Source organism: Pipra filicauda, unplaced genomic scaffold (assembly GCF_003945595.2).
Source record: "Pipra filicauda isolate LSUMZ 115617 unplaced genomic scaffold, ASM394559v2 scaffold135_size2527700_pilon, whole genome shotgun sequence".
NCBI lineage: Eukaryota > Metazoa > Chordata > Aves > Passeriformes > Pipridae > Pipra > Pipra filicauda.
Window position 1 is genome coordinate 1,677,631 of NW_024103829.1, and position 539,350 is coordinate 2,216,980.

The 539,350-nt window shown below is 38.9% G+C and overlaps 1 protein-coding gene and 4 long non-coding RNA genes across 14 annotated transcripts; 2 read left to right on the top strand and 3 right to left on the bottom strand.

Moving 5' to 3' along the window:
* Window positions 1-71,367: 71,367 nt before the first annotated feature.
* Window positions 71,368-119,894, top strand: LOC113998234. Of its 8 annotated transcripts, none has more exons than XR_005562401.1 (4): window positions 71,368-72,459; window positions 74,111-74,356; window positions 76,840-76,954; window positions 77,091-119,894. It is a non-coding gene; the product is annotated as an uncharacterized LOC113998234 (long non-coding RNA). The 8 variants fall into 8 exon arrangements; XR_003544388.2 differs by lacking the exon at window positions 71,368-72,459 and adding an exon at window positions 75,589-75,706 and having other exon boundaries at window positions 73,311-74,356; XR_005562404.1 differs by lacking the exon at window positions 71,368-72,459 and having other exon boundaries at window positions 73,314-74,356; window positions 77,091-77,404; window positions 86,270-119,894.
* Window positions 119,895-128,644: 8,750 nt separating this feature from the next.
* LOC120322607 lies at window positions 128,645-131,465 on the bottom strand. Its single transcript, XR_005562415.1, has 2 exons — window positions 131,073-131,465; window positions 128,645-129,255 (listed from the first exon to the last, which is right to left on the bottom strand). It is a non-coding gene; the product is annotated as an uncharacterized LOC120322607 (long non-coding RNA).
* Window positions 131,466-132,393: 928 nt separating this feature from the next.
* Window positions 132,394-470,631, top strand: DPYD (dihydropyrimidine dehydrogenase). 2 transcript variants are annotated; one of them, XM_027740750.2, is made up of 23 exons: window positions 132,394-132,488; window positions 153,595-153,705; window positions 178,985-179,067; window positions 219,951-220,038; window positions 230,274-230,435; window positions 241,372-241,568; window positions 245,495-245,576; window positions 248,790-248,877; window positions 286,210-286,317; window positions 290,146-290,315; window positions 291,925-292,135; window positions 300,432-300,616; window positions 307,780-307,995; window positions 339,108-339,272; window positions 360,702-360,770; window positions 363,213-363,296; window positions 380,083-380,203; window positions 381,046-381,165; window positions 405,698-405,840; window positions 424,983-425,162; window positions 455,725-455,868; window positions 466,371-466,511; window positions 469,196-470,631. In XM_027740750.2, exons 1-23 carry the CDS (start codon window positions 132,450-132,452, stop codon window positions 469,364-469,366), a joined length of 3,078 nt encoding a protein of 1,025 aa, XP_027596551.1. In that variant the 5' UTR covers window positions 132,394-132,449; the 3' UTR covers window positions 469,367-470,631. The 2 variants fall into 2 exon arrangements, with proteins under 2 accessions (XP_027596551.1, XP_039234289.1); XM_039378355.1 differs by lacking the exons at window positions 132,394-132,488; window positions 153,595-153,705; window positions 178,985-179,067 and adding an exon at window positions 208,558-208,718.
* On the bottom strand, window positions 428,448-474,177 carry LOC120322608. 2 transcript variants are annotated; one of them, XR_005562416.1, is made up of 4 exons: window positions 473,951-474,177; window positions 429,689-429,752; window positions 429,111-429,208; window positions 428,448-429,021 (listed from the first exon to the last, which is right to left on the bottom strand). It is a non-coding gene; the product is annotated as an uncharacterized LOC120322608 (long non-coding RNA). The 2 variants fall into 2 exon arrangements; XR_005562417.1 differs by lacking the exon at window positions 473,951-474,177 and adding an exon at window positions 453,591-457,236.
* A 23,547-nt stretch (window positions 474,178-497,724) lies between these two features.
* Window positions 497,725-507,953, bottom strand: LOC120322609. The gene is made up of 3 exons (XR_005562418.1): window positions 506,897-507,953; window positions 502,447-502,600; window positions 497,725-497,986 (listed from the first exon to the last, which is right to left on the bottom strand). It is a non-coding gene; the product is annotated as an uncharacterized LOC120322609 (long non-coding RNA).
* Between the last annotated feature and the right edge of the window lie 31,397 nt (window positions 507,954-539,350).

Here is a 539,350-nt window from a genome sequence, read left to right on the forward strand (position 1 = left end):
AAATGACAAATTTGGAAAAATATCTATATGCCAGATGGGTGTAGGAAGAATCCTTGTGACAAATATATTATTAAGGGAATATGCATAAGGAAAGAAAGTGTGCCCAGTTCTTCCAAGGATGGACAGGCAGGAAAGGTAGCGTCTCACTGTGTCTAATGTATTCTCATCTAATCTAAATCTAATTAATTATGTTGCATCGCTAACATAAAATCCAGTCACCGCACACTACAATGGTCGGCTGTGGTGGGGCTTCGGCACGGCTGGGGATTGCTTTGCCTTCCCTGTTTTTCTTTGCTTTCCTCGGGGACTGCGGGTCAGGGTGACAACATCTCCACTGAGGAAAGGCTAATGCAAGCAGACGGGGCTTTAGCTGCGCACCACAGGCAGGACGGCATGAGCTCATCCTCGTCTCCTGCGTTACCACTGCTCCGGCCTCCACCAAGGATGCTGCTTGGAGGGGTTTTATTGCAGACCGTGGGTGCTCCAGGATGCCTTCTCCTTGTGCTTTGTGAAGAAATGGGGGCACTTTGGCAGTGTCTGTCTTACTGAACTGATGCTTTTGAAGCTGAGTTCAATGTCTCAGAGATGGTGCCCGGAGTGCCTGGGCAGACAGCTCAGCACACAGCTCCTGGCAGTCGGCTTCCCAGTGTAGGAAGGGTTATTGTTATCCGTAGCTCGCCCACCTGAGCTCCCTGGCTCAGAACACGTGACGCTGTGTGGGACAGCACAGGGGTGCACGAGGTTGGGGGTACATGGTGCAGAGGAAAGAGGCTGAGCTCTGGTGCCAGGAGGCTCCTGGACAGGCTGGGGCTATGCAGTCGGTCAGGTTGTGGGGCAAGACTGATGCAGGGGGAAACTTCAGCTTTGCAGTGTGGGGCCACTGGGGTCCTGCAGTCCAGACTGGAGGGGCCAGGCACCTCAGGTTTCCTCAGACCCCTGAGGAAACATTACTGCCTCTTCCTTGTAAGCAGGCAAGTCAGTATTTCAGCTTTAGAATAAATAACCCAGAAGAACATGCATGCTCTGGCCAGTTCTGCATCTGGGTGGCCGACCAGATCTGATATGGTTTTAATAGCAGCTGGACAAGCTGCAAGGAGATATTACACACAGCTGAAAGGGATCTTAGCCTTTGGTTATTCCCAAAGATGGGATACCATACCTGGTTTGGATTCAAGGTGCAAATGATCTAGCCATGATTAATGTCTTCAGTACTGAAATAGAAATGGAGGCAGGGAGGATGGTACAGCAATCGTATCATTTGGCTTCACATAATTTGATTTTACTGATGCCTCATCCACTATCTGATTACTCTTTTCCTATTTAAACCCAGCCAAACCAGGAGGCTTTTGCTCACAGGCTTTTAGTACTATTTTATTTGGCAGTTATGGAATAAAAGAATTTTAGTATTGCCTTAGAATTTCTCCTGACATCTATCACAACCAATCCAGCTCATATGTGGGTGAACTGTGTTTTGATCCAATTATAAAATTCTATTGGAGTCTTGTTACATTCTTATCCCATGTGCATGTTGAAAAATTCAAGAGCAAAAGAAAATTCTACAAAATGTCTCTCATTTACTGTAGGCTTGGAGACACAAAACTGCATCACACAGTCATTTGTGGAGGCTAATAGCAAACTAGAAAAACAACATATTCCTCAGGAAGAAACCCACCCTGTTAATCAGCAACAAGATTTAGAGGGAGAATAGTAAAATCTGTGTATAGATATTGCTGTCAATAGTCTTTTGGGGAAACAGCCTTAGTTTTGTTAATTGTAGAAACAAGAACTTTGCTGGTGTTCTTCCAGCAGTTATGATGACAAAGGATCCACCAGTTTGAAGACAATTTTGAGAATGCATAAAAATGACAAATTTGAAGAGAACCCAGACACAAAATGACCAAGGTAACACATAGCTAATATGCCAATGGTTTGTAATGACTATAATACTTAAAAATGAAGATACTTTACACACTCTTAGCATCTCTATAACAAAAATGCATTATTAAATGAACAACTCATGCACTATTTGATTACCATGATGGAGAATTTGATGTAGGATATTTCTGTCTCAACACTTCCACTGTCTTCAGGCTACAAAATATAATAAAACAAATTAGATGTCTTCCTTGCTCATTAGCTATGGAAAGCCACACAGAGGCATAACTTCACAGAGTGCTTCTCCCAGCAGAGGAAATACACTTGCTCCAAAGTTTTGTGGCTCCATTGTGGTGGAGTCTTTTACACACCTACTATCAGAATCACCATCCTAAAGCTGTGTGACTAGGAAGGTGCCAGGACCAAGCCAGCAGCCTTAGGCAAGAGCAAGTGACCCTGCAGCCAAACCACAGTGACAGGGCCAGGGCCAAGCCTGGAGCTCAGACTTCAGCTGGGAGAAGTTCAGCCACATGGAAAAGCCAACAGCTCTTTGAGTTTTGCAAATACTGCTTGCAATTCATCCCTTTTGGGTCTGCAGTGATCCTACCTGCTGCCCCCAATAGCAGATGCTATGTGGCACTGCTGGGATGGATGTCTCTACCTTACCTGGCTGAAGTGTGCCCTCCATGTGGATCACTGAGGCCACTGTGCTCCAAGGCAGCAGGAAACAGGTGCTGAGAGCAGCCTGGACATGGGTGGCCCCACAGGGTGCTGGTGCAGGCACCCTGCACTGCTGGGCTGGCTCTGCTGGCACTGTGAAATGTGCAGGAAGAGGCTGGAAGGGGAACTCCCAGCAGCAGTCACCAAACCCAAGCAACCCATCCACACACAAGGACAAGGAGGAGGGCTGCGTGTACATATATTCACAAACCATGTTAGATCATTCCCAAGGCTGTCTGCTCTTGGTTACATCAGTTTTGCCTGCCTGTGATTCCAGCAACTTAATAGTTATCCTGTTTTCCTTATTTCTGAGGGTACAGACAGGTTATTGGTCTTCAGCTCTGGAATGCCGTCTGTGTTTCTGCGCCCCGTGGGAGGCTGATAAACGTGGCACCTCTCTCCGTGGCTTCCCCAGGTCACTCTGAGCCCCATCATTAAACTCTGACACAAAAATCTGTTTAGTCACAGAAGCAGATTGCTTCCATGAAGTGCAGAAATGTAATTTGCCAGTACTTACGCTACAATATTAAATACTGACATGAAGCTCTTTCCCCTTTTCAGTTCTTTATAGCAAAAAATACTTGGTGTGAAATCTTGTTTCTACAAGGGTCAGTGATAAAATCTGCAGCAGCGACAGAGCAGCTTCTGCCCTTACTATGGTGAGTGGTTTTATTGGTTTTGCATTTAAAGCTGTTCCAATACGTCAGTGCTTTCATTGCCAGTCCAGAGCACTTGTACACTCGCAAAGCCAGTGAAGAGGTCATCTCCATACTTCCCTTACCCCAGCTGTGTCCCATGCAGGAACAGCCCTTGCTAGGGCTTATTCTCCCGTGGAAATGAGCAGTGTTTCAATTCTGAGGCAGAACACACTCCAAGCGCAGCCGTAAGCCAACACACCTCACCCCAGGCTCCAGCCCGCTGTAGTTAATCATTAAATAATTCCCCTGGTGATGTTATCCTGTGCTGATAAATTACAGATTTCATTGTTTTGCCTGGAGCAGCTTTAAATTGTGTTAATTTCATCGAAGATTGACACTGGCTTTTATTTCCTTTTGCTACCGTTTTGTCCTTTAGTGACACACACTAAAGACTTCAGATTGCTCATGTAAGTGATACAGCAGATTTTCTCCTCATATATGGAAAAAATTCTAATCATAGGCTTTGAAATATCAAGAACTTTGAGATCAATAAAATAATAATGATAGTGTATTAAAAGAGGAATATTACCACAAATCAAATAGCTTTTAAAACAACCTTATTGTTGACCATGTTTTTATACATGTGATCTCAGAATGATTTCTAATTTTATACAGCAGTGAATTTATTCCACCTACAGTACACGTTTCTGACACAGGGTTTTCTCAAAAACTGAAGATAAAATACATTATACATCTTCCTGATGAACCAAACTATCGTTGATCTGATTCTCTCTTTTGGCAATGGAAAAAATATCCCCAGGTAGTCCTACTCTTTATGGGCAAAAGAAAAAGGCTATTTTAAATTAGTGGGATCTTGATCGGTTCTTTTATGGCAAATTCCACATATTTTGGAACAATTATTGTAGCAGTTCAATGTGTATTGAATAAAAGATACTGAAAATTTCAGAGCTGTAATTTGCAACTACAAAACTGATATTAAATAACTTCTGTACCAGCAACAATGTGATACAATACAATAGTCTGTTGTGGTAAATAAGAGAAGGTTTTGATTGTGCACTGTTGTAGCTCCCTGAGCAGAATGTTGAGTTCAACTAGGAAATACTGAATAAAACTTCATATCCCCTCTGAGGTTCCATATCACAGATGGTATTTTTAATAGAGGTCTCTCCCCATAATTTCACTTACCTGGGGTTTGCTTTGGTGGTTTTTTGTATTTTTTTTAAGTATGTGTTATATTTTTTTAAGCATGTGTTATAATGCAGTCTAAGCCCCCACTTTGCTGTAAATGTACACAGAAATTAATTGAACAATAAATGAGGTGTCAGGTGCCCTGAGATACTGATAGGTGTTAATGGCCCTGACCAGCCTCACCTGGGGCATCCCACCCTCTCCATGGATCAGGATTTAAGCTCAGCCCTTGGCTGCAGCCTCTTTCTGAACAATGCTGTAGAGCTGCTGGTCTCTAGCTCCTGGTCCCTGCCTCCTGCTGATGTGAATTCTGGCCTGCGTATGGACCTCCAAGCTTGGTGACAGAGCTGTCCTATCAGCATGAACCTGTCTGGCAGTCTGTGGAATGTATCTGGTTTTGACCCTGACCTTTATATTGGCCACTAATCTTGGCCCCCAGACCTACGTTGTTGCCATGAATTTGCCTGATATTGGGACTTGAGGTTGAAGCTGCCCTGCTCTCATCAGCTGGTATGGGATTGGCCCTAATACTGCCACCAGCTCCTGCCTCCCTGTCCTGCTGGAAGAAGACATGGGTTAGTCAAGGTAAATAAATCTGTTAATAGAGTTTACTTAACCTGAAGGAACCCGCTTCGTCCCATGTCTCCACCCACTATTTCTTATTAGAAGGCTGAACTTCATTAGGAAAACAAAAATTAGCTAAATTTAATATCCTAGAGCAACTAATCTGGGATAGCTTTTCAGATCTAGTTTTCCAGACTTTTCCCCAGAAACACAGGGACAAGAGCTGCAGCTCCTTCAAGGATGCAGCTGGAGGAAGCTTGAGCTGACACAGACCTACTGCTGAATTTGTGCTATCCTGTGCAGCCAAAAGGTTTCTGTGGAAATCGGTGCTTGCTCACCTGCCTGACCTTGTGTCTACTTACTCTGTATGCAAACCTAAACTATTATTCAAGAATTTCACAAATGAAGACATGAGCCTCCTGGCATCCATGTCTTTTGTGCAGGTCATGGTAGAAGAGATGGGCCAGTGGTGGTTGGGAGCTGAGAAGAAGTTGGATGGTTTGTCTTAGTTTGCTTTCTTTGGACAAAGTGTGAGGCAATGAGTTGATCAAAATCTCATGGATCGTTTCAAGGTAGCTGTAGTGATTTGCAGCACAACGGATCAAGGTAAAATTCCCCTGAATACTCCTCAATAAACATCAGGCTCTTAAGAAACCTATGGCACTACTTCAGATATTTAGCAGAACAACTTAGATGTGTAGGCCATTTAAGGAAATTGGATAAATAATTGGCCTTATGTTGCCTTTCTCCACCATTTATAAAAAAATACAAAAAACAGTGTCACTTAGCTGGTTTGCCCATACTTTTGTCCAACTCTATACAAGGCTTGATCTAGCATCCAGGGGAAGTCAGAAGAACATTGCCTATTGGTTTCAAGGCTTACACTCAGTTTAACTACTGCTTGGGCAGGTTTTCTAGTTTTCCTCAAAAAATATGAACAAATCTCTATTTATTTTGCCAAATTATGATAGGGCAAGTTTGAGGGAGAAGCAAGAGTCTGCTCACCTGGGATAGGCACAGTGTTGTTCTTCAGGATATCTACAAGTGAATTTGGATGCGTGTGTGTTTAAACGTAGTGTGAAGGTAATAGAAGAATATGGGCTTCATCCCCCAAAGTTGTAGACTGGAGCACTTGCCAAATCAGATCCCTTACATGTAGGGTTAATTGGCATAATCTCTGAATGTTTTTTGCTTCCAACTGCTCTACATAGATTAGCCTACCAGATTAAAAAAACTTGTGCGTCCCTCTAAGCACTTGGGATAATATATTCTCATTTTAAAAATACTGTTGAATATATTGAGTAAGGGAAAGAAAGGCATGAAATCTAGACTTTAGAAGTGAAGCAAAAAGTCACAACATTTGTTTCATGGTACATCTGGGATCTTACCACCTGGATAGGTTTGAGAAGCAGACCTCCCAAATAAAAATAGCAGGATAATAAAACAACAATAGTAAAAAGCAGCGATGAGATACTTGAAAAAAAAAAATCTACATTTTACACAAGTGTAATCGTGATTTAAAAATACAAAAACCACTGTGACTCAAAAGAGGGAGAGCGTGGGTGTTTGCTGAGGATGAGTCAAAAGAGAAGAAATTTCAACTCCAGAAAGCAAATGCAAAAGATGAGGCTCTGTAAGTAGAGCCTGCAAAAAAGCAGACCAAATTTATGCATTTGTTCTGCATCCAGGGTTCACCTCCATGCTATGCAGAAGTCATTGATTAACTGACATTAGATTGAAATGGGGCAATTAGACAGAGTAAAATGTCTACAGCATAAATTATACAAGAAAAGTGTCTGAAGAGAGCCTCCCCTTTGTCTTTAAGACTTGCCAGCTGTTCCTTTCCTGCCTTGTGATTTTTACCTTTTCAGATAAGCATATTCCTTTCCCTAAATCAATCTGACGGAACAGAGCTAACTGTATATCACAGGGTACAGCTGTATGTCCAGATACATTTTTAATAGGTCAGCCAGTCCAGAGGCAAGATAGCACTGATTCATGTTAGCATATGAGGAGGAAAGTGATGCTGTGGAAGCACCTACAGCAAATACTGCTGCACACTTCCTTGGCACCAATTACTTGAAACAGTTTGTCACATGCTTAAACTGAAATGTGTGCTTTGGTCCCCTTTGTAGTCAGTGGAATCAGGTGCCCAGTCTTACACAGTATTGAAAATTAATTACAGGAGTTGGAAATCCTGCTGTTTTCCAGTATAAATAAGGGAAGTAAATCACTCATGGAAAAGACAAAGCTGAGGCAGTTCTGTGGCTATGCTAGCTCAGTGCTCTTTGCTTGTAACAGTGCAAGGTCTGTTTTAATGTTTTTTTGCAACAGGAGCAATGAAAACTGGGCTTGTTGGTTTTGTTTGTTTGTTTGTTTTTTAAACAAATTTCTTTAAAACTCCTCTTGTGGTCACAGCTAACATAGTGTGATCCAAGAAAACCTTAATAGCGTAGCGAATTTAGCTTGTTTGTAAAGCAAACCTGCTTTTTGCTGTGGTCTTGGGGTTGGGTGAGTCTCCATGCCATTAGTATGCTTTTGCTGTGTCTCTCATCACACTGCCTAATCAGCTGTGAGCTGTTTGTGGGGCCACTTAAAGTTAGGCTCTTCTATAGAAGCACAGAGTAGTTGAAGATGCACCCAAGCTGTCATTTTCAGCTGCGGTTTTTACAGCCCATGTCTATTTACCAAGTTCATACCTGACTGAATATGAATGGTCACAGCTATGGCAGCAGGGCCGTGCTCTTACTTTTTTTCATATCAGCACTGAGCACGGTTTAGGAATGGGAGTTTTGCTCAGCCCTGTTTTGTTGGGGGCATTTTTGTTCTTTGGGTCATACTTTGCTCCCTCTAAGGCTGCTTTGAGCCCTGACGGGAGTGGAAAAGGCAACCTGCCCTGATACATGGGGTCTGAGATGGCCATCCTTACAGTGCAATGTGCACTGAGAGCATCTGGTGACCTACAACAGGTTTGGCTTTTGGCCAGTATGAGGAAAGCAACTCTTAGCATCCACCTGTTTGAACAACAAAAGAGAAGACTGCGTGGTTGTGCTATACAATGACATGCACTGGGCTGTTGGGAGTAAACCGGTCATTAGGCATTTCCTGATCTTCCCTTTACTCATGCTAGCAGGATTAATGAATGAGATTTTCCACTGTAGAATAATGTGCAATTCATAGTGTGGTCAAGTGGGATCCTGTGTAAAGCCCAGCCACTTGATCCTGTGTAAAGCCCAGGTTGCTGTTTACAAAACAGGTAAAGGGGAAATGAGTATTTAGAGTAGATATTGGCCCCTGCAAACTGCTTCAGCAAGCAGTCAGTCTTCTCTCCTTCTGTTGTATGCAACATTTGACAGTGAATTGGCCTGAACTGGTGGTAGCTGCTGGATGACCTCTTCAGTTCTGCATTTAACTTTCAACATATTGTCCATGTAATTCGTGTGGTATTTTCATCCATTCCTTTTCAGTCCTTTGTATAGAAAGACAGACTGGCTATCTCTGTGTAGTTCTAGCATGGCACTGGCTAAGAGAGCCACCCAAATCTGATGGTATCTCCCCTCTTATCTGTAGCAACCAGTACTTGACTACGATATAATTGTCAGGACTGCCTCAAGCATAGAAGTTCTGCAAAGATCTGATGTTTATCCTATTTGTCCAAGTTTAATGTGCTCAGCCAAGCAAAAGGAAAACAGGTGAACAGTTAGCTAAATGGTGTTTACATTATTTTTATGCTGGGCTTTATCTGACGTGTCACACACTTTACATTTTTTAAGCATGTCTCCCAGCCTTCAAGAATGCAGATTTATGATTTTGAAAATATTTTACCTAATCTGAGAGCATTTAACTTTTCATAATTGGGTTGGAGGGTTCTACATATCTTACCTAGTCCAATCTGAAGGAAGAGTGAAATATTTCAATTTTTCATTTGTAGACCATGAAAAGGTTAAGGCTGACTCTAATGATAATATAAAAAATGAAAGAGAAATGCAAATCAAACCAATCTGATAATATATGTGCTTGTTGGTTAACTTCTTGGTGTTAAGGAGTGTTTATACAGCACTGAAGTTAAAATATCTGACTATCACACAGACAGCATGATGATTTTGTACAGAGAACTTTTATAACTCATTTGAAATGAACCTGTCAGTCATCATTAATGGCTTGTGAAACCCTATCCCAAGCTTGTGCCAAGTCTTTCCCACAGAAACATTGTGATAAGCTCTGCTGTGTTCGCAGTAAATCAGGGAGTTTCACAATGAGTTACATGATAAGCTTTGGAGGGTTGTACAGTAAATCATTGTGTTGAACAATTACACAGTAAGCCTCCTTAGTTTTTTTTTCTTTATGGGAGCATCTGTCAGTAATGGATAAAAGTCAATATTCATATTTTTATTCTCCTTCTACCACTTACCTCAAATGCAATTTATGGACATTAAGGTTGGGGGGAAGACCACTGTGTTAGCCTGGTATGCCTGCGCATATGATGTGATGTAGTTAATAAAGTACTGGGGGACAGTGCACAAGAAGCCTAGAGAAGTCTGAAGGCATCACTGAGGCTGATATCCTTGGCTTTCAGTGGAGTTGTGCCAGTTTATGCTAGCTGAGTGTTGGCATTTTTCTTGGTTCTCCAAGAAGATATGTGCTAGAACTTCCTATTTATGCAGTGATTTGTATTTTCTTTACTGTGTCTTGGTTTTCATTGTCCCATTCAATTTTTTTAGTCAGCATTATTATAAGCAGCATCTTTCCATTTAAAATCTATTTTATTGATTCTTGTGGTTTACAGGACTATTTCTCCCCCTACAAGCTCTTATGTGATTTAACCTGCTGCACCTATTTGACAGCTCCTATCTCAATAAATTTATTCTTTACACCACCCCAAATCCTCAGGTCTTCAGCTGTCTCCAAGACATCTCCCACTGATGTTCCCTTGTCCTTCAGGACTACTGACTGAAAGAGCTTCTTGCCTTTCCTTCCAGGCTAATGCCTGGTGCCTCTCCCTGTCTGTCTCCAGGGCTCAGACTTGTCTTGTCATGCTTTTGTTTCATCTCTTCCTCACTCCCCAAGTCTCACTGCTTCCTAGGGGCTTGCATAGCCTATTGCCAAGTGCTTCAAATATGCAGTTTGCATTCTTCTTCCTTGGCAGAGCCTCTTAAACTCCCACTACTCCAGCCTTTGTGTGCCACTTCAAAAACACACACCTTCTAATCTTCTCATTTTGACAAGATCAAATAATAATAAAAAAGGTTCCTGTTGCCATTTCAGCTGGGTCCCTTCAGGTGTATAAATTGTTGGAGTCAGATTGTAAGAGATGTGTCTGGCTTTCAAAGAGCAAGGAGTTGTGTTTGCATTAATGCTGCCTCCATAAAGTATCGTGTACTGAGAAGGGCTATCATGTACATCAGAACTGCAGGAGCCAAATCCCCATCTGCATCACATCAGAAAAGCTCCAATAACAGCAGGGGATGTAGCTTGGGTTTGTGCTGGCTGAAGGTCTGGCCTTGAGTGGGAACTGTGTAATGCAAGCAAGAAGATAGCTAGTGAGGCCATTTAACCTCTCTTGGAAACCCACTGCAGATACAAAAAAGAACACGAGAGGATCTTACTGAAAAGAAATGAGAACTGTGGGCACAATGCTCTTCACATTTGTTTTATTGATAAATATATTGTTAGAAAAACAAAATACTGGGATTCATGAGCTTATAGCTGCTGCTGTCTTATAAATCCTGGCATGAGGCATTACCCTGTAAGTATACATAAGATTTGCTGGTGGCAGTCTGTCCTATGTGGTGGAGAAGTGAGGAAGGAGCCCAAGACTCTGCCAGCTAAGGTTTGTTGCAGTTCCTGAGAGTAAGGTTTTTGATTTCTTTTGTCTGTTTCAAGTCACATTATTGTTTTCTATAGATGTTCAATTGAGGTGGTTGTGAGGTTAGGCAGAGGGAAGGAGAGGTGAGAAATGGGGTACATTTTTTAGTCTGCATGCAAGGCAGCCACTTACAGTGTATGTTGCTAGTTTAAAAGCCCTCAAGAGGATGTGACAGGACTCTGATGTAATAAGATGTGTGTGATATCAACACTTGCTGCCCTTATTTGAAATGTCATAAAATGGGATGTATGTACTTGGTGCAGAAGCAGGCTATATAGCCTCCAAAAAGTATGTGTAGGTAGTATATTACAGCCTTTTTTTCTGGTATGCATCTGTTAGGTGGCCAAAATAAAGATTAAATCCTGTTTTGTGACAAGTGAAAATATTGATACATGTTGTGGTATGAGCAGCCTCCAAACATGGCATAACACCTGTGTGTTCCCCTTTTGTAGGGGGAGCTGCCTTTGTGTTGGGATGCAGGAAGTCTGCAGTTTAGGTTTGTGATTGATGTGCGTGTAAAACATGATGGGGGAACCCAGAAGGCTCTGGGAAAGCTGAAATGGGATGAGGCTGTCAGGACAACTATCAGGCCTGTATGTGAACCCTCATGTTGCAAGTGGTGTGTATGTATTGACACTAGCTTATTAAAGCAGGTATTTAGGAGCTGAGATAAATTTACAAAAGGGTTTCATACTTGGGAGCTGGGCCTTTGAAGCTGTTGTTCCTCTCTTTTATCAAAATCAGGAGACGTGCTGAAATTGCAAACTGCCTTGTCATCCCTGGAATCAAATCTTCAAATGAAGAGGAAATCTTTTCTTTTTCCTAGAAAAGATGCACTCGCTGAGTCTTTTCAGATACCATTTCTATTTGTGACAGGAACCTTTTCAAGGAAATGAGCAGAAGGTAGAACAGCATGCTGCTTCTGATTGTACATTTCTTAATATGCTTTAGAAATATACACACTGGCAACACTCTTGCAAGAAAATGGCTCATCTTTCATTAAAGAATGACTTATAAAAAAAGCCTTGACTTTTGTATAGCTGTGTATTTCATTAGGCATATTTCATACTTCACTAACAACTCCTAAAAGGCAAATAGTCCTGAGTCATATCTGGGAAAGCAATTTGCTTTAAATGGTTCATTTAGGTGAATTTAGCAATTTTATTTTGTATATAAACTGAAAAGCTTTTCTTAGCTCAGCTTTTCCACTTGCCAGAATACAGGTGTTTAGTTATTTGACAGAGATCACGCAAAGGAAAATTCTCCACAAGATACTTTAACAAAACCAAAAATACTTGCTTCCCAAATTATATTTTTAATTACTGCAGAGACACTAACTGGGCACTACCACGAGCAGGTAGAATTAGATTGACACTAATGGGAACACATCTGATTCCATCAGGCTTCCTAAAGCTATTGTAGAGGAATTGCATGTGCCAAAAAGCAACTGAGTGAACACTAACTCCAAGATAGCAGCACAAATGAAGGTCTGAGTGTTTTAGCTAAATGTTTTTCCCAAAAGTCATGTTGTAACTTTGATCCTCCTAACATGCTGCTTCTAGCACAAATTCCTTTGATGCAGAACAAAAGCACAGAGTAAACAGAAAAGACACACCCACAAAGATTCACATTAGCAGGCTTTCCGGTGAAATCACAGTGTACTCTCAAGCAATGATTTCTCTTACTTCCTTCTTATTACCCTTATTTATTCTTCCTTTACACTGTTGCTGGAATTAAACCAGTATACAAGTGCTTTTCTCTGAATGTCCTTTAATTTGACAGCCTCTTGGCCTCGGTGCCCTTTTTTGCCAAATATTGCTTTTTCATAGACACAAGTTAATTCATGTTGTATTGTGCGACAGGGTTGTGCACAGTGAAAGCCCAGCTTGCAAACTGCCTCGTTTCTTTTTAGCCCCTGAGGAATTCTGAATGTGTCAGTAAGAGCAGATAAAACTATCAGCATGTTCCTTCTGCTTTTTTCTGAAAATTTTCCTTAGCCATATCCTAAAACATGGGGTGTTTTTTCATTTTATTTTGCCCACTCCTTGCCCCATCCACTTTCTATCTTCCCCATTTCTCACTTCCCCTATAGGAATGCAGTGGCCATATATCTTCACTTAGTCTCCTTGCTGCAATTTTTTTGCATAGCTGGAAAGAAAGTACCTTGTCACTCATGAGCCTTTACACCTGCCAAAGCTAATGAGCTAAGTTTGACCCTCATTCTGACTGCTTATTTAGGACTTCACACTCCTAGCAGATTTCTAACATCCCAAAGAAACATCTGAGTATTACTACAAATATTTCTATTAACAAAAAATTTACTATGTCATTGAATATATCCTATTCCATACCTAAAATGCATTTTTTCCTTTAATGTCATCATACAAATTTCAATAGCAGAAATAATATTTTTATCGATAGCTGACACTTCAAAAGTTTATTCAGACCCACAGAGGAAATGCAGCAACAGAAGTTTTTAGCAAAAGCACCTTTGCCTGGCCTGACCCAGGGTCCTGTCCTTTTTTTTGGTGTATGTCCTTCTGGTATCCTTCATGGCAATGAATTTACCACTGAGTAATGGAGCTGAGGTGGGATCAGAACTGGATCCTAAAAATCATTGTTTTGGTGCCATAACTCAAAATTATGATAAATAGGAAAATGAGATGGGTAGTTGTTTTAGAGACATTCAGTGATTAGTGATGGGTGAATGTATTTGTGATAAGAAAAGCACTCAGAAGAATAGATACACATTTTCCCAAGCTCTTTTCTGGTGAGGAAGGGGGTACACCCTTGGAACCTTCTCCATGTCCATCTGGATCCATAGCAGAGAGGAGAAGTGCTGCCAGTGGCACTCTGCTGGGGTAGAGCAGGTGTCCCCAGCCAGTGGGCAGGCTGGTGCTCACCGGTTTGGTTTTTTTACCTCTATTGACAAACTGTTATTTTATGGGGAATTTTCAGATTAAGGTCGAGACAGCTTAGAGAGCCTTTCAAAAGATCCACAAACCCTCTGAGCCTGTGTGTTGTATTTATCTCTTAAGGAACCTTGTCATTAGGCTCAAATTAAAAATGAGCTGTCAGTTTCCATTAATAATTAATGCTGAAATGTTAGCACTTTGAAAGACTGTTTCAAGTGCAACACATTCCATTTAATGCTGAACAGTTTTATATTTACAGTAATTCCACCTTTCATCCCTTAATGTCAACCTCTAAATCTTTAATACTTTAATCACACTTCTTATTTTGATATCCCAAGTGAGCTGTTCTAACCTGTGTCCGCTCCCTTTTGATAAGGTGCACATTTTATACTGGAAGGTTAGTCAGCGGCACTTGTTAATTATTAAGGAAAACAAAATGCTATTGCTGGTAAATTATGTTTGTTCCCAGCTGTATGTGTTACCTTTAATCTGTACTGACAAGAAGCAAGAGGAATCATAAAATAATCAGAGAAACCAGGAGAGAGGATTGTTTGTGAAGAACATTACCCAGCAGAAATGTAGATAGCTTTGATTTGATTCTGTAAATGAACCTAATTACTGGGTAATGTATTGTTCTATGGAAATGACATATGTGTAAAATATGTAGTTAAAAGAAGGCACTGTGAATTTGAAAGCTGATGATCTTTGCTTTTTAGTTGTGTTCCCAGTGCTCCCTATAGAATATTCCTGGACAGCACTAACTGAATGAGAGCTCTTGTCTCGTGCATGGGCAACACTAAAATCACCCAACCCGCAGCATAAGTCTGTGAGCCAAGTTCTTTGCTGCAGCCTCCCATTTTGAATAAGGGAGAATTCTGCAGAGAAATAGGCTACCTAAATGTATTGGGGAGTTTTGTTTTTAAAATAGTTCTTTGTCTCCTTAAATATGCAAGAATTTAACAAAATAAATACTTGGAATTTTCTTAACTGCGAGGCAAATAATGAATATCCTGGCGAACTAGAAAAGGCAATTAAATGGCTTGCAAAGAAAGGAAATGTTTTTGAACTTGTAGTTATAAAACATATTGCTCCAATTTGTTTGTGTTTTCCCTGTTGTTTCCTTGAAGTGAGATAGGTATATATAGCCAATGGTATTTGTGATCAAGTTTACATAACATTAACGGGTTACAGAGTGGTATTAAACTATAACCTACTGCTTAATTACTGAGATCAGTAGAATGAGACTCCACCTTTCATCTGGCAGATTTGTGTGCTCTGGTGTATCACTACCAATTTATGTTAGAAATTTGTTATTCAGGCACGTGTTTTCTGGGATAGATGCTTAAGACTCTTATCCTGATCTTTTTCTATCAGTGCTGTTGTACAGAGAAGGCAGGTAGGTGTTTCACTGTAATAAAAACCTCAGCTTGCCCTTTTCTTTGCAGAGACTGAAAAAAGGGTATGGTGCTGGGGAGGGACCTGCTGTGCCTTTGGGTACCCATATGGGCAGGGCCCATAAGGCTGTCCTTGTATGGAACCGTGCTTTAATCATGTGTATCTATCAGCAGGAAGATACCCAGCCTCTGAATTCGAATGCTAAACGTTCTCCCTTAATAATGTTTTTTTTCTTTTATTCCCCTGCATCCTGAAACATTTGCTCCTTTACTTTCATCTTGTTCGTAGGCACCTTTCTCATAGGCACACAGGAAAATCCCTCCATTGGTTTTGCATTGATAGCTAAGAGTTCAAACTCACTGCGCAACTCACAGCAAATACACACCTTACCACATGAACATCCGTTTGAAATCAGGGGACTATTAGATTGGGACACTCCAAAAAATCTCCATCCTGTTTTGCCTGGCCATTCCCACCCAGGCAAACAGAGTGTTGTGTCAGTGAAGTAGTATTTTGCACCCTTTTCACCCAAGTGCTAGTGAAAGCACGATGTGCAAAGTGAAAAATCAAGACTGTGTTATGATCAGTTCTAGCAACATTTCTAACATAAATGCATATATTTCAGTAAGACTAAACTGGAGTAAAAGAAGGTAGGATTTTCTCAGCCTGCGAACTTGTGCTTGTATTATCAGCTCTCAGCAATATTATCTGCTTCTTTTATCAGGCTCTCATCGTCTGGGCTTTTTTATAATTACATGAAGAGTGGATGAAGTGCTATTAAGTTGTCTGTGACTAGAAAAAGAATTACTGCACTGATACTTTCAATCCTCACTGGCTTGTAAAAAAGGCATTTAGAGTTTACTGAACCTCCGCCTTGCGCACATCAAAAAAGAAATAGAAAAATTCCTGCTGCTACATTATCATGCAAGCATCCAATTCTGTCCTTCCTTGCTGTGGAGACATGCACAACATACAGGAAAGACTTGAATAATATTTATAAGATGCCCAACAGGACAAAACAAATGGACATGTGTAGAATATGTACATTGTTCATTACAAACATGATTAGTGTGTATATATAATAGATGTGTTGTTAAAGCACAGTGGATTCTTCGAAGTTTACAAGTTTGTTATGAATTGATTTATTCATGAAGTGCTTTGTTTCTATGACAACTTTATTGGTTTGCCTGTGGTCTAAATACATATAGGCATGGCAGGAATTCTACAGTACAAAACAAATTACATGCTACCACCTGAATGGCTTGATGTCTTTAGGGAATGTACAGAAATAGTCCACAATGAGGGCTGAAATCGGCATAGATTGAGCCAGTATGAGAGGGTTCACTTAATAAAGAAAAATGCATAAAGGTCCTCCACAGCTTCCAACTCTGCAATAAAAGCAAAAGATGGAAATGAAGAAAGGAATCTGGTAGGAAAACATAAAAGGGACCCAAAACCCAATTGCAGAGATACTAGTGTATTCAAGAAAAAGCCACAGATCAAAGACCAGCTCTCTCTCCCACAAATAGAGCTTGCAAGAAGCTATTAATATTCATAACAGATCTAGAGCTACAAAAGAAACTGGAGAGCTATTGTTTAGTAAGAAATTAGTGTGAAAGTATAGGACATTAGTTGATAAAAGGATAGGAGGGCTTGCTGGGAGAACACAAAATGGGATATGTCAGTAAGTGGATCAAACAACAGAAGGACAGATCCTAAAATACAAGAGCAATAATTAAGACAGGGACTTGGAAGAGAGGTCTGAGTCCTAAACCAGATAACACTTCTCAAAGCATGGAAAGCACAAGTTAGAAGCTGGGCTTAGAAGCCTGACTGACCCCATGATATATAGGTCTTATCAAAAAAGTACCGTAAACTTATGGTAAAATAGTGGCTTGGCTGCTTCTATCCTGTGTGATACAAAGTTCTTTGGGAAATAAGCAAGAAGAGGGGAAACAGAAACAGGCTTTCCTGCTCCATCACCCAGAATCTATCTGCTTTTCGAAGCCATAAACATCAGAAGAAGCAGAGAGTGCAGTTCCATTGCGAAAGTTTTCCAGCAATGTTTTTAAATCTAAACAAAGCTGCATAGTGTTCTGGATCATTTTTAGAAAATTGATGTGAGAATTTCAAAGGGAAGAAGGGTCACTGATCATCCTCAGCCTGGCCTGAAAGCAGGCATGCAAATGCCTTAAATTAGAGCAAAGCAGTGCAAATGCAAGTCCTGGGTTAGTAACCACAGACTGCGCCACCAGCTCTTCTTCCTCTCTCAGGGACCTGTGCTGTGGTGCAGATGTTTCAATACTCACTTGGCTTAGACTAAGTTTTTGCCTTGTAATTTGGGTATTGGGATGTTGTTCATTGAAGTATATCACTGATTTTTGTCTCTTATCATGGAATGTGCAGAGCATAGACATGTTTTGCAGCACCACTTCCTTTGAAAGGTGACCAGGCTGACACAGACAGGAACTACATGAGGGTCAGAGTCCTGAGTGCAGAAAGCAGAGAGAGAAGAAAACAAAGGTAGTGAGATGTGAAGGTGCACATGGCTTTGTTCAGGATGCATACTCCACTGCTACTCAGTAAGTGCCTAAGCAGTCTGACTAATTTGACATGGAAGCACTAATAAAATAAAAAACTTCTCCAGTTAGTGCATACTCTCTATTATTTCTGACTTGTGTTCTGACCCAGTCCCTTCCATATTCCTAATTGCCTGTGCTGCACTAAGTGATATCACCTTTCACACAATTTTATGAGCTGTGGTCTCCTGCAAGAGGAGAGATTTATCTGTAGCAGCCTCCATGATTGACCTGAAATGACACTGTTACTTCAACTGGTCAAACTGCATATTTAAAAACTGTGGAATATCTGCAGAGATAGACTCCAGAGGGAGAGAGTGATCACCTCTTGGGACAGTGAGTCTTGTTCTCAGCTGGGCATCCTTTTGTATCTATCATGTTTGCTTCAAAGCTCTTCATAGTAGCAATGGGTTTTGTTTGGAGGGGTTTTTGCTGTTTTGGATTTTTTTTGTTTGTTTGCTTATTATTTTTTTTGTTGCCTTGAGGGAGAAAAGAGTGTTGGCATCAGCCAAGTAGCTCCTGACTCCACCAGATCTTTGGGACTGAAAAACTGCTGAAGTAAAGTTTATGGGTGTGCTGAAAGAGAATGGAAGTTCATTTGGTGTTCTTTTGGTCTCTGTTTCTAGGTACTGAGTCTTCTGTCTCTGGAAGGAGCAGTTGCCCTTTCAGTATTCAGTCTGGATACAAAATGTGTTGTGAAGATCTCTTTTCTTTCTCAAGAAAAAGATTTTGTAGCTATTCCTTCATTATTATTTCTTTCTTACTGGTTTAACCCCTATATGGCACAAATAAGGCATTTTCAATTCAGCTTTTGTTTTAAGGAAGCACATAAGCTGAGCAGTGGGACAAGATATCCCTCCATAAGAAGCCAAAAGTAGTACTAAATATCCCTCAATATTCTGGTGGAGGCTCCATGTAGCACTCCTGAAATATCTGCTGGCTTTTTAGTGCTGTTCCTAAGAAATCCAACGAAGAAGGGCTGCTGGTGGAATGTAGCAGGACAAGGATGTAGCAGACATTTGATGGCCAGAAAGACCCCCCCAGGAGCTAAGGTACCTGGCCAGAAGCCACCTAGTGCAGGCACTGGAGAGATAGGTGGTCTGAAAGTGCAGATACCACTTGGCTGTTTTGTCCCAAATCTTTATACATCCTCTTCTCATTTTAGAAACTGGGAGACTTTTGGAACACATCCCTGGAACATCACAGGGAGTGCTGGATCTCCAGCATCCAAGTAAGGTTATGGTTCACAAATGGTACCATCAAAAAATTCTGGTTGTACCACATCAGCACAGCTCCTGCTATTTACTACATGTATTTCAGTAAAGAGTTGCTTTTGGCAAACCCAGTTGGTAGTGAATTTAAAAACTATTTTTAAAGTTTCATAAGTGCTTTTGGGGCTCTTTTGAATGTTGTCTGAGCTACATCCAATATGTCATAGTTTATCCCATAACTAACCAAAATATTTAATTTAATGATGGCTATAAAACAAGTTGCAACAAAGAGAAAACTGTTCTCAACTTTCTTAACGCCATATTCAGCAAATACTTGCTCTTTATCTGACATGCCATCATTTACTCCCTCAGAGAACAGCAGGATAGCTGAACTATTGGTATAGTAGAAGAAAAAATCACAGAAAGTAAAATATTTTGAAATTAATGATGTAGTTCATCTGATGCACTGAATGAAAAATCTAGAGTGAAAAGCTTAATGAAATTTTGAAAATATCTCCATTTCAGTCATAGAGTGTGTGATATCATTTGTATATATATAAGGCTATGTCATACATGATCTGATGTGGTAAGTTTATGCAGAGAATACTTCACACACACATTCAAATGCTTAATAAATGCCTCTTTTCACTGCCTCTCTGGGTTTGGGCTTGTGTGTGTGCATGTGTGTTCATATACGTGCATACAGAGGGGTTAGAAACAGGTACCCTTTTTCATTTAGTAAGTGACATTTTCATGCTAGTGCAGCATCTACCTATCTATCTTCTTTCTGGCAAAGCTGTGAGCCTTTCAGTCAGCATCTGACTAAAGATCAATGAGAGAAAGCTTTTTGAAGGTGCTTTCAGGTCCTGCGGCAAGGGAGATGATCAGAAAGCTGCCATAAGCTTCGGACCCACTTGACAAATGAGGAACTATTTTGGCACTCTGTAAACTGCTGTCACATCAGTTAGAAACACTAATTAGAACTACTTTGCTGTTGAAAGTGTCCAGTGCATTAAATACCACTTCTGCTTATTGCAATTAGGTTATCCATTGACTTACACTTTATACCACAAGACTATCAAAGATGGAAATGCATAAGGGATTGTTTAATAATTTATGAGGGGAATTAGAACTGAATGGCAAATAGCTTTTGCCTGCTACCCTTTGACCTTTCATTCCTTGCAGAGCATGAAGCTCACATGTGAAATGTGCTCATCCTTGGTTTTGTGTAGCTTGAGAAGAGTCAACAAACCCAGATGCACAAGCAAGCAAACATCAGATTTTGTCATCTCTTTCTTAGAGTGATGGGGAGATTAAGTGATGTGGGTAGCTTCTTAGAAGTAATTGGACATCATGGTACCATACAGTGTGTAAAGTGAGAGAATTTTACACGCTCTCTGTACTGTTCTCCGAACTGGTTCTTGTTATTGATAAAGCAGCGAGACTTTGTTCAATAACTTATACCATGTGGTGTTGTTGATAATTTTTAATGTCATTTCCTTTTCATACAGGACAAATTTGTAGATGATACAATCTAGTAAAAAAAATGAAGCTATAAGGACTAAGAGAACTTCATATTTTTGTTTTAAGGTTTAATTGTGAGCCCATAATATTTCAACATGCCTTAGGATTAAGAAAAAGAAAGCAAAAAGTTTCTCATGCTGTAAAAGACAGAAGTGGCCATTAAGGATGCTATGACTCTACATTGTACACAGAAGTTTTTAGCAGAGGGGGAAAAAGAAAACATCATTCCAAATAGATGGCTTGCAATCTAGCACACAACATAAAGTCATGAGGCTGCATTCCTCATTCTGCTTTTGTTACCTTGGTCCAAGAACTTATTCTTTCTGCTTGGTTTCCTGCTGATGACGTTAGTCCTTAGTTCAGTTGTCAAGATGTTAAAGATCAGGATTTTTAGTTTGCTATTTTAAATATAAGACTGCAATCTTACCACTACTCTTATTTCTCACAAGCTGGAATAATACTTTACAAGTGTCCTAGTTTATGGTCTTCAGTTTTAATTCCTGTAACTGGGAGAAGGAAAAGAACTGGTTTGGTTTTTTAATGAGATTAATTTGAAAACCAAACCCAAAGATGATGCAACAGAATGTATCTTGGTGTGACATGCAGAGCTGTCTGAGGTTTGCTTTGGCTTGGAGCAGTTCAGCTCTTTGGTCCCTGGGGAGAGCTGCACATGCTGCTTCAAGTGGCTCTGCTCCTCTGGCTGCCATAGCGGGAGCATGACCGAGACATTATTTTTTTCAGAAATTCACTGCAATGTTGAGAGTTTCTGGCTATTAGGGAGGTCCAGATCCGTATGAGAGCTATGGAAAACTTTTGAGGTTCAGCTGCGAATCTGCCATTGCCGCCAGCGAAGTTGCTATTGATGCTGTTGGAGCCAAGAAGAAACGCCTAGGCAGGAGGAGCAGAAGCTATATGCATGTCCCAGCCTGAGGCTTTGTTTCCTTCATTTCTAATTGTCTGCTGCCTTCTTCTAAGACTGGTAACCTTAGACCAGAGGGAAAAAGAGGATTATTTTTAAGCATGATGAAATTTAACTTGTAATTGCTGTTTCCGCAGCAGCCAATTGAGAGGTAAGAGCATAGCTTTACCAGGCAGCTCCTAATCTCTAGGATTTACAGATGCTGAAAGTGAGCAGGAAATCAGGGCTGCAGTAACCTAGCTGCAGTGCAAGTGCAACACACCTTCACAGATATCCACACTAAAAACACAATATTCCTAGCAAATTTTGCATCTCCTGCCCAACTTTGAAAACACTCATGGTTTGATGTTTGTGTCAGGTTTCACCTAGCATTAGTCAGACCCTCATTGTATTTAATGTCACTTTTGGTATCTGTCTGTTTAAGACAGGGTGTCATAATATATTCCATTGCTGGCAAGTTTCAACAGGGAAGCAGTAACTTATGCATTGCTGTTTCCCATGAGGTTTCATGTTCCTGTAAAGGCAGCCACTTAGAAAAACCCCACAGTATTAATTTAACTTGCTATTACACACGAAACTGCTAAGACAATCCCTGTAAAAAACAGCACTTCTTCAGATGTCCAGTGCTGTATGATGTGCATCACAATGCTGCTCTGTCCTCTAACAACATTTTAACAGCCAGTACTGATTTAGGTTTTTCCTTCATTTAAAGCCCCTCTATGGTGGCTGGCCAAATTTCTTCAATTCTAAGGAGTTATCTGGCTTTCCTAAGTACCAAGTGTGCTGTCATGCATATAGTACCTATTGAAAGCTTGTGCTCACAGAAAATGTGCTGTACAGGAGAGTTCACTTCTTGCTCAGCCTTTTGCTCTTCAGAAACAGCAAATGCTCCCAGCCCTGAACACAGGCGTGCATGGAGCTCCTCTCTCCCCTGAACTTGTTTTACTGCCCGCTGTTTGCCAGCAATGCAGGTGCAGCACATTGGCTTCTGAAGGCCAAATCTGAGATGTTTATGTTGGCAAAGACTATTGAATCAGAGTCACTCTGGCACAAGTGTTGGATTTTCTGTACTAGAGAATTTGTTATTCAAATTCACACGTATTTTCCAGAGTGAGCCCAGAGCAAATCCTCAAAAACGCACCACACCTGGTTAGTATGTTCTGGAAAAAGTGTTTGTTGTCGTCATTCTGTTCACAAACTGCTTGTCTGGATTTGTGTGATCGAAAAGATATATATATGTAGTATTGGAAATTTTTTTTTTGTGTGTGTAATCCCAAAGAAAACCTGAAAGAGTGACTTATATAAGTAGCTTTAGATAATTTGTCTTTCATGATTCCAGGGACTTCTTTTGTATTGCTTTAGGGTTTTTTTTTGTGATTTTGTTTTTGTTTGTTTGTTTTGTTTGTTTGTTTTTTGTTTTGGGCAGAAGACTCCTAGCCCACTAGAGAGAGTTTGGCCTTTTCTGTAGAAAAAAGGTTTACCTGCCAAATATCTTGGTTTGTGTTTCCTTCTCCACCTGTTACTAATTTTAACATGCCCCTCACTTGAGAGACATTAAAACTTTTTCAAGTGACTGCGAGAAAAAGTATGGACATGTCCAAGAGCTGATGCAGGAACAGGGAGCTTGACCATTCAGGTTTGTGCCTGACGAGGGGTGTCTGGGTGGTCTTTACCCCTTTCCCCTATTGGAAAGCAGGATGTATTTGGGAGGACTCTTCCAGTCCCCTCCTGACTGCTCCCAGGTCTTCCATGGAGTGCTACTGGGGCTCCCACTCCTACTTGAGGCCCCGAGGCCAGTCTGATTTAGCTGCTCTTGGTGCTGAGGATGTGTAATTATGCAGCAAGGTTATTTTTCTAATCTGATAGAAAATAGTTAATATATTAATTTTGTTTCACTTAACCAGCGTATGTATTCTCCCAACAGAAGCATGCATGACCAGAACAGCTCATTGAATGCAGTTGCCTTGGGAAGCAAAGGCTCTTTCTAAATTAGAACTGGACCAGAGTTAAGTAATTCTGTGCTCTGAATTAGCGGGGCAGCTAAACTTTTTCTGTCCGCTTTTCTTGCCTGAAAAATGCTCGTGAACTGTGTCTGGACTTAGTCCCTTAAAACTTCTGTAGATGGAAAAATTCCAGTGAGTATTTTAAAATGGTATTTGAAAATAAATATAGGGTATATAAAAATACTGAATAAGCAGCTGGGCAGGAGAAAACTCTAAGAAAAATTGCTATTGTGTAAAGATATATAGTTGCAACAGTAGACTGATACCCAATAATTTACTACTAAGTTCTAAAAAACAGATGACTGCGAAGTGTTTGCTAAACCATTCTTTTTCATCTGACATGTGGTTGGATTATGTGAACTGACTCACCATTTAAATGGGGCCACTGAGATTGGTGTGTTATTGATTCAGACAATCCTTGACCCCAGGGATAACACTCGATGTAACAGAGGAAGCTGGCTTTTAGACTAGAATTCTACATCTCTCTCTGCATCTATGTTATTTGACAACACTGAAAACAAAAAGATTAGGGAAGCAAAGAATGAGTTAATACCAGCAAAGTCGAGCAGTTTCTTTGATAAAATAGTGCTGGTGCTCTCCAGAAGAAAAATTGAGAGGTACTGAGACTTCAGTCCTTTGGATTCAAATTCTTTTCAAGAAAGCTATCAGTGGGCACTTGCCAGGATGCCTTCAAGACCTTTTCTTTGCAGAGAAACTCCGAAATAACAAATGAGTAATGCAGCAGACTGCTGATCCCAGTTGTAACTGAAAACTTGCACTTGTTTTTGTTTTAGGGATATCATCCCTAGGCCTGTTTGTAGTCCAGGCACTGTGTGTACCTTCTCAACCTGTCATTTATCAAATTCCAAAGATATCAATCTTCAGACATTAAACAGGTAGTCTGGCACTTGTCCAGCAGGTACTGGATGATACTGCAGCTGTCGAACAAGTGCTTCATCAAAAATTATTTTCTGCCTTTTTTTCAGCTTTTTCAAATCCCAGGTTGCAAATCAGTTGCTTCCTTTTTAGTTACATGGAAGCAAAATGAGATGCACCTGAATACTTTTAAGAATAATTATTTCTAATACTATTTACCAAGGAAAACATCCATCTATCCTTAAGTCTTCCTCTGTAGACTACAGCACTCACTCCTTTCTTACTCTTTCATATGCAAACACTATATCTATGTTATAATCGCTGAGCATAAGCCAAATAAAAGCAAAATCTGATGTATTAACAATGAAAATGTTCTTCTGAAGAAAAACATGAAATTACCGTGGGATTTTTGCTAGGATTATACTAAGAGCCTCAGAACTTGTCTCTGAAAGACTTATTCTTCTGATCAAAGTGAACATTCCATTTTTCTATGCCTTTTGCCAAAGCAGGCTGAAGAATGATCTCTTTATATGCACAGTTTCTCCTAGGCACAAAATTTCACTAAAATCATTTAGGGAAAGGGCAATTGGCAATGTCTTAGGGGTAATCTTCCTGTAGTCCTCCAGTCTATTGAAACAGGATGCAAACAGAGCTGGTCTTTGAGAGCCTGAAATCTCCCCCTCTGGATGGCGGTGTGAAAACAAATCCCTTTTGATGTGGGGGTATCTGCACAGAACGGCTGAGGTGGGCTCTCCTTGCAGAGCAGCAGCTGCTACATTCACACTACATGGCTGGTAGGTTCCATGGTGGGAGAGAGTCAAATGTGGATCCCTATGGGATCTACATATGCTAGACTTTGGAGAAATTTCTCTTGTAGTTTCAGACAGCTCCAAGTCACGTGCTGACCTTTTGAAGGATTCCTGGAGCTGTGAGTCTGAAAGCATTGGTGTTAGTTGTGACAGTTCTGAATGGGTTGCACACAATACGTTTCATTTGCTTTTACATGTTTAGATGATGGTTCACTATTGCCAAGTGGTGGCAGGCAAAAAAAATTATCAAAAAGGGGTATGACAGGGATGCAAGGCAAAGCTATGTGTGCAGAAATGTTACTTTCCTTTCAGGACACAGGACTGTGTCACTGAACTAACCGATAACATGTTATACAACAGGCCTGCCCATGTCCAAAAAATGCAATGGCCATGTCCTGCTATAATCTGTAACTTAAGTCAAGGTACAGTCAGACAGCACAGTTTCATTTTTTTTTCTAGTGGTAAAAAAAAATCCAGTAAAATCTTCACAATTATTCCTAGATGGATCAACATAGCATAAAACAGTAGTGCACAGATCAGATGAGTCATATTGAAGCTGACTCCACGCTGACAGTAAAATGCTTTCACTTCAGCGAGTTCTTGAAGCACCTCATTTCCTATGAGCTAGATTATTTTTTTCATAAATTGTGGACAACAAATAAGTTTAGCCCTTGCCTTTGTTGCTGAATGGGGCAAGCTGATCTGTGAGTAATGGAGCAAACAGAGCAATCTGTTCCAGAGTCTCCACAAAGTTTTCCATTGTTTGGGGAACGAATCAGTCCATTCTCTCCATGAAAGGGACAGTCACGCTTAGGAACTTGATTTGTTGCAATGATCTTCTTTAATGTATTGCACTGCTAGTGACATTCTCATTGACATTGGGATCCTTTGTGTGCTTTGTATCAGTTTTATTTTCCTACCAGGAAATTGAAACACCTGTATATGTAAGAAAGTCAATCTTTGATTCTTTCTAACCTAGAAATGGACCTGCTAACATGTTTCAGATTAGACCACATTCACAGTGGCATGGAAGCAAGGTATAAAAAGCTTGGTAAGATTTTACCCCATCTTTCTGTTACAGAGTTAATTTTCATCTTAAAATTAACTCTACTTATTTAGGGCATGAGTAGTCTTTTGGGAGCTCAGAGTGGTGTTTGGAAGGGCATGAGTTTTGCCACACTTAGGCGGTTACTAGATTGGAGCTGGTTAAGTGTTTCCTCTAAACTAAGACAGGACTAAGAGAGAAATCTAACTTGTGAGTTCATGTGATTTGATTAGTACTAACCTGAATGCCCACTCCTCCCCAAGAGGAAAGATCTGGTTTTACAGGGAATTCCTACCTGGACCATGTAATTCTAAAATAAATAGTAGACATCTGTATTAAGAAATCTTTAATCAAAAGAAAGAAAAATGAAGACAGAATTGAAAAATAAAGAGGAGGAAGAGGTAAAGGGAACAAAGTTGATAAAAGCACCTCTATCAACAAGCATGTGGGGAAATGGAGAATACTGGAATTTCCTTTCTAATGAACAGCAGTTTTTTCCTTTCCCTGTTAAAAGGAGTATATCACATATATACATATAAATATATTATATATAATATATACATAAAGTCGTTCTCCATTGTCAGGTGTTACTACAGCTACCAGATAGACAGTGAGTAAGAGCTCACTTCTCCAAATGCCCCAGGACCTTGAAAAGGGTGTGTGAAGAGGACCTTTAGCTGCCTGGCACTGCATACGTGTGGCAGGGAAACAGCCAGCCACAGACTGGTGATGGTAAGGAAAGGCTGGTAGCCCCCATTCTTCACTGTCTGGCAATGTGGATCGCTACAGGATCAGAGATGAAGGCCCTGTTGGGTTCAGCCGTAGGCACTGAGACTGTTTGTTCTCTTGTATAGGACTTTGACATACTGGTCTCTTCTCAGCCCAGGAAAAACCTAATCAAATAACTTCTCTTTGCATGGCAGCACACACAAAGGTTAGGAAGACATGGCAGACACAAGGGCTATCCTTATATGTCTTTATAGAGTTATCCTTATACCATTACCCTAACCTCCCGCTAGAGCCAGTAGAGCTGCAGTCACTGGTGCTCAGCTCAAAGCTTTTGTGGTCTCCTCCAGGATCTTTCCATTCTAGGGGTTAACTTGCATGGTCAGACTGGCTGGGTGCAAGCGAATCCCAGAGGTCAAGGCTTCATACAGCACCTGCCCTGTAGCTTGGGGAGGAAAGTTGGAAGTTTCAGCCTACTGGCTGAGAAACAGCAGTGTAAAGAAAATTGAAGACATGTTTTCTTTAAGATTGCTTATAAATCTTAGCTGTTTTAGAGCAGACTCATTATGGTCTAAGGCCAGCTTCATTATGTTTGGGACAGTGCCCCTATTGCTCCTGAGCAGCGAGGCATGCTGAGCTGGGGTGTCTTGGCTTCTGCTTGGTAGGACATCTGTGACTCTCCCAAGTGCTTATGTTGCACCTTCTGCACATTATAGAGCATTTCTGCCTGCCACATCCTACAGAACTGCCCTGATCTTCCAGTGACCAGAGCCCTGCAGCTCCCTGCACCTTGCCTACTAATAGCCCAGCATGTGCCTCCTTTGGCAGGGGAAAAAGGGACTTAGCCAAGGCTTCCCAATGTCTCAAGAGCTGTACAGAGTTGGTGCTGGGTCACTGGTGTAAATCCCAAATGTCCTCTGGAGGCTGGAAACACCTCCCTGAGCCACTTCAGCTGAGAGGTAGCTGAGCCTGAATCATCAGCTTAAAAAGAGGCTTGAAAATGCTTGTGAGAAGTTGCTGCTGCAGAAGGGGTTAATTTTTCCTCTGATTTTGCTTGTTTTAATCTTCATTTTCTCTTTGGTCCTCAGAGAGGAATGTGGGCTCAGCTTACAATGAATTAGGACTAGGCCAAATTCTTTTTAAGAAAAGCTTGAGATTCCAGGCAAGGATTTTTTCCCTTTTGTCTGGTTTTCTGTAGAAGATGCTCATTAAAAGGAGAGTCTGACTTTCAAGAGCAGGTCTATTAGAGAGGCAGAAAGCAACTCTAAAGCTTGACTTTGGATCCTGATTTCCTACGAAGTCTGTGCTGAAATTCAGATTTAGGTGGGCCTAATGAGTGTTGCGCAGAAATATGCCATGCAGAATATTTTTGGGCTACACCAGGCTCAATTAGCTCCTGGCAGCTTTTGGTGGTAATGTTTTGAAGCTCGATCTGTGAGGTGTTTTTTCAGGGGTCATTCAACAGTGTCTCACCACAGAGAAGAGCACTATTGAACTCCTTGGAAAAGCTATGAAATTTCATACACTGGATGCAACCCCAGGAGACTAATCCAGCTCCAAACACTATCACTCTTAGATTTGTGTTTCATTCAAGAAGTCATGAAGCAATCTATTTTGCTAGGGGAAAAAAAAAATCATTATTTTATCATCATTCTGAGTACTTTCCATAGGAACAAAATTTATCAAAATGCCTGAGATCTTTGAGAAAGATCTCAATTGTGCAGAAAAGCATTTTACATTGATTGTGAACTTAGCCTTTCTTTGGGTTTTTCTGCTTGTCATTTTTACTTAAATACAAATATTAATGAAGACCTAAATGTGCCCTTTTACTATTGCCCTTTATTTTGCTTTTCTATAAAGATTGCTCATAATCCTACAGCTATCTTTTTCCACTCTAAAAGATTCTTGCTTCTTACTGCTGTCAGGATAATAATGCTGCATCATTCCACCTAAGTACCAATAAATAGAAATGCAGAGCCATGACTTCTATTCAAAAGCATGCAGGGTCCTTTGTATGTTTTGGTGTATATAAATATATCTTTCAACTTGTAGCTGTAGTACAACATCTGAATTAAATCATGACTTATTCGTTCTATTACAGCTGTGTTGTCCTTGCCATTATCCCCTTTTCCAGTAAATGAGTACAATGAAAAATTGATTCTAGCTGTATTGGACTGCAGCAAAATAACAAAAGATGATTGTTACATTATCAAAGTCCTCTCTACATCCATAATATAAGAATCAAAAACACCTGTCTTTATCTTCTCAATCAATATTGCACCTGAGTCACATTTTCCTGGAAAACACTTTAAAGGTGTCCACTGTATGTTATTTAGATTTAACAAATGCATTATTCAGGCTGTCTTCATTTATTTTGATTACCTGAGATTGCTCTGCCATCCCTGTGAGTTATAAAAAGCCTAATAGTAAATGCCACACTAGACTAGTATGTCAGTAACAATATCAGATGACTTCTCTTATGTGAAGCAGTATGACAGCTGAACAAGTACACTTTGTAAAATGTATGTGGAAACCTTGTATTCAAGGGGGACATTTCATGGCATGGCACTCCTTTCTAAAAGGTAGAGCAGGGCAGAGGGCTTCAGTTAGTGGTAGCTCGAACAGTATGACCCAGTTGGAAGCAGATTTGGGCAAAGTGACAGTGAACATTGGAGTCTTATCTTTCTAGAAAGGATAAGCCAGTGTCAGATGCCTAAAACTGTCAGCTGTGCTTTACAGCCATGCTTTTTAATATTTTTAACAGGCAATGCTTAAGAGCAGCTAATTTACTGCATGTCTCAATAGCAGTCTGAAACTGTTGAGCATCTAGTAAGAATAGAGAAATAAGCGAGCAGCTCTAGAGACACGGCCATCATTTCAACATATGCATTTGCATATTCCATCTAATGCCTCAAGTCAGATGCCTAAAATTAGTAGATTTATTTGGATGTGTGGAAATAATTGTAATTTGTTTCACAGCAATCAATTTGTGATGCTTTGATTTCCCTTTCTACAGAATTAAATTATTAAGGGGCAAATACGATTTTCAAGATACTTTTCATCATTCTCTCTGCTTGAAGTTTTGGCAAGTTTGACATACTATAACCCAACATTCTGCCATGAGTAATAAATATTAAAAAAAAAAAAAGCCAATCAAACAAAAAACAAATTAAGTATGAGAAGTGGAAAGAAATGAAGGACAGCAGGCTAGTACCTTGCCTGGAAATGTGACCATAATAGGGGCCTGTTTTCCATATCCACCAATTTTCTGCAACCATTCTAGACAACAACAGTGGACCGAGTGAGGAGACTATGTCTGTCAGGTTCTGTGTGGGGCCATGTTTGGAGGGCAGGGAGACAGCTGAATTGTTGAGCTGTTCTTCAGAGGTGCCTTCATGATCCTTCACCCACAGACCTGCTCTCTGGCAAGTCCCATAAGGCACAGGCTAGTTGGAATTTTAGCAGCTCCATCCCAGTAGAAACAGTAAAGGCTTCTGCAATGGTGCTCAGTAAGGGGCATTTGCTCTGAGATTTGAGGCTGGTATCAGTCCTGCCCTAGGCAAAGGGAAGAGATGATGATCATCTGAGTCTGCCCCAGCTCTTCAGCTCCCTGAACAAAGTTCTGCTAGGGCAGAAAGGATGTCCTTGCTGTTCAGAAGAGGTCTTGCACTACACTTGAATGATGTTTGTATTCCCCTCAAGATGCCTGATGGTGACCCCACAGTCTCATGACATGCACTTGGGAAAGCAGGCAAAAGCAAGCAGAAGTGTTCAAATTCTGGTTGGTACCTAAGGCTGACTCATGCCAAACCCAGGGAAACACTTGAGCACCCCTGGCCCTGCAGAGCAAGAGGCCACCCCTGCTCCAACAGTGAAAGCATCAAGGCCCTTGCCTACACCTCTCTTGCTTTTGGCGTGAGTACCTATATTTTTTTCCATCCTCTGTCCTCATTTTGTTTCTTTGTTTAAAAACCTTGCTTTTTATTTTAGCAGAGGAATAAAAACAACTGCTTAAAAATTAACTTCAAAGCCCCTAGTCATTGCACAGCTACAAGCACAGTATTCCCTTTCAATCTTTTAATCTTGATTTTTTTTTTTTTTTTTTTTTTTTTTTTTTTTTTTTTTTTTTTTTTTTTTTTTTTTTTTTTACAGCTGGGCACAGAAAGATTGTACTGATAAATCAGAAGCCAAGCTGTACCATGCCTGCACACAGCCAGTGGTCTAAGTGTGCCCTGCTGCTGCAGCATGCCTTGGGACCCCCCCATTCATGCCCCACTGACTCATCAGTGCAGTGTCTATCTGTGATTGAGCAAAGCTGTGAGATTTCCTCACTGGTTTATGCCAGTTCCTCAAGCCCCAGAGAGGTCAGACCTTGCTGTGGCTGCATAGATGGGGGCACCCAGATGAGAGGGGAGTAGAAGAGCCAGTGCAAGTGCAAAGGCTGCTCTTCAGCTGTCCTGGCTGATTATGGGGATAACTCAGCAATATCTGAAGTTTGCCTTAGCTCAGATGAGACCTTAAGTGCCAAGATGCCTATGTCAAGTGTTTTTAACCTTCAAGTGGCAACATCACATTGATACCCTGATGCCAACAGGCTTTCTCAGGAGCTGGGCACACCTCTGCTGCCAGGACAGCTTTGCCGGTGGCATTTTGGAGCTTCTCCTTCTGATCCCAGCCAGAACAAAGGGAAGAAGGAGAACAAGAAGTGAGAAAGTAGGTGGAAAAAATGGATCTGGATCTGGATAACAGCCATTCCTATTGGAAGTCAACCTCTGTCCATCTGTCTGACCCTCGCTCTGCATGCCTGTCCCCTGCACAGGGGTGTACACAGAGGATGTCTTGGCTGCATTTCTTTCTCTGCTCGTGCCGTGAGTGCTCAGCAGGCTCTGCCTGTGTGGGGCACTGTGGGTGGTAGGAGGGGGCTGTACACCTGGGTCCGTGGGAACCTGCACTCTGCTGTCTGCAAAGATGAATGGCGAAGCTGCTGCTTAGCTCTAGCCCTTAATATATTCATGTTTCCTTATCAATGCAACTATCAAGTGAACTAAAAACTGAGTTTATGATGAGATTCTGGTTATCATTAAGGAATTTGGTACCTATTTAAAAAATATATGCGGGAGCATGTTGCTTATTATTTTAAGAACCTATGCAAATTTATTGATTTGCAGTTGGAAAAACTTGCTGTGATGTGTAAATTAAGCCATTTAAATCATCTTGCATGCTAACTGGAGCACCAGCTCTGTTTATTCGATGAATTACCCACCATAGTTTTATAGTTGCACTTATGGTCCTTGCTAGGCAAAAGAGCTAGCTGCTGTTCTCCTGCTTGTCTTTACCAGCAGATAACCCTCCTGCTGTCTGGGGTGGGTTTTGCTTGTTGCTATTTTATGGTGCCCCAAAGTGTGCCAGCTGCCTCTTTGGCCAGGCAGGACTGTATCTCCCTGGCAGAAGAGGACACAGTGGCCTTGAGTGGAGGGCAGTCTCCAGCCAGGACAGCAGTGGTTATGTCGAGCTCTGCTTTTGATTGCTACAGATGACTTAACAAATATCTCTCTATGGGCAGAGTTTCCACTTAAATACTTCTGTAAAGTGTGATAAGGGATATCTTCAGTTTCATTCCCAAACCAAGTCACCAGTGGGTCAGATATAATTGGAGATTAGACAGACCCTAAATTTTTTTCATGTCCTTGCACAATAACACTTGGAAGCTGCTTTAAAGATGGACCAAGGGATATATTAACACATAAATCCTGCAGATAGTTGTATTAGTTCTCAGGCAAACATACACTTGCACATACAGTCCCACCCAGTATCTTTTGCACCAGAGCTGGGCTATTGCTACCTGAAGTACATAGATGTGCTTGTAAACATTTGCGGACATGCGGAGCTGAAGTCTGAGGCAGCATAAGACATTCCCTGGAATCCCTAACTTAGGCTCTGTCCTCAAAGAGGGGTCTAATAAATGAGGTCTCCTTTAACAGGTGCTCTTCACTAAAAAAACTGAGGTGAAAATTTTCTGGAGTGGATTGGCTTTTCCTTTCAACTATGTTTCATGCTAACATCGTTGCTTAGGCTTTTTCCTAACAATAGAACTAGAATCATTCAGGAATTGAGGGATTATTTGATTATTTGATGCAGGAATAATGCACGTATCCATCAGGGCAAAACCACCCTGACTTTTGAAAGCCTTGTACATGATGCATGTAGCATTTGAGCATTTAGAAAACTACAGCCTTTTAGGACAACAGATGAGCCACTTAATATTAAGATGAGTGGCTCAAAACTGTAACTCAGTCCTGGTAGGCAATGCTGCATCTGTTCAGGGAAAATATGATGTTCTAAAACTTCCAGATGAAAAAGAGAAAAAAAATAAATGCAAATGTTAAAATGCATGTTTTAGTTCTCACATTTTGCAAATTTAAGAGGTGCTGGATTTTACTGACAGTTTTCTTGGCAGCAAGTTAATTCCAAAGATGCACATGCAAATATTTTTCAAAACTGAATTTTCAATTTTGCATGCATAAGGATTACTCCAGAAGTGCTGGCATACTCACTTGGTCACAGAAGAAAAGTAGTGTCGTGTGGCACGTCTGGCCAATCACGGGATAACTGTGTATTTTTAATTTTAAATATTCTGATTAATCCATAGAGTAAAAAAATATAGTGAAAAGAAAGTCACTGAATATATTTGAATAACAAATTCAAGATGGTGTGATTGGCTTATATATATTCTCCAAGCAAGGAGAGACAAAATTAATCAAATAAATTATTCATTTTGAATTATTTGTTCAGCTCTCTTTCTACAAGTAAAGCCTAATACTGATGTCTGAATCTTGCAGTTTGCTACAAAAGCTCTCTTATCGTGTGCCCTATCCTCCTGACACCCACCGCTTTACTTTGGATCTGATTTGTTCACACATGAGCACTGCGTTGCTGTGATGGTGTGTCTTCTGTGAAAGAGTTCCTAAAAGCAATTAGGTCTTCAGTGGCAGGCACTGAAAGTCCAACGTGCTCGTTGACCAAAAGGCATTAGAAATGTAATGGTGCCCATTTCTACTCAATCATTACAACACAAATAGCATTCATCTGCCTGGCCTTTGAACAGAATTAGATTCAGGTTAGAGTGCATCAGTACACTTACCCTGAGAAGCACTCAGCGTGGCTGTCCTAATTGCACCCCAGATATCTAGACCATATTTAGATAGAGAATTTAATGGCTCTGCTACCAAAAGTCTGTTAGTCTTTTATTGTGTTTATTTTCATCTGAAAAACTAATCACTGTGTTCTCTGAGATAAATACAGTAATTAAAATATAATTCTTCTTTCTTTGATAGCTATGTGATGTTTGGTACTCGTCTACAGTCTTATTCCAAGCTCATATAGGAGGGAAAGCACAAAGCTGAACTACTGAAGCATATATCAGCCTTCTGATATTGGTAAAGCACTGTGCTGAGAACCAAAAGGGGACAGCAAGTTGCTAAGCCTGTGTGCCTCCTTGGCAGACCAGTGCTGGGCCAGGAACAGCAAACCATCCCTCGTAGTGGATAGGGAGTTGAGGGTGTGCTGGGGCGTGTCAGGGCCCCATCATGGAGGGCAGAGTCTGCAGCTTGCTTGAAGCCCCAGGTCTCACCATTTCTGTGAAGCAAAGCAGCAAGGTGCTAGAGCAACATTTTCCTTCGTCTGCTATGGGTGAGCGGTGGAATGACAATTGATGCTGCAGCACAGTCTTCCTGAGGGGAATTTAAAGTGCTAAATGGTATGTCTCTGCTCCAAAACCCACCCTGTGGGGCTCAGGGCTTTGATCAGAGCCTGCCAACCACATCCCGCTGCCCAGGTTGTGGCCAGGACTGGTGTGGAGGCAGGTTGTGACAGAACTGGCAAAACCTGGAGCAGTATGGTCAGCTCATTTCATAAATGCTGCCAGATGATTGTGAATTTCATTGCCAAACCTGACTGTGTTTGAAACACGAAAGCGCACAAATGTAAGTGGCACTGTCAGCTCTCTACAAATCACATTTTTGGAAGACTGTAATACTTGTTCTGTTCCATATGTGGAGGGATTTTTATGAAATGTTCCAGGCAGAAAGTGAAAAACTCTGTGGTGTACTGGCACGATAAAGCTATCTTGCATGAATGCAGTGCTTTCCACTTAAAGTGACTTGCATAAGTGGAAATATTATCCCCATTTTGCTGATGAAGAAACTGAAGCCCAGCATTTCCTTTGAGTCACATCCAGCGAGCAAGGATAAAGCCAAGAATGAATGTGCTGACATGCAGGATTTCCCATTGCCACCAGACAGGTTGTCGCCACTGAAAATATTTCATTCTGACTTTATAGTTGTCTTCTCCCTGATTAAAGCACCATCTTACTAACCACTTTATTTCCACAAGATAGAAAAAAGATTGTCAGTATTAGCCCCAATCTGCTCTCCAAAGCATCTCTTAATATAGCAGGAGACTTTGCAAGCTTTACTTGCGATGACTGGACACAGCAGAGAAGAGGCAGTGTCCTAAATCTGCGGATGCAACTGGTGCATGCACTAAATCTGTATCTGTGCAGGTCTACAATATATGGAAGGCAGCAAAATGTGGCTCCTGGAAGACTTATGTTGTCTAATAGGAATCATTATAGCTTTGGTTAGAATTGTTAACAATTCAGCAAAATTATATGAGATGTAATTCTGTGAGTTATTGATTGATGCGTGTTAAGAAAGACCTCCTCTTATAGGTCATTATGAAATGTTATTGGGCCCTCTGAGTGCATCAATAAAATCATTTATTTCTTCACATGGATACTAAAGAAGACTTAGAAAGATGCCATGTGCAGAAAGCTGCTTGTGCCAGTAAATTATATTTACATCTGCTGCATATGGATAGGCGGGATACAAGCCAAGTATGTGATGGTGGGAAGCAGCTTGCTGCTTCTGTTTTGGGAAAGTTCATCACGGTTGAAATTTTGGACAAATTAGATTCTGAATCAAACTAGAGAGACAGCAGCAGATGAGCTCAAAACTTTGGTTGCTCCAGAAACTCCATTCAGAATAATATACTATCTCACGTGTCTTATCTTTCCATGAAAGTTTTGAGGACGTTTTCTGGTTGCTGATGGGAACAGGGGAGAAGAGAGGATCTTGCACTGAAAGGGAGAAAACCACACATAATCTGTTTTGCTCTGAGTTTTGTTTTTGGAAAATGGAGGACATGGAAGAGGTCCATCTTTGCTGTCATTTGGATACAACTGCAAGAAAAATTAAGAAGGTATGGAAGTCAAACTATGCCAGTGGTGAATCTGGTCTTCTGCACTGGTTTGTGGCTAAACACAATATAGCCTATAGACAAATTCAACTACAGTTTTTGGACAAAGTGTAAGGCTTGGAGATGAAGGATACAGATACGTGTGTTTTGTTTTCAGAGGAAAATGAGTGCAGTAATTTCCCTAGTACAAAACCACAGCAAGGTCCTCTTGCCTAGTTTTGCACCTTTTTAGGCTCTTGTCTTGCTGCCACCTCCCTTCATTGAACAGTGGCTGTGGGCTGGCAGGGAATAACTTGGGGTGTTACCATCAGGGACCAAGGTCTGACCTGCACTCCAGGGCTCCCCCTCTGGGGAGGAACTTCCACTGGGACAGGAGGAGTCCAGGCAAGAGCTGCAGGGGCGTGGGCAGGGAGCAGGCTTTGCCTTTGCTGGTTGTGCATTTTGCCCTTCTGGACAAGCTATAAACTGGGTCTGCCTGCTGGTGCTGTGCCCGAGACAGGGTGAAAGCACACTGTCCAGAGGATCCAGCTGGTGATGCAGCCTGCCGATTGCTGTTGTGAATCAGGAACACAGTCAGACCCTGCCATTGTTTTGCAGTGCAGAAAAAGCAGCCCTTTCTTGAGAGAACATGATAAAAATGGACTCTGGCTGAACCTCCAAATCACCTGAGGTTGGATTAGAGACTCAAGCAAGCAGAGCCACTGCTTCTGTAACCCAAATAATGTCTGAAATGCAGCTAGCTGGAAATGACTGCACTGCACGCATGGGAAAACCTAAACACAGGAGAATGGAGAAAAAGGAAGGACTTTTCAGGCACTGTACTGATAGTTTGTTGACTTATAGCTGTTACATAAGGAGAGCTGGCTGAAAGGTCACTGGGTGCTTTCAGGCTTGGCAGCTGATGGGTGAGATGTGTGTTACTGCAAGCAGGCTGTGTGTGGCTGTCCCTTGCTTGCTGGGAATGAAAGCCCCACTCGCTGGCAGTGGTGGCAGAGGGGTTAGGGGGAGGCAAAGATCCTCAGCATTGCTGATGCTGGTGGAGAGAACAACAGGGCACTTCTGCAGCATTCTGCACCTTGCCTGTGTTTGGCAGCGCCCGCGCAGCAACCAGTGGGCCTGGCTTTGTCCAGTCATGGACACGTGCTGATCCCTGTGCATTCCCTGGTCCAGGAACCTCTGATCTCATCATGGAGCATCCTGCAAGGATGCCACTACCAGCCTTTGCTGCCCGGGGTGTACCTGTGGATTGTCTCACAGCACCTACCTCTGTTTCTCCTGCAGGTATTTCACTTTAATCCACCAACTGAGTCAGACTCAGCCCATGACAGCTCAGCATAGTAAATCACAGTGAAGATTTTGCAAATCTAAAATAATGTTTTCCTGCCACAGATACGGAGTGGAGACTGAAGGTGACCGAAGACTCTTTCTCAAGCCCTAGCAGGGCACCTGAGGTGGAGGCTGAAGCAAATCTGGCTCTGCAGGCAGGCTTCTGCCTTAAATTCAGTGACTCCTGGCAAGTAAAATTACAGCAAGTACCACAGCCATTTGCAGAGGTAAATGCACATATTTCAGCAGTAAAATGCAAATGTGTCTGGTGTAGTCCCCCAAAGTGCACGCTCCTGCTGATGCCACTTGTTTGTGTCTATCCAATTTTGGATTATGTTTGCCTCTCAAATTTTAATAATTTTGACAAGTTAATTTCAGTCTGTTCTGGAAAAGGAAAGTAGCTACAAGAAATAAATAAAAAAACCAAACAACAAAAATAGGGAGGAGTGAAATGCTCAGGCAATGTTAATAGCATGATACTGTATGGCGAGTTACTTACATTTTGAGACTATTGAAAATGTTAATATTCAAGGATTTTTTTTGCCCAGAGAAAGGAACATAGTGTCAACTGAACAGTGACTGAAGGTCCTGGAGCAGCCAGAGTGTGTGCTGTTGGAAAGTGCCACATTTAGGCTAAAACAAAGGGCCTCAAAAAAGATAAAACAATAATTAAAATTCTTAGATTATCAGTGGAAGACTATTGTAGGTATTTTCTTTCTGTGTCTTCAGTACAATGGCTACAGATCTCCAGGTCAGTCTAGTGCAACCTGGTGTAGGTTATGCAGCCAGAAAAACCTTTAGAGTGGCTGATCCTGCAGCCTGAGGGAGGGTTGGCAGACGGCTGACTCTGCTCTGCCCTTAGGTTTCTTCTGCCCGCCTGCCCTTTGGCCTTTCTGGCCATACTGTTCTCTCCAAACCATGGGAACAAATGCTATTTGTTTTGATGTGTGTCAGTATAAGCCCTGGGCTCTGGAGGTTATCTCCAAGGCTGTTTCTTTCAATAAAGGGCACACCCCTCTCCCTCCTGGGCTGCTGCGACCAGCACAACATTTCTCTTTAGCTGGAGGGACTAGTTGAGCCTATGAGTAAAATCTACCACACCAGAGATGGGGCAGCTCCCAGCAGGTCTCAGAGGAGCTAACATGTGGCCCCCAGGCTCTGCTCTGGTTCCAGAGCTCCCTGGCAAGCCCTGCTCCCATTGCCCAGCTCCCCTGTGGCCAGGTGCCCCAGGCACATGCTGCACACCCCTGCCTTGAGCATCTCTGGCTGCAGAGGGAAGCTCTCATGCTTACCCCATCCAGTCCCCTCCTCTACAGGTGATGAATACTTGGATGCGTAAATTAAGAGAAAATTTAAGAAAAATTGGCTAGAGAAATTAAAACTGCCTCAGGCAGCTTAACTTGTACAGCGACACATACAGTACTTAGCACCCTAGATTTCATTATTCTTAACAGCATAACTGGAGTCCTATTTTCACACATTAAATATTCTTGGATTTTTTTCCCCAATGAGCAGACATATGATTTTTTTTTCTCTGTCATCAACATGCATGTTTTGTCCTTTCAGAGACTTTTTTCAAATTGGAATACAGATTAGTTTTACCTAGGATATAAAGAACTCCAATACTTGATAGGGCCTCGATTCCTGTTTTTTATGGAAATGCATAGCTGTGGGGGCTATGGGGAGCTGCTCTCTGCTTAGCACTTCTGAGAGGAGAGCTGTGCAGGAATACACTATTTCACATCTTGGCTTTCACAGACAATGTGAAATTTGACTGTTTGCCGTAAAAAACCTGTTTTCTTAAGTAGGAATGGGCATGCTCTTTTGCTCTCCCAGGCCATGTCTGCAAACCCCCGAGAGCATGAAGGAAGTATCAAAGCTTTCAAGAGGCAGGAACCAAACAGCCAAGGCCCACTGTATCTGCTTGAGGTAGACTGTGAGGGTATATATGAGGAGACTGTTTCAATGTCTGAGATTTCCACTTGTCACTGGAAAGCATGAGGGGAAGAAACCTTCCCAGCAAGCCCTAGGGCAGGCAGACTACTGGGTAAAGTACCCGCTGTGTGGGTGGGAACTTACCAAAAAACCATTTGCTGAAGCAGACGGGTGGGGGGGAGCTGGGGGCGGCCAGCCTGGGGAGGAGTTTGGGTGAGTCCTGTCACAGGCTTTGGGAGGATTGCCAGCATTGCTGTCGGTATTATCTTTGCATTTCCACTTCTTGGATAAGATAATGTGCATAATGAAACCTTGCGTGTCAGGTTTTCAGTTGAAGGAAGTATTTGCATGCACGCATCCCTGCCTAGATCTTACTAGGCTGTTTGCTCACATCCTTCTGAAGCTCTAGAGCCTTTCAGGGTGAGATTTGGGCAACAGAGAAGAGAGCCAGGGAGTATGCCAGCTCACCAAACATGGGTGTCTGGATTTGGGGGTGCTGAGCAGGTTGCTAGGCTGCTCTGCTCTATTGTGTAAAGCCCTATGAACTGAAAACAAAGCTCAGAGCTGTTTGTGGGGCTGAATACTATCCTCTGGTTCCGATGCAGCTGTAAGATAGAGTGTCTACTGCCCCTTGTCTCTGTCTTGCATATCCTGCCCTCCCCTGACACTCCTGGGACTGAGGGTCCCTGATGCTGCTGTGCTGTCCTACATTCAGACATACCAGGCTACCTCACATGAAGTGTCGAGTGGTACTAGACATTCATGATTAGGGACCCAAATCCTTCCTTAATTGTCCTGGAGCCAGAGTGGGCGACTGTTCTGGTGCAGAGTATCATCTTTCCTAAGATGATCTTCAGGTGTCTACATCCTACTGCTTATTAAATTTAAGCCTCACCTGCTGGGATGATCTGGCCATATCTCATCTAAGTAATTCTTTGCTATTGCAGAGGGCTTAGATATACCTGGCAGCTTTGTCTGTCTTGTTCTCAACCAGTGAAGCACAATTTAATCTTAGGACTGGAAACATTTTAGTCTAATGAAGTCTTTGAGTTTAGAGCATGGGTGAAATGTAGTAAATGGTACAAGAGGTCAGACTAGATGAACTAATAGTCCCTTTTGGTCCTAAATTATGAAATTCAGATAATGATTTCTAATAATGAATGCACTTGTAAAACTTGGATGCCTTGTCAGGAATAATCTGCAAACAGAAAAACAACTTGTTTTGTTAAGCAGACTGTGACAAACAGTTCTTCCAACTTTATGCTATGCAGACATGTATTTTTGGATATTCTTTGGGGGAAAAATCTACTGCAGTCAAATCTACATAGCCTGCAAGAAAAGAGTCTCAAACAAAACAAAAGATATATGTAGATTATGAAAGGTAGAGAATCAGGTTGGAATTCTAATGTAAATGTATGTCATTATTAGCAGAGATCACTTGTAAAGCAGTATTTTAACTTGAAGAGCCAAGAACTAGAATATTAAAGAGAAAGTCTTTTTACATGTGCATTTAGAACAAAAGGTTCCCTGTCATTAGAAATGATATATAACAGTTGGATGAGGGTTGTTGTTTTCAGTGTTTGGTTTAAACACAATAAAGATGAACAAAATTAAAATATGTTCGTTGATGCATGAGGATGAAGTCAAGATCAGAAGTACAATTTCCTAATTTTTAGATTTATTCAAAGACTCTTCCTTTGTATTAACTGCTAGAGATGTTTAATGAATGCTTAAAACCAAATACTGCTTCCCACCCCACCCCCCCCCCACTGTGTTCAATGTGTTTCATACAGGCAACCTGATAAAAAGAATATCTAGGAGGAGGGGAAGGCAAAATCAAAGTTGATGTATCAGAACATCTACTGCATGTCTAAATACAATGAAATTTTAACTGTGTGGGTGTATTCACTCATTTTAAAGAATGTTCATTGATTTTTAGTTTTATTATGTTTGGAATTGTGTTATGTTACACAAAGACCATTTTACTGATCTTTATGATTCCATAAAATCCTATAACAACCTGGATAAAACTGACCGCACTGTATTTTTTCTTTGTTTCTGCTGTTAGACTTTATGCTTAGCTCTACCTATAATGAGCACGTGGACCTTTGTCCTCATCTCACTGAAAACTATAGTAACAGTGCTGCAGACTCAAAGGCATCCAGCCACAGGGTACATCCTGGACCGTTCAGCAAAGACACCTGGTTTGACCGTGTGTGGAGTTGGGCTATGGACCAATGAAGCATGAAGCTGACATGAACTGAACCTGTGGTAACAACAAAGGCAGGGTACCAGAAAAGGGTTATCAGTATCTAGCAGATTTAAGTTGGTAAGGATCTGTGAGTAAATTTCCATGAGATTTCAGAAATGCAGTCCCCTGATCTGATGAAATTCTCTCCTCCAGCCACCTGTCTGACATTCCACTTCCTGATGTGCACATGGAAAGAAGAATAAGCTTGATGAAAAGCTGAGTCAGTGTCCAAGAAAAACTATGAGTTTTTCCTTTTTTTCCTACAAAGAAGAGAATTGAATTGTAGTCAGAGGAAATTAAGACACAATATCCAGGAGTGTCAGATATAGCCAGGGAATGGTAAAAGGACTTAGAGCTGGGTAGTGGGAGTCCTGAGAGTTGGGGTATATTTATAACTCTGTAGACATCTCGCTGTGTGGACTTGGACAAAGTGCTCCAGATTGATGTGAATATCAGTAGCAATACATAAGACCCCTGTTGGCTTCCACAATCTTTGAAGTATGTTTGAACCAGACTTCAGTGGCTCAGTATGCACTGCACTACCTGCTCTTGTTCTCCCAGGCTGCAGCACAGATCTCCTGTGTGGAACCGCAAGGCCAAAACTTTTTCTCCCCAAGACCCAGAGGAGACAGAACAAGGATGCAAGGTATTGGACAGACAGACTTTTGTGCTGAGAGACTGGACTTGCCTCTTGCCATGAGGTGAGACCTCCTGAGCCTTCCCCTCTCTCCCACAAGGAGCTGGCAGTCAGGAGAGCCCCAGCATCAACCACTGCAGGGTCTGCACCCAGCCAATCCCACTTTTCTCCTTCTTTTAAAGGTGGGTGGGCTACACTTCCATCTACAGCAAAGGACTGGAAAAGGTCACTTTTATGGAAAGAGATCCCACCTGGCTGGGCACTTCTGCCTTGGGTGCCCAGAGCAATTTTCTCTGGGCGCAGCAGGGTCTGTTGGGCACACTAGGACATGCCAGTAAGCCCTCCTGTGCCTATTAGCCTGTACTTGCAAGGAAGTTTGATAGGACAGGAATACTATGCAGCTGGAAGCCAGAGGGCACAAAAGGCCAGTTGCTACCAGGCACAGGTGAACCATCAGTGTAACCTGCACCTTCCAACCTGCTGTTGGCAGCTGTAAAGCTGCAACTGTGTTCCTTTTCCTTGAGTGAGGTTTCACACTATAATTTCATTTCACCTGATGGATGAGGCAAGTTTCCTATAGTTAAGTTGAATAGACAGTGCATCATCCTGGCTACAGTTTTCAAGGGTGTTTTTAAGTTTGTGCACACAGGTTTTCCACAAGGACCTACTTTTCACTCACACTCCCCATTTGCTAAGTGATAGCAACCAAACCATGTTACATCCAAACTCCTAAGCACAGAGAGATAAAAAAGATTTCCTGGGGAAGGGAGCTTACAGTCTAATTAGCTGATGGTGTTCCTCCTCAAACAGTTTGTACTTACAGATCAAAGGTTGAGGTAATTTAAGCACTGGCTTTCACCACAACAAGCACCCAGAGCTTAGCTAAAGTCAGGCAAAGCCCAGGCTTCCCAGACACAGATTGTATGCCCTGTTACACCAACCTCTATGGAGACCTTAAAACTGTTGCTGTTATTGCTGATCCCAGCTGGAGAAGTTTTGGCGTCAGAAAAAAGCTCATGTTTAAAGAGATTGTTCTCTAATACGGGTGTGTTTAAAAATCCTGGGTGAGATTTAGTAAAATCCATGAAGTAAAAGAGATGAAATTCTAACCTCAGTATCCACAAAATTCCTAAACCAAAACAGACATCGCGCTGTTGTTAATAAGCTTGTCTCCATCTTACAGACAGGCCAACACGTGCACACACTGTCTGTTTGTTGCACACTGGGAAGCTGGGTGACATGTCAGTGTGCCGGTGATGCCCTTGGCTGGATACCAGTAAACCTGTGCCAGTGCAGCAAGAGCCATTGCTGCCCAACCTGCTTTCCTCTTCTTTTTATTATTAGCTAAACATGAGTCTTTGTTCAGCTACCATGCCAAGACCATTGGGATTTGGAGCAGAGGGGATACAGAGACTGCTGTGTGCTGTGTGAGAGATGGGGCTGTGTGGGGCAGCAGAGGGTTCCTTGCCTCCTTACCGGCAACTGTGCACAAATTCATAATTAATTACCACATGGATTACTACTATTGACAATCTCAACTGAATTACTGTACAAGGAGAAGAGGCCAGAAAAGGACAGTTTCTGATTTTGTGACACAAATGTCTTTCAGGAAACTCTGGTTGAAAGGGCAATGTTGGCAGTGTAAACGTTAGGGATGAGGAAGCCACACGCTGTTGGTGCTCCTGGTGCTTTGCCATGCTATTTATCTTTCCCAATTAACTTCTGGAGTGCTCTTGCTACAGCAGCACCAGTTCGATAGCTGTGTGTGGGAAGTCAGCAGTCCTGATGAAACAGCAGAGCAGCATACTTCTACTAGATTTTTCAAAAAGAGACTTGTCAGGCTGCTGCCAGAACATATTCATGACTTCTTGAATGTGAACTGGTCTCTTTCAAGACACTAAGTTTTGTTCTTCAAAAATGCCCCATTTAACCCCAAAACAATGAGGCTGGGGGCTATGGGTTTGCTTTAACTAATTTGTTAATGAATTCTTCACCACCACTTTGTTTCTCATGTTGTCAAAATAAGAAGCTTACGCTTCAGGGAGAGTCTGGGTCATCTTATCTAGAGTCTTTCAATGCTGATTTTAAAATTTATTGAGGATATCAGTAATTTTGTCTGGTTTGAAAGGACAGAACTGTTATTATTTTTATTTTTTTTTCTTATTCTGAATTCTGCCGATTAACCTCCACTTTTCAAAGTTGTTTCATTACTACATGGATTTAGTGTGTGTTTTGTGTGTTCAGGGTGCTGAATTTCCTTTTATAGGTGCTTGCTGTTTGGCAGGGCATGCACCACAGACCCCTCATAATTTGGCTCAGTTTTGGACAAACAGTCCTGGTTTATGTGAGAAATAAATTTATCTTAGGTGTGTCTATCTCAATGGCCAGTAGAATAGTCTGTAAAAATGTCAGAGCTATGGTGTGTGTGAATTCTATTCTCAGACTGGCCTTGGTCTGCAGGTACAGTCAGAACCTCGACTTATGAGTGCCATACAAAGGGAAACTCTCCTCTTCATAGCTTCCCTGGCTGAAAACATCCATTTCCTTTTCCCTTGCTGGGAATGTTGCAGTAGTCTTGCTGAGAAGCCAAGGACAGGAAAGTTGTGGTACAAATTCTACTATGCAGTTTTCAAGGGTAGTGTTTTTTGGACAACATTGTCTCTTGCATTCAGTTGTGCTCTCCCGAAGCCATGACACTATGGAGAGCATTAGAAGGTAATATTTGTGTTAACAGGATTCAAGTACACTCTGGTTTTCAGTCTGTTTTGCACCCACATTTAATGGTTCCCAGATTTTTGAGCCTGACTATAATTTACTGCTGGTGCGAATGTCAAGATGTAGCCATTTAGCTCATTGATTTGTGGGAGCAATGAGGTAATTTTATGCCTAGGTCCTCTCATTTGTACCTGCCAGCAATGCAGAGGCAGTCTTTCCTAATCAGGCATTAAAAGTTCTTCTTGATTAATCTCTGACTTTGTTGGAGCCATTCCAGATTTCAGCCAGTGTAATTCATTTCAGGATCAGACCCATTAAGTGTTTTCCAATGACTAATATACTGTGTCATTCTTCTGCTCTTAAGGATTTCCAAAATCACAAAATGATTGGTGCAGATCTGGGAGATACATGGCTCTTCTGACTCCACTGGCATCTTCTCTCCCAGTCTCCGACTTTGGGAGATTTGTCTGTAGGTGAAATTTCTTTATTTCTATTTCTTTCTGCATTCAGCTGGAAGCATTAACAAATGGTAAAGTGTGATACTGTCGATCCAGTGCTCTGTGTGGCCATGCAATCAGGACAGAAATAATTAACACAGAAAGTGGCCTGCCAGTATCCTGCTGAATGAAATTGGAAGGAGTTCAAATACAAAAAGATTTTTTAGCTTATCGCTTCTGGGCTACACATAGCAATAGCCATTTGGAAGGACAACTGCCAGCTTCCATTTCAGATTGCTTGACAGCACTAACTAGAGCACTAAGAGCACCGCTCTATTTCAGCAGGGGCCATTAGCCAGATTTGGGATGCAAAGCATTATTTCCAGACAAGAGAAGAGATCAAAGAGGGGATCAGGAGCCGCTCTGATGTGTTGTGAGAAGGTGAATTTCTCTGAATGTGGGAAGAAAATGTGGTGTGGGGAGTGCCTCTTGTTTCTAACCTGCCAGGAAACTGGTCATGATGTCGTGGCTGCATGGAGACCCCCTGCTCCCCTGTGTGCCTGTTACTTCCTGCTGCTGCTTCCTGACACTTCCCTGTCCCTGTCTCTGTCTGTCACAGCATGCCACCACACAGGGATGATGACTGGGCTTATGGACATGGCTACACACTGTGCCCGAGTGTGTCACAGTGGCTGCGTCTGTGGGGTGATACAGGGGAGGGGAGGAACTCCTGCAGCTCTGAAGACCTACTCTCCCCTTCCTCTTTCTGCTTAGTTTCAAAGACGGTTAAAGCAGCATGAAACAAAACAAATGGTGGCTGTAAAGGTTAAGAAATCTTCCTTAGGAGCAGGGATTTCTTCTGCTGGAGAGGCTACAACACCCTCTTCTACCATGGTGTTGATTTGAGCACCCAGGTTGAGGTTAAAGACATGTATTTTGTATGACACTGCTGTCCTTTAGCTCATTTTTCTGGCTTTCCCTCCCATAACACTTGCAGAGTCAACCTGCTGTTGCAGGTTCCCATGCAGAGAGTAAGAAAATAGTGCTTTACTTGCTGTAAACTGCTTATCTGTACTGATAAAAACTGCAGCTGTACAGACAAAATTTAGTTCTGTCCTGGCAAGCACAGAAGCTGCTGCATACCTTTTGTGCCCTACAATTAGCAGTGCTTCGCTTTGTCTCATATCTGCCTACATCTGGAATATACTTGGCGCTTTCAGTGTTTGCAGAAATGGCAAAGGAGAGGATGATTAGGAGAAACAAGGCAAGAGAAAAAATTAAGAGTAGCAAGCCTTTGAAATGGTTTTCCTCTGGAAATTGTTCAGACTGGTGAACTGAGATGCCAGTGGTGAGACTGCATCACTCTGTGGTTCTTTCCAGTTTTCATGTATAATGAATTGCACAGCATTTCTTCCAGAATCCCTAGTTCTGCCTTCTCACACTTAGTGAACCCGAGATGGTCCACCTGTATCTCTACCACTGGTATCTGTCGTGAACAAACCATTACCCCAAGGTCTTACAGACCATGACCTGACTTTGTAAAGCCACTGGAGACTTAAGGAGAAAAACTGCCATGCAAAAACTATGCATTGTTCATATTTACAGGTAAGTCTTGCCCTTCCTTTACTTCTCTTCTTTGGTTCCTGTTGAGCATGAAAATGATGATCAGCCTCCTCTCTTCATTGAGAGGAGATGTCATGATGGAGACCTGAGGGGAGAGGAAGAAGGATCTAGTTGTGTATTAACTTCAGAAAATGGCTTCATTAACTCCTTGTGAGAGTAGTGTTTCTCATTGACATTACATCACTTGCTTCCTATCAGGCAAGCTCTGTAATCTTGGCCTGCACATCTCAGGAGCCTTTCCTCTTGGAACCAGGTGTGGCTTAAGATGCTTTATTGAAACAGCACCTCAGTTATTATAAAGAATTTGACTTCATTTTTTTCCATGACTTCCATCACATCTTTTTTTTTTTTTTCAAATTTGTACTGAATGCATGTATTTCCTTTTTCTCCTGCATCCTGAATCTAAGTTTTAAAATGGACCTTGCTTAATTTGACCTTATCTAGCTAATTTATCCTATCTCTGTGTTTCTAAACACTTTTAAATGGAGTACGTTTCCTTGTATCTTCCCAAGTAACTAAATCTCTTGCAATATTCAAACCATTAAAAGTGAGGGTGATAGAGAAGCTCCAAGAAATGAGTGAACTTAATATAAAAATTCATAATCATGTCAATTCCACTTTTTAAACAATTTCTGAAATGTTAGTTTGCTTGTACGGCTGGTCAGAAGCACAAAGGTTAGGTTAAGCTTCCTTCGTTAATGGTTTGGCTCAATGCACCCAGCAGTATAATGTATTTTATCAGTGAGGGAAATGATATTGGTTTAAGAGGTTTCATGTAACAGTCATATCCTGGCCAAATGTAATTTTGAAAACAATCAAGGCCATTATGGCTCACACAGAAAGAAAGATAAAGACAGATAGCTGTATATGGGTTTTTAATAAGTAATTCACCCTGGGTCTTGAAACATCAGATTGCCAAGTAATATTATTAATGTATAAGCATGTTGCTAAAATCATGTATTCTTTCTCATTGGTTGACTATAGATATGTTTCTGATGCAAATATCGTGTAAGTGTATTGAATCCAAGCTATGTAAATAGACTATATAGTACATCCATCAAGCAGTTGACTTGATTATTCCACACACTAAAGAGCATTTTCTGACATCAATCTACATTCTGCCTAAATAGAACATTTTTCACCAATGATATTATGCATCATTTACTGTATATTTGATACTAATTGTTCAGCATATCGATCACCTGTCACTCTGGGAGTTCAGTGATCTTTGCAACTTGTCCTGGCAACTTGGAAGTTACAGGCAGTTGGATACCCATTGTCTGTGGTAGCAGACTGACATTTTCTGGATGGTGCTGAAATCTTGCCCTGGGCAGTCAGCATAGACAGGAGTTAAGTGGGGGTAAGGGCCTGCTAAATTGGTACTTGAAAAGGAAAAAATTACAACCTTTTGATTTTCACAGAGATTAGGCTATGGCAGCACACAAACACACTGCAAAGATTAACAGATGTCACTTATTCTGTCCCTTTCTGTTTGGAAGCAGTATTTTATTAAAGGCTCAGGAGAAGGACTGACCAGCACCCCTTATATGGATGAACTATGCCATTTTGTTTTGTGAGTGCAGGATAAGGAAGCTCTGCAATCTGCTTCTCTTGCAGAAGTGGTTAAAAGGGGGGATATCCAGGGAGCAAAGGCCACTTTTTTGCATGCAGAGTCTGCATACATGGCACTTACCTGTCAAAAGACAGCCATATTAATAGTTAGGTCTTTTCCAACCTGGTTGATTCTATGGTTCTAAAGGACATGGCTCTAACGATCAGAAAAGCTTTGACCACCTGATAAAAAAAAATGTTTTAATATAAATATGTTCAACTCTCTGATCAATTTTAAATATCTACTTATATGTGAAAATGTGGAGATTTTTTTTAAAATAAATTTAACTGCAGCTGGAGGGGGGCTGTTAATATTGACTGTTCTTTATTTGTCAAAGCACATACATTATTGAACTCAAAAACTATTGGAAGCAAGGGCTTTAGAAATAGAAGAAGAATATATTGATTAAATAATTTCATTTGTTCAGCAGTTCTTTTACGACATTTTTTACAGCACAGAGTGGGGACTGTCGACTTGCCACACACTTTACTCACCGAGCAGGTCATGTCTTTACTGTATTTTTCTTTATAACCCCTCTGTGTTCCAGGCCTTTCCCTCTTCAGACCATCAAAGCTTCTACTCCTCTCTGTCTAAGTTTGCTAGCTTTTCTCCTCTCCAAATCTTTGCTTTAGTTCCAGGAGTGCTGGAATGCCTGCTGCCCAGTGACGAGGCTTAGGGGCACAACTAGGGGCAGTCAAGCACAGAGGTACTGAACTGAGCTGCCCACAGGAAGGGGAGAAGAGAAGGCAGATTGAAATTTTTTTTGGTGATAAACAGTAAGCTTTCTGGAAAACAGCGTTTCAAGGGAATCAAAACTGTTAACAGGTTAGGATGAGACTCAACACTTTTTCAGCCAAGAAAAAGATACCTAAGAAGCGGCAGGTGGCAAGAGATTTTGAAAACCTTGAAACAATTCAATCTGACACTTAAAAAACCCAAACATGTTTACTCTGCTTTGAAATGCGTTTTTCAATTCCAAACTGAACTGAAAAAGGGGAAAAGATTATGGAAAGGATTAAAATAACCCCAAACTTTAAGCAAAACTTTGTCTGGAGTTGAATGACGAGAACTGACTGATCTGATCTGGAAAAAAAAAAAAACATGGAGTTTTTTTCAGTCACAGAACTCAAAGTTGTGTTATTTTCCCAGCTTCACCCATTTTAGCCACTGATGACATAGACCAACTGTACTGAATGTACAGACTGGCTGTTTCTTTTGCAACTTGACCCCTAAACTGTAGTCATGTTTCCACTCCTTCCTTGCATTTTGCCTTTTTTTTTTTTTTTGAAAGAGAGCTTCTTCAGATGAGAGGACTGTACATTAACTCAAAAACTGGACCAAAATCACTAGTATAAAACAAAATTAATTGCAAGAAGCAGTATTACCACTATCTCAATGGCTTTGCTTTTCTCAAAATCATGATCCTACCTGCACTGCTTCTATGGGGTTGTGGTCTCCCTCCTGTCTGGGAATCAGCAACCTCAGAGGTGGAGGTTGTCAATGTTTCTCATGAATTCCTGACTCTGGGGTTTCAGACTTCTCCAAAAGGCTTCTCTGAGTCTTTCTGGGGACATCTATAACCCATCATCAAGCAAGGAAATGGAATTCTCATACTCAGGAACAGGACTGCCTTGCTTGTGTATGTTTTGCTTTGGATCTTTTCAGCTGTCATTGTGGAGACCTTCTTCCCAAGGGTTATTTATAAAAGATGCTTAGATTCAAGCAGCATGTGGGTTGTATGTATGTCTGGTAGTCCACACAGTGCACTGCTTGTAGCAGCTCCTTCGTTCTCTCTGCTCTCCCCTCCCATCCTCTGCACAGTGCCTTGGCTGTCCCCTTCATCTCTGCCTCCCAGCTCCTTCCCTCCCACCTGCTGTTTCTGTCCTCCAAGACTGAAGGAATTTGCTGGATCCACAGCTGTTTTGGGAGGGAGAAATTTATGTAGCAGCAGCTGCAGCAGCAGGCATAGCAGCGAATTACATGAGGATACAGATTATCTGAGCACTTGTTTCAGAGAGGTACAGCTTATCTCAGATGTAGACTCTGCATAAGCAGCATAGAAACGCTAGCAGCCCAGAATGATGCTACTGCCTTGATTTATTTGGGTCCTTCTCTGCCAGGGCCGGCATGGCCTGTGTGGGGAGGTGGGCACAGCGGGGCTGGGGACTGCAAACAGACAGATATCCTGCCTGCACCTCTGCCTGCCTGCCTGGTCCCATGCACGGTCATGGCACCTGGAGCAGCCAGTGTAAGCTCCTCTGGGCAGGAAATGTTTCCCTTACTTACCCATGAAGCATCATGCAGAGCAGCAGTGGTTTATAAATAATAGATGTTTAGAAACACTCGGGAAAAAAATCTTCTGCAGAATATACACAGTGAAACCTTACTGAGGCATCCCGGAGACTGCTGGAGCCATAGGCATGGTGAGCAAAACCGTAATGTCCCCCCATTCATCTCTCTAACAGTCATCACTCTCTGCTTTACATAGCTGTTTACTTTTCCAGGCATCTTATGCCATAACATTAAGACACAACAGGGTGTGCTTTACTGGGACATTAATAATACATCGGGTGCATTGTGAGCCATGACTGCAAAGGCTGAATGACTTCAATAGCCCAAGAAATGTATTAATGCTCCGGTAAACCATATCCGAGAGTGGTAATTCAGGTTTTATTTTGTCATTTTATTAATGACGCAACTGACGTGGTGTTATGTGTGACGCCGTCTGATGGCATGCGCAGGCAGTGAGGGGGCAGCAAGCCCACAGGCAGTGCTGGGCAGATCGGCTTCTGTCCCCTGTGCGCATGGAGGGCAACTTCAGTTAGGGAATTTTAACCAGCTGCATGTGCCTTGGGGAAATATGACAGCAATAGTAGAGATAGCCCATGCAAACCTGTCTAACATGTACAGTCAGGCTCACAGTGCTATGGAGGGCACGTATACTATTCAAAATGGGAAGATGGATCATTTGCACGTGCCTAATGCTGTAGCTAATCATATCCTTTAGTAGGAAAAGCTGGGATCCTTGTTAATCAGAGAAATGATGAAAGATAAGAAAAAGAAAGACAGTCATTTCCTAAAGAGTGTGAGAAATAAGGAAAGACAGACACCAGTTTGTAGAGAGCATCTCACCTCATTAAGCATCCTAATTCCCTTTTATTGTCCATACTGCACTGAAGCCTACAAGACGTATGCATGATTTATAAGCAGCACTGTGCATCAGCTGAGCAGTTTCATACAGGGCTCTGAAAGGCTCAGGCACGTTGATGCTCAGATTTGGGTGGGTTTTCTGCAGCATTAGAATCTTGCCTGATTTCATTCATGGTGTCACTTTGCTCTGCCATGCTTGCATGCTTTTATTTTGATAAATGTTTAAACACCTCTATACCAAATGAAGCCAAGTAAGTATGAGCCCACTTTACTCTGACATAATTTTAAAATTAATTCATATCTAGATAGACCTGCATTTCACTGAAGTCCACTAAATAAGTAATTGATGTGTTTTTGGAGCCAAGAAATCTTTATGGATAATTTTATAGTCATTTAATAATTTTATTTGTTCAGCTTAGCATATTTTAGATTTTCTTATACTCTTGACTGTTTAGCTGTACAATCATGAAGAAAATCTAAAACAACAATGAAAAATGCTGGTGTTCAGATCCCAAGATAAATCCAATAACAGCTCTGACAGGATTGATTACAACAGAATCAGCAAAACCTCTAGACTCTTTTTAATGTGGTTTGAGACATAAAGAAGATAATGAAAGATGTTACTTGACAGTAGTAGGATCTATGTTTAGAGCTAAAAGCAAACTGGTCTGAATTTTGGAGTTTTTTTGTTGTTGAAACATTTTTCCACTGCAAAATAGGATTTTGGTCAAAATTGACATATTCATTAAATTACATTAATTTTGATGACATTTTCTTCAAAAAAATTAATATTTTTTAAATGGCCCTTTGGAAAATTCTATTTAGAAAAATGAGGTAGAGTGAAAACCTGAAAGCACTTTTGAAATTAAATTATTCATGTGTATTTATTGTTTCAACATCATTTTATGCTATGTCACTACCATTATTATTTTCTGTGCTCGTTTTATAGAATCTAGTCCTCTGTGCCTTTCTGCATCTTTGGGTAATTTCATCTGCAAACAAACAATGAGCTACCATCCCTGCACAGCTAACTTGCAGATCTACCTGTGTGCTCACAACCTGTCTTCTCTGGCCAGCCTCATCTCTGGGCTTGTTCCTCTGTCATTTCATGTAGGCGACAGTTTGTCAACTCAAACCCAATGTGGATGAGACAGAACTTTTAATCTTCCCCAATTCATGTCTTCCCTGCTAGTCCCCTCTTTGATCATAGCAGACAACCTCACCGCCCTGGCTGTCACTCAGGCCTGTAATTTATGTGTCATCTTTGACTCAGACCCCTTCTCAGGTCCCCACATCCAGGATATGGCATAATCCCAGTGACTGCTACTTCTTAGCATCTCTAAGATGTTGCCTGTCCTGTCCATCCCCATGGCTAAGGCCCTTGTCTAGCCTCTTCTATGTCTCAATTAGTGCAACACATTTTTTGTCCAACCTTGACAAATGCAACATAGGCCTTTTGGTGCCCACTTAAAATGACACTGGAAGTACTATTTTCTTAGAGCCATCCATCTCCCATTTTATGTCCATCCTTCTTTCATCTCCTCTTTCAGCATTCCACCAAAAGTTACCTGTGTGTCCTCATTTTCATGCTCTGTCACGGTCTGCTTCCAGTTATCGACAGCTACTCAGTACTGCTAGCTGGGGTTACCGTGATGCCAGCTCCATTTTCTGACATACTGGTAGCCCAAAATTGCATCCCCAGCTCTACCCACTTTTGAGGGGAAAATGGAGACCTCACTGCAGTTACAACCTCCTCATGAGGGAAGAAGAGGGAGAGGCACTGATCTCTTCTCTCTGGTGTCCAGTGACAGGACCCCAGGGAATGGCCTGAACCTGTGTCAGGGGAGGTTTAGGTTGGATATTAAGAAAAGATTCTTCACCCAGAGGCGTTTACATACTGGAACAGGCTCCCCAGGGAAGTGGTCACAGCACTGAATGTGGCAGAGTTCAAGAAGAGTTTGGCTGATACCTTCAGGCACATGGCGTGACTCGGGGATGGTTCCATGCAGGGCTAAGAGTTGGACTCGATCCCATGTGGGTCGCTTCCAACTCAGCATATTCTGTGATCCTACAGGCAGCTGCCTTGCATCCTTCTCCCCATCTCATAGTGAAACTTTCTGTGCCCTCTTTTCCTAACTACTGCTAAGCTCTTCATTTTCTGCCTGTCCTGTTGCTCAGTATCATCCTATGTTCCCAAGTGTGACACCATTTATTTTTCTGTGCTCCACTTCTGTTTCTTGCCTTATGTTTTAAGGCTTTAGGAGCATGTACCATCTTTCTATTTTGATTAATAGTTTGAGGCTCAGCCCACAATCTGGTCTCATGGGGTAGAAATATATTATACTCATTCTCACACATGTATGTATTATAATAATATAAGCAGTTATTCTTCATTAATATTATTACTATGAGATTATGGCATGGTGTTTATCAACTCATGCCTTTTTATTACTTATTTAATATTCTGCTATTTTGTTGTCCTCAACTTTTATATTATTATTGTTATTTGAATAATTAACTTTGCTAACTATTAAGCAAATATTTGAAGCCTCTTATTCTCTAGATCAAAGCATCTCCCACTTCTGTTATAATGAAACACTTGAATTCTTGGACAGTTTGAACAGAAAACTTAGGTAAGAGTCAAAGTGTTTTGTTATAATGAAGAGATGCTTTGATCTAGAGAATAGGATTTTAACTATTAATTTTTTTATCTTAAAGATAGCATCTAGCACAATAAAATGCATTGTAAATGTAAAGTGAAATCACAGGAAAATTCAGCTATTTGCGTAACGTGGGAGATTTATCACATGAGGTGTGTCAGAAGACTCCCTGCCCCCCCCCAGATGCTGTGAGTTTCAGTATTCAGTACCTAACTCTCTTACTCTAATAAAACTTGAGTTAAAGCTGAGAGGACATTGCTGGGAGCTTGCTATGATGGAAAGGTCCAGTCAGGCCAATGCTGCAGTTGATGGGGGTCCCACTGTGCAAAGGGTAACTACAGAGGGTCCCTGTGGATCCAGCTAGTAAAACCCACACCTGCTGCTAGCAGATCACTGCCTGTTGAGGTATGACTGGAAATCTCATGTTTGCACTTTTAACTTATTATTAAATTCTTTCTCTTCAGTCACATTTTGATACATAACGATAGTCTCATTTACAATGGATGGGAAATAGCTGCCTTTCCCATGAAGAGTTGTTCAGCTTGTGGGTTTTGACCAGCTCTTGCAAGTATATAATCTAGATTTCCACTTAAAATACACATTTTACTTTGTTAACAAAATGCACTTTAGTTTGGATATTTTGCAGTGTCACCAGAAAGTGGGAGGAGAAAAGTGCTAAGGATTGACAACAAAAAAAAAGGAAAAAGTACTGTGGAAGATTTAGTCACTGTACACTCATGTAAGAGCTATCTTCTCCTGGAGATTTCCCCTAAGCCCTGGAAAAGATGACTTCTTAAAGAGTCCTCCCTGTCCTACTGAGAAATCCACAGCTATCACCTCTTTCGGGAAGTGTGAGGACCATGGAGATGCTAAACTCCCAAAGATCCTTTTGGGAACCAATTGATGATAGATTAAAATATTTCGTAACAATCTCCATGGAGACCAAAACCAGGCTGGCATCCTCCAGACCGATGGTGATAGAAAACCCTGTTGGCAATGTGGATTAGTGGGTGCTCCTTTTGGAGTCAGAGGCTACCCTGGATGATGTGGTTTATCTCAAGTGTAAATCAGATGTGACTCAGCGGCAGACGCTGCACAGCCAAACATTCAGAAGAGTTGCGTCAGCGCTGAATCAAAGCCTGAAACACAGATCATTATTTAAAGAGAGTTATGAGAGTGCCATGAGTTTTGAGAAGATGATCAACACTGCTGAAGAAGCGAAAGCCAAGAATTAGAGATATACTGATAGGAAGCTCTTAGGATTTATTAACTGTTTTGTTTGGACTTATTAAAAAGGAATGACACCCATTAAAGTATATCACAGGAATGAGATATCTAGCAACCCCAGGGCTGTGACTGAAGGGAAGCTCTGTGATAAAGTGAGGGCTCTCTATTGCTTTTCAAAGACAAGGCACTCAGTAAAAAAAAAAGAGGTTTTGCTTTATAAAATTTTTCTTTCGATTCAAGAGTTTTCTCAAGCAAATGGCCCAATTCTCATGAAATACATGTATTTGGGCATTAGTCTGAGACATTTCTGATATCTTTATGACAATTCAAAGCACTTCCATTGCTGTGTTATTTAAGGTTGATGTGCACTGGCAAGTCAGATGGTCAGTGTGAGGGCTGGGCGGGCAGGAGCTGGCCCAGCAATGGCAGCTTGTCTTTCTGCCTCCCACATGTGAGGGGCATTTACTGTGGGAAGCTTGACAATACCCAAAACATTAGCATTGGTGTGGAGAGCAAGTGGTAGTAATGCATCCATTCCTTTTTGCTTTCTCTTCACAGTGGTATTTCTTCGAGTTGCCAAACTGCAGGCTGTGCTCTATTTCTGTATTTACTGAAGCATTTCTGTATTTACCTGTGCTCTTCAGGTGCTGTAGGAAACAGCCATGCTCCTCTCCATCTTTCCACGAGCCTCTGCATGCACATCTTGCTAGCTTTGCATAAGCAAAAGCCACAGCTGAGGCAGCTGGGAGTGCCCCCATCAGCAGGAGTGTACCATCTCTTTCTGCTCCCTCTTGCTGTCTCTCATCTTTGTTTAGTCACTCTTTGGTGTCAGCAGCTTTCTCGCAGTTCAGATATGAGCTGCAGAGGTTTGATGCACTCACTGTACATATATGCTCACTAGATCCTTTTGGAGTGGTGTTTCTAATCCCCTCACACATGAGGGTGTGTTTGCCCCTCTGCTGCCCACCGTGCCCCCCTAGCACCTCACCCCCTCTGCTGTTCTCTGCTATGTTTCTTAATAAGTACAAGTCACAGGCTAAGATAAATCTTTTTGTCTTCTTTTGTTACAACTGTACCTGCCTTTTAAGTGATGTCAAAACAACTCTGGGCTTATTTATCTGCATTCAGGAAATTCTGCTTTACTGGTGTAGATTTTAGACCATGTAAAAACAAGTAGTGATATGTTGAACATAACCAGGATAACTGAGGTGCAACTAGGGAGAGCTGCCTTTCTTTTTTGGAAAATAATTGTTCACTCCCTCTATGATATGGCAATAGGAGAACATCAGATTAGAAATCCTGAAATCCTGTTTCACACTGTTTGCCACCACCACCCTATGGGAATGCTTGGTCCTTTGTGCATGCTCCATTTTTTTTTCATTTGGTCGAACTTCATTGCAGCTTATTATTATTGAAAGTTAGAGAAGAGACTGAAGACTGACTACAAGGATATGGTGTACCATGGAAAAGCCTAGTTATATAAAAGCTTAGTTGAGAGTCAACTACTTTGTGTTCTGCAAAAGCTACTGCAGACATCCCTGTTGTTTTTATTGATCTTATAGATTCAGTACCAGGGCATTTAGAGTTTAGCTTTGCTTTGGAGTCTGGCATATTTTACTTGAATTTGCTTGAAATGCAACAGATTAAAGTGATCTGACAGATTTTTGAATGCTGGCCTAGAAAAAGAAATACAAAGGTTTCTCATGTTAAGGTGAGCCAGCTGTCTCCAGAAGAAGAGTTATCACTCCACACTGTCACCAGATTTTCAGATGCCCAGGAGCTCTGATCAGGCAGAAAGCCTGTGCCAGGGCAGGCAAAAAGCTTCCCCTGCTGCCACGGGCAGGAGCAGATAGCAGTGCCATGTGCATTCAAAAGGGTTTGGTGTGATGAGGCTGAGCCCTGCCCACCCCAGAGCCTCCTGACAGGTGGCGTTGGGTCCAGCTTCCTGCTCTGCAGCAGACCTGATGCTGTACCTCCCTCTGCGGCTTCCATCAGCTCGGATTGAGCAAGTCCCGAAGATCAGCTGGGAATCCAATCCCCACCCAACCTTCTACACCATGTACCTCACTTCCCCAGTCTTTGCTGCAGTGGCATTTCTTATGTTTTAAACAGAAATCTTTCAAAACTGTGATATTTCCAAGGATATAGAAGAGTGCTGTAGTTGCTATTTTACTTAATATTAAAAGGTTAAAAAGCCCATGAAAACATATAGCTGTGTGGAAATTAATGATGCTTATCTCTTGTAAACTAGTGCTGTGTATGTACCTATCCACTCATAATGTTTTAAAATATACATAGCAGAGTGCAGATAGTGATAACACATTTGATTTTATCTGCTACAAATATATATATATTTGTATGTCAGACAAAAGTCTTATCTCTCTTTCTACTCTCTGTATTGATAGAATCCATAGAGGATTTAATCCGAGTGTGCTTCTCCGTGTTATTCATCTCAACTGTGCACTGAGAAAGTTCAAATATTTAAATTGGTTTAAAGTCAGAATATTAATGGCTGTTCTTAGAAATTCAATAACAGTTACATTTTCCCAGTTGATGGGTACTGTCACAAATGGCTACCGCAGGAGCGTACGTAGTTAATTACTTTGCAACAATTAGGATCTTAGCACAAGTATATGAAGACCTTTCCTAGTATGTGTAAAGAGAAGCACTGAAGCACTCTCAGCTCCTGATTGCTGTAGGAGTGTGTTACCAATCCTAGCTGATAAACCTTGGAGCTGCTGTTGACAAGCAGTATTGTGTTTTACCTAGGGGTGAGGTCTAGGAGGGTTCAGGACCCTGTGCAGGACACAGGGTTTGGTGTAGATGAACATTGTTTACTCTTAAAATATCAATCCTGGTGAAAGAGAGGATTGCCAAGGAGAAATACAGCTTCTCTCTAAAGGCAAAGTTTTTCAGCTAGAAAGGCAGAAAGAGAGACACAAAACTTTCAAAGAGAATTAAGCAGCAAGGAGACAAGCCCTGTGCAACATTACACTGTGACTGGCCACCTTTTCTTAGTGCAAAGCCAGAACATATGCTTTATTTCAAACCTGTTTTTTAAATACACCCCTAATTATGAAATCATTACCAGAGACCTGCATGATAAGGAAAGAACTATTGTATTAACCTAGGGTCTTCAGTGCACTCGAAGGCATCACAAAACATCTCTCCTGCAGTCAAAGCCTGCGCGCTCCCTCTTTTCTGTCATCCAGTGAGTCTCTTCTTCTCTTTAATCTCCTATTAAAATCCTTTCTATCCTCTTCAGTTTATGACTCTGCTGCTGCAAGGTGGTTTGTGGCACTCGGTATGGCTAATCCTTGAGATCGCATCATATTGAGAACAGAATAATTGAAAACAGCTTGAAGCAGTTATAGTTAGGCACACAAATCAATGACAGATAATCATTTAAGCACAAACCAAAACAGACATTTACATAGAAAATAATCATGGCCTTGGAGTTACACCCTGTTCTTGCCATGCAAAATCTTTCACGGATTTGGCAGAGTACCATTGGAAGCTAAATCCCATTGCCAGTGTGCCCATCCCCTTGAGACAGCCCTGGCAAACCCCTGCCGGAAACCTGAGCTCAATTGTAAATAGGTTTGTCTTGAAGGCCATTCAGCTTTGGGTGAAATAAAACTGCACTGCCCCCTGAGCTGTGTGAGAGTCATGGTCTTAGATGAGCAGCCCGGAGCAGTGCAAAGCTGCAAAGCAGAGGAGCAGATGGGGCTGTGTCTCCCCTTTCGGGGTCCTGCTTCCATCCCCAGTCCCCGCCAAGGGAGGGGTCATGCTCAGGTGCACTGCACTGTGCATGGAAGTGCAACAATAATGAAGAAAAACTCCTACAGTAGAATGTTTCCTAGCTCAATAGTGCAGATGGGAGCACATATTTCCCTGTCTTTTTCCTATGACAATCATATTCATACCAGCTGGTTAAAATGTTTTAATAAATGGTTACCTGATGAGAACACTTTCTCATAGCTACGGTGCTGGGGTTTGCTCATTTTTGCCACAATCCCAATAACCTTTCAAATTAAAAAGCAAAACAAACCCAATAGAATTACAATTTATTTATTTATTAGGGTCTTTAGAAAGGCACCTGGAAACTTAAATCCCAGCTCACCTAAAGTGATAATTTGAAGAAAATGTGTTGGGGATGTCTGTTGCTCTATGTTGTTTGTCCTGGGGGTGCTGGAAGAGCCAAGCCTCCATCCCTGTCTGGGGGCACATTCCATAGCCAGATGAGTGAGTGAGTGCTGTTATGTGTTGGCTCCCACAGCTCTGAATCTCTCTGGAAGAATTTCTCTACAGAGATGAGGTAAATCCAGAGTGAATGCCCATCTGTTTCTGTGTGAGGCTGGGAGTCACGACCTCCCCAGTACTCCCTGGCCCCCTTGCTGCTCTCCTGGCTGCAGTCCTTCTGCCAGGAGCTGACCATCCTGCTGCTGATATGATACACATGCATGCACAGAAATCAGACAAAAAAAGCTGGTCTGGTAAGTTTTTATTATTTATATCTGCTTATAAGTGGGCAAGTGGGACTTTAGTCCTACTATTTAACCTTTTGCTTTGAAAACATCAACACCTGCACCAGAGAAGTTTCAAAAGTTTAGTTGCCAATTTTCCTTCCACTTTCTGTGACTCCGGTGAAAGGGTATTATTTATCAAACTAAGTCTATGTTATAATCTTTGCAAAATGGTAAAGATCAAAGACTACCTTGCATCAAGCGGAATTACAATGCCATAACATTTTTTCTTGTTACAACTGATATCAATCATGGCATGACAGCAAGCCACAGAGAAGGTTTTTCAGTTGGTATCACTGACATGCTGCAAACATCTGAAATACAGCAGCCAGCTAGCATTTCTTCCTTTCTCTGGGTGTGAGAGGGAAAAACCAGCAGCATAAGTAAGTGCCTTCAGTACCCATGCCATTAAATATGGCCATTTGGCAGTGAAACGCGTGCACATGACTTTAGCTCTGCCTGCGGCTGTTGCATCCTCGTAAAGGAAGAGATAAAAGCCTCTATGAGAGGAGAGGGCTTGATTTCAAGTGACAGTAGCGACATTTTCAGCAATGACCCCCGAGTGCGGCAGAGTCCGCCATATGATACTCCTGTCCCAAAGGCATGTGCATCATCCTCCTCTCTCTGGGAAGAGGTGGGAATTCAGATGAGTGGCCAGGGCTGCCCAGCACTGGATGGTGAGGCACCGACCCAGCTGAGCCCTGAACAGCATCTGGCTCTGCTTATGGTGCCACTGCCAGCATGAGTGCTGGGCAGCTTTCTTCTCACAACTCACAATCATATCTCTGTTTATCGTCTTGTGAGTCTTTTCACCGTGGCCACAGACAAAGAAAGGAATAAGATTTCTCTTGCTCCTCCCCAGGACCTTGTCAGGCTGATGAGTTTTACAGATCCAGCACTTAAAATACTGTATGCGCTGTGTCCTCTAGACTTATCTCTGAGAGTATCTGGTGGAGAACAGAAAGGAAAGGGGAATTATAAGAGATCTGTTCGCATACAAATCACTTCCAACTCTCCTCTGCACAACTAGTGCCAGCCCCGTGTATTTCTCCTTGCAACATGCACAAGTCCACCGCAGTATCTTTCTGTGCTGTGCTCACAGGTTGTGCTTTTGCCAAGTGCCATCTGAGCTCCCAGCCCATGGAGATCCCCCCAGACCCTGCAGCAGGAGCTTGCAGCAGTGGGGCACACTGAGACACATCCTGCTGTCAGCCAGCACCAGCAGGAGCAGCAAGGACCAGCCTGTGGAGCCTGCGCACCGCTACACACAGGCAGGAGCCCAGGAGCTCCAGGCAGAGGGAGGCTGCAGTTGTGTCAAGCAGTATCGATTCTGGTAGTGACTGGAGCATTTAGGTTTCTGCATTGGGGTTATATGAGCATTATGATTTCATAAAATGCAACTTCACTTTAAATGGTCCTGCAACTATTTCTCAGGGACTTCAATCCAGAGTGGGAATCCTTTAAACATAGCAAAGAGGAAAAGAAAAAAAGGAAATGTGGTTGGGAACATATGAGGGTTCAAAAAATTTAAACATCTTGGGTTTTCAGGATTCTCCTGCTATTTGAATAGAAAACTGCATGATTTTAGACAAAGTGCCCATCTTCATTTTTTAAGTCTCCTTTTCCTCTGTTGCAGAGAGCCACACAATGTACTTCCCCACCAGTTAGTAAAATGCTTCTAAAAACTTGAAGAATTATTTGAAAAAGGGCTTTCCTATTCCTTATGCATAAAACATGCATGCATATTCATATAAAACATTTAGAAAAATTTGTACCAGTTATAATTAGCATGTTTTGTGCATCTATTTTCTTTGCTATTAAATAACAAATTTGTGGTAACCATAGCAACTGGAACATCACATGGTACCAGTGCTATTTTGGGGATAACATAAGTACCTTTCTTAAAGAAGCATTCACACCTCTAAGCTACGAATTTTAATAATTTTCATGACAAATTATTTGTTTGGTAGATTGTATTTGTCCCTCATCCTAACACTGATTTAACGTGGAATGCACTACCTTGTACTGCAGTGCCTATGACCACTTAAAAGCTGTGATGAGCCCTCCTGTTTTCCAAAAAGGCAAGAGAGTTAGGAAAGGAAAAGGAGAAGCTATGTGGCATATTAGTGGAACTTGCATTGAGGGGGAAAGTACAATAAAATTAAGGATTTCTCTTATTTTTTCTGGGGAAGGAGCTCACATTGGTCATGTACCTCTTCACGGTTGAATAGAGGAAAGCAAAAGGAAACAGATGCTTTAATCTTGGGCTCCTACTGGAATAAGCCAGAAGTGCTGTAGCAGCTCTACTGGAAGACAGGAGAGGTCTTTGGGAAGTTCACATGGGAAGAGATCGTTTGAGCCATCAAAACCAGTTCCCTACTGCTGCAGTCAAGTGTGTTTGTCTACTGAGTATCTTCAGTACAGCACACCTCATACCACGGGCCTTCCAACATATCTCAAAGCCTTACACTAATGAGATAAAGAGCAAGAGACAAATGCCACAACAGTAATGAGCCAGTAAAAGAGATTGGGTGGCAACAAGGTCGGTATTCATGTGCTAGAGTAGGGATTCTCTTAAATAAAATTTGCTGGAGAGTCATATTACAGATAAGAGCAAAATGTCTCAAGAATCTCTGCCACTGTTGTGATGAATTGAGGAAAAATGGAAAAATGTGGAAGAAATTCCCTACAGTCTCTAAAATTGGTAATTCAGTTAATTGTGAGACTATAAGTAAGATGAACCAAACAGGCACCGATGAGAAATGAATGCTATTAAAAATACCCTGCCCACACTGATGTACTAATGAAAAATGCTGGTTGACATGATTAATTGTTTTATCACGAAAGTGCCTGTATAGATGAAACCCACCCTGAGCTGTCAGGATGGTGTTATCCATCTCCTAGAGCAGAGGTAATGAGGGATCATTCACCCTGGGTGGCTCAGGCAGGTGATTTGGGTTAATACACACACCGAAGAGGCCATTAGGCTTGGAAATTACTTAGCTTGAGCCTGCCTGCCAGGGTAGAGTTTGGAGCAGAGGAATTTTACCAGAAGGTGAAGAAAAGTGCTGAGGTGGATGAAAAGAGCCACGAAATGGAGCTGTAAGTAGACACAGGAGGATGTGCAAGAAATAGGGGGGTGTAGGGCCTGCCAGGGCTGTGCTGACAAAGGGGTGTGATGCCCAAGCAGTGTCTTGGGCCTGAGGCTGGAGCCTCTGGTGCAGGCAAGAGTTTACCAAGCTGTGGACTGGCTTGTGGCAAGTTGCAAAGAGTAAAAGTTAATGAGAATTTTAAGTTTATAAGCTCGACTGGACAAAACTTTACATATCTAAGTCAAACTTGGGGAATTAGCCTGAGTAAAGATTCACAAAGTAATGCTTTGCCTCTGACTCCATTTTGTTCTGCCTACCTTAAGTTTTTCTCCATTCAGGTGTATCATTGGGAATTTTCTTTTTAGAAAGTTCATCTTTATGTACCGCTAACTTTTGTTTAATCACAAGTTTATTTCTTCTTCTTTTTTTTTAATTAATAATTACAAATTGTAAAATGTTGCCCTTCAGCCCTTTTGAAATTATGGTTTTTGTTTCCAAAAGTGCTATAGTACACAAAAAGGTTGTAAAGGAAATTAAAGCAAACATTCTGATCTCAAAATGGGAAAGTTTTGATTACCCTCAACTAACCCTTAATTGTTTACTATCTTTGCTTGCCTGCACAAAATAAATAATCCAAGATGGAGCAATCCTTTTTCACCTCTCTTTTGCGAAGTCCTTGGGGACTTGCAGTGCTTGTTTCAGGAGGCCCTGTCAGGATGTCTTGTGTAGTGGCTGCCTGAGGGAAGAGGCTCCCTGGTCCCCACCATGCTCCCTCCATTATTGACCCTTTTGGACTGAACTTGCTTCATCCTCTCTTGCTGCAGCTCTTGCTGTTCCATGTGTTTCTCCACCCACTGCCTGCCCCCTCTACCAGTGCTTGGGACATCTCCTCCATTTGCCTGTGCTGTGGAGAGGGAATGGTCCTTGGCTCGGCTGAGTGCAATTCTGTTCCAGCATTTCCCTCACTTCCAGTCTCATTCTCTTCCCAATACCCACTTCTTAAGAAAAGTCTTGGGAAAAGGTCTAACAAGGCAGCAGCGAGGCATTTCAGCTGAACACATACGCTTCCAGGAGCCCTGAGGGGTGAAGCAAAAGTAAACCCATTAGAGGCAAAAAGGGAAAATTGCACAATATGCTTTTTTCCTTTTCTTGATCCATTCTGTGAAACGGGAACTTCCTATTCTACTTTATGTTTGGAGAGGAAGCAAAGCAAAGAAAAAGATTTGGAAGATGCTGGCAAGTGATAACATACAAAGGAATTATTTTTCTTACATAGTAAATGAATGGCTTTCTGCCTTGCCTTTTGTTACAACTCCTTAATCCAGCCTGTAAATAGGAACTTTCCCTTTGGACTGACTGTTTAGATATGAGACTTAGAGCTGATCTGAAGTAATGGGATCAGAAAATAGGAGAGATATATCAAAGAGAATGATACATACGCTCACACTACTGAACTTTCTCTTGCAGCACTCCTCGGATACTGTATGTAAATGTTCACAAGTACAAAGTGCACTTCATTTTACTGCAGACCTAAGCTAAGACATGGGTTCTGAGAAGCCTGCTTGTTTGATCCTCGGGGGGCAGCCCACCTGCCTTAGGGCAAAGCAGAGATGCTCTGCAATAAAGCAGAATGTGAGAGGTAATTCCATTGCATGGCCTGAATTATGCTTGCTAAATGCTGGAAGAACTTGGCATTTAAGGGTGCTGGAAGTGGAGATTCGCATTCCCAGATCTTAGAAATGGCAATAGTAAGCCTGACCAGGCAAATAAGCCAGTAAAACAGAGATGTGACAGAGAGAACTCTTAAATCAAAAACCAGATTATCTTCAAAGAAAAACTACATTTCACATTCACATTGGTAGTTAGGCTACCCAAACTTTTGTAATGAAGTTATAGCCATTTCCTCAGGGCTGTGACATGGCTTTCTGTGAGTATGGCTGGACAATGCATTGTTCTTCTTGGGTTTGGAAACTCTCCAATTCATATTCAGCTGCTGTGGAAAAAATCCTGAAAATTCACAGAGTTATCTTGTTTCCAAAGACACTTCTGACCTGGGCAATGTATTCTAAAATCCTTAACAATTTTCTGCTTACTGAAAATCTTCCCTGACTGAATAAGAATTTTTCCCATGTCAGAAATTAAAGGAGAGAAGGGATGTCTAGTGTGGTTCTTAAAGATTATCATGTATATATGTATATAAGTACAGTAAGAATATAAGTATAAAATATTATACATATATTTTCTTATTAATTTAAAATTGATAAATTAGTTACTTACCTTCCACTTTGTATTTAGGAACATTTAGATGCTATTTGATGCTATTTATATTTTCCAGGCCATCTCTTCATAAGATTACTTTTTGAATAGGTGCTACTAGGCCTATATTTTAGAAGATATTTAAAGCAACATAAAGAGGTAAATCCCCAAACAGCACCGTCAGAGTCATCTGAAAAAGTTGCTCAGACTAGGGAGCTCCACAAACAAACTTGGTTTCTTTCATTTCTTTCATTAAACTTGTGTAAACCAAGTAGAACTTTGCAGATCGATAATAAGACCTAAGGAAAAAAAAAACCAGCACCTAAACAAAATCTCTCTTGTGCTGCTTACATCTGCTTTATACATAAGCAGAAGTAAAGATCAATATTTGTGAAAGTAGTGGCCTGAGCAGATTTTCTTCCCCACTGAAAATACTGCGTGACTAAATAGGAAACCTTTAGAGGAGGCACTGCAGGATCTGCCCTGTGTTCCCAGAGTTTGAGGCTGTCAGCACAGAGCTAGTTGCTTGTAACATTCCCAGCTCTTCTGCTGAACAGTATGAACAACAGACAGACATCCATGTGCATCTCTCTTTTTCTTTAAAATAGTCTTTATCACTACTGTATTCTCTTCTAAACTGTATGAGTGAGTTCTTCTGATCTGCTACTGGGTTTTGTTTTCCTCTCAAAGTAAAGCTGACATCTGTCAAAACCACAAGTTAAGAGCATTTAAAATGGTTTTCAGTATTTGTATTAATATATTTTTCCCTGATCAGCTGAAAGCTGTGAAAAGTTTGCTTTGAATTTTCCCCTAAGATATTTTATTAAACACAAGTAGAAGGGAAGTTTTGATTCTACTACACAAATAGCAGCCACTTTATTCTCTTTTATTCTGTGCTTTAAGCAGTACAACCACTTGAATATTTCCTACTTCAAATACAAAGCCATAGTATTTAAAACATGAAAATAAATCCTTTATTTCACTTCAGTATCACTATGACTATTACTAAAGGGTGTGTCCTTCACTGTCCGTTTCAACATTACACTTAAAAGCTTTCATTTCAATTGAACTAAATCTCAACTAAGTTAATTAATAAACAGGAATATCAAGTGATGGCACAGCATCACCCAAGTTGCTAATGCAAAATGATGAGCGAGCGGTGAAAGGTCAGCCCTGGAACTGGGGTCTGCAGATGCAACCTGCTTTTCATATTGATTGTGTTTTCCACTGGGCTTTGGGGCAGGTGCTGAGACCTTGAGGCTTGCTCTGTCTGCAGCTGTCTCACTGTTTTCTTTGCTTACCTTGAGCAAGTTCTGCAATAATTCTGTACTGTTTCTCCAAGAATAAAATAGGTCTAATGTTTATCAGTGTTGCAAAGGCATCAATGCCTCTGAAAAGGTCTTAGGTGTTCCCTATGAGGAAGATGCTATACACAATAAAATATGTACAGTATGTGTATGTATAAAAAAATATAATCTCAAGGGTTAATGTTCCTCTGCAGGAAATTTAGTTTTACCTATTATTAAAATCAATTGTGAATTAATATCATTTTTAGGGTAAAATGGGTTTACAACCAGAAAAAGAAAAGATACAAGCACCTGTTTAGAGAGAGAAGCAACATAGAACTATATATGTTATATCAAAAGCATTTATTGGTACATAACAGACCAAAATGCAATTGCATAATAAAGTGGAAAGATGAGATTAAATGTTCAAATAGATATACTAATTAGAAAGGACATACAACCATGTGTAGAAAACCTGACGGTGAGAGAATGACAGAGATTCAGCACCACAGTGAATTATAAATGTCAAATAACAAGGATGCATGTAAAAAAAGCTTGTAACTCTTAGGAACTAGACTCTGTGTTCATGTGAAAGCTGTTGCCTTTATCATCTTCTTATATTCCTCTAAGGTGTTCTGTCATTCACTGTCAAATTTTCTACATAAGATAGTAAGACGTATGTCACACAGGTGTCCAAAACTGCTCTTCTGCCATTGTCAGGACACACCAATATATTTTGAGGGGTTTTGCAAGCAAAAAGAATATTAAGCAGGAGATCTGATTAAGTATTAGCAGTCAGTTACAGATTCTTCCCCCCTTTAGATATGATAAAATCTAACACATAATGCCAAAAATGTAGGGGAATATGGAACCAGCAATGTGTGTTCAGATGGCTGTGGACTCAATAGTCTGTTAGAGAGCCATAGGATGCACAATAAAAGTGAATGCTAACTAAATTTTGATGTGCAAGAGCATGTCTTTAATTTGCAAGATGTTTTGTTTAATTAAAAGGTAAATACCATTTATAATTCTTCTCACAGACTGTTTGAGAGCAGCAATAACACCTACAGAGCTCTCAAGACACCTGAAGAACTTCTTTGATGCATCTGATCCATGGCGTAGGTACATAATTTAAGTGAAAACAGTTGACTACTTTATTAAGTGATATTTTGGTTTTTGCACAATATTGATTATTGCGTCTAAAAATTTCTAAACATCAGTTGCAAGATACTAGCTGCATGAAACATGTAAATATTCTGTCATGGGAGTGTGGTGAAAATCCCTCCCCAAATATAATTGACTTGGCAAAACAACATTTACCCTAGTGCAGCTGACTTGCATTAAGCCAAGACAACACATGAATACGAAGGCACAAAACCTGTCTGCACAATCTGTGTTCAGACCCTTCTGCATACAGGGCACACAGAAATGCTGCCAGAGCAGTCATGACTTCTGACAGTTGCTTTTCTTAGCTGTATCTTCTCCTTTGACACAACTCTCCAAGCTTGCAGAGTTTATAGTTAGTTTTCCTTAAGGTCTTAAAAACTCAACGCCCTGTTACAGATTTTGGCCTCATGCTCTGCTTTGTGTTGTGGTTCCTTCAGCAGAACGCATCACCAGGGTACTTCCTCGGTCCTCACAGGCCAAGGTGAATCCATGGCTGCACTCATGGCAGAAGCCCTCCAAAGGCATCATGCATTTGTCAAACAGAGCAGCTGAAGCCAAGAGAGGTGTCCAATGGGAAGGCAGTGCCAGCGCAGAGATGAGTGTTGTGCAGTCACCCTACTGCATCTGCACAGCCGCTCTTTGAAACCAGCTCAGTGTGAGCTGCCCAGCAGCACTGAACAGCTACAGCTGCTGACGGAAGACTGCAGGAGAACTGACTGACTCTGAGAGACACTTGCCTCTCCTACTGGTGGTCATTAGGGACAGCATCTCCAGGTCAGCTTTTCCAGTGGGGAGTCCTGCAGCTCACATTTTGTTAGGTTGTTTTGAAGTGAGTAGAATGCCTGGGAAGAAGCACAGGCTGCTGACACCAAGCTCCCTGATATGCTAAAGCTGGATCATGTTCTGCTCAGAGGGTCTGATGGTATCAGCCTCCAGAGAATCAGTGTCTGACACTTCCCAGTCTGTTGTTCATATTGGTTTGGTCTCAGCTGAGCTATTTCTTACAACGAAGAACATATCTGAGAGTTACAATTTGCTGTAATCATATTTTTCCAGTTTTTCTCTGTGATAATTACTCCCATAGATATCATTGCTTCACCTCAGCTCAACAGAGTGCTCTCTGTTTCTGTCTCAGTCTCAGCCTTCTGCACTTGGATTGCTGGGGAAGGACAATGATAGCATTTGTTATTACCAGGACCACTCCAGCTAAGAGGCTGTTGGGGCTTCCAGTGCTAGTGCTGTTTCTGTGCAGTACTAGCTGATCAAAAATTGCCTTCTGAATTGAAAACTGGTGAAGAAAATGTGTTAAATTGTGTCTATTTTTAAATAATAATAATAATAATTATTATTATTATTATTATAAATAACAGTAATAATAAAGCTTTGACTTGGTTTTCAACTAGGCAAATACTTGAAAACCAGAAGCCAGAATGCAGTTTTGCAGTTAAACATCCCTGGCTTTACTGCTCGTCCTTGGGTTTAGTTTGATGACAGAGAACATTTTTAATGTAATCAATGGGCTACAGGTCTCAGTAATTCTGGTTCCTAGCGTGCTTACTGACTAACAGCTTTTATGATAGATCCTTAAAGTAGACTTCAGAAGAGTATGGGCTATTTTTAACTGCAGTTTCAGTCACAGACACATTTGGACTTCAGAGGCACAGGCACCAGGAGTACCTGGAAAGGAGGTGCCTGGTTTGAGAGCATACAATGCAAGCAAATATATGAGAAAGAAAAAGAGGCAAGAAAAGGAGGATTGTTGTCCCCATTTTAAAATTGGTGAAATGTGGCAAAAGACTAAAGGATGAGCCCAAGTTACCTCTGTTTCCTATGGCAGACCTGGCATTTCAAAGCCATGTCTCCAGATTTCTAATGTACCCTCTTAACTACAAGGCCATTCTTCCCCTCCAGAAGATGATATATAGGTATATAAATGTGCATTGATGTAATGCCAAGTTATAAACCACAAGCCTTTCAGAACTCATGTCCCTGATAGATTACAAAAGAACTTGAAGTCAGGAGAATTGTGGTTTGTCTGACCTTATGCTAATCGTTCTCCCTACTTGTGTCTCAGTCAAACTGAAAATGGATAGAATAATGAACCCTTTTGAAAACCGTAATTTCTGGGTGTTGGTCATGACCCAGTTTTCATAAGTTGCTAGGATATGGGGATAATCAGGGAAATGAAGATTCTATCTTATGAGACAAGACCGAAAAGCTTGATTTAAACAAAAGAAATTATGAGAAGGAATATTAGTACACTGCGAAGGGAGTAAATATCAGAACTAATTAAGTTCAAGGACAAAACTGGCATCTCAAGAAATGGCTATAAACGGGCCCCTAATAAACATAGGCTTGAAAGCTTAAGAAGCTGAGTTATGAGATTCTGGAACAGTTTTCCAAGGGGAATAATAGGGCCAGAGAAAGTAAGTGCTTTTTAAATGCATCTCAATCAGTTTGTGAACTAGGTATCATGCCTGAGACAACCAGAAAGCTATCAGGCCAGAAAATCCAATGTCCCCAGGTAACAGCCAGAACATCACCTAGATATAACATCAGGTGATGTTCTAGAGAAAAAAGTAGCCAGTCACGATGTATCTCAAATCGCATCATGTGTTTTTTGGTTTTTAGGCTACTCCGTTCAGAGTTCCTCTTCAATTCCCTGATTATCTCACCAGCCTAGCACTTGAGGTGTTATTCAACATTTCCAGGTAATCCTTCCCTGCTCTCAAGTGCCAGCGTAGGAGCAGAGCTGGAACAGCTCAAGGTAACATTGAACGAGGAGCTCCTCGTGTTGCCCGCTGAGGATGGGAGAGCAGGGGTGGGCGTGAGCAGGGGCGGGTGTCTGGGCAACACGCACAGTGCTCTCCTCCTACGGCTGAAGACTCGGCGCAGAGGGTGGACCCCGCGCCCCCTCTGTGCAGCCCCAGGGCGGGGAGGCTCGGGCGGGGCCGGGCGGGGCTCGGAGGGGCCCTGGCCCCGCCTCGAGCTGCAGCCCCGCCCGCGGCCGGCAGGGGTCTCCCCGCTCCGCCCGCGCAGGCGGCCGTGGCCGGGGGGGCGGCCCGGCCCAGCACTGCCCGCTCCGCCGGCGCCGGGAGCCCCACGGCAGCGCCCCCCGGCCCCGTCTGCCCGCAGCCCCCGCCGCGGCCGCACCTCCGCGGGTGTGGGACGGGCCGCCCCGGCCGGAAACGCGGCGCGGGGCCGGGGCAGAGGGGCTGGCGGAGCGGCCGCCCCCGGCCTGGATCGGCGGCGGCTGCCGGGAGACAAAAGGCGGGCGCGTGTCCGCCCCTGCGGCAGCGGGGGGTGCGCGGCCGCTCCCCCTCCCCGGGCCGCCTGCGGGAGGGCCGGGGTACGCCGCCCAGCCGCCCGCCCCGCCTGGCTGCGGCGCGGAGCTCCGGGGAAAGACCGTCGTGTTTGAACGGGGACAGGCGGCCGTGCGTGCGGGCAGCGCGGCGCTGGCACCCACGGGAGCAGGCGGCCTCGGTGCCGGGCTCCGGAGCGGATGCCGAAGCCCATGTGCACAGTGTTAACCCCGGGTAGGGAGCGGAAAGAGGGTATAGAGCGGTCCTTACAAACCCGTGTGCAGGTGTGACTGGAAAAAAGAAAGGGAGCGGCCACCTTTTATTGGGCACTGAAGCTCCTGAATTATAAGTAGCAATAACTAGATCGCCTTAACACTGGGTTAGTTGGTTTCTTTTTTCCTCTGGTGCGGCATATTGTGCGTTATCGTGTAAGCCGTGCCGATGCGTCCGGGGCACGGCAGAGCGTGGCTGCCAGAGTGGCATCGGTGCCCAGTGTTCCTGCTCTCCTGGCAGCCGCTGCTGCAGCCCGCCTGGCTTCCCGGGAGGTCTCCCTGGGGCCGGGAGTGAGAAAAGCAAACTCTCAAGTTGTGCCCGGAGAAAAGTTGCCCGACTGGGAGTGTCGGGGGATCCTGAGAGTCGGCACGCACCCGCTCCTGCTTGGTGCTGAGTTCTTTTCTGGTTCTTCTGCAAATCCAGGGGAAGGGCAGGCTTTGCCTAGGAAGCTTGCCGTAGTCATATGGAGACAAGTGGAAAAAGAAAACAACACGTCTTCTGAGTGGCATCTCGCCTTGTTCTGTCTTCTCCTCTCCTGGCCAGAGCTGGAAGAGAGGATGAGGACGGCCGGAGCAGTGCTGGTGCCAGTTCTCCCCACTCGTAGCCTCTCCTCAAGAAACACGCCTGTGTCATCGTGGTGAAGAACCAAACCCAACAAAAGTTGAATCTCTGTCGAAGGGGGGTCCGGGGGCGCCGAGCCCGGCGGCTCCTGCTCGCGGAGTGCTCGGCGGCGGCGGAGCGCTCGCCGCGGCTTGGATTTGACCTGCAGAGGGCAATAGTTGGACGCAAATGCCAACAAAGGCGGCGGGGCTCGCTGGCTCGGCGCCGCGGCCGGGACCCGAGAATGCTGTGTAGGTAGGCAGCAGTGCTTAATTAATGTACATTGAAACAAAAGATCGGGTAAAGTGTTTGATTTGTCTTTAGGCTAAGTTTTCAAGGCTAATCTAATTCATAACTGTTAGATTTATTCTACAGAGATTAACACAAACTTCCAGGAGAATCATGCGGTTGACTCCAGAATTACCCTAAACGATAATAGTTTACCAGAACGTTTACATTCAGCCCCTTGGATTCGTATTACTGGCGTTATTACTCTCTGCTAAACAGGCAGGCGAGGTGGAAACGAAGGAAAACTTTCCTAATTGTTGTAGCGATTGTCAGGGCGACCGCGCAGACTTTGTCGGAGGGGGCGACAGCCGCCCGGCGCCCTGCGCTGCGGTGCGGGGCGCGTCGTGCCCGGCCATTGTCTGCGGGGCCGGGCCGCCGCCGATCAGCACCGGGCGTGCGGACAGCTCCGGACCGGCCCCGCACTCCGCCGCCCCGGCCCCGCGGCCCTGCCCCGAGCTGCCGCCTCCGCCCGGGGCTGGGACGGGCGGAGGGAAACTCGCCTCCCCTCGCTCTAGCAGCCCTTCTCCCCGCTGGCTATGGATTCATCAGGGAGTGGAAAAGAGCACTCCGACGGGCGTACTTTGTCTCCCCGTCGGTGTGCGTAGACGCGGCTGCTGCAGGCATCTGTGGCTTGTGTACGTACGTGGCTTTAATAATTACATATACGTCTCTATAACCTCAGAATTCAGGAAAGACTAGAAAACGCTACCAAATTGAAGTGTTGGCAGCAGGGGTGATTGCAGGTCTGGATGCATACTCCATATCATCCCAACTCACCGCCCCTTCCTTCCTCCCTTACCCCCCCCCCCCCCCCCCCAAATCATATTTATCTGAGATTATGTCAAATATCAGTGATCGGAAATGTCTTGCCCAAAAGCCATTCCCGCTGGAAAAAGTCAAAAGGGTTCCTGGCATTAAAACGACCTTGCGTCATTCCTGATGAAATTAGCAGAGCTGCTTGTTTAGAGCTTTGCTAAGGATGCACTTTGGTCACAGTAAGAAGTAAGAGATTTGGGGTTTAACCCCCCGTCTGAGCAGGAGCCGTCTGCTTTCACTAGCTGCAAAGCCCGAGACCAGCACTCGAAAGCGCCTTAGACCCGCAGTCCATTTTTCACTTGTCTTTAAGTGCAAGTGATGGGAATTGCTAACCTCGGCTAAGAAAATTTCATTTCCCCCATCCTGCTAAACGGTTCTGGTCGACATATGTTTGTTATCAGAGAGAGGTGCTATGAACACAGAGCCATTTTCTTAGCAGCTCTTTGACTCTGTGTTACCATAGTCCCACACGGCATTGGTCCTTTCCCGTTGGGAAGTCATGAATAAGAGACTATGAAGCTTGCACGTCAGATCTTCCTCAATTAATCCACCATTAGCATGTTTGGGATCCTCTACTGGATGGTTAACAGCAGCTTTGGTAACTGTATGCTGTCCATACCCAATTATGCTCTGCTAAAAATGAACTCTGCAGAACAACCTTCCTGAGCTGTCAGTGTCTCCCGTTTTCCTATTTTAACGCTTGTGTGTAGTGGCAGGCGACAGATGGTGTAGATCAGATCGATTTGATTGCATTAGGCGATTTTTTTTTTCCTCCTCTCCCCCCCGACTCCTTTTCTGGAAGCCCACATTCATCTGAGAGGCGATCGCCGGGGACATGGGAAGCAAGAGCAGCCGCCGATGTGTGAAAGCAACGAGACATGGCCAGCCAGAGGCGCCGGGGTCCCTTCATGGGGTTTGTTAACATGGTAATCCGGCACCAGGAGAGAAAGCTGCTTTCTGCTGCCCAGAGCCCATTCCCCATCACACATCAGATGACTCCCTGGTTTTACACACAGTTGGAGTTCTGCTCGAAACCTGGATTTAAAGGGTAAGCGCTTCAATAGAGGTGGATTTCTGGTGGTTATTCGGGTAGGTGGCAAAAGGAGCGAGCTTCCAGCGATTTTTAAAAAGAGGCTCCCTGTTAGCGGGCATGAATATTTTCTTCCTTCCTCCTTTCATTTTTTTCTTTTTTTTTTTTTTTCTTCTGTGCTGCCTCCCCTTTCACCAGCGAGCCCCCTAATTCAGAACAATTTCTCGCACGGAAAGACATCGCACCTCTCTATTGACGGATGGGATCAATATTCCCCCTTCTGAAATTTGCTTTTCGTGGCAAACCCTAGCTCTGCTCAGAGCTCCGCTCCTGGTAGCTTAATTGTTTAATTCCCTCCATCCGTTCCTCTCCCTTCTGTGTGTGTCCCTCTCCGCGGGCACGGCAGAGGAGGCGGAGGTGCCCCCCGGGGCCCTTCCCTGGCCCTGCCGGGCTGGGGCTCTGGCACCCGGGCTCTTTCGGCGGGGAGCGGGGCGGCAGCGCCGATAAACATGGCTTTCCGGAGCCGGTGAACAAAGGTATTTAGTGCCGCGGCGCGCCGCCACGGGCACCTCCCGCACGCCGCGGAGAAGGTGCGAGGCGGGTAGCGCGGCGGGGCTCGCTCCCCTGGATCCCGGCGGCGGCCGGCCGGGAGCGCCGGGGCCGGGCCAGGCAGGGGCTCGGGGGCCGGCGGGGCCCGGCGGCGGGAGCGGCGCGGGGGGCCGGGCAGCGCGGCCGGCACTCGGCGCTGTCCTCGTCGCGGGTGCTGAAGGGCCCGGCGGGCTGGGGTGCGGCGGGCCGGGCCGGTGCGGGGCGGCGGCGGGGCTGGGCAGAAGTTTCGGCAGGCACTGTGTTGGCGGGGAGTAGTGGGGGGGCTGCTGTTCGGGGAGGGGAAGGGCAGTGTCAGATGGACACGGCGAGAACAGCTTTGGCGCCGCGCGGTGCTGCTTTCCCCCTAGAATCTCATCCTTTAATATTTTTAAAAAACCCAACAAACACCCAAAGTCTGGATTTCTGCCCAATTCTCGATGCATTTATGGAGCGCCTCCAAATTTCGGAGAATATCTGTCTAGGTGTATCACTGTAGAATGTTTTTGCCGCGACTCGGTGCATTTCACTTTTTCAAACGGCTTTTGTTCAAGTTGAAGGAAACCCACTGCATCAGTTATTTGAGTTCCAACGCCAGCTAATGGGGTTAGAGCCTTCAGTTTCACAGCGGGGAAAAATTACAGTGTTTGTTATTTACTTTCCAGCTGCCATTTAGAATACGACTTGAGAGCTTGCTGTGTTAGAGGAATACAGGAAATTACACCTACAATGAGATTAAAATAGAGGAGAGTGTGTTGGAAATATTTTTTTTAATTATTTAAGGTAATGTAGCTATCAAAGTATTTTTTGTTCTCTTTCTATCTTTGTTTTTCCCTTGTCTTTCAAATTCAAGCCAGAGTCTGTTACAAAACAAATGCTGTCTTCTCGTATGTTTTCGTACGAAGCATAGTAGTAATACGTCAAGGGAGGCAAGGGCTCATGTTAAGGAAGAAATCTGTAGGAAAAGCAAGCATCTTGTATTAATTTCAATTGGAATCTAATCAACAAGCTGGTCAGTCACCGAATGCAGTGGATAATGAGAGCTGTATGTGCTGCATAATTACTCATGTCTGAAGAAGTGCGAAGTACCCCTGCTCTGTGCGGGTTCGGACGGTGCGGTGCTAGTTTTTTTTCCCCCTCCCCGTCACTCACACGGAAGCTGTCCTTAGCATCAGGAACTGGGGTGAAACAGCACGGAGAAGTTCCTAAGCGCTAGGCGAAGTGTGCTGTGCCATGACGTTGCAGGGATCCTTTCTATTTAGTTGGCGAACAATAAACGTTTATTATCACCGCGGCAGATCATCAGACAAAGCTTCCCCCTCCCGCCTCCCCCAGGCACGAGCGCTGCTGATAAGGGAACTGCTCCGGGTGACAGGCAGAGCCGCAGGCGCCATTCGGAAATAACTTCTTTTATTATTGTTATTTCCCCCCCCCCCTCGGCTCGCCTTTTGCAAACCTTGGCAGGGCGGCGGCAGGTGTCAGGGCGGAGGTGCGCTGCCGCCGCCCCCGCCCGCCGCCGCGGAGCCGCCTGCCCGGCTCGGCGCCTCGCAGCCGCCGGGCTCCGCCGTTCGGGCACACGCGGGAAGCGGAGCGCGGTGAATTTGTACTTTGAAGCCTTTTTCGCCTTATATTTTCATGGCACCAGGAAGGCCTGACAGAGGAGTGCCTCTGTTGAGATAGGAGGCTTTGCTATTTGTTTCTTTGATTTCCCCCCCCCCTCCATCGCTTTCCTTTCCGCCCTCCCTCCTCTTGGTAGCACATCGAGTCAGTGTGAGTCAGGACTTGTAAAATGCATTTCCAAAGCCCAGATGAAAAGTCTCTCAGGCGTGTCTGCTGCTTTATCGGAGCTCTCCCAAGCCCACCTATGCAAACAGATTTGTAATATTTGTGTGCTTAACCGTGCATCTCTTTTACAGGAATCTGTTGCTGCGTATGACATCTCTTGCAAGCTCCCAGAGAGAATTGATGGAGCATACAGCTAGGGAATAGGATACCAGAGAAGCACAGAGGAAGAAACCAGGCAATCACCAGGTAAACTCAGCCTTACTTTGATTTATTTCCTTTCACCTCGCCTGCAAGCCCCTGCCCGCTCCAGTAAGGCAGCAGGAGAGCAGAGGGACTGTACGCGTGTGTATTAAACGCCTGCTCCTCTCTTTTGCCTCCGCAGGATGGAAAGGTTCAGCGTCCATTGGATATGGGACAAGATCGCTCGGCAACCCTTGTGGATTCTCCTTCTTCTAGAGGCGAATTATAGTTATGGATTTATTGTCCCAGTGCCGCACTTCCACCACCACCACCAACAACAGCAGCAGCTTTCTGACTCTCTTCGGTGACGGGTATTCTTGGGTGGATAATACGGATTACGTTGTTATTGCTTAAGAATACGCGTAGTCGAGGAGAGTACCGGCGGCGGGCAGGCAGGCAGGCAGCGCGACCGCCCCCAGCCCACCAGCTGGCTCCTCACCTCCTCTAGTTGCCAAGGTAGCACCTTTTCCATCTTTTCCTACGCTTTGCAATGTTTCACTCTGTGTCTATGCCCGGGCGGGGGGAGCTCGGACGCCCTCTCTTGAGGAAGGGGGTGCCCGCTGTGTGTGTGTGTGCGTGGGAGCAAGCCCAGGGCTGGGGAGGGCCGGGTAAAGGCTGGCCAAGCTCCGCGGGTAGGGGGTGACCGGGAGAGCCACGGCCGCTGCGGGGAGCGCATCCGCGGGCAGCGCTCGGCAGGCGGGGGGAAGGCGCTCTGCCCGTCCGGACAGCCCCCGTGTCCCGGCACTCGGCCGGCAGCTCCCAGCCCACGCCACCCGCAGCCCCTCGCTGCTCGCCTGCCGGGGGTCCCTCCCCGCGGGACACGGAGTGCCCGCAGGGCCGGGGCGGCCCCGGCTCTGCCCGCACACGCTGGCAGAGCCTGGGCTGCCGCCCCCTCGGTGGCCACGGCCCCCGCACCCACAGCAGCCGAGTCATGCGGGGCTGGGGGTGCTCGCGGGCGGGGAGGTGCCGAGCACCCGTGCTAGCGAGGCGAGGGGCACCTCGCACGGCCGCAGAGCGCCCGACTCCCGGGGAAGTCCCTCTTCCCCGGCTGCCGAGGTGTTCGGCCACCCAGCGGGGCCGCTACTGGCAAAGAGGTTGTGGACGGTTGCTTTCAGGGAGAGTCATGATCCTCTTACCTCCTTGTCCTCACCCTGCAGTACCAACCTAGTGAAGGCAGGATTAAGAATCCACTTCACACCAGTCCCAGCCCAATGTAGAGTTTGTCAGCTTCTGAGACCCCAGGTTGAGACACATGTTCAGGGCAAGAGCTGAGGGATTGTTTTGCCCTTTGCAGCTCAGGTGGTGGCTTATTTGCCCCTCTCCCAAGAGCTCAGGACTCCCTAAATGCTGTTTGCAGCTGGACTGGTGGGAAACACGACCAACGGAGTGTTGATTCTCCTTGTTGGCCAAGACATGCCCCATTGCTTTAACATAGAAGAGGTTCATCTGATCCTCTCTCCAATCTCAGCAGCAGGGTACAGGCTTTGATTAAAGCCTGGTTAGTCTTTAAATGCTGTGCTTAGGAAAATCTTAGGCATAGCATTCATAGTTCCAGTCTTTTTTCCCCTGCTCCTCTGCTCACAAGAGTGGCAGAGAAAAGGAGCAGGGTGTGATCATCCCTGTTTTCCCATTTGAGACCTCTCCACATCCCCAGATGATTCCAGGTCTTTTTGCCACGTAGTCACAATTGTGAGACCAGATTTCAACCTTAAATGAATTAGATCAGAAGCCATTTTAAAGCAAGACCAGGATTACTGTGATGAGACAGCCTTTTTGAATGGATCCTTCCTGAAGCTCAGCTATGATGAGGCTAGGAACGATTTTTAATGTGGACAAGATAGACATGGGATGATTGTTAAGTTGTGAGTGCGAGGCGGGATGATGGAGAATGTCTTTCTCTCTGTCTCTTGCTTAGAGATTGAAAGGCTGTCTATGTTCTGCCTAATTATTTCCAACAACTGCCAAAGGAATCTTACTCTGTTGCCTTCAGTAGCAAGTGGAGCGCTACTTGTTATACAGACGTGTGGATCTGTTATTCTTTAGACACATCTTTGATGCTAGCACTCTGATCCTTGTGTTCCTCTAATACCACTTGAAAGCAGATTTTTTCTTCTAGTTTAGTATGTTCAACAGCCTCAGAAACAATGTTAAATTATGCTTTAAAAAGACATGATCAGCTGCTAAATCATAGTCAGTTCAGCACCATAACACAGCCACATTCACAAGTGCTGCAGGAACAGCGATGGAAATACTATTTAAACATCCAGGTTTGTATTACAAACCTTCCTCTGATCTGAGCTTTTAGTTGACATTTTCCCTTGAGTCATGCTTAGAGTATTATTAGGAGTTCCCATTTCATCACGTAAAGGATTTGTTTGCTCTTTGCTTGGTTGAGTACCTTGTGCAGTATGGATTGGACTGGTACCCATAAATACAAGCTTAGCAAATGGTTCTTTTACTTGCTTTCTTCTAGTTGCTTTCTGTTTAGCATGATGAGATGGTTTTGCTGAATAATGCCTTAATGACAGGGCTGATGCATTTTTAATGCATGTACTCTTTGTCATTGTCAAAATTAACATTTTGATGATTGTAGACTTCTCTTCACTAAAATCTTTTGGGAATTGCTATGCTATGTGGGTTAAAAGAGTTAAAGTGTAAGATTTGATGTGAGAAATACTGGATATGCTTACCAAAATTATTCTAAAATATTGTATAAGGGCTCTTGGAATGATGCTTCCCAATAGCATGATCTCAGAGGGGCTCCCCCTGTTCATTAGCAGTTCCTGGGGTCTGTCACATATGCATATTTCTGAACAACAGATCTCTACGAAGTGACTATTCATATTGCAGGGATGATCCTGGGAATGCACATAGATTCCATGGGACTTGTTCAGGGGACCAAGGTTGTTCATGCTAAATTCAAAATATTTGGGGCCAAATCCTAACATTCAATGCAATAACAAAGCCCCAATTGATTTCACTGCGGGAAAGATTAGACCCCTAGTGAAAGGGATTTTTTGCAATGCTACACTTCCTACTTTTTTGCTTTAGAAATTGCAAATCCTGTGTGCTAAAAAATGACTCTAAAAACCCCCTGCCTCTAATAGTCTAATGATATTTTATTAACAGCAAAAATTACACTAAAAGTTTATAGTGGAACATAATAAGAAATTACTTTATAAATAAGGGGTTTTAATTGTACCAGTATGAGCATTTTCTAGGACACTTTAGAATGAGGTTTGTGGCAGCACCAACCTTGCGTTAACAGCTATTTTGGTGAGTGCATATCTAATTAATTCAGAATACTGAATTTCTGTTCTAAAATGGCTTTTGTAATCTGCATCCTAGTAGAAAATTAAATAAAGAATTAGCCCAAAAATACTTACTTGAACTTAGCCATGTCTTTAAAGGCCATAATCCTATGAAGATTTATATCTCTGGGTAATTTTATCCACTGGAGTAGCCTGAAAGGCTGCTGCCATAGGTAAGTCTTTGTCATGCCAGAGCCCACAAAGCAGCATAGCCGATTGATGGCAGAGCAGAGACTGGTGTGGCAGCTGTCCTGGTGCAGAGCTGGGAGCGTGCAGGGCCCCCCTGCAGCCACCCATGATGCTGGCTGTTCCCCACCCTGCTCCGTGACTGCTTGGGCCTTCCTGGACTGGGGAACTGCCCAAAGGACTGTGCTCCCAAGCACCATGGGTACATCGTGCCCCATGGCAGGAGTGGGAGAAGGAAGAGTAGCTTTGGTCCCTACTGTCCTGTGCAGGCAGGGTCACAGCCCTGCCTGGGTCTGCCTATAATGTGAAGCACTGCTCTGCTTAGCAGTATCCTGAATTAAGTGACGGGGACTGCCATTTGATTTCAGGTGCCCTTTCCGCAAATATTTAAGCCTACATCCCTTATATATGTATATATCTCTGAATGGAATGAATATATATGCACACACCTCTCTGAAGGGAGGCTACAGCATAGTAGAAAAGCCCCATTCTCTCAGACCTGAGAGAGGCACAACACCCACTCACTTCAGCAGGGGCTGTGCTGTTACAGTGCGTATTTATGACCAGTGTTATGATTCCTCTTGCTGCTGCAAATTTGCCTAAAATAAATGTCCACACTGCTGAATGTAGATATGTACAGTTACGCAGATGCCTTTCCTCGGGATCAATTCTGCTTGCTTTCTGCTTTTCAGACTACATCTGATTTTGAGAGGAGTGTAAGTTTTCTTCCCATAACAAGTTATTGTCTTTTATGTCAGTTGAGGTGGCTTCTAGTGTTCATAGGGTTTTCTTGAGGAAATTAAAAACAGTAATACCTATACATCCACACAGCTAGACACATACTTTGCAACTGTAAGATTAAGCTAACTAGCCTTTTTCTCTGCCTTTTTACATCATTCTAGCAGTAATGTACACAACTGGATTTTTATGCGTTTTTAAAAATAAATAATGTCTTTATATATACCAAAGGCTTTTTCTTCTTTTCCTTTTAATAGATTACTATTTTTCTGAAAAGCACCTCCCCCAGGTATTACCCTTAGCTGCTATGACACCTCACCGTTTAGTGTTGCAAAAGTAAATCATAACACTCATTATTAAGAGCCATAAATTTGTACCAGATTCATCATATACCTCCTGAAAGCTTTAACGGTAGAAACATTTCCTGGGCTAACGCCCATGATGATTGCATGCTTTTTATTGCTATCATTTAGTAACCAAATTGCTCAAAAATCAAAGGACTTGATTATCACATACCTGCAATGCTTAGAGCTATTTATAAAAGTTGGCTCGATAATAATAATGACTCAAAAGAAATTTAAATGACAGGCCAAAAATAAGTAGTCTAAAAGTGAAAAACCAAGCCAGAATTCACAGAGGTGATGGAAAGAGTCTGACACCAAAGGACAGACAGGATCCTGAGGAAGGTAGAGAGAAGAGTCTAGGAGGTGATGGTAGAAGGTAGATGTGACCCAGCTTTGCAGAGACAGAGGGTAGAGGAGAGGTGAAGCACCAGGGACTGTAGGCGAGGAGGTATCGCAGTGTGGCGCTCGGAGTATGCACCAGAAGTGTTGAAACCAGGGCTGGAACATCACACATGTTTGGTAGTTTGCTTTCTGGAAAAACAGTATTTAGTTAAAAGCAGCCAACAGAAAATTAGGTGAAATGTTCCAGAAACTAGAGGGGGCTGATTGATGGGAAAAATAAGAGCCCTGAATATATAGCTGAAGGGCAGGGGTTTGTATATAAATGTATGAATATACATACCTAGCCAAAATTACGTAATAATGCCCATATAGATAAACAAAATGAGCATCATGCTTTTGAAATCGTTCTCCTACAGAAACCAGTGGGAATTTTCCATTGATATCAGGAGGGATCAGAATTTCTCCTGTCTACAGGAAAGCAATGTAGCCTGGTGTGTGCAAACAGACCTTAAGCTATGTATGGAGAAAATGCAGCATGGCTATCAAGAAACATTCCCTTTCAGTGAACCCAATACCCCTCTATCCAGTGAGAATGATATAAAGTAATGGAACAATGTCCAGGCAGGAAAGCCCTTGCCTTAGAGATATAAAATTACCTTAGACAAGACATGGCAGGCAGTAGTCACCCTATGAGGGCTGGAGAGCCACCTGGGGAGGCCTTTTTGCCTCTGACTGCTGTGACACACCTCCATGGAGCTGAAATGACTCTGATAATTCCCCAACACTTTATACCACTGAAACAAAGAGGTAGGCCCATAAGAGGTAACCTAAACTTTCCAAGCTACTCTAGAGTATTTCAGATTAAGTCAATTTTATCTGTTTCAGGGGCAATTGTCACCACTGTATTCTATATCAGCTCATCTGAGTTGTATGCAGTGTACACCCCTTCCACATAATTTCATTAGGCATGAAATGTTGGAAAAATATACCTGTCTTTTCTTTGATATTAACAATTGCTGATTCATAACCTTGCTTGGAAAATTAGCGGTTCTCTTACTAAATCAGGACAACATCACAAAGTTTATTAATGGTCACAGGTCAGGCCTATCTTTTAAATCACTGGCAATCAAAGATAAAGTGATCAACATGGGACTGGTCTTCTCTAATTGGAGAAAGAGGAACATTCTGAACCAGAACAGTACAGCATGCAATTGTGCAGCCTGTTACCAAAAAAAGAACCATCTTGCTGCATCTTACAGAGGCATTTACATAGATAATATAGGTTTCATATGACTACTTTTAGATTATCTGATAGTAATAGCTTTGCAAGTCTTCACATTCTCCTAACAAGAAGATGATAGAAAATTCAAATAAAAAGACATCACTAATTAATGCATTATAAAGGATTTATTTTATTTCTTTAAGTTAGGTGGAAAATAGTAAGAGCATGGAGGCTTCACACTAATGCTTCACACGATCTGGAAACTCATCCTTTAACAATCATTCTTCAGGAGATAACTTACCTGGTTACTCCACTAAATGTATTTTGTATTACCTCTTCATTAAGTTACCATAAAATATTATCCTGAAATCCAAAGTTATACAGGTTATTACTTGCTGTTTTACCAAAGCAACAGTTATTACAATCTTGATGGCCTGGTTGTTATGACCACTATGGGAAAAAATGTTTCTTGTTCCCCTACTTTCCTCCACTGCCTGGCTGTCTCCCTTTCTGTTTATGATACGTGCAAAAGATTTGATGGGATGGAAGGGATTTTCTTTCTCAACATCTTTTATTTTAGAAATGTCAGGATCATTTAATCCTCTAGTAATTGAACCATAGAGGAGAGCAGTGGAAGCTTTCTCAGACCTCTATTTAAGAGGTGGTGAATTTTCTGTTTTTAAGAAAGAGACTTTTTTCCCTGTGTGTTTGCCAAGGTATGAGTTAAGCAGAAGACAATAACATAATTCCTTTCAAGGTTTCAGTACAATCCTTTTCTTTTTGACTACTCACTGTCCTTTGTTGTGTTATGACATCATGTGGCTGTCACATCGTGTGTCTATTGCACATGTGATAACATAAATCCATTTGCCTTCAGCTGATCATAGAGCCTCTTGGTGAAAACTGGATCTGCAAGTCCTGGTCTAGGAATCAAGAGGCAAACCCCACTCCCTTTTGCTCTCCTTGTTCAGGTGCTTGTCATTTCTGTGTATGTAAATTCTTACCAGTGGAGAAGGCAGGACCAGTCCAGACTCTCAGTTAGAAATGAACATAAACATGTTAATTTTCCTTGGCTGGAGCTGCAGTGAGGCGGTGCTGCTTGCTCTGCTCAAGCCTCCCTGGTAAAGAGGGAGGAATAACTCCAGCAAGGAAAAGGATGCTGAATGGGCGTGATCCGAAATCCAAGAAAAAAACCCAAAATACATAAATCCCCCATAAAATACTGTAGTTTTTAGGTTTTAATTTTTGCCAAATACGACTCTATTTAAAGTATTTCACATTTCCTGGATGCAAAACTTAAATATGTGCCCTGTAGGAGGCTCAGAACAATAGCTCTGCTTTCTCTAATAAAATCTCTCTTCCGAGATTAACTCTGGAGCTAGCAGTGAGGTCAGTGTTTCATTTCATATAAGTCAGCTCATGCTGACAAGGGTTTGGCCTTCTTAGTGATGGGCCGTTTGCTGCTCAGAAGTGTGAGGAATGGCTTTCTGAAATATCGATAACTTGCCTTCACTTAGAGTTCATGATCAAATTTAGCTGGCAAGTATCAATGCGCTACAGCCAGACTGCAGGGCTGAGAGGCTCAGGCCTTGGGCCAGCCGCTAAGGTCTGCTTTTTAAATCAGGGGCTAACTCTTCCATTAGTTTAAATCAGTGGTTTGTAACAATATCAAATGAGATTTGTGTCAGAGTAGCCCAGACTACAACCTTGTCTTGGGGTTTGAAAAGGAATAGAAAAATTAGGCTGCAACCATTAGAATTCTGTTTTCATTTGGTTTTGGTGTGCATATGTGTAAATGTGCCTATACACACATGCACACGTGCAGAGCTGCATTTTGTTCCCATGGACGTTTCCCATGGCCATGTGGCTGCCATTTATCATGGACCTAAGAGCACAAAATCTTCCTCCTGGTGTGGTTTGATTGACATGTGCAGAGATCTCACATAAAGGATCTGGGATCCCGCTTTTCAACCATAAAAGGAAAGCAGGCAAGCTTCATCCCCGGCTAAACCCTTTGCACAATATACACCAATAATGAGGCAGCATCTATTTATACATTGCTTACTGGAAATGACTGAATTCAGACAGAAGCTGGTGAGGCAGCCTGGGCTCCACCAGCCTCCATGGAGTCTATTGTTAGTACCCAGGATGAATCCTCAGGCAAACGGAGAAGAGAGGCATGATTTGGAGCCTACCGTGCCACAGGAGGCACTTGGCACTTGGCAAGTGGTGTCTCCTCTCAGAGAATGCCTTCACTGGCTCTGCCAGAACCCGGCAGTCACAGAGGAGGAATGCAGGAGAAATGGTCATAAGAGTGCAGCCCCGTTGCTGCTCCCCTGGGAAGTAGGATGCTGACTCGGGTTTATCTGCAGGGTGGGAGCTCCCTACCTTTCTTTATGAGAAAAGGAGGTGTCCAAGAGGGAATGGGAGGAAGGCAGTACTATCTTGATGCACACTGATGCCTTCTTGCCATCTTGTTGCAGAAGGTTTTCAACAATATTTCTTTACCTAGAAAAAGCAAGATGCAATAGAAAAGCCCCATCCAGCATTATGGCATTGGTTAGATAGGCCTGTGTGGCTGATCGTCCAGTGACGAGGCTGAGGTGCAGTGCCAATACGTGCCTGTGACAATGAAAACTTGCTTGTCTGTTAGATATTTATCATAAAAAAAGTACTCAGAACCCCTTAGCAAAGCATTATCCAGACAGTGCTTTTGCTCCATGTCCTTTTCCACTCCTTTTCTCTGTGGCTCTCGTGTACTTTACCCATATGCTCTAAAGCTGTTTTGTTTTCAGTTTTATGTATGTTTTATGTAAATTAGAAGAATCAAGCTTCTCTGCTTGCTAAATTATAAATTGAGTGGAAATTGGCCGACTCTCTTTAGACCATGTCTATAAGTTATACAAGATGTAAGTAATCAAGCTGAGCAGGCTGGGTTGGAGAGGGAAAACACATCAATAGCATGGGCCACGTGAGCTGCATCCATGTGTCCCTGTATACTGCTGCTTGCTTTCGGAGCCTCGAATCTCTCTTTGCTCTAAAGTGGTAATGTAACTCCTTTTAGAGCATTCTCTGAGATGCAGGTCTATTGCCTCCTTTGGTAGTTTGCTTGGCATACTCAGTACACCTTGTGTAAATGAACTGCTCTGAAATGCCTGTTTCCACTCTCTTGCTTTAGGACCAGAGCAGATCCAGACTGCCTCCTCTGGGAGCACTGATTCATTTTCCTTCCCTTCTTCCCCTTGTAAGTGAAAATGCCTTTTGATTTTAGTGTCTGTCTCCTTGGTTTACCCCCTGCTTTGGCTCTACTTCCCATACCCCATGCTACCTTTCATACGCTTGAGTTTTGCCCTGGGTTATCTTTTTCTCAGTAGCCCACTGCAACCTCACAGAGCAGGACTGCAGTGCAAGAGCAGAAGCCTGGCAGTGGCTGGCAGCCTGAGAAATGCTGCCAGGAGAGCAGGGAAGTTAGCTGGTGTCTTGGGACTCAGTGAGACAGTGGAGAATCTGCTACAGGGCAGAAAAGAGTCTTACCGTGGCCTTTTATTGCATTAGTTAGACCAAGTTTTAGGAAAAGGGGCCTAAAATCAGACTCCTAGATCTATCCTTACACAACCAGGAAGGACTAGTAGTATTATAAGCAGATATGGGCATGATGCTGCTCTAGCCTGAATGCAGGGTTCCTCTTAAAACTGTCAATTTTCAGATGGTTGTGACTATCCAAACTGCCCCTAAGAGATGAGACTGATTGCAGCCTCAACACAGCACAGACATTGGCTGCACTGGCATCTGCATGCTGCCAGTGTCCAGCAGCACTGACTGAGATCAGCCTTGTGCTGCTGCCATCAGCCTGTCCACCCCAGGAGCACCAAGCCATGTCGGGGGGCAGAGCTCCGGCTAGCTCTGCTCTCTATCTTGTAGTTCCACACCCACCAGAGAATAGAATAAAACGTCCTCAGAGAGGCAGTGTAGTGCAGTTTTCATCAGTTCCTGACCAACTTTTTAAGCCCATGGCATCATGGAGATTGAATGTCATTACCAGGTTAGAAAATTCAGGTTAGAAATGTATTGCTGTGGGGGGGAATTGTGGGCGTTGGGTGGGCTCTGCAGGCATGGGCCCTGGGCACAGAACATTAGTGGGTAGCCTGTTCCTGTGTCCTGCACAGCCCTATTCCTGCTGATTCCTGGGGTGTCCATGCAAGTCCCCAAGCCCTCACAGCCCAGCCTGGCTGCTGAGAGGTGCTGCTCTTAGGGCACAGCACGCTTTACTGACTCTGGTGGGGCAGAAGCATGTGCTCTGCTAAAGGGGATCCCAACCGAGTAGTCAGATGGCCTTCAGGAGCTTTGGGCTAGAACTTGCAGGGCACAAACTGGATCCTCTCTGCTCAGTCTCTGCCCTGCAGTTATTTGAGTTTGGGCTCTCTTTCACCGAGCTCATAAAATACATGCTTTTTCTTTTAATTCATTAAATGCTTTGATTCAGTGATATACCATCAGAATGTGGTTTATTCTGTCCAGTCAAATCTTTACTGAGGATGATAAAAAATAGCCAACCTGCCTTTTTAGAGCTGCTTATTTTACTTCAAAGGGAAGGCATAACCTTTCATTTCCTGGTGAGATTTTTATTAAACCTCTGCCTATTTTATTTGTCAGGCCACATATAAGTTTACTATCACTTGTGTTTCCAAATAAAAGGTATGTAGGTTGGTAAGTAGTCTGTAAGTCTAACTGCTATTCCTTGAAACTCATAAAAGGATGATTTTAAACCATGGAATCACTAATTAAAGCTGCTTCTCAATACACAAAAATTAAGTTAACAGTAATTAATGTAGCCAGCCTGGAACCTTAGGAAACTACTGCCAGCAAGTGTCTTTTGGTGCACTCAAGAGGATGCAGTTTGATTGTTGGCACCAACAGACAGGTTGGGAATTGTAAACATGGTAATTAGCAATAAGTTTCTGGATCTCAACTTGCCAGACTGGCAGTCTGATTCTTGGAGTAGTTGTCGCATGGGAGGAGGGAAAAACAAAGTAAGGGAATTAGAGCAACCTTGCATTGCTCTGCCAACATATGCCACTGGACCACTGTTTTTCTTGGCAAAGATCTCTGAGAAGGAGTTTAAAAGCAGCATTGCAGCCCTACTGCAAACTGTGAACCTCACTGCAGGCATCAACCAAGCAACTGTCTCTGGCTCTTCTGCTCAAACTATGAGTGCTGCTCCATGGTAAGGAATTGTAGAGTCTGATATTCTTCTACTCCACCTTTATGGTGGGGCACAGTGTTGATAAGGTTATCAACAATAATGGGATTAAAAGAGTTAAAATCCAGCTTTTGCAGTAATCCCAGAGTATTCTATTGTTGAGCTATCAAAGATTAAGGTTATAGTAACCTTATTAATCCTTGGTGTAGTATAAATAAAAAGGAAATGTCAACCTTAATTCCACCATGAAATTAAATCTTCACTTCTCTAAATGATGATTCAAACATAGTTTACTGCAGCCAATGTGGTTAATGAAAATGCGTAACCCGTGTGAATTTAAGAAATCCCCTTTGAGAGACAGAGAGGGAGAAAGGGGTGATAAACCATGGCATTTTTTTTGTTTAAAATGAAAAAAGTTAATATTTATCCAGCTGGTATGTCTGCAGGAACCATACCTAGAGCCAACAAAGTGTGCAAAGAATAAGATAGGGACGAAATGCTCATGGTGTACATCCCTGTGACGCAGTGAACACAGACCCCAGACTGCAGCAGAACAGCCATCTCTGTGCCAGACAGCAGCCACAGCACTGCTGGTGGTGACCTCGACCCTCTCCCCTGCTTGCAGGGCACTGTGTGGCCTTGTTAGTGCTGCCCCAGAGCCACGGACAGGATGCCCTGACACAAGAGTTTGAACCGAGCATTGATCCACCAGTGCTTTCAGTGCCAGAGACAATGTGACGAAAACCAAAAAATGTCAGAAATAAAATGGTTGCTGAATGTTCTGGAAACAGTGAGCCAGGAGCTTTTGTGAAGGGCACAGGTTTTCCTTGCTAAGCTGATTTCTAGGGGATGGGAGTTGCCCTTTTTGGTAATGGATGGTTTCCTCCTCACCTGTGCCAGACACAACTGTGTTCCCCCTGCTCACAGAGGTTGAATCTGTAAGTAGGTCTGAAACTGCCTGCTGGTACTTGCTACCTGAAGAGAGGGAAGGACAGACAGACTGAACTTTGCTTATAAGTCAATGGAATGTGGTCCAGTTAAATCCATGTTTCTTTGTGGGAGCAGGAGGGGAATTACGGTAAGGAGAAGTGGGCTATGCACCCTTTGGTATGCTTTTTTGACTGGGAGGAAAAATAAAGTAGTGGTAAAATGGGGTGATTCAGAATGATTCTGCATGTTAAGTATCTCAAATGCTCACTCCTAGTGTAGCAAAGTGGTAATTAGGTATTAAGGAGCTTCCTACAGCAGGAATTGAACTCTTTTAGGGCAGAGTCATTGCTAGAGAAAAAAAGACGGTTTTAGTGGGGCTCTTCCTGAGGAAGGTGGCTTTGTCACTTCAGCAAACCTGTCTGCCCCATATTATCTGCATCTCTTGGGAATTACTGGTTCTGTGGACTGATAGAGCTAGACAGTGTGCTGGAGAGTGTCTTTTCATATTGCTTTCTCCAGTCCTCATAAACTCTGATAAAGTTGTGTAACGAAACTCGGGCTCATAAAAGAGCTCATTTTAAGATGGTATTTTCCCCCTTCACTCACTGAATCATGCTCTGCTCTGGTGTGCATTGTTACAGCTCCAGAGCGTGCACCAGTTCAGATGTGCCCGCTGGGTCCTGGGCTGTCTCCATCCCCACTACTGCTGCAATTGCTACCACAAACACAAATTGGCTCACTCAGGCTCTTCTTGTCTTTCTGCAGTGTAGGAATAGATAATGGGCCCATGGGGTCGTTCAGAAATATTGCTGGTTTCCAGTGCTGGCATAATAGTCCCTTCTAGGTAGTATCCTTTTCCTGGACAATTTCCCAGTAAAATAGTAAATGGCAACTGCAGAGCAGTAAAGGCGATGGCGTATTTGTTTGACTGACATTTCGGAGCCTGCAGAGCAAATGCAATTAGGATCCATAGTGTGCTGCAGCTTCCTTTCTTCACTTCCCTACCTTGGAAGATCTACTACTAGGATCAACTTAAGTCTGGTTCCTGCTGCTTTAAAGTGGTGGAGAGGCTCCAGCGAGGGAGGGCAGCATGTGCCTAAGCCCCTGTGGGTACCCTTTGCTTTGGGAGCAGTCGGCATCTCACAGGGCTCAGCTGGGACAGGAGCTGCTGCCACTCCCCTGCCGGCACTGCAGCTCCAGGTAGGAGTGATTTTGTTAGTAGGTGTGTGCTTCCCCTTGACTTAGCAGAGTTGTTGAAACCAGGGTGGCCCTGCAGCACTCAGACTTGCACTCCTCACTGGGGAGAAATTTCTGTCTGTGCCCACAGATCTGTGCCAGGCAAAGCAACTGAGGGTTTGGGCTGCCCTGGTCTTCACCAGGGGCAACTGATGCTTTCTTTGGAATTTTGCAGGATCAACAGTTGATGCACTGTGAACACTTTGGTACACACTTGACATCAGAAAGAAATGTGAAAAAAGTGGTGGTCATCATTCAGATTTGTCTGAAGGAAGTAATTGAAAACAAATTGCTACCAAAAGCCAAGGGCCGTGGTTAATTGAGGTGGAGCACTGTAGGTCACTCACCTGTAGGAAAAGACTGTTAAAGAACAGGCAGGGGTCAAAATTGTTTCTGTCCAGGTGGGAAAAGAGAGTCTCAGCCATATAATTTGGTTTGTAGGGTTATTCTGTTTCTCATAGATCCTGACATGAAAATCCAGGCCTGCAGAGCAATGCTTTAATGGCTGGAAATAATGCAATCGGTGAAAGCAGGGGCAGCTATGGCTTGCTGTGGTGGCAGGGCAGTGGCCAGGCTGTAGCATCCCTTCTGCCATGGGCAGGTCGGAGCTGGCCCCTGTAGGAGATGCACGGGCAGCTGCCGAGTTCCCTCTTGGCAGAGTGGGGGCTGCAATGTGCACAGAGCCACCGCCCTGCCAGCCTGCTCCAGCTGTGAGTTTTATTTTCCAGCTGGAACATTGCTGCCATGTATTGTTTAGTTTATTAACAAATTTAAATATCACAATCTTTTCTATTCCTGGTGCTTCTTGGATGTCCGGACTCAGGCAGACATTGATGCCTGTGTAAATTGGTGAAGCGTTTTGCAGCAGGTCCTCTGGACACAGAGGCAGGGGAAGCAATGACGTGGGGTGGCCTGGACCTGATGCCCAGGGGTAATAGGAGGAGTCTGCCCTCACTGGGCTGTGGCTCTGCAGGACAAAACCTCTTTGTTTCTCAGAGAAGCTCTTTCCAACCCGCTAAAGCTATTGCTAGGATTCAAGAGATGAAAATAATGATGAAAATGATGATCTACTAAATTTGATCTACTACGTATTTACTAAATTGCCCTTTTTCTAGATATTTTGTGTCAGAGCTCCTGCAGGGTAAAAGCCAAATTTCTTCAGCTTCCTATATCTGGTGACAAATTCCACACCAGCCTCTTTCAGGGCAGGTCCTTGCTGCAGGCTCCTGCACTTTTGCTTTGTGTTCAGGTAGTCAAGAACAGGAGTGTGCTACAACCTGCACTGCTCTGTCTGCTTCCTGTGCCAAGGCTGCAAGTGGGGGAAAGCCAGGACAGTATAAAACACGGGAACCAAAGTTTCTTAAAGCAGTCTAAATGAAGGGCAATCCCCTGAGTTTGTGGTATTGAGTGTTGGCTGTAACAGCTCTGAGGGTTGGGCCAGCTTGATTAGAACTTTGATTTCAGCATTTCAAAAAGGACTTTAAATCCTACATATGTAGCACAAGTATAAGGATATGAATACTCCTATCTACCCTGAGATATGGGAAGAATGATCACCTGGCTATCCTTGGAAGAGAGACAGCTATCATACTTTGATAGTTCAACATACCTTCTATAGAATACCAAAACATGCTGATTTATTTGACTTACTGTTATTATAGTCAGCTTTTGGGAAGATCAGTATTTGAGCCATTTATCTTCTTTTACAACAAAAAACCAAATGCTGTCCATGCAGCAGAGCCTGTCCCCAAAAAGCAAGGCTGGTGTGATAGTGTTAGGGACATGCAACTGTACTCCTCTCTGTGGGAGCCTTGCCTGTGTGAGGGCTGTGGGCTGTTGGGCTGTTCCCACGGGCTATTGGGCTGCCCCCACAGCAGTGGTAGCTCTGCTGCACAGGGCACATAAGCAGTTGCTGCGGAGGAAGGTTTCTTCTAAGGCCTGTCCTGGGTGGGCAGGGATGGCACCCATGAGCAGTGCAGCAGCAGCTGGGCTTTCCGGGAGGTTGTGCTGAGCTCCTGGGGCAGCACAGGTCCTCCCTGCCCCACTGAAAGGATGGGGCTCAACAGCATCAGCAGAGCCCCTGTGCTTTTGACCTTGGATTTTCTCTCGTATATGCATAAAGAACAGTGTGGTGTAAGAGGGTTTTAATGGAAGGAAACTGAGGAAGCCAGTAAATTATTTTCTGTGGTAAACATTTATACTAATAATTTTAAAAATTCAGTGAAAATTTCTTTTTCCTCAGAAATTGAGTATTACCTTTAGTATATGAGAGCAGGAATTCACTGAGTCAGGAAGGTCTCAGTTAAAGAAACTACAACTAAGGACCTATCTCTTTAGGAACTCTCAGTGTTTCTACCAATGAATTTCCAAATAGCTACTCTAAAGCTCTGGAAATCTGAGTATTATTTCCAGAGGATATATCCATAAAATGACTTAAGCCTGATATTCACAAAACAAAAGCTTTTGTTACATTAAATAAATCCTTGCAGTTCTCTGGGTTAACTGGCTCCTCAGGGAAAAGCTGGGGACACCAGATTGCCAGGTGGGTGGAGAAAGGTAGAGGGAATTGTTCTGAGGAACCAAAGAGTCACAATCCAGTAGTGTAACCCATATAGCACCCTCCCTGCCCAGCACTGTGCTTCCAGGCAGGATTCAAGCCTCCAGTATCTCGGGATTCCTGCCCAATTACGTGAAATGAGTTCAGGAAAAAACCTGCTTATTACACTATGGTCTAGTTTTTAGATCCAAACATTGTACATTGGGTGTGGAACCTCTCTGACTGACAGCTCTGAGTAAAGCACTTTCTAAGGTTATGTAAATGCCTAAAAAGAAGTCTAACCCCAAATCTTAATTGTGTAGCAGATTTGAGTCCTGTTAAGTCTAGGCACTGCCAGATTTTAAAGCCCCGCTGCTCCCTTACATAAATACTCATCAATATTTACAGTAAGTGTCCTAAAAAGATATTTGGTTCCCTATATGAGCTAGAAGAAGGTGTTGCAGGGCTGTCCCATCTCCACCGGTTGCAAGTGGCATGTGGTGCTGCCCAGGGCTGCTCCAGCAAGGGCTGGGAAACTGGTCCCCTTCAAGTCCAGCCAGAACTGCACATATCACAGATGAGATCCCAGGCAGAGGAATGAAGCTACTTCCATTTATGATGCCCAGTAACAGGGCAAAGAGACCTTTCCTTCTGCCTGTGCTCTAGCATGGCACAGAAACAATTATAAGACATGTTTATAAATTCCACCTGGGTGTTGCAGCTCTTGCTATGAATCTCAAACGTGTATTTGAGATTTATTAGTATTGGGCTGCTTTTGACACAAAGGATGTGGTGGACAAAGAGCAGCAGCTTCTGTGCTAGAAGGAAGCACATAAAAAACTGTCAGTACACTTGTAATTTCATGCTTCTAAATGTTGTTTTCGAAATGCCATTGTACTTGTAACTATTCTGTGTGCATTAAATCTGAGGTGTAGAATACTATCTCATATTAAAAATGTGATAGCAGTGTTACAGTACCTCTAATGTTTTTGTAAGAACTTTTGTTAGCTCTTACTGCCTTGTCCTTGGTGTGACTTAAGGCAGAAAATGAAGAGCTTATTGCATTTAAAAATGTTCAGAAAGATGTGCTTAAGTAAATAGATATCTTTATTTTCAGTGTTGGAATAAGTGTGTAAAAACAAGGGGATTGAACAATGGCAAAGTCCATGTGATAGAGCTCACTAAATAGTGGTTGTGGTGAATTTTGCAGAATTGCCCATGAGTAACTGGCAAAATATGTTTCCTATATCCCACAGTTTCTAGAACTAGCTGACTCATTACTGCATCCAAGGAGAGGTACCTTGAGTTGTGATCTGATGCCTGTTAAAAATTGAAATTGATTTATTTTTTGGAGGGATTGAATCAGGATCCTAAAGGACCTGTGACATTTTTCAAACAAAATATGTGTCGTTTCCTTTCTTTTTTTTTTTTTTGTTGCTTATCCCAACCTAGATAAGGAATCAGCACTAAATTACAGCAGTGCCCACCTCTCCTCTCCTGCAGGGAGCAAATGAGAGGGACAGGACACTTGAAAAAAGGGAAAAGGTAGAGGAAAAGCACAGAAGGGAATGATTGGAAACAGTAGAGGAAGGGAAGAAATAGGAAAAAGCAGAAAAAAAAGAGAAGCAAAAGCAGACAAGAGAATGAAAAGCAAGAGAGATGAAAAAGTAGTAGAAAAATGAAAACAAAAGGGAAGATTGAATAAACATGAGTAAGCTCAATAATTAATTCTCTTAATCTTTCAGTATGTTCCTCAGGCAGGAGCTCAGTGTGATTTGGTAGGTGTGGGATTTTTTTGAAGCAAACCTCACCTCCCCCTGCCTCTCCAGTGCTGTCTCCAAGAGTTTTCCTCCCTCTTACCTTGGCGGGAGCTCTGCGGTGCCTGACGGCCGCCCCGTGGCTGCCCTGATGATGTGCTGCTGGTCATAGGCTCTGTCTGATGTTCATCCACGCTCAGCTGACCCAAGGTCTATGAGGAACATGAGTTAGCACCAGTTCCCGGTTAAATCTCAGCAGGTTTATTGTTTACCAAACCGTGACAAAAGATGAAGTAATGTCCTATCTGGCCACACACTGGGCTGTAAGTCCTCTTTTTCTTTTTTTTTGGTTTGGTTTGGGGTTTTTTTGTTTTTTTTTCTAAGAGGGAGAGCTAGCTAATGTGTCCTGTTACTGTCACAAAAAAAAAATATCAGTGATTGTGATTTAGAGGAGCTAAGTGTTTAAAATAAAATATACATTCAGTGCTTTCACATAAAGATTTGATGATAACCAGGTGACTGCAATCAATACATCCATATCAAAGCCCAGAGATTATTTTTGTAGGGTGTTTACACCTTATCTCTTCTCTCATTGTACCCTCTAACAGTTACAGCTGGGGATGATGAAAACACATGTTCCATGCAATTAATTGCTGCTGCCTTATAAAAAGCTGAAGCCTAATAAACTTCAATATGGAGTAAATATCATCCTTGTGAAAGAGCAGTTTTGCCCTACTACTGACAGTGAAAGCAGAGCTAGTGATGAGTCAGCCTTCATAAAAAGACAGGTTAAGGTAAGATTTAAGTTTGGCTTGGCGTTTCCAACCTATTGGAAATGACTTCTGGACTTGGGCAGGACAAGAGTTAAGAGCACATCTTGCGTAAATCTTTACCTCATGTTTTGGAGAGACCAGTACGCTTGTCCTCTGGCAATCAGAAACGTCGTCTGCCCTCGCACAAAGAGCAGAGCTCTGATAAATGCACTGATTCCCATTTGTGCTTTGCTTTCCTAGTCATCAAAGCAATTTTAAAATCAATATGTTATGTTTAGGAGGAAGGCCATGTGTTCCTCACAGGGCAGGAATATCCCATCCAATCTGCGCAGGGAGAGTTATCGTCCTAGACGCAGCACTTTGTACAAACCAAAGAATATAAAGAATATTCCAGGAAAGCCATAAAGGGAGATGACGCAGTAACTGTTTCTGGGATGTTAAAAATACAGTTGTGCTTACAAGCTGCTGCATGAGCCTGACTGCAGCGTCTGGCTCTGGGTGACTGTGTGGATGGCAGTTTCATAGATGTCAGCAATGCAGGGTGAGCCCCAAGCAGGTCCTGAAATTTTAACGCGTGATGAGGCCAGGAGGCAGTTTGGTGCAGTGATAATAATTTATTTAATGCAACTAATATATGTAAGAATGCATCTGAGACAGTGTTGGGTCTGCCAAGAGCACTTTGTTTTGACACCACAATGGATCAATTAGGGCTGGAGGTTGTAGGCTTTAGAACAGGACTGTGGGATCAAGCTACTGGTTTTTAATGCGTTTGAGCTGTTCTTAAATAAATCTTCATTAGTTAGGGTGGCACCACTAAGTCTACTTCCTACTGAGCAGCAGGAAGATAGAAAGAGCATCTACAACAGTAATAGTTTAACACAAATGGATTTAAACTCTGGTGTAATAGGAAGCTTATGGAGCTTGGATGAGGGATGAAGGAGGTGGGCAGAAAGAGATAGAAACAGAGAGGAAAAAATGCCCATCTGGCTGCAGACAGAGAAGGAATGCGTGTTCTCTCTTTTCTTCTGTCAGCTGAAGCACACCGCATTGCACACAGAAGCTGTGAATGCTTGTGGCACACCTACGAAGCCATTTTTACTTTGTAACCTGTTTATAGTGCCAGGTGAATGGCCCCCGGAGCAAAGCAGGTGTGCTGCCTTTTGCATCCTTCCAACGTCCCACTCCACGACTGGGACCCACCACAGGGTCCTTCAGGCTGTGGTTTACTGAATGGTCTGCTAAGGGGCTTGATTATGATCCCAAATTCTCAGAGGTTTTTCTAGTCTGTCCAAAATATTTATGTCTGCAACATTTCAGACCTATTTATGTCTTTTTTTTTTTCCTGCTGGGTAAAAAGTAGTTTGGCTTTTACAATGTGTCTGTATATAGGGTTTTAGTAACTTAGATTGCTTTTATATGTTTATAATTAAAGTAACAGCCCCTTAAAAATTGGATTATTGATCATGGGAAGACTGTAGATGTTTTTAATCTTTAGAAGCAGGACTACAAATAAATCAAATTATATGAAGTATTTCATTTAAAGGCATTTTGTTTTATTGAAAACACTGCACCCCGTGTTTGCATAAATGTAATAATTCTGTTTCTTCATATGAGGATTCAGAGGAAATCATAGTAGGAGTTAGACCTTCTCACTCAGTAAAGTGTGCTGATGTCAATAAGTCAAAATTAGACTCCTCCCAAATTGCATAAACACTGAAAGATTCAAAGTTAAGGATTTAGAGGGCTGTAAAATTCCCATTTCACCTGGAGTTGTAATCTTTTTGTGCAGATGCACACAATGCACTGTCTTTACAGAAAGTTTAGGACGACTGTTATGTGTGCCTGTACGCACACCCACACATACACCTCACCCTAGTGATGATGAACTGCAGCAGAAACACCCTCCCTGTCCTTCTTATGACTGAGTGCCTGAATCTGGGAGTTTGTTTTCATGTTCCAGATGTTTGCTCTGCTAGATTTGACCACAGGAATGTGAGGCCAGTGGGCTGAGTCTCCTGAAGCAGAGAAGAGCTGCATTTAGCCTGGAGTTTGCACCTTCCACCATTTCCAAGGACAAAGCAGGAAACTGGTTTTCTCCCTGGGAGAAGTCAACCAAAGAGGCATTATGCATGCAAGGAAGCTGGTGGGACTGTGTGAATGCAAATGGTCTTTGTTATTAACCAGCTCTCTTCAAGCTGACTGAGGAGCTGAATGGATCTGTCCATTAAATCTCATCCCTTCAAAAGACAGGAACAAAATCACCACTGTAATGTTTTGACAAAGCAAAAACATTTTTGTTTTCCAGCAAGAGTTTAGCTCGTACAGCTATGCTGCCCTCTTAGGATGTCAGAGAAAGAGGTTTTCCTAGTCAAATGCTGCCCTGCCTCACCAGTCTACCTTACCCCAGTGATGAAGTGCTCCAGCACCAGAAGTCACCTTCTGTGTTCAGCTGAGCTCAACTGGAATCGTGCTATCTAGCTGTGCTGTTAAGTGGCTCTGAAGACATTATGGGTGCAGAGCTGTACTGCTGTATTTCAAGTGATAACAAAAACTCACTGAATAGATTGAAGAAGTGTGGCTTTTTGTTGCAGCAAATTGAGACCATATAGGCAACTCCATCATTGTGCTAAGGCAGCAGATACAGCCAGTGTTTGGAAGAAATGGTTCATGACCCGATGATGCTTTCCAAGAGATACAGCCAGGAAACAAAGATACTGGGGGCTCCTCGGGTGGCAGGAACACTGGTGGAACAGGCGAGGGAAGCAGAAGGGTCAGACAATGGAGAGAGTGAAGAGAAAGATGCAGTGCAAGCAGGAAAAACCCTTTGCCATGGTTCAGGCTTACTCTCGCACTCAGAGCTGGGGAGAAAAAGCAATAGCTGCAGGAAAAGCCCTTTTCTGAAGACCGGCAGAGCATGCCAGGAGGGTGCTGCAGCCACTGTCTCTGCAGCCAAAGCGAGGAGCAATGCCACAATCTGCAGGGGTCAAATCCAAGATCTGCATTGAGAGTTTGGTCCAATGGGTCCCTAGAATAGGGGAAGGTCCTCACCCCACATAGGGGTTGTCACAAGCATCTGGGAGAGGGCACTGTCAGATGCCGGACCGGATGCTCACCTAGCAAGAAAATGTTGATGGGCTATTACTGAAGTATTCCAGTCTCTGAGCAACTGGCCCTGGGAATACTGTGAACACTGGTGCCTCGAGTGTGAAGCATGACCTGTCCAGGGTAGAAGGCCAGGATGATCCCCCAGGGACCAGACCCTGAGGAAGGGCGGCTGTGAGGCTAAGGGGAGAAGCCGAGCTAGCCTTGCACAAATTCTCTGGTGGTTCAGGCTGGCCAAACTAAACGTGTCCCTTACCTTGGCATTGTCATGACTTTGACAGAAACACCTGGGACTGGTGTGGGTCAGAGCTGTCTCCTGGCTGACCCCACACAGGGCACTTGCTGCTACAGAAGGACTGTGCTGAGGGCATGCAGACATGGAACCCACCGCTGGCAGGGCTTGGCCACCAGGCTCGCACCCAGCTGACTCACATTGTGGAGCAGGTGGTCATGGCCATGCTGATGTGCACATACACAGAAACCCAGCACATGTGGTGCAGACATCAGCCCTGGAAAGTACAGCGGTGGCCCTCACCTTCGGGAGGGGACCCCAGCATGTGGCAAATGAGCATCAGGCCCCTGTGCTCGGACACCACACACACATGCAGGGCAGTGCAGAGTGCCAGGCCCAGAAAACCCAACTTCAGGACCTCCAAGGGGGCACTTTTCTCCAGCTGAGGGTTTGTCCCCCTTCTCTTTGCATCAGGTGAACCCACATCAGCTGCACTGGTGCAAAGGAGAAAACGCATTTGAATAACAGCAGTATAAAGGTGTAACAAATGAATAAAATGCTGCTAATGAGCCTCATTGACAACGGCTATTATTTGCATCTATCACTTGGAGATTAAAAAACAAAAAAAAGTGAAATAAGCTGCATGTGTTGTAAAGGGTCAAAGTTTCTGTGCTAACACCACAGCTTGCAGAGTTCTTTCCTGCTGTCCCTTGTGCCCCTGTTCCCTGCTGACCTGCTCCATATGTCCTGGGGAGCCATGCTGGGGCCATGGCTGCTCCCTGGAAGGAGGAGAGAGGGGTCAGAGGGGGTAGCACCGAAGGGAGAGGAAGAGTGTGGATTGGGAGAAGGGAGCAGGTGATAAAAAAGCTCCTCAAGGTAGGGGCTGATGCTGATGTGCTGCTGTGGTGAGCTGCAGTGCATGACAAGACTTGTCCCATGTCAAGGGTAGATCAGCTTTCCTTTGACTTGAGAGGGTGTTGGTGTGTGTATTAGCTAAGTCCAGGAAACAGTCACTGCTGCACTGGGTCTGGTCATGGACAGTTGTGGTATCCTCTACTGCCCTGTGATTTGCAGTTTCTTTTTTATTATTTGCATGAAATCATGCTCTTGCTGTCTCCAGGGAATTTCACCTAAGTGAGCTTGCAGCAAATTTCTCTTCCTTCAAATCATAAGCACAAACACCTTTGACATAGTTTCTCTGCTTCTGAGGTCTCCGTGTTACTCACTTTGTCTAGGTCCTTTTTCAAGAAGTTAATAAGCCTGGCACTGCAAGTCCACTGACTCTTAGCAGAATATTTCTTTCATTCCTGAGGTCCCTTTCATACCCAGTTTTCATATTAGTACCCTTCATTAGCATCCATCCAGCTTTTCTTGTTAGTATTACTGTGCAATGCACTTTCTTTTGTAGTACCTGAAGCTTGTAAGACAACTCAGTTTGCCTCCCAGGGGGGGAGAAAGTAGCTGTAATCTGTGTTCCTTGTCTTGAGTCTCTTGAAAGGACTAGAAATCCCAAATGCAGTAACTTGTGGGTTTTCTGTCTTAGAGAATTAGGTTGTCTTTGCATTACTGAGCAGGCAAACATTGAGCAGTGCTTGATCAATAAGAGGCATTGCCAGAGGTCTGGTATAGTCTACTACAGCTGACGGTAAGTGTTGCTATAGGCTATGGAATTAGGAATATAAAATGTCAAATGACAGTAATAATTCATGCATCCTGGGACATATAAAACCAACAGCATGTCAATAGCTGTGGCATGCTCTGCAGAAAATATGCAGGATTTAGATGTTGCAGGAGTCTGTTTTATTTTAAGCCACACTTTTCTTGGTGAAATATAGACTTTCCCTGTTTGTTGAAAGCATTTATTTTCAGTTTCATGTTGCTACTTCTCTATTAAGATTCTAAGAGCCATGCAGCTCAAAAGGGGCCCTGAGATTCAAAAAGCAAAATATATGTATTTATTGAAGAAAAACACATAAAATATTTATAAAACAGAGGGTGCAATACTATTTGAGATTCATGGACCATTTTAGCATTCATAAAAGCAAATACGGTTCTCATGTTGGCTTCACCTGGAATCAGACTTTACTAGAGGGGTTAGCCAGGAGGGATCTGCCTCAAAATGAAACTTATTACAATCACTTTGCATTTTACATAGAAAGCAGAATAACTTGTGAAATAAGTAAGAACTTCTCCAATATTCATCTTCTTAAAAAAATACTTCAGGATAATTAATATTGCTTGTCTCTTATGAAAGATACAGAATAGGGCAAATTACTGCATCTGGGAGGGTACAGCAGGCATAAGAAGAAAGAGTGTGTCAATCTTAAACATGTTCTCCCTGTGCTGTGGCTGCTTGGGAACCTAGAAGTGATGGGTGCTCACTGGCTAAGGCTCCTACAAAAATTCTTCAGAGAAAACCTTAATGAGAAAAGGGAAAAAATATGTCCAAGCAGCCCCATTCTTATACTTTCAGCTGTGTGCTCCCATGCTCCTCAGTTGTGGGTTGCCAGGCCCCCATTTCTATAAATCTGCCTAAAAGTAGAAGGGCAAGACAGAGAAGTTGCATATCACTTATGATTATATGAGTATAGGCCTTCATGTGCAGGTAATACTTCTAAAAGAATGTAAAATATTAACTAAACAAAAAGGAGAAAAGGAAAAGCATCACAAAGAAACCTACCACACATTATTGAAATCTCCCTCTGTGAGAGGCTGAGGATTCAAACGCATATGAATCGTCTGCTCTTCCATGTGACAGCAATCCTTCTACTTCAGAGTTGCGCAGTCCTGGCTCTCAGTTGTCTACTTCAGATTTTTTTTTAGTTGCATATTCTAATAAAATGTCTTAAATAGAAGTTCCATTATTTGAAGACCATAAAGTGGTTTTAGTGCAGTGGACTGCACCTACATACACAGGCACCAGTAGATATTTTGGCGCATCTTGCTGAAGATAGCATGAGACAGAGATGATGATGACAAAAATAAAAAAAAAAACAACCAACCAACCAAACTACAACGAAAAGAAAACCCACAAATTTAAGCCTGCTAACTGTCTGAGACCTAAGAAAAGGGATTTCTTTGTTCTTATGAGAACATCTTGGCTCGTTCTGCTCCTTTGGCTTGGTTTGGGGAGGATGTATTTTACAGTCCTCCCATGATACTTGGCAAATGTAAAGCTGTCACGTTGGATCCTGCTTCTCTTTGTATTAAAAAAATGTCTATGGTGTTTATGTTATGGGGGGAAAAGTACTATTTCTACTTATTGTATTTTCATTGCCTCTTTTCTTATGACTGTACTGTTTGCCAGCAGCCGAGGGGCCACTTTGATGCTTGCTTTGATGCCATAGTTTATTGTGTTGCACAGTTGAGCCTGTGGTTTTCCTTTCTAATCAGAGCTGGCATACTGGGTGAAAAAAAATAAAAATAAAGCTTTTCTATAATTATGGTTATCTCATAGAGTCTGCATTTGTTATAGCTGCTGGGATGCTGGAAATTGGTATTTGTAAATACTGATATATTCTGATTTGTTTTCAATCTCAAAGGTGTTTTTTGTCTGTTTCTGCTTCTCACCCCTGGCCACTCATGCAAGCAGGCTTGCCGACCTGCATGCTGAGCAGCTATTGCCTCAGGAAGATACCAGCCTGCATGTGTTAGCCGGGTTATTTGCATGGTACAACCTTCATCTTGTTCCCTCTTCTCACTCTAAGAGATTAGCATCCAAAGAAAACCAAATTAATCTTGTATCAGTTCATCCAGGAAAGTGAGTAGACAAAATAACCAGAACATTGCTGCTGACAGCAGGGACAGAGAGCAGCCCTCCGGGGTTGGGCTGTGCTGCGTGCAGCCCACCTCCACTGAACTGCTCTCACAGGTACATGGCTTCACCATGGGTTCTGGTATAACAAGAGTCTCCTGTGCCCACAGAAAGACTCACTTGCTGGCTCCTTCTTTGCCCAGTTGTTCCATGTGGTAGTGCCAGTCAGGACTTGTATAATACCCACTTGGATGTATCTATTGCTTTTCTCCATATGTCTTGTGACCATCAGAGGAACCACTCTGTTTCCATTTTACTGATGGAAAAGGAAAGACTTTGAGAGGCTGAGTGATTTGTCCAGGATGATACAGCAAATCAGCAGGAGAAAAAAGGATCGGACCATTCCACATAGGAGTGCCATTAACTGCCCCATGGGCTTCCTGGGGAAGGCATGCAGGTCCCCAAAGAGGCCGCTTCCATTGCAGGAGCGTTCCTCCATTATTTCTGTCAGATTATTGCTATGCATAGTGGAGAAATGCAAAATGTATTATTCATCTCTCCTACTCCTAAAATCAATACCTATCAAAATACAAATACAATTTAAATCAAAGGGTACCTGTTGAGTGCAGGTCCTACTAATTAGGTATGATTTTCCAACAATTTCTTAAATTATTTATCCAAGGGATGGGTAGCAGGCATTTTATATGTCCCAGAGTGAATATTATAAACCTCTTGTCATGATACAGCAAATGTGAAATGTAGTGCGATGCAGTGTGATTTCTAACCTTGATGAACTAATGTAATATCAATAGACATCAATCGTGCAAAAAAGATCTGTCTCATCATAACATCTAGCAAGATATGTCAAAAGTCAATAATCTTGTGAAATGGACACATATCAGTGAAGGTTACAGACTGTGCTGCTAGGAATCAATTAAAAATGTAACACCCACCTGCTACGGAAATTACTAAACACCACCACCAAAAAGGAGGTTTACATCATGCATGGACATTCACCATAAGAGCAGCTCCCTTCAGGCTGTCTGTAGCTCTGTAAGCAATTCCACTGTAATATAGGGCCTTTTTTTTTTATGCTGGTATTGCTTAATACCTAGCAATATCTAGCCCCATAATCAACACGCAAACAAAATTTAACTACATTTTTAAAACCTGCACAGAAAAGAGCCAATGGTTTTGAAGATTTTTATGTACAAATTTGGAAGCAGCTCTCCTGTAAAATGAAAGGTTTACAATTGTCAGTCAATAACGTAGGTCAATGTTCTTCAATTTTTAATCATAATGATTTTTCTTATGCAGCTGCATTGGATCTTAATTTTCATACTTATACTTCCATCCATACAGCAGATCTTAAGATTCCATCACACCAGCATGCATCAAGTGAAAATTCTTGGTCCCATGAAATAGGCGTGATATCCTCTCACCAAATCATTTCAAATCAGCGATTCAAAAGAACAGTATGAAATACAAGATATGGTTTCTCCCCAATTTTTAAAAGAGAATGATAAAATTTACACTTTCTAAGCATTTTACTTTTCCTCTTGTCATCTGATGATAATTTAAAGGCAAGTGTAGCCTTGAGGCCAAAACTAAATAGTTGAACATGGAGGGAGGTGCTGTGACTTCAAAGACAGCGATATGTGAGGGGCTGAAGTAAAACCATCAGAGTAATTCAGAGCTTAAACTTTTAACTTGGTGCTTTCCCCTGTAGCCTTAATGGAGATCAGGCTCCCAAATAAGCCATCAGGAGCCAGAGCAAAAAGCTGCAGTGGTCCAAAGTGCCTGTGTGCTTCAGCTGCTGCAGGCAGCCTGTGATCATACTGCACCGTCGGCAGTACGCAACTGCAATTGTGCAACCAGGGATGCAAGGCAGAGCTGTAATTCCAAATTTCATGGCATTTTAAAGCATGAGTCAGAATTTTAATGGTATTTCAACCTTCCTTATTAGTTGCACAATAAGCGTCTTTCAGCCAGTGTTCTGCAAATCCCTTCCTGGTGGTCTGCAAAAGACACGGTTTGAAAGTCAGAGCGTTGGAGGTTGAATGCTGGATGTGTGGAAATAGATCAGCCTGAGCTGATGGGAGGAATAAGGGATTCTGAAGAAGCATTGAGTTAAGATAACATTGGATAATAAGGGTAGTAGCAAAAAGTATAAAAAAGCATGCCATGAATACATTGGATATAGAGGATAAATTTGCCGTCAGTTATTCAGCTGTCCTGCTCGTATTTTTGTTGTTTTTTAATTAGCAAAAGTTTGTCTGGCAGAGTTCAATCTCAGAGTGTTTGAGTTATAAAACCTAGCTGCATCAGATGAAAATAGACAATACTACATTTAATGTTTTTCATTTTCTCATTCCATTTAACTGTGAATGAGCTATCAGGAAGGAGTATCAAACATGCAGATACTGTTTAGTGGTATATTCTTCTTATCTTCATTATTTTCTTTTGCCTAATGTCTTTCATAGATGCTTAAAAAGTGCGTGATGTATATGTGATTGTATTAGTGACTGCAAAGGTTACCTAAATTAACAACATGGACTAATTTTGTTTTAAATGGAGGGTAAGAGCACATCTGTTTCAAACAGCTTTGTAATATGCCTTTTGTGAGTTCAGATCAGATACAGTAGTGGCCACTGAAGTGAGCTCCTATACCACACAACTGCTTATTTGCATTAGTGCTAAAAAATGCATCTATAAAATGACACTAGCATTTTGGTGCACTGAAATAGGTTCCTCCTCTCCATTCCCCTTGAAGATTCAGCCCTGTGTTATTGTTTCATAGATACTAAAGAAAAGCATGTGTTCTTCCCCATGGAGGATGTGTTATTCACTGTATAACTGTACTGGCTAGATATTTTGTATTTTGCTTGCACCCCCCTTCAAAAGAGGCATGAAATTTTTTCATAGCTATAACTAACACTGTTCTTCAGCCATGAATTGTTATAATTATATAACATTATGAATATAATTGAAGTAATAAAAGCAAAACAAGCAGTCTAGATTATATATCCGGATTGTATTCACAGGTTACAAGTGTGTGGTTTTGCTGTATATCACATTGATTTAGGAAGGGTATAGTTTGGAAATGATCTTGAAAGACACCAGCTGAGGGGCTATACCTTATATATGAGCCTACGTCAAATAGCTCACTTAAATAGGGCAATATGCCTTTTTCCACAGATGTGCTTTTCAAAGATAGAGGTATGGACAGCCTGCAGATATCTGCAGTGGGCAAACTGAAAGTAAACAAATAGAAATGTGTTTATTTGACAATTTTCTAATGTAAATGTTTTTGTATTAAACTGCAGAAGGATCAAAAAAAAGCTTTGCAGAATAGCTTCTCCATCATGTAGCTAGGGTGGTAAAGGACTGCAGCAGTGCTGCCTTGGCCTCTGTTGAGGTGAAATCTGTACTACACCTGTCATGTGAAACTGGAAAATGCAATTATATTGGTTTTTCAAAGAGAAAGCTAAGACATGGACAGAAACCACAGGTCTTCTCTGCATACATAAGGGAACTCTGTAAAAGCTGAGGGGTTGAAGAAAGCTGTGTGTAGGCCTTGGCTAATGCCCTAAACCATTAGACCATCCTCACAAAATCTGTGTTTCCAACTCTGTTTCCACTGAAATCTGAAAGCAAACATTAGCAGCCAAGAACATCATGCTAATTAATTGCCTCAGGAGGACACAATTCCCAAGATCTAATGAAAGATGGAATCCAGTTCCCATATGTCCCATTTGATAGCCCAAGAAAACATGCCCACATTTTTCACAGAAACAGTGACAAATGTCCAACTACTTGTCTCTAAGCTGAATATAACTAATTACCAGGTCCAGAGATGAAAATGGCTGCTCATCAGCACCAAGCCTGAAACGCTAGCCCCGGATCTGTCACTGATGAACCGTTTTGATTCAGAGTGTTGAAGGCATCTTCCGGAGGTGAGAGCTGAGCACCAGAGCACCTCTGTTCTGTCCACAGAACAGCATTACCTCTGTCTTGCATGCAGCTACCCTGTCAAATTGCTGGTTTATTAAAAAAAAAACAAAACAAAACCAAAAAATCAAAAAAAGTTAGCAGGATGTCATGTTCTTGACAAAATACTGGGGAGAAGATAGAGGCATCAGTATAGATGTAGTCACAGATATGTGCCGGGGCTGGTTTTTGCTGTGCTATAGGCTTGTTCTTGCTTGAACTTGAAATTCCTGTAGATGGGATGTTTATTCCAGAATGACAGTGGTGTGTAGCCCCAGAGAAACAACAAGGGCTGGAGAGCCTCGGCACTCCCTGGAGAGGCAGGCCTGTCTGTCTGTGGAAGCAGAGCCCTGTTTTGAATGGGGGTGTCCTATCTCCATGTGGCTCTAAGGCATGTGGAATTGTTCAGCTGGCTTAAAGAGATGATGATTCTTTTCAATATTTATTGTTCGAAGGATCCTTACATGCACGAGAACATCCTGTGCTCTGTAAAGACCGGCATGCTGCTGTGGCTGTACCCACGGCTTGCTATGTTCAGAGAGACACAGGTGTCATCTCCATGCAGGGGAAGATGGTCCTACTTTGCTGGTGTGAGGTGTTTAGTGCAATTCCCAGGTTTGTTTGAATAAAGTTGAATAATCGGCTTGTTGTAGCAGACCCAACCCCACCACGTGAACATCATTCGCATGTCACAGCAACAGTCCCAATCCAGCTCCCTTGCTCAGAGGATGGTAGGGAACATCTCGATGATCACTGGGAGCCTCAGTGCAAACAGAGAAACAACAGGGTAATGAGCAGGACTGTGACAGACCTTGGTGTCTAATCCTGGTCTTTTGAGCCTCCCCTTATCCACATCATTAGTATTTGTTAAGTGGTCAATTTTTGGAAACATGCAACATTTTCACTTTCCTCTTTTCCCTTTTAAATATGATGCACATGAAACTGCTAATATGAAAACAGTATTTCAACACCTTGTTTAGTAAAAATGGGCTCAAGGAAAGCAGGTACAAATTGCACAGCAAATTTTCAGCCTAAATATTAAAGAAAATATATTTTATTCTTGTCTATCTTGAGATTAAAGAGCAAGAAAAAAAAATAGGGAGGTCAAGGTAAGTAATTGTAGCACACCATCTATTGTGTATTTCCTCAAGATCTTTCCAGTCATACAGAATAATGGCATTTCTGAACTTCAATAACTTCCATGCAAAAAGGTACATCATTTTGACAGGACTCAGTAAATCATTTAAAATCATAAGGGCTACCATTATGCAGACTGTGTGATAAAGTTAGAGACAGGGTATTTTTCTGCAATTGGTCTTCAATTTCACTCTAGATTTTCGGTGACATAAAGCTCAAAAGGAGCTCCTGGTACTACTCTCCCAGAGATGAGATCAACACTTATGAGTACATGTTTTGATGACACAGCTCAGAAAATTGAAGGGATTATTATTATGGAAGGACCAAGGTGATAAGTACTGTGTTATATATGAATAACTGTCAGTCAGACAAGCCAAGAAAGGTCATAATCCATTATATTAATGTCATAAATGTTACCATAAACTGACATTGGGATGGTAAACTGGGATTCTTGCACTTTTTAAAGTGTTGCCGTTCTTAGATGATACTGTGTCCTGTAAAGACAAGTTGAGTATTAATCTTTCTCTCAAAATACAGGACTTTAAAGATTTTCACCATAACAGAAGTAGTATTTCAAACATTCATATTTTATTTTAAAGAAACTGGCTGAATTGTCACAACAGTATGCAAGACACCATGAACAGGTAAGGGAGGAGAAACCAGCAACACAACAATTTCTATTTACTGTCCCCCATTGCTTTATTTGAACTGTGGCTTTCACACCTGCCTCCCTCAGGCACTTCCAGGCCTCTTGCCCACATACTGGGTTCTACTCCAGCTGAGGACAGGGGCAGCAGCAAGGCAGAGGTAGGAGCTCCTGCCCTGGCTGCTGACCACCTGAAGCCAGGACACTGCACCCTTCTTCAAATCACTCCCCTGACATTAATATTTTTTCCAATATCAAATATGAACTGAGGTGATATTCAGGAATATATGACACTGGAATGAGAGAGTGTAAATCATATTTTAAATCTTTTGTGTTGCTGAGCATTTTCCCACCCACAGAGAGCAGGCAGCTCAATGGATGTCACCAGTGCATGGCTCCTCTGAATTCATCCCAGGCTCCCAGAGTATCACCGGGGACAGAGAAAGCAGCCTACTCTCTAATGAGACTTTCTTCTTGCCAACACCACTGAGTGCTCCATCCTTTGCTGACCAGTTAAGAGCCAGGACGAAATTATTGTCACCTCATGTAAATCTGCTCATAGCGTAGACTCCCAAGTGAGAGTAAGGGAGGTGAACTCTGAGCCCATCCAAAATCAAAGTCTTGTGTCCACATTCACTAGCACTACAAATTCTACAAATGAGTGGTATCACCCTGAAATGTGGGTGCATTGGAGGTAAAAAACTACCCAGTTAGCACTGGACCACTTAGTTTTCAGTGTTGGGGGGGAATGGAAATGCAAGAGAAATTTAAGGTGAGTTTTTACATCCCACTCAGAGGCCAAAAGAGAAAAGCAGGGTAAGTACTTCTGGAAAGTGCCATGCTGTATTTACTGGCCACATCAGATCAGAGCAATAGTTTTATGTCAGACTTAAAATGCAACATGTCCAGCAGACTCATGCTGATGTATGGTTGTGATAACATTGACGTAGGCAGGAGACAGCCACCAGTGAGTCACCACACCACTTCCTCCAGAAGCTGGCTGTCTACAGTAGGCATCCCATTGCACTGCTGATCTAGTCTGGCTTGTACAGTCTACAAATAAGCCGTGTTTGTGCTATGCAGGTAAATGTTCAGGGTGAAACCAATATGGGCTAACTTGAATTGTATAAATAACTGCAAATCATTACCTCAAATGAGAGCATAATGCCTGGAACCACAGGTAGGAAAATACATTTACAGACTATCAAATTACCTTGGGATAATAGTGTAATGCTTTTCAATGCTGCACTCTATGTTCTTATAGCTGAACAAATAATATTACACATGGAAAAGTCTCCAAATTTCAAAGAGAAGAGATTTCGTAAGCAGAGTGCTTCCACAGGAGAGACTGCCTTTTCTGTGTTATTTTAGGGGAACATTAAAAAAACCCCAACAAACCAAATAAGTTATTTTTTATTACTTGGAGCTACATAGAGTAGCATCTGATGATAAACAAAACCTTTAGACAATTTGTCTTTTTTATAATATAACCTGCAAAGTGCTTCCTTGTTCATATGAGGTTACTTCTCTCTGTGATTGCAACAAAACTCTTTTGATCAAATGTGTTTTCAGAACTGGCAAAACAAAATCAAGCTGCTATAGCAGTTTGCATGTACAAGTTCTGTTTGAATATAAAAACTTTTGAGCACATTTTTAGAGAAAAAAAAGTGGCCTTTGAAATTTTGGAACTAAAGCTATATATGTATATGCCATAGTGCTATTTATGATGTCTGTAGAAGTATATGACACCCAAAGTGCTTTTTGGATGCTCCAAGGTATATCAAAGAGCATTAACTCCAGCACAGCTGGGAATGTTCCCAGATTCACTTATGAATGCATATTTCTTATATCCTGTATGTAGACTATAGTTAACATACAGAAAAAAGTTAATATAGCCTTGGTCATGGAGAATAATCCACAGAGTAAGCCTATTAGGTGAGTTTTAGCATCTGCATTTTTCTGTTCACATCCGCTTGCCTGACATATGTAATCTGCCTGGATGTCACAGTTTACATCCTATTTTCATTGGAGGATAATGAAACTTGCTTGGTGTCTTCATCTCCTTCTCGGTCTCTCCAAGGAATATTTCTGCTTGTCATCTCCTCCTCACCAGCACTCTCTGGTGAGAGTGATCCTTAGCCATCCTTTATTAAAGGGTAGTGCATCCAAGGCTTGAAGGAAACCATACAATTTCTCATTGTTTGTGCAAAATGGGTGCAAAACATGTTACTTCTAACACAGTAAGAAAATAAAAAGTGATATAGTAATTTCCTAACCTGAATTTTCTGTACTTCCTTTTCTCTCACAATGCTCTGGCGTATCACTATTTTAGCAGCACTCAGTGGTTGCTTTCTGACGACTTATGTTTCTCCTTAAGTCTTACAAAACTGCACTGTAGGCACCTCAGTAATTTTAGAATAGCTTAGTCTGAGAGGTAAATTAAAATTATGGAAAATCAGACTATTTCTAATGAGATGGTTATTACACTGAATAATGATGATTATTAGTTCTGCTTAATAAAACTGTCATCCAATGCAAAATATATATTAGGGGAAATTACATTACATTATATTTCTATCAACTCAGAAATTCGGTGTGTTGCTTTCCCACAAACCATGGGCATAACGAAATGTTAGACAGGGCTTCCTTTTCCAAATAGGATCGATCATGGAGCTTTCAGAAACAGCCCTTTAAAGCCCTGATCTAAAGCCCATTAAATCTAATGTTATGAAGATTTCTGCTGACTTCCGTGCCATGTAAATCAGAACTTCGCTAAAATGAGCAGTGTTCTCTCCCATTGTTTCTGCTAAATACCTAGACAATACTACAGTGGTGACTATTTGACAGTATTGTTAGCCTACCAAAGGAGACACACATTTGTAGCCCCCTTGCCTCACTGAGCTCATTGCTTGCTGGCACACCTGCTGTTCTGTTCTGATGTACCTGGCAAATTCGGAGATGGACTCTATAGGATGAGCTACACTCTTTATTTCCAAGGTGAAAACAGCAAGGAATATTATCTATTGGCTAAAAATGAGATCCTGCTGTAGAAACCTCAACACTGAAGCCCCAGACACTTAGAGGTGAGGCAACTCCCCAGAAGCCTTTTGGCTGTCCAGAGACACAACTGGCCAGGAAATCTGAGTGCTCAGCATTTTTTTGTTTAAAAGCAGGCACAATATCAAACCTTGCCTTCAGCAAGGACTGCTGTCCTGAGGGATGAGACCCATCCCTCTGGGAGGGTGGCTCCCTGCCTCTATACTGCCACATCTATATGGCAGTAAACTGCCAAAGGGGAAGGAAGGAGGGGGGAAGCCAAGAGTGTGTTTCTGCTACCACACCTTCTCTGTGTAGGGTTTAATCTAAAAGGATATGTTTTTGTGGAATAATTTGATATAAACTAAGCCACATTTTTCTTACAGAAATTATAGCTACAGCAGTGTATTTTATAGAGTCTAAGAGAGATTAAATAAGCAGCAAAAACTGCATGACTCAATATGCATCTATGCAAACTGACCCAGTGAAACCAGGGCACAGAGGTGATTGGGTCTATCTCTGGTGCATGTTGAAACCTGGAGAAACACAGATCTTGCCATATAATTTTATTTTTTGAGAGCAGTATTGCTCTTACAAAGAGCAATGTATTAAATGAGGATAACATGGTTAATAAGTCACAGCACATGTAATTCTAAGGTTTTCATCATGCTTTGAAACATTTACTAATCAACAAGATTTCTCCTCTTGTGAAGGCTGTTTTGTAGAGTTCCATAAACCAGGTTCAACAGACGCAATTTCATTAGCATTATATTGTTGCCATGGTAATGTGGTACCAATTCAATTGATGGGCTTTTCATCCTGGGCTTATTATAGAATTGCTCTTCCTGTCAAAGATACATCTATATGGAAACAGCAAACAGACCTTATTATTGGAGTACTAGCACAAAATATCATCATATGCTAATTTGGATAGGAATGTATCACGTTATTGGCACCAGACCCAGAAATCATCAGAGACACAATAGAAGTTACTAAACATTATATATGGCAAAGTCACACTCCAAAATCAGGAAAGTTACTTGTATTGTTCGCTGTAGTACCTGAGCTTGCTATTGCAAAAGCACTTGGCTCTGCTGTAATCATTCTCTGAAATGCTCTTGGGAGGGCACAGTGCAAGTGGTAATATTAGAGGAAACAAAAGTAGTAACACGCCCAAGAATAAAATGTGAGCTGATGGTATGTTGGTCCTTCTCCTGTTTGAATGTTGTGCAGCATTTTTGGGGGAAATTGGTACCACATGCAACACCCTGTTTTCCTGGGCTGTAAAACCATGATGATAAACCCTCTCCCCCTGTGCAGAGCACCTGGTGTACACCAAATAAGGAGTGATAGCTGGTACTGTTAAATATTGTTATTAAGTAGCAATATTTTTAACAGCTCTGGGAAAATACACTGTACAGATCTACAGTTTGAGAAATGCCACTGGGAGAATCTGGATTCACCCAGGGAAACACAGGAGAGTTAGCAGACTGTGCATATGTACCTATGGAGGAAAGATACTCACATCATTAAAAATCATGACAGTTTGTAGTTTTTTTAAAAATAAAGAATATTTTAGGCTACAGGAGAAGTATCTGCAGCAATCTGAGCAAGAAGAGCAACAATACAATATAAGGCAACAGCAGGGTGGCTTGTTTATTGTATGTTAAAACATTTTCTTGTGTGTTTTCACTGTTTTTTTATGATTGCTTCCTATTTAGATAGGAAAAATCTTTTTCAATCCTGACACATAATGTTCAGTCTATCGTTTCTTAGCTTAATCATGTTGTGTCCTTTGCAGTAGCAAGAGTAAATTACAGACAGGATAGTATTCGGTATAATCAAAGATGTGTTTCATTTTACATAAGTTTTGTCTGATTTACAAAGGCAGTATCTTCTCCAGCTGAGCAAGGAAAGAGAGACTTTCACTTGCTGATAAAAAAACTCAGAGAAGAGGCTTTTCCTCCATTAGGAACCTATGGTTCATACAAAGAAAACCCAAACTATTGTTACCACTGTTATCTATTTATTTACTTTTACCATGATATAGCCACAGGACCCAGCTGAGACTGGGACCTACTTGTGCTAAGCACAGCAAAACCATACAGCGCCACAGCCCCTTCTTCAGACAATTTATAAACTAAAGAGCCATAAGAGAGACCAGAGAGGATAGAAGAATAGAGAGAGGGAGACATAGCTTAAGTAACCGACCGAAGGTCAGAGAGGAAGTGAGTGGCAGAAACAGCACAAGTCTCTAGCCCCTGTACCCTTCATTGGGTTGCCTGCCCTGTTGGGAGAAGGAGGTATTTAGAGATATCCTCCACCAGATTCTAAGGATTCACACTCTAACTCATGCACAGAGCCATGCTTTACCCCCTAATTTCAATGGCTGCATCTGTGTTGCTGAGCAGGGGCAGCCTGAGGCAAAGCTTGAAGTCCGCTGTGAAGCCCACCCGTATTACCTATTAAAACACCTTCAGGCTGGCTCCAGGGCAACCCTGTTAATCCTCTCAGGGACAAAGGCTCAGGGATACCCTATGTTTTTTAAGCATGTTCAAGGGCACCAGGGTCAGGGTACCTGCCAGAGAAATATTAATGGCTTTCAACAGCACAACCGAAGCAATAGGGATCAGGCTTTCTTCCTCTGCGGTAGGGACTTTCAAATCCAAGCCTGAACAGATGGAGGGAGGCGGGGGAAAGAGAAGAGATTTTGGTCACAAGAGCAAGAAGTCAGTTTACACCAGAATTTGAAAGCTTTGATCAGGAAGCAATATGATGTCTTAGATTAGGAAAGCATTGGCTTGGAGTTTTTCTTGCTTTCTCCTTCTCTCTCTCCCCCTCTCAAAAATCCATATAATGTAAAACCGTTAAACTCTGGGTGAAGAGGCATTCATCTTCTGATCGGTAAATACTTCCTTTCACTGTGTGGTGTCTGCTGACTTTACTGCTGTTGCAGCCTTTTAAAATGCTTCCAGGAAATCTCATTAGATTTTAACTTTAATTTTTTTTTCATTAAGGAATCTGAAGAGAGTGTATAATAATCTCAATTTAACTTTTTAATAAAAACTGCAAATAATAGGCTAGCACAGATTTGGTATCATATATATATTGGATAAAAATTCTGATTTGTAGTAAGATTTGTTAGCCAGGGGTTTGTTGTCATCATAATAATGAATATAAAAGCTGGCAGCTTTAAAATGGCAATATTACAGTAAGCCTACATTTTTTATAATGGCTTTGTGTTGTGCATTCAGTATTGATGAAGACTAAGATTTAGCACGCAGAAGTAATATCCATCATTATGGGATTGTCCACAGTGAATTGAGTAGGACATTTGCTTAATTAAAAGTATTTATCTTAGATGATTTAACAAGTATGTCCTACTACTGAACTGATGATGTAAATTAGTTTCCTATAATCGGTTCACCACTGATGACTCCTTATACTAAAGAGAAGAAGAAAAAGGTAAGAGAAGAGTCAAAGGAAAGTAAAAGATGCCACTGTCTGAGAATTTAATAGAACTTTGGAAATAATGATTAATTAACAGGATGCCATGAACAGGAAATCTACATTATTACACCCCTAATGCAAAGAACGTAAACAGAGCCCTAAAAGGGTGCACTTCTAGCAGAAAGTTTGGAAATAAAAACATAAACAAATGCCCAGATTCCCACTCCTACCCACTGGACCTGTGCCTCAGAGGCACTGGCATTTAGGGAGCAGAGCTTGAGGATATGAGGTGGTAGAGAGCCTGGGGTGGGATGAAGCCCTGTGGCATGGTGTCTTGTGGAGTCTTGGCAGGGGCTGTCCCTGGCTTTGGGCAGGATGCCAGGGAGCTGAACTACTGCAGCTGCCGAATTTGGGTAGAGTGGAGAGCAAGGTCAGAGCTACAGGGAGGGCTGGAACTGGTGTGACCTGCTTCTATGGGTGGTTTTAAATCTGTTTATAAAGACATACTGGGTAGTTTTATAAAAATATACTGTGTGGTTTAATCTGTTATGCAAACATACTTTTAAAGGAGAGTCCCATTGGGTGGAATGTTTCAACCTATCTCAATGTTACAGCTGTACAGCCTAAGTTTCGTGGACTAGCCCATCTTCCTTCCTTCTTCACCATGCCAAATCACCCATGGAAAGCTGTAGATCTTCAGTCTGTGGGGACAATCTAACAACAGCAACTTCTGGGGGTGCTGCTACAAGGTAGGGCCACACCTAACCCTGTCAAACCATCCCATCAGCTCAGGTGTGCTGCTCACATGAAAAGCTTGTGACTCCCACTGCAGAGACCTACTAGTCTGCTTCTTGGGAAACCTCCTGCCTGCAAGGCTGCCCCCTGAGACAACTAGACCCTCCATCAGCCAGGCCCAAAAATCACTTGCTGAATAGTTTTGGCTGAGGTTTTTTGACAAAATCTTCACAGACAGAGCCAAGAGGACGGGCAAGAAATATTTCTATCCTTCATGCCACAACTTGTTTTTTCATTATTTCTTCTTGTCTCCTTTTACACTCCAGGCATTTTTTCTTTCTACATAGGCTAATAGGAAGAAAGGCTGTGCCCTACTCCAGTCATTTAATTTAAGTAATTTTTTTTAGTTCTAATTATGAGCATTCACATAGCAAGTGACATTTATTGATATATGTTACCTTTCTGAAACACTAGAAAAGTATCTGGCCTGTTCTCTGCTAATGCTTAGATGACATTTTAGGAACAGGAACCACCCTGCAAAGGACTGGACATGTGCACAGGACAGGAGCTGTCAGTGAAGTGTGTTGAATCTGGTTTTGATCTGTTCATGTAATTTTCCAGGTGAGCCTTGGACTCTGCCTACGATCTGTGCTCCCAGATGTCAGCCTATGACAGCAGATGGAGGGACACCCGGAGCTCTGCTTCCCCCAGGCACTGCACTGGGCATTTGCTGCTCCCAGAGCTGCCGCACGCCATGGGACCCCCAGCTGCCGGATGCCTGACCCAGCTCGACTGCTGGTGGAGATGTGTTGGGGCTGGCTTTGCCCTGCTTGCTGCTGCCTGCATGCCTTATTCTTCTGACTTATGCCCCAGCCCATTCCCATCCCATTGTGCTGCTGCCTCTGGGCTGTATTGAGTTTTCAATTATCACAATATACAATGCAGATGCTATGTAAAACAGCCAGCATCGCTGGAGCACGCTGAACTCAGTAGAAACACAGTTAAATAAAAGTAATACTATAATACCAGGAGGCTGATTGGAACCACAAGATACCAGTGTCATATCCTGTGGCTTTTATGTTGGTAGACATAGATTTTAGCCATTAGAGTCTAGCTATCCAACAGATAACAACCAGAGGAAATGGGTCTGGGTATCTTCAATTGTGAATAACTGATACACATTTGCCAATAAAGGGAGGACTTGGTAAACTGCCAGATGAAGAAAACATTTGACATACATACAAATATAATCAAGCATTTAATATGGTGTAGCATCTAACTATGTGTAACTTAAAGAAACTCCCTGATTACACACAAGAGAGCTCTGACTTCAGACAAGCAATGTGTGGTTGCACTGTCAACTCCAAATTCAGGCAAGGAGATAAACAGCAAGTGTGGATCTCAACTTATATATTTGTACCAGCAGCAACAAGCTCCCAGATGACAATGATATTGTAATATCTATGTGGGTGTAAAATGCTATGACAAAAGAGGAAGAAATAAGAAAAAATACAGTAATGTCAAGTTTGCCTGTTAACTTTTACAGAAGCTCAGCATCCGGAATTTTAGTATGTGTTATGCAGACAAATGTAAAGAGAGAAACGCATTAACTGTGTTTTTCTCCAAAGCAAAATGAAATAAGCATACAGAGCAAATTATTATATTTAGTACTCTCAGGGCAAATTCTAGTTGAGGATTGTGAAGTAATTTCAAAATATTAATGAATTAGCCTCACAGCTATCTTTCAGGTAGATAATAATGATAATTGTTACTACAAATAAATATTATCAGTCTTGCTCCAAGAAATGAACATTGATGCATAGAGAATTTATGTCTTTGTCCAAAGTCTTTGTTTTACTACTGTAACCACCCTTCTCTAGAACTATTATATATTAAGATTATCCTTTTCCAAATACTGTGTGTGACACTATTCACTTTATAAGGTCTAAAAACCAGCCAACTGAGCTTCCTTGTGAAACAGTGCCAGTGAACATCTCCATTTGCATTTGAATTCTCAAGCAGTGACAATCTTGCTTTAAAAAAAAAAAAGAAGAAGAAAAAAGGAATCATGAAAATCCGTACAAAATCTGTCAAGGCCCCATCTGTGACTGGGTATCAGAATATCACTAAGAAGCTCTGAGAAACAAAGTTCATTCCAAGTCTAACGCATAGTGCTTTTCGGTCGATGAAATTAATTCAAGCAGGGGTAAATGAGGGCACATACCATGAAAAACTGTTCCTCCACTGAGGGTGGAAGGAAAGCAGCATCACTGCTATGTGTGTGGTCTTGGTTTTGGTGCATGTAGCCATCTTTAAATACTAAAGGTTTTACAAGGCAAAATAATCAGTGTGCTCATGACTCCTTTTGATAGCCAGGTACACCTGCTGCTCTTCTGAGGAGTATAAGGGAATGAGTGATCTCTGGTCCTGACAAGATGAGGACTTAGATTACATATGATTGTTGCAAAAAGCAGGCTTTCATAGCCAGCTACCTGAAGAAGTACAGAAACAAAACTCCACCCTGGCCTTGAAAATCGCCTACAAACATATTTATTTCCTTCTGGATGGGAATATCTAAAGGTTAGAGACACTTATTTGTAGGCTATTTATACATCTCCTCTTCAGGACCTGAATCTCGCATATTAATGAATTAACTCCGGGAAACAGGAGAACCAAAACATTAACACCATTCTAATGCACCCTATTATTTTTCTTTTCCTTTTTTTAACCGTTAGAGTATGCAAATGTTCAGTTAACTGGTCCTCATGTTTTCTCTTTATTGAATTGCTTTCACTACAGCAAATAAATATTCATAAAGAAATGTGGACAATAAATCATTTCAAATAGTTCAAAGCCATTTTCTTTCTAGACTGCATATATTTTCAGCTGTAACTCGCCTTCAATATTTCATTCAAAAGACAGACTTGTAGAAGGACAATAGAGATAATGTGTCAAGTAGTAATTAAAACAGGGAGTAATGATTAAAACCATTTTGATCTACATTGTGCTCTGCCAGATTCATATTCTCCTGTGTTTGTTAGGATGGCTTTCTACTTGCTTTCTACTTTCTCTACTTTAGAAACTCAAAATAAACTTCTGTTTGAAGACATCGAAGAAAACAAAAGATTTCAACCCTGAGCTTGTGGGTCTAGAGCCCTTTCCAGTTCTGGAGTTTAGGTATATCTTCTGTACCATCCTAGCAAGATAAATGCAAGCAGGCACTATCCCTCCTGCTGATACTGGGAAGTATCACTACTTCTCTGGGAAATAAATCCAGATGCAGAGCAGAAGACAAGGAAGGGCCACCCGTGTGTACAGGTAAATGTAACCCGTCTCACCATTTAGATTTAAGCTAAGAGCTTCAAAAGAAATGAAAGTTAAAGATAAGGTTAGCTTATACGTTTAGGGGTCTTGGTTCAAATCCAAGTAAGAATTGTGTTCCTTGTCTCGTATGTTTTGGTATTCATAAACATATTTGGCACAAACTCATTCTCTTTTCTGATTTGTTGCTGACTTTAGGCCCTTATTCAACTTACATACAGACTTAAATAAATCGATTTAGGAAAGCATTCCTCTTTGTGTTTAATCTTGGGCAGACATTCAACTTTGAAATCAATGAGACTTATGAATGGCCCTGACCTTTGGGTCTAAATGGTTGCCAAATCAGTGCACTGATAGAAATATATTGGAAAAGATACTATCCATGTGTAATCAAAATTTTAGTCTCTACTTTCACAGGAAAATAACCCAAAGATAGCACATTATTTTGCTCAAGAAATTAATTTCATAGTATTTACTAGAAAGCCTTAATTCACATTTTCTGTTTATGCCAAAAATACCAGATGAACAGTGTTGTTCCTTAATAGCATATCTGTAATATTCTTTAAATGAAAAAATAAAATATAGGAAAAGTCCTGGCACAAAGCGGCATTCAGAATTACTTATTGATACCTTCTCAATTGCCCACCACAAGCCAATCCCTTGGAGGACAGGCAGAAGAAAGGCAAGGCAGTGTAGTTCTGAAATCCCATGGACTTGAAGACAATGGCATATGGAATACCACATGAAACTCCTCCCTAAGAACAGCATTTATAAAGACTGCCTGCCCAGTTGTTTTTATTACACAATGAGAATAGCTAGAATAAAGACATGGATGTTTATGGTATCATAATGTACAGGTTAAACAAGTGCAATTATAGCCAAATCTATGAGATTACAAGAAGTAATTGGTAAAATAATTGATGCTATGATTCTATGAAATAAAATAGTCTTCTTATTGTTCTTAAAAATGTTTCACGCTTATGTTTTATTTATAATATTATGAAGATAGCACATAGAAACTCTCAGATGTTGTTTATAGGGTTGAAACATGGACACAAAAGGGGAAGTAGATTATGATGGGTCCCATCATGTCATGTAATTCAAAGAATGACGAGTACAAAAATCATAAGAAGACACAGGAAATGTCAGTAGGTGCTACCTCTCTGTACAACCATAGAGGAACACTGCGATTCACATTATCCCACTGGGTTCTGCGGGGCAAAGTTTGGGAATAACACATAAAATCCAGCTGTTTAGTGTTCACCTGGCTCATACAATCACACGTATCTATCCTAATGCTGCCTACACTTGCTTTAGAGGTGACAAATAAGGATTATGCCGCTGCTGTATTGGACACACATTGCATGCAAGCTCTGCATTGCCTGCAAGCGTCTGAACCAAAGTCCCTTTGATCAAAGGACAGACTGTAAGGGGAAAGCACAGTCCTCCTGTATAACTCTCAAATTATATATAAAAAAAAAACAAAAACAAAAAACTCTGAAGCTCCCTTTTCTGACATGTCATCTACTGTGCCCCAGTAGAGGATGTTAGAGCAGATCTGAAGTACCAGTTACTGCCTCTGAGAGGCATTTCCATATATAGTCACGAATTGGAGCTCAAATTGCTAATTGAAATCATCTGCCCTCAATGAAATCAATTAGTGCCTAGCAGGAGTGAAAGGCTTATAGAGCTCAAGGTGAGCAGGAACAGACCCTTGTTGGATAAAAGGCTTTTTCCAACATGAAGATAGGGGTCTCTTCAATCAAGTCTAGTTTCTGCTGAAATCTTACTGGTATAGAGACCTTAATTCCAGAGGTATGTTTTGCAACTGATTTGAAGAGTTCGGGATTTCACTTTTTTCAGCTCTCCTGATACCTTTGATTAGAGCATAGTAATGGTTTTTCTATGGTGCGTGTAACATAGAGGTCACAGGAAAAAAAAGTTCCCCCTCTCACTTCACTAGTCTTTACAGTGTTATATCTTTTGAGGAACTAGAAAAAAAGTTACCTGCTCTGCTTTTGTAGCAAACATTATCCTCCTATGCCTAATCCTCTTGTCACAGTTTTTCTCTTTTTTAACTAATTAAGATTATTATTTGTATCTGAAAATCCCTTAGATGAGTCTGCCTTTTGGATTTATTTTTTTGGTTCTGCTTCTAATGTTGGGTCAAATTATGAATTTTAATTAATTTGGACTGGTTTTGTCAGAGACAAGCAGACTTTCAACTGCTGAACTGTTAGATGCTTAATGTCCTAATCACTTTAGCTTTCCTCATTATCCTCTTTTACTTAAGAAAAGACTAGTTCACTCTTTTTTGAATATGTAATAATAAGAAACATGCCAAGGCATGCTAATCACAAGGAAGAATGTCCTACAGATGCTCAATTTCATATGCTTTTAGCAACAGCATAGCACATATCATTGTAGTTCCCTACGGAGCAAAAGAAGTTCATTGTGTGTTGCACTATGTTAACTTCATGCCCTGATGTAGTACTCAAGCTAATGTGGGGAGAAATGTAACGTAGACTAGAGTAACTTAATATGGAAGAAATACTTCTCAGTGCTCATCCAAAGAAGTGGGGAAAGAAAAAATTTCCCACTAGTAGCATACTTTGTTTTTTCCATGTTTACCTGGAAACTGTGAAACCACCTGAGATAAAGTGGGTGGAAAGGACAAGTATGCACCTTGCATCGCTGTTTGATTGATTTCATTACATTCAAAGCATCTTTATCAGAAGGATGTTTGTTTGTGAGCTTTTTGGTTTTTTTCTTTTTTTTTTAATATATTTTCCAGTCCTTTGGTTTTCTCCAAACGGGATGATAATTCTAACTTATAGCAGATGTAGTCCATTCCTTAAGACTCAGGATCAATCAGAGAGAAGGTGACAGTTCTCCTTAACATCTTAAAATTTACTTTGGTTTAAAAGGCTGTTTTGTGTCCTGCAGACCCATTATTTACTAATATAAATGCTGCAAAAGCAGTCATAATCTGCTTGAAAATTAACAAAACTAGATTGACTTTATACTCAAAAATAAACTGTTCACAGAGGAATAAGTAAAAAAAGACTCCTGATGCTTTGACAGAGTTAAAAGCAAAAGTTCCACATGGAATATGGGCAAGGGAGAAAAGAGGATGAAAAACAGGTGGTAGAACGGAGAGAAGGGAAGGGGATAACAAAACAAGAGGAAAAGTGTATTTAAGGCAAAAGCTTATACCAAAGAAGCACGTGCAGCCCTGGGTGTATGCTTGTGGCACTTCAAAAAAGTTATGACTAAAAAAACCCCAAACTCTACTATCGTGTGTATATTGATAACAGAGTGGTATCTGTATTGTAGCAACTTCAGATGGCCATTTATTTCAGAAGGAATCAAGGTGTTACATACTAAAACTTGGCTTAAATAGACTCATATTTTGAGTACTTTTCTTTGCTCTTTGTATTGGTATGGTAGAAAAGCAACCATTAGCTTAGCTAGCCATCTGCAAGCTGCTGTGGAGTAGTACAACTGAGCCTTAACACAGTTGAGAATCTGGACCTAAATGTTCCCTTAAAATAACTGGCACATGAACGGTCTGGTTTGCCTTTCAAGTTGGCAGTAGTTAATTGAGGAAGACTTTAATCAATACTTCATGTAGTTTAAACCTGATGCAACCAAGTAGCCTGCCTCTGAGACACTTTACAACAGAGGTTTGCAATCTTCCTAGGAGTCAATGGCATTTTGATGAATAATATTTCTAGCAGGCTAATTTTCTAGCTAATTATCATCAAACACCTAGACAGACTTTCTGCAGTACTAGATATGCTTTGGAGAAAAAAAAATCCCTTCAATCAGGGGCAGAAGGAAATTATAAATTCATTGGTATAAAGATTTTCAAATCTTGAACTAGTGGTTCATTACTATATCTTGGTAGCAAAATATAACATCTTATACATGATAGATAACAAAAATAACATAACTGATTTTGAAATTAAAAATCACAATCCATGGACAGAGTCCTAAATTGTGTATTAAAAAATAAGTTGTAGCAATTTTAAATGGCATACTGTGTTTTCCTCCAACAAAAGGGAATGTTTTGATCAAAGGGATTCTATGCATTTTTTGTTTTGCTGACTGCTTTAAAAGAAAAAATAAACCCTACAATACAGTTTAACAAAATTCACAGATCTGAACAGAATTTACAGCACTTGTTATCCCAAGTATATTCTTCCTATTCCAGAACACTTGGAGGTTACACTTAGTCATAAACGTTTCTAGTCTACCTCTCTTCATTCTATTCTGTGCAAGTAGTATGAGATGGAGGAACAGACTTAAAAAAAGTCTTATTGGAAGAAACAAAGCCAGGTATGTCTCTCTCTGCCACAGTCTGCATCCTTTCAAGTTCATCCTGCTGATACCAATGCTTGTCCCTCACAAGATCACAACTATACCTGTAGTGAGTGTTACTTGCTCAGTGTCACATTACTTGAGCAGTGCAAAATCAGATCAAAGGAAAATTGTGTTACCATGGCTTTAATGGGGGGTGGGGAAGCTTAGCTTTAAATGCCTGGTATGTACTTGCAAAGCATATAACTCAAACCCAGAGTAGCAAACAAACGTAACAAACAGATGGGCCAGCCAGTCTGTTACAACGTGGTTTAACTGCAGGTCTGGCTCTGTGTGTGTGGGAGCTCCTTAGTCAGTCTTGATTGTCATAGCCCCATTGACTCTGGTATTTACAATACCTTTGTTTATAGTATTATGATTAATTTCTTCTGTAGCTGAGAAAAAGAATAAAAAATAAAAAGACCTTTTAAATCCTGTGATATTCTGCTCCTTTCAGGCTTATAACAAACATCCAGTGACAGTGATATAGGTTCTCTCTGCAATAAGTGTGAAATTACAAGTATGCATATGTATGTGATCTCATTGTCAGTATTTGACAAGTTAAAAAAAATTGTTTTGGCTATAGAAGCTATTGATGTAGGTGTTATGAGGCATGTGGGAAGGGTCCTTCAAGTTTTTGGAATGCTTGAAGCAGGAATTTGCTGTGTGGGCTAAAAGGACTATACCTGCGACCCTCTCTCCCTTCATGAGGCCCAGCCAGGTGGAGATCACACTTTCCTAGCTGGCTGTTGTGGCTGTAGTCCACTGTAGGCAGTCTGCATGAAGGTGGAATGTAGCATAGCCAAAAGTTGCCATAGCAATAGATTATTATGCAGTTACACTAAAATCTTGGATATGTACGTACTGCAGTTAAAGTGATAATTGGTCCAAATCTGGGGAAGGAGCTCTACTGGATGTAATCTTAAACACAAACAAAACCCCAACAAAACCAATCAACCAAAAGAAAAAAAACAACCAAACAAAAAAACCCAACCAAAAAACCAACAGCAAAAAAACACCAAACCTTTTACTCATTTGTGTAAGATGTGGGCAGTTCCACAGCATCATGGTTTGGCTTTTTTTTGTATTTTGTTAGGATCTAAACTTTTATGAGATAAATGGCACCCAGCATAATAGAGTACATTATTTTTGTCAGACATACATTTCAGTTTCAGTGAAAGTTGTTGTTTTCTTGTGTGAGACGCATATGCAATACATAGTAAAAAAATGCCAAAACACAAACTTAGGCATGAGATTAGACAATGTAGTCTTGTTTTATTTGGTGGGAGAGCATTTTTTTTTTTTTTTAAGCATGGTGTGTGTCATAGCAGTAGTCATTTTCAGTGGAAATAAGATGCTCTGCATTGGTGGATAATGTTATGAAGGGTTAATTTCCAGAAGGAATCTGGTTTAGCTCAGATTTTTTTTTAATCAAATTGACTCTGCTTGATTTGATGTAGTGATCTAATATGACCTTGATTAAATTAGAGAGAAAATGATGATGTAGACTGTTTGTCCTATTGACAATTACTACCTTAGGCTAGGATGGCAGTGAATTAACGTCTTACCCACATTTTGCAGGGACCTTGGGTAGGAATTAATTTCTTCAATTCATTTTGACCTTGCCAAGAAGGCAATAACCGTTGCCAATTGTCAAGTTAGCCTATTTCACCAGTTCAGCAAGAGTTTCAGGAATTTGCTCAAAACAGTCCAAGACAGATGACTAGCTTGTCATCAGCCTAGCAGTTTAGCAAGGACATAGGGATGTACCACAAGTCACATATATTATCTGAACATCAGTTTTCCAGTCAACAACTGAGACTGTGGATATTCTTTATCCATCATCTCATACCAGCAGTTGGGTGCCACAGCTACATCTGAGGTTGTAAGTAGAAATTTGCTTCCTTCTATGCAGAGTATAGGTCCTGGGTAAAAGTCATCTCTATAGGTAAAAGTCATCTCTATAGCAAGCTAGGGAAGAGATTGTCTTGAACTGCCCCATGGCATACTTGGTTAAGTTTTTGTTCTTTTTTCGCTACTTGCTTCTACTTAATTTCCAGTCCAAGCACTATGTTACTTCACAGTAATTTTTATGCAATAGAAAGAACTATAGAACAGCAATATTTCATTGCTTGGCTTAAACAAAGCATTGAAGTTAATTACCTGTGTTTGTTAGTGCTGATGGTTGTTGAATGCTATTATAAAATTCAAGCTATAGTTGGGGTTTGTTGCACTGAAGACTGTAAAGATCTGGATAAGACAGTAGCCTTTATTAGAAAAGGATTTTCAACATGGCCTTTTAACTGGGTTTAAATCTTGCAATAGGATCAATACATTTCACGGTGTACATGGCCACAATTGCTGAAGTTACAGGACAGTGTAAAAGAATAATTTGCATGTAATGTAACTCGCTGTAGGAAGCAACTTGCAGGCATGTGAAGGTAGGGGTAAAAATGTTCAGAGTCCTGTTGGTGTTTATATAGAGCACTGGTGGAGGGAGGAAAGCTTTGCTGTTTTAATGGCAATCCAAAATGTATTTAAGTTAACATGGAAAAAGAAAATGTTAGTTTTTTGTACTATAATAACTAAATTGGAAGATTTCTATGAATATAAAGCTAATATGTGCCATTACACAGCTAATCAATTAATGTAACTTATAAATTGTCATCTCCAAGCATGTAGACAGTCCTCTGGGAATGTCATGCAGTATATGTATGCTAGGGAGAAGAAAAGTGCCCACATTACAAAATCAGACAAGTTAACTCTTTATTCTTGTTTTGCCTTTTCTGTTAATACTAATATTTCTCTGGCAAACCTGCCTACCAAGCAGACTTATGATGAGACTAGCACATGGTTCCTATCAGTTGCTATGGTTTTTCTTTTGTAGTGTTCTCATTAGTACTTTAATAATAGATTCTGCAATGACTGTCAGATTATTTTTTTTCTGTTTGGTCACGGGGCATAGTTGGAGGTATTAAAAAGGTACTAACCTAGCCTAGAACTGCTGCTGTTGGTCATTAGGTATTACCAAGCAGGGCTGGGATTTCAGCCATGAGAGGAAGGGATGTATTGCAGAAACAAAGGACTAATTGCAATTACTTATAAGGACATCAGTTACTATATTTCTCTTGGAAAAACACAAACCTGTTTGTTCCTTTTTGAGCTATTAAATTTAGAACAACCAAAACACTTTGTTTCAGGGATGTTAACCTGGTGGCACTTTTTCTTTTCAAAATAGTAATTTTGAAAAGCAGACAGTAGCCATTTTGTTTGTCAAATGTTTGTTTTATGATGCATTTGAAAAGCTATCAAAGTTGAAACGAGTTATACTGCAACTATAGAGATGAATAGTTACAAACTAGTATTATTTTGTAAATAATTCAAGAGGCTGTTTTGTACCTTGTCAGTATCTCTGGAAAGCAACAAAACTACAGAATCCCTGAAAATAAATAAATTTCTTGCTGATGCTGTGGTTGGAGGGGTAAATTCATGCCAATAGTTCAGCGAGTATATTGGTGGTGTCTGTCTATTTTGGAGGCTGATCTTCCTCTGATCTCACTGCATGCTTCCCTTTGAAACTGCAAGCACAGAAGTAGTTAATTTTGCATGGTCATAAGTTAAGGAGTAACTCCCCATCTCTAACATTTACCTGAATGGAGAAACACTTGCTGTTGCCAGAAGTTAGGTATGTAGTACATCCATTCCCTAATAGTTTAGCAGTCTGACTTGGAGAATTGGAAGCCTTCTCTGCCCAGGGGAGGGAGGACTGGTAGGTCAGTTTGCACAGACACCAGCCAGTTGACACCTACAGGACTCAGGTGAGCTCGGTATCATTTTGTCCTACTTCCCTGCTGCACAGTGAAATGGTTCCAAACCAGGTCTCACTCAAAGGGCAGACCTCACCCGTGTCAGAAACTTGCTCCTGGGGGAATGTAGAAGATGCAAATAATGCAGTGTACTGGACCTGGCCCTTCAAAATAGAACTTATTTTTCACTCTTCTCACCCCAGAGGTGTATATGTCTGGAAAGCAGCACCCTTTGCTTCTAATGCCCAGGACTGAAAGGTTGAATGTGACACCCCTTCTACCACAACTACGAGATGTCTCAGAAGCAACTAAGGAATTTCAAATTTTCTGATCTTATAGTGGATTTTGGTTTTTGTCCAGAAAGGATAATTGATCTGATGTAACTGAGTGGCTGCTCAGTATCTCTAAAATTGAGTCCAACATACTCTTCCTACAAAGTACTTTCAGCCTTGTCTCCCTCATGTTCAGTGCTCCAAAATCCCATCTTAATCTGAGATCACTAATTGCTTGTATCCACTCAAGCCAAATGTGTACACTTCTTAGCTTACAAACACTTAGACTTCTTGACTATTCACTTAGCTAAGGTCCAGTAACATGAGAAGCACATTAAGAGCCTGAAAATAAATTGAGGCACATGCAGAGAAAAGATTCTCAGAGCAGTGGAAACCTAGGACATCAATTTAGCAGTTCTCAAGCTTGGTAATAAATATAGGGTTTGTCTACAGATGTCATCACTGGAGACTGGAGGGGGGGAAATAGCCAGATTTTTCCATCCCCTAAAATATCCTAATGAAACATTTGGTGGAATTTAAATAGGAAAACATTATGCTATGCCAGGAACAAGTTTTACTTTCTAATATTTCTTTGAATTACATGATAGTAGTTATCAAAAGATGTTTGTGGTGTGAAAATATGTGGGTTCGTTTTGCTTAATTTTTTCCCCCAAGATGATCATGTTGAAACTTGTGGTCCTTGCTAGATCTTAAAAATTATTAAGCACTTTAGGAGACAAGCTTTTGTTTACACTGATACAGATGGCTGGAATAAATTAGTGGACTCACTAAAGAACAGCTCATTTTTAGTTTTAAATGCATTTGGGCGCTTATCAAAGCTCACATGGTGGCCATTTTATGTTACTTATTCATCTATTTGTTCTTTACAATTCCATGCCCACAGGCTACATCTGAAAATGGTCAGAGCTTCTAATAGAATTAATAATTGTCTCTCATACCTAAAGAGCATTGGTACCACTGCACTGTGGCATACCCTGGGTTATCCTGTGTAGCTATTCTCTCTGAAAAGCACTGAGAGTAAATCCAATTGCAAACAAGCAGATTAGAAAGGCAGTGTATGTCTTCACTACTGTGAATGTTTTAAGTTAAACATTTTCCCTAAATTGCTGAAGAAATGCACAAAGTTGTAATTATATACTGCAACATCAATGCCGCTACTTTGGGAGAGGTAGTCAGAGCAAGCTTCCCCAAATTAAATCTTGAATTCCAGTCCTTCTGTATTGGATTAAGATGAGTGAGGACAAAGGATTGGCATAGTTACTCTATGGCTCTTTACTTATGGACCTTTCAGAAACAGTACCGTAAAGCCTCTCGCCTTCAACTTTTTCACGTGTATACGCTTGTTTCCTCCCTAACACCAGTACAGTGAAGACATGCAAAACAAGTGTCCTCAGAGTTGATGAACCCAGCACTACTTCTTTCAGCTTTAATAGTGATTTGCCTTGTCCTGGGAAAGTCACCACCACTGCTACTATGACTCCAAGCATAAGGGAAGAAATCAAAATGAAGTTGTTGGGAGCCTTCAGAAGCTGCTTGTCATCTTCATGGCATTTTCTTGCTAATCCCATTTCTCTTGGACCTTCTGCATACTTGATATATCACCTTTACATTGTTGAACTTGGCTGAGCCAGAGAGGGCACAAGCAGCATGTAACTGAAATGCATATCTCTTCACTGTCATAGTGAGGTGCTCGAAGAAGGTAAAAGAGCAACTTGGGTGCAATTCAGGCTTTTCCAAATCCTATGAATTTGACAGATGAACTTGCTTACGTGTAAAGAGTAATCTGGGCTGCTAATTCAGATGCTGGGAGATGCTGTGTGACTGTAATCATCACTCTTCATCAAATGCAACGAATGAGGAACCTGGTCCTGGAATAAAAAAAGCGTGGGATTAAAGAGGTTCAAGGTACAACTACACAATAAATTAAGGTCTGGGATGTCTGTGTTTCTAGTATTTGAATGATGTGAATCAGGGGCAGTTTTGATGAAAAAGTGGGGAGCTGCTCGTACTATATGTCAGTACACTGAGACCTCTAGGCTCCCTAATACATCACTGCCAGAATTTGAATGTTGAACTTTCTGAGTCTACAGTTTACCCTTTAAATTCAAAGACTAACTACTGCAATGGCTGGAGGAGGAATCTTTTGTGTTAGATTGCAGGCTGTGTTCCTCAAACCATTTGAAATTGAAGGACATGTCTTTTCTCACTGCCTGCTGCCCCGTCCTCCTTTGCCCTCCCAGTGGGCAGCCATTTCCAGCACAAGGCTGTTGCTGCTCTGGTAGCAGTGAACACCTGAAGCTTTTCTGAGAAAGTTCACGTGCAATTATTTCTTTGGCATGTGAGCAGATTTTACCTGAACAGCACAAAGAACAAAAGGTTAATGGCAACTTTCAAAAGTCTATAACTCAACCAAGCCTTAACTGCATTTCATGTCAGAAGTGAAAGTTAGGTCTTTAGCATCACTCTGTTTCTGCTGCTTTCAAAATCCTGCCGGGGGAGAAAAAACTTTAAAATCAGAGGCTTAGCACTTCTTTATGAAAAAAGCCCAAACCATATCTGGGCTGTGTAAAACTTGTCTTACTGAATTTTTTTATAACTCTTACTTTATAAAAGAGGAGGTACTTGTATTCTGATGAATGTTGTGCATGTCTTTATCTGTCTGTCCATTTATTTTCTGAAACAAAGTTCAGCTGTAAACATGCTCAGTGCTGATAAAAGCACTATTTGCCACAGCTGAGAATCCAGAGTTCAGATGGGTGATCCATGGAAGACCAGCCCTCCTGAACTGCTGGGGAAAGCTGGCAAACAGCAGCAGGTGGCATAGCCTGGCTGACCGCTGTGGTTTAAAGGCAGTAAGTTGATCCTCAAGAGAAATGTGTAGGAACAGAAGTAAGAGGAGCCATGAGTTATAGCAGGGTATTGTTAGGTCTCTAAATCCCTTTCTCTGACCTGTACTTCTTGGCAGAATAGGTCTTGCTTCATTTGTAAGGAAAACTGCTTCTATGAAATCTAAATGGTGTTACTGTTTTCTAGTTTCACAGGTCAAAAATCCTACAGGTGTCAGGTTCATTTGACTTGCTAGATTACATGAGGGTAACCAATGATTTGTAACTTGCAGAACAAGAGAGAAGATGGGCGTAATGCAGAGCTCAGTGTCTGCTGCTAGTCTCTTCTAATGTAAATGCTCCCTTAGAACAAATGGAGGAAAACTGTAAGTGCTTGGACACAAAGCAGTTTATCATTACATATGCATGGAAATAATCTTTGTGAAAATGACTTACACTTAATGCACTTGCACAGTTAATATACTACTGTAGGTCAGGAACAAATGCAACTAGGAAACTCCCCAGCTAGCATCAGAGACCACTGAGCTGCTCTGCAATGTCAATATTAGTGAAATGAACCAAAGACTCTTGGATTTGTTAGAGATAAGTACTCGCAGTGCAGGAGATCCTGCTTCTGATTTTCCTGCCAACAGTTTAACTGTTTTCCATGGGTGATTGTAATCAGCAAGAATTGTTATGCAATAGTGCTGGAGCAAAGACTTGAGAAAACACAGATCTCACTTGAGACACAAAAGATCACAGCCTTATTTCTCCACATCTTATGAAAGAAAAAAAAAATCTCCACTGGGCCTCTCAAAAGTTCTCATTTACAGAGATGGAAAGAAACCATTTTTCTTTACCTTGTAATTATTTCTTCATGCTATTCTGTGAGAGGTTTTCTCTCCAGAGATGTGAAAGGAAAAGGCAAGCCAATTCCCTCCTGCACCCAAAGGGTCATCAGTCCAGAAGCTACATACACTTTTTCCAGGCTTTTTGTAAAGCAAATAGGAGTAGGCAGCCCTTTTTTAATCTTCTATTATTTTTTTTTTAATGCTGTAATAAAGAAGGGAGAATGAAAGCTAACTGGATAAAATGAGTGCTATAAAGAGAATGTTGAAGAGCAGATCTGGGGTATGTTTTGAGAAAGGGAGAAAGAACCCAAGAAGTTGTCTGGCACACATATTGGAAAATTAAAGATTAGTCTTAAACTTCTCTGTTCTTGTGAAATGGTGATAAAAACTGTTGTATTTTGGAGAATCATAGGTGTGGCTACTTGAAAGTGCTGTCTAGAAACTGATGTTACAGTGTTTGGCTTGTTTGGTGCTTTTCGGTTTGTTCGCTATTTTTTTGTTGTGGTGGTTTGAGTTAGGTTGTTTTGTCGTCGTCCCCCCCCCCCCCCCCCCCCCCCCAGCCCATGGAGAACACTTGCTTTTGCTGGTTTTGTTTTTTTTAAGGTAGCAGGGAAGGTAGAACTTCTTTGTACGTTTGTTGCAGTGGGAATATTTATTTCAGTGATACCATAAATATTGTGTTTCTGGTATCAAACAGTCGCAATGTTTGGGAGGAAAGTCACTGAAGAGCTCACAAAGACAGTGACTGGGCCTGTTGGCTTTCCTGGCACTTCCCGCAGCAGGATGGCTTCTGGGAGGGGCGTCTCTGAGCAGGTGGGAAGGCTCGCTGTCCCTGTCGGGACAAGAGTGAAGGTTCGGCGACAGCCTAGGCCAGTTGGGCTGGGAGAGTGTATAAGTGTAACCCTGGGAAGGGTCCACCCCTCTTTGGGCAGGAGAGGGGCCGTGGCCCCAGGTGCAGCACTCATAGCGTGCAGGCTGCTCCTGTGGGATTGTCATGATAAACACCCAGGGTGATCTTTGGCCCTCTCCGCGCAGTTTCCCTTCCAGGATGTGCAGGAGACCGGGTGTGCACGTGGTCCGTGATGGGGAGAGGCACATGGACTCCGGCCCTTTCCCGGCGGGGCAGTGTGTGCTGAGCCCCCCATACAGAGCTTCCCTGCCCTCGGTACCCGCTGTCCCTGCCGCGGGCGGTGCCGGACCCGCGGCACACCTGTGCCCTGCCCCCGGGCGGTTCTGCCCCGCGGGGCGGCCCCGGCCCGGCGCGGGGCGCGCCCGCCCACCTGGGCGTTGCTGCCCGGGCTGCCGGCTCCGCCTCCTCCCGAGCTCCGCTCTGTTCCACTCCGGGACTGCGGGGAGCCAGGGGAAGGCGGTGGCGGTGCGGACACCATGGCTCGTGTGCTGAGCCGGGACCCGGTGGACATTGAGGTACCCACTCGCCCTGCCGGGACGTGCGGCTGTCGCTAGCGGGGAGGGGGCTCTGCCCGGCGGCGGCGCCCGGGCCGGGAGCGCCCGGCAAAGTTTGGCGGCGCTGGGGGCCCCGGGGCTGGCCTGCCGCCCGGGAAGCCGCGGCCCTTGCCGGGACGGCCGCCGGGGCAGCGCCGGGCGCAGCGCTCCGGCTGTGCCCGTGTGCCTCCTCGCCCCGGGCAGCGCGGCAGTCACCCGGCCGAGGGGTGTGCGGGGGTGGCGCCCGGCGCCTCCCCTCTCCGCTCCTCTCACTCTACGGAGAAGTCGAGGGCGGGGTCTGGCCGAGCCCCATCTCCCCGGTGGGGTCGGTCTCCCGGTTCTGGCAGGGTTCCTGCGGGGCGGCGCTGCTCGGGGGCCGTGACCTGGTGAGCCCTTGGCGGCCTCAGGCTGCCAGGCTGGTGTTCTCTGTCCTGCAGCTGCCTGTGGGCCGGTGGAGATGTGCAGGACCGCAGCTCTTCGCTGTCCCACCACGGGCCAAGCTGAGCGCACGGGCTGCACCCAGTCTCCGTGGACTAAAGCAGTTGCATGGAAGGCTGAGCAGGATGGCAGGTTCAAGTGGCTTGCTGCACCTGTGGCACTTAATGTTTTTGTATGACATTCCTTGCTTCAGGTCTGGCTGGGATCTTGGAAGTAGGTTCGGGGCCTGCCCTGGTGCGAGGCGGACTGACCACTGCTAGTGCAGTGAAGTACGTGGTGAACTCCTGCCCATGTTAGCCAGTTTGTATGGTTGGGCTTCAAGGTAGCTTTTTCCCACCCTTCACAGGACCTCGCATGTGGCTGTAAACTTCAGCTCTTTATGAAGAGTCTGGAATATATCAACTTGCAGTTGATAGTCTTGTTCTTGCCTGACACAACTTTTTGTACCTTACCTTGAAATGTAAGGTACTAAGTTTAGGGTGGGCTGTTGCAGCTCACTGAGGACCGAGTCATAATACCTGAATGTGCACAGCAGCAGCTTGAACACACCTCTAGGTCAGCTGTGACTGAATTTTATCATCAGTTCTCATATTGAGTTTTTGTGCCTAGTCCATTTCCTAACTGAGCGGCTGCCCAAACCGTGACTCATCTCCAGAAGTGGAATGAGCAGGAAGAATGAACTATCATAGAAGTCTTCCTGGTAGTTAGGGAGGCACTGTGGTATGAAATCAGTAGTCTTTTACCAGCTCAGTGTTTTCAGAGCAGCCAATCTGGGATTTTTCAAGGGTTGAAGATAATTTTTTTTATGACAAAGGATTGATTTTTAGTTGTACAGGTTGTGAGTATTTTCCTCAAATTTTTAATGCAAAATATTTCTAGGGTTACATTGTTTTGCATTTCTAGATATATGACTCAGATTCAAAGAACAATATTACGATAGGAGGGTGTATTGGTAATAGTATGCAATACTACATGATTTAGAAGACTGATGGATTTTGAAAAGGCTAGCATTTGCTTTACTCTGAAGCTGCAAATAGAAACTTTGCTCAGCATCTTACTGTGTTTTTGTTTTCAGCAATCATTTGAACTAGCAAGGAAATCAAGGCAGTCTACTTCTTACCAAACGTGTTGTCCTTTCCCCATCTGTTCAAATAAATTTAGTCATTGTATGATTTGTCTCTCAGATGAATATATCAGTAATTGCTTATAATCTAATTGTAGCCCTCCGTGGTGTTGTTTGGTTTTTTCTTTTTCCCCTGCATAGAACTTTTTTTTTTTTTTTTTTTTTTTTTGGGAGAGGGGGAAGTATTTTCAATAAAATGTATTTTATTTTTATTTTTGAAGTAGGGACAGTGTGTGTTAACTAAGTCTATCATTGTAGGTAAATATTCTCAGTAATTTGTTTGTTGAGGGGAGCAATCTATCAGCTTGAGCACTGGCAGCACAACTTGAATGTTTTGGTCAATTTCTTGGCTACAATATAAAAACTGAACAAATGATTTAATGAAACTTATCTCAGCGGTTAGTGTCTCAAATTCAAGTTCATATAATTAAAATATTAAATATGATCTTCGAAGTCCAGGTATTACTTGATAATTTATATAAATAGTTAAGGCTGAATAAAAAAAACATGTCATCCATTAAAGAGGAGCTGAGAATCTGTGCTAGAAGTAGCTAAAATCACAGCCAGTTCTCCAAGTTATTTTACAAAAGAAAAATTCCAGGAAGCTATCTCCAAGGAATCTTGTCCCCCTTGTTCAGCTTCGCCAGGGGGAAGCTGAACAAAGAAGATAAAGGAATTATATAGATAATCGTGTTCTGAAAGTCTGCTTTGTGGGAGACTAGGTGGGTTGTGATTTAAGTATATGGTGGTCTCCATTTATTTATTTTTTTAAACACTACAACTACCACAAAAATAGCTCCCAAAATATCAAAACAAAACACCAACTCCACCTCCCCTCAACTACTGCCAACCCCACAAACTCCAAACACTGCCTTTTTTTGAATACAGTCAACTGTCAAAATGTGCTGTTAATATTCCTTGGATGCAGATACTCTAAGCAAAAGGAAAGAAAGCCTGTTCAAAAATAGCTACATGTGAAAGTACCTACCTTGTATTTATGGTACAAGGACTTGCCTTGGATTTTTATTTATTACCTCTCTAAATATTTTTAAGAATTTTTGAAATCTACATTTTGAGGAAAGCAGTCCCTTTCTAACTTGTAATGTGAAACTATGTGAAATGTACATGCAAGATCCAGAGAATGTTTACAGACTTCATGTAAGCTTCCCAGGGATACTTTGGGAAAGAAAGTCTTCCTTTTTTCACCTCTCCTTTTGTTTTTACCCGATTCCTTCCTATCATTGTGTATAAGCCATATGTAATTATATCTATTGCAATCTTCAATTGGGAAGAATTGGGAGAAGAATAAACTTGACAAGTGAAACTTGCTTACCTTGCTGTCATAGTCCATGATGCGTAGCACCTGCTAAGTATATATTCCAGGGAATGAAGAACCATCACTTCTATCAAACCTGCTACTTCAAACAGTATAGAAACTGCAGGTTGTACAATAAGGCTTCCTTGAAGCTTATGAGCACTTCCCTAGTGGCCTTTACATGCAGCAGGAAACACAAGAAGTTCTGTTTCCCTAACCGATCCTGAAGCCAGGTGAGTCCTTTGAGTTCAGGCGTGCTGTCTGTACCCTTAGTGAGCTGCTCAAATAGCCTATAACCTCATTCCACATTCCACTAGGCACTGAGGAACTCGTGGAGCCACCTGTGTCCTCACTAAGGACCCAGTGGGCGCAGTCTGGTCCTTAAGAAACATTCCTTTGCACCCTGAAGTTAATGTTGTTTGTAAAGCTTTTGTTCACAATAGGCAATAGCAATTTATTTATACCTATGGATTACACCACCACAGAAATAAGAGCACAGTGAACAAAAAGCACAGCAAATGTTAGATTTCTAAAGTAACACCAAAGATGCTTGGGATGAATTTTATAACTTCTACAATAAAAATATGTGACTTAAGAGCCATCTATACTGTCTGAAGCTAAATGAAAAGAAAGGTTGACACAGTTTATAGTGACAGTGTTCATTGTATTATAAGTGAAAGTGACACAAATTTATCCTGATAATTCTCAGGCAATTCCCAGATTGCAATTTCAGAACATGGCTCTAGCCCTTCACACCTTTCACTTTATTCTCACTTCTGACATCAGTGCTGGGGTGGAAACAGCTGTGACAACATTCTAGGTACCCAGCTGCTGGTCCAACAGGGAATTACCCATCAACACCCAACTCCCTTTTAAACATATGCAACAGATGATTCAGAAGGAAGGTGAGATCTGTGAAGTGCCAACATACTCTCCACCTCCTGTAAGAATGATAACACCCTTTTTCACACTAAGTTATGTTGGGGGGATGGGTTTTAATTTACTGTCAACGTTTCAGGTTTGTGACAGTGTGGCAAAGCATCTCTGCTCTGCTGGGAAGAAGCCCTTACCAATGAAGGCTGGGAGACCTGCTCTCACTAGCTGTAGTCTGGATGGCAAAGAGTTATAAAGTGTTCACCACCCAAACATCACCGAATGAGATGACTAGAGAGACTGCAGAGAAAACTAGAAAGCAGTCAGGAAAACACAGCACACAGAGACCAATACTCAATAATGTCGTTCATGATTCTACTCAACACTTCACAGTTTTTCCATTCATTAATTTCCAAGTACTTGATTTGGCAACGTTAATCCTTCATATTCTCATCAAATGGATGAGAACAGTGAAAGACTGCAGGTAGAGAGGTGTGTTGGAGAGCTAAGCTTGTTTTGCTCAAAGGGGGATGCAGGGCAGGGATTGAAAAATAAAAAGTACTGTTAAAACACAGGAAACCTTCAGCAAGATAGCAGGTAATTCTACTAGTCAGCGTGGCTCACAAAACTGTCAGGCAAAAGTTATGTGAATAAATAGCTGAAGCAGCTTCATTTGATCTAGGCTAAACTTTTATTTTTAAAAACCCCAATTATTACAGTGTTTCTCTCTGTTGTAGATACCTGTTAGTTGTTTGAAGTTCCATAATGAAGCTTTAGTGTGTAGAATGTTTTTATGCTATTGCTTTATAGCTTGTTGTGATGATCAGATGGCTGTTCCAGATTGATGGCTGTGTCTTCCTAGGGTCATTTAACAAACAATCAGTGAGGAAACAAAGCTTCCTGTTTTTGTTTAATGAATTTCTCAAGTCTTTTCATTGTTTTAGAGGTTTTATTATAGTAAACCCTTAGCTGAGTGGAACAGCAATTACAGCATGATTGCTAAGACCTCATGGAAGATTATGGACCACAATTACCATGTCTGTCTTAGAGGATTGAACAATATGATTTACTCATCAGGTTAAAATTTGATCTGGCAAGTAGGAAGGAAAGTCTTCTGTATGAAACATTTATCTTTTTATGTTTTATGTGCAAATCCTGTTGATGCTCAAGGAGTTATGTATGGTCTTGCCTCCACTGCTGATAGTTTGCAAGGTTGTAGTGCTGAAATTCAGTCAAGTCCTCCAAAATAATTGTGTTGGAAAAAAAAATTGACTCGTGCTTTTCATTTTCCCTCAACCTTTGAGTTTCAATGTTACTTATGAGTTCAACTTCCAACTTTTTCCACATTCTTAGCATTCTACTCTTTTTCTAAGAAGATCTTTCAAATAAGAACTGCTATTCCCACCTCTTTTCATGGCTGGGACTTATGAGTAGTCGCTGCAGTGAGCAACTCTGAAAACGAGAAGGAACTGAAATTCATTTTCCTTTTACGGAAATGGATTTCCTGATGATTTTATGTTGTAGACCAATCTTGAATTTTATTCTTTCCTCTGCTTAGTGTTACATCTAAGAAAGTAACACTACATGTCTATATAGGAAGCTGAGATCCACAAGGCAGGATTTTGCCCTTCAGCTATGACAAGTACAACGGTGCAGGGCAGTCATTTGAGATGCATTTGAAGGGGGGCAGTTTTAGCAACAGGGCAGAATTTGCACAATTTTCAGTGCATCCCAGAGAGGTGTGGCTGTATCTGATGGACTGCAGTTTACTTGGACACAAGATTGCTTAGCTCTCTCCAATCTACCAGCCAGCATGCATGCATGGTGCAGTTTGTGCTACCCAGAGACACAGACTGCTGCTTTTAAAATTAACACTTTTAAAAATTGCACTTTTCATCCTATCCTATACCATTTTGCCAGTGTCAGTAAAATGACCCAGGGAACACAAATGTAACTGGCACTGAGTTGGGAACACACTTCTATTTAAAATATTGAGAAAAGCTGAAATTCCTGGTGGCTGCAGACAAGCTGGATTGAATATGTCCTGTTTGTTCTGGCTATGCTAACCCTTTGACAGCACAGAGTTCAAATCAAAAACTGCTTTCTCTCCCTCCCTCGTTGCCTGGCAACCTCCCTCCTCTTATTAGCATATGATTTCTATTCCTTTTTTATTTCATCAGTACAGTGTTACACACTCTGCTCCCTGCCCTGTGCTGTTGCCTTTGAGAAGAGCAGGATTTGTGCCTTTATATAAGACTTCGGCAAGTATGTGATTTGGCAAAGAAATCAAACATTTGGGATTAGGAAACCCTTGGCCATAAATGCCTTATCAGAAGCTCAGAGGGTGGTGTTTGTGTGGGCATGTTTTTCAAAGTCTTTTCATTTTCATTTGCTGTCATTTTTTACAAAGGGCAGAATTCTTGCAGATCAGCGCAGCATAAATCTCTGGCAACTTTACATGTACAGAGCATCAGTTTGTGAAATGTGCTAACAGAGATTGGCTACACAGATCTTGGGGGGCATTTTGTCCTCTTGATCTGTATGCAGTTCAAATGCAAGGCCATAGTTCAAAACGTAAATTTTGAAAAAAGTCAGATATATCCAGGTCAAATTGTGACTGGGGAAGAAAGCAGCTAAAGAAGTAAGTGGAAGAATTTAACTAAATTATTTGGTTTTCTTCTCATAATAATGTTTCTTAAAAATAAGAACATTTTGGCTTTAAATTGGCCAGGTGTATTCTTTTATGAAATAATAGGTGATTCAGACAGGGTTTTGGTTTAACTTTGACTTTTTTTCTACTCATAAACTCTTACAACCATGACAAAATACCCAATTTTTTTTTGTTGTTGCATATGACAAAGAACATGGGATTCAAGTGGGCAAACTTTTTAAAGTACGATTAGAAAAAAACCAAGAGTAACAATGAAAATTAGAAGACACAGTGAGGAGGAAATACCAAAGCAAGTACATTTGGGGACTATTTAGATCAAGATACGTAAAGGAGTTTTTTCTTAATATTATCCAAATCGTAAATTACAAATGAAATAACCTTATTTTTCAACAGCTTTGTTTTCCTATGCTGCTGACTGAGTTTGGCAATTTCACTTCATTCCTCTGTCAAAATGCTGATATCTTCCTATGAAACATCTGGGTTTTTACTGTGGTCATAGATGCCTCCCTAAGCCAGTGAGGAATTTTTAGTGTTTTTAGGTCTTGCAAGGACTTCACCATTTGAAATTAGAGTAAGCCCACCTCTAAAAGTATTTTGGTTTTAATAATTCTTCTACTATTTATATGTATTGTTTCATAAAACATTATTAGTATGATAAATATTAATATATGTGATGTCCATATTTTATTTGCAAATTTAAAGTGATAAACACAATGAAGTCCTTGAAATGCCAAACCTTTCGTCTCTGCTTAATCTGAGGTTCAATTTTATTTTGAGTATGACATTTGCTGCCTGAAGTGTTACAAGTGACTTGACCTTAAAATTACGTTTATTTTAGTTCATTGAAATGGTTGGCCTTTCCAGTTCAACTTGACACCAACAGTACAAATGGGAGAAGGCAGACATGCTTGCCTGTGACTCTATTTGGAAGCAAATTAAAAAGGTATCTAGGCGATGAATCTAAATATTTCCATTTAGATGGGATGTTAGTCATCAGTTAGAGGCAATCATGGTGCATTCTGACATTTTAATTTCGGGTTCAAAAACAATTATATATGTAATTAAGGAGAGAAGTGTCCAGGCAGCCAAACTGTCTGATTCACACGTCTTGTTGGTGTGTGTGGTTTTTTTAATAGATATACCTGTACACACCACTTTGAGACTATAGAAATGAGGTGGAAAAATTGAAAGCTGCTTTGAAAGTTTGATGTTAGTTAATATGTTCTTCCTAAGGATGCTCTTCTTTCAAATATTAGTCATACATGCAATATCATTAGGTTTATGCTCATTATGGAGATTAGACTCTGCGCCATTTTCAGATAGGTCGTTGTGGTACTTAGTTTATTTATTAATATATTGCTGCACAATTGCCTTGGTTCTTTGTTGTGATTTTGTTAACTGTGCTCTGAGAGGCCTTATTTAAACTGAAACTTCTGCTGGAATGAGCTGTCCTGGCCAGAATTTCTTCAGTCAATGAAACATTTGACCAATGTGGAGAGAATGGAGCAGGCTGCTGTGTAGGAGATGCATCACTGAAAATTGGGCTACTGTTTCCTGACATGGGGTTGTTTTGTTGTGCTGTACAGTCTGCATGGAGCTGCCTACCCAGTCTTGAGAGAGGACCTTTTACTGCCCAATCGCATACCTGTCAGTTGATTAAGGAATGATAATGTTGCGCTCTGAAGGGAGCCCTTTGCAGTCTTGAGATGAAAGGACAGAAGGCAGGACGTGTGCTTCTAGGTGAGGAGAAAAGTGCTGATAAATATGTGCAGGGATCTAGAGGGAAGGAGGAATAAAATATGCAAAGCAAGCTATTGCCGAGTTTAATAATCACAGCATTTTCCTGTACGACCATTGCACTGTTAACATCTGTACTAGCATCTTGCTCATTATAAAATGCTTGGTTTTGCCTTGATTGTGAAGGGCATTCTGTGAAACCCAACTCTATTCTGCTCTTAACAATAAGCTGACTAGTCTTCCATCCAGGCATGTCTAGCATGCATGCAAAACTCCAGAATTCATTTGTGAATGTAGGTAGAAGTGTTAGAATAGGTTATTAAGAACGTCGACCCATAATGTGAGTAAAGAAGATTGAAAGTATAAAGAGAGGTTTTACACCTGGAAGTTATTATAGTTATTTAGATTGAGCGAGAATAATAACCAATTGTTTTCTAAGATGTATGACACATTTATGAAAAACCTTGAAGGATAAATGGATCTTTTTAGTATGCTACTTCCACAAAGAACTCTATGAATAAAATAATAGTGAGAGAACTCTCAGTGGATGCTGAATACTGCTAATTGATGAAATTATTACTTATTACACTGCAACTGAACTCTGCTTAGAAACACTATTTTCAGTATGATTTTTTGAAAATGACAGCTGAAATGTAAGAGGCTTTGTATTGAAAGTGAATAGTGATAATTTCTTGATATCTTTGAAATGAAGGATATTTCAATGACAGTTAAAACCAAGAAAAGTGTTTTGTTTTTTTTTTAAGTGCTCAGATAATGCAATATCGCTATGGAAATAAAATGAACTTTTCTGAAATCAATAAAGTAGACTTAATGTGGATTTATGAGGCATTTAAAAATAACTTTAAATATTCTATTTATAATAAAGCAGTCAATTATTTGTGTCAGCAGTTTTCATATTGTGTCACATGTTAAGGTTAAAAATGAGGTTTGTGAGATAGGGTGTAGCCTTCACATTAAGGAAAACTCTTAATTCTAAATTAAATCAGTATTGAAGAAGTAGTCAGTGATTTACTGCTCAGTGCAAAAATCGGAATGAGTATCAGATTTGCCTTTGGTTTAGTATTGATGAAATTAAAACCTGCTGTCCTTCTTAGTGTGTCTAGTTAGGTCTATATACTAACTCTTAGGACTGTGATCCATAATTGGTGTGAGGATGTGTGCTCAAAATACCACGTGTAGTGTAATATTTTGGAATGTAATTACAGGTACATACGAGAGCTGATTTTAGCCTTAACAAGTCTGTTCATCAGTCCTAGAGGTACACTGCCCTACTAATCTTGACAGTCTTCAGAATCAGAGGAACAAAGCAGGCTTGTGCAAATTCACACACACACTTGAATGTGTGGATGTGTGTGTGTGCTGATAACAGGAACACAAGATGGGAGAAGAGAGGTGGTTCCCAGAATTATTCTGCTTCCATTTTAAAGCTGTGTTTGATATTGCCCTTTTTTCAGCTCCAATTGAAAATGCAAAATTTAGAAGATTTTAATTAATTCAAACATAGCTTTTCAAAACAGATGGAAGTGAGAAAGTGATAAAAGAATTGTGATGGAAAAAAAAAAGCAAACAAGATAACCACAGCAGAAGCTGTTCTAGGATGCTGGTGATAAAATGGAGAAATGAAATGAATACAGAACAGAAAAAAATAAAAATATTGTCTCTTCTCAAATATCTACAGTCGGACTAAAATGTCAGCAGTAACCAGTACTATTGACTGCTGAAGGGCCAGTTCTCTTTAGTTAGGATAGGATATGATAAGAAATAGTTTCCCGAAGACTGTAGAACAAGAACTGCTTCTTAAGTAAAGCAGAGTAGCTTGCATGCTGCTAAATCTTGGCACCAGGTGAGGAGATAAGATGAATTGATTTAGGAACACTAAGAAGTATTTAGCTCAAAAGCAAAGTTAGATAGTTTTTAACTCCCAGCATAATGTTCTCTGTGCACCTTATTAATGAGCCCTTCGTCAAAAGTACAGAAGCCGGCTTGAGGGTTGGGTCAAAACTCTTTTAGTGCTGGAGCAGTGTTTTTATCATGTCTGTTCTCTGATTCACTTTTATCATCTTAGCTGAAGAGCTAATCAGTAGAATTTCATCCAGGTTTGCCATCCATCCTGTGCAGTGCAAGGCAGGAACATGGGGATGAAGATATTCTTGTTCCAGGGTGACTCCAGTAACAATTAGACTGTTATGCAAAATGTTTATTCTTGTAATTACTTGTGATGGCTTCCCCCTCTTTCTCCCTGTTTCAAATGGAAGCTAGGGAACTCATGCATTTGAATGGAGATAAGTGTTTAAACTTAGGGAGTTTCAGGCTGAGAACCATCATCCTGGAGGCAATCCTGTGAGAGGCTGCCAGTTGATGTGTAAGTCCAGGAGGGTGAGATAGAACAACTGTTGTGGTTGTGTTCCTCTTGTCTGGTCGGTGTTTTGTCCCACTCAGATAGTGTGCCCTGCTTGGCATACTGGCAGCTGTGAATCCCTTCCTCGGGTGCTGTGAGAAGCAGCTTAATTAGGCATATAACTTTTACTTCTGGTGTTAATCACCCTCCTTGCTTACAAAACTCATCTGTCTGTGAAGGTAGGCCTTCGCTCAGGAAAAGGGAGCAAACAATAGCTAAAAGAAGAGCTGACCTAAAGTCAAGTGGGAGGCTCAACATGACTTGGCAATGTGTGCCTGCAGCCCAGAAAGCCAACCATATCCTGGGCTGCATCCAAAGAAGTGTGGCCAGCAGGTCAAAGGAGGGGATTCTCCTGCTCTACTCTGCCCTTGTGAGACCCCACTGGAGTACTGCATCCAGCTCTGGGGTCCCCAACATAAAAAGGATGTGTTCCTGTTATAGTGAGTCCAGGGGAGAGCCAGAAAAATTATAAGAGGGCTGGAGGACCTTTCCTCTGAAGACAGGCTGAGGGAGTTGGGGTTGTTCACAACAGAAGGCTCAGGAGAGACCTTAAAGCAGCTTTCTGGTGCTTAAAGGGGGCCTACAAGAAAGCTGGAGAGGGGCTTATTTTTACAAGGGCATGTAGGGGTAGGACAAGGGGGTTTTGCTTTAAAGTGATAGAGGGTAGGTTTAGATCAGATATTAGGAAGAAATTCTGTACTGTGAGGGTGGTGAGGCACTGGAACAGGTTTCCCAGAGAAGTTGTGGATGCCCCATCCCTGGAAGTGTTCAAGACCAGGTTGGATGGGACTCTGAGCAACTGGTCTAGTGGAAGGTGTTCCTGCCCATGGCAGGGGGTTGGAACAAGATGGTCTTTAATGTCGCTTCCAACCCAGACCATTCTATGATTCTATGAGGTAGAGACTAAATCCACATTTCTGAAGCAATCCTGCTCTGAAGAGCAGGAAAATAATTAAAGCACTTATAGAACAGTTACCTGGATACTCTTCCTTTGCATCATTTCTGAATAACGTTACTTCTGTTACTCTGCAGTACGTGCTCCTGCTCAAACCAAACCACAAACAAAGGGATGCTGATCTGAGACAAGTGTTTGTTAATATTTCAGTCCTAATTGAATGACAACTTTGTGGTCTTGTAGTCTAGAAAAGACAGCTTTGACCTGTCATCAAGATGGAAATTTTATTTTTTTAAAAGTCCAATACTTTAATTTTCATGCTTGAAATCCACAGCTTCAGAATCATTACAGTATTTTTATAGGAGAAATACTTCACTATAATTTTAGAAAACTTTAAAAATTATAAAAATACTAGTTCTTCCCTGTTTAGAGGACTCACAGCAGAGATGCAATTTTGCTTAATAAGTAAAAGAGTTGGAAAATAATGCTACTACATACAACACCCTTTATAAAGTATTTTAAAAATAAGTTTTCTGGTATAAACATGGGACAAAGTATGATAGATCAGAATCCAAATGTTTACTGACATGTTTTTAGACTGGGAAACCTAATCTGATTATTACCTCTGCCTCCATCCCACACTTTCATCAGTATTTAATGTCAATAAGATTTAAAAATCAAAATTGTAAGAGTGAAGAACTCCAAGGAATCCCTTTGTATTTCCTGTTGTCAATTTATGTTCCATTGTCATCTATAATGCATATGATTCCCCATGTATTTACAGAATATCACCTTTCTTTGCTTAAAGGTGTTAACATCACTGTGTGCTTCTGCAAAAAAAGACAAAGATGTTTTAAAAGGAAAAGGGGAAATTGTCAACAGTTTCCTCTTGCCTTACTTGCATGGGCTGTCAAATTATATTGCTTGAAAATTGGCTGTGAGGTTTTTTTTTCTTCCCCCCCCCCCCCAATTATCAGGCATTTAATTATATTTTAAAATGTGCCTTCACATATCAAACCATTATTGTTTATAGTGTACAATTAATAAGTCCTTCACATTTCTTTTTTACTTCTAGATGCTGATTATTTTTTCCCTTTTGATTAGAATGATCTGATGTATACACAAAATTACTAGAAAATCAGTAGTTCCATTTCCAGTTTTGTATTTTACCAAAGTATTTAACAGTTGCTACTGAAATTTTTGTAGAAGTTTGGACACTAGTTGCACAAAGGTAAATTTACTTCTTACTTCTTCATATTGCAACAGATTTAGAATGTCAGTACTGATAGATAGTTGGCATGTTCTTGGAACAAATACAGATGTTCACATGTATTTCAAGCACTGAATATACTAGATCTTTTGGATGTATATTGTCACTCATCCTTGAATTTCAAGTTCATTTATTGGACTTTGCAAATCACCTTTTAACGAAGTTCTCAGAACATTGCTTTGCCTAGCTAAAATTAGTTCCGCTGATTTTGCCAATGATTAAACTTAGGCAGTTGCTAATTTCTCTCTTGTGATCAAAATTTAGTAGAGTGTTCACCTGTCATGAGCTGACATGTCTCTGATGCAAGTTTGGGTTTTCCTTAAGCAAACACCCACAATTGAGGGTCCAGTTGGGAGGTTCAGTTATGGGGATACAGTGGCCTATTTTTGGTTTTGGCATTAAGTTTATTTTCAAAGGGCAACTGAACTTGCTTTCTTTTTCAGTCTTTTTGTCTTCTTGTAGAAAAATAGAAGTGAGGTGTAAATGTATGTATATGATAACGATCCTTTGTGCTGTAATCCTTTTGTTAAATGATTCTCTGTGTGAATGAGCAGTTACCAAATGGCATACCTATTCCTCATGTAAACAGAGCAATTTGATGTGCAAGCAGTCGAGACATGGATAAGTTTTATGGTGAGGAAACCAGAAACTACTGTTACGCCTGTGATACAAACCTAATATTTTCTGAAGCTTTAAGTTTTGATTTATAAAGAAGGAATATATTTTTGTTAGGAAGATGAAAAAAGGTAACTTTGGGCATAGTGGGTTTCACAGACTGTGGAGACCATGCATGCGCTTGCTTCTAATGTAACAGCATTCATAAAGCTAAGAATCAAGACTGTGACAGGAGTTGCTCTGGGTTTCTTTTTGTACTTAGCCAGTTGGTTGGATGGTTAAAAACTGTCCAGTTAGAGAGAAAAAAATATTAAAATGTTAACTGTATGTGGAGAAGGATAGCTGCACCAAATTAAAACCTTCTACGGTAAATTAAGTAATATGTTAGACAACAAAATGAATACATAATAGTGAAATCAACTTTGAGTAAATCTACAAGAGCTGTGCTCAGCCATGCCTTCTCTGAATTTGCTATATGGAGGCTAATGTTTTTGGATGTGGTGTATTGTTTATAGTGTGAAAACATGATCTTATCACAGAGTAGGGAGAAGCCTCAGAACTGATTTTTTGTTATGGTGAAATTTGAGCCTGCTTTACGCTGTATGGTTTTGATGTATATGTGCTTGTGTTAAACACATGAATAATTCACTGAATACTAGTACTACTTGGGTACTTAAAGTAAAGCACGGAGGGTGGGTATTCCCTTTAGTTTTCCTTGTGAGGGTCAAGGCACTTGAGCAGAGATTAGTTGTGTCAAGGAGGTAGCATGCAGAGTTTCCAGCAGCGTAATTTACCACCCAGAGCTCTTCCCATAGAGGAGAGTGGTTGGTATCTAAGGGAAACAACTCTTCTTGTTTTTTATCTTAATAAACCTTTTAGAATTTACAGTAATACCTAGCACAAATGCATTGCTGAGTTAGAGAAATCAAGCTCTTAATCTGAAAGTTAAGGTATCAACACGATTAGGTAAACCATGTTTAGGATTGTGTAATTTTGCTACTTTGTTAATCTGTAATGCATTAACTTTGCTTTTGTAACAGAAAGTGCGCTTTTGTTAACTCATAGCTAAGACTTTCCTGACTTTTGTGGGAGTGATTTAGAAAACTGCTCTTTTGGTTAAGACTTAGTGTTTACATACTGCAGGGAAATCTGAGAATCATGAAAATCTGTAGTGGTAAAACCGTTTTGAAAATGCCATTTTTTAAGTATCTAGTAATGGATCTAGGACTACACTCCTAGGATACTGGCATGCTATGATGAGTAAGGTCTTACTCTCTTATGAGTCTTACTCTCCCTAAATATTTGAGGCTATGTAAGGAGTGCAAGAAACCGAAAAGGTGTTTGTTCTGATATAGTAGCAGTCTGTTTTATGGGGAAATGTAAAGCTATGTGGAAATGTAAAGAGGAAGATATAGTACTTAAATGCTATGCTAAAGGCAGTGACCTGTCAGTGCACAGCTTATCACAAGATCATCCACTGGCCTTAGTTTTTGCACTTTTTTGAGATTCTGAGCTTGTGTGGCTCAAAGAAAAAATTAGTCTTCTGATTAAAAGTTGAGTATTTTTCCAGGTGTGTTTGAGCTCTCCCTGCCCAAATGCACACCGAGATTCAGGGTCAGACCTCAGTCCCGTGAGCCTGTTGGCTTCTCAGTCCCTATCTCACAGGAGGCTGCAGTGCTACTGCTCTTTTAGCACTGGTTCATAGGTTGGTTGTCTATCCAAAGAAGTGGAGCCCTATCTTCCAGCTTTCTGGACCTTGAGGACTCTGGTTTGTAGCTATCATTGTAGTGTAAAGTGCTGTTTCTCTGACATGGACGAAAAAGGCCACCTAGAGAATTTATCCTTATTGAAAGAGAAGAGGGTTGCACCTCATCACATTGATATACTGCAATAAAATGGGTTTGCAGTAAGCTTGTGACTTTGCTCACACATGCAGCCATTTGTCTCAGTAACAGAAAATATATCTGATAATACACTAAAATAATTCTTTGGGGGTTTCCCTTGGATTCTCCAAAGGCTGACCACACTGTTCCCCTGACATCTGCACTCATTTCACATTTCACTGAGCTTTCTCTGGCCTTCGTTGCCTCACAATTAAACCAGGCCTGAACTGCTGTGAAACCACAGTCTTTTCACCTTTTTGAAGTTTTTGGATGAACTCCTAAGATACATTATCAGCCAGATTATATAAATTGTTTGTAAGATTCTCTTCAGATCTTGAGTAAGGAAATGCACATTTGACACAAGTGTCAATTTATGGGATATTCTGTCATACATAAGCATGAGGGAGAAATTCACAACATTTTCCCATATTCTTTCAATAACGAAATGTTACATAGAGCTAGCTTCTGGAAGATTTGACACCATAGGTATTTAATTTTTAAGATCTTGTTTATCTTCTAATCTTACAAACTCTTCTATGACTAGAACTTGCTTTTGGTGATTTGGTAATGAAACTTTCACCAGTTTCATTCATCAGTGATAGTTAGGGACTTTATAGGCTGCATCTAACTGTGCTTCATACAGCCTTCTGAGAGGCACAGTGGATGTAAAATATGAACTAGGCAGTTCAAATTAGATATTAATAGAAGGAGTTCATGCCTTGGTCGTCTTTTTCTTCACTGACATGGTTTTTAAACACTGTTCATTATTCTGGATCATCTAATCTTTTAAAAACAAATACTTCTATCTTGAGTTCTTTGGCTTTTGACTAAATAACAGTTATAAAATTAATTTCATGTTCAGACATACTAGAAAATATCATCGGAAAAGCCCCAGGTACTTGTTTCTGTCAGTGAATTAACACTTGCATAGCTTTGAAATTAATTGTTTAGTGTGCTCATTACTCCTAGAAAAAATAAATATGTTCTCATTATGTTCACTTGGTGAACATATGTATCTTACACTACATTTAATGTTACTTGCTGTGAGGGAGATTACAACTCTTTTTTAAGGAAATTGGGTAGATTAATGGAATGGGGTGGGTTAAATTGTTCACCACATGCATTCCCTAGCATGCCTAGGCTACTCCTGAATTTTAATTGATGTATATAAAAGAGCTTAGCTGAGGAGGCTCTTGAAGCAACTGGAGTAAATCAGGATATAACCTGTGTATTGCAGGGTTTGGGATAGGTAAATGTGCTATATGCTAAAACAAAGAGAATAACACATGGGACTGTATTTTATGCCCACAATCATAGTCTGCATGCACACAGTTGCATTTTCAGCAGGTCCATTGTGACTGTATGTGTATTGATCTGTGGTGAACTTAAGCAGGTGTTTTGGGGCTGTTAATAAGAAACTTTCCCAACAAGCTAGGGGAAGTGGGCAGAATCCATGAAACCAGCAAATTTTTACTTTGTCTTGTTAAGAAGCTTACACAGTTCTAATGCTGCAACCTGTGACAGAGCCTGCAGGTAGATTTTTCTGATCCTTATTCTGACTTTGAATTACCAATAACAAAGACGAGGATTACTGAGGACTAAATACTCCTGGTGCAACTCATTGGTTTTAGTAGGAGGCTTTCCAGAAGCAGAGGAATCTGAACTATTGAATTTTTTCCAGACTAACTGTTTTGAGTGAGGGACAATGTCCACATAAGCAAGACACCTGGCTAAGATTGTTACTTTGGGGCAGAGAAAGGAAAAAAAGAAAAAAAATCCAAAGATTTCACAATGTAGTGCTTTAAAGAAAAGCTTTCAAAATCTGAATTAGTGCCATATATTTTACAAAGACAATGCTAGACTAGCAGGACTTTTTGAGGACTGCCTTGAAGTTACTGAAGTCCTACCTGTGATTTAAATTGTACTCTTTTTCCTAACAACGTGCCCTCTCTGCCTGCCTCCCCTATCCCTCTTGGCTTTGGAGCATTCCCAATAAGCATAGTGCTTCCATAACTTTATATTTTATTTTGCTGAATATACATTTAATTAAGAATCAGATTTAATTGCAATAGCTTCTTCTGATTTCAGGAAAAGGGTGGCTTTATGAGATGGGAATAAAATGTTGTGTGACACTTTTAATGAAATTAAAAGTGAAATGAAATGTCCTTACCAGAAATTTGTTGCATCACTGGGGAGCGAGTGCCAGACCTGCCCTGATTTAACCAAAAGTGCTGTGTCAGAAACAGGACTCCCAACTGGAGGGTGTATTCTGTCCTGAGTGACTGCTTTGAAATCGCTTATTTGGAGTAATATTAGTTCAAATTTTTTATAAATTACTTACTGTGATATAATATGCTGTTTTAAAACTTTTACAGTCTTTTGATTAATAGATGATAGTGAAAATTAGAGCTAGTATTTTTTGTGTAGCCTTGTTAGTCTTACAGTTTAAAGTAGAAGCTAAGCAATAAGCATCTAATGAATAGCTTATGGTAAGTTTATTCTCAGAAGCTGTGTTAGTCTTGGCACAGATCAACATAACCATTTGTCACTAAATTCTCAAAATTTAAAAACTGTAGCTATGACTTATACATGCTAGTTGTTCTCCATGTACATTACATATGAGTAGTTTAATGCATTTTAGGATACTTGCAACCTTAATAGCTATTAGTCACATAATAACAATATAATATGTTCCCTTCTAGAAGAGGATGTATTCAGAAATCGAACCATTCTTCTATATTTTGTAGCTTATAATTGTATTTCAAAAGACTTAAAGAAGTCATCGTCGTGGGTTATTATTAAAAGAATTCCTTAAGTTAGTTGTATTTGAGGAACTCATCTGCAAAATATACTGGTTTACATTCTGTAGACAGGCCGCTCAGCTTTCTTCCCAAAGTGAAGTCTTCAAAATAATCTATGGAGATAATGAAAGAAAGTATAATTCTTTGGTGGTGTGCATAATCATCAGCACTGTGCAAAGCTGCAGGTTTAGCTCTACTGTGCATGTTGTGCAGCTGTGCCACGAGTCACAAACTCAACATGTGCATCTGTGTACCTACTCATAGCCCCATTTCTTTCTCCATCAACCTAAACAGATTTCTACACAAATACAGAGGTGTTATATTCTGATTTGCAGCCATTAATGATAATGGATTTATACCTACTTTATTTTTAATGAAATAAATGTGGCCATTTATGTAAAACTGTAAAGATATTATTCACAGGTTCTGCATTACTATACAAATAGCATCTTCATGTGAAATCCAAAGTTCAGAGTACTTTGAAAAGGAGTGTATTATGTACTTGCATTCTCTATTGAGGAACTTGAGTCTTGCCCTTTTAACATCTGGAGAGATCAATAGCTCATCTGTCAAGAATGAGAATTTATGGAGCAGAATAAGCATGGAATTCAGACTAGCAAGATTGCAGAACCCCAAATAATTCTTCTCACCAGCAGCTCTCATCCTGCTCAGATGACCAGTGTGTTAGAGAGACTGGAGATCTCAGGATTCCTTTCTTGCATGTCCAGAGTGGTTTATTTTTGTGCATACATTGTAATTTGCAATACCAACTGTAGAACTTTCTTCTCAGTAATTTTTCTTCTTAGTTGCTGACTTATCTGCATTTATTTGTTAAATTTACTAAATGTCTGACTAACCGTAAGCTGTGAAAACCAACCAGGGAACTGAAATGAATAGGAAGAAAACACCCTCATGGATTTTCATTTCTGACAGTTCAACAGACCCAGAAACATTTACATTACTTTCCCATCCAGGCAGTTAACGTCTGAGTTGTTCTTAAAACACCAGAGATCTCTAGCTAGAGCAGCCACTCTGGTCAGCAATCCAAGATTTAGGCAGGTAGTATATTATTTAGGTAGTGGGAATATAAACAGTTTTTACATTGTATATGTGCTTTAGTATTTTCTGTGCCAGTTTTATTTCAGATTTAATTCTGGGACATGCTGTGCTACGTAGTCCTTTTGGATTTCTGCAACTGTTGTGCTTGGAGCCATGCTCCTGGTGCAGAATTCCAACAGGAGCAAACATATGGGGATTCTTCCGTCCTTGGCTTGCCCCGCCATTTGTTCCATGTTTTAAACCAACTGGTGCTGTACCCAGTGGAGTACATCTGTTACAGTTTATTGCTAGAAATTTGCAATTCATTTCAGTTTGCTAAAATAATTATAATATTCATGGCCAAGCATTAAGCAATTACAAAAGAGAGAAGACAAAATTTTGCTGAAGTTTGTGTGTGATTCAGAACCTACTGCCCGGTTTCTGTAATTTGGCCACTCAACAGTCAGATGTGCTCCAACAATTGAGTTTGATTATCCTGTGAAATTAAAGTATCAACTGAGATGCTGTAAATGACATCCCTTATGTGGATGCCCCTGCTCTGTTTTAATTAAGAGTGAAATAAATTGGCATAAACCACTACTGACTGCATTTGGTTGCCCACATCTTGCCTGAGGTACTCAACTGGGGAACACCTAGAAATGGAGCAGTCTTTACTGCTGGAATTGCAGAAGCACATCCAATAACACCCTTTAACTCTTTCTGAAAGTCAACAGCATGTAGGCTGCTAAATAGTTTATACCTTTTTGAATGTTGTACCCCACTTTTATCTTTGTGCTTCAGGCAAGCTGGGAGTTACTGCATTGGACTGTGTTGTTGTTTGCAGGTAGAATTTTCAAGTAGGTGAGATTTCTGGTTTGTAGGAAAAATGGATTACCAATCAGTTCAGATTAAAGCATTAAATAGTTGGATAGAAAGTGACTCCTTCACATTTAAAATAAAAAGTCCCCATAAATGTCAGTACAATAAAATCTTAATACAACAGATTACTGTTTCATCATTATCACCCACTCAAGCAGACTTTTAAAATTAGGAAACATCCTGATATAATATTCATAACCCCATTGTACTCATCATGTTCAGCCTCCATTTCTCTAGGTCAGTCTTGCACATTTTTGACATATAGTAGCAGAATAAGCACACCCAATTCACCACAGTGGAGACATATAGTGCTGAAGTCCATGTTTTTTGAAGGCAAACTTACAAAACTAATTCCAGGAGTTACAACCAACAATGTGCCTGGTTTGGTTCTCCCTCACAGACCTGAGTCTGGATGTGTCTCTTGCATGCCTTTCACACTCATCCCTTGAATTAAATGAGGTCAGTTTTGCTATGGAAACCTGTCACTTGCCTGATTGGAAAAAGAGCTTGGGTTCCAAAAAGCGAATTTAATTTGTTGAGTTAATACAGGGAAAGACACTAAAAACTTCTTTTTGCCTGTTGCCAGATCATCACCATGACTTAAAAATGTGGCTATATTACCTGGATTTGTTTGTATCCTTGCAAATAAAAGCATTTTATGATAAATGAGTTAGCTCATCAGCTCACTAGGTGTAGAAGCAAATTATTGTGCGGGGGAAGTTGGAGTTTATATTGAAATGATGAAACATTCAGAAATAAAACAGATCCTTTTTAATGTTTTTGCTTATCTTACTTTACAACTGTTACTTGGAGTGATATAATGAAGCAGAATTATGTGTTTCTATATGCTGTACATAAAAAATATCCATGGGAATGGAAATCATTATTAAGGCCATTAAATATAATTTTGTTTTCTAGTAATCCTAGAAATGTCTTTAAATATTCATAATCTAAGTTGTGTGGACAATGTGAATCTAAACTAATTAGTATGGAGTTGGGCTATAATGTTAAATAATTGCGTTTTGGTTTTGCATAGCACTGTAAATAAGTGTGTAAGGTGTGATTTAAAAGGCTTTGAACTTCCATGGAAATTTTATCTATATTTTAATGTTTTCTATTCTCTTTCTACAGAACATTCTGGCTTTAAATCCCCGAAAACAGACACATGCAACTCTTCATTCAACTGCAGCAAAGAAGCAAGTAAAGAAGCAATGGAAAAGGAATTCTGACAAAAGCTGTTTGGTAAGAGCGTGTTCATTATTGCATCTGGAACATTCAATAAATCATTAAGGCTGAAATCACAGTCGTGTGAGAGAGAAATTGGAGTTTCTTGTGTTATTCGGTAGCCAAATTTGGCTTCTATTTTGCTCCTGTAGATACAGTTACTTTGTGATGAGCTAACTACTTTTCAGACCCTATTGCGTGTCATCCTTTTTTCCTTTCTGCTGATTTAGTAGGTCTTCGATGCAACTTTTTCGCCTTTTTTTATGGAGTCTGATCCGTCTCAAGTGTCAGCTCCCGAGTCACATGGAGCCCCTTAACTTCCCTGAGTAGCCAGCATCAACTGCATCTTCTGCCACTTCCTCCTTTTTCTTCTGTTTTCCAAGAGTAACACTGGACAGAGCAGCACTTCACTATCCTTTCTGAGACTTTTAAAGGTGATTTTATTTTGCTACAGAAATAGGGGAACCTGTCATGTGTATCTATTTGATATATAAATAAATACATAAAGCTTAGATTAAAACATGGCTCTGGACTTTAAATTTTGTGCATTGTATTTTTCAGGAAATAATTGATTTTAGAATAAATATTTTTTCGTTATAAATTACTTCTACCATTAGATATCATAATTTTCTCTCTAGGTATTTGAATTCCTAGTCTCAGTGTGATATTTGTAAAATCCTCTTAGACTTTTGTCTCTTTGATCTCTCATCTGATTAGAAGGTCTGTAGTGTCTCCCTACAGATTGTGTTAGATAATCCTCTAAATTCAGGAATTTTTAAAAGTAGAGTACTACATCTGCAAACTATTTCCTTTAAGGTTATAATGATACTGGTTATCTTTTCATAGTGTTGTCAAAACACCTTTTCCTGTTAAGCAGGCAAATTCAGGTAGGAAATTGATATTTGTTTGTAATTAAAAGTATCCCACCCAATACCCAACAAAACACAAACCAAACCAGAAATGACACAAAGTTCCTCAGTTTCTTAAAATCATGAAATCCAGTATGACTAACAAATATTTGCTGGGAGGAGCAATGCCTTAACATTTCAGCAATAGTCTTAGTATAGTTTCCTCTTCTATGGCACTGATTATAAGAATCTCTTTCTTATTATAGCTAGTATTCCTATTTTCTTTTATTTATTGGCTTAGTATTATATATATTGGCCAGTATTATAATAACTGGAAACTAATGTACAGGAAAAGCTTCTCTGTTGTGAACAGGGACGATTATTTTGGGATGTCTGATGGAGGTATTGCCCACAACTGTCTGTTCCTGCTGCACAGACAGTTGAGCTACTTAGCAAGTGGCTCCTGGACAGCTGCAGTTTACGTCGTCATGTTTTCGGGTGACCTGAAATCAATACTGTGCTGCAAACTCTGTTTTCAGAAACTGTTTGTTAGGAAGCTCAGGTATCCATGCAGCAGGGCAGCTGGGCATCTGTGTAATAACCTCATTAGCTGTTCCAGTGTAAATTATCCTAGTTAGTTAAACTACAATGTACAAACTTAACTAATGGGTGTGTTGATGGACATTTTCCAAATTGTCTAGGCTTTTAAATTGCTCTTAGTAATCTCTCTGCTTTTCTCCATGTCAGCCTTGTTTGATTTTTGTATTCAGTTTAATTAAAAAGTGTTTGATATTTGAAGGTTTTGCTGTATTTGTGAAAGTGCATAGTTTTCTAGAAATTGTCTCTCTTCCTGTCTTTCTGCTGTTAGCTGTATGTGTTTACCTCGTAGTGTCTCAAATGTTCTTGGATCCCCAAGGCCTGAGCTTCTTGGGCTGTGCAAACACCACTGATTTGGTGTCATTGCTGGCTTGTGTACCTTGTCTGGATTTTCACTTGACGGAAATTCTGATCCTTGTCAAATATTTCAGGATGATTTTCTTTGGCATAGGTTTACAATCTAAGAAACAACTTGGTTCTATAGTTCTGCAATACTGCATGGAGGTCTGTGCAGTTGTTAGGACCCCGCACTGACAGAGATCTGCTCATGTGTTGCGTCTTACAGGATTAAGGGTTAGAAAGAAACAAATGTGTACATGGACAGATATAATTACCTTCATCACAGATAGTTCTTATACTGCATATTACGAATTATTTTGTAGAAATGTCACATAATTTAGTTTACAAGCTATTATGATAAATGTAAAGTGCTAGAAGACGCTGTAAAGAGCTAGTCCTTATTTTTAGGTGAGTAATGGTCCTAGTTTTTAGAACAGACAAACGTTTCTTCACTCAGAGATATATTCTGACAGAAAAAGCCCTGAAAGAATCAAACTTAAATATTTGTCTGGTCTCCCATTACATAAAAGACATTAGGAAAAAATGAGAGGCTTTTTACATTCTCCAGATCATTGTTGTTGAGTGGTTTTAATAAAAAAAAAACAAACATGAAAACCAAAAACAACAAATGGTAGAATCCTTTCCTAAGCTCCTTAAATTAAGAAAGCTGATGTAGGAAGGATGCGTTGAGCGCAGTTTTCTGTTTTGGTCTAAAAAGCCATTGGCAGTAATGTTTAGTCCTGCTAATGAACAGATCAAGCTCTGTTTGAAGTCCATATGAACTTTATATGTTTCTATTTCCTTAAAATCTGAATTTAGCTTTTAGCTTTGGATTCTTTTAAAGCTGTACTGATGCTGCCTTTGCAGGAAGGTGGGTGTATGAAAATACAAGACTAATTAAATTAACAGCCCTCAAAACTCTGAACAAAAGCTGCATCTGCTGAGGCATGCACACAGTGACTTTGTAATGTCTAATACACTTCCAGATGGCAGACTTACATATTTCCTCAGAATAATTACACAAGTGAAATTTTAACTCCTAGCCTGCTCTGAGACACTTTGGATTGCCCATTTAATGAGTTCTGAAGTGGAAACTGTATGTCAGTCTTTCCTCAGCACTGGAAAAGTATTCTCCTAAAGGAAGGTTCGATTATGCTTTTGATGAGTGCTATTGTTTATTTACTATGTTAGCAACCAAGTTTTGCTGTAAAAATAAGTTATAGATGTAGGTGCAAGGCAAGTCAGCTTTCCTTCAAAATTTTTAACTCAGAGATATATATCAGAGTAGGAAAACTCTTTATTGCAGTGTCACCCTCAGTAACGGTGTTAGACCTCTTGTTTTTTCCTGATTCATGTTGAAAAGTGGTGTAAACAGATGCTTCTGGTCTATCTGGGGGAACAAAGACTTCTGTTGTTCAGAAGAAATTAAAAATAGAAGAGTTTTGAAATGGCTGTACTAATAGTAAATCTTGAAGAAGGTTACAAAATTTAGATCACATTAGGTCATCAGTTTACAGATAAAACAAAAGCAAAGGAATGAACTGTGGAAACTGAGGATTTGCTTTTATTTCAGGGCTTTCCTGTGTAGTTCAGGATTGCTAAGACTTCTGATTAATGTTTTTATTTATGGTTTCCAACTCTATAATTCCATTTCTGTGTGTATTTTATACTTGCCGACATTTAGATGACAAACTAGATGGGCACACATTGTGTACATTTGCATTGCACCCCACACACTGTATGAATAGGGTTTCTAAGCATTATGGAACAAGTTCTGCTTTTACCTTGAACATGTGCATGGTTGTCATTTAAATGAAATTGACCTCTGCAAGTTTTATAAATTCACTTGTCACTGGAGAATTCAGTGGGATGTTTTAGTCCAGTATTCTTTTTTGGTAATGAAACCTTGGAGTTACCTACTAGGGATAGGTGAGAAGTTGATATAGATCCACCTGTGTATTCAGACTTTCTTCAGTTTCTTCAGCATTTAGACTTTCCGACTTTCTTCAGGACTTAGAAATAATAGTAATATTTGCTCCATATGGAAGTGTTGGAAATATTTCAACAAGACAAGGAGGGTGAAAAGGAAATGGGGTTTAAATTGGTTTGTAGCTAATTGTCTTAGCCTGTAACAGTATTGATTTTCTGGCAGCAGTAGCATTATTCTTTGTCCTTACATGTGCTAAGCCTGATCAGCATTGTGCAATAAGAGCTTCTCCTTTTCCATGAACAAACTAATTTTAAAGCCCAGGTTGTTTTTTTTTTTGTTTTGTTTTGGTTTGGTTTTTTTTGTTTTGTTTTGTTTGGTTTGGTTTTTTTTGTTTTGGTTTGGTTTTTTTTTGTTGTTTTTTTTTTTTTTTTTTTTTTTTTTTTTTTTTTTTTTTTTGTTTTGTTTTGTTTTTTAGGGGCATCACTTTGGGCAGGAGTCTTTAACTGTACTATAGTTCTTTCCAGCCATTAAAAAGAACCCAATTCTTCACCTTGTTTTTTTCTGTGCAACCTTAAGGTGCAACTACCAGATTGCTTTGTGCTAATGATGGAGAATGAGATCTGCAATTTATTGCAAGATGTAACAGCTCATGTTGCTCTTTAAATTCAGGGGACAAGGGTACTCCCTTGAAACAGTAGTAATAAGCTTGCTTGCTAAAACTTCAAACTGCTTTTCACTTTGATAGTATTTCTGTGGCTGTCACTGCTATGTATAAGCATCTGAATTATTTGAAAAAAGATTTGTAAATACCTCTTGATGTACAAATGTCCAAGCTTACATAGAAAAACTTGTAAAAAAGATGGTCCTTTCTCAGCTATAATCAGTTTGTTACTCGAAGTATTGCCTTCCAGTGAGGTGGAAAAATGCCATGTGATTTTTGTGCCTAATCATGTATCATGCTTACAAAATAATCAAGTTAGCATTTCACAAATAACTGATGGGTTGAAGCAGAAATAGTGCAAATTGCAAACAAGTAGATATGAAACCCAGTTCACCCAAGGCCTGAAATCAGGAACCTTGTATAAATGCTTTTTCAGTGAGTAATTTGTCCATTTCTAGCCATGTATTGATGAAAGATTCTATATTTATAAATAAAAAATAATCTCAAATATTGAAAAATAGAGAACACTCATTAAAGGAAATCAACTCAATTATATTTATAATCTAAACGTATAGTTTACCTTTGCAAATATTTATTTTTGTCTTCATTGCATATGAATATGCAAGTTTAGCTCTTTTCTGAATGGTTATACAATGGCAGATGTCTCTCTAATCGCTGCTCTATTCAAACATTAATTGGTAGAACATATGTAGAATTCTACTAGTCTGAATAGGTATAGGATAGCAGCAGTCTTTTTAATCACATCACTATTCAACCACTAATTGGTGTGATGATTAAGGGACATTAGAGGGAGCACTTTGACATCTGATTCTTTGAACTGATGTCTGCTCGGGCTGCGCGGTATTCATCATGGCCAGACTGATTTCTTAAATAAAATGCTCTGATTCCCAAATGTGGAAAATATTGCATTAGGATCTATTGAGGTGATTAGGGAATTTGAGAATGGTTCTTTTATTTAACTAGTGATTGACTGTATATGCACAAACTATTCTTATGAATAATACATGTGTTACTGAGTATCAGAAAGAGCTGAGAAGTAACATCAAGAGATTTTCTCTTTTCTCATAGTGTCAATAATTAAATATTAATACAAATTTTAAAATGTACCAGTTTAATCATTTAGCAGTCAAATTCCTACTCATGCATTTTTTAGATTAACTAATTACTCTGCATTTTCTTGTATCGATAGCATATGCTGGCATTTATAACCATTTTACTGGAATAAAGTAGTTTACATGTTTATATATGATATCACTTGCTCTAAGAAATGCATATTATAGTCCTTGAATTTTCTGTTTTATATTTGTTTCAGTGTCTTAGAGTATTTTCATTAGAATATCTCAATAGCTCCTAACTTGCCTGACTGCTACAAATTAGTGCTTCTATGCACATTTTCTGTGTATCAGATTATAAATACTAGTTGGTGGCAAGTTATGCCAAATGCTTTCTTAGTACTGTGCAAAAGGTTCCTTCTTAACCCTGGAGTGCTTGCAAAACCACCTCTGACCTCTTAACTTCCTCTGTTCAGTTCTTCAGGTTCAGTGTTCTTCAAATTTGATGTTGGATGATTCCTCTTCTATATAGCAGCACTCACCAATGATTTTTAGTTCCAGGTGTATTTCTGATCTTAACCATTTCAAAACTGAAGTGTTGCAGAGTTGCAAATTGTTTAGTTTTGCACATAAATATGACAAAATGAAAAATGCTTGTCTGCTGCAAGTGCTGAATTCCAGGTAAGTCTGATCAACGCATTCCCCTTCGTTACAGCTGAGCAAATCAGAGTAGAGATAGGACCAGAAATCATCTTCTGTTCACTTTCAACTTTTGCTTAGCATTATATTCTTTTAGATGTGGATTTCTGTATATTTTCCTGTGGTTATTGGACAGAGATAAAGGTATTATGCTGGTGTATTGGAATAAATAGCAAGAAGACTAGCTTCTCTTTTTTCAGCCCCACTACTCCCACCTTTTTTTTTTTTTTTGCTTTTGTAAGCCATTGCTCATAATGAAACCTATACTGCTCTTTCTTCTCCTAGATTTTCTTCTTGTATAGTGAAGGTCTCTCTCCATTCTGTTTATTCATATAAAAATATGAAATTAAAAATGGTCATGAGCTTTAGGTTGAGAAAATTCTTGGAGAAACCTGTGCCATTGTTAGCATGTTAGTAATTACTTCAGATCTATTTTTAGTGTCTAAGTTGTGGAAGACATCTACTCAGTAGAAGTAAAAGGAGCTGGGAGACCAATTTTACTAGTAGAGCTAGTATAGCTTGCTGAATGCTGTATTTTGAGCAGGGCTTGTAGCACTGTCCAGTATTAAGTTGCACTGAAGTGTTCATTGCAAGACCCTGCTTGTAGTCTGTCTGCAACTTTGCCATATATATGGACAGAAAATTTTTGAGTACCAGTCCATCAGTTCCTTTATGCATATTAAAAATGCAGTCATGAATGCATATAAAAAAAGGCTTGATTTAAGTATGAATGAACAGATCTGGTAGAAAAAGCTTGGTCTTTTAAACAATCATGATAGCATTATATTTTAAAAAAACACTGACATCCTTCTGCTTTGAAGCAAGGAGATCTAACAGGCTGGGGTTTGAAAAAGTATATTGGTGCAACAGAACTGTCCAGAAGTTTTATAAACTTTATCTGGACCAGCTTCTGTTGCATTTTCATCACAATGTACAGTCCTCAGGTGCAGAGCAGATAACTGCCTCATCACTCACTGCTCCTTTGCTTACAAAATTCGGTATTCTTTACTTATGGTAGTGTCCTGGTTTCAGGAACTCTGAAATTTTTGGTGATGAATCTCAGGAATGATTTTAGACCTTCATAGTGATTTCTTTGTTGTTTTATAAACTGATACATTCTTTGAATATAGTGTTGAAAATAGATATACCCTGTTGGGAACTGATGACCAGAAATAATTTTTTGGAGATTCTTCCATATGCAGAGATGCTAGGGACTTCTTGTCAAGGCATATTCCCTCAAGTCTTTCTGGCTGTTTCCCTGTTCCAGCAGTTCCAACTGTCTTCAGACAGCTACATGTATGTATTTTCTGAAGTCACTTCTTCCATCCCCTGATGGATTCATCAACAATTATCTGGAACAATCATTCACGCAGCAGAACTTTCTATTCTCTTACTGAGAATAGGACTAAACCTACTCTTGCTTAACTGCTAGCTGAAGTGGAAGATGTTTTCTACTGTAAAGCTAAAGATCCTACCACTTGCATTCCATTTGAAAGTTATCAAGTTGTAATTCATGTCTTTGTTTTTTCCTAAAAAAAAAATAAGTTGGAGTTTTCTTGTTCATGTACCATGTGAAAGGAATGTTATTAACGTTGCTAATCAAGTAAACAAATTAAGAAGCATCCAAATGACTACCTGTACAGTTGCTTTAAAGGATATGCACTATTCAGGTGAAGTGTACAGATGGTAAAAAGGTAGCAAGTGTAAAACCCAAACTTTATGGATCAAAATCACTTAAGGGAACAGTAATAAAGTTGTTTCTTGTGTGCTAAGAATATGCTGTAGAGTTTCCACTCAGCAGGTTTAAATTTGGGTATGGTTGTAAATAGAAATCAATCTAATAAAATCATAAAAATATAGGTTTAGGAGGAATAGTGAGAGAATTTCTGGATTGGGACAGAATGAAATCCAGCTAGACATTTCTTGGCAGATATTTGTATAATACGCTTCTAATGACACATGATGTGGGAGACTTCGTATTCTTTTTACTGTTAATGCAACAAAAAATTTTTCCTAAAATATACTGTATTTTATTTGCTGAAAATCAAATTATCATCTCCTCTTACTACTTGAAGAACAATTGATGAATATTATTATCTTCTTTGTATAAAGTCTGTTATAAAATCTTAAATATATCTCTATATCGATCTATCTATCTGTGGGTGCCCCATCTCTGGATGTATTCAAGGACAGGTTGGAGGTTTTTTGGGACTAGATGATCTTTAGGGTCCCTTCCAACCCATTCTTTTATATTAGAAGATTGCTATTAGATATCCTTTCAGTTCTCTGTTTTTCTTCAACTCTGCTGGTTATCTTTTCTGAAACTGTTTGTTTGTTTGTTTTCTTTGGATTTTAATTTTCTTCATCTTTCTCTAATTATGATGATGAAAAATTTCAGATAGGACCTAGTTAGCACCAATTAGAATGAAATAATTTCTTTGCCTTACCAGTGAACTATTGGGCATGTGCTGTTCCCTCTGAGAGTATTGGATTATCTTGTATTCAGTTTATGGCCTATATCCTGACCCTTCAGTTTGGCTTGGTTTTAAAATTCTTTCTTTGCCTTTTAAAATGTTTGATATCTCCTTTCCTGTTTCCCTTATTCCACCAAACAGTTGAAACCATTAGTACATTCTTCTTTTCCAGTTATCCAAATCAATGGGATCTTGGGTGAGTCATGAAGCATCTTGATTCAGGTGATTTTTTGCTGATGGAAAACAAGCCAGGGGTTGTTTTAAATTAGTTGTGCCCTCACTGGGTATTTGTCTTATCTAGTCTACATTTTTAATTGGCTAATGAAAATGTGCTGTGGAATATTCTAGATTTGTCATGTGTTCCATGACAGTTATTGATGAGTTCACCCATCCTCTTAAAGATAGAAAATAAGATTGATTTAACATTGTTTTTACATGCCCATGTTGGCGCTTTTTATATCATATGATTTTTAATAGATGTGCTCAATTCCCCCTGCCAAGGGATGTGACTGATATTTTTACTCCTTTTTTTTTTTTTTTTTTTTTTTTTTTTTTTTTTTTTTTTTTTTTTTTTTTTTTTTTTTTTTTTTTTTTTTTTTCCCCATAAAGGGAAGCATTAAGTCTAACTCTTCTGACCTTTGGGAACCACAAGCCTTCAGAGTCTTTGGGTGCAATTGATAATGGTGTGTGCATTGCTTCAGTTAGTTCCTTGATGACTTAGTGATATATGAGCTGCATTCGTCTGATTAAAAAAATAAATTTCCAAACCTCTTTTTTCCATGCTCAAGCCTGCAATCCCATATTCTTGCTAAAAATAATTTTTTTTAGTTGTTGTTATGGCTATACCATGCTATCTTCACAAAAAGAGCAGGGAGAGCTGTTGACTCTGCATCACTTGCTATTTGCTCTGCTGTACATAACCTGTACTTCTTTATTTTCTTCTTACTTCTCATGTATATAGTACCATTTTCATGCTATTTTTTATAATTTTTTCCTCTTCCTTGCTAATTGAAATTTACATAGCTTTCTGATTTTATTCTGCAGTGTTTGTGTGGTCCAATTATACTTAAAAATTTATCTTCTTAGGTGTGTGTCATAGTTTCCCTGCTTTTATGATTTTGATTTCCAGGCCATGGGGAGAGACATGGTATGATCATAAAGGTCTGTTAAGAGCGTTGTTTTGGGGGTGGTGGTGGTGTGTGTTTTTTTGGGTTTTGTTTGTTTTATTTTTATTTGCTTTGCTCAGGAAGTTTGCCTTTGTGAATTTCTGTCAGGTTTGCCCTCTCTCCTGCTTTCCTTTGTGATCAGTATAACTCTCAGGAGACATACCAGAATGATCCCTGACTATTGAAGTTATATTTTCTGAAGTTCACCATCCTCATTCTGTTACCCTCACCACTTTCTGTACCTGGAATTGATTGTAATCTATTACACAGGTAAATCGTTGATAGTAAGACACTTTGACTTTTTATATGCAACCTGGAAAACCACAGATCCTAATAATGATAAGGTGCAGGTATTGTTTGATGTGATAACTGACAAACTTTGTTAGTAGCAGTCATTTAATCCGAAACACTAGGTTAGAATTTTAAACACTATCATCTCTTACTGATTCTGGTATCAATCTGAATGGACTTTAGTCTTAAATTTAGCAAATGATGAAGTCATATAATAAACACTACAGTGTTCATCAATCTTTTTTTTTTTTTCTTTTCAGTTAGTCCAGTATAAATTCTCTAGAAGAATTGCCAAAATTTATTTTTTGATTTTCTAAGACAAAGTCAGAAGTTAAGAAAACTATTTAGATCTCTGAACTGAACTAAATAGGTCAAGGACACTAATTTTGACAGATTCTTATTAATTGAAATGTACAAAAGTTATTTGGAATTTGCATCGCAATTTGTAAAGAAGAGTTTCAGGCTGAACTGGAAAACAACTTCAAAAAGAATATTAATACTGAGGATTACCCATAAGGAGTTGAAAAAAATGAGATTGATGGGCAAAGCAAGAAATAGACGAAAAAATGAGAACTTTCAAAAGTCAAGTTGAGTCACTCTGGGTGAAAGAAATTAAAACAAATAGTAAAAGGTTATTCAGCTATATAAAACAAATAGAAGATTCTTAAGCTATCTAAACTAAAAGAAATAAAAGGACAAGGAAACATCCTAGGTATTATCTGAAGTCTTTGTAAATTGTTGTCCTAGTTTTGGTAAAATGGAAATAATACAAGAGGGGGCTAATGGGCAGACAAGTGCAGAAATGGAAATTACCTCAGACAGGCCATAAAGAAAACCTAGAGTGTTTCATCTTTGAAGTCAAAGGGACACAGCAATGTCCATAAAAGTATCACAGAAAAAGTGACATGTGAAATTACAAGCTTTGGAGTAGAGCAAGCTGTGTGTTATGGTACTTGATTAAAGAATAGCCAATGCAGTTTCTGGATGTTTAAAGATGGAGAGTTGATAGGCAACTATCACTCTGTCAGTCCCGTATCAGCTGTGTGCAAAACTTAGACAACAGATTTTGAAGCAGAGATTTATTAACTGCATTAAGGTAAATCTAAGATAGAATAAGACATATTGGGCTTTATTGTTAGGGATAAATCATGACACACTGACAAGGGTTTTTATTGTTGCCAATTAATAATGAAGTGTCATCTGCTTAGATTAGAATAGTAACATGGATAAGGGACTGACTAGAGAGGAAATGAGAGTGAGTAGTGGTTAAAAAAGAGCTGCTGGGCTTTTAGCAGAGCTTGTTGAAGGATCAGTCTTCAGATTCATAGCATTTAATATTTTCATTAATGAGCTTGACATAAATATTAGGAACATGTTACAAGAAAGTCGACAGGCACTGTCAATACAGAAGGAACTAGAACATCATAAAGAACTGTGTGACACTGAAGTTTAGAATAAAAAAGATAAGAATAAATTTAATAGTGCAATTAGGAGGCTGTACAGCCAAGGGCTGAAGATGAGAATGACTAGGAGCCTAATGGTTGGAATTAAGCAAGAAGATGATTTAGAAATACCAGCTGATCAGAGGATGATGGTTCCATCAAATGGATGAGAAAATCTGAATGCAAACTGAATGTGAAAGCAAGAGATTAACTCTGATCATCCAAGTTGTCACTTTGAGTCTCCTATATGCTTTAGTGGTTTGGACCGTAGGGATCTGACTTGGCATGTTCAGGTATTTGACTCTTTGTGCCGATTGTTACCTGTTAAAAAGGGAATATTCATAGTATGTAGAGTAAATTGCTTTTAAATCACTTCAGATACATAGTGATGAATGTCATTGAAATGTTCATTGGGAAAAATAGTTCTGCTTTCGAGTCAGGTTTCCAATAGTGACTAGTAAATAAGGCTACACACTAAGCACAAATGTTGAAGAGCTAATGATTAGGTGAGCCCTCTCTGTTCTGTATTCTAAGCCGTGAAGCACATTAGTGTAAAATAGCCTCTGATCATATAATTAAAACTGGTTTAGCTGCATATGTGTGAAGGAGCCAAATCAAGTGTTGAAACAGCAAACCTTTTCTAGGCATTTTTGAGGAGTTTGTGCTTGACTGTGCAATGTCTGTGGTTTTTTTATGGCGGTCTGTTACGATCTATGGGTTCTGTTCTCCAACCAACTTTACGTACCTTACTTCAGCCTTTAATTTTTACAAACATTACTGTGGGAATGAAGTCAATTAATTGTGTACCTGAATATTAGTTTCTGTCCTGTGTTTATCTGTGTGGATCATTTGCAGCCTGACTTTACTAAGTAATAAGTTGTAGCTGATAGATGTAGACACGGAGGCTGTTAAATATCTTTTTAAGATATGTGCTCTAATGTACTTTCTTTTCACTTACTACTGTTATTCTGCTATGCAGACAGCAAATTGCTTTGAGGCTGATTTATCTATATAAAAAATTTCCAAGCAATAACACTGATTTTTGATGCCCTTCAGAAATAAAGATGTTAATGGAGCATTTTCTCCATTTTGTATGGCTGCATCACAGGTTGGTCCTTACCTAAATTATGTAATTATCTTTTGTTTTAGCATTTCTAGTTCTTGACTCCTCTTCCAGGACTCCTGATATCCTTAAAGTTTTAGTCTCTTGCATAACCATCATTTCCATCCATTTGAGAGTTTTCTTTCTCTGAAGCTGCCATTGGTTGTTGAAAGTAATCTTTCACTGCTGTGGAACAAAAAAAGGACTGTTAGGGAAACTGCTTTAGTATCTATCATTTGAAACTCAACCTGGCTAATGCTGAATCATCAATACTTTGTAAAGTATGGACTTAATGCACATTTGTTTCTAACTTTTGTAGAATGAGCCCAGCAAACTTGTTTTAAGAAAAAGCGTGAGGGGGGGAAGCTTCAATTCACTTTCACTTCTGTCGCATCTGAAATAATTAGAAATAATAGATATTGACAGTCTTTTAAGACTGGATCTATAAGTTTTGGGGACAAACTTCACAAGATGGTGAAGGGCCTTGAGGGGAAGCCATGTAGGCAGTGGCCAAGGTCACTGTGTCTGTTCAGCCTGGAGGAGACTGAGGGGAGACCTCATTGCAGTTACAACTTCCTTGTGAAGGGAAGAGGAGGGGCAGGCACTGATCTCTTCTCTGTGGTGACCAGTGACAGGACTTGAGGGAATGGCCTGATATTGTGTCAGAGGAGGTTTAGGTTGGATATTAGGAAAAGGTTCTTCACCCAGAGGGTGGTTGGGCGCTGAACAGGCCCCTCAGGGAAGTGGTCACAGCACCAAGCCTGACAGAGTTCGAGAAGTGTTTGGATGATTCTCTCAGGCACCTGATGTGACTCTTGAGGATGGTCCTGTGCAGGGCTAAGGGTTAGACTCGATGATTCCCATGGGTCCCTTCCAACTCAGCATATTCTGTGATTGTTTTATAATTCCACTGCATTTTTGGCAATGCTTGGACCGTTTTTCCTACCCTATACAATCTGGAGGCTACCTGCTGTCTTTTCTTTAGTGTAAAGCTAAAGTGTAAAGATGAAAGCAAATGAATCTCAGCCAGTAATGCATACAAGTAACTATTTAAGAGTTGGTTGAATTTAACATAAATTTTAATTGCATAAGAAATCGTATTTCCTTTCTGTTTCTCAAAGATTGTAACAGTAGTAGTATTAATGAACAGCAATAACATGTAAGTTCTGTGTGTTTTATAGAGTACGTGAGAGACAAGAGGGCAGTGTACATCACAGTATGTGGCCACTTCTTGTGCTGGAAGAGTAGTCCTGTTGTTGATGCTTTCTCTGGAGTTTTTCTTTCTCATTTATGTTTTCCTTTGCATTTATTTTTCAGTGAATGGACAAACAGTGCGAGAAGGATCTTGCATATATTTGTAGCAGTAAGTCTGAAAAGCTCTGTTGCCACCAGGGCTCTAGAAAAGCTGTGGAGAGGTACAGGGTGTTGCTAGGCAACACTGCATGGCCACAGATAGTATTCTTCTTTAAGTTATTTATTCTTCAGTTTGAGTGTGTCCTGCTTGGAGCCATTTGGGTAATAGTTAAGCTAGCACATAGAAATCAGAGAGCTTGCAGGAGTGGAATAAAGGAATGCAATATAAAAATATAAGAAAGGAAAAGCCATGACACATAATGAAACAGACCAAGAGACGTAAAATAATTAGTAAGGACTAGGGGAAAGAAAGTAAACAAGCACGAGGAAACAGAGCAGGAGAGGAAAAAAACCCCAAATTATGGGGAAAAAAAAAAGATAGGGCACTATTGAAGAAAAATTAAAAATTGAAAACTCAAACAGTGTATACACAAGGGAAACAGGGAAACTGCTGCATAAGAATAAGAATTAAAAATCAGAGATAAAAATTGCTTCAAGAGGAAAAGGGAGAAATTCGGTAATTGTGTTAAAAGAATAATGACTTTTGTTTCTTTTTGATTTGCATCATCCTATTCTTTCTTATTGCTCTATTTGCACATATACAATAGTAGTAGTGACGCTCGGAGCTTGGGACTGATTACTAAATGCAATATGTTTTCTAGAGAGGAAAAATAATTTAAAGTAGGAGTTTCAGTGTTATTTAGAAATGATTCAGAAATGGTTCAGTTTAGAAATTATTCAGTGTGCCTGTTTGAAAATAGCCTTTTCAAAATTAGGTTATTGCGTTTTATTGAAAAACATGGGGGTGATTATCCTAAAGGTACTAGGTTAAGCTCTGATTGTACGGAGGGAGTGGAATGTTCATACTCTCCACGTTAAGCAGGGGCAGGTCTCTCCTGTGCAGTGTTCTGGGAACTAAAAGCCCTTCACTCGAGATAGTTGGAGCCATTTATAGGCTTGAGTAGCATAGCCATGTGAGGAAAATGCTGTGACAGAGCCAGCCCAGCTGACAGACTCATGTTATTAGCTCAGCAACTGTGCTACCTAGCCCAAATGTCTTGAGCACTGTTTGTGGGACATGAAGAGTGCTAAGCCAAACTCAGAACAAGGAGCCTTGCATCACACTCCTCTTCTGGTGAATCTTGGGTCCTCCATATGTCCCTGGTTGCTTGGGAATTGCTGGGAAGGTGCTTGCCTAGTGCTTTGGGGCATGCTTGTATTGTTCACCTCACCTTGAATACGGCAATTTTCAAGAGACTGACAAGAAGGGGAATACAGTAGTATGAGCTCTCTGAGGACAGGCCAGAAGGTTTTGGGAGAAGAAAGCTATTCAGATTGACACATGAAAGCTTCCGAAGGAGTAAAAACCTTACAAAGAAGACAGTAAATGGGACACAGAGCTAGAAGAGTGCATAGTGCCACACTGGGGTATTGGGTAGTTAGATGCTCTTCTCTCTAACATGGTAAATGGAACCGAGACCTGAGGCAATATATTTATCCTGATGTTGTTTTCAAGCTACAGTGAATAAACAAGCATTGCAGCAGCATCCTCCTAATGCTCTTTTGCATGCCCTGCTAAAAAAATGTAGCTATACGTTCATTTCTGTGTATAGGAAAGTTCTTGTTCACAAAATTTCTTAGAAAAAATAAATCAATACCATTTATTTCCTAAATTTCTGTTGGAAGATACTAAAACTTGTTTAACATGTATGATATTTTATTCAAAGAAGATTACACTTATTTGAGCAGTTTTCCCTAGTTTTTAGTTATCCCCGTGTGTCTGTAAATAGATGACACAACAGATGGTGATAACTTCATAGGATCTGCAACCATTGTAATAGCCCCATACCTCTGATTTTATGAATATTTTTTTTGAGAGAAAAAGTATTTTAAGTATTTGTACTGTCCTACTTTGTTGTTCCACACCTACACCGTCCCCACCAAGGCTTGACTTTCCACCTTCTTAGCAATAAGCTTTCATTTAACTAACTTGGCTTGATGCATGATATTTCCAAATATGTGGTAGTGTTGACTCTTAAACAGTGTTGTGGTTCTTTCTGCATTCTTATTCATGCTTTCCCATATAGCTTTTTTTTTTTGCGCTTCCATTTATTTCCTCTGACTCTGTATATATTACAGAATCTGAGGTCCCTGTCTTACTGTAGCTGTTGCAATAAGGTATGAGATACCAGTCAGTGCTAAGCACAGTAAAGAATGCATATAAATATAGTAGTCTTTTCACAATTTTTTTACCTACAGTGTTTAGTGGGTAAAGCAAAATCTGCCTATGCAAGCAAAGTGAGAAATTCATTCAATGCTTCTCATGGGCAGGCAAGCGTTCTGCCATGTGCAGGAAAGCATGGCTCCATCATGCATAACAGTGACCCGGGAGGACGAACACCATCACAGAATCATTAAAGTTGGAAAAGACCTCCAAGATCATCAGGTCCAACCTTTGACTAAATACCACCATGCTCACTAAACCATATATAGCAAAGTGTAATCACTCCAAAGCTCCCTCCTCCTTCTTCCCCCGGCTTTATGTGCTGAGCATGACTCCATATGGTGTGGGATATCCCTTGGGTCAGTTGGGGCCAGCTGTCCCAGCTCTGTCCCCTCCCAGCTCCTTGTGTACCCCCAGCCTTCTCACTTGGAATCCTGACTCTGCATAAGCACTGCTCAGCAGTAACTAAAACATCCTTGTGTTACCAGCAATGTTTTCAGCACAAATCCAAAACACAGCCCCATGCTATGAAGAAAATTAACTCTACCCCACCCAAAACCAGTGTTTTGTGAAAGAACCATATTCAGAACCATGAGAAAAAGCTAAAGCAGATTAGGTTCTGCAGAATTGGTTGGGAAAATTGTATCCTTTTTTTTTTTTTTTTTTTTTTTTTTTTTAAATATTGAGGCAACCACAGGGAGCTGTAGTGCATGATGAACACAGGACAATGAAAGAAAATGTTTTGTTGTGGCCTGTCTGAAATACTGTTGTTGGAGAATAAAATGTGCCATGTAAGAGATGAGAGGTGGCATCTTGGGCTGAGGAAGCAAGTCTGCTACAGGTAATTTGCTTTTATTCTGCCATGTAGGGCTGGACCATACTGTTTCATGGTGGTGTTTAAGCATTTTATTTTAACTTTAATTTCTGAAAAACTTGTATATTTAATAATTCTTTAGCTATGCATGAAAAATAAGAGGCATCCTGTAAGTTAGTACTCTAAAATATGTGGAGTTAATTCTTTAATGTCTTGGTCATTTGGTTTCTGAAAGAGCAGGGGCTTTTGGGTATGTGTTTTTCCTTATGCTCTTTGTTGAAGGTCAAGAACATAATCTGTTTCTTAAGAGTGCAGTTCTACCTACATTTTAAAGATTCTTCCTTTTTTTCCCAGGTTATGAGCTCTGTAAATGTTAATTCTCAATATGAATCTGGTCTTTACCTGCATAGTCTCATTTTATTTAATCTCAATGAGTTAAGGGAATATTTGCTTAAGCAGAGTAAAGAATCCCAAGGGAGAAGCAAGCAATGTTGAGGTATGGGAAAGTAATGGGAGGGGAAGGGAGTATAGCATTTGGGATGTTTTTTTTTCTTAGTAGTCATTGATTGTATTTTCACTATCAAGTGGAAATGGCATATTTATAAAAGAATTACATTGTAAATTACATTATATTAAGAATACTGGAGAACTGGAGTATTCAACCACAAAGAATGGGTCCCAGACAGGATCTTAAACTTCTGTAAAGGCTCTCATGTTGTGCTTAGGCTCTCCAATAGGAGAAAAACAGGACTACAGCCACATTAAAAAAGAAACAGTATTTAGATTAAGTTTGTCATATTCTAAGAGATGTGTATTGTTCCCTGCTACAGACCCCTATCCTGTACAGGGAAGCAGTCTTACAAGTGTCCCTTCAGGTGCAGAGGGACCGATAGCTTGTTGCCAAGTCCTCCTATTCATCTGCTCATCGAGTTTAACATTTGTTCTAGGAAGAAAAAGAAAAATGTGAGAGAGGCAAAGGTTTTCCTTCTCCCCCCCCCCCCACAGTTTTTTCTGTCTTTTAAAGCTGAGTCACAAGAGAAGGAGCATTATAAATAGTCCTGCCTGGTAGTATCACCTGTATTCTCTGCACCTTTATTATTTCCAGCTGTACCTCTCGTTTCTTGCATATCTCTTATAGCTTTTTATTCTTTTGAGTTCTTTGGTCTACTATTCTTTGTGTTGCATGCTTGGGCCTTTCAGAATGTCTTTTCTTATCCTCCCTGTATCACTACTATCTGATGTGTTATCCATTGCCAAAACACGTGGTGTCTGCATCTGCTCTGACAACAGCAGGTTGAATGCAAGCAAGATACCATACCCTTATGTGAACATGAAGGCTGTGATAAATTTGCCACTTGAAATTTGTGCGTGAAACAGCATGAAAAGGAAGTTAGCAGAATGCCATCTCAGACTGGAACATCTTTCGCAGCCCCAGTAAAATTGCAAACTAAAGTCTTAAGTATGTTTAATAAGTAATTAACTTCTACATGATTACCTGTCTTTAAGGATTAAATGCACCATATTGGAAAAAGTTTAAAAAATCAAAAATTGTCTGCTTTCACTTCAGAATTTCCAGTTACATTGACAGTATTTCTGGTAATTAATACCAAAACACCACGCTTGCAGTTTCAGAAAATAGCACGTGCATCAGTTTCCTGGTATCAATCCTGCATTAGCAATATATTCCTGTTTTTAGAGAAAATGTGATACTTGCTTTTGAGTTTATACATGCACTAATTTTAGTGCCTTATAATGATGTACCTCTAAAAAAACCCTGAGAAGATTAACATGGTTATGCTAATTAGGCATTGATTACAGCCTGCCACAATTCTATTTAATGCTTTTTATATTGTTTTTTATTTGATTACCAACACTTAGGCTGGTTTTCTCTTGGGATTCTGCTATTTTTAATGTACTAATATCTATATTTTTCTAAAAGCTTGTCTGGCCAATATGGCTGTATCACATAATGAAAAGAATTTTATAACAAATGTTCATGTATTATGAATGACATGCTGTCAAATGTTATGTAAATACCTGAGGACTCAATATACTTTCTACAGATGTTAGGAATATGTATGTATTTTAAAAAAATACCTATTTTTCCTTTGTGAACAGCTGGTCGGTTAGCAGTTTTAAGCTGCTCTTCCCCCTTGTTTGGAATAAGAACCCCTTGAGAATGAGTCATAGCAAATAGGAAGACAGAATTTACTAAGCAGATATTGTGAAGATCGTAAGAGGTTACAGATATGATCAAACAATCTTTTTACTTGTTTAGCTTTTAAGAATACTCTTAGATAAAACCCTTTGGCATATGGCATCAGGTTTTTTTACTTTCTCAATATGAAGACAGTTTAAAGGGGCTTCCTGTCTTCAATACAGCTATTGGCTACTGAATTGCATTAGAATAAATGCAATATATGTAAGTCGTTTTGCCCTATAGCAGATGGGTGTTTAAGTCTGTGAGAGAAGATCAATGGAACCATTTAGTTTTTTGTGTTGTTTCAGTGTAGAAAGGCAGTCTGTTCCAAATCAAGAGAGGAGTCTGCTAAGAATATTTAGGTTTCATTGGAATAAAACACAGTATTATATAAGTTCACAACAGAAGAAGTAGATGTGCTATTCGAAATTCATAACACTTGACTATTAGTCTGTTTTTAATATTTTTCTTTGGCATGTAATCCTGTTTAATTAGATTCTACTTGCTTTGTTGTTTCAAGATTCTGTAAACTGGAGTCTTATATACCAGCTGCTAAAGCAGGAGTTACTGTCTAAATGATATTCACAATGAGTATTTGGAAGGTTTACAATTATACCCTTGCTAATAAATTGTGCTATTTTCCCCAACAGTTTTAAGCGCTAATCTTCAGAAGGCATTTTAAAATTAGCTAAAATTCTGTCAAGAGATTTACAAAAATTGTTAGCATGAAGATAATTATGTCACAGTCCTTGGACTCCATCTCTGATTGTGTGCATAAATCAGAAAATGTCAGCTGTGTTTTCCCTTAATAATTATCCTTGCAGCAATATATTACAGTGTATATTACTATTATAACGTTGCTTTAGGTTTATAAAACACAAGTTAGTTATTTCTGAAGTTTTCTGCTGATGAAATAATTCACATTTCTAGAATAAGTGATTATTTATATTACCATTTTATATATATCAATGAGATCAGTTTGGAAATCAGCTTTCTACAATTTTTTAAACAGTCCCCTGAAGTAGTCAACTTTTTTGTTACAACTTTGTTAAAGGAGATCACTTCTACAGTATGGCCAACATTTTCAAAAGAGCTAGCTAATGTGGTGGCACGTGTGGCACTTGAAGTTTTAAGGCATTTTTGGACCAAAATTTGAGAATCTTCTTATTGAATCTGTACAGGATGTAGGTATTTACAGTAGATTCTGTAGGTCCTCAAAGGTTTTGGTAATCTGTTGTTGGAACCTTCCTCCTTAAGCATAACTAATTGAAATATTACAGTCAGCTAGTAAATACTTCAGAATTTGGACCAGGTTGTCTCATTTTTAGGACTCAGAAATCTAGGTACAAATAGATTTAATAAATTAATTTAATAAATTAAATTTAGCTGCATAAACTGTAGAAAATAAGGGCACAGCGTACTCTGTAGGAACATTTTAATGAATTATAAAGGGGAAAACCAAAGAAAAATTAATTTTTTTTGGCATTAGCAGTAATAGTAAATACGAACTGATTAGGTGAGAGCTGTTCTGCTTTCAATTGCTGTGCATTCCTTATGTTTAATACACAGAATGTTTGACACTAGAAATGTGAGATTTACTCAAGCTTTCTAAGAAAATTTCCTAAACCCATGTGGAAGTGATGAATTCCAAGAATTCGGCAATCCTACTTACCTTAAAAACCTCTTTCACAGAAGAGAGATGGTATTTTAAGTAAGGCTTTTAATTTGGCAGTGTATCAACTAGGATAAGAGATCTATCTCCTCAACTTCAGTGATGCAGGCTGCCTTAGGATAGGTCTTACACTGTTGTCAGTGCTAAAGATTTTATTTCTCAGCTATCTCAAAATGTGTGCAGAGACATTATCGATAATATAATAAGTTTGAAAGTCTTATGTGAAGTATTTCAGGATAGAGTTAAAGTAGCAGGATATGGCTTAGTGTGATCCCACTCTCGTTTGTGTGGATGGAAGATTTAAGGTTGATTTCAATGGAGGTGGGGTCATATTTAGCCCTACTGTATCACAGAATTGGCAAGTTTGAGTTATGGTCTTCTCAGAACTCTGACTCTTATGCCTGTCATGGCAGAGCAGAGGCAGCAATGCTTTTGTGATTTAGGGAGATCCTCGGTGGTCACACCAGGCAATAGAATGTCGTTGATTTCTGAGCTGCTTCTGCAAAGTTCTACGTTTCATCCGAGAGGCCAAATAAAGAATTGCTTTTCAAATAACTGAGTCAACAAAGAGGGCTTTTCCTGCAAAGACTAAATCCTATACAAGAAAGCTAAGCTGATGAATGTGTAGAGAGAGGTTTTAAAAATACAACTTTACTTTTGCCAGAATCCTAGGTTTTTATTTAAAACTAGAGGGATTCTTTATTTATATTTTCCAGTTACTTGAGCTAGGTTGTTACTTCAACCAGTGTCTCAGAGTACTTGGACTTGGTAGTTAACTTTGCGTAGACTGTTAAATATTACTATAAAGTTTGTCATAATGTTATTAATATTATTACTTACAATAACTGAAAATACAGATTTGTGAGCACAGTTTTTGCTCCCAAAGCTTGTAGTTTATTTTATTAACAAGAATAAATTGTAACAGGAAAAAAAGGCATATTTTTGTGGACATGGGAGGAAAAGCTTTTCAGTTTGTTCATTAATCTTCCTTCTTCCTCATCTTCATACACTCATTATCTTTGTCTTATTTCTTCACAGATAGTTGTGAATACCCAGTCTACATCTCCAGTTTTAACTAATTGTCATACAAAATCTCACATTATAAATAAGCCATTTATTATATTTATTTATTTATATATAAAATATCTCCCCCCACTCTTGCTTTTTGTTACATTTAAAAAAGTCTAAGTCTTTATGGTATATTCCTTTAAGAAGCAGTATTTAGACTTTTGTGGCTTTTTTACATGTAATGGTAGTTTGACTTATGATGACGATGTCCCTGATCATAACTCTATGCTGATTTTTCCTCCTGGACTTCTCAAAGGTGATATTTACTGTAATATCATAAGTACTATAGATCTGCCAATAGTGATAACATGTAGAGTGCTATGTAATTATTGAATCATGGAGTTAAAACTTCTAGACTTTATACCCACAAAAAATCACTTGGCAGTGAGCCACCAGAAGTAATTTTTTCATTGCTTGTGTTTTGATTTTTTTGCTTTAGCTGCTGCCCAAAATGAAACAGCTTGGAGTTTAATTGTTCATTATACTTAAATGTGTGAAGTACTATGGACCAAATCATACTGCTCTGTGCAAGATGTTTATAAATATGAATTATTTGGTAGCGTGGATAATAGAATGATCTCCATTTTTGCTACTGATTTAGTACTTAAGAATGTAAAGCTCACCTTGGTCATGGTCAACCAAAGTTTCATCATTTCCCAGACGTTCTTTGGAGTATTCTCATGCTTACAAGTTCATTCATGTTCTTACAAAATGAGATGCTTTCAGATGATCTGCAAGCAAAGCATGCGAGCTGGTACTCAGACACATGAAGTGCCATCTATACACCTGTAGCTATGCTTATATTTGGTATTTCAGACACCCTTTTCTCTTTCCTCTGAGAGGATCAAGCATACTTGGATGACTGGAAAAGCAGTAGGTATGATCAACACTTGCTTACTTGCCTGTTCAGTGTGTATGCACTAACTGATGATATAGCCCTATGAGGTTGTCTTCCTTCGTGAGTTTGTTTCTGGGTCAGTTTTTAGTTCAGTTTTTCCTAATAATTCTATGATTTGCTGTCCAGCTGTTGTACCTTGCATGAGAGTTATTAGGCTGAAAGTATTTGAGAAAGATAATGTCCAGAAACAGTTCTCAGAAATGGTAGAAGTCAGTTCATTTTTCTTGGCAAATGAATTGGTACAACATCTATTATTCAAGTCTTTTTTTCTTTTTTTTGTTCTGGTCTATCCAGTTTTGCATTGGGTGCATAGTTGAGGTTGAGTATTTGTGTGTGTAAGGCTACATGATCACAGCATTTTCTTTAGATATGGTCCACTTTTGTTGCTCTTCAGCTGATTAACACAGTATGATATGTACAGACAGAGAAGAAATACAAACTGAACTTACTCATTTCAGCATTTTCCACATGTACAGGATCACTTATTTTAGCTTGTGCAATATAGAGAAGATTTAGTGGTGTTTGATAAAAATCCATGTGATCATCTGTCATTTCTACATGCCTTATATCACAAGGTCAAGAGAAAGGAATTGTGTGATTCTCAGATTTTCTGAACCTGTCCTGAGGTGCTGGTGACACGGGATTGTTAAAACATGGGCTTTTCTCTTTTGGCACTTGGAGCAATATTCCAAGTTTCCAACAATATTATGTTTCCTCTGGCCCGTTTTCCTGGAGGATGGGAGATCTAATTTTGCTTGCACAGATATTTTCAGCCTAGTACTGATGAATCAAGAATTCTTCATTAATTAGTATTGTTGATTTGGATTTCTTTTATGTATTTTAAGTGACTGACCTGCCTATATGTGCTTGGAGCTGAAGGTCAATATATGCTGATCTAAATAATGGAATACTTCATTGTAGAGCTTCCCTGTCTTTCTTGTGCAATCCCTTTGAGTTTTGGAGTAGGATTTTGCAATACAAAGGACAACTGTTTGTAATATAAACAAAGAAAAAATATCACATTAACTGTGGGATAAGATTTACTGCTACATGCATAGCTTTTAAAAAGGAGAAAAAAGAAAAAGATGTCAAAAGATGAAAGTATGTGTAGCTTTGTTGATTTTTTTCTGCTCAGAAATGTATTTTTAAAGTATTAAAACTTTGTATTAAAAAGTCTGTAATCTTATTTAAAAATAATGATGATTTAAATGTTAATTGGACAAGCTAAAATATCTTGCTAGGTCATTTGTAAGTATCTAATAATTTCTTTCTCAGTAATGCTTTTGTGGCCTCAAATATAATGTAATTATAAAAATGAAGAATCAATACACAAAAGAAATAACAATAGGTAACTTTTATTGTATTTACTATAACTATTTTTAAGATGCGGTCTTCAAAATTAATTCAGATATTAAAAATAGTGAAAGCAATATGACCAAATAATAGTGCACATAATTTCTTTAAAGGTGCTGCATATAGAACATGACAATACTGTCTTCAAGATTGTTAGCAGTAGTAACTGTTCTGCTTGCAACTTGTGTGTCTATTACACCCATATGGCAAAATTATGCCTCCCAGAGGTAACTTTTGGTATTGGAGAAAGTTGCTGTGGAGAAAGGGGTAACCTAAAAGCCTCCTGTATTGATGGATCCTCAAGAGAAAATAAAAATCTTATGGAAGATGCAGATAATCAGAGAATTCTTGTTTGCTGGTATTTCACACTCACTTTACACAGATAAAAATTTCTGTACTCCCCGGCATCTTGTTAATCAATTTTACTGTCTTTCTGACAGCGGAAGAAAAGGATCAGGGCTATGCAGTAATGGAACCAGTCACACGTTTAGTAGTAATTTACAGAATATAGCAAAGTTTTGTTTCATTTATTGTCACAAAGTTGTTGGCTTCGTATTATTTTTAGAAATAGAGAGCTCTAATATGGAAAAACATAAAGGTTGAGTTGTCTATAAACCATCAATCTTTTCAGTTTCTGTTATGTTTTAAAAAATTTAATTAAATAGGAATTAAATATGACTGGTTTGTTCCAACAACATTGCCTGTTTTATTGGGACAACGTTTATAACTTCCATTATAATTCTAAAATGCTCGTTTAGGTTTCTGTTCTCATCTCTATGTGTACAGTATTGTTGTAGCCTTGCACACAGATAAAGGAAAAATTTTTTTTCAGAGAAGAAAAAAGTAAAAATTCTGTAAATTTTATTATAGAACATTTATAAGATGATTTCCATGACAACCACATATAATATTCATGTTTACTTTATTTCTGAGTTCTCAATGTCTTCTTAATGACTCCCATGTAATTAAAACAGAATGCATAATTTGACATAACATAATATAAATCAGTTTTGTTTGCGTGATGTTGAATACTGTTAATAAATGTACAATGAACTGTTTAAGAGCCTTACATGGATATGTCCGTTTGTTGCAGAACTGTGAGAAACTGGAAAATAATTTTGATGACATCAAGCACACGACTCTTAGTGAGCGAGGAGCACTTCGAGAAGCAATGAGGTAAGTCTGGGTCACCATAGCAACAGTCACAGATGTGGTAAAGAAAGAGTCATTCTTCATTATTGGGGGAACAAATGAGTTCATTGCCACCATTCAGCTCTATTCTCTAAGGTATTAATTTGTCAGTGGAGAGGCTTCCCTTGAGGCTGTACTTTGGTTTTGAAGCTGCATAAATGTTAAGCCTGACTGCACAGTAAAAAATGTAAATGTTTAATTTGTTATTTAAAATGCTTAAGGGGTGCCTTGCTTTATATTTATACTAAATTGTGAGTGAATGAAAATATTGTTCATCTAAATTCTGTAAGTGTTAAAGCAGTTTTACAATGGTGTTTGAACAAACCTGTGTTTGCTTTAAATTGGATTTGATTTTTATGTGTGTAGTTCCTGTGTACTCTGATTTTATCATCAGATTTACATGATTTTGGTTTTGATAATAGAATGGTAAAATCTGACTAGTCCTTTATATATTGTAGAGATGTATTTTTTTCTTAATATCCTCATATAGTTACACTTAGTACTTATTAGAGGAGGTTAAAATTAGTTAGTACATGAATCTTCTGCCATCCTTACCTGCACTGTGGAATATCTGGGTACAGGACTCCAAAGAAAATTGCCAGCTGTAGTGTCTAGAAAAGGGAATACTTACTATGCTGAAAGGTGGTGGAGTTGAATACAGATTTTCTAAAGTAACTCACTGAATAATCAGGAAGATGTTATTTATAGTATTATCTGTGAATCAGAAAATTAGAGTAACCTGTACTTTTACAGGTTTTGAAATTGGATAATAAAATGTAATGATGCAAACATAATGCTTCATTTCACTTGCCTGATATCAGAGTAAATTCTTACACTTGCACTAGGGCAGTAAAAAGTAAAAACAACAGCAAAACCCCGTGAGAATCTTCTTGGAAAACTAAATACACCTATATGCTTTGACTGTGTTTCATAATCCCTTTAAAGTTATAGACATGTGTGAATGATGTGATTTTCATGACTGATTTATGTTCATGAGGCTCTTGTCTCATGTACATGAGTGGTTTGTAAAGGTATTCTGACTTGAAATGCAACCTACCTCTTTTGAAGCTGCTCTCATTACCTACAAATGAACATTTCAACTACCAGTGTTGCAAATAACTGTAAAAATAGTGATATTCACTAGTGGTATTCACCTTTCTAATTTTGATTTTTACTTTATGCTTGCTTTGTTTCATATGTTTAGAGTTTTCTCCCTTTGTGGTCAGTCACCTGTGTATATAAATCTTTTGTGTAGTGTCAGTAAATGGAAAGTGATTTAAAATAAAGATTTGCGGAACTTTTGGCATGTGAAGCTACTTTTAGTATTTCCAACAAATCAGATTCCAGCAAAGGTTGCTACTGTCCTGGAGCAGCATTCAGGTTTGTGATGTTTTGCAATACATGACGCAGCAGAGATAATATTTTAAAAACTTAGGAGCTGACAACTCTTTGGTGATCAACACTGAATAGCAGAGGGAGCTTTGGTATTTCAAAGGTCATGTTTCTGTTACAAAGACTGTGTAGAAAATTCCTGTGATTCTTTGCTGCTCATACGATAAAAAGCACTTTACTGTCTAATAAATTTATATCCTGGCTATTTCTGGTGGTGTGCAAGCCATTCAGAGAAACAGTTATTGATTGTGAAGTGTGAGAGAGACTGTGCAGTGCTGGAATTCTCTTAATTGCAGTCAATATTATATGATTGGTTGTTTTCTTAGTTTTTTTTTTTTTTTTGATAGAGAAAATACCTGACTTACTAAATTAATACTGTTATAAAGTATGGCTTTATAATGTGCTATAGCACCACATGAAAGGTGGTAAAAAGGTTAATTTAGAGAGGTCTATGCATGTAGGTGTGCGTATTTTTCTAAATGTGTGTAAAAGACAATTTTTGCTTCAGGCTGTACAGTTCTTTCAACTGCTACATTTACTGTGTAGCTGCATTTTTTCTGCTTGGATCCCAAGATTATCTGTAGCATATGTAGTTCAAATGGTACATTTTTATAGATTAAAGTTCACTTCGCTTTCCCATAATGACAGCGGACATTGGCCCAGGTGTGGGAGGACATAGATCTGCTGACCTCACTATGAGGTACCTACCTCCTTTTGGTAAGGGACACGTGTGGAGAGAGTTGCACATTGCACAAAAGCACTAAAATCATGTGGGCATGAAAACAACCACAACGAAAAATGCTAGTTGGATAGCTAAGTGGATATATGCGGATCTCAGATGAGCCTTAGTTGAGTGGGCAGTCTGCCCAAATTCTCTCTGATTTCCCAGAGTGGTACTACTGGTCTGCCAGATGAGAAATACAATGAACATTTTTCCCCAGTGCTCCTGTTTGGAACGAGACCTTCCATTTTAACTTCATCTTTGAGAAAAATGGTCAATTTAATATGGATTTCAGTACACTTCTAGGCTAAGAGTATCACTGTGCTCTGCATAAACAAATACTAATATTCAAGAAAGGTCTTGTTCTCTTTCCAGCTCTTCAGTATTCAAATTAAGGATTACATGAAAATTATGTTTCTTGTTTATGTATATAGATGTATGCAAAATAAACTTTCTGAAGGGTTTTTAAATGATGATATAAAGCCTATGAACTTTCTCTAGTTCTACTTTACATGTTATTTTAGATTTTGAATGAGATAATGAACTGATAGTAGTTTGCCATTATTCAATTTATAGAGTGATATTGTAAGAATTTGATTTATTTGTGATTGCACATAAAATCATAAATGCATTCAATTCAGTTCATGTTTTGCTTATTTTGTTAATGTACTCTAAATGTTTTATTTATTACTATATTTTAATGTAACTGCAAAGCTGAAGTAAACAGTAAAGATACATTGATTTTTTTGAATTGGGGTTTATAAATGGACAGACTATTGCTTTACATACCTTGAATGTGTATATGATAAATTGTTTGGGTATTTTTTGTAGTAACTTGGCAGAAAAATAGCACAGAAATATACCTATAGTGTTAAGTTGCATAAGTAAGAGCATTGAGCTGTTGTTAAACAAGGCTCAATTTGTTTTTAATATATAATCACTGTGAAAAATCTGGATCCCAATCCTCAGTAAAGCTTCATCTAGAAATTTAAAAGAGCTTTTAGACTGGTTTGTCTGCTATGAGGAGATAAGTGTTTGAGGAGGAGGAAGTGGTGTAGCTAACTGTATGCTGACACTGGTAGTCTTTTCAAAGGTGGCAAAACCAGAACATGGACTGCTGCAGTAACCATTCCTCTGGATAAGCAGGGTAAAGTAGCCTCGAGGAGCCTTAAAATCAAAGAAACAACAACAAAAAAAATTACCACCACACCCCATATTATAAAGTAACTTCTAGTAGAAGTGAGGCAGAAATCCAAACCCAATTGTTAATATCAAATTAGATGAAGGTAAGGTTTAACAAGTTAATGGGTTTAAAAAGGTGAAGGAAAAATTTTAGAAAGCAACAGACAGGCAGGAAATTTTATTTTCTACTGAATCTCTTTACTCTGTTTACAGGCATCCATTGTTGTTAGCAAGAGGGAGAATCAGACTTGATGAAATTGGGAAGGGACTGTTGGAGATGATCGAGACCAGTGGTCTCCACATTTTTTTGATTGTGTAGCAGCAAAATATTTTTGAGCATACATCCCCAATATGTGTATGTTGTACATGTACCACTGTACTAATATTTTATGTGCATTATGAAACACACTCAAGAATAGAAATTCAAAAGCAAAAGATGAGATAAAAATGAAATAAAGACTATATAAATTCTTTTTTTAAATATTTGTTAATTGTACAGAAAATATTTTCTTACCACATTGACATGGATTGCCTTGTGCACTCTCTGCTTTGGACATCATTTATCTGGACCATCTTTCCTGCTTAGAGCAGGGTCAAGTATAGCAGGTTGTTCAGGGCTGCATCCAAACAGGTTTTTATATCTCCAAGGATGGGCACTTCACAGGCTCTCTAGTCAAACATCTTCACAGTAACCAACAGAAAAACTCAAACAAAAAACCCCAACAGCAACAACACCCTCCCTTTTTTTTTTTTTTTTTAAATTGTAATTCCTTATGTTTTAGGTTGTGCCTGTTGTTTCCTGCCCTTTCACTGGGCACCACTAAGAAGAGTTTAACTCTGTTGTCTTTTTTCCCTCCCATCAGGTACTTACGCATTTTGATAAGATTCCCCCCTGACTCTTCTCTGCTCGAGACTAAATGTCCCCAGCTCTCTCAGCCTCTCCTTGTGTGACAGAACTCCAATCCTATAATCATCTCAGTGACCATTTGCTGAACTTGCTCCTGTACTTCCATGTTTCCCTAGTCCTGGGGAATCCAGCACAGGACACAGCACTCCAGGTCTGTCTCACCAGTACTGGGCAGCAGAGAAGGATCTCCCCCCCTTAACCTACAGGTAATGCTCTACCTGACATGGCCCAGGGTGCTGCTGGCCTTTCCTGTTCAGTTTGTCTTCCAGGACCCCGGGGCATTTTCTTTGAAGCTGCTTTCCAGCTGTTTGGCTGCAGCATGTACTGGTGCCTGGTTGTTCCTCTGCAGGGGCAGGATTTCACTTGTCTTTTTTTTGGTTTGTTTTTTTTTTTTTTCTTCCTTCCCGTGTGGTGTCTGTAGGCCCATTCCTCCAACCTGTCAAGGTCCCTCTGAACAGCAGCACAACCCTTCAGAGCCTCACCACTCCAGTAAATGATAGATTGCTTTTGAACACTATAGTAGTAATATGTTTTAGATCTGTGTCCAGTGTACATTTTATGAACCTGGTGACAAATGAAGCCATAGTGTTTCAAACAGAAACATCCTATGAATCTAGTGTTGCAGTTGTTAACTTATCAACTGAGTTGGTAAGGCACCAAGGTGGCTCATGACAGTGAGCAGGGAGACTGGTGAGATATTAATATGTAAATGGGTCCTACTTGTAGGTGGATATGTATACAGTCTACTTGTGAACATTGACTGAGTTAGTAGGTGTGAAAGCTTTGGAAGTGAAAATTAAAGCTGAATATTTTTGTATAGTCTTATTAAAGGAAAATATAAACATATTTATTTGTATTTTTGAAATGGGAAAGGAAAGTGAAAGTTTGCTTATCTGTTTGAATCAGTATAAAAGATACCAAAATTCCTTTAGAATTTTCTTTTGCATTTGTATATTTGCATATAGTTTTGGATAATATGAAAAAGGGAGTGAGGCTTCAACTGTGATTTCCAGTCTGATAGAAACAGTTCCTGTTAATGATGATATTCACTGTTGTTTTGACAACTGTGTAAGCTGGGGTTAGTAATAATCAGGCTTCTTTTAATATGGTCTAGACTCTCAGATGTATTTGACAAATAGTTTCTATGACTGGGCAAAACCCAAGAAAATTGCACTGTAAGAAGTTCTGTGATTTCACAAATGTTCATTAGTTTGCAGAGTAAAAGCTAGGAATTTAACAATGTAAATAAAAGAAGTCTGCAGCACAAAGTACAAAACAACTAGTAACTGACTTAGGGCTTTGGCCTGAGATGTGGCAACTTCAGCTTCATATTCTGGTGCTGAGCCAGGCAACTTGGTTTTCCCATTTTAAAAAGTATCACGGAGATGTAGAGTCAAAGAAACACAGACATGAAGTATAAGGAAATAAGCACAATGGAAAGTCATGTTAAATGTATTCCTGCTTTCCTATATTGTTCTGAAGCTGTCTGAGAGAAGGATCCAACGTCAGATAAGGTGGAAGGGAAGGTAAATGAGAGAAGTAATGGCTACTGGGTTTCTGATCAGGGTCTCAAAGATCATCTATTCAAAAAAATTTTTCACGTTCGGTGGAGTTGTAAGTCTTTAGAGTGAATTCTGTATTCCAAAGTTCTGGACTTCACTAAAGCTTTCGATACTGTCTCCAACAGCATTTTTCTGGAGAATCTGGCAGCCCATGGCTTGGGCAGGTGCTGTCTTCACTGGGTTAAAAGCTGGCTGGATGACTGGGCCTACAGAATGGTGCGACATCCAGTTGGCAGCCGGTCACTAGTTCTGTCCCCCAGGGCTCAGTGTTGGGGCCAGTCCTGTTTAATGCCTTTATTATCAATGATTTGTTCAAGGGCATTGAGTGCACACCCAGTAAGTTTGCAGAAGATGCCAAGTTGGATGAGAGTGTTGATCTGCTGGAGGGCAGGAAGGCTCTGCAGAGGGATCTGGACAGGCTGGATCGATGGGCTGAGGCCAGTGGTATGAGGGTCAATAAGGTGAAGTGCCAGATCCTGCACTTCTGTCACAACCACCCCAGGCAGCGCTACGGGCTTGGGGAAGGGTGGCTGAAAAGCTGCCTAGTGGAAAAGGACCTGGGGGTGCTGGTCGACAGTGGCTGAACATGAGCCAGCAGTGTGTCCAGGTGGCTGAGAAGGCCAGTGGCATCCTGGCTTATATCAGGAATAGTGTGACCAGCAGGACCAGAGCAGTAATTTTTCCCCTGTACTTGGCACTGGTGAGGCCACATCTTGAGTCCTGTGTCCAGTTCTGGACCCCTCGATTCAAGAAAGACCTTGAGGTGCTGGAGCATATCCAGAGAAGGGTAACTGAGCTGGTGAAGGATCTTGAGACTATGAGGAGCAGTTGAGGAAGCTGGGGTTAAGTCTAGAGAAAAGGAGGCTCTACTTCTATGAAAGTAGCCACTAGCCTTGTGATTGGTGTGCTTATTTGGGACTGAGGGACTAAGTTAAAATTTCTTTTCTACCTTCTTCTATATTTACATTTATCTCTCATGCAATCATTTGAATGCTCCTTGGGGCATGTTTTTTTTGGGAAATTAAATATGATTGCTTCATATATTTTTTAAAAAAATGTTGTGCTGCTTCCAAAGTGCAACAACACTTTGCTTCTTGGGTGACCAGCTTGTGTTCCTCTGATGTATCTATCTCACCATCAACGAACAAACACCCCCTGCCACAGAGGACATACTAATTAGCTACATCACTTTGATATGGAGGCTTATTGATTTAGACCTTTATTTAGACTGCTTTTGGCTTAGAGATATTCCTTAAAAAACCCAAAAACAAAACCTGCAGAGATTTCTCAGACTGGAAATGAAAACCCCTGCAAAACTGTGGAATTTAGAGAATAAACTATGCTTCCCTTAGAATTTAGTTTCTAGATACGTATCTTGACAATTTTATAAATTTACCATACTATTAATAGTATATGAGATCAGGCAATGCTACAGAATGCTAGTGTTGCCAGTTGCATTTGGTATTGCATAGGTATGCAAGAAGAATATTAGAAAAACTTGAGAACTTTAAGTAGTACTTCTATGGTAAAAACCTAAGTGGCTAATATAAATGAGTTTAATTTTGAGGGCCATTTCGAAAGCAGAACTTCACTATCATCTTTAGTGTACATTACTGATCAAGCAGATTGCCAGCATCACTTGCATTGGCCAAACATGAGCCATATACCTTTACAGTGCAAGACTGCCCTGTAAAAGGATAGCTGTGACTGAACAAGCTGCTCAGGTGCTGGAAGCTGTTTAATGGCATTAACAAGGCACTGTTAAACTGTGTTCATGCAGTTTTACCATGCTCTTTGTTGTCTAACTGGTCACCCACTAGCCACCCTCTGGGGGCCCAACAGTGCCTGGGATCTGACCGCAGTGGAATATTTTCTGTCTGCAGACAGACACTCTGCAGAGCTGTAACACCAAGCATGTATAGGAACCTGTGACATTAATGTAATTATATTTGTGATAATTATTAGAACTTGCATTGTCTTTCTGTGTCATTTCTGTGGAGAACTAAAGAATTTAATGTTTTATTTTGCAATTAAAAAAAAAGGTTCTGATACATGACAGGTCCATTGTTTCAAGTCTCAGGTATAACTGACACTGAAAATTTTGTGGAACTACTGATAATGCTTATCTTCTGCACTATAGAATGTAAATGCATTGCCTTGTATATTTTTTTAAGTATAAAGTGACTCATTTTGAGCTTGATTGTGAGGTGGACTGTTCTGTTCAATATCAGCTTCATCATACCTTGACCAGAAATTTTAAAACTGGAATACATTTCCAAGTTTGTCAGCTGATTGTTGCACATACACTGTTTAAAATACTGTATATAATTTCTCATTTTTAATTTAGGAATTTTAAATTTTCTTGGTCCAGTGATAGGTGATCAAGATAAGTCAGATTGTTTTCCTTTGAATGTTCCTTTAGTCACTTACCTAGGATAAACTTCATATAACCATAAATAAACTAATTTTATAAACTAAATACAACTTTAACTGACCTAAAGTAGTGCATTGATGATGTTCCCGACTGGCAAATGTGAAAGGATGTTGGATTTTTTTGCTATTCCAATAGGTAATATAGATTTGCAGTTAATTTACATCAGAAGATTGAATTATGCCTTGTAGTGTATATAACCAATCCATGGATATAGAACAAAAGCATTGTTAGCAAAATAGAAAGCAATATAGTAAAATAGCAAAATAAATAATATTCATGCATTGGGAAGCTGCATTACAATTACTATTTTTGTTGATATGCTGAAATGCACTTTAGGCAAAATCTTACATGAACATTTTTGATAAAATCTTGTATGTTTTTTATAAGCTTTCTTGTATGTATTACTGTCACTGAATGATACTTCAGGTCTGGTCTGAGTTTGGCAAACACATTGTTCCTGTATTTGTGTGTAGCATTCCCAAGAAATATTTCAGAGGGGAGAAGAGAAAGAAACTCCCCACTTTTCTGTCACCTCAAGCGAGGAGAGCCTGTTTTTGGTTTTGAACCATTTAGTTCTATGATTTAAAGAAAAGCTTTGGATAACAGTCAAAATTTTGCTTTTTAGCAAACTGCAGGAGATGTTATCTGATGTTGGTGGTGAAAGAGAGTTTGAAAACCACTGTGGCAGATGGCTTACCACAAAGACTCCAAAGGTGGCATGCAGGGGGTGCAGCATCATACTTTTCAGTGACTAACAGCCACTCGTCTGCAAACTGTTAGAGTAGAAAATTGCACTACAGAATCTTGAGTTCACTCCATGGGTTCCCATTTCATTACTTTTTAAAATGCTAGGTTTTAAAATATTTCTGAAATTTGTTCTTAGCTGCCATTAACAATCAGGAAAAAATGGTCTGGATCGCCAGAGAGACAGCGTATACAATATGGACTACCAGGCTTATAAATACCTTAGGTTTATCAGCCTGTACACTCTGAAAAAGGTTTTGATTAATTATATATATATAAAAAAAAAAAGTTCAGATATGAGTGAAGGAAACTTGCTGGTGGTTTTACCGTGAGTCATGGTTTTCTATAGTTTATTTATATTTAATTTTATGTTTCAGAGCTTTGGATGGTTTAGGTTAGAAGGTGTATTATGTGATTTTAAACCATAACAAAAGTCTGGGATGTACACAGAAGCTGGGTGTGTTGCAGCTTTTGCAAAGGAGTCAGATGCTTTAATTGAAGCTGTTGAAGCTCATGCTGTTTTAAGTCATTAATTTAATCCTTAGCCAGCCTATTGAGAGTACCACATACCACATGTATTTAACAAACCCCGTTTCCTACACTTCTGTGCAACCAACCTTAAGTCTTCCATCCACACAAACGAGAGTGGGATCACACTAAGCCATATCCTGCTACTTTAACTCTATCCTGAAATACTTCACATAAGACTTTCAAACTTATTATATTATCGATAATGTCTCTGCACACATTTTGAGATAGCTGAGAAATAAAATCTTTAGCACTGACAACAGTGTAAGACCTATCCTAAGGCAGCCTGCATCACTGAAGTTGAGGAGATAGATCTCTTATCCTAGTTGATACACTGCCAAATTAAAAGCCTTACTTAAAATACCATCTCTCTTCTGTGAAAGAGGTTTTTAAGGTAAGTAGGATTGCTGAATTCTTGGAATTGCCAGCATACAATTCACACACAGCCAGTTCTCACAAACCTTACCTGCACTTCCCTAGTAGGACTTCCTGCTAGCATTTCTAGGTTAGTCATCCATCAGGTTCATCCTTCTTCAACCACTTTTACAGAAACAAGTTTTGGTGCTTCATCATCTGCTACACAAAGTAGCAAAGGAAACTTTGTGCCAGAGTACAGAAAACAGACATCACTTACAACACTGAGTAGAGAGACAGAAATGTCCTTTTGTCTAAAACAAGCGCGGTATCTACTACTCACAGAGGAGCAGAGCAGACCACATATCCACTGTACTGTCCATCCAGCAGGCAAGTTACAACCTACAGATTTGTTTACACCACATAGTATTAAATGATATGTATCTGGATTGTAAAGTGAATGTTGTAGTCCTCAAATTTATATCTAATTTAGTGTATAACAGTTTTGTGTACAGTCAGAAACCAGTCTGTCTTTACAAATGCTGTTTTAAAGGTATCTGCACTTCTTTCTTTTCAGACATTTACTGTAGTTCTCAAAAGCCTGAAAAAACGTAGTCTGTTTTTCCTCCTTTGTGGTGTCCTTTGACTTTCTGTTGCCCGGGGCATCTTTGTGTACATTCTCTTTGGAGTTCAGGATACAAAGTAAAGCTAAGAGTTTGAGGAAAAAATACAGTCTTCATTCAAAACTGCATTATTAGTTCGTGTCTTTGCATTATATATTCATTGTGGCCAGGTCATTATTATATTTTTTGATTATGGTGTGTTGTACTGATTTTTGGCAGTCTAGAGTTAGTTTTCTTCACAGTAGCTGCTATGGGGCTGTGTTTTGGATTTGTGCCGAAAACAGTGTTGGTAACACAAGGATGTTTTAGCTATTGCTGAGCAGTGCTTATACAGAGTCAAGGCCTTTTCTGTTCCTCAGCTCATCCCACCCCACCAGTGAGGAGGCACAAGCAGTTGGGAGGGGACACAACCAGGACAGCTGACCCCAACTGACCTAAGGGATATCCCACACCATATGGCATCATACTTAGCATATAAAGCTGAGGGAAGAAGAAAGGTGGGGGTGACATTCAGTTACCGTGTTTTGTCTTCCGAAGACACCAGCCTGCCAATGGCTGAGAATGAATTCCTTGTTTTGCTTTGCTTGCATGAGCAACTTTTGCTTTACATACTAAACTGTCTTCATCTCAACCTGTGAGTTTTCTCGCTTTTACCCTTCCCATTCTCTCCCTTATTCCACCAGGAAGCTGTGAATGAGTGGCTTAAGGTGCAGGGAAGCATGTGCCCAGGCAGGGGGATGCGCTGCTGCTGTGAGTCCTGCTCATGCCAGGTGAGCCCTTCCGTGCTGTCCCTAGGATGGCTGGCACAGGAGCTGTGACACAGAAGCTGTGGGAACATGGATGTCCATGTTGGTTGCTCAAACCTACAGGACTAGGTGAGAAGTAGGCTAAAATAAGCATTTTCCAGGAAGGGTTATGTCTGGTCTTAATGCCAACTGTTTTGTTGTAGAGGCCCCCTGCTGCTGAGCCGCACTGCTCGTATAGACACAGTGATTTTAGGGTATCTTCTGCAATAACAGAAGAGATGTAGCTGTTCTAAGGACAAATTCTTCTGTGGCCAAAATCATGGGGAAAGGCTGGTTAACACCTCAGAGGAGAGAGAACCACTCTTCACCTAGTTGCAGATGAAATGCCTGATTTTCATTTTCTAATACAAGAATTTGTTTAACCAGCAGGAACTATACAGCATAATTTTTTTTGCCCTCATTCCTCATTGAATTGGATATGTTTCAGTAAGTGTAAAACTGACACCCTGTACTCCCTGCTTCTTTAATCAGTTTTTATTCTCTTATTCTACTTGGGTGCACTGGGTGAATGAAGACTTTACCTCTAATTTGGAAGGGCTTGAGTAATCTTTTTGTTATTGGCATTGCTAAACATTCTTTCTCCTGCTAGTGTAACAATGTCAGGACATGTAAAATTTATTTTGTCTTAAAACCGTAACTGCAGACAGGGCTTTGAAATGCAACTTCTCTTAATATTTTCTCTTCTATCATACTCATTTAATTCTTGATGCAAAAGAAGAATTCATTGCTTTTGTGCTGGGAGTGTGAAGCCACAAGTTGATAATGGTAACTCAATGCTTGTAATATAAAGTGCTGTTCCTGTAGTGTGGTCCAATTACACAATAGTAAAGCAGGAATGTAACACAGCGATGCTGCTTTCCTATTTGTTTCAGTAAGTTTAGCACAGCGGGAAATGTGGCATTCTGCCAAGGTAATGCGTCAAGCTTACAGTTGGATGGAAGTGCAATGGAAATTATTCTAAGACTTTGCATGCTATCTAATAACTCTGACTGAATGTATGCGACAGTTGTCTTATGAAACGTATTTGATGTAGTTTCATTACAAGGATTTTATATTTTAATTTTGAGACATTATGGTACTCTAGAGATATTTGAAAAAGTTTCTCTGTAGGTGCTACATTTACAGCATTGCAGTTTTAGTAATCAAATACAATTTCTGTACGGTTAGAGATCATGTACACTCTTCAAAAATCCTGCTGTATCTTGTGAAATCAGAAAAAACTGCTACATTAATTTGATCAAATTTTGTACATTTTTCTTCCAAAAATGTCCTATTTTTTTGAGGAAAAATATATCTAAAATAAAATCTTAACTGAAAATATATGTATAATAACATGGAATATTTCCTTTCTTTTTGAAGCCTAGAGAGTAATAATCTATCAGCCATTTGGCAGCTGGCAGAAACCAGAAATGTCAAGGCATCTTTTTTGCTAGTCATTTTGCTTTAGAGACCTGGGGTTTGGGTAGAAATCAGCTAGAATTTTTGCAGTTGGTCTCATTTTTGACTAGTTTTCACATGGCTTTAAAGCCATTCGTCAAGTAAACAGGCATCACTTTTGTACTGTGGCAGCTAACCCACCACAACTGTCTTAAACGTACGTTGATATTCTTTGCAACTTGAAATAGTCCTCAGCAAAATATATCCATTTAAAATAGCATGGAAGTGGCTTTATAAACTGTTCCATGGTATATCTCTGCATGTTTCAAATGTGGTGAGGAACACACCGTTGCTTATGGAGTATTAGCAAATAGTTCACAATTAAGGAGTTAATCTTTAGCCTTATTAGCAGTCTCTGTACAGAGGTTATCGGTGCATGCTAAAAACAATATTGGGTTTTCATTTTGTGAACCTCAGAGAGCTCAGAGTACATCAGTTACTTTCAAGCAGGTTATTGAATACTATCATAGGTAAAAATCCCAGCTGTATTGCGTTTGTTTTGATTTTATGATTATAAAGGTAAAATTCCCCCATATCAGGCTGTGGGTTTTTGTTTTTTTTTTTTTTAATCCCCACTTCTCGTTTTTCATTCAGAAATCTAAAAAGAGTATCTGACACCTCTTGGTCTCAGACATTTCCTCTGTGGTAATAAGTTTGGGCTTACAGTAAAAGTAATAATTTGTACTAGTGTTTAAAGCTTTCCAAAGATCTTTAGTTACATATGTACATACACCTCTCTTGAGGCATTTCTGAATGCCTTTGACAGCACTGATCCAGCAAATGGAAGGTTGGTTGTCACTGGCATTTGTTGTTCCAGTAGGTGTGTTTGTTCCAACTGGCTGGAGTTGTTTCAGCACTGAAACCTGAAGAGTGTATAAAAGAAAATAAAGAACAGAGGAGATGCACAGGGGTTAAAAAGCCAAGCATCAGGCTTGGCCCACGCTACGTTTCTGGCAGAAGTAGTGTCAGATGTGTGTGGGGAAAAAAAAACCCCTCTGACTTAGCTGAGTATCAAGACTCTGCACAGGTCCAGCAAAGCAAAGAAAACTGCAGACAATTATTAATGGGACTGAAAAATCATTACCAATATCCCATAGTAATTCCTGCTAGCATCAAGAGCACCAACAAATTCTCCATGCAGTTAATTCTCCATGCAGTGAGCTTCCTAACTGCAAATATGTGTTGTGTGTGTTGTCAGCGTTTGTGTATGTTGTCAGTCCTTGTGCATGAGAATTGGCTTACACAGTGAGAAGTGAAAGAAGAGTGTCTGGTTGAGTGGACAAGGGTACATGCTGATTTGGCAAAGGGTATAGGATGAATTCCTGGGTCAATGGTGATAATGATCAGAGTGCCTTGCTGATGAATAATTGAGTATGGGGTGGTCAAAATTTTCCTCTCAGCGGTGACATAATTTGGCATAGTATGTGCCAATATTTAATGAAAAATACGCATTTGGGACTGTCCAAACTGTCTTTGAGCTCTTAGAGCTGCTTTTGGAGCTCTGAAGTCTCTATTATTGGATTGTAAAAAAACAAACCAAAAAAAAAAAAAAAAAACAAACCAAACCAAAAAACCAAACCACCACATTTGAACATCATCAGGGGTTTTGGGGACAGCAATCACAGAAAGAGGATCAGTCAGAGATAAAGATCAAAACCACAGTGACAAAACATGCTTGTCCCTGGATATCCTGGATCAGAGTATCTGCTCAACACCTTGGTTTGCTTTGATGACTAGTGCTGACACTGAAATGGTGCTGCTTTTTCATTAACAAAACTCCAGCTGAACCACTGAGTCAGTACATGTAACATGCTGTGATTTTGTTTTCACCTATTTCCTTACAGACAAACATACAGCAAGAGAACATTACAGTATGTCTTTCTAACACTGTACAAACAGGCCTGAAGTAGAAGTAAAAGGAATATCCAAATTCTATGAAAATAAATAGCATCTTTCTTTAATCCAAAGCCTCATACCTACTGCTGAACAACTGTACTGACTGGAAAGTTTAAATTTGGTCTTTTGTTTATTCTTACCAATCAGTCATAAGTTCCCTCATTAAATGTCATGATTTAGTGTTTTCCAGACCTTCAATTATTGTGGCACTGAATTTTCCCCAGTAAATTTGTAAGTATCTCCCTGCACTATATGGCAGTGTGTTGTCTTTTATATTTAGTGTGGAACTTCTTTTTGACAGTGGTAGTATTGCAAAATAATGTTGAGGGTTTGGGAGGTGAAAGGACTGTACCTCTCAGATGAAATAAGAACTATTTGTGAAAGTATAACCCACACTATTGTTGTTGTCCTAAATATGTCTTAGTGCTGTATATTTTCTTTTATATTTAAAAATACCATCTGATAATTAACATAGGAAATGACTATGAGAAGGAAAAGGAAACTTTCAGCTTTTTTATGCTGCATCTTGGTTGCAGTTAGAACAATGGGTCAGTGGCACTAAATATAACCTGGAGGTTTGCTCATTTTATTTTACCTTTGCATTCTTCCAGTGGATGGATAATGGTCAGTTAATACCTTTAACTCTATAAATTTTCTTTTTCTATTAAAAAAAGTAAAAAAAGCAGTTGGGAGGATTTTTTCTCATCATATTCTCTGATTGCCAAGTTATTTGTATGTAGAGGGAAGATTCTTTTGGTATAATCAATCTGCTGCTACCCATTTTACTGCCAAGCATTCCTTCTCTATGGTAGCGTAATGTTACCTAGGGAACAGCTTAAAACTGACACATACAGTGGTGCCACAAATTAATTTCACAGTTATCAGGATATAGGGTGATAACAACAACATGAGCTACTGTGAAATTACCATTGTTCCTATTGAGTTACAGTGTAATTATTACTTTTGTGGCAACTATGCAAATAACTCATGTCACCACTGTAGGATGGGTTGTGCTTTCCTTTCTCTGATTCAGTACTTTGTGCTTCAGAGACATCTTTATGTGCTATAAACTAGAGCTGTGCTTTGAATTAAAATTGAAATATGGTTATATCTTCACAAAAAGAAAAAAAACGGGAAAAAGAAAAAAGCAAGAGACTGAAGAGACTAAAAACCAAAATCCCTTGCAGTCTGTCCATTATCACCTGGAATCAGGTCTGCAAATATGTGATAATTTAACAAAAGAATAGTCAAACTGTTATTTTTCCATTACTTCCAGCATGAAAGTGGGAATCTTCCTTCTAAAAGGGAGCTTTAATTTAGTTACTTTTGTTAAGGGACATTTTTGGGTTTCTTTGGTGCCATTTTATGGAGGCTGTCTGGTGAAAGGGACAGGTAAAGAGATGTTTGATTACATTGTATATTCTAATTAACAGGTAGGAAGAAAAATTCTGGAACAAGGTTAAGATAGTGTTTCCAGTATATAAGATGGAACGTACCTGTAGCTCTGAAAAATGAATGCTGGTAGAAACCAAACAGCTGCTGTGGCTCAATGATGGCAGAAGCGAAGGTCACATAATGTGGAGAAGTAGGCACAGGTGCTCCTTGTAATGCTTCGTTATAACCAGAAATAAGTAAGCTTTGGGGTCTGCAGGTCAGCTTAAACATTTTCAGAAAGGTAAGATCCATGAGGTTTTTTGGTTGGTTGGTTGGTTTGGTTGTTTGTTTTCTGCCAGTGGGCTGAGATTTTCAGAGGTTCCTACTGAGAGCTTGGATGCGAAACTTACAGTTGTGTATGGATGGATCACCTTAAGAACATTTTAAAATTTCCATTCTAGATAAGTGGCTATTGCTCAGATTTTCAAAATTGCTTAGAATTCAAGAACTTTAAATACTAAAAAAAAAAAAGAATACTTTTGAGATGTGCCATTTAGAAAAACATCATAGCTACTATTGCACCAAAAGAATGAGCAATTGAAACTTGATTAAATAAGTCTGTAACCAAGTGAAAGTCTGTATGTGTATGATAACTCACTATTATAAAAATTGTGAGTGCAAGATAAATTTCCCAGAGGGGCAAAATTCTGATGCTGGTCAAGTTTTCTTTCTATTTTAGAATTCAGTAAAACTTCATTGACATATAATCCTAATGGAATGATACCATGTGATTTTTCATTTCCTAATTTAAATTCTTAATTTATATTTTGTAGTATATAAAAATGAAATTGAAGAAAGTGTCTTTTTATTTTAGTTATAATGACTTTTCACATATTCTTTTGCAAAAGAATGTTTTTAAATTAAATTTTAAGTATTGTTTTAAGTTGCAAGATAGCTTGCAAACAGAATCTGTTTCCCCAGTTCTGGTTATACTGTAGCAACAGAAATACAAAACAGCTTGGTGAGCCTGTTTCTGTGAGTATTGACTTTTGAAGGCATAAATATGAACAACATTCTGAAGGAGCTGTCTGTGTCCATGTGCATTGCTAAAATGTCTGTACTGCATCTGCAAGATTTGAACTGCAGTGTTATACTGTAAATTTGTTTGAAAATACAACCATTTCACCTTATGTGAACATTGGGTTTTTTGAGGCTACAAAGATAATTGTAGCAAAGCTATTGAAAGAGTGGGAATAAATCCAAATGATGATGGAATGTAAAGACAAGCCATGCTGTGTCAGTGTTCCAATATATTATTTTCTGTGTTTTTCAAAATGACAATTTTCTGAAGCCACTTCTTTAAAATTAGTGAAAAACATCTATGTATTAATAAAAATTACAGAGCAGTGTGATGTCCTGCATCAAAGTATTCTTTCTTTAGTTGGAAATTCATAGATTGATAAGAAGAAGTCACTTCCATGAAGCTTGGCCTTATCTGTATTTGTAAATTGGTGTACTTGAAGGAGAAGCATTTTAAACAGTAGTTGGGTTTTTTTTCCAGTAGTTTGATAGTTATAAGACTGTCTCTGGAAATGCAGTGTTCTGATTCTGTCTTGTTTTGAATTTTTTTTTTTATTGAGTCAACACAATCTGCTCAGGTTTTGCACTGATGGAATATACCAGTACCATAAAACCTCTGCAACTGATGATCTAGGGGAAGTAATAACAAGATAAATAAACCTTACGTTTTGGCTCATTTATTATCCATGTGATGGATAATGGTGGAAAAGTGTGTGATAATTAATGGACTGACTTCATGGAATGACTCCTGTTTATCATATGGTTGTTGTTCTTTTTAGAGATTTGCTGACAAGTGTATTTATTGCTGTATGAGGAGGTCACTAATTAATGTGGATATTAGTAAGGCTTTGTGAGGGTACCCTTAAAAATCTGATTGCTTAAAAATTTTCTCTCTGTCCCCCTCCACTTTTCTCAGTTCTATATATTGAAGAGCTAAGTCGGTATTTAATGCCACATTATTGCCCAGGTGCAGTAGCATTAAACCCATATAAGTTTCATTTCTTTCATTTGAAAGAAACAGCCTGGGCCTAGTAAGAGTTTCTGGAATATCTGCTGCAATCTTTGCATGCTGTTGTTAGGAGTCAGGCTTGTGGAAGCAAGTCATTAAGGTTTAGAGCCACCAGAGGTGCTCCTTGTCCCAGTTTTGGAAGGACTGGGGGGGGGGGTCAGGATGGTAGTTGTGAGACTGTGGGGAACTTCTACTGTTGCCAGTAGTGAACCAGAAGCACAAGTTGATCATAAAAGTTAAATATTGTATTTCATATACCTGATGACCCAAACAAGCAGTTATTTTCAGGATAAGTGTTATGTATTGACAGGTTTTTCAATATAACTACATACAATAAATTTTTTGGGTTGTTGTTTTGTTTTTTTTTCCACCCAAGAATCTTATTTTGAACTATATGGTGGACTCTTTTGTTAAAATGTAACTACAATGTATCTCCAAAACTGATTGCATAAAAATGCCTGGCAAACCATAGAGCAAAAATTAAGAATAATTTTCTTATAAAATAAGTAGCATCAATTATTTTATTGCTTGGAGTGTATTTTATGGTCATAGCTTTACTGGACAAATAATAGTAATTCTGTGCTGCATGTGAGATGTCTGTTGTTTTAAAACAACAAGGAAGTTTAGATTTCTTCCTATGTTTTCAAGTAAGGGAATGATCTCAGCTGCTTAGTTTGATGGATTTCTTTCCCTTCACCCACAATGACCAATTTCAAATATCCTCACAGGGAGATAGGAGGGAAGAGTGGGATTTTTGGTGTTAAACAGCTAATTTTTCCCCCTTTTGTTCCTCTTTTGCTTTTTGTTCAGTCTTCAAGATTCTTTTTTGTAGTTCCCTGTGTGTCCTATTATCACTTCACTAGTTAAGAGAGACTGAACTGAACCAAATCCTGTAATGTAGTCTTTCTTCCTTTGCTTATGGAGTTATCTGTAGGAAAGGTTGTAGCTTTTCAGGCTGATCATATATTTTCTCCTTCAGTCTCTGGGTGACTGATGAATGGTGAAAGTGCTCAGCAGAAGCAGCCTGAAAGCTGAGGTACAGCTCTGACTGCCAGGGAAGCAGTTTAGGACCTGGTGGTCTGCAAAGAGTCAAACCCTACATACTGGCTGAGTCACTTTCCTGCTGCATAGTCCATTTAAACCTCTGAAGTGAGACCTGTAAGAAGAGTCCTGTGAAGGTCCTTTATCAGGTTCTTATGACTCCTGCCACATAGAGGCAGCCTAATCTGAACTGGAAATATAACTAAGCTATATTATGTTCTGTAAGTACAGATGGGTGGACATGGTATTGGAATGGTGGTGTGTAAGGGTGAATAAAATCCTTTTTCAGGAGTGTCTCTGGAAAGGACATCAGAGGACAAGATACGTGTTATTTTTATGTTCTCAAAATTGACACCACTTTGTGCATCATACTGTGACTTTATCCTGGGAAAAAACGAACCATTTGAGAATGAGGGAAGTCCTTAGTTATATTTCACTTGATGGAAGGTGAACTTTTAACATAAAATTTGCATGCCTCTTCCTGTTGGTCACAAGAGCTGACACTGAGACATGGCCATGAAAAAACCTTTTCTTGCAAGTTCCGCCTACTGGAAGAGACTTAAAAATGGCTTGACTAAAATTGTGTCTCTTTACTAGACTGAAAACTGTGGTCCTCTTGTTTCAAAATAATAAACGTACTATTTCTTTATGCAGGGCCACTGAAAATTAACAATTATGATCTGTGGTCTGAAGAATATAAATAGTTCCTCCAGGGAAAAATACATAAATCAGTGCCAAATCTTGCTAAATTAAAAAAAACAAATAACCTATTTCATTTTGGCAGGGTTGATAATGTTCTGATCCTTGGCTTCGGGGCCAACATATTTTTCTAGGTCTACATAGAAAGATGCTCATGTCATTTCTGCCCCTACAGTAAATAAAAAGCTGGATCAGCTGTCCTGTGTTGTTTGTAATGAGTTCCAACTGGAGAAATATCCCTCCATGCTTGGCAGCTTAGGCAGCTTTTCAGTGGAGAATTTTCTGTTTTTCGGGAAGAAAGATTTTTTTAACCTCTTCCTTGCCCAGAGACATAAGAGATTACCTTAAAAATAGAAACTACATCAAAGTTTTGAGATTTATGGATATTAGTATATTTTGTGTTTATCCAGAAGAGTTCTTCGTGTTCTGACACATCTTATTTCTTTTTTTGGGAATCAAGTTTCAGTTTTGCTCTTTGTAGTAAGATAGAGGTTCTGACATCCATTGCATCAAATACAGCCTGGTACTATGAGTTGTCTCATATCAGCTACTTCTGCATTACATACATTTCTCCTCTCTCTCTTCCCCCCTTCCCCCCTCATCCTTCCCCCCCAATTTCCTTTGCTCAGCAGTCTTTCTTAATATTTTTCCTCATTGAAATACCAAAACCTGTAAAAAGTTAATTTGTAAAATGATTCGACTGGTCAGTTTGCCTCTGACCAAGGAAATAAGATCAGTGGTAATGAAGTTTTAACTGAAGACAATATATAGCATTGTATACTCAAACTAAGCCAAATAGGTAAAACTGTGTTAGAGCAGAAATGTGATCTTTACCAGCTTCCCTAGGAAATTATCTGTGATTAGGGAATTCGTTGGGGAAGAATGATCCCTTTCTATTGTCCTTCACTAAGATCTGTGATGAGCATTCTTTATCTTCTTATTTTGCCTATTGTCAGATTCTCTTTGTGGATAAATTGGATCTGCCACATCAACCTGCTGTTTTACAGCTATGAATTCCCTCCCTCAGCAGACATGGAATTCTCAGCAAAGTCCTGAGCACTTTGGCCAACGTGCAGAAAGCTCTCACTCTCACATTTGATTTTAAATGAAGCCAAATTCATATGCTTGAACATGAGCTTCATAACTTGAACATGAGCTTCAGTTTGTATGCACAGCGTAGAGCCACAGTGCTTGTGTCTGTAAATGTAGTATCTGTACTGTATGTTGTATTTATGTTGGCTCATGGAACTAGACTCAAGTCCTGGGAATTCAGCTGTTGCTCTTTGTGTGATGATACCTTGCCATGTGGCCACTGACCTGCCCTCAAGGAGCTCATTTGCTGGAAGTTCTCAATGGATCAATTCTGAGTTTCATCCAGAGACTACCTTCTAAGAACACTAATACTTTTGTCACACCATGGATAGTCCTGGTCTTCTGTGAGTACATTTCTGCGAGGAGTAGGATTAATAATTAATGCCTGTTCCCTCTGTGTAAAATAGGATAATCTCTGACAGATGGTGTTTTTTAACAAGAACACTGTAGTAATTCAGATCAGACTAAGCATAATTTTTCTGTGCTTCAAAACGAAAAGATGGTTACATGGATGTATATAAAACCTGCTTGGTTTTCTTGTACTCTGTTACTAGTTTTGGATCATGGACACTGGATTTTTGAGAGGTTGTAGTAGTAGTTGTGGTAGTGGGGTTATGTCAAATCTCATAGCATTATAGAAATTTCTGAAGTCTTCCCATCCATTATGCCTGTCTGTAAATGAACAGCTGAGAGGAAAAATAAATTGCTGCCAATAGTGGCAACTGATTAAAAAAATTTAGACCTGTGGAAGTATTTTGTATCAGTTTTACCATTACGAGTAATATAAACATGCAATACTTGGGTTCTTTTATTCCTTAGATGCCTTCTATAGTGCTGTCATGAAAACAAGATATTTAATGAGTTCTTAATCCTTTTTTACTGGGACATGCACCCTAAAGATTTAGAAGTCAAATTGGGCACCCATCAGTACAGTCAAGCTGTGCTGGGCTCCAAGGGAAGATCATCTATCCCTTTCTGAAAGCTGCAGAGATATATTAATGAATGATGGAATGGGTGATGTGCTGTCAGGAGGTCGTCCAACATCAGCATCAGGCAGATGTGCTAGAAGGACTGCCTGCTATGCTATAAACATGTATATTTAGATTTTCTTGTTGTATGTGAAGAACTGTTACAAAAAAGCATGTACCATGGCATACTTGAGATGGATGGGTGTCATTGCTTAAATGAAGGCTTTGAAATCACAAATGCATGTGCAAGTAGCTATTTTCTTCCATTTGTAAAATACTCTGCTAACTATTTCTCAGAATGAGTAATGTACCATATATAGCACCAAAACAGTATCTAAAGTGCTGCATATCATGCTAAACAAAAATAGATATGTCTGTTGAATGCAACATGTAGTTTGCATCCTTGGAAGTATCCATTTGGACCTTCTTTCCGTGGAAATGTGATTTTGAAATGCTGCACATCTGTTCAACAGAATATATATATTTTTCAAGTTTATTGAAAAGTATATATTTTCAAAGAAATGGACTGATTATTTAATCAGTTTTTATGTTGAGAAGGCTGAGAACATGAGAAAATATCTTTTAGATTCCCAGGTCAGACAAATTCCTGGTAGTTATGAGACACTGGAGGGGAATTATTGAAGTCACTTGAGAGTTGCCACTGTAATTCCTAAAGGCTGCCGGAGTACTTACCCTGATCTACAATTAGAGAGGTTCTCAACACTGAACTCTACAGGAGGTTTCCAGACAGGTTCTTCCTGTTGCACATTGATTCAGTCCCTCCAGGTGAACCAAGCCAGATGTACAGAGGGAGCTAGAAACTATCCGATACTGAAAGCTAATAGCTTAAAGGTTTACCAAGTATTTAACATGTTAAATATGTGAGTTTAAATCCTTGCTCTTCCTGATTTTTGGGTAAATGCTTGAATTTAGTTCTTCCACAGCTCAGGGCTCAAACATAGGTTGTCTGATGATGATTGCTATGTAACTGTTTTGTCTTTTTTTTTCCGATCTTCAGATGGAAAAGCAAAGCTTAAATGTATTCCTTCATGAGCAGGTTCATAGTGGTTATCTTTGCAATAGGAAAAGCATGGCTCTGGTTTGTCTCTGGCTGTGACAGGTATTTAAGCAATTAAACTATTTGCAGCTAGCATCTTGGTTGGTTTTTGAGAATCTCTTACATATACCCCACCTACTCTTTCCATTCATTTAGTGTGTGTTAGGAAGCCTGAGCATCTAAATTGAGTTCAAGAAGTCAACTTTAGTTAAATTTGGGGCTTCAAAGCCAAAAAATTGCCTTTGAAGATGACGCAGTGGTCAAAAATATTACTTTAATACTTGCATTTTAAATTCATGGAAAGGAAGTAGCATGTGCCTGAATGACACAAAGGATCTAGCAGTCAAAATACAAACTAACTCTCTGAGTCTGCAATGAAGAGTGAGAAGTGTAGCAGAGAGTTTCAGAAATACTAGTGCAATGCAGAGCCATGAGTGAAAGGGAAACAGTACAGTAAAGCAGTGCTCAAAAAGGGAGAGGTATGTCCAAGTGAGCAGAAGTATGATAATGCGTTAATGAACAAATAATAATGATAGCCTAGAAATTGATTAATCTGTAATCAATCTGTTATCTCTTGAGTTTTTTATATTATGAGAGATGAATGGGTGATTGACTACTATAAGTTGAAAATTGTCAGCTTTATCTGTTGTATTCACAGATTTAGATAAAGATAAGAAGTTGATCTTCTCTGCAGAATGAGTTTCATAAGTGTGTGCTGCATCTGAGAGACCACTCTCACCCTCTAGAAAATATTTTAAAAACCCTAATGTCTACAGATTTCTGTGCAACAGTAGTTCTGAAATCTGGTTTCTTTTTCCTGTAGAAATAGATTCACTTATAAGAGTATAAAAAAAATTTAAGTTCTGAGTTATGTCAGTCCAAGATTGGACTGGTGAAGTGTGAACAGTTTTCTGTAGTATACAGTATATATTTATTGGGTTCTTGTACTAATGTTTTCTCATTGGTGTATACTTTTTTGCTTAGAGTTTTTAGATCCACTGGAAAGAGAATAAGACCATGAAAAAGTTCATGTAATAAATATTTCTCCAACTTTTTGGTTGTGATTTTAAACAACATTCCCGTTAAAATTTAGGTGTTTGAATCAAAGATATTACACCATTAGATAGAAGTGATAATGTCACCATGAACTATGATTTTGTTAATAGTATATCTACCATATTAAAAAAATTGCTAAGTCAAGGGCTGTACCCACGTGACAGAATTAAAAGCTTTAAGTACATCTCACCAATGAATTCTGATATTTTTTTGTCATAGGATAAGTTGTGTTCTTGTTACGGATTTTCTAGTGTTGCTTATAGACTGTATTTAAGAAAGGGGAGTGTGGGTTTGTACAATGCTGCTGTCTGGTGCAAGTCAGAATATACCTCCTCCTGAGCTGACAACTGCTGCAGTAATTTTAAGAAGAATCCATGTTACCTTCCCTGTGGCTTCTCCAGGTGCTACAATGCCTGAAGGAGGTAAAATGGCACTAACTTTTACAGATGTCAACATCTGTACTGGAGTAGGGCTTTGTTGATTAAAACTTGAATAGTCTAACACCTTAGCAGTAATCAACCCAAACTACTTGTGCACTGTACAAATGACATTTCATGTTACAGATAGCTTTTTCCCTATTCCTCTGAGTTTTAAAAGAAATCATCTGTTTATTTTACTGGTAGGAAAACAGACAATTGTATGTGAAATGTAGCTACATTTATTAGAAGTATTCATTGAAAAACCATTCTTTAATTATTTCCTAAGTCATTCCTCGACTTAATTGATTTTTTTATATAGTCAGATTATTGAATGTAATACTTCAGTACTTTCATACTTTGAAAAATAAAAATATTAGGATTAAACTGTTATACCCTAGAATTAGATATAAATTTGAGGACTACAACATTCACTTTACAATCCAGATACATATCATTTAATACTATGTGGTGTAAACAAATCTGTAGGTTGTAACTTGCCTGCTGGATGGACAGTACAGTGGATATGTGGTCTGCTCTACTCCTTTGTGAGTAGAAGATACCGTGCTTGTTTTAGAAGAAAGAACATCTTTGTCTCTGTACTCAGTGTTGTAAGTGATGTCTGTTTTTTGTACTCTGGCACAAAGTTTCCTTTGCTACTTTGTGTAGCAGATGATGAAGCACCAAAACTTGTTTCTGTAAAAGTGGCTGAAGAAGGATGAACCTGATGGATGACTAACCTAAAAATGCTAGCAGGAAGTCCTACTAGGGAAGTGCAGGTAAGGTTTGTGAGAACTGGCTGTGTGTGAATTGTGTGCTGGCAATTCCTTCCCCATTTAAGATGTCGTAAGGATATGAAAGGTGTGCACAGTTGGAGGTAAACAGGTGTCCATCTTACAAATTCTTCCTGGCACCATCTTGTGGTAGTTTTATTTCCAGGCAAGCCTAGTTACAGGTTTTAAGAAAACCACTTTTTTGAGGAATTTTACTCTTCTGTTGTCACTTGATGTATTTTTGGCCTTTGTAGGTACCTGTAGTACTGAGGGTTACAGAGTCCTACTCTGCCTGTGTCTTCTGTTAACAGGCAGCACCTTTCATTTCATACGTCTTGCTGTGACTTATATGGGGCGATATTCTGTTTTATACATTTCCTTGGTTTTTGTTCTTGACAGTGATTCTCAGTAGATGCATAGTGGTGAGATCTGCATGTTACCTGCTTGTTCGTGGAAGGGGGAATAACTACACTGGTCTCCTGCAAATTTGTTAGAGACTAATGCAGGATGTGACTGCCACTTATTAAGTGTTCCAAATAAGTATTTGCGTGGTTTTGGACAGCATTTAAGATGTGCATTTACCTGTTTTAGGGAGGTGTAAAAGCACAGTGATTTTTAATTAGCTTTGAGGGTGATGCTGCTCTTCTGAATGTGTTAGTGCATTGTGCTGGGCAGTCAAGGTAAGGGACCTTAGTTGAAGTGAAAAGATGCTCATGTAATCCCTGGATCTGCCATGGCTTGGATCTGGTGACCTTCAGAGAATCCTGTAAGCATCCTCTATGTCCCTAGGCTTTTTCTGGAGCAGGGAATACTGGCAAGAACTTTCTGCTGTGTTCATTCTAATTTATTGTTTACATGAGGATTGGGATGTTAAAAGGTGAAAGAAAATGTAAAGAAAAGGTAAACTTAGAATAGGTGGAAACAGGCTTTAATTATGTTATGTATTCTAGAACAAAAGAGCTTGATGATTTGTTTGGTTTTTTGTTTGTTTGTTTTGGTTGGTTGGTTGGGTTTTTTTGGGTTTTTTTGTGTTTGTTTTTGGTTTGGGGTTTTTTTTTTTTGTGAACTAGGTTGTAGACCTGACTTTTAGCTTATAGTGTTGTAGCTGCTAATGTTAGGAACATTTCAAAAAGTTCAGAAATCTAAGTTTCTTGCATTTCTTCTGGTCTACATATAATGTCTTGTAATTTGAAACTTCTCTACTGATAAGCCTCACACTACTCCTCGTAGGGACATTCTTGGAGAGTTTATCCTCTCTTAGTGCAAAGTTTTACTAAAACACAGACTTTACAGCTCACTTGGTGCAGTAAGTTTGAAAAACTCCCCCTCATCTAGTTCAGCTTCCTCTAGACTGGAAGTACTTTCTGAAATTGTCTGTAGCACTAAATGCAGCTTTTGGAAGGGACTGATGGTTAGAGACATAAGGGGTTCTTCTCTGGAGTATACTGCTTTCTAGTTGTTTTTTTTGGCAGTGTGGGCTCTGTCAGGAAGATTTATTCATTAACATGCTAGCTAAAAACTAAAAGCTCTGAGGTTCCACAGATGGTTTAATTTAGAGATCGCTAAAGTATTTTGAGAGAATTTAAAAGTCTGATTAGGTGACAGGGTTTTGTTTCTTTCTAACAAGTTCTGTTTTATTGAATACCTTTGGACTTATTCAATAGAATTATTAGATACCATAGTCACACTTCGATTTCAGTAGGTGTGCATCAGGTGGATGATTTATATGACAGATGAGAGTGGAGGTTTCTTTCAGGATAGTTTCTTTTCAAAGTTTTTTATTTACAGAGTGCAGCCTCAGGATAGCACTGATGCTTTTGTTAGTAAGTGATTTGTGCCAGCCCCAGTACAAAAAGAAACCATTTGATTTGTGCATTCTATTGTAAACACACGTGCACATGCTCGCCGTCTTTAGACATACTGTATTTTATCAACTCAAGGGATCCTTATTTCTTTTATTACAGTGTGTAATGACTACCAAAGACAGCAGTATAGTAAGTTGTAATAGGTGTTAGGAAATAAGTAAGAAAGTTGCCTAACGTGAAATTCAGACAAGTGTGAGTCTGCCATTCAAAACATATCTTCAAAGTGTTCCATACGACTGGAAAATATTTTATTTGTGTTATTCTCTAGGAAACACCTGTGAAATATTCTGTTTGCATTCCTATTTGACTAAAAAGATGGCAGCTTTATGTTAGCTTTTTAGGTTATGGTAACAAGGATACATTCTGAGCCTACAAAAAAATGCTGCTAGTCTCTATTAAAGGAATAGCAATTTGTAACTGGGCAGAAAAATTCAGACCAGTTGTGTTAAAACAATATTTCGAAGTAAGTTTGTCAAGTAACCGAAGATGTACCAACATGAAGATTCAGTACAATACAACATACATGTTCATAAAACATAATATAAATTTAAATATTTGCATTTTGGAATGTGACTGAAATACCTGTTTTCATTGAAAAGGAGAATGTGGTATTATGAAAAATCAGCAAATTAATATTAGTATGTTTACAGCAGAACTGTGGGTTTCTCAGCTGTAAATGCTGGTCCCAGAATTGGCATCCATAGCATTCTGAAACAGTTGGGCACTCGGGATAGGTTTGGCTTGAGAAATTTGGCCTAACAGGGTAAGTGTTTGTGTTTAGTTAATGGTTGCTACTGTTGGTTTTTTGTTTTCTCTTCCTTTTTCTTAATCCACATTTTTGCCCGGTTATATTTCCTCACTCCTGAATACAATGTGTCAGTAATTTAATCTCTTATTTCTCCAAGAATAAGGTAGTAATGTCATACTTTATATTCATGATAAATTCATAAAATATTTAATAGATACTAGAATGAGCCATTATGAACTGACTTTGTAAAAAGATGGAATACTTGAGGGCATTTGTCACACATAATTCATGTATGATGACTAAACTGATTTCAACTCTGGGTTGACGTGGTTTGCGTTCTCCTCCTTACCTTATGCATCTTGAATATTGAATAATTGAAATATTGAATATTGAAAATGCTGGAACTTATTAACTTTTTGTCTTAATAGATAGAAAGGTAACACTAAATCACAACATCTAAAAATAAATCTGGTTTGTTTGTTCTTTTGGAACATGATAATTAGTTAAAGTATTCATAGTGTTATTTGTAATGTTTCTATTGTGTACAATAGTACACATAGCATAGTAATGAGGTAGAAACATTAAGAATAACCCTTATTCCTCCAAAAATGATGGTGAACCTTTACTGTTGTTCTTGCTGTGAGCTACAGTTGAATGATTATTTGGCTGAATCCAAAAACAAAATATGATGTTTAAAGTTTTCGATGGAACCTGTCTCTGAGATTTTTCTCAATACAGTGACTTGGGCTTATACTATGGGAAGAGTGTGTGTTTGAGAAGGATTAGAACAGATATAATGTTACTGATGTGGCAGTGAAGAAATTACTTCATTTTAAAATACACGAATAGGTAGTGCTATCAGGAGCTATTCAGAAAAAAACCAGCTTTATATTTTCATGCTAAGCAGAAAAATGCTGGTGAGTTATATACACTCACCAGGCTGATGTTGAGAAATATGTCAGGAGGTTGTGTAGAGGTATTTTCCAAATCAAAATAATCACCCTAGAACTTCATTTGACCGTGTAACATTTTTTCATTTTCACAAAGGCAACAAACATACAACATATAGTATAAATTTAATATATAGTTTTAATTATGTGCTAGAAAATTACTAATTTGCACTAAAGATAGGGATACTTCTTTATGAATTACAGAACTGTGCAAATTAGCAAGTGAACAAACACAAAAAAAGAATACTGTATCACATAATGTACTTAATGCGTTTTGACATTTGTGGTTCCGTGTTAACTGGTTATGCTAGTACATCATCTTGCGTGGTGCTAGTAAACATATTCAAGTATATTTTAGTAAAGATCAAGCTGTGCTATCAGTAGAGCATTTTGCCAGAGCAGTGTCACTCCTTCCTTGTTGCTGAAAAATGAGAGGGTTATATTGCCTTACATAATATATTGTGCATATTTTTGTTCCTTTTATTTTAAATTGTGGACAGTTAGGTTGCTGGACTGTAGCATGTGTAAAACACCCAGAAGGATTTGAAGAGAACTCTGTCAGGAGTTCTGCTCTTAATTATTCTGATTTGGATTTTTTTGTTTGTCTGTTTGTTGGTTTTTTTGTTGTTTTTGTTTGTTTGTGTTTTTTGTTTTGTTTTTTTTTTGGGGGGTGGGTTTTTTTGCATTTGAGGAATTGATTTTTTTTTTTTTTTTCTCTTTGAGCGATAGCTGTCAAACGCCTGTCTCTGGAAAGCTCCCGGTCTTTGAAGAGCCTGGTCAAGGAAGTGAAGGGCTGAAGAAAAGATAGAACTTTTCCTATTCTTCATTCCTGTCTTATGCAGAAAGAAAAACCTCTTATAATTGGACAAATACTCCATCTTCTGATAATGCAAAAAAAAAAAATCCTTCAATGTAGGAAACAGTGAGTAGAGGCTATTTCCAAGAAAGTGGTTTCTAATATCTTTTGGTACCTTTCTTGACTGAGCAATGTTTAACACCATCCAGCCCCTCGTAGAAAATACAGCCCTTGAATATACCTGAAATAGGGTTGGAGTGGGATTCTAACACCAGGTATCTTTCCTTCTGCTGCTTAAAAATTGGAAGCCATTATCAAGATGCCTTGATGATGTGAGCCTTGATCAAGTGAGCTAATTGCTCTTAAAACTACTAACCAGGCAAGTCCTGACAGAGAGGAATCTGATAAAGCAGCAGCATCAAAACTCTTATAACAAGTCTGCAGTAACCACAAATTGGAATATATTCTACTGTGATCAGATCCTGGCCAACGACGGGGGGAACAATAGATAGGCTTGCCTGTTGGCTTCGCAGAGCCAGGGATGTAGGAATGTAGCAGACTGACAGTAGTAACTGTCAAGGAGGTTTTCCTGTTGGCTCCATTTGTGTTGAGAGCTGAGATCCAGGGGAGCATTGAAGACTGCTAGCAAAAGTAGTGCTCAGGACAGGGTGAGTGGTGGTTGTGCAGTGATGAAAAGGGACATGGGTAGAGAGCTTCAGGATTCTTACTGCTGAGGACTTTAATAAGAGCTGTCTGAGTTTTCAAACAGCAGACTTTAGCATTCACATGGAGTACAGAAAACAATTAGCAGCCCTCACTGCTAGGGAAGAGAACACTGGTAAAGAAGCTATGCTTGCGATTGTGCTGATATGATAGCTTGTATCATAGTATCCTATAAATGCTGAGGTATGAAACTGCTGGAAGGTATTGGATGTATTCATTAAACTCTAATGCTTCTGGGTTAGAAAGAGCAACACTAAAATCACAGCATCTAAGCCTGGGATGAAGGAACAATTGGGAAGTTGCTAATGTGTACTCTCTGTGATTTTGTGTAGAGGAGCTACTAATGGAGGGTGGAAAAGAAGAAGCATTTTGTATTGATTCCTAGGCTTTCTGAAATGTCTCTGTGTGACTTGTCTGAGAAATGCAGTATAGGGATCTTGGTGGAGTATTTTTTCATATATAAATTTTAACATTTTTCTGTAATTGTTTTCAAATAACTGTATCAAAAAGAATTGCCAAAAGGCAGACATCTGCTCATTTGTAGCAAGAGAAACTATCTACCAAAAGAGAATATTTAAATCCTTCCAGCAGGTTTTTGAAAATGCAGTGCCTTTGGGAAATGGGAAAAGTGTGCTTTTTCAGCCACACTACATTTACAGTCCTGAGATTGCTGTATTTGGTGTAGATCTAACAATTTGAGCATACAAAGAAATACAGTGCCTCAAATTCAAGAATAAGTGATCTATCAAACTATGGTGAACCAGCAGATTAATGATTTTTTTTTATTCATCCTAAAATTTCTCAGAGTTTTTTTTCTGAAAAAAACCCCATTTCTTTTAGTATTTTTCAGACAGCACTTAGTTGCTGAGCCATCACAGAAAATGTATTCATTCTTATGCCATTAACTTCAGTATGGGAGGAAATGTGACAAATACTTTCTTTTATATAATCTTCTTAAAAGGATGTGAAAATTCTTCTTACTTAGGTTGTAAAGATAAAACCTAAAATGCAAGTTTTTTGTACCTTTCTTTTTTCAACAAATATTTTTCCTATTTTTGTTAACACAAATGAACTGATTATGGTCTAATTGCCCCCTTAACCTTCTTGACATTGGCAGGCCTGTGCCTTTTCTATGTTTGGCTAGTAGATGGAGTTTTCTTTGCCATCCACCTAAAAGGCCATGATATAGTGTTTAGAAATTAAACTCTTTTTAGAAGGTTTTTGGGTGGTTGTATTTGAAAAATACATGTATATATTTTAGATCCTTTGGGTAGTGTTATTTTAACTACAGTCCTTTTATTTACCCTAATTTTCAAGTGGCTGGTAAGGAGCTAAAAATAAGGATTTAATATATAAGGAAAATGAATACTTGTGTCACTCCTCTAATCCTAAAGAACTTGAGAGATATATGAACTCTTAAATTCTTTCAAGTTTGCTTACCTCTGTGGGAAACCTCAACTGTAGATAGATAAGCAGCCATAAATTTGCCATTTTTAAAGGCCATTATTCAGCACACTAAGAGAAATTGCATAAATAGTGTAAACCTGTTGGGTCATCTGGTCCAGCCTTCTGTCCATGTAGCTTTACAGTAGTACTGCTTGGTGAAACTTTAAAGGTTGGACAGCTGCCTTATATCTCCAGTTAAGCAATTTGCCTGTAGGAGATTTCTACACTGGATGAATGAAACTGTGATAAGGTAGAAGGATGCACTGAGGTGCTTCTGTGAGCTAGCCTTGCCACCAAGGGATTAGGTGTTAAATGTAGTACATGGATAGAAAAGGAGCTGCTCTCTCCATACATTTTAGGGCGGGGTGGGGGGGGTGGGAATAGGCGTTTGGGAAAGCCTTTTGTATGTAAATGACGTGTTGGTTTCATGCAATGTGAAGTGACTTTCAGGCATGTCACTTATTCACATTATCATACTGTGAATGTTATAAAATGCTTCTCCATGAAGGTGGTTATAGAAAAATCTGGAGATAGCACATACAAGACCCATTGTTTAGTCTTAATGAGTTAGTGTATTTACCTCTTTCAAACAATTAAGACTGAATTTTCAGCTATCTACTATTGAAATGTTACTTATATCTCTATAAACTCAAGATATTAAGAATGCAACATTGATTCTTAGTGTAATTTGTATAGGGTTTGTCTTCACTCTGTGCTGACCTCTTTAGTTTATTTATGTGATTTCTGTTATTGTGTCATAAGGCTTTTTTTGTTTGCTGAGGGGATACTGGTTTCGATACTGGTCTTCTTAATATGACTGAGCATATTAACAAGTTACAGTATCACTTATTAAGGTATCTTAGACAAACCTCTTTACTGGAGAAAGAAGATGGAAGGCAGTCCTTGTACACATGCAATTTCTAGAGAAAATATTAAATCTTAAGAATTCTCTGCTGAATTCTCACAATTTCTAAACCACTATTTTCTCTCAGGGAAAAGACATTGATAGTGCCACATACTTCTCAAATATGTAGCTGCAGCAATTTTAAGGTGAGAAAAAGAGTGAGGACACTGGAGCTGTTCCTACTCCTCTGCGTGCTGGGAACTCACTTCTGGAAGACTTGCACAAGGTTGGCTTAACAAATTGTTTAAGTGTTTTCATTATAAGCAAATGAACGGTCTGAGTCTCATTGGGGACTACATATATTAAAATAAAGCACAGTATATATTAAAATTAAGCAGTCTAATAATGAACTAGAGTGTTCACTATCTGGCAGGACTGAGCTTTACTAAGGAGTATGAGTTTTAAAACTTGGAAAAAGATGGTCAGCTGGGGTCAATGACTTATCTCCTCTGTTGGAAGAAGTATCTTTATCAGGTTCACAGTGGAAAGGTGACTCTGGAGTTCTAAACTGTAGTAGCAGCCAAAACTGGGTTTTTTTTGTTTGTTTGTTTCTACAAATCTGAAAACAAGGTCGATTGGAACCTTTTATTTTTAATCCAAAGTTCAGTGATGTAATTTGTGCTTCTGCCTGCTTTCAGAGTACACTCAATGTTGGGTCAAATGCTCAGGTGACACCAACAGTGAAGCCTCATAAACCTCCTGGTCTTTTGCCCTCTTTCCTTCTTTTCTCCCACACTCCTACCCCTTGCTAATAGTATCATGAGTTTGGAATGGTGGGAATGCATTATGTGCAGAGAGCAGTGCAACCTGCCTTGTGAATGGCAGTTCTAGACCAGCATTGGATTCAGATCTAATGATCATTGACAGGATGATGGTAAAGAGAGAATCAGGAAATTCTTTGGTGCTCAGATCCTAAAGGGGAAACTTTATCTTATTCTGCTGTTCCTGCCTTTCCCAAGACTAATTTACTCCACAGAGGTTCTTTGTTTAAATCACTCTTATGTTAAGTTCTGGTAGAATTGCTGGCATACCTAAATTGCAGGATGGATTGTGCTGTAGGGAGGAAATCTGTTTCTTCTGGGTTTGTTGTTTTTAACTGAGACCATTTCATTAAATTTTTAATTAATGCATTTTAGTTAGACTATACGTTACCATAGATTGTTTATATATGTTATTATTAAATTTAATAGATATTTTCAGTGCAAATAAATGGTAGATGTGTGCTCCTATGGTTAGTGATATATTTGACAGAGTGGCATTTTTAAGATGTGCATGTCTTTGACTAAACTTGTAAAGTGTATCTTTCCTGAAGTGAACCCAAAGGAATTTCATTGACATTAAGATAAACAGACAACAGGTGTTTCATATTTTGGAAAAGTAATTTACACAGGATAAGAGTCATGCCACATAAAAATAATTTCTCATCTTCTAAAAAACCTAGAAATGATCCTTGATATAAGTCAAAAAGTCTGTAACACTTCTGGGAGAATAGACCAGGCAAAAGAAGATTATTGTGTACAGGACAAACCATAATAAAAACTGTCAGTTCTGTCAACCCTTCTGTCTAAGGTCTATAGAGGATTAAAAGGATATTGAACATCGTGTAACAGCTGTCTCCTATGTGAAAGGGATCACTGTTGTGGTGAACATCAATGTACCCATTTAAAAAGCTCCATAAGGGTAGGTGTGACTGAGCCTCAAGTGGCTGGTTTGGCAGGTAAAGTGCTGCTTTCAAGGACTTGAAAGAGCACAATCTGAGGTCTAAATAGGTAGTATCAGCATTTTATCAACAAGTGTGTTTCTTGTGTGTCTTTTGCACTACTGGAATAATATGGGATACCATCAAGTTTGGTATCATAAGCAACAAACTATATTTTGTTTCTGTGATGTTGAGAAAATATTAATATGTAATGTGAAATTTAATCAGTGTTAACAGAGAAGTTGCAGATTGACTTTTAAGTACTTGTTTTTCTAACTCTAAAAGCTCTAAGGTTTAAATGAAAATATGTTGCTGACAACATAAAACCTTTAACTAGATGTAGTTTTTCTGGGACAGTTTAATGAATTTTGAATGTTGATTAATAATTTTGAAAACACAGCAATTTAGTAATGCTTAATATGGAAAAGAAAAAGGGAACAATGCTTAGACTTAACATTGCTGTAAATCCGTAATATTTCAAGTTTTTGTATTTCAGATTAAAAAACCCAAGTTTTTTGATTCTGAAGTGAATGGGACAAAACAGTCTACCTGATACAGCCCTTACTCAGAAGGTGCATGTTTGTTTGAAATATGAAAAATAGATAGCTATCCAGATTATAGAATGGATTTCTTATGTTATTATTCTTATTATTATTATAATAATATTGGTTTTGAAGCAAAAGAACTCTGAATATTGTAGAGCAATATATAACAAATGGATTGTAAAAACAAAGCATAGATTTCAAGATACTGTAAATAAATTGCCCTAGTAAAACTCCATGGAAGGGCTAGTCTGTGTGAGAGTGAAGGAGCTAGCAAAAGGTATCTGGTGATGTTAAAATAAATGTATTTTTAGTAATGATATTGATTTAATATGAACTGCATGTAACAAAGTTACTAGTAGAAATGGGTGCCATTTATTTGATTTACTTATTCACAGATTCTGTGAGAGTTTATGGGAAAGCATTTGTTATATAAATATTAAAATATATTATATTATACATATGCTATGTTAAAAATAGTTTTGATTTCTGATATGTCAAAAGGACACTATTTTCTACTTTTAATCGCTCTATATAACAGCTTTTTTCTGTAACATAAATTGGAGGAATACGATTAAAGTAACGATATACGTGCCATATAAAATGAAGTGGGTGAAAGGCAGCAGTCTTTTAAGTTACATTGCAAAATGATAAGTGAAAAATTCTGTAAATTCATTAAAATGGCAAGAGGAATTTAAGAGCAAGGCGAATATAATTTCCCATGAACTGCCTTGGAGCAGGCTGATCACCACGGTGCAGAGCCCAGAGTGGTACCTCTGCTCTGAGTACAGAGCACTAACCTGGCTGTGCTCCCACTGCTCCCTGAGGGTGTAGGAGGAAATCCCACCAACCTACTTTTCTTCTAGTAGCCTTCATTTGCGTATATCTGATCACAGACCAAGATAGCACTGCCTGGAGTATGCAGAAGAGATGTCATTAGGCAAGGACAGTTTTAGTGCAGAAATGGAGGTTCTGAAGGACTGAATGGTGGTTGGCAAAAACTCAGAAGATGAACTGAAAAGTGACTGGTGCACACTCTCTTACACCACTTTCATAGATACCTGATGGCAGACAGTGGGTCATTCTTTTTTATGTTATCAATTTTGTCCATTAAAATGAAGTTATGATGAAAGATGATTAAAAGTTATAGGACCAAGAAGTGGAGAAGTTTCAGATAGATGGGGGGAAAAAAAAGCCTACAGAAAGAGGAAGACAGGCAAGCAGAAGCAAAGAGGAGAGGAGAGTTCCTGCACTCAAAGGGGATTCAGAAGTAGATGAGAAAAGAATTATGGCTGTAGAGAGCCAAAGAAGAAAAGAGAAAGATGAGGCATTGATGAATAGAATGATTTGGAGTCTATGTCCATATGATTCACTACCTCTTAAGTGTCCAAAAATAACCTTGTCTGTAAGTGCCATTATTCTGCACTAGGGTAGGAGGTTTTTGTGTCTGAAGACTAACTTTCAACTCTGAGCATTTCTTCCTTTCAATAAAAAACACCTCCCTTACACGTACTGTAGCTGCCAGCAGCAATGTCATGTCTCTCTCTAATCCTGTAGAGTGTCTCTATTTAAAATTTGCTTCCTCTCGTTGTCTGAACCTGCTGACAGAGTACTGCCATTTTTTATGGGTCTGCAGAACGCTCACAGGACTTTAGGTGACTGAGGATGCAACAGCGATGATGTGGGAATCTTTCCTTTCTTTCTTTAGACATGAACAAGTATTGGCAATGTACGTGTTTTCTTTCTTATGTTTCCTGTGCATTACTAACAGGCTGGGAATTTCTGTTTCCAGTATTACATATCCAGGACCATGATAACTACTTGTCTGTATTTTCTGTGTTTTGTACAGTTTCTGATGCCCTTTGTGTTCAGAGGTGTTTCTTGGTGATTCGATCTGTTTCTTCTGTAGTCCAAAATGATGTCTTTGTAGTCAGTTCTAATTTAAGGAGAAGAGAAAAACTTATGTATAATGCTCTTTACTTCTGCAACCAAAGGCAATGGGCATTCCACTTAGAAATGAATTAGATTTATTTGGAAATTATAGATTTATTTCTTCTTGACACGCAGCTTTCTTATTTCGCTGTTTACCATCCCCAGCTCAGGGTTTAGAGAGTGGTGCAAGAGACTGGGAACCAAGAAAAGCCTTGACATCAAAGTTGTGTCTTCTGTTCAAACTGGCCTCCTATTCACTGTGTGGAATTTGCTCTACCATTCTCTTAAAATTAATTGACCAAAACCTCTGGATGTACATACAGAACATCATTATGAGACCTGTGTGAAACTGTAATGTGTGTATCTGGGCTGTTTCTCTGAGTAGTGGATAAAGTTTTAGAAATTTCTGCAAATAGTAGAGCTGGAAGCCTCTTTTCAAAATGACTGTTTATGTCCTGCAGAAACCCGCGTAAGTGGATTAGGATTCAGTGTGCTTCTAAACCTCTGCCAACGGTAACCATAAAGGTTATTTGGCCTGTTTTGTCATACATGAAAATTTGATAGGTTATCAGCAACAATTCATTGTGGAATATTACTCTGGATTATCTGTTTCGCCGCCGGCCTTTCCGCGTACATGTGATTGCACTTCAGGGAATGTTATTGCCAGTGACAATTGTTCACTGCAATTTTAGGTAACAATATAACTAAATTGACCTTCTTTGTTTAGAAGCAAAAGTGTGTTGAGAGCTGGTCTAGACCTAGAAATGAGACTGTTGGTCAGATATTTTAACTTTAAAATAAAATACTGGGTAATATTTAACAATTAAACAACGAAAACTATGAAATGAAAATTAATCCATCTGTGGCTTTCTTTTCTCTTTGCAGTGCAAAGACTATGGTGTTCCCTTTTATATGAAAATCAATATGCATATAAAGTGGATATGGTGTCTTTTAAGATTCAACACAACCTATATATTTCTAAAGGAGATGCTATTCCATGAACAAAGAGGGGAAAATTTCATAATATAGTGTGTTTTCAGGTAGTTGGTAGGATTTTTCCTATATTTTTACTAAGAAATGCTGAGATATATATTCTGAGATTAGCACAGGTCCATAGTCCAGAATGTTGTTTATCTGGGTGTTTTTTTAGTAGTGAGCATGTAGCTCTTCATTTAATTTGGTAGGAGCTAGCAGGTGAAATACAGACATTTAATCTAAGTTTCTAATTCGTTGTTTACATTATTTTGAACCAAAATCATAGTAATAAAATAATCTTTTAAAATGAAAGATGGGATTTCATAGGGTGGGAGAACAGTTACAGAAAAAGGAAAGAAGTGTGGTACTTAATGTTTCTTTGTGTGGTAATTTGCATGTGGATTTGAAGCTCATGGTAATGCTGGTTTATTCCCTTAAGCATGGTATTTTGCCTGTGATTTTTGAAAGGATCAATCACTTGCAGCAATTCATGTAATAACTTTCTGGTGGGTGACTCTACTACTTTATTTATGCTTTTTGCCTGGTTCACCAGAATGCAATACCTTTGCTCCTTTGTACAGTAAATGCACTCTGTAATATCTTTTATGGTATAGTCAAAGAATAATTTATTGTCAGATAGAAAAATAGGTCAACACTAATGTCACTTGATGATCAACCCCCCCAAGTTTAATAAAACACCACACCAGCACGCATTCAGCACAGTGCTTGATGTTTTATTAGGACTACAGTACCTTACAGTACCTAGCTATAGCAGGAGTGTAATTACTGAGCTGTCAGGGTGATAAGTGGGATTAATGGCAGCCTGGTGCACTTTAGTCTGCAGAGTGCTTGGAAGATGGTATTATTATAAGAGAAAGTCTGTACTGGTATATTCATGGCACTCTCCTCTCCTCCCCAAAGCTCACATTCAAGATTGTGTTGCACCCCCCCTCCCAGTAGCTGACATTTTCAACAGCTGTTATTTTGTGAACCAGCTCAAAAATCAAAAGAGAAATAATTTGGTAAAGATTCTTGCTAGCCACAACGGGTAATCTGTACACAGCTTATCCTGCCAGGTGCCATTCTAGTCAGTTTTGACATGAGATTGTGCTATATATAATCCACAGAATGTGTTTTGTGTTCAGTGTACTTCCTTTGGTCTTGGATACAGGATACAGTGTTGTTTTTGAAAGAAAACCACACTGAGGAGAGTGAAGAGTAAAAAGTCATAATGGACTTGTTGCCTTCTTTAATGGCGTGATTTTTGACTTCTGTTATTTCTATACTGCCTACACAGGCAAACTGCTCATCTGAGCCCTTGTCACAGTGTTATTTTCTCTAGCGTATCTCCTTTTTTGCTGGCTTCTGGTACTAGAACTTTGTTTTCTTTCAATCTGCTTAGAATGCTAAAAGCACCCTCTTGACTCCGTGTTCTGGCTACAACCTTTTGAGGTCCCTCCTGTCCTGTGTTTGTTTTTTAAGGCATTTATAGCATGTACCTGTCAGTGGGTAGTGCTGGGTCCAGCTAAACCTGCTAATGCTCTTCTGACATCCTGACTAGTTGAACCAGTAACTCACTATGGTGTTGAACCCGGATTTGGCTTTTTCGGGTTTCCCATCTTTTGCAGCCTGTGGGACCTGTTTTCCTTAAATACATCCTCTGGAGCCTTTTCTGCATGAGTAATCTTGTGAGAAAATCCAAACAGCCCCTACCACATGTGCCTTCAAATTTTTCTGGTGCCATAGTGTCTGCAATACCCAGCTAGATGATAACGAATGATAAGATGAAAGGTTAATTAATCTTTTACTTAACTAGCTTTGCCTTCTTTCTTATTCCACCTTTAATTGAAAAAATGACAACAAAAAAAAGCCCCCAATGCATGCGGTTGACAAAGTCAGGCCAGTGTTTCACTGCAGGTGTTTCAGTCATTTCTTTCCTTTTAATATGCTCTTCATTTCTTTGTGCCTGTAGTCCATTGACCTCTTGAGCTTTTCTGTGTTTGAAAATACTCTATCTCAGCCAGTTCCAGTGTTATTACCTATCATTGAATAACAATAATTAAGGTAGACTTGTGTAACTTATGTAAGTAGTTGGGCTCAAATAATAAGTAAAAACCAAATTTTATTTCATTTTCCACAGATTGTTAAATTGATAGTTAACATAAATTCTGTATGTAGTTAAGCAATATTGAAAGAGCATCTGAAACAACTTAATGAATTATGAGATAAGTAGTAAGGTATTTGACCTATGATAATCATTGATCTGTAAAAGCAAAACTATTTACAAATACCTTTGTATTTAATAGAGAACAATTTTACTTCTTCAGCTGACTTTTAGCTTTTTGTGGTAGGTTTGCTTACTGCAAATTATATAGACTACCCTGACGGCTTAATCCTTAGATGGGACCTGTGCAAGCAACTGGATCAGTACATCCTCATGGATGACTATGCAGAAATGGACAATCAATCTTTATTATTTAGTATGTTTCAATATACAGTCCCATTTTGTCATTAAAAATGACTATAAGAGGGTTTTGGGGATTTTGATTAGGAGTATGCATAAGACTACTGAATTGTTTTCAGAGGTCATAGACTTATCACAGTAAAGTCATAGAAAAGTGACTTGAAAATTTATCAGATATTCTTATTCTTTGGACATATATTAAAAAGTAAGTACTTCTTCTGTGGAAATGCTGTTGGTTTTTTTTATGTTTGATTGTCCAACGTTCAGAATTTAATCCACAATGACACTTCCAGAACTTCATTAATAAATTCAGATTCACAACACAAATGTTTTTCAGATAGAAAAATTAAATAGTCAGAAGTTTAGCAACCTTGGATTTGAGGGGAAAAATTACCTCTATGTGATTTGTTTCCTAATACTTAAGCATGTGTAGTTCATGTGGTTGTAATGGCACCCCCAGCCTTCCTATGGACAGTACAGTCAACAGAACATAACTAACCTGTGTTGATGAAAGTCAATAATGATCATGTAGTGCTTTGAGGCTTTAAATAGAAATTTTATCTATTATTATTCCTTTGTGGCTTTTCTTCCGACATGCTAACTTGAAAACCTTGTGCTATTGGCAGCATTTGTATTCCATGTCTCCTTGACACATCTTCTTTTATTCCTGTAGATGCTTAAAGTGTGCAGATGCCCCCTGTCAGAAGAGTTGCCCAACTAATCTGGACATCAAGTCATTCATCACGAGTATTGCAAACAAGGTAAAGTCAGGCTTGCAGTAGTACATGGAGGGAGATAGCAGCAGTTACTTGCAGTTCTGTGGGTGAGATTGCATTTCAAGGTTTATCTTTGTAAAATCTTCAAAAAAAAGTGTTTGGAACAGATGTTTTGAAGTTTGAGTCAGCTAGTTTTTAATTTTTTTTACTTCTGTTCTATGCCTGTACAGATATGTATAGTGCAGCTCTATTTCATGTCACTTTATATAAAAAGTCTTTGGTTTTGATGGTTTTCAAATACAGTGATATTCAAAACCCTGAGCATTATAATGTCATTATTTAACCTTTCTACTACCTGAGGTATTATAGTTACAAACCTTTTCGTTTGTTAAAGGTGGGAGTTTTGGAATAGTTTTATTTTTTTAAGAAGTGATTGTAGTTTAAATTTCCTTTGGGCAGAAATTTGGTATGGAGGTAGTCATCTCAAGGAATGTTTGCTTGTACTTTATAGTAAGAGGCTCTGGCTAATACAAATGTGGTCAGTCACTAGGACTATTAATAACATACTACAGGAATAAATGGAACTCCCTCTTTGGAGATACTGTACTTTTTCCTTTCTTAATAGGCTACTATACTGTGATCATAATGAAATCTTAAAAACATTATTCTGAATTGTGGTTTACAAGTGACTTTTAATGGGCAGAAATAAATAAAGATTGCTGCAAAGTTGATGTGACAAGATTAATTAGGCTGTCTGGGATAGCCTAAAGATGACTGCATATTGATTGCCCCATACCTTTTAAAACTTACTTCCCATCTGTGGAATCATTAGCTGCCATGTGATTTATTCGTCTACATGAGCCCAACTAGACTCATAATCTACTGAGGGTGCTACAAAGATTTTCTGTCTGCCTTTTATGCTCTAACATGTCTCACTCTTGAATGCAGCTGAAAGGGCCAACACAGGTAAAGCTGGAGTGAAGTTGGTGGGCAGCAGCAGCACTTCCATGTGCAAGTGAACAGCCACATTGATTTTACTATTCTGTGTGTGACACCAGTAAATTCTGCACCCTAACAAGAAACATTAGCATAAGAGCAGATATTAAAATGTGTGTATCAATTATAATGTGATGTGATTTGCAGTAATTGGTATTATGCCCAATATATGCCTCTAGACAGTTTTCTTATATAGTCTATACCCTGTCACTGCTGCATTTATTTTCATGAATGTAGGCATCTGTTTGTGACCATGGTATAGTTTGTGGCATATTGCTGCTTATTACCTCTTCAGGCATCGTGAAGCAGGCAAACTGAGCAGAGAAGGCACAAGGCAGTAATGAAACTGCTACTCTCCATCTCGTCATTGTGCTGTAGTTTGTTTAGGAAACCTAAAGCAAATTTTATGGAAGTATTTTACCAGGATGATCTTTTCTTATTAAGGATTAGTTACGCTACTGCTTTGAGTAGGATAGGGTGATATGTTGTTGAGGAAAGAAAAAGGGCCTGATTATAAAAACATAAAGCTGGGATTAAGCAACCAGGGAAGATGGATTGAAGACTGCAACTGAAGGTGTCAGAAAAAGAACTAACACCAGCAACATCCTGGTACAATAAATTTGATGGGTCTCTTAGACTCTGACTGCCTTGACTATATGATGCCTCTTTGTGACTTGACAGAAAGGGTAAGTCATTTTAACAGCTGATTCGTTCTGAATTCTGTGGTTCCATTACAGAGCAGAGAATATGAAGGTGGGGTGACTGCAGAGCTTTGAGAGTTGTGGTTTGGCAAAGGTATACTGGAATGATAATAGTAAACTGCCTCAAAGGTTCGAAGTAAAGTCTTTGCCCTGCCAAAACCAATGAGTACAGTCTTACTGATTTTAATAGACCCAAAATTAACCTGTCAGATGGTCATTGAGGTTGATCAACCCTTTAAAGTTTGTGCTGCTTGGTGATGATTTTAAATCCTCTTGGAAGCTGCAGATGCTAAGAAGACAATGGTTTTGCCCTAAGCAGGTGACCTGATCACTTGATGTTTTATCAGAAAATCCTACTATAGAAAACAATTGCAATGTCCTACTTTTCTCTCAGGAGATTTAGCACTTTTTTTTGGTGGAAAAACCGAAGTATCTTAGATTACTGAAATGTAACTATAGCATGTCTTTTTGGACCCTATCCATATCTATCAATAGCTTCTATATCCACTCTGAAACTAGATTTTATGAAAGGTATACAACAGCTTTTGGTAACTGCTTTTACCTCATGTTGATGTCTGGTTATTGTGTAGGCAGAAGGAAACATTCAAATACAGGAGGTTTTAAAAAGTCTAATACTTAGTTTCTGCTGTTCAGGATGTTAGGATGGAAAATTGCATACCTAAAATCCGTGCTGCTTCTGTGAAATCAAGTTTCAAGTGTGAGTTTACATACAGTCTTAACCTCTGCTTTCTCGCCTTACCCTGTTGGAAGGAATCTTATATAGCAGCATGGTTGTGGAAGCATTTCTCTGCAACAACTCTAATGCTGACTTTAAAAACAAACAACCAGAAAATGAAACCAAAAACCAAACCCCCCAAAATTAGAAATGAGTAGAACCCACACTGGGATATGCTTAGCAAGTAGCTGAATTTGTGGACTAAGAAACAAGACTAGGAAGTCCTGCATGCTCTTGGCAGGGGTGTTGGAACTAGATGATCTTCAAGGTCCCCTTCCAACCCAAACCATTCTATGATTCTGTGTTCGTAGCATCCATGTCAGTGGCTGTGCTTCCTGTAATTCATGTACAAAGCAACTTAAGGAAATTGCAGGGCATAGAGGGACCATAACCTTGACTTGATGACTGTAGTCTGCTAGGCTGAATTTTCCTTTTGATGCGTTAGTTTCTGATGCCTTTGCTAGAAGAGGTGTCTCTTACAACAAATTCTGTTATTCAGAAAAAGTAACAGGAAATTTTTCTGGTTTCCTTTATTGATTGAACTTTTGTATAGGTATAGGAATGTACTACTGTTTTTACAGTACTGCACTTTGAAACTCCTTGCTTTCTGTCAGGCAAGCAATAGATATAAGGTGGAAGTTGAGAGAGGGGTACCAAAGATTGCAGTGATCCATGACTGTGGTAGAGTCTGTGTGAGAGCCCACTACCATGGCTGCTCTTGTGGTGTCCTCTGCCCTCTTTCATTCTGGTGCTGTGGTGGTACCTGCACCATACACTTTTAGAGCAGATAGAAAACAAGAATAGTGTGCTTTTGAACACTAAAACTTGTAATTTGTAATTTTGAAAGTTTTTAATATAACCAGTAAGTAACTTTTCACTTTATTGTGCATTTTGCTAAACTTTTATTGAAATAATCACTTGGATATCATTCAGTAGTCTGAATATTCAGCTTGAAGAATATTTCTGTATTACTGTCACAGAAGTACTTCCTTAATATGATCAACGATGTTTTACATGTCGTTGAAAATACTTTTCAAAATGATAAATCTGTTTTTGCTGTTTTCATCCTGTAAATAAATTTCCTTTTTTAATCCAAAAGCTTATAAATATATATGGTAGCTTCTAGAAAATTAAATAGGCGAAGCATAGAACATTCAGGTGTTTGAGGTCAATAAATTCAGGAAATTGGGGTGTGTTTTCTAGACTTATTGAAGTCCCTGTCCTGCTTCTGAATCTCTCTTCATCACTCACTTGAGACACTCACTTCAGCTAGCTACCCTTCCACTTGTTAAGAGAAGATTCCGTTCAATAAATTCCTTGTTGTTATCCTTGTGTAAGCAGTATTTTTTTAAATGCACGCAGGTATTTATTTAAACATGATTCATTATTAATATAGAGTATTTAGACAGCAAAGTACTGAAAATGAATTACTTTGTGAAGTATTTAAGAGCTCTATTGTATGCAGTTTGTTTTGTTGGAAAACGGCTATAGCAGTCATAAAAGGTCAGGGATTCTCGTTCGCTTAAGCCTGAGGCTTTTTAGATATTTACAGGCCATGTACAGTGTAGCTCTTCTGGCTGTTCTGCCATTAGACCTGAGCTCGGGAGTAGAAGAGGGACAGGGGAGGAGGGTTGTTTCTGCGTTGAGAGGGTAATTGAATTGCCAGACTCAATGAGCCTTGAGCCTCTTCAAGAAAAAGGACGTCACTTATGCTGTATTGTGTTAGCTGCTGCGACTCAGTTGAGTATAGGCTACAACTTCCATTCTCTTTTTCCATACAAACTGTATTACAACTCCACTTTATAAAGGTACAATCTGTTCTATTGTGTCTTCCCAGTTCGTGTGTCTCAGTTCATATAGACTGCTTGCAACTGAGTCTCTCAGAGACCAGACTTCAAATTCACCATGCACATATCACTACTTTTATTTCTAAATATCAGAAAATGGCAAACAAGTATTCTGACTTCCAGCTGTCCTCTCTTTAAATACAGCCATCACATTGCAAAGTGTAGTTTTATAATGCACAAGTACTTTGTTGTTTATTTCTTTAAAAAGAAAAAAACCCCAGAAACAAACACTAGAAAAACCCCAAATATCTTCAGCTGCTGCAGGAGAAAGCTTTGCCCCATGGCCTGAATGAGTACCAGGAGTGATGTTAGGATTTTATGTCCTCCTTTCCCTGTGTTGATATGTCAAAGCAAAAAGGAATTGGTAAAATGGAGCTCTGGCACTTGTCATCCTTTAGGACTGGCACAAGCAAATGTTTTACAGCAGCAGAAAATCCTAGTTTCCCAGAAGCATCTTTCAGCCTGAACACTTGCAGACTGTCCAGCTTTTCTCCTGTTCAGCAAAACCATGTGCCAGAGAAACTGCCCTTTAGAAAGCAACTGTTCCTCACATGCTCACCACCTTTGAACTGTTCAGTGAGTGAGTCTTGGAGCTTTTTGTCATCAGACACCTTTATGGTTGAGTAGTAGCATTGAAAAACAACTCTTTGTGAGGATATTGACTTTTGTTACACAGCACAGGCATAAGGTGTGAGTGAAGAATGAAGAATTGGGGGTGCAGAAGTATTTTTTGTGTTATCTGTCTTCAAAGAACACACTGTTGCTGTAGCCCTCTGTTACCAGCTCTCACATTTTTATCTCAAGACTTGCAATATTAGAGTGATTCCTGACATTGACACAACAGTTTTCTCCTTGTTCAGAAAGACTCCCAAACCAAATTAGAAACCCACACCAGAAAACAAACCAACAAACGCAAAAAGCAACCCAGTACCCCAAATCAACAAAGCCATGCTGCCCTCTAGATAAAAGGTAAAAGGTTGTCCCTGGGCTGTGCAGAACACTTGTAGGAAAATGGAGGAGGGAGAAATGAATGTCAGGAACAGTACAGAGAAACTTGTGGAACACAAGGGTAAGTTTTAGGATTTCAGAGAAATCTTTTGGTTTAAATCAAACCAAAGGAAACTGGGGGGGAATTCTCAAGAGAGAAATTCTGTTTTTTCAGAGGAGAAATGAGAGAGAGAACAAACTGGAAAATAGAATGGATACCAAAGTATAAAGGTGAATGTGAAGTTTGGGAGATTGAGGGAGTAAATAAAAACATGTTTGTGATAATATACTGGAAATGAGAAAGAAGGAAAAGTGGGTAGACAGAGGAAGACAAGATGCCAAAAGTTGTGGAATCACTTAGAGAAAATGCATGAAGAAAAGATGGCCACAGAGAAAGGGTGTTGAGAGCCATAGGATTATGGCAGGTGACAGAAACGGAAAAATGTTTTCCTATACCAGAGGAACTCTGAGTAAATTAACAAAGAACATCTATATGCCATTGCAAAGATTGTAGAAAACCATGAGTCATGGTTCATATGTAAAATACTGTAAGTGGGATCCTGTTGATACAATGAAGAATTGTGGAAGTCAGAAAGCTGCTAGATGACTGGTAATAATGATATACAGATAAATGAAAATTATCACAATCTTTAAGTACTACTTTGAGGCCCTAGGTTCTTGAAAGTGCTGTTTTATTCAGTTTTCTCTGTTAATCTTTGTATATTTCAGGTCACTAAATAAAATAGTAAGGAAAAAAAACCGTTTAAAAGAAAAAGTGGGGATGGTGTTAAGTTGATGCACATGAAATAGTGACTTTTCTTGAGATGTCTGTTTGTACTTTGTGTAATGGAATGGCTGACAGCTGGTTTCAGTTACCATAGTGTAATTATGTAGAATAGACTTTTGCGATGACACTATGTCAATTAAGGAATCTCTCACATTCTAGACTACAAAGGACAAAATGACAGTACAAGATATTTCTTCCGTTTTTTTTCATAAAAAGATAGTGACACTGTGTGAAATTACAGTCCTGTTATGATGACACAAGTCAAATGATGTGAAAGATTTCTGGATTGATTAAAAATCATCAGCATTATAATATAGAATATGTATGATTTGATAAGTTGCTGTTATGTTTTGTTCGTTCTTCTTGGGAAGATATTTGGGGGGGGCTGACAGACTGAGAGTGTTTCTTGTTATATTTGAACTGGTGTGTGTCAATGTGAAAAATACTCTTATATAACAACGTACTTTAAATAGTGACACTTTGGTCTGTGGAAATATTTTAATCCAATACATCTTGAGTAAATTTTAAAGCCTTCGCAAAACATGAACTAGGGTAGGAGGTGGTTGTATTTTCCCATATATTTTTGTATGTCTTCCATTTTTTAAACTAAATCTAAGTGAAAAAGAAATTATTACTTTTTTCTTCTTTCCTATTAAAGTATTCACGCTGTCCCCAAATTCTGATAAAGTCAGTGTTTTTATTTTTATTACATAAAGCATAATAATGCATATTCTTCTTTGTTTTTATGAAAAATACAATATCAAAACACCCTGATGCATAATGAATTTATATAAAAGGCTCTTGAATTGAATTGAAAGAAAGGATGCTATAAGCATTTCCTGATAATAAATGCAATTTCTTCTGGTCTCTTAGTATTGATTGTATGTGTTTTAATAGGGTTTTTTCAAGTAAAAAAAAGTCTAATTTGCATGCAAATTGTATAATGCTTCTAAATGATACATGTGGAGATCCTCTTCTGCCTGTTTTCCTGTGATTATTGATATCTGTTTAAGGCTTCTTTTTGTTCTCTGTGTTAGCAATGTAGTATTTATTGACATTCTGATGTAGGAAACCACAAAACATCCAGTTAGATTAATTAATTTCTATGGAAGTGCATAGGAAAAAAGGTTCTATGAACCAAGGCAGGAACAGACATTTATCTCATTAAAAAATTCAGAAACATTCCAGTTTTAGACTTGCTTCCTCAGTGATGTCTGTAATAAACTAGCCAACTGAGTCATCTTACTATTTCAGTGTCTACAAAAATTACTCCAGACTGTTAAGGTAGCTTACATTACTCCATGCCCTGAAGTAACATTGTCATTTTAATGAAGCCAGCCTCCCTTTAATTCTCATCCTTTCTCATGTACATGTGGTGTGTGGTTGCCAGCATTCCAGGTCTGCATTTCGTGTCTGTTTTGTCTGCAGCCTACTACACTGATTATATGAAATGATCAACATTTTTTTAAAATGTGACCATTCTATGAATATTCTACTTTTAATGTCACTGATAAATGTAATGAATATTAATACGTTTTCAACTTAAAAAATAAAGCTACATAAGCACAATGTGTTTGTGTAACTACACATTTAAGATACTATACACATGCTACAAACTCTCATTTATTACTGTAGTAACAGAATGATTTGCAGTTTTGTGACACAGTTTGTATAACACTACTCAGTGTAACTTACTAGACTTTATTTATCTGCCAGTTTTTTGTCAACTATGGTAAAACATTTTCCTAATTATGTTTTATATGTTAGATAATAAATCAACACAGTAAAGGCAGGATAAATGATTAAATAGAATGGAAGAACAAAGAGATGAAGCAACTCAGAGCTGGGCACCTGAAGCCCTGCCCACAGCCCAGTCTCCATGCTACACTGTGCCCTGGGTATCAGGAAGTTTGCTGATGGACTTGCTCTCGAGCCACTGCACAGTCATGGTAGCAGCACGTGGCAATATCCTTTCACTGGTAGTGAATAGTACCAGTGGCAATGGTAACAGTGGTTACACTGGTTTTCAGGAAGGTAGAAGATGAAAATTAGGAAACTGTAGCTCTTCTGAGAGAATGTTATAAGTTTGCCCGTGGTAAAATTGGCACAGGGTGACCAGTTGTTGGCAGACCAGGAAACCAAGTCTGCACTGAACCTGTCCTTTCCTTTCATTTTTAGAGGTGCTCACTTCAGCACTGTTGAAACAAACTAGTGAAGCAGTGCAGAAGACTTGCCTTGCTGTGAATGTCTTTTAATTTATCTTTAAAAATTATTTCAGGTGTTAAGACTAGAAAATACATACTGTTTGATAGAGTTTATTTGTTGTCTTAATGTTTAGCATGGCAATGTGTACTATATACTTTTTGATACACTTATTTAAAGAGGGTGCAGTTCCTTTTTTCTCAGGTGCTACAACTGCTACTGGCAGCTGTAGCAACTCATGATCGTGACAGCAACATCTTAAAACTTCCCAAATCGTGTCCAAACATGTACTCCGTCATGTTTTCCCAAAAGTAGGAGTTCAGCAGAAGCTGGACGTACCCCCATTGGGACTTCAGTTCCAACTTCCTTACCGAAGTCTGGCATGATGTTCTGAGACAGATTTCCTTATCTATCCCCTTAACAAACCATAATCTTGATACTACACCCACAGTGACCCTGGTCTTGTCTCTCTAAAGGCATTTGTGCCTTAACATACCCAATCTTTCTGTAGCCTAGCTGTGCTCAAAGTTTGGTTTGAGCTTGCACAAGAACTAAAATGTGCCAGCTGTGTTGTCATTGCTTTTACTGGTACAGCTCAAATGTGAGAGTGTTCTTTACGGATATGTAGGAAAATTAGTTTTTAAAAAAGGAATATTTAACAGCTTTGCATTCTAGGTATAATAACTAGATGTGTATGTTAATTTTAACAAGCTGAAAAATGTAGAAAATCCTGAATGAAGTTGCTTGAATAGAAATACACCTTGTTGTAATTGTTTCCGTTGAACCAGAGTTGAAGATAATAAAAATAATAATCCTGGACAACCTAGGAAGGGAAACTATAGCTCTAATATGTGTGAAATATAAAATTGAACAGAAGTTTTGTCTTTGAGTTAGTGAGAAGAATCACTAGTACTAGTTTGTATTCCTTTAGAGTGGAAAAAAGGAATGTAATTGCTAGGAACAGACAACTAGTGCCATGTAAGATGCTGCAGGATATCTAGGCTGGTCTCTCAGTGCTGCTTAAGAAAGACATGGGTCTCCTGCATTGGCTGTCACTTCTGCTGTCTGCAAAGTTATGTGTCAGTGACATCTCCAATATAGCTGGACTTATGTGTTCTGCTGCCAGATTGAATTTACAGTGTCTTTACTGGCTGTCTTTAGCAACTCTAACAATCTCTGGCACATCAAAACAGTATAATTCTTCTGGAAGAGCAAAAATATCTGCTAATATGTACAATTTTCATTAACTAATACTCCTTCACATTGGAAAAAATGAGAATTTGGGATAATAGAGTGCCTTACCAGTCACCACAGGCAAAATGATTGAAGGTTCTCCCCGAACGGTTGTATAAAGGGATTACCTGTTCAACCAGGATTAGAATTTCAATGGGGCGTAATAGTGTCTAAGAAAATCCCAAAGAAGTACAGCTAGTTTGTGTTTCCAGGTGATGGACAGGGGCTGATGGTATGCAATAGACCAGCATCTGTAAGCAAAAAGTCCAGTTACACCTACAAATACATTTCTTGAACATTGGCATTTTCTTGGTAATCTCTATATGTGTCTGTAGCATCTGGTTTGACTTTAGAGAATTTTATGCTTTGTATTTTAATATGCCTGTAGAGAATTTGAACCTCCCAAACCAATTGGGCTCCTGCCCAATTGACCTGGGAATGGAGAAAGTATTTTCAAATACATTATGCAGACATCTTAGTTTTTGAAGGTAGATTTGTTAAGTCACTAAAAATCCTACAACCTACTCAGACAGAAGGTGCTTTTAACTATTTTGCAAGCTAAAAAGCAAAGTTTATCTTTGCAAAATCCACAGTTTGTTGACTTTCTTCTCAATTCTTTGACATAATGCTGTATAACATGTTAATACGTTTAAGTAATGTCAGTGTTATTTAATATATATGTGTTTATTATTCTACTAACCAGTTATTCTCTTGAATGTTTGAATTTTTGCTTCGTTGGTATGTGACTATCTTTTTTTTTTACTATTTCTTCTTTTCTCTTTTTCCTCCAGAACTATTATGGAGCTGCCAAAATGATTCTTTCTGACAATCCACTTGGCCTGACATGTGGAATGGTGTGTCCAACATCAGATCTCTGTGTTGGTGGCTGCAATTTGTATGCCACTGAGGAGGGACCAATTAATATTGGTGGATTGCAGCAGTTTGCTACTGAGGTAGGTGGGACTTGTCTTAAATTCTTTGTGTGTACCGTTGAGTATTGCCTGAGTGGTTGCCTTTGTTAATGAATTGTTTTAAAAAAAATTGATACTAATAAAATAAAGGCGTAGGAAGTTAGAATAATTATCCTTTTTCTTGCAGCAGATTCAAAAGCTTAGAAACACTTTCATAATGCAGTACATTATAGGAACATAAGGAACATTATTTGTGAACAAGATGATTCTTTAGAAATGCTTGTAGGTGAGACAGTTTCTTTTATAATGAAAAGTTTAACTAAGCCAGGTGAAATTGTGGATGTTACTCAAGTAGGCTGCATAGGGGAAAAGATCAAGTGCACCTGCATCTGTAACTGCATATTAAGGAGATGTAGAACTGTTCTGGGCATAGGGTAGATTCTATAGTAGAATTAATGTGCATTTATACTGACTTTGAGACAAAGGATAAGCTTCAGATGAATTCATCTTTTTATTGTCCTGTTTTGTCAAAACTACGTAAATACAATTTCAGGTTGACCTAAAATACATGTTCACGTGCATCTGTTTGGATAGATAGAGGTGCATACAGGTGTTTATGTGTCAATTTATTAGATCATAAAGGTAGCTACATGTTTTGGCTACTGAAGCAAGGGTTGCCACTTCATGTTAGGAAGTCTTCTCGGGAGTTTCTGTTGGGGTTCTTGTGCATTGTTTGTGATTATGTAGTTTCAAGGCTCCAATTTCCATCTGAAGAAAGACAGAGGCAACTGCTCATTTGTTAACTCCTTTGAAGGGCATGGAGGATTAGTACCAAACTGATGGTCTCAGCTGGCACCTCAACTGATCTATCTGTTGTATTGGTGGGTAGAAATTTGATTTTGGTCTGTAAAAGTGGGGAAGTTGTGGCTGTATTAAAAAAGGCATATATGTGTGTTTAGATTGCACATTTCTATACAGTCTTTAATTCACGTGCATGTCCGTCTTCTGTATCATGAGCCATTTGTCTGATTATATTTACAAACATACGAAGAATCACAGAATATGCTGAGTTGGAAGGGACCCACAGGGATCATCGAGTCCAGCTCTTAGCCCTGCACAGGACCATCTCCAGGAGTCACACCAGGTGCCTGAGAGTATTGTCCAAACACTTCTTGAACTCTGTCAGGCTTGGTGCTGTGACCACTTCCCTGGGGAGCCTGTTCAGTGCCCAACCACCCTCTGGGTGAAGAACCTTTTTTAATGTCCAACCTAAACTCCCCCTGACACAACTTTAGGCCATTCCCTGGGGTCCTGTCACTGGTCACGACAGAGGAGAGATCAGAAGTCCCAATCACCTTTACAAAGCCTGAGGGAAAAAACCAACAGACCAAAAAGAAACACAAATCAATCTATAAGTAACAGATGATATGTCTGCAAGGCCAATTTATTGCTCTGGTGTCATTCAGAGACTTCATAGACTTCACTTCCTCTTCTCAAGGGCTGTGGGTCATGATTCATTGAGCAAATATTGCTACTGCTGCTGCTGTTCTCCTTTTATCTGTTTGTGTCCCTTCTTTCTTCTCTCCAGGAGACTTGTACATCTTCTGGAGCACTTTTTAAACTTTTTTACTAGCTGTTGCTGAACCCTCTCTCCTCTTTGTCATTGAAGTAGCTATCCAATTCAATTTTTTGCAGATTTGAACAGAAAAATGTAAGAATCAGTGCAGCTGAGACCAAAGTTCTCATTTACAGGATGAGACTAGAGAAACTGAACTGGATTTGTTTTATGTGTATATTCCATAGTTGGGTTTTATCAGTGAAGAGGCAATTTCATTAGCTTTTCTTCTAATGGCCTTTTATTCCTTATATGTAAAAAGTTAGTATTTGTTGCAAAGCAGAAGACTTCTTTTTTCCCTAAAACCCCACCAAACCAAACACAAAAACCCAAAACAACTGCGCAAACAAAAATATTAAGCAGTTGTCAAGTAGATGATAAATACATTGGTGAAATATTGCTGCTTAGGAACCAAATAAAAGTAATATGTGTAATACGTGTCTCTGTTTAGCCCTAATGCTATGATTAATAGAGAGGAATTATGGCTTGATAGATAATGCTAAATATCTGCCATTTTTCTTCAAAAATCTTTAGAAATCTATTAAAGAAGCTTAGTGCTAGCATAATGATTGATATGAAAACTACAAAGAGGATGAATAGTTCCAAATCGCTTTGCTCTTAATGTTTCGAGTTTTTTTAAAATTATATTAGTTTCAAGAGTTCCAAAGGATAAAATTGTTATACAGTTCTATATAGCACTCTAACAAAAAGAACATTTCAGCAAATTTTATTATCCTTAGTGTTTTATAGTATCTATATATCTAGTATATATGAAATGTAGAAAAATGTTAAAAATGTTAAAAAATTGGTTGTTAATAACCTTTAGATTTAGTGCTGTTTAACAAAGAATTTGTATGTATTGTCATACTCTTACTTAGTAAGAATAGACAGTCACATTTTCAATGAGTACTTTTTAACCTTTTATTCCATTGAATTTTACCATGAAAGTATGTGTAGTTGAAAAAATATAATAGTATGAGTGCTTCCAAATAACAATCATTACAAAAATATGGATTATAATATTGAAGAAAATAATAAGGTACTACTACTCATACCAAAACTGGCCCAGATACTGCAAGCAAAGTGTGTTCACTGCTCTACCTATACAAGTAACTTAACAAATTGTGTAATTTAGGCATGCAACATGTGTTACTCTTAATGAGAACTGCATGGTAATTCTCATGCATGGTGTAATATTTGTCCCGCGGGGGCTTGTTTACTGAAAACTCCATTGTGCATGAAACCAGTTTTGGACTTTTTTTTTCCCTTGGAATTAGTCTGAGGATCATACACTTGATGCATTATAAGAGTGAGTGATAATAAAAGGGCACAACTGCTAGCTGAGATAAAAGATAAAATTGCAATGAAGCAGAAATGTGGGTTTAAAATGGAAAATATATGAGTATGATGTGTGCCTGTTTGTGCTTCTGAACAATGACTGATCATCTGTTCATACTGCAGATAAAGCTCCCTAATTGTAAAATATTTGTCTTGCATACGATAGAAGAAATAAAAAAAAGACACCTCAGGCCTCCTGCATTTTCCTTCTGCCCTTTCATATCGTTTTGTAACTATGTTTGGCTCATTCTCAAAGTGAATTGTAATCCAGCTTGAACAAATATGAATTTTGACAATTAAATGTTCAAGTGGAAAAAAGGAAATGTCCGTTTGTATTTGTGATGTAGAATGTGTATACTGAGATGCAGTTACCATGGTAACTGTTGCATCTAGAGAATAACATGGAGTAAAAGCTCACTATTATAAATGACGAGTGTCAAGCTCAGGTTACACCTGCTACTGCACAGGTCAAAATTATATTAATGTCTTTATCTGTCTCCTTTGCCCAAGTACTTCAGAATCAGGAAACATCCAGTTTTGGAACAAAAGTTCTGTGAAAATATGCTGAGGTTGCAGTAACAGTACATACAAGCATGGGGTATATGGCTGTCAGTCCCACAAAATAAACTAAAATTACTAGGTACTCAAGTACAAGTTTGTAAGCTTGTAGTAAAAAGGAAGTGAGATCTATTACATTGTCCGCTGCAGTATTAATGAGAAACTCTCAAATTACTACATTTTTGGATAGACATTATTGAATCTAAAGGTTCTCCTCTGTTTCTGTTTGGTCATTCTGAATGGAGCAGCATAAGCTAAATAGAAAATGTATTATTTTAATTGCTGCATACTAGATATAAACACTGGATCATTTAGTGCTGTGGCTCTTGTGCCAGCTACAGTTCTGGTGATTTGTTCCTCTCTGGAAATACATTCTGACTGCTGTTGTAGCAGAAAGAAAGTGGAAAAGGAAATTTGATGTGTTTTTTTCTGAAAGAGGCATCATATGAGCTTACCTGCTGGTCACCTATAGGCATTTCAGCAGAGCACTTGGTCTGGGAGGAGGGCTGTGGTGAGGGACCCCCTCTGAGTGCTGAACCTCCCTTCTCCCCCCGTGCACCGTGGTCAGGGAAGAAGTGGCTGCCCTGAAGGATTGCAGTGTCGTGGTGCACTGTGCCCTTGGGCACAGGGGCCCTCTTTCAGTTGCATGTTGACAACTGACCAGTCTTAATGTAGGTGCAAGAAGAGGGTGGTTCTCGTGGATCAGCCACTGCTGCAGTTGGATGGCCTTGAGATAGCTGCCTGGGCTCCTCATTGGCATAGGCACTGGTGCTCCTCAGCAGAGGAGGATTGTTTTGGGGACCTAAGATAACAGGACAAATAGAAAACCCCCTCTATTTGAAGGTATTAATTTTAATTTTAACACATCTTTAGGTTATTTTATCTGATAAGTCATGTTGAAATCCACAGTAATAAATGAAACTTTAGGCTTGTCTGAAGGAGATAGTGTAGACTTCTGTAATAGTTCAGGGGATGAATCTGAGGACTTCTGATTTCTCAGGCCAGTGCTGAAAGATTTACTGATATTTGGGCAAGTTATATAAACTTTTCTACGACATGTTTTATAGATGTTAAACATTCTTTGTTTTTTTAAAGCATTTGCATGAATGTTGCTATGTTCGTTTTGGTGGCGGGATTCATGAGACGTTGAGATTTGGACTCTGCAATGTCCTAGGTCCATGGATTTTTTTGGGACTAGCGTAATGGAGGTTTGAAAAGTTATTAATGAGGTGGTTTAGGCCCTGGTTTTGTCAGCACTCACCTACTTGCATAGAAATTTGAAGTGTTACAACTTTAGCTCTTAATTTGTGGAGGATCAACAGGTGTTCATAACCAGCTCATGTCTGTGGAAAAAACGCTACCTTGTAACATCCTGTGTTAATGAAACTAATTGGGTGATCATGTAATTTGACAACTTCAGTAAGATTACTAAGCATGCAATTTGCTTCATTTTGTATTAAAATCTGTGCAGAATATTTTTTTTTTCTTCTTTAAATATTCAGCTGCCCCATATTGATGTAAACCAGCCTACAAATAAATATCCATGGAAACCAGTGAGAAAGTGTGAAGCTCATAAAATTAGTTCCTAAATGTTACTGATTTCATTGCCTGTATTTTACTTTCTGTGTACTGGCAAAATCTGATAACAATTCAGAATACACTAATAATGTTTCACACTAAAATAAATTCCAGTTAGATTCTACATCAGTAGCTGTTTGGTGTCTCGCTGTCTTAGTGAAGGATATTTAATGGTAAACCTGACAGATAAACTTATTTCTATAGCCTTTTAAGCATGGCAGCAAACATTATAGTTGAAGAATATAAAGGATTTAATTGTGAAGTCAAAACTTATACTAAATTTTTCCACTGCTCCTTCCTTTTTCCCGTTTTGTTTTCTTTTTAAGCCTTTTTCTGTTGATGAACATGACAGATTAAACAGATGCACCTTTTACAGAGAAATGTGTCCTTCTATGTATATCTTGCAGACTACTAAGTGTAAGGGGGGCCCCCTGGTGGTCTAGTGGTTAGGATGCGGTGCTCTCACCGCCGCGGCCCGGGTTCGATTCCTGGTCAGGGAACCCCTCCGGGCAGATGGAGCTCGTCAGCCCTGTAAGGCCATCCATCTAAGAGAAGGTCACTCTAAACAAACCTGCGTCCTGAGGACCTCGCTGCCACCGTCCAAGCTTCGCTCGGCCCCAGCAGTTAAACCTTAGGATTAAAGGGTCGGCTCAGTTCAACGCACACTGGGTCAAACCTAAAATATCCACTGCGCAGGCTCGAAGGGTAAAGACTTTTCCCAAATCTTCGTTCGCGAAGACTGGCCATACTACAAGTGTGTTTTGTAGGATTAGACAAAGATTTTTACGTTTACATTGAGGTTAAAGTTTCAGTCTATTTACTGTTTAATACATTCTCTGTCATAGTCCAAAAATAATTTTAAGCAATCATAGGATAGTAGAATGTCTTGGGTTGGAAGGGACCTTAAAGATCATCTCGTTCCAATCTCCCTGCCATGGCCAGGGACACCTTCCATTTGACCGGGTTGCTCAAAGACCCATCCAGCCTGGCCTTGAATACTTCCAGGGTTAATAGAATTATAAATGTTGGAAAATATCTTCAAGCTCATTGAGTTCAATCTTTGACCAAACACCACCTTATCAACTAAAGTTGGCCCTAGATGCCATGTCCAGTCGTTTGTTGAACACTTCCAAAAATGGTGACTTCACCACTTCCCCAGTCGGTCTTTTCCAATGCTTACCAACCCTTTCAGTGAAGCAGTTCTTCCTGATGTCCAACCTGAACTTCCCCTGGCACAGCTTGAGGCCATTTCCTCTTGTCCTGTTGCTGGTTGCCTGGGAGAAGAGACCAGCCTCCCCCTGCCTACAACCTCTTTTCAGGTAGGTGCAGAGAGTGTTGAGGTCTCCCCTGAGCCTCCTTTTCTCCAGACTAAACACTCTCAGCTCCTTCAGCCTCTCCTCACAGGACTTATTCTCCAGACCCTTCACCAACTCCTTGGTCCTGCTGGCCACATTGTTTCTGATCCAGGCTAGGATGCCATTGATATTCTTGGCCACCTGGGCACACTGCTGGCTTATGTCCAGCTGGGTGTCAACCAGCACCCTCAGGTCCTTTTCCACTGGGCAACTTTCCAGCCACTGTTCCCCAAGCCTGCAGGTGCTGCATGGGGAGGTTGTGAAACGGGAGTGAATAATAAGTAAGTAAAGGTGAATAGAGTAAAACTGCCTGACCCTATTTGAATTCTGTAAGTAGATGGAAAAGGGTATCTAAAGTCTATTGCTCTTAAAAAAAATTCTGATCAGGAAACTCAGAAGTGACTAAAATGATTTACTTTAATTTATTCTAATTTGTATAAAATTTGATATAAAAATTCTGAGTAACAGTTTGAACCTGCTCTAATGGATTTAAATATTTTAGATTCATTTAAATCATGCTTACTATGCCATAAAATGATTTTCATCTGCTTAGCAAAATACATTTCTCTGAGTCACCTGCCATTCTCTGCCAAATGTCACATCTTTTCATCAAAACATGCTAATACAAGAATGGGGTAGTGAGGAAAAGAACCAGAATTTTATTACATGAGGAGAACAATAAGCTTTTCCCTATCTGCATTCTGAAAAACAGCTAAAATGAGTTGGCTAAAACCTTCCAGGAAAATTAAACTGGAATCAGATGCTCAGCAATTGAAAGCACTGTAGTTTGTTAAAGTGGGAGATGTTGTGGAACCTGAGTACAAACTCATGTTGTGAGTTGTTTTTATATATTTTGGAATTATGCTATTTGTTGAGTATACTGAATGTTTTGAAACAGGAACCGACACCACTGCAGTGAAAGAATGTTTTATTTACAATGGGGAAGAAAACAAACTCTTAAATTTCATGCTGTAGAGAACACTGAGCAAGTGCACTCACACCTTTACACGTTGAAGTGATGCAAATAGGAAAACCGTAATGTGTTATAAATGTCTGAATCAAGAGAGAGGTTTTTTTTTAGTTGTTGCAAAATAGATTGACTGTTTTGGTTTCATCGAATTGTCTCTCACTTGAGGACTAAATCTCCATACTTTATAAACTGGGATATCCTTTCTAAGGACCCTAATGGACATGAAGCATAAGAAGTGGATGAAATCAGTGTGGGTTGTTTGAAAGGGCCTAAATGGTGAAGTAATGGTGATTGCATGGTATTTGATAAAAAGTTGAGCAATAAATACCCAATGTTATTAATCTGTATTATTAATCTATTGAATTTCTTTTGTCTGTGTTAGAGAGAGAGAGAGAGAGAGAGCAGAAGGAAAGGCAGACATGGGGATAATGGTTGAGTCTTTTCACTGAGAGATTCAGCTTTAAAATTCATTATTTGGTCTCATTGTCCTTAATGAGTCTTGGTTAAAAAACACTGCAAAACAAAGTAAAAGTCCATCCAAACAAAAAAGAAATCATATTTTTGAAGGAAAAGTGGAAAGAAAGGCAATAGGATTAAATTCTACCTGCCTCCTGAACAGTCTGAACAGATATAAAAACAGAGAGGACAGTTGTCTGTAACGTGCCATTGAACGCTTGCTTGCAAGTTACTCATCTCTGGCCGCCAAAGGATTTATACAGAGGAATTCAGCGATATCTAATTAGGTGAATTACAGTGCAGGAAACTTCACCGTGAGGTGAGTGAAAATTTTTTGAAAGGCATTAAAGCAGTTTGCTATTTTCACACAGTTACTCTGCCAGCCTTAATATGCAAAACTGCCACTGAATTCCAGATGGCAAGATATTGCCACACAAGCTGGCTGTACTGCATAAAGATGGTTTCACCCTGTTTGCAAATAGGCAGAATTAAAGTTGACCATTCAGCCTGAACTACTAGGATTTCCTGCATGAATGCTTGGTTTCTGAAGCTTAACACTGCACTACAGTACTGTGTCACTTTAGTGTAACATTTATTTGATGGGTATGAATGTTCAATAATACATATAAAAATAGTTATGTTAACAATAAAGTAAATTTAGGAAGAATAAATTTGTTAAGCATATGCATATTCAGAGTGTTCAATATACACTCAATAAATATGCAAGTTATTTAATTTGTATTACTGAATAGCCTTCTAAAACAACTACGTGAGACTGTAATAAAAATTTGGTACAATTCAAGCTGTTTCTGTGTGAATATAACAAAGCAGACATTTTAGAAATATCCTATTGCATTTTGATTATCACAGTCTAGTTTTACAGTACAATATGAGCTTTTTAGCCTGTGAAATCCATTAATAACCACATTAAACTTTTCCATATTGTGTGAATTGTCAGGTTTAAATGATTCTTTAAAACAATTATCTGTCTCTTGCTTCATGCAGTTTCTTAAACTGCTATGTCAATTTACAAAGACTGGGTGCGTTTGACACAGAAATTTTAGAGGGGAAGGAACTAATCATTGGTTTACCTAGCATGAGTGCTCAAGTGCGCATGAAGAAAATGAACATTGATTCAAAATATAAATGAAGAATTCTATTCATGAGTGGAATTGCCAAAGTTTAACTTGAAAACCCTTTGTTTCTCAAATTCTAAGGAAAGTAAAATCTGTTGGTAAACTTGTTAGATAGCTTAAATATGATATTTATTAAGACAAATGACAATGTATGTATTTTAGAGGACTAGTTAGTACTTATGGAACACAGTTCTGCATTGAAATAGGTAGGGAACAGTGTGGTTTTGTTAGTTTTTGAGATGCCTTGGAGTGTTTGTGATATGAATGAGAATCCCCATGCAATACACTCTTGAATCCTTTTGCCTGCTACAAAGATATACTCCTTGGGTTAAACATTTTACCTCTAATGCCTAAACTAAAAAGAAGATGTAACTGCTCTTCCATGCTTCTAATCTTCAGTAGCCTGTACTGCTGTAAGTCTATTCTTTTTCTTTTCGTAGGTTATACATTCATTCCTTCCCCTACAACGTATATAAATGCAGAGGACAGTGAAGTCTAGCTTGGGGAATGTAGAATATTTCTGCCTTAGACTTTTACCTGTATACCTGAGCAAAGAACTGATTTAATGTAAATATGAGAAACTGTGTGACATTACAACTAGATTAGCAACCCATTGTGTTGGGTTCTGTAGAAATGAACAGTAGTGGTCAGAGTCTGTTCCAAAGTACTTTTAATAGTCAGGACAGATGGGAGCAAATCATCACCATTCTACAGGTGAGTGAATAACTGGAGCAAAGGGAGAATGGTCTTACTTTATAATTTTTGGAAACCCAGTTAAAAAGTGGAACCATCTGAAATAGATAAGAAACTAAAATAAAGTAAGTCCTATAAAAATTATCTAAGAAAAGGCATCTAAAGCATGGGTTACCTTTGAAAATACAACACTGAAGACTAAGGGTGGTTCCTAAAAGACATTTCAAACCCACCTAAGGTTTATTACCTACCACCTCTAGACAACCAAGCTATAAGTGATTTATTCAGGATCATGCTGGTTGTCTCTTGAAAAAGCAAAGCCCCTTCACTAGCATTATAATCCTTTGCATTATTTGCAGAAGTACTTTTCCACTAGTAAGAATGATTTGTTTGCGGGGAATTTTTTTGGCATTGGAGAGATTCTCTACCATCTGGCTGACTTTGTATTCCTATTCCGTTACTGGTAGTCTGGTTACATCTTTTCTGTAAAATTTACTGTAGTGAAAGATCTGACTTCAGACATTTTTAAGACAAAAAGACCCATAGAAGGACCAAACCCTGCAAATATAACATCCCTCACGAATGCACACATCATGTCATTTGGAAACCTCTATAATGTTATGAAGCAGTCTGGCCTCACCTTGAATATTGTGTGCAGTTTTGTTCACCACAATATAAGAAAGACACTGAGTTATTTGAGAGTGTCCAAAAGAGGGTAACGAAGATGGTGAAGGGCCTTGAGGGGGAGCCATATGAGGAGGGGTTGAGGGCAGTTGACCTGTTCAGCCTGGAGAAGAGGAGACTGAGGGGAGACCTCATTGCAGTTACAACTTCCTTGTGAAGGGAAGAGGAGGGGCAGGCACTGATCTCTTCTCTGTGATGACCAGTGACGAGACCTGAGGGAATGGCCTGAAGCTGTGTCAGGAGGGGTTTGGGTTAGATACTAGAAAAAGGTTTTTCACCCAGAGGGTGGTTGGGCACTGAACAGGCTCCCCAGGGCAGTGGTCACAGCACTATGCTGCCAGAGTTCAAGAAGCGTTTGGACGATACTCTCAGGCACCTGGTTTGACTCTTGGGGATGGTCCAGTGCAGGGCCAGGAGTTGGACTCAGTGATCCTTGCGGGTCCCTTCCAATTCAGCATATTCTGTGATTCTGTAATTCTATGAGTAATACATCAGATATGTGACAGTACTAGCAGAAGCTCCCATTATGTTATTCATAATAAAATTTAAGGAGGGAATGTAAAGTATGTAACCTGTTGAATGTATTGCTTTTCAGGTATTCAAAGCTATGAATATTCCTCAGATCAGAAACCCTTCCTTACCTCCTCTAGAAGATATGCCTGAAGCATATCAGGTGAAGATAGCTCTTCTTGGTGCAGGACCTGCAAGCTTAAGTTGTGCTTCCTTTTTGGCTCGACTGGGCTATTCAAACATCACCATATTTGAAAAGCAGGAGTACATTGGTGGTTTAAGGTAAAAAAACAATGACAACAAAGCACCATTTTCAATTATTGTAGAAAGCATAGCAAAAAATATTGTGCATACGTAGTTTATGTGTGATCCCTCTACCTTTACCAAAGGAAAAGAGTAGAAAATTTCAAATTTGGAAAACTTTTTTTTTTTTTTAAATAGTTATTAAAAGAGGTACAGTTATAGGTAAGCTTTAACTGAAAGTCTAGTGGCTATCTCCTATATTCTGTTCATGTGACCTGTTAAATTCCAGTGTGCAATTGTTATTGACAAATTAGCACTTTAGAAAATTACGTCAGGAACCATTTTTCACTTATCCAAAACAGTTAAAACAAGATGAAGTACTTGTAGCCCTAGTGAAAGAATGTTTAAAATGCTTTAGACAGATATTAATTTCATGCTGAGTTTTAGATTTAGAATGCTTTTGTGGACTACCCTATGCAAATAAAAGTGAAAGTGAATAAATCCATCATGTATGTCTGAACTTGCAGCTTTAGTAGACCATACCATATGAGTGAAATGAACCCCCTGCAATTCTCAGTCTTCAAGAAGTTTCAGATACATAAAATACCTTTGTAGTTTTCCTATATGGTAAACACTTGGCTGATGTTTGCAAGGTGTCATGTCCTCTACAGTAGAAGATGAATTTTTACCACTGCAACAATGGCTGAGATCATATCTTGTAGGTTTGTTGGAATCCCTGTGTATAAAATAATTCAGGCACTGGCTGATGGATACCGACCCATTCAAAATCAAAATGAAATTTTAGAATGTAAGATATACAAGAGTACAAAATGGACTCACACGAAAGTGTTTAAAAATGAAAAATATAAGAGAAAGAAGGGTGATGCACTTAAATTTTTCAATGCAGCATCACTGAAATCAATAGAGTTGACACGGTTAATGAATTTGATCCATAATGTCATAATGTCAAATACTTATTCAGTGCTCTGGAAGATAGAGAATCAATGCTGGAGAAGTTGAACTGATTACTTGCATTTTTCCCAGTGAGGTTCAGAATTATTCTACCTAATTACCAAGGTGTTAATATGTAGGCATTTAACTGTGGAGCTGTTTAGCTTGAACTAGTTGCCACAGAGGATTGCAAATTTAGTGTATGAAATACCTCTTCACCTGCTGAGTCACACGTTTTCATAAATACCAGATTAAAGTTAGTTTTGTTGTTGTAAAGTAGTCAGAATTAATGAGACATTTCTAGCAATGAGACCTTATTTGGTAACAGGTTAGACTCAAGTGGGACTTGGTGATGCAATACAGTACTTTCTGCAGTTGTTTTGGTGCTTACAGAACAATGCTACAGTTGCTTAATGTGTGCTTCTGTATTTGAAGCAATGTGATCTTGAGTTCATCATGATTTAAGTTGAATTTAAAATAAAGTTTAGTCTGTTGTTTGTTCTACTGCAAAAAACCTTACACTGAGCTTTGTCTGTTCTGTTAGTATCCTTAATTACTGAGGAGTGCATTTAAAAACTTATTTTTTTCTTTTGAGTCCTAATGAACACATAGCAATCAAAGTCAAATTTTACTTCCATTCGCTGAAGAAGTTTTCACATCTGATTTAAGGGCATCAATTCTTTTTGTCCTTATTTTAATCTTGAAACAGAATGGAGGCTGACCTGTGGCAGAAGTCATCCATTATTGCATTCGTAACTCTATGCAGTACCTCTTTTAACAAGTTTAGGTTATTGATGGGTGTGTTTTTAAGGGTTCATAAACTTATTGCAAATATCTAAGAAAACCAAATCAATTTTGTATTTTGAATCAGCTGTTTGAAAGGGCAGTGCTTTTGCCTTTTTTTAGTTTCTTCAGTTGTTTTTAAATAGGATGTTCCTTGCATCTTAGCTAGCTTTCATAATATTGTGACAATAGAAAAATGTCTAGTGATGGCAGTTCTTGTAATGAGATATTTAAATGTAGTATGACTCCATGGTTCTCCAAGCATGTATGAATTTTTCACATTTAAGGGCAGGTTTTCCTATGTTTCACCAGTTGTCTAAAATTTATGCTTTATGATAGAGTAGGCACGAGCACATCATGCTCTTGCTTGGAGGCCATGAACAGGCTTCACTGCATGTGTTCCTATCTATGGCACTGTTTTACAACATGCCAAAGTACTTCTGTCACTTGGCCAAAGAGCTGTTCCTTGAGCAAAAGTTTGAGAACACTGAGGAACACCAAGCACCTGTCCAAGCAGCTCTAACTTGGATCGGATTTGAGGAAGAGATGACTTTGTGGGACACTGTTCCCATCCACTGCATCTGTCCTGCACCTCTGCCCTGTTTCCTTTTCCCCCCATTTCTCCATTGCAGAGTCAGAGACCATCTTCTGCTGCTGAAAGAAGTTATATTAGAATTATTTATGCAATAGTTGGCTTTCATAAAATGCTTATTTTCATGGTTAATGTGCGTGCAAGTGCCCCCCCAGAACTGTGTGTATTTAGATACATACATGTATGCGAATATATTCACAGCACAAAACTGTAAGTAAATGTTTAATAAGAGCAAAAAGTTGCTTACAAATTCTGACAGTGACATAACAAAATCAGTTCTGTTCTGGGAGCATGTCGTGGAAATGACAGGCCTTCAACAAATATATAGGTGACTTGGAAAATAAAACTTTCCTTTTTTTGATTAATTTTCTTATTGAATCACTGTTGCAGAATCATATTGATATATTAGTTTCTGCCTCAGACACTTTTTTACTTAGCATGACCTATGAAAGTTGTATTGTCTTGACATGTTCATTGTATGTGACATTTACAACACTTTTCATTGCACAGTGGTCAAGAAAGGTGTAAAAAGGGCAGTATTAGAAATGATAAGGAGGAAAACCAGTTTCTTATCAATATAATTAAAGTTGATGCAACTTAAAATAAATAAAACCCTTCTGGCCTGTCAAAGTTAGATGTTAAAGATGGTGTGTGGTCAATAACAATATGCAAACTGAAGCTGCAGTGAATCTCTTGTGCCGGTGCTTTGTTATGGAAATTACAGATTCATTAATTCGAAAACAGATTAGGCTGTTTGAAGCTTAGAAGTATCTGGGGAGTGACTTTCACTTTTCTGCATATTTAGGTTTTACCTTCATTGAACAGAAGTATCTAAAATAGAGCTTCAATGTGTTTACCTGTAACATGGTTTACAGTAGAGATTTTGAACTAGGATATGTAGATATCATTTCATTGGAGATAAATTTATATATTTTTATATCTATACCAGCAGATATAAACTGAGATTCTATACTGGAAGAAAACACTGCAGTCTTCCCATTCTGTGGTTCTGGGAACTTGAAGATGTCATTCCTAATCTTCCCCAGGTGGAAAAAATGCCAGTTAATGAACATTAAGTCAAAAAGCAGACATGAAACCAACAGCTGATAGAATATTTGTCCATCCTGAAAGATCATAAAAAATTTAGGAAGTAGAAATGGAGGCGGGTACAGTTTTAAATACCGTTGCTCAAAATAGCATATGTAATGCTTTTAAAAAATTATATGGGAAATCTGATTCTCTCTTATTGAATAGCTTTGTGAAAGATTGCTAGAAGGTCACTTTGCTTTGCATGAAATCTTTTCTTAAATGGATGTCTTTAGTATTACATATTCTCGTGAACAAAAGGAATGGAGCCAAAGCTCTTTAGAACTCGAGCTTAACAATGGTTACCTACAAGTGTGGGCAGCATTGGCCTCAAGGTACTGCCTTCCTGGCCTGTATTTTTAACATTGGGTGAATAATGCTGTTTTGTCATTCTAACAACTAAAAAAAGTCAGCAGTCAACCTTCAGCACATTTCCATTCATGTATGTCAAAATTAAATAAGGTGTGTTATAAGTATGGAATTTTTAACAAATAAAAAAATCCTTTCTTCCTAATAGTTAAAATTATTTCACAAACGTTTTTATTTCTTTTAGTATGTCTGAAATCCCCCAGTTCCGATTGCCGCATGATGTAGTGAATTTTGAAGCTGAGCTTATGAAGGATCTTGGAGTGAAGGTAATGAAAAATATATCCTGCCTATGTATAGCTCAAAGAAAAAAAGAACCAGAACTCTGCCAAAGATTAACAGCAAAATGTCACGCACATTAGTAAAGAACGATTAAAAGCTATGCTAGACAGAGGCAGGAAGATGCTTCCTCTTGCTCAGGGCATTTGTCTGTCTCCTGTCTGAATGCCACTAGTTTGGAAAAGGGCAATCAATAGTTCTCATCTGGCATGCCTGCATGTGATTAATTGTCTGTAAGAAACAAATTCCTAAATTGCTTTAGGGGTTCAATGTAGCTATTGGAATGATTTGATTTTTTTTAATCAAGTTTTTTTTGTGCAAGTTTGGCACTACTTAAAACTCTCATGTTTGATACGTCTTTTGTTCCCTCTCCCTGAGTTTTTTTTCTCAATGGTTTATCATGCAGTTTTGCATCCAAGTTAATTTTATAATAAAATACATCAAATTAAATGAAGTATTAACATGATCATCTGTTATAAACAATAACAGTCATTCAACTTCTTGGAAAGCAATAGTTATGTATTATTCTGTTAAATAAATGTGTGTTGTTTATAGATAATGGGAACATCGCTTTATTGTTAATTTAGGAGTTGAGCTGAAGATTTAGATAGTATTTACAATTGCTGCACATTTTAATAGAAGTTACAAACTTAGAATACATCACTGGATGAAATTTTTGAGTACCAGGAGGGATACTGTATTTTTAACATGATACTAAAGCATTCAGTGAAGTAAGAAATTCTTATTGGAATCTTTCATATTGGTTCATATTGTAAAAGCAGTAGACTGTTGTCACAAGACCTGAGTGAGAACCTCATCCTGCCCAGGTTTTATAGAAATGCTGGTAAGATGTAAGACAAGGCTTTAAATGCTACAGATCTTTTTTTTACTCTTAAATTCCCTTTACAACCCTGGAAAAGACTGACGGAAATGGAGGTTCAGTTAGGGATGGGACTAAAACAGAGCATGGAGACAATTTTAGATGGTTCCTGGGAATTATCTGCCAACCTCAATTCCCCAGGGCTCCCTGTTATGACAAGGTCTTCAGAATGGACTGATAGAGCCACCATGTCATCTTGACCTGCAAGTCTTGTGCAGTTTTGGAGTGCAGCAGAGAATCTCAATGTAAATTTGCTTCCAAGCTCTGCCATTGTTTTCCAGTTGACCCTTTGGCAAACTGGTTAAATAAGTACATTAGATTTATACCTCTATAAGCTGGAAATATTTTCTAGTGTTTACTTAAAGCATTTCAAATCTGTGGTGGAAGGTGCTGTATTGTGTAAATGCTCAGTAGTGGTGTTTATTCAAGTAATTCTGCTGAAATTAGTAAGAATTAGTCAGCTGAATAAGGATTACAGAGCAAGGCCCTAGGAGTATTATGAATCCCCACATAAAATAATATTGCCATTTAAATTCCTTCATTATGTTTTCATAACATATGTACACAATAGGATAAAAAAATATAATGACAATTTATGGAATATCTCTTGCTGTGAGTGAGGATGAAATCTATTGTTTAAAGGATTGCAATAGTACGTGGCTTTTTGCACCTCTGATAAAATTTATACTAAATCTCCAAAGACAAAAAAGTCAGTGTCTTAAGTAATGTTAATTGTATTTTACTTCTACTTTTTTTTTCCACCCATAGGAAAAGTATATTAAATGGAATATAGGCAGACTGAATAACAAACAAGATACATAGTGACAGGAAGGCTAAACTGTTAAGATCACGAAGTATAGACTTTACACAGCAGAGCGTGGCATTCTGTAAAATAAAATCACAAGTGATGTAAAAAACCTGGGGGAAAATATTCAAGTTCAGGGAGCCTAAAATATGGAGATAAAAACACACATGCCCATGTCAAGGAGTGCAAAATATCAGGAGAGGCATCACACACTATGTGCTCAAAGGCCTTGGGGTTCGGAGCGATGAGCAAAAGGTGTGCGTATCTCCAATTGCATGACCTCTACATGGGGCCTGCCATACTTGGTTGGCTGAACACACAGCAAACACTATTTTTAGTCTCACTCTTAAAACTACTGTAGTTACTCAGCCTGTGCAGAGGCTGCTCAAAGTAAAATTGCTGGTGGAACATTGCTCTAGAAAAATTTTTCGGCTTTTGCTTCTGGAAGTAAAAGGTAATTGAACAGAAACAAGTATAGATGATTATAGGTGCACTTTTGTTGCTGTGACTTATTCCTTTCAATAAATGAACACCAATCCCTGTACACTGGGCATTGTTGCTTGTCTAAATTAGAATTAACAATTTCAAGTTTAAAACAAAACTTATTAATAATTTTGAAAACCTTTGTTAGTTTACCATGCAAAACGTGCTGCTTCATTATGGTTGAGTAGGGCACGCTGTAATTTGCAAAGAGCATTCTTCAGGCTTACTGTCATCTCTGGCCCTGTCAGGTTTTCTGAATCCACAAAAGCACCATTGGCTTCACTGAGGTTTTTTTGGCATAAAGGTGTTCTAGCTAGTTGTCTCAGTGCAAAATTTGGGCTGTGAGCTTTGTGAGTGCAGCATAAAGCAGTACCATCCTTCCTTGGGGACTGGCATTGCATTCTACACTATTAGAGGCCTACCAAGTACCTGATACTCTGCAGAAAAACATTGCTTGGTTTTCTCTTCAGAACCCCTGTTAATACAGAAGAGTGTCATGTCATACTTTAACTAATGTCTGTGCAATAACCTAAACTGGTTGGGTTTTGGTTGGTGTTCCAGTTCATCTGTTCAGGACATATTCCCTAGAGGAGGTTCTTGCTTCCACGTAATTTTTCTTAAATTCTGATTTTCAAATGGATATACAACCTTTCGTAATCAGCACTAAATACAGATATTTAGTTGCAGGAGAAAACTTATGATTTTCAGCTCTACTTCTGTATTTTGTTCCATAGACAGGCTTTTTTTGTTTGTTTAGCTTGCTTTAAACCTTTTAGCTTAAAGGAGAAACCAAACTAGCCTCTGGTGGCCCCTATCTGAGGATAATCTGAAGGTACCTTTTTACCTGTATGTAGTTCGGGCCTCTTGCTTTAAATCAGAGCCAGTCTGACCTTTTAAGCCTGGCTTGAGGGGGGAAAAATTTTAATTTGCTTTGTTTGCTCACTAGAAGATCCTGCAAGGTGTCTATATGCAGGACACAATAGAAATTATTTTCACATTATCACATTAAAAACAAGCAATTTTTAATTCTTTCAGATAATTTTTAATAGAGGCCTTGCAGTGAATGGAATGACACTCTCTACCTTGAAAGAAGATGGGTATGAAGCAGTCTTTATTGGAATAGGTAAGAGCTCGCTGTCCCGTGTTTTGTCATCTTGAAATTGAATGACTGCCTGGGAATAAACTGGGACTTGTACCTGTCTTATTAGCATGATGGGAGATAGCTTCAATTTGATGCATTATGAAAGTATGGAATAGAAGGAAAATGTAATAAAAACCAGGAAGCTAAAGCTAGTGGCCTTAAGACAGTTATTAAAATTATCACATTTATTTTATAGATTTTTAAGTAAAATGTGAATGTAGCTGAATGGGTTGATATATTGTTTGTTTAAATAGTTAAAAATGGATGAACTAAAAATTTGCTTTTAATTAATTGCCATATTGACCTAGAGCGATACACAAGTTCAGTTTTCAATTTTTGTGAACAGCTTACTACACCCACATAATTACTGAGTCTATATGTAAGCCAGTGATACCATGCTTGGTTGCTTTTTTCTTTCGTCCATATAAAACATGTAACATCCTTCTGATAGGCTGTAGTGAAATGTACTTGTGGGTTGGATTAACAAAATAAGCTGACTTTGACTTATACTAAAATTGACATCATAGGTCTATCTTCTTTCATATGCTAGAGAAGTCCTGCACCTGCCTGCTATTTGAATCATTGCTCCTTTTTAATGTTAGATTAGAATTGTTATCCATTTACAAGTATTTTGAAGTACAGCTGGACCCATTGCTGCCATATGATAGGCATGTTGAGCAGGTATTGTCTGCAGTTGGTATGAGGCTTAATGCTCTTTATTGATCTAGACGTTGCCTAAGTGAACATAATAGGAAACAAGTTGTCCAACTGTTCCTCCTTCCTATTATTGATTACAGAGATGTAATTCTTAGTACAACGACAACTGTTGTTTACCATCTGGTTATGCAGTATAATAAGCTTTGCAGGTCTATTCTGTCATGTAATGATAGTACAGAGTGCTCTGATTTATATAATCCTAAATCCCTACATTGTGAGAGAACTCCCATGTATAGGAATTCTGATGTGTCATATTTTGATGTAATTGTATACAAGGCAAATGGTCAAACTTATATTCTTTATTGTTTTCATCTATGTCTTTCAAACTGCATTGTGAAATCTCACCAATGAGGAATTAATTCATAACCATTTGTCTTCTGAGAGTCTAGCATTTAGGAAAAAATCAGTCATATTTTGAACATTAGCATCACTCCTCTGCATTTCTCACTCAGAAGCTTAAATAACAGTTCAGAGGTTAGCAGAAATGACCACTGAGCACTACACATAGGATTGGAATGTTTGGTTTATGTATGTGGGTTTATTTTCTGACCTTAATAAAGTTATCCTAATATAAAATATTTTTGGCTAGAAATATAAATATAAATAGACAACATTGTGCCATACAGATGCTAGGGAAAGGGACACGACCAGAAATTTAATAAACAAGAGAAGGCATCTGAAGCATAATTCTCCTGTAAATCATGTGTTCATTGATTATACTAGGAAACAGAGGGTATAAATGCTAATGAAGGATTATGTGTACCTACAAAGTTTTGTTATTGGAAGCTACCTTGCATTTATGATGAAGTCGGTCCCTCTCTGTACCCCCATGTCTGCCTGTCATCTCACTTTTACAGTACTGTGTAAGACACTGGGCAGTAACATGACCTTGCATACTGGTATAGAGAGGTTCAGGAAGTGCCAAGGGGTTACATATTTGTAGAGTTAGCTGTATTAATGCAATAGAACATTTATAAGCTCTCAGCAACAACCGTTTTTCCATAATGAGTCTGTACTGCATTTCTTTTTGTGTTCTTTGCCTACTGAACAAACATATTCAATGAAATGTCACATTTGAACATTACCCTGAATCATAGGGGTAAAATAATTAGAGACCTACTTATATAAAATGTATTTTTTTAATTGTAATTTACTTCTGAATGGCTTTGTACCTTGATGGAAAATAAATATGGTAGTTTTCAATTTTCCCTGTTAGTGGAAAAAAGGAAAAGTAAATGAGTGTGTAAAAGAACATGAAGTCCGTGATGAGACAAGAGAGTACAGTGTGAGAGGATTTTTTCACAGCAGTGTGATTTTTTGAAGAGCACACCTTTGGTCTTGCAAATGAGATTAAACTCAAGATTTTGTTAGTTGGAATTGTACAGGAGTTCATGTGTGATTCATGAAACAGAAGGGCACTTGTAAGTAACCAGCTGCATGAGAGCAAGTAGAATTGCAAAGAGAACTTTGAAAACTATTTTCCACACAGTTATGCATCAGGAAAAATCTGTTGCCTGTGGGAATATTGTGTGCAGTAAGGAAAATGCTGTCTGCTACTGGGTCTGTGGAAGGTAAAGCATAGGTGACTGAGGTTTGATCACTTCTAGCAAGTGACCACATTGAAGAAAAATGAAGAGCAGAGGCTTTTTGTGAGAACTGTTTGGAAAGGTATTAAAAGTGTGCTCTAATCAGTGTATTTGCTCTAAGACTTGAGTGGTAAAGTATTCCCAAGAAGTTCCCTAAGGGATACAGGTTAACAGCCTTACTCTGAAATGGATAATAATAAAAGAGGATGCTTAGCTTCAAGTCTTTGCTTACTGAGGCATTGAGGCTATGATCATTTATCTTAAAGTGAAGGATGCTCTCCAGCCAGTAAGTCTGGTGCATTTAAGTCACAGGTTGAAAGCTCAGAAAAACACCTTGTACTAGACCTGAAAACAAACGGGTGGCCAATATGTGTCACCAACCTTTTGCAACTTCTGGAGTCTCGATTTGAGTCGCACCTTACCTCCATCTTATCTTTCCTAATTAGGCTGTGAAGACTGATGTGGAATTTGGGTGTACAAAGACATATGTTGAACTAGAAAAGACTAAATCCTAGGAAAAGCTTTCATAGTTACCTGGATAAGCAGTAGTGATCAAACTGGGCAATGGCATACTGGAAACCAACACTGCCCTCTGATAGCAGAACCTCAGAACAAATTGTACGTGGATCTTAGTCACGGGCCTATTACCTTTTTTACTTTTGGTAGCTCTTTCCTTCAATCTCCAGATTTTTGTCTTATCTGAGCTGTGTTTTATCCAACTAGTTCTTAATGCTGTACCTCTGTTTATTTCTAGAGGACTACTATGTGAATTTTCCCTCTCCATCATTTACTCTCACATCCCTTCAGTTTTCTCTCTACAAAGATGTATATTTTGCAACATCTGTCAGTAGACGTATCTGCTGTTTTGCATATAGTGACCCAAGAGATACACCATTCTTCTGGTTTTCTCCAGCAGTCTCGATTTCAGATGCAGCTAAAAGTATTAAAGGATAGTCCATGAATCTCAGTTTCTTACATCAAAAGTAATGATAGACAGTAGCATGCATGAGAATTTTTTCATAGGGCTAAAGAGTAGCAGCTAAACAATGGAAGAACAATATTCTGGGAGTCTCTACTATTTTTTTTTGTTCTTTTTTTCATTGTCATTTAGGTGCAACTTCTAAATTTATTCAGTCTTATTTCAATGGCCAGTTAATAATGCTAATTAAAAATTAGAGAAGAATTAGAGTCCTTAAAATTTTCATCTCTAAATTCCAACTATCTTCAATTTACAAATATTTTGGTTTTATTTTATTACAAACATTAATTAATAGGAATTAAATCTCCCAATTAAACATTCAAAGCTTTAAAACTAACCTCTACAACTAAGCATAGAAAAAACCCCATCCTCTCCTGATTTGATAGATTACTCAACATACTTTACCTAGAATCTGCTCTTTGATAAGAAGTGTTTGTGAAGAATTTGTGACTGAGCTGACAAATCAGTTTGAAAATTTTGCTGTTAAAAAAAAAGTCTTGCTTCAGTTGCTGCCTTCTGTAAACACCACAGAGACTCAGGGCAACAGAGAATAAGCATGCTGAGAGCAAAAGGGAGAAATCAATGAAGGGGTGAGGGGCTAGAGGAGAGAGCACATGGTCCTCAGAGACAGCAAAGTAAGGCAGCGAAGGGCATCTTATGGAGAACAGAGTAGTCTGAACACTTTGTGTTGAACACTTTGTGTTACTGTGTCTCTTGGTGGACTTTCAGGGTGCAATACAATTTTTACCAAAAAACAAAGGCTACATGTATGTCTCTCTCTTGGCTATCAGAGCAAATGCAGAAATACTAGGCCTTTATTACTCATCCTTCTAGAAGTTCAGCTACATTCTTTGGAAAACAGAATTCTGTGGTTCTGTCTTTTAAGACTCCACAAAGCGTTGTATATTCTTTTTGAAAGACAAAATACAGAACAATTTCTTTATACAACTACTTAATTGAATGAAAATGAATGAACTAAATATTTATAGTATTTAAGGACATTTTTCATGTGAGATTCAAATGAGTACACAGAAATGCTATCACTATAAACATTTTCTCCAGACTTTTGCACAAACCCTTATCCTTATTCTATAGCATTTTGTCATAACGTAGGTGTTTTATGTAAGATTAACATTCTCTTTAGATGAATATCAGACAAAAATATATCCTCAAAGATTTTTTTATTTGGTAAAATATTTTAAAAAATCTTAAGCCCCCATTCCCAGAAATTGCTTAAACACTTCGGTGTTTTCAATTTTAAACTTGCAGCACTAACTAACTTCCTAGTTAATTTCTCATTATAGGACAAATGCTGCTTGTAATGAAGCTTGCGTGTTTCTTCCTCCATCTTCTGATGCCAAATTACTATAAAGTTAGTTTTATTATATAAGAATATCAAGAGGTTCTATTAAATACTGTGAAATGGTAGGTTAGATGAGCATTCAAAGTAAATCTAAGCAGATTGTTGCTTGGATGTATCCTAAATAGTATATCCTGCTTGCAAGGGTTAAAACCGTACATTAAAAAAAAAATTAAAATTAAATCCCTTGTGGAAAGAACCTTTGTCATAATTGCAGTCATTTATAGTTAATTAACATAACACTCAAACAATGATATAATCAGATCATGCCATTGATTAGAATGAAATTACACAGCAGAAAAAAGAAATTAAAAGTCCAAGCATTAATGTACCTTGTTTTAAAAAACCTCTGTGAGATTGATTTACTCTCTCTTCCTCAAAAAGTAAGTAATCTCCTCATGCCTGTTATTATCTTCTGATTAACTATGCAGTGCCACCTGGTGTGCAGATGGGAGGAATATTACACATCAAGAGCTCTGTTCACACCCACCCACACAGATATAAACCTACGTGGCAAAAAGTGAACAGATGTTCATTTTGCTTGTGCTATAGGAAAAAATTGTGCATCGTACTCCTGATTCATAAACTAAATTTGGAGGACATGAAATCTGCATATGGGGCCCGTAGGCCCATGGCCAGCACAGACGTTTATGAAGGAAATATGTCATGTTCAAAATAGTTCTCATTTCAGGTTGTGAACAGACTTTTACTTGTTTGCTTCTCTGGTTTTGGTTTACCTGGTATTTCTTTTTCTCTTCACTTGCTATTTCACTTATCTTGTCCAAATGAGTTTAAAGGCAGAGTCATTTGAAAACATATCCAGGATTTATCTTTAGTTGGTTACTTTCTGGAGTTGATTTCTGTTTCATTGCTTTATGATGTTCCCAAAAATTATGCTGTTAGGCCTCTTTGCAAAGACCTGTTTGCCTCAGTGGTAATTTAGCAAGTCACGTAAATTACAGTGTATCTTGGTTAAGGATGGATCTTGAGTACAGGCATTGTGCAGCCTTAGGCTCTGAAGATTGCCAGCTCTATATTTGAAGGTTTTTCGGTGTTGTTTTTTTATTATTTTGTAATTTAATAAATATTTTGACAGTTCATAGGTTATACAGCTTTTACTGCAAGGAGACTAAAGCCTAAAGATAGAGAGATTAAACACAACAAGTAGGGAAGAAAAATAATATGTTGGAAGGTAGCACAGGAAAGAATGATGTTGGAAACATGATCAGCTAGATATTCAAAATAAATGTGTGCCTAGCTTAGTTCCTGGATTTGTTTCATTGCTGCTTGTAAACAAGGGTGGTCACTGTTTCAGGATCTTGTGAAGACAGTGCTTTTCACCACGGATTTTAAATGGTGACAACAGCGGCTTTTTGAGCACTGGTATCCTTATACAATAAAAGATATTAAAGACTGCAGAGCCAGGGAAAACACTTGAAATTATATCTTATTGTGACAAAGCAACATATTCAAATCCATTTAGCTGCAAAAAGCTTTGAGACTCTGGTATTAGAAATAATGAGAATGAAATAATCAAGATGAGTCATGAAGTTAGACAGAGTGCTTTGAACCTGAAGAGAAACAGTGCTGAAGAACAGTGGCAGGATCTGGACAAGCCAATTCAAAATATTTCACAGTTGCCTTACAGGATCCTGAATAGTTTTAAAATTAAATTAAGAAAAATAGGTTTTTAAATAAAGATCCCGTGAGAAGGCCAGTGATAGATGTGTTTGCATTTAGTATGCAACCGGATCAAAACTACACATTGAACTGCAGCCATATGAAATGAAGTTCCATGGAAGAAAGTCTACACAAGTCTCTGCAGTCAAGTGTAGGACTTCTTTATAGTCTATCTCCTGGAGAGCCTTAGCTCATGGCTCATAGCTTGGAGAATGAATGCATCCTTCTATAACACCACATTTCTTGTTTCATGGCTCATGTGAATGATATTATGAACAAATTACACAATAATTGATTCTAATGCAAAACTTGTAATTCATCATTTTATTCTTATCTTTTGCTACTCTTTAATCTAAAAAGCCTTGTTATTTGTAACCAAAAAGAATATAGTTATATTAGAAAAGGAACTCTGTGAAAGAACCTGTTCTTACATGTTATAGCAGATGTCTGAACTCGCTTTTATTCCCAGTGCAGCATCTTTCCTGGAGACCAACTATGTACATAAATCCAAGAATTTTTATGCTTGAGGCATCTTTTTCTACTATTGGCATTTGTAGTAAGCTGTTCTTTCAGTTCTTTAGACCTCACTAGTGCTCTGGATGTTGGTGGAACATTCCTAATACACATCGGAAGCGCTAGGCAGTTGAAAGCTTTGAGGGCTCAGATGCACAAAAAAGCTTATTAATTATTAAAAGTCTTAGGACACTTTCAAAAATACTGATAATCTGCCCTTGGGCATCCTTAAGATATTCACTTGTAAATTACACAGATTTTTCTGCTCTTACTTACTTATCTCTGCTACCAAAAAAATACTTAGCATAACAATCTCTCCTGCACATGTTTTACAAAAGATTCTCCCGTCTCCTTCCAAGATGCTGGACAGTCTGCCTGAAGAAATGCTCATCTAAATATAATGATAAAATAATTCAATTCATATTGTTTTAAGAGCAGTTTATTTTTTTTAATATCTGAGTGGATTATTTAGTCTAACATTATTTAGCACTTTGCTTGGAGATTATTCAAGCATATATTTTTAAGAATTTTTATGTTTGGAAGTGCATAAGAAAAGAAAACTTTGAACAAAATGGTGATGTTACGTATTACATTTTGTGTTCTTATGTTACACACTTGAGTGCTTTACACCTAAAGAAAAAAGGTCTGGTTGCTTGTATGCTGTCTCCAAAAGTTCACTCCATGAGGCAGGTACTTTTATCTTCTAGATGTACAAATATTGATTATGCTGCCATCTTTTTACTTCCGCGTTAATATTCAGACACAGAATGAACAACCATCTGAAGTGCAGTTTGTAATTTGGTGCATATAATTTACTCTAGTTGAGCTCTCTTTTCTTGTAAGGAAAGTGTATGAGGTCCAATATGTATTTAGCACAATCAGGCACTTTTTGAAACGTTGTTCTGCCTAATACTAGAGGAGGACCGACATAATACAAAATCTAAACAATAGGTTTAGAAATTCCTTTCCTTCATCTTGTTTGCAAAGGATAAAATGCTGATTAAAAACCTAGACTTGTTGCATTTAATTTTGTTTTGTTTTGTTTTTAAAGATTGTACACAAGTAGGAAGTGTATCAAAATCTCACTTGTTTAGTGCCAATTATTGGTGAGAAGATGGCAAGCAATATTTTTGTGTTAATGAGTAAAGTTTTAAGCAGTCTTCCTGTCACATTTATGTCTCATAAATATAATGTTTCTGAATTCATATTTCTTTTACTGCTGACTGAACAAGGGGTGTATCTACTTTTTGAATTGAACTGACAAGACAAAACTGGGTTTGTGTGGTGAACTTGTAGTGTATGTTGATGGACTTTTTGAAGTTGCCTAAGGAAACCTTCTTACTCTGCCATTTCTCTGCTTTGTGAGAGTGGTCCCTAGGAAGCCACTGCTGGGCATGGGCAGGGCTCATCTGACCCAGTGGTTGTCTTGTGCTTCTCAGTCATGTGCTTTACTTTTTGTCATTGCTCAGTAGTCAGGCCTTTGTTGGTCTAGGAGCAGTTTGATATAACAAAGGGCAGTTACTTCATTTCAGGGGAAAATCCTGGGTGTGCTTGAGGCCAGTTTTGGTCTTTCATTTAACTTGGAGTGCACTCTTTAGTGATTGATTCTGTTTCGGGTGGGATTTATGGTCTGAGGGCTTTCTGAGTCCTGAACAGCCTGCAGTGTGTGCCCAAGGGAATCCCTCATTCTATTCTTCAAGCTCAACACATTAATTGAAAAACTCTGCTCTTCCAGAAGCATTTGTAAGTTTATTATCCAATACAATAGCATCTACCATCATGGGAAGGCACATCCACTGCCCTTCTTTAGTTTTAATGAGATGGAAGTTTTTAGTGGCAACAAATATCTGAGAAGAAAATTTTACATGTTCACTATTGTAAGTAATCTTTAACTAAGCTATGTAAATGTTTGTGCTGCTATGTCTCAGATTTTTAATAGATAGAGATTATCCAGGATTTTGAACCACTTGTCATGGTCATGTTACTTGAAAATTGTTCTTTACTGTTCTCATCTATACTTCTCAGAGGTGCCACTCATATGGTTGCTTTACTATGAAATTAAAAGTAACTGTGCAAATATGTATATTAATGATTACTAAATGATTGCTAAGACTGTGTATGTAGTTAGGATGGAGCATATAAATATTATAATATGTATCACATGACAAGTCTTTTAAAAGAATGACTAACAGGTATGCAAATATTTCTCTGGGTTTGTGTAGCATATTGGCATGTTCTACAGACTTGAGATAAAGTTTGACATTCCTTGTCCATAAAGTCACATAGATAGTCTCCCTTATGCACTTTATAGTATCAAACCATATTCAAAATTTGACACTTCCTTGGTGATGTCACAAGGTGTGGGGGTATATATAGTAATTAACATTCACTGTTTGTACTGTTACTACTTTCTGTGTATTAATGCAAAATTTACTGTAAATTGTCTTTATAAAACAATGTTTACAAAACTGAAACATACAAATTAGAGCACTAAGTACTCATAGTGTTTGGATAATGCTAATACAAACTACATGTTTATCTAACAGAGGAAAATATTTTCCAAATGTTGTCCTTGACAATGTTTTCTTTCACAGGAAATCCTTTGGCTATTGTTCATTCATTTGTGCTAAAAATGGAGTAAGCTGAACATGAACCATTAGAGAAAGTGAAAATGCATTCAGCAACTCATATGATGACTCAATATTCCCTCAAATGATCTTTGTTGATTAGCTTCATAGGAAGAAAAAGAAAGAATAATGAGAATTTAAATATCAACAGGTTTCAACCAATTAATCTTTAATGATAATAATGCCATTGGATTGGAATTACTAGTCACTTACCAAGTAGAAACTTATGGTGTATTTCTGAGACTCGTAAGGTTTTATTTTTATTGTTCCATTGATGTAATTTAAGATAATTGAAGACAGTATAATTCACTTCAGTTTGCATAGGATTATTTTTACTAGATATAATTCTTTGTTTATTTGTGACCAATGATAATAGGTGGTTGTTTATTTGGGTGTGATGGGTATATTTAAATAGATTCTAACACTTTAGTATAGTGAAATTAGTACCTGGTTGCTATTTAAATTGAGATTACATTGTTAACCATTATAAAAGGTAATTTCTAAATAGTACAATATTTATAGGTTTTTCTCTAATACATTGGATTTTTTAAATGAGAGTGGAATTGTCTTCCAAAAGAAAGTTATTCTAATTTTATAGATAGTATATTGTTCAGTAGTTAGACACTGAAAATATTACAATTTATTATTTCAATATCCAAGTGACTTAGACATGATTTCATTTCTGATTGTTGGGAAACACAGGCTTGATGCTTCTATTATAGCCTGATAAAAATCTTTTGTAGATTGTAGAAAAATGATGGCCAAATTTTTATCTGTAAGTTTTGTTAAACTTTAGAGAGCTAGAAAAGACTTGCTTCGAAAGAAACAAAAAAATGCTCCCAAAAGATTTTGCGTACTCAGGCAACTGAATAGCAGCTGTTTACATTTTTATATTGCTTGTCTCCTTACACTCAGAGTTTGAGTTCTTTGCTGTTTCTAGCAGAAAGAAATTTGCAGAGTTAGGGGAGATAGACAGAGTGACCATTCTGTACATGAATCGTAAGGTGCTTGGTTGTGGTGTCTAATCACTGGGATAAAGTTCCTGCCTGTTCTCTTGCTGTAGTAGCCTCTTGATAATAAAGCTTGGCTTTAATTTGCATTAAAATTCCTGCAGTAGATGAAATCTACAGAAATCACCCCTAATTGTTAGGATCTATGATTTCTTTGTGCCCAACTTTTCTGGAAAGCCCAATAAAATTAAGTAAAGAAAGCTCTGAAATCTTAGCACTTTTTACATTGTAGGGACATAAGAGTCTTAATACATCCACTACATTGACAAGTTGGTTTCTTATTTTTCAAATGCAAATATGGACCTTTGCATGTGCTGAATGCGCCCTTTATTGTATTGAGGCATAGAAAATACACACTGTAGCTTAGACACTTCTGTAGACCTGCTATGCTTGCAAGAATGGAATATATTTAAGCAACCTTGCAGGGTGAATAATCCTGAATACAAGTGTGGCATTCAGTGTTCATTCAGAAAGCTATAGAATATGCAAACAAAGTGTTTAGTTAAAGGAGAGTTGAGTGAATTGCAGCTGTGGCAGGAGATGGTAGTTGTTTTTAACTGGAAGCCATGTTCATTGCCTTTAATGTTTCACTTGGTTAATAACAAAAATATGCACATCATGCACATCACAATAGATCAGTGGAGGGAAGCAGTGTGGTGTGATGATCTGCTGAGAGTGAGACTTGGGCTCTGGCTATTGGCCTCCTGGCTGAGTTCATTCTTCTCTAATGTATTGGAATAGTGAAACTGAGCACTAAAATGACTATGGAAGTGCTCAGTACTGCAAAAGTGCTGTGGAGAAGCTAGACTATGTTCTTGCTAGCAAATGTCAGGCTGTTCCTTGGAGCTACAGAAATCTTCATTTCTAACCACTTGCAATTTGTGCAGTTTCCCCAATTTAATTTCTATTCCAGTATTCTGAAAAGATGTGTAACGATCAAAGAGCAAATTACATAATGCAGATTTTATTTTACATTATTGGCATGAATCCAGCAATTTCTCAATAATCACAAGGAAGTTGAAATTTTTTATCAGATAACTTCTAACTCACATTGAACCATTTGCTTTATATTTTCCTCTGTATGATTATGCTATTACACATATATTGTATTCTAAGTACTGTATTCTGAAATGAAATTTTAATAATTTATCAAAAATGAAACACATCTTGCATAGTGACTACTATATATTTATTTCAACCTTGCAGATATGAAAAGATCTAGACCAGAAATAGTTTCCTTATATTGTTATATTTTACTTAGATGTTGGAAAAGTGTTTTGAAGACAATTTGATTGCATTTGTGTTGCCAATTTGAAGAGCAGCTTGACTTTGTTTCCTTCAGTTCTCAGAGAAAAATACACCTCTGCTTGTATAACACCCCTTCTAAAACTCCCTCTGCCATGCAGTAGGGGTTTCTAATAAGCATGCAGTAGTGTAAGGGGTCAGGGACTAACCAGTGAATAAAAGTCAAAACTCAAAATGAGGTCCCTTTCCTGTTTAGAACTGGGCAGTGATAGATACTGATAATGTTTGATTAATGAGCAGCAGCCTTGCAGTGGGTGAAAACATCTGTAAGAAATGATTTATTATTTCAAAGGTATTGGAAGCTTACTGTATCTTGTAGATTTAACTCTGTGTGCCTGAATAAAATAAATGAGATGCAACATGTGAAAAATGAAAACACATTACTTGTAAAGGATGTGTCACAAGCAAGGTATTTTTGTTCAAGTACACTTTGTCATGGGGATTTTTAATGTTGGTCTGAATACAAATCATTTAACTGGTTCATAGAATCAACATAGTTGGAATTCTTGCATCTGTCATTGGGACAGAAATGAGGGTTAAACTTAATATGCTGGAACGTCCCTTAAATTTTTGCATTTGGCATCATATACAGCTGTTCCAACTGCACATGAGAACAGAAGGAATTTTCTTAGAAATATAATAGGAGTAAAAAAAACTATTGATGCAGTTTTACCATTGAAATAAGGAAAATTACTTTATTTGTAGTGTCATTAAAGTTTGTTAAATTTTCTGTAAATATTTTTATGAACAAAAGTCTAATTCTCTTCTTCCTACTCAAGCTGTGTGCTTGAAAATTAACAATGACTTGTAGATGGAGATTTTAGTTTTGTGTACTTGCGATTTCGTCTTGTAGTTGCTGGGTAGTCTTTTAGACTGCCTTTGGTTTATAAAGTGACCTTATGCTTTCTGTGTTACATGTCTGTGAATGTTGATCCAGTGTCAGGACCCTCGGCTGTTCAGAGCTGCCATGGAGTTCGAATCATGTAGAGCTAATGATGGTGCAGACTCACCTCCATCAAACTGCAGTGTGTGTTCAGACAAGCCGGAGTGCCCTGACTCCAGTGTTAGAGAAAACTGCCTTTCCTCTAGTTTTGGAAATACAAAAGGTGGGACAGTGGAAATGTAGTCTGCTCTCCCTTTTTGTCATCTTATGCTGGGTCAGTGACTGTGGAACACTCCTCTGCAGCGGGTAATATTTGGAAATTCTGATATATAATGTTCCATAAATCTACACCTATTGCGTATATATACCTTATCCATTTTCTTACTTTTCTGTTCTGTCTAATTCAATAGGCATCTAAAATATTTTTCTTTTTAGGATTCAGTACTGATTATTTAAGTGTATATAAATGCCTGTCAAAAAAAATACGTACTTTTATAATGTGTAAAGAAAGTATAACCTGGTAAAGGTTTTAGTTAATGCGTCCCAGTTTTTGGTAAAATTGAATGATGCATGGCTATGTCCCTTGAACCTCTTTTCACACTTATTTGTCTGGAATTTAGTGCTGAATGGCTACAACATAGTATTTAGTTACTTAGAGTCATCATTGTTTATCAGAGGTTTTGTTTTGGATCCTGTTAGATTCTCTTCATAGCATTTGCTTTATTTACATACAGGCCTTTCTGCTCTGTTCTTCATCTTGTTTTGATCTTATAGGCTCCTCTATAGTGGGAGTTAAAGAATAGAAAAAAACATCTTTATCTTCAGTCCTTTTTTTCATAGTATCTCTGAAATAGAAAGAAAAGGAAATTAATCTTGTGCTTGGACCATGCCATCAGCCAGTTCTTTAGGGTCCTTGAGTAATGTCATAGAAGGTTCTCATTTGTGCAGAGGTTGGCTCATCATCTCATCAGGCCCTAGAAGTTATTTTTCTAAGATGTACTAGGCAGTTAAAGCAATTATGAAAGTGGAGGACATCTGGTTTTACTGTCACTGGATTTCATAAAATAGAGCTCCAGCAGAGATAGCAACTCCCTCTCTTTAATGTGGAAGCCACAAACTGACTACATTAAAGGAGTGACCTTTCAACCTACAAGCTGAGTAGAATTAGAGCAGCTTGCCAACCATGAGGTCTTGGTAGTATCTCTGCAGCAGGTGTTGGCCTAGAGAACATATGGAACAACAGCTGGACACTAAGTCCTCTGAGCTCTCTCAGGATCCTGACCCATGTATATTTATAGAGGGAGAGGGAAATAAAAATCAAAACCCAAACCAAACAAACCTAAAGAAGTAGATAATCAGGATTTATAGTGATGCTACATGGACGCTGCAATAATTTACTCTAGCAGCCACATTGAAACTTCAGAAGCAAAAGCTGTCAAAAGCATTGCAAATGTGATAATTTTTACACTGAAGGATTCTGCACTGAAGAATCTGGATCTAGACTCTTTGGTCGGGCAGCTAAGTCTATAAGCTATGAGTCATGGCAAAAGATAGTCTAGTTTAAGCAAACTTATGCTTGCTTGACATAACAAGTAGACCAAAGAATTATGTAACATAATTTTCTCCAGTTTGTCAGAATTCAATTAAAAGAATGAGTTGCCTTTACTCATGTATGTATGCAGCTGTGAATGTGTTGGAGAAGGACTTGACTTATGTCAGGGGTTGGTCCAGCTACTGTTTTAGTTACATCAATGCACAGTGAAAAGGAACAGGGTCAGATATAGGTAAGGGTTTGAATGCATGGTTTAAGTTCAATGTGTTTTGCATAGAACAAGCCCAGTTCACTAAAAAAGACAGGTTTCCTGCTACATACTAAAAATCGCTTGTGACTGAATATATTGGAGCCATTTCTCATATTTTAGTTAAGGAATAGTAAGGCCTGGTTGCATAACAAATTCGGTGTCTCTAAATGAAAAATTTTATACAAGAACAAGAAAAGTATTCTTAAATTTCAAGATGATTTTTCACTGTTTTTAAAAAAAATTAAGTGGCTAAATTGATTCATGTATGTAAAAATATGTTATTGGGATTTGTTTTAAGGTATGTCTTGAAACTTCTACCACTTTAGAATCTAGATATATATTTTATTGACATTTTTAAATTTGAAAACAGATTCAGGACTTAGTGCTTCAAGTGTGCATGAAAATGAGTGACTAAATGTAAGTATCCCTCCTTAAGTCAGGAGTTATTCCCAAAGTAATTAGTATTCACAGATGTTGAAATATATTTTGCAGTCATCTTAGTGTCTGTATTGCATCCCAGAGTTACGCACAAGTCCTGTACTCAAGCCAGTGTTATTTTGAAAAGACATTCATTTGGGGTCCTGCACCTGTCATTGTCTTCCAAGACAGTGAAACTTGGATAATAACTACAATATGCAAGAATTATGAACTAATGCTGCAAGATAAAGTTCATTATGTGATTGTGTGCTTTTAAAATCATATGCTATTTTTGCTCATGTTCTTCAGCTGGGATGGAAGTGTATCTATAACAGTATGACTAATTATCCTTACATACATTTATCACTAAATAAACTTCACACAAGACAGCAAGATTGTTTACTTAAGCAGTATAATACTGGGAATGGAAGATAGCTCTAGAACATAGGATTACATTGCCAGAATGGCACTATTTATTAAGCTATGATAACGCTAATGTTCCTTTTTGATGTATAGCATGTGTGACTTAGCTGAACTTGTAGAGAGCCTTAAGGATGTTTCATTGAACATTTAGTATGGCAGTAAGCCAGAATACATTTAGCCTAAACCCAGATGACAGGTTGGTAATGAGGTAGTGATTGATGACCACTGCTTCCATATGAAAACCTGCTTGATATGCTGGGGGGGAAATGCATTGCTAGCTCTTCTACTTCACTCCCTCTGCATTAGTTATTCTTACTATAGAGGAGTAGCATTGTTTGCTGGTTATTCAATCCTGGTTTCACTTTTAGATGAGAATTGAGTACTCAGCTGAGATTGTAGAAGCGCAACCCTGTGGCTTCATTTATGTGTAATTCAAATCCTAATTTCAGTGGGGTTTTATTATCAAAAATAACTGCAATTATATCACCTATGAAACAGCCTATAATATTCTTATTACCTACCTCTGTAATTTTACAAATTCTTATGATTCACCTTCTGTACCATCTACATGGCACTGCTTTCCCTTCTAATATAAAAAGAGAAACTTGGTCCAAAGGTTGTAACACATTGTTCAGGCAAACAAGCCTGAACAAGACTGCTATCTGTTTTGCCTAGTCCTCTTGAATGCTTCATTGTAAAGACACTTTGCACTGCTTATTCATATGAGGGGCAAACTGATCTGTGCACCAAGAAGGATATTTAAGCCCTGTCTTCCAACCGGATTCCAGCCTGATGTCTGAATTAACAGTAAGAAGAGTTAGGAGAAGGCAGCAGAGGCTTGTAGGGATTATGTCCATAGCTGTACCCACTGAGACAGAGTGTATGTTAGATGTCCCCAAAGCTGGAGGATAACTAATGGGATCACATTAAGGCTTGGTTAGAAATCACCCAGGGGTGTGACAAAGGGCACTAGGGCAGCATAAATATCCAGTGTCAAAAGAGACTCATTATTAGTGTTTTCCCAGGCAGAAGTGACTTTTGGTCAGGAAGGGGTGAGGAGGCTTGCCACTCTAACCAGAGTGACATTGTACTCCCTCAGAGCAAAAATGTGAGTAAAAAAAATGGAATCAGTGGTAGAATCAAGAGCCAGAATAATGACATAACAAAGCAGGGCTGGGGCAGTTTCCATTCTTCTCCTGCTGCTCCCAGGGATGTAAGGGAAGTTTTATGCCCTGTGGGTGTGAACTGACTGACTTTTCGACAAGGAACCAAAACAATATCAAAATGGCAAGTTTGTGGGGTGAACCTGCACTGGAACCAAATGAGGGAGCCTTTGTCACTGGGGTTTGTTGATGGGCCTTTATGGCAGGACAGGTTTTGACTTGGTCAGGGCGAATGTCTCTGAGGACAATTGAGACTTGTCTGATAGTGCCTTGCAACCAGGAAACCTGTAACAGTTACTGTATGTTTGGGCTAGTAATGATGACTTTGGGCAAATCCAGGAGTGCTTCTGACATGACTGCAAGAAGGGACAAATGGGTGGGCAAATCAGGAAACCACTGGACTTCCACTGTTGTATGAACTGGTGCTTCAAGTTTACAAGTGGTTTGTTTTCGACTGCAGTTCACTGGGAAGTGGATACACCTTCCCTTTTGAGTTGGCGCTGAGTAAAACATTTTTATCTGCTTGGGCATGGGTCCAGGACTGTGCAAAGTGAGATCTAAGGTAATCAGTAATGCCTCTTGGTGGAAGAGAGAGTTCTTGTGAAATTACAATAGTCTTCAGAGTGGACCCAAAGGAAAGTCAGTCCTGTTGTCAGGTGTAAGGAGGGGAGACAGCCACAATGCAGGGCTGGATTCAGATATGCGGTGCAGAAATTCATCTCCGTGTGCACAAGTGGAAAATTATTAGGGCAGAATCATGATCTATTTTATTTAGGTAGTTTAAGTCCCACAGAAGCAAAATAATGTTATTTTGTTACTAAGCCATACCCCTTTGATGTTTCCCTTCTTGTGGCTTTGAATTTTCACTTGCAACCTTTTTGAGAATCTCTGTTTATTGAATAGTAAGCACTTTAGAGAACACTAGTCTTCTTTTTTGTTTAGAAGGGACCCACATCCCACGTGTTCAATACCAGAAATTACTGTCTTTTAATTTAGATATGTCATTAATTTGATGGGAACTTACATTCCATAAGTTCCTGCGTATAGCTCCAGCATCTCCAGGGCAGGTGTCCTGAGAGCTTCAGAATTTGTCAACTCAAGTTTGAGCTAAACATTGCCTTCTTATGAATGTTTTGATTTTGTCAAATGTTCACACTTAGAAGCTGTCCCTACTTGACACAACCATGTTTTGTTGTTCACTGACCAGTGACAAGATGAAGCAGGTCCATTAAGTTTTACCCTATTCCTCGAAAGACCTTAATTTTAACAAGTAGTGGCAAGTGAGGACATAGTCTTTGTGTGGAGATTAATGGCCATATGGTGTTGTTGCTTATACACTGGAAAGCTTAGTTATTTACTGTAAAATCTGACTCAAAATTCTATACGCAAATCAGAAACTCCTACTTGGTTTGTTTCCATAACAACATACAAAACAACATCAATCACTTATAGTAGAGCTCCACACTCCATAATTAGGGATGCGGTTTTAAGAAGTGTGGGAGGAGTTCTGTAAAGTGTTTTTATGTTAAAAACAACATTAAGCCTTGTTCTCACAAAAGCTTATGCACAAACTTCACTTACCAGTAATTCCATTGGCATTTTTGGCTATGTCTGCAAATAATGCAGTTTCTGGAGGGACTATGCATGCCATGCTTTGTGTCCAGTCTGGATGACTGAAGTATGAACGAGGTTTGCCTGAGGGCAAACTTGCCTTCTGCACAGGGAGCAGACGTGGGGTTTACCTCAACAGACAGTGTCAACTGACCGCTTTAACTTACCGTGCATGGATTTCAGTAGGAATGTAAATGCTTGCAGTACAACAACCTATAATATTGTAGAAAGTATATCAAGAAAAAAATGCTCAAAGCCCTTCATGCAGAAAAAAAAAGATAAAATTAGCTTTTAAGCCAATAGGACATCTACCAAAGGTATATATAATATTTTTCACTGGTATCAGGTATATTTATGCCATCTCCACACTTTCTACACTACAGCAGTCAATGACAGATACTGCCATATACAGCTGTTACAACATTATAACTTCTTCAGTGAGTCAGTTCTGCAGCCCCATTGATCCCTTCCACTAATTTACAAATTGGAACAGTTCAAAGTCATCAAATGCAAGGTATTACTTCTACACTAGACTTACTACTTTGCTAGAAAATGGGGGATTTTTTGATGTTTGGGGGTTTTTTGTTTGTTTATGGGGGTTTAATTTTTTTTTTTTATGTTGTTTGTTAGTGTTCAGGTTGGGTTTTTTTGAATACACATTATCTGTATTTTAAAGTACCAACATAACATGCTTAAAGTTCTCCTGGCATTTTTGAGGCAATGGTATAACTAAGTTATGAGAAAACATTTTCTCCAAAGCATCTTGTAGCTGACAAATCCCTGGGCCGCTAGGCAAGCTATGTTTGAGTCTTGTTACTTGCAGCTGCTCCAGGGACAACACTCGTGGTGTGAGCCTGGGAAGGAAAGGCTGAAGGGGAAAACCCTGAAAAAAATGAGGGACAGTTTGAAAAAAAATACTAGATAAATGGGAGACAAACAAGAAAAATAAATTTACAAGGAAATGGAACTGGAAAAAATTTGGGACACATAAAGGAAGAAAAAGTAGATATAATAGAGTGCATAAACTGTGAACAAAAAGGCAAATTGAAGAAATAAAAGCTGAAAGACATGAAAATATCCATAAAGATAATAAAAATGGAAAGGATTAAAATAAAGCAAAAGCTAATATAGTTATTCCAGCCACATTTTCAATAGTTTCCCTCCTTCGATAATGAAGATGTCAGTTTTTTCTTTAAGGAAAAAGAACAACTGAATGGAATACATGTGTTTTGCTGAATTTTGATGCTTTCTGCTCTTTGTAAAATATTTTTTGTTATGTATACTAAAGTAAGATCTAAAGTTAAGAAAAACATTATTTATATAAAAACCTCCCTTGACTGGTCCGCTATAGTAAGTTAAAAGATGGGGAAATGTGTTTTCATTATGTTTCTTATTCAAGTCAGAGATTAAGCATATTGTTATGTCAGCCAATGTATTGTGGGATTTTTTTAAAAAAGCATAATTAAATCACAGGAAAGATTTCTAGGTGACAGGTAAGAGAAGCTGTATAATTAGACATGTCCAGAAAAAGTCAAATAGTGGTAACTAGTAATCCTGAAGGAAGGTTGCCATTGTCTATGCTGACACCAAATGACCATCTCATTCAAATGTTCAGTTCATTAAATAGTCACCTCCTGCTCAGCTTCTGCAACTGAGCTCTTACTGCTCTGTGTGGAGTCAGTGGAAATAGGGAGGCTTTTAATTAAGTGTGAATTTTGATTTGCTCTCTGAATAACCCTTTGACAAGGTATTTTTCCTTGGTTTTTAAAATTAGCAATCACATGTGTTTCCCAAAGACAGAGGATGTAGCTGCCCACCAATATGAGTGAGTCTTTCTACCTGTGTCCATACAGGCTGCTGGCAAAATAGCTATGCTTTGACATGAACTGCAGATGTAATCCATCTTGAAACAAAGAAGGGGAAATAGTTGCAAAAATAATCATTTAACGATAATTAATAATCAGTAGGTGTTGGAGGCTTGGTTACTGTCTCTGGTAGTTGAGGAGCTCTCCCAGTCCTCAAGGCCTTTCTAAGACCATTGAGAATGGCCTTTCAAGGACATTGCCCACTTCTCTCAGCACCTTGATTCCTGAGTAGGGCACAGGTGGTCAGGATTCCTCCAGTGCTCCAATTGCAAGGAGATAACTGTTAAGACACTGCTTGCACTAGCACTGTCACAGGCTTTGTAGTTTGCATGCTTCCCAGACCATAAAGATTCTAGTTATGAAAGACGCACTCATCGAGCATTTTAAAATCCTATTGTGTGAGTTGCCCAAGAGCCATCACAACCTTGCTTCTATTGTGTGGTCCTCAGCAAATCACTTAAAATTTCTTTGCACATCTGCAAAGTGCAGGGATAATTGTTTATCTGTTATCTAGATACTAGATATTTTGAGGATTGACTGTTTGTGTCACACCTTGCAAATAAGTGCTACAAACAGTAAATGCTACTTGTTACTATTGGGATTGAAGTATCTCATGCAGCCAAGCGTAGAGTAGTATAGTTTGCTGCCTGCCTGATTTGCATTTATATGCAATGAAACTGGGAAGGTGTTGCTATAATATCACTACCTTTATTTTATAAATTTTATGGTTCTTGCAGTATAGTCGGAAATTCTGCATGGCATCTGCTACACATTTAATTACAAGACTTCCGAAATTTTAAGTATTCTATTTTCTCCCTTTTTTCTTCAATGTGGCAACAGCATTGCATTTACAGCATTTTTCTAATAGCTTCATTTGCTGAATGCATTGTTCTGTTTATTTCTTTTCAGGTTTTTATGTAATCTTAGTTGGATGTATGATTTACCTTTTATTAATAATTATTCCCCCATTCTGTAAAATCTATGCAATTGAGAATTTTGACTTCAGCATAGTGTTCTAAACTATCTGTGTAAATGTTTGAATAAATAAGTAAATAACAAAGTCCCCAAAACCTCCCCTATGAAGCCTCAATAATAATCTCTTTTTATCTTGCAAAGACTGCATTTAGAAAATGTTTTATTTCTTGCCTCTTCAACAGTCTTTTAATTCAGATATTCTGAAACGTGGTTTAATTCATTAATTTGTTCCTGAGCTATGAGACTCTGAAAATGGCTTTTTCTTTTCTGTTAAATTAGTAATAGAGATGACCATGAAAATAAAAAAAAGCTGTCTGATATATAAATACATATCTGCTCAACATTTGATTTCAGACTCAAGAGATATTATAATTCTAATCCCTCCCTCCAAAAATTTGAGGGCATGAGCTTTTGGAAAGACCTGTACTTACAGGTGTCTGTGTATATGCTGGGTGATGTGACTATCAGTGCAGGGTTATCAAACTGATAGTTTTCATCACACATACCATACCTTCGACATACAGATTTGATTTTGCATCTGAATGAATAAGTGAATACTTGTTTTCTATTTATATGTATACTATAATCTGAAATAAAGAATTAAGAACTGGAGGTAGATTTTGTTTTAGCAGAGAATTCTGTTTATCTGAGTCTCTCTCTTCTCACACTACTGTTTTGTTGCTAAGGTTAATTAAATATGTCTAATTTTATATGTGAAGGAAAACTAATTTATAATTTAAAATACTGGCATAAAAGGCTTGACTTGATACAACTGATTTGGTGATGCTGAACTTCTGAAAGACAATTTTATCAATAGAGCTGTGAATGTACAAATCAAGATTTTCCATCTTTATGGTGGAATTTTTACATAGACTTTAAGGAAGCATTATCAGTTGTAACCTGTTAGAAAGTGACATGAGAGACAGAATTACTGTTCTTTTGTGTTGCAAACATCCACAACTGTAGACAGTGAAATTTGAGAAACTGTTTTGAAATACAACTGAAATCATATGAGAATGGAGCAAAATTACATTCAGTTTTTGATTTAAAGTCCTTGTCCTTATCCTACACTCGATTTTACAAGATTAGGGAGTAATTTTGTTGAATAAGGCAAGCCAAATTCCATCATTTACTGGGAAAGGGACTGTGTGTAGCAAGATGTGCTTTCTGCAAACAAGTAGTGCATAGTACTAATTAGAAGGATGGAAGGAGGTTTTGAAGTGAAGAAATTTTAGAAATTAACTTGCGACCCTTGTGTGAGGTCTGGGTTTTTGAGTTCTCCATTGTTGAGCTTTGTTTCTTTGTAGCATGGGTGGTTGAAGAAAGGGTCTGATTTCCTCGTACACTGCCGCTGGCTAGGAGAGCTCTGTAACTGATAGAAACATACTAGTTTTTAAATTTCTCTTACTTTTCTGTAAATGTCTGGTATCTATGCCTTAATAGGGATTACTTTTATTTTACCTAACTGTAGTAGAGGATTTTTTTAAATCCCAGGTGGAAAACTCAGAAATCTTTCCATGGCTTAGGCCCTCAACCGGGGCGTATTTCATAGAATTGTAAAATAACTGGAAGGGACCTTTGGAGATTGTCCAGTCTAGCCCCCTAGCTCAAAGCAGGGTCAGCTAGAGCGGGTTGCCTAGGACTGCATCCAGTTTTAAACATCTCTGAATACATAAGAAGGCTTGCTCTGAAAATCTCCTAGCACTCCTGAGGTTCTTTTCCTCCACGTCAGTAATGTACAGATATACAGATCTTTTGGCAGACAAGGTGTGGGTTCCAAAGGTACTTAGACCCAAATCAACAAGAGTATTTAGGTGCACACCTAGAAAGGGGTTTGTTTCAAGTCCTGTATTCAGTTTGGTCCATAACACCTGTAACTGTGTTATAGTTTATGTCAGATTTCTGCAGGGAAACGTTTTTCAAAAGTTGATTTTGTTGTAAGTGCTTTTGCAAACAGGTCTGACTTTCACTACCCAACTTGCCTACAAATCCCAGCTAGGATTTTCTTCTGGCACAGAGGTAGTCACAGAAGACTGTAAAATGTGTTTCTGAATGGATTTCTGTGTTCAAAAATTTTTGTACTAATGTGAAAGTAAGCATGTCTATTATCTTTTGATCTTCTGTGTGTTTTTGTTTCAACTCTAAACAACATGGTATCTGTGATTGTATTTCATAATTACATATAATTATGTAATTATATAAATTTTTTTACGACTGGCAGAAGCTTTTTAAAAAAAAAGGATTGGTGCTTTTTAAAAAATCAGATTTATAATATTTATATACACTGAATAATTGTTTCTCCTTCATGCTTTACATTGACAATATTTCTAGTAAAGCAGACATAGATAGAATGTAGCAATTTTTTAGCATAAAGGAATTGAATATAATCTCTGCTTTTCTGATTCATTGATTAGCCCAAGAAAGTCCAATAGTTTAGGGTTTCCAACCAGTCAGAATATTCAGTGAAAGTTGATGATGACATAATTGAAGTTGAATATATTAATTTTGTCTTAGTGATCCAGAAGTCAATGCACATTAATACTGACTTTGGTCTGGGTTGGATCCAAAGTACAGTAAAGGACCTAATGCTGCGAACAACTAAACTTTTTTCTTTAATTGTGCAACTCTCAGACATTGTCAGATAGTGGCAAGCACATCAAGCAGATAGGTCTAATAATGTACAGAGAGTAAAAAGTTTCTTGACAGTGTGCAGAGATTAGTTTGTATAACAAAAAAGATGGAATATTTAAAATAAGCTTATTATGTGCTTGTTTGCATTATAGCATATCCTCGAAGTCCTTGACAGTTTTGAACAAAAGTTATCTCTTCGTTCAAAATACAACAGTGAAATAATAAAACACAGTAGACCCCCAAATAGTCTTTAGTTCAATGAGCCCACGGAAACCTATTTTCAGTTTACCCCCGACGGATTAATAGAAAAGCTGCATTTACTAGAACTGTCAAATTCTACATTTGACAAAAAACTAAATCTGTTTTAAAAAGAAAGAACAGCACAAATCTCATCTTAGATTTATGCTAGTGTCATTGGATTTAGGCACTTAAAAGCAATTTCAAGAGCAGATTTGCACACAACAGAAACCTGTAAGCAAATTGAAAGTGCTGTTTAGGATTCATAGAGGAACAAAATGCATACTCCATCTCTGACATAATTTGTCTTGAGGTTTATGAAATAATTTTTCATCAGATTATAATATTTGAAGTAATTAAAGATACAATTTGCTATTTAATAAACAATGTGTTTTGTAACTTCATTAAAGATGCTACCTTTCTTAATTGTAATGGTCCAAAAGGTTGTCAGTGAACTGTACATTAACTGCAGAGATAATAATGATTTTATATGCTAATAATTTTTAAATGAATAACTCATGTAGTTTTTCAGCCACATGGGGAAAATAATTTGCATTCCTAAAGCTTACTTTGGTATTAACCCCTTTACTTGAGGAGAGTGGATATCCTTGTATAAAATGTTCATTTGTTTTACATTAGCACTAATGCAAGCATGTAGGACCCACTGGTGTGAAAGGATTAAAAGCAGCAGCATTAGACAAGCATGAACATTTCAGAGAGAAATCCTTGTTAGAGGAACCTATTGGGACTGTGTAACTTGATTTTCTATTTATTGATCTTGTTTTTGTTACCATTTGAAACTCTATTGGGAGAGATTCTTCCTACTGTAGTACTACAAATGCAAAAATATGCACCAAGCAGGCATTAAGGATTCATGTTCAGTGCTTGGTATATTTGTGTGCCTGGGTTGACATTAGTATAGGTCAGATGCCATGCCAGAGGAAACATACGCTCCCTTGGGAGTATTTACACCATTGGCTGCAGTTAATTTGAGGTGTCTTTAACTTTCTGACATATCTCTCTCATAGCCATCTCTTCATGGACTGAAAAGGGACATATCGTCCTACCTCATTGGTGCTTTAAGCATCACAAAAAGTACTTGCTTAATATAAGAAGTATAAATTTCCCATTTTGAATGTTTTACTTACTCACCAAAAGAATAACCTTAAGAGGAGGAGGGAGCTTCTGTGCATACCTGTGCAAGTATCTGTACCTACAAACCAAGTACCTCACCCATGATTCTCGGTGACAATGTTTCACTTCATGTTCCTGACTGTTGGTTGTTGAGGAGGTATTTGGAGATCTGCACCACCAGTTCTCTGTCTGTTTTCTAGACAGTAGCTGTACAGCATTTGAGGTTCAACTGCATTATATTTCTGACCCAAAGTACCAGATTTAGTGCCCTGGTAGCAGAATGTGAAACACCCAATGAAAACTCAGGCACTTGATGAAAATGCTATAATTAGCTAATAAAGACACTGTCTTGGAATAAAATTTTGCATGAAATGCTGCATATGCTGATGTTATGAAAGCAATTCATATTTAATTAATGGATTAAAAAAGCTTTAGACAATTTATCACTTCTGTCTTTCATGTACCTTTACTCAGAATAGGGTCTGGTCAAAGTATTACCTTGCTTAGTTATTTCCAGTATGTGAAAGTGTGCAGAGATAGCTATTCAGTTGCAGTAATGTTTTTCAGTCAATCTACTTGTGTAGGAGGATATCAGTTTAACAGAATATTTACATGAAACTCCTCACTACAGCTGCTTTTAAAAGGAAAGACAGATAAATATGTGCTTAGTGAGGACATCTCTGTGTAGTGGGTAAATGACCTGAGTGAGAAAGCTCATTGACCCTCTGGCATGTTACAAGAGTAGCATATTTGTTGCAGTGTTCTGTACTGACACATGGCATGTGACAATCTGAGAAGATAAAGCCTCTGATGACACATACTTATTATTCACCTGCAATTATAAAACTCTCAGTGCTTTTTTTCTTAATTGATAGTGAACACTGGAGCATAATCATGTTGAAAGTGTCTCTTCAGAATGTTGCTTTAAAGAAATGAGTAAGAAATTCTTCTCAAATGTTTTGATAGGTGATTCATGGCACTGGAGCTGCTGACGAGGAGCCAATATAGCCAAGTCTATAAATACGCAGTTACGAGAACTCTGGAAACATGAATTCTGGTAGTGTGACAGATTCAAAAAGCACTTTTTGTACTGGAGTAGGTTTCTAAAGTTGCTCTCTTCCTGTTCTACATTCAGATGCCGTTTTCTAATTAGACTAATTGGCTGGCAAATTTGCCAGCTTTTAAATAAAATTAGTTTGGAGGTGACAGAACAAATACCATCAGAAACCTGATTTATTCTTTCTTTCCATTATAATTGTTTCTTTTTAACTGAGCAGAGCTAGGCTTTATTATTTCTAGGAAATTTCTGTTTAACTTACCGTATATGACATCTTTCCAGAAGAAATGAATATTGGCAGCCTATTTATAAACCTTTAAAAAAAGTAATCATAATGGAATGATTGACCTCTACCTTACCTGCAGTGGCAGTAATGGATAAAGCTCTAGCAAATAACTCTTACCTGAGGTTATTTTAATAAAAAGAGCTTGCTTTAAGTCAGTACATGTGCATTTTCCTGTGTTTTGTATTGTCTTCTGAAGATCCAAAATACACTGAGGGTAACGAGAATGAATGATAGCTTAGATGTGTTCTTTCCTTGAACTGCTGGTTGTATTAAATCTACAGCTCCTGTGCAGACCTACAAATCTATAACATCCGCTTCAGATGCATCTGGAAACAAGACGCTGCATTCTTTTATTCTTGGTCCAGAGATTAAAATTGATCACAGGAGACACAAGGGAGCAGATTTTAGTATCACAGCTCAATGTGGTTAACTGGGATGGTGCACGGCTTCTGTACTACTTAACTGTGCGCATACAGTTTACAAATATTATTGATTGCAAGGGTCAGGCTGGAGGAAAGGTTATGTTGTGTGATGCTATTTGGTAATTTTTAAGGGACAAGAGCTATGAACTCTCATAGCATCTGGGACAGGTACAGTTTAAATCTGACAAATGGAGATTTATGTTTGTGTGAGCTGGCAGAGCCCCTCAGGTAGAAATAATAAATGGAAATGTGATAGGGTTTTTTTTTTTTATCATAGGTCAAATATTGTGCTGTAGAGGAAGGGAGAAAAAAGATGTAATTATTACCTTTTCGTCAGAATGCACTGATGATAGGTTTTCAGTTGTAGATCTGTGCTGCAGGAAAATGAATAATGTTTAGAAGTCTTTTCTTGAGGCATCATTTTAAAATATATGTAGAGATGATTTACCTGAAGTAATTAAAAATGAAGCGTAGGCGGAATGATACAGGAGTAATTACTGAATAAGCTTTATAGCATCTTTTTGTTCTTCCATGTGGACAAAAATGATGTATAAATATGCTAAGATTTAAGGTAAGACAATGTAATATGTTTGCAAAGAACTGGGGAAAACTGTTTGTTCCCTATAGTGACATTTCATATGGAGTGGTAGTTATTCAGTGGCTTTTGGAAGACGTTGCTGAATTACACTTAAGACTTCTACATATGAAGAAAAAAAAGAAAAGGTGAATCCTTGTAATGTTTTTAAAATAGGAATAACCAGAAAGTCCTATATTTTGCAAGTGTTTCTTAGCATGTAAGATTTTCTTCTGGGAAAAGTAAAATTTACAAGTATTTAATATAGATACTGTTACATCGGGTACAAGACTGTGATTGACCCAGCCTTGGTCAATCGTGGTCACTGTATTGAAACAGAATGGGAGCTATGGAAGTAGCATGAAACAGAGGAGTAGTAGTGGGTTTAAGAGAAACGTCTATAGTTAGATATTTCTATGATTCTTTTCTGCTCTGATTCATGAAATTAGGAAAAAATATTATAAAAATCAGTGTTTATATTTGTAACACCTGTTGGCTTTTATATTCCTAGTATTCAAAAATACAGGTTGATTTTAGGTAGTACAAGATGATGATGTCTCAGTATGCCTGACTACAACTTCCTTGCTGTACAGTGTCTGAGATCTGACCAAAGGTATTATTCCAGGACATTAATGACTTAATTATTCCTCATGTATTTCTACAGGATGAATTTGCTGCCTTTGATAGATTTTTTTCCCAGCTTTTGCTTTGCAACAGTATAGAGGCATAGTGTTTGTTTTTCTTCGTGATGCCAACTAAGTATTTGTGATTTTGTCTTTGTGAATGTTTATCATCAGTTTTGTTCTTATTTTATCCATTCCCTGTATGTTTATTGTATGTAGCCTCCACTGATCCAGCTTTTTAAGATTTTTTTTCTCATGTTATAAACAAAAAATTAATATGCTAACATTTAATTTTCTCTTTGTAAATTTTAATTTGCTTTGGTTATTTCAGTATGTCAGCATGACTGCTTATAAACAGGGTATGTTAGACAGTTAAGTTATAATGAAACTGCTTGGAGGAAGATATTGTTTCTATTGCAAAGAGGTATTGTAGTATTTTCTGCTTTCTTTTCGTGAGTCTTGCTCTCAGTCTCACAATCCAGTTTATTTTGCTTTCACTTCCACATTTTGGATTTTCTATAGTGTATAAAAATCACTTTACTGTGACATATGATTTCTGAAATGATAGATTTTTTTGCGTCCTTCAAGTTACTGATAGACAGTCCCCAAGGAGATGATCTTGCTTTTGTGCCCACTTCACTTCAGCACTGTTTACTGAACAAGAGTAAGCACTGGGGACAGTTTCTTTCCCTGTTGTGAGGTGCAACATATCACACTGGCAAATAGTATCTGGCTGGTGTCTGGAGCAAACACAGCCCCCATGTGTCTTTCCTTTGGCAGGTTAGTGCTAGGAACAACAAACTGGTAGAAGGAAGAAGGAAAGGAACTGACAACATTAGCATGTCAGATCTTAACCTTCAGCATTCCTTCTGTGCTTGGTTCCAGAATGCTCCTGAATAATGACAGCTTAAGCTAGTGATGGGAAGTGACCAAATTCCAGCCAGGATCAAAAATCCAGTTCAGCTCTACTGTAAGCAGACTAGAGCAAACTCTTTTCCTGGGTGGAATGGTACATTCTTATGGTAGAGATGGATTGGACTGAGACTACTAAATGCATTTTTGCTAGTGACCTTTTCAAATTTGTTGCCAGTATAATAAATGTTACCAAGATGACATAAGAAAGGTTTGCAGCACTATTCCACTTTATTTTTTACAGCAGATGTTTCTTCAGTTACTCTGTATTTCAATTTACAGAACTCTTATGTTCTGCAAATCAAGATTCATAGCAAACTGTTTCAGTGCTTTAAGTCCTGCAATAAACAACAACAGGCAGAACAGAACCAGAGGGAAGGTAAGCAGACTTCTGCATCCATCCTTCTTTGTGATGAGGTTTACTTCATAGTGATCTTCACATTTCAGCAAGTTCATTCACCAGGACTACCAGCCAACTCCTAGCATCCTCAACTTGATTACTTCAAATACGGGGAACACTAAGTATCAGTTTCAAACCTGAGAAGAAAGGCTAGAATTACCATCTGTTTCTTAATTTAGGGATCTGTAAATGTTTGCCCAATCTAGTGTCACTTTTTCTAGTGTATCCTTTAAAGAATTACATTTTAAAAACACTTAGTGATACTGTATACTTCAGTTCTGAGGTATGCATTTAAAAAGAGTGCTTTTAGAGGATATGTGCTCAAAATTCTTGAGTTTAAAATCTTCATGGTGCTTAACTTAATAGCCAGATACTGAGATTTGCAAAATCATCGCATAATTTCTCCAGATCTTTGTTTAATCATCTTGAAATACTGATGTTTTTCATTAAAATACATTACCTTGGTCACACTTGAGTGTCCCATATATTGAAAGCACAGGTGCCATATGTTGACTGTAATAAAATTAAGAACAGCAATCAAGACTAGAGGTAGGCAGTGGAGGTTTAGGCTAAAGCCTTGAGAAAAGCTGGACTGATTACAATAGAATCAAATTAAGAGTGCACTCTATAGTTGATGGGACTAATGAGTTATGGTTCACCCTTAGACAGTTAGGTCAACACTAGATGTCATCCAGTCTGACCATGGGATCACTAAATGTTGTGAAGACAGACCACAAGGCTGCAGTGTTTTGTGATCCACACTCAGACATACAACACTGATTGTGTGGTCATAATCCTAATTTCCATCATGCACATGGATTGATTCTGAATTCTGTCTGTGATTCCCATCTGCACTTTCTGATGTCTAGGTCTTGTGAAATTTTGTCTACCTCTAAACTGGGATTGGACAACTGGTCCTCAAAGAGAAATTGGATTATAAGAACAAATTTAGTTCTGACTGATCTGACTCATTTATTCCTATTATTTCAATGCCATTTGCAAGAGTTCAGATACTTGTCTCTGGGTCTAATTTAGCAGCACAGTAAGGTGTGAGACCTATAGGCTGCATTACTTCCAGGGTCAGCTACTTATTCAGATGTTTTTAAAAGACGTGGTGTGGATATAGCTATTGAATTTAGAAGGTTGTTCTTTCACATATGCTGTACACAATATTCATTCAAACTTGAGGGTAAGAAAAGGCTAACCCAAGTGTCTTGTAGTTCTTTTACTTTTTTCCCCTTACTTTCCATTTCCATGAATGAGGCCTTTAGCCATCATTAGGGGAATTACTTCTACAAACCTTGCAAGGGTACGTATTCCGAAGTAAAGAAATCATTAATAAAAACAGTGAAAAGGAGCAGTTATATTACAAAATAAATCTACCAGGCTTACAGAGAAAACAAATTTGAAGGAGCCACCTGCTGTGAGATGAGGCAGTAATCTCAACAGCAGGAAATAAAGGGAGAGAGGGAGAAAATACAAAAAGCATAGACATTAAAAAAGTAATTAAAACACTTATCTCCATCAACATACATAGCAAACAAAAAAAATCAACCACCTAGAAAACACACTCTATTGAACCTCACAACAGGAAATAACAAAGCTGTCACCATAAAAAAATCTCTAGCAAAACAAGAGAGATTTTTTAAAAATACAGGCCTCAAAAGTATTTACTAAAGTGTTAGTCACTAATGGACTGACCTTGAGAAAAGCTGAGCACTTGCAGAGCATTTGTAACTGTACTGGGCATCTAGTCTTTCAGAATCAAACCTTTAAAATGTGGAGAGACTCTTTAGATACCAATGGTTGTCCGTTCCATGTATGGTGAATGTCACAGCATGAATTGTAAGGGTGTGTTTAGTATAATCAGCCATGTGGTACTGCTTCAGTACCTTACTTGGATTATGCATTTCAGTATAGTTCATATCTAAATTGTTGTGTAATATTGATCCACGGACAGCAGCGTAAGCAATATGGATATGAATGAATATGACTTCTTAGAAACAAATAGGTAGAGCACATGCCACTGCACACAAATAGGTTCTGTCATGTCTGGAGAAAAGTGTAAATTTGACAGTTATGAGAGTTTACAGTTTCAGTGTTATCTTTAAAGAAAATACTTTAATATACTTAAAACTCATTGTCCAATTTATACAATTTGTGGATGATTAACATTAAATGAAACTGCTTTAAATACATAAATTTTGCTCTCCCTTTCCTCAGACCAAACTAGACTTGTTGAAGAAGAACAGAGCATTCAGAATTACTAAAGCATGCTTATGCTCTTGGATTTTACAGTGTGTTCTTTCTTCTCTGCCAGGTACCTTTGTAGTCACAATCTAACCATATGGTACCTGTAGCTGCAAGTCTCTGGGCAAGTGTGAAATGCCATCAGATGTGTTACATCTGAAATATTTTTGTATAGAAGCACAAGGAGCAAGTTGGAACACTCAGTGTGTAAAAGGGCAGGAAGATGGGACAAAATGGGTACTTTTCTGTTAATTCAAAAGGACCCTTTCGAAAGGCAAATGGTGGATTTAGAATTTACCTTTAGAGAGCAATTACCTTAGCTCTGTATATACTTTAGCACATCTTTTAAAGAAAATTTAAAAAGTATTATAAACTCTTATCAGATAATGTCAGTTCCTCTCTAAAATTTTATCAGTCTCTGGCCATCAGCCTTCCATGGCTCCTTTGCCCAGGGCACATGAAGGGGCACAGTCTATTCCTGAAGCTGACCAAAGGTGTGGAACTGCTGGTGTGGAACCTGTGCTGCCTCATGGCTGGACTGTGTTCAAGTTTCTGGGTCTCAGCTTGTCTGGGCTTAGCCTCTTGGGTGTGATTTCAGGAGACTTGCATTGCCACCAGAGCAGATATGCAGATAATCAATTGTATGTTTCTTCTGTCCAGTTTCGTATGAGATTCATGGATTTTTCTCGTCATTCTAAGGTAGATTCAGACAGTTGAAGGCTTTTCACCCAGTCCTAGGATTTCCTGTAATGGAAGGAAATTCCTGCTGGGAAGGACAGAAGAAGAGTTTTCCTTTTAAATGTGATTTTTCAAATCTGATTTAGCTCTGAAACATGAGCATGGATACGGCAAAAGTTAGAAAGATGTCACTACCATCTAACTTTCCAGCTCCAAATCTGTAGGCCAAGATAACATTAAAAAAAAAATAAATCCATAAATTGGTAAATGGGGTTTGATGTTGGTTTTGATTTGCTAGTTTTAAAAGGTAGAAAAAGGAATGTGCATAGCTATCTCATTTTCTTTGTTTCTTTTGGATTGAATTTGGATAATTTATAAATGCAATGTCATTTCAAAACAAATTTGAAAGATTCAATATAAAAATGCCAAAAGAAAGTGTCTTGGATTTTAAAAAGTAATTCTTGGTATTTTCTAACACAGATTGCATTCACCAGCTTGAATTTACATTTTTACCTGAAAGTAAGGGTTTGGTAAAAATAATTCAGCCAATTCTGATCTTGAAGACTTTTGTCAGGAAAGCAGCAGCTAAGAATGCAAAGAGAGAGGATGTTGCTTGAGATTTCCTAGCTCTTCATTTGTTTCCCTAATTCAGCTTAACTCTTTTCACAATTTAGTATTACCACAATTAAAAATGAAGCAACCCAAACTTTTCAGTGGTTGATATGAGGAAAACCAGAAAAATCTCACAATGCTTTAGTTTTGACCCTGTAGGCTGCAGCATGTTTACATTTCAACTTCAGCTCCATTATTTTTTTTTTTGTCCAGAGATGTGTTTTCAGTCAGCTGCCAGTGAAAACTACATTTGGTGCTTATCAAGGATCAGGGCTTATTTTGTGTGTCAGTTATTAAGACCAGTTGGGAAGTTCATTTGAAACTGCAAATCTGCCCAAACATGTTTGATTTAAGTAATCCAAACAATAAGTTCAGGTTCACAATGCATTCCTGTTTCTGGGGGAGGGTATTTGATCAAAATAGGAGAAGAATGTGGTGTTTGTACTCCTGCTTTAGTTCCCCTTTCCAGACCAGGCTCGTAGTTACAGTAATAGCAGACTTACCTGATTGATGTGTTGACATGCCTTGATTTATTTGGTGCAGCAACCAAGTGGACTAGGTGCACTGCTCCACATGCCAATCCCTTACATTGTCTAAGCATCATTCTTGTATAGTGCTTTGTATATCTGACAAATTTACTCTAATCATTTAGTGATTCATATCTCAACTGGGCTAGGGAATTGCATCTAAATTCTCTTTAAATGGAGACCGTGGACTTGACACTGTGACTTGACATGCATCAGCATTGTGAGAACAAAGAGTACAAGATCTTGATAGGAGGAAGATGATGTTTTTTTCTTATATATATATATATATTTATATATAAAGGAGGTTAAAGTCTGTATTTTCCAAAGTCACTGTTTTAGTGGTTAATGACTTTGGAAAGTATATGGTATGTCAGACATGGGAGAGACATTTATGTTTAGGTATTATACAGTGGAGAAGGGGTTGTGGGGATCAAATGAAGGAAAGAAGGAGAGAAGGTTTCATACTAAGACAGTAGTGGTGCTTACTGAGAGATGACTGGAGCATCTGGAGATGAAAGGCAGAGCATAGCAAAACAGAGGGTTAGGAATTGAGATGAATTGCTTTCTACGCTGTACTGACCCAGATTGGGACTGTCTAGATTAGCTTTTGCAAAGCTGAACTAGATCTGTCATGCAGGCTGTTATTTTCACAATGTTTCTACTTTCTCTATTCTTAGTAAATGCAGTTTTCCACAGCACTTGAGGCTTCATTGCGTGGTTTGGGTATCAGTTACTTCAGAAGCTTCTTCCCTGGCATAAGCAAGTAAAGGAGAACTGAGGCTTGGGGAGGTCCAGGGTCTTGGCTGCAGAAGATGAGGGGCTGTGCATAGCTCTCTGCCTCTATAAGGGTGTGCAGAGTGTATCCAAAAACCACCAAGGGAGTTGCATTTCTAGGCTGCCTGTCAGAAGAGTTATTCTTCAATGTAGGGGAAGGAAATAATTGTTTTCACTAGATTTTGATGCAAGTTATTTAAATACAGGATATGTGGAATTGTGAAAGATTGTTACAGGACAAGAAATACCAGGTAATAAAAAATTTTTAAAAAAATCCTTTTGTATGGATTTCAAGTGGATTTGGAGAGCAGAAAACTTACTACCTTGGCTTCAGCCTAAAACCTAGGGAAAAGACTTCATATTTTTCTAAGCACTTTTTCTTGGGTGGTTCTTGGCTATTTTGTACTATTTTGTGAGTTCCCTTTTGCTAAAAGATCTCTCTGATTTATCTTCAAAGGGTATTTCTGTTGGTTCATTATTTTAACCCAAGTTGTGTCTTTCATACATGACTGGGTTTTCATATATTTTATTTCTTCTCTAAAACCATTTGCTCAAAACTACATTTTTTCTCTGCAGCTGGTTTGTTTGTTTGTTTGTTTTTGTTAAATATTCTCTCCCAAGAGACTGTTGGCTATTTATCAGTATTCAGTCTCTCTGTAAAGCATACTTCTGTGGGGTGGACATTTACTATGAAATGGTGTCTCTAAAGGGGATCTTATCTGTTCTTGATCTGTTTCTCTATTTGCCTCTTTCTTAGCTAGTGGCTTTAAGAAGTACTCAGTCTCTCTATTTTAACAAAATTAAATGCAGTCATTAAAATGGCAAATAGCAAAAGGAGAAAGGAGATGTATTAGAATCCAGTACAATTTCCAGCAGATGCTTAGCAAAGAGCTTGAATCTGTGTTAGGTGTTTATAGCAATAAGAGAAAAAATCCCCTGCATTTCCTTCAAATGTACTGGAAAAACTGTTTTTAATGGAGTTTTCAAAAAAATTAAAATAGTAAAATAAATAGCAGAGAATGCTATGTATGTTAACTACTTGTTAAGCTTGTTTGGTCATATCAGCCAGGCTAAAAATTATTGAATCCAATGCATTCTTAATCCAACTTCTTTGATTTCAGTGACACCGAACCTAGTGATGAACCTGGACCTTGAACATTGCAACAGTTCCTTAATTATACTCTTTCTTCAGCCTATGTGAGCAAAATTACTGATGCTGTTAGAGACAAAATAGTTTTCATTAGGAGATCATAAAAGCGACAAAAATAAGTGGGAAAAAAATATTTCTGAGGGTTTCTCCTTCTGTTTGAATGGAGCTGCTAGGTAGAAAGGAAATTATCTTTAATGCAGGCTGCACATCTAACTAATGACAAGAGTGTTTCTCCCAGGAGTAAACTGAGCCCTCTGAACTGGTTTATGGATACCTCAATAGAAATAGTTGCATTACTCTGTCCTCTGCCTGCAGGCAGTCACTGAGAGCTTTCTCTGAGGTACTCTTCTTCCCATAGATAATTTTGCAATATATATGTAGAGGAAAATCTATGCCATTTTAAAAATAATTTCTTCAATGCATTTTACATATTGTACTTTCAATAGAACTAAGTATTTCTGGCTGCCTCTTAAGTTATCCATTATTCATTCTTCATTAGCTGAAATTCCAGTCTACCCAGAAAGTACAGCATGCAAAGGTCTTGAAGTTCAGTACGTGCTAATATTTTCTAACCTTATTTTTCTCAATATCCAACTATAGATCAGTGTTGGTTTGAAAGTCAGGTGTTCAGCAACTGAGTCATGATTTTTTTTTCTAAGTAGAGATCAAGAGAGTGCACAATAGCATGAGATTTATGAAACGCAAAAATTTTAGGATATTTTTATTTGCTTTTTGGCTTGTAAGCCTTTTGAATTCACTGAGAGTATGTATTGTTTTGCTTCGCTTCACTGAAACTGTTAAATCTAAAAACATAATTTTTTTTTCTTGTATTTTATTAACTTCATTCAGGGATCTAGAGGTTTAAGAAACTTCCCTCAGATAGGTCACTCATGAAAAACCACTAAGTTTTTTCATGACTGAGTTCTGATTTTATGCTGTAATGAGACAGATTTTTGCTACTTAAGTAACATAAAAAGACCCCAAATCTTCCCTACTTGGAATAGCGCTCCTCAAAGCGCAATCCTACTTTGTTGTTGAGACTAACATGGTGTTAGTAGGGTTTTCCAAGAGGTCTCAGAGGTGTATGTTAGTCTTCTGCCATCCATGCCTGAGAATGGAGGGAACACAGATTGCTTTGCACGCTCCAGTTCTGCCTGCTTGCTCTGAGACTCCATGGTTCTAGTGTGATTTCCTAGCAAAATTGTTGACATTTACTCCATTTCAGTATGTAATTATTAATTAGCGTACTTTTGATAATATTTTGGGGTTTTAGATATAAATTTGAAAGTTGAGACTGTGTTGAAAACATCCTGATAGATCATCACATTTGCATGAAGAAAATGGTTTAACTTCTGTGTCAGCTGGGCTGTGTTTTGGTGCTGTCCAAATGTTCACACAGCAATGAGATGTTATTTGCGAATTGGAAGATGCTTTTTGCTGCTTTCTTTTTACCAAAAGGTATTTGTTGCTATTAATGGTTGTGAAGTGAGTCCTTGTCTGTATCCTACGGCTTCTGTCTAAATGTGTGCTATTAATAACTAGAAATAAATGTCAGCCAATAAGGACTTTGAGGTTTCGAGAAAACAATCAAGAATGGCAAAAAATGATGGCATACAAAGACTCACAGATCTACAGCACTGCCATTTGTCTTCCTCCCCTCATCACTTAAGCTGTTCATTATTGCCTCATTTGTATTATCTGCAGACCAGCTGAAAAATGCCTCAAAACAAAGAAAACAAAACCATTTCACAGCAGTAAGAGTTACATTCATGGGCAGGTAAAGCAATAGGAGAAAAGCTTGCAAGTCTTCACCAGTAGCTTCACTGCTTTTGCACCCTGTTCTCTCTTATCCTTTCCTCTGCGTTTGTTTTGTTAAGAGTTATATGTGTACACATGCTACCCAGCAGTCTGATTTTCAAGTACCAGTACTATTAAATGATCACCAGTTATATAAGCTACAGGCTGTAAATGTGAAACCATAGTGATTTTTGATGTTCTTTTGGAAACATCTGAGGGTTTGTAAAAGTGCTTGTATTGAGGATGTTTTTGAGAATGTGTGTAATGCAAAAAATATGTTGGTCATTAAAATCTCCTGTGTAATTCTGATGTGCCAAAAAAATATCTATTGTAGGTTTGCCAGAACCAAAGAGAGACAGTATATTCCAAGGATTGAGAATGGATCAAGGATTCTACACATCTAAAGACTTCTTACCTTTGGTAGCAATGGCAAGTAAACCAGGTGTGTGATATGTTCTTGCTGTAATCACATTCAGTAAGTCATTAGTAGTTATTGATATATAAAACTGTTTGGTTACATAACAGCTCATCCATTTATATCCATTTATATCCATCTTCCAATTAATAGATCTGGGACAGGGTTTTCTCTTGGTGAGTGACAACCTCAGGAGTTATGGTCATGAAATTCAGTCCTAGAGATTATAAACCAGATAGTCATATATAAAAATCTAAACACATGGAAAATCATCACCCCTAATAAGTTATATTTGCTATTTTGAATTATAATCAAAAGGTGACTTAAGCTTCTCATTTGTATAAATTATCTTGATGTAAATAGCATATATAAGATAGTCTTGAAAAAATCGATATATGTTGGAAACACCTTCTTTAATATAAACAGCTGCTTTGTATATTGTTGATAAATTGTTTTACTTGATTCCAAGTCATGTGCTGCATGTTTTAGAGACACATTTAAATCAGCACTACTTCCTTACCCAAAGAACTTGCAGTCTAAGACTCAGGATAACAGGAGTGTGGCAGGAGTTACTAAAACAACGCTCAGTTCGTAGGCACTGAATGCAGTCTTGTTTTATGCTTTTACATCTTTCTTGGAGTACAGAGATGGCTGCATTTGCTCCCTAAAAGGTATAGCTGCTTTCAGTGTCCTGAATGTGAAGTCATAAGCTCTAGATGTGTGATTTCCATGCCACATTCCTTCATGGTGTAAATTTCCCAGTGTGTTGATAAAAAGAAAATTAATGTACAGTTTTTCTGGACATATACTTAGAACAGAATGTGATATTTTACATATCATAGAATCATAGAATATGCTGTGTTGGAAGAGACCCATCAGGACCATTGAGTCCGACTCCTGGCCCTGCACAGGACATTCCAAGAATCATGCCATGAGCTTGAGGGCGTTGTCCAAACACTTCTTGAACTCAGACAGGCTTGGTGCTGTGACCACTACCCTGGGGAGACTTCCCTGTCACTTCTATTGCCCAATCACCCTTTAGGTGAAAAACTTTCTCCTGATATCCAACCTAAACCTCCCCTGACTCAGCTTCATGCCATTTCCTCAAGCCTGTCACTGGTCATGAGAGTGAAGAGTCAGTGTCTGCCCCTCCTCTTACCCTCACAAGGAAGTTGTAGACTTCAGTGAGGTCTCCCCTCAGTCTTCTCTACTCCAGGCTGAACAGACTAAATAACCTCAGCACTCCTCCTAAGGCTTCCCCTCCAGACCTTCACCATCCTCATGGCCCTCCTTTGGATACTCTTTAATAGCTTAGTATGTTCTTATGTTACAGTGTCCCAAACTGCACACAATATTCAAGGTGAGGCTGCCCCAGTGCAGAGCAGAGCAGGACAATCCCCTCCCTCGACCAGCTGGCGATGCTTTGCCTGATGCCCCCCAGGACAGGGCTGGCCCTCCTGGCTGCCAGGGCACTGCTGACTCATATTCAACTTGCCATGAACCAGGCCCCCCAGGTCCCTTTCCACAGTGCTGCTCTCCAGCCTCTGGTTCCCCAGTCTATACACACAACCAGGGTTGCCCAGTCCCAGGTGTAGAATCCAGCACTCGCGCTTGTTAAACTTCATACGACCACGTATTTAATATAACTTTTTTAATTTACAAACTGATTTCCATTTGAGCATTCAGAAATTTCTTTTAGTATCATATAGTGTTACCTGCTTATTTAGTAGACTTTCCTTAAACACTGTTGAAGAATATATCTTCTGTGGCAAATTATTCTGCCTATAAAAGTAAAGTTTATTACCCCATTTTATGCAAAATATTTAGGAAGTGAAATTCTCCAGCCCATCTGTCCCATTTCTCTGCTGTTTTGATCAAATGCTTATTTCTGTCTGTTTTCTTAAGCTCAAAGTGAGCTTAAATGGTTTGGGAGAACGGGGTGGAGTTTTTGTTAGGTTTTTTTTTAAGAGAGAGATGTTTAAAAATAAAACAGATTGAGAATATGTACTGCAAAACATTTGTAGATTAACAAAGTAAAAAATAAATCCCACAAAACAATGACTAAAAGTACTTTCTAGAATTCCGTGAGGACATGTAGCGCTTGTGTACTGTCACCTGACTGCATGAGGATCTATATACTGCGATCTGCATCTTTTAAAATTTTGCAAAGTAACACTCTTGATTTGGTAGGATATGTAATGATTTTTTTTTTTTGTATTAAGTCTACAATGAGAAAAAGGATGAACTTGGAAGAACTAACCTTTTCTGACTGACAGTAATAGATATCTCTTTGGTGTTGTCTGTTAATTAACATGGTCTCTTTTGCTTAGTTTTCCTAGTGTCTATCTGTATCTATAACTACCTCTTGCTCTGTAAGACATGGAATTTTAAAATAAAATATAAATATCCTACATCCTACTTTATCCTCTTTTTTTCACTATGACAGTTTTTTAAATAATAGACATAATAGACTTAGTCACAGTAAAGTACATATTCTTCCTGCTTATTAAGTTCTGAATACCACCTGTTAATATACTTTTCTCCAAAAGGGGTTCCCCTTGCAAATACATAGATGTGAATTTACCGTGGGAGCAGCATGTTACTAAGAGCAAAATGGGCTACTGTGACTGATCTGTTCTGGACTTGTGCTGTAATGGCACTCTGAGCTGCCATTCCCCTGCTGCACTTCTGCTTTCTCTACTGCTCAGTGCCTAGTTTTTGTGAAGGATGAAGTTCATTAAAAATAAATGAGAAAAGTTTAGAGAAAATTTTAGACTTAAGAATCCTGTTACATAAATAGTAAATGCGATGCCATATACATGGTGGGGGGAAATGATAACGTTTGTCACACATTAAGCATTTTACAAATGGAGAGAGAGTATCTATATTAGGATATTGTTTCTCGCTCCATTTAAGCATTATTTACATGTATAATACTTGTGTTCCACAATTACGTATAAAAGTCTGCTGCTGCTATAGGAGGATATTTGAGTTACAGTGCAATGGTTAAATTGCCAGCTTAGTGCCTCCTGACTAGAACTGTCACAGGCTCTTTGAGAATATAGCTTTCAGTTATTTATGTCCTTATTTTTCAAGTTGCAATCATTTGCCTAATCAACAGTTAGTTGTATTTAAATGTGATAAAGTGCAGTCTTATCCAAGGAACAGACACAGTTCAGTTTTATTTAAGTATTTCTTGTTGAATTGAATCGAATGCAAGCTGTAGATGACAAATACAAAATGTCATTCTCTCCGTGTAACGTTTTACAAGTCCTTTGTAGAAAGCCACTGTAGATTAACCATTTTCTGTCAACGGAAGATCCAGGAATTACTGTAATAACAATACTCTTTTTCCTCATGTTCAGCTACTGCAGCAAATAGCCTCTGAGAACCATGTCATAACCAGAACAGTCAGTGCTTTATAGAAGGCTGAGAGGACTAATGTTGATACACTATTACACAAAACAATTGGTCATCTATTTTTTTTTTTTTTTTTAAACTGGGAGGATAATCAATCTGATGAGAGAGAAACTTACTTTTTGAATAAAAAGATCTCACAATGCTAGTTTCAACCTGACAGGACACAAAATCCTACAAACGTGTTGTCATTTGAATTCTTTCTTGATAGAAAGGTGCAGCTGCTTAAAGTACTGACTATGAAATTATGTATATGAGCATATCTTAAAAGGGGAAATAAAACTGTCTTTCGGTGGAGCAGAATAATTTGATAGTGACACTCCATGCTTGGAAAGTGTAAGATGCAATTTTACACCGCTTTGAGTACAAGTACCGTTTGAGCTGTCATGCAGAAATGGTTTCTCTACTTGAAAATGGGGTTTTCCTTTTATCTTTCAGGGATGTGTGCCTGTCATTCTCCATTGCCGTCAATACATGGAACTGTGATTGTACTTGGGGCAGGAGACACTGCTTTTGACTGCGCAACATCTGCTTTACGCTGCGGAGCTCGTCGCGTGTTCGTGGTCTTCAGGAAGGGATTCAATAATATCAGGGCTGTCCCAGAAGAGGTGAAATTGAGTAACAGCATTTATAAGAAGGCATATTGGTTGTTATTTCTATGGGGCCTGAAAGTGTGCTGTGGGTGCTTAAAAGGCATCTATTAAAGGTTTTGTTTATGAAAGTGCTCTTAAAATGTATGAATCTTTATTAAAAATCTGATACTCACTTTTTATACTCTCAATGTAAATAATTTTCCGTGGTTGTATCTTTTCCCTGTAAAGCAGAGATGTATTTGCAAACAGGGGCTACAATTTCTTATAAATTAGAAAATGCAGTAAAATTTTGAATCTTGGAATCCAACAGCCATTTGAGTATTGTGTGTGACTCTACAGGTCATTGTTAGATCCTGGAATGATAACTTTTGGCTGCTGTTTCTGATGTGGCCTTGTGAGCCTATAAAATCTTGTAAAAAATTACTTACAGTGATTTTGGCTTTGAATCACTGCCAACAGCAATGCAGCAATGTCATTCATCACAAATTTCAGCATTCAATTTGATTTTTAGTTTGGCTTTGCACTTTGGCATTTATCAGGTCATCAGCACATTTTGAAACTGACTCTGCTTTCTCAGTGTATCTGTACTCTGAGAGTTTTTATCAGATTAGATTTTTTTATCTTGGTGGTCTTTTTCCATTTTCATTTATTTGGTACATTACATTTTTACGTAGTTGAGGATATTAGGATATCTAATGTATCTTTATCATGATATTTGTGGTAGTTTGGTCATCTATGTCAAGAAGGTGGGCACCTTAGATCTTACAGAAGGGGAATGGAGCTTCAAAGAAAGTAAGAGAGGGTCTCTTGGTGCATAAGTTACTTCTGTTGCACTTCAGTTAAGAGTTCTAGACACAATGAGATTACTGAAGTCATTGCAGAGACTCGTGTGCTATTCAGATTCTTACTAAATCAGTTGTCACTCTGAACCAAAATCTTTGATAGCAACCTGGATAAATTCCTAAAAGTTGTCAATGTTTGTACTCATCCAATCATGCAAGGCCTTGAAAACAGTAAAATAAAAGTAGCTTCATGTAATGGCCATGCTAGAATCATGTCAGGTTGGATATTACATGTTAAAAAAAGTTGTTGTGTAAACACAGACAATCAAATTTTGAAGACTTTGCTAAAATAAAATGCTGATTGACTTAAGCAGTTTTGCCATGGCAGAGATTCAGAAGATCTTGTCTGGATTGTCGCTCAGAAAACTGTTGTTTGCACATGGTAGTCAGTATTTAATAAAATCTTAAAATCACAGTAAACACAAATCATGGTATGTCCAAAGTAATACTAGGACCCTTCTTAAAAGACACAGATAGTTGCATGAGTAACTCCTTTGCCCTCAAAGGAGTTAAATATCTTCAAAGTAACAGAAAAATAAGAAAATATATTGGAGAAATATTTCCCTTGAAAATCTACCTAGTGCCAATGCTTGATTTAATAGCATCGGAGGCTCTGAAGCTGATAATAAGATGACTGTCTGCCTACTGGAGGCAGCTGACTTCTACTACAGAAGAATACATGGTAACATCTTGAGTCAAAAAATGTCTGGGTCGTTTGTTTGGTTTTTTTATAAAAGCACAGCATAGTTAAAAGTATATGTTTTATTGCTTCTGCTCTACAGATGGAACTTGCAAAAGAAGAGAAGTGTGAATTTCTGCCTTTCCTCTCCCCTCGGAAAGTTGTTCTTAAAGGTGGACAAATTGTTGCTATGGAATTTGTTCGAACTGAACAAGACAGTGATGGTAACTGGAAAGAAGATGAGGATCAGGTTGTCCGTCTGAAAGCTGATGTGGTGATCAGTGCCTTTGGCTCCATTTTAAGTGACAACAAAGGTAACCCTGACTAATGCATTCTGCTAATGCTGATTGTTATTTTAGCTGGAGCCATTTCCTGTGCTTTGACAGTTCTGTGAAATGGGTCTTCTAGAGGTTACACAGCTTGTGACTGCTGGTCCTCTTCGCAGGAATTTCTTTCTCCTTTAGGTATACCTCTTAGAAAAAAATTTGACAGTCTGGTAACAGAGCAATTTTCTGTATGTTGCTGTATAGAGCTGGAACTCAGAGTAGAGGTACAGTTGCTCAGTATGTGTATTTCTTTTTTCTCAGTGCCAGTGAGATCTCAAAGAATACTATTGGGAATTTCTTCTGGTCTCACTAATTAACTTTAGAGAAACTCATTATATTACAACTTTAAGCTGAACTGATCTGATCTCTTAAACTTTTTTTTTTAACCTATCAAATTAAGCTGGAATTAAGACATTAATTATTCTGGTTCAGGTGGTCTGGGTATTACTCATTACTTGTGCGTATACTGTGTGACTTCTCTCATATACAGTATTTCTTAGTTGCGCTTCAGAAGCTTTAGTCTTAAAAATTAAAAATTACATAATTCTATATTAAAGATACAGAAATTGTCACATTGATGACATTTCAGAGATTGAATGAATTGTCCGCATATAGCAGAGAGATGAAGAATATAAGTAGAGCTAAGAACATGGGAACTGAGCAGAGCTCAGACCATTCTCTTCTGACACAAGGTTAGACTTAAAGAGTTCAGACACATACAAGAAACATGCCTCAAAAGTTAAAAATTTTGATGCAGCAGAAGACACATCGATGAAATTAATAGATCTTCAGCCTGGAGGTGCTCATCAAGGTTAGCAGGTTCTGAAAGCCTTAGTGATCCATGTGCCTACCTCTCCAGTGCATGGTCATGCCAGCCAATTAGCCCGTAACATGTTGTCAGGGTCCTTTGGGTATAAATGCTCTGACAGAGGACTTGCAAGTGCCTCAGATTGTACAGGACCATAAAACTTCTTAGCATAATGTGGTTTTGTGAATCTTTTTAATTGAGGAAAATGGTAAATCTAAAATATTCTAAGCAGGGTCTGAATCTGAATGGTGTACTCAGCGCTTCCTGTTATCCAGCCCGATTGCATACAATGGTAAACCATTGTGCAGCCACGAGAAGAGTCTAAACTCTCTCCTTCAGCAAAAAGGATAAACCTGATCCTTCTAAAAATTTGTGAATTCCAAGAGCAGTCCTATCTTTTGTGTGTTACTATTGCTTTGGGATAGTTTCTTGCAGCCTAGGCTATTACCTAGACAGAAACTGCACCCAGCTACGTATGGTGCTAATTACTCAGGGCTGCCTCCTGCCCTGCAGCTGCCTCCTGCTCTGAAGGGCACACGAGATGCAGTCTGTGTCTCTTGGAAAGAACACACTCCCATTCCACTTGAAGCCATATTGCTGTATAGCAATTCTGGCATCTGTGTGGGTCATGTTTTAGGGCTCAGTTGAACCTCCAGGAAGCAGGGAGAAGAAGATTAAGATTTTTTTCTTTTTTTTTTTTTTTTAAATCCTAAAGAGATTCGTTAGCTACTCTGACAGTGGAGTTGATTGACTGAGAATTTTGGAAAATTTTGTTGATGTTGTTTTTAGAAAACCTGTGTTTAGGTTTTTTGTAAGGTTTTCTAGAACCTCATGTGGTAAATCAGTATTAGCCTATGCAGTCAGTATATTTTGTTGTGATTCATAGATCCTATGATACAGGAGTGATTCTGTTTTCTCCCACATTAAAAATTACTTCAGTTAAAAGGTTGAACTGACTGTGTTGCTTAGCCATAATACTGTGCTAGTCTTGTATTTCCTAGTACGCATTCACTGTCAAAATTAGTTGTTGTGAGGTTTTTAAATAGGAAATGGAATGGAAACAAAGTCATGCAGTGAGTTGATCATGAAAGAAGAGAGTCATTTACCTTGGGGGTAGCAAAACCTCAGTTTCACACTGTATTTTGGATGAAAGTGCTGTTAGAATAGCAATCAAATTAAAAGGCAAAATGCAGGGCATTTGTTTTTGGATGTTGTGAAAGTGAAAAGAAACTAAGACTTGAGTGCGTAAAATGTTTATTTTGAGCATACTATTTCTGGTGCTTAAATCTTTGGTTTTTGTTTAAACCTGTCTTAATGAAAGTCAAATTTGCTTTTCACCATTGAGCTGGATTACAACCAAAACTCCAGGCTACCTCAATATACATAGCAAAAAGAAATGAAAAAGAAAACAAAAAAAACTCCAAACAAACAAAAAACCCAAATCAAAAAAAAAAACACACACACACACACACAAAAAACCCCAAACCAAAACAAAAAAACCCCCCAAAACCAAACCAAACAAAAAAAACCCAACCCCCCCCAAAAGAACCTTAAAAAACACAACACCGGAAGTATCTTATCTTCTTAGTGTTTTGTTGTGAGTGGGGGTTTTTTTTGAAGGGTTTTTTTTTGAGAAGTTTTTTTTAAGGAAGCACATTTTTGTAGTCAAGAGATTGGAATATTCAGGCATTCTACATCAAAAGATGGAGATGAAAATACTAGAGGTATTCAAAACTGAACAATGCCATGAGCAAACTGATCTGACTAGGAACTTGATCTAACTTTTGAAGAAGGGAATGGACTAGGCAACCTCCAGAGGGCCCTTCCCATCTCAATTGTTTTGTGACTGGGTGACTCAGATGCAGATGAATAAATGTGTTAATTGCTGTTCATACAAAGAGCTCTATCAATTGACCTGATTCATAAGGTACATCAGGGAACTGCAAATGCAGTATTGGTATGGGCTAAGGTAGCAGGTTATGTCCTATTAATATTGTCAAATGCTGATTCTACTGATACAAAAATAGAGTGATTAAAATCAAACTTAATCCCAGTTGATCAAAGTGTTTGGGGCAGCCTTCATGCTCATGTTTGAAAGTTTTATAAGGAGCCATAAGCATGTGGGAGACTGATGTTCTGACCAAAAATAGCTCATAGGTTAGAAAGTTTTTTCTAGTCTATTATCCTCAACAAGATGTTTCTTATTCTTACATGATAACTCTTAAATTTGCAACTGAGATACCATGCATTCACAGTAGGTATTTAGCCTTTTTTCATTTGTTAAGATAAAATACTGATTGTGGTTTTAAGCAACAGTTCTAGTGGGTATTCAGCCTCTTATTGGGAATCATATAAATGCATCATTAGTTTAAAAAAATGGACTCCTAAATCCATTTTATGCTTGTGAAGTTGCTAATAGACAAAACAGGAGAGTTGCTTTCTAAACTGTTTTAAGAAAATTACCACTTTACTGAATAAAAAAAATCCCAACAAATTGTTCAAATTAAACTACTGCAGATGGAGTAAGAAAAATGTTTTGCTTCTTCTTAAGAAAAACCTACCAGATTTTGCAAGCACAAGATGCTTTTTTTTTCACTGCATTGCTTACCAAAACCTTCGAGCCATTGTAACTGACCCACATAAACAAAGAGCTGTGAGAGAAATTTTGTACTTTTCCTCGTGTTCCTGCTTTTTTGCTTAGTTTGTTATTTTGGAGACTTGTGACATATTAGTGAATTACTGAAATACCCTCTGTCCCTGTTCCGAATTGTAACTACTCAACATACTCAAATATAATTCTGTGTGCTCCATAGCACTGTGTGCAGCCTCAACATCCTACTTACCACCAATCCAGTTGGTTTTAAAGTCTGAACTTTGAATAACCCTTTTCTTGTATATTTTGTTGTCATAAGCAAAGGAAACAATATTTTTGGACTGCAAAATTTTGCATTAGAACAAATGTCCTTGTTCTGATTTATTTTCATGATTTTCTGAGGAGAACCATGGAGAAAATATGGAAAATAGTACGCTTGTTCAAAATGCACTGCAAATGCAGTGCAGAAAAGGGACTGAGACAGGATAGGGAACTGGCAATGTAAGCTTAGTTCAACACTGTTTAGGAGGCAGCAGTAAAGAGGAAGTATTCCATGTACCAGAACACTGAATCTTAGCATGATAATGTCTATTTTATTTTCCTGGAGAGGCAAAAAAGAGAAATGCAAAAATATCCAAGCAAACTCCAAATACCGCCTTTCTAAAAAAACCCAGAAATTGTAAGTTATTTGTGAGCCAAAATATGTTTTATGAAAAATTTGGTAGTAGCTGACTATTGCATCGTGACTGAAGGACAAAATTTTATTTTGCAATTCTGGGAATCAGTCACAACTTTCAGATATTTTGCTTTTACTTTTAGTACAACTGTCATCTTGCTTGGAAACTGCAGCAGCAAATCCCAGAAGGCTCCCCTAGAATAGTTCAACATACAGCAAGGATAACTTTCCCCAAGTTGTTTACAATTTTATTATTTAACCCACTTATACCTAATATTTTTTTCTACAGTTTGAGAAGCATTTGCTAGAGAAAAAGGGAAAATGTTTGCAGAGCTCTGACCTCATAAGTGAAAAAGATTTTAGTTTTCCTTTGAAAGTGGCACAGAAGCCAGGGGTTCCAGAACCTGGAAGGAGTGTTGAATTTCTTCATACAGCCTGCTCACACAACTAGCTAACTTCAACCTCAAAGTACTGAAGCCTTGACTATCTAATGGAAGAGTAGGGGGGAGGAAGAGAGGCTGTGATCCTCAAGCTGGGAATGCCCATGGGGGTGACCTGGCATCTTCCTGGTAGCGCAGCATCTGCCTTCCACCAACAGAATAGGTTTTTATTCACTCAACTTGTAAAAAATTGTTATATAAAACTGCAACATATAGATTCAAAAGATTCCTATTGAAATAGATGGGAGTCTTCCTGCTGAGTCATTTGGAACAGGATTTTTCTCCACAAGTAGGTTTACTGAATGAGTTTGAGTGCAGCAGTTCCATGCTCTGAAATGATTACCAATTTCCAATATCCAAAAGTGGCTTCATGATGACTTCTAAAGCCCTGCTAGCTTAGAGCACAAATCCTGCTCTTTCAGCTGATAGACATCAGTACCCATTTGCTCGCTGGTGACAGGCAGAGAACAGTCAGTACCAGCTTGCAGCAGGATCCTCTCCAGCATAAGTGGACCCAGCTTTATTCAGTCAAACCACTTTTTAATCCTGAATCAGTACAATAGTGGGATAGAGAATGCGGGAAGCATGATTGTGACTTTCTTTGTTTGCTGGGCGTTTAGGCTGGGCAGTGTCAGCAGTTAGTCTGTTGGTGGATGTGACAGCTATAGTTATACATTTTAGATTAAGGAAGTTACAGTATATTTGTATTTTTCTGAAGTAATGCTACTATTCACTTTAAAGGAATTCTGTAAGATGGATATCAAAAATAACATTAATGAGCTACTAAAGCTAAAATTACAGGAACTTATGAAATTGGTTAAACATAAAAACCATTAAACTGTTTATTGAAGCTTCACAGATATACTGCAGCTAATGAGCATTTCTGCTATTTAAATAAGCCCAAATTGAACACACATTACATGGATGCATAATTAGTCATGGCAGTCAAACACACAGACTCACTTTTAAAGCTTTATTTGAGGAATCTTTTCCATTTGATTTGTTTTGTTAATTAAAATATTGTTTCTGTATTCACTTATATTTTAATATTGTTTTTGCAAATGCTATAATTTGCTGCTGCATTTCCATTTGTGTTTGTTTGCTCTGTGAATATAACAAATTTGGAATATATATTCAGCACTATCCTTTTGTTTGGTGTTATTTGTGTTAGCATCACTTGATAGCACTAGAGTAATTAAATTGTATGTTGTCTTTCATCCAGAAGGATCTTTTCAAATGATATATAATGTCTCACCAGGCCATGGAGGAGAGGAATACACAAACAGGAGACTGTAGTTTGAATTTTCAAGAGAAAAGCTATGTTAGTTTCAGATTTTGAAGGCTGTGAGGGTGTAGGGTTTTAAAAGACACTCTTTACCCCATCCCAAATCATGCAAAAATGAAAACATTAGGTGTGTAGTTTTCTGTTGTTCAGTGTCCATTACCAGTGCAGAGAACCTCAAGCTCAGGTTTGGCTCTTGGCACTTAGACTCTCTCTCACCCCCCACCGGGGCAAGGAAGGGACTTCCCTCTGTGAAGAACACAGTTCTCCCCTTCTTTCTGCAGGTGGTGTAGGAGGTGGTCTCTTCAGCCATACAGTTGCACTGGGTACCAGATCCAAATTGTTAGGATGTTAGGAAATCTCATACAAAATGCTTTTAAACCATCCCCTTCTTTTTACATAACCTAAATCTTGGAGATTATAAAAATGACAGAAAGAAATAGCTGCTGGATACCATGTCAGCCTTGCCACCAGGGAAATATTCTTTCCCAGTCTTAAAAATACTGATCAGGCAGACAAATCCTCAGGCCCTGGAGAAATGTTTCAGGTGAAGATGTGTTAGGCATTCTTTGCACTCAAAAAGCTTTTGGTATAATTATGTCCAGACAGCTATTTTAGCAAAAAGCAATTCAAAGAAAGATTTGAGAAATGTAATAGATCCAGGATAACAGAGGTAATACCCTATTTTTCCACAAGATGAAATAGGTAGTCAGAACTTCCAGTTTTACATCATTTCTTCTGAAAAACTACCTCTTCAACAGCATGTTGTCCTCTAACACCTTTACTGTGGTCCAGTCCTGTCTCAGAGAAAAAGTCATCTATTAAATCCCCCCTACCAAATCCTGCAGTACCAAGTTTTCCTCTGTGTTTTTTTCCAAACATGTCCTTACAAGCCTGTATGTATTTAGCTCATGAGAACTGTCTAGACCACATGCTGAGATGGTATCACTGAATGCAATATGTTATCCTATATATGACAAATATAAGATGATCAAAAGCTCTCTTAAAGCACTGACAGTCTGAGACACAAAGAGAAAGTTAATGTATTGATTTATAAATATTACTGAAGCATTTAAATAAAATGGCTATCAGCCATTATCCACTCTTTCAATTTAAAAGAAAAAAATGCGAGCCCCTAAACAAACCAAAAACCTTGTTTTCCAGACTGAAAAATGTCTCAATCTCAAGGTAGTGTTTCATTTGAATTTTCAGTAATTTAAACATTTTTACAGGAAACAATTTCTTAAGTTCTTAGCGGGAGAAATTGTGTGAGCAATAGGTCTTGCAGATAGGTTAAATACCTGTGCTAGGAAACCTGCTACAGTCTTTCAGCTTGAAACTGTCTTCTGTGACTCTGGCTTCTGAACAGGTTGGAAAATATTACTTTGAATTCAAGTCCTCCAGGTATATGTCTGTAAATGTCAAGGGTGAGGAGGAGAACGTAGGAGGGACAAATAGGTGACAATGTTTGTGCCTTGCTTCCTGTTTAATTATTTTGCCCCAGATTATACACAGCCCCCACCTTGGTATACACTTCTAATATTTGATTTGAAGGTTCAGGGAGATACAGAGCCTTGGAAGAAAATCTCATCACTATCATGGGCAAGAAAGATGTGTTTGTAGCTTGCTGTATACTGAGGTGTGCGCTGGGACAATACTGTGACTCTACCCATTGTACTGGAGAAATATTTGTGCCTTAAACTGGCAGGTTGCTCTTTTACATATATTCCATTGCAACTGCATCAGTTTAATTGACCTTAGCAATATGCATCTGCCAGTGGTATGTCCCTGAGGGACACTGCAATTTTAAGCTGCATTTTATTGCAGAATCTTCAGTGCTTGTAGGTAAACCTATATAACTCCCCCTATTTTGATAAGTGCCATCAACATTTGCTAAAAATACTTATTGAAAACATGATTCTCTTAATTAAGCTACTTTGAAGGGCTTTGTGATTATAATAATTTTAAAATGTTAACATAGAGCAAGTAGTATATTTTTTCTGAGCATTTATGTGTATTTATTGACATTTATGTGCCATGCAGTATAAGTTTTTTTTTTATTTTCACATCTCACGTTATTTTAACATTTCACGTTATTTTAAAAGACGATAATATTTCATGTGCAGAATGCCTGATATGCTGTTCACTAACAGGATGAAAAATATTAAGATCTCTTAATGCATGCTCTAAAAAAACAATCAGAAATTGCAGTGAAAAAGATACAAAATATATTGTCTTCATGTAAACATTTAATTTTGATTGTATTTTATGGTTTTATTCTTAATATGCAAAACAAGTTTTGAAGTGAGCCTTTCTTCCGGGATGTTCTGAGTTTAAATGTTAGGTCAGGATGGTTTTGACTTTATTGAAATATATGTTTTTTCATAATTACATTTTCTAATTGTTATCAGCGTATATTTGACAGATTTTAGCAACAGTTTTTTCTTTCTTCCATTAACATATTTGTCGTTCACTTTAATTACAGTTAGAGAGGCCATGGCACCTATCAAGTTTAACAGATGGGGTCTTCCTGAAGTAGATCCAGAAACCATGCAAACAAGTGAACCCTGGGTTTTTGCAGGAGGTGATATTGGTGGTCTTGCTAACACTACAGTGGAATCAGTAAATGATGGAAAACAAGCTTCCTGGTACATACACAGATACATACAGGTGATTTTTTTCAAAAGTATTTTTCTCTTTCCCATTTCTATCTGCTTTTAGATACTTTTAAAAATAATTTCATTGTGGGTTTGATTAAATATACAGGATTTGAGAAACTAATACCTAGATTATCTGGTGATTAGAACATTACAGATTCATTCAGCTTGGATCACATGCTTGAGTTTGGGTAGATGAACCCAGCTTTCTTACATATCTTAACACTAAAATCCAAGAAACATTTTTTGACCCCAGGTCGGAGTTCCACTCAAGGGTAGCAAGCCTCCCTACACAATAGACACTGCAAGTAGAAATCCTAATTGGGTAATCCTAATTGCAGAAAAGTAGTGAGCCCGTAAGTATTAAGAAGCAAGATCTTCCAATAGTGCATAAAGTAAAAACTAAATACTGCCAATGTTATTACCTGGGAAAGACCTTTTTAGTTTACTAACAGTTTACAAAGCAGATTATCTACACTGGAACCAAAGTTTGCTCTGATAAGACTGATAAAATGGATACAAAAGCTTGACAAAAACTAAACACTGAATGCACTGAGGAAAATAATGCAAAGGAGAATTTACCTGAGAAATATGATTTTAAGAGGTACCGACTTGAAAAACCTGGTAACCACACGTTTCCTTTTGGTTCTCCTTGCATGTTGCTGACTGAGCACTTCTGCCCTAATTTTTCTAGTAAAAGTCTAGAGGAGCTGTAGAGAATCTTCCGAGATAGAAACAGAGCCTGTATGTGGAGAACCAGTTGACAAAATGTGTGTTCGTAGTGCAGGGAACTTTTTAGAAACATGGTACATGATTCATTCTCCCACATAAAGAGATTTGAACAACTGAAGTTGGGACTGTAACAGCTCGATGTCTTTCTCCCCCATCCATCTGCTCAAAGCCTCTCTGATTGCATGTTTGTGCAATTTCATGCTGTTGGGGTCTGATTTCACTTCCTAAAAATACTTCAACTGAAAGCTTGTTGTTAGTATCTGTGCATATTTTTTCTCACTTGTTCTAAAGCACTGTTTGTGTCCTGCCTTCTTAGACCCTATGAAAATGCTGAGTGTGAAACCTCTTTAGTCCCTGATCTGCTTGCTTAATTTCCCAGTGCACAGTGAATTTGGATAACCATGATAGGGGGAGAGAGGGTGTCTCCTCCTTTTTGCCTCCTTATTCAACCTCTAGAAACACAGGCATCACTTAAAATCCTCTGTTATAACTTTGCTTCCTCCTCAAAGTTTGGGTTTCTTCCTCCTCTCTGGAATGTATTTAATACTTCGGAAAAAATCTGAATAGTCATGGCTTGAGAATTAGAATTTTAAATCAAGTAGACTTGTGATGTTAGAGCATTTCCGTTACCCTTTGCAGGTTTCAAGGCAGCTTATTCAACCTTACAGTCTCACCAGGAAGCTAATGGGAAAGCCTTACAGCAATCTTCACAGGAAAGTTTCCAAATGTCAAGTGTCACCTTTCCAGCTGTTAGATGAATGGGTTGCCCAAGGGCATTTATTTGGATGTGCAGCCCTTGTAAAATCTGGTCGCTGTGGTGCAGAATGCTGTAATTTGGCAATTTATTTCACCAGTGTTTGGACCTGGTAGAAGTTTTAGTGACTGGAGGGGAGTTTGTTTTTTAAAGAAATTGTTTAGAGAAGGATAAGAGAAGGATTGTATTACCCTGATGTTTGTTGGGGTAGGTACATGCCACATGTGTGTGGCTTTATGTGCACATGTGTGCACACATTCAGTTCTCATCTCTGTATTCTGGAAACTTCTGAAAGGAAATGAAAAAATAACCTTACACGCTACCTTATTTTCTCTCTATTGTGAGCTTCTAAGGTAGGCAACTGTCCTGTGATCTTAGTGTCTGAATCGAGTACACATTAAATTTTAAATAAATACATTGATACCATCTATATCTCAGTTACAGGAATAGGTAGCCATTTCCAAAATCACCAACTGTCTCAGCACCAGGATCTATAAATAATGCAGTCTTCATCAAAATAAAACTATTCCATAGGATTTCTCAGCCAATCCAAGACCATGACAAAGACTGAAACTCAAAACCACGATCCTGACTACTTGCAGAAAGCACTGTTTGAACAGCACGCTGCTTGTATCCCAACCTACTCCAGGCAAAAGGCTAAGTGAACAGATGGGCCTGATATGTGCCCTGAAACTCCAGTCATTGCAAGCTCTGGCACGTGATCAAGTGAAGCGTGAGATCCAGACTCAAGGACTCTCCAGCAGAAATGCCTTATGTTCAAAACTGGGAGTTATTTACAGAAGCTTCTTGGCTGCTCTTATGCTGGAAACTTTCCATCATTAGTTGCCTAAATATCTCCTGCCTCTTAACATGTTCTTCCCACTATATGAGGCATAGGTTCATCTCAGAAATTGTTGTCTGCAGCTGTGTCAGGTTAGTTTCTACAAACATGACCGGTCAATGCCTAACCAAGGATAGTTGTAGTAGAACCTGTTAGAAAATGTATACAGTCTTCCTAGAACCATTTTTTGCAAGTCGAGATCAAAACAGAATCAACCCAATTCATTTAACTGTCTACATTTTTGCATGGTTCAACCTTCTTTTGTTATTCCATGAATTATTCTTAGTGATTTATTTGGTTTGGGAATTGTAATGGCCTTCACTTTTGTCTGACATTGACTTTATGATCTTGTGCAGAAGCAATATAGGCTGCTGTTCTCTTCTATGCCTCAATTACCATTCATTTCTTTTTGATCAGTGAATGGGATTTAATAGTATATCGGTTGTATTCAGGGTAATTCACGATTTTTGCAGGACTAATTTCTAATTTTCTGTGCCTGCCTTGAGAGCGAAGACAGCTTTCAGTATCTTCTTCCTGGGTGACTGTGCCAGCCTTAATGCTTCACTCCTGCTGTATTCATACACTTACCTGTGGAGTGTTTTCCCATATATGGCAGTAAAGCTGCCATCTTCTCACTAAAATCCCCCTTTAAAAGTGACTTTTCTGTTCTAGTTCACAATAAGTTTTCTTTTATTTAAACTTATTTTTTTCTTTACTGTAATCTCTCCAGTGTGGACAGTTTTTTTATACTTTTCCTAGACTGAAATGCGTGATACACTTAAAGAATAGAGATCTGAATCCCAATTGATATAATTTGCACTTAATACTATTCAGTATTAATTTTGAGCACATCACTGTGTTATTTTGAAACACTATTGTATATTTGTTGGTTTTTCTTTACCTGTGCTGTCAGAAAATATATCGACTTTGTATCTGAGGAGTGTTCTTGCTGATTCTTTGTGAAGATTGACCATTCAGGTTGAGCATGCATGAATGTACAGTATTTCATAATCAATACCAGAGTTAGGTAGTTCCCAGGAAGCTTGTATTTGAAGCTGTTAGTTATGTTGTCTGTTTCTTTTCAGGACAACCACAGGACAAAAATGAACATCCCTTTGTTTAGCTAGAACAACATACAAAACACTAGCATGCAGACAAATAACAAAGTACCATTTGCAAAAAAAGTGGATTAAAGGCAAGTGCAGGAAACCTGGTATTTTAGTTGCTTGCCTTTGAGTAAGCACTATGTCTGTTACAGAAACAGAAAGACAGGAATGAGCTTGGAAAATCTTTGTCAAACAGGACAGAGCCCAGAGCAACCTGGTCTAGTTGACCCTGCTTTGAGCAAGGCTGTTGTACTAGATGGTCCTCAGGCATCCCTTCCTGCCACAACCATTCAGAGACTGTACAAAATAACATAGACATATTACCACAAAGTTAAATAATTGGAGAGAGGCTAGAAGAAGAAAGGGAGAAAAGACATGTTTTAAGATCAGACTTAAAAACGAAGAAAGCAGGAGTGAGATGAAAGTATTCAGGAAAACTCTTCCAGGCAGTAGGATTTGAGGCAAAGACTCTCTGTGAAAAATAACAGTAATACAACTACTTGCTTTCACAGTCTGTCTTTGTTAAAGTATGGGAAATGGAGTTAGACCATAGCATTCTGGTTAAAAATTTTCTCCATCTGAAGGAAATTTATGTCAAAAATTGTATTGGGTCTAAAGCTGAGTTCCTGTCTCTCAGCCTTGCACTGCAGACCACGTGCATTTGCCTCTAGGCGAATCCTGGGTAGGGTAAGGTAGGACTACTGTTTGCAACATGCTGTGGATTTTTCACCACCCTGTTCCAGTGTCCAAGAAATTGCCGTGATTGGAACAAGTACCTGCAATATTGTTAGCTCAGCTGGTTGGCATCAAATTAGAGGAAGAATGGGCCACACTTTTTGTCCTCTACTTCTAAAAATCAAGGGAAGAGTTATTATAAATAAACCCTTGCCTGCAGGCTTTCTTTTCCTATTTGTTTGTGCAATGTCAGAGAAATCCTTCATTATAGAGATGATTTTACTTTCAGGAAGCTATATAACATTTTAGCTAACTGAAAGTTTTGCTCTGTAGAAAACAATGCATCAAGACTTAGTAAATTTACTTCTTTTATAAGCATTGTGCTGAAAGGAAAAAGCAGCAAAAAATAAATAGAGCAAAAATGAAGTGATAGGGAGGAGGGACATAAATCTGAAAAGATGTATTGCCACTGGCTACTGAACCTTCAGCTGTGTCCCGCCCCTGTGCATTTTTAAATACTTGGTTTATTCCATTGAAATGTCTTGTAATCCTCCCCCTGCCACCTCCACCTGGGTCACTTCATCATTAACAAACCATTAGGTACATTTTGTGGGACCTGAGTGCGTTTGGGTGGAATTGTTTCTGGTTTTGCTCTTTTGAAGGAAAGTAAAACAGGAAAAATGGACCTCTACATATAGTTTGGGAAGTGGCTTATGACTAGTTTGAATGATGGAATGCAGGAGGCAAGACCTATTTTTGCATAGGTGTTGGTGAGAACAATTTTTAGAGATATAATTGTCCTGCTTAGGAAAAGAAACAGTACAATGGAACTTAAGCTGCATATTCAGCACTGTCTTCCTATTTGTCTGTAGCAATCAATATTTACAGTTGTACAAGCTATGAATAGTTTATAAGCAATCCACAGGCTGAAATGTATTCACAGAGAACATTTGAACAATTATGGATAGCAAATGAATTCACACTGGAAAATTAGGTTTATTGCTCACATGTGTGCATAGAGTGGAGCTGACCAAACACTTTTCCTTGTCTTTCTTTACTGTCATTCTTACAGAATCAGAATCAAAGAATTTTTTTAAGAGTTTAGTGTATCAGTGTTTATTTCAGCAGATTTCCCCATACATTAAACTATGTAGGAGACAAAAAATGTGCTAGCCTTTTAAAAATGCTTTAATTTCAGCTGTGTGATCCAGGAAGTTCTGTTTTGTCATTGCAAACAACATTTTGCAGTTGGAATATTAGTTAAGAAAACAAAAAAGAAGTTAAAAATATGAAATCAAACCAAAAGTAATAAAAAAATACGTTTTGATTCTTTGTTTTTTTTCTGCTTTTATTTGCCATTTAACAAAAGCTTTTGAGACGTAGAATGCCAGGCTTTTTGATTTTCTAAGAACTCAGATTCTCCTGGTGTAAAAAAATAACCCTGTGGAGTGTGACATGGAGGAAGCAGTGAGCACTTAGGAGGGAAGCAATGGGGGATGTTTGGCTTTTTATGAAGTGTAACTGCATTGACTGCTAGCTGAGAGAGATCATGACACTGAACCGAGTTTTGTCCCAAGTGTTAGGGATCTTTAAAAATTAACATTTCTCAAAATGTCCACCATTAGGGACCCATTCAGATTTACATCATTCAGGCTGGGACAATTCCACTACTTTCAGAACTTTTAAGCCATCAGAAAATTTGGCCCCTGAATGTACCCTCTCTGTCTGAGGAATCAGAATACTGAGATGAGAATGCAGACAATCCCAAAACCAAACAGGCACGTTAAGTCTCAGGTTTTTGACCAGTCTAGGAAGCAAAAGGCACTAAACCAAACAGAAAACTCCTCATGTTGTCAGTGCTTATTAATTTTCACAGGTAAAAATGGGTTAAGTAAGTTTCTTAAAAAAAAAACAACAAAATCCCCAAAGGTAGCAATTTGTAAGTGGCTGAGGTTTTCCTCTGTTACAGAAGAATCTTCCCCATACCTCGAGTAGTCCTGCTGAAGAAATCTTCCTTTTAAGGATAGAAGAAACTACTGTGATCTTAGCTGTCACTTATTAGGAACATAGATGGTGTAGGGCTTCTCTGTGTTGGAAATTCCTGCTTTATTTCTTTGTGATTTTATTGAGTCAACCATCTGAGTGAGCAAAGATTTAAATTCTACCCACCACATTGTGATTAGGATGCTGTTCAGTATCCATACATGGAGAAAGATTTTCTCTCTGCAATTTTTATGGTATTAAATGCAACATATACATTGAAAGCTTTTCACTGACTCTTCAGGCAAAAGACTTCTTTAAAATGAAAACAAAGGTGACTGTGGTGGCACAGCCATAATGTATATGATGTTCTTTGATCCCAAATCAGAGTCTAACTCTTGTCAATCTTGAAGTATTCATACTAATGCAATTAAGTATAAACCCAGTGATAGTTTTGCATATATTGACAGGTATGCTGATGTGTAGGCTATAGAAAATATTTAAAACTGGGGGGGAAAGGTGCAGAGATTCAAAATACATTGAGTTAGATCTGAGCGATCCTCCACATGATGCCTTCCCTCATTTTTCACAATTCCCTACACTTTAGATTGGCACCTGGGAAGAAAACTAAAAAGAATCTGTTGGCATACCCTGGTTTTTTTTTCAATCTCACTGCTGCTGGCTGCTGTAGGGGACAGAGCTGGCTGTTCAGAAGGGTTGAACAAACCTTTGTACTGAACCAGGCTATCAGTACAGGATATAAAATAAGTGTTTCTTTAGATGTAAAATAACTGTTTCTTCATTATTATTATTATTATTATTATTATTATTATTATTATTATTATTATTACTGTTATTTGGTTATTTCCAGCATAGCATAGTATTTCAGCATGAATACTATTTGGGCAGAAGATGTTGCATATGCAGATGTTTGCATGTTTTACTGATTTGCAGGTCTGAACACATACTAAAATACCTAAACTTTGGGTTATTATATATTAATTATTCTCTTATCAGTGTTAATAATAAATTATATAAAAATTAATCAGCAAAAAATTCTGTGATTTTTGTTTGGGTTTTTTTTACAGTCCTTATACGGTGTTGCAGTTTCTACAGTTCCAGAACTACCACTCTTCTATACTCCTATAGATTTAGTAGATATCAGTGTAGAAATGGCTGGACTGAAGTTTCCAAATCCTTTTGGCCTCGCCAGTGCAACTCCTGCTACAAGTTCTTCAATGATTCGAAGAGCATTTGAAGCTGGATGGGGCTTTGCTGTCACTAAAACATTCTCTTTGGATAAGGTAAGAAAATATTTTAAGGTGTATTTCGTGTGCAACCATTTCTTTGTTTATTTGAAAAATCTGAGTCTTTTGGGAATGACACTGTTGAATCCAGCTCGCATAAAGATAGCAGGAACGGGTATGATACATTGCGTAGTTTGACTAGTCTGGGAGGTTCACCACTACAGTGACACAGTTTCTGGTTTTGTTTGTTGTTACATCCTTCCCCTTTATTCCCCCACCTTTTAATATTAGCCACCTATTAAGCGTAAGAATCTTTTTTTTTAAATACTGCAGTGAAAATGTTTTCTGTAAACGATCAGAATGCAAAGGGAATGAGTAACAGCTTTGTCACACAACTCATGAAAGACGGATTCTGTGCCAGGGGCTGCCAAGATAAGCCATTGAAACTGAGTTGCAGTTGCAGTATGATAATGAGGCTGCAAGGTGGAGCTGGGTGGGTAATGGAAGAGAAAGATGGAGGCAACATAAAAGAAGCCTATGGAGACGAGCAGTTGTGCTGAAGGTTTGTAGCACAGTGACATTGGCCTTCAATAATGTAATGGAAGATGAAGGAATTAGAATTAAATCTTGAAGGCTATGGCTCAGTGTGGCACCTTAAATAAAACATTTTGTGTAGATTTAAACATGTAATTGATTGTTTGGCCTGAGAATTGCATTCAAGATGGATTTCTTGTTGCTATATTCAAAATGGCAAAATGAGAGTGAGCAAGAAGTTTAGACAGTGAAAGAAAATAACAGCTTTGATAAACAGATCACAGAGAAAAGAAGCAGATTTTGGGCTGGGATGTAGATATAGTTTAACTTGTAGAGAGAAGAAGAAGAGCAAAGGTGCATCCTTAGATATAGGCCTAAGTAACTGTGAATAATTGCAATGTATTGTCATCCAGTGACAGACAGTAGTGTGGGCTGAAGAAAGCTCTTGAGATTAATTTAGAAACAAGGGTCTTTTATTATTGGTTCAGAGATGGGATATACAAGTGTAGTGATGGATGGAGACCTTAGCAGAAGAGAAAAGCTAGATTTGCTCCTCTGCCACCTGTACATGGGTAAGTACCACAGGTGAATTAACTATAACGAGTGGCCCTCTAATATGAGGAAGGTCTAAGGACAAAGTGCTGTGTTGCCACAGTGTACTGTAAAATATGTCAGGCTGGCTTCTGCTGTCACTTACACCTGAAGTAGCCTTAAGGAAGTAGGTGTCCCTCTACATTGCAGTTGAGATTCCAATCTACTTCACGAGGCTTCTTATTAAAATACTTTTTATGACATAAATGTCATTCAAATATGTTTACAACTGACTTACATGTATAACATACTGTCAGCTGTAATTATTCAGTACCTGGGCTACAGGCAACCCGTAGCAAGTACTGAGATTTATTTATTTATCAGTATTATTGCTGGTATGCTTGCAGTCCTGCCAGACTGCATGTTGATTACTGTGCATCTCAAGAGCTAAACAGACGCAGACTGAGTTCCAGCTAAGGTGGGAGTTCAGGAGAAAAGATGTGCTTGTTGTAGGAAGTGATACTGGTGCTCCACTAAGCAGCAGACTCTGAGTCATTTCTCAAATGGTGACTGCAAAGTGTTCCACTGTATGCCATGCTCTGGAGGTGTGACTCAGATGGAGATATTTCAAGGGTTTTTTTAGTATTTGTTGCAATAAGATGCAAAATATTGCTGATATTACTTGTTTTTTAATTTAATAAGTTCAGAAAAGTTGGTTGAATTCTAGTTCAGTGATTGTTATTTCTAGCTAAGCTACCTTCTGATGTTCAGTAGGAGGCAATGCTTTCTCTGTGCCTCAACTCTTGAATCATGTGTTGCTGTGTGTAGTAGGACTGTGTCCCATCCAAGTACTACTTAGTTTTTCCACTGTTGTATTTTTCCTAGTAGTGTACTTCCCATGGGTGTTAAGCCTTAGTATTTTTGACATGATTTGAGATGCTTGGCTGAGAGGTGCTGCAGAAAGAAAATTGCTTTTATTTATCGTAGTTATATGGCAATTAACGCTATAAAAATAATCATTTCAAATGGGAAGAAAAGCTCAATGAAGTACAGCACTTCTTATGTGAACAGAGTATTACAGAAAGACTGCTCTTGTTGACTTAACGCTAGAACAAGTTGTTGGTAGAGAGTTTGAAATATTATAGATTAGCATTATGTCCTTTTTTTTTTTTTTAAATCTTAGCTTCTGATTATGTAGACATAGATCTTGTGCAACGTTCAGCAGGGAGCAGAATGGTCTCTTGGGCTGTGGTACCAATGAAAGTAGGACCAGGAGCAAAGATTTCCTGGTCTAAGCCTGCAGAATCAGTGGGAAGAGGAGGAGCTGCTCCCCAGACAGTACAGTTCCCAAGAGTGGAAGAGCTTCTGGGAGGAAGAGAGCTTGCTAGACACAGTTTTTGGCAGCTGAAGCTCCTCCACTTCAGCCTTGGTTGTATGTGATACAAGGAGGATTCTGTGTTCATTCTTGTTGTCTAATTATTTTATCTGTCCCAGTAACACTTAACTTGTGGGCTTCCTTCTTGTTTGCAATAGTTAAATGCAAAGTGCCTGTGTGGCAATGGGGAGCTTAGCAGCAGGAGAAATTCTCCGTTTTCCAGAGCCAATGACTGAATTGGCCACTGTGTTTGGACACTGATAGCGGAAATGAGTGACTTCCCTTTGGCACTTCAGCAAAAGTGACTGATGCAGGCTAAATTTGAGTGACATATAGCTTGTGAAAAGCATATACAGTCCAACCACAAATTTCCATACATTAACTACAGTGGAATGGAATAAGGTCAGAGAGAAAAACATGATAAATCGTGGAAGAAGGAGATCCAAGGACAGAAATAAGACGGACTCAGACTGAAGAACTGAGTGATTCTCATAAGACAGAATTTATTTCATATGAACCACTACTCCTTTTCCCTCTTTCACCATCTAACACAGAAAGCTCTTCTAAAATACTAAGCTAGAGATCCCCTCCACCTATGAGAGGCCTTACTGCCTTGTTTAGAGGAACTGTTGGGCAGCAGTGCTGGAGTTCTAGCCTCTGGACCATAATTTACTCCCCTAGTCTCTCCAATCCTCATCTGTCATGGCTTCACATGCTGCCCCAGAGGGAGTTAGCACAGAGCTCACTGTGTCACACCATGCTCGTTCCCTTTTAAACACTTACATACTTTGCTACATAATTGTGTTCATGACAACCTGTGTAGCATTTTCTGTTTGTAGGGTGAGGATTTCAACTGTGATTCAGCAAAAGTTTGTTGTTGCATACTACAGTACTATTGTTGAAACATTAAAAAAAAGCTAACATGAGAAATAGCTTCAGAAATTTCTTCAGAGTATTTATACCTCAAAGTATACTGCACTCTTAAATATTTTAGAATGTACTGGATATTATAGCATTATGCAAATAATAGTTACAGGGTACTGTACCTGTATGTGTCTGTAGGTATCTGATGGAGATAGTGACTTGTAGAATTTTATTTACTAAATTAAACATCTTTGCTCAGCTGCTTTAGTATCAAGTAGATTTGATTTCTTCCAGAAATGCTGAATAACGGAATAAATGAGAATAACTGCTTTTAAAATAGACTATCAGTAGGAAAGACAAATGGTAGCAGAATAAAAGTGTCCCTTCACACACCTTTTTCTATATTCATGTCTTCCCTTTTTGACTGCAGATCAATAGCTCTTTGCTCTGTTGGTTCAAATAGTATTTCTGTCTTATTCAGATAACTCTGTCCAGCATATTATTTGTGAATTCTGTTTGCAAGCTATTGAAGGGAAATGGGGGAGCTGCATATCATAGGGAAATGGGAAAGGTGCACATCGTAAGAGTCCACAAAAACTGAATAGCAATTATTACTTCTTTTAGAGAAAACTACATGTAGAATGAGAGATACTGCTTTAATTAAACAAATAACTGTGAGTGGGAGGTTTTTAGTAGAAGTTCTATACTAAGCTGATTTATTTACTTAGAATTTATTAGTGAGTACTGTTTAGTACACAAAATTTGCATTAAAACCTGTAATCAGAAAGTTTGTATAAACATAGTATCAAAAGAAGTCAGAGGTTATATGAAGTGTGCACATCCCTGTACCATATTCAATACCTCAGTGAGGAGTTTATAGCAGAAATTAGGGGTTTATTGCTGAATTCAGGCTTTGTTGTTCTCTCACTGCATGGTATGGGCTGTTTAGAAAGAGGAAAAAACAACTGGATTAGCAGAAATGTTTGTTTTGATTTTTAGATGCTTCCTTCACTTCTAAAATTTAATTCTGATTAATCAGATACATCTGTCTTTATTTTGTTGTGACATGCATTGATTTGTGATGCTGTCGCTTTCAATAATGCGGAAACAGTTGCCTTTATTATGAGAACCAGCAGAAATCAACATGCAGACTAACTTCATTTTTAATCTTTAATTTTTTTCATTATATATGGAGCAAGTTGCGTGGCTGATTTTAAAAACAAAGCTACAATTAAAGCTAGATTAAATTTGAACTAAACCATAGTTAGTTTAGTTCAAAACTTTCTAGCCATAATATATGTTTGTGCAGTTCACAGACGTAGGTTTTACAATATATTTTCAGAACCATTTCTACATAAGAACCATTGCTGGTATGAGAATTATATAATTTGTCCAGTATATATCACATTTCTATGTGCTGTTATTACAATATACATATTCAGACTCCAGCTAGTTCTCTCTCTGTACATTTGCACTGTGTGCACCTCACTTTATAACTGAAGGTGGTAAAAAATCATGGTACAATGATGCATTGTTTTCCATAACATTAGTATTTCACTTAAGTGAATCTGTATTACAAAATGTATATTTTTGTATGATATTACAGCATAGTAATTTAGATTAAACTAGTTATAATTTATGGTGCCAAGCCAAAAAGCTATTTAAGATGCATTAAAATGCAGAACCATGACATTTGAAATTCTGATGTTCTTAATATGACAAAGGTTATTCTATGGAGTTTTGCTATAATATGAAATATTAATATTTCACAATACAGTTTTGATGAAGTACAATTTGCCTAGCTTGCATACGATAAAGAAATTAAATGCTTACCAAGGGAGTTCAGTGAGAATTAGAGCCCCGCCTGAACATCTGCTTGAAATGTTATTATCCTGTCCTACTGACAGCATCACTCCCTCATTGTTTTTCAAGATTGACAGCTGAATATTGTACTGATTTCTGCAGCAAATATATCTAGGTGAACTTTGTTTGGTTTTTAGGAATTTAGAACATGCTTTTGATTTCCATCCTATAATTTTTTTTTTATACTCTTGACATTTGTAGATGCCAGATTGAGGTCTAGTATGCTGTAGCAAAGATAGACCATTGACTTGCAACGAAATGCCAGTTGATATCTCAGTAAACAGAAATATTACTATTCTTTATTGTGTGGTCTGTATGAAAGCTGTATGGGCTTTCTTTGGGGAGACAAATGATCAGATTGTTAATGTCAAATATAAAAAGGACTGTTTGCCTTTCTACTAAATAGCATCAGACAACTTTTATTAACTACATTTTTGAACAGAAGAATCAGTATTTTACAGGACTCCTTAGCACACAGAACTCATAAGTTATTTTTTGGTTTTATAAGTGTTAAAATTATTATTAGGTTTAATATTTTAGGAGTTTGTTATGTGCCTCATTTTGTCCCATACTTCTGAAAGAATTTTAATAAGAAATACCAGCTTTATTGTTTTACAATTTTTACATTTTTTAGACAGTGCATAAAATCAGCAAAATGTAACAGGGGAGATGAAAGACTGTGCTAGGGAAATACTATAGAATGTAATTTTTTTTTAAATGCTGTAGTTGTGCTATTGTATTTTACTTGAGTATTTTTATACAGAAAATATGTTATTTGGTTACAAAAAAGGAACAAATAATTCTATGAATCTGATTAAGTAGCAGGAAAACAGACTCGTGCTTTTTTCCCCAGAAAAAGTATTTTTCTGACATGTTCAGCTTAAGGACCAGATTTCATCTCTACTTAGTTTTACATTATCCCTGGCCAAATAAAAAGAAGGATGGAGACTTTTTTAAAAGCAAATAACTTCAGTAGCTTCAAAATTACTGTCTGAAGAACCAGAAGAGACTGCGTTTAACCATTCTTTTAATTCAGTCCATGCACCTGGTGATGTAGGGGTTTGGCACATCTTCATCCTGGAGAAATTCCAGTCTAGAAAGATATAGCACAGCTTGAACACAGTGAGACACCAAAGATCCCAGGACTGAGAGCTTTAACCAAGTCATTATTGATAAGCCAAATCCCTTCCTACCACAGCTAAAATCTGCACCAAGTAGATGTATGCCTTAAATTGTTGCAGGCATGCCTCTTGACACCAGTGAATTTGCAAGTGAGGCACTTTGGACCATTTAAAAATCTGGTTTTACCATCAGTAAAGCTGGTTATTTTGGCCAATGAATACTTTGAATGCTCAAGATAACCAGCTTCATTTTTAAAGCAAGAGTTTAACAACAATCTGTAAAAAGGTTTCTCTCTTTATGATTGTATTTACTACTTTAGAAATGAAAAACTTCTTACAGTTTTGTGATAAAAATTAAACCTCTGGGCGAATGTTTAGTCCCACTCTTCCTGTAGCATTAAATATCACATAAATGCTGCACTTCTTCTGCAGTGAGAGTCTCTCTTTTGCACAGGGGCTCTCATGGAGAAGTCTGTTATCTCAAGGCATGAACCACAGTGTGACAATTCATCAGTGGAAGACAAAGAGGGATCTGTTGTGCAGGGGTGTTGAACACTGAGCCGGTAAACCTCATCTGTGCTAAAGGGACAGATTTTTACAAACAGATGATCAGCAATTTTCTTCCCATGTTATCTCTTTTCCTGCCATTCACACTTGTGGAGCAGAGTGATCTTGGCTGTAACTTTTATGCCTTATGCCTTGAACTTGTGGCAGAAGTTCCATTGGGTCTTTAAGCTGGCAATGACTTATCTTCCTCAAAGCTGCACACAAAACTGGCCATCAAAGGTGAAAGGAGATATATGTGCAAAACTGGTTCTTGGTAGGCTACAGGATTCTCAATTCTATAGCTGTCTAAGGATTCAGTTTTTTTCATCTGGGGATTTTTTACACAGTATTTAGAGGTTGTTTCTCTTTCCTGTGTTTTTCTACTGGAGTCAGTAGTTTAAAACAGTGTAGCAAGAGTACATATACATATACAAAGTGTCAAATTGACCATTAACCTTGAGCTGGAATATTTTAGGTATTTTATGTATAAAACACTTTCAAATCAGTCTTTAAGGTATTTTTTAATCTGAAAACTGTTGCATATTTTAATGAAACTCATAGTGCACTTAGATTGGCATAATTGAGAAGCAGTTTCACTGTAATTTGGAAGAGTGTAAAGATTGCAACACTGAGTATTTTGGTACATATGCCTTTCTATAAAAAAATAGCTACCAAAAGTAGGAGTGTTCATTCCTGCTCAGCATAATATATGCTGTTCTTGTAGTGACCAGTACTTAAGAGAGGATGTAATTTCTATTTATAGTGCAACTATTAGCCAATCGGTCAAACAAAATGGATGCAAATTTTACACTGATTAAAAATCACAATAGTATCTCTTTTTATCTTGAAGAAACTGCCTTGCTCTTTACTAACTTTGCTTTATTTACCTCATTCTTCTGAAAATACCTGCAAATATTTATCAAGAGAGAGACAAGGAGAGCACACATGCATGATTTTCCAAAACTGCTGAGGATCTGCAGCTTCTGTTGGCTGTATCTGAAGTACTCGGCATTTTTGAATATCACATTCTGAATAAATAGGATTTTAAAAAGCAAATATGTAGCATACTTGTGTAAAATATCATTCAGCTATAGTTTTCTGTGGTTGTTTTCTATATCCTTGGAAGTTTGTTGGTAATCTTGGCAATGCCTCACATAATTTTGTGTCCAAAAGGAATTCAGCTAAAGAAGGCAGTTTGAATGTAAGCTAGGAATTGTCAAGTATAATTCTGAAATTTAGAACTTTCACACTTGTTCCATTCTCAATTCAGATTTGTTGCAAACCTTTTAGTGTTGTGCCAACCAACTGAATATAACTTTCTTAAGTGGCACTTATGTATTTTATAATTTATTAGAAAAAGCTGTACTATATTTTTCCAAATAGTTATATTTGAAACACACCTATCAAAGATAATCTCAGCATAAGGCAATATTTAACATTTTTGAATTTTCTTAGCATAAATGACATAAACTTCCCTATTGTTTGGAATTGTCAGGATTCACTTTAATAGGTAACCACGGATGTTCAATGAAATCTTTATTTAGCCATTACAGAATTCAGAAGTTTCCGTTCTGTCAAGTCATTGACTTTTCAACTTTCTGCATTTGGCTAAGTGCATGTGTCAAGAGTTTGGTTTTTTCCCCCACTTCCACATTTTAATTATAAAAAACCCCAGGACATGAAAGAGTGGTCTTCATGCTTCAGCTGCTCTGATTTACAGTTCAGCATCTTTGCTGAGGTCTGCTTTCATTGCTGTGGTCAAATGTTGGCTTTTGTAGAAGTCTAGGTGACCCTTTGGGACCACACCTCTGCCCACTAACATTATAAGGCTGCAGATGTATTGGGGAAGACCTGCTTCCAACAGTAAACCAGACCATGCCTTCTACCCTGGGTACCAGCTGGTTGTTTCTTGGTTCAACTGTGCACGTTAAATGGCAGCCCTGCTTCTCTTCTCTGCATCAAGACAAGCTGAAGAGAGAGCTCTTCTCTGCATCAAGAGAGCTGAAGCATCTCACGTGGCAGCTATTGCCCCAAGATTCCTGGTTGGACCATGGAACTTGCAGCATGTTTGCAGAAATGTGGTCCCAAATAGACTCTGCACAGACACTCTTAGACTGATGTCAAGCATGTATGTGGTGCTATATAGCTTGTGTTAAGAAGTTTGTAGGCATTAGCTGAAATGATGTAACTAGCTCTGAACTGGCATATGTTTCCACACACGAGTTTACAGGGTTTTAGCTTAATCACTTCTAAAGGAATTTTTGGTTATACGAGTGTAGCTTCTATGTAAAGACAATACCCTTCTCTTAAGTGCTCGAGTCACCTCAGGTCTTGAGTTCCCACTTGGTAAATGAAACTGGTAAGGCTGCGTTTCACATGTGATTTGCCCACACAAGAAGTTAAGAAAGCAAAGAGCTGATTTTTGAATCTCATGGTGATACAATTGCATTTACTCCTGATTGACGTTGCTGCAAAAGCAGAATGAAGTCCCATATGTTTATAAAACCTGACGGGTTCTTATGTTGAACTACTGTGATGGTTTAAAGGTAAACTGGCAGGAGAAATGAACCCAACTCAAAACTTGTCAGAGTTACAATTTAGTAAAAATAATACAATAAATACAATTATATGGACAAACAATTGTTTTTAACCCACAAACTCCAGATCTATAACCCAGCACCCTGAGGCACGAACAGAGTGGTGTTCTTTGGGCCCCCGTGCTGAGCCCCACATGGTCCCCCTGAATCCAAAGTAAACGGAGAGGGAAAACCTGTTGGTGAGAGTGGTGGTCGCAGTCTGGTCGAGGGTGGTGATCACAGTCTGGTCAAGGTTCTGATCCTTCTCTGGATTGGACGAGCGGTACCAGAAGTCCCAAGAGCCCAAGATTATATACCCTCAGGTTCAGGCAGGAATGCCCAGTACCTCCTGCAGGGCAGAGAGTTCCACACTGAGTCATTGTGAGTTGTGGGTGTGAGGACAGGAAGTCCTCCTATCTCACAGGCCTCTTAACACCCAGTTTATAACCTGAAGGGTCAGTTGTGCTCTGGGCAGCTGCTGCAAATGGTCTGTTGTTAACAGTTTCTGGGAAATGACATGGAGGGTGTAGAATACACAGTTTGGATTATACCCACACAGTGATGAACTGGTCCCAGCTGTTCTAACTAGGACAAATACCTATTACGATTCCAAATATGTATGTGAGTGTATTCTAAATAACATTTCTCATCATTATTTGAGATACATAATTAATCAAATTTTTTACTATAATAGAGATTGTGTTTTATGGGATTCTGTCCTTCAGTCAGGAATTGTGGGATTTTTGTGAATAAATCTTCTAGAGTTAATTCCAGGAGGAGACAAATGTATCCACCCCATGAACTTTTGGGATATTACTCTTAAGAATTATCCAAAAAGCTCCTCATCATTACTAATTGCAAAATTTTTTTCTATAGAAAAGAAAATAGAAACACACATTTTTAATATTGCGTTAGTATCCATATTATGATAGTCTTTAATTGTAACTTCTCACGTGATGTATTATAAGGGCATACAACTTTAGATTTGTGCGGAGGACTCGATACTACCTCAGAAATTAATTATTTCTGCTGACTTACTCTAATGTTATTGAATTATTATTGACTATTGACTTTTTATACTTTAAAGTAATCTGTTTTGGCTTTCCTGATGCATTTTGGACTATGAAGCAGTTAATTACAATGATAGCTATAGGTTTCGAAAGCAGCTACCAGCACCTTTTCACTGTTCTCGGCCATATATTTAAACCTACAATATGTTAGTAAGTTTAAAAATTAACTTTTTTTACCTTCTGCTTGTCTGACTTCTCTGATAATTTAGTGCAATATAAGAGTTAAAAAAAATAGAATTTCTAAACCATATTATAAATGAAAAAGATGTCACCTAATGTTAGAGATGGATATTTCTTTGTTAGCAGCTGACCTTCTCAGAAAAAAAGAAAGTCTTGGCTAGAATACAGTTCAATAAATGAACAGGCTATATATTGATTTTTCTCCCTCTTCCGTTGTTATGTAATATGATTTCCCTTCACTTGCAAGGGTTGCTGTTGTACAGGATAGGGCTGGGATCGTGGTCGTGGAAGCGTATGGGAATGTGTAGACTAAGGAAGGCTGTCACAGCAGTCAATAAGATCTGAGAGGTGTTGACTAATTGCCTGCTAATTACACAGTAAATTGTCTAATTAAGCTGATGGTTAATTAGGGTACGCTCGCACAGCAGTCTTATGGAATTTTTGTCTGATGTCTGGGAAGCAGCTTGTGTAATTGGCAAACTGGTAAGGACTGGCAGAGAACATGACTGGGAAGCGCGCTGCCAGTAGATGACAGAATAAGGATGCGTTTGCACAAAGGTTGTCATGTGAACACGGAGGGGTTTGTTAGCCTTCTCCAGCTACGTGGCAGTGAGTGCAATGAGGAATTTAGCTGAAAGCTACTGGAAGCTGTAAATAAAATGAGGTTTAAGCATGTAATATTAGAAAAGCAGTGACGTGTGCTTTTATATTTTAGTCAGTTTGAACTTTAGATAAACACGGAGTATCAAAATTCTCATGTAAAGAACTTCATCAAACTGTGTGATTTGACCATGTCAGTAAATATTGTATTGTGATCTTTTTAGTGGAATCACAAAATGATACTGTTTCCCAGGTCATGTATATCGATGTTGAAAAAGTGTAGCTGTTAATAAGGATGCTCACCGGCCATCATAACCATCATATGTGGTATTCTGAATCCACTTTAGTCAGCATTTTGTCCATCCCTAGATGTGACAGAGTAAAAGCAGGTCATAATGGTGCTCTGAATAAAATGTATATGCACTATGCATAACTATAATATGATTAATGAAAGTATCTAGATTCCAGATTCTGACCCAAAGCAAATGGAAATGGTCAGGAATATTAAACAGAGAGAACCTGAACAGTACAGGAGTACAGACACCAAATTCAGTAAAGCATCAATTTGCTGTGATTTAAATTTTTCATTTAGTAAAATGATATGATATGTGGTCTTTCTGGAAGTTAATTGCAAATGTAAGTTTCTCACAGAATCAGAATAGCACACCACAGGATTGGGTTTTCATATGATGTCGTGATTTAATTTTGAGTTACGTATCTGCAAAATCTAAGAAAAAAATAGCTCTTTTCTATATCATGAACTAAACCAAAGAAAGTGTGTGTGTATGTGTATTTATTTGTTATGAATGCCTTGATGTCACTTGAGAAAAGTGAAACCTAATATCCACTTGGATTCTTGTAAATTACATTTGATTCAGAGGTCCCCATCTTTTTATTTCCAAGCACTTGCAGAATGTAGTTCAGGCACAGTGTCTTCCTGAAAAAAAAAAAAAGGAAAATGAAGTGAATTCCAGATCTGGATTGCTGCTGAAAACTGTTGATTTTCCTTTTTTTTTATTTAAATTTAAACCACAAATATAATTCTTCTCCCATAGAAATAGAATGTTTTAAGAAAAAAATCAAAATTTGAGAGGGTAAATTATACTTTCTTTGAATTAATAAAACCATTTTTATGCTCTGATCTTGCTGCTTCTAGGTTCCTGCATCTGCACAGTTTATAATGTCTTTATGTAGCACCCTGTGTATTATAAATTTTTGTTTATGATTTTTCCTTCAAAAGTAATTGAGCAAAATCATGGTGCACTAAGCATTCTCAATGTGCCAGTCATCAGATACAGGACTCCAAACATTCACAAGCTGATCTAGAAGGCCTTAAACCTTCTCTGAGGGGAATTATAATAATACTTGTAACATTGCTCCTCTGTATATATTTGCACAGAAGAAAATGCTACAATTCCCCTGCATCAGATCCTGTGAATTGTTGCATAAAATGAAAAAAGTGTAATACATTGATTCAAGTCAAAACAATACAAGGAGGCCCTATGTATGTAATTTTCTTTCAAATAAATTCTATTTCAAGTTTACATTTGATATTTACACGTATATTTTTTTCCACATCCATTTGCATTTATGCAAAACCAAACCTCTTCAATTAATTTTTCCTTACTGTTTCTAAGGATTATTCCTTAAAAGGATTGGAGAAAGATTCTTTTTGTCTCTGACAGCACATTCAGGAACAAAGCTCACTTCACCAGCCAACTGCAGGAACTGAAAGCATACGGTGCAACCATCACACTTGCTTTCATTTTCTGTCATGGGGCAGCAAATGGATACGTTCTAATGCATTTTATTCTCTGAAGACAAAGAAAGGAGTTCAGAGGATAATTGTTACCTTATTATGTCCTTCAGAAGGACTTTCTGGCACATGCTATTATGATTTATGTTTTAATAAATCACACAAACAGAGAAAAGCATGTTTCTGGTGATTCACATGGTATAGTAAATGTACGTATGTGAAGCCCTACTGCAACATCACAATCTATAATAAAAATTGTATGGCAATAATGCTGCTGTTAGATACATCAATGACCAACTCTTTTTAGAAATCATTTTGGTTTTTTAAACATACTATTTTTTATATGCAGTTCCAGCTTATCATATGTCTGTGCTTTATTGTGTAATCTATCAAAAATGGGAACATTTCCCAAACTTCCCTAATGCATTCTGTCCCAAAGCATCTTCATTGTCCGCTTCCAAGCCTCCATGCTTAAACAATGGAGTCAGAGGAGCATGCTGTCAGCACACTGTCAGTGTTATGTTCAGGTTTATTGCCTGTGATGGTTCTCTCCCTGCTCAGTTCAGGAGGGTTCCTGTTTGCACCCTTTTATTTAATGTGTATATCAGGCCATAGAGAAGGTTTAGTAAAGTGACATTGATTGAAGTGTTTTCAATATGTCGAAACTCAGCTTTATAACTCTCAGCTGATTTAGCTGGAGCAGTTGATTGCATTGTTCAGTGTTTGTGGGAGACTGGGCATGGTTGAGAGCATGCTGAGCAAAAGTCAATGCAGACAAGATAGGAGTAGTGCTGGGATCGTTAGAGGAAACATCCAGAGGCTACAGAAAGAGAATTATCAGTCCTTCCGGCTCAGGGATGCAGTTCCATTCTAGCCTGTAGCTGCAACAGGAGATAAGAGCCAGAAGCCTACACCCCTTTTATTTTCTGAATACAAACTCTGCAATGAGTATCCATGCTTTATATTTCAAGGTTAACCTACTGCCAGTCCATGGTATATGGTACTAGGTCTTAAATCTATCCAAATATTGTCAGTAGTGACAAACTTCGGGGCTTGAATGCGGCAAGTGCCTCATTAGGGCATTAAAAATGCACCCAGCCCATACTGACTGTTTTTTGTACACTGGGATAGAGTGGAAGGAGATGCTGGCAGTTCACCTAACACTGTTGGTGCATATGCTTGGAGCTCTTGCCCCAGGGTGATCAGTAACAACAGCCTGAATCCTTTAACTCCAGCACAACTTGAAGAGCTTGTTTTTCCTCCCTAACTTTGCAAGAGTTGAGTAGAGGATGAATATTGGTTTTCTAGTTGCTACTGGATTTTTAATTATTCTGTTTATGTTGCCGCCAAGAGCAGTGTTCTCAGAAGGTCAGTTGATTGCTGCTCTCATGTAGGAGATATATTTTAAATCTATGGCAGTACCTGGTTTTACATGCAGGTAATGCAGATCTTAAACACATAAATAAACAAAATCTTATTTTCCTATATTTTGAATCTATTTAAACTCAGATGAATTTCTTTGTTTACATTTATGGAATTTTTTGTTTGATATCCAGAATCATTTTGTGCCTTTAAGGAGAACAGAATTGGAGTCCGTGTCCAAATTTTTGGAGTATGCATTAAGTGTCACATTTTTTAAATGGTTATACTTTTGTCATTTCTTATTCTGGGCTAAAAATCTCCATTTATCTTGGGTTAAAAGTGAACAAATCTATCATCCAGCAAATTCATTAAAGTATTATAATTTCTTTTTCTAGAAAAAGAAAATTTAACCTGGAAATGCAAACTTAATCATCACTTTACAGTAATACTGTATGTATCCAAATACATAGTTTTCTTTACTTGAGCAGCTTTACTTTCATAATACAATTTATATTTTCTCTTCCATTTGAACACTATTGTTGGAGAGGACTCTAAAAATATATGAAAGAGAAAGTAAGAATATATTTGAGAGTAAAGTGTTAAAATGATAAACCAAGGACCATCAATCTTAAAACTTCTTTCTTATGCCACTCGTCAGTACTAAAAGTGACACTTTGCTACTGTAACAAAAATTGTTCACAGTGTGTGTTGGGAGTCACACACCTGTAGATACATAAGCTCTGTCTTGTGATGTTTATTTCTTTGCTTTTGGGGTGGGTTTTTTTATATTTCTTGCATTCTTCCTTAAACACAATTTAAAACATTGGTGCCAGAGAGTGCAAGGATTTAATGATGTTTAAATTACCAAAAGTAACAGTTTCTACAGAAAGAGAGTGACAGATTTCAAACTCTGCTAAGAATATGTCTGACAGTTGAATTCATGCAGAGGAGAGATTTGCTTCTGTGTCCAACATCCTCATGTCTAGCTTGATTCAATTATGTTCAAGGGTTCACATTCCTACTAGGTCTCTTCCTTATTTGTCTTCCTTGTCTTTTAAGAAGTCTTTGTCAGCCAGCCATTTCTCTGCCTAAATGAGCTTGTGTCATGGGCAGTGGACCATCCATACTTGTTTGGTTTTTGCAAGATGTGCTGGACTGCTTCCTGTTTCTAATGTAGATGTTGGAATATAACATCACCTATATTCCTGCTTTTCTACTTACATATCAAGAGTTCACAGTGTGCTAGCTGGTATTCAAACCCACAACATTAGTGCCTGTTTCAAAATAATATGACTTAATAGCATAATTGAGGATGTAGTATTTGCATTCAGCATGCATGTTTACAGTGAAGTGTCTTGATACAGCTAAGCTCTCAGGGATAGAAACATCAAGTACAACAAAGAAAAACGTTCTCTTTTCCAAGCAGTGGAAATGAGAGTTGTTTATTTTAAGAGATCTTATATAAACGTTAACTGGGGGAGGGAAAGTAAACCAGCATTTCTAGCCAATCCATGCCTGCACACATGTATCTCTTCTGGCTGGAGCTTTCCCCTTTGGTGCCGTTAGCATTTTCATTTCAAAAAATGACAGTCTGCAGTGGAAGCAGTAAAAATGTTCAACCTGTGGTTTAAATTATTGATTTTTTTGAATATTGAAGCTGTATTTCAAATGGGTTTTGTTCGAGTTACTTCTGGGTAGAGGGTTCCAGAGGTAATTTGATATCTAAAAGCCTGTGTATTTCAAAGCCATTTCAGCCTTCTGAGTTCCTTCAGCTGATCAGCTGATTGGATAAAATACCTTATTGTCTTCTGAATTGCAGGCAATAGATAAACTGCAGCTCAAGGTTAGCACGTAGACTAGCATACAATGCTCTTGGTGATTTATTATGTGTATTCGGTGTCCAATCAACTGACAAAAAATACCTCATTTATTTTTAATGCAGTAACTTATCTTCACTTAAAAAAGAAAAATTCTTTTGAGATGCTAGTGTTCACAATCTAATGGGGGGAGCTCTGTTTCCTGTATCACTGGGAAATATTTATGCATAATTAAAATCAGGAGAATTCATGGTATAGAATTCAGTATGTGTAAATAAAAAGTAGGTGCATCTATTTTCACAAATAGATTGTGTTCCATTACTGCAGAACAAAATGACTGCAATGAAAGAGAAGTCACTTTTAAAGAACTGCAGTAGAAGTAGCACTCATTTTTATACATGAGTTCTTTCAAAAAGAGCTGGGTTGTTGATGGATGTACATGTATAATGTTTAGGAAGTTAGCCATTCTCAGCATCCTTCTATTCACGGAAAAAAAAAAGTAAAAATGGTATTATTTTAATAAGGCTCAGATCTGGCAATGGAGCCATATTGGAATGCATATTGGAGTTGATGGGAACTGTGAACAGGAAATTAATTGCAGGAATGGGCCCAGTTAAGAAGTGTTATTATCACTGATGACACTAAATATCGTAGACTAATGGGATGAGTCAGATTTTAAACAGAGTTTTTTTCCCGTAAGGAGGCTGTGGGTTAAAGAGTAGCAAAAGAAATGAATGTTTCATTGAAGTATGGATAATGCAAATTAAAAATTATGCAACTTATTTTGCAAATATGCATATATATATATTGCATATCTGTTTGCATAAAATTCAAATATATGAAGATAAGTCATGAAAAGCTGTGTGGCATAAAAAGCTTATGTAATGCCCAATTGGTTTCCCTCCTACAATAACTCTAGTTTCTGTGATTGTAGTTTAAGAACTTGTCAAAACATTTGTCGATACTCTGGGGATACTGCACTTTAGTGTTTTGCATTGTAGTTTACAAAATACTGGTTAAATACCATGAGTATTAAAGATCTTGCTGTACTAGTGTGTGCACAAAATAGTTTTATCCTTGCTGTTCTTAGATGTACGGCAAAGAAGTCTGTCCTGTTCTGTACTGGCTGCACAAACCAGTATTAACTAGGGAAGGTTGTCTGAAATAAGCAGAGATATAAAAATCCAGATCCCTACTGCCTCCAAAACCAGAAATATGCAATCCATACCTGCCTATGTACTTAATTGTTTTGTACATTACGTGAGCATTAACTATGCTGTATAGATTAATCGCCATACATGGGGATACAACTCTGGGCTGAGAAGAGAATATCAGTAATTCATGGGTGTGTGGAGTAACACTGGATCTCGGTGCTGTGGAACTCTCCTTGGCTCTGATGCAAACTTGGCTTCATTGCCCTTGGAGTGAGACTGCTCGTGTGATCTGGCAAGTGGCAGTAATGGGTATATCCTGTTCCTTCATGGCATTTTGAAGTGAGCTGTGCTTTACACTCCACAGTTCTCCACAGATAGGGAAAAGGATGGGAAGACAATCCCTATATCCTATTTATCACTAGTATAGTTATCCCTCATCAAGGATTTCTGGTGGGGCTAAAAAACATATTTCTCCTTATACAACTTTGTGCCTGACTTTTTAGGTTTAGCATCAGAAGGCTTTTGAATCCTTACCGCAGTTTTAAATCAATATTCTACTGGAATAAAGAGAGCCTGCAGGTCAAGCTGCCCTCTCTAGGACAGAGGACAGATTTACTCTTCGTATTCCAGTTTTGAGCATGCATAAGCCTTTTGTAGTGGGTCTCAGCTGGCTCTGCCATTAATGGTGCCAGAGATCCAGCCACAGCTGTTCTATACTTTCTTACACCCCTGTGGCAGTAAGACTGGGGACATTTACCACAGATTCCCAAATGAAACCTTAACTCAATTATAGTGTCTAACAACCACCTTCCTATTGATTTCAAGGGGAATGGACTTCATGTCTACCTTATCTGTGTGTGCCTGTTGGATCCTCTGATGAGCATATTTACTTAACTGACAGACCTGAGCAATGACTCCAGAGAGGGCTGGGGTTTGGGACCTGTTATACATTTAATGAAAAAGGACATGGTCAGCTTAGAATAATTTTTTTCCTCAATGGTAAACAGGAGAATTGTCCTGTTAGGAATTTCCATGTATCATGATTACTTTCAGTTCTTAAAAGAATATTGTAATGAGCTTTGCTCTTTTTGCTTTATTAAATTTGTGCTTTATGTCCCACAGGGTTGATTTTTAAAAGCCAATAGAATGTGTCATTTTTCACGGGCATTTAAAAAAGTTAATAGCCAATGATTAACCTACTGCTTTGAAAACTTCCGGTGATTGCAGAGGAAAACTGGACTTGAGGTGGGGCCTCTGTGTCTGCCACAAGCAGATGGGAATCAGAGCTCGTCCTTTGGCATAAAAATTCTGTGTGCACTTCAGCTTTTCTCTGTGTGGATTTCTGTCTGTTAGAGAAGGTACGACATCTGCAAACACTGAATGTTTATTTATTAAGAGCTCAATCTGGAAAAGCAGAATCAGCCCAGCAGGCTGGAAATCTCTGCTGTGAAGCTCTCAGGAGGAAAAAGCTATCCCTCTCTAGATTATGGAGCCTATGTGTGGCACCTCTTGTGATGACTGATGGAAGATCACACGGTGCTCTCAGAGGTGCTCAGATCTGTAATGGCAGATCTGGACTGCTGGGTCTGCCCTTCCTGAGCTCAGTGTACCCAGGGTTTGTATTTTCAAACGCACTCCCTGGGATGTAAACATGATGCGCCAAGTTCAGTATGAGCTTTTCTGCCATAGCAGTACTGCATCCTTATCAATGAAAATATGCCAGGAGAGTTTGTTCCGTGATTCAGGGGATCAGAAAAAATGCATTAGTCATTACAAAAATGGTAATTAATTCAAAATGATAGTTCAATTTGCAGTACAAGATTTGAGATTTCTTGAAAGTTGATTCGTAGGAAAGTAATTTCAAAACAATTTTGTCAATTATTTGATTTTTTAAATTTAATTTAAATCTATTCTGAAAAGTAGTTCAACTACTTTTATGTCTATGAACATAAAATCTAACAGTTTGCATGCAATACTCTAATGTGCGTCCTCATTCTGGTAGCAAATACAAAGAGGAAAATTCTAGATTTTTTTCATGGATTTTAAAGTAGACAATACCTCTAGCAAAAATCAAAGTCTATTTTAAAGGTCCTGTCTAAAATGTAATAGTGAATTAAAATTGGTTTTGAATCTTTTACAAGATGTTCACATGCTGAGTTAAAATTCATAGGGGTTGATATTTTCAGGGTTTGTTTTTCCCCATGATTATGTTATTCAGATCTCTGTATAATCAGGCTCTGTGAATGGTAAGTGGTTCAGCCTTGCAATCCCTGCTCTTCCAAAAGACCCTTTGACTTCTATAGGACTTCTAGATCAAAAAAGATAAAAGGAAGTATGTTCAAACAAAGTTAATGTTTAAGAGCTCAGGTTATCAAAGTAGAAGTGTTATGGCTAGATTATCATTGGAATGTAAAACAAAATATTCCCTTAGATGCTTCCACCTTCCCTGTACCCCTTTATCTATGACTTGAAATTATTTAGTGCTACCTGGAGAATTGATATTTTGAAAGTTATAGTACTAACTGTTTAAATAGCTTCCCAAATAGATCTGATATTGTTTCCTTGCATTTCTCACTCCTAAATATACACAAATGTTAATCAATGCTTATAGCATTTAAGTATTCTTAATCCTAATGGAAAAAGAAAATACGCTAGTAGGTACAAGATGTACCTCAGTATTTGCAGTTCATCCCCAGCAGCAAATTTTAATACATGCTTCAAGGGAGTAATGTGATTCTCATCCTAATTACTTAATCCAGTAATAAAAATATTTTGGATTATACATAAATTTAAATACAACTTTGGTGATCTGTAACTCCCTAATGTTGATTCTTTGTGCAAGAGTTTTAAAAGCTCTTTAAATAGGATCATAGTTAAAAGATTTTATTCTTGATTATTGATGAAATCATATTTTTTCCACTTGAAAGGAGGCATCTAGTCTCCCCTCCTCCTAGGAGAATATAATAGTCTTGGTTTACTTACAGAAATCTGAAGAAAAATATTTTAGTGATGGTTCACAATTGACTAATGGAGTTTTACAAAACAGCCTCTAGGAACAGCTAGAAATACATTGATTATATGGCTTCCCTATGAGAGAACAGTAATTAAAATTATACCACAGATTCTATCAGGACATGTTAATATTTAATTAGGCAATAAGTGAGCTTGGTACAGGTGTCCAGAGTTGTTGACAGGAGCTTTGTTAATCTATGTAGTATTGTCTCTTAAATAAATAGTTACCTCTTTGCTTTTTTCAAGTGTGAAGTTACATGCTTAATTAGCAGCCATTAGTATTGCTGTGTTAGAGTTTTTGTTTGTTTAATTTCCATGTTTATACATTGAGTGCAAAATCCTAGATGTTATGGGCTTTAAAGATCCCATTTTCTCATTGTTTGCTCTTTCTGTCAGGGATTTTGTTAGAATTATGAGACCACCTGCAATTCTCTCGCATTTTTCTTCTAAAGGAGCTCATTCTGTGGTATTGTGTGTCTTGACTTTTAGTCATCCTGTTAGGAACCTCCTGCTACTGATGGTGCTGTATTGCCTTATTATAGTATTTCCTTTAGCAATTAGAAAACAGTATTAAAGAAAATAACATTGAGTTCTCTCAATGATGATGTTTGAAAAAAACTATGTTAATTTGGTCTTTTCTTTAAGTACAAAAAGAGAATTTGTATTCTCCTAAGTAAGCGTGACTGCTTTAGTGACTCTTTCAAATTTGCTGCTGCAAACATGTCATGTAATTCTTCCGTCTCTTTCCAGGGTCTTAACTGGTTTTGATTTTTTACAAGGTTTTACTTCTGTTGGTTCTTGCCTGATTTTCTTAGACTCATGCTTTTAAAAGTGCCTTTTCATTAATATTTCATGGGACCATTCAGTAATGGTCATCTAGAAAGAAATCTTAAGAATTGCTGCTCCTTTATGTGGTTAGTTAAGTACATTTCACAAGTTTTGATTACTGATTTGGTGATGATATTCCTTGACAGCTGAAAATGGGCTAATATTTTTAGATGTCAGTAAAATAATTAATCTCTTAAAGCAAGCTAGGTTGTTGTAATCTAAATCCACTGTAGTACCAAGGGTCAGCATTATGGACTGGAGTAGTATATTTCAATTATTATGCATTAATTTTCCACCTTTGTGAAGGTACACAAGGTCCTTAGAAGCCATGGCAAAGAAATTTCAGTTTAGGATACAGATCAAAAGCTGCACTCCATGCAGATATTTTATTTACCCACGTACTGCTATTTTATTCCATTCTGTTCTCTTCAAATCATTAGCATTGCAACATTTGCAACATGGTTTTCTGTTCTTGTGACCTCTTACTGAAAATTAATTAATGTTTTGAGACACTGAACATTTTTCTCATCAATCGCCTAAAGCAACCATTCATTGATTAGGTAGTTTACTATATCAAAACACTGAGATCTAAGAATTGTAGAATCATTTAGGTTGGAAAAGACCCTTAAGATTATCAAGTCCGACCAATAACCCTGAAATGCAAAAACAGATCCAAAAGTGAATGTCTGCATAGAGATGCAATTTTCTCTCGAGAACTGTAAGTCTGTTTCTCCTTCTTTGGTGAGTATAGTTTCTGACCACAATGCAGTTTGACAGCAGAAATTTAATCGTGTCCTACTGCTTACACCTTTATCAGAAAACTGATAAAATGTGTGAACATTAGCAAGAAATTTTTCAAATGCCCTTCAGGGTTTTTTTTTTCTTTCTCTTCTCTCCATTCCTCACTTCCCTGTCTCTTGCAGAGAAACTGATACAAAGCTGATGAGAGTTTGGATTTGTTTTGAAAGCATCTTTTGTTCAAAGACTAATTTTAACCTTGTGATAAAGATTGCTTTTTGTATTCTGTTCAATGCAGTATCTAGTAATTGTTTGTCAAGGCAAAGTGCTGTAGGACATAATACATTTTAAAAATTATCTTTTGTAATTACGGTAAAAATGTCCTTATGTTCTGATGTCCAGAAAACAAACAAATATGTCAAAAAATAAAAAAAATATTAAATTGATTGTTTTAATTTTTAATCATTATGACCTTGCATTATAAAAAGTGGGGGTTTTTAAACTGCTCAAGTGAATGTAATTGTAAACAAAGATCAGAACTTAATTTTCTTGTGAAATATATAAATCAACTAGAAAATATTTGTAGATTTGACATAAACATTATAGTTACCATTCTAATTTCTAATTATTTTGTACTTTTACTCATAATTTGTATTGTATTTGAATCTCCTAATTTATTTTAGGGAGCTTTAGTTTATAGTATTAGGACTTCTAGACAAACCATCATATATGACAAAGATTGAGGGACAGCTGTTGTTTTGAGCAAGGGCAGCAAACCATTTCTATTTGGCTTGCAGCAGGATGGGAATGTTGCACAATTATTCTAAGGTAAAGAGAATAATTTTTTTTTTTAATACACTGATTCAGTAAGATTATCTAAAGAGCTTGGAATTTTGCTGTCTTCATCACAAGTCGTCAGTACTGATGACCTACTGTCTGCGAATTGCATTAGTAAGAAAGGTGGTGTGCTGAGCAAGCAGCAATGATAAAAGCTTGGGTAGAAATTAAGTTTGACATCCGTAAATTTTGAAGTCTCTCATGCATTCTCACGGTTAAATCTTAAAGCATTAATGAGACAGTATAGAAAAACATCAGATGTATAGTAACTAAACCTCTAACTTGTTGTTTCTCTTTCACACAATATGAGTGGTTTGGCAGTTTTTCTCCAAAGTCCTGACGTATTGCTCTTTCCCTTATGGGGCTGCAGTCTTCTGTGCTAACTTAGTGATTTGCAAAGCCATCGTACTTGCTGAAGCTGTAGTGTTAAATTAGCTTAATAAACACAAATGGGACAGTTTAGTGTTGTAAAAGCATTTTTGAGGAAATGGTCTGGTTTTTAAAAAAATAATTTGCATAACTCGGCTTAGTGAGTCAAGAAGTAGAGTAGAATATTAACAAAGATTTACAAGCACTGTTTGTACTCCAGACTTCTTGAATACAAAATAAGTAAAGATTTGAGTACTTTCATCTTTGCAAACATAGGACAAACAGACATCAAAAGACAGATAAGAATATTTTTAAGGTATCTTTTTCCCCTTTATAATATACTAGATCTTGTATGTAAAAGCTGAAGAAGCACAATTTGCAAGTTACAGCAAGGTTCCTTTTCAAGATCTGTTCTGTACTAGTGGAAAGATCAGAACACTTACACTTTAAATCACCAATGCAAACAATGCTGGAAGGCTGAGGAAATATTATATTTTTCAATTCAGTTCTTATTTTAGTGAAGGAACTTAAAAATAATTATTTTACATCATTTTATGCTATCTGACTTCAAGAGAAGGAAAGCAATGAAGAGGAGAGGGAGGGCTAGGTGTAGACTTCGTTCTCAAAAGCAATGAAAGAAAGGAGGTGTCTTTATGGTACTACATTTCATATCTGGTGGTGGAGAGATTAGAGCAGTTTCTGCATGATGGGATGTTCTGAGATAAGTTTTTCTGTCAAGGTGGTTTTAATTTTAAAAAAATGCCTCTGTATGCACTGAGGGGAAGAGGAGAGAGTGAGGAATGGATTTTGATGAGGTTTTATACTTATATGGGAAGAATAAAGTCTGGCCTATTCCCTCACTAAAATAAAATACGAAATGCAAGTGTTACAAATTCAACAGGCAGCATTGTGTGCAACATAGTGGTTTGTGCACTGGAAGGTGCCAGTGGCTACATCAAACCTCCTTGGGCAGAAATCACAAGCAAATTTATTTGCCTTACTCCATGAACCAGAGTCTTGTTAAGTCTTGGTATGTGTTGTAAAAATCCTACTCTAGCAGATAAGGTCTTCATGGTTAAACCTGTTGGAATGGTTTTGTCTTTGTAGAGGTCCTTGCTGTGGATGTATCTTCCAGTTCAGCTGGAAAAAATTCTGAGCTTGGAGAAATTCAGGAGAGCAATTCAGTGCTTTGGGCCTCATAAAAGAAACGCTACAGATATGTAGCATGTCTCAGTTCTGATGGAGGAGGTGAGGAGGAACAAGTCAGAAGGGATGTATAGGAACAGTGCTGTGTGCAGCGGTATTGTTGCTTCAGGTTTCACTTGCCTTTTGTGGATGGTTAAAACTCCAGAAGGGGTGATACTAGACACAGTCTGGCTAGACAGCTGAGTCACAGAAGAGGCAAATCATCACAAGACCTTGAGTGAGAGTTGGCAGGGAATTACAAGGACATAAGTCTGTGATGCCATTCTATGAGGGTGTGCAAACAGCAGTGAGCCAGATTTCCAGAATGTTTTAACTACAGTGATATTAGGCAGAAAAAGGCAATGTCTCCTTCTCCATTTTTTTACATAGGTGAAATTGAAATAAAGTTCTGCTATAATTAGTGAAGACTGCAGGGAAAACTGAATCTTGGGTGTTGGGGGGTTGATTAAAGCATTTAGAAAATAAGCTCTAAAAACATTTCACAAATAGTAGATTTTGAAATCCATACAGCCTTTTCAATATATTTTTGAAAATTCGTGAAGAAAAGCACATCATATTTTGCTTAAATAACTGCGTTTTTCAGTTACAGTACTTTGTTACTCAATTAAAGAAGGTGGTGTACTGAATATAGTAAAGTAGAACCTTACATCTGGTTTGGTTTTTTACATTGCAGTTTACTGTCTACTAACTTTAAATATGCTGTTTTGACATACTAGACTAAAATTACCTTTATAAGGTATTTATTTACATGTGTCCTCCACAAAGAGCCCACTGTGGCTGCTTTGATGTTCACATGGACATTTAGTGAGCAGCAACCCCAGGAATGTGCAGACACATAGTCCACTTGGCAAGTATATTGCCCTCCCTCCCTAGAAGAAAGAAAGGTCAAATAAATTAACTTTGTTAGAAATAGTAATCTACTCATTGTGTTTAATCTTTTTTTCTCATATTAATGAAAAGAAACTGACAATGGTCACTAATTCCTATCTGCTTTCATAAGTTAAAGAGGAGAAAAGCTTAATTTGAAGTATGAAGTGACTTTCATTGACTTTGGGGACCAACTGTGCTAGACAAGTTCTCTGTGTTTCTTGGAAGCCTCTCAGAGTGAAGAAAACTCATGTTAACACTTGCTATAGCATGATTAAATGTATTTTTAAAATCCAAAAGTCTCATTTGAAACCTTAATTGTGCTGCAGATATTTATGACTCCAGTCATATCATGTTTAGTGGGGGTGGTCATACCTTGGAGGTGGGTAACATCAGTATTACATCTTGAGGTCACCCTTGGGATGGAGGTGTGCATTAGTGTTACATCTGTGATCTCGCCATGGTTGCTGGTTCAACAGCAAGACATCTTTTTTCTCCCGTGGCTGACAGGTGCTATGTGGTTTATCAGCTACAAGGTATCACCAAGTTCCCCCTCTTGTGAGGATTTCAACAGAGCCTGGCTGCAGTGTCTCCACTCCACTCCACTCCACTCCACTCCATCCTTCATTTAGTCCCCCTTAGCATGTGTGGGAAGTTGCTCCATCCAGGGAGCACCAATTGCATTTTCTCTCTATAATTTTCCATATTGTTACAGCTGTTTCTGTAACTTTCCACTCTGCTCCATCGTCCATTTCATCCCCCTCTTAGCATGTATGCTGACGGAAATTTTTGTAACTTTCCAGTTTCCTTTAATTTTACCCCCAGTCTTTTCCCCACAGCAACCTTGTTATTTCAAGTGTTCATTAACATATTGTTAGCTGTAGTATTTTTTAAAAAATGGACAGAAAAAGAATGTTTCGAGCTCTGCAAATCAATAGAAACACATCAGAGCTTTGATATGAAGAATCATACACATTTATCTTTTTTCCTTTTATTATATTTGCCTAATATAGCTGCATCAATGGAGTAGGCATGAGGTGGTATACCTCTTAGGAGACTGCTTTTCTACAACTGACCTCTTAACACATTTTACTCCAAATTTTGTGGTGTTTTTTTTTTTAGTTTCTAGGAGATATGATTATGAAATAATAAGCAAACTCTGTTAATGAAGAGCTGTCTTCTTGGTTCCCCTAAAACAATAATTCTGAGAGAGAGGTGAATGGCTTGATTAATTTCTGCGTGTCATTAACTTCCATGTCCTTAGATGACAGACAACTTTAATATTCACAATGTGAATTATTTCTCTGCTGATTAGTTTAGGAGAAACACACAATGATTGTACTTGTCGCATGATCTAACACTGTGCCCAACAACCCTTCAGATCCCCTAAAGCTCAAAATGTCCCTGCTGCCCAAACACGCTTTCATCACTCATTTTAGGCAGGATGGTTGTGTTTTTACAACACAAAAATCTGTGGCAATTATTAGCTGCAAATGTGGACAGCGCGAAGCAAAACAAATTTCAGAATGACTAGTAAGGTATGGACTGATGTATTGATATATACCTTTATTTAAATTTAGCTGACTAAAAACTGCTGAGAGTCTGGGCTTTATCTTTAAAATGTTTTCTCAAATCTCCCAGCCCATTAGACTTAAGTAGTTTAGAACTCAATGATCTGATTGCAGAGTTCAGAGATTATTAGAGCAAATGGGGCCTGATCAATGCCTTGGGTCGTCTTTTCAGTGTGTTAATTAATTAATCAACAGGAACAGAAATATATGTGTAATGCAAATTAACTCAGTCTCAAGTTACTAGAATACCAGAATTGGTTGTACATGGAAGAGGGGAATCCAAAAGCAGCACAATATTGGTGCTTTTATCTATGTAACACCACTTTTCTTGATGATGTCCTGAGATTGTTTCTGGTGTGCTCTCCTGAAAAAATGAATAAGCTTTTGAGGCAAGGCAAGAAATTCAGCAACTGAAACATTCATGATTCACACCCTTGATTCCATTTGTTGTCACTGTTTCTCTTTATTTACATTAACTTTCCCCTTCCAGGTTGTTTTGCTTTAACCTAGTACTGAATACATTTCCCCTGATCCCCAAGTCTACATTAATTTGCAATATTTCCCCACAAAACAAAGTAATTTGATATGGTCTTTTCTGTTATCTTTGCCAATGATTTTTTTAGGTTTGGGTTTTTTTCCATAGCTTTGTCTTTTTGTGTTGAAAGATATAAGCTTTATTCTCCCCTACTTGCTCTTTATTAAAAGTCTTCTATCCTTGGTCTTCTTCAGAGTACATGAAAGTTTTGTTCTACTTTTCCCAAGGACTGTTCATTGTCTCCATTGCCTGGGGAGGTTATGTACTTGATTTGTTTTGGAGATTGGAGACATTCTTCTATTCCTGTATGTGGACCTCTACTTTCAACTGCATGCAGGGACCAGACCAACTCATTGCTCAGGTCATCTCTTTGTAACAGTCAGCTTTGCCTAGAATCAGTAAAGTTTTTAGGTTCAAACCTTGAAGTACTTCCTGTCAGGTTTCTCACTCCAGTTCTCTTATGGCTTTTTATGCAAACAGTAATTTTTATTAACAATAAAAAGGTTGTGTGCATAGTTGGGATAAAAGTTCTGGGGTTTCAGAAAAGGAAAGACAGTGCCAGCATTTGACCTACAGTTCCTACAAACAGGGAAAGTCAGTGTTCAATTAAAGCACCAGAAGGTGGTCTGTCACAAACCCATGGACTGGAGCACTTGGGCCATTTCAGCTGCTCTGCCCTTACCTACTGGTTTTGGAGACAACAGTAGCAATAGGCCAGCCACCAGAATTTCCTGTCTTAGTGAAACAACCTGTGGTATTCTGTAAAACTCACTCCTAAGACCAAGGGCCATGAAGTTGGCTAAGCCTGCCAGTAGATCCTTTGCCTAACTCTCTCCCTGTTCAGCTTTCATAGCTGTGGCAGGAGACAGAAGACAAAGATGTTGGTAAGGCAAGTAGGTATTTCACACTCATCTCAAAGAGACAATTTTCTATTCTGTCACTTGTGTGATTTTATTCTCGTATGTACATAGACAGTTTCCTTGAATCATCACATAAGTTATAAATTCCATTTTGTTTCCATGAACTGTGAGTCTCCCTGTGTCTGGGGCTGTCATGTGCTAACGAGACAGGAGGAGTGCCAGCGTGTCAGTCATTACAGACTCTCTCCATCTAGTTTACTCTTAACTAGGAATGGCAATTGAGGACCGGGATCTTAAATAAGGACAGGCATATCCCTCCTGGGATGAACTAACACAAAGCAGCCAGGTGGTAATGTTTGGATTTGAAAGCCAGGAAGGATTTTAGGAAGCAGAAACAGCTTGGTCAGGAAAGATAAAGTGATGCATGGACACACCAGAGGGTTCTTGTGACACAGTGGCAGTAGGGAGGCAGTGGAAGCCGCCATTTGAAGAAGCAGGTGGTGGGGAATGGGAGATGAAGATCTCACAGCAACAACGGGGATCTCACAAAATCTCAAGGAAAATTCAACAGTGAGGAAATGCAGGCAGAGAGATGAACGTGTGTTTACTATTTCATATGTCTCTGTGTATCTCCTGTGGTCATTAAAGTGAAAAATAGCTGGTTTTGAGATAGTTTGCAAAGTCTGTGCATTTCCTGATTCAGCTTTGTGGGATTCTGGAGAGATAAATTGTTGCTCAGATGTTGACTATGACTGAGCTCTGGGAAAGAGTGAATCAAAGCCACGGGGATTCAGCAGCAGTCACAGAGTCTAAGCAAAGGTCTCTGTTCCTTTGGAGACCGAAAGCAGATAGAAAAATTTCAGTGGTTTTGCGTGGAAGTAGACTGGGACTTTGTGAGTGGCCCACAAGAGGTATAATCTAGGCTATAATATCTCAGTCTTTGAATTCTTACCTGTAGTAAAATGAAAGTCACTGGAAGAACACCAAGACTTGCACGTAGTAAGATATCAAACAGTACCATCAGTGGCTCCAAGCATTATCTGGCAAACACATGTCCACAAGCAAGCCACAAAATGAAAGTCAGACCCATGTGCATTATCATCATTCGCACTAAACCCAAAAGTAATAATTCCCACCAGCTGACAGGCTGTTAGCTCAGGCTTAGTGCCATACTACTGTAGCTACATTGCTTCTGACTGCTTTGGTGCATGGGAAAAGGCAGCTTGTGGTTGCTTGCAGGATGGTCAAAGTAATCACATTAGCACATGTTTACATGCACCCTGTGTTGGAAGGACTCAGGTGAGATTGCCAGCATTTCAGTTGTTGACTTTGTGTGTGTTCTCATACTGGGGTGATGGCCAGTGTGCATGAATAGCTTTCTACAATGAAGTCAAACTACAAGCTCCTCAGAGACAATTTAAAAGGAGTGAAATGGTCAAGAGGATAATGTGGAGCAAACTGATGTAAATGGTTCTGCATATGCTGCAATTTTTGAGATTTGTTTTGGAAGTGAAGGGAATATATATATATATATACTTTGGTGTATAGTTTTGGTTTGCATAAATTCAGAAAAAGTTCTGAATTTCTTTTTTTCTGAAAATATAACTTAACCGTTGAGAGGGACGTAAAACTTTTGTGATGAAAGGAAAATATTATAATAGGAAAACTGAGGATTAATGTGATGTCTATGTTTCAGACTTATTAGGTCTGCAAATAGATGAACTCGGGAGATTACTTTGTATGATTTTTACATATGTAAATGGACATATAGTTATCTATATAAAATATTAGTGCATATTTACTGTATAATAATTAATTCAACTTTATAAGCAAATTAAGATTGCCTCAAATTTACATACAATGTGAAGAAAAGTCCTTTTATCCTCTGTAACTGCAGCATTTGGCAGATTCAGGAATAAATAATCTTTTGTGGCAAGGGTATGCCTTATCAAACATATGCAGATCAGTGCTAATTAATGCTAATTAAGGTTTCCTGTCTATCTAGCTGGAAAAACGTCCAAATGTTATGAAATCCAGTTAGTATGCCTATTACCCTAATTGTTTTATATGGGATGGTTCTTAATTAAAATATGTAAATTGACCTTAATTGCTATATACTAATGGAGGTTCATGTTATCTCACTAAAAATGACAAGATGGTGAGGAGGGGTACTTAAACAAATAAGTCTGATACATTTGTAAATAAATGACCTTTACTCAAAATTATTTTTAATTGGAAATTGGCAAAAGGAACATTTTGCCATCCATGTTTCTCTTTAGTTTTAAATAATGTCAGAATTTACAGTTCTTTGTTAATATATATCTAGTGACATCGCAGCTTAATTAGGACTGCTAAACAAGTCAACATTTTGTGTGTTTACTGTATGTTTCAAAATTGTTTGCTGACCTCACAGTGACCTTCAGAAATGTCATGCTTTACAATATTAATCTTCTTCTTCACTATTTTTTGTTTTATTTTTTGATTTTGATCTCTTTTAATGGTACGGTTTTATTTGTGAAGTTTGATGTACTTTTGCTGGTGCCTGGCCTGTGCCTTTGCAACAGAGACGCTGGTGAGCAGCACCTCACTGTGAGTGTAGGACATGGACTTTGATCATCTTTGGGGAGGATAGTTCACATGTATACTGTTACATGACTGAGGCCTACACAAGTTTCTACACAAAGTCTTACATGCCCTCTGCCCAACACAGAAGCATCATTTGAATGATAGTTTGTATGGCAGTTTGTAGGTTCCTCATATTGGCATTTTCTTGGTAGTTATCATACCACTTCACACACACAGGAAACATTTTTCTCCTCGATGTAAAGAATTTAATTAGAGAATCTCCTGTTTTAGAGAACTGCCTACAGTTGTAGCTTTTACTCATAATAATAGTAGATTTTTAAAACACTTGGTGCATTTAAGTTTATATTATATACATTGTTGATATATGCCTCTCTTTGAAAAATTTGTCTGAAAGTATTCGCTGTTTTGCAGGATATTGTGACCAATGTTTCTCCAAGAATTGTCCGTGGAACTACTTCAGGTCCTATGTATGGCCCAGGCCAAGGCTCTTTTCTAAACATTGAACTGATCAGCGAGAAAACAGCAGCATATTGGTGTAAAAGCATTGCTGAATTGAAGGCTGACTTTCCAAACCATGTAAGTGCCACTTAATCATAAAGATGCAACGTACTTATTTAGAATATCCCGTTTATAAACCTGTGAAAACTCAGATATTTAGTATTTATTAAATAGAATGCAAATTGATTTATTGACATGCGAGTAAGTTGCTAAAAACCAGAATGACCCATCCAAATATATTTATGACAGAAAATTCTGTGAAATGACTGTTATACAGGGAACAGTCATGATGTTTTACTTAGGCTGATGTTTTACTTAGGTTGATGTTTACATTCAAAGAGATAATATCAAGGAAAAGAGTTGATCCCCGTGTGGATGCTTGTCAATTCTGTTGTGAATAATTTTGTATTTGAGATTATATTTAAAGATGTAACTTATAATAATAATTGTTTCTGTGAATTAACTTTAATCATAAAGGGAATATGGTTTTTTTCATTCTTAATCCAAATGTGAAGGATACTTATAATATTTTTATAAGCAATTGACTGCTTTAGGTGAAAAAAACAATACTTAAAGTTAACTTCACTGCGAGTTTTGTTAGAGCTTGTTTGGCTCTGGGGAATATCTGTCGGAAAGGTAATAGTCAAAGTTGGGAGCAATGACTCCAGCTAGCTGGCATAAGGGTTTTTAGGTACTGTTCTAGTGGATAAGAACCATGAGGTGGAAAGTAAAATTCTCCTCAATCATTATCTCAAATGGATAAAGTTAGAAATCCTACAGCCTGCATATCTTCTCTCTTGAAGTTGTTACCTCCATGGTTCAGGTATGAATAAAGTAAGTGAATGTTCCTGAATATATTATGACATGAAGATAATATGGGTTTTTTTTTTCTTATTCCTTGTGTTTCAATGTATACATCAGCAAGTATAAAAGAATTTAAAGACAACGTATTGACAGTAAAAGTTAAGTGCTGAATGTTTAATACTCCGCTGTGGATGGACTGTGTGTTTCTTTTCTGAGATTCTTGTCACTTTATTTACTGTTCTTTTTGTTACTTATTTACTATTTCATCATAGTGAAAGTATGAACCAAAAAATAATATCCTGATTTTGATTTATTCCCTGATTTTGATTTTAACATCCTTTGTCAAAATCCTGGATATTGCATGCAGGCAGACTGTTGACCATTTCTGCTGTGGGAATGCTATTCCAGTGCAGTCTTCACCAAAAATCCCTCACAGCGCTTTGTACTCAAGATCAAACCATTCTCTTCTGTGAGGAAAAGCACTAGCAACATTTCAAAAGTAAGATTTGAATTTTCTGAGACCTTGTGTCGTGTGTGGGATGAAGTCCCACTCTTCCACAATGCCTGTGGTCAGCATCTTCTGATCATCCCTCATTATATGTGAGTTATTACTTTGAGAATGTGAATTCAGATCCTGCATGTTGGCTGTGGCCGCTACTGTGGCATCTTTGAGGTTGGTAATGCCTGTGTGGGCATGGGGAAAGCAGTCCAGCAGTAGACCTTGGCATTGCTTACAGGGGTTTTTAAAACATGCCTGTGAACTCTAAGATCTGTCACAATTATAACAGTAAATTTGTTGCTAACTGAAAACAAAATTTTTTTCACTAAGTAGAAGTGTCTTGGTGCTTATTTTGAGATATTCTGTATAATTAAACCTTGCAGAATTTTCTTTCTCCAGTGTCCATTCACTCCTTCAGAAAGGCTTTTTAAACTTTGTGAGTTTTATTAAAACCAAAACCAATTTCTGAGAACTGTTTGGGTGAACTTAATTAACAAGCAAAGGATGACATATTCTGTTCAAATGAAGGCCAAGCAGATGAGAATACAAGTGATTACAGTAAAAAAATTACTATGGCAAATTTTAAAAGCAAATTGAAACTTACACATAATTGCTTTTTCTGTGTAATACAAGTAATTTAAGGTAAGTTTTGTCTTACAGATGAAAGGAATATGAGCAAAATAGCTACTTCACTAGAAGATGATCACACAACAGCATCCTATCTTGTGCCATTGGGAAGAAGCAAACCAGAAAGGGCAGCCAAATTCCCCCAATAGAGGCTAGGATGTAAACTAAATTTTGCAATAGGTTGTGCAAAAGAGGACCACCAGTCACAGCTCAGTGGTAGTGTCACTTAACTGTGACATGTTGCCTCTATAAATCAGAACTAGCATCTCCCTTGTGCTGTCTTCACCCCTGTAGTGAGTGGCCTCATTCTTTGGCTCTTCTGGTTCCTGATTCTTGCTTGTGGCTTTCAGTTGTCTCTGACTGGCAGTCTTTCCCACTCTTCTCTTATACTTTCTTCTCCCTTTGACTCGGAATCCACTCCAAGAGGACTAGGGCAAAAGCTGCCACCACCAGAAACTTGCTTCAGTGCCACCAGCAGGGACTAAATTATTTGTAAGAGTCCAAGCAGAGGAAAAAGCAGAAAGAGAAGGTGTCTGGATTTTGTATGTTTACTGGTGAAGTATTACCAAAAGCTGTGCTGTTTCAATTTGAGATTTTTTAAATTGAGTTAATTTAGTGTCACTGTTACTATTTTTTCAGAAAACACACACACACAAAGAAATTAGATGGTATGCACAGTACAGGTCCAAGATTATTTAAAAAAATGGAATTTTTATTATTTTTTTAAAATCAAATTCATCTGTTAAAATGATTTCCAGTTAATTGTTCTCGTTCTTGTACTTCAGTCATCTCAGTAAGATGTTACTTCAAAAACTTGGCTGAGAACATTTAAAGCTTATATTATTGAACATTGCTTATTGTTAGATTTTCAAGGGATGCATATTTAAAAATGTTGTGTCAACTGCTTTTGCATATACCAAAAAAAACAACCTTTCAGTCAGAGCACTACAAAAGTGAGAAAAAATTGAGTCTGTCATCTTTTTCTTTACTTTCCCAAATACTGTAGTTTTACGTATTTGTACTGGACTGTCTGTCATATCCAAACATCTTCCTTACATTGTCTTTTAAGTATATTTTTCTGTGCCATGGCCACACATTCCATCTATTACCACAGGACTTTTCGTTCTCTGCAGTTATTAATCACTGGAAAATAGATTTTGTTTGGGTTTTTTTAGTAGGAGAGACTGAGAACTTGACAGTGAGAAAAGATGAAACAATTATTTTTTTAATTTCATAGCCTAAATGTTAAAATACTGCTTAATTAGTATAAAGCTGACACCTTATTGAAAAATTTTGCATCCCCACTTCCCCCAAAAAGTTGTTTATATAGTAGTATATTAGTCTAAAACTCAAGAAAAAAGTGAAAGAAAAATATCAATAATCAGATTTTTAAGACTCAAATTTAATTACTCTTGTTTGAGAGGACTGATCACTGAAACCATAATCATAGCCTGGTCATCTGTTTTCTTTGCTCCCTGCTATAGAGAAACATTTGTGACCGATAAAAGCTGTTCCCATGTAATACAAGTATTACCTCAACATCATGATGTGAGATAGGAAGACTCTCCCTTTCTAAGGCCTCCTTAGACTGGTTTGGAATGGCAGAGGGGAGACTTGGAAGTGGGACATGAACAGGTAGCTGGGTGGGGGCTTAGCTGCTTACTGGGGTCAACCTACCACAGATGAGAAAGGTATAAAGTTGTCAATGCATGTAAAAAAGGCTAGGCTATAATTGGGACATGCAGTATTTAAAGTGCTTTAGATAGAGGGGCAAAAGAACTAATATCACAGTAAGTCCCACTTTCATACACCAAGGAGATACCTGATTATATGGTGTGTTGATGTACTTTCAGCCAAAATGTGGCTGAAAAAATGGCAGTTTATGGCATATTCAAGAAATTAGTTTACCTAAGAAATATGAATTTAACCAAGTAGAATTCACCTAGTGATATGATCAGGAATGAAAACTGTGCAGAAAAAAGTAATTGCTTTTACTTTAGCAAATGGCTACAAAAAAGTAGGAACTGGCTGAGAAGGTGGAAAAGAAAACTGTAAAACCTTGGAGGAGAACTTACTGCTAAAATTTTATATTCATGTACTTTACAATAGCTACAGTTCGGCCATTATCTGTGCTGGGAACTGTGAATACTGGTATTGGCACTACACCTTGGTGTGCTGGTAAAGCAAGGAGTGGTAATCTCTTTAGCATTTTCACTGGGGAGAACAAGCTTGAAAAGAGCAAAGTTTAAAAATGGTAAAATACTTCTCTGCAGAAAAACGTGAACTGAGGGTTCAGTAAGAGGGTGATGGATGCAGTTGCCAAATAGTCTTTCTAAACCTTCTTAAAATGGTAACTGGTGCCCTGTAGATGATAATAAAGTAAACAAACGAATGAAAAACCTCAGTATGCAAATTACTTTGGGTCTGAGCATGTGCAGGAGGTCACAGCAGTACAAATAAAGGGCTTTGACAGGACACTTCATAAAAGAGATTGCAGGGGAAATGTCATTCCCTACCAGGCTAACAGAAGTCCATCACAAACAAGCAAATGTCTGAGAAATTTGTACTACAAGAAAGAACTGAGATCTAGGAAGAAGATGGCAAATTGAATATTTTTCAGCATTGCTATGTTAGTATACTGAAGTCTTAAAAGTAACTTTTTGGCCTCCAAGCTCAACACAAATGAATTTGCTCTTCTCCATGACTCTGGGGAATGTACACAGGATACCAGATTGTCAGCTGTGACACTGAATCTGTGATTGAGATATCAGTGTCACAATGTGTTGAATTGAGAAACCTCTTCTGCTAGAAACATTAAGTACTCTTGGACCCCAAAACTAAGCTGAAAACTCTTGTCTTAATGTTTGTTCTGCTGCTTGCAGAATGTTGCTGACAGTCTCTCTGACAGTTACTCAGCAGAGAGCAGCTTTTCAAGGCTGAAACTGTTAAAGATATATTTTTATTCAACATTTTGTTCAGAATGTCCCAGGAACACCTGTCGGGAATAGCCATGCTAGAGAGTGTGTGGGAAAAGAACGCTGGATCCCAGGCTGGTAACCAACTTCTTTGTAGCATTGTGGGGGTTTTGTTGGTGGTTGTTTTTTTGGGATTTTTTTTTAATCTCCTGGAATGGTGTAAATAGTGTTTTATATTATGCAGGGTTTTTTTCCAAAGAAGTATGAAATAAGGATGACACTTTTGTTTGCTTTGGGTGCTCGTGGGTTCTTGGTTTGAAATTTTTTTTTTCTAATTTAGGTAAAACAACCAGATTTGGTTTAATTCTACTCTGTGAGGATAGGAAAAATAAGGTGTTACTGAGGGAAAAAAATACAACCTTAATAGGCATACGTGAGTGCCTTGCTCCTATAAATAAATCTTGTTGCAGAAACATGCAATGTTCAAAAAGATTTTGTGAAGTTATAAAGTGAATAGAAATAGATTTGCAACAGCAATAATAGTTATTTGGATAGTTTATTTGGAGTGGTTTGGTTAGTTTTCCAAAGTAATCCCTGAAGTGAGATCATCACTCTTATGTGTTGGACCAGCTTTAGTTTTAATAATAGTTTTCATCCACAGACTATGAACAGAATTTATCTATTTATATAAACCTTTTTCCTCACTAAATCTGCACTAATGGTAGACCTTGTAATCTAGTTACTGAAAGGAATTGACCAGGATATCTAAAATTGCTGTAGATCTCCTTTGAGACTTAAAATTAAGGGACATTAGGTGGAAAACTGTTTAAGATACAGAGGAATCATAGACTTCACAGCTTTACTGTGAGGAGAAGGTCAAAGTTGGATTTCTCACTAGAGGTATTAGTAATAAGCTCTGTATTTTTGCAGGTATTATTACAGCTTTTGCTTTTAATGGATGTTTAGAGACCTGTGAGATGTTGTACAGAGTACACAGTATTTGCATTTTAGATACCAGTCACTGACTTGATTAAGATTATAAAAAGTTCTGCTCTTCCTAGGGCTAATATAGATAGCTTTGCATTTCCATCACAACGAAATTATACTTTGTACTCCAAATACCTGCTGAGCTGTGCATCTGTGTGATAAGTCACAGACATCTTGACAAGCTCAACACCTACAAACTTGGAATAAAACATTTCTAAACAACCAGGTAGGGCCATGCCCATGTGGACCTCACTTGGTGCCAACACCAACCAGTGTATAGTCACCTGAATGGGGATGGTACCTGCTGTGCATTCTCAGGCCTATCAGAGGATCCTTGCTGGAAGTCCAAATGCTTTTCCACATGAACTGAAAAGGACAGAGCACAAGGGGAGGGAACCACAAGCTGGGAATGCATACTCCCAGAAGTTCCCAGCAGTGCAGAACAGCTACCTATATTCCTTTATCTGAATTTCAGATCTACAAATCACATTAAAAAACTCCAGAAGTTATCGCTGCAGCTTAAACTTCCTAAAGCCATCTTGGGTATGAGGTGGATGCTTAGTAGGAGGTGAAAAAGCCCACACAGCAGTTGTTAAATTCACCATATGGAAAAGATCCCTTTCACTACAGAAAATTGGCAGTAGGCCTATTCCCTTAACATCAGAGGAAATCCTAGCTGAAAAGGGAAGATGAGGTTGGGATAAGGTACTCATATGGATTACCTTTCCCAGGAACTAAACCACATGACCCTAGCTAATGTGGAGCACCAGAATGGTCACAACTCCTCAATTTCCAGTGGCTACTGTGGTGGGTAGAAGAGACGAGACCTTGGAGCATGGAGCATATGACCATGTTCCTTTTTTTTCTTTTCCATTTACCACAAGAAAAAGGGAGGAATAAAAAACAGTAAAGAAAGATGCTTCCTAGAAAAGAGAGGGAAGAGAGCTGATATGAAAGAACAGCAGACACATTAACAACATACCTCTATATGTTCCGGGGCAGCTTCCACTCTCCCATCCTGAGGGTGTCCTCATTGCTTCTGATCCTGATTCAGCTGTTTGTGAGCCAGTAGGATGCATTTTCCTATGTGCAGTCTAAGGAGGAATTCAGCAAGAACTCTGATTTACACAGTGTATTTACACCAGAAGTGCTTATCCATTTCTGTAGGTACAGCAATTTCTATTTGCAAGGAAGAGTGAACAGAAACAGAGCCTAGTAACAGAAATGTTGATGTATTGGGTCTTTGAGATTGCATTTTCTTATAAGGAAGAAAGTTTTCTGGGAAAGACTCTTCCACAAGGTATAAAAAATGTTCAAGCTTCACATGACCTGAATATTAATAGAGATGGGACTGAGCTACAAAATATGGTGCTGTAAATTTTCACTCCTGGAGGCTTAGGTGTTAGTAAAAAAAAAGAGAAAATACAGGAAAATTCTCATCATTTCCACTTTGATAGTCATGTTGGCTATAACAGATGCGCTTGAGGCTTGAAAAGTAGCAGAGAAGTGACATGGAGTCAGTGTTACACCTCTTTTCTGGGAGAGATCTGGGGAACTACAGACCTAAAATCTTTTATCCTTGTATGCAAGTTGGTAAGAATTGTTCTGAAAAACAGAACTAGTAAAAAGAAAACAAACAAACAAAAAGTAAAGAACCCCATTTGTAGTATGCTTTGCCTTAAAAAAAAAAAGAAGTTTTTTGAGGACATCAAGAGAGACTCAGATGATAAATTGAGCTTGGGTTTCCAGAAGTATTTGATAGGGTCCTCCACTGAAGAGTTGGAAAGAAATTAAGTTCCTGTAAGATTAGAGGAAGAAACTTACATGAATAAATAACAAGTTAGACATGGGAAACAATGTTAAGGAATAAATACTCAATTTTCACAGTGGATAGAGAGCTCTAGGAAGATTTCTTAGGGATCTGTACTGTGTTCTATGCTATTTAAAATGTTTATTACCAATCTGGAAAAGAGAGAGAATTTTAAGAATGTAAAATTTGCTGATAATACTATGTATTGTATGGAGATAAAGATGAGAGGTGACTGTAAGGGGTTGTGAAGGATCTTGCACTCAGTCACTGACTGGCCAATGAACTACCAAAAAAAAAATTAAAGATAAAATGTAGTATGCACATGGAATTAAGCAGTACTAAATTTATATGTACAGTGAGGGATTGTAAGCTAACTATACTGAGGTTACAGTAGAGAGCACTATGAAAATTTCAGCTTAATGCTGACTAGCATTGAAATAAAGCATATCAAACAGAATTTCTGGGAAAGGAAGAGAGAACAAAGCAAGGCCCATCACTATGCCAGCGTGTTGATTTTTTTTTTTTTTAACATTTTAAATAGACTGTGTAGTTCACATTCTTCTAGATTGGAACCAGAAGGGTGAGAGGTGGAAATGAGCAATAGGAGACAATTCATCACGTAGCTCTGCAGCTGTGGAACTCATTCTCGTAGGGCATTGCCAGTCCCAGAGGTACATACAGGTTGAGCAAAACCTACTGGAAAAGCTATTTGAAAGCATCACCTTTGGCTCAGGGAATTCCTGTGCCACAGATTTCTTAAAAGCTGGGAGAATTTTCAAGGGAAATACTGCTCTAAGCTTGACCTAGAGACATGCTGCTGGTGCATGTCAGAGAAGGAGGACTGAGCTCCATAACCCATTCTTATGGATTTCCATTGCATAAAGAGCTGTTAGGTTTGCACCCAGGATCAGAAACCCTCTCCTGCCTCCCAGTCCTGTCTCAACCTTTGGACCATTGTTCCTGTACTGTGTTTTGACAACCTGATTAGCATGTAACTACATTTCCTGAACTGAAACTGAGATGAAGGTGTATTTTGAACTAGTTTGAAATGATGTGCTAAGGGGTTTGTAATTCAAATGCTGTCTTCAGTTCACCAAGATTTGAAAGGCTGCATTTCCAGAGGGTCACTTCAGACAATCCTACATATAGAAACACCAGAAAGTCTGCTAAAAATTTACCCAGAGGCAGTGTCTGATCATGCGTGTTTCAAATGACCATGAAGTACATGTCATAATGTTTGGTCCCAACTGCCACAACCCAAAGTTTGGTCCCAACCCCACATTTGCATTGGAGTTTTTTGATTATATATATTTTTTTAAATATTGATCTGGTAAAGAGATGGAAACATACTCTGATCATCAATTTGAGGGAATTTTATTTTAAGACAGCACATATCTTTTGCTGAAAACTGCAATTTGTAACTGAAAATAAGATCACATAGTAAACTCAGTGAGATTTTTACAATCAATTTATGATTCAGATGTACATGTTTGTGGTGACAAATTAGGACCTTGAGGACAAATGTGAGAAGGTCTTTTTTTATGTTTTTCACTTGGAAACTACTGCTTTGTTGAGAAGCCTGTCAAACTAGTTTAGTGCAGAACTGTACTTTCTTTCTATGCATGCTATAAAGCCATGACTTATTTTGTTTGTTTTACTTTCACAGCTAAGGTTTGAAAAATAGTAAGGCAGAGGACTATTTGTACATATGCTAAGAATATCCTTTTGATTTGAAAAGTGAGTTATTGATCCCTGCAAAAAAAAGAACAATTTTCACAGTTCTGTGAGGACTATGAAAACATCTTTAAAACTTTACCCTTAGGGTAAGAACTAGGAGAAAATTAAAGCCATTTCTGAAATACTTCACCAACCATCTCCTAGAAAATGACCCAAATCTCTTGATTATTGGAAAAGACAAACTCCTTAATGGCTAGCTGAAGCTGAAGCTGAAGCAGGATGTGCTTTGGCAGTTGTTGCTAAAATTCCTTTTTTGCAGAGATTTGTGAGCGATCATTAAGCAGGAGTATTGACAAAGGAAATGCCCTAAACATAAAGACAGCGTGATTAAAAAGATATTTCTAGAATGTAATTTTACTGACAGTGACATGAAGGGTTGCATATTTCTGTTCGTCTTATTAAAGTGTGAATATGCAGACTATTATTTAGAGGGACAAGACAATCTCTTAAAAACCCAACCGTTTTCTCAGTTTGATAAGTTACTGAGGGCTGCAAAATGATCTGTCAAATCTGGTTGGGTATCAGGAAAAGCATTCCCTCTTTCTAGAAATGTCCTCCATTAACTACAACAAAGGAAATGGCATCATGTGTTAAAGAAACCTGTACACTAAGATGTCCATTTCGCCCCCCTCGATCTGTGCTTAAAATAGCAACAACAACCTTGGTGCAGGGCACTTCCTGGAGATTAATAACTGGCCAGGGTTAATGGCCCTCAGCAGTGCCTCAGGCCATCAACTCCTCCCAGCCAGTCATTACTCCCTGGGAAATGCCCTTTTCTGGGTAGTTATTGTTTTAATATTAAGATGTAGAAGTTATCATTGAGTGGGGATAAAATGACCTTGAGGCAATGTTAAAAAATAAACCCCCCTACAGAAAAATTTAAAAATTATTAACAGTCTATCAAAATGAAATTCTAAAGTTTGTAAGAATGACAAATTCTACTAGCCTGACTACCTGTGCAGAACCCCAAATTTATCCTCCAGATACTTCTCCCCAGTTTCCATTTTATGTTTATGGTAGGGTAAATTATAGAAGTTGATCTTCTGAAACACACAATACCTTTGACATTCATTTTACTGTCTGTGATACGATTTTAGTATTTTGTGAAGCACTGAGCGTATGTGATTTAGATAATTCTGCTTTTTCTCTTTTATGTAATGTATATTACAATAATAATAGGACAGCAAATTTATACCTGACGAAAAGTAGTAAGTATATGCTGTTCCTGTAGCCTATATTCTCCATATTCTGTAATGTGGTTTACATTTTAGGCATTCTGCTAGAGCTCTAATGAAGAAAAATATGAAGGCTAGGTCTATATTTAAAAGTCTTGCTCACATACTTATGTAGGCTAGGAATACTAAAAATAAAATGGCATCTAACTGCTGTCCTGGCAGAACCTAGTGTAGATGCAGTTATACCATCAAACTGTTTATTTTTGTTCAGGAGCAAGTACGGAGTTTGCTGCTATGAACTGTGCTGATAGTAGGAGAGCTGGCTCTATGCAGACATGTTCTAGCTTCGACAAGAAAGGCAGAGGCACATGCTTGAATCTATCACAATTAGAGCCAGCTCTTCAGTCTGATTGACAGCAGCTGGACTATATCCCAGCCTCCTGTGCTTTCTGGGGAGGGGGGCTAGGGAAATATCTCAAATTCTGAGCAAATGTGGGAATAAAGTGTTCCAAGCTGTTTTTTTCCCTTATCCACCGCAAGGAACATGTACATTAGCAGAATTCTTAGTGGGCTCTGAAATGATCTTAATCTACACCCTCAACACTGCTGATAGTTTCTGAACTTTTTATTCACATTGACTTTAAGAACTATGACCATAAACTTTTACATAGTTTTCATCACCAAACTTCTCACATTTGCCACATTTCCGTATTCTAGATCTCAGTTCACCCTGGGGTTTTTGTTGGTTTTTTGTTTTTTTGGGGTTTTTTTTGTTCTAATAAACTGTGCTAGTAATCAAAGTTAAGTAGCAACTGCTAAATATGCAAAATAAGGTGGCCAGCAGAACCCAAAAAGCAAAATTATTGCTCTCTTCATATAGTCTTAGTCTAATATATGGTTATGGCAACACATACATGCCAACCAATTACCATGGGATAGCAAATTACAGTGTGTCAGAATGGTAACTACCCCTGTGCATCTTTGGATCTTGCAGCAAATACAGACTGATTCAACTTAATATGAATTTCTTCACTTTTGGATGTAGCAAACCAGACTTACCTCCTATTTTATGGAGTTTGAAAGAGCACTGGAGCAGCCGATTGCTGCAGGTGTGCCGATGGGTGGTAACGCATAAATCAGCACTAACTTGTTTGTGCATTGACACCTTGTATGCATAGCTAGTGGAAATGGTCTATTCTTTTAATTGTTGAGGGAAAAATGTGACAGCAAGTACTTATTTACTGAACACTTAAACCCACATAAATATTTTAAAGGCTTCTTTAAAGGAGACCTAAATACATCCTTTGTTATGAACCACATATGTTAAATGTAAACTCTTAAGAAACCAGCAAAGTGCTGTAAGAAACCACTGCACTTCCCAGTCTCACAAATTGCAAGAAGAATGCTTTTTCACTGGTTTGTTTTTACATCTTTCTCATGTTTTTAAGTGCAGATTTCCAAATTTATTTCAAGTTCAATTTTCTTTTAATTATTTTTACTTTTAATTTTTTTTTATAAAATCGTAGTTGTGTTGATTTTTTTGTCTATACATAATAGCTAATTAAGGTCTTAGGTTTGGAAAAAAAATATATTGAAGCTCTATTTCTACATTTCAAGGTAGCATTTATAAAAATCTGCATCACTTTTCCTGCAGTGTAAGAACATGATAGACTTATTCTTAGCCACACCATTCTTGGCCACCTAGCCATTTATGCTCTGTCTCTGTAACCGTATTAAAATCTGAATATGCTTGCAAATTGTTTTATTTAACTATAGCTCAGATGAGAGAATCTAGAGATCGTGTGAATTTTATAGATACCCCAAATTCTTACCTGTGAGCAGTGTGTGCATCTCCAGGTAAAGGGTGGGCATTAAAAATGCATGTGAATTACATTTGCATTCTCTTATTGTTGTACTGTCAGAACCCCTCTGGTTCCTAGAAGGACTTCTGCCTTTGATTCTGCCAGAGGCATCCACATTTCACGTGATTTATTTTCAGTTTATCTTTTTGGGAACACAAATACTCACAGCTGGGTCATTGATAAAAGCCTCACCAACACTAGATCTTACAGTGCTTTCATTTGAATGAGGCTATAATACTGTAGACTGTTCATTGCATTTTAATTCTGAAATGTCCAATCACATAGCAATATGCTGAACAGGTTAGGTAACAATTTTATTAAACATCCAGATATACAGTGAAAATAGTAAGGCCTCTTTCAGTTTCTCAGCATCTTCTGATGAGCTTCCCCAAAATATGAAGAAGTGGGTGGAGCTGGCAGTTGAGGAGGAAAGATTAGTCAGAAGGTAGCTGCCAACTTCCAGCCCTTTATTTTGTATATTCTTTGCTGCTGAAGTGTAGCCAAAAAACTACTTGGGTCATCAAACATAACAGCTAGCTACTTCAGTAAATTATAATGTCTGCATAGAAAAAAAAATTTAAAGCTACCCACTCATGGGATTTTCTGATCATATCTCAGATGGGAGCACTGCAGACATGCCATCGTGAGGTTCAGTGCATAGTGGCACTGTTGTTCACTGAATTTTTGGCCCAGCTGGAAAATTACCAGAGAATGATAAGAAAGATATATGAAGAGATCGAGTTTGACAGAAAACATGGATTTTCTTCTTCACTTTTTGAAAAGTTCTGTGCCTGACAGAAAGTAGTTTCTTTCTTTACGAGTGGACTATTTTTAATATAATTTTCACTACAAAAATATTTATATATGAAATGTTTTCCAGATGGAAGTTTCTGGTGGGGATTCACTGGTCCTGCTCTGATTATTGAAATGATCACGTTTTTAGCCCTGTGAACATTTGCAGATTGTCTCTGGTCATGAGGTGAATCTGCCTGATTAATCAGGCAGGTTTGGGACTGTGAAGAAGCTCTCCTTCTTGTGAGGTCCGATAGCCAGACTGATACCTAGACCAGACAGCAGCGAATAGTGTTAAGGAACTGATAGGTCTCCTCCATGCAGCTGGTATTTAGAGACATCAGGTATTTTCCTGAAGATGAGACAAGCCTTATAGCCTGTTCCTGCACACCTTCTTAATTACCATGCCCTCACCTATCAGAACAGCCTAACTGAAGAGTTTGTGCAAAATCAGGTGAATTATCAGTGCTTTTCAGTATATCACTATGAGGATAATGGTGCACAGAGAGAGAGTGGGTGAATTGTGGAGGATGCAACCAGGCTGACAAAATCATTTACTCCTTCGAAGCATTGCTTTGGCACCAGCAATGTCACACGATGAAGGGGATCACAGGGCTCTAAAGTATAAAAGGGAGGGGGTTTTCTCCCTCCTCTCTGAGCTACAATTTTCTCCTCTACTAGCACTGATACTGCTGGTTTTCTCGAGCTTTCAAATCCAAGGAAGTGAATTAAAAGAAGCCCTGGGGGTGATGGAACAAGGGAAGAGATAGGATGGACTTCTCAGAGATGCAAAGAGACAGATTTGACCTGGGGAATTGCTAGCTGACTGACTGCAGGAGTTAGGGAACTGGGATGAAGCTGTTCAGTCCATATTTTGCCTCTTTATATTTTCTGGTGAATTTGTTTTCTAATAAGTTAAGCAGCTTTGCTGCTAAGTAATAGGGGAAATATATCTGCATAGATGTAGAAGCAGTCAAGGTCTGGAAGAGATCTTAGGGTTCCTTTCAGTCAACAGCTGCTCATTCCCTCCATGGGAGCAGCATACATGCCTTGAACATATTTGTCTCCGGTTGGCTTCCCCTCTCAGAGGGGCACCCTGCAGAGAGTTGCCTGTGCTATTGTGAGAATAAAGAGCAACAATTAGCGAGGTGCTCAAAGAACAGTGTTAAAAAGGACTGTGTGCATCTGGGCAGAGAATTTGATAAGAGAAAAATTTCTAGAGGTGGAGTCAAAAATGCACAGATTTGTGTTGCCTTTTGCCAGCCTTGTTTTCCTTATGTGGTCTTGAGAATCAATAAGGTGTCAGTACCCTGGTGTAAAGCTTTTGCTACAGGTCATAGCATGTGTCTGAAATACTGTAGAATTAGATATATCCTTTTTCTGTTAGCTTTTCCAATATTGTGTTGGCCTCCTCTGCTTTCTCTTTATATTAAATCAGTGTGGAAATACAGAAATACAGCAGGGGCATGCCAGTTCCAAAAGGGCTTGCAGGTATTGTTTGTGAGAAGTACTGCCAAAAAATTAGTATCTGTCTTCACTCTTCTCTTGGATTCAGCCTTTATTAACTTGTGTTTTTTCCATTCAGTAATGCTAATTTCCATTCATCCATGTATTCATTTTCACTCATTACCAAAGAGACTAAAGGTTGAACTAGGATAAGTTTCCTATGCAAAATAAAATCCTAAAGATTCTATCAAATTTCCAGAGAAGTCTCCAGCCAAACAGATAATTTTCAATGTAATTTGAAGGGTTTACCTGAAGCACTGAAATTTTCAACAATCTGTCATAAAAGGGACATACTTCTTCTAATCATGTAAAATATTTGAGCTTTCCTGAAGTGTTTGATACAGGTGCTATATTTTCTTTCATTATAGGTATATGTTTTGGGGAACTCATATTCCATAGTCTCTTTTTCACTCTTCATAAGTTACCACATTTTAATTAAGCAGTGCCCTTAGTCATGGGAGATGCATCAGAAGGTCTCTTTTTTCTCTTGTCCATTCACTTCACTTTCAGTCATATTTCAGGGTAGCTGGTCTCTCATTAAGTTAGCTTTTCGTTTATCCACACTTTCCACGTGCATGATCTGTGCCTATTTGTTTATGTGTACACGCGGGGTAGCTCAACTCCTGCCCTGACAGTGGCTGACATGGTACTGAGTCTGACATGGTAGAGGAGAAGTTACAAAACCAAGTAGTTCCCTTGTTTTTCTACAGGTGCAGCACGACCTAAAGAACAATCCGTTTAGCTTTGTGCTCCCATCAAAACCACAGCATTCTGTTATTTTACAAAGAAATGGATTTCTTCATAACCTTTGGGTTTTGTTTGTCTGAGGGTGTTACATCCTAACAACTCTAGACCTTAATTTGAAGATGTAGCCCAGTGTACTCAAATAATCTCATTAAATAGATGGATCTCATTGATAGTAGCAGAATCATCATATGAAAATAACTGCCTTTGAAAATAAGTGTCTGGAATTGAGCCTGGAATAGAATCTTTGCTGTTTTCTGCTCATGCTGATTTTTTTTGTATGTGATACAGTTAGCAAATCATAGTATTTTCAGACTCTTATCATCATCTTCTCTAGACTTATTTGTGTGCTGATAATGTTTGGCCTATTTGTGTCTTGATCTGTTGTATCTCACTTCCACTTCACTTTAAGAAACAAACTGGAGATTGCAGTATAAAGTAACAAGGCAAAGAAAGGGCTTTATTTGGAAGGTTTGCTACAGCTGCATAATAAATATACTAATATCCCCTACTTGTCTTATTTTCCTTTACTTAAATTTTCTTATATTATTTTGTTAAATTATTTATTGGAGAGTAAATTGCCCGAGAAAAGAAAAAAAGAAGAGAAGCAGAATTGCAGGTCAGCAATGTCAAGACAGTCTGCATTGCTTGTCTTTATCATCATGCAGAATCTTTTTATTAAGGCAGCATAGGACAAGTAGATTTATGGACTGAAGGTACAATGTTTCATATGTCCATATCCATCTAGATTGACAGTTCCTACCAACATGAATTTCCCAGGAGAGACAGTGTTACTGGTGTCAGTGGATGGCATCATTTACTTCAATGTTCCATTATTAAATTGATAACAAGATAATTCCTCTGCTTCTCAGGGACATGACAGGTTTTACAATTGTTAACTTTCTTATTGCACGGGATTTGATGTTCTGGGTATTTTTTAATAAGAAGCTTATTTTTATTTCAGTTCTGCAATAAATCAAAATTTGCAACAAAAATGTACAGAGAAAGAGAAACCAGGTTGGGTGTACAAGGCATCAAAATCAGGCTGGATTCTGGAGGGTTATTTTTGCAAGAGCAAATGTTTGTGCTTCTGTTGTTTTTTACTGCTGTACATGTAAGCATATTTGTGCAATACAGAATATTTACTGCAGTTGTACTCTTATCTTGTACAGTGGGTACTTACAAGTGTTCTATAAATAGTTAATTCTGGCTGGATGATTTTGAGGATGATCTTTTTGCCAGCCAGTGACCATTTTGGACTGCCACAAGTGGCACCGAGCAGGAGTAAGTCTCCAAAAACTTTTCTGCTGGCACGATGTGGCATAGCTGAGACTTGTCCTGGACCTGATGCTGTGCAAGAGGCAGGGTTACAGAGGAAGGCTAGTGGTGTGAGTTGTTAAGGTGTAACATCTGTACCAACCCAAAAAATCCTGTGGTGCTGTTGGTATTGCCTTGCACTCTTTGCTGTTGAGACTGCATCTAAGAGCTATTGTGAGGGCAGAATCTGGCCTCTGGTCAGATAGTTTGTTTGACTTGCATGTGTGAAGAACTGTGAGAAATCCATATGCAGCAGACGTGTTTTCCAGGTAGATATTTGCAAGATTATTTATCGTGTCATTGAAATAGCTAAAACGTGCCCCGTAAACCGTTCTTTATTAACTTTTCAACAAGCGCGTGGTGGACTACATGTTGTTGTAGCTACACATGTTCAAAACCTTCAGGAAATCCTGTGAGTGAGTGAGTTCAGAGTGAGTTGGCCTGTTACAACGTATGGCTTGTGGTCAAAACTGAGTGTATGTACCCCTCATTCAGACTGATGGGGATTTTAATGCTGTGAAACAGTGATTCAGCTGCCAAGAACTTCTCCTGTCTTTGTGTGTTGGTATGGATGTAGGTGTCTTTTCCACTGGTGAGTGATAATGTTATTTTTGCAATTTGTTTTAGAAAGCTTATATCTTCAGTGCTAAGTTCCTTCTTAGTAAATGCTTCCTGAGGAATTCTGTTTAAAAATGCTTGCATTTGTGCAGGCTAAGCAGGTCATGTGGCAAGGCTATACTGTATTGTTTTGAAAGAAGAAACATGTCTTGAAAGGAGGATTGAGGTCTTTCCATCTGGCCCAAATAAAAAAACATTTTGAAGTTTAGATTGATCAACAATAATTTTGTGGGTATTGAAATATGGTTCTTAATGTCATCTTCAATCTCTGCACCCCCTCTTTACACAGCAATTATCCTATTCCATATCTCTGCTTCCCAAACAGGTAGCTGTTAAAAAAGCAGTTCTTCAGTCTTCTTAAAAGCTCCTCTTGATTTTACAGCTTTCAGGGGAACAGTCTCTTAAAGATGATGCTAAGACTATGTTTTTTCAAGGACTGTGCACATAATAAATAAAATGCTGGGGATTTTTGCAACTGTTTGAGAAATCAGAAGGGGTTGCATGTTGTGGCTAGCAGCAGTGTCTAAATGGAGCGTCTATGGACACTTGATGCAGAAGTGCCCTCAAGTCTAATACAGCAGTGAGAAAGGACAGGTAGGGAAGAGAAAGCAGAAATTATGTCGGTGGCTGAATTTCCTGAAGTACAGGTAGATTACACAGAGACCTGGAAGAGTAAATTAGGAACAGATACAGGCTCTGGCCTGTGTGAGATGACCAAAATAAATTTGGTTATTACAGGCATGAGGGTAGGGGATTGTGATTGCGTTCTGTCTCTTGGGAAGTTTTCCTAAATTTACAGGAATTGACAGTGTTCACATTTAAATCCAGCCCCCGGAGATTTTTTTTCAGACTGAGTGTACTGAAACTCCCTTACTCCCTGCAGAGCAGTCAGTACAGGACAAATGGTAATTGTCAACCTAGAGTTTTACTGCTGTCTGGCTTTAAATAGATTTTCTCAGGATTGTCTGACCCAAAGTAGGCCCAGTTTTTTTTTTTCTCCTTCCTTTTGTTTTACAACCTTTTGCAGTGAATTCTGTGTGCTAGGAAAGAAAGATCGCTTGAAAACATTCACAGTGACAAACCTCATCCTTTTTATTTCTTTTAATGCTATTGCCTTCATGAGACATCCACATAACGATAATGGAAGAGGAAAAAAAACAACGTTCACAAGGGAAATAGATTCTAGTTTAAGCTTCCAGGGGATTATTATAAACAGGGAGAAAAATATTTTAAGGATTAGGAGAAGTACCTTGTCAGTGTTCTTTTAAGTAGAACAACTACTAATGCATTAGTTATAGAATTGTGTGAAATGTAGCTTTTTGCGAGGTGCTTTAGCTACAGTATATTCATCTTATAATTCTGTCCTAGCTGGTGCATTGCATACCCTCCCTTTTCCATCTCCCTTCCTTCCAACAAAAAAAAAAGTTTTATTGTGGACCTTTTTCTTCCATGAATGATCAAGAAAATTCTGAACACAGAACAGTGTCCGATGTTACAAACATGTGTTTGTCCCTTTATGGGCATTCAGAGAAATGTGGATCACGCTGTGTAGTGTCAGGGCATAAGGACCTTGTCTGTGACATCTGTCACAGTGATCGTCAGGGAGGAGCAGTGTCTGCAGGGCTGCTGCGCTCCTGGGCGCAGGGCAGAGCAGGCGGGATCTCTCAGCAACAGGCAAAATAGCAGTTTGGATGAAGAAGAGGGGAGGGCACAGCACATACCAGCTATGATTTTGATCTGGAAAAAAGAGAGGGCCAGGGGTCCCACTGTGCTTCAATCATGCACGGTACGCAGGCAGCCCACACTCAAGCTATGACAAAGCTGCAATTTAGTCAACCTTCATTTACCACTTACTACGCTTTAGCAGCAGCTTCATTGTGAGACCTGTCAGCAGCCCACTTTTGTAAGCCGGGAAGCGTGGTGCGGCCTCGCACTTGTGGCTCAAACCACTGTAATTAAGCTTATGTCAGGTTGCCACTGCAAATTTCAGGAATCAGGAGGAAGGATGTGCTCTCCATGGATGCACCTGGGCTGGGCCATATGCTGGACTTTCGAGAGATACTGTTTGGGGCCATTAAAGTTGCAGGGGTGGTAATGTGGTACAGGGCATTGTAGGCACCAAAGATGTAAAAAAAAAAAAAAGAAATTAGTGAGAAGAGGCTAAGAAGCTGAAATGTGATACAATTTCTGTTTATTACTTTCAAATAAAACCTCTGATTTTTATCACTTATTATTCTTTTTTCTTGCTATTCTCTTTCTAGGTAGTAGGTGATAATAGTCTGTGATTTCTTTATAAGTTCCCTTGTGTGATTTTAGGAGTAGATTCAAACCTCAAGCATCACAGATAGTTCCCCTAAATGTTCACCCGTGATAATTATTTTTTTTCTTGTCATGGTTACTGATTCCAAATGAAAAGTTTGTAGAGGCATTTTGGGAAGATTAATCACTTGAGGAAGGATAGTTTTTTTAGCAGAGTGCTGGAAGATCTGTTTCCACCTAGGAATTAAGTTTCATTTCAAGTTATAAGAGAACAGTGGGGGGGAAAGGAGAATAAAATCCCTACTATTTTAAAATTTTCATTATTCCCTTTGAGATCATGGTTTTCCCATGAAGAGTCATGGCAGAAATGTAATTTTTGCTTTCAGTTATTTTTGTTATTGTAAACCACTGCTTCTGTCAAAAGTATGTACTTAATTTTAAATGTGAATGCTAAAACTAATCAGTATTAAATAAACATGTTGTCTTAATTAGGAGCTCTTTGAAACATCACAGATCTTGTTCCTCCTCTTTTGTACTCTCCCAGCAGAATTTTCAAATTTCATTAATAACACTTGATGTAATGTAACTCAACTACTTATGAATATAGTCAGCCACCCTTGCTGTCTTATAACTTTCCCTGATGAAAAAATTTGATTTGTTTTAAAGCTCAATTGTGCAAATTTCTGATATACTTTGGATTTTGACTGCAAGTGTGAAAATCTTTATCAAGTTGTCAGTGTCTGAGCTGCTGGGTTGTTTTGTTTTGTTTGTTTGGGGTTTTTTTTGCTTTAGTTAGTTTAAAAAAAGCTTGAACTTGACAAGATACAGTTTCTAGCTAAATTCCAGTTGCTTTATATTTTTCTCATATATAATTTCTTGAACTGATTTTTTGCAATTTTTGCTTTTAAAAATTAATTAGAGTCCTTTAAAAGAGATTTTTATTTCCAGAGTACTCAATTTGTCTTGAATATTCAAATAGCACACAGAGCAGATTTTGTCATAACATATAAAACTATATAGGATTTTTCACAATTAAAAAAACTATGGTATAGGAGAGAGACTTTTTTCCTCTGTCAGAGGGAAATAAAAGCATGGCCAGTAATGATTGTGTGTGCTTAATGAAAAGCTTGGTCTTATATTTATGCCAGAGGTGAACACAAATGGGCACCTGCAGGCAAGGCAGGTGCTTTATCAAATCCTTTCCTTCTCAAAAGACTCCCATCCTGCAAACATCAACCAGAAGAGTGGATGGGTAGGTAGTCTGCAAGTAGGTGGGTGGTAGATTGATTGTAGAGATTCATCAGAGCAAAACAATGGAAATAGTGGAAATAATGATGATGATGAGTGGTATTGTCCTTTTAAATGAATAGAATGTAACCTCACCATGTCCAATTTTCTCCATAGCTGCCTTACTTTTTAAAGTGCCTTTCCCTGCCTTCTATAGATACTAAATATCTCATCTTTCTTATGGAGATAATTTGGGAGTTTGCAGTTTCCAACAACTGTGTGTGTTGAACAATTTTTCTACACTGTGCTTTTCAGTATTTCCCTGAAATGAATGAGTCATTAACCCTCAGCATTATGGGAAGGTTCGAGAGAAGTGTTATGATGAGGGGGGTGACAGATTAAGCCTATCCCAGATATCTTAAAAAAACAGGGATACAATACATGAGTTTATATACTGTGTGTCATCCCCAGTGAAATCTGCAGCTGTATTTCACTGTATAGCTGATGGCATGCAGCTGGTAGTTCCCATGTGCAGGTTGTGGCAGTTAAAGCCTGGAGTCACAGTAACGGGCTGTATTACAGAATATGGTAACATGGCTTAAAATGATTGCATGTATGTTCTTTACAGGTTCTGATTGCCAGTATCATGTGCAGCTATAGCAGGGAGGACTGGACTGAACTTTCAAAAATGGCTGAGGTAATGGTTTCCTAATTGTGTTTCTGCATATTTTTTTAAATTCTCCTTAAAAACAAGAGCTGCAGTAAGGACTTTCTTGAAAGAAATAGATTCAAAGAGAAAAATGAGAATTTAAAGCATGTCCATTATAATTTGTTTATTCTGTGTTTTCATTAAAGTGATGGAAACGTAAATTTAAAGGAAATCTGTTCCATAAAAATGATCCCTTGGATTTTTAAGCAGTACCTGCAAAGCCCTTAGTCTTTGAATCTATATACTTTTTATTTGCATTTTAAGCAAACTGTATATTATGACGGATGCCCTGATAAAATTTAATTCTACCTTTGAGAGCCTAACTTGATCTTACCTTGCCTACAGGCACGCTAGTTTGACAGCACCAGAAGAAATTTTGAATATAAAACTCTTGAATATTTAAAGTATAAAGGGCTCATTTAATGCTATTCTAGTTTTAATACAGACTTTCAAAAATGATAGCTGAGAAAGCCAGCATATATAATAGCAGTCAGCAGGCTTCCTATAGTGTAAGTCCAGTCTTACAGAAATGCAAACAGACTATGCACCTGAAATTTCTATTCAATTTGAAGGGAAAAACTATTTAATAACATGTACCTGTGTCCATAGGGAATAGTATAAGAAATACTTGATTAAGACTGCAATAATTTCATTCAGAAAGGTGTCTATATCAGAATGGAATGCAAAGTTGTTATATTTAAATTAAAGTGTGTTTTCCACATAAATTATCTAGAGGAAATAAATAGCATAGTATTAACATATTTAAGCAAAGAAAAAAATTAGCTTGTCATTATTGCTAGCATTAGCTCAGATTTAAGTATTTTATAAGTATTAAATATTTTTAAAAATATGTTTATATATGTGTGGATAGAGGTGTGTATATTTTGAATTTGTGTTTTCATATGGCAGAATGTTTGGATATTGTTGTTTATTCAGTGTCCTAAGCCCTCCTATGATGATGTGGGACGACACTTCTCTATTTTCTCTGAGCATTTTAAACCTGTGAGGAAAAAAGTCACTTTGGGGACTTAGGGAAGTGAAATTAAACATTATCAGTAGTTAGCTTGGTAATCTTCGACACTATTTCAATTTATACCTGTATTTACCTAATTGACCATGAAATCATTTTTTGGAATCTGTGCTTGACAGGAGCAGTGCCACTTTTAAACTGACTGAGATGAATGGCTTTATTGTGCCATTTGTTCCCTCATTTTTAATTTGGTGATACTGCTATCCAACTTTAAGACAGATATTTCCAATCTGTGCTTGTATTTGCGTTACCCCTCTAGAAAAAAGTGGTTCTTTAAATGCAGTCAATGATGTGTAACGTATGTGGTACGGCATTCTTCTGGAAAGTAGTTGTTGGTGTCCGCTCTGTGGAGAGCAGCACACTAGTTTGGGACGCTCTGGAGCTCACAGCTGAAGAGCAGTGATATTTAATCGCATGCGTAGGATCCTACCTAGGAGGTAATAGATGTGGCTTTCCAGAGAGCAGAAGCCCCAGAAGGTACTGCAGTGCCTCTCAGCAGGAGGGCAACCTATTCATACAAAAGGTCAGCTTGTCAGGGAGACCGACAGCACCGACAGCAGCGCGGCATGGCCAGACTCGTGGAGCTGGCTGGAACGGGGAGGATTCCTGAAAGTGATGGATGGCTTCTCCCCTGCTCACGCACTTGGGGAGTTGCTGAACCGTGGTCACACAGCAGGAAAAGTTACTCCAGTTCAATAAGCAAAAACAAAATGCAAATGCAAAACAAAATCCTAGTTAGAGCCACGTGGAAGGCAACAGGAGAGATGTTTGTCTCAGGCGGAGCAGTTCAGCAGAAAGGAAGAGAAGCATGTCTTTGTGCTGCCGTTGTACAACTTGGCTCCCTTGCCTTTTTAATTGTAACTAATAGAGGGTGATGAAGAGAAATTAGCGTGAATAATATGTTTGTACAGACTTTTTTTATTACTCTCTTGTTCTTCAGAAAGAAAAATATTTAATGTCAAAAGCTATGACACAGTACAGATGCCTGCAGAAAATTTGGAGACTAAATTCGTTAAAGCAGAAAGGAAAAATTTACTCCTGAGTTACAGTTCTTCAGAGCACAGCAACACCTCTCTTTCAGTGCTGCTCTAAGGCCCTGCAATTACATTCCATTTTTTAACATTTTCCAGAACGAACTCTTTATTGTCCTTATCTCTTTTAAATTTATTTTTAACTTTAATTTCCTTAATAATTTTTGGAAACCACATAAATTTTTGAAATTTCTGTCTGTAATGTCAACACGTTCTTTTTCAGGGTATCCTAACCATAGCTTTCTCTCTTTAAAAAACAAAAATAAAATGTCTAAAGAAATCTATATAGCATGAACAGTAAATGCTACAGGAAAGAGTGCATTACTTGAAGTTAATTCTGCATTTTTTTTCCTTCTACATGTTTCATAGGTTGCTGGTGCTGATGCGCTGGAGTTAAATTTATCATGTCCTCATGGTATGGGGGAGCGAGGCATGGGACTGGCCTGTGGGCAGGTAGGACTGTAACTGCAATCTCTATAGTGTCCCTTCAGCAACATTGGTAGTTACACCTCAGGGGGGAAGACACAAACAGCAGATTACTAGCTTGAGATTTATAGGTTGAATGTGTTTAAATATTTAGTGCTAAAAGGAAAAAAAAATACAGAAGCTGAGAATGTACAAAATGCTTAGTTTTGCTAGAACAAAAGTGCATTATGTATTTGACAAGGAACAAGACAAAAACAAACAATTTCTGAAAAGCACTTGGACAGAATTTGTAGGTTTCCATTTCAGTACCCTGTAGGTATATTTTAGATCACAGTCTAGTAACTACTGTGTATATCAATAATGATTTTGAAGGACGTGAGATATATGCATGATTTGTTTCACAATCTTTAACATATAAACCTAACTGTCTTTTAGAGTCATGGAAGAGGACATACATTCTGGTAGTACCATGCACAGCTAACATCTTCTCTTATAGGATCCTATGTTTCATAACCTATAGATTTGTTGTTTTATATGATTTAGGTTGCAATTACCTGTGCCTGATATCTCTGCCATGTAGAAATCTGTTGCAGTTTATCAGTACATCCCATGATTTCAGTTAGGAGAATGTGTGGTGGTGTGCCCATGAAAATAAAATAGACATGTACAAACCCCAATTCCTGTACTAATATCCCTTTGAAGTTTTCAGATTTTTGCATGTTTTGGTCATAGTTTGAAATTTGTTTTGGCTTTGAAACATGCCCAAATATGGTGAATTGTAAGTCTCTGAAAAATCTTGGTTCACGGTCTACCAGGAGAGATTTCTAAACTTTGACCATCACAATTTCAGAAATATGAAACCTGTTTTATTCCCATCTTACTACATTTTAGGGAGAGGGGAAGAAGAAGAGGGAGGAGATGCAGAGTGGGAATTATATGTTTTGGAATTATATGATTATATACCCTAAAATCAAGATACTATTATTCACTTGACCTCTTTGTAGAGGGCATCTTAATTCATCCTCACTTCCTCAGTTAAACACAACACTTTTAAGAACTGAGGTGTGGTGGATAACTAAACCATTAACTTTCCTAAGCTAGGGAAGCAGCAGGAGTTGTAATCACTGCAACTATGGACACACTACAGGTATACTTTTATCATAGCAATACTGTCAGGAACAGTGAACTGGACATTTTATTGTTTTCTGTGAACAAAATTATGTCAGTCTGGTCCATGCAATAGATTATTGTTTTTAATGAAAGTCATTTGGATGCTTTTCATGGCCAGTGGTCATTTACTGGAGTTATGATTAGAAATGGGAGAGAATCAAAAAAACCCTCCAGGATAACACTAGCAAAGCAGTAGTAGTTATTATTAACTTTTTTCCCTGAATTGCATTCAACAACAAAGTGCTATTGTAGTCATCTTTATAAGTTTTTGAAGAAATTTCCACCCTTCACTCAGCAGAGAATAACTCAACAGTTTGGCTTGTCCCTACTTGAGATAGCAGCGCTCTGTAGGAGGGTATAGTTTGGTCAGGAAGAGCTCTGAGGGTTTCGCACAGAAACCAAAACAGGCTCCTTTCAAGTATGGGGTTGTTGTTTTTTTTTTGAGGCACACGTTATTTCCAGCTTTCACTGGTTGGAATAATATATGCATGTGAAGTGGCTTAGATGTGTAGTCAGTAGGGAGCTGTCTGGCTACATGAGCTTTTACATATCTTTCAGCTATTGTAAAATCAGAGAAGCAAATGCAAAATCTGAGCACTCAGGGCTATCGTGTGGATTTGTGACTCTCCATGGAGGAGATCAGATCCATGAAGCAAGAAGATGATTACTTTATATATACATATATATTTGTATAATAATAAAATTTCTGTCTCTCCTATGCAATATAGGTATTCTTTGGAATGTTTAATATTTACTACTCTTGCTTAAATACGTTCTTTTGTTTTCTTGACTGTCTTACCAAAATGAGAGCTCAGAAAAGAACTGACTTCTTTAAATGAATATATGAATAAAATAAACCATTTTTAAAGGGCTAGATCCTAATGTTCTTCCTCAGAGTTGGCTAAAAATAAATTATAGTGACTTTAAACGTAGATTATTGAAGCAAAGGGTGGGGATAAATGGATAAAGTAGAGACGTGTGCAACAAGATTTATCAGTAGCCCTTCAGGGGGCTTAAATGTGTGGTGGCCCCTGGAGGCCCCATCATAAAATAGAAAAGTGCCAGAAAGTATTTTGGCTTTACTCCTAATTTATTAATTTTTTTTTTCCCAGAGCTGAAGTCAAATAGGTCATACATGGGTGGTGTGGGGAAGAGAGGGCTCATATATGCTCTGGAAAAAAAACACTACTTGATATCTGGAAGTCAGGGCATGAGGCTTTGAGAGGCAGAGCAGCTTTCCCGGTTGTACAGTGAAGCAGGTTTTCTTAAATCTTTTTGATAACATAATCCATGTCTTCATAGGAAATTTTTTTAAGGATTAGGTGCCTTTCATGCCTAAGCACATTAAATCCTCAGGAAACTACAGAAATTGCTGAGATGAAAAATAAGGGCAGAAAAATGTGTACTTTTACTATTTATATTGTCTAAAATGTTCTGCCTTTTTGTTGTTGTTTAAAAAAAAATGGCAAGGAAAGGTTAATTACACTGTCTACTTTTTCTCCTCATTCCAATTCCTATGGTGTGCCTAAGGGTAAGTGTACAAATCTGGGAACATCAGATTCGTGTTCTCTATCCTATTTTGTTGTCTAGTCTCAAACACTTCCACTGTTTTATACCATCTGCAAATTTAAAAAATTCCAGATATATCCAAATTATATATATAAAGATTGGTACTAAGCATAGTTGTTTGTTTTATGCTGAATTACAGTTCTCAGCTTTTATTTGATTTTAATTCCAAGTCATTAGTGCAGACACTCTGGCGCCCAAACAGCATAGCTAGCCAGAGGGTAATATTAAGAGGCATCTGTATTGCTGCCAATAAGTTACTTAAAGCTGGTTCTGTATAAAATGTCAATTATATTTACTAATGCTGATTAATGATAATAAAGTTAAGGTTTGTATTCTTTTGTAACAATCTGCAACTGTATAAAAGGGGATATCATGAAAAATTGTAATAGAATTTCCATTATTATCTGTAACAGCATTAACACACAAGGTTTCTTTGAATCAGATAACCTATGTGTACAAAACATTTAATAGTAAACATAAAGACAACATGATGAACAGCAGATTTTTGAAAATGACAGCTTTCCCATTATAGTTCATTACTGTAGTAATTTTAGCATAAAATTATGAAAATAATAAATCAAACCTATGAGATGGTAGCACTCACATTTCAGTGTTTAACTTCTGGTGTTGTATTTGTGGTGTACTTTCGTCCTTCACTGGAAACCAGGCAAAGGTGTTTTAATTTTTTTTTTACTTGTCCTTCTAAGAGGTGGCATTGAATATTCAGAATTATTTCTGTCATGTGAAATCAACAAATTTAAGGTTTTTGCCTTTTTTTTTTTGGTCCAAAAGTCAGCCAGTCTCTCCAGCTGCTCTGCCAAGAATGAATAAATAGTTAAATTGAGTCGGTAATCTGGGTTTTCCTTTGCATTTCTGCTACATTTTGTGTCATTCTTTGTTGTCCAGATGAAACCCCAGGTCTAATAACTGTAATGTGTATATCCCTAGAAACATTAAAATAAGATCAATTAGGATGATTGATACTCAAAGCCTTCAAAAATATCAGTGTTATTGTCACTATTAGTATCAGTGACATTATCACCAGTATCCTTGGCCTAGTGGAGAGTAAAAAACAATGGATGGAATAAAAGAGCAGCCTACAGCTGCAGTGACAAAAGATGGTGACAAAAATGCTACAAGAGTAGCTACAAAGAGGGAAAGATAATTCTCTGTCATGTCAGATGATATAGCAAGAGGCAAATTCCAGACTGAGTATTTCAAGTTGTGTCTTATGAAAAAATTCTGCAAGAAGGTGATGGAGTTCAGGAACATGTTGTGTGGTGACCCGTGTACTTTCCATCCCTGGAGCTTTTAGGGCTCAGACAGGCAAAACCACGGCCACACCTCACTGGTGTTGGTGCTAGTCCCACTCAGAGTGGGAGCCTGGCCAAACTGCCCTCCTGCAGTCCATATCTGTGGTTCTGTGGGTTCACCCTGTTCAATTCCTACCCAAAGGTACTGCATTGCTTGTATCAGGAGTAGGAAATGAGTAGTGGACAAAAGGAAGCACAAGGATTTACCTATTCACTTAGGGTGAGGTAATCAGTATGAACAAGGAGATCTGAAGTCAAAAGCAACAAATCTCATATTCAAAGATCTCAGCCTAAGTTCAAGAACAGAGATTCTTTATACTGTAAGCAAATATTTTAAAAGTTAAAAACATCCTGGCATATAAGTATTTCTTATTGATTTGCCATACCTTCTAACCTTCAAAATATAAAAAAATCTTTGCTTATCTCAGCATTTAAGTTCTAGGTTTGGGGTTTTTTAATTGATATTGAAAGCGGAATGTGTATGTCTCTTGTGAGCACTGAAATCCAGATCCTGGTGGTTTAACTATTCAGATCATATGTAAAATGAATTTGTTTTGTGGTTCTTTACTTACCTTTATTTTCATTTTACTTCAGCTATAGTTGCTACAGCCTCTGCTGCTGGCTGAGTTTATGTTTATTGCCTGCAATTAGGAGGCACGTTTCATAAAAGCCTACATTGCCTCATTCAGAAGATGACAAATCTGTCAAAAACAAAAAGCAAAAAAACCCCAAAGCCCTGGTTACTCTGCAAAGATGAGAGCTGGCTGCATGGCACAATTAGATTTACTCTGCTGTACCTTGGAAATAGGAAAGATGAGGCTGCTTTTTAATTGAAGTGCGCAGCATAGCATGCTAATTCGTTGTTGCTCTGCCAGCAAGGAGCTTGAAGTATTTTAAATAAATGGTGCCCCAAACAGAATTTGATTATATCTGTGTTCATGTGACATTCTACTATCAGCCTACAATAATATGCTGGTTAAGTATAATTCACTGAGTCCTGCAGGCAGTATCAGTTCTCTCTCTTCTTTATCAGTTATTGTAGTGAATTAATGCCAAGTACAGCTACACTGGGCTATGGAACACGGAACATTAGCACCCAAAATCCAGTGTAAACCAGTATACTTAAAGTGACGTTTGTGTTGGTGTTTGCAGTGAAGTTTCATGATTTAGTCTTGTTCTCTTCCATTGGCCACTTTCATCCATTTTGGCTGGATTGTAAGAATTTAAGTGCTAGCTGATCTCAGTGTCTTTTGTCTGGCACTGCCCTCTGTTGCTTTGGGGCATATTTCAACCCAATGACCTGTTTCAGTCACGTTTCTCAGAGTCAAAACTCTTTCAAATATACTGTATACAAGTTTCATAAAACTAGGCAGCTAGGTAGGGGAGAGAAATTGTCAGCTGCCCAACTAATGGATATGGATATGAATAGGAACCTTGGTAGTTCAGCTGAGGGAAAAACTCAGGCAGAGGCAAGAAATTCAGTCGCAAGCTCTTCGGGAACAAGGATTCCTTGGTTCAGGCAGTGATGCTGTTACTCTGTGTGTGCAGAGATGTGCTATGCTGGGTGTTGTTTTGCTGGGAGGGAATCTGGGGTGTTCAAGGATGCTGCTGATTGCCTCCTCCAACTCCTGCAAATGTAGATCTAAGCACGCTCTTTTGCAGGCCAGGAGATGTATTTTGTGGACTTAGGTTCCTGGTCCCACACTGGTCATGGTCAAACATGGTACTTTATGATAATTCGGTTTTGTTGTTTAACCTCTTTGGATTACTTTTTTCACCTTCCCTACTTTCAGATGTGTCTGTTTCTTTTCCTTTTCCATTCATTCCTTCTTTAAAACTTTCCTCATAAACTAAACCCTTTGCTGAGTTGCTTCCAAAGTAACAGTTGATTCATGAGCTATTTCACTGGAAATCTGTGCAGGAAAAGCTTGATGACTTTATGGTCACCTTCCTCTGGTACCTGAGGATTCATTTTCTTTTCTGTTGCCCTTGCAAGATTCAGGTGTGATTAAATGTTGTGATTTAAATGGATTTCTTCCATGTGTCCTTTATGTCCTCATATATTCAATTTTTTGTAGTATGTAAAAAAAGACAATACTTAATAATGAATCATGACAGTTAATTGGTGTTTTGTCTTAAGAATTCTTCTTTCATACACTCAAGAAGAAATGAATTAAGATCCAAAGTTTAATAAATTCATCCTCAGAACACTATTCTGTAATTTTATATTGTGGTTTGACAACATTTAATCCACTTTTATTGCTTTGAAGGATTTTTAATTGAATTACTCAAAAGACAAAATGGAAAATAAAAAGGGATTATAAATAGGACAGTAATGTTAACAGCACTACCAACTTGCTGAAATTTTTTAATGACATGCTATGGCTGTTAATAAGATTTTAAATACTGTTTATGTGTGGTGACTTATATTTATGTATGGAAAGCATTCTCTGCGGAATATATTTAGAAAATATAATATAATGCATTAGAAAATGTAAAGGTGATTCTCTTTCCTTGGAAATCATGAAGACATGAAAGCGATTTGAGGATACCTTTATTTTTAGTCTCACATTTCTGCTGAAATTCACATTATGTTTGACAGGTGTCACAATGAAGATTAGTTTGACCAAAATATCACTGACCTGCCACTGTTTAAAAAGGAAACAAAAAGATCTTGGCTATTTTAATAAGACTTCAGTAGTCTAACTACAATGAAGCATATAGTGAGTGGTTCCTGTAAAGAGACAAAACCATTATTTTTTTTAAACCAAATGGCAACCTATACTTGTTTTTGAAATTGTATTTAATGCCCTGAGAACTTTTCAGAAAAGGGAATTGTAGAAAACTCGGGCAAGCATATTTCTGTGGTTAAATGTCCAGACCCTGTGGATTGCCTTTGGATATGTGGTTGCAGCATAAAGTTATTGCAGTTTTTCATAACGATGGTATCTGGTAAACAGGATTTATTGGAAAGGAAATGATCACCAACAAGTAAGTGTTGAGGTAAGATAAAATATTTTAAGGTTGTTTATCTTGGTGTACAATAAAAGTTATTCACACAGTGCACATTAATAGCTTTTTCTTTCTATGATTTCAGTTTTATCCCACTGTTTGATAAAGTTAATTAACAGTGTGTTAACTAGTCTCTTCACTACCGACACAAGAATTTTCAGGACTAATGTCATACTTTTTTTACATTTTGCCTCAGCTCCTGGTAAAGTTAGACAGTTTGCTGGGAATCTTGCTCTTTACAGTAGGACAAATCTCAATACAAGACCATTTGATGATCATTTAAAAACTGAATAGCAAATTCTTCTCAGAGCATAGGTTTTACATTCCCTAATTAGGTTGTTTCAAAGGTTTATGATTTCCTCAACTATTTAGTATCTTCTGCCTCATTATTATAGGAAAGGACAGGGCTTGCCTACCTGACCACAAGAGAATGCTATTTGTAGCTGTAGTTCTCATATGTTTGGGTTCTGTGCTTCCCTTTAGAATATTTCATGTATGACGTAAACCTAATCAAATCTTTATGCCTTCTAGCAGGTGACCTCTGCATGAACTAAAGAGCTGAAATATTGTTTAATCATGCTGCATACCACTTTTTCACAGTGCTACAAGAAACATTAGTTTGGTTGGTTAGAAACAACCAAGATAAAATATTTTTGTCTGTCAGGGGTAAAAAGGCATTTTTATTAGTCAACACTTCACATATACCAATGCTGTTGATAAATAAATCTTTCCAGTTAGGATGTCTAAGAAGTTTATATTAGGTAAATGTGCAGTTTCACATTTTTCACTTAAAATGTTTAAGCCCAATTGGTTCTGGAACAAATAATTTGTTAATTTGAACTGCCAATCTGTGCATCACACTTTCAGGCAACTACTACTAATGTTTATTCTGACAACCAAAAAAAATCGTCTGACTCTCTTAATATTGCATTAAAATCAATAGCTATAAATTGTGTGATTGCTACAGTTTTAACTGACATATCTCAATGAAACAAAAGAATTTTTCCTATCATGCAAGATAACTATAAACATATATAAAAAGCCTTAAAGTTAATTTTAACAGTAGAAAGTTTTCTAAGAGTGATGTTTCTTCTGGGTGCTTAGATTAACATTTTTAAATTGAAAGTAAGTGAAACAAAACCCAAACATTCGGAACAAGGAAAAATATTATGGTTTGACCACCTACACAGAGAATCAGTTTTCAAAATAAATTCAATTGTTTCCTTGTAGTGCTGGGGAGAAAACAAAAAGCGTTTCTGTGATCTGAAAAGGAGTAATTACAAAGCTGACTAAAGGCAGCCACCAACCTTTTAAGTTGTGCTTGATCTTGACATTACTCTAATTGTTGTTCTAACTCCCAACGCAAATATATGTTTTGTACTTTTGTTTACTGGTCAATCAAAAATCTACAGCTCATTTTTGACCTTGTCTGCACATTGGTTTTCAGTCATGAGGTGTGACATTATCAAAGAAGGGATATAGGAGTGCCATGCTGCTAATAAGGTGTCCAAAGTGGATCATCAACACAGCACTTTGATAAATGTGTTCTTGAGACTGGATACTGACCTGTGTTAAAATTGACAGCTTTTAGATGTGATATGTTAATACCTGTTGGAGCGGGTTCTTTTTGTTTGGGGGTGGTTTTTTGTCTGTGTTTTGACGTACTGTTAAGCATCGTTCATTTGTGCAGGTCCAGTAGTGTAGTACAATAAAGAAACGCTGCAACAACTTATTGTTCTTTTTTTTTATTTGGAATAGACTGAGGTGATCAAAGGCTATTTTTCTTGTGCTTTTAACATCTTTCAAAGGTTCTAATTGTAGAGCTGAAGTAGGGAGAAATAGTTATTTTGATACCAAAGGAGAGTAAGACAGAAGAGGGAAATGGGGGTCTGCTAAAATTGAAATTCTGATTCTGTAAAAACCTTTTATGTGTCTTTTCAGGATTATTTGGTTGAACACATTTAAATTTATAGTTCTGTTCTTTTATTTGCACCAGTTTGTTCTTCCAGTTTTTCAAAGTAGCCTGAGAAGAACCTGTGACTCCTTTGAGAAATAGCAACCACAGTAGTGTCACAATCTCATGCTGACTTTTCTCAATACCCATTGTTATCTCTCTCAGTATAGACAGGGTCTCAGAGCTTTGACTTCTCAGCTCAGCCATGACCAAAGCCTGGACCTAATCCAGAGTGACTTGATTTTGTCCAGTGACACATTGGTATCACTGAAAGAAAAGGAGAATCTCAATTAGGCTCCCCCAAGTGGAACTTTGAGTGACTGATCAGAAGAGCAACTGATCAAATCGTGACAACATTCTTGCAGCTTTACTATAAATTAATAAAATCCAAGTATCTAAGAATGGAGCTAGGTGGCAGGAGTTTTTTAGGTCTTACAACTTACCACGGCGGTGGGGGGGAAATTGAATCAAGTCTCCCAGCTCTTGCTTAGATTTTTACTTTGATGAAAACATCTATGAGTTGGGAGTCATTACTCTCTATAAATATTTTTTTAAATCAAATTAAAATACAGGATAAAAATACAGTCTTTACATTGTCTCAAGTGGTAATGTTTTTGTCTGAGTGAAAAGACTATAGGCAAAAGAAAGAATATAAAAACTATATTTTCAAAGCTATACTTCTGCATCTTAATCTGCAGTATTTTGTAAGCAAAAATGTGCTTGTTTCACTAGTAGGACTTGTTTAGTTAAATAAGATATCTTTTCAGTTTAAAAATATTACAGGTTTTGTTCAAATTATAAAGAGAACATTTTACTATGTAGAAACAACATAAATGTCTTAATTTACCCAGTAGACTTGTTTTAAAAGACTTTCTTAAGTAAAGGAGCATTTTAGAGTATGTAAGAGAGTAAAAAATAAATATGTCCTTGAATTAAACCAGTGAGCAGTAGTCTCAGTGCGTATTGTTGCTATGGTAGTTTAGTTAAATGGTAACTATGTGAAATTTGCTTCATTTTTCTCATCTGAATCTCTGATCTTTTAGCAGTTCTTCCCCCAGAAAAACCCTCTACAACATCCCTTCATATTGAAAAGACCTCTTGTTTCAAAGTACAAGTTAATCAAAAAAAGCTGAAGGCCTAAACTGGAATGAAACATTTTTATCCTACTGGAACAAAATATGAAATTATCCATTTTTGGATGTTTTTGAATTTTTATCCTGAATAGGATTTTTCTGTACCATTTTATTGAAGATATTTAATGAGCTTTTGAAATTTGGGGTTTTTCTGTTTGTTTGTTTTGGCTCAACTAGTATACCTAGGATCTCATGCAAAAAAACAATGCAACTGCAAAAGGGTCGTGAATTCCCATACCGCCGTTATCTCTAAAAGTTTATTTTGTGACATTGGTTTCACATCACATCATATCATGGATTCTTGCCAGAAGGATATAAACTCTCAACCAGCAGCTACATTTTTGTGAGACTGACCAGGCTAACCCAAAGCCTCTGAAGTAATTTGGGCATTTTTTTTTAATTTTTCCTAATATATGTGGATAGCTTCACATACAACTGTGAAAACTGTTATTCCTGCCTTAGGTTAAACTGCCTCATTTCTTTCTTCTTGACAGCTGCGGTCAATAGATGTTGACCAAAAGCTGTCAAATTTCCTGAGAAATGAGGAAGAATTTTTTACTCCAGATGAGAAGTGGAGAGTTATTCGTCTTCCATCCTGGGAAATCCTTCCCTTTTTTTGACAGGCTTTAAAAGAATTGTTAGCTTTAATTAAGTTTGAAATGGGACAAATGCACAACCTAAGAAGACAGTAAGAAGACAGTAAAATTAACCATGAGATTCTGCAATGGTGACTCTTTTGCTATACTGATTGACTGCAATTCTGTATTTAGGTACTGTGGAAATTTTGTGTAGGTTTAGAGAGAGGCAGTTTTATGAAGACAGGGTTGGGCCTCTCATAGGAGGAGGGAGAAAAGAACTGTGGAAAAGATCAATAGTAATATATATATATATATTAAAAAAAAGTGGTGAAAGCTAAAGATACTGATTTGCGATCTTTTAAACTGGAATTCCCCTACTTTTACTTTTTCTTCATATTTTAAGGAACTCTCTCCTTTTCTCATCCTTGGAAAATTTATCTACTGTTCAGAATGAGGAAGTTAACTGTAAAACATTTTTTCATATGAAAAATTCCTCTAATGATAATAGGTATAAGGGGATACAAAATCTTTCTGAAGAGCCAGTTTAGAAAGAAAATCTGCCATGAGAAGAATGCAACGATGAGGGACTCTCGATGCAACTTGCCTACTAACTGTAATATAAGGAATCCCATGTCTGTTAATAAAAAGACAAAATAAGTCCTCTGTAACTTACTGTCAGTATTTAAAATTGCAAACATGCTGAAATAATGCATGATTTAGCTATAAAACTCATTGGCAAGAGATATATATGAGAATAGGTATGTGGCCATCAAAGACTTTTATGTATGAGGCAGATGAGACTTACGCTTGCGTTAAATACAATAAAGTATTTTAATTTCTGCAACTCTTTGTTTAGGTCATTTTAATCAGTGATAGATGAAGTTTGAGGAGTTTACCCACAAAGTCTTAATGAATCTTGCAACACTCTTTGTGCCATCTAGAACTTCCCAGCACAGTCAGGATAATGGGTTTGCACAAATCATCGGTGTGACCTGTGATGATAAATCCGGTAGTCCTATGTAAGAAAGCCTTCATACATATGTAAAGTCAGCATTTTGTCTGAGAAAAGTTATGTTTTCATACTTTCCACAACTGCACAAGTCCTTGTCCTGTTCTCAGTGAGACAGAACTGCTACCATTATTTATGGTCCATTTTATGTGGCACTAATTAGACAAGATCAGCTAATGTGCTCTACTTAGTGGTAACCTTTCTTATTAAGGTTTTGGGGGAACAAGTTTATTTTTATGACATCTTTCAGACTGACATTTGTATTCTTTATATGTGCACACACACATATGTACACGCTCTCACACGTATGTGCTTCCTGAGGACTATTTGCATAGTTAGGAAACACATGTTTGTTACCCTAAAGTAGTTATATTTCTATCTTTTGCATTACTCAAGTAGTCTGAAAAACTATTTAAATTCAAGTATGAAAAATATTTCTGTTGTTACTGGGGAGAGTGTCTCACAGTTATTCCAAATTATTCCAATTATCTATGGTATTCCAAAGAATCAAGTGCAGTTTCTGCCAGACAAACCTTTTTGGGGCCTTATGCAAATGATTTAGTGAAAACTGGGCACCAAAGCAAGGTGAGTTGTAGGAGGTGCACCTCAGGCTATCTGACTTTCCTCTCTCCATTTATTGAACGAGTATAATAGCGCTTTCTTACCTCAGAGAGGTGTTCTGGATACGGTGTAAATATTGTGCAGTAACGGGATAGTGTAAAAATGAGAACCCTGCAAGAACATTGAAAACAGGTCACAATAAACATTTCCAAAAATCTGCAGCCAGACATTTATGTGGTAATCTCATCATGGTTTTGTTTCTTTCCATGAAACACAAGGAGAGGTGACCTACTCCATGCACAGCATTTTCATGCTCCTTTTTAAATATGCAGGATGTATCTGCCTTGGGGGTGATAGGCCAGGGGATTCATCTCATTACTGATGCCAAATGCAATCAGTAGACAACTTGCTGCTTTAATTTCTGAGGTCTTATAGTTATGGTTGTAGTTAAGCTTATCATGTGATCATTTAGAAAAAAAGGTGAATGGTTGTTTTTCCTCTAGTATATCTACCCATTGGCAATGAGTAGTTAGGATTAAAAGCTCCATCTAGCCCAAGGCTATAATGAATATTCAGGAAAAATGATTCTGTACTGCTGCTTAGGGAAGTAAAAAGACAACCCCTGTAACATTCAAATCTCCTGTGCCTTTGGAATAAACAAGCAATATTTGATTAAGAACAGGAAGACAGAAGACACGCTGATGTACAGCTCATACCAAAAGAGACTATATATGGTATTAAATTGCCAACAGATTCCTGTAGGTACACTGCATGAATCAATATTATCTTTTAGCTGATGTTAATTTTACCAAGCTTTTATTTAGATAGGGTTTGTTTAAAAAAAAATAAAAATACAGCAGATTAATGAAGTGTGGTAGCAATGGATGTCACAGTCCATTGAAGCATTTGTTCATTCTTCTGGATTGACACACAGTGCAAAATTATGCTACACATTCTGTAACAATCTCACTGTATCATTGTTAATAAGAGAACCAACAAACCTAGTTATGTGTAATGAAAGAAGATAATTTATAGCAACATGGTAGACTCTGAACCAAAAGCATTACTAAATGTACTAAATTAAGCAGAATAGTATTTTATTTAGTTGATATTGTTGATTTTGCAAATACAAATGCCCATCTGTTTTTACAGCTTATGTTATTGCATTTTACTTATCAAGCCATTTAGAAAATATTTCTTAACTATGCAGGCTTCATCAACCACTTTATCAATGATAAAAGCTGCAGGCACTTTTGTAAAGTTGGATTGGGATAAAAAAAGATATTTATGTTGTATTAGGAGTGACAGGTATTTTTTATAATGTGATTTACAGACCTCAAGATTCGTTCTTTCACAAGTTATATGCTTATCCCTGAAAGTTTTATAAGTCCAACCTCTGCTTAGAATCAGTAAAACCAATTTGTAAATTGGGGTCAGTCTTTCAGAAATCCAGGTAGGTGGGAGGCCCTCAATCAGCGGAATTAATTAGGCAAAATAAAGCCCGTACATAACCTCTTCAAAACTAGTTTTTGGTATCATGCTACTCATGTTGTTGAATTTGAACCCAAGTTTAAAACTTTGCTGAATATGACAAATTAATATTCTCAGAAATCTGAAGTTTTGAACTGCATTTCTTTAGTCAATGATTGCATTTAGAAGTAAATTCTCTATTTCTAATCACTTTAATGTTTCTCAAAATTTGTGTTCTTGTGTGACCTCTGCAAATTGTTCTTAGTCTAAAGGCAGATATCTGTGAAGAGGTTGTGCACCACCCAGTGAACTTCTCATGGTTTATATAAATGTAGTTTATTCATTTCCTATGAAAATTAGCTGTCCATTGACATGAGGATCTTTTGTTTTCAACCATCTGAATGCTTATGATGCATTTTTCCAAGTCCTCAGTGCAAATATAGTAGAGAATTATGAAATTTATAAATTAACAAATAACTTTTCTGAATTATCTAAAGAAGAAAATGAGAGTTAAAAAATAAAACCAGACGTGGATATTATTACTTTTTGAGAATATGTTAGTTGCCTGTAGAGCACTGGTATTCTCGTGGAGTGACTTCATGGCATAGAAGTCCCTCTGGCAGCAGGGAAGCTTAGTCTGTGACCACTGGGGTGAGGGGAGAGAGGATGGGCTGAGGTGGCTCACTGGTGTTGACCACTGCAATGGGAGGAATCTGAGCAGGAGGGTCTGGAGGCACAGCAGAGCAAGGAGGTGGAGGAGGAGGGTAGAAAATGGATCATCTGGGTGCTCCATCAGGACTCGCACTGAAAAGGGAAGCAGCGAGATACATTATGCTTGTGTGTGTGTGTTTTGGGTGTGGTGCAAGGGTAAACAGTAGTTTTTTAAAGTTAGCCAGTATTATCTTCATGTGATATTTATTTCAAGAGCAAATAAATTAGATAAAATATTACGGGAGAAAAAAATCACCTTTAGAAATACCTTTTTCAGTCCAAAATTGTCAAATTTAATGGAAATTCTAATTTTTTGTATAAAATTTATCACCTTTCCACTGTCTGTCTCACTATACAGCAAAGCACTGTGTTCACTTTTGTTTCATTTTTTTGTATGTTTCCTCACTAAACATTCCTATTTTTTCCTTCAGTTGAATTTTCAAATTATTTTCCTATTAATTTACCTGTGGTTTTATTGGTAACAAAAATGGGCAGTTTTCCAAGGCTGATACAAGTGAACCTTTTAAGGGCTTTGTCTAGTCGTGTGCCGTGCAATCAGATATTTGAACTGTTTATTAACTTGAGAAATAGAAGACTGTTCCATTGCATTCATTGCATTAATCTTGGTGTGTGAGAAGCAGAATGATTGAAAATAAAGATCTTTACTTACTTTTGGAGAAAAAAAAAATTAGTCAATTATTATTTATTAAGAAAGACAAACTAGGGTGAAAATTGGTTTTGTCTGAAAGACATCTCTGAACAAGTTATTCAGTGTAGATTAAAATAATTGTATTTTTTAAAGCATTAGTGTGTGTAGGAGTAAGAATTTTTATGGCAGCACTGTAAGCACAATGAAGTCAGCATAATGAGTTATGTGGTGCCAACATCCTGAACGTTATTACAAGGATTTCTGAGAAGAATTAACATAAAGGATATACAATTCATGTCTTCTAGAGGGACTATCATTTCTGCATTGGGCCTCAAGGAAATTCAAAACAGAAATGAAAGTCAAAGATGCAACTACTTTCGTACTGCTGGTGCAGCGTTCATACATATTTCATGGAAGCTGCATGGGCGGGGAGATCACCGTTTTTATAGGAATGGCACAGCTAAGTCTTAGGGTTTTACTGTTCATGTCAAGCACTGTGTTCTTTCTAGGAACACAGCCCGTGGGGTTTTTTGTTTGTATGTAACCATTGGTGTAAAAAGAACAAACAACAGGGGGATAGTTCCTGTGTGTTCACTAGACTGGCAACCTTGCTGTCCACCAGATTGTTTTAAACTAAACTTCATTTAGTCCCGTCCCTTTCTCAGTCACTACATAGCAATCCAGGTTTCTGAGTTTTTACAATATCCAAATGGGAGGAAATAATTAATATATGACATTTAATTATCTGAGTGATAAAGACTTAGTAAATGTAAAAAATTGCTGCAGTACCAAATAACCGAATCATAGGTAATACTTGTTGTAAATCCTAAATCTTGTGATAGCACCATTCAATTTTTAACCAGAACATGCACCATATTCTACATGGATCAGTATTGCAAACTTTAAGGTATTTGTTGAAGAGCATTATCAATTGGCAACAGAAAAAAAAAGAAGAACCCATACTAGGAGTTACATTGAACAACAACCATTACATGCACCAGATGCAGATGTTAGTTCCACTGAGCTATTCTCAATGGAAAGGATAGTTGATTACTGTCTACATTAGACCTATTCCTTAAGGGAAGTAAATGCCTGGAAATCAGGAAAAGCCAACACTCGAAGATTTTGATTTCTGGCTTTAACAGAGAAGTTTTTGATCTTTCATTTACAGTGTGGCCATCCTGAGCTATTCTCAGAGTTCAGAAATGCTGAATTGTGTTCTGATAGCCCTAGAACCTCGATTCATCCTTGTTGTTCTGATCAAGGCATAATCATCCAATGCTTCAGGTTCACATTATTCCATAGGATACTGCTTAGTTTTAGTATACCTTACATAGAGTGAGTCATTAAAACTGAAAAGTAAATTTTGAAATAAATAGGTAAAGAAAATCTCTGTCATCCAAAATAGCGTTTTCCTCTCTCTGGGAAGGGAATGTTTTGTGATATTTTTGTCTTTTTGAAAAAAAAATTATTTTTTTCTTATGCACTAACCTTTCTGTATTGGATTTGCAGTTATTCGATGTGTCTGAAATAAGTTAACTAATGAGGCAAGGTTCAGTTCTGATGTGCAATTTCACAAAATTGCAGTATAGCCACTTATAGCAAAGTTTTCTATTTCCTTGATGTACCTTTTGTTCATATTACTTTTAATTATGTTCTGTATTTATCTGACCTATTTGAACAGGATCCAGAGCTGGTACGGAACATCTGTCGCTGGGTTAGACAAGCTGTTCAAATTCCTTTCTTTGCCAAGCTGACCCCAAATGTCACTGATATTGTGAATATTGCAACGGCTGCGCAGGAAGGTGAGTGACTCCAGTGCACAAGCTGTGCAGATTTACGAATTTACTGGATGGGATATGATAGGAGTGTTACTGGAATAACAGAATCTAATATGAAAATAGCTTGTTTGATCTATTTAGAATAAGCACAACGATCAAAGGTCCATGCATCTAAAATATAGCAATATGTGAAGAGAACCATGGTAGACTGTTAACAATAAATTGTATATGTTTGTCTGTGTTTGCCTGCACGCTCTTACTTCTGTCATATTTATGTTTACCATACCACTGTTAATTCCCCTATTCCTGTATTTAGTAGTAAAAATTACATGTGTGTCCTGAGAAAACAAAAATACACCATTTCAAGCTGTATTTTTTTTTTCTTTAGAGCTTAAAGTACAACATGAGAGGAAGTAAGTTTGCAAGTAGGTGCATTAATCTGTCACTTAGAACCGTGGTCATTGTTTCTGTGTCACACTGTCTTGCTGCTCAGAAGCTTGCAGGAGGTGGCCCCTGTCCTGGGGTACCCTCAGGTCATGAACAACCACTCTATCAAGTTCTGGCCCACACAACTGAAGGGCAGAGATGTGCCTGTCAGCCCCAGTGTTTTGCACATGCTGTCTTACAGCCCTTACAGCTCTTTCAACTAATACAGCCTGCCTTGAAGCTAATGCTAAATTTATCAGCCCAGGATTGGTCTTAAGGACCTTTTTGCGCATCTGCTTGCAGTTTGTTGCCTTTACCCTTCAGTTCTTTATTTGAATTCCTAGTTATTTCAGAGTTTCACAGGTTTTCTCTTGTATTTTTTCCTCTCTTGTTCTTATACACATGATTTAACAAAAAGTGACTGACCTTTTCTTTCACAGGTGGCGCAGATGGTGTTACAGCCACCAACACTGTGTCAGGACTGATGGGACTGAAAGCAGACAGCACACCTTGGCCAGCAGTTGGTAGAGGACTGAGGACCACATATGGTGGGATGTCAGGTAGGTGTTGCCCTTTTTGATGCGTGGTACTTCCTTGGAGGCTTTCAAAACATCAGGAGGTCCTTGTAGTGGGCTAGAATATCATGTCTGCAGTCGCACCGAGTCCTTAAAGCTCACTGCTGGTCAGTGTTTCTAAGTCATGACAGATGGAACAGATTAAGTGTGAAGGCTCTTGGGTTGCCCTTTCCTTAATGGTAAAGCACTGCATCAGAATACTGTGATAGGGTCACTGGAGAGGGAAGGAAATCTCTTCCCTCGCGACCCTCGCTTTTCCTCAAATTTTTCATCCTGTCACAATTGTCAGGCCCCACGTTAGACAGAGGCTAATGAAAGGGCATCGCAGGGGGAAATATCAACAATCCAAATGCAGTATATGTTTCATAGCCCGATCTCCAGCCTTTCTCCCTCCTTCCCACTGAGTGCACCTCTTCCAGGGATGTTATTTCCTCCTCTTCACACTGTGGTAAAAATGATAGACAGTATTACGCAAATATATGCATATTTTTGTAGCCTATTCCTCAAGATATACAAGAATATCTTGTGTAGGCCATACTTTTAAGTCCTGCTTCACAGTTTAATTTTCAAACCAGCAGCAAAACTTTTACACTCCTGTTCAGTGCCTGTGCACACTAATGTATTAATCTATTGACCCTGTGCGCTCTGTTGCTGTGACAACACGAACTTGGGCCCTGCAAAGACAATGCTGTGAGCTTCTTGACTTTACTGGTATGGAGATTAGTCTCCTTGGTGATAGAGGTAGCAGTAAATATACATAACAGAAGTAGTAGCGTCCTCCTGATTGAGTCAAATGCTATTCTATCAGACCCATCTCCTACCTCACCCCAAAAACATAATTGGAGGAGACTGGACAGGCAAAAAGGTTCTTTATTTTATGTGACTGGTGTTACCCTTAGAGAACCATAAGAAATGTAGCAAAAGGTAACTTTTAAACAAACTTTAATTCAGATGAGTGTATTCAGTGGCAAATTGTGTTATTGCCTTAGATAGCTACATGGAATTTGAAATTTTTTATAGAATGCTGAAAAGTAAGAAAGAGATAACAATCAGAAAAAATCATTATGCCTATCACATAATGATTATTTCACAGTGACAGTCCAATAAGATGTTATATTTTAATATTATGCAAAATTGTAGGAAGAGGGGAACAAGAAGAGAACAGCTACAGCCCATTTCAATTTCTCTAGCCTGCCATGTTGACAGGAAAAGAATAAAGGAGGTCACAGTGGGTGCTGTGCATTAAAAATTAATAAAAGAACTATTGCAGTAGTATTTTATATAAGTAACACCATTCACATTTTCTCATTTAAGTTGCAATTTCTGAATATTCCTTCCTACCATAAGTCTGCCTAATAAAATCTATAAAATGACTGCATTATGAAAAGTGTGTCTCTTATGTCACGAATTTGAAACACATATGCAGTGTAAATTACAGTGGCACCTGCATGCTCAGCTGTGAGGATGTACCAGCATTTCTCTGGTTTATAATACTAAGTGGACCTGAAGAAAAGTTCTTTATTTTATTTATATATATGTGTGTGTGTATCTATGAATTTTTTTTTCCTGAAGTTTTACATGTATGAGAGGAGAGAGAAAATGACATTTTAGAATGCACCATTACCTATAACGCAAATCTGGTTATTTAAAAAATATGAAAAACGCTGGAAGTGCTGTCAATTTACTATGTTTTGGAAGAGCATAATGTAACAGACAAATATATAAACGTTTCTTGCTTAGTCGTCATCACTAGGTCCCAATCACACAACTCCTTGCACAAAAGAAAACCACAGAGCCAATAAAGTCAATTGGCTTGGCAGCATGTTATAGTACGTTTTGCTCAGTGGCCAGCTATAGCAGTATACAAATCTACAAACGTAGGAAAGCAATTTTAAATCAAGAGAGCTAGCATGCTTACAAAATGTGGGAGAGCGTGTCATCTCATCAGAGCAAGGGGCAGAGTGGCCGTACTTCTGTTCCCAGCCGTGCTACGGCTGAGACGTGTGGCCTGCAGCCAGACACTTGACCTTTCCGTGCTTTATTTCTCCTGTCTGTGGAATGGCAGTAACACCACTTACATGCCTACAGGCTTGTTGGGAAGTGCTCTGTGGTCTTGGCATGAAAGACGCTTCGTAGCGTAATGTATTGGGTTTCTATTTTGATGTGCGTAAACTTCTTGTTTTATTTTATAATCTGACAGTCAGTAAGTTTTTGTTGTTTTTTTCAAATAATGCCTCTCAAGAGAGAATTAATTTTTAAGTGAAAGTCAACACTATTATAGAAACAATGTCTAGTTCATATTCAGTGTGTTTTACCAAAGCACAGCTGGTTTATTGTGTTCTGTCATGCACAAACCTAGAGCAGATACAGCGCATAGCCAAGCTGGGTTGGGCTTTCTGGATTTTTCCATGTGCACAGATTCTGGACTAGCAGTGATGCTCACATGGCACAGAGGTACAGTGAGTGAGGCAGGAGCCCCTGACCTGCAGGGTGCCGCACTCACAGTGCTGTGTGACCATGGGTGGGTGAGGTGGGAGCTGGCCCCAGCCCTGTGGAAGTCTCAGCACAGGGTCCCCTTAGTCAGGTGTGCTGGTGAGGTGTGAAACGTACCTTGACTCAGCACTGGTGACCCAGCATTGTTCAGCTGGAATGGAGTTGCTTGCAATGGAATATTTCTGGAGTGCTGGGTTAAACTGGATTTTAGATCAGTCTGAGCTTGCTTATCTTTTTCCCTTCCTTTTTGCACATAAATCATAGGAAACTCTCTCTACCCCCAGCAGCATTGCCTACCAGTTATAAGGGTGTTCTGTCTGGAAGGGTGCTTGTGCTTCAGAGAGCAAAAATCCAAAACTGCAGCAGGGACACTTTCCTTCCTTGGTGTCGCATAGAGAAACGTACCCTTTCCCGACTGTCTGCCTTTCCCTTTGCTCCCAAGAGCCAGGGTGGAGGTGCAGTGTGCATGAGGAGGTGGCCCCCAGACACTGGAGATGAGCCACCCCAGCCCAGAACACAGCCCCTCACACCCTGAGATGAGGCCACAGGCCAGCCCCTGTCTCTGTCCGCTGGCCTGGGTCGTGTAAAAGGAAGTTGGTCTCTTAAAGGACCGACGTTCTTCAGGAGTTTATAAATTCACTGTGTCCACACGTTTCATAGTACGGTGCAGGTTTTCTTCTCCAGGTGAGTGCAAACTCCTCCGAGTTTGATGAAGGTTTCTGACAAAGCAGATAATGAAGATGTGTTAATGCCCTGGCCTAGCAGCAGCCTGACATTTTGACTTACAGGCTTTGCTGTCCTCCAGGGTTCAGAATTGTGCTCCTACCTGGCCACGTACTGAAAAAATATATTCCATATAAAATTTCCCCTCGGCCTCCTCATCCCTCCTCTTCTTGTCTGCCTCGTGCAGAAGCAACTCTATGCAGGAAGTTCGTCCTTCATTTTTCTAGATAAGAAAGACATTGAAGCAGAATTTTTTTTATAATTCCCTTTAAATTACTAAATTACAGGTAGTTTCTTATGGTTTGTCTTGTGTACATAAAAATAATAATAATAAAAAAGTTTATTAACATCATTGCCAAATCCTGAGATGTTTTAAAAATAGACTTATGTCTCTGGTTTTTTAAAATATTTTTTAAAAAATCTTTCAAAGAAGGAGAGACTTAATGAGATTACTTTGAAACCCCCATTTAATTTCAAGTTGTCACAATTGGTGTTTTCTTGCCAGCCAGTGCTCAGGCAGTGACCTTCCTTGATCAGCTGACGGTTGCTAAGCTGCAAGAGGCATCACTCTTTCCTCTGTCCTACGCTCCTGTTTCTTGGGTGGTTTTGACAGGGAAGGATCCCAGTATCCCAGGTGGATGTTTGACCACTAGACTGTAGGATTAGTCTCTCTCTCTTCTCCACCTCCTTGCAAATATTGAATTATTAATACAAATGGAAACAGCTCTCACAGGATACACACTCATACTAGCACAGCCTGCTGACCTACACATGAGCCTGACCTGTGAGAACCAGGTTTAAATCCCAGGTGTGAGCCCAGGTCCCTGCTCAGTCCCCTGGATTCCAAGTTTACCCTCTTACTATTTAGCATGGTAAAATATTTCAGGTTTTTCTTCTCATTTTACATCTATCTTGGTGCCAAAAATTATTCACAAGAAAAATTTCACTAATTTTGACAAATTGTTGTTTTCTAAAGAAAAGTAATTTCCAATTGGCACTATGAAGCCTCAGATGAGCCCAAGGGCTATGGTAGCCCTGCGGACTCCTTTGGCCCCATGACCCGAGAGAACATTGTGCTTACAGGATCCCAGTCTTCGTCTCTTTTTTAAATAAATTTACAGAAACTGCCCATTACTCAAAAAGTGGAAACGTCCTAATGAAGTCTACAAAATATGGTTAAGGAAATAAGCCCTTATGATGAAAGAAAAATACTAAAATTAAGATATGTTTTCCAAACTATCATATGTGTTTGCAGGATTAGAGACATAGTTTGATTTCCATTAAGAAGCTTTTACAGTGGATCTAGCAATTTTTCAAGTCTGAGAATGTAGTACACATGAGATTTTATCCTGCGTTCTACCTATACACATGTAATGCAGAGTATTTGTTTCTTAATAAGAAGCTAATGATGTGGGTTTTTTCCTCACAGGGAATAGTGACCTCTGGCTCTGAAAGATATATTTTAGTTTGTATAAATTATTGTGAAAATGCATATTCTGTAGATACCAGAATAAGATGCCAGGTTTCCCAGAGAAATATTAATATACTGTCAGCAGCTGCATGCTTCCCTAAGATTTCTTTCCTTTAAATGTATCTTAAAATTAAAAAAAAAAAAAAGGTTTTTTTGTGAGCTTTCATACTGTGCTTCCATATTCAAGATGTGTTTTATAAAACACATCACATTGCAGCGCAATAAGATATCTATTGCAGGCAAAATAGAGCAGGGCTTCTGTTTGAATTTCCATGGTTTTTTGTTCTTTGTCATCTGTTTGTTTCTTTGTTTTTGTCTGGAAGCCAAATCCTTAGGGGATAAATTTGTAAAAGCATACACTGGACTTAGCAAAAAACTTAGGTTAAAAGCAAATCTCTCTACGGTGCACTCACTGTGTATTCTTTTAATGCTTTGTTGCAAAAATATTGCAGTATTTTACAGTAGCAGTTCAAATACCTCATGTCTATGTGCTGTTATTGCTTTGTCCAATTATTACATTCTGTAGTATTTTGGCATTATTTGCACAAATATATTGTACAGCATGATTGAGAACGTGTGTTTGTATGTTTTCTAGAAAAAGAGAGACTCCGAAATCTGTGTGTTATAACTTCATAGCTGCCCACAAGGGATGTCAGAAGGAATATATCTAAATAGCTGATTTAGTCATTAAATGCAGGAATGTAGAATTGCTGGAAACCCGCCGAGGCAGATAATTTTAGTTACTTTTGAAGTAAGTTGGTGGAGCTGTGTGTTTTTACTGAAAATACCACTGTCCAACAGTAATTGTGATGTTTGAGGGAATGTTTTTTGGGAGTAAATTCATTAAATTAAAATGTATATTGACATTATTAATAGAGGCATATATTCTAATCTGAAATGCATGAATTATATTGAAAAAGTTTCAGTTATAATAATAAGGGCTGCCTGTTAATTTTAATTCTGTGACACATCATTAAAAGTGAAAAAAACAACCAAGAGCATTCACTTTCCTAATCACAGTTCTGTCAGTGACAGTGCAGTGTGGATTTTGGTCAATAGAAATGAATGAAAAGCAGCCCATCACCGGAAACAAAACAAAATGTATGTATGCATAGGCACTTCTGTTTAGTATAAATATTTACTGAGAGTTAAAGACTATTTACATTAACATATATTTATAAAACAGCGTGGAAAGGGGTGAAAAACAAATATATGCCATAGTACGATTTTAATTTTGTTTTATTATTCCTGTTCAATGTAGCTCAGCCATTAAAAGCCCTTATTTGCATATATTATGTCAGGATTCACAAAGAGTCCTCTGTTTTCCATCGTGTCCTTGCAGCAGTCTGATTTCTCTTAGTGTACTGCCGTCACTGGTCTGTGCAGGAGAGATCAGAGCCCTAATAATAGATTTTTGACAGGGAGCTCGCCTGCTACCTGCCCTACACAAATCCTCACTGTTCGTGTTTGCTTCATGGCAACAAAGCAGACAGAAGGAAAATGCCAAGTGCTGAGTTTGAGGTACAGCCCTGCCATAGCTTGACATTTCAGCAGAATAGCAGTTTATGAGATGCATAATTTTTCATCTGGGACTCAGCTGCCATTTTCATAGAAGCTTGCAGCTCATCGACTGACTGGAAGTAGGGCAAAGGTTTACAGCATAGATCAAGGTCTATGTCCTTCCCATAGCTATTTAAAAATAAGTATTATTTTCCAGATAAGGTCAGGGAACTAAGCATATTTTTTCCACTTTTAATATTTTTTAGCCAATTTCATTCCCACAAAGAAAACACTTTACACTTTTAGCACAGGTGCCGTTTGTAGTCGATTAAAAATGACCATAATTGATTTCATTCATCAAAAGATTAAATGAGTCCTGGTAAAAGAGTGAAGGAGGAGTCTTGACACAGAGCATTTGAACAAAGCTGTGTTTTCACCTCCTCTTACTTTGAAAAAGATCATTCCAAGCTTGAAATGAATGAAAAGTCTTTACTCTTTAAGTGTAATTGGTTTGTGGTTTATTATTGTTACAGATTGGATTTAAATTTTCACATTCATGCACATGTACTTGGGAAACAAATGCAGTGTAGGTACATGTAAGTGAGTGTTTAATTTAGAATTACACATCTCTGTGAGCTTCAGTAACAGTTCACCATGTCAGAGCCTCATATAGAACAATGGTACAGTACATTGGATTAATTAAAGAAGCCTTGCAGAGAACTGAATTCTCAGTATGTCAAGATTTCAATTTTATGTTAAATATTTTCTAAAGGCCAGACCCTTAAATCTCAGGGGCTGTACCAAGCAGTGAGCTGTGAATTTAACCATAGGCTAACTGCTAATGATAAGGAAAAGAGTCCAAGTTGAGGCAGCTGTAATACAGTCATTGGATTAGCCTATCAATCACTCGGTTCCCTGAGGAACAGGCAAAGACGACAAAACAGTGAAAAGGGAAATTAGGAAGGGAGGGCATGACTAGAATGAGATTCTTCACCAAATGTATCTGTTAGTTGGCTGAATCCCCCAAGCATCAGACAGAAATGTCCAGCATTGCTCTCAGACTAAAAGCCAAGTATTTGTTCAAAAGTCATAGAAAACCATCAAATCATCATTAACTGTTGCTGGTCTGTGCAGGGTTTTAGAAATGCAATCAGCTATATTCTCCTGTTTTAGTAGCCTGTAATTGGGTTAATCTCTAAACTTCTGCTGTCGAACACTCTGAATTTACTGTTTACATCAAAGCTCGTATAGAATATGTACCGTTGAAATAATTAATTTCACAGATGACTGAGTTTTTTTTAATAAATAGATAATTGCTAAGCTATCTAGTCTAAGTCATGGCAACCAAAGGCGCGTGTCAGAAGGTGATTCAGATAAAATCATAAATTCTTCTCAGACATGATATGGTAAAAATAAGAGACGATGATTGTGGCCTAGGTTGCCCAAGCATGAGTGAAAGAATGTGCAGTTTTATTCTGGGTGCAGGTAGATAAAATGGGAAATCTCTTCATGTGATGGTATGGCTTAACATGATTAAGTAGTGAGTGCTCTCATATTTAACATCTTGGAGCCATGGTCTGATTAACAAAAAATGAAAATGAATCTAGAAGGTAAAAGATATGTCAGAGCATTTTAAAGCAGTTTGGTGGAGCAGGGGCTCCTATTTAAACCTGCTTACAGTAATGGGTGTAGCTCAATGTACCACAGGCAAAGTATGACCTGATAAGGAGATGTAAGTCAGTCAAGAACGGAAAATTTTTCCTTCTGGTAATATCAGCAAGATTGAACCCATTGGTGTTGTCTTTGTCAGCATTAGTTGATTGTCTTCCTGTGTCTGTCAGGTCTGCAGGAAAAGGTATCTCTTTCTCTTATGGTCACCTCTTCTAATTTTAAGCAAATGCTCACAAAAAAAATCTCAGAATATTTTTGTGTCATGTCTTTTGGAGATTATTGTGTTGAAAACCGATATATTTCTGTCATAAGAAAATTATTACAATTAATTTTGGAGGACATTTAAATATAACTACTTCAATTATCTTATAAATTATTTATTTGAGAAGTACTTGGCATTTAAGTGCTTTTCAGTTTATTCTAACACAGGAATGAAAATACTATCAAGAATTTCAAATAGACATTAATTAAAATAATAAAAATCGAGAAAAGCTGTGGTGAAGTTTACTGCTAGGTTTGTTTTCCATTAAGTCTCAGCAGCTCTCACAATCTGATTTTGCTCACCTTTCTCCCTGGATAATCATGGTGAAGTCAAATGTCTTTTGACTTTGAAATGCAGCTGTAATGGGGTCTAGAGACTGTGGTGGCATGCAGTATAACTCTCCAGCCTTTCATACAACTGAAAAGCTGTTACTCACTACAAAAGTGTTTCTGAACTGTGAGAACTGTGTGCCTTATTGTATCCCAGCAGCTGCTTAGTGACTGGTTAGAAGGGTCACCCTGTCACTGACCAGTCTCTGGCGATCGCTCAAGTTAGAGTTGGGCCAAGTGGATAAGCGCAGAGGAAAGGCCTGACAAAGGAAATACAGTCCCAATTCTTGTGAATACATGTCAGTGTTACAAGCTCCCTGTTGTTGATCGTTCATGGCCCATAATTATCCTTCCTGCTGACTTCTTATTCCATACCCGAATCAACAGCAGGGCTTGTGGTACGAGTGGTACTTGAGAGTGATCAATGAGGCAACTGTCTTCTGTGGAAATTATGAACTGTACTTGTCACTCAGAGCAGAAGTTCTAAATATAATTCTCCCCAAAAAACCCAAGAATCTGGCATAGTTTGTAAACAATTCTGGTTAACAATTTTATCAGCAGAGGTTAAAACTCCTGAGTTTGACCTGGTAAGTCTTAAGCATATTTCTTCTTTTCTATATCTTACTTTGCATATTGATTTGCTCTGGTCACCAAGTGGTATATATTGTCTGTAGAGCCCATCTATATTCAGTGGAGGGCATAATCTCATCTTACCTGTAGAAATGTGTTTTTACATTTTTGAAAAAAAAAATTGCAACACATTTACACATCAAAATATGAGTTAACAAATAAATACAAAAATTACTTCTTATGTAACATTTACTAGCCTGGAGCTTCCTCCTGTTCTTCCTTCTCTCTGTGGGACAGCTGTGCTTGCAGGATAGGCCAACTAACTACTGTTTTCTGTCATCACTATGGGGATATTACCACTGCTGACAAAACACCCCAACTTCTGTACTGCATGCTAGCTCCTTCATCTGGTTCAGTACCTTTGGTAGCTGTAATGGTTTAGGCACCTTTCTGAGGATGTTGGGGCTCTTATCATTCTCACTGCCTACAAAACACTAGATTGATGAGTTCTAGAAATGGGTCAAAAAGTGGCTTGAAGAGAGTTCAAATTACATGAAAGTGTGCTTGCTGGGATTAATCCTGTTGCAGGATATTTTGACAATCAGATATGAGGGTTTAGAAAAAAAAATAATCCTTGGAACAACTTTAAACCCAAGGCATTGGTTTACACCTTGCAGCACCAAAAGGATGTACTTACACCATTACTGCTGCTGTTCCACTTCCATGTAGGAATAGCCTTTGAAAATTCTACCACTGCTTAGCTGTGATTTATTATGAACCCACAGGGAATACATCTTTATTCACCTAAATCCTGCTAATATTCTGTATTTTTTAGTATCCTGCTCGAATAAGGAATAAATCCTAATGCCAACTTCACACATAAAATACAGAAGACAAAACAGAGCAGATTTGTTTAACTGGGTAGATCCTGGGTTTGTATTTCACTGGGCATCACATCATCCCTGGTGAATTATTGCCAGAAGCATTTATGAAAGTACTTCACAACCATCAGAATATTTTTTTATCTTTCAAAAGAATGCATCTAATATATAGTAGTCAGCTAAGGGATCTGCATTTTAGTGTGCTTTTTCATGCAAGCACACCATTGTATAGAATGAGCTATACAAATGTCCTGCTCACACACAGGATGTACAAACATATCCAACAAAATCTTTCAGGGAACCTACTGTAGGAATTTAGTTTTCCAATTTATGATCAATTTGCAGTTTCTGCATTGTTGGGTAATTGAAATTGTCTGCCCTATTAACATGCACTGTATAACCCCCTTTACTAAGTTCTGTTTAAATCCCGAAAGACACTCGTAGTCAGGGATCGAACCACTGTTATTTGGGTTAAGTGAGAGCCAAGGGAGAACTGTTGAGCACAGTGTCCCACTGTTTCAGAATGAGAAATATATTGCAAATATATAGAGAGGGTGTTTTTGATGACATGAGGTCTGTCCATAGAATATGTGGTACCACACTTGACTCAGCACTGAGGTGAGACTGATACTGTGAAGAACTTTCTTACTGGCAGCTCAAAATAAGGAGAAAGCTGAGGGGGTTTCTGCAAGCAGGCATGTCAATGAGGACACAGTTAACTGTGTTACGGTTGCGTCTGTCCATTCATAAATGTTTCATAGCCCTATTGAGTGACCTGTTGGTTTTCAAAGGAATATATTGTTACTCCGGTCCATATTTTGGCTGGACTGAGCTCCTCTTACTTCATGTCAGTTATCACTGTGCTTACACTGTTAAGGCCATGTCAGCAGCCCATCTATTTGAATACCTCAAACTTGGCAATATTTTCACCAATTTTTGCATATATGCCCACTCAAGAGCTGCTTAGCTTTTAACAATGAATACTCAGAGAAATCTTCTCATTCTAGGCCCTGATAAACTGTGCATCAAAAGAACTTGCAGAGAAGGTATTGCCAAATAATGCTTTTAACAATCTGGGGTTTTTTGGTATAAATTGAGCAGCTTCTTCCGAACTTATTGAAGGTGGGATTTGAAGAATTCAGAGCTCCAAAGAGGATCTGGTGGCAACTTGTTTTCCTCAGGAAATATTTTGGAGAAGTGTACTGTGTGGTACATTCTGGTTTATTGGTATAATGGAGAGATTGCTTGCATCTTTGTTGTTTATAAAAACACTCTAGAGGATCAGTTCTTAGCAGGTATCCAGAGAGGAGGTAAACCCTGCCAAAGGTTAGGGAAGTCACCCGAAGACTTGATCCATCTTGTTGAGGGGAATTTTAGGATGAAGTTCTTTCCTTCGTGGGACTGGCACACAGATTTCTTTCTGATGTGTTTCTTTTTTTTCAGCTTACTATTTACAGCTCTGAGGACATCCTTTGCTTACTGTTAAAAGTCAGATAGTGTGGAGTGGTAAAGGGGTCTTTAAAAAAAAAAAAATTGTCACTCTTACACTCTCTTTTCCAAACTTGGACTTTTTCCAGTGCTATTTCCAAGGTCCTTTTCTATTTCTTTCTGTTTCTTACAAATGAGACTCACTGATCTGAAGGCTTGCTGGGCACAGAAGGTGGGCAGCAGTGGTGCTCTCTTCTGCTAATGCTACCTGCATTGCCTTCCTGAGCTGCCGTTACTACCACAGTACGTCTGTGTCCGAGATTCCTCTGGGGCTGTCCCCAGAGAGGCCGAGGACATGCTAAGATGCATACAGCAGATGTGAGCAGATGTGCTAACCAAGTACAGCTGAGGGTCAGGCACTTCACTAGGGGACTCTAAGCTTCTACCTCATCACTGTAAGAAGTCAGGCATTCTCAGAGGTGACTTCCTCTCTCGCTCCATTGACTGCATCAGAAATTGGAGATTAGTGTATTCATTACATAGGTACTAGTGTTAAATGCCTAGGACAGTGTGTGCCTACATTTTGTGCTGAAATTCCAGTGGTTAGGCAAGTAAATGATGCAGATTTTAAGTGGTGCAGCCGAGATTTCTCTTTTTGAAAGCATGGGTGTATATTATTTTATCCCAGTCCATTTTGTAATCTAATGTCACAGGAGAAAGTGATATTTTTAAGCTTGACATTAAAATAACTTCCAATCAGTTGATGTACAGCATCTGGTGTTTTCCTGTGTTTTAATAAGCCCTAATAACAGCATTGCAATCCCTTAATGCTGTTTCTCATATTCTTGTTACAGTAGGTATATGACACACATCTTCTGGTGTAAAAAGCTCAAAACAAATTTCAGCAATTTAATCTCAGTGTTAGAAAAAGGATCACAGCAGCTGCTATAATATTTTGTATTTATGCTAGTTTTTGTGAAGATTCATGACATGCTCCCTGGAAGCTAAATATTGACAAACATGCTTTGGCAAGCAAGATCAAGCTTGGTGAGTTAGCACAGCTCAAGTCTCTGCATTGACACGGTAACACAAGTCTGAAAACTATTATCCTACACCATTTATTTTGGCTTTATAGGTGATACTGTCCACTTGAATTAGGGATTTCTGCTGTATTTTTAATACTGTAACTGTGGATTCATATTTGATTTAGGACTACAGAACATGCAAGGTTGGTTGTACATCTATGTTTGATGACATCTTCAGTAGTGTATTGTGTATAGAATTACACATGACAGCATAAAACCTTCATGATTTGAAACCTACAAGCCAGAAGTAAACATTGAGTATAAAATAATTTTTAAATCACATTTATCTTTTAAACTGTAAAATATATCATGTCCTAAAACTGTGAGTCTATGAAAGCTATTGATCAAAAGTGAAGTTTGGGCATGTATTCGTTATGGGAAGTAATTTAGGATATTAATTTTTATTTGTGTTCTGTAGGTAAAAAGAAAAATCCACTTCTTTACTAATTGTAGGTGCACTGTGTTTATAATGCTTGCAGTTTACTTTTTGAAGTTCTGAGTAAAGAACGTAAGCCTATTTGGGATTCTAGTAAATTTGGCGTATACACTAAATTGATTACCAGATGCATTGTGCAACATATGGCATTGTACAGCCTTTGTGTGCTTCATAGTATTTTCTTAAATTACCAGCATTTGTTTTGATTCCAAAAATGCACTTGTCTCGGCTCTCTAGCGCTTTGGACTTAAATGCTGGCTTTTCAGTGCTGAACAGATGTGTTAGTTTCACATGGAACATTTATGCTTTTGTGAGTCTTCCTCTTTGAGTTTTCCATACACAGTATTATGTCAGTGATGGCTCATGCAAATTGGGTATCTTCATTTTCATATGTACATTGACTGAGTAAAATAACCTTCAGAATTTCTAATAATTCTACATGACCAAGAAAAACAAGGAAGCAAACCACTTTTCCCAAAGATACTGCCCCCAGTGTGAATCAATTCTCTCAGTATGTTTTATTTTAGATTAGAGAGAAGCAGGAAGGAAGGAGAACATAATTCCTTTGTAGGTGATAGCAACAGTCAACAACAGTCCTGTATGCTTCTGTGAACACCCATATTCCCATGCTTGAGACTGTGGTGTGAATGGGCATAACAATTCATCCATGGAAACACACCAAATAAGGTGCTTGGGACATTAGTATGTAATTTACTTCTAAGAGGAGACTGCTTGAGTTGTTTTACAAAGCATACTTTTAAAGGTATCCTTTAAATTACGAACAGTTTTAGAGAAATGGGTAATAGGACATTCTGGGACAAGGGACGAGGGATTTGTGACCAGGAGGGCCAACTCTTGCCTCTTCTGCTCAGGTGGAATTACTCTCTTGACACAGATATCCAGGCCTCCCCTTGCACTCTTTTTTCTTCTGGGAGAGAAGAATATTATACCTTTGTAGAGCATTTGGTTATCCTCTCCTAGGAAGGCACGGTGTAAGTGCCAAATACTGCTGATGTGTGTTTAGCAGCAGCAGTGTGTGTTCTGATCAGTATTTTAAAATCAACAACTACTTTGCAAGCCCCTGGCTTTCTGTTAATTGGCCTTTACTTTGATCACTGAAGACCAACAAATGCAGTTTAAGAGTTGTGCTGCTACCATTTTTCTTCAGTGGAAGCTGAGGGGATGAGTAAGTACATAAATTAAGTCCCTTACTCACCCTCTGCGTTGCCCTCATTGGATAACAATTAAAGTGATCTGACAGAACAATGCACTAAATTCCCTTGCATCCCCTTATGTTGCTCTGAATCCATCAAACAAATGATTATTTAGGCCTATTAATGCTGTTAATTTTATAAATGCAGAAAACAGAATTATGATATGGGTGTATAATTTCTTCTTGAAATCAGCACTGAGTTGTGTGACTGGTCACAAGCAGGACTGATATAACCATATTTTAATTACCAACTCTCAATTATATATCCAATGCTAGTAAAGGCCTCCACAAATAAGATTTGTGTTTCCTCTATGCCACAAATAGTTTACACAGTATGGAAAAGCTATTGTTTTGCTTTCCATTAAGGCACCAACTCTTCAGCTTTCTGTACATTCTCAGCTAAATAAATGGCATGAAATTTCCTGTAATGGTGAAGGTTATTAAAAAGAAGGAAAAGAAGAAAAAGCTTTTCTTCAAAATTGTCATCCATGCACAGTTAAGGCCTCAGCTAAAGCCAAGGTATCACCTCTCTGTTGGAGTGGGAGGGCTCTTTTCATTTATGGAAATCTAAGGATTATCATATAAATTTCATTACAAAAATCACAGAATCAGAGAATATGCTGAGCTGTACAGGATCCACAAGAATCATCGAGTCCAACCCTTAGCCCTGCAAAGGACCATCTGCAAGAGTCACACCGTGTGCCTGAGAATATCATTCAAATGCTTCTTGAACTCTGGCAGGCTTGGTGCTGTGCCACTGCCCTGGGGAGCCTGTTCCAGTGCCCAGCCACTCACTGGGTGAAGAACCTTTTTCTAATATCTATCCTAAAAAATACAGAGTGTAGAGAACTAAATATTTAGAAACTTATACCCCTATGAAACCATAATTATAAGAAAGTGTTCTTGCATAATGTGCACTGCATGTCTGTAATACAGTGTTTTAATGTCTACAGTAGTTCTGAGCTGAATATTTCCATTATTACCGCTCTGTGAGCAACTGTTATTCTTGAAACTGGTTGATATTTAGGAATAAAAGCACTTTTATTATGTGTTGCCAACTTCTGAGGACCAATCTTATAACCTACGGTGCCTTCAAAGGAGTGATGACACCTCCTCTTTCTGGAACTAATCACATCTGAAGAAAGTGAAATGGTGAAAACATTGTGGTTTTTTCTGGAAAACTTTCATTGCATTGTAGGCTATTCTGCTACAAAATGATTTTAGTGTTTTATCTGCCAAAGGTGACAAGAGGAGAAGATAATTTTACAGGAAGAGAAATGTTTGAATATAGGCAACTAGCACTGTGCAGTGGCTTGGCTCGAGGCAGTGAATTTATTTGTGAGTTGATGAAACTGTGGTCTCAATTTTTCATTGTCTGGGTGCAAAACAGTCTTGTGATAGGGTATGCTGGTTGCAAAGTGTTCACTAACCTTTCATTAGTTTATTTTGTGGGTTTATGCTCTGTCCAGACCAGCAAACAGATCTGCAATTTCAGGGAAGAAAAAGTACAAGAAAAAGAAAAGAGAACTCCCACCAACTGTTTATCTTCTTAAGGCCACACTGTCTTGTTAGGGCCTAGACAATCTCTAATCATGCTTTTAAAGTTTTTCAAAGCAGGAAAGCTGTAAGAAAACGTTACAGGGAAGTTGGCAGTAAATATTGCTCAGAGAGAACTCAAGATCTGTGGAGTTTTTGTTATTTTGTGCCTTATTTAAATTTCTTCATCTTCATCCTGCCTCTCTCCCTTAGAGACTGATCTGTAAAGGCATAGTGCCCTCTGGCTCCAAGGAGAACTACCGGAAAATGGGAGCTTCTTGTGCTTTTCTCCCAAAATAAAGCAGAGCAAGAAACTAATGCTAGCTTAACACTGGCATATAGTGTGATGTCTGAGCTTGTCTTGTAGGAGCAAGTTCAGATGCTGACACTAATCTAAATGCACCAATATGAAGTTCCCAATGACTATATTTTTACTTTAGAGACCACCTTAAAGTTGGAAAACTGCTTCTCCAAAGACCCTTCAGATTCTCTATTAAAATCAATAAGGCAGGTCTTGGGGGCTGAAGAATCCTCCCAAGAAACTGTTTCAGCAGGATAAAGTGAGAACCCAGATGTTCTCTAACTCATAATTTGGTCGCCAGATTATAACTGGCCCTGCAAAAATCATATCCCATCCAGCCTTCAGTATGAACAGCTCTACTTTTTGCTCTTGTTCACATGAATATTTGTCTGCCCAGATGCTTTTGTGTCAAATTCCAAAATAGCAGTGAAATTGTCAAAAGCCCCCATGCTTTGCTTCTTTTCCCAACCCTACTCTGGTAGCAGCAGCTTGCTTTCTAAATATCTCAAAAGACTCTGGTATGGCCCTTCTTTCCAAATGATGATACAGCTCACCAACTTACAGACACATGCAGATCCCCACGAACAGTCAAGATAGGTAGTTTCTATTTATTGCTGGGAGGAAAAAAAGTGTCAAATAACTTCCTACTCATCCTATGGCAAGCAGAGTAGGGCTATGTGCTTCAGCTACCTTAGGTATAGCTATCAGTTCTCCTACTCTTGGTTGTGTGAGTCTTGAGAAATGGGAAGTGTTGAAATAAATGGCTATGATACACACAGTGTTGAAATAAACATTTATTTTAACACATTGTGTGTGATGAGCCATTTATTTTAACACTTTTCACTTGAAGTGTTGAAATAACAGGTTTTATCAGGGGACGTGTCATCCACTGTTTTATGTATATGTGAATATGGAAATACGTCTACTGAGTGTGCGTGTATATATATATACTCACACAGATTATATGGATATGTAATAATAAGATGGTAGATGTGTATGTAGACATTACTGCACAGGGAAATACAGTGTTTTCTACTCAAGTGGAATGATTCATTTCACAAGAATTTGTATTTGTGACATTGTATCTTTAATATATTTATGTATCTATAAATAGATCTAAATATATTTGTACCTTAAATTCTTTATTGCTAGATATAGCAATGGGATGAGATAGATAAAATAGATAGGCAAAATAAAATAGATAAACCTCAAAATAGGACAAGGATGAACTTGAGTTGTGTAAAGGGAGAAAGAAATACTTTATTGAGCTTTCTAGTTATCTAGACCTGGTTACTATAGTTTGCTATACTTCAAGAAGTTCTGCTTCCCTTTCTGTAATGAACTTCTTAGGCAAGTGGTTATTAAACAACATAAGGTATTCATCAGGTTTTGTAAATAACTGGAAAAGTTGTTGTACTGCATTTTTCAGTCTCTTTTTTTTTATTTAATACAGTATAGGACCCTCTATCCCCTGCTCAGCAGCCACTCACTAGTCTTCCAGTGTGTCCTTAGATGTACTAAATTGCCTTTTTGTGGTTAGAATTATCTATGTGCTAAAGTACTGGGACAGACACGTAGACATACACACACATTCTGGTAGCAGGGTCATGTTGATCATGGTAGTTGTTGTTATGGAAGTTAAAACCAACTCAAACAAAGGCAGCGCTGCTGAGGCTGACAGGGGCATGGCTGCCTTTGAACAAATCTGTAAGCTTCTGTGTAAATAGCCAGAAACATTTCCACTAACCCATTTGGGTTAAACACCTCTGTCTCTGCATCGAAATAAATGGGCCGTGAGACCTACTGTGTCATAAAGTGAAGCAATCACACCTTTTGAGGGGAAGAATTGCCCAGCAGAATTGGCAGGAACTCCTTTGCCCCTCTGTGATGGCTGGAGTGTTCTTGTCTGGTAACTGGGCCATATTTTTTAGATGGGCTGTTGCTTGGCTGTTATGCTGGTCCTATTCGTGTGTCTTTTCCCTTGTATTATGTTGGGAGCATACCTTGGGTATTAGCACTACCTTTATTACCTTTTCACTACTGCACTAGCACTCTCTTGGTAAAAGGCAAGGTTTGTCGTGGCCAGGGGAGGAGTGCAGTGGAAACGGTGCCAGACCTCCTTCGGCAGCGCAGGGTGCACAGCTCTGCCGCTCCAGAGCAGCTGACTCAGGCTCTGAGTCACAGTGGGGAGCAAGAGCAAAGCAGTTAAGGGAAAGAAAGAGCACACTGAGCCAACCCAAGAACATGTAAAGCATGCTGTCAGACAGTTTCCAGCTTCAAGTCAAACCAAAGTAGAAAGCGTGAGTGAAATTAAATAATGAACGTTTGATAAATTGCAACAGAAAATACTTTGCTTGGTTTCATGCTGATGACCAGAAGTATCGATTTTTGGTGAATCTGTAGTTTTCAGTGAGAGAATGGCTTTGTTAGGAAACATTTAACCACTTCTTGCAGCACCCACAAAACAATTTGTATCTGTCCTCTTGATTTTTCCTACTGAAGTTTGATATGAGTGACAATTCCCCCAGGTCTTCCTGGATAAATAATATTTACAGATAAGAAAAATTTAATTTTTCCCTCTCTCTTACTCTGATTCTAGTCTTTTTTAATTGAGAGAAGTCTCTGATGACTACTAAACATTTATTGAATGAGAACTCTGGTGATTTTATGAACTTTCAGCTGAAAGAACATAAATAATCATTCGTATTAATTCAAAAATGGTAAAAATAAATCCAAAAAGAGACACTGATTTTTCTCTGTGGTTATGGAAGTTCCACCTCTTTTTTTCTATTTGAGTACTAATTTTTTTTTTTAAGGAAATATGAAGCAAAATTATTGCCTCTCTTTTCCAGTCACAGGGTGGGACTGAAATCTGTAGGTATCCCAGACGGAATCACATGAGAAGTAAGCTTTGAAATTAAAAGGAAGTGGGCAATAGTTATGAGAGAAACTATTAACACACTATCAGTTTGTCACGATAGCCATGATACGCTAAGAAAAATGCAGTCAGTTGATACGGTTTCAAGAGCCTGCTATAGCTGACTTAGGTAGAAATTGTTTCAAATCTGCAGAATCATTAGCTTTATTCTAAAGTCTTGTGGCAAAGTCCTGACTTTTCTGTAGTCAGCAGAACCTTTACCATTTATTTGGTAGCATTGATGACCCTTCACAACTTACAAATGAAACATTAGGTAGCCATTGCTTTGAAGATGTAGGTTAACTGATGCAGAGACATCCCATAAAAGGAATATTCTCTCAAATGCTCCATTTGGTAGATTAATAACTACAGGTTTTGCTTGGAAATAGCCAGAGCCTGCATAACTAGTACATTATTGCTAGTGATTTTGGCAAATGGTTATTAATGAATAATAATGGACTGAAGAACTGACTAGGTAGGGGAATAGATAGGGAACAGTGAAAAGAGTCATCTCTGGATCCTGAGAAGTGCTGGGCTGTCACCATTTAGCTGTGTCAAGGTCCATCTTGCACTTGTTTTTTGGGAATTTCCTATATTTTTTAGTGCTCCAAACATTGTGTGTCCCATTTGCAGACCTCATAACAGCTGTGGATAGTCTTTCTCTCTAAACACGTCTGTTCATTGAGTTTTCTTCTGCATATAAATGTGTTCTCTGGTCATTTTGAAGGATGTGTCTGCTACACTGTTTCATTAAACTGCCGCGTTATCGGGTAATTGTTTAAACATAATGCCATAGCACTATCAAAAGGAAAGGTGAACTAATGGCATTTGCAAATGTCAGGGATTATCTTAACACTTTTATTATAGTTTATAAAAAGTAGGTTCAGGGCATTCCATGGCAATTATTTCCACAGAAATTGGTTATTTAAATAAATTGCTAATTATCTGGATATGACAGTATTGAAAACCCTGCTAATGAGTTATTTGATAAGTGCAGCTTATGGTGGCCACCTACAGGTGGGAGAGAGAAAGAACGTGTGGACTAATTGCAATCAGAAGGAATGCTATGCAAGTGGATTGTGTATAACCTACATGTTTCCCTGGACTGTTTGCAAATACCAGTTATATAAAGTACTTTGATCACCAGTATTAGGCAGCATATACATTATGCAGAAAATGTCTTAACAAAGAATTAGTTTTTCTGGGTTTTTTTTCTGAATCCCCAAACTTTCTTACCTAGTTACTTCCTGAAGCATTGAATTGATCATCTACAATGCCTGAACTTTCTCAGATCATTTTCCTTCTGTAGTGCTTTTCACCCAAGTTTGGGGTTTGCTGTCATTGGCTTCTTTTGTCATTAGCTTTATTAATTGTGACAGTCAGGGAGATAACCATGTCAGTTTTCTTCCAGGAGAGTATCTACAGAGGGAGGAAAGGTGATGTTGCTCAGATTTTGGGTGTTTATATTTTTTTAGCAGCACAGACTTTAGTGGTGATTTATTAATCAAAAATAATGTATCAGCTGGGGGTTTTTTGTAATATTTAGACTTGTTAGTTTAAATCTCATATTAATTTTGTAAAGAACTGCAGTGTAATATAATATAATGTGAATTAAAAAATAATTTTACTTTACAATGCACAGAATGGGGAGAATTATGACCCAAATTCATTTTTATTCCATCTAGTAACCATAGATATAAAAATGTGGTTTTAGGTGATCTGCTATCCAAATGTATGAGAGTTTGCTCTCCTTTAAAATCTGTTTCTCTTGTTGATGGAGAGTTTGATAAAGACCATTGAGACTGTTTGGATTGTTTGAAGATTCAGGCTCCATATTATCAGTCTGAATTGATTCACTTCCGTTCTGTTAGCTGTTTTTTCATGGACCTGGATCATCTTTACTCAAAGGCCCCAGTTAGAGAGCTGCTGCATATATGTGTTGAAAACTATTACTAAACTATCACACTGGTCCAATATATTGCAAGGAAGAATGTAGCCCAGTATTCAAGATTTCTGAGACTATTTTTTTCTCCCATTGATGGATCACTGGGATCAAGATGATCTGAATTGTTTCTACTGGGAACTTCTAAAGCTACTGGGTTGCCTGAAGCTTAAAACCAGGCTTCTTGAAGAAGACATTAAGTTTGGCTCTCAAGCCTCAACATAGTGAACATTTTTGATGTTAAACAAGACTGAGTCCTCTGGGGACTCCAAGGACATATGAAGTCATAATAAAACACGTGTCTTCTGGCATTCGTAAAGGGTTTCTTACTTCCAAAGGAAAAATAAACAGTCAAACAAATAAGCAGATATAATGTCTCTCATGAGTTTATCATCAGACTGCTATCCTCAGTAGACAAGGGCAACTCTACCTACCTGTGCTGATTAGGGAGAGGCGTTTGATTGATGTATGTTCTGCTTCTCCTTCATGTTGTGTTTTACCTATTGGATTGCTTTGACTGCAGTGTCTGATATTCTGAAAAATCTGACTTTTTATTAAAAAGAAAAGAAAATAAAGCCAAAGCTCTTTGTTTTAAGGCAAGAAAATGTTAAGGGACTTTCACATCATGTAGTTTTTCACTATTTATAGCTTTGTATAGTAGCAAATATTTTTCCATGATTCATGAGATTTGGAAGAGTAGTTTTCAACACTCAGCATATCATCTTCATGAGGTATTTCTCTGTCTTTCATTTTTATATTTCACTCCTGTGCCTGAGATCTGGATAAATGGACTTTGTTTATTAAATCTCATTATTTTACAGCAAGGTAAATGATAGCCATATCTAGCATTTGGTAGCAGCTGTAATGCGTCTATCAAGAGAGTACCATATCAGCAGTTTCCTCAGCTACGGGTGCTTAACTAGTGGAATTACAGGTCCCAACATGTCAAAGTAGGTGGTAGATGCTTATCTTTTAGTATGTGAGCTGTCTTTCAAATGCTTGCTGGATTTGGACCTCAGCTTCTTAAATACCATAGGATTTATCAGACAACATTCTGCAAATTCGCAGTACTACTTACAGGTCCTTTAAAGTTTGGGATTAAATCTCCTTTATTTCAGCCTTTTAAAAACTCCTTCTCCACAGATCTCTATAATGGAATTTATTACCTTCCTATGGTACTCATACGAAAATGCAAGAAAATAGAGACTGTAGGTCAAATCAAGTGTTCATTTGCTTTCTTTTTTTTTTAATTGCCTATTTTAATAGCTTTGCATCACTGTTGTTTGTTTTCTTTTTTTTTTGCTTTAATCTGAAAGGTTGTTTCACTATTACAAGCAAATCGCATTGTATTCCAGACCAGCTGCTTTTGTTATGGAGGGGGAAACTTCTGAACTGTTGATCAAAAAATGTATGGGAGAATGGCTACACCTTATGTTGTGCTTGTTTTGTATGCTGTAGACTAATTAAAAAAAAAAAAAACTGGGATGAATGGTGACACCTTAGTCAACCCTCTGATTGTCATTACAGCCATTTATTTACTCTCATCAAAAGCACTCCTGAAATGTTTTTAAATTCATTTGAGTGAATTATAAATGAATGGAATACTTTTGCAATCATACCAATTTATCACTAATTTACTAATCACCAAATGTAAGTAATAACTCATATTATGAAAATCAAGTTCAGCTAGTACTAAAAAGTACCTGTGTTCCATAATAAATTCTAAGTCTCATTGCCATCTCTGCTAGACTTCATGAAATCACATGCTTGATTTCTTTGGGCTGAATGAAGACCTTTCTGATTACCTGTTGTGCTGAAACCTTAAATAAACTGACATTTGTTCCTTTTCTTCTATTGACCATTGTACAGAGACAGTCATTTAAGTGAGAAGGTGGCTAATTTAATAATACTAAAGAAAGGAACAATTATATTCTGAAAATATTTTCTTGTGTAGCTCTTTACTACAAGCTGTTATTAAGGTCAAGGGTCTATAAGGCTTTAAAACTGATTGAATGCAAATTCTAAAAGTTACATGGGGGTTAAAAGAGTATAAACATTCATGCCTCAAGGCAGATGTCAGGTTTTAACTCAAGCAGATTGGGAAGAAATTTCCCTCTAGCTGCATGATTTCAGAGTTATTAGTGCCTGTATTGTTTCACCTTTCTAAAAAACAACTACCTCATCACAGTGAGATTCTAGAGCAGCTGTGTCATTGGCTGAAAGCAATACAACAAGTCTGATGCTTACTTCTAGCCTCAATTTCAAACACTGAATATTTGAAGAATTTCATGAACTACTGTTTTTTGATGAGATTATTTTCAGTGGTTTTGGCTGTGTAGGGTATGTTTTGGCCTGTATGCCTTTCAAAAAGCTTTATAAATAAACCCATCAGACCAAACAGCATGGTTTCCATTTTTCTTTTTTTTTTTTTTCCTCAAGCGTTTCTCTAAGACTGGACTATTAATTCTGTCAAAATATTTACTCTTTGGACACTTAACAATCATCCTTTTCGAAGAATCATTCTATTCTTTTCAAACATGTTACAACCGATCTAGCTCAAATGACAGCAAATAGTCATTAGTGTCCTATGGAAAGTTCCTTCTCAACTCCAGCTCCTTTTTTGTGATATTTTCTGTTATGGTCTTAGATTCTTTAAAGCAGTTTTAGTTAGATTTCCAATTTTCATTACTCAGGCTCTAGTTTTCATGAAAACACACCAATGGTGCATCTTGGGTTTGGCTGTCCATTTATGCACATGGAAGTTTAGTTGCTGTTACCTAATACAGTACCAAGGGAGGGGTGGGGGAAAGATCTGACAGCCACAGCCAGACAGTTCCTCTGGGGGTGATGTGTCTTGCCCTTCCAGTACTGTATTGTTGTCCAATGATGACATCAAATTATCCTAAAGGTTCATTAAATTAAGTAGGAATTTTAATATTCTCTACAGAAATCCCAACTAGCCTAACAAAAAGGTAACTGAAAGTGTCAGCTATCTGTGCTATCCATCATCTCATAAGCAGCATCCGTATTTTAAATACTTGCATACCACCAGTAGAACATAGCAAAAAAGACACATTGCAGACACAGTGTATTGGGACTTTAATCGTAATTCCTGTAAATATAGCAGGGAGTTTTCTGACTCAACCTCTATATACCATTTGAAATGCAAGCCCCAGTCTTGGAGATACCACCATAAATGAATATAGTTTATTCTTTTGACTATTATGTTGATTGTTAAAGGGGACTTACATAAAGGATTATCTGAATTTACAAACATCCAGAGGGGAAACAAATAAAATATGAAATTTCAAGTGCAGTGAAATGGTACTTTTAAACAACTTTTAGTTGGACATAAATAAATGAGGTTTTTACTCTTAGTTGGACAACATGTTTATCTATGTTCAAAAAATCAACCTGATTCTTCATGTAGAAACATAAATCTCTTTGTCTAGTGTACTGTGTGGTAAAGTATTGCTTTCTGTCTCAGACATGTTAGTCTTTGTTTTGAGCATCAGCTAAAATGTTTGAGCTAGCTTCGCAGTGTTCATCCAAATGTTTCTGCCATTTTCTGTATTTCAGCAAAATGCATAGTGCTTTACAAGTATTGATACCACTTGAAACCCACTTGGTTTCAGTTTATGAATGAATATAGCCTCTGCACCTCAGATGTTAGTTCCTCATGTTCCTACTGTGAGGGATGTGCAAGTTGCATCAGGGTCTGTTCTGACATTGCTAACAAAATGTTCTGGTTTTCTGTAGGAAATGCTATCAGGCCCATCGCCCTCCGCGCAGTGTCTGCCATAGCCCGTGCTCTCCCAGGATTTCCCATTTTAGCAACTGGAGGCATCGATTCTGCTGAAGCTGGGCTTCAGTTTCTACACAGTGGGGCTTCTGTTTTACAGGTACTTCTTTCTTTGAAACATTAAAATTGAAATAACTGTAATGAAGATCACAATATATCTTCCTTTCAAACATTCGAATAGTGGGGGATTTCTACCACTGAAAGGAATTTTCATGTTTTTAACTTCGTGCTTCTTGCTAAGAGACATTTATTTCACATGGAGGAGGAGGAGGAGTTGCCAAAAGAAAACTTTGGGTGTTGCAATACCAATCTGGGAAAAGGCTGGCCATGAGTTTGTTACCACTTTTTATCTCTGACTTCCAGGATTTAAAATTTAAACATCTCTCTCATGTCATACAAACAAGGTTGACACAGAGTTAAGCAAGAGCTACCTGTTCTTTCATTATTCTCAGGGGTTTTTTCTGCAGAACCTTCTCAAGGGGAGAGGGCTTTCAAAGAGTACTACTTTGGTCTCACAGAGATCCCATTTAAAGTAACTCTTGTTGGTCCAGGCATCTGTGTCCCTTTAGCCTATTTATTGAAACAGGAGGTGTAGAGCTGTTTCTCTTGCATATGGTGCTGGCATTGCACTGAAGTGAGGTGTTAGACTGCATACAGTAGTGGAGGCTGATGGGTTGTTTTGAGGTCCTGGCCAGACTGGCATGGTTAGTTAGTCCCTGTCATGGAAGGAAGCATTGGTGGCATGGTATTTTGAGCACCAGAAAACTGGCTGGAAATCAACCCCTTACCTGCTCTGCTAGGCATGTCAGGGCACCATTGCAGCATGTATGTTAGAATGGCTGAGGAGCAGGTGGTCTTTGTTATATTATTCCATTATATATTGTTACATTCTGGTAGATGTTCAGCCCCTTTATATGTAGGTCCCACCCTAGGCGACAGCAACTGTGGATCCTGTGAATATCGGCTTTGTGTCACTCCCTGGGATGACTGGAGTGTTTTCATTCCCAAAATTCACTTTGACATTGAAATTAGATTCAGTGTGACCATCCTTTTTACACAGCTACAGTGACTGCTGAGATTAGTCATTTGTTTGCTATGTTTCACAAAAAAAAAAGCCAACTCAGTGTTTGGTTTGGTTGGGTTTTTTAATGCACATCAAAATTAGCATCTCTGCGAGCTGAAGTAGAAGACTGCTGGTTTTTTGTGGACTTGCTATGTTCTTTCGATTTACGAATACCGTTTCCTATTTTTTTTTTAAGTTCGTATTAAAATGCTTCAAACTCTTTTTTTGCATGGACAGACAAAAGATCTGCTTTTCTTACACAATGATCTGAGAGTTTCTTGCATATAAATACTAAGTAATGGTGCAAAGTACAGAGCAGCATTTGTCTACAAAAAAAATAGTATTGGCAAGGAAATGTTTTTAGTGGTCAAGATACATTTGGTTTGTTATTGCTAATAGAGCTGCAGTTTCAATGGCTTTGTCTGTAACAATGTTACATGATCTGAACTACACAGAGTGGAATGCTTCTCTGTTTCACATCTGTTGTATCTTTTTCTGAATGACTAAAACTAAAGGTTTTTAATGTCGCGCACTTTTTCTTTATATAGACTGTGTAGCTGTTTATTTTTTATTATGTCTTTTCGATTTGCACCAATGGTAATGGGAAATGCTGAAATATAATTTAATGCAGACATCCCAGTCAGTGCCCAAGAGAAAGAATATTTGATTTACAAAGCATTAATTCTTGTTTTCTTTTTAAAATTAATCAAATTCTCTGAAACTGGCTTACAGAAATTACTTGGATCTATACTGATCTTTTAGTCTTTACAGAACAATTTTTCTTTTCAACAGATTGTCTCCGAGATGGTGAAAAAACTCTTTTCTTGTCCCTAGATTTCACGAGTTTAACGTAAATCATCTCTAGAACTGATTTTAAAATCCTTAGGATCAGAAGTATCCTCAGTTTGAGTGGCTTCTTTCTGTTTCACTAAAGTAGAGAAGTCATTTAAACTAATCTCAGATAAATGGATTCTAAAGTGGCTGTGTAGGTAAGGGTCTGAACTAGTTCAATTGCATTTATTTTAGAATAAGCCTTTAGTAAACTTCATGCAAGATTGTGAGTACAGGCCCTAAGTCTTTCCCTTATGTTGGGAAGGACAAATGGAAGGGAGAAGGAAATGTGTAATCTCTATAGCCAATCTTAGAAGAAATACACTTAACTGTGGTTACACTGAAACTTTTATTTGCTTCTCAGACAAGATACATTGTGATAGAGGGAAGAAGACAGCCTCATCTTCACAGGTCATCTTTGTAACCTCTTTAGGATTATGAGAATCATTACCATTGTTTTTCTTCTTAACAAAGTCATACAAATAGCCAGCTAATATATCCTTTCCTGAATCCCAATCTCTCTCACATATCCTTGGTATCAAATGCCCAGGTTATTTCTTCAACAGTCACAACCTCTGTTGCTTACAGCTTTGACAGTTCACTTCTGCTTTCTCAGTACCAAAATACAGAGCAAGTACAGAATTTGTAGATAGCATCAAATAAAGGGGTCTACTGAATGATTCATTAATTAAGATTCACTGCATAGCAAGTCCCTGAGTTAAGTAGTTAAAAGCTGGGACTCTACTGGAGGGTTACTGAGAACACAGCTGCGATGGGCAGGGCACGTCTCCAGGATGAAGGACCACCGCCTCCCTAAGATGCAGCTTTATGGTGAACTTGCCACCGGCTGCCGCAAGAGAGGAGCCCCGAAAAAAAAGATACAAGGACTCCCTAAAACAACATCTCAGCCTGGGCCATATTGATCACCATAACTGGTCTGCTCTGACCTCCAATCGGGAGGCCTGGAGACACGCCATCTATGACGCTGCTGATGCTTTTGAGAAAGCATGCAGGATCACTCTTGGGGAGAAAAGACAACACAGAAAGAATGGTGCCTTGCAGAATATACCATCTAAGGACTCTTTCTGCTGTGCCTTTTGCAACCGGACATGCCTATCTCGCATTGGCCTTTTTAGCCACCAACGCGCCTGCAACAAATGTGGGTAGAGCCCTTCCCAAATCTTCGTTCGCGAAGCCTAGCCATGACTGGAGGAATTATGTATGTGTCCCATAGCTTGATCCCAGGTATCTGCTTTGGACACTGTTGCTGTCACTGTTTGGTTATGATTAGACACTTGGACTGACGTAATACTGCACATTTTTGTGATCTGACTTCATGTTTCCAAAACCACGAGGACACTTTACGATGGATCCAGAGGCACACAGAATTCCTCATTAGCAGCATTTTAAAAGGGTAGGGAATGTCAGATAATCCAGTATTAAACGCAGTCTCGTAATAACTGCTAAGTAGCACAGACCATATTGATCCATCCATGGAGCCCAGCTAGAGAGCCTGGGAGAGCAGAACTTGCTTGGCCACTGGGCTTCCCTTCACTGTGGCTCGACAAGAGACCCGTGTCTTCTCTGCCATGGGAGGGTGACATTCACGGGCTAGGATAATAAGAAGGCTTTGTGTGAGTTGATTTAATTGCAGTATGGCATATCTGTTAGAGGAAAGGTTTATGAATAATAAATGTTCTTCCATTAAAAGCAAGATCAGATTTTCCTCTGCAGCTATTTGACCTACAATCAGTTCTCCATTATTTTTTCCAATTCCAATTGCTTTTATTTTTAAAACATGGGGATTTATTTTCCATTTACAAAATCATTGTACATAGGAATGCAAGTCAGGAGATAGGTGGTAAGCCATATTTTGCTATATACCATAACCACCTCAAGTGCTATTAAGCAGTTATATTAGAAAATGGTTTGGGGAGAGAGTTTCAGTATTCAAAATATGTTCTATCCCCTCCTTTAGAAGATGGAGGGCAACATCTTAGCATTGTTATGTGAAAAGCTTGTGTATAAGGAAGTTTGCAGCAGGTATAGAAAAAAACCTGAATCATTGTAGTCAGAAGTAGCTGGGATTAAAATTTCGTACAGCAGTTTAACAGAGCATTCTTCCCCTGTATGGACTTCTGACATGTTGCAAAAAGAGCCCATTTGTTTTTTAATTTCTCATTACAAATGATGAAACATTTCAATCCTTCTTCAGCTGATTCCATAGCACTATACTTTTTTTAACATACCTGAATCCACCAATCCTTTTTCAGTACAGATATGAAATTAAAAAATAATAACAATTTTATTTATGGAGATAATCCTGCACTCACTCCATAGCAAAAGCTCCAGAAATGTCTAGCTGCATCTTTCTAATGACCTGAGGTACAGTTCATTACTACAGGCTTACAGTGAGGCTGAAGTATTTTATTTTTAATTTAAATAAACTTTTTTTAAAGCCTAAATGTATCAAAATAAGATGTATATTGGATTTTTTTTTAATCTTTTTCATCATGTCTGTATTTACTGTGGCACATTGATGGTTCGTTAGATTTTTGCAAGGCTTTGGAAGAGACATACATTTTTAAAAGTCATCTTGCTGCAGGAAATTAAAATGGGAAACAATTATAAAAAATTCCAGCGGAAAGAGAAAATGTGTTATGGAAAAAGCAATAAAAGCATAAAAATATTAAAGTAAAAATCACTTCACAGTAGCCTGTATGATTCAATTGTAGATCAATATTGTGTAGTTAATGCATTAGCAGTAGAGCATTAATTTGCAATTACAGCAGGTGATCTGATCCTCTGTGTTCTGTCCATTGACATAAATGACCTTTTGTTGAAAGAGATTCTGTAGTCATTATTTCTAGCAGATGTAACAAAAAAAAAGGTAGAACAAAGGAGTACTTTCTGAAGTATAGTTGTTTCATGATGGGGTCTTTTAGCATTATATGGTGGTATGGAATACTTTTGTTAGTCTGGAACATTGGTCATTGTCATGTAAAGAATCTGGGTACCTTTTCAAAGAAATTTCTTTTCTCATGAATTACGGAGGTCACACTTGTCCCCTGTTGCAGACATGGGTGTCTGTAAGGTCTGTAAGGCTTTCTACACAGCAGCAATTTAAAATCCACCTATATAAAGCTGCTTCCCAGCAGGGCAGCCTGTAGCTTTGCCCTGATCCGTGTTTCAGACCCACCTTCATCCATCTTAATCTCCCACTTATCCTGGATGGGACATGGTGCCTTGCAGTTCTGCTCCTATGGATGCTGTGCTTTTGTCCTCACCATGTTGTATTCAGCCCACATGCACCTGCTGCCTCTGGGCCTTGCACCATGACCCTCCTCATTTCTCAGGCAAGGAAAGCAGATGGAAATGTACCCTACCTCAGCAGCAGAGCTGCCATGAAGCTGGATCTGTCCCATACCCTTCTCTCCTGCTTGACACCAGCTGTGTGTGAGACCTCAGGGATCTGAGGAAGAACAAAACCATTCTGGAAGTATGGCAGCCCATGATAGCAAAGCAACAGCACTGGCGTTTTGCCTCTCTAAGATGAACTCTCTCTCCAACACGGAACACAGTTTTTTTTATGAGACAGCTTGTGGGTTTTTTATCATTTTCGAGGAGCCCTCTTATTGGTACCTCTTTGGAGCCAGTCTCAAGGGATTCAGTACAGTTTGATTATTATTTTTGCTTCAGCAATCTTTTTACTGAAGCATTTAACAGAGAGATTTTTATAGCAGCAGGATGGCCCTTTGTGTGTGAATAAACAGGCTTTTCTATCACAAAATAGTGGGACTTGATCTATGAGAGAGCATTGTTATTGTATTTGTGCAAATGTGAAATCCTGTAAGGAACTCTTCTACATGGTATAAAATGCTCTGGCTATCAGAAAATAAAAGTAAGGCTCTGAAAATATAGTCAGTGTGAAACAACAGGGGGAAAAAATACCTTTTCATGAGCACTATGTCTTATCTTAATGTTTAGATGCTACCATTCTCTCCCTCTCAATCTTAAAAAGAAAAACAAAACAAAACCCCCAAACAAACAAACAAAACCTGCAAAAATCCATGTAGTTGATGTTTGCTGTAATCGTTTATCATGTTTCCCCCCCCTTTATTTTTAACTTTCATTAGGACCCTGATGCAATTTGTCTATACTTTTTTATGGCTACAGAACTGCAAAGTAGAGAGCTGGTTCTCCATGCACTTCATTACTGTTCTTTTAAGCCTGTCTCAGTGTCTGTTGAAGTCAGTGAAGACTGATATCTGAGTTTAGTGAGAAATAGATCAGGCAAAAAAATTCTCATCCAGGAATTGTTTTTTTTACCATTTAATGGTATGAACAGTGAAGAACTAAAAGAGATTCTAATAATGGGAGTACAGAGCAGGTCAGTGATGGAGCTGGCCCTATGTTTTAAAATTCCGGGTTAAGTTTATGCTGATAACAACTGGGAAAAAAATATTTTGTGTTGCAATGAATAGCTGCGATTTTGAATGCAGAGGGAGAACTCAGTCTTTCCTTGTGTCCCATCTCAGCTCTGTATGAGGAGAACGAGATCGGGTGTATTGCTGCAAGTCTTAAACAACCACAGGGTGCCATTGGTGTGGCAGAGCAAGGCTATGCTTCTCCTGCCTGGACTTTCAAAGAGGTGGAAGACTTTGCTCTGTGCCAGGCAGAGAGGGCTCCAAGGGCGGACAAGCCCAAGAACAGGGATACATTGGCACCAGAAGGACACTGTGAAGTTTCTGACATGGGCTGTGGCTCAAGAGGTAGAAGAACAAAACCTTTCTGTACAAAGCTGTTCATGGCACAGAGAAGTTAAGGTGCTGCAGCTAATTCTTCTATCACCATTTAAAATGATGAGTGAAGAATAAGTTGCTGGGTGCAGTAACAGGCCACCAAAATGATATCAGACAAGACTCTTTACACTCATCAACAGTTGTAAAGAAAAAAAGAGGCCACTTAAGGCAAACCTACTTTTCAGATATAAGTCCTTTGATTGAGATAAGTGTAGTTTCCTGTAGAAATAGTAGTTTTTAGACCGTATTCCCAAAGAAACTCGATGTGTGTTTGCACATCCATTTGAGTGCCTTGGTCACATTTGAGCTTTGTGGCCATTTTCACTGAAATTTGCCAGAAGATAGAAAGTATTTTGCTCTAACAAGTTTTGAGAAAACAAAAAAGTCAGGCAGAGGAGAGAGCGTAACTGCATTCCTTCACTGTAAGCACAAGCACACTATGAGCTCACCTTTATTAGACCTCTGAGAATCCACATGGGACAGCACTGTTAAGACTGTGTCAGCCACAGGAAAGGCTTTAATTGGCAGCCACACCTTATTAGACGTCAGAGAACCCAACCAGGAGACACAGAGCTGCTGGAAGCCAGGTATCATTAGCTCCGCTGCTCACAGAGCAGCACACTGAAAAAAGTCTTCAATGGATGCAGCACTGAATGGAGTGGCCCTTCTCTGCAGAGCTGAAATTTGCAGTACATGCAGAAACAAAAGAGGGAACAAAGTGCTGTTTGAACATGTCGACATGAAATCCGAAGAAAAATGAATGTGAAAGAGAAAAGAGTTGGGACAGACATACTCAAGCATTCACTTGTGAAAACATTTCATTATTTTCTGGGTTTTTAACTAGCCTAGTGCTAATTACAGAAACTCAACCTGTTCTCAACTATCTGTCTTTGCTAATAAAAAAGAAGTAATTAGAAGACTGCCACACATGCTCCATTACAGATGATTGGGGGGAAAATTACTAATTGATGAGAATTTTCTATGAGAATTCCTTTTAATGGAAATCAGAATTTGTCAAACAAAAACAATTTAGAAAGTTTTTTTGTTATGGTTGTAAAAAAGGTCAAATTAGAACAGGTTTTCATTATTGATTTTTACTTATATTATCTTGCCACTTAATGAAAAGTTGCAATATTCAAATCAGCAGATTGAAAAGTTACAGACTAAACACTAATAATGTCTTTTATTTTATACAGTTCTGCATTAATTTTACATTTTATTTGGAGCTACTTAGGGGATTTATCTGTTAGTTTTCCTTTATTTCTGCTCATTTCACCAGCTAGTAAATGAAGTCTGCATAGATAGGATTGTTATTTCATAAATTTGTAAGAACGAATTAAAGCTCATTCTTTAGCAATTGCTATTTGTCATTCTCGTAATGGATTCTCATGCAAGGTAGGTTAACTATCACTGCATGGTAATAATTATTTACTAACAATGAGGTCTTAATTGAACATCAGCTCAAATGCTGTCCTATACCAGTCACTCCCAGCCTCCACAGGGGATTTGTTGTCCTGGGGACACTGGGTCTGCTTCTCTTTCTCCCTCTGCCGAGGTGTCTACATTGCCTCCGCGGGTGACATAGGGACTTTAACCATTGAGGCGATATGAAGAATAGTTGCTTTGGCAACATGTTTTCTCCATCTCTCTCAAGGATCCACAATATTGCTTGTCCTTCCAAAACCCGGTACTGCTGTACCTATTTTTCATGTGGATTCACACTACTCATGTGGATTTATGCTGCCACTATCTTATATGAACATTCACAGAGCTGTCCTTCATGAAGATAAAAGCACATGGTGTGAATTGGCATCGAGTGAGATGCCATGGAGATGACTCTTCACAAGAGGCTTGGTTAATTGTTGATGAAATTGTAGACAAGTTGTTTTACTCAGCTCAGGTTGCTTCCAGACATGAAGCTCTCTCTTGTAGACAGAGTTCCCCTTGTGTACCAGTGTGGAGGTGACTTGAAATTGAATCTGAAAGCATACCCAGCTTCTTGTTGGATATTGAAAAAAAATAGAACAAAAGATAAGCACAGTGAAAAATGCTGTTTCTTTTTTCCTTTCTACCATCTCCAGTAATTACTTAGGGAAATTCCTGTGGGTTTTGTTTTGTTGGGGTTTTTTTTGTTTGTTTGTTGTTTTGTTGGGGTTTTTTATGTTATATTTATTGTAACTGTAGGGGACTTGTTTTCCAAAAAGGGAAAATGTAAAACATTTGGGATTGCAAAGCTCTGCCATCGGAAAAGTTTTTCTTGGAAACATTATTGGTCACACGAAGAAAACGTATGTGTAAGAAATTTTCCTTTTTGTATCATAGCAGCTCTGTTGATCTTTCAGTCAGAGGCAGTACCTGGCAGTGAAAGGAAGAGAGGGAGAGTAAGCAGTGGAGGACACTGTGCTCAGGGAAGGCATGGTCCTGGAGCCTGCACTGGTGCAGGAGTGCACTGCTGGGCAGCTCAGCTTGGGCTTGGTGCTGGACTAGCTGCAGTTTGGTCACTGATCTGTCGGTTTTCCCAGTGGTAGAAAAGTGGTTTTTCTGCCCAGGAAGGAGGGAGCAATCTGGGAATATGAACCCTGATGCCTTTTTGAAGTTTTTTTCCAGCTACAGCACAACCCCCCTGACACAGTTTGATCTGGCTGATGAGGGACCCTTTTATCCATGCAATTAGAATAGAAGAAATAAACAGAGAAAGCATTTTTCTGAAGCTGGCATTTTGGAAGCTGGCAGTATGTTTAACAAAGAGTTTAACTTCCTTCAATATCCCGAGTTGTGTTGCTGCTTTTCTTGATGATATTTGTTATTTGGACAGAGATAGGTAAAACAATCCCTAAGGAAATGTGGAAGTGGGTTTTTATCTCAGACACGAAGGACTCAGAGGGTCAGAACTATTTTATTCACATGAATCTCACTCTTCAATGGACACAGCAGCTGCTGCACAAATTCTTACAGGCAAACTGATAAAGGATGAAAGTAATTTTAGCTGAAATAAAATGTGAGAGTACTAGAGGGAAAGACTCACCAGGATGAGGGGTTAATCATTGCAGGACTGAACTGAGGTTCCAGAATGGAAAAATTTCTTTTCCATTTGATTTTGAGAGGTCTGCGGCTTTGAAAATCCTGGTCACAGGAGAATATCCCTCGTTAGCTGGTTCTCATTAGAATTTTTTCAAAATTTCTTTGAGAAAACTGTTTTTCATTGACAAATTTAATTTAATCAAAATAGATCTGGGTTCAGGTCCCTACTGTGTCTGATTCAGAGTGTCCTGGGATGAACGCTGAAGGTCTGCCCTGGATCCATTATGTATTAATGAACCTGACTATTGCCAGTGATGAGGAAATAGTTATTCTGTCAGAGGGAAGTCTAAGCACGGAAAAGTTTTCCAGTTTAAACTGATAATCAAAATTCTAAAAATGTGTGGAACTAGCACATTTAAAGAAAAAATATATTATTTGGGTGAATCAAATCTCTGTTTCAGTCTTTTCACAACATATTTTAGTTTTGACCTTTTCATTCCAATTAACTTGGATTGCAAAACAGACATTTTCTAGTTAAATGGAGCCATTACATTCCATGTTGTCAAACAGCACATATTGGTAATTCTGGAACTCTTTTCCACACATTTTTCAGAACACCATTCTTTTCTGAAAAGCATGCTTCCCTAGAGCACCACTCACTTCTGACAAATACACCTTTCCAAAAATGGGATAACAGACCAACTCCAGTCCAGAGATGATGGTGTTCCTGTTGGCTAGCTCTCAGAAAACAAAATCTTAAAACCACTGCTAACTTCTGTGTAATGTTACTTGGTGACTTTTATCATCAAACCACCAGATCAGAGTGACTTAACTGGTACCTGCTTTAGAAATTTCTTTGGAGCTGGAGGATATGACTCATGTAATTGGGTCAAGTAAATCTACATCTACCTGACACAGCTGGTGATGCTGTACCAGCAGCTGCAGAACCACTGGGAGAGCTGAAGGATTTCATTTTCCGCAACAGTACTTATTAGAGAGAGGCAAGACCTTTGGGTGTTAATAAATGAAATATTAAGTGATATTCAACATATATTTAAAGATAGTTGTAGAGCCTCTCGATGTGATTGGACTGTTTACACAGGGGAGTTAGTTCATCTGCTTTCAAAGCTATCTTTCATTTTGTAGATCTGCAGTACAATGATACAATTTGCTGTAGATGGCTGATTATGAAGCTGTTTCCCACACTCCTCAATGCTCAAGGCATGTGGAATCATATTTGTTTTCTTAGGAAAGATGATCACGATCAGCATTTTTATTGGTGTGTGTGCCCACCTACTGCATAAAGGTCCACTTTGTAGTTCCAAGAACTGACAGAATGCTTAGTGAGATAAGGAAATATAACCATTCCTCTAGGGGTGGTTGACAGTGAAAAAACCCCACAATTACCTCAGGGAGCCTTCTGAAAATTCTTGATTTATTCTGCATTTTGCCTGTCAAAGACATGGGATACAAAATTGCATCGTTCAGGGTCCCTTGATAAGAACCAGTTTCCCACTCCCAAACACCCAGTTTAGCTATTTAGATCAAAGATACATTAATTGGCAGTGGAGAACTTAAGGGGACGAAAAATAGATTTGAGTAGGCTAGGAATTAATGCATCGGATAACATTCCTAAAGGATCCCTTCTAGTGCTCTTATCTCCTGCTGTGCCCTCATAAGTGGCTAATGGATTCTCGACTTTTTTCTCCTCCTTCATCACTGGCCAGGGTTGCTGGAGTGCAATACATGAACAAGATCTACTCTTGCAGTCCCCAAAATCAGGTACTTCAGGGTCTCTGTGCCAGGAAGAGTAACCATCCCCTGCTGGGGAAGCTTCTCAATACAGCCTGTCTCAGGAGACTGTTGTGGCTTCAGCAGATGTGGCTCTTCTCGCTGTCTTTCTCCTTTTAACTCATTTTAAGCTCTGTGATTTACTGGCATTAGCCTATACTTTCAATTAGAATGACAATTTATCTCAAGCTTGTCTGATGAACGCTCTTGAGGTATAACAAAATATCTGAAATACTTCACTGACTTACTGATACCCACATGGCGCTGGACCATCCAGTTGTGGGGTTTTTTTCTTTTTCTTTTTTGTTTTTTTTGTTTTTTTTTTTTTTGTAATACAGATTTCTTAAGCCCTCTATGAATGGTTGCCTGCTTTTCAGACCCTGGGGTTATTAGCATCTTTAAATCTTTCTTCTGTGTGTTACCTCTCTAAGTGTCACTAGTAAGCCCTCAGCTCATTAGGACTTCAAGTCTAGGACTTAGTAAAAAAAATAGTAGGTGGGGGTTTTTTCTCATAATTCAGACAATTCATAGATGTAATGTTTGAGTCCTTCAAACTGCTTTCTGAAAGCTATACTAGACTCTGGAACCAGTAATAGTTCATTAGTTCATATATATTAGTTCAATTCTAATGTTTTAAAAAGGCTATCATCTATCATCCAATTCAGTTTTGCATCTTGATCCAGTATCTGAAGACTTGTTAAGTAACATCTCATCTTCTAACCTATATCTCTAGAGTCATTTAAGCAGCTAATGTGAGTGAATCAAATCATTCCATCTGTACTGTATCAATATTTTGGAAGCTTTCTCTTACTTACAAATTTGTTCTTTAAAACAAAGAATCTTGGGGGTTTTTTTCCCAGAGAGTGCACCACATTGTCTGATAATCCAATTCCCCTAATGTTCTTAATCCTACAGCCCTCTAGCAGAAGTAATAATTGCTGATAGAAAGGATAATTTAGGCTACACATTTAATGTACTTGGTGTTCACCAAGACATGAGGAAGAGGAACCATGGTTATACAGACAGCCTTTCCACAGACATTGGTGTCCTGAAGATTGTATAATCTCCCCTCTCAGAGGAGATTTTATTTGTCTGCATGTTCTCACATTGCAGTTCTTGCCACATTATTATGAGTACTGTGTCAGACAACCAGTACAGTGTCTGCTGCTTTTTACTTTGGAGATCTGGGCACGTCTAAATTACTGTACAGAAGCTAGAAAACATATATTTTCATTTCCATAGGCATATAGATTGCATGGACCAGGAAGATCTTTCTTTAGTTGGGTCAATTTTTGCTAGTTGCTTTTGAGAATAAATTTTAAATTGTATGTATACCTTACCCAGATTTTCATAATGCTCTTTCCCGCTTCAACAAAATTAATCTTCTTAAGGTTGCCAATTCCTATGGATACCCAGGTGGGCACAAATAGAATTATTCCTGAAGCATCTTGCATTCATTCACAGCTTCAGTCTTTTTTCAACAGAATCTTAATCAACAGACACTAATCAAGAAAGCAGTAGCTTCAACTATACATGAAATAACAGCTCAGGCATTCATAAATGTTTCTCCAAGAGGAAGATGAATTTATGTCTTCAATACTTATCAGGAAGAATTTTTAATAGAAAAAGAAAGCTTCTATAAAAAGATTATTAATGTTAAAATTGAAAATATAATATAAAAACAGTAAACCTTTTGCTTATCATTTGGGCATATCAGTAAAAATATTTTAAAGGGAGTCAACCAAATTCATGGAAAAGCAAAATTGTTAATGCATTGTAAAACCTCTCACAGTTATCTCAGAGGAATAATAGTTCTTTATCCCCTTGCTATGGTAACAATATTAGAAATTTTGAAGTCAAAGGCCAATTTCCTAATCGGATGACTTTTTGAAAGCTATTTTATTTACAGATCCTATGCAATTTAGAACCAAAGCTGAAATAAGTCTCCATCTTCTGGGGAAGTAAGATGGCATTCTGCTAAATGCTAGAATTTTATCATTTGAAGGGAAAAAAGGGAAAAAGAAAGCAGCCAGTGAGACCTAAGAATATAAAAGCATTTGAGATCTCAGAAGGAGTTTAAATCAATGCACTGCCACAGTTACAGCACAGATGAAAGAGCCTGCTGTCTCAATTGCCAGGAATCTACTTAGAAACTCTCACTTTGATTTTTTTTTTTTTTTGTAGTCCGTTACATTACCACTAAATGCAATATACAGAGACATCACTGCTTTGATGATGTACAGCTACAACAAATAGAAACTAATATGGTAGAACAGTCAAGCTTTGTGATTTGCGTTTGTATATACAAATATATACCCATCAATCTTGTTACTTCTAGACTGTATCACTGCCACCCATCTACCTCCTTACTGTTACTTCTGTTTTCATAGAAGTGACAATTATTTTGTACCCATATTCTGAAGAGATAGGTATATATATATTTCAGAGGGGTGTAAAAATCAAAATTTTCTCCAAGCTATTGTCTTCCAGAACAAATTCCTCATTTGCAAAGGGTTCTGATAGTGCTTTGAAACAATTTCATATTGGAGAACAACTGCTGCCAGACGTTACAAGATTCTTGTTCTCACAGTTCTTGTCACACCAAGAATACTTACACTTCCTGCAAAACGGCACATTACTGAACAGGTCAGCTTCTCTGACCTGCTCCAGTCTTTTGCAGTGAACTTGCAGTATGTGAGATTATACACAATACCTCCTGTTAGGTGAAAGTAGTATAGGAAAAAACTACCACAAATGTGTCTAGATCTGCATCTCATCTGCGGCCTCTGCTGAAATCCCAGCTACTGATGGAATAGATGGGCTAGGGTTCATTTTTGGCACCATATTCCCCACCATCACTTGTCCAGCTGGGATTTCAATGTATAATAATGAGTTTATGTAAAAACTGAGTGTCATGGGGTAAGAGAGAGTGGACAGACTAATGCCTGAAGAAGACTTCATTGTTTCCTCTTCTGGTGTTACAGGAAATATTTTCTCCTCTGCAACATCTGCCAGTGGGAAAATGTAAGGACAGCACTGAATAGGAATTTCTTTATGGGGTGATCTGTCTGGAAATGCCTCAGGCACTTTGTCCAGCTTCTGCATGGTTGGCACGGGTCTTCCACAAAGTCTCCCAGGATATCCCAAAGTGTCTACTAGAACTACATCCATTTTTGTAGAGAGTGAAACAGAAATAAAATGTAATGTCTGGGTATTTTTCCCATTGCTTCTAGAAACGTAGACTATAGACAAAACTGAAAGGTCTTACACAGACAGAGCTCTCAGTAAACAGTGCAGGGGATTTACCTCAGTAAACACTTTGGAAATTGGCATCTCTTTGTTGTGTAATGATTCTGCTAAAAGCAAAGGCATTTACAATGTTTTATGACTGATATGGTAGTACTTGTCACCAGTAAAGAATTTTTTCTTCAAAAATATGTAAATCAAAAGTTTCAGATTCATGTGAATGATTAATGACAATCACATAACCTGTAAAATTTTTTTTACACAATAATAATCTGTGACAATTTACTCCAGTTCCTCAAGTAAGATTCATAATGTCTCTAGATCCTGTGACAAAGACTCAGTTTTTATGTTTATTTAGTAATAGAGCAGGCAGGTCATTTCTTATGCAAGACATCAGCAGGGACCTTTGCATGCCTCTCCCATCATTGCATTTGGCAGAGCAGTTTTACTTAGAGCCTTAGCCTATGATTCATTTCACATCCCCATTCCCCAATGAGATCGTTTGGTGTATGTTTGATTTACCAACAGCAAAGCAGGCATTGTGTCTTTTAGTATCTCAGACATGTCTGTATAGATTAGAATTGTAACCTACAGTTGCAACTTACACTGTGCAGTTTTAGATTTCAGAATACTGAGAGCACAATGTAGTTGATCATACATAGCATGTTGGCCTGCTTGTCTCCTTTGAGACATAAGGGGCAATCATTGGAGTCTGGATCTGGGAGAAAGAAAAGGAGATCCAATGCTAAAAATTAAATTGTAGCAGTTCCACTACGAGGACAGAGCCAGGCAATGGAGTAAAACCAAGCTCATGCAAAATTATCTCCCTGTATATTAGTGCAATATGAATAATACAGGTTTCTAAACAGGAAAAATGTAGCATCTTCCTCTTCTAGTCCAAGTTCAAGTCCAAAGCTAGAGACCAACTGTGGTTGAGATGTGGGAGGGGGCTTGGACTAGGGAATTGGATTTTAGGGCTCTCAAACCATGACACCAACACAAGCAAGACAGTAGGACAGCACTTGTGAGCAGAGCAGCTGACAGCTTCATTGTGACCTGGACCTCACTCTGTCCCAAAGGATGCTCAAAGGGCCAGTGTCTCATTTTTCACAGAAGAAAGATACTTTCTACCTAAATGTTTCAGGTAAGAGGCTGGGTCAGTGAATAGCTTAATGTTAATTTACTCATTAAACAGATCCACCTGGATTATTTAGGATTAAGGGATATTAAACAGGTGCCATCTCTGCTGTGTGATCCAGCACTACTGCTTGCCAGAACCTGGGCTGATAAACCACACAAGCAACTGATCCAGACCCACTCTGTTTCTTATACTTGTCCATAAGTGGCTTCTGTTGGCCACGGGATACAGACCACTGCTCTGATACAACATGACCAGGTGTGTGTTCTCAGCTGTGAAGTTACAGTTCTGTTAGGTTTTTGCTTCAGGGTCTAGAGGGAAGCACATTTTGCTGTGCTTAGTTTGTAAAAGCATGATGCTGAGGAGAGGGGCTGAGCCGGCAGAGCTGGCTGCAGCTCAGTTTCATGTGTACAAGGCGCGGACAGCAGCAGTTACACAGCACTTCTTGCCTTTATCTCCTCTTGAGGTGGTTTGATAAGACATTACACAAGAGGTGGTAGCAACCAAAAGGTAGTTCCATTTTAAATACAGCCATAGCTGCGCAGCAGAAGAGGGGGCTCAGGCTCAGCATTTAGCTTTGCAAGGGAGAGGAAGCCTGTTCCCCGTGCAAGCAGCGGGAGCAGAGAGGGGCATTAATGATGTGTGGAGATTGGTCGGTTCAGTTCTGCTGCAATTTTTCCAGATGCGTGAGTTTGAGTCTCACCTGGTCTATTGCCCTGCCACTTCTCTTGTGCTGAAAAGAGGGCACAGTGTCATTTAAACTGGTGATTCAGAGGCAGCCAGGTATGATGCTAAAAACCTCTCTCTGTGGTGTAGAAATTGTCATGGCTGATGGGTCAGGGTGACCTTTTATCTTCATTTTGTTCACCGCCTTTTAAAATGCAGCAAAGGCTTCTACATTGATTCATGGAAGATATTGTAAGCCTAAAATACAAATCTCACCATCTGAGAAATTTTGAAGCTCAGAATTTTGGAATTTGCCAAAAACATGGCAAAAACTATTTCTGTTGGTTTTGTATGTTTTAATCTTTGAATCTCTCTAGTTCTAGGAAAGGCCCATAAACATAAGCACTTGCTTTTGTCACAGTGAAATAAGTGAAAGGCACGTTTTTGGCTAATTATGTAAACCATTGGGCACCATAGTCACAAAGCTTCTACAGAAGAGGAGGATCATTTGAAACCACTTGTTTGTTTGAAGTCCTTCCATTTCAAGTAACATTTTTCTTTAGTGCAGAGATTTACATTTTTCTTAAAGTTGCATTTTGCCTTCAGTTCCGGACCTTATTTGGCTTTCCAGGGAAGGCAAACAGTGCACTGCACATAGACTCACAGGGATCAAATGTTAGCTCTTAGTGTGATATTATCTTCTGCACGTTTTTATATTATTGCGGTTCATAACACTGCATCACAAGATGGAAAACAGTAAAAGCCTCTTTATTTATAAGGTTATTACAGGTATCCTCCAGTGTATCTCATGTGTACACATCCTGTCAAAATATTTCAGGATTTTGACAACAGTGTCTGAACTTGTTTCAAGTGACATGACATGGCTTTTAACTGTATTTTTTATAGTTTCAGTGTTTTTAAGCATAGCTAATAGAAGTGTTACCCATGCACAAAAAAAAAAAGAATTCCTTGGTGAACGAAAAGGTTTAAATAAGCGTCAGTTAAATTTTGCAGTTAAATTACCTGTATGGGAAATTATTATGATGCTCTCTGTAATTGCTATCGGGAAAAAAAAATCTTGAAGCCTGTGGAAGGCATAACAAACCTAATTAATGCCCACTCTGTTTCTTCAGAGAAAGATTTTATGTAATGTAAATGCACTGCATAGAAAATGTTATTGTGCTTATTTTATAGTTTGCCTTTATTTTTTTCTTGCACAGCTGTAGTGTATGGTATTTCCCAATGCAGTGTGTACCTGTCTTCAGGATTGCAAATTGTATTGTCATTTCTGAAATGTGAAAAACAATTATATATTTCCTTATTTTTCAAGTGTTGATGTCAATTATGATCTAAGGTATACTGGATGTGTTTGTGCATGTGCACACATTCATGTTCTAAAATAGCTGACTATTTCATTGTTGTGTTCACTATGTGTGCATGGAAGTCAAGTTATTATCAGGAGCACTCTTTTTAGCTTTTATAATAAAAGCTGAATCAGAGGCTGAAAACACTGACACATCTGGAATTTAAGAGCATTTCCAGAGACTGACAATTAATGGTACTCAATCAACCCTGCACCTCATCACTGATGGCTGATTAGAGTTTAGCTAATGAGAAGGTATTCAGGGAACAGTCAGGGATTTTTTATTCAGTTTGGTTGGGGATCTCTATGGGTTTAAATCTGAGCTGATATCCACAAAATGGTCCAGAAGAATCCATGTAAATAGTCAGACTATTCTCTGCTGTCAGTAGTTTTGTAGATCAGGGATCATTGCTTTAAAAGTTTATAAAGCTATATTGCTCTCTGTGTTTCTAAAGTATCTAAAATAAAGTGTCCTGGCCTCCCAGTAGCTCTGACCGGGAAATGGTGATTAGCAGAAGGGGACTGTTCTGGTCTGTGCCTGGCAGTGCTCACCCATACTAACAGGTCAGCTTATTGGGTGTTTGCTGAGACACTACCATTGGATCCAGATTCGTCTGGAGGGTATCCAGGGAAAAGACAAGAGGCAATGGGCACAAACTGGAACACAGGAAATTTCATTTAAGTATAAGAAAAAACCTGCAAGGGAGACTGAATACTGGACCAAGTTCCTCAGAGAGGTGTAGTCTCTGTCTTTGGGGATATTCAAATCCTGACTAGATACAGCCTTGGGTAGCCTGCCCTAGCTGACCCTTCTCAGAGCTGGGAGGTTGGACAACGAGACATGCCTTCCAATCTCAGCAAGTCCGTGGCTCTTGCTTAATTGGGACCTAACTGGTTATGTCCGGACTTCCTTAACAGAGCAGGCTGGGGAATACCACTGTATGTGTGTTTGCAAGCAAAGGTCTGAACAGAGATGATGGTTTGTTTGCCAGTGTGCTTGGTGCACTCACCATCAACACCCCGGAAGGCACACCTGGGGCTGGGCTTGCAGGTTCACCTCTGAACAGCCTTTAGGTCTGGTCTAAGGGCTGCCACTAGGCAACTCGGCCATAACTAGTGTCATTGAGCCCTTTTTTTCCTGAACTACAGTGGTGGTATCGTGACATAGGATTAAGCAGACAGCTAATATCCTCAGTTCTTGCAGTTCTTTCCCAGTGGAGTTGTAGAAAGGGTCATCTGATAATCAGTGAGTACAAAGAGCTTGATAATTCCATGTGCTTCTCTGCCAGGATGTTGATGATAACTGACTTACATTTTGTAGGTGTGCAGTGCAATCCAAAATCAAGATTTCACTATTATTGAGGACTACTGCACTGGGCTGCAAGCTCTTCTTTACCTGAAAAGCATTGAGGAACTTGAAGACTGGAATGGACAGAGTCCTGCAACCATGCGCCACCAGAAAGGAAAACCAGTACCTAGAATTGCTGACTTGATGGGAAAGGTATGTTGTTCCATTGACATTCTTGACTCTATGTCTTGGCTTTGAATGTGATTCCATAATCATTGTATGCAGTTTCTGCTACTTACCTTGATTAATCACTGCTGCTGTCACAATTAGTCACCAGGTCTTTTTCCTTCTGAGTATTAACAAATATCTGAAAGCAGCTTAAGAAGGCAAACTTGAAATGACTTGATATGGGCTAACATGTTTACTATAAATGTGATCACTTGATTCATAACATCATGTCTTTAAAATGTCTTTTTAAACAGGCAAATGCATTAGAACAAGTTCTGGAACTGTTTGTTTTAATGAAACTCAACTCAGTTCAGATTGATATTAATATTGTGCCAGAAATTCCTGGGTGTTCCAGCTGGAGTGCAACATTCAGGAGACATGCAAAACCCCCCTCACACTGGATCTGACCAGCTGAGGCAGGTGTAATCTGTTAGTTGGAACACTAGATCAGGTAGGAGTGGCCCTTCAGTCACTGTACTTAAGCATCTCAAGGTCTTTCATGTCTGCTGACACCCAAATGCTCTCTGAGGCAGAGAAGTTCCAGGTGAAGATCAGTGACACCAAAGGAGTTAATAAATTCCACAATATCATTTAAACCTAGAAAGTCTGTGATGAAATAGGAATGTAAACTATGGTCTCTATGAAATCCTGTCCTCTGGACTGTCTTTCCTCTCTGCTCCGGTAGTTCCCTGCTACAAAAGCATTTTTGTCAGATGCAGTGGGTTTCAGCTGCCCCAGTACTGCTCATCCCTCCACCAGGGCACCTGCTGATCCATGCTGAGAAGCAGGGAAGTGTAACTGGCTTCCTAGTGATGCCCCACTGCCTACTGCTCTAAGCAAAATACCTGCACAGCAGGGAGGCTGAGCTTTTGTTTCTGGTTACTAGAGGGGATCACTTTGAAGACTGATTTCAGTTATACATCATGCCTATTGATTATCCTTCCCAAAAATCTGATATACGCCTGTTGAAAATGTTGTAAAAAGTAAAGAATTACAAAAGAATAGGATTTGGAGTGTCAAACGCCTCCAAATCTCTGCTTATCATTGCTGATGACTGGAATTGGATTTAGCAGGAGATTAGAGACTCCTATATTGTTGTTGTTCTCTGTGGAGCTCTGAAAATTATAACATTACCTTCAAGGAGGAAAGACAATCCTATTCCTAAAGCTCTGGATAATACGCTGCTTAAAAATAAACCAAGATATAAGCAGTTTCATTTTCATCCACTTATGTTAAGCAGTTAAACCAGGCTCAAAGGGTTATATCTAAACTTCTTTCCTTTAACACTTGTAGAAACCTGCACAGCATTTCCAACTCATGTTACAGAGATTTGTTGTAATTCTTCTTTAAAGCTGCATTCAGTGTTCTATCTTTGTATTACCTTTGTATTTTACCAAACAGACAACTGTTGTCAAAGACAAGGAAAAAAATTATAATTCTTAGACTTTTTTGCTTGTCACTACATCAATAATTAACTTTAAAAAGGTTGTTTGAAAATATGCTTTAAGGAAGCATTTAATAATTCAAAGGAATCTTAACTTGAAACAGGTCATATGAAAAAGAATAAAAACAAACCCTATGTAATCTTATCTGGCTGACTCTGTTACACATTTAAAAGGAATAAGACATGCAGAATATAATTGATTGTGTATTTGTATTAGCACCGAACTATATCCCATTGTATCATTGCTACTAAATAATAACATTTAAACTTAAGCGGACTGCATCATTGATAAGCTAGTGATACGTTTCAGGCATAAGCTCAGGATGGCTCTTCGTCCAGGAATGAACAATCAAGGGAAAAGGAAGAAAAATAATATAACATGGGTAAAAGGAAACACTGTGATAAATGATCCTACTAGGGGCAATCAAATACAAAGACTTGATATCATTAATATTTATAATATAATTAGCAAGACTGTGCCTAAGCAGTGTTATTAGTGTAACTAATTATGTTATCATAAACTAAGTTTGCAGTATTGTAGGAATCAGTATTCTTACTTTCATAAATTATTATCAATATTGGATTTCATGTACTTGTGTCTAGTAAATTTAGTTAAGTACTGTAGTTTCATCTCAATTTAAACACCAATATCTAGCTTGCTTGGCAGCAAGTCATCATACACACTTCTGATTCTCTTTCTAAAATAAATTCACTAAAAAGCATGTCCTTACTCTCTATTTCAAACAGAGAAGATAACCTATTGATATGTTCTCATCAATAAAAGTAATGTGTAGGAATGTGTATGTTATAGATGGAGTAAAATGTGACAGCTTAAATCCTGCCTTACAGTTTTAAAAACGTGCAAGAAGCTGTCCAATTTTGTATTGGTATTACCATGAGATGAAATGCAGTTTCTTCAGTTAGACCCTGTGATAAGCTAAATAGCAAATACTGCTGAACATTTGCATTCAAAAAAAAAAGTGAAGATGCTAATTTTGATATGTTGTGGTTTTAGTGCAGTAAATGTAAAAATAAAAAGGATTCATCCTTCTTTTTGTTACAAGATTACTATTATTTTCAAATAGAATCACAAGGATAGGAAGTTCAGGCATTTGACATTTTAATAATAAGGAACTAGGAGAGAATTATTTTCACTAACATCAAGAACCACTTCCTTTCTGATTGTGTACAAATTCGTTGGCCTCTACCAGTTTTAAATAGATTGCAAATTTAGGAGCCGTTCTGTTTCCAGCTAGGTATGCTCATAATTGTATATGTTCTGATTCACAGTGCAATATTGAGTGATAATGTCTCTATTTTTATGTAACGGTGGGCAACTTTATTTAAAATTAATTTTCTATCTTGGTTTCAGTATCAAACAGATACTGAGTGCAGAGTGTTACCACAGGAGAGTGACACAGTGGAGTTTTGTCGTTAAATATTGTAGTATTCGATGACCAGAGTAAACTAAAGATAAATACCTTCTCCTAAATGGTACACCTGACATCAAATTTAAACTGTCTTGCCATGCAGTCACCAGATAAATGACAAACTGAACAGTTATCACTGACAGTTGTTACATTTATCACAATAATTTCCTTCTTAAACAGAAAGAATACTGAAAGTACTGTGCTAAATAGTGTAATATAACAAGCAGTTAAATAGCAAACATAAAATGCTCGGTCCGAGAAAGGGAATCATGTTGATTATTATCTGTTCATCCTTCTGTATTAATGAAACTAATACTTCCATTTGATAATTTATAGCCATTGAAATATCAGAAGCATCATAGCACTAGACAGTATTTTGGAAACTTGAGTGCTGTTTTTGTTTTTCACTGTTCCAGAATCTATTTTTTTTCGTATATAGACCCTAAATTTATCATCTTTGACACAGAGGTAGATATTTTCCAATGTTTTTTTCAGTAGCACTAGCTTTTTCCCTTTTGCTAACACAGCAGTTGCTTACCAGTGTCTAGAATGTGACCTGTAGTACTACGCTGACTGTAGTAGCAGTGAGATTTCCACTTAGAAATGCTAGCCACAGTTGTGGCTTCCAGTCACTGGGTGATACAGTTTTCCATAGCTTCACCAATTTTACTCATTCTTTCCTGTGGTTGTAGTCTTATCCGTGACAGCTCCAAAAATAGTCCTAGCACAGATGCTGCATCAGGCTCACAAAGATGGCCAAAGCCAGTCTTCTGGGCTTCCTTCCTCATTGCTTTTTTGATGGCTTATTTAGTTGGCATTTGCTTTTTTTTCTGTGGGAGAACTTGACATTTGAAGCCTTGGCACAGGTGACTGTCATTAATATCAACTCTGAATCACCTTTGCATTAAATGCATGGAATAAAACTTGTCAGCTTGTTTCGGCTTTAATCTCAGTTTGCAAATCTTTGACACTGAGATGAGAGAATGGCAAGGTAATGATGACACCACACTGCTTCTCACTGACTCCTTCAAGGAAAAACTTTTGTAAAAGCACACTTACCTCAGCATGAATTTAGGACTGAGATCAAGCGCATGATGCAGTCAGGCAGACAGTTAAGATGTAGTGCACACTCTTACAACCCAAAGTTATTAGGATGACTGCATAAAAGAGAGGAAGGGCATAGTTAAGTCTCCTTACAATCCAGAATTAACAGAATTATGTTTTAAAATAATATTCTAATTTTCTCAGGAGGATACATGACCAGGAGTGATAAAGATGACTGTTCTCACTAGGTCTCTGGGTAAGGTACAGTATTCCCCAGAGGTGCAATTTGATCTCCTGTGTGTCTCACTGTCTCACCTTGTCTGTTTGTTACAGGACTCTTTTATTAGTTGCTCACTGATCTTAATCCAGAGAGCTGAAGTGATTATGTCCCAGAAATGCGATGGTGTCAGCTGGTGATCACAGAAGTGGTGCAGTGTGTCGCTGTATAAACTTCCACCTAATGTCAGCTATAAAAATCATACTTAATGCAGTGGCCACTATACATGTCAGGGAACTAAACATCAAAAATATGGCGATATATTCAGTTGGTAGATGTGGGTTTATAGGAAGAGATAAATATGGATGGTTCATACCTTGCTTTCAGCACCAGTTTTCCAAAAAGTGACGTTCGTTTGATCATGTCTAAAAGATAAAAAACTAAAAATAAGAAAAAATAATTTAAGCGTCTTGATTCCAGAAATATGCAAAATACAAACAAAACTGTTTTAATAGTGGATAATTCTCAACTGGTAAGGTTGTGCTGTATTAAAAATATTAAAACTGTATGTGATAAAAACACATTTATAAACAGTGGCTTTTTTCAGCAGACAGAGAAAGAGAATGATGCTGTACATGCACAGCGTGTGAACTTCAGTGAAAATTCATCACCTTAGATTTAGCAAGCTGCTGATTTTCATCTTTGAATGGACTTCCCATTGAAACAGACTTCCTATTAAGACTAAAATACTCATTTCCTTCAAGTATCTATGGGTACTGAAAGCTGAGTCTTCTGAACAATACAAATTTGCTAAATCCTAACTGTATTGCAGTCAAATCTAAATAGCCGTTTATATGGAAGAGAAAAAAAACCCTTGCTATACCAACTAGATTTCATACCAAATATTAAATCAACTCTTAAATAAATAAATTAAATGTGAACTCCCAGCCATGCACAAAGTTTTGGCTGCCTTCAGATTCTTCAAGATCTCTGACTGCCTTCACTGAGCAGAGGTTTACACCCTTCATTTTTGGAAGTGCTCCTTGTTCTTTGGGAAGGCAAATTGGTCCAGTATAGTAAAGAACTGTCCTCTTTTTTCCAACACTGCATAAAAAAGACAGAACAAATGGTGTTTGTGGCTATGTCCAGAAATACAGGCCATTTCATCATATGTTGGTATAGAGATTGCAGTTAAAAAATAACATTGATAAAGAAACTCTTTTTCCCATATTGCCATCAACAGTTCTGAAGAAGAGTCAGAGGGGGGGGAAATAGATTTAGGATGTGGTGGGTTGACCCTGGCTGAACGCCAGGTACCCACCAAAGCCACTCTGTCATTCCCCTCTGCAATTGGACAGGAGACAAAAAATATAATGAAAGGCTCATGAATTGAGATAAGGACCGGGAGAGATAACTCACTGATTACCACGACAGGCAAAATAGACTCAGTTTGGGGATATTAATTGCATTTATTACCAATCAAAATCAGACCAGAATAATGAGAAGTAAAACAAATTTTAAAAACACCTTCTCCTTACCCCCCTCCTTCTTAGTTTTACCTCCTCGTCCCCGGTGGTGCAGGGAGTCAGGGAAAGAGGGTTACAGTCAGTTCATTACACATCATTTCTGCCACTGCTCAGGGAGAAGAGTTCTTCCCCTGCTCCAGTGTGAGGTCCCTCCCACAGGAGATAGTTCTCCATGAACTTCTCCAGCATGAGTCCTTCCCATGGGCTACAGTTCTTCATGAACTGCTCCATTGTGGGTCCCTTTCATGGGGTGCAGTCCTTGAAGAACAGGCTGCCCCAGCATGGGTCCCCCACAGGGTCTGAGGTCCTACCAGGAAACCTGCTCCAGCATGATCTTCTCTCTCCATGGGTCCACAGGTCTCTGCCAGGAGCCTGTTTCAGGGCAGGCTTCCCACAGGTTTGCAACCTTCTTTCAGGCATCCACCTGCTCTAGAGTAGGTCTGCTCCACTGGCTGCAGGTGGATCTCTGCACCCCCGTGGACCTCCCATATCACAGGAACTGTGCATCAGCACACTCAAGTTCTTGTTGGGTTGACCAAAAATAAGGTTCCCCCAAAGTGTCTCGACCATCATTTTCAGGCAGATGAAGAAGTAGGTTCTTTCCTTCTGCTCCTCGCTTAGTCTTCACTTCCTTGCTTGATGATGAAAGATCTCCACAGGCATTGTTTCTGGTGAGAGTCTGGTGGTTCTCTGTGGGGCATCACCAGCAGCATTTTGGGGAGCACCAGCGGAGCATTCCTCTGTACCCCACTGTGCAAGTCCTGTTTGGCAGGTTTGCTGCATTGGTGAGCTTCCCAACCTTTTAAGCTGAATTCAATTATGAGCCTGACCAATCTGTAGGAAAAAAGAACCACTCTGACATTAGTGGTTTTTTGACTGTTCTATTATGGAAGTTTATGTAGTGATTACCTACAGTGCTGTTTCTCACACAGAGAGCAGGTTGTTACGTAAAATGTATCTTCTCTAACAGTAGAGCCATTTACAGTAGAAATGTATAAAACAAAAGGAACTAGGATTATTAAAGTGTATTTAAAGTAGTTTAATCTTTGTGGGTTTTATATGTACTGTATGCTAAATTTGCTTCGAGCATGGAGTTTAAAGTTTCAGATGCACAGCCAGTAAATGTGGCTATTAAGAAGCCATGTATTCCTGTTAACTCCTTGGCTGTGGCGGTTTTAATGCGTTCACTGCTGGCAGTGGACATCAAGCCAGGAAAATCCAACTCCTGATGCAAAAGGATTTAAAAAAAAAAAAATCCAGGCACTGCCAAAAATACATAATTCTTTTTTTGTACTCTGCAGTTTGTTTTACTTAGGGAAACGGCCTGGTCATACCCTGCAGCATGCATTCATTACAGTGATCTTTGACTGGCAGATGCAGAGTAATAAGATGCATATTTTAGTGCTTATTATAATACCCTGTCCAAAAACAACTTGACAAATTTGTGATTTCGACAGTATCTCATTTTGCTGGCTGCAGTGCTCTGTGATTGCCTAGTACACGTGGCTTCCAGATTATGCATACCACCAATACTGCTCATTAAAATGGCCACAGTTCACCAGTTTCGGTAGCTTGGAACGAACTTGGAATGAATTATTATACAACAAAGAGGCTGCTGTCATGCAGAACAAAAGACAAGCAAAAGAGAGCTTCGGCTTAATGAGGCTAAGTGAGTGTCTCCCCTGCATCACCAGCTACTTGACGGCCTTTGAGCATGGATTTTTTTCTCCACAGGCCAAAACCTTTGGTCTATTATTTTGTGTTTATGCACCTTGAGGCTAATATACATTTTAATATGCTGCACATGGAGAAAAAAATCAGCCATTAGATTAGAACATGTGCACTCCCTGTTAAGTTAATGACAGCCGAACATAGAGATAAATTTAGGTTTTCATATTTAATTATAGCACAGTGCAGTACGTTTAGCAAGGATAAATTGCACTATTATTATGCTTCATTTTTTTTGACATCTTTTCATATTAACCATGCACACTTACCCCCACTTCCTCCCCGGTGTCACACATAATGTCTCTGTGCATCATCCTTCTCTAACACCATTAATTTTTTATTCTGTACAGTTGTATATGTATTGTTGTATTTGTTACTTAGGGTTAGCTTGCTAGTTGGATAAAACCATTCAAAACAACCTTTGTGTTAGGTGATCTACATAGGCAGTAATGACAGAAAAAAAAAAAACACCATAAAAAGAACTGTCTTGTGTGGCCAGAAATGGCTCCTCACATCTGCTCCCAGAGCAGAGTTTCCAACCCTTCTCCTCTGGATGCTTTCAGCACAACATGCACTGTCTGTGACTCCTTTCTCAAGGAATTGAATTGGAAAAACCAGAGAAATAATATGTGGATGGTTAAATTAGTTCTAAAGTATTTTGTAGTTGGATAATATTAATGTGGACAACGGTGATATTAATATAAAATGTCTCTATAACTGTGTAGGAACTAAACCACACCTAATGTTCTAGGTGGTGTGTGCTATTTGTTGGCGCTTTGTACATGTGTTATCTTTGTCAGAGCTGTTGCTGCAAGAATAGCATGAGGAATTAGGTTAGATATCAGCCTTATAGAAGACAATATGAATTTAAACATAGAGGCAAGCTGGCATGCAAGTCAGTCTTTCTACGTTCCTATCAAGTTTAATGGGAGTATTTGACAATTTTTGTGCTACCATGTGATGGTAGCACATGGTGGTGGTGATGTTGGACTATTTGTTAGTACCTGAGAGAGCTCTCAGATTTGCTTTCAGCTCTGGTCTGAGCTATTCCGGTAGCTGTGGTTTGTGAAAAATATATTTGCATGCTTCACGAAATTAAGGAAATACTGGTATTTTCCAAAGTGGATTAGAGCAGGTAATAACTCACAGGAAGAAGATTTTCCTCCTCCTGCTGTGTATATAAACAAGCAGAAGATATTATGCTACAGGCTTATTCCTAGATTATTTCTTATTGGATAGTTGTTTCGTGACAAAAGACACTGTGGCTTGATGACCAGAGGGTCATGACAGGAATAATAATCACCATATGAAAGGGTGTCTGGATCTTGGTGATAAAGCATTCCTCATCACAATCAGTCAGCACTTGCTGGTGCAAGAATTTTCCTCAATGGCAGAGATCAACTCTTTCATATTCATTGAGAGCAAATCAGTCTCTCTTTCCCTCTCCCTCTCCCCCCTCTTCCTCCAACCTTCAGTTCTGTACCAGCTTTTACTGCGAAAGAGTATTTTCTTTGTCAGGTGAAAGTCACAGAGTTTGAGGATGTTTAGGGTGCTGCAGTATTTGCGGGATTGGTATTAGTTGCAGAGCCTTACTCTTTGTGTCCTCACAGAGTAAAGCTCTGGTCAGCAGTGATTGATAGCTAATTGTCCACAGTTCAAGCACTAGAAAATGGGTCGGCAATTAATTTATGTGTGCAAAACTCTTCTCCCTGATTTTGTAAGTGCAGATTTTGATGCAAATTGCATCTGTGAAAGCAAGGTTGTGGCTTTCAAAATGTAAGCTATAATTACTAGTCTGAGAACCTGATGATACAAAATTCTTTCTCTAGAATCTATCCCTAGTGAGAGAAGACATTTATTAACAATATTGTGTATTTCTAAGCAGTAATTCTAACCATTTTTTGTTCATTAAGCACTGGTAAAATACTTGATATTACACAAGATGTAGTCTTATGGAGTTGCAGGTTGTGTCCTACAGACATTCCAGATGGCTTAGAAACATCTATGCAATCAGAAAGGCCTCTTCTGTATCTACAGGTAGCTATTATTTGTAAAAACTGATTTTATTTGTGTGTTCCCGTTTTGTTTTTGGTACTAGTCACAGGCACACATACTGATGTGTAAGAAAAGACTTGGATTTTTTGCTTGTGAAAGCTAAAAGCTTTAAGCTTTTCATCTAATAAAGCTGTTTACTGGGGTAGCAGGGTGCTCTGTGGGCTACAGTGCTCCATGCAAGGAAAGTGCAAAATTAAGTCTGTGTTATTGGAAATAGAAAGCAGACTTAAAATTCGTTTTCAGCCTATTTTCCAAGAATTGTGTTATTCTTATGCTAGTTTTGAGAGGAAGTTTGACAAGAACATCTTTTAATTCTCTTAGGAACAGATTTGGCCCCTAAGAACAGCCCTGAGTGTAGCAACATGCACATATGTATGAGAAATCTAGGAGTGACTTGCAAGGAGAGGATAGAGAAGCTAAAACTCTTAAAGTGTCCATATGTCCTGCCCAAATGATGTATGTAAACATAAGAGGTGGAGAACTCAGTGCTTTACAAATATTTGAAGTTTGCAATCAGTTGAGAAAGAGGGATTTTATGATGTAGAGTGAAAACTCAACCAAGACTGATGAGTTGAATTGGGAAAAAAAAATATAGTGTTCAGGGGAGGTAGGAGAAAAATTACCCTGATTGGAAGAAAAGTGTTTTTGTAGAAATGATGGAGGTTTCATATACTGGGTTTCTGAGATTAAAGGTAGGGAAGACCTTTGAAACTCGAATGCATAGACTCTAATGGAAGTACTGCTGGGAGAAATTCTGGGTTGCCAGGACTATGTGCTGGACTTGCAGACTTTTCCTGTCTGCACAAGCTAGCCCATGACCCTTTCCAGCATTATAGATGTCCAGCCACTGGATCCTGGTGAAGTGTTCAGATAGTGACTCAGCACGAGTCACTGGAGCGATCATTATCCAATAGTATACAATTGACATGGTGTTTTGCCTAAAGAATAAGATCAGACTTAAGGAACATGATTATGACCTTTCCCACTTATTTTACTTTCATTACTCTAAGCCCTTGAAGATTTTTCTGTAATCTTCTGTGGTTTTGATCCAACCTCATGGATGTCTCAGCAGCCGAAGCTGTACTTCCTGAGTTTTTATGGACAAATGGATTAAAAATGGCTTTCTGTTTCATTGCCCATTAGTCATACACTGGCACAGGGCAACTGCCCCCAGTAACTGAACAGAGCTGTTGGGCACACCATTTCTACATGTAGAAGTTAGGAAAAGAGATTTCTGCACTTTGCTGACCTATTCATGCTGAACAGAATTCATTAAGGCCCAGGAACTGTGTTTGGGTTCCAGGGAAAAATTATAGCCAGCCTGTAATCTGCTGCTCCTCACTGGGGCTCTGTAATAGTTCGAAGTGGCTTGGCAAGAACTTTATTGATTTCTCAGGATCTCATTCAGGCTGATTGCACTTGGGTGCTCCGATGGTTGATGTTTAAGAACACCTACCCCGGCTGTTATTAAGAAGGTGGGTCTAATCTTCACATAGGTAAGACCCTGTTTGCCCTTCATTCAACTCAGCAGACAAGTTTTAATGGAATAGCTCCTTTTATATTTTATGCCATGAGTATGTTTTTGATTGCCACACTTGTAACTGTCTAGTCAATGTATAACCCATATATTGGTGGGGATATGTCATATCATCTATCTCTTCCTTCTTTAATCATTTTGTGTCTTTTCTGTTTGACTTGGAATAATTAGTACATTTTTTTTCTATTCCTGTGTTGTCTTTCTTCCAAGTTAATAATTTATTTATATAAAAGCTATAAAATACCATGTTGTTTTGTACAGTATGTCTGGATTCATGAAAAACACAGAAGCATATCACTAAAATATGGGGGTTTTCTTAGATTCTTCAAGACAAGACCTTGCAGTTGAATTTAAAGTAGTTGAATTCTAGAATCTATCAACTATAATTTTATTTATTTATATGACCCAACATTACAGCATAGAGCATTATATTCTAGATACTAATTGTTACTTAATATTTTCTGAAATTATTATTATTAGCTAAAAGGCATCTTTTCCAATTCCAAACTGAAAGTCTAATCCAGACACTCCAGCAGTTTTTCCCTGCCTTTACTGAGCCTTCTTTCAAGTGCTGAGCACTCCTGACATTTTGAAATATCCATTTCAAAAATTTCCATTTGTAAATTGAAAGCCAGAAGGCTCATTTAAAACCCACAAAGCTCTGTAAGTGCAAACATATCTATATTTTCTCTTTTACTAAATTGTATTACTAAGCTGGAAACAACTCCCATACCACTGACATTAGGAAAACTTATATTCTGAAACCTCTAAACTTACCAGTTAAAATGGGACCAACAAGAAATCCTTGGGTGACTGAAGCATGAGTTTGCCTTTTGTAACTAAAGGGCACTCAGAAGGAGTGTGGCCTCTCAGAGCCGTTTTGGGTGGTACAGAGCAGGGCTAATAAATGCCTCATGCTTCAGAACTCCTCTCTCTTTTTTTCTTCACAACAAAGTCATCTTCTTTCATTTGATAGACTGCAGGCATTTTCTTAATAATTTTGTCATAGTTTGGGTTTTGACCCTCAGTCCCTGGTTTGTGGGTGGGCTTAAGTGCCTGCTGCTGGATTTTGGACCTAATTACCAGGATAAAGCAGATGGAGGAGAAACAGTATTTACATTTTTCCATAGGACTTAATTTATTTCTCTGTTGTTTATCACTGAGTTATTTTCGTCTGCGTAGTGTGAATAATTTGCAAAGGTATTTATAACAACATTTGAGTGATGAACGTGCAGTCTGAAAAGCTTTAAAGTCTGCCTCTCTGTCTCCATTTAAGAAAAAACCAAACATTTCCTCTCCATCTTGACTGTCTCTTTAATTGCCCCTAAATGGCAGCTTGGGAGGGGATGCCTCTGTGAAGTCATGACCACTGTTTTGACTGTGTGAGTACTGGTTCATAATTCAGCATGCATTGGGAAGATAAATTTTTGTGCAGAATTGAGCATTTATTTTTATGTGAAATCTCAACACGGTCTATTGTAAGAATCTAACTTAACTGTCCAAATACCATCCCCAGCTCATCCACAGAGAAGGGTCTCAATTTAAAGTATCTGGCTGGCTGAGCTGCCCTTAGGATTCTTCAGCACGAGTGAAGTCCCTGACCTTAAGCATTAGCCAGGAGATACTCAGTTGCTGCTGCGAAAGGGACTGTGTCACAACAAAACTTGCTTTCAGTTTCAAGCATTGATAGGTTGTACACTGTTATCAGTCCAACAGCAGATAATTCTATAAAGCAATTGCAATGAAAACTTGAATACTCAAGAATTACATAGGTAGTGGTGGATACATAAAAATCTGAGCTCATAACCATAGACTCCCCTCCTCAGTCCCATAAGGGTACTTTAATTTTCTTCCTGTCTTGCAGCTCATAAACATGCTTCTTTTCAGAACACACCCCAAATGCTGTTGGAAAAGGGCTATAAAGTTTTATAGATATATTTGAGAGTATTATAAAAGTATAATAAAGTAAAAATACTGCAAAGAAATAGAAATTATTGAACAACTGAATTAAAATTTTAAGCTGGGATTGTTTTATTGCATTTGCGTTCTATTTGTCTTTTGCGGTCATGAAGGGATAGAATTCTTTTTGGAGTTCAGAAAATTTAGAATTTTGATTTTAATGTAACATTTTATTTTAGTATACTTGTAAAAATTTGCTTAAACACTTAAATAATTTCAGTATGTTGCTGAAGACTACTTATTGTTAGCTCAATCAGTAAAAAAGTGAGCTCTGCTGTTTATCTTTTGAAAATGTTTTACTTGATTTTAGGGAAATATTTCTAGATCAGAAATGAAAGTGTTTACTCATACAAATTAAAATGTTAAGTAATTGGGTAGCATTACAGTGAAAATAATGGAACAATAATGGTGGTGAGAAAACGACAGATACTTTGTTTAATGTGAAATCAGTTTCACCCCAAAATGTGTCCCCTTTCTCTGAAAACTGGGCAGAGAAAGCAACACAATTGTTCTCAGTAGTGCTGCTCCCTCTTTCCTGTTTAGAAGAGAATACTATACCAAATGGTCATCGCGAAGGTGAACAGTAAGAAAGTCTGCTGACTTGATGAGTACCATAGCTTATCTACATTCTCACAGACAGGAGTTTTTGCAACTTAAAGTTTTCATTCTATTTTGTGGGGATTTTTTTCCCGTCCAAAGTCAGGTGGACTATGAGACATTCGAATTTTGCCCATGGTCTCTCAATCTCTCAGAGATAGTTGCAAAGTTCAAAATATTTCAAGATTTTCTCTCCTACAGTGGCTCCACAGTGGCTGTTCCTGGCTCACCGTCCATGGCTCCCCTGCCACCTTCTACCCATCTTGCCCTGAGTCCAGGCCTGGGGGATGCTCTGCACAAGCTGCCCTGAACCATGAACCCTGCTGTGGTGAAGCCTGATAAGCCTCATGGCCTGGTCCTGACCATTGTATGCAACCTGTGCTGTAAAAGAGGCAGGAGAGTGATGAAAATTTTATGTAGTGATGTCTGTCTGGGCTTAAGTTCTGGAGGAATTTTTGAAAGATGATGTGTAGCCTAGTGATCTGCACTGGAACCAAGCTGCTGGTTGTGAAGTGAGTTCAGCCAAAAAGTTCAACTGTGATTGTGCCCCGATGGCTTTATGTGCATAAGAACAGTAAGACTTTTTAAAAGGCTACTGGAAATTTTACTGCGATCTGTTGTAGCTGATGATGTCTTAAATTATTCTTCAGCCCTTATCATAGCAATCAGGAACTTCCAATAAAGGCTGAAACCTGCTTTGCTTTGTCTTGTTGCAGGAGTATGTGCTTTTCCCAACTTAAAAAAATAAGAAGTCTTTTAAGACATACAAAAAATGCAGCACGAAACACAGTGTCTGTATCTGGTTTTCACGGGGGATGCTTGAAAGGAATTAGACTGTTTTCCAGGGGAGACTTATGGCACACTGTTTATGTATAAATTAACAACAATGAAAGTGGCAAATTAAAATTGCAACATCAATTTCATTCTTAGTTCTGCTTTGCATTTATATAGAAGGATTTATTACTACCTTCTACTAAGAGGTAAAAGAAAGGAAAGTGTGAAGTAGCAGCAGTTGTAATTATCTTCTGGAAAACTTCAGCTTGCAGAAAATGCTGCAGCATATCTGCTCAGGGACTGAAGTTGCTGTGAGCACACCAGGCCATCCTCCCTCCATTTTCTAGGCTGGATTTCGAGCATTTTCCAACAGAGAGCAGTTCAGCTGTAAGGTTCAGCACACACTGAAGGAAAGATCTGTCTTCCATCTCAGGTGAAGCATTGACCTCCTCTATCACCTCCATTTTTTATTTTTTCTTTTTCTTCCATGCATGTGCTGGCAACAAGGAGTGTTGGTGGTGTGGAAGCCCTAGTTGGGACATCCTGGTATAGAATGGCAAAACAGTGCTTGGCTCTTTTCTTCAGCACCATCAGTACAAAGATCCTTTGTACCTTGTACGCTGGCTTAAACCCCAGGGAAAGACTGTACTCCATGACTCCATTCATTCCTTGCGCTTGCTGGATTTTCAGCAATACATTTTTTATAATACTGATGTATAAGGTGACTGAGTTGGCTTAGGGGCATGTCACAACTGTGGAACAAGCTCCCACAGGACCTAAGACGCAGACAGTGCCTTTGCCTTTCACCCTGTGACAGTAAAAGACACTTTTCCAGCTTTACCTTCTCTTTGTAGAAGTGTATCTATGTTGCTACTTGCTTTTGTTTTTACAGGAAGGAAATTACTAAAATCTTACTAAAACCAAGCAGCCTGTCCCACACACAAAGAATGAGAATGAGAGAGCAGGTGAGCCATGCAAGATAGGTGGAGTTCATTAGTTAACAGACACTGTTGGGATATTTTAATGATGAAGGTGGCATAAAACCTTTGCAAGGGAAGACAACGATGTGAAACAAGTGTCCATTTTATCTCATTTCTTTTGTCTTCTGTAACAGAGACACTGAGAAGCAGGCTCAAGAAACCTAATTAAATACTGAAAGGAAATGAAAATTAGTTCACAGTTCTGTTCCCCAGACTGATTCTGTGAATATTCGATTTGTATTATTTTCAGAAAAAGGTAAGACATTATAACCCAAATTCTCAAGGTATTTCTCATTCTTGAAGAAGAGACTAGGTGTCTGGGCTGGTCTTTAGATATGATCCATACTCCCAGTAGTGTCATTAGGATCTGCCAAGTATTTGATGTATCTCAGATCAGTTTCATTGTTGTAAAAGAAGTCAGTGGACCCCCCAAATCTACTCATTTCTGTTGGGTAAATGTTTAAAGACTTCGAAGCAAAGTTTTCCTAAGGAATGAACAATTGATAGTAAATAATATCAAATAAGCTGAGTTCCCATGTGAGCATTAATCAACATTAACTTCTCAAAGGTGTTATTTCACTTAGAAAGGAGCTTGCTTTAAGACTGGGTTGAAGATACAGCTAATCCTAGTCTCATACTGGAATATTGCTTATTTTCTTGGTTTTTTAAAGCTGTATTTGTACTTCTCCCATTTTTGCCAAAAAAAAGGAAAAAAGAGGGAAAAAAAGAAAAAAAGAGGTGTTCTTAAATGTTAAAAAATACAGTGATAGCTGTGATAAATAACTCCATACTACAACATACTTTTTATTGTTAGCTATAAGCCTTGTATCTCTAGTTCCAGAAAGTCCCTAATGGCAGAGGACAGCGTTTATTGAAATTAGTTGGATGTTACACTGTTTTACTTAATTCTGCCTGGGCACTGACATCAAAAGTGACTAGATTCCTATAGGCACCTAACTTCAGAAAGGAGAGATATGTCTGTACTTTCAAATTAAATGTGCCCAGGAATATTCCTAGGTGCTTAGGCCAGCTGGCACCAAGCAGCCTGTGCCAATGATCAGAAGCTGTTAGTCTCCTAAGCAGGTTGGCTGCAGGCAGGCTGCCTGCTGGGAATGGCTCCTGGAGCATGCTAACTTCCAAAGCCTCTCCAGGAATTGCCTGGGACACTGATAGTCAGCACAGGCCAAAAGCAGGCAAAAAAATATTTTAACATTTTGTTAGGATAGATGACAACATCCTTGTGCCCAGGAACATTCCCAGACACTGATTTACTGCTGTGGTTATAGCGAGTGTCTTGCTAAAGACTCTGAAGGAAAAAAAAAGACAGATAATGGCAGTATGTGAGTGGTCATGAAAGATGGACAGATGGACATAGAAATGAGCTTTATTAGATGTTAGTGAAAATTGCACTCAGAAATAGATATCTAACAGCCTGAGGCTCCAAAATCAAGAAAAGAAGTGAGAATTTTTAGAAAATATCCAGAAATATCTTCTAAGATCTATTAGAATGTAATGTAATATGATTTAAATATATGACTAATACAGACATTTTTATATGGTGTGACTAGTATATATGTATTATCCAAGTATGGGTGGTCTGAAAAAAATGATACCTCACTGTCTTCCCCAACAGCTAACCCGTGAGTTCACTGCATTCTAACAACTGAATTCAGTTTGTATGTGGGATAAAGCTGCAGTGGTTCAATGAGAGCACATTAAGAAGTAGTGCAGATAAACAGGTCAAATAGGAATAGGTTTGTAGAATGAAATGGTTGATGCTGCAGACTGGTGTCCACACAGTATTCATTCCAGGTTTCTTACTATGTTCTAGCTCTAGTCTGGTCTTGTGGGCTAAATGCCCATTAGCAGCTGGAGCTCATTTTAGGTGCACTCCTGGAGCACATATTCAGCTTTCCTTTCATCCAAAATAAAATACAGTCTGTGCTCTCTGAGACTGTGCTGCCATAAGAAGCAAAGTGCAGTGGGGACAATCAGGAGATTCACTTCAAAGGTGTACTCCTGATCTAAACTAAAGCACGAATGCAGAGGCTCCTGGCGAGCTCATGCAGCAGCATGACAGCAACGCAGGGCTCGTGGGCACGATTAGCAACAGCCGAGGCCAGAGACAAGCCCTTAGCCACCCAGAAAAGAAAATGTTTGCCCAGACAAGGAAAAAATTTGTGCAAACATAAATGCATTAGCACAAAGCAGAGAAGAAAAATCGACTGGTAATTGTCTCGCATGTGGGATTTTTTGCGTTGGCAAGAAGATTGTTTTGCAAAGCTTGCTTACAGTAGCAAAAAGAAATAATTCACCGCATCAGGAAAACAAACTGACTGAGAAAATGTATCTTTACACATAGCTGGCTTTCATGCACTGCACAAGAGCAAAAATAAACTTTTGGTGCTGTTTGCAGAAGCGTGAACTTTAAACTAAGAGCAGCAGCACTAAATCAGAGGAGAGTTTGAATGCCAGCTGGACAGTTAAAACATCAATAAATACTAGACAACAGAGACTTTCTTGGCATTTTCTGGGACTCTAAAATTGCTGACAAAAATGTACAGCATAATATTACATGATAGAACAATCAAAATATAAGCAGGACAATGTAAATTACCAAGAAAAATTGAACAAATTAAAACACTAGGAAGTATAGATAACTCAAAAGTACTCTTCTTTTAACTAAATCAAGTGAATCAGTGAAGCACGTGATGAAACTGGGGCAAACAATTTATAAAAGCTACAGACAAAAAGTCAGAAAACTTAGCTGAAATAGGTAGTAAGCTGTAAGACCCCCTGTAGCAAAATATTTAGATGGTGTTTTAAAGCTCTGAGATGTCTTCTAGGTAAAAAAAAAGCTGGAAATGGACACAGCGATGCAACACTGAATTAACGGAATGATCTCAGCACTCAGAGAAAAAGCAGTAAGGCAAGTGAAAGTAAGGAGAGTATAAGTCTCGTTGCTGAGGTTTTGCAGAGCCACAGGTCAGATGGGCAGCAAACCAGCTGGAGAGAATATGGGAAGCTGTACATATCTGTAGTCTTTTAGCAAGGCATTATACAGGTGGTAATATGCTTTTCATCTTAAAAAAGTAAAAGTATTTTCAGCTTCTGATGCAATATTAATATATTTGCAAATGTATTAGATATAAGAATTACAGGTTGTAACTACCTCAATATCTTTTGAGCATCCCTTAGTGTGGATACCAGTGGAAGAAAATGCAATTTAAGATCAAAACTGTGGTAGAAGAATGCCAGCAGTATGAGCAAGAAGAACTAATGAGGCTGGCTGGGATCACTGCCATAGCTGTATAGATGCAGAAACAGAGCAGCAAAAGCTGTAGCTGATCGTTATTACATTCTCATCTATCTGCTTGAAATGACCAAGGCAATAAATCTAAAATGAAATAAAATGAGATGAAATTGCATTTGACTCCTGGAGCACTGGGATAATTGCTGACCTCCTAAAGGCTATTACCTAGCTCCTAAAAAATAAAAACCGTGCAGGATAGACCCACACCTGAAAATGTCAGTTTGAAGATTAGTGGGATTCATAAACCATCTCACAATACCTTTCCACACTTTTCAGATCTGTACAGTCTCCTGAGGTGATTACTAAACAAAATCATGCTATGAATACAACTTACAGTTGTATTTGCTGCAATCTTCTCATATATAAAGAAGCTGGACAAAATATCCCAGAGCACAGCACTGCAGCATGTAAATGCCAAGGCCTTTATGTTGCACAAGGCAGAGCAGGGGAGGGACTACTGTTTGCATCCAGCATATATAGGACACAGCTCCTCCAAAAAGGCTTGTAAATCCACCAGCAGAGTGTAGGAGCAGTTCAGCTGAGATATATTGGAGTAATGTGTTGAAGTGAAAACATCAATCCTTATGTTCCAAGGGCAGGAAACTATACGAGTACAAAGTGACCATCAGTTATTAGAAAGCATTTTATAAAGCCAAAATTAGCACCCTATCAGTAACCACAACCTGCAGTGTTGCACATTGCTCAACATCTGGAAAGCGATTGAGATGTACACCCCTGAGGTCTTAATCAGGCTGCTGTGCACAAAAAAACAAGGCAACTGAACCAGGATGCCAGAATCTCAAAATAATGGAAATAGAGAAAATCAGGAGATTGAACTTAAGTATTATTTAATTTGGGTATTTTTCAGTTTGAGGCAGGGACTACAAAACAACTTCAAAAGAGTGTTTGAATGAGGCAAAAATTTAGTGGCCATCAATTTTTCACACTGACTATATGACCAAGGAGGAATCCTGTCACCTCCTGGAGTACTGCAACCTCACAGGTAAGTGGAGCTGTACAATGTGTGATCAAGTGACAGTCCCCAGATCACTGAGCAGAAATGCCACTGGGCGCCTATGAGAGCTATTCTGGGACAGAACCCTCCATCCAAAAGGATGTCTGTGTACTAGGGAGCATCGAGCTGCACAGTTAGTTGCAGTACTGCTGGAGAAACATAGGCCTAACAGAAAGGAAAAACATAAAAACTCGTTACACTCTAAAATAGGCTTTGAGGAAAAATAGAGCAGTGGATGTGATCTCAAACAGCAAATCTCAGCACCTAAACTTTGCCATATTAGTCACACTTACGTGGCTTGACAGTCGTTTTGCAGCATTTGCTGCAGATGGTGTGGTCAGGATGGGGCACTCTGGAAGTCCCACTACCAAACTGCATTTGGAAATGGTGGAGCCTGGGCTCATTCACTCATACAAATAACCTGGGAACAAATATCTAGTCCACTTCTCATCACTGCTATTGCCTTACAACAAACTGAGTGGCAAAACTCAGTCAGGAACTGAAATTGCAAGACGTCCTCCAATGGAAAAATGGGCCTGGCAGAATGTCCTTACAATAGCCTGGTGTTGTACAGGACCACTCACTGCATGTTCTCTGGAGGCAGGAAATGGCCCCAGCCTTCCTGAGGAGAAGCAGTGTGGTGACTGCTCCCACCCTTTGTAAGGCTGCTCAGACTGAAGCTCTCCTAGGAGCTTTATCCATTGGGATACACAGCACTTCTATAAAATATGGAAAACAAGAAAAAAAACCTCAGGCAGATAGATGACATGGATTATCTATAATAATTTAAATTATGTCATCTGTGACCTTTAGAGCAGCAACACTGTTGTAGACAACGTTAGTGTAGAGAAGCTGCACTAAGTAGAAAATTTTGTTTCCCTTTCTGTCTTAATAGTTGAAATGGCCAGAGATGACTGTTTTTAACTGCTGATTGAATCACTATAAATATCTGGCATAACTTCAACAAGTTGAATTATGTCAAGAAATAAAAATAATTTTGTTTTTACGATTTAAATGAGGATGAGATTTTTAAATGTGGCAGATTTTTGAGTAGCGAAGCTCTGTAGTGCTTGCGTGATCACTCGTGTGAAGCGAGAGGTGTGTTATCTGGAACTGAGCGCAGAACAGCTGGAGACAGGACAGTTTTTTCAAACAACATAAAAAATGTGCACACTGTACACTCTGTTTTACCTTTTATTGGGCACCTGTAACTCCTGGGATGAGGTCAGGTGGAGCCAGGTGTGCACATCCAAGAAGAGTGGGTTGGTTGTGGTGATGAGCCGGTGAGAGATGGTCCCAGTACCCCCAGTCGCTGCACAGAGGCTTAACCTCAGTTAATGTAACTCCTTGCATGTTGAGCCATGCATAAAAGTCTTGTAGGATCAAGACAGGAGTTTCTTCGCATGTATCAATTACATGGCTTGTTGTGTCATGTCAGTCTGTTTGACCTGCAAAATAGCCCACAGTGACTACATAGTGCAAAGTGATATGTAAAGGAAAGGTTTATGTATCTGTAAGGAGCACATAACCAGTGAAAAAGTGGATGGCCTATTTGAGCAATATGTGATTGTGGTTATATTTAATAGCAGAGGGCAAGCTGAATGCATTTGCTTGCAAGCCTAACTGTGCATACAAATCAGTGAAGTCTTGCAGTAACAAGATGATCAGAACTCATTTTAAAGCTATTGTGGTAATTTAAAACAAAATAGTTTTTAAAAGTACAGTGATGTATGCCTGTGATCTGTATTTCTAACGATTTGCACGTTAGATTTTTGAAAATCAAATTATTCTTCTGATTGACTTGAGTGAAAATCTAATCAAATTAGCATTTTAGAATATTTGACCATTGTAATGCCATATTCAGAATATAATGATACTTTAGATACTTTAGTTGTTATAAAGACAGATAAATATGCAAGAGAGATGCTGTGAGGGACTTGGATTCTAATGAGAACTTTTCTGGTTTTCTACATTAGGGTTTTATATAGCGTCTGTTATTTTGGTACCTACATGTTGATGTGTCCTCACTACTTGATGGTGGGGTAAAAGCATTTATATCAGTTTAGTGAAGCTATTGCTTTTGTACTGTATTATTGATATTTCATTCATAAGGTAATTTTGATATAATATTGATTTTAAAGAGTTTAGCAGTTACTTATTTCTTTTCAGATGTGTTTAAAAGTTTTAATAGCTTCAAATTATAAAAATTCTTCAGCTTCACTTTCCTTTAGTGGACCATTCTAATTTTACCATCTGGCCATATTTTTTTTTTCTTAATGTCATATGTTATGTGTTATTTTGTGACATTTTTTAAACTGTTGGAAGGCCTTAATCAAAGCAGAACACCCAAACTCTTTATAGGAGAGCATGACAGCTGAAGGGAGTTCTGACTATCTAGGGGTGAAAGTATTTGCTGTTAATGCTAGAGCTATTAGTATTATGACTCTTAGCATGCAATTTAGTGAGTTTAGGATATTGTGGTGATGATGAAAAGCATTGTATTATTGACTTTGAAGACTAAAAGGCAGTGGTGGTCTCCTTGGTCATAGCTGCAAGAGTTGACTAGAGCTCTTTTGTCTGCACTGAATACTTTACATTTAAATTAGGATTGTGTGAAGTAGAGATGGAAGGATTACTGTGTGTGAGAGATGAACAAGGGAAAGCATTGTAACCTGTGCAGGAGGAGGATAAGTACTGTAGTTCGTCTACCATAAGAGATGGATTACAATGAATCTGAAGTGGAAGAAGGCTTACTTAGGAATTATTAGCAGTGGTTTGCATTTAAGTAGTCTATTAGTAGAATAAGATATGTATAGATATGTGATGTGTAATCTACCAGGGTAAAGTGGACTTTATTTCTAGATATATTGAAATTATACACTGTTTGCAGTATAGGCAAGTTGGTTATAAATCTGGAGCTTCCATGCGAAAAAATGCATTAAAGCAAAAAGGCAGGATAAAAAAAATCAAAGCAAAACAAAAATCTGTAAAGGTCCCAGCAGATGGGAAAAGTGTATGCTCTTACCTCTTATTGAAGGTTTAACTGCTGGGAAGAAATACTTGGTAAGAAAAACACACAACTGAAACACACACATAGCAATGGTGGAAAGGCATTTTCTTTGCATACAGTGGAAGCACTGGTTATTTTACCGAAGGTACCCAAAGCCTAACAGAGGCTTTCAAAACCTCAATTTCTTCCAGAGTCTGGAAGAGGTTGCCTCTCTGTGTAGTCTCCCATCCCCCAGGAGCATGGATTTCACAGGCATTACTGATTATACTGTGCATGGCCATGGTGCATACATAGGGTTTCTGTGAGTAAGTACTGCAGGGAGTCTAGAGCTGTATTTCTACCAGGGCGATGCTGGATAAGAGTGTGAAAGAGCTAAGGCAGATGTAGATATGGTGCTTTTCACCTCCTCCTGCCCATGACATGTAACTTGCGCTCAGACTGCGCGGTAATGTCAGGTTGCTCAAGGAGCTTTTGAACAGATTCAAATGGGTCATGTGGGCAGTTTAAATGCAGCTTCCTTGGGCCTCACAGTTCTAGAAACAGGGTGAGGTTGCTCCTGGTACCTGACCCAGCTCATTTAACACAAGCGGAATTAACAAATTCAGCTTAATACAGTTCTACTCACCTTGCTGGGTCAGCAGCATCTATGATTGACAGGTCGGTTGGTAGCCACTAATGCATACTTTCTCAAGTTGTAAGAAAAGATGTTTTTTCTCTTTTAATAGTCTAACTAATATCTCTGAAATTTCTTTGAAAGGACCTAGAAAACAGACAATCTGGTACTGCTGGAGTCAATCTCCTCAGTACATATACTCCCAGAAGAGAGTGGTTAAATCCAAAGAAACAGATTAGTTTAGCATTGGTCTCAACAGATCAGTTACCAACCAGCTTGGAGAAAGTGGGTAAAACTATCTAACAATGGCATTTTTTCATGTGATCAGGTAATTTACAGCACTGATAGAATAAGCGCATAAACTGAATGTATAGTTATGTATACAAATGGTATATAGATACACATGAAAATGTGAATACTGATTTTTACTTATATACTAGTAAAAGTACAAATCTTGTTTGCACAAAGTTTTTTCCACAGCTAAGGCTCAACTGATACTGATCCCTGTTTCCTAAACACATTTGAATACAGTTATATTTGCTTGCTTGCCAGATATTTGTTAATAGCCATTCTGCTGACATCTTCTTTATGCTGCTGCTTAGCTGACAGAATTCATCTGCATAAATGGGTGGAAAGTCCTTCCCTCATGTGTCCAACAAACTGGAGACAAAGTGCCTGCCAACGTTTTAATTTCTTTTGCATGTTCTGGTTAGAGAGTGAGAAGAATGCTTTCACTCTACAGTGTCATGAATATGGTAATCTATGGAAATCACAGAAAGCAGGTACTTAAGTTAAGCACATACTGTACTACAGGAATCCCTGATGAATTCAAGTCTCTTCTGTTTAGAGAAGATGTTGTTGTCTATTAAGTGACAGACTGCCAGATGTTCATGAAGTAGCACAGTAATGTGTATCAGTATCTTCTTTTCTTCACCCCAGAAGGTAACATTTTCTTTATCATCTATGTCATCCTGGCTTTTGATTGTAAATGTCTAAGCTTGCTGCAAATATTAGCTCTTTTTTTGTTTTATTGATGAATATTTCATGACTTCAGTACATTTGTAGAATGTAAGTTTTTGCTGCACTATAGTAAACCTATAATCCTAAAACCTTTTCCCTCACTTGGTGCATATATCCTGCTAAAAACCAAATATTTGAGTTAGAACATGAAGAATAATCTGTTTGTGATTTGGAACTAGAAGAGAAAATTCTGACAGTGTTAGAAAAATTATGAAAGAATAAATAATTGTTATTTTAAGTAATGTTTTATCTGCACATTCAACCATAGTACTATACATCTCATGGTGAGGTCACTGCAGTATGTTCTCCTAGAATACACATTAGTGTTCCGTTTAGTCTCAGAATTACTGAAGGGCTGGGGGTTAGCTCAACCACTTTAAATAATCATGGTTTAAAGAGCAAGCAGAATAGTTGAGTTACTAAATGTGATGGTATATACACATGCAGAGTGAGCAGCAGAGGTTACAGGAACAAGTATATGTGCAGTAATTGCAGATTACTGAGACAGTGCTGTTTACGAAGCAAATAAAAGTTCCAAGAAAAAAATCAAAATAACTGAAAGGCAGAGTTCATTTTTTTTCTGAATAATTGTTGTGTTCTGTCCTTTATTTTGAAGGCATTTCCACATCATTAAAAGCAGTGAACCCAGAAATGTCTCAGCTCTAAGAAACAGAGCCATGAGAATGCATGAACCCTTTGATACAAGGGACAAAATCCCTGTGGCTTCTTGCTAATGGAACTACAGCAGCTCCAGGGGTTGCAACAGCTGATGTTGGCCCAAGAAACTCACTATCAGGTGGAAACTGGTAGAATGAAGTATCCCATCCTCTCCATTACACATCTCCTGCCCCCATGCTGTGGGGAGGACTCCTGCACGATTCCTTGCTGGAGGTGTTGACATGAACCCTAGTGCCATCTGGATGGCTCCTTCTTGCCATGGGCTCTTACCATGCAGGGTATGGAACTGACACAGAGAAAAGCAGCTATTTAAGAGAATTTAGCTTTGAATGCCTGAAAGAATAAGAATGTCTAACAGAATAAGAATTCACATCTTTACTTTCTCCATTGCCATACATAGTTTTCATTAGTTAAGCTGTTTACCCGCGGGGAAAACTTCTGCAAAATATTCTCTTCATATATAGATCTATGAATATGAAAATGTGTGTTATTTGCTGCCTTCAGAGGAACAAAATTCAGCTGTTGGCATTACTGTTAGGTTGGTTTTTTTGTTGGGTGGTTTGGGGTTTTTTTCCCCAGAAGTAACACAAGCTACTTGTCATTGTCACAAGATTTCATTGTTGTTACTGGTGCTGCTCATTGGTACTGGAACCTTGTGTTTTCTTTCTCTTTGGAAATGTTGGAGTCATGTTTTGTTGTATTCTCTGAGAACAAGGAAGAAAGCAGATATGACTTCAGGAAACTTCAGTAATCTTTCTGTTGTTGTTCTTCTCATTGCTCTTGTTGTTATTGTTGTTGTGAAGTTGCAACAGGGTGGAGGCAGACCACTGCATGGAAATTATTGCACAGTGTAAAATAAGAACATATTATATGTATTACATGTACATGCAGTATGTAATAAGGATTCTAGATATATGCAGCCATTTTAGCACATCTCCTTGACTAAGAAGTCTTTCTTTCTGCAGACCTTCTCCCTGGTCTCCTGGATCAGGGATTCCTGAGGGCAGTGAAGGTTGAAGCAAAGAAGGTGTTCCCTATCTGAGCTTCCTCTGCAACCTCTGTTGCAAGGTTCCTTTTTCCACTCAGTAGTGGGCCCACATTTTCTCTACTGTTCCTTTTGTTATTAATGTAATAATGTTTTCCCAGAGGCACTTCCACCATTGCTGATGGGCTTGGCCTTGGCCAGTGGCAGGCCCATCTTGGAGCCAGCTGTCCTTGGCTCAGCCAGATATAGGAGACGCTTCTAGCCACTTCTCACAGCAGCCACCCTTGTAGCCCCCCCCACTATCAAAACCTTGCCACGAAAACTCAATACACTGTGCCAGCTGAAATCTGTGTCTTCTAACAGTAGATGGCATCCAGCCCCTTAGTAGCAGACAGGTCCCAGATAAGCAAACCATGACTTCATCATGGAGACATATGTGGCTTTTCCCAGAGTAAGGAGCAGATCAGTTTCCAAGTTAGAAATAAAGTCTGGGTCATCTGACGCATATTGCACTGCCCTATCCACCAGCCTGTTCCACTGGTTAGGTTGCTTGCTGGTGTGCCCATAAAAATTGCATCAATCTGAAGTGCAGGATTCTTTCTACTTTTTGCCATTAGGAAACAAGAATCTTTTTTAGTTCATAATATGCTCAATTACCTTTAGATTGATCCATGAATAAATTATAATCAAAACAGACTTGCTCACCTTAAAGCTCTCTGGCTTAAGGTTTCATTGTTGATTCATTAAGTTGTCAGTTCTCTATTGGCAGAGTAATGCTTTTTTATATCTGAATAGAGACAGTTTTAGTGGAAGGTACTGTTATCTTTAAATGAGCAGGATTTAGCTTTTTTGGTAAGAACAAATTCATCAATGATGAATCCCTGGAGAAACTACTGAAACAAAAATCACAATGTTGCTGAAGATTTATACAGTTCATCAGTTAAAAGGCAGCTTTTGGAAGTGAAGGGCGAGGGAGGATTTGGATTTTTGCTTTCTTTCTGTAAAATACTCCAGCAAGATATGTCAAGCTTCCAGTTTTGTGATAATGCAATTATAAACAATGAAATAATTCCACTTAATGTATTTATTTTGGCTCCATTCTTGATGTTATCCCTCCAGTAGAAACACATTAAATTATGTCTATATAGAGACAGATGGATACAAATAATGCAGCTATAGACATCACTGATACAGATATATAAGTAGATGAGAATTATCTAATTACTCTGCTTGTTGCAGTCTTCTAAGGACTTGCTATGCTCCACATATTCATATTAATTGTGTTTTTTTCCTAGGCAGATGTTGATATAACAAAGATATCATGTATGGAGAGTTTAGTGACATTGGATTATCTGGAAATTAAAAAAAAAAAAGTACTCTATAAAGATTTCAAAAGCAAACAGAGTTAAACGCACCAAGCTCTGTGCTTGTGCTTTCATTGGGAATTTTGTTATTAAATCCCCTATGTGCTTAGGAAGATATCCCCTACAATGCTTAGAGGTGATTTAATTTTAAAATCTCTTAAATATCCATTTCTTCCACAGTTATTTCAATGTCTCCACATTTTCTGTATCCAGTAACATATTTCATTAAAATATTGTTTGCCATTTCATATGGCCTTTGACTGCAAGATGTTTGAAAACACAGCTCCAAACAATAAGCACTCTCCTCTGCATTCCCTGTGTCTGCATTACTCATACGGGGGAACCATCAATAAGTCCTTCCTAAGCTCCTGAGGCTACATTTTCATGTATTATTTATTACTATAGAAAAGATTGTTGGTTTTCAGTGTTGTTTGATGAAATTTGGCTTGGCTGCTTGTGAACCACTAGACTCCAAATAACCAGGCCATTTGTATGGCCACACAGTGTGTGAAGTCAGTGGAAGCTCATTGTGTATGCCCCAGCCTGGACCAAGACCTACATGTTTCCTTAATTATTTTAAATTCCATTTTACCAAATTCTTGACAGAAAAACAGCAATGCACAGCAAATATGAAAGTTGGACAACAGTTTTCTAGATTAATCATATTTTCTTTTATTTTTTAAAAATACAGATTATACAGTTTAATTTAGCTGAACACGTCATTACAAATCATCTGAATTATGGAACTGGTGGCATTACACACTCTTCGAAATGTCTGCTGTACATTCCAGATAGCAGATATGTTAGATGTAAAAATCTACTTCAACTTACAACTTTGAAAATTAATAAACCTTTGTAATTCGCTCTTCACCTATACACAAAAATGAATTCTTCCTCCACACTCTTCCTTAGATCGTCTATTTCACTTCCGTATACCCAGTGTTTCTGTCAGTAGAAATTAGGAGATTGGGCATATATTAAGATAACAGAAAAGTAAAGGATTTATTAAGAAAAGATTTGGCTGTTCTTCCTGAAAATGATCTTCAATCAGTCAAGCCATGAACAACTGTCTCCTCTCTCTACTACTTCAGTTAAAACATCAGCAAAATAGCTTTGCTACTTACTCTCAAAGTCAGCAATCCAATTCCTGGCCAGACAGGAAAGAATCCAACAATGCTTTGTCATCGGGTCTCCTCCCCTCTCAAGTCAAAGTTGTTGGCATCAGCACATAAATTATGGAGAGGAAATAGTTTCTCAGTGACACAACTACTACTTATTCATAGCCAAAAATGTAATTCTAGTTGATTTGACCTAGTAGACATACCAGAACACTTTTTAGCAAAATTTGTGGGGTTTTGATTTTTGCTAAAAGTTTTAGGCTTTCTAAAAGTCTTGTAAAGAATTGAGTTTACATGTTTGTGCTTTAGAGCCTATTGATTAGAATGAAATTAAACAAATTCTTCCTTCTGCTCATTTTGCCTTATAAAATAATCCTGGTTTTGCTGTCTTATTTGACTTTAGTATGTAAGGCCGCTTCCTTACTTCTGTTTGGAGTAATTCATAAAGCCTTATTTTAAGACATCCAAGAACAATTCTCATATGGCAACTGCACAGAAAGGAAAGTTTGTTTGATGTCTGTAAGGAAGCCCTTGAACATGACATGCAGGAACCAAGTTCTCATTGAACAGACACAATAAGAACCCATGGACAATGGGGAAACTTGGGCTACACCTTACCTTTGGGACAGATGGGGTCTGCAATATCCCTCACAGTTCTGGCCTTGCATTTGCCCAGACTGAGGCTTTGTCTCATGGTTCAGTTCCAGCCTGCAGGAGGGCACCTCCTCCGGGGAGCTCCAGGAGACTGCAAGGCTCATGCTGACTTGCTGTTAAAAATGTGTTGAGGCCACAAACCAACTCTTGGAAGCAGAGAAGCATTTCAAGGACCTCACCCTCTGGCTGTATGCTCAGAGTGCCAAAAACTGAACAGCCAAGAAAGCTTTTGTTTGTCATAGCAAGAAGCCTGAGGTCCCAGGGCTGGGTACTGTGGCTGACGGAGCTCATCGAGGAATTTTTCTCCTAAGGATTAGCAGAAGGGCAGGGTAACCTCTTCTGGATTTACTTCATTTTAAAAAATAATAATTTGTAAATTTTTAAATAATTTGGGGTTTAAAATTCACATTGAAATTCCCTCTTAAAAAATTGATGACTGCGGCAGTACTGTATCTTGTTCGATATGCTCTTTGAGGTTGTATTATTAGCGTGAATTAATGCTAGCAGCTGCCGAGGCTGTGTATCCCCTGTTACTACCTGCTGGTTTCTGCAGTACTGCTGTAGCTTCTGAACAGGGTTTAGTTAGGTGGATAAAATACTTTTGCAGAATAAGAAACTAGTTTCAGGGGAGGAAGGGCATGATCTATTGCATCAAGCAAAAATCCATTTTTTTACCATTTTTCGCTCACCGAACTCTGTGATCGTGGCACACTACAGTTGTCCATATCTCTGCTAGGTAAGCAAAGGGACTTTTTCTGTCAGGAAGTGGAGTGTTTTATGAATCCTTAACCAGCTCTTTCATGTTCTTGGGTGAGACATGAGTTTTGCAATTCAGTGAAATCTTCCTCTAGAGTTTGCTTAATTGGGTTCAAGGATTAAACGTTGCAGAAAAGATTGCAAGTGGGACATGGAGGTAAATTAGGAGATTATAATGTGTTTCAGTTCATTTGGTGTTTGTTAGCCTTACTTTGACAGGTCAAGACAGCCTTCTATTATCAGACTGCAAAATATATGTTTATAAGCTTTAAAAAATATGTATTGATATATTCAGATATCAGTACAAGTAATCTTAAATACTGGTGGAACCCTTCTAAGTAAACTGATAATTTTCTGATACCTTACCACATAGTATAAAATAAAATAGAAATAAAGTTAGAATTTGAATTATTTAACATGATACATTTTTATATACAAGCAAGTATGCAATGGGGATATAATAGATTGTGGGATGCTGACCTGCAATTCAGCTATTTTTCTGCTGTGGGATATTAATATTTTAATATTCAGTATATATTTTCAAGTCAGATCCCAGTGTTCATATTTGATTTTTATTCACTTCTCACTCTGGTGCAGTCTTGCTGTTTTCAATTTCAACTTCCTGAATAAGAAGCAAGTCATGGTCAGCATGGACTTAGGGTTTCACCTGTGGGATCAGACTCACCTTTTTACTACCCCCACTCACTAAGCATAATCATTTTTGTTTCAGAAACTACCCAGTTTTGGGCCTTACCTGGAACAACGCAAAAAAATAATAGCTGAGAACAAGATTAAACTGAAGGCACAGAACATGACTGCTGTGCTTCCCGAGAAAAAGCATTTCATTCCGAAGAAGCCCATTCCAGCAATCAAGGTAACAAAAATATATGCTTATGCATAGGAAATGATCGGCCATCAGGCAGTTGACATGCACAGTCATTTCTGGCAGCTTGAGTTGGTTATTACTGCTTTTAAGCTAGTTAGAGGGCATCAAAGACAACTGTTTATGCAGACTTTCTAGCTTTTAACCAAAATCAATGAGAAATGATTTGTGATGTACATGTATAGGTATTTCTCTAATGTCGTTTTTCAAAATGAAGATATTCAGGCAATGGAACAGTAATTGCAGGACAAGCAGGGGTAATGCCTTGAAGAGCAAAGCAGAATTGTTTACAATTTCTTTCAGTTTGAATGCTACAGTATGAGCTGTTTTGCATGGTACCTTTTGATTACTTGCAATGTGCTAAATGCCTCCATCCCTCATGTAGGATCAATGGAAAAGGTTGGTGTTCAGTACATATAAAAGCTGTGTCATAGGTTTTCAGACTGAACTTTTAAAGCTGGAGAATGTTTGTCTAAGAAGCTGATCCACTGTCTACAATGAGTAAATGTCAAGGCAGAAATAAAACCTGTGACCCCTATCTACTGCATAATATATACATTGAAGCTTTTCTCTTCCCTTAGTTAGCCAATAAATATCAATAAAATGAAACGGCATAAGCTAATTATTCTAGGTGTTCACTTCAGAGCTGACTTGAACTTCAAGTCTGAATAGAAAAAATAAGTGAGCAATTTATTATTTTTCTTTTTAAATTGTGATTCTCATGTAGACCCTTTTATAAAGCAATTTGGAAATTATGTCTGTTAATTTGTTGACTGTTTTGCTCATATATGGGAGAATATCAGATATCTACGGGTAGGTAACTTTCCCTGTATGATCACACCTGTAAGAATTCTTGCAAAAATAAGGTCAAACATAAAATACAATATGAACAGTGCTCAAAATAACACATAATTACCAAGAGAATTTTGCAGTTTACCAATATATCCAGTATTCCAAGTTAACTGGTAGAATGGCAAAACCAGCCAAGGAGAAATTTTGAATCATCTTCCTGTTTAAATTAAATAGTTTGCCACATCTATAGACCTCTCTCAGGTTTCTGGACTGCTTATTTTGGTTTATGTCACGCTTTTGAAAATCACTCCCCTCCTCTTGTGCTGAGGTTCCCTTCTATATGTATACAACAAGTTCCAAAGAACAGCAATCTACTCTTTTTTTTCCCCCCACTATGATGAGCATTTTCAAAGCCTGCTTGACCTCCGAGGTTTCATGATTCTGTTCTCTTTGCAGGGAGAGAGTATTGATGTAGGGAAAAAGAAAAAGAAGAAGCAAGAGCCAATAACTGCATTTTCAATGAGATAGCTTGCTTCTGAAAACAGCAGAAAACCAAAAAACTGATACCATCCAAAAGCAAATAAACCGAATGAAGGAAAAAGTTTAGCAAGGGGGAAAAACAGACATAAAGACTTGAAAAAACATAAATAAAAAGTTGAGGTCAATAATTTATCAAGCCTAACTCCAAGTACAAAAGCAAAAAAGATCCAAGTAGTAGGAGATAGATTAAAAAAAAGAAAAGAGGCCCTTCTGCAGGGAAGAGGAAAATGAATTCCCCCAAATACAAACTTTTGTTTAAAAGATATTGAATACTTTTGAGTGGTGTCTGAGGAGCTTCTCAGCCACTGAAATCAGGTTAGCCTCTTTTTCACACCTTTGGTTAAATGAAACTGAAGCAATTAGAAGAAGATAGGCATCGCCAAAGTTGATTCATGACAGTCTTCCAGTCTGAACATCTCTTTAATATTTTAACCATAATGAGAAAAACAGCAGCAAGAGAGGTTGTACTGTGTTTGCGTGGCAAGGTTTTGGTGTAGTGGTGGGACTACAGGGGTGGTTTCTCTGAGAAGCTGCTGGGAGCTTCCCCAGTGTCCGACAAAGCCAAGGGCAGCTGGCTTCAAGACAGACCCGCCACTGGCCAAGCCCAAGCCCATCAGCAATGGTGGTAGTGCCTCTGGGATAACATATTTTAAAAGGAGGGAAAAAACCAGCAACTTCAGTCGAAGAGAGAAGTGAGAATATGGCCTTGTCAGGGATCTGCTTGGCAGAGAACCATGAAATAAAGCCCTGGAGGAAAGAGAGGTAATATTCAAGGATCACCTCTCCCAAGCTCAGGAGCAATGCATCCCAACAAAGAGGAAGTCAGGGAAAAATGCTATGAGGCCCTGAACAAACTCAGACACAAAAAGGAAGCCTTCAGAGGGCCACCAAGATGACCAGAGAGCTGGAGCACCTCTCCTATGCAGACAGGCTGAGAGCTGGAGCTGTTCATCCTGGAAAAGAAAAGGCTCTGGGGAGACAGAGACCCTTCCAGTACCTAAAGGGGCTGCAAGAGAACTGTAGAGGAACTTTTTACAGGGGCATGTGGTGACAGGACAAGGGGGAATGGCTTTAAACTGAAAGAAGGCAGGCTTAGATTGGATATTAGGAAGAAATTCCTACGAGAGTGGTGAGGCACTGGAACAGCTTTCTCAGAGAAGTTGTGGATGCCCCATCCCTGGGAGTGTTCAAGACCAACATGGCCTGCTGGAAGGTGTCCTTGCCTGTGGCAGGGGGGTTGGAACTGGATGACCTTTGAGGTCCCTTCCAACACAAACTGGTCTGTGATTCTAGGTGATAGGAACATCTCTGTAGACCCCAAGGTCAGTGAAGAAGGAGGGGGAGGAGGTGCTCCAGGTGACAGAGCAGAGATTCCCCTACAGCCTGTGGAGCAGATATCCTCCTGCAGCCTGTGGAGGACCCCATGCCAGAAAGAAGAATGTGACCTCATGGGAAGCCTGCACTGGGGCAGGCTCCTGGTAGGACTTGTAACCCCATGGAGAGAGGAGCCCACGATGGAGCAGTTTTGCTGGCATAACTTGAGGCCCTCTGGAAGGGACCCATGCAGGAGCAGTCTGTTCCTGAAAGACTGCACTCTGTGGGAGAGACTCACACTGGAGCAGTTCATGAAAAACTGCAGCCTGTGGGACGGATTCGGGAGGGACCCCATTCTGGAGCAGGGAAAGAATATGAAGAGTCCTCCCTGTGAGGAGGAAGGAAAGGCAGAGACAATGTGAAGCCAACTGCAACACCTTCTAACCCTAACCCATTCCCCTGCACCACCAAGTGGGGAGGAGGTAGAGAACTTAGGAGTATAAGTTGAGCCCAGGAAGAAGGAAGCGGTGGGGGGAAGGTGTTTCATTATTTGGTTTTATATCTCATATATATACTCTGATATGATTGGCAATAAATTAAACTAATTTCCCCAAGTCCAGTCTCTTTTGCCTGACACAATAACTGGTGAGTGATCTCTCCCTGTCCTTGTCTCGGCCCATGAGACTTTCAGTATATTTTTTGTCCCTGTCCTGCTGAGGAGGGGAGTGATAGAGCAGCTTTGGTGGATACCTGATGTCCAGACGGGGTCAGTTCACCACAGATGCCCTCTAAGAAATAGGAAAATACCTGGGTTTTGGTTAAAGTAGGGAATTTGCCACTACAAAGGGAGGTTTTAATAAAGTTGATTATTAATAGATCCATCTATTATTATATAGTGGTGAAAATCTGCCAGGAGGATTCAGAATATTCATTAATGAAGCTGAGTGAAGCTTAATGAAAAAAGGTGACTTATCTGATACCCTTCCCTGATCAGGAATTCTCCATGGAGAGAGGCAAGGGAACTTGAACTTGAGTGATTTATTTGTAACTGTTCAAGAAATGTTCACATTTAAAATTACAAATCCCAGACCATCTTCAAGTAGTTCTGTCTTGGCTGACCCTCTAGACAGAAAGAATAACATATTCACTAACTGAATATGTTAGTTCAGACTAGGATATTGGGAGTAGTAATGGTCAGTACCTGGTTCTCATAGGTAGTCCCAGCTTAACTCTAACTCTCTGGAGCAGTGAAGTGACATGCTTGAAAGCTGATGGGACCTGAGAGATAGGTGCCCTTGAAAGAGGTATGACCCCTGCATTGGCTGCTTGTGTTTTTGGAGGGTTGGTGCAAATTTCCTGATTCCCCCCCAAGTTTCTTAGTCTGCCTAATCAGCTGTTGGGTTGGCGATATATAAATTCCAACATTTTTGTAAATTCCACATGCTGTCAAATTGCCTTTTTTTTTTTAATCAATTTAAAAACCCTCTGCGATTATCCAAAATATAACTTATTTTTGAATCTCTTTTCCCATGGCTGTTCTCTTTATTTTCTCTATTTTTCAATATTATTTGAAACTGCATGCTTTGATGTTCAGCAGAGTTGTTTATTCTTTTCTCACTTGTCTGTAATATCGGAATTTCTGCCATATGTGGATATGTGCCTTGGATATTTTCTTTTCAGTTGCAGTTTTGTACAGCTCCCACAGATGGATTTGCCTATTTCAGGTTACCTCCTTATTACTTTAATTTCTTTCCTTATATGTTCTTGTGTTTTCTTCCTAATAATTTAGTTCTTTTGCCTTAAGGGCCTATACCACAATATTCAGTCACCATTTATCTGCTTATTTTATTTCTTCCTTTTTTTACTCCACAAGTCTTGCTGTAGAGATTGCCTTGTTTGGTAGTTCAAACATTCTGGCATAGCTCTGTTTGTCAGCTTAGCTAGGGCGTGACATGGTGTTCTACCTGTTGGAAAAATATCCACAGAGATCCTCAAGCTTAAATTCCTCGTGTTTGATCTAGTTCAAGTAAACTTTAGTCTTCAGATATGGGCATAAATCCTAGAGTCCAAACTTCCTCTTTCCCTCCCCACTCTGACTGTGGCAGGAGGACTGCCTCAAGTAGCTTTGCAGTAGAATAGAATAGGAATTAGAATAGAATAGAATAGAATAGAAAAAATCATTTCAGTTGGAAAGGGCCAACTGCCTGACCACTTCAGGACTGACCAAAAGATAAAGCATGTTATTAAGGGCATTTTCCAAATGCCTCTTAAGCACTAACAGGTTTGGGGCTTCAACCACCTCTCTAGGAAGCATGTGCATGACCACCCTCTCAGTAAAGAAGTGCTTCCTAATGTCCAGTCTGAACCTCTCCAGCACAGCTTTGAACCATTCCTACATGACCTATTGCTGTATACCAGGGAGAAAAGATCATCAGCTCGCTTTCTATTTCCTCCACTCAGGAAGCTGTAGAGGGCAGTGAGGTCACCCCTCAGCCTCCTTTTCTCCAAACTAGACAAGTCCAAAGTCCTTCGCTGCTCCTCACGGGATGTTCCTGCCCTTTCACCAGCTTTGTTGCCCTCCTCTAGATGCATTCAAGTACCTTCACATCCTCCTGAAATGGTGGGGGACCCAGAACTGTACACAGCACTCAAGGTGAGGCCACAGCACTGCTGTACACAGTTGGACAGTCACCTCTTTTGAGTGGCTGGTTGTGCTGTGTTTACTGCACCCCAGGTTGTGGTTTGCCCTCTGGGCTGTCCGGGCACACCACTGGCTCACAATGCGCCTGCTGCCCACCAGAACCCTCACATCCCTTTCAGCAGGGCTGCACTCCAGTCACTCCTCTCCTAATTTATACTTCTGCCCAGCGTTTCTCCATCCTAGGTGCAGAATCTGGCATTTGGGCTTGTTAAATTTCTTCCCATTAATCATTGCCCAGTGCTCCAGGGCACTGTGCTTCTGTGGTTGAAACTGGAATGACTTTGTATTCCATATCATGGCTGATTAATTATAACAACAGCACTGCAGTAGTTATGGTGCTATTTTCTATCTTAACATCTTGCTAGTTTGCTTGCCTCTGGTCAGGACAGCACACCAAGCAGAAGGTTCCGTGAGCTGTCGATAGTGTCTCCTACTGTGTTTTCTTTTGCAGATTTTTTTTATCTAGAATGTATCTGTTGGCGAGATCAGCAAAAGTTATTTACTTTGATAAGATGTTTGTCAAGCTGCATTTTTTCACCGTGATAGTATCTCTTCATCTAGTTTTTTAAAATACCTACAAGTTTCTTGGATTTTCTTCAATTTAAATTAAAATTTGTACCAACTCTACACTCTTCTGCTTCAAATCTTTTCCTGAAAGACACTCAAACATGTTAAACAACATCATATCTAAACCGGAAAATTGAGATGCTTTGTTCCGTTAATATTTTACATTTTCTAAGCATTGGTCATTGTATTCCACATCTTTATTTTTTGCTCTGTTTTTGCTCTTTAACCAATTTGCAATCCCAGTTCATGACTACTTAATTTCAGAGCTCTGTTGTGTCACAGGCTCCTATCAGAGGCCTAGTCAAACATAAAAATTACTGGGGTTTTTGTTTTTTGAGTTGTTGTTTTTTTTTTTATTTGAAAGACCTCACAGTCTTCATAAAGAATTGTGATAGATTCACAAGGCATAATTTTCATTACAGAAACCTTATTAAATAATAACATAAAAGTTCATCTAAGCGTTCAGACAACACTCTCAGCCACATGGTGTGATTTTTGGAATTTTCCTGTGCACAGGCAGGAATTGCATTTGATGATGTGGGTCCCTTCCAACTCAGGATAGCCTATGATTCTATGAATTATTTTGTAAGCCCCACTTTAGCTGGTACCGCAACTGATTTACTGAAAACAAGGCTTAGAGGTCCCTAAATCTCAGAGCACCTTTTTTAAGTATTGGCAAAGTATCTGTAATCTTTCAACGTAAAGTTAGTTTTAATCAGATTACATATTTTTGTTAGCTGCTTTACTGTAAGTTGACCTTGGTCATGTACCCTCAGATTCTGGTGACTTTTTCTTCCATAATCCATCATTTTGTTTCTAACATTTCTTCTTTTCATCTCTCTCCCTCTGTCAGTACCTCATCTTTATTACGGAAAAAGACCATGTGGAAGACAGGTACCTCCCTAGTGTGTGTTCCCTTTGAACTTGCTATGTGAGGTGCAGTACCTGCACTGTGTATGGCTTTCTAATGAGAGGCCTGTGATGTTCATCATCTCTAGAGCACAGTGGGGTCTTATACGAAAAGGTCTGCATGAAGATGGACACAGCAGGTCTACAAGGAGCCAGAGCTCAATCATGAATTGTATTTACAAATATGGGTTTACTAATATGATGGCTAATGAAAAGCTAATCACCATAAAATGTTTGATACCTTTAGATTAAAATGCAGCTATTATAGCATTGCAAAAATAATATCCTACTGAACAGATCTGCTCCTTGTGTATACTCAAAATCACATCTACCTAGCTTGGTGACAAAAAGAATATTTTTTCTGTACTCATTAGTAACACAAAACTAATGGATTCTGCTCTGATTCTCTCCATAGCAACTGAATTCCCTGACAGTTCCAGTTGCAGGACTACATTCCTCTCCCAGTTCATTCAGTACAGTTTTGTTAAGAAGAGCAGGACAGCACAGCAGTAATTAAAAGGAGCACTCCATGTCCTTGCCATCTCAAAGGTGCAGCTTAGGACAAAATTTAACTTCCATCTTTTTCTTTCTTTTTTTTTTTTTTTTTTTTTTTAGTTGCTGCTGGTAATGCATAAGCCAGAAAGAACACAATTTGACTTTCAGAACCTGGCTCCTGTTTGCAGGTCTGGCAGTTGGCAAAGAAAAAAAAAAAAAAAAAAAAAAATTAGTCTTGTAAACATTGCACATTTGATCTGGAGGCCATTGAGATATATCAAGTGTGGAATCCCATAGTGCCATTTTAGACAGTTGCTTTTTGGAGTGAAACCACTTTAAACAGTGAAAGCTGATTATTTCTTGCTGCACTGTTTATTTTGTTCCAAACATTTATGTTTTTATGAAAATAAGAAGCCCTGAGATGCTGTAAAAGAGTGCACCTGCAGAACATCTTTTAAGTACCATTGCTTTTTTAGTCAATAATGTCTTGAAACTTTGCAAATGAATGAAGATACAGTTTTTGCTTGAGAGAAAAAAGTGATTAAAAGACACAACAGCAAAGAGGGTAAATCAGCAGTAAGTCATTGACACAGTCTTTTGAAATCACTTTCAGGCCTCTAAAATGCCATCATCCTCCCTATTTGGGATTCTGAGTCCCCAGAAGTGTATTTTTGTAAGCTGTGAGAAGTGAGACTTAGTTACAAATTCAGAAATCACCATGCTTTATTCATTGTTTTTGTTATTCCTTTTGTGAGTTTGTAGGTGGAAAATCAACTTTGATTATGTTGTTGCAAGCAAGCACTTCCTGAGCTATCTAATGGTATCCTAAACTTTGGATTGCCTCCCCTGTGTCCTCCAGCTGCTCCCCTGGAAGGCCGTTAACCACCTCACTCCTTTCCCATTTAAAAAGCCTTTTCTAATTTCCAGCTTTGCATTTATTCATGGCTGGCTTATAATTGCGTGTTCTTGTGCCAACATTGTCATTTAACTTAAATAGGTCTTTCCCCTCCCTGATGTATATATAGACATCATATTCTTCCTCTGCCTTCATCTTCCTAGGCTAAACATCTTGTAAGGTTTTTTTGGTCTTCTCTCACAAGCAAGGCCCTCCATTTCATGATTATTTGAGTAGCCCATTCTGCAACCTGCTTGAGCTCTGTGGGTTTTGTTAACATCCAAACAATATTTAAAGAATACAGATGTGAATCCAGAACCTCCCTGAGAAAATTGCTTATGCTATTTAAACGTATGCTTTTGCAGACTGAAAAGCCCTTCACTGTCAGGAATCTCCCCATGTTGATACTTTTGCAACATGGGCAGGCAGTGGAAAGCTTCTTCGTTGTATGTTGCTCAGATTTTACATCGTTTCTTTAAATTCTTCAGTATGCAGATCATCACTTGCAGGAGACATGCATTTTTGACAGTGGAACGTTTGGGAGGTATATACACACAGGAGAGGATACTTAGTATTGCTGGGGGCAGTAGATCACACAAAGATGTGAATTTTGAAACCTGTAGCAGGTTCAAAAGGTGGGACTTGTCAACAGACAAGCCTACATGAGAGTTTAGAAAGCTGGAGCTGAATTCTACTACTGCAATATTTCAACTGACACAGAAGACTGCAGACACCTGAGAACTGTAGCAACCTGAAAACTGCTGCAACTCCAGTAAATCCATGAACATTTCTGAGTAAGAAGTGGAACCGAAAAGACAGGGATATGAGCAGTTCCTAGGAGATCACATTTGATTTAGTTGCTGTAGCTCATCAGTGGAGTCACAGTAAAGGGCTGCATGTTCAAGTCTTGTTCTAGTAAAAAGTATTAGTTGAAACACTTTCATAGTAGTTAATTGACCTTTTACAGTAGTTTAAGCAAACAGATTTTACTGCAAATTTGCAATGAATTTGGACCATGCACATAATCAGCTCACACAGCTCTACTGATGAGTGCTAACTCATTAAGCTGTGATAACTTGCTCACAGTCATCTGTCCACACTCATCACGCTGCCTTTAGCAATGTGCCATAGCTGTTTTATGCTGGAAGAACATTAATGTTCTCTGCATGTTGCTGAGAAGAACTGGAAGGCTTTTAGCATTGAATGAGTGCAATCAAGGTATTTCACATGTCAGCAACTCAGGGAGTTGGCAGAGAGAAAACATTTGAGTGTTTTTGGAATAAGAAAACAGTACCATTTGCCAGTCTTTCTTCTTGGGCATAGGATTTGGTTGAATTTTCTACCTCAACAGTCATTAGGAGCAAATTCATAGATACTACTACTGCATCCAGTGAAGAAAGAGATTTGTCTCTTTACATAAAAAAACTATTGTACAAGTTCTGAAGGCCAGGTAGACCTCATTCTTTCAGAAAGCAGAGCTGGTTTTGCAAGTTCTTAGCAGATTAGGAAGACACTTTCTCGTTTAATTCATCTAGCAGAGCTTTGCTTTAGAGCTAACATTGATAAAGCCACATTAACCATTGCTTTCATTTGGCATAGGAATAATTAGGGATGTTTAGTTTTTTTTCAAAGTAATGCTGCCCAAAATAAGTTACACAATGACATTTTAACTTGCTGTAATTCTGTTCTTCTTCAATGAGAGTGGAAAACAATATATATATATAAAGCATTGTATGAGATTATAAATCATACAGGTGATTTATAATTTAAATACAACATACTACTAGGCACTTAAAATGGTTGCTGATAATTTTGGAATAATTTTTGGACTAATAGGAATAAGGTTAGTATTGCTTGTTCAAAAATATTGAGAAACAGAATTCAAAAATAAATCCTTATCATGTTTCTTGGCAACACAAGAACAAAGGTAAACACTTTGAAGTTTATAATTTTGGGCAGACTTGTCTGTGTCTCTTATTTGGCTTGATCTTGAGCACTTTTCAATCAAGGACCAAATGTGTAACCTATTTGTAGAACGTTTGTACAACAGTGTATACTTCTAGTACTGCCTGCATTCAAAATGCGCCTGTATGGAGCATTCTTTGTATTTTACAGGAGGTATGAAGGTCAGCAACTTGGAAATTTAAAAGAAAAATCCTAAACATCATCAAAATGCATGGCCAAGTCTTCCACATTAAAGTACTAGAGAGTGCTCCTGTGCAGCTGTAGAAACTGCTTAGTATCTTATAAATGAGTCTTTAAACTATTTTTTTCCCCTAGGATGTAATTGGAAAAGCACTGCAATATATTGGAACATATGGTGATCTGTGCAACACAGAGCAAGTTGTGGCTCTGATTGACGAGGAAATGTGTATCAACTGTGGCAAATGCTACATGACCTGTAATGATTCTGGCTACCAGGTAAGAGCACAGCTGTAATTAGCAGGAAGGCACGATGAGTTATCTTTCTGCTGCTGGGAAGAAAGAATTCACCTTCTGTTAATGAGCAGGTGGTAAAAACAGATGCCTAAAATACTGGATTCAAACCCCAGCATGCTCCAAGGCCATGGCACACAAGCCCTGCCTGAGCTGTGTGGAAGGTGGCGACACTGCCCAGCAGAGCGTGTCACTGCCACAGGCCCTCCCTAACTGCAAGTGGGATTCTTTTTAAGAGGAAGAAAATTAAGGAGTCCCAAGTTACATGGCAGTAAATGTAGTTCTTGATGGTTTTCAAGTACATGAGGGAGAAAGGGAGAACGTGTCCCTTCCTGACAAGGGCTGGTCTTATTGCCAAATGCTTTTTAAGAAACCCGGTCCTTGTTCCTGTAGCATAACTGAACTTGAACTAATTCTGGTTTCAGGCGGGTGGGGTTTTGTTTTGATCTTGATTGAGTATACAGATCCTTTCTCCAGGATAACTGTCATGGTTTAGAGCAGCAGGTTGAAGTTTGCAGAAATCATTGTGACCAGCAAATAGCAAAATTTTGACCTGAGGCTCCTGTTTGCAGCAAAGTATTCATCTGATTTCTGCTTAGTATGGTAGCATAAGATGTATGATATGTATCCACATGTCTTCGTGTCATTCTGTGCCATGTCCACTGGAGCTGATGGACTGGTCTGCAGCAAAAAAGGCAGCACAGGAAAACTCACCTCTTTTAGAAAACCAAAATATGGTCTAGCATAGCTGTCATGGAATCCAATATGCAGTAAACAATAATTTCTACACAAAGTTTTCCATAAATCTTAGTCTGAAAATAGCTTGTCAGAAATAAATACTTTAAATGAGCAGCAAGTTTCCTCTGGACACACCATGAGTTTGTGTTCATCTTTGATTCAGTCTAATCAGTAGTAGGTTTGAGGAACTGAACTACATAAAGTCACAGAAAGAAGTCTTCCATTTAAAATCAACTCCTGCAATTAAAACAAGTATATCAGAGCAAAGATGTTTTTTTTTCCCGATACAAGAAAATTAATGCTGCATTTATACCAAAGTAGATTACTACAGTAGCCTTTTAACTGTCTAAATTTTTTCTTGACACTGCAATCTTCACCTCTTCCCCTTCCATCAGATTTCCCATTGAAGGGGAGGATATAGCCCCTGGTGAGCAAAAGACTGGGTTTATATTTAGTAAAATTTTATTTTCTGTAACTGAAAAAAAAATCAGCACCGAAAGAACCAAAGTTTAAAGCCCCAGGACTTTTTCTAAGCACAAAAGAGATGTTTTTGCCTTATTTAATTAAAGAAATTGAAAAGAAATTAATTGCAAAGAATTGCAAAGCAATTCTTAATTGCAAATAAATCAACAACACACACACCTCCGTCAAAATAGCATCTGCTCTATACTTCCCTTTGTTTCAGAAATTTCCATGCTGCTCTACAGAGCTGTCACCTTGTGTGACTCCAACGGAAAACCTTTCCTTAATTTAAAGTTAGCACTGTAGTCCTGACTTCCTCTCCCTCTTTGAACTCCCTTTCAAGATGTGCATTGTTGTTAGTGAGAGAGAAAGGAGTCCTCCTTAAATACTCACAAGCCAGAGCTCTCTTTGTGCTCAAGCTAAACCAAAACTCATAGATCCAGGGTAGTTACTACCAACTTCATGCCCTTTCTGGTTGCTACAGCAACTTCTGTGCCGTCTGAGCAGTGAAACCCCAAATGTAGCAAATCTGCCTTCGAAGCCCATCTGCAGCAGCACCCAGTACCTCGTATCACCTCCCTGCCTGCCCTAGTGCTGACAGTGGTCAGGGAGATTTGCTAAGACACTACTTGTTTGCACAGAAGCCAGAGTTCAGCTTTCAGGCCTGATTTTCCCTCCTAAACTCTTAAAGTAGATGTTCAGTGTTTTGGGCAGGTTTTTCTAATATTTTACTTTTCTAGTCTTGCTTCTTAAACATTGAAGCTTTTGCAGTTGTGTGATGCTTTTGTTTTTGCTTTTAATTGCTACTTCCATTATACCAGGAGCTTATTTCATTGAGACTGCAATTGTTATTTCACATTCAGATACAGTTATCACCCTTATTGGTAATGAGGATTCACTGCATGGAATGTAAGAACTAAAGGAAGGTCTGTGTGCCCCAAACTCTGATATCCCTTTTGAAGACTTGCAAAGGAAAATAATCACATGAGACACAGTATGCTGTGTTTTTCCCTACTGTTTATTAAAGTAGATTGTTTCTACTGTGATGAAAATAAAAATCAAAAGAACACATTGTGACCAGCATTGTGCTGAAGCCGTACAGGCATGGTCTGGTGTCTCCTCTGAACCAATACCCTGGCACATTGCTATCTTATGAAATATTTTCTTCATTTGAAGGAGAAATACCTTCTGGGAGCTTAAATATCATGGGCCAAACTCCTCCTTTTTTAACCAGCCCTTGTGACCTATGAGGTTTTGCCAAGGTATAAGTTGGCCCACATCTCTAAGTTTCCAGTGTCTACAGAGGGGGTTGTTTTGTTCCCTGCCAGTTGAACAGTTGCTATAGCTGCAGCGCAGAATCACACCAAGATGTCTGCAAGTGCTGTAGCGCAGGAAATGCAGACACTGAAATGGGAGCAATTTTGACCTTTTCTGTGAGTGACATCAATAATGTTTATTCCTGTTCGCAGGCTATCCAGTTTGATCCCGAAACCCACCTGCCCATGGTTACTGACAGCTGTACAGGCTGCACCCTGTGTCTCAGCGTCTGCCCTGTTATTGACTGCATCCGCATGGTTTCCAGGACAACACCCTACGAACCAAAGCGCGGGCTGCCCTTAGCCGTGAACCCCGCGTGTTGAGGTGATCGGTCCGACAGCTAACGTGAACTTTACGCTTGTTTGGTGCAATTGATTTGCTTTCTAATTAGTCCTTGAATATCTACTCATATAAAAAAAAAATGTGGTATTGATAGCCGTTACAATGAACACTGCTTTCCAATTACTATTCTTACAACAATTAAGTTCTGAAATTACAGGAAGGCGGTTGTGGCTGTCAGTTGTCCACTATTTGAAGTGTAACTTTCTCCTCACAAATTCATGCTGTGATTTCAAAATTTCTCTATAGACTCTTTAATGTCTATGTATTTTCTGGCTGGAAATATAATTAAGAAAGCATTTTTAATGAACTACAAATCAATGTACAAGCTAACTGTTTTTAGGGAGGGCATTTTGTAATTAAACATTACATTTAGTTTTAAAATAGTTTCTTAGAAGATGTAATTAACTACATAGCATTCAAACAAGGCAATTGGCTTCTATTTTTCTATAGACAGAAATGAAAGGGAGTTTAAAATGGGATTTAAGAACTGGATTAATCACTTTCAACTACTACAACATATGGTAGTGTATTTTTATAATCCTTTCTAAGTCTTTCTCACACTAGTCACTTTATAGAATGAATTTTCTTTGCACTGACACATGCTGGACTGTTCAGATTTGTGTGTTGCATGGCTCCTTGACTGTTGCTTCCTCCCCCCGGTGTAAAATCTCTCTGGGAACAGTTAAACCAGCTTATTAGGAAGTCCAAGTTGCATTTCAGGATTCTGAGAAGCAGCAACATTTTTTTGGTCCAAGCTCATCATCTAAATAACTTTTTAATTGTTGCAATTAATGTTTCAGAATGTACACGTTACAGGTCAGAGAGCTGATTATGTGCCAATGGACTACACACCCCGCAGGCTGTGTTTGCCAAACACTCACACACAGGGCAAACCAGCAAGGTGGTTTCCCCCAGTGCCACTTCTTTATACTTATGGGTTATGTATGGTTGCAATAGTTTCACAGACAAAAATAAATATAGATTTGTCTGTCTTGCTAAGCAATATCTCAATTTTAATCCAGTTCTCACTCACAGTAGGAACTTTCTAATATGAACATATTGCTGTCCGCTTTACTTCACTTAAGAATATAAAGCCTTTAGTTTCATAACAATAATAAATGATCTATCAATTCAATTTCTTATACCGTATCTTGTGAGCTCCAAAAGCTTTGATTAAAAATATACTGTGCCTTTTGTTTCTTGATTTATGGATTGTACACTGAGTTATAAATAAATTTGAAACCAACTTGGGTTTGTTTGTGGTATATTTTTGATTTACTAAACAGATTTTTTTTTTTGTAGAGCCTTGTCAGTTGGTGTTTCATGATCTCTAAGACTCACTCCAGGAATCATTAATGAGTTAATTCATGTGTACGTTATTTCACTGATTGCCTACAGTGCAGAATGTAGCATGCTCTTTGCCCCTCTCTGGCACCTCTTTGTCTGCCTTTGACTTGCCTTCCTTTTGCCTCCCTTCCCCCCTTACTCATACACACACACACACTGGGTGTACATATTTGAACATTTTGAAGTGTCATTTCATTTAGTGTCCTTGCACCACAAACACTGTTTTACTGGCACTTTGGGCTTGCTTGATGGGATGCCTTAGTAGGCTCAAACCCAGTAGTGTCTCCACTAATAGCTTTCTCTTAATTTTTTAATTTTTCTATTTATCATTGTGGATGTTTCCCACTCAGATGAAACGGGTACTGCTCAGAAAATATTTGCCTGAAATTTCTTTAAAGCTCTTAGTCTTCTGATAGTTTCTTATCTTACACAAGCTACAGAGGACTCACAGGAAGAACAAGCTGTTTTTGAACGTTAGTGGCAAAGTTTGGAGAGTCTCTGCATGCGCTGCTTGTACCTCTGCCGAGGAGTTGGCTGACAAGCAGCGTGCCCTTGAGCGGGGCGGAAAAAGACATCAAAATCAGATCATCTGAAAGCAGCATTTTATGTTCTCAGACAGCAGATGCAAGGAAAAGCAGCTGTCTTCTCCCAGGCTGTTCCTATGTACTTCTTATTTCATATCCTGAGGGTGAGAGGTGGCGTATCACCTGCGACTGAGCTGGCCAGGGTCTCCAGGTCTTCTGTTGCTGCATCAGCAGACCTGATTACCTTGCTGCCCTGAAGACATCACGCCTGGTAGCCTGGCTTCTTTTAGATACAGGACAATGCCAAGAGACCTAATTTAAGTATCTAAGCACATATAACAGAAGTGTAATCAGAGCTTTTCCAAGAATATTCAGTAGTCATAGGACATCCAGTATTCCCAACTAGCTATAAAGTAATCTTTGGAGGGATAAAGGCCTTCTTTGTGAATCAAGACTATAATTAACACTATAACTTGTTTACTAAAGAAGAAATAATGGGTAATGTTATGGAGGTTTCTTTCTTACTACTCACTCTCTCCCCCACTCTTGTTTGGTCAAGTCCATTAACAGTTTCAGGAAATGCATTCCCAAACGAATATTAATAGTTTATAACTTTGACAGTCAGCAATAAATCTGTGTGTTGTAGGAACTCAAAGAAATGGCCACATTTAGGTCTCCTGCAGGAATGTCTTTAAGTCATCGGGGTAAGGCAAGGTGTAAACAGGCAGGGGAGAGAGACACAAAGAATATATTCCTGGGATTTATAGGTTTTTCACATGGATCTTGGGGAATCCATCCCATTTGGTGCATTCAAGAGCCAAGGAAACAAATCAGAACAATCTGGTCTGGTCTGCAAATGCTGTAGCCAGTTATCAAAAAAGAGATATGAATTTTCAAAGTGTAAAAGGCTCCAAATTAAGCTCATGTATTTCAGTGATTTAGTTGCATATTTAAGGAATTATGTATTATTAAAGACACTGATGACATCCTCCAACCCTAGCCCTCACAGTTTTTAGACTTTGTCCTATTGATTACTATTATAAAATATTGTAAACTACATTTGACAAGTTAAATTATGATAGAAGTGCCATAGCTCATCATCCAGTAGCATGTTCTTATTCATATCATATTCCTGAATAGAAGATCCTCCCCAGGTTCAGTGTATGCTCTGCAGGCCAAGAATTACTTGAAAAAGCTGCCAGATATGCTTGTGTGAATCCCAAAGCACCCATACACATTTACTGGAAAAAGAGATGTTTTGCCTCACTAACAGACTATACAGGCAGTTTGGTTTTTGGCCTCTACAATGAACTGACATAATATTTCCAAGGCACTGGACTGGCAACATTATGAACCACATTTGAAAAATTACACAGGATTTTTAAAATACATAATTTCCTAATTTAAAATGAAATATTAATTCGATCTCATAACTAAATTAAAACTAGTCATTGCATGAATCTGTTGGGCAGCCTGTATCTCCAGTGCTGAAGCCGAAGTACATGTATACTGCTCCTTGCCCTGAGACTTTACCAAGTGTTGGAGGAAGCCTTTTCAGCAGTCACCCATGTGCTCAGTTCATAAAATTTGGCAGGAGCACAATGTAAATTACCCATTTAGAATTCCTGCCCCTCTTTGTGGTGTCTTGGAGGACACAGAGTTATGGGAGAGGTGACTTGGCAGCCATGGAGCGGCTCGCTGTCATTTCTGCAGTCTCTCCACCTTCCAGTACATATTACTGTCACCTTTGGCTCCTCCAGCTTTTAAGCCTTTTATCTAAAGGTGGCAAAAGCCATTGCTAAATTCAAGGCAAGTTACCCAAACTCAAACTGAATGCCATCAACCTCAAGCCTCATAAAACCAATTTGTTTAACACAATCCAAGACTGTAGCCTTAGAAATAAAATGTTAAGCATAGATACTTCCTATCAATAAGTTCTTGCCAACACCTTCTGTATGTATGTTTCATTATTTATCTACTGTAACATGGGGTTGGGCATGTTGTTAAAATTTTATATTTTTCAACATTTTTCCTAGTAGAAAATATTTTTTTAGATAAAATATTTATTTTCTTGGCAAAGGTTTCACTTCACCAGGCAGCTCTGCTTCTTTGATGAACTGTGGAAGATAGGTTTTCATTGGCAACATCTGGCAACCTGGCAGACGCTCTCGGCAGCTGGATTGGTAACTTCAGAGTTGCTTCTGGGTCTTTCATATAATTAGTCTGCTTATAGGCCATCTGCATTGCTTTGTTTTTGCTGTTGCTGTTTCTTTTTTTTTTTCTGAGGAACTGTAATCTTTCCAGTTGTTTCTCCAGGAGATCAGTTTTTAATAACTCTTCCTTGGGTTAGTCTGCTGGGTCTTGTGCAAACAACCGTGCTGGCCTTGCCCGGGAACAGAGATACTGCTTTTATCCCTTCTTTCTTAGAGGTCTGAATCTGCCCATCATATTTTTTATGATTTGGGAGCGGAGATTCTCATTGCTATGAAGCAGTGAAGCTGGAGGTCAGCTTGGCAAGTGAACACTTATCAGCTCTGCACAAATAAAGCCCTAAACAATCCAAATCTTAACAGTAAGCACATACATGCACTCTCCCCACTTCTAGTTTAAGTACACTAAAGTTACCACAAGGAAATGCAGTTCATTTTCTGTAAAAGAACTGTAAAGTATTCAGCTTTACTGTGATACACTTACCTGGATGCTTTCACACACCAGGGCAATGTATGTGAATTCGCTTGGACTGAGCACTGAACAGAAGAAAGTCCTTTCTGCTGCGGCTCAACAGCTGAACACTGTAGATATTCAGTTTATCTGAATGCTAACAAACCTCTGAACTCACTGGGGTTTCTTGTGGTGCTGTAGAAATACCAACCCTCCCACGCACACTCAGCACTGCAGTAAGTGCAGGGAAGATTTCTTTTGCTCTGCAGAAAGCTGCCTTTGCACCTCATGAGGCAGGACTTTCTCTGCAGGGACATTACAGCGTCACCTTCTAGATGTGGAGGTTAGACAGCACTCATCTGTCTGCATCCTATACCCATTTCCACATATTTGTCAACCAGGATTCTTAAGGGCAGCAAATAGTTTCAGAATGTGAGATACTATATAAGGTTCAGGAGAATCTTAATAAATGATTTTTATATAAGTTGACTAAAACAATGGCAACCATTGATCTGCCTTGTCTTTTTTGTAAGACCAAACATTTTACTTCTTTAGCATTGTGATACATTTAACACTGCCCCTCTGTTTCTGCCTTCAGTGGTGAGCTCTCTTTTATTTCGTTTCAGCCAAAAGGCAGGCAGTATCAAATGGCTCCAATCACCAATTCACACTGGCAATTGCCGATTAGAATCACATGCCACCTACTGGAGCTAATTGACATCCTAAAGGACATTATTCTCACCTGTTTAGTCTTCTTATCGTCACAGCTTTTACTTCTGCTTATTGTAGCCAGGCTTAGGCCTCAGCACTGGAATCTCTGTATTCAGTTGTTGAGGAATAATGTTTCTCGGGAACTGAACTCCTGTTATCATGCAAATGACCTGCAGATAAAAGTCACCCAAGTTGTTTGTGCAGGGGCATGAGGCAAAACTTTGTAAGTTTGAGTTCAGCCAAGGGGAGCCAGTGCATTCTGCTTTTCCTATGGGTGTTCTATATTGACTTTTATTTGTTACAGGTAAAGTGAGTGACGTGACATTTGACAAATCTCACTGTAACAAAAGGGAGCTAAAGTGAATGGAAGTGGTTCTGTGCTGTGAAATAGGGCTCCAGCCTGATGACAGCATTGGGGCTGGGCAGTGCCAGCCACCGTCCCCAGCAGCTCCTTTCCCAAGGAATGCCGGTGGTGCAGGGGCTGTCCCAGGATCCTCTGAAGGGCAGAATGGGCACTCCTCTTTTCTTTGGCATAGACTTTAGTGATTATAATCTGTCCTCTGGCTGCTGGCAAGACAATAGGTCACCCTTTCCATGACTTTCTAGTTAAAACAAAAGCAAGCACTGAAGGATTCTTTATTGAAGTCTTAATAGAATTATTATTTTTTTAAAAAATCACATGAAATGCAGGTGAAAAGAATATAAAGTCTATTTTCCATAAGGTGAAATAGCTGGTAAGCGTAACTGTGTCTTGGTGTCTGGGCTACTGCTGCAGTGATTGCCTGTGCAGTCACCTGCTTCCCAGCTGTAGGAACTGCCCCATTGGAACACATTTGCTGGTTCACCATCACACACAGAGCAGTCTTTTTAAAGCATCCCACGCTGCACTCCATGAATCCTGTCTCATAATTTTGCACAGGTAAACCCCTTTCATAAGTTTTATGAGGTGCCAACATATATACTATTTTATGCTACTAGCCTATTTATTGGATTAACTTGAGGATTTGATGCAAAAGCTGAAGATGATATTGAAAACACACATCACTTCTATTGTGGCTAAGAAAATCAGCTTTAGAATTAGAGAGACCTTGTATCTGGCATTATGTATGGCCCTTTAGCTTTTTAGCATGGCTGTTCCTTGTTGCTATAGCAACTGAATTAACCATTTCATTAATATAATGGAATAAAACACATTTATTCATTTTTGCACTCGCGGGTAATCCACATTCAGCTTTCAGCATACTCGTCAAGCTGTGCCCCTTTCACCTCAGCCCCAGATATTTCCTCAGCATTGCCAAAGGGTTTCTATTTGTATTTTTCCTTGTTGGAGAGCGAGTGAGCTGTTGTTTTTGAAGAACACTATGTTTTTTGTAATTAAATTTACCTTCATTTCATTGGCTAGCTTCTGCTTAGCATCCCTTAAGTGGAAAAGCAGACTTCACAGGCAGCATTCGGTGCAGAGAAGTGGTGTTCTTCCCATCAGAAAAGAATAAATCGCTTAAAATAATGAAACCTCATGCTTGTAATCAGCTTGCAGGTTAAACTTGGCATGATGTATTCTACAGTAAGTACTAACAGTAGTCAGCTATGTATGTTGCCCAAACAGTCATGTTGCTGAACTATGGTCTTAAAAGCAGGTGGAGTGCTACACTCTTTGTTTTCCTTGGTTTTAATGCTTCCCAAGCATGTCATAATGGTTATTGAAATATTAGCTTAATTAAAATAATACATCTGCCCATCAGGAGAAGGAAGTGGAATCACTCCCTGTGTGTGGCACAGCCAGGGCAGTGACAGCCCCGCTGGCATTGCTCTTCTCAAGCACTGCTAGTCCCACTGCTGTCCCTACACTTACTCCACCATTCTGCAGAGGACTGGAATAAAGTGGGGTTTGGCTGAGACTGGCACAACAACCGGCTCTTCCCTTGTCAGCCAGGATTTTGGCCACCAGTAACCAAAACAGGCCCCAGAGTCAGCTGGAAAAGCTCTTCATAAAATACTGGTGCCAGGTAGCCGTGGGGGCTGCAGTGACAGGTAGGGTCACTGGAGCCAGGAGCTGGAGACCTCCTCAGCTCCAACTTGCTGTCTGCCAGTGACAGAAGGGTCACAGTGCCCTGATGCACACCAGACCGGGTGCACCCGAGGGCGGGTCTGCTTTGCTGCAGCAATGAGACACTGAGTACAACACAGGCTCTCAGCCATTATTTATCTGACTGTTCTTCCAGCAGCTACCAGTGCAAAGTGACAGGTCAAATTTCAGCCCGTGAAATCCATCATTATTAGCAATTCCACATCTGAACTCATTACAAATAAAGTAGCATATCTGATACAAGTTTTTTGGGTTTTTTCTTTGGATGTTTTTAATATAACTCAGAAGGTAGGAATGTGAAACTGAAGTTTCACTGAAAAGAGAGCAGATGTGTAAATGATTTTGAGAAATGAGTTAATTAACTTTGAAGGTATAAACCCCTTCATTAAAAAGACAAGACATAGAAGTAACAGCACAATAGCATATTGCCTGCTATAATATTGTTCATTCACTGCTGTTTGAGTGAATGTATAAATCAAATAGTCTACAAGGGCTAGTAGAGTCTGTATCATTCATGTGTGCTGCCTTCCCTACCTGAATTAAATTTTAAGTGCTTCCTCCTAGGCAATTCATTGTCTAATAAATGCCCAAAGACCCAGAAGGAGAAAGTTATGTAGCTGGCAAGGTGAAAGACCTGCCCTGGACACAAAAGCCAAAGCACAAAGGCTCTGTGCGTATTGCAGATAGTGCTGGTGCCATATTCTCGTCCCGCCTTTGTTTCTCTTTGTATATGGAAAACATCCTCCCAGCTGCCTAGAAGTAGTACAGGACTAACTTAATTTTACCATTACATATTGTGATGCTGTAAGCTAGGAGTTTGGACTCCTAAATATTATGGTGATGTTTAGCTTTTGAATCAATTGTTTGGTTTTGGGCAACGTATCATCAGGTGTAAGTTTAACCAGAACACCATGTCATGTTATGATTGCAGAGAGTTTGTGGCTTCCAAAACCTTGCATCTAACACTTTGTTCCCCCACACAAAGGTTAATACTGGTACAACAATTAATACACATTACCTTTTTTTTCCCCCAAACTTTCCTTTTCTGTCCTTTACTAGAACTTGGCCTGCATTAAAAATGGCAACTGGGTACTTTACACGTTCAAAAAATAAGATGATTTGAGGCAGGGTAGAGGGTGGGGGCAGGAGGGGGGCATTAGCTGCAACTCATTGAAACCCCTCTTGTCCAACCATGAGAAAAAATGTGTTTTAAAACACTGTGTTTCAAATCAAGCAGGGGCCTGGCCTGGCCTTCCTTTCCCTATTCCCATGGTGAAGAGAATACTTGGGCCCCTGCTCCTCTGGGTAAAGCTTTTTGTGGCTGAGGAAGCGTCACCGGGCTCCAGAGCCACAGCACAGCCGCACCGGCTGCAGCTGCGAACCGCAGGATTGCACGTCCCTGGCCCCTGCTCCCCTCCCTGCACGGGCTGCAAAATAAAGGTTAAAAACTTGCTTCCTTCTCTCCCGAGGGCTGTTCTAAGGTTGGTTTGCGCTTGAACAGGGAGCGGTGTCTGTACCGAAACGGGTATTTCACCCCTAGAGCAGCGGGGACTCCCGAGCCAACACCCCAGCGAGCGCCCGAGGGCTGTTCCACGGTCTGCAAACAGCACGCATGAGAAAATGAGATGTCGTCCAAGATTTGTTGCTTCCAGCCGCACCTGCAGCTGCCAGGGGCTGCTGCCAAGGGCTGCTGGGGCAGGGACCCGGGCTCTGGGCCGGGCTCTGGCCGCGCCAGGCGGGCTCTCGGACCCGAGTGGCCCCGGGCTGCTCCGGGCGGCTCCCGCGCCCGGCGGGGCCCGGGGGGAGTCGGGGAGCGGCGGCGCCCGGGGCAGGGGCGGTGTGTAACCGAGCGGGACGGGACGGGACGGGGACGGAGGGGAAGGGAAGCGCCCCCCCCCCCCCCGCAGCGGGACGGCCGGAGCTGCCGCCGGCTCACCGAGGGTTCGCATCTGGGTCAGGCGTAAAACGCTGGGAAAACCCGCTCGCACCGCGCAGCAGGAGCTCCTACTCTCGTTAGCCCTTCTCCTGACAGCCTGAGGAGGCGGGTGGTGGTGCACTGCAACCCAAATGTTTGTACCACTTCGCTTCTGGTGTCACATCACTGCCCGAATGCCGCATCCCAGTACAGCCCGCAGGTGCCCCTCAGCCCTGACCCCGGGCCAGGGCAGCGAACCTGCCGCACAGCTACGGGACTCGGAGGGAGAGAGATTTGTTTTTCTTGAATGCCTGGCTTCATCCCAGTCATCCGTAATTCGGATTTGAGGTCTTAAAAGTAAATAATTTAGCATTACTCATCTCCCCACAGTACCCATGAGTCGGTAGCATTTCTTTTTGTCCCACTTGAATAGTGGCACACATTCGGGTGCTGTGATATCAGTCACAGCATATTCCAACTTTCCAACGGCTGTTGCTACAAATGGAACAGGAGACAGAGCTTTTGCCAGAGAGACTCTGGGTATCAGAATAAAATTAACATCATAGGAAGAGAAGGGAAAGTATTACTGCTACCCAAATGCGGCTGAAATAGCCAGATAAAGCTAAAAATAGATTGGAAATGTCTACATTACAGCCAAAAGAGCACAACTTCATATTACTTATGCTGAAATGGTATTTTGCTGCATGAAATCTTAGGCATACAAACAATGTATTGTCTGCAATACATTGTGTGTTTGTATATATATATATATGCTTTATATATTGCACATTTCATATATGTCTAGACAGATGCTAATTACTGCTCAGTTAAGTTTCTGTTTCTAAGCTTGTCATGTCACTGATAAAAGTCTAGTTATCTCCAAAGCTATGTCCAAAGACACTTGTCTACAGCAGAAATACCTTAAAGCCTTGGTGGGTAGAGAAACAGTGATAGAGGTACTGATGGATGGACCCCTTAGATCCCTAGCAAGAGCTGCCTGTAACTGCTGGGTTTTGGCAGCTGCATTAGGGGGGTAAAAAGACTGGCAGGCAGGAGGTTCTAGGAGCCCCTACCCTGTGCATAAGATCACTTACCTGCTCTTCAACCGCAAGACTTGTAGATCTGCCCCTTTTTCAAGGTCTGGTCCATTCACAGGCACAAAGAAAATCTGTGCTCTTCTCTGCATTCAGAGAGCCACTTTGGGATATAATTCATCTGTGCCGTGTCTTTACAGTGTCTTTACACATCAACACGGACTTTCACTGCTATCAGCACCAACCCAGATGTTTATTTGGACCAGATCAAGGGAGAGTAAAGTGATGTTAAACCCAAATCACACAAGGGCCTTAACTGCACTTGAGTGGAGGGACTACAGTTATTTTCCTATTGCAAGGGGACAGCCTCAAAACCTGCCCCACAGGATGAAGGGAATCCCTTGGGATTTCTCTGTCACAGGAGACCCAGGCAGGTGTGTTACCTTGCCCTTCAGCTAGTAAGCTACAGCCTGCGTCACCTGAGAGGTCCTGGCCAACAGGGCTTCATTACTTTTCAGGCTTTCCATTATTTTCATTTCGGTGAAAAATATATTGGCTGACAAGTGAATTTCTCACTAGAGATTCAGAAGCACATTTCTGTAGCACAGACATGTTTTGAGGGGGTGAATACAGGCACTCGTCTGCCCTTCATTGCTCTGAAGACAGTAGCTCCCTGTCTCCTCACTCTTGCACATCATGGCTCAATGTCACGTCTGGAAGCTGGATGGGGAAACAACCAGAATATTGGCTCTGTTTGGAAATGGCTCCTCATCTCTCTGCTTGTCTGCTCCGAGCTGTGAGCAGAGCGTGCCAGAGCCCAAATGGGCCCTGTGGTCCAGTGTGGTGTGTATGCAAATCCTTCTCCTGGCTGGTGTGCAATAATTACCTGTGATTATTGCACAGTTCAGCTCATGAGTCAGCTTGGCATGCTCACTGCCTCTGAAACATTGCTTCACCCCACACACCTTTCCTGACCTTGCACATCCTATTTCTTCATAGACGCCAGTGCCTCCTGTCAGCTTTGCGCATTCATCACACCGCTTGCTCATTACTGCACATCCCAAATCAAAATTAAGGTCACTTCATGCATTTTCAAAGCCCTGAGCTGTCTCAGGGCAGGATATCTCAATAACTCCCTCTCTTCTGCTAACCCTCGGCAGGCAGCCATCACCACTGGCCCGAGCTCCACTTCTTTCAAGCCAAGCCCCCGAGCCCATCTCACAGCAGGCAGTGAGCTGCTCACCCAGCCACTCTATGGTGAGAACAGCAAGCAAAAGTCTCGCCACTTAAAGTCCTTATGATTTATGCCAGCTTTCTCTGATTCAGCTTTCCCATAGGGATGCCCATGACATCAGCCAGCTGATCCTTTAAAACTGGCAAAAAAAAGGGAGACAACTCCAACACCCTGTCCATGAGGTTTGTGTTCTCCCTCCTCTCCTCAGTAGTTCTGTTCCAGCCTTGTCCTTGCACCTGAAAAGCAGCCTGGAGGCATTTAGCATTGCTGATATGGTGTGAGCAACCCACCATGTAGTATTACATTGTACCTTTGGTTTGCATAATTAGTTATACACCATGCTTACCAACAGACCAGGTGGAATGGCAGGGACCTGCCTAGATGAAGGCAGGCTGGCACTGGAGATTAGCAGGGGAGCTTGGGCACTGCTGCAGTGCACCTAGGACACAGCCCAAGGCTGCAGACAGTTACAGAGAGGAGATTTGCTTGGTGACACTGCTCTGAGCAGCCCCTGTAGCATGTTCCATGGTTGCTGCAAGGAGTAAGGATGAACAGCACCCAGTGAGCCCAGCCTTTGGTTTCTGTCATGGAATACAGACTTCTTTTAAGCTCAAGTCTCTCCTGGACTTGAGCTGGGGGGACTGCCTCACTGCTAGGAGGGCTGTAAGTCATCTGTGACTCACTTAGAGCCATGAATTAGGGACTGCCACTCAGGGTAGCCTACTGACACTCTTCAGGCAGAGCCCACACCAGCCATTTGTGGCAGGGCAGGAGGCCCACACCATCTACCTCCTCTGGCCCAGCCACCCCACCACCTGGAGGGCTCTGCCTGTCCTGACTGGCAATTCAGCCAAAGCCTTTGGTATTTTCTGTGCTCACTGCTTACTAGACTGAACTACAGCAATCCAGAGTCTGCTGCACAAGTAACAAGAGAAGAAGAAAGCATCAAAGAAGGCTTCCTTCTTCATTTTATTTGTTAATTGAAAAATATCACTTTGATGCAATAACAGCATATGTAGAATGAACATAAGAAGCTGGCAGTAACAGAATGGTGAAGCCACTCTGTCACTTCTGCTTTAGCATTTTGGATTCAAATGACTGTTGTCAAACGACTTCTTTATAGTATTTACCAAAACAAGCTTGCAGAAAGGCTGAGGCACCAGTGTAACGTGGCATGTCAAGGCCATAGAGAGTGTGAATGCCAAGGACTGCAGCGGCAGGGTGGAGAAGACACCAGCTGTGATAGCACAGGGAGAGGATGCTCCCGAAGGAAGGAACTAAGGCACACGCCAACCATTTGAGAATTTCTCCTGACAGCCAGCTGAAAAGATGCAGAACTTATTTCCCAGACATGAGTGCTGTAGATTTGGTGAGAGCTAGCAAGTTTTAATGTTTACAGATGGCTTAATTTGACAGTCATAATCATTATAGGAGCTACTAATCCAATGGGACTTAAAGACTGCCAGAAGAAAAGTATGACAATTAGAACAACACCCCATTCCATGAATGCTCATAACTTAGTACCATTACAAACACCATCAGGTGCCCTAATGCATAAGCATCAGGTGTTTGGTTAATTGCACTGCAGTTCAAGCAAGCACCAACACAAAGGAATAAATGGACAGTGAAAATCACACCTTCCTCTATCCCTTCCCACCCAGCTCCTTGGCCACACAGCTGGCATGACATCAGGCTCAATTGCTTTTAATCCATAGGAAGAAAGCAACACATGAAATAAAATCAGTAGTGAAACACAACACAGCAGAACATGCCACGTGAAGAAATATTCACAGTGTGCATTTAAAGCTTTTCATTATTCCACATCTTCAAAACCCATAACACCTGTGTCACCCAGGGCATAGTCACAGGATTAAGCCTATTACTAAGTCAAGGAAATACGCCCAAACTAACCTGCATTGCCTGGCATTTGCTAAAGATGTGCCTGTGTCCAGCTGCAGAGAATCATCTGATGTGCAGTACCTGCTGTTCTCTAAAAACTCCTGCGGGGGTGCAAAGCCCAAGAAGCACAAGTGCACACACACACATGCACATGCAAACCACCCCATCCCTTGCTGTTTACTGTTTGACTGTTCTTCAGCTAGTACACTAGCTGCCTGTTTTCTTTTTCCAGAGGCTCTGCACTGCTGGATATACTCATTTTGAAAGCAGCTTCAGAAATCCTGTATTGTCCATATTACAAGGAAGTTGTATTTTTCTTTGACGTAGCCCTGTCATTATCTGTTATTCCCGCTCTTAAAATCCCACCTACAAGGTCTGCTGCAGAAACTCCTGCTGTCATGGGAAATGCTGACTGCTAGGTCACTTAGTAAGGTGGTTGAAGGCCAGGCAAAATACTGCTGCTGGGATGATGCTGGACATGCTGGACTGAGACATTTTCAGGGAACTGATTTTGCTGGGGCAAAATCCTATTTTGCTGAAGAACCTTTCTGAGGTTCAAGACGGGTTTTTTGGCAGAAAGAAAAATACAGTCTGCATTTCTCTCACAAGTGTCCTGAAAACATCTGTTAAGGATGGAGATGAATCAAATTCAAGTCAAGAGCAATGTATCTCACTGCAACAATGAGCTGGTTCCTCTCTGGGGGGAAATGTTGTCCTTTAGTCTCTCCTGCTATTCTTACTTTGTACCAGGAAGAATCATAGCTCAGCTTAGGCTCAGCAGTCACATAAGAAGTGAGAGACCTTGCTGTCTCTTTGCCAATTAATAGTTAATTAATGATAAGGGGAAGAGCTACAGTAGTCTATAATGTGCATGAAATACAGCATTTGGGTGGGTCTCCTCAGAGAGTTAATATCAGCAAACATATATTTTGAACAGACATTGTCAGGACTCCTCACTTCAACAAGGCACAGTGTAGCCAAAAAGGCTTAATTTCTCTTGCTTTTGCTAGAAGATGTTTCCATCAGCAAAATGGGAAAATAATTCTTAACCACAGACTTCAACATAATAGTGGCAGTAACAAAACATGCTCCATTATTAAACTAACTCTTGGTAAGAGCCAGATGATTTCTACAGACAATTTTGCATGCAACTGCTAGATGTAATTTGAAGAGTGAGCGCCAAATTGCCATACTAATTATTTCTGGGCTGATGTTCCCTCTGTGACATAGTGGCATTTGGAGAATGGGGACTAACCAACAAGTGAAGTGCTGAAGTGGGAGATCACTAATAGTGTTTCTGAGAAAGAGAAATATAGCAAATACCAATCTTCCTCTTCATATGCTCGCTCTCAATTTGCACTGAGACAATTTAATACGCTGAACAGTTCTGTCTAGTTCATCTATGGTTTTGGCACCCTTCAAAGCAAACGATGCTCACCTGGCCCTGGGCCAAGGGCAGGTACAGCTGAGCGGGGCCCTGGGTGATGCTGGAGATCAGGGGATGACCCCAGCGAGGCCTCGCCAGCCCTGAAAATCTCCCAGACGAATTTGTGTCCCTCACTACATGCCTGATGTGTGACTCATGCACACACACTGCAGGACATAGCTTGCTTAATTCTCTGATCTGTAATATGCTGTGGGGGGAGGGCTGGCAAGAAGCTCACTTAATCTGGGTCTGTGAGCAGTTTTGTATCTGCTTTCCTGCCTCCTCTCTCACTAGCAGTTTGCTCTGAGTCAGTTTTACAAATTGGATACTTTTACACGCTGCGTAATGTGAGATGGAAAATAAAAGCCTTCCCGGAGTACTATGAGTTTTTTTGCTTTCCGTTCATTTCTCTGTCATATTTTCCTTTTTTGTTGTTGATGCAGTATTTTATCAAGTTTAAGCAGCATAATTTTAGTCTGGCACTACATACATTGTGTTTAGTGAAAAGCAAAAGGAAAAGAAAAGAGTAGGTTGGCTTCAAAGATTTTTAGGTCATATTTTCTTCTGTTAAAAGCAAATTTAAATGTGTTAAAAAGATTAATTACTGAAAGTAGAAAAACTATTTCGTATTTGATTGGAAAAAAAATTACCAAATTTGTTTAGATTTTGAATATCAAAAGTTGATGAATGACAGTGAGATTTGGCCAAGGAAATAAAGGGTCAAAGTGGCAGGAATATAAATTATGTTTGCTAAAATGATGATAATTTGCCATTGCCTTGTGTATTACTGTAGCAGAGACTTCAGGCGAAGGGAGACATTTGGGCTATTCCTAGCAGAACAGACTGGATGGATAACACTGAGCTGGCATGAAACCACCACCAGATCAGTTCTGCATTGGAACAGCTCTACATGGACAGATTTTAATTTAATTGACACCAACATAAGACCACAGAGATCTAATGGATGGTTTAAGTGTATGGGAGGTCAGAGTCAGTGACTTAGATTACATCAGCAAATACAAGCATGTCTGAGGCTGGGTCTGCATAGGGCATGTCCAGCTCTGCCCAGTGGTACTGTGCCTCCAGTGGGAACACCCCACATCTACCCTGCAGAGGTTTGGGCCTGCTCTCCTAAATCCCTGTTTGGGTTTATGCCTTTTGGTGCTGTTTTCTATGTGAGGCCCCTCTAGAGAAGCCGTATGCAACACACTGAGAAAATGATGTGGCAACGCACGACTATTCCTCTGAAGACAATGACTTTGCTCTGCTCCCAGACTGCCCTTTTTTTTTATCCCTGTGCATTTTCACTTAAACTCATAACTAATTTAATCCATCCCAGATAAAAAGTCTGCTTGTTCAAGGACAGCACAAACACATGCTGTCAGGTGTCTTGTTCCAGCTGCGTTTATTTAAGGCTGCATTAATTCCCTTCCTTGCCCCACAATAACATCTGTTTCATGCACCTCCAGCCAATACCCCCTCGGGGGACTGCAGGTCAGTGCCTGACACCCTTGGGTCACAGGAGGGGCTCTACAAACCCTGCCCCATCTCCTGCTGCTTACGGGCAAAACACAAAGCTCCCACCTCTCTCCACTCGTGCCCCACTGCCCAGCAAAGGGAGCAGCTAGTGACAAACCTCCCATTTCTGGGCACAATACATGGCACCTCACAAATATTTCCAGCTGTAACTGCACTCAGTTTTCACCAGAGATGATCCTTTGAAGCTCATTACATCCATTTGCATGATATGCCTACAATGAGGTGCATTACTTGCAGCTACACGTTACCTGCAGCAGCTGTCTTTCCATCCAAGGAGAAGCCACTATTTCCCAAAACGCCTGAGACAGCCAGCACCACTTCAGATCCTCTCTAGTGCTACAAGTGCTTAAGGATTTCCTCAGACCAAGATGAACTCATCAGTGGTTTAGTCTGTCCAAGGCTAATCTCATTACAGATAATCTTATTTACCACATGTACTGGCCATAAAACAATGTTAGCTGTTAGCTCTTGCTCTCCCCACAAGCCAGCCTGATAGAGTCACAACCAGGCTAGTGCCTGTACTCATACAGAACATCATCTCCATTCCTAACTCTCACATCCTGACATCATATCTCAGTGACAGCTTGTCAACATCTTCACTACCAGTCTGGATGCCTTTTGTGATTAAGGTTAACCCTGCTAGGTTCAACGTAGCCTCATATGAAAGGAGGACACAAAACTTTTCCCCACTGACATCTTAAAAATGAACCTAAAACCCACCTCCCAGTTGCCTTCTTCTACTTTGCTTCCACAGATTGATGCAATTATTTTAATGTGAAATTCCTGTGTCACCCACCTTCTCCCCGCCGTGGAGCAGCTGTGCCGAGACCTCTGCCCACAGCCAGCAGCACCAATCACAGGGATGGTGTCACCCTCTTCCCCAGCAGCTTTCAGTGTGGCATGACCTTCCCTCCAAACCAGCACCCTGTTCAGTTATTGCGGGCAGGGAAGAGAAAGTAATGGTCTGGTGATTTCTCTTTGAACTCTGGAAATAAATGTTCCCAGGCTACGCGAATACCAGCACCCTCACTGCTGCCTTGCCATGGATTTGTCCGTGCCCTCGGCCTCTACTAGCAAGTATTTCATAAATATTCCACAAGACAACCTGCTGCCTTCTGCACTGTTTCCAGAGACAGTACGGTAAGTTAATTTCCATCCATAGTATTTGAAAATACCTTAATTATGAAATTAGCAAGTCTGCTTGCTAATGCAGTTTTCCCTAAATTATTTCATGGTTGAGTGAGAATTCAGTCATTAAAAAATAGTAATGAACACATAGAGTGAAACAAAGCTGAGGCCTTTGGAAGTCTGCCTTGCAGAGTAATGGAAGGAGGGAAAGCTCCTGTCTCTTTAGGACAAGGTCTGATCTTAAGCTATACATCTGGTATTTCTAACATTGTCTATAAATAAGAAACTCTGTCTCTCCCTAGCCCCAGTCTGCTCTACTGCTGGTCCCTGAGCACTGCACAGATCTTACAAGCAGTCTGCACTGGGGAATGCCACCAGACTTAATGCCATGCAGGATATTACACACTGCAGCATCAGGAGCTGGAAGGACATACATAATCCAGAGCACCAAGAACCGCAATTGAGCAATTTGTGCTGTGGGGCTAATGCCCAGGGCTGGGGCAGTGGCCTTTCACACAGTGCCATACACTTGTCCCACCTCTCTAGACCTCTCCTCAGGACAGCCCCCTACCCTCCTTTCCCACATTTGGATGTTTTGTCTAGGATAAGTCCCAAGGGTGGTAGTCCCACTCCTTCCTGTACAACCCATCAGCTCTCCTTCATGTCTCTAGTTGCTGGATTAGCAAGATCTTCATGTGTACTAGCTGGGTCTCATACTATCTTTCTCAAGCCCTTCCCTCTCCCCGATCAAAGTTACAGGTAACATTAAAGGGCAGAACACGAAATGTCACATATTAGACTGTGGTCTCTGGTTGTGGTGGGGATGTTACAGGGAAGAAAGTGGTGTTCACATACACAGGTCCACGCTTCAGGCCTGCTCATCATCAAGTCTGCATCGTTTGATGCAGACTTGTAGTTCTCTCCAAACAGCTGTAAGCAAGATATGTCCCGAGTGTAAGCACGGCCAGAGGTCAAATCCACAGACCAAATCCCACCAATCTGTATGAATTAGTGATGGAAGTTTAGCTGTAAAGCCATCCTACAGAACTTGCAGATTGAAATTTAAAGATAGTTTGGCAAATGCTGTTGTCTTTGAAGAACGGAGACATCATTCCTTATACTCTGTTTTATGCCTTTGTATGCATCAGATAGTAACATATTTTATATATTTTTAAGATGTCATTCTAAAGGAAGATCAGACTCAAGGATGTATCTATGAGATACCTTGGGGATCAACCGTAAGGTATTGAATAAATTGACAAAAAATGTTTTGGTTTGTATATAAAGGATGAAAGGATGAATAAGTAATGATTCCCTGCTACTGTTCTAATCATCCATCCAACGGAGACAGGAGACAAGGTTCAAAATTCCCTCAAAACATCTGTAAATTCAGCTATAATTTTAAGTTCTGGAGACTTTTTTTGCAGGAGAAAAGCATTTAACAAGCCCTGTGCATATGTCAAAAAAGTTATTTTCTCTATTACAAATGCATTGAATTGAATTTGTCCCCATTTCTTTCCTTCAGCTCCAGCAAGGAACTTAGATCTGCACAGAACTAGAATCAGTAATTCCTGTCAAATATCAGTTAGAAAACACCAGCATTTTTCTTTTCCCATATTAGCTTTAACTATAGTTTTACATATATCTTGGTCTCCACTGACAGATTTGAAAAAAAATCTGGGTATTTAAAGCAATAACACTGGGAACTACTATGCCTTTTCTCTGCAAGTGTTACCTCCCTCATTCACTCCTCGTTTGTTAGCTATTCCGAAGTAAGCAGTCAACAAACAATAACAGAACTGGCTCTGGCAAGTTGCAGATGAGCTCAGTACTTAGCAGTCACCACACCGATGCCTTCCCCAGGTGGAATGGGAAATGAAGAGGGAGTGATGGACTTCATTGATGGGTAGGGCAAGGGAGAGGACAGGGCTTGCTACACACAAAATTTTCCTTTTAGAAATTAAGAAACATTTCTGCACACTGACCATTCTAGCCCTGCCACGTGGTATGAAATGACAGTTTAGAGACTACCAAGTGAGAACAATTTTCAATCTTAAAAGGACTAAACACAGACAGGGAAAAATTATCTACTATACATCACTACCCTGGTATCCCTCATTCATAAATGCTCGGCCATGGACTAGCTCTTCTCTCAAGATGCCTGGTCAGCATTGCAGCCCTGAAGAAAAATGTGTGAGAAACTACAGGAGTAAACCTGGAACTGATGGCAGAGTCAGGAAGTAAAAACGGGTGAAATAAAAGAGACCATGGTGAGATTCAAAATGTAGGCCAAGCCTATTCAGCTCTTGCAATCAAGTGTTTACTGTCTGCTGCAGCATCATCTGTTCCCATCCTCTTCCCTTTTCTTCTGAACAATGCAGCGTTTCAATCTTCTTTAAATTCAAGGACACCAAGTCCCCGAGTGCCCTGCTCACGAGCACTGAATAGGAAAACAAACCTGCCTGGCCTTAACAGCATCTTCGCTTACGTCAGTGATGCAGAACATATTGCTTCAAATGCATACTCTTCTAGGGGTGCCATCCATCCACGCTGACAAGAAATAGAGCGTTCCCTCCCTTTATCATGTCTGAGAGAGGGGAATGTGTGAAGCAAAGCTAAATGTGTGAAATGCAAATGGAAGTTGCTACAGTCTAGTAATACATTTCCTATATTGTCTAGGAGAATTGCAGGGCTCCAGCTCAGGGATGCTGATCTCCCCAACAGATGGCACATCGTCCCTACCTACGTGGAAGAGACAGGCTCCTGAAAAAGCAAAGAGGCAGGAGCAACGTGAAGCATGTGAGGGGGGCAGAGCCATCGCTCCTATCCTCAGTCTTGTGTGTCCAGGCTGGAGATCACAATGAAAGCTAAGGGAGCTCTATCACAGGTGTTCTATCAAAGAAGATACAGGCTGTAGGGTTAAAAAAAAAAAAAAGGAGAGATTCTTGAGATTTTTTTAATCTGCAAAAAACTTTTGTTTATTATTTTTTTTGTATTTTTAGTAGAATGTGGAGATTTGCATCCACATTTGCTTTACACCCAAACACTTCTGCATATATGTATAAGATAAATCTCATATACAAGAAGAGCTTGCACCTTACACCTAGGCTAACACCTAGGCAAGGCAGAAACACACAAGTACAGCTGGTGCCAAAACAGTTCTATTCGGATATCTTGTTTTCAGCCAATCTAGCTATTTCTCAATAACAAATAAGACCTAATTGAGCCCTATTCTTCCTTAAATACATGCCTTGGGCATGGCATCACTGCATCTATTTAAAACAAACAAACAAATCACAACTGAACTGAACCAGTGATAAAAACCTGGGAGCTTACAGAAGGCCTAATCTGAACCAGCTGTACTTTCTAGAGGTTTCCAGCTGATTACATTATTATAATGCATTCTCTCTTCCCCAAAAGAATTGAAAACCCTATTGAAGTACTGTGTATGACTGCAGTACTGTGGGCCTTTACAAAGACATCCTTAGCCACCAGAGAAGGCATCACAGAAGAACAGCCTGGACTCCTTGCTTGGGCCAGCTCATGTGTATCCAGATAAATGCTTAGTGAGGCAATACCAGCCTCAAGAGGTAGCCACGTGGACATGGTCTATTCTTCTGGAAGTCAGTAAGGTCTCTTTGGAAAACAGGTTTTCATGTGTGAACAAGCCATTCCGGGAGTGGCAGGAGCAGTGCATGGAGTTCACACCTTATCCCCAGGTGCTGTGGTGCCTCACACAGCTCGCGCTCCAGCCAGAGCCTGTCCCCCTTCCACATGTCCTGCTGCTGCAGGGTAACTGTAAAACCCCCCATCCCTAAGTGATGGCATTGAAGATCACCGCAGAGCCTGTGGTAATTTGGTATTTTTGAGGTATTTATACTGTCACACTTACTTGAAGTTGGTTGGTATAGTTGAAAAGTCCAAAAAGAAGAAAAGCTGTGAGTTTACATACTGTAGCATGAATGTATAGATTGAGTTTCCTTGGGAAACTCAGTAGTAGTACCACTATGATCCCTGAAGAAATTGTATGAGAATAACTTAATTATTTTAAGGTATTTGGGAATTCAAGAATTTTGCTGGTGGCAACTTGAGAAATGCCAGTAATTTTATCCAGTGGACAATACTGTATTCAGTTGGCGAATGAAAAAAAAAATTAATGACACTGTCAGTTCTTTGCGAAATTTTTCTATGATATGTTTACACTACTTAGTGCACATATGTTTAAACTACTTAGAGCCAAAAAATCCTGGTGCAACCTTGCAATCTATAAACAACTGGTAAGAAACAACAGATGTAATGGCCAGCCCTGCTAGAAGCTCAAGAACCTTCTGACAGAGCCGACTTGATTCATTTTGCCACAGACAGTTGGTGAGGTCTTTCTTACTAGTTCTTACCCTGACTTGAAAGTATTACAGTGCCAGCGATCTGCTTGTGATATATTCTCTGCATAGCTGCAGTTTGACCAATCCCAAATGTCCTTCCACAATCTCTCAGGCATACTAAACAAGTATAACACTAATTTTATTACTAAAAGCTACTTTCCTAGTAGATTAAAAAAAAAAAACAAAACAACAAAAACAACAACAACAGCAAAAAACTCCCCACCAAAAATGAAAATCAGCAACAACACAAAAAAAACCCACTATGATTTTGGTAATCCAAAATGTAAACACTTTTTGATTTCCCAAATGTTGTTAATAGTTATCCTGCATTGGCCAGCTTGTAGCCTTTGGGATGCTGAGCTACAAAAGGGAGGGCCAAGAGGCAGGATACAGCCTTAGAAGCACATTGCAAGTAGAAAAGTGAATGCCAAACTCAAAACTTTAAGGAAAGTTTTTTTCATCTACAAGATAAAATGAACAGTACAGGACACTTATCTTCCAAATTTTTACTGATTTGTAACTGCAGTCTGCATCGAAGTTAACCTAGGAAAAAGGGTTGCACTGTCTTGGCTGGATTAGAGCTGTCTATCCCAAACACTTTTATTTATAAACTAAATTTATCCTGTTTTCACAATGAAGTTTATTCCTGAAGTCCAATCACTATAAAATCAAGGATAATGTGTGGTCTTAAGCCACATCAGAAAAATTAATCATCAGCATCATTAAAATCTGGACTTCCACAGTGGTTATAGGCTTCTATTACACCTAAAGACATTCTCCATGAATTCTTGATAAGAGCTGGAAAACACCCACAGATAATATTTGTGCTTTAAATATTGCACTGATCCCCCATCTGCTCTGGACTTACCAGGATTAAACCTGTGTAGCTGTCACTTGACTCCTCCTATTTCGCTCCAAAACTCAGGGCCTCCAAACCTCCTTAAGTCACTGAGTAACACTGAAGGTGGCTCCTGAAGTTTCACAACAAAATTTTTAGGCATGAAAGGCTGTTTTCTGAGTAAAAAGCCACCCCTGGCCTACCAGGTTGTGGAGTAAAACATGTAAAATTCCCAGAATCCACAAACCAGTTTTTCTGCCTGTTCTATTTTGAAGAAAGCTAAAACATGTATTAAGGAAATTCTATACAGAAAACAATTGACATGTGCCAACCTGCTTACAAGTCTCCTCTGCTGCTCCTAAATGCCATCAGTGTCTCAGCTTCATCCAGTTACTGCACTGCACAGCTTATCAGACTGACTGTTTTCTTTTCCTCCTTTTCTTCAGAGCTGAGCCTCATTAAGGGGAAATATGACTTGTCCAGTCAATGTTAAATCCAAACTCTTCGGTTAGTTCTGTGTTTGGAGGCAACTTAGGTTGAGTGAACTTTCATTCAACACAAAAGCAGCCTCCTGGTACTCACACTCTTTAATGGATTGGTACCATTTATAGTAGTTCCATTTGCCATATTGTTTTCCTCCCAGATTTTGTCACTAATGAAGATTAAGATTTATATATGTGTTTGCACATATACATATTTCTGTGAAATGTCTTTCAGCACCCCAGTAAAACACCAGGAAGATATTTTTCAATGGATTGAAAAGATTTCTGTTTTTTTTTTTTTTCACTCTGCTACTCCAAAATGTCAGAAATATCAGTGTAGTGATGCTCTAGGTGAAAATGCAGCAGTGTCCTATCTTTAAGCTTGAATCATTCTAGACAGAGGTCCTATTCCTTTAAATACTTCCTGCCCTTCAGTTTTAACTCTCTTGTGCAGCCTCTCAGACATATAACAGGAAATAAGCTATAGTTTTATTTCTCTACAAAAGTATTTAAGAAAAATGAGTACTTTTGCTCCTCTGGGTCAGAACATTCCTCTGTAACATTTCAGCATAAACATAGAGCAATGGCTTACATATTAATTTAACTCCTTGTTTGAGATGTAAAAGACTTGCACAAGCAATGCACTTGGCATACGTCAAATCTCTAGTGAAGCCCAGCACTCACTGCCTTGACCACGGCACTTTGCTGTGCTTCTCTGCAGGGAAGCCCTCTCCCTGCTGCTGCCCATGCCTGCCCCACCAACACCCCACTGCTATGGCAGATCCTGCCTCTGCTCAGTGGGGCTTTATTCACCATCACTGCCTTTCATAGCCATCTCATACACCCATCTGTCTCCAACTTTTTCCTGATTTCAAAAAGTTTCAGTTTTCACTAGAAACCTGCTAACTGGTTTTAACTGAGATTAAGATATAGAAAATCACAACTTTTCTGGTCCCAGTGAGACCATTTCTAAAATTCCTCTTGAGCCAGGAGCTCATTTAGCCCAGAATGAGTAAAAGCAACCTCAGAATCATCAAGCTTGATCCCCCAGGCAGGAGCTGAGCATCCACACTGCTCTTGGGTGCTGGTACCAATGCTTGAAGGAGACCCTCCTAGCTCAGCCCTGCAGCTCCAGCTGCCTTCTTTTAACGAGGCACACACAGAGCACACACAAACACACACCCTGCTCTCTAGGAGCCTTTCCCTAAATTTTTAGACAAGCGAAACATAATTTCCAGCACTACAAGAGAAAGGGATCTGGCCACATACCCTTGCAGAGGGGCTTGCCAAGGCAGAGAGCAAAGTGTGACTCTCCTCAGGGAGGCGTGGCAGACCTTCTGTCCTTTATACCTATGAGAATCTTTCCTTCTATGATGAGGCATAGAAGCTAAACTGAGCACTGCTTTATCACAGGTACTGCTACTCAAGAGCAAACGCAACAGCAGGAAAAATAACACACACAGAAAAAGAAAGAGGCTGAGCTTTTCCCACTCACTAGTTTTCATTTCAAAGCAAGCAGCCAAACAAACAAGCACCTGACAGCATGGGCACTGTGGCATGCCAGCTCTGGGAGGACCCCAAGGTGCACTCGGACAACATCTCCACACACCCCATGCTGTGCTGCTCTCTGTGAGGCAGCCTCGCACAAAATGTTACCGTAACTTCCACAGCAGCCACTGCTTAATGAACCATGGCTTAATCCATCAATGGAGCTGAGCCAAAACGAGTACAGTCGTGCTCAGGGCACATTTGTCCATTTTCTGGTGTCTCATGAATCCCAGCTGGGGGAGGACAGAGCAAAGCAGTTCTTTGACAGTGGATTCAGGCTGCAAAAAACCAAAGTCACATTACAATTAGCAATTGCACAAACCTTTCAGGAGGTGTGCATCAATTTGCAAAGTGTGCAGAGAACCTCTCCACACTCCATCCTTATTGCTGTCTTCCTTCAAAAAAATAAAGCCAAAGAAGTTAATACCAAAGTTCACCAACACTGGCATGAGCCTTGGCCTACCAGTTTATATATCCTGAGTAAAGAGAAGGGTTCATTTCAGAAGAACCAGAAAACCCACAGTCTTTTATGGGCACTAGATTCACTTCCTAAAAGGAGCTCCAAGGCCCACCATGACTTGCGTGAGGCAAAATCCAGAAGCAAATCCCAGGGCAGAACACCTGAGTGCAGGGAGGTGATGCCACTTGAGAAGAGAACAGTCCTCATTGTAAGGGACTGATGATGCTCCCTGGGCTCAGCCTCTCATTTTTCTTCTCAGGGCTGTGTTTGGCAGCATTGGCCACTCTTCTTGCTACCCCTGTGCCAGCTCAGAAGTCTGCTCCCTCTACCGCTCACTGCCCACGGCCAGCCCTTGCCCACATGGCTATTGGCTGCCCTGCCCTCTACCAGAGCAGCCAGCATAAAGCCTGGCACTCACAAAAGATGCTGTGCTGTTCCCTGACTCCTCACCATGCCTTATGCAGGGATCAAAGTTTCTGGTAAGAAACTGCCCTGTATTCCCAATATCAGGTGCACCAGTGCACCCCTCAGTGCAGCAATGACATGGGTAATACCTTCGGCTTTGTCCATTGACAGGATGGCTGGATGGAAGGAATTTCTGGGCAGTACACAGACTTTCTCTGAGTTACTGCCGAGCTGATTAAACCTATAGCATGGCCATCACGCTGGCATTACCCCACACTCACCGCATACACGGAGCACAGCACCTTCCTGAAGCCAGCACAGCCACAAGGTGTCTAAAATAATAAAATTAATTCAAATAAAGCTATAACTAATAAATATTGTGATCCAGGATTGGGCTTTTCCTTGTCCCTGGGAACAGCAATGCAGGAAGGAGCTAAGGAGCTCTTCAGGAGTCATTGTGTGGCTGGATAGGCTGATTAGCCTTGGCAGAGATCCAGCAATGCCAGATCCAGCATAATTTTCTATACAAATGGAAACACAATGCAGGAAGCCACAACCCATCTGTATGAAAAGTTAGGCCTGCAGAGTTTATTAGTCTGGGCTTCTGGCCACAAGAAAATACCTAATTTGCTTCTGGACTGCACCTAGCCCTGGAAACCACATGGGATGTTTTTGCTGGGCTATGTGTAAGCAGAGAGTAGGTGTCACCTTGATTATCCTCTGTTATATATATATATCTTTGAGGAGGACAGGCTATTTTGTACCAGTAGCTATCATGATGTATAATTACTGCAAAGAAATACAGGATGAGGTGTACAAGTCTATTTTATATTTATTCTTACATAGATGAGCTGTACCTTCAACTGTAATCCATGAAAAAAGACTTGTGTCCAGTCAGACAAATAGCTGGATCTCATGGCTCCCTAGGCTGGGCAGCCCACATCAGGCTGAAGTGGAGGTGCACGGGGTGCTCAATGGGACCAGGGACAGAGGAGGCCAAGCTGCTGTTACCATGTGTGGGCTGGAGCAACCCACGCCAGGAGCAGAGGGAGCCCACACTAGCAACAGCCACACTGGTGCACAGGGTCAGGGAGATGTCCTCTCTTTTATACAGCCTTGAAATTAGCTGCAAAAAGGCAAAGGAGGGATTATTCAACATCCTGCCACAATTCTGGGAAAGACAGCACAATTCAGGTTTGCTCCTCCCTTCCATTAGTATGCTGGGAAGGTGCAGAAAGGATTCAGAGCAGTCTGGTCTTGAAGGGATGAGACCCAGATTTTGCTGTCATGGAACATTAAGGCATTGCGTTCCTCTTACAGGTGAAGGAACAAGTTAGGTAGCACACTGCTCAGCCCTGACAGGACTGTGGCACTTCTAAACATGACCAGAAGCAAGATTTCAGACACCATGGGAGCTTCAATGTCAGAAGTACAGGTGCCTACTAATTAAGGCTCATCAAGGGTTGAGCATCCGCTCAGTGTGTATTTGGAGGAGCACACTTTGATGGAGGTGCTCAAAGCAGGACTGAGGTGTACAGGAAATCTGGCAGTACATTTGCAAGCTTCACCTTCGTGCACGTCACTTACCTGAAGTTCATTTTTAAGCACAAACACTCCAGTTTCTCCCTGTGGTAGAATTTGAATGTCGTAATAGCAATAAAAACCACACAAAGCAAACTAAATCAACCAAACAAAAAAATCCCAACCAAAAAAACCCCAACACATGAACTGCAAAAATGTGCATTCTGCTTTTTGTGAATTTATATGTTCCACCCAGCTATGCAACAGAAGTGCCAGCAGACATACAAACTCTAGCTTTGCAGTCTGGGCATTTGCTATCCAGTAGCAGCAGCAATCTGAAAGTGGGGCAGTGGCAGTGGCAAGTTTGCACCACTGATGGTATTTAGAAAATGTGCTTATCAGACAACTTTTTAAAATCTTTCTTCCAGTTACTGCTTTGCTTCTTACCAGTGTGCCCAGTGCAGTCTGTGCCATCACTGTGGTGCTGCATATCACAGCACTGATCCTGCAAGGGCCAGAGCTCCCAGGGAAGGTGGACAGCTTGCAGGGTGAGCTGTACCATCTATTGCCGCTCTACACAGCCTTTTGCACCCTGAGTTGCCTGTATTTCCCAAGCTGCTGATCTCTGTTCACAGCCTTGTATGTGACTCCAGGCTGCTGGGGGCAGAACAGTCACAGCTTTCCTACAGAAACTAGTGCAAGACTTTTTTTTCCACCAGAGAAATTTTGCCGCTCTTTTACACTCTGCTTCTAAGGGAAAGCATGCTTAAAGCTGTGGAGAGTGTTAAGCACTATCCCAGGTTGCCTTTAAACAGGAGAGCATCACCCTCCTCTTACTCTTACACTCCTTAGGAGACCTAAAATTACTGCTGTTTGTTGTGTAGCAAGACAGAAAGGCTGTGTCTCACATTGTGATGGACTAGATTACTCCGCTGACTTTTACCTTCAGCAACAGGCTCCATGTATATCAGGATACAGTTTAAAAGGAATAATCATCTTTTTAATAGATCACATACTGAGTCACAAGCTACATATTCAACAGAAAATCAAGCTAATTGCTCACTTCTTCTAAGATATCCCTGAAGGATAATCGACGTCTGCAGAGCTGTTTCTTAGTTGGAAACTAAATAATTAAGATGAAGAAATGCATTTCTCTTTCAAGTTTTTCTCTGTATTTTCTTTTATTCTTCTTTGTACCAAATACATCAACATGAACATAAGCTATTGACTTTAATTAAAAATTAAAATTAGCTCTAGTTTTGTTTTGTTAAACTCACAGCTGAAAAACAAAAGAGACTGTCAAAACAGGAAAAAAAAACATTTCAACCTTCCTGCCAGTTCTCATCCCTACCCAACATACCCAGCAAATCGTAAACATGCCGTGCATCATCTTCTTCCTGCATGTAACTCAAGAGTCTTCAGGAGGATTTACCGCACTTGGACTTCATCTTATAACTGCAGCTGTGTGGAATATAAATAAAGAAATGGACAGTACCATAACATGATAGATTTGTGAATCCCCAAAATTTGATAGGAATCTTCTTTATTAATTTAATCTATTACTGGCTAATTGCTTATGTACTGTAAACCTGCAAAGGTCAATCACAAAACCATAAGAAGGTATGAAACACTAACAAGTCCTAATACAATAAGAATGTAAATCAATAGTCTAAATGAAGCCTTGTATTGCCAATGATGCATGAAAATGTATTATTGTTAGGGACTACAAGCATGGGTTTCACTGAAAGCAATAAAAGAAAAAGCCATGCGTTTTGAGAGAAATACACTCTAAGCAGCATCTGTAAATACTGACTGTACAGTGAACTTTTTCAAAAGGGCAACTTCAACGAATAAGCCATTTCACTGAAAGATACTTTCTTGCACAAAAAGTAAAAGGAAAAAGGTGCTGATGCAATAAAGAAATACTTGACAAAGGCTAATTCTGAACTATATGGATGTAACTAAAGAACAAGTTTATATATATATTAAATATTGCATTTTAAACATATGTAAATAAATATTTCTATACATTAAACTTTCATAGACTTGCTTATAAACCTGCAGCCTCATCCCAGACAGAGTCCTATAGCTAATTCCATTCAAACAATTGTGCAAAGAGGACAGTTACTGCAGATGTTCACAGCTGTAGGAGGAAGTAGATTCCTTACCTGGAGCCTCTCTCCACTGTCTTGTTTTATGCCCATTTAGAAAATTCCTGCCTTCCTGAGTTTCTAACTGGTTCAGATGAATGTTAAGGAAAAAGGCTATTTTTAAACCATCTCCGAATTCTAAAAGGCTGCAGAATAGTGTTCTGTTTGTAGGAGCAATTTAGCTTTAAAAAGCAGCATGACATGGACTAAGTGAGGTAAGATAAGCCTTGTGCAGTGTGTTGCAGCGGTCAGCAGCAGCAGAAGCCAATCAGTCTAGAACCTGATTACTGAGCTGCACTGGCACGCTGCAAGGAAAGGTGTTACACACACATCCACCAAACTAGACATCCCATTTCACCTCTCCTATTACTGAAGAAATTTCTCACAGCAGCAGAGGTTTGGCAAATGTACTTCTCAAAATATTTTCGTGTTCCTCCATTTTCATTAAACCTCTATGCCAAACTGTCAGTTGTGAAAGTTGTTTCACTTGCGTGGCATTGTTAGAATATATTTCACAAGCAATGTAGACAGCACTTACTGTGAAATCTGTATTTCTTATTTTCCTGCTGGTAGGAAAATAGAATACTTAAAATCAGTTGGGAATCTAAAGAGTTAGATGTGCTACAGGCAGGTCTAAATTGCTATTATAAAGAGGTCCATTAGCAGGTTTGATCTGAGCAAGGAGGGTGTGCTAGTTTACCATATTAGTCTGATTTCTTCCCAACTAAATTCTGCTCATGAACTGTAGCAGTATTGAATTAAAGGAGTCTGGTTTTAAGGCCAGGCATGGATACTGGAAACAGTCATATAATAATCTACTCTTATGGTTCAGGCAGAAAAAAAAAAAAGGAAGCATTATTCTTTCAGAACATTTCCTTCCTCTTTAAATCTTCAGATACTCTGCTTTTGCTAAGGTCATTGCATGAATTTAAGATACACCATTCTGGAAACTAAATTAGCCCTCATTTACTGGGAAGTTGAATGCAGCCAGACTAATGGTGGTGCAAATATAATTGGTTCCCAACATGTGTCAGTGTGTATACTCCTCAAGCCACGGAAAAGATGCATTATGGGACTAATTTTTAAATGTTAATGGATATTGGATGTTTGCCAGACACCCAGCTGTGCACAAAACATTGAGATGGTAAATAGCTCTTGATCTGTTTAGAAACAAATTATAATGGCTGTTTGGATTCCACATGACTGAAGGCATGGTAACCAGCACAGGCTCACAGACTGACCCTATTAACTGCACTAAGGGGAACGAGCTGATTTTTAAAATCAAAATAAGAGACATAAAACAAGGCTATTAAGATGCCATTTAAATTATTTTAGATTAATATTAGGCAAACAAAATCTCAGCAGCAACCCATAGCACCTGTTACCATTCCCTACATGAGTGAACTTATTTAAGGGACTTACTTTTTGCTAGGTTTCTTTGAGAGGGGGTCAAAAAGAAATGCTTTCATCACACAATTAATTTGATTCTAAAGCTGAGTGAAGAGCTTACCTTATCTGAGTGAAGAGCTTACCTTACTTATAGAATAAAATCTCTCCTGCCTCATATCATCAATGGGTCTCACTGAGATGCATCAGGGAATAAGACCTCTTTTCATTTGATGTGTAGTTCTCATAATTTTAATTTAAAGTATATGAATATCAGTATTTGCAGGAAATCCCCCACTTGAAATGTCTTTCTAATTGTATTCATTTGGTCAGCAAAGCCCAACAGGGAATTTTTAATCAGCTGGATTAGGTGCTTTTGATTACAATACTGTAGCATTAGCAAAAAGCACCATTTTGCAAGTGAAAAGTGTACTAATTGTCAGCAACACAGGAGAGCTCTTTTCCATAAAGCTGTGTGTTCAGCAGTTTGAGACTCCTTTTCAGAAAAAGATAAGACAGTCACATGGATATTCAGGAGAGCTTCCCCTTTAGGATTTTGCTGCAGTTTGAGAAATTCTGGGGGAAAAAAAGCCTCCATGTCTAGGACATGATCAGTCCCTATCAAAATTCCTCCATAAAACCCCACCAAAACAGTAGGCAATTCCAAGTAGAAGAGCACAATGTCGTCGGATCAATGGGGAATGACTCAAGACTGCCTAAGAGCTGACTTTGCAATGTCATTAAAACATAGCCTGTCAATAATGCAAAATTTGTACTCCCCAACTAAGTTTCTGTCTTGAATTTGTGCTTCTTAGCATCTATTCTGTAGGCTGGTTTTTAACTGGGTGCTTTCTGCTAACGTTGGTACCTTACATAGCTTTTTCTCTATGATCGAAAATACACTAATGTATTAGGAAAGGAAGCCTGAGAGTTACTTCTCAGAGTTCTTCAAAATTCTTTTCTCAAAAGAATGTTGCTTTCAGCAAATGTAGGACATCTGTGAAAATAAAAGCATCCTGACCATCAGGATGCTATTCTAAGAGGCACCATTAAAAGATGTCAAAGGATGATTTTTTTCTCTGACAGCTCAAAAGTCTTGATCCATTCTTATAGGGTAAGTATGGAACTTGAAGAAATGTTTTCCTTACTGCCAATTTCAAGCGCTAAAAAAAAAAAAAAAAAAAAAAAGACGACAAAACCCAAAACCAAACCACAGACATCCTGCAAGCTGACAAGCCATGAGACAAAGTCTGGCCCCACAGAGACAAGCCCCAGGCTTTCTGCCACTCCACTGAGGGCAAGAGGGCATTGCTGCCATCCTCAGCCCTGCACAGCCCTGAGTGCATTATTTCAGTGGCATCAGGACACAGCAGAGGAGTTTTGCTCTCCCCAAAGAGTCCAGGCACTTATGGGCTAGGAATCATAACAACAACTTAACCTCCTCCCTGCCAGCAGAATATGAGAAAGTCACAGCACTGTCTGCAGCTACAGGAATACTGGTGAAGAGTCAGGGTTTGGACATCTGAGCTTTGTTGGTGAATTGGTCTCAGAAGAGGGAAGCTGAGGTGGTAACCAGATCTCCTCCGAGCTTCAGGAGGGGGGACTTTATGCCTCTGATGCTGTGCTGAGGAGATACGCTGTGCTGCCAGCTCAGGTTTCCTCCACCAATGTTAACAGGCAAATCGCAACTAGCTGATATCCCACAAGAGCAAAAAGGATAAAAACAAGCTTGTTGTTCATTCCTCATCCTGGACGGGGGTCTAGGAGTGCACCCACAGCCACGTGTGTTTCACACCTTTATAATGTAATATCGTCCATCCCAGCTGCAAGCAAACAGCTGGGACTCATGTTTCCTAGTAAATCATTGATTCAACATCAGAATTCAGACAGCACAACTACTTCGAGGACCAAGCTATACCTTCAGTTATGTTAGCATAAATCTGAAATAATTCCACTAAGACTGGAGAATTTATTCTTAATTTTCAAAAGCAAATGAGAACAGTCTGACCAGCACCATTCAGGGTTTAAATTACCTACATACAAAGTGTGTTTTTGCAGACGCAGAGTAATTTCATTAGAGTACCCTGCAAAATCTTTTACTTGCATAACTTGTTTCCATTTCTTTTTAGTGTAATGAGATTTCATGATGAAAGCCAAATACAATCTAGTATAGCAAAAGTGCATGTTACACTGATCCTAATAAGCCCAATGAAAATCAATAATGCTGCTAGTTTCCCTGAAATCAGCCTACATAAGCTCCAAGCGCCGTGTTCTGCCTAAAGCAGAGTATTAGCAGCTTATATAAGACAGATATTTCCGAGTAGAAAATCTCAAAAGAACCACAGTTAAGAAAGAGAAAATAAAGCAAATAGTTGTTACAAATACCAAAAAATATTGGGGATAGTTGCCTCCTGTCCTCGAGGTGTGGCTAAAAGATCAGTTCCCTTCCCTTTTCATCCTGTTGCCAGCTGCTACCAAACCACTGTGTTGACTGCAGCCTGCACAAGGGCGAGTCTCCAGGCCCTGGCTTCTCTGTCCTCTGCAAAAGAAAAACAACATTGTCCACCCATTTGCTAAACAAGGATGAGAAACTTTGCTCTAAGAAGCCCCATTTTCACTGACATAGAAATGAGGAATATAATAACACTGGGAAAAAAAAGTCAAGCACAGTGTATCAAGGAGTGTTATTAAAAATTCAGGCAACCCGATGCAATGAACTTTGCAAGGATGCATACATCATCTATCATATTTCATTCCTTTTGCTTGCAGCTTGCCCTGCATTCAGAAACGGGAAATGCTGAGTTAAGAGGGGAAGAGAGGGCAGGTTTGAAAGCAAAGACAAGAACGCACAAATGTCAGAAGAGAGAAAGCGACAATTCATCTATATGTTTAGGCATATACTGTATATCTGAGAGCAATAGCCAGCCTTATGTAGATTTTTACCCTGCATGTATTTCAAATAAAATCCTTCTTTGAAGTTTGCCTCTTCTTAAACAAGCTAATAAATGTAGGAAGCTTAAAGTATAATTTCCATTGCATTAGCAAGCTATTTTTTATTTGCATAAGAAAACATTTCTCTGTAATGATCTACCTTATGAATGACCTGAGGAAATAATTTCAGGTTGCTTTAAAATGCAACCATTTGTTTCTTATTGGTGAGTTCAATTTCACTAAAAGTTATGGAGTGAACAGCAATAGCCTATTTGCAATATTGGATAGCCAAAGGTGCATAATTATTTCCAGTTTACTATTAAAATAATATTTAAATAATTCAGCATGCAGTTGCTTTTTTCTTTTAATGGTGTACTATTAACAGGTTGGCAGACTTGCAAGAGTGAGGCATTTTATGAATTTTTTGAATTAGGAAATTCTTACAGAAGCAAATGTAAGCACGAGCTTTTATTTTTGTGTAACGTTTGCATTGGAAAGTCTTCCCTCAGGACAAGAATAGATTGAATTTCTGCAAGTGTATAACTTCGTGTAAGTAGCATATTTGTATTTAGTTACCAAATGTAAGTAGGGTAATTCTGAGTAAAAGGATTGTATATATGGACCACACACAGGTAGCATATAGAAATACATGTCATGGATACATGAGAGAGATACTTCTGCCTGTGACAGGGGGATGGAGCACAGCTCATTCTGCCTAGTTCAGAGGTTGTAACAGCTTCTGCCTGTACATCACAGGTATACAGTACTGTTGCTATGGAGACTGGCTCAAACGAGCAGGAAATTTCATTTTGATAAAGTTCTATTCTTGGGCAGAGGAAGAAGGATCTATATTCAGCATCACATATGGCATTTTTTAATGTTTGAGACACATGTTCTATAAACAACAACAGACTTGGAAAAAGCGAGTTGCATTTTCCTCTCATGATGCTGGCACCTGCAAATAACAACACCCTGGAAGCAGGTGGTGAAGTTGGGAACATCCCTGCAATGCGGATCTGCTCTTCACACCACAGAGACCACCAGCACAAGGGGCAGGGGTGCAGGTGGCAGCTCCCGGGCACACACCGACCCCGCAGGACACGGCCCAAGCACTTGCTGCCCAGGGAATCAGTAGCACATGGCTGTCCAAAACCAGAGAGGCTTTATTCAGATGAAAAGTAGAAAATTAATTTCAGATGAAACGGTTCATTAATTTTAACTTATGTAAAAACGTTAATATTTGTTAATCAAAGAACTCAAACTTTTTCAGATGGAAGATCTTTCCAACGCAATCAAGCAAAACAATGTTTTGAAAGCAGTGCAATTGTATTTTCACTTTTTCCAGTTCTCAACATACCAGGATTTATCAACTCTATTGATTCACTAGGGCTGACAGAAATTTGCTAGGCGATTCCATAGACCAGAACCTGCATTTTTCAGGAGAAAGAGGATTTTACTGAAAGCTGCCACCCAACTCTCCTCACTAAGATCAAAGCAAAGACAATTATCACAGGGCTGGAGAGCATCTGAAGTAGTTGCCTCTTCTTTTCTTTAACCTCCAGCCCTCAGGAGCACCTTCTGCTATCCAGGGACATTGCACCACGTGGTTCCCAGCCAGGGAACACATGGCCACTGCTTTTCCCCAGAGCCTGCCCAAGCCTTGAAGCCTCCTCAAACTGATGTGTGTTCCACCTACAGAAGAAACAAAACCTGCTATTTATGGGCAAAGTCAACAGGGGGATTAAAGCAAGAGTTGGGGACCAACAGAGGTCTGGAGGTGGCACAGGGTTGCTGAAGGGCAATGTAGCCCCTTGCCTGGGGGCTGTGAGGAGACAAGTTCATAGCTCATTTGGCAAACAAGGATCAGGAGGTATTTTTGGTGTGGGAAATTTGTTGTTAGTTTTGATGGTTGGTTTCTGGTTTGTTTTTTTTTTTTTTTCTTTTCATTTTAAATCAAAGTATTTGAAAGCTCTTAGCTGTTTACATCTAGCAGCCTTATGCAAACAGTTATTATACAAAGACCTTTTTGGGATCATGGGATTTTTTTCTGCACTAATTTGTAATAAAAATAATTTAAATATTAAAAATTCACTACTACTCTTAGACTTAGTGTAATGCTTGGAAAGTACAGATTATTAAAAGCCTTTTACCTCATAAACACCTTTCCTTAACATAACTAGTGTTTCGATCAGGAAAGCCATGGTGAAATCAATTCTGCTTCTGGCATATATTAAGCACTAGTCAGTGCTGAGAAGGCCTGTTGGCAAAACTGAGCCCTTAGCTATCACATGTCTTTTCCAAAACTATATCTAAATATATCCATAAATATCCAATGAGGTGGAATCTTCTTTTGCACCTCAGTATTGTGTTCTTTTATTATAAGAAAAATCTCTTTTGTACCATATTAATATCACTTGCCACAATAAAATACAAGAATTTGCTTCTCCCTCATCCCCTCCTGAACCAAGCACTTAGACTGCAGTAAGATAAAAAAAAAAAAAAAAGCCAAAGAAAAATATCAATAGTTACACTGGTAAATTGAAATACTTACTATCTTGGGGGGAAAACCTGTTATTAAAATAAAAATACCTGAGATAGTGTCAGGCAGTGTGACAATGAAGATGTCATTACTAACCAGAACTCTTCAGTCCCTTAGCTGTCAATAATTAATACATTATTTACACTTGCACATTCTCATTTCCCAGCTTTCAAGATTTCATTTACACTCTGATCCTTTGCTTAGCAGCAAATTTAACATCATTGTGACCTTCTTCTTCCTGGCACTATACACCTATCAAGCAGAGAAAGAGAGTAACATCTAATATGTGCATTTATTAAAGCAGAAAGCATCAGTTACTGGTAGAAGTGACAAATGCCAGTGTTTGCCACAATAAAATGGAAGAGAACCAAATTGCTCCCAAAGAAAAATCAATTAAGAAACCATCTTAATAATACAATTTGTGGGAGCCTCAGCATTTGCATGTTTTAGGGAAATGTAGCTGAAGTGTTTCTAATTAAAACCCAAAGGAATTAGCAAACTTATGAAAGCCATGCCACAAATTGCAGACAACCTTATGTTAAAGATACACCATTTTGACTATCTGAAATTAAAATATTCTGTTAGGTTGAAATAGCATTTTCCCCATCATGCTGAGGGGATACAGCCATTCCTAGGAGAAACAATGTCAGATGGTCACATGAGACGTAAATCACTGTTACATCACAGTGTACATAAATGTACATATTTATTTAGTATAAGGATATGCAAACTATCAGCATAAAATTTAACATATGTTAAAACTGTGCTGTAAGCAAGGATTGCCAGAACATAGATGACTGGGATAATTCTTTTGAAGTCAGTGCCAAGTTTCATGTTAAAGTTAATTTTTCTGTTTTGGAAAACAAGTATTCTGGACATATCCTGGCACACTGAGGCCAGACACTGGATGATTTTGAACTGAGAAAACCACATAACTTTGTAATTTGGGCTTGTGTTGACTTCAGTGTATTTTGGAGTACATCCTCAGTGCATTTAGAAACTATAATGAGTAAGAGCAGTAATAATCCTGCTTCAGTGGAGGAAGAGCTGGGAAAAGGAGATTACCCAGAGATGCTTTTCCCCATCCAGGCATTCCACCGAACCATTAAAAGAAATGCCAAAGAAGTTACTTCGTAATTTTTTTGGTTGGATTGAGTTTACGGGCATCGTTTAGAAGACCCTCTAAATCTATAGAAATCTAAAGCTCTGATGTTAATTTCTGGTAACTTTGCAGAAGGTGGGTGTATTCTCTTAGCCAAGCAGGCGCTTCCTCCAGCTGGAGTTTGTCTAGCTGCCAAAGTAACAGGGTTGCATTAGGCAGAAGAGATGATTTCTACAGAGTGACAGCTTCAGAGTTAACCATACCATTGACTCTCTTGGTCTCTCCAAGCACCTCTGCAATTGCCACAGTTCTTGCTCTTCTCTGTGGTGGGGATAGCACCCTTGTTAATCACATAGAGCCCTGGCTGGATTTGGCACTTCCTGAAATTTCATCTCAGGAGCTGTAATGAGAGGGAAAACACAGACACACTGGACAGCTTCTGCAAAATACTGTACCATCTGCCTGACCAAAAGGAGCACTCCAGCCACGAGGAAGCACCGAAGTGATGGGAACATGTAGTCCTACCTAAGGCTGGGCTTAGCCACTGCGTTCAGGCACTGAGGAGATGGAAATCTGTCTGAGACTAAAACTTCAGTTCACCTAGGCATAAACAACACAACAACCAGTCCAACAGTGCCATAAAATAATTGCACTGATAACCAGCTTCCACTTTCTTCTTGTATAGCCAGCATTCAGCTATCACTGTCAAAACCATGTAAAACGGAGAGGTCTGCATTAAAGACATTACTATAACCACCCCAAAGTTAATATCTCATTAATTGATTTACCATTGCATGACATATTGACTCCAGTTTCTACAGCCCTGTCTCTTCCTCTTCATCAGCTGGTGATCTCCAGTTGGCAGTGGAGTGGGCACATGCTGTTATTGCACTGTGGTGCCTGCTGCATTCTACTGTCCCTCTCTTTTCCCAATCAGATTTAGAACAACTGATTGCTACAATGCTGTAAAAAGAAAAAATAACTAACATTCGAGGAAAAGGACTTCATGCTTTATTTTGCACTCTGAGAAATTAGTATCATTCGTTGCAAATAAAAATTTCCAGGATGAATTCTTGCATCCCAGTTCTTATCCAGGAGCACAATATATTGGCTGAATTGTGTTTTCTTGTTAGCCATAGAGATTTTATAGCGGAAGTCCTGGCACAGTCTTTATGATGGAGGAGCAAACAGTGTTGCATCCAATCTGACATTAAAAGTAATAATTTCTGGGAGTGAAAATTCCAGACTGTGCACTGGAGTCAAATTGGTGAATACCCAAAATATGCCCAAATGCCACCCAGTTGCAAGATCTGTTCTGAATTCCTGAGCTATTAGGGGAATACAGTGTTTACAAGACATGACAGACTGATGGCATCTGCATGCAAATTCTTTTTTGCTTGCCACACAACAAATACACGTGGAAATCAGAGTGTAAATTTCCCTCTGTTGTCCTTTTCTGTAAATAACTCCTCGACAAGTGATGGATCAGCTTTATTTAATGGGTTAAGAAAATAGGGTGCTCTCTCAGTACAATTGTTCTTCATTTCTATTTGCTTTCATTTTTATAACTAACAGAAATACTAGTTATTTAAAATGAAGAATTTTGCAGTATGAGTAATTCGGAAGAAATTTTGTTAACTCGTGAACTACAAGGGGAAAGTCTAGCTCTCCTTTCATCACTATGCACTCCTTTGACTACTGATGCCTTTGTTTTCCCAAATGCTGACCTAGAAGTCAGCCATGCAAAAGAGGACATGGAAGAGCCCATCACTGACCAGGAAACTCCTTTGTCTTTCATCTTACCTGCCAATACTTTAAGCATTCCTTAAGTTTGGTAGGAAAAAAAATCAGATACAATGTTTACTTCCAATACAGCAAAATCATCCATAGCCCATTCCCTCCAGGATATATTTGTCAAAGGTGGGAGACTGAAAAGCACAAGACAATCAGCACTGCTTACTTCTCATTCCCATAGGGGCAAAGAAGAACAGACCAGAGAAAAAAAAGCAGTTGTGATTTGGTTTTTTTAATTGTTCCAGCATTCTCCACGAGAAAAGGAGGACCTGTCTGCTCTGTTCTTCCTGTATCTCATTCCAATTTTACTTTTCATATGTGCACATGGAAGAGACCCTGCTATTTCTGAGACCAGCCAGAGCAAATCCATGCAAAGACAGTTCCAGAGTGGCTGTGCAGATGAGCAGCAAGTGAAATCCTCAGGCAAATGGCAGAGCTGAAAGCAAAGCCTTCACAGGATGCTTTGCATCTCGCTGCCCTTCTTGGCTCTCCCCACTAGGACAGCAAGGACAAGGGTGAGTGCTGGCACATCCTGGCTACTGAAGGCTGATGCCACTGCAAGAGGACAGTCTTGTAAGTCTAACATGAGATTACTTCTCCAAAGAGTGACCTGAACACATCTGAATCCTCAGCTTCTTGGGCTCAGAGTAGGAGATAATACACCAGACAATTTTGAGGACAGAGGTCTGACTGGCTGTGTTTCTGCTTCATAGCATGGGAGTACTACATGCCACAGATGATTTCACATATGATTTGGAGGAGAAATTCATTAATCTGTGAAGTACTGTAAGGACCGTGTGGTTGGGACAGCCTGGCTCAATGGAGTAAAGAGAGAAATGGAGAAGCTATTTAAAACAGGGAGGAAGAGAAACCATTGATGAGAACAGAAAGGAAACAAAAGCAGGAGTGTCAGGGAGAGACCAGGAGACCCCCAACACCGGGGCAGACAACTCTTCCTCTCACGGGCCCAAAGAGCCCAAAGGACCAGCTCTGCCAGAGGCACCTTGACACAACTGTGAGCCCCACTCACAGCCCAGTGTCTGGCAGCTGAGCAGTGTCTGTGACAGGATGGGACTGGGCTGGGCCACTCCCAGGCTGGAGGTGGCCAGGCAGAGCCTGCCAAGAGTGCCCACACCATGGCTCCCCGCTTCCATTCCCACAGCCGACACGTGTGCATGCCCACTCTGCCTGGAAACATGGCACAAAAACACTGCAATGAAGTACACATGTACATACATACATGGGGTTATGGACTTAGTTAAGCAGAGGTATAAATAGAACTAATTAGTAAGAGGGAAGGTCTATTAATGTTCTTCTCCAAGTCATAGACTCTTTTATCTTTTTTTTTAAAGGTTTTGTCTTGAAGCAGCTTTGGTTTTATATGATCAGGTTTGCTGGTTTTGATAGTTTTGGAACAGAGCTGCTGATACATTTAGAAAATACAATTTGGCAGTGTCAGCCCACACTGTGTGTTGGTCTGTCGTGTGGGGGTGGGTATGGACAAGGATCACAATGTGAAATGTGAACTGTAACTCATCTCCAGAAGAGAAGTTTATGTAAATTACCATTAAAGCCTTTACTCTTGTTTGCTGATAAATTTATAGACATTAGCATCAAGGTAGCAATCAGGATTCATCAGCTTTACTTTTTTATAACCTGTTAGTCTCTGATAACTTCTCTCTTCAAGTGACATACTGTAACATTGTGCAGTATTAAATGATATGCACAAATAAGTACCTAATGGTAGATTTAAAGATGTTGCAGCAGTCCAAGTTCTTTCATTTTCCTGATTATAATGGCATTTGCATAATGTATGAATTCAAACATTATTGCTGTTAAATAATGCATAAATATTCTCCCAAGCTGAAATACATCTATTTCCTCTCCATGAATTATTTTGAATGTATCATTCAGTTGTTTTTCTATTTAAAAATGTAGTTAGAACTCTGCATATATCAGTATTATGACTGGAAGAAGTATCATCACAAGTAGTTGGCTAACACTCCAAACTGTAAATGAAGTATACATTATTAAATGGGTCATCTCCTTCCTTCTTCAGAAAGCATTATCACCAGAATACAATATTTAGCGTTTCTGAAATGTCAGAAAGAAATGCAGGTACATATCTGATTATCTGGCAGGTCCAAGGAAAGAAAAAAATAAGAACAACATTTTGCTCATCAATCTGAAGGGAATATGAACGTGGTCATATATAAAGAGATAAATCTGTAAGAGAGGATTGTGTGAGTTCTTGAATAGCTCTTTGTGAAACTAAGCACCTTCAACACCCACTGACTTCCAATCTCATATCCCCCAGATGATGGACCCTTTTATTTATATTTGGTTCTATGAAATGTGCCATCCAGCAAACTCTTAGATAAATTCTGTCAACATTGTCACAAGTCAGTTACATCAATGACAGATGACAGGATGAATAAAAGGACTTCAGGATTCAAGTATCTAGAGTTCAGCACAAAAAAAATTTAAGTCGGCACAACATTCAACAGTAAAAATGCCAAAATGAAAATAACATAAAATATATTTCCCTCCTGGGTCTATAGCCCAGCTGAAATGGTCAAAGAAGGTAAAGAATGCAATAAAACCCCAAAGACTCAAAAATATCCTGTATATATGCTTACTTAGAAATGTGCAAGTGTACAGATTTGCCTGCTTCTCCCTAGCGTCTTTTTCCCCTGCTTATGCCACTGCATCATCTTTTTCATTAAATATCTGCTTTTTGCAATTGCAGTGTTTAAAGTCAGATTTAAGTATTGACTTGTAATTGTATTGTCTCTCTCTTTTCCCTCCTCTAAAATTCGTGACTTTTTTTTTTAATTACTTTTTACTTACCATGTAGACATGACTTAGTGTTTCAATTTGGACTCTAACTTGCTGGATTCTATTGTCTCAGTCAATTTTCCATTTGGTGAAGGTAGAAAATAATCAAGTCTCCAATAAACATCATCTATTTTTAAAGTGTGTCATCTTTTACAATTTGTCATTATAATGCTAAAATGTGTCTGCATCAGGGCCATCACCATTACTTTACCCATATAAACCCACACACCTACATATACATACATGCAAAGAAACTATTTATTCTGTCAAATAGATTTTCTGTCACTGCTCCTCCCTTTTTTCCTTTACTGCTTTTGATGGTATAGTGGAAATCCACTTTTAAAATCTAATAAACTGATACAGTGGTAAAATGAACATATTTTGCTCACACTTGTTTTAAGTGAGTCTGCATAAAATGGAGAACATTCTGAAATAGATTTGATCAACTTGAAACTATTGCAAATAAAGCACAGAAAATGTCATATCTTAAATTCAATACACTTGTTAACCCAAATAAAATAACTATGAAAATTCATGTCAGTTTCTAATGCATAGACATCTCAAAAACAAAAAACAACAACAACAAAAAAAAAAAAAAAAAAAAAAAAAAAGAAAAAAGAAAAGTTAATGAACAAATGGTTTACTATGAATAAAGTCCTTGATTTACAAGATTGGCTATTATTACGCAGATTGGACCACCTCATAATACCCACCCAGACACTGCCTAGGGAGACTTAACTCTTCCCTTCCCAGCATCTCCCAGGTAGCTGAACATTTGGTTAAATTTACCCAGACTAACAAGTATCACAATTGGGGCTAAGTTTTCAAATCCAGTTAATGAATCCGAGTTACTCTCTCTTGGAAAGAAACATCCACAAGACTAAGCTGGAATATTCTTTTTTTCACCTGTTGAAACAAATTGTGTCAATTCCCAGCATACAATTAGCAAAAGGCTGACGAGACAAAGGGGCTGCCCAGAGCAAAGCTTCTCTAAGTGGTATCTGCTGGACTTCAGCAATTTTTGCAAGTCATAAAGAAAGAACTAGGCAGGTGGAAAGAAATACACTCTAGTTAAAAACACCTTTGTTTGATTCACAAATGAATTAATGAAGTATGAAACTCACCTCCGTATTTTGTTGTGGGTTTGCTGTCAGGAGCAAAGATGCATAGTTCAGAACAGTGACAAAAAAGAGCAGCAGTGTACATTTGAAACACTACTTCCCATGGACCCTGCGCCTTTGATTTCTGCCTTTAATACTGATAAGAAGTGACAGCAGTTGGATAAAACAATCAAAATTGGAGTTGAAGAGCTTATAAACCTCCTGACACTTCAATAAGCCAAAAACCAATACAAACTTTAAAAGAAATCATATCTCCATTTTGACTCTGCAAGGCCACATAAAGCAGAACTGAAACACACACAGAGGGCTAGAAGTTTACATCCTGATTTATTTTACTCTCATTTCATTAATTTTAATAAAAAATAAATGTTAAATTCTACATGGATAAGTAAAATATTTTATAATCTTTTAGACAGTTACTGCCAGTTCTCTGAAGAGCTTTATGCCGGCTGCTAAATATCTACAAATCAATATTTAATATTTTGAAAGATGAAGTCTTAATTATCCATCTCTCCTCTAAACATCAAACCAACTTTCAGTGAAAATACAACCATTCACCTGGCAATGGACTAACTGCTGCTCATTACCACACCTTTTCCTGTAGTTCAGAAGGGAAAGGCTTCCAAGCACATTTCTTGTTTGCATGACTTTAATTTCACCTGATTTTACTCATCTGTAAGTTGATCTCAAATGGTTTCTAAAACTCCTGCAATGGTACCTGCAAGCACGTGAATCAGACTTAGCCCCTGCCCTGGTCAGAGCTGCTTCTCTCCATAGGCAATAGGGAGCAGAGAGCCTGAATTACATAACCAACATATAGACAGCAGAGACTAAGCAAGAGGCAAACAGTTAATATATGAAATCATGGCTGCATGAAAGTAAACATGAAAATTAGAGAATTATATTAATTAAGTATTTTTTTTATTTGCAGTCCAGACAAATCTTATTGCAGAATATATTTTTCTCATCTGCAAATACAATGGTTAAAGGTGTGCTAAATTTATGTAAGAAATTCTGAGGAAGGCAAGAGTTTCAGATATCTGGGCAACTAAGAATTTTGATGCCTCAGCACTCAACCATCCTGTGATTTAAAACCTTGCTCTAAGCACTCTAGGAAGAGATCCACTCACCTTCTGTTTAGTAGAGGTTGCAAGAATGCAAAAAGCACAGAATCCAGCTCACTCTGGATCTGGATCCTTTGAAATTGAGTTACATATCAAACTATTCTACTTTCGATACCCAATTTTCAGTTTAGTATCTCCAAACATGAAGACTTTTAGTGGAGCCAGAAAAGAAGTTCACTGAAACTTATAGGAACCTTTCAGCTGAGTTCAGTGGAACCTGAATAAGCCCAAGAAGCACAAAATCTTTGCAAACTCAAATACATATACTCCAATTAAGTAGAGATTTTGACATGGGAACTCTCTGTTCAACTAGAGCTGAAAAAACCCCATATTTTTTCTAATAGATGCTTCTATTTCAGAAAGCCATTTACCTTCTTCTTTGTTCCTTATGCTTGATCCTGCACTGCAGTCCAGGACTGTATCTGTGGCATTACATTTATTTCTCTGGCAACTGATTCTGAGGTCACAGACACAAGAACTGTAACTTCATTGCAGAAGATGAGTATGAAATAAGAGAGATAAATTTCAACATAAATGAAAAATATATTTCAAATGTCAGTATAACACTGAAAACAAAATGTCCTTTAATAAATTTAAAGGTTTGATGTAAATGCAATTTTGTTGTTGTTTTTGAAAGCCCAAGAAAGCATGCTGTATCAGACCAAAGGGTTATTAACACAGCATCCCTCCTCTGACAGTGGTCTATATTTGATGCTTACTGAAGAAATTTCAGGATTAAAAAAAAATACAATTATACCAGCTTCTCCCTGCTGTTAAACACTCCACAGACTGGCAATCAGCACTTTCCCTTTGGAGTATATATTATAGCAATATTGAGAAATATCAGAAGTTGCACTATTTGCATATCCAACATCTGTGTTGTCAAAACACTTAATGTTCAGGTAAAAAACCCCCACAAAACACAACAGAATACCAATGAGGCCAAAATATTCTGTTCCATATCCTGTTAAATCAAGTGCAGGTCTCCTTGTGTCCGGGCATGTGTGTGTGAATATGCGCTCTTCTGAACCAACAACAATGGGCACAACAGGTTATGTCACATGAAGACTTACCAAAGAGTCTGGTACAAGAAAGGAAATCTCAGGTGCCAATATAAATCAGATTAATGATGTGGGCAAATCTTAATCCTATCACAGAATTTGACTCTTTGGGGTATCAAGAAGCACAATCACTTCTATTACTGCAATCTCACTTTGCCCACTGCGTTGCCCAAGGAATATTCTGACACCATGGTTCTGTTTCATTTTGAGTAGTATATATTTATAATAGAAACTTCTTTTAGAAGATGACACAATATCCATCAGGAAACCTCTGTTTTGGGTAAGGGTGTTGTTTCAGGTAACATTATGAATTGAGATTTGCTGTCAGAACCCAGTCCCTCCAAATTAGCACTTAACCACACACTTTTCCTTACGTGTGCTTACACGACACTTCCCACAAGCATTTCCCTGCAGATCACCCTTCTAAATGTCCAAGGCTTTTGTATATGAATATGTGGCCTTATGTGGTCAACATGTATTAAAAAAGATTTTATTAAAAAAAAAAAAAAATCCCAACTCAGGGCACCAGTTCAGTCCTGCAACAGAAAGGCACTGAGGATGGGCTTCATGGTGGCATGGCCATGACAGGCAGGCACCCCATTAGAAACACTCAGGTGCAGCTCCCAGCCAACTCCTCCTACAAAGCAGAGCTGCTCCCTGGACTTACCTTTTGGCAACCTCAGATCCCACTGCCTGCTTCTCTGTGCCATGTGGAACACATTCCCCAGCTGTAAGCAGCTGCCTGCAGAAAATGCTGATGCTCTGCCACAAGTGGGAGGCCGTGAGACAGGACGGTGTCCACAGCACCTGGTAAGAACAGAGGCACGTGGTTACTCAAGACCAGTTGGCGAGTGGCATCCTGGCTGCCTTTGAAACGATAACCCCTTGGCAAGGTCTTTCCATGATCAAAAAACATCTGAGACACCTCACAGGGAAGAAGAGGGGAGGATGGAGTCTTCAGGGCATCATGCCTTCAAAGAACCCAGCTGAGCAGCCTGGCAGTCTGCCTAGTGCAGGGACAGTTTCCCTGGCAGTTCTGTGATGTGCATACCTTTAAGTCTCCAGCCAGCTATTTTTGCAGTGGCTTTAGACAACTGGAGAGTATATCGAAGATGCAACTCTTTAGCAATTGTCATTTCTTTGAACAGTTTTGGTGGAGCAGTAACAGCTTTTCACCCTTTCCTATTTCATACTTGTGTTCAGGCATTAAGAGAATTCCATTGCATAATTCAATGACAATCACAGGTGACAGCCATCAGTGCAGCTCTGCTGAATTCAAGAGCCCCATGCTGACTTACTCAACTTTCTGGCCACAAGCTACTTCAGGGGATTTAATTTACTGCACAGAAAATTTCTTCAAAAGAATTTTTTTTCCCCTGGATGGAAACTGTCCTCAATACCATGAGTGCACAGCAGCTGTATCAAACATTTGGTCCACTAATTAAGAGAACTAGAATAATCAGCTTTGAAGCTCTAATACCCATCTCTAAATACCCCTAAATGAATTGAAACTAATTTTTAGACAAGAAGTAGTGTGTGCTACTTCTTATAAAGATGTGTCATATTGGTATAACCTGAAGCACTGTTACTTTTTCTGGTTTTATTTTTGGGGGGGCAATCATTAGTGATCTGATCCTGTCCACTTCAGGTTAAAAAGGAGACTTTTTTTCTGGCATGAGTAGAAGCAAGATCAAGCCCTAAATACATGCCTTCCCTAGAGGAGCAGGATATGCTGATGTGAGAGATTGCTTCAGCAAGCAGAAAAATGAGCTGGAACTTCTACTTTTGTTTTGTCCTTTGCATTTTTCATACTCTGTATTGACAGCTTCTAGATGTGTAGCATTCTGTGGCTGGTGAACCTTCCCACGCCTATGTACTTTGCTGTCTACAACCCTATTAACCTCAGATTTATTAGCTAGTTTGTCAGCCACTTACACCATCAACTTCCCAAAAGGCAAATACATCGCTATGTGAAGATGCACCAAAAAGACAGCAATGGGAAAAAGTACAATCCATCTCATCCTTTAAAATTTTAAAAACATGTAAACAAAAAGTCAATATTCTGCATGTATTCAACAAAACTTTTAAATTTAAGTCAAGCTTAAAACACATGTAGCAAACTCCACTATTCCTCTTACTTTCAGAAACTATAATTTTTTTACTATTCTGTATTGCTTGTGGAGGGAGAAATATGCTGACATACCGAAAAAGATCACAGTGGATATATGATAGAAAAGTAAGATATTAATAATGAAAAAGATATAATAATGAAAAGATAGTTTTGTTTGATTAAGCCTCAGCTATAAAATGTCTCAAAGGGGTGTTATTCTGACTGTTGTGCTCGAGACTCCGTACAACAATGTGGTAAAATTTACATGGTGGGTGCAGTATCTGGTGTATGGACACAGACTTGCTTTATCACCTACACAGGGAGATGGCTGTGACACCAGTGCAACATGTAAGTTCTTGAATCTCATAAAAATCTGGCTCTAAGTGCTAACTGGAGATTGGAAATCAAACCAGCAAGGGTATACAGGAGAGCCTATAAAATATTGAGGTAGAAACACGAAGGTAGTTTTTTTGGCTCACACACACGACAAGCAATGAAACTTTACTAATAGATAACCATCACTTTATACATTTTCTCTGTGTAAATCACTGAGGACTTACTTTTTTAGGCATGTTTCTGCAGTTAGAATACATTTGAAAAATAGTGAGTTCACCTGGCAACATAATAAAACATCAGTTGCCTAATGTTGCTGAGGCTATTTTTAACAAAACTCCCTCCTCTGTTTTCCCTGATGTGTATCTTGGATATTTAAGTGAGGAAGTGTTTTTATATTACCTTGTGAAAAAAACATGGGAATGCATGTAAACCTGTGTAAAAGGGAGGCAGTGTGAGGAAGGATATACCAAGAATTTCAGAAACTAGTGCTGAGTACCTAGCCATCCTATGTTTTATCTCCTCATGCCATCAAGGACTCAGTGGTATCTATTGCACTAAATCCAAGTTGCACTTGGGACAAACCAATAATTTGCAATAAGCTTAAATGAAAAAAAGTCAGACAAAATGGATTTTTTTAAGTGGCATGATAAAGTACAACGAAAAGTTTAGCCAAAATAAAATCCATGATGGATTACTGAAGCAGTCTATTTCACTTATTGAACAAGTCCATTATTTATTGAGAAAATAAAAGGAACAGAAAAGAGAAAGTAGAAATACTGGAAGTTTTACAGTTGTTTACAATGATTGCAGTTTAATTCTAACAGATCTTTTCTCAACCATATATTTTTATCTCAACACAGTTTTTCAAATAAAATGAAAAAAATGCAAACGTGCTTTCTTTCCTTTTTTTTTTTTTTTTAATTTTGTTGTGAAGATGTTGAATGCACCAAGTCTCATAAAATGCAGAACAGTACAAGCTTCAGAATGTGACAGTTGGTCAAGGGTACCTAAGGTTATTGCAGTGATGCCTATCAGTAAGTTAGAGTTTGTAAACACAGTCCTCAGAAGGAGTTAGGACAGACCATCATGCCCCTTTAGAGACTTAACTGGAGACTTTTGAACTGAAGGACTAATTTGTAGGAGTATATCATTTACTGAGACTGCTCATTAACACTGTGGTTAAGCGCTGCCAACAGCACTGTGGTGGGCCAAAGAGGTCTGGTGACGAATAAAAGGTATAACTTCTTTTCTGCACTTGGTCAAGAGAGGCCATATTTTACAATTAAACTCTTTGGCCCATCACAGAGTACTACTAGAGTTGTTGACATGCAGGAATGGGAACATAATACTGCTGACACACTGCTCTGGTCTGACCCAGTGCTGCCAGGCTTCCCCTTGGGCTACACTAATGAAGTCGTCATAGACAAACTCAGCTAACACCGCAGTAAATGTGGTGGACAAACAAGCACAGCCCCAGAACGGGTTACTTTGATTTCACACCTCAAACTTTGCTTCACTGGAAACTGAAAAGCTGCTAGCTTGGGTCAGAATTACCAGTGGATGAAAAGAGCTTCATAAGCTGTTGAGAAAGCTATGGAGAAGGGACTAGCTGGGCAAATTTCTCTGACTTTGGGGAATAAGGGTGAAAATATTTTCAGACAGCATCTCCACAAACTCACAGGTTATCTCTGGATGATATACTGGAGCTCTGTTTCTACAAATGTATTTATATGTAAGGTTTTATGAAGTGTAGAAGACAGAAAACCTGTGCTGGAGAATGCTGTTTCTGTAAAATAGCTTCTTAAGACAAGGTGGCCCAAGTGTTCCACATAAGGATGTACACAGGCAGATATTTTTAGGTGTTAATTCTTAAAAGGCTTCTCCCTTTGTTTATAAGATTTTTAAAATAAGGTATTTAAAAGCTTTCATATAGTAAAGTCTAGCCCAGTGCTTTTTCTGCAAGGCAGACAGATGTGCAGGTAGAAGGTAAGACCAGGGGAATTCTGTTACATCACATCACATCCACACATTGCTTTTCTTTTCTTCTACCTATTCTACACAGAAATCTTTCTGATTATAATATGAGTAAAAGTAATTATTTTGATTGGTGCTGTTCCACTTATGAGCCTTTTTGCAAGATTTTACCAGGCTGACTCCTTCATAATGAGGTTGTGATATAAAAGCATTCTTCATTTCAAAAATCAAATCACATTATTAATTCTGCATGTTAATTTGATGGTCAGTGGTGATAACTATGCAAGTATATTCTACTAAAAATAAACAAATGTACTAATCCCAGTGTTGTCAATGTATTTCTAAACACTTACTGTATTTGACATTTGCAGCTACATACTTAAAACCACTTACTCTTCACTATTGTGTTTATTGATTGAAATGCCATTCATTTTTGTGCAGATAAAAGAGAAATGTGTCCTAGCCTGTTTATTAAGATGTTGCAAGCAGAAATTTCTCTTCATTTTAAAAAGCTCAGATAACAGTTTCCTTGCATTTGCTTCATATATACAGCTTGAAATTCTGAAAAGAATTATTATATAATGCATTCATTTACCTTCTGTTTAGCAGAAACACTTCTATCAGCATAATGGCTTCTGCAACTCTCTTTGCTAGTAGTTATCCAGTTGTTTACATACTGTTTGCACATGTGCATAAACTGTAATATTAGTTTTAACACACCTAAAAGATTAATTGAACAAGGAACTCAGGAATGTTAGAAAATTGTAGAATGCAGCTCTTTATTCAAACCAGTTCATCAGGATGTCTAACTTGAAACCAATCACAACCTCTTTAATTGCTAAGGCTAAATAGGATTCATTCCCCTCTAGTGATTGAGAGAGAGGATATAAGACTTCTACTGCTACTAGATAACAAAGCGGATTGAAGTTCAGATTGCATGGCTCATACCCACTGATGACATGTAGTCAAGAGATAATTTTAAAAAATTATGTATTTTAAACGTTATAGCAGAACTTCCCCCAAGGAGAAAGTATCATAGTTGTGAATTAATAAACAATTCTCCTGGAACGTCTATATGGATACAGAAAAAGATGGGTTTCGATATGGTGAGGCAAAAGCAGAGGATCAGAGTCACAAAGGTCCCCAAAGCTGAAGACAAAACCTACAATCTGATACTGCAAAAAAACACAGAAAAATACTGAAATTAGGAAATTATTAGTTGAAACCAATAAGTTTCTGTATTTTTCTACCATGGTAAGATTTTTATGTAGGTTAAAATTATCAGAGGAAGAGAATTTCAGGAGTGGAAACTGAGGGATGCCCACTGTCTCACAATCAAGAACTCCTGATGCAGAAGGAGCAGCATCAGGACTTCAAAGCACTGCCCACAGCACAACCATCCTGTGCACAAACTTAACAAACCAAGCTCTCACAGAAGTAAGCTACTGAAATGACTTTCCCATTACCATAAACTACTAACTTGAAAGAAGCTCTGGTGTATCATGGGATAAATAATACTAAAACAAGAACTATTGGAAATGCTAATATTGCTTTAACTTCAGATGGATTAAGCGATATCCATAACCGAGTTAGAAATGGATCATGCTGTTTATTTGTGTATATCTACAACATTAGCTATTGTGTACCACTAAAAAAGTTTCTTCTTAACCTGCTTTTTGATGCTCAAGTTTAACCACAGTGAATGAGACAAATGATTGTCAAATCCCAGTCCTTTGGAAAGTTATTTAAGTTAGCATAAATCCCTTGAGATCCATCCATGATTTATTAGAAGTTTGGAAATGAGTGGTTGCACATCTCCTTCCTCCATTTGCTATCTTCTGCCAGCTGTGTAAGGACTCAATAAAAGAATCATCCATCCTCTTTTGTCAACCAATAGTTCTCTAGTCTCAAGCTATAAATGAACAGCACAATAAATTAAATGTTTGACAGGGAAGATGTATGGCTTCACAATACTCTCTGATCTATGTTTTTAAGGAGAAAACATTGAAACCCAGAGCTCCAGTTATTCTATTGATTAGTGGAAAAAACATGCTTAAATAAAGAATAAAGAACGTCTCTTCTTCACCCAAGCTTGGAAATTATTCCAATTCACAATCAAGAGAAACAATAAAAATAAGAGGAACTGATTCAAAATTATGGCAGCAAATACAGTTTGGTGCTTCAAGCAAAGACATTTCTTCATAATTAAAAGGAAGGGTATTGATAGCTGAAATTGAAAAGATACTTTTGGAAAACAGAGCAAAGGATAGAGCCTCCCTTGCCTTGCTGTCAAAAGTCACAAAATTAAGTCAGAAACAGTGGAGAAAAACAGTCACCTCCAGAGATGACTTACCCCTTATCTCTGTTAGAAACCTCTCTTGACACAGGTACCGTTAAGCTGCTTATCTCTGATGACTAATTTAGAGACTATGCTAGATGACTGGTTCAAATGAGATGTCTAATATTTAGGCAGCTAAATTTAGGGGAGATGAATCAGACAGAAGAGCTGCTGTTAAAAATCAATAGCAAGATAAGTTTTATTTGAGCAGTGCACTACGAACGGCAAACTGGCCATTTTAACAACTCAGTCATGCTACTGTCATGCTGTAACATGCCATACCAAAACCCCTAAGTACTGAGCTCTTTGAAACACTGCAAGATGCCTCTAATCTGGGTTAAGCACAGCTTTCTGTATTTATCATCTGGTATAAATTGCAGCCCAGAAAACCACCAATATGGGCAGTTTCACTGGGTTGGTAGAATGTGTCTCAGACAAGTAAGACAAGGAAAGTTTATGTTTAGTCATCAAAATCACTAAAGCTGTAGAGTCCAACCTGCATTTGGAGGAACCTTTATCCATGATATATGGACCTATTCCTGTGAAACTGGGGTACCTTAACACCACAACTCTGTGGACAAAAAAATCAGCAATATCCACAGTGTTTGAGAGAGAGTTGCCAATGGCTGCATTCAGGAATGAGCTGTAGTTCCAGGAAATCAGGAAAAGCTGTCCACTGTAGTACTCTGCCAGCCTTTAGGTGGACTTCAACACTGCTGGAAGAAAATCCTGCTCTGCATTTCAATGTCTCAAGGAAGACAGGCCCAGACTGAGTGTAATGTCCTTTTCAGTGAGCATCAGCAAGTCTAAATTAAGCCAAGATCACAGGTGCACGAAAGACAACTACCCCCAGCAGGGCAGCACAGGGATGTCTTTTGTAGATTAAAAAGTCTGTTATTTCCATGTCCATCTTTTCTTGACATATGAACTTTCAGCATCCAGTGCTGTGTGAAATAACTGCAATTTTCCTTCAAGCACCTATTAACAGTGATGAGCTGACAGATGGGAAGCACATGATCAGCCCACTCATCTTTCTGCATACCTGCCAAAACAATGATGCTACAGAATGAAACCTGCCCTCATCTTTAGGTATTTTCTGAGAAGCTGGAGTGAAAACTTTTGGAAAATCTGTAAAGTAATAGGAGAATCAGTAGCAAATAATTTGTGAGGTGTCAGCCTGACATATGTTTCAGATAGTACCTAAATAATGAAGATAACAGAAAAGTAGATGTTTTCTGCAATTTAAAGTTTATGCAAAGCATAATTTTTTAGAAACTTCCCTCTACCAACAATTCACTAATCTGTCCGTAGGAGGCAATTTTCAAGTACTTCCCACACATAGACACAAAGATTACAGGCCTATCTCACTACTGGAAACCTTAGGTTCCTTTTTATTGAGCACGTTTTTCTTGTAGAAGGAACTACAAAAGACTGAGTAATCCTGTGTTTTAAAAACAGCTTTTTAATCAATTTAGTTATCTGACTGAAAATAGTAACAGAAAAAGAAAACATCTCAGCCCGAGTTAACTTCTCCACCAACCAAAATTTTTTCGGAAGTTCTCTCTGAAAGAAGATTCAAGCTCCCACCGGACACTCCAGGAGAATACTGAACTCCTGCAAGAAAGCATGACCAAGTGCATTGGGTCAGGATAACCTCAGCCTCACATTCTGCACAATATTTGCAACTGAACCACTCACTGTGAAATGCTGCCAGATTCAGATCCAGACACAGAATTTGACATCCACTGGACACTGCTGCAAGTGAGGAAGGAGTTAAAAATATCATGGGGAATTAACCACTTAGTTTTCTTCCTTCCAATGCAATTCCTAGTCCAGAGCCATCTATATACCCTGCTTGCACCAGCTTTTAAAAAGGCCTAAATACTGTGTTTCTGCATGCTCTCCTATCAAGTGCAACTAGACCCTTTTTACAGTCAGAAACTCAGTGTTCAAGCCTCTACACAAACTTAAGTAGATATATGCCATCCCACAGCCTTCACCATGCTCCCCAAAGTGGAGACCCACCAACCTGATGTATCTGAGAATATTGTTGTGCTCTCTTGGGCCTGCTTGCTCCTACCCTCCTGCAAGAGTTGAGAAAAGACTGCAAGTGCTCCTCTTTTGTTGGTCTCAGCAGCACATGTCATGTTCAGCTGGGTCAGACCAGCTTACCCGGGCACAGGAAGGTGTGCCATGTGAACAATGAAGGTCTTGCTTCTTTCTCGTACTAAATATGAATTAAAATATCTTAGTTTAAGGTCAGTGCAGACCATGCCACCACTAGGTCATGCCACATTTGCACAGGTGGGATCAGGTGGTAGATACAATTCAGTTGCAGTGGACAAGAGCTCTGAGCAAGGTAATTGCCCCGGGCTTAGCTGCATGTTGCTCTTGCAGCTGAAGCAGCCTGGTAAGTGCTCACCTGGGTGTCTTGGTGCCACACTTCAGACTGCAGGGGGAAAGCCCTGAAGCTCACCTCCTCCAGGTTCACCACCTGCATAATTTCTGTTCTCACCCTGCATTACTTAAAGAATTATTTGTTTAGAGTCATTTCAGTCAGAAAGCACTGACGCATCAGCACGAAAATACATTAGTCCTCCAGAGTAGCCCTCTCAGTGTTCCAAAGGGTTTTTTTTGTAATCAGTTAGCAACACAGGGGAAACTCATCTCTGTTCCTACACTGCCCCACAATTCATGCAGTATAGTCCTTGTTCTGAATTCGGCAAAGATACAATAATTTGCCCCAGGCCCTACCTTCACAAAAGAAATCATAGGCCATGAATAACGTACAGACCACGCGCCCATCCCACAGTGCTTGCATGGTCTCAAATGTGTTTGCTGCTCAGCCTTCAGCATCTGGTGCATCTGATGACCTCAAGACATGAGAGCCTACAGTTAGAATGAGGTTCATCCAGTGTCTTCAGACAGCTGGCAATTAAAATGGGGGGTTTTAAACAGTATCTGGCTACCTGTCTAGGTAAACCCTCTCCTCTTATCCTCCTAGAACATGCTGTTCATAACCCAGGTATTCGTCAGATCAGGGGTTCATCCAAACAGCACTACTGGGCCTCAGAAACTTGTTTGGTGGCAAGATGACAAACAGTTGGTAGGATATATGTAACAAGAATGATGATACTGAGATTCCTGGGGAAAAATGTAGAAGATGGTGTTTGTTGCAATCCACGAGTCCACCGCAAGCTGCTGTTGGTATCTCTGCCTGTACTAGTGGGGTTAAGAGCCAGACAGATGTGCCATATGTAGACTGTCCCTGTGCTGTATAAAGGTACCATCAGTGTTTCCAGAAGAATTGAGCACTGCTTAAAAAATAAAGTAACCACCATCTCATGTCCTACAATAGTAACCAAGATATTTTTCCCTGAAGCAGAGCCTAGAAACCACAGTGAAAAGAAAAATCAAGATTTAGAAATGGAACCCTAAAAAATTGCTCCTTTGAAGAGAGTTCAGTAAACCTCTCTAAATTAGCTTCTGAATAGCTCTAAATTAACTTCCATTCAGGACTAGATTAAGCCAGTCTAGGTTCAAAGGTGCCTTATGAGAGAGAGCCACCAAATGATCCTGCAATCATCCTAATAATCCACCAGGGATAGTCAGAATGACTGAAAGTATAGCTCAGGCCCTTCATCCTTCTCAGGAGCACTGCCCAGGTCTGATCTCTTGTCTGAAGAATGGAAACCTTCATTACCAAGAGGGTAGATTAGTTCTGGTGGGCACATGGGTGAGACCTATGGCACTTCTCCCCCTCTGTCACTCTACAGTCTCTCACTGGTATTCCAAGCTGGTGCTTTGACTCTGGTAGGCACTCTGATACTTTCTGCAGCTTCAGGCTCTGGGGAAGCAGAAGCAGCTCAAGCAATGTCAAGCACAGGCTACATTTCTGACATCTGCTTACTTATTGCTTGAGACATAGCGGCACCATATGCCTTTGCACTGAAAGCAAATTTAAAAAAAATATTTGCCTATAATATGGTAATTTCTTAATAGCTTGTTCAAGATTTCCAGAGCATCGGTGCTATTTTTAAGCAGAATTAGTATCACCTACATCTGAACTCTCAAATAATTAGATTACTTTCACTCTAGAATATTCATACTGTGTTCAGCTTCCCAAGTTTTTTTGCTACATCTTGCTGCTCTTATATTTGGAGGCGATTCCTGTAGCCTGCAGTAAAATGGAGAGTTTTGCATACCTTACCATACCTCTTTCCCATTATTTGACTGTATTTTCTCTGTCTCACCCTCCCACAAAATAAACAACCTGCCTCCAATGACTTTTCCCCTCATTCATGCCAGTTTTTCTGATTTCTGTGCCCTAGGCTGGTTTTCTGACATATTTTTCTAGGCAATCCCAGCCTGACATGGTATGATTGACAGGGTTACCTAGCTGCTGTTGGCCTTGCCAGACTGTTCCCCAGCAGAGACAGTTTTCAAAGACAGGGCCTGATCCCACTTCCTTGCATCCAGTGACTAATTTCATTATTCAGAAGCAGTGATAAATATATTGAAAAGACATGATAACTGTCAGCTCTTTGAAACAAGATTCACTTTAAAATTGAAGTGGTAATTTCAAGTATCAGATCATGTGACTCAAGGAAACACTGACTAAACACCACACTCTACATTTGCTTCTTCTGCATAAGAAATGGACATCTCTACTGCACAATTGAAATCGTTGAGGACTAACAACGGTAATTAATGACTGATATTAGAAAACCTTCAGCTTTAAAAAGGCATTAAGGCAATAGCTTACCCCCCAAAAAAATTACCTTGGCATAAAAAGCATCCTGACTTGTTAATATTTATACATGGATGTGAAAGTTTGAAGGGCTAAATACTATACATGGTCAAAACCTGCAGAAATGCAAACTTTTCATAAATATGGGTGGTTCCAGAAAATTTTGTTTTGTCAAGTGACTTTTGCTAAGACCATTTCCTCTTTTGAGTATGAAGAATAAACACAAGTGCCTTTTGTCAAAACTCATAACTGTATCATTTATATCTTTCCTTTGAGTATGAGTTTCCTGCTGAGGATAGCAAAAGAGACAAGAAATGGAATTCATGTCTTAGCAGGAACTCAAAAATAAAGAGGTGGGCACCCACGGTTTTTCCTCTTTTTCACACCTTGTATACCTATGCCCTTCATCAGATATTTAGGATGTTCAAGGGCTCCAACAAGACCATAACTGCAGAGCCTATACTCCTTCATTATAAGGTTAAGCATACATAGAGATTTTATTCCTTATCTTAATATTTGGTTTGTTTTAATCCTACACAATTAAATAAAAGATATAAAATTGCAAAAATTGCAAATACTCCTCTTCCATTGCAGAATTTTCCAGTGCTCCCTGATGACTTCAGAAATGGTAATTCAGTTTGAATTTGAGTGTCTTAAAGCAGTGCCATTTGTAGAGCAGAGAATTATAGCACCTTATATAGTTATACCTTACCTCAATCTTCCAAGGGTTTTAAAAGATATAAGTTTCTCATCACAAAGCACAATTGTATTACACAGGAGTAGTGAACTCATGCTAATCACATTTAACCTCTTATTCCAAATAATGTACAGAACAGATGTGAGCAGAAAAATAGGGCAAGCAATCAACAGGTCTTAAGCTTGGCTTCTATGAAATAACCCAGTCACCAGCAGCCCAATGTTAATTTAAAAGACACTAGACATGCCTTATGTGACAAAGGAGGAAAAACTCAGCAAACTTTTAGCTGGGGAGATTAAGAAGGAAAAAGGTCTGCAGAATGGTATTTTTAATTAGCACCTTTTATGTTTCCCAGCCAATGACCTGCCCAAAAGTAATGACAACTTTCATGTACCATGTGCTGATTTATAGGAACCTTGGTCGTAAGGAAAGAGTGAATAACTTCTTCCTTTTACCCTGACACCAGCTGTAAATATCTCAAAGCAAAAAAAATCCCAAAGGAGAGCATCAGGCACTTGGAACTTGTGTTTCTCTTCTGCTCACACAATCATCTGAGCCTCTGTGAATTTTCTCCTGTTTCTTGCTCTGCGTTTTTGTTTAATTTTCAACAATTCTTTCTCTGAACCTGAGATCCATACCACTGCAGTTGATTATTCTTTTCAGACGGTTTCCTTCACTAACATCCTGAGACTTAATTCTTGTTACAGTCCTCTCCCTACCCCGAGGAGCAAATTTCCTATTGACCAATACTCAGCTCAATTCTGATTATAATTGTAAAGGCACTGCACTGAGATTAAACCTCCTACTTCCACATCTCATGCACAGCAATCTGAGAGCGTTATTAAAACAGACTCCCTTCTGATCATCTCTGTAGACATTTTAATCTTACATTCAGTGTTTTTATAACCAAACCTCGGTCCTCACACACAGGAGGGAGGGAATTAATTGAATTGAGGGGGAGGTTGATTTTGTGGAGTCCATTGGAACTGAGCAAAAGTATCTCTCATCTATTGAAAAGCATTTACTCTGAATTCTAACAAAATAAGCCCATTTTTAAACTGCTCACTTCAAAGGGAAGAGTGGGAATTGTTTGTGCTCTGTCTTTCCCAGCTAGTGTTTCTATTATCATTTTTCTTAAAAGCAACACAGGCATCTGGGAAAGGATGATACAGCTGCAATGTATGGAGTGGAACGTGGTTGTTGTTTTTTTTCCCCTGCTAATATTATTTCTAATACAGAAATGTGAAAGGCCTTTCAGTGGAGTCATGGGGTGAGAATGGACTGAGGGAGACAGTGAGGTAGGCAGTTAACAATACTTCATTTTCTCTCTCTTCTCACTGCATGAAAGCAAACAGCCCGGATCCCTTGCTGATTTTCTCACATCTTCTCGTTTATATGTAAAGGACACAAAAAGTAGCGACAGCAGAAGAAAGCATCTGCCTAAAGCCTCCACTCAAGACGTTAGGGCACAGTGCAAACTGGAGCTTCCTCCTGTTAGGATTGTGAAACTTCCCATAAACCCCAGCACCTCCCAGAACATAGTGTGCTTTAAAGAACAGACTACAGGGTCTGCTTTGGAAAAGAAGAGGGTCATGAACTCTGAGCACATTGGGTGTGCTGCTAGGTTTACTCTCATGACCTGTCAGCATCTCTGGAGAGATGTGTTCATTAGGAACGAATCAGGATTTGCAAGAGTCAAGGAAACGAGAATGTGTAAGTGTCCCATATGCTGCCCTCACACTGAGGATCTTCAGCAAGAAAGCAGAATATGTGCTGTGAAGGTCAGGGAGAAGGACTAACACTAATATTAAACATAAGGATATTCATGTGTCTGACCCCCAAGTTTTCAGCCAAGGCTCAGAAACAGATCTGTTAAATCCTAACATCCTTTCTACCTCTTTCAATAACCTAAAGCATGACACAATATTACAGTACTTTAACGTAACATGGACACAGTGAGCTCAAAATCTCCTCTGCTTTCCTGGGCCATGTTAGGACTAATTAAATACAAGCCTGTACAGAAAGTCTGGGTACTTGCAATCCAACTAGAAATCCTGGGAGACAAGACCTTATTTTCTGCTAAGCTTCAGTGGTTAGTTCAGTGTGAACGGCATCAAATGCTGAAGCACAAAGAGGCCCTCCAGGAGGAATCGAAGTTCTCTAGCAGGTAACAAGGAGTCACAACTTTGTGTGTAACTTCAGGATCATCAGCAGTTCTGTAGCCTTTTGTTCTTCCTTATGTTAAAGCTCTCCTTACTTTTATTCAACCTCCTCACTATTTTCAATTAATTGCTTTTATTTACCAGATTTTACATCTGTTAATCTGATCAATATCAAATTAACCTCACCTTCAAGGTCATTAGAGAACATGCTGAAAGAAACTGTTTTAAAAAAACCCTTGGAGCGGCACGTACATCTTCTCTGCTCAACACTAGCCATCACCCTCTCTCCTCTCAATTGATCCTTTCTCATTACTAGCCCTTCCTTTAGTATATCAGTAGATTTTGTGATCTGAAAAACCCAACCTAACTAGCAATTCTGCCATATCCCATCAGTACCTTGCCTGAAAAACAGGAACAGGCCCAGACAGACGGGAAGGGAGAGGATCAGAACCCCACAAAAGGCCTTATTTTGTTTTGGACATCAATAAAATGGAAAGCTCTGGAGTGTGTTTTTTGAAGTGTTGCTACCAGCATTATAACACTATCCAGCAAGATTTAAGGTCTCATTTCATCCTGTATATACATCCGTAAAAAACACATCCTCAAACATTCCCACCCCTCATTTCAACAGGAAGATGGTCCCCGTTACCTGGACTCCTTGCTGGTAGATCCTGCGATGTTCTGAACAGACACCAGGTTTTGCTCAAGCCCCCCATCGCACAATTTCTGATGTACTTCTAGGTAAGGTCTCCTGAGGCCAGTACTCCATAAACAGGATGGGAAGGATGAAGATGGTACATCACAAGGCAGCATTCTCTGCATTCAGCTTCAGATCCATGCAGTCCTCCCAGATTCAGTTTTGGCTGCAGAAGACAAGCAGTTTCTGAAACTGCTTTAAACCCCCCGAGTTCCCAGCGTGTTGACACCTGCAGATGGCCAACAACAGGATCTGGGTGCTGGGTTTGCCACAGCACCATTATGCCTCCACCAACAAGCAAAAGGAGCCCAAAGCAAGTTCATGGGGATCATTCACAGGGGAAAGATGGTGCACAGAGGACAAGGACGCAGCAAAATCAGGAGAATAAGGTACAGGGATGCAATGTTGGATGGAGAACAGATCAGGAGAGCAGCTGTCAAAACCAAACAGAATGTAAAAAGTGTAAATGCTCCAAACTTGGGGCAGGTAGGGCAATGACAGGCAGGTGCTAAGATAAAGAAAAGAATTAATTTTATTTAACGTTTGGTGCATCTAGCTGGATGAGCTCGATGGGAAAAGGGAATAGAAGACACGATAGAACAAGGGAGAAGGAGGTGTGCAAAGTTTTGGAAAAGATGTAAACTGAGTCTAGCAGAACTCTTTTTTTTAATGTTCAGTCTGCTTCAAGTCTAAAGAACAGAGCTATTAATACACTTCAGAAATTTAGTGCAAAAACTAGTCTACAGCTACCTTTGCAGCATGTAATCAGTTGTAAGCATGACACTTACATCACCTTTACTTTGTCATTGGCTATAAACAGAAATATTGTCTATATCTCAAGAACCTCCCTTATTACAGCTTCTTAAAATATTCCCTTAGTACTGAATCAATTTGGTAAAACAGCTTTATTTTTGGCTCATGTTCTATGACATCCAGATCTGTGTTAATATACATGGCAATTATGTTCTAACTAGAAATGCCACAATATTTTACTTTATTCATTACTACATAAATATGTAGATTTATGTGCATGGCTCGGAAGTAGTAAATATTACCAATATCTGTCACCATAAAACAGTAAAAGCCTGGCTCATGAAACACCATTTTTCAGCCTTTCTCCTCTTATACTACAGTGATGAGTCAAAAATCAGAAGTGTTTCTTTGAGAATTCTTATGGTCTTGTCTGACACCTCAAAGTAAAAGAGAACCTTTGCTTTAAGAAACTTAAGGTGTAAATGTCAGCCCAACTCCATAAAATAAAAGCAAATATCATTCTCAGCATGATTAACAAGGAACTAACACACTGTTTCAAGAAAGCATGTCTGGAAAAAGAACAGAAAGTTCCCACTGAGATAATAACCTTGACTTGAAAAGAGCTGTGCCTGGAGAATCCTGCTTGGACTTAGAGCAGTAGTTAACAGAAATACAACAAAAGTGGCATGATACGCTAAAGGTAGGGGAGAAAAACACAATCCCCCAAAACAACCCATGCAAAATAAACAGCATCCCACAGATCATCCTCATTAATCCACAATTACAAGTATTTTTTCCTGCCTCACTGAAGGAAAAACACATTAAGAATTTAAATAACATTACTTAAGCAAAACATTCCACATAGTTCATGAAGCTGATGCAATCTTCTGCTTTGGCAGCGTGAGGCAAACCATTTCATTAGATGTTCTTGTAAAGTGATGTGTTTATTATGTTATGTTACATCTCTGTATAATATACAGTATTTTATTAATTATTAATATCTAGAAACTAAACAGATTGATATGGGCACTTAGGCCAAAACATCACGGTGTGTATTAGCTTAAGTCCTAGAGCTACTTAAAATTTCCACCTGCATCTCAAATACATGCCAGTCCAAGCCTTTAAGGCTGGAACAATTATATCAGCATAAAGTGTTTTCAAGATGAGATTTCGTTACATTTTAGCTGATATTTGACTTTAGCTGATAGCTGAAGCAGGCAGTGTTGTTTTCCCGCTCCTCCCAGGAGTATGTTCCATCCACTGCAGCATTTCTCTAACCATTCAATGACTAGGTTCAGTCCACTAAAGGACAAAAAAAACCCTAATACCAAAAAGGGGAGAGGGTAGAAAACAAGTGATAAGTTTGACTTTTTTGGTAAGGATGTTGTCAGTTTAGCAGGTTGAATCATGCAAATTAAGGGCAAGAAGACAGCAGGCATGAGAGCTGGCAGAAGATCCCAGCCAAGAATGACAGGAGCAGAACTAATCCCTTTAATAGCAGCAAGCCTTAAGAACAGCCCAACTGTAATTTGAAAGCACCTGCTGAATGATTCCTGGCTACTTCCTGCAGTGCAAGAGGAGCATTTGGAACACCTTCCTCTCCTTGAAAGCCACATTAACAAAGGGACAGGAGAGAAAAACAGGTTCCATTGTTAGTACCAATATATTTAAAGTTATGTGTCTATTGTGTATAGCTAAGTCTTTCACATAACATTGCATCTTGTACAAGGAATCAGGCAGTTGTACATGGTAGACTTTAAAATCTAGTTACAATTTTACAAGCATTAAGTAGTTTACTTCTGACTTCTACTTATCAGCTCCTATAATCCCATCAGTTTCACTAGTACAAGATGCACAAACTGGCCATTTTTCAACATTACTGAATCAGCACTTATGAGAACAATGTTTAGAAGTTTCAGGTGATAGCAGTCTGTCACCTTCATATAGATAACTAAGGGAGAAAACAAGTACTACTTCACTGGATCACTTGTCCTTAAGATCAGTCATAATATACTACATAAATGCACGAGGAGCCACTGATGTTTTAGTTACTGATAACCTAACACCAGCCTCTAAATACTCAGAATGTGGATATAACACTGCAAGTCTAGGACTGTTACATATCTCCTGACAATTTTATCAATGATTCATTTCCAGTGATAATAAAGTTAAATTTGATTAATCCATGTCCAGCACAAAGAAATTCACTACAGCAGTGAGGCAATGTTAGGAACTATATTCTAAGTGCAAGCAGCAAAAATGAAATTTATAACAAAGATGATATCCAAAATATTTGAAAGTTGTAACTGTTCCATCTTCATTACTTCTTGAAATGACTGAAAAAGGAGGTGCTTAAACATTTACAAGTGTAAGACATTTTGACACTTCTAAAATTGCCAAACAGAGGGGAAGAATACGTTGGTAACAAACCTGGTAACTCATACAAACCAAGCACTTTAAAACATCAGCTCTTTATCAGTGGAAGGAGTAGTTAATGTCTCTGAACAACAGAATGATAGTAAATAGGCATGCTGTTACCTGACAGAGAAAGGCAACTTGATGTACAAGTACTTACTCAATACAGGATTTTGCACAATAGATTACGGTAGCCCAAAGATCAGGGTTCTATTTGTGACAATTACTACTCTGTCAAAGACTTTAATAAAATCAACAGTCTGTGAAGTTTCAGCTAAACTCAGTGTCTTAGATTATTTCCAGTTTTAAGTGAATCACACCTGGCCTCAGTGACATACAGCTCACCTCCACAGTGCTGCTTGACAAATTTAAAACATCTCAAACCACTGCAACTTAAAGATTAGTAAATTCATTTTGAAATTGAAAAAGGAAGAATAATAATTCTTCCAAAAAGGGGTGCAGGGACATAGGCTGAAAACAGCTGAGAAAGTGTACAACTCCAGGACCACACGCCCTGCCACCTTTCACCCAGTGTGTTCAGAGGAAGCTCTCAGCTACTGTCTCATCTCTAGAGTGCTGAAGTTCTTGTATAGCAATTCACTATTTACATAATACTTTCTCAGTTTCCTTTTCTTTGTGTACTCAGTCACTACATCTGGATGAACTTTTTCTTCTCCCTAGGAACATGGTTTTGGCAGGGCAGATGTCTGCAAAAGAGAGAATCTCTGCATTCAGTAGTGGTTGCCTAGATACCACCAACTAAATGCCAAAAGCCTAGACTAAGTTTTTGCAGCACAAAAAATAATGCCTACTGTTCCAAGTGGTAATCCTACTGCAAGTTCACCAAGTTCTACATTGACTATTATTAAGTTCTACTAACATAAATGTAAATTACTGACTTCCTGACAGACAACACTGAAAAAAATTACGAAGTAGGGGACAGACAAGTATAACATTCTTGCTTTAATTACTAAAGAATTATTCAGAGCATAACATTCAGTTCCTAAAACATTTCAAAAAACAAGAAGCATTTGAAGAGCTTCTGTCTTAGTGTAACAATGACGTTATTTAGGATTCAAGCAGGTTGCTAAATATTAAGTGAAGCTGAAATGAATATAACTTGTAAGATCCAAGGATTTCTGATGATGAAACTGCCTCAAAACAGACTGGAGGGCTCCTAGATTTTTCTAGGGCTACTCTTAATCCAAGAGCCTGAAGTGCATATAGCCCTAATTTCACTAAACAGCATATACCCTAAAAGTTCCAAAATCATGAATGCAATTTGCTATGGTCATTGAAGGGTCTCAAAGGTGCTGAAGAGTCCTACAGGCCACTGAATCTGCAAGTCTTGAATTCCTAAAAACCTCACAGCTGCAGCATATAACCAGGTCTGGCTTCAAGTGTGATGTCTCTCTGAACCAAGATTAGCATATAAAATATTGTCCAAGTATACCAACCACATTATATTTATTTTCCAGTAAATCCCTCTGGAAGCTTACCAAGCTGTTCTAAGTGTAGAAGGCAGCTGGATAACTGTTCCCAACATAAGAAGGAGGATCTCTGTACCTTTCTTTAGCTATGAAGGAATATGTCAGGTATGTTGTTTCAAATCACCTTGAAAAAAGATCTGTTTTACACAATTCCCATCTTCAGAAACTGAGGAAGCTGCTATGGACTGACAAAGGACGGGTATTGAGGGGTGTACCACTTCAGATCAGCAAAAATCCACGTTTTCAATTGGCTCAAAACTTGCAAAAGCTGGAATTAGAAATGAAATGAAATGTGGAATCCTCTTCCTTAGGAGAACCTATTCAGGAGGCCTATGTAAAGCTTATAGATCATAGCCTATACAAACCAACAGCCTACGTTCATGTGAAAAAAGTTCTCTTTAACATGTTTGCTTTGATAAGGGAAGTACTTTAACAATTTCCAGGTATCTGTAAGAAACTGCAAATAAATGTTAATACTGATCTGTTAGTAACAATACTTGCATTCTATAGACTTCAGTTTTACTGAGCAACTCCAGTCACTTGCTAATGATAATGGTGGTGATGTGGCAATTCTTGCATTGCCACAACTGAGAGCACATCCCTTGGTGGGCCAAACATGCTGCACACCTAAACAAGGTATGCCACATGGAGGGGAAAAAGCTATTTAGAGTTGATCCACAGCAATGCACAAGTGTTTGGTATTATCATTCTCTAATCAAAAGAACAATTTATTCAAAGTACACACATCTCTGTGTAACAGGACGGCATCACAAACACCTCTGTTTTTAAGAACCATTTTGAGTGAAGAGCCATAAGGTCATCCACCATTAACCATATATTCTGAAGTAACTACCCTTGAAAGAAGATGAGGGTTAGATACATCTAACAAAGGAATTTGAAAAAAACTGCTTTCTAAAAACCAAAGTGGATTTAAATTGCAGCCAAAGATTCAGGTCAAGAGTCTTTTTTTCTTCTAAGTTCTATTAGTAAGCATGGCAATGCAGTGATACAGACTGACTAAAGAAGTCATGCAGCTTCTGTCATCAGCTTAAACAAGTCAGACGCACTTCTGATCAAAATGGTTAAGGTTTACCAGAATTTGCTTAAGAACTGGAAAATTAAGGTGACCTCTAGTTTATTTTCTACAAACATCATCAGGAAAATCTATCTCTAAAAAGAGAGGAAAAAAGAAAGAAAAATGCCCCACACCTTGAAAGACAACCCTTGTTCACAAAAAATTTACTTAACCTTTGAATTGAATATTGAATTCAAGGTAATTTAACGTTTAGGCATCAAAGCACAGCACACTGAAAAGTGTACTTTGTTGACACAGCACCATGACTATTTACTAGCTGAGAACTGTCAATGTTTTAAAGCAGCAGCAAGGCCGGTGCCCCACCATACACTGCAAATCACTGGTGTTTGTCAGACAGAGCTGCCAAGAAACCTTCCTTGCTTCAGAAAAGAACAGACTAGTCTAGCATTATTTCAGCTGAAATCTTCAAAGGGTGTTGATGCTGTCAGACGTAAGCCCAAGGCATTAAGGAACCAGAGGGGATAGGGTTAGCCCAAAGGATACTGGTGTACCCTTCCATGGAATACAGATGGTTAGAAATTTTACAGTATACATTTTTTATCAAAAAACGCCGGTGTCACTTGATGACTCTTCTAACAAATCTCTTTCTAGATCCCACTAGCTCACTTTATCTAGCTCTTTGGCAAGCCATCAGTGTCAATCATCCTAAACTACCCTGACATGTAGCCTATCCTAGGGCTAGAGGCTTCAGGCTTTCAGTCTCCCTGGCTTCCAGGAATGATCAGTACTCATCCCCAGGAAAACCAGCTTCCACAGTAATCTGCATGCAATTGCTAAGTTTTGACACCTCTGTACCTGTTGAACTGAAAATACATACATTTACCGCACAACCTGGACCAATTTTGACCAGACTTGCTTGTAAAATAATCCTACAAAATAATTCAACCAATACCTCTCACCTTGTCAACATTTTAATGTCTATTTATGCGTGAAAACAACTGAAAGAAAGCTCTTGAAATTTCCCAGTGCTCCTCTGTCCACTACTGATCCTGCTGCAGAACATCCCTTCCCTTCAATTTCCCATGTCCTGTACCCAGTATTCTCAGGCCCTGCCATGTTTGCTACCTCACAAGCTGCCGCTTGTTAGAGAGGGAAAGAACTATGTCCATGCCTGCTTGATAATTCCTGGCAAAAGACAAGGCAGCGGATTTTTTCCTTCCCTTGCCCATAGCACTGAAAGTCAGGACTTTGACCTAGCAAGACAACTAATCATAAGGACAGAAACAGTAACACCTTAGTAAGGGAGACCTTCATCCCCTCTGACAGAAAACCAGCCAAAGGCAGCAGGAGTGACAAGGAGGAGACACGGGTTATCTCGGGAACAGTACATTCACACAGAGACAGTGCAATTACACATGCCTCATTTCCTTATGAAACTGGGATAAAACTCATAAAACATGCAGAACTCTTCAATAATAGGAGTGCTATTTTGAGCTAATTTTTTTGAGACATTTAAGTCAATCTGCATTTAATTCACATTTTCCCAAGGAAGAAAAGTTCTTTGCTTTTCCTTTGCTGCCTGCATGCAGAACTAATGAAGAAAAATATAGATTTTAAACATTACATGCTGTAAAGTTTGAAAAGGAAAAAACGAAGCAACATAATTCTTTTCCAAATTTAGTTTCTTGATCGTAGGAAAATTCAGTAAATTCGGAAAGTAACAAAGGTACAGCCAGTTGTAAAAATTTTAAGGTGAAGCAGAAACACACCAATCTCATTTCGTTAACCATCCAGAAGAGACCAAACACATGCACACATATGCACAGATGCACCGGAGAGAATTTCAAAGCTCAAAATACTCAGAGTATTCTAAATAAATTCTTACATTAAAGGAAAAAAACAAGTTAAAGAAATTCTCTAAAGCCTCACTACTGTAGAATATAATTCCTCAGCAAGACACTGGTTCTAGCAAGCCAATGGTGGACTAACAGAATAATTCATAATGGATTATCATTCTCTACATTTAGACTACTGCAGTCTACTGATTAACTTTACCAAGGCCCATTAAGTAGAAAACAGCATGCCAAATCCCATCATTTCGGAAAAATCGTTCTTTCTCCTTATCCTCTCTGTGGACAAGAACCACACTAGCAGGCTCAGCTCCCCGAGAAACCAGGAAGGTAAGAAATATTGCAGATGTTGCCATACATATTAGCCTTTTTACATACACCAGAAATAAAAGAGATGGGACATTCTACCTAATTATTTAACAGAAAATTTGTTGTTCACCTAAGCAAAACTCTTAAGTTCACGTTGCCTCAGCGTCTGGAACAGAATAAGGACTTCAGCCTCGTCCCCACCTTACACAAACCTTCTGCAGAAGCCTTGCTTACTGTAAATCATTTAATACCAGGACAACCATTTCTTGAGATGCACTAGTGAATTTATATGCTGGTTTGTAGAGAAAAACATAATTTTTTTTCTAATGTTTCAACAGAAGTACATATTCACAAAGCAGAGAATTGGACAAATTATCTGAAGTAGGCTAAAGTTTGAAATTGCAGTGCCTTAAATCCTGCAAACAGCTATCTGATTATTCCTGCCACGCTGTAACATACTATAAAACATAAGGAAACTTATAATGAATCAAAGGAATTGTTTTTGTAAAATGGCTTATAAAGTTGAATATTAACGTAAAACCTTAAAAATGGCAATCTACAAATAATCATATGAGCTGTTATTTCTGCAGGGGAGAAGGTGCCTTTCATATAACATGTTAAATCACAATATACAGAAATACTTCTAAGTGAATTCATTTAACTTCTAAGTTTTGCCACAATTTTTAATCAGAATGCTATCAGGTTTTGGTTTTACTTCATTTACGTGCTGTATTTGTCAGTGGACATTACCTGATCAAAGTACCATTTTTGGACTTCTCCAACCAATTTCATTGCTCCATTAAACAGCGCACAAAGAAAAAAAAAATCAGCAACTATCTTCTGTCAACTACCCAAATTATTTTAAAAATCTGAAACTGAGGAAAATCACCATGTCTACAGTAAAGTTCTACTAACATAATCTGAAAACTCACATTCCATTGAGTGTAAGAAGTTATTCATGAACCTTATTTTTAGTAAAATTTTAATAAAAATGATGCTTTCCATTTTCACATTCTGACGAGCTAAAAATACAGAAACTTATTTACATTTTATAACAACAAAAATGTACAAATTACTATACAAAATGCAGTACCATCTCATTAAAAACAAGTTTTTGAAAGTTCTAGCAGTAAGGAGATTATTAAGCCTGTATTTTCTGAAGAGAAAAGACTAAGTATCAATAACTGAACAGTAATTTTCTTCAGGTTCATAAAAAAATGCTTTCATGACAATTATGACTATCAGTACTTTTAATTTTGGCTGATACAAATATAACTCATAATAAAAGCTGCTGAATTTATAACAAGTCAAAGCCAATATATATTCTTTCCCTTGAGGCTTTTGCCACAGAAATTTTCACAAGAAAAGTACAGAAACTTCTTTTTAAGGAAATAAGCTTGGCAAGAAATTAGTAAGTTACAGTTTTACAAAACCTCTGTATCTGTACACACTCACTGCAGATGTTTACAGTTATTTCAAAATGATACATATGGCAATCACTGTATGCTGACACAGATGTTTTAGAGTGGAAATGGCTCAGCACAAGCTGAACCCATGGAATGGCAAATTTCAATTCACACTTCTATTTGAAGCACACAAGCACATTCTGAGCCACAAAAGGAAATCTCACACACTTTAAAAAACTATGGGCTGTCATATTGCATAGACAAAAAATCTACAAGATCAGCTCAGTCAGACCCTTAAGTACTGCTTAAATCGATTGGGATCTAGTCACATCTATGGACTTGAGTGCTTGAGTTGTAAAAGGATGCTGATTCACAGTCTTTGTGTATGGATGAATCTGATTCTAACAGCGTTTCAGACTGGGTGATCACTGCAATACCTGGAGTAGAACTTAACTC

Bases quoted from the DNA above. Each gene is read 5' to 3' on its own strand.
- DPYD (XM_027740750.2), top strand. From the start codon at position 132,450: ATGGCTCGTGTGCTGAGCCGGGACCCGGTGGACATTGAG. The intron at 307,996-339,107 runs GTAAGAAAATAT...GCTGTTTTGCAG, and splicing joins AAACATTCTCTTTGGATAAG to GATATTGTGACCAATGTTTC. The intron at 466,512-469,195 runs GTAAGAGCACAG...TCCTGTTCGCAG, and splicing joins GTAATGATTCTGGCTACCAG to GCTATCCAGTTTGATCCCGA.